Raw genomic sequence first — 458,066 nt, forward strand, 5'->3', positions numbered from 1 at the left:
CTTGTGCCCGATTATGAGTGTAATGCATACTTCTTATAAAAATATGTGAAGAACAAAATAAAAGATTATGGTTCTTCAAACTATTCAGCAGTAACAATGTTTGACAGTTTAATTGGTTTTCTTTCAGTTTTGTGTTTATAACCTATGTAATTGTGGCCATACAGCTTATATTATTTATATTCTGTTTCAAATGTGGGCATGTGAAGAGTCGATCTTTTCCAAAATACCCTGAAATAAATTCTTGTGTCCATACCAATTTCCCTTTAAGTGTTCGTAACACAGCCCATCGTCTGTACACAGACTTTGTTATAAAAACATACAGCAAAGTGTGGTATTTCTCCTTGTAAAACAACTTAAATATTTTTGTGTTCTCTCTTTTTCAAAGTGAAAAACTCTGAGTGAAAATGACTGGAAGGCACAAAGGACTAGAGATGGGGTCTCCCTATGGAAAGCTGAAGTGGTGACCTCCACTGCTGACTGACTGACTGGTGAATAAAGGACCCATTTGTTGTAATACCTCACAGACACTGTACCATATTCACATGCACTTAGTAATCTGCTTGTGGCAGGTGAGATAACGTGATGATCCATCCTATGTGCAGTGGCAGTGAGTCTGATCTGTAATGAAATGTTGCAGAAAGGTCTTATGCTGTATTCCTAGCAACAGACTTCTTAGTATATTATATTAATATCTTTGCTTGAAGTCACAGAATGGAATTATTTTGTGTCATGCTATTTCTTTTGTATTTCTTTTTTAACATGTTACATTTTCTTTGTCTTTTTTAGCTCATGTAAATGCATTCTTTGTACAATTCAAAAAGTGATAAAATCTCATATATAAAAATGACTAATTTTATTTTTTTATTTTTCATTATGTATTTAGCCAATAGTGTTGGAATTACCAAAGGGGGTTATTAAAAATATAAAATGTCACCAGACATTTTGAATTATTTTAGTAATGAAATATTAGTTTTTCCAAGAATTCAAGTTTAGCTCTGGTAGTGCTTAGTTGTGTTTAATTTCATTCAAACCAATTTTTTAAGATTCTATGTGATAGCAGTTATGTCAGTGTACATTTAAAAAAACACCAAATTTTAAATTCTTGTGTAGTTATTTTAATATTGAAGACAGAAGAAAATAAACATGTTTGGCATACTATGTTTTATCATTTCAAGAGAGGTAAAAACACAACTAAATGCAAAAAGAATATTTGTACAGCATATGGAGAAGGTGCTGTGACTGATAGAAAACCAAAGTGATATGCAAAGATTTGTGCTAGAGATTTCTTCAGGATGATGCTCCATGATCAGGTAGACCAGTTAAAGTTGATAGTGACCAAATTGAGACATTAACTGAGAACAATCAAAGTTCTACCATGCAGAAGATAGTACACATACTCAAAATATCCAAATGAATGAAGTTATTGGTGAAAATAAAAAATGTATCCTTTATCTAATAGAAAAATCTAAACAGACTTTTCAGCCAACCCAATAGGGTCTTTCTCTTAGCAGACTGGTTCTGAAGTAGTCTGAGGCATCTTATGTGAAACCACACTATGAAATCACTGAGATTATTTTCCCTTTGTGTTTAATTAATTTGAATCAAAGTAAACAATTATATTGTGAGCTAATTTTGAAAATGTGAAGTATTACCTTAATGCTTCATAGGAAGGCAGCATGTCTATTTGTTTTCTTTCATTTATATGTCATTTAAGGAAAATGCAATTGGGTGTCATGGCAATGGTGCTGGCTTGGGTGGAAACTGGCCATTTGTCAAATCAACTCCATCTGTGCTTGTTCTAAGAAACAGGTGAATGACAGAAATTCCTCCAGAGCTCACAGAGGGTTTAGAGACTAACCAGGAAGAGCTTCCTATGGTGGAGAAATGGCGAGGAAAAGCTCCAGGGTCTGGCCTTGGGACGAAAACCTCAGGAACTCAATGGTATTATCACAGCAAGAATGCTTTGTCTTGGAAGTGGACTCACATACACACCAAGCACTCAGATGATGCCTAAGCCAATGTCATTTTATTAGCTTAGCCTGAGGAAGATCTCTCACTCAAACACTCTGGGCTAAAGTGGTGGGATAAGGCTAATCATCATAAAAAGCCAAGGTTCCAAGAGTGGCCTCTCAGAGCACAGACAAAGAAGAATGAAGTATCTGACATGAATATGTCATTAAGTCAGAGTATGAAAGTCTGAAGCCTTGATCTGCATAATAGTGCTATTCTTCCCCCAGGACTACACAGATTGAATCCAGGGCCTAGGTACTCACTCCATATTATTCCAGGGTGGGATATGGGTGGGAGTATTTGGCCTCTATGTTCACATTGCTGAACAGCCCTCTTCTACTTGACCCCAATCACACTTTTTTCGGATGTTCATATCCTCTATTAAGCTTTGCTCAGGTTGACGTTGAAGTCTTTTTGTCCCTTTAGAGGGACTTACATGATTCAGTATATAGCATTCAGTGACACAGTTGAAATTAGGGCCTTGCTGTCTTCGTGTTCCTGTGAAGGAAAAAGCTCATCCATGTTGCCCACATCTATAATCTGTCTGTGCCATGAAGTTCACAGCCATGGGTCTTGAGTCACCCTGTGTACACTGAGAAAATGCAACTCAAGGCACAAGCCTCAGTGTATTAAATTCTATAGAAAAGCAGAGATATTTGGTGTAATGTTCAGGATTAGCTTAGTGCTCTCTGCTCTTTCCTGCCAACCAGGTAGGTTCATGTTGGACTGATGGTGCAGCATCTGATCAGTCCCGGGCATGAGATTTTCACCTCACATAGTAGCTAACTGGAGCCAACTTTGCATATAAAAAGTGGGGAGCCCAGGCTGGGTAGCTCAGTTGCTTGGGCCATTGTTCCTGAATACCAAAAGTTTGCAGGTTTGAGTCCAATACCAGTTCAGGGCACATTTGGGAGGAAAGAGGTGGATGTTTCTCTCACATCATTGTCTCTCTCTCTTTCTCGCTCTCTAAAATCAATAAACATACCTTCAGGTGAGGATTAAAAAAGTGGGGAACCCCTACTCACAGTCTAAGAATATGTCTGTAAATAACCACCTGCATGTGTGTGTAAATGGATATTTTCTATGTAAAGAAAATATTACATTACTGGTGGTCTCTGAAATATGAGTAAAGTTGGTTGTGGTTTAACTGCCCTTTTTTTTATCTTATAACAGCCAAACCACTGCTTGCACAGGCCTATCTAGTAGGCGCTGGTTTGACTTTGAGCATTTTCCACGAATCAACCACATTTGCCAGAGCACATCAACAAAAGAACTTGAGAAACTAAAGCACCATCAGCCACAGCAGCGCCCTCCCACCGGCCACTCTTGTCACCTCTACCACCTTTGCTCTCCCTCCCTTACTGTCTATTTCAGGGCAGCCCAGGTTGAACTGAGGAAGGAAGTTGCTAAGAAGTTTGGTGGGACAGAAAATGCTGCCTCATAGTGCTCAACTGTGAAATTGGCCGCACAAAGTGTTCAATGATTTTCAAGTGTCCTCTATGCTCTTACCTTTCCTAATGCAGAAATAGCTTCCACTAAGTCAGAAGTTTTCAACCTTTTTCATCTCATGGAACACATAAACTATTAAAGTTAAGTGGGACCCCCCAAATATTATTTTACTGATATGATAAAAATAGGTATAATTTTGATTGATTTATAAAAATAATAATAGTAATTTCCTACTCTTTTTGCTCAAAGTGATTTTTTAAATTTATTTATCTTTAGAGGGGAAGGGAAGGAGAGAGGGAAGGAAACATCAATGTATGGTTGCCTTCCATGCATCCCCTGCTGGGAACTGGCCTGCAGGGAACCGGCCTGCAACCCCGGTATGTGCCCTGACTGGGAATTGAACTGCTATTGTCTGGTTCGCAGGCCCGCACTCAATCCACTGAGCTACACCAGCCAGGGCTTCAAAGTAATTTTTTTAAAAATTAGAGGCCTATACTTATAAGATGGGGATTTCTGGCACCACAACTTAACTAATCAGATGCAACATTATTATGCGATATGACCAGTAAGTTGCAAGTCTACTATCTGAGCTATGTATTTATGGTCCAAGACAGGGCATTCACACCAGAGTGCTGTTTTTCTATTGGCAGTTTATTTTTTTATTGACAATCTAATGCTAAAGAGTTCAGCGCCCCTGACTAAATAGTTAGGTGTTGCATGTTTTATAAATTCTTATGGCACACCACTTGAAATTGTTGCTTTACAAAGAAGGCCAAGTAATTGGCCTTAATGGGTCTGACCAAATTAATGAGAACCAAGTAATAGATCGAAGTAAATTTAGTCTTTCTTGTGTCTGTTTTGTTTTTTAATGAGAACCTCTATTTCATTTCCAAAAGAACCTGACTCACAGAACCTGAAGCCAATTGCAAACAAATAAAATCTTCCAATCTTTAAATGAGACCTTGTTTTAACTCAAGTATATCAAAGTTTTTACTTTCAAAAGGTTCATTAGAGAAAATAGAAAAATATACAATTACTTATTTTTTCACAGTTACCATACATTGAACATTTCTTTTCGAGCCTTTGTTTGTGCCTATGGTTTAATAAGGTATTCTCATTCACCAGATAACTATGCAGCTAAATTTTCATATACACTGACATAAGAGCTCTAGTATGTGTAAGTAAAAGGAGTAGTGTAGAATAATGTATATTTTTTACTACTGTAGAATAATGTAGAATAACGTATAGTCTATAATAATGTACTAAGGGGAGAAATTAGAATATGGAGACACATGCACACGTATTTATATATGTACATTCATAGATGCATAATAAAATCTAGAAGGATGCCAGAGAAACAGAAACAAAAGTGTGACCTTTAAGAGGTTGGGGAGTTAGCAGCAGAGGCTGGAGCAGAATTTCTTAATGCATTTTTAGAGTGTTTTAGTTTTGGAGGCATGTAAAAGTATTATCAAACAATTTTAGTAGGGTTCTTCTATGCACATTAATTTTCAACAACACTTCCTGATTGATATTTCATTTATTTAAGCAATCTACATGTTTTGAAGATGCATAGTAATTTGTCATATGACATTCTTTTGTTTATTCTTTTAGTTTCTTATTGGGCCGTTGGGTTAACTTGGGGCTGCTGTAAGTAGTGTAACAGTAAATGAACATCCTCACATGTAAGTCAGTCCATGCCGTCCGTTTCTTTGGAAATTCATGGGCCGATGGTTAGAACACTTTCCAGGTTGCAGCACCTTCCCCTGTGGGATGGGCCCTGTGATGCCTCCTGGTTGCCTGAGAGTGGAGACAGTGACACCAGAGCTCAGGAGCTTTCAGTCATTTAATGGCCTCAAGCCCCACTACACATTAGAATTACTGAAGGAGGCTGTTTAAAGTCTGATGCCTGGCCTGTGAGAAAGTCTGCACCTGAATGATTTTTAAAGGCTCCAAGAAGAGAGCCATTGGTACAATAGGTAAAATAGCAGAATTAAATCAGATGGCCCTGGAATCGTTTGGACCTCAGCACTATCCTGTGATTGGCCTTGGGCATATTTCTTAGCCTCTCCTGTCTTCCCATCAGTGAAAGGAGTGTGATACCTGCACTGTGGTACAGTGAGAGCATTCGACACAGAGCATGCACACTGCCTGGCAGAATTCTTGGTGTTCACTATGTTTCAGGTACTGGCTGTTATTCAAACAAAACAAAAAAGAGCAAACAAAAACAGCCTGAGAGAGCCTGGCAGACACCATGCATTTACCCAAGTGAGTAAATGAAAGTGTTGGGTTTTAAGGTATTTGGCTGAATTGTATCATGTTGATATAGTATTTCTGGCTATTTTATATTACTCAGAATTTCTAATTAGCAATTATATAGGACTTAATTAAAGGGAAAATAAAATATTACATAATTGTAGCCTGCTTAATTGAGAGAAAGCCATCAAAAAATCTGAGTTTATGAAGAAAGGAATCCTAAAACATCGGGGAGAATCCATAATTGGAAAAAAGACTGAGAATTGTTACCATAAAGTTTATTTTTTCTATGTTTGAGAAATGTGTGGAGTATACTAGCTCTATAAAGATTAGAGACATAAGTGCTTTAATTTGGTATTGTACAATTTTTGCCCAATTTTTCCATCACATACTTGTAGATGCAGCCAGTTGTTCTGATAGTTCTTTTATCCACCCAAGTGGATTGGACTTTAATGATAGATGTGTGATTGGTGGGTGGGAGGCCAGCATTTAAAAATCTTCCCAAGATGAAAAAATTGTGTGGCAGGTTGGTCTAGAACCCTCTAATTCTTTGAACAGGATAAGAGTAAGGAGAGAAAGTGTATACAGGTGAAGGGGAAGTTCTCTTCATTAGCTTTTAGCCAAATAAGGAAGGAAATTTTCAGATCTAAAATGCCTAAAAGAACCTGCTTCTACTCCAGTAGCAAGTAATGTAGAAGTTAAGAGTGGCAGTCCTATAACCAGATTGTTTGGTTTCAAATACCAGGTCTACTTGTTATTAGCTGTCTTAACTATGGGGATATTCTTTATGCTTCCTTTGCCTCAGTTTCCCCATCTGTGGAACAGACATAATTGTACTTGTTTCATGAGGTTCTTGTGAGAAACAGGTAAGCACGTGCTTAGAGCAGTACCGGTAAGCGCTATACAAGTGTTTCCTATTATTACTTCATTAGGATGTTAAGCATTTTATTTCTAAAATAGAGCAATTAACAGCAGCTGTTGATGACTTGCATGTACCAAACATTATTAACTACTTCACACAATTCCAGAACAGCAGACACTGTGACTTCATTTTCCACATGAGAAAATTATGGCCCATAGAGTTCAGATAGTTTTCCTGAGGTTACATGGATACCAATACTAGACCCAGGATTCAAATCCAGGCACTTAGGGTTTGGAGGGGAGGGGCCAACCCTCCACCGCACTGCCTCTCCAGTGTCAGAGCAGTTCTCCTGGGTCATTGTGAGGCTCAGGAAACCTGAAGCTTGTGAAACGCTGCTATAGATCTGAACACAGAGTGCCAGTCATGGTAGATGTTACACTGTCACCACTGGAATTTCCCAAACCAGTGAGTATGAGTATGAATATGGTGACCTTTGACAGAGAAGTAACCTGGCCACCTTCCTTTGGCTCTGGCCCCCCTTTGGACCCATGCCCCATAGAAAGGATTATAACTATAGTCCCAGGGAAGGAAACACAAGGGTAGTATTGACCATGATGACATTGCTGAATCTGATAGCTCATTTGCCATGTTCTCTTTTATCTTGGACTTTCAATTTGATGTGTCTAATTAAAGTAAAGGAACAAAATGACTTTTGATTTTTAAAAAAATTTATTGTGACTATTATAAAAAACAAAATGCAGAATACAAGTAACCGAGATATCAGTTTCAGGGTATGTGAAATGAAAAGTTTTGAGGCAGTTCTCTAAATAAAGAGCACTAAGGAATGGGACTAGGAGCTGCATGCTGTCTATATTTCGAAGGTATGATTATGTGGGTTTGCTAGAGGAGCAAAGATTGATTAAGATAATGGGAAGAGTGGTGTTAAAGGGCACCCTTGGGCCCTATACCTGAGATATGGCCAAATTGGCTATTGTTACAGAGAGAAATTGTCTTTGCCCAGTGGTTTGAAAACCACTATGTAATAATGACATGATAGAAAAATGCATGTGAATTTAAATAATGCAAACCCAAAAAGGAAGTTTAGCTAGATCATCAGTGGACACATGCACGGAAGAAATGCAGAAAAATTGATCCTTTTGTGCCATCATGTGTTATGCACTCTTTCCACGGCCACAGACTGCTGTTCTCCTAAATAGACAGAAGGAAATGATGGCAAAGTAGACCAGGCTCTTGAGGAGGAGGAGGAGATAGGTGTAGTAGGCGGAGGTATTGGTGAGCTGCAACTGCAGTAAATCTAGGAGAAATAATTTAATTAGTTTCATCTGTTCTTTTGAAAGGATAGGAGACATTAATGGGAGGGGCTGTAATCATTTAGTTTATGATCTACATTGAGGTGACACCTCCACACCACCAAACCCCAGAATAAACAAACATCCACCACCACCACCAACAAGACAACCTAGAATGGAACTTGCAGGTCAGATCACTAGGAACACTCCAAATACTAAAAACTAAGATCGTGTTTTTAATGAAACAGTACACAGAGGAGAAAGTATTTGTAGTAAATAACTTTTACCATTTCTTTACCCCTACAGTGCCCCCTATAATTAAAGTTAATGTTCTTCATTAACCACTAACCAATTCCAAACATTCTGAGAGCTTTATGAAACTTTAATTTTACATAATTTTTCTAGTAACCTATGAAATTATCATTTAGTTCCCATTTTACAAATAAAATGAGGGTGGGAGAGAACAAATTTGCATTTAGTAAGTACCAGAATCCAAATTTCAATCTCAGCAACATGACTTCACAGAACACATTTTTAGTCCCTCTGTAATTGTGTATCTCCAAGTGCAATGAATAAAACACTGACATCAAAGGGATAAGGGTTAATATAAAATTGGGTTGCTGATTTAGAAGCATCTGAGTCATTGCATGTGCAGGCAATATGATTCCTACTAAGGGTACACATGAACACATGGTGGTGGTCACAGCAGGTGGCTGCAGGTTTTAGCAGAGGACATTATGTTAACAGGAAGAAAGTGGTTCATCCAAATGCTCTGAAGTTTCTCTCACCTGTCTTTCCTCAATGTCCTTCATTATAGCTATAATACTATAAGCTAATTGCACTTAATATCTTTTAAGTTTTGCAAGAAATATGTGATGTCAAGAAATAACTGACAATGGTGTGCTGGGCCCAAATGCTACTCAATAAACCACAAGGCCAAGTCTTTTATGTGAAAATTTTCTTATAACAAACTTTATCTCCATAGTGTTGACACTCCAGAATCATTAGTACTTGGTGTGGAAAGGGACCTCAAGAAGTCACGTGCTCATAACCCCTTTGTGTTGGTCAGGTAAGGTGTTAGCTGAGGTCCACAGCCCCCTTTATATTTGAAATGAAGGAGAGCTCTGCAGAGCTAGTATCAATGCTTCTAGGGGCTTTCTTTGTACACATGCAGGAAGAAAAGATCAGAAATTTGTACATATTCTATGCCAGCTAAATGAGATAGCCTATGCTGGACATTCCACATATGTAACCTTATCTCCACAATAACTGGGTTTGGTCTAATCATTCCTGGTTGGCAGGTGAGGAAAGTATTTCAGAAAATGTAAATACCTATATTGATACCACTTGTAATGGAAACAACTGAGGTTAAATCCTAGTCTGTAGTACTAGGAAGACAGACACTACCCTTACCCCTCATCCCTGCCATGTATCCATTGTGTCTCGGGGTCTTGGCTTCAGGCTTTCTTGCTCTATGACTTGACTCTCAGAGGAACAATAGAGAACTAAGTGTATATTCTTGATTTCAATGGCCTGGGTTAAAACCCAAGATCTAGCTGCTTGGTTTGGTGTAAGGGACATCATTTGATCTTATTGCTCTGTGTGAAAAGGAAGAAATAGATTGTGCACTTCACAGGAGTATTATAAGAATTCAAGATGTTAGTTCAGGTTATTAACTACAACAATGGACAAAAGACAAAAAAAATGAAGAAGCAAGTTGATATCACATGTTCCCCAGTCATTAGAAACAAAAGTCATACAAATGAATAAAGTCAGTGTTGAAATAATCCTGAGCATATAATAGCACCCTCTAATTCACTGTCATCTCATGCCAAAAGCCAGCATTTGCTGTGTTAAGATGACTACTAGGAAAGGATGGATTGGATTAAAATAGCACTCAGTGTATCCTGCAAAATCTAAAATCTATTCTGATTTTTCTTTTTCTTTTTTAAAAATTATTTTATTGCTGTTCAATTAAAGTTCTTTGCATTTTTCCCTTACCACTCCCCATCCACCCCAGGCAAACTCTGCAAGAGAAGTTCAAAACTTACATTGATCAGGAGGGAAAAATGTGATAGCATTACATAAAGGCAAATATATGCAGGAAACTTACCACTTTTATCTTTCAGACAATCACCTGTTGTAGAATTAATGCTGGCAACCTCTATAAGAAATGAGAGCAACTATTAATGAATCATTTATAATTGTTTCTTGACAACATGTGTCTGTGTGTAGATAGACAGACACATGATAGATGATAGATAGATGATAGATAGATAGATAGATAGATGATAGATAGATAGATAGATGATAGATAGATAGATAAAATATGCTCACAGGGAAGAGAGAACCATTAAAAATATGCCCCCACAATTCCAGGAATAGATGCCCAGACTCCATACAATTCAGTAAATTGAATTCATATATTGTGTTTCTGTACATGATGATGCTGCTCATGAAGGACACATCTTTTCTGTTTAACCAAAACTGGAGCATATTATACAAGACTATACTATACAAGACTACTGTCTTCCCTGCATTCATTGCTCCTAGCACAGTGCCCACTGCAAAGTAGCTGTTCAATGCATATAACACTTATTAAATGGAAAAAATAAACAGAAAAAGGAGCTGCTCTATGGTTTTCAGTGAACACTGCTGACATGAGCAGTTGCTACAAAGACAAATTCCTTTAACTGTAGAATCCACAACAGAATCTTATAGGTTTGAACGAGTCTGTTGTAGACAAATTTCCCATCTAAGCCATGACTTTTCCATTCACTCATAAGCCCTATGGCTCCAGCTCTTGCACATAATTTTCTGGAGTTGTGGTTTTAGCAGCTGTGACAATACTATTAAAGAAGCTAACATCTATTGAGTGATTATTATTTTGTGGCATAGTGTACATTAAATGCTTCAGATGTCTTATCTTACTGAATCTCCCAGTAACACTGAAGTGAGTTGTATTTTGGAGGATCCATGCAACAGATGAGAAAATGAGGTGCAGAGAGTAGTAGTAACTTGCTGAGAGTCATACCAGTGATGGCGGAGCCAGCATTCAAAGGATTATTGTGGGAGAGTAAATGGAAGAGAACCTGTGGAAACTACTCTGTACAGTAATCCATAGAACAGTATTTTTTTAACATGACATATTTTTTCTGATACATTATACTTCTGGAGGCCAGAAGCCCAAAATCAGTTTCACTGGGCTGGAGGCTCCAGAACAGAATCTTTTTTCTTACCTTTTTCATACTCTAGACTTTTATTTTTTGCCTTCTTTGGCTCATGGTCCTGCATTCTCACAGCTTCTATCACACCTAAAGAGAGACAACATCATTCCACCTTGTCAGGCACTGAAAAAATCGTCTCTTTCCGATTCCTTAATTAGGCTTACCAAATGACCTTTACGTTAGAGGAGCTCAACATTTCACTGCAATTCTTTCCAGAAATATGAAGATAAACCAAGCCACATTTAGTTGTATTTATCTACAATGTTATAAAAAGGCAAATTTACATAAAACAATGAAATTTCTTTAAAAGTCCATTGACCATTGGATGGAGGAAAACAGTGGCAGTGGCTGCGTTGGTTTATCATTTTTCTACGAGATATGTTTCTCACCGTATGAGTACGGTTCTGGTATGTGATTCTATGCACTCAATGGGATCTTTTCTTGGTGTGAACTAAAGTAAAGGTGTAACGTATAGACTTTGGGATAAATCGCAAAATTGAAAATGTAATTATGCTAATATATTAAAATATCCTCAAGAATTCATATTACTATGTTAAAAGTCTGTTTATTTTCTTTATAGTGATTTTATTCAATAAGAGACAAATAAAAATCTCTTATTACCATGTATTGATTGAGGTAAAACTAGTAAAGTAACAACTTTTCATAATACAATCTGCATGTGTTCTAATTCTTTTTCCTAATTTGATTGAAAACTTAGACCACATTAGTTTTATCTCTCTTTGAAACCACACCTTTGATTTGTGCTACCATGTTATATTTTTAGCTTTTATTAAAAACAAATGAAAACAAATAACAAACAAAAGACTTCCAAGAAACAACATTAGAAATTTGCCGTAGAATGACATTAACAAAATGCCCTCATTCACTTTGTTGCTGTGAGAAGCCCACGGGTACATTTGTCACGGAAATTCAGTGCCAAGTAAAACATCTTGTATGAGACCATCTCTCCTATATGCTAGTCACCCCTGATCACTAGAAAAATGAAAACATACTAGGACAGTTAGGCCCTGTGATTATATTAAACTTGTGCTCTGCATATTGCTTTCTCTCTGCTTTTTAACCATAGAAATAGGGATAAATTAGAGCTGTTCAGGCAATCTTTTGTTTTACAAAAATGTAAAAAAATACCGGTATATGAATAAATACATCCATGTTGTATTTCTAAAAGCAAGCATTTTCACTGACATGATTTCATTTGCTCTTTAGCACAGCCCCAGGAGAAAGCCCAGGCCAGGGTTCAAACCTGATTTCATCACTGGGGAAACTCAGGACTGAGAAGGAAAAGCTTACTTCCGAAATTCTGACTCATACACAGCAAAGATCTTAGCACACCTTGTTATGGGCTTGTTCCCTACTGCTTAAAAGGCCTTGTTAACCACGGGGAACAGCACCAACTGATTCCTTCTTATGGGCACTCTGGGGCCTTTGGTCTGATTTGTTAACACTCAGGACTTTAAGTTCTGAGTCTAGGGAGTTCCCAGACCACTGCTGGGGCTAGAGCACATTCAGCATTCTGCCCACAATGTCTAAATATGTACGGAATCTGAGTCAAAGGCCCTCCTTTGAGACAACATGCCTGAACCTCGAGTGGCCCTGAATGTTTAGGGAAAGAGGATATTCTCTTCACTGTGTGCACCTTCTCGGGGCAGCAGTTCATCCTAGTGTGTTCGTCCACAGGCTTCCTGGCCTGACTCCCGCCACTACTGCATTGCCTGTGTGTTTCCCATGGCAAGATACACGTGCGCATTATGCAGGATGGAAATCTGTTTCTACACGTCAGCATCACCCAATCTTTAATTAGGAAATTTACCTACAGTGGTACATGAAATACAAATCTGAAAAACCTAGGAGCAGAAAAACACTGCAGGGCTAAATCATTCCGTTTTCATTGAATCTTGATCTAGTTCCCTCCGAAGGATACCACCTGTTGCCTAACAATTCATTGATTATCCTTTGAGTATAGCAGCACTAGAGTGATTGTGACTTTGTGGCTTAGGAGAAAATTCCTGAAAGATATGTAATTCTTCTTATTTTCTGGTCAAGTAAGATAATCAAAAGTGGAATCTGCCCTAGCTGGTGTGGCTCAGTGGATTGAGTGCCAGCCTGCAAACTGAAGGGTCACTGGTTCTATTCCCATTCAGGGCACATGCCTGGATTGCGGGCCAAGTCCCCAGCAGGAAGCTTACCAGAGGCAATTATACAGCGATTTTTCTCTTTCTTTCTCCCTTCCTTCCCCTCTCTAAAAATAAATAAATAATTTTTTAAAGTCAAATCTTTTTTTGAGCATTTATTGTGTGATAAATTGCTAGGTACTTTCATGTATGACGCTTCATTTAAACCACACAGCAACCATAAAAATCATCATGTGACTTTAATATTTGGATAATAAATCTGAGGCTGAGAGGAGTAAAATTACTTAATTCCTTACCTTTTAATGTTCCACAGCATATACTATTTTAATTCTGTGGGAAAATAGCAGGATATTTTGCTACTATTAATTGTAGCAACATTTAAGAAAGATTTATATATCCTTCTTTTATTAATACCTGACAGACACTTGGGGCAGTCACTCTGGGAACAGAAGTGTTCTGGGAGGTGATATGTGTATACACATACCTTTATTTATTGAAGGAAAAAGAATCTCTTGATCAATTCTTCTTTTATTATACTCCTGTTTGATGATGCATTTGTGTTCTTTATCCATTGACTTTGCAGTCACGGTCAGCCAGCTGAATTTCATGTACGTGTCCTTAGTCTTCATGGTATTTCCCTGCTGGGATGCCAGAATTGCATTGCCGTTCTTTTCCTTCCAATATACCTTAATAACATCGGGGAAAAACTTCTCAAGGAGACAAAGATATGTCCCAGCCTTATGAAGGTTTATTTCTTCAATTGAAGGAAGAAAAATTGTGGGCTTAGGAGCAGTATCTGATGAATCAAGGCTTCTCTCTGTAAGGTGAAATGGAACAGTAATTAAGAATTAGAGAAACACAGGATTGTGTGTTGTGAAACAACCTGGTGTATAGTAAAAGGAAGAAAAGCTGCCATTGAATTAGTGCTTATAATGGCTTTTTATCCATGATATATTGTGATGTATTGATTATTGTTCTTATTTTCAGAGGGGAAAAGAAGTTCAAGAGATTATGTAACTCCCCCAAACCCATAGCTATTAAATAGCACAGCCTGAATTACATCTTGAACTTTGTTCTTTTTGTACATGCTAAAATGGGGTATGACTTTTTTTGAAAACATGAAATAGCATGGCATAGTTTATTAAGTTTATAAATATCAGTACCTGTAATAAAATATAAAATACAGATCCTCCCTTTTCAAACATGAAGTCTCAGAATGCTTCCTTCACCCTTTGGTTTCGAATCCACGCAATGCACTCACATTACGCTGTGGATTTAGCACCGAGACAAAACCCTGAACACTTGCTGGGGAAGGGGGAGCGCTGTGGGAATACCAAAGCATTACATTATAGAAAGTAAATGTTGAAGCAAAAATACTTTCTGAATATATACTGTACATCATGTAAACAAACATTCATAATAAGGATCAACACAGGCCAAAATATTGTTTTTTTTTAAGAAATTAGAATCTTATTTCTTTTAAATCCCACACATTGAAGATGCTTCTAGTTAAGAATGGAGCCTTTTCCTATATTTGCTAATGTGCTTAAATACCTTGGAAAAAGTAATTATTACATTCATTTGCTAGTGGTTTGTCCTCTTAGTTGGTTGGCTGTTGCAAACAATGAATACAGAACTTTTCAGCCCCTGTTGTTCATTTAAAACTAGCTAATATATAATTAATTCATCTTTATCAGTCCATATTAGTAATATAACTGCTCCAACATTTGTGATCTTGTTTGTTTTTAATCTCTTTCATCCTATCATAGTTGAAGAATAGATAGCTGGAATAGGGGAAAAGACCAGGAAGTACCTTAGATAATCTCTCTTCAGATGAGAATCTAGTTGCTTCCAAAGCGCAAAACAGAGCAAAGCAAAACATAAAACAGATACGGACAGCAATATGGCAATTGCTACAGAAAAAGAGGGTGGAAGGAAGTAGAAGAGGGAGGATGAATGGTGATGGGAGGAGACTTGAGTTTGGGTGGTGAACACACAATACAATATACAGGTGGTGTGTTATAGAATTGTGCACTTGGGGGGAATAGTAGGGGGAAATGGAGACAACTGTATCTGAACAATAAAAAATGTGGGGAAAATTAAAAAATAAAATTGTACAGTTGAAACCTATATATTTTTATTAACCGATGCCATCTCAATATGTTCAACAAAAACAAAAAGTACTTATCTCTCCCCATAAATTTTGTAACTTAAGTTGTCTTTGGCCACACATTCTCATGTTTTGCAACTCTGTAGAAACTCATTCTCTATTCAACTGATTCCTGAATGTAACAAATTATCTTTTAAAAAATTTTTCTAAACAATGCACAGTCACTTGTTTTGATAGGAATCTACTTCCACTTGTAATGAATTTATCAAGGTATTCTTTTGGCTTTGCATATGGACCCATGCCCAGTTTTGAAGTAATATAGTTCTCCTAGTTGATTTCTAATTTTATATAACATCTTTTTTTAAAGAATGACTTTAAAAAAAGAGTTTATTTATTTATCTTTAGAGGGGAAAGGAAGGAGATAGGAAGAGAAATATCAATGTATGGTTGCCTCTCGTGTGTCCCCTGCTGGGAAATGGCCTGCAACCCAGGCATGTGCCCTGACTGGGAATGGAACCTCAATACTCTGGTTCGCAGGCCTGCGCTCAATGCACTGAGCTACACCAGCCAGGGTAATTTTATATATCTTAATTCACATCTGAACCACTCCATATTTTTAGGGCACCTCCAAATTATTTATGATGCTTTGTATTTAGAAGCAAAAGAGTAACACTTCCAGAACTTCTATTAACATTTTTAAAATATTTTATTTCCTTTTTTGTTACTTTTAGAGAGAGGCAAAGAGAAGGAGAAAGAGATGAAGAGAAACATCAATGTGTGGTTGCCTCTCATATGGCCCCCACTGGGGACCTGGTCCACAACTCAGGCATGTGCCCTGACTGGGAATCGAACCGTGACCCTTTTGTTTCCAGCCCATGCTCAACCCACTGAGCTACACCAGCCAGGGCTTTATTAACATTTTTATTGATTATTTTCAGAAATACATATTAATGTAGCAAGTAAATGCCCTTAAAATGTTTTTATTTCACTTTAGAAAAGGTTCACCTAAAGCCTATTTTATTTTTTTAAGTTTATTTGAAGTTTTAGCATGACTATTATACCATATTTTAAATATACCATATTTTGGCCCTGAATGTCTTCCATAAAATTTCTATGTCCCCTGTAAGGCTACTGAACTATTTTAAAAGTCCATCATCTTCTTTGTTTTCATCTGCTGAATAAAATATATACATAATTGGAGTAATGTTAAAAGCTATATTTCTAAAGATTTTTTGGTAGATCTAATGTCAAAATATGTAACAAAACATGATGTATTTAAAAAGACATCCCACATAAATGCTGAAATGTTAATTGATTATGTATTTATTAAACACCAATGATTGATATTATAAATGTTAAAGCCCTTTCCTATTTGCTTCCTAATGAAACACCGATTTCTTCGTCTATTCTATTTGGGCTAGCTTGGAGTTACTTTAGTAATTCTGTGGGCTATTTTATAAGAAAAATGTTAGATACCCTCATTTGAGAACAAAAGGAAAAAATATTGAGTATTTCTACCTGTGGAAGAGAGCTTCTGATTTTCACACTAAACCAATGAGCAACCATTTTGAGAGGTATTTTTATTTGGGACCTGTTATAAACATAATTGAGCTATATAGGGCTTATTTTAATTGTATACATCTTTCTTTTAGTGCCATAGTATTTTTTCTTATAATAGTAAGGCAATGTATATTTCTCCAACTACATACTTTGTCTTTACTTAAAAAATATGTTATATCAAGTAATATTACACTAATTTTTCAATTGCACATTATATAGACATAATTTTAATCTCTAGTCAATATATTAAATAATGTAAATTTATCTAAAAACCTCTCCATAGCAATATTTCTGATTTACTATACTAAAGTAATCAAAAATCAAATGACAAACTTGAAATTTTTATGTGGTAATATACTATTTTTGTCACATACCCTTTTGTCAACTACCCTTTTCCTTAGCTAGATTTTTCAAGATAAAATGAATCTTGAACTTTCATACCCTTCTCAATGTAAAAGTTAACTGAGTATTAAATAATGTACTTAATTATATATGGTTAGTACCTATATTTTGGGTAATTGCATTATATGTTATTTCTTTTTTTTTTAATTAAATTTATTTATTTTTTTGAATTGATTATGCTGTTACAGTTGTTCTATTCCCCCCTCCATTTCCCTCCACCCTGCCCCCCCAACCCCACCATTACCCCCCTTTAGTTTATGTCCATGTGTCTCAAGTCCTTTAGGTTCTATATTTCCCAAACTATTCTCGCCCCCCCCCATCTATTTTCTATCTACTGTCTATGCTACCTGTTTTCTGTACCTTCTCCCCCCATCTCCTCCTCCCACTCCCCTGTTGCTAACCCTCCTTGAGATCTTCATTTCTATGTTTTCACTCCTGCTCTAGCTGTCCTTTTAGTTTGCTTTCGTTTTAGGTGTGGTTGTTAATAACTGTGGGTTTGTTGTCCTTTCACTGTTCATGTTTCTTTATCTTCTTTTTCTTAGATAAGTCCCTTTAACATTTCATATAATAAGGGCTTGGTGATGATGAACTCCTTGAATTTGGTCTTATCTGAGAAGCACCTTATCTGTCCTTCCGTTCTAAATGAAAGTTTTGCTGGGTAGAGCAATCTTGGTTGTAGGTTTTTAGATTTCATGACTTGGAATATTTCTTTCCAGCCCCTTCTTGCCTGTAAGGTCTCTTTTGAGAAATCTGCTGACATATTGTCAAAGTTTCTTAATGTGAAAATCTTTTTCATGATCCAAAAAATTGAAACCATCTTAAAAAATCAATTAGCTTTACAATGCATTTATATAAAATCTTTAGCATAATCAAATAATCCATCTGTATTAAATGGCCTCAGTTCCTTGTATCTATTCAGATGCATCAATATGAGAAGCATATAATTTTACCAATCTTTATATAAATGTCAACTACATTTTCAATAGAAAGTATAATATTTCAAACCTACATATTGATATCATGTTATCTATTTTTCTTGTCATTTTTCTTTTATTGAATAAGTAGTTATATTTATTTTATTTTTAAAGGTGAACTACAAACTTATGACATCTCTAACTATATTTGTACTTTATGTATGAACCATTTTCTTTCTGAATATAAGTTTTTTTAAAATATGAGAATGAAGTCAAACCTTATTGGTTATGAAATTAAGGGCCAATATATGTTGGTGTTAGAAATAATTTTGATTAAAATGAAGGATTAAGATTTAAAGTACAGATGCCATCAATAAAATCATAAACAAAGACATATTAATTTTATTTTTCTTGCCTGTGAGGGAAAAGTGGCGGTAAAACTAAACCAATACCTCCAGACTCATTTCTTCATGAGTAGTTAGAAGTACAAATGAGTTCTCAAGACTTTCTGCTCTGTAAATATTATTGGCTACAAACAACTCTTCATCTTCATACTGGACACAATTCTTCTTTATATTTGAATTGGGGGAACACCTATTCAGCACCTACTATATGTTAGACTATGTGCAAGTACTTCATTCACGCCATCTCGGTCGATTCTCATACAACCCCTCTGGATGCATATTTATCCTATTTTATGAATTACAAACCTGAGGCAAGAGAATAACCATGCAAGTTCACGTAAGCAGTAAGCGGTGGAGCCAGAGCTCCATATGATCCTGACTCCAAAGCCCAGGCTCTTTCACAACATCATTCCACCATCAGAAATGGAAATGTGTCAACTCACAAAAGTCACCCATAGTAATAAACTTAGTCCTTGGGCCAAACACTTCCATGATAATCATATACATTATACATGAGCACTGTGTACAAGACCAGGTGTACAAAAAAGCTGAATCCGGCTATGATAAATGCACAAAGTTGTCTGTGTGCCTGTTAGGATTTGTTTTACAATTTCTCCTACCATTTCTACATCTAATCCCCATTAATTCCTGTTTTACCTAAATATTCTGTTATTCCAATTTAACTGTTTCTTGCCTTCCCTCTACTACCTTGAAAAGACACATGAAAAAATGCTCAATATCACTAGCTATTAGAGAGATGAAAATTAAAACCACAATGAGATATCACTTTACACCAGTCAGAATGGACATCATAAACACAGCAACAAACAACAAGTGTTGGAGAGGCTGTGGAGAAGAGGGAGCCCTAATTCATTGTTGGTGGGATTGCAGACTGGTACAACCACTGTGGAAAACAGTATGGAGTTTTCTCAGAGAACTAAAAATGGACCTGCCTTTTGACCCAACAATTCCACTGCTGGGATTATATCCTAAGAACCCTGAAACACCAATCCAAAAGAACCTATGCACCCCAATGTTCATAGCACAATTTACAATAGCCAAGAGCTGGAAGCAACCTAGGTGCCCATCAGAAAAATGAATGGATCAAAAATTATGGTACATATACACAATGAAATTCTATGCAGCAGAAAGAAAGAAGGAGATCCTACCCTTTGCAAGAGCATGGATAGAACTGGAAAGTATGCTGAGTGAAATAGGCCAGGTGTTGAAAGACAAATACCATATGATCTCACCTTTAACAGGAAGCTAAACAACAAAACAAACAAGCAAGCAAATAAAAACAAAGACACTGAAATAGAGAACAGGGGGACAGTGACCAGAGGGGAGAGGGGATGGAATTTCAGGGGAAAAAGGAGAAGGATTTACAGGAACTAGAATAGAGGACACATGGACAACAACTAAGGGGGTAGAAATGGAAGGGAGGTGGGGAGCACTGGGTGGGTGGGCTGGGATGGGAGTAAAAGACAGAAAAACTGTACTTGAACAATAATTAAATTAAAAGAAAGAACATTTTTAAAAAGTAAAAAAAAAATTGCATTCTCTGATACTTACCTGTGATAACAAGTTTTGTTCCATCACCAAAGAGTTTTCTACCATATTTCCACAGTGATTTGACTAGTATCAAAAACTTTACTAATTTAGCTTCTTTGAGTTGTTTCAAATTCTAGTGGAACTATGACGGTTTGCAAATCAAGGGATCGGTTTTCTACTTCTGTTTCATTTTTTTAATTTAATTAATTTTTAAGTACAGTTTTCTGTCTATTTCTCCCATCCCAGTCCACCCTGCCCCGTGCTCCCCACCTCCCTCCCATTTCCACCCCCCTTAGTTATTGTCCCTGTGTCCTTTATACTTGTCCCTCTAAATCCCTCCCCTTTTACCCCTTAAATTCCCTCCTCTCTTCCCTCTGGTAGCTGTCTCCCTGTTCTCTATTTCAGTGTCTTTGTTTTTATTTTGTTTGCTTGTTTGTTTTGTTGTCCGGTTCATTTTGCTCATAACAAGTTCTGTGGCTGAGTCAATAAGGTAAATTAACATTAATGGTGCTTTATTTAAATGAAAACAATGATGTGAGTATAAATCCATTAACATCACTACTAGTAAGACCAAAATAAAACAAGATTTGAAAAGCAATTTGAATTAAAATGCTGTGGAAATAAGAGATTATAATACTTATTAACCATTTGATGGTGATGACTTTGTACTCCAACTTGATTTTTTAATCTCATGGAACCAAATTTTGCCCTTACCAGTATTCAGCACTTTTGGGTTGCAGCCATATCTGTAGTAATGCATTCCACTTTGCTCTAATATGTCTGGAATTCTCAAAGCCATCACCATGGGAAGGATGACTTTCACACATTTAATTAGCATACAATCTTTTGTCGTATCTATCTGCATTTCCAGGGTTTAGCCATACCACAGGATCTTGTCTGATTTCCCAAGAAAGTCAAAGGGAACACCAGCTAAAGCCAAAAGATACGCAGTCAGTATATACAGCTGCTTCACTTGTGTTGTCCAAAAAAAATAGCTCTTTCCCCAATTAACAAACAGCACAATCATTTGCATTCCAAGCTTTCACCAGAAATGTTAGCCTTGAACTGATATCTTTCCAGCTGATATTGAAAGTTCAGCTTAAAGCTCCTGGCAGTGGTCCTTCAAGCCAGAATGACAAGAGAAAGGTAGGGTACCTGTCCTCAAATCCTTCTATAGTCACATTAAATATCTAAAACATACCTGCCTGACCATATTTGCTGAGGGTTCCCATCTGTGAATGGCATCAAATGCTATAATGCCCATAGCATTGATGTAGTGTCAGATACAATGGTTTTGATGAAATAAAAAAAATATTTGTGTCATTTGGTAAACTGGATGTTGAAGACAATATTCACTGTACTTCACTTCGCTTTCCTTCTAAAGCATTCATGCATTGAAATTGTTTTCTAATTTTATAGTGGGTAGGAAAACATTTTTCAAAACTTGGGGTGCTTCATTTTATCAATTAATAAATAGTATGTATTCCACTAAAGAATTTCCTACACTTTTTTCTTTATTTCTAAATCACTTCTAGAAAATTGAGATATAATTTACATAACTCTCCTACCTTTGAATGTAAAATTTTAACCTGTGCTTCTTGCTGGATAATTATAGGTCTCCTTTCTTCTGCTTTCTGTAGTGCTTTTGGTCTTCTATTCTTATTTCATGGTCTGACTGCAACTTGGATTTAAATCTCCTCAAACAGACTTTGGAAATAGGCAGCTTGATATATAACCAATAGTTTGTGCATTATAGCTTGTTCTTTTTCTGCCTATGGGGCTAAAAGTTTAATAATATCTATAAGAAAAATGACATGAAAGCTGAGAGATTATGTTTGTAACTCCTAGCTCTGTGATATAGATTAAAAACATGTAGAATTCAGACTGGGGAGATCTGAACAGGTACATGCAAAAAAAAAAGAAACTAGACCATCATTTTACACTATAAACCAGAATAAACTCAAGATGGATAAAAGACTTAAATATAAGTCATGACATCATGAAAATCCTAGGAAAAACAGGAGCAGTAAAGTTTCGGATATCCCATGCAGCAATATTATCAATGATATATCTCCAAGGGCCAGGAAATAAAGCAAAGAATAATCAAATGGGACTACATCAAAGTAAACAACTTCTGCATTGCTGAAGAAAAAATCAGCAGAATGAAAAGGGAGCCAACAACATGGGAAAATGTATTTTCCAATGATACCTTGGACAAGGGTTTAATCTCCAAAATGTATAAAAAACTCATGTGACTCAATGCCAGGAAGACAAACAATCCAATTAAAAAATGGGCAAAGGATAATGACTTTTAGAATGGGCACTTCTCCAAGGAGGACATACGGAGGCCCATTGACTTATGAAAGGATAGTCAACATCACTAGCCAACAGAGAGATTCACATTAAGCCCACAATGAGATGCCACTTCACACGGATCAGAATGGCCATCATTAACAAATTAACAAACAACAAGTGTGGTAAAGTTGTAGAGAAAAGGGAACCCTATTGTACAGCTGGCAGAAATGCAGAGTGGTATAGTCACTGTGGAAAACACTACAGAACTTCCTTAAAAAACTAAAAATGGAACTGCCTTTTTATCCAGTGATTCCACTGCTCTTACTGTATCCTAATAATCCTGAAACACCAATTCAAAAGAACCTCTGCACCTCAATAATCATAGCAGCATTATTTACAATAGCCAAGTGCTGGAACAGCCAAAGTGGCCACCATTAAGTAGGTGGGTCAAAAAGAGTGGTGCATATACACAATGGAGTACTATGCAGCAGAAAGAAAGAAGGAACTTCTACCATTCATGATAATAAGTCAGGTGAAGAAAGACTAATACCATATGATCTCACCTATAAGTGAAACCTAGTGAACAACACAAACAAACAAGCAAAATAGAACCAGAAGCAAGAGAACAAGGAACAGACTGACAGTAACCAGAGGGAAAGTTGAGGAAGATAACAAGGGAAAGAAGGGGAAGGGAGTAGTCAAGGAACTGTATAAAGGACCCATGGACATGGACAATAGGGTTTGGGGATTGACTGTGGAAGCAGGGGGTGGGCAGGGTAGAGGAGAGCAATGGGGGATAATTGGAAAAACTAATAGAAAAAAAGGTAAAAACACTAGTAATAAGCCCCATGTTACTGGATTATAATTGAAGGTATTGTTGTAAACTCATTCTGTATTTATAGAAATAAACATAGATTTAAATGTGAAAAATAATAAAAAGGTTTTGCATAAAAGAAAAAAACAAACAATGTGGCAGATATTAGGTGAGGCTTTTTTCCCCCAGAATTATCCCTCACAAAGCAGGGGCTGCCTTGTATTTCAGTTCTTGTGTAAACTCTCATAGTGAAAGATGCTCTCCCTATACACTGCTTTGATCAAAAAAAATAAGACACAAAATGTCAAAGTAAAATAAATTATTTCAATTTATTGTAAAATCTCAGTTAATACTAACTTTAGAGCTAGCACTGATACTAGACAATAAAGACATTTAAAATGGATTAATCCTAAAACAACTTCTTTCTAGATTCCAATTCTCACTGATAGAGCAATGAATTGCTACAGAATGTAAATTCCTTTTTTTTTTTTTACTTATTACTTTTACAGTTTCCAAGGCATTTACTATACGTGCTATGCTGCTTATCAGAGACTCCTCTTTGGTTTGGTATTTCTTCAGCTGTCTCATCACGAGGGTAAAGGCAGTGCTGAGTTATGCAATTTAATCAGTAACACCATTTAAGTACAACTGATTTAGTTCTTTTACCAGCAACAGTATTTTTAGCAAACTTGGTGCCAGTTTAGAAACAAAATTGAATGGAATGGTGTCAAAATATTTTGTCATTTTATAGAAATACCCTAAGAATTATAATTAAAGTATTTAATAAATTTACATTTAACATGACTTACTTGATCTTTTTGGGAGGAGAGAGGGGTGGCATATTTAGAAGCAGAAGCATTGTTTTCACACAAGAGTAGTAATTTAAAATATGAACTATTACTAATTAAGTAGTCAATTAAAGAGTCCATTTAGGTGGTCAGACTATGGCCCTGCCTGCTGTGGCTCAGTGGATTCAGCACTGGACTGTGAACCAAAAGGTCATGGTTCAATTCCCAGTTGGGGCACATGCCTGGGTTGTAGGCCAGGTTCTCCAGTGTGGGGTGCACAAGAAACAACTACGCATTGATGTTTCTCTTCCTCTCTTTCTTCCTCCATTCCCTCTCTAAAAATAAACAAATAAAATCCAAAAAAGTTCACGGGAAAATATTCAGAACATAACTTAATATTTCCAATATCACATAATGGTCCAGACCATTCACTTTGGAATAGATAAGTCTCTTGAATCCTAAACTTTGCCATAGTAACTTCTCCTGCATGAGGCAATTAACCAAAATACTCTAAGCCTCAGTTTTCTTATCTATGAAATGCACATAAGAGGATCCATGCACAGGGCCACTGAGGAGTTAGATAAGGCAATAAAACTATTTAATGTGGTGTCTGGCCTTCTGTAAATAGTAGCTAATATCATTCTCTTTAATGTAATGGTCAGGGCTATTGTTAAAATTATTCCACAAGACAAAATATATGTATTTTATAAGCAATAACTCTTACATGAATTAAGAGAGGAAACAACTCATGAATCCAAGACCTTCTGTGTCTATGGCATCCACAGGTAAAAGAACATGGGGCCCAATCAAGCCAGAATCTGATCTACTAGATGACAAACCTTTTGAGTGCTGGGAAAACATATTTTTCATTTTTTATCTCCAGCATTCAGCACAGAAACTGTCTTCTATAAGTGTTTGCTGAGACAATAAATGAACAAAAGAGGATATAAAACCATGCAGACATTTTCTTAGATTTTGGAGCTGAAATGATTTATTAGGCTAATTCCATTAAACTAGTCCATCTCTACAGGCAGTATAACAAGACTAGTCATAGCATAAACTGTGATATTCTTTACTCATTAACTATAAGAATTAAGTTTTTGCATGGCTATTGGACATGAGATAAAAAACCCATAATGTATCAAATTATTGAGAGAACAACGTACTATGTTTTAGCTCCAAATATCATGAATAAAAGTGTCTATCAATTAAAATACCATCTATAAGAAAAGCATCTTAAACTCATAATTTATACCATGATATACAGGCATAGTACTCAACATATAAATTTTAATTTATAGTATGAGTGTACCTTTTTTGTGTATGTGTATTCTAAGAATAGCATTTCAATCAGCTGACATGCGGAGAAGAAAATAAACCATTTACAAAGTAGTGTTGTATCCATATACAGTGACCAGTAGCTGCAAAATTTCTGTTTATATGTTGAGGCTGAGAATGTGGCATTCAAATTAGTGCTATTTAGATAAATTATTCTTATCTAAATAGTAGCTACCAGTTTTTCAAACATAGAAGAAATTACTTACCAGACGGAATTACTATGAGCTTTGTCCCTTCAGCAAATATCTTGATTATGCCTGAGTGATCACACTGGTTACAACTACTTCAAAAATCTCACCATTCTCCTAAGGTTCATGACATAATCAGAATTGAAAAAAATGGCCATTTGGTCTTCTGGGTTCTTGTGGAAGTCTTTAAATATAGTTTTTGTGGCATCTGATGGCTTATAAGTTTTCCTCGGATAAATTGACCCAGATGTCAGTTCTTTATCAAGGCAGTAATTATTGAAAAGGACTGATAGAAAATGAAAGAAGAGCAGGAAAAGAAGAGATCAAGCTAAATTGGTCAACCAACTACTTTTCCCAATTACCAGGAAATGTATTCAGAGAATACATTCAAGAATTTTTGCTTCCAGGTGTTCAATTGTGAAACTGCTGGGAGATGGCATCAAAGGGAAGGCCCTTCCTTCTGTTCTCAGAAACACCAGGGCTGCTCCTCCAGTGGTTTTGGATTATTTCTGAAAAGAGGAAACTCTGCAGCAACTGCAAATGCAAGTCTGCCAACACAGATATATTTCATAAATGTGAACAAAACTCCATTTTTAATAAAGCCACTTTTCTCATTTGACAATGTGATTGATTACCAGGCAATGCAAAATGAGACAATCATTTCTTTATGGCATTACTTTCCCTGGAATAAAAGAGAATATTTGTGGGATTTTATCTCCTGTAAAATAACAGATTTTTTTGAGGTGGACTGCCCAATTACAATTTTTATTTCTGCTTATTTTTATTGCATCTCTTTCAGGGAAGAGCAGTTTTAATGAATTTAAACTGAAATTTAAAAACAAAACCCAGTTCTACAATTTGTTGAAAGGAGAATTCCCTTGAAAGTTGTTCTGCAATCTCATGCCTCTTATCTATAGTCAGGGAACAAAAGTTGTCAGAAACAGTGGAGTGTTCCTACAGGTACACATGGGTTGTCCCTCTACCTCCCCAGAGAGGATAGGCCCTGATGACTCCCAAGTGCACCTCAGATTCAGGTCTGGACCTGGTCCCATGAGCAAACTTAGTCTCTGTTCCTGAAAATGAAGCTGTGGCATGGTCATGGTAGGAAACTGTCCACTCACAACAGATCACAGCACCAAACACTATGGGAAAGGATGTGGGGGTGGGATGAAAATTATTTTTAAAGTTTTTTTTTGTTCATTGAGCATTTCAAGTTATTATTTCCTAGAGCTATCAAATACCTTTTGCACTTATTGTAGTTGTAAATAGTACCCATTGAGTTCCTTTCTGATAACTTGTCCTCTTTTTGTTCTTATTCCAAGACTCTGAGCAGAATTATCTGAAGCTTTAAAAGTTGTTTATATTTGGACTTTGGGCCACAATGGAGGTGTAGGTAGACACACTATGCCTCCTCGCATGACCAAAAGAAGGACAACAAATTTAAAAACAAAAAACAACTAGAACTGACAGAAAATTAAACTGTATAGAAGTCCGACAATCAAGGAGTTAAAGAAGAAACATTCATCCAGACTGGTAGGAGGGGTGGATACAAGCAGCCAGGGGAGAGAACTCATAGCAATGTGGCAGCTGAAGGATCAGGGTGGACAAGGTGGCTGGCAGACCTAGTGAGGTGGCAGCTGGTGGGCAGGGTGGTCCCACATTGGCATGCAGATAAACTGGGAGGAACAACTGGAAGTGAAACAGATAACACAACCCAGGGTTCCAGCATGGGGAAATAAAGCCTTAAAACCTTTTACTGAAAAAACCTGTTAGAGTTGAGGTGACAGGAGAAACTCCTAGCCTCACCAGAGAGTTTGTTGTAGAGATCCACAGGATTCTAGAAGGTACCACCTGGCAATCAGCACCAGAAAAGCCCAATTTGATTGTGGGTAGTGAGGAAAGTGACTGAAAGCCAGTAGAGAGTAGAGCAAGTGGCACTATTCCCTTTTGGACCTCTCCCCACCTCCCTCACAGAACCACAAGGGAGCAGCGTGGGTTTGCCCATCCTGGCAAATACCTAAGGCTCTACCTTTACAACATAACAGGTGCACTGGGACAAAAATAAAATGTCCTAAATGAAAGAATAGATCAGTGCCTTTGATTGCTCAGCTGGTAGAGAAGAGGACTGTAGGCTACGTCTGCATGAAAAGAACAGAGAAGAGCCCCAGCAAAAAATACAACTAAGCAATGAAAAGATGGCCGCCTTATCAGATGCACAGTTCAAAACACTGGTACTCAGGATGCTTACAGAATTGGTTGAATATGGTCACAAATTAGAGGAAAAAATGAAGTTGGACCCAAGGAAGCACACACTAAGGCACACCATATTTACATTACCCAAGATTAAAGAAAAGGATGAAACCTTAAAAGCAGCAAGAGAAAAGGAAAGCAGACTGGTACAACCATTATGGAAAACAGTATGGATTTTTCTCAGAAAAATAAAAATCGACCTGCCTTTTGACCCAGCAATTCCACTGCTAGGATTATATCCTAAGAATCCTAAAACATCAATATCAAAGAACCTATGCACCACAATGTTCATAGCAGCACAATTTACAATAGCCAAGAGTTGGAAGCAACCTAGGTGCCCATCAGTAAATGAATGGATCCAAAAATTGTGGTACATATACACAATGGAATTCTATGCTGCAGAGAGAAAGAAGGAGCTACTACCCTTTGCAACAACATGGATGGAACTGGAAAGCATTATGCTGAGTGAAATAGGCCAGGTGCTGAAAGACAAATACCATATGATCTCACCTTTAACAGGAAGCTAAACAACAAAACAAACAAGTAAGCAGAAAAAAAAACCCCAAAAAACAAAGACACTGAAATAGAGAACAAGGGGATAGTGACCAGAGGGGAGAAGGAAGGGAAGTTAAGGGGAAAAAGGGGGAGGGATTTGGAGGAACAAATAGGAAGGACACAGGGACGAGAACTAAGGGGGGGGAGGAAATGGGAGGGAGGTGGGGAGCAAGGGGCAGGGGAGGCTGGGATGGGAAAAATAGACAAAAAACTGTACTTGAAAAATAACTAAATAAAATTTAAAAAAAAAAAAGAGAGAAAAGGAAAGAGTTACCTACAAAGGAGTTCTCATTAGACTCTCAGTTTATTTCTCAAAGGAGACCTGGCAGGTAAGAAAGGCCTGGAAAGAAGTATTTCAAGTCATGAAAAACAAAGACCTACATCCAAGATTACTCTATCCAGCAAAGCTATCATTTAGAATGAAAGGACAGATAAAGTGCTTCTCAGATAAGGTCAAGTTCAAGGAGTTCATCATCATCAAGCCCTTATTACATGAAATGTTAAGGGGACTTATCTAAAAAAAAGAAGAATTTTCTTATCTAAGAAAATTCACATGAAAAGATATGAACAGTAAAATGACAACAAATTCACAACCGAATTTAACAACCTAATCAAAACCAAAACAAAAACAAACCAGGCAAACAACTAGAACAAAAACAAAATCACAGAAATGGAGATCACATGGAGCGTTATCAGTAGGGAAGTAAGGGGAAGAAGGGGAAAAAAGGTACAGAGAATAAGTAGCATAAATGTTAGGTAGAAAATAGACAGAGGAAGGTTAACAATAGTATAGGAATAGTAGAAGCCAAAGAACTTATATGTACAACCCATAGTTCATGAATGAACTAAAGAGGGGAAAATATGCATGGAAAGGGATATGCAGGGTAGAGGGAAATAAAGGGGGGGAGAATGGAACAACTGTAATAGCATAATCAATAAAATATATTAAAAAAATAAAGAAACTGAAGGGCTTAGTCAAAGAACATATATGAAGTACCCATGGACATGGACTGACTATGTAAGTGAGGGGACTGACTATGTAAGTGGGGAGCAGGAATGTTGGAGGTGGAAGCAAAGGAGGCAAAGTGTGCCCACTGTTATAGCATAAATAATAAAATATAAAAATAAATTAATTAAAAATTAAAAAGAAAAATAGGAGTTGTTTATATTTCATGATTCATGAAGAATTTAAGTAATAAAATGCAAGACAATAGTAGTTACAAAATAGTTTATTAAATTTATAAGAAAATACGAGAACTATATGAAGAAAAGAGTATAAGATTTGATAAGTGCCATAAAACAAAACCTGAATGAATGCTATATATACTATATTTATGAAGAAAAAGCTCAAAGTCATAAATATGTTAAGCTTTCCAAAATTCATCTATATAAATTAACTGCAATTCCAATCATAATTATGACAATATTCTTTTTTCCCATGGTGTAGGTTTGGGGGTGGGCAAGATAACTTGATTTTAAATACTATTATAGAGAGCATAAATATGAGATAATTAAAAATAATTTCTGAAAAATATTAGTGAATAGAGTTTTTGACATGGCATATCTTTTTTAAAAATTTTAATTGTTGTTCAATTATAGTTATCCCTATATTCCTCTCACACTGCTCTCCCTGACCTGCCCACCCCCTGCTCCCACATTTAATCCTCCTTCTGTTGTCCTTGTCAACAGGTCCTTTACACAGGTTCCTTGACTTGACCCTTCCCTTTCTTTCCCCTATTATCCCCCTCCTCCCTCCCCTTTGGTCATTGTCAGTTTGTTCTTTATTTCCGTGTTTCTGGTTCTATTCTTCTCACTTGTTTGTTTGGTTGATTAGGTTCCATTTATAGATGAGATCATATGGTATTTGATCTCATGATATCAGATATGTTTCTGTAAGGAACAACAGATCATTACAAAATACTGTCTTCATTGGTTTATAAAAACTCCAGGCAGTGTTCAGCAGAGGCCAAGTAATTTCACTTTCAAGCAGATTCTTCCCTTTAGCAAATTTACCAACTGTCTTCATTCTGAACTTGAATGAGCTTCTAATCTCTTAAGGCTTCTTTGCACTTTAGGTACTTCATATGCTAGTATGTGCAATTCATAATGCACCAGTAGAAAAACGTGTTTGATGAAGCACTTGTTTCTACTTTGCAAACAAGAAACATGTCTGTTTTGAATAGGTATGGATGAAAGGCATGTTTCAGTGAAAATAAAATTGTTCCTTGAGAAGGAAATGGTACCTTAGCTCCAAATCTGCTTTTCCCTTGTTTCTCCTTGCTCTGGCATAACAAGACATGGCTCTGGATTCTCTAGTAGTTAAAGAAAGGGAAATTCACACATGTGGGATCTACTCTGAATTAGGCATGCATATAAATTATGCAGCTTTAGCTATACAATGGTTATTGCTCTTAAAAGGCAGAGAGGGAACTGAAAGTAGGGATTTGATTTCAAGGTCACAAAATCCCAAACTCTGTTCTTTCAAGCACTTCCCACTTGTTGGATGGAGCTGGAAAGATGTGTGTGGCTGGGACAGTTTCCAGGCCTATTGCAAGTCTGCATAATTAGAGGATCTGTATCTCAAGTGATCAAATACGAGATATTGGGTGTTACTGTCTGAGAAACACAGGAAGTATCCTGAGTAAAAAGTAGGTGAAATGGTTGTTTTGATTATCCTAACTGCAATGGGCCATCATTGCAGGCACCTAGCAAAAGAATCTGTGAGGACTGGGCCTACTTTAATTGGAACATCCAATTAAAGTCTACAATTTAGCTTCTTTTCACTTGTCACTAGGAGATTAAAATGTCCATGAGAACATTTGGACCACATAGTTCAAATTATACACATTACTTGAATTAAATGGTTGTTTCTATTATGAGCTTGCTGATTGCCCTGCACGTGTTGGCTAGAAAATAAATAGAGTCTCTAAACTTACATTAAGTTTGACAGAGAGCAAGAAGAGTGGCAATTTCTGCACTGGATCTAAAAGTTTACTCTGGGGGTTCTGTCTGGAAAGCCAGTTCTAGGCTTAGGTGGTGCCCCTGGGGTTGGCTGGGTTTGTGGTTTACTTTCTGATCAGTGAAACCACAGTTCCCAGGGTCTCCTGTCTCTTTTATCAGATTTTCTATCATGGGAAAGGTCTAAAAAGTCCTCAGGTTTCCCCATATCTATTTGTCTCATTACCAGAGGAAGCAAAAGATACAAAAAATCAAGAGAACACCATCTACTTCCAAAAAAAAAACCTTTCCATTGTGTTCAGTGATACAATACACTTTTGTCCTTTACTGAAACAAGAAAGTGTATGGAGAAAACTAATACAAATTGTGGGGATTGGAGTGATGGAGTGAGACTGGAATCAATAATTGTGTTCGAGATACTTACTAGACATACAATAAGAGGTATTTCAGCTGTAATGTCAGGGTATAGATTATTGTCATTACTGTTGTTATTGTTATTTTCAAGGTTTGGGTGCTTAGACCTTAGACATGAAAATGTCTGGAGTCACACTAACAATCCAGAAAGCAGGTCAGGACTATGAAATTTGGAACCAAGTGCACAACCATGCAGTTAGGACAGGTGTCAGGTCAGAGTGAAGAGCAGGGAATTTGAATTTCTTTGAGAATTGTTCTGTAACTGGAAACATTTACAAGTATATTAATGAGACACCAATCTCCACCTTCCGCATGCACACATGTTCGATGGGCATGTTCCAAAGTATTCCAGTTGTTGGGCATTTCAGAACTAATAGGAAACTGCAGAAATGAAGGGGAATATGTAGCCATGAGAAAATGACATGGGGACAGAAGGAGCTTGGAGTCCATCATCTGCTGATCTTTCTTTTCTCAACAGGGGGAAGTCATATACTTCACCTACATATCAGATCTTATCACATTCTGGGGACCTCACTTGTAAAGACAAAGTATAGTTAGTTATTAAAGCTTCCTTTTGAAAGAATTACATTTTTGCTAAATAAATTCAACACTGACTATCAGAGACAGGAAAAGTCACTAGACTGAAAATCTGAAACCTAACTAGAGCCCTGTCTCTGTGGTTAACTAGCTTTGGACTAGACACTTGCCATCTCTCAGCCAGCCCAGCTTCCTTAATTCAGATATGGGCACTGTGTTGAATATATGTCCTAAGAGCTCTCCCTGTTTCAACAGTTTCTGAATTTAAGATTAAGGGAATTAAAGAGTCTGTTGTGGTTGCTCCAGGATGGCAGGAGTTGAGGGTTAGTAACAGAGGAAATTTTCTTATAGGTCCCTTGTGACTCTGTGACTTTGTGAGATCCAGCAGCACAGTAGTAGGTGGCTTCATCAGACTTGACATCATCAAGTATCAGGTAAAACATTCCATTATTTTTCCAATAAGTCTCCAAGTGAGCTTATCATCCTTGGTTGAACCATAAAGAATTCACCTCAAGGGCTCCCCTTCTTTTTGTTGATACCAGTGCACAATGGCATTCTGGAGGGGGACCCCAGACAGCTTGCAGGTTATGTGCACTGTTCTGTCTGGTGTTCAGGTAAAGAAGAATTGATTCTGAGATATTATCATTCTGGTGTCTTCATCTGAAAAATAAAGTTGTCGGGTGTTTTTTTAATAGTTTAGAGATTTCACTCCAAAATCACCTTGCTGTCTTAGTTTAGATGTAAGTCTGCTATTGCATCTTTCTTTTTGTTTTTATTGTTAAGTACAGTTTTCTGCCTTTTCCCCTCATCCTTCCCCACCATGCTTGCCCTCCCCACCTCCTTCCCCTGTTTCCACCCCCCTTGTTGTTGTCCATGTGTCCTCTATATTTGTTCCTGTAAAACTTTCACCTTTTTCTCTCATTATCCTCTCCCATCTCCTCTATGGTCACTGTCACCCTGTTCTCAATTTCAATGTCTGGTTATATTGTGCTTGCTTGTTTGTTTTGTTTATTAGATTACAGTTAAAGGTGAGATCATATGGTATTTGTCCCTTACCACCTGGCTTACTTCACTTAGCATAATGCTCTCCAGTTCCTTCCATGCTGTCATAAAGGGTAGGAGCTCCTTCTTCCTCTCTGCTATGTAGAATTCTCCTGTGTAAATGTACCATAGTTTTTTTATCTATTCATTTACCGATGGGCACATAGGTTTCTTCCAGCACTTACTTGGCTATTGTAAATTGTGCTGCTATGAGTATTAAAGTGTATAGGTTCTTTCAAATTAGTGTTTCAGGTTTCTTAGGATATGATTCTAGCAATGGAACTGCTGGGTCAAAAGGCAGTTCCATTTTTAGTTTTCTGAAGAAATTCTGTACTGTTTTCCATTAGTAGTTACACCAGTCTGAAATCTGACCAACAGTGTACTAGGGTTCATTTTCTCCACAACCTCTCCAGCACTTATTGTTTGTTGATTTGTTTATGATGGCCATTCTGACCTGTGTGAAGTGACCTTGTGAAGGAGAACAAAGAAGTCCTCCTACTTTGTTCTTCTTTCTCAAAATTGCTCCAGCTATAAAACTCCCAGCACACAAAAGCCTTGGACCACGTGGTTTCACAGGAGAATTATACAAAGCATTTAAGGAAGAGCTAATTCCTATCCTTCACAGAATATTCCAAAAAATCCAAGAAGGCAGAAGGTTTCTAAACTTTTTTAATGAAACTAGCATCATTCTAATCTCAAACCAGATAAAGCTATAACCAAGAAAGAAAACTTCAGGCCAATATCACTGATGAAAATAGACACAAAAATCCTCAACAAAATATTGGCAAACTGCATTCAGCAATACATTAGAAAGATCATATACCATGATTAAGTGGGGTTCATCCCAGGGATGCAAGGATGGTACAACATTCACAAATCAATAAACATAATACATCACATAAACAAAAGCAAAGACAAAAATCACATGATCATATCAGTAAGTGCAGGAAAAGCATTTGATAAGCTAGAGTACCCATTTATGATTAAAATGCTTAGCAAAGTGGGAATAGAGGAACCATTCCTCAACATAATAAAAGCCATATATGAGAGACCTACATCAGACTCGATGGGCAAAAACTAAAAACTTTCCCACAAAGATCAGAAACAGGACAAGTTGCCCACTTTCACCACTTCTATTCAACATAGTACTGGAAGTTCTAGACACAACAATCAGACAAGAAAAAGAAATAAAAGGCATCTAGCAGGGGACGCACGAAAGGCAACCATACATTGATGTTTCTCTCCCTCTCTCCTTCCCTTCCCCTCTAAAGATAAATAAATAAAATCTTTAAAAAAAAAAAGAAATAAAAGGCATCTAAATCAGAAAAGAGGAAACAAAACTGTCATTGTTTGTAGATGACATGATAGTGTATATAGAAAATCCTATAGACTCCACCAAAAAACTAATCAACCTAATTAATGAATTTGGCAAAACAGCAGGATACAAAGTCAATATTCAGAAATCAAAGCATTTTTTTTACAACAATAAAACAGCAGAAAGAGAAATCAGGAAAAAAATCCCATTTGATATAGCAGCAAGAAAAATAAAGTACCTAGGAGTAAACCTAACCAAGGAGGTAAAAGACCTGTACCCAGAAAACTACACAACACTGAAGAAAGAAATTAAAGAAGGCACAAACAAATGGAAGTATGTACCATGCTCATAGATTAGAAAAATTATCAAAATGGCCATACTACCCAAAGCAATTTATAGATTCAATACAATACCTATTAAAGTACCAATGGCATATTTCACAGACAGAACACTTAAAAATGCATATGGAAGCAAATTCATTCATTTTGAATATTTCTCTTTATTATGTTGTTATAAGAGGGTAGCAAGGTCATTTCCCTTTCTCTGTGTCTCTGAGCACATGCTGCTCTTCTTTCCCATTTTTAAATTGCATTCCTTTGGTAATTGAATTGTAAAAACTATTTATGTAATTTGGACACTGTTCATGTTTGTTTTTCATATGTGTGTGAGCCTATTTTCTTCTAATCCTTTGCTTTTCACATTTTTAGCAGTCTTAGAGGAGGAATGTTAATTTGAATGACTGTGTATTTTGTTCATGTCACCTCTTTTTTCTGTTTTAAAAAATATTTGCCTAACCCATGGCCACAATGAATTTCTTCTATATTTTCATCTTGAAGTTTTATTGTTTTCAGTTTTATATTTAGTTCTATCAGTTTTTTTAGCTCATTTTTGTTTATGGTGTTCAATATGGATTGAGGGTTCTTTTTCATATACATGAAAAATTGTTCTAATGCTCATTGTTGAAAAGTTTATCCATTGTTCATTTTTATATTTACCTGGCACCCTTGATAAAAATCAGTTAACCATGTCTGTGTAGATCTATTTCTGGATTCCTTTTTCTGTTGCTCTTATCTATGTATCTGTCCTTTCACCAATACCCCACTGCCTTAATAATTGTAGATTAAAGGTATGTCTAAAATTTTATTGTGTTCAAAATTTTGTGGATATTCTATGTCCTTTGCCTTCCCATATATATTTTACAACCAGCATCTTAATTTGTAAAATATTCTTGAGATTTTGTTATTATATAAAATCTGTTTTACAATTTAGGGAAAGTATGATATCTTAAATATATTAAGTCTTCCAATCCATGAACATGGCATATCTGTCCATATATTTTTTTTCTTTGACTTCTGTCATCACAACTTTGTAGTTTTCAGCATATAAATTCTTTACATGTTTGGTTAAATTTATTTCTAAATATTATATATAAGTTGTTGTTGGTATTGTTAGTAGTACTATTTTTTTTTAATTAACAATTTTGAATTGTTAATTGTTGGTTTTCGCCCCAAACAGCACAGGTTTAAACTGCATGGGTCCACTTATACACAGATTATTTTCCACTAAATACTGTTGTTCTCCATGTCTATGGGTTTTGCATCCACAGATTCAGTCAGTGGATGATCTAATAAAGCATTTTCGGCCCACAGTTTGGAGTTGGCAGTTGTAGAAGGCTTACTGTAGGCATTGTTCTATGCCATTTTAAATAAGAAACTTGAGCATCCACAGATTTTGGTATTTGTAGGATGTCTTGAAACCAATGCTGAAGGCTGACTGTAGTTAAGATTTGGGAAATTCACAGATTTTTTTTTTTTTTACTGTGTAGGGGGTAAATGCTCCTAACTCCCATGTTGTTTAATGGTCAACTGTATATAGAATTTAAATTAAGTTTGTGTCTCTCATTCTATTTTACAGCTCTATATACTTCATTATGCATGTGCCAACATTTATTTAATGAATTTCCTATGTATGTATATTTATGTATATTCCAATATTTTATACTTACACAATAATTAAATCTCAATATACATATTTTTATGTATATTGGGAAAGCTGTGCTTTCTGGGTGAATATCTAAAAATATTTTGCTTGGTGAAAAGTTAAATTCATAGAAAGTATTATTACATATTTCCAAATTTCTCTACAAAGAGCATGTATTTTGCACTTGTAGTTATAATGTATGAGTGCCTACTTTCCCCTGCCACTTAACCAACAGAATATATTGTCAAACATTGAAACTGTTACCAATCTCATGAGTGAGAAACAATTCCTTAAATGTAGTATTGATTTGCATTTTTCTTACTCTAAGTAAAGTTGAGCAATTTTTATATGCCTAAGATCTATTTTTACATTAGTCTTCATGAATTGGATTTTTATGTATTTTCTTATTTTCATGTAGGATATTTTTTATGTTTTCTCTTCATTTTTAAATTTTAGATTTTTTTATATCAGTGACAGTAGGGCATCATCTCCTAAATAGGTTGAAAATATTCTCTATAGTCTGTCTTCTGTCCTTTCATTTGTTATGTTGCTTGTTAACATGCAATATCTACTTTTATTTTTATGTAGTAAAAGTTATTAATATTATCTTTTTGCATCTTGAATTTTACTTATGAATACAGACTCATTCCTCAAACCCATATTGCACAACAGAGGCTGGCAAATTTCCTCTGTATGTGATCAGAAAACAAATGTTTTCACCTTTGTGAACCATAAGGTCTGTGCTGTGATTACTCATCTCTGCTCCTGTAGCTCCTAAGCAGTCAGACAGTATGTAAATGTGTAGAGGTGGCTGTGTTCCAGGAATGTCAAGGACAGATATAGTATTAGAAAATATTCCTAAAGAAGAGTTTCTTTTTTCATTTATTTCTATTACCTCAAAAATAATAGAAAATAAAACGTTTTTGTTTTATATTTTATTCTCTTATGTTTTGAAAGTCAAATCATCCATAGTATTTATATGATTTCTAGGAAGATAACACTTAGACTCAGTTTACAATAGTAATCTCTTTGTTTCAGTAATTATTTTGTGAATGAGAGTTTGTTTTCTCTTTAGCTGTGGGAACTACAGACTAGATGCCATTTCTACTGCCTGTGTTTCAGAAGCAGGTAGCAGACTGGTTGCAAGGATGGTCACTGAAGCCAGAAGCCCAGCTTTCCATCTGCACTTAGTATCCCAGTGACCACAGACAAAGTAAATAACATCTCTATGTTTGTTTCCTCATAAAGAGTATGTCAACAGATTGTCACAAACATGAGATGAATTAGAACAGTTCCTGAGAAAGAGCAGTGAATGAACACTGTGATCCTCCAAGGATCCCAGCAGGATCCTAGGAAAAGGGATCCTGATGACTATCCACTCTGGTGTGGGATCATCTAATGACCCTGGGGGATCTCAGGCCTGTGCAAAGGGAAGTGTGGTGGTCAGGCATACATTCCTCAATGTAGAATGAATACTCTTCCTTCCCCTGGAAGGAGAGGGCAAACGCTCCATCCCACATCCATCCAAAAATGTGTGCAGTAAATAAAACACTGAACATCTTCAGAATGGCCTGACAGGGTTGAAGCAGTATGAGGGTTTTGAAAGTAATTTTATCTCTCTAACTTCAAATTATTAAAAGTAAATGGGGAAAATGATCATTACTTCACAAACATGTTGCAGTGGTTACATAAGATATAATATCACAGGCATGTTTCCTGCCACTTGATGATTTCCTCTCTGAGTATGAGCCATATCATTTACATTAGGAGTAATCTCTGTGATCAAATGAATAATACACAACTCAAGTTCTGTGTGGAGGGAGGCTCAGGCTGGGTGCCCAGCTGTGCAGACTCTGTGGTCGCCCATGTTGAGAAGGATGTGTGTGGGCACAGACTGAAGATGGTTCTTGTGAGGGAATCTTGGCAACTCTATCATTGTGGGTGCCAGTCCAGCAGGCACAGAAGTACACGGCCTCATCTTGTTTCTCTAAGAAATTTATTTTCAAGGTGGAAGTAGAAGTTTGAGGATTTTTACTTGCCTCAAATTTGTTGTTCTTCCCAAGTGCAGGGGTGTTCGAATAAGCATATATTAAATGTTCTATACTTTGATCTGGTTTCTGCCGGTACCAGTGTATGTAGTCTGAGCTAAAGGAGCCAGAAGACACCTTACAAGATATATGGGCACTCTTATCACTTGACCTGGAAACTGATATTTCAGATTGCTCCAACTTTAACTGCCCGAGGCCAGCTGTAGAAAAAAAATTAAATCAGTAGATCTCCATGAACAAATGGATGTAAAGAGGCAACAATAAAGAAATTCTTCCGTCTCTCTTTTAGACTAAAAAATAGGGGTAACTCACAAGCCCAGAGGGAGAAGAAGATGACTGCTTCCAGTAGTGACATCCCGAACTCCAGGCTGGCTCCCCAAGGAGGAGGTAAGAAAATGAGGCCCCTGTTAGCAGACCAGAGTCAGGAGGGCGGGGCTCTGTCTTGATTCTAGGAGGAAGTGGTGGCTCAGACAGTTCCCTGGGGTTCTTCATGACCTGCTTATACAGATGAGCAATTTGGGGCTTCTTCTCTCACAGGAGTGCTGGGAGGATAGGATAAGAGTGTTTGTGATCTAGAAAAACAAGTTCTGGAATAAATGTGTCTGTCTTGGGTTGGGGCAAGAATGGTTCTCACACCCACTCATCCACTCCCTGTAAAATACCATGACATAGGAACATTACTTCAGAAATGTGAAGACATACAAATTGTATTCAGATCCTATGTCAATCTTTCTGTGAACTCAGGATTTGGGTATGGAAATTGACCTTTATTTTTCTGTAACATAAAAAAACAAAATCAGACACTGGAATACTTCATTGACATTATTTAAGATGCCATATGCCCAATCACTGGAAAATTTCTGTTTTTTTTAAATTAATTAATATGTCACCACACAGACTATGACTCAGGACAACCACTTCATTTACAATCCGGGTGCCTTTTAGAAAGGGCTGGACTGCAGCTGCTGGCAGATAGAGGAGACAGAGAAATTTGGGGACTCAACTTCCCATTTTGGACTTTGGAACTGTCTCATGAACACTATGCCACATGCAGGAGTATTGTCAATGTCATGATATGTTTAATATATAATAATAAGCTTTCAAATTAATATGGCACCTAATATTCATTTAGAAACTATTATTTATAAGACAGTATTCTAAATGTTTACTTATTTTATTTAATCCTCTCAACAACACTCCTGTGAGGTAGCTGCTAATGATATTCTACATTTGGCAATGAGAACATGGCAAAAAGAAGTGACTGAAAGTCCCAGATTTGGGAACTATGAGAACTCAATAGTCATTTATTAAAGAATGTCTGAGTAAAAGGAGGTATACACAATGACAGTAAAATGTGCCCATATTTTACTGTTATTTTGAAATCTTCTCTACATATTTATGAATAGAAATAGAATTTATTTTGATTATATAAATAAACATTTTAAGTGGGACTTGAATATTTGGCCTTATAGTCTTCTCTTTTGGTTAATGTAGTGAGAAACTCTGAGGTCATGAAATAATCTATGTGAGTATTATTTACTAACCAAAGTTATAATTCAACACCTTTCTATACCACTTAGCTCTATCTAACATTTGTGTTACTTAGGCTTCTCGTGCCTCACTTGCCTCATAAACATGTTGCCTACATATCTTTCTTTCAGAGGTGTTAGGAGGCTTATATGATCACATTACATAAGAGTGTGCACAAAACACTCAAATAATAGTACTTGGCACATCAGGAGTCTTCAATGATGGTACGAAGTGTTATTATTTGTATTATTATTGAACAATACAAAATTACCTTGCTATATATTTTTACAGTGCAACTCTAGTAACTCATTCAAAAAGCTATGTTAGTTAATCAAAGTACATAGGAGAAATAAAGCTATCTATTTCCTCGGGAATAATCATTCTTAAAGTTTTAGAAAATTCCTTTCCCCCTTTAATTAATCTTCTATCAATATAAAAAGTTTTACTGTCAAAAATTATTATATACTGAAAAATTTTTCTATTATATTGCAAATATTTTAAATTTTAGTAATAAATCCATAAAATATTTTTGAATGGCTTCATGGTAGTCTATTCTTTGAATGCAATGTAAATCAGGTGTCTCTTTCCCTGTAAATCATCATTTAGTCTGACATATAAAAATCTGCTGGAGAGTTTTCTTTTAAGATCTGAACACAGCAGAGTGTATCGTTGTCAGCATCTCATTACAGCTCTATGAGTCTCTTTTGAGTACAAAACGAGAGAACCCTGTAAGAAGATAGCAGCAGTATGTCGACAAGCTTGTCTGTGCATTCCTGTCTGAAAAGGGCTTATGTTCTCAGATTTTTTAGGAGTCTCCCAGGTCTTTCTCTCTACTCTTGCTTTTATTAACAGTAAGTTCCTATACAGGTTCAAGAAATCTGTGGTCCACCCTGAGAGAATAACATAATCAGGAATCACACAAACAGGACGCAATCACAAAAAGTTGAGCGCCTCAGAGGTAAGAGGAGAAAGGCTGACAGGCTGATCTACCACAGCTTTTCCTGTGACTCTCCTTTCTTTCTTCCAATGGCTACCCTGAATTGGGAGGCAACCGCAAATTGAATTTGCGGTTGCCTCTCACACATGCCCCTGCTGTGGACCTGGCTCACAACCCAGGCATTTATTCTGACTGAGAATCCAACTGCAACCCTTTGGTTCACAGGCTGGCACTCAATCCACTAAGCTACATCAGCCAGGGTTCCTGGTTTATTCTTAATGGAAGAAGGACTACAATTTATCAGACTTATGTGGGAGAATAAAAATATTATGGCTACAAATTTCCAGAACATTATCCTCCTTAAATATTTTGATTCGTACATAAGTCCAGGCTATGGAGATTTCAGCCCTCTCCATGTATCTCATAATTCATGTAAGAGCAAGTTCACAAAACAATATATAATATATATTTTCTTAGCCTTTTCCCCTATGATAGACTTTCCAGGAAGGGAAGTCTTTCAGACAACATATTGTGCCATGTATAATGTGCTTCCATGCATAATACGCGACCATGTTTTTGGTCAAAAATTTCAAGAAAAAGTTTTTCATTTTAACTTTTTAATTCAATTTTTTATTTATTTATGTTTAACAAAGAAGACTGATTATTGTACTCCAGAGTATTAGTTTGCATATGGATATCATTATTGCTTTCTGGAATTATACTTTTAATGCATAAGCATGAATAAAAGAATTAAAAACATTTATATGGAAACTGAGTTAGTGCTACCCATGAATATTGTGCATCTTTATATTTCCTTCAAAAATTTGGGCAAAAAGTTTGCATTCCACATGGCAAAAGGAAGTGTGTTCCCAAGGGAATCCTTTAGCCATGGCTTGTGGAATGACCATTCATTGATTTGACCAGGCTCTGCTGGAGGAGGAAACAGGTCTAACACAGCCCATATTTGCCCACAAATGCCACAGTGTGTTTTATAAACATAATAAACATTAAGGATATTTAAATTGGTCTAATAGTGCAACTGAAATAGCACAGGTTATTTGTTTAGACAGATACTGCCCTCCTCTAAGCATCAATTCTTTCTTCCATGAAACACGTTTATTTGCAGGGTTTTATGATGATCACCTGGGCTTCTAAACACATAGAGCATCTAGCACATATCTGGAAGCCATGATGGCAAAATTGATGTGAATTCCATTTTTTTCATTGCCAGTGCCTTTAGCCTGAGATTTTCACAATTACTGGAAATATCTGGGAAATGAAATAATGTACCTTGCCTTCTCTTTGAAATTATCAGGCCTTTCAACATACATGGTCTCTAACTGAGTACCCTGGTCAATAGTAAATGATGTCAAACCAGGAGGTTCATTTGATAGCCATCATGCTCCATTTCTTACCTCATTCTGAGGCAACAACATGAGAAGCACAGGAAATGCTACAAGCTGAAGCTGAGGCCTAGCCAGGGCTGAGGCTTGGGCTTAGGACTGAGGATGTTTCACACTGGAAAGGATGTGGTCACACTCATGGTAACAGGTATGTGTGTGTTTATTATCTTGGCTCCAATAACACTGTGGGCTTCCAGGGGTCATTATATTAGGTCATCATATCTTCTGTGGAATTTACATTAGGGACCAGAGAGGAACAGACAGAATTTTATGTTATTTGTGGTTGAAATTCATTGCCAATAACTGACCCAATACAATGATTCCTGTTTTGTTGTTGCTGTTATTGTTGTTATTGTGTTTAGGAAACATCTGGGTTTCAAAAGTCTGATCTGATAATTGTCAGTAACTTACATGTATAAAATGTTATATCTGGATACAGTAAGGGAAAATATATGCTTCCTTTATGCTATTGCCATGAATATTTTCAGTTGCTTTAGTTGTATAGATCAAATTTCAACTCTAACCAAAGGAATAGCATTTCTAAGAAAAGCCAAATTATGAAAAAATAAAACATTAGCTCTGGCTGGTGTGGTTCAGTGGATTGAATTCCAGCCTGTGAACTAAAGGGTCGCTGGTATGATTCCCAGGCTATGTCACATGCCTGGATTGTAGGCCAGGTCTCCAGTAGAGGGTGTGTGAGAGGCAACTACACAGACATTTTTCTTCCTCTCTTTCTCCCTCCCATTCCCTCTCTAAAAATAAATACATAAAATCTTTAAAGTATAAAACATTAGTTTTACAAAAACTTCTCAAGCAATCTGAGAAAGGGTCGAACAATTCACATTTTCAGAAAGCATTGTGAAGAGAAAATAAGCATTTGTAGCCATAATGTTCTGTCTTCCCTACCTGTGTGCCCCAAAACCAGACTGAGGAGGAGATAGGGACAGGAGGAGAAGAGAGCCTCTCAGACTGTTACTAAGGGAAACAAGTGGCTCAGAGCCCCATGCCCAGACCAATCATTTCTGAGATTGCTAATTGGTCAACAGCATATGGAAGCTTTAAATATAACTATATGACACACAAAAAAAGCAGTCTTTCACACTACGTTTTTTTAGGTATAAGAAACTTTCAGAGAGATTCTTTTTCTTTTTATTGTTTTATCAAAGTAGAACAGTTGATAAAGTGGATTTCAGTGAAACAGGTTGATTGCAGTGAAACAGGCTGATTTCAGTGAAAGAGGTTGTCAAGTTGCCAAAGTTGCTATGATGTGAAGTCACCATTTGACTTTTCCAGATGAGTGTTCTCACTATTTTCTCTGTCCACCAAACCCTCAGGATTTACACAGGTCAAACAATTCTGTGAACCCCAACACTCACACAGACCTTTGCTCTGGATGCATGCCAGCCTCAATGCCTGGGGAGTTCCCTTGCTTGTCACAGAGATGGGAGAGCTAAGTCCTGACTTCCTCATGAAAAGAAGATAGATGTTGCCATGTCACTTCCCAAGGGCTTTTTATTGAAAGTCTCTTCATAACCACATCCCCACAGATTCTCTAGATCTCTGGTAGCCAAGCTATCAGTAATGAATGACCACAGGTAGGAGTTCTCAATGGATAACTCATGATGCAGAGCTGTGGTGTCTGGAGATACACTGATATTATTCAAATTAAGGAACTAAGATCACATGGAGAACTCAGCTCAAATCCCAAACTAGGCATTCCAGCATTGCTCTGTGCTCACCCTGCTTCAGCAAACAGGTCAAACAGAGAGGAAGGAAGTGAAGGATGTGGAATTCACTGAGCTTCCAGATTTCGCATGTTTTCATGCACGCCTTCCTTAAATGGATGCCAATAGACTGCTGAATCACAGAACATTGAAGTGTTAACTGACATCCTGTGTGGGCAGCTAGATATATTAGAGAAAGGTGAAAAGAAACACCCTCCTCTACAAATTTCATAACTGCACAAATTAAGTTAATTAACACTCTGCGTAGAGGTCTCCAAATTGCCCCACAAAATCACTTATTTGCTTTTGAATTTTTATTATATACCTGTGGCCTCCTTTAACCTCTTCTCTCCAAACTCAGGCACAATCACTTCCAATCCACCCAGGCCCTAATTCTCATATTCTCACCACAAAGGTTATTTCATTTCTGAGCAACTCTCAGGCTGTTACCCTTGAGGTCAAGAGTATACCCAGGAGAATTTAAAATTCAGGAAACAAAGTTGAACCAATTTTCACATGAGTGTTTAATCCAGTCACCACAATTGGCTCAGAATTCCCTCATGCTCTTCTCCATCTACCTGTGGATGACATTTCTATACTCTCCAGTGGGGTGAAAATAAGTGAGGGCAGCCTCAAACACAACAAGTAAGGAACATGTCTTTATGTTCCATCTTATTTTTTTGTTCAATAAACACTTCTTGTTGTGCCTATTTTTTCTTATAAAAAAAACTAAAACCCAAAAGTCAGAAGCAAAATTGATTGCATAATGAAATTGTCTGTAGAGAATTCTTTGCAGATTGTCTCTAAGTGAACACCACAGGTATGATTTTAAGAAACTTCATGTGGCTCTGGGGATAGAAACACATGCTGCAGGTGACATAAAAACTCAACACTAAGCATATAATGGATGGTTAAATATTCTATTTTCCCATAACATCCTATTAAAAAAGTTTTATTTTACACATTCCTCTGGGACCAAAAATACAGATTTTATAACCAGACAGATCTGGATACAGATCTCAGACTTGCATTATTATCAAACCACTTAATTTATCAAAGTGTTACATTTGTAACTATAAAATATCTATAAAACTGAGGATAATACTAGTTATCCTTCGGTATCATTATAAGGATTAAATAACATGGAGTAAAATAGTGCTTAATAAAGTGTGTAGCACATGAAGAACATTCAATAAACAATACCCACCCTGCTGGTGTAGCTCAGTAGATTGAACACTGGCCTGTGAAGCAAAGGGTCACCAGTTTGATTCCCAGTCAGGGCACATGCCTGGGTTGCAGGCCAGGTCCCCAGTAGGGGACACATGAGAGGCAACCACACATTGATGTTTCTCTCCCACTCTTTCTTTTTCCCTTCCCCTCTCTCTAAAAATAAATAAATAAAATATTTAAAAATAAAATAAAATACCACTTTAAATAATAAAAAATAAACAATACCTATTATTGTAATACTCTTATCAAATCATTAAAATGCATTTTCTTATTTTCATATAGAACTGAGATGTTTGATAGAATGGCATTAGTCAATTATATACATGTAAACTAATTTTTTTCTGTGTTTAAGAAAAAAATAGAGTCAAAGAAATCTTCTGAATGACAGGCTACAAATTCTAAGTCTAGAACTTTCAGAATTATAAGTACAGATTTTTGGTAATTACTTCATAGTTAATTTATTGGTTTAAAAATGTGACAGGATTACAGTAAAATAAATACTGATCAACATGTGATTGAAGCAGTTAAATGTTGACTTGAAGGTAGCCAGAAAATAAATTAAGGAATTACAGAAAGACACAGATCAGTTATAAATGTGGGTGTGTGGATTATAGTTGACATAAAACTGGCAGACATTGCTCTAGTCTCTGTCTTTACTAAAAGCCTGGATTATTTCACCACTTTGCACTCTTTCGTTTTAAAGAACATTAAGAACACAGAGTTGAAATAACCATAATATAGATTCATCTAGCTCTATAAGTATATCTAAAACAGTATAATCAAATATCTTTTTATGTTATTTATTTTACTACATTTCAGTGTTGATAATTACTTAATAAGTCAACAGATACCTATTAATCCATCATTTAACGCAATCAAAGCAGCATTACAAATAATCTACATGCATAGCTTTATTAAGTTCATCAACTAGAAAAGTACAAAATTTAGTTATAATCTCTCGACACTGTTTTATTTCCTGTTTTGTCACTGAAGGAACAGTGGCACATCATGTTCTGTTAGAGATGGGATCTTGTTGGGTTTGGGGACAGTGAAATTAAACAAACTAGATAAATATTCTTCCTTCTTCCCAATTTGTTATACTCTTTTAGAAGCAAACATAGCCAATTTATGTGGCTACTTGATTCCTTCTTTCTATTCCTCCACATAGACGCTCCACATTGTTTACCTTCTCCCATGCCTTGTGAATTGGACCCTCATGGACTGTGGTAGTGGTCTTACTTTTCCTCTGGTTGTGGTTTGGAAGCAGTTAATACAAGCACCAGCAGGAGAATGGGAAGTGGGAAGAGAGTGAGGTCAGGATTTCCTTGGGGATGGCTGGTCAATATATAGTACTTTCTGCCCATAGCCAGGGGTTTATGTCCAAGAACCAAGAGGTGGAGGTGGAAGAGGCCATTGTATCTTACACTAATTAACCCATGGGAGGAATTTGATTCTCTTTTCCCAGAGCCCTATATCCACAGGCTGGGAAACTGTAAAGCACAAGGTAGGAATTCTTTTGTCAGGTTAACAGTCATGATTTCTTTGTAGTTCAACTTCCATTAACCAAAATTTTGTGAAATGAGAGAACAAAGATGCTCATTTACATAATCTGTAGGGGTCAGCCTCCTAGGGCCCACAGCAGGATAGAGAACCATGGAAAGTGGATCTTGGGGGGAAATAGAAGACATTCAGCAGAGTACACACTTTTTGCCCCTAAGCATTTACCCTTGTCCTTTGACTGGATAAGAAATCCATAGCCCTAAAACAGGGGATGTACAGTGTCCTAGTTGAGAGTCCCCCTCCTTCTCACTCTCCAGGTGAAGACCAAATAAGGATGGTTTTCTAGCAACCTTCCAAGAAAGGTAGAGGATCATGTTCTCAGGCAATGAAAGTGCCAAACAACCTACTGAAGGAAACATGATCATGTGCCAGTGTGTGTAATTTTACTTGTGAGAATTTCATTACTGCATCTGCATGTGGACAAAAAAAGAAGTGAAGAAGGCAAGAAAGTCATAGTAGAGTGTGAATAAGAAGACTGAGTTTTTTGCCACCATCTAATGCTTCCTACTTATTCTGCTGAGGTAATAAGAGACATATGAGCCCAATAAACTACCCAAAGCATTAACACGGTCTCTATCTTGGCAGATGAGATCAGTGGGAATCAGGAGAGAAGAGTTTTATTTTATAAAACAAACAAAAGTGGCTAGAAAATAGGGGAGAAAAAAGGGTCAAGACACAGCCCATTAGTGGTCTTTTTAAACATCAAATTTCACATGTTGTCTCTAAGTGTCTAATATTATGCAGAGATATTTTCAATATTATGAAACAAGTAACTTCTGTTTTAAAATGAATTTTAAGGACTTCCGCCAAGATGGAGGCGTTGGTGGGAACACTTTACCTCCTCACACAACCAAATTTAAAAACAATAAAGTTTTAACAACAATAAATGCAGCCAAGCCACAGAAAATCTAACAATACGGAGTCTGACAACAGCGAACTGCTCAGATAAACCAGTGAGAGGGGTGGAGCCAGCAGCAGAGCTGGTTGGGCAAAAAAGATCCCCCGACTCAGGCACTCAGGCCAAGGGTGCAGATCCCAGGTGCGGGGGGTAGCGAAGGGCGGACCCAGGGAAGGCAAGGGGAGACGGGCTGACCGGGTTGAGCATTTGGGCACAGATAAACAGGCCTGGGGGCAAGCCGTGAGGCAGACTAGTTGGGAGGGAGTGGAGAGGACCGCCATCGCTCCCTCTCTGACCCCGCCCCCACATACAGCATCACAAACCAGCAACCTGGGTGGCCCCACCCTAACGAACACTTAAGGCTCCACCAAAACACGGCTCAAGAACTACTCAGAGCCCCAGAGCCAATAAATCTAAGCGATGAAGAAATAGCCAAACTTTCAGATGCACAATTCAAAACACTGGTGATCAGGATGCTCACAGAACTGGTTGATTTTAGTCACAAATTAGAGGAACATATGAAGGCTAAACTAATTGAAATGAAGGGAAATGCACAGGAAACCAATAGTAATGGAAAGGAAACTGGGACTCAAATCAAGGGAGCAGACCAGAAGGAATGAAAAAATGACCAAACAGAAAAATATGAAGAAAGGAGAATTCAAAAAAATGAGGAGAGGCCAAGGAACCTCCAGGACACCTTTAAACTCTCCAACATCTGAATTATAGGGGTACCAGAAGGAGAAGAGGAACAACCACAAATGGAAAACTTATTTGAACAAATAATAAAGAAGAACTTCCCCATTCTGGCAAAGGAAATAGACTTCCAGGAAATCCAGGAAGCTCAGAGAGTCCCAGAGAAGTTGGACCCAAGAAGAAACACACCAAGGCACACCAAAATTACCTTAGCCAAGATTCAAATGAAGGAGAAAATCCCAGAAGCAGAAAGAGATAAGAGGACAGTCACCTACAAAGGAGTTCCCATCAGACTGTCAGCGGATTTCTCAAAAGAGACCTTATAGGCAAGAAGGGGCTGGAAAGAGGTATTCTAAGTCATGAAAACCAAAGACCTACAACCGAGATTGCTCTATCCAGCAAAGCTTTCATTTAGAATGGAAGGACAGATAAAGTGCTTCTCAGATAAGATCAAGTTCAAGGAGTTCATCAGCACCAAGCCCTTATTATATGAAATGTTAAAGGGACTTATCTAAGAAAAAGAAGATAAAAAAGATGAACTGTGAAAGGACAGCAAACTCACAGTGATCAACAACCGCACCTAAAACAAAAGCAAATTAAGAGGACAGCTAGATCAGGAGCAGAACCATAGAAATAAAGATCACATGGAGGGTTAGCAACAGGGGATTGGGAGAAGGAGAAGTGGAGAGAAGGTACAGAAAATAAGTAGCATAGACAGTAGACAGAAAATAGGGTGAGGGTAAGAACAGTAGGGGAAATATAGAATCTAAAAAACTTGAGGCACATGGTCATGAACTAAAGGGGGAGAGGAATGATGGGGAAGGGGTGTGCAGGGTGGAGGGGAATGAAGGGGAGAATAGAACAAATGTAATGGCATAATCAATAAAATAAAAATATATATTAAAAATAAAATATAAAATATATTTCAAAAATTTTAAAAAACTAAAAATATGTATTTAATTATTGTTCAAGTACAGTTTTCTGATTTTTACTCCCATCCCAGCCCACTCCCCCAGTGCTCCCCACCTCCCTCCCATTTCCACCCCCCTTAGATGTTGTCCATGTGTTCTTTATAGTAGTTCCTGTAAATCCTTCCCCTTTTTTCCTGAAATTCCCTCCCCTCTCCCCTCTGGTCACTGTCCCCCTGTTCTGTTTTAGTGTCTTTGTTTTTATTTTGCTTGCTTGTTTGTTTTGTTGTTTAGCTTCCTGTTAAAGGTGAGATCATATGATATTTGTCTTTTACTGCCTGGCTTATTTCACTCAGCATACTTTCCAGTTCTATCCATGCTCTTGCAAAGGGTAGGATCTCCTTCTTTCTTTCTGCTGCATAGAATTTCATTGTGTATATGTACCATAATTTTTGATCCATTCATTTTCTGATGGGCACCTAGGTGGCTTCCAGCTCTTGGCTATTGTAAATTGTGCTGCTATGAACATTGGGGTGCATAGGTTCTTTTGGATTGGTGTTTCAGGGTTCTTAGGATATGATCCCAGCAGTTTAATTGCTGGATCAAAAGGCAGGTCCATTTTTAGTTTTTTTTAGAAAATTCCATACTGTTTTCCACAGTGGTTGTACCAGTCTGCAATCCCACCAACAATGGATTAGGGTTCCCTTTTCCCACAACCTCTTCAACACTTGTTGTTTGTTGCTTTGTTTATGATGGCCATTCTGACTGGTGTAAAGTGGTATCTCATTGTGGTTTTAATCCGCATCTCTCTGATAGCTAGTGATATTGAGCATCTTTTCATGTGTTTCTGGATCTTCTTGTATGTCCTCCTTGGAGAAATATCTGTTCAAGTCCTTTGCCCACTTTTTAATTGGGTTGCTTGTCTTCTTAGAGTGGAGTTGTGTAAGTTCTTTGTATATTTTGGAGATTAAACCTCCAAAGGTCTGAGGTATCATTGGCAAATATGTTTTCCCATACAGTTGGATCTCTTTTTATTTTAATACTGTTTTCTTTAGCCATGCAAAAGCTTTTCATTTTGATGATATCCCATTTGTTTATTCTTTCCTTTATGTCCTTTGCTTTGGGGGATATATCAGTAAAAATGTTGCTGCGTGAAATATCTGAGATTTTCTTGCCAATGTTCTCCTCTAGGACTTTAATGGTGTCACGGCTTATATTTAAGTCTTTTATCCACCTTGAATCTATTTTGGTGTATGGTGTAAGTTGGTGCTCAAGTTCCTTTTTTTTTTTTTTTTTGCACATAGTTGTCCAGTTCTTCCAAAACCATTTGTTGAAGAAGCTATTATTAGTCCATTTTATGTTGCTGCCTCCTTCATCGAATATTTGGCCATAGAGATTTGGGTTTATTTCTAGGCTCTCTGGTCTATGTGTCTGTTTTCATGCCAGTACCAGGCTGTTTTGATTACAGTGGCCTTGTAATACAGTTTGGTTTCAGGTATTGTGACCCCTCCTACTTTGTTCTTCTTTCTCTAAATTGTAGCTGCTATTCAGGGTTGTTTATTGTTCCATATTAATTTTTGAAGTGTTTGTTCTATATCTGTGAAGTGTGTCATGGTACTTTAATAGGTATTGCATTAAATCTGTAAATTGCTTTGGGTGGTATGAACATTTTGATGATGTTAATTCTTCCAATCCATGAACATGGTATATGTTTCCATTTGTTTGTGTCTTCCTTGACTTCTTTCTTCAGCGTTGTGTAGTTTTCTGTATACAGATTTTTACCTCCTTTGTTAGGTTTATTCCTAGGTATTTTATTTTTCTTTTTGCTATATTAAATGGAATTTTTTTCCTGATTTCTGTTTGTGATGTTTCATTGTTGGTATACAAAAATGCCTTTGATTTCTGGATATTGACTTTGTATCCTGCTGTTTTGCCAAATTCATTTATTAAGTTGAGCAGTTTTTGGGTAGAATCTATAGGATTTTCCATGTACACTATCATGTCATCTGCAAACAGTGGCAGTTTTGTTTCCTCCTTTATGACTCGGATGCCTTTTATTTCCTTTACTAGTCTGATCGCTGTGGCTAAAATTTCCAATAATATATTGAATAGAAGTGGTGAAAGTGGACAACCTTGTCTTGTTCCTGATCTTAATGAAAAAGATTTTAGTTTTTGCCCATTGAGTATGATGTAGGTCTCTCATATATGGCCTTTATTATATTGAGGAATGCTCCCTCTATTCCCACTTTGCTGAGTGTTTTTAACATAAATGGGTGTTATACCTTGTCAAAAGCTTTTCCACATCTATTGATATGATCATGTGATTTTTGTCTTTGCTTTTGTTTATATGATGTATTACATTTACTGATTCATGAATATTGAACCATCCTTGCATCCCTGGGATGAATCCCACTTGGTCATGGTGAATTATATTTTTAATATATTGTTGGATGCGATTTGCCAATATTTTGTTGAGGATTTTAGCGTCTATTTTCATCAGTGATATTGGCCTGAAGTTTTCTTTCTTTGTTGTATCTTTATCAGTTTGGGGATTAGGATGATGCTGGCTTCATCCAAAGATTTTGGGAGTTCTTCCATCCTTTTGGATTTTTTGGAATAGCCTGTGAAGAATAGGAGTTAGCTCTTCCTTAAATGCTTTGTAGAATTCTCCTGTGAAACCATCTGGTCCAGGGCTTTTTGTGTGTTGGGAGTTTTTTGATTACTGCTTCAATTTCATTTGCTGTTATTGGTCTATTCAGGCTTTCTGCTTCTTCTTCATTGAGTTTTGGAAGATTATATTTTTCTAGAAATTTGTCTATTTCACCTAAGTTTTCAAATTTCTTGGCATACAGTTCTTCATAATAATATCTTAAAACCCTTTGTATTTCTGTGGGGTCAGTTGTAATCTCTCCTCTTTCATTTCTGATTGTGTTTATTTGGGTGCCCTCTCTTCTTTTCTTGATGAGCCTGCATAAAGGCTTGTCTATTTTATTTATCTAAAACTTTCTATTGAACAATTTAGAGGCTACAAAAATTACATAGAAAAAATATCTATGATCCAAAATTTCAGAGGTGACCACTCAAAGTTGTGCCCTTTCCTCTGCCCCAGGCTGCCTGACTGAACCAATCTTGAGGGATGAAAATAAAGAGCACCCAACACAAAACAGATAACGTGGGTTTCCAAGTGGGCTTAACATTTTTTAAAAATTAGGATCTTTACAAGATACTTTCTAGGTAAAAGGCATCACTTTTCCCATAGTACTAGCATTTTTTAATAAAAACATTGACTTTGAAGATTTTCTTAGATTGTATTCAGCATTAATTAGATTATATTATGTTGCTTCCATTGAGCAGAGTGATTGCATATACCCCATGTCAGATATGATAAAAAATAAGTGAGCCAAAATTAACAGAATATTTTAGGCATTCATCTCTAAAATTCCCCCACCCATTAACTAATGTGTCACCTCAGTATGATCAAAATATTACTCTCACTTCAATGGACATTAATTGAGTACTATACTCCATTAAGTACTGTACATTGTAGCAAAATTCCAGTGTTTCTATGACTTAGCAATATGAATAACCACTGAGTTGGCAAATATTTACTTGGGACAGGACTGGTTTGCCTCTGGTGTTTGTGTGGACAAAGTATCTGTGGTGAAGCCCCCCCTTAGCCAAAAGAAGGTGAGGAGGAGTAGATACCTCCAAATATAGAATTCCTTTTCACCAAAGAGAAGTTGTTTGCTTCATGCCTATGGCCGTTCTCCTCCAAAGCTGAGTGCAAGTCAAAGCGGTCGAGGAATCATATTTGAAAACTTAGATGAAATATATTTAGGGTACATACTCATGAGGGTTCTTCATGTGTAGCTAATCTTTTTAAACTGTAATAAACAGCCGCACTATAACAGATGTGTTGCTAAAGCCAAAGGTATGTGTAGTGTGGGTGTGATTTGTTATACGTATATGTGTGCTAGTTGTTATTTTATTTTTTATCAGCTCTCATTTACTGAGATCTCAGAAAGTGCCAAGCACTGGGCCACACCCTTGTTGTGCATCATCTCAAGGACATTCACAACCCACAAGGTTAGCAGAGGACATTTATCTTACAGGTAAGGAAATAGTCGAGAGAACCTAAGGCCTTGCACCACAGCTGATGTCAAAGCCCAGGTCCGACTTAGGTCTCTCTGATACAAGAGCCCAGGCCTTAAACACTTTGCTGCACCACATGCGCAGCCAGGTAATTGTTGAACTGTTAAAGAATCACAAACTATAAGAACTATTTGAAAAGGCAAATCTAAGAATCATTCATCCCTCAATGTTTTGAACCAGAGCATATCTACTTTCATCTCTTTTCTATAAGTAAGATTGTATTTGAAGCCTAAAACATAGATTGTATTTGTTTTGTCATGGCCAAGCAATAACAGTAACAAACTGTGAACCATGAATTAAGGTAGATGTAACCAGAATTAGTGACAGTTTTATAACCATTATGTGTATTTAAGATAGGGAGTGTCATGTCACTGGTTAAGGGAACCCTAGTATCAGAAAGACTCTACAGAAACAACCTCTAGCCTGGACAGAGCACTCGAGATCTGCTATTCCTGTTATGTTCAATGCCTACCTCAGAGTAGTCAATTGCAAATTTATTGCTGGATAAATGGACTCTTAAGCCCCAAAATGAAATACTCCTCAAACTCCAATCTAAAGTAGACTTTAATTTGGACTTAAAATCAGAAGTGTTTATAAGTTTTGTGCAAAATCAAATATTCTCACTGTACATTATCATTGTAGTGTTCCCTGCCTGGGTATAGATCATGCTACATTTGTTATATAGCCTTTATGGAAGTGAATGGCATTTAATCTAATATCCATTTTTTTTCTACAGGAGATAGGTGTATCAGAAAAAAACTGTAATACAAATCATCTAGCATAAAAAAGGGTCCCAGAAATATGGTAGTGTATATATTTTGACATAAAATAAAATGGAATGAGTGAGGAAAATAAACATGGGTGCCAGAGTGAGCCTACTGGGAAGAGGTTGGATACAGAAAATTGAGGCTGGCCATTTGCACATATTTATGAAAAGTTTACTCTATGAAAAAATATAGGATTTGGAAACTCCACATAGAATTATCCACATGAACACGTGTCTAGAAAACTGTATGAAAGCATAGGGGTGGTAACTGTGGTTTTCCAGTTTATAATAGCAAATGAAGAACCAAGCAACAATGTTGAAGGAGATGACTCTAATATCTGCTGCTGTGCACCTCCCAGAAGTCACAATAGTACGTGGCTGAGTCTTGTTTCTCTACATGGTGAATAGTGAGGGTAGATATAGAAGTTTCAGATATCACGTCTATCTCGAATTTGCCCACGGTAACGCCTGATTCTATTTTGAAAGTATTGTCAGAAGAAATGTGCAGCAGGTACTGCATGGCTTGACCAGATCTTTCTTGATACCAAAATACAGACATTATAGAAAGTGTCACACCAGATACCACATTTTCCAGGCAGGCCATTTTTTGACAGCTTTTTAGTACTTGAAGGTTGAGGTTGCTCTGGATAACCTGTACCATGGACACACACTGAATTAAAGAAAAGGAAGGAAGAGAATTAATCAGCCCAAAATTTAGAATTTTTAAAAAGATTTTGTTCATTTTTAGAGTGGGGAAGGAAGAGAGAAGAGAGGGAAAGAAATGTCAAAGTGCAAGAGGCATATCCATCAATTGCCTCTCACACACACCCAACTGGGGACCTGGACCACAACCCAGGCATGTGTCCTGACTGGGAATCAAACCAGTGACCTTTCAGTTAGATGTTTGTAGGCCAGCACTCAATCCACTGAACCACAGCAGCCAAGGAAGTTTTTTTTTTTTTTCTAAAACAATTACAAAATTAGAGTATATCTGTCCAAATGAATTAGGAGAGAAAAACTACTTCAAGCACCAAGGACTACCAGAGTTAAGATTTAGAACAGCAACATCATGTCGGAATGAATGGCATTCCCCTTCAGAGCAGCCTGGAACCACTGTGAATAGTTGCAAACCACTGTGGCTTGGCTGAGTCAACCATGTCAAACTTCCCATTGGTGAGGTTGAAGAAGGCTCTCATACCTCATTGTGAAGGAGTGTCCTCTCCACCTGTCAGCAAATCCACTCTCTGTGAAGGCAATATTGCAACTTTCTCTACTTTAGATCAGACCACATAGCATACACAGCTACCTTAGGGTTCTGAGATGACTCATTTGGGTGCAATTAAGATGCAATGATATGACCCTTAAACATGACATTGTGTCAAATGGAGAGATGACATTGAGACAGGCTGGTAAGCCAGGATGAGCAGAATAGGGAAGCTGAGACAGATAGTTAAACAAGAAGCTTGCAGTCATCTAGTAAATCTTATCTTCCTAAACCAAAGACAGTTAAGAGTAAATGGTTTGTACTTTTCCTACCCAACCAGAGAATAAATAGCTTAAATCATTTATCAGTGACACCTATAGCATAAATCCAATTAATGCCATGTGCTAACCATACTCAAGGACAGATGTATGTAAGGAAATAAATCTCACTTTGGTACATCAGCATAAAGCTGATGGATTTTCTATTGAGGTCCTCCCCAAGACCTCCCGTTAACTCCCAGCCTTTAAAACAACCTCAAAATAAAGGTCCCCTATGCTCTCTCCCTCCCAGGAGCATGCCTGTGCCTTTCCCTTTGCCCTCAATTCCTCCCACAGACACGCATCAATCCTCTAAGTACTCTAAGAGACACACCCCATCAGACTTGCAACTTGGAAGAAATGCCAACAACAGCTCCTTCCCAGCTAACTCCCTGATCCTGTCCCCAGTGCCAGCACCCCTTTTTCTGGCACCTTAGGACTGAGACTTTCTTTGTCCAGTTGGAACTGTGAACTTATACCCCTATTGTCATGTTCACTAACCAATTAGAGCAGCTCCATTCTGACGAGTCAATTACAGTGCAGTTGGGACCAATCCAACAATGAGGATTTGTAGTCCTCATTTGTGTGAAGACCACATTGGAACTTCAGCCTAGGAAAGTCATCTCCCTCTAGTTCTCCAAGTGTGATTTCTCTTTCCACCAAAGACTGTACACTGTGGTTCCCTGGCTGGAGCTGACACACTAAAGATGTTTCGCTGGAGCTGGGCTGGTGTTTCTGCCTCAGCTGGCCATGAGGTGTTAGCTGGCAACAATATGGAAAATATTCTATCATGAATTATTAGAATTTCTTATGATTTCATGACCTTGAACTCAATGTCTATCTCCTATATTGTTTTGAAACCACAATGAGGCAGGTCATAGTGCTTATAACTAACCTCTATATCAAGAGCACTTGGAGGAAGGCCTGGAATGTGGTAGGCATTTAATAGATATTTTTGGAACGACTTATCATGTGTGTGTTTTGGAAGACTCACACAAGAGTGTCAATAAAACTGAATTATATAATGTGTGTTCTTTCCATAGAAGATTAAAAGGAGATGCTGGTGAACAGAAGTCTCACATAGTTAATCTGGGAAGAAACATAGTTGGGAACCAGTGACTCTTACGCAAATCCTTACTCATCAGACTGGATTAAAAGAGGGGTTGACAGTGGAGCTGAGAGGAAGGCAGACCAGGTGGGCAGAGGGGGCCTGATTCAGGTCTCTGAGTCCTGTGCTGCTCTGTACCTCCCTGTACCTCCCAGGAAGCAGCAGCATCTCCTGCTAGTGCTGTGGCAGGGCTGGGCCAGGCACAAGTTCCAGGGAAGCTGAGTGTGGCTCAGAAACTCCACTGATGCTCCACATCATGCTTGCTTTGCCCACAGGCTCCATGGCTGCCAGGTGTGTGGGGTCTTCTGGGAACTGCTGGCTCAGACCAGGTCTCTGTGGCTGCCAGCTGTGCAGACTTTCTTTCTTCGTGAGTGGTCCAGTCATGGCGCTGAGCCTGGGGGCCCAGCTCTGGGCAGCCAACAGTGTAATCTAGTGAAGACTGTGCTGAGGGGAGATGGACTTTCTGAAGAAGCAGCTGCCAGACGGGGCACTTTGGAGAGTTTGAAGTGAGACCTTGTAATTCTGTGAGGATGAATTGCATTGGTAAAGACAGAATGGCAGCTTCAGTCCAAGCACTGCTGCCACTGGAGGAAAGTCACTGTAGATGGGAATGATAATGTTGACTCTAGAGTTGTCACCCACCATGTGCAAGGGACTGTGCTAAGCTGTTTGTTTTTTAAATAAATACCTTTTAAGTCAGTCTTAAATACTAAAAATCTTATAACGATTTCATCCTTATATAATATTGGGTTGGCTGAAAAGTCTGTTTAGTGTTTTCCATAAACTAAAAGACATATTTTCACCAATAACTTTATTGATTTGGATATTTTGAGTATTCTGCTATCTCACGCATGGTGTAACATTGATTGTTCTCAGTTAATGTTTTGAAGTGATTGCAATCAACTTTAACTGGTACCATGGGGCATCATACAGAGAGAAATCTCCACCACCAAACTTCACAAACCACTTTTGACACGTTTGATCAATCACAGCACCTTCTCTACACACTGCATAAATCTTTTCTTGAATTTCAGTTGTGTTTTTACCTTTTTGAAATAATAATGCATAAGATGCTGAAAATGTTGTCTACTGTCCTCCAACTTCAATATTAAAATAGCTACACAAAAATTCACCAGTATTGGTAAGTTTTTTTAATGCACACAGTATGCCAGCTGTCACAATACAATGTAACAAGTTGTTTTGAATGAAGTTAAAGACACCTAAGTGCTACTAGAGCCATCTTACAGAAAAAAACAAATGGACTTGTTGGCCAACCCAATATTCAAAATAGTTATAATCAACTACATTTGACAGATGAGATAATCCGAATCTTAAAAGTTTCATCTGCTCTAGGTCACATAAGAGGCAACTAATGAATTCAAACCGAGTTGTAACAAATTCCAAACCCAGTCAATATATATGCAATTTCTTTTTAAACTATAAAGTGTAATGGACCATGAAGAAAATTCCAGAAAGATTGAAGAAATTCAGAATAACTCTCACATGCCAATAAACAAAGAGCATTTATTCATTTAATAAGGTGAACCTCAAAAAGTAGTAGAAAATTCTTCTAGCACAATTAATAGTTAATTGCCTTCTGTAAAATACTTATTTTTAAAGGTCACAAACAGAAATCACTGATCCATTAGGTGATAACAAATACCCTTTAGTGAACGCCAAACATTGTACATATTTCTTTCTTGCTTGCTAGCAGAAAGTAGTTGTTACTCACCCACATTTTGCAGGTGAAATAGAGGCTTAAGTAGTTTAAGTGACTTACTGAGGTTGCCTAGCTAATAAAGACTGCACCAAGAATGCAAACCAAGCTGACAGTCTCCTGAGCCTGTGCCAAACAGATTACTTAATCTGTTTGGCTGTTCGTGATTCAGAGATTAATTTGTGTACACACTGGTTTATTGCCTTTCAATGTAAAATGTGATGTTGTTATATTTCCTGTTTGTTTTCAGTTCCATGCTTCCTGTTTAAAAGGTGCAATATTTTGATTGCACATAGTTACTTACATGAACTTCTGGCATCCCCTCCTGGCCACTAGAGGTGTTATACATGTTATATTCCTCTGTACTGGAGCCCCTGTAAGCGGTATGAGCAGCAACGACTCAGCAAAATAAGTGAAAGTGCTGTGAAATGCAAGTCAGGAATCACGTTTTACCAATTGCACTCTTCATGTGCTTGTTAGTGGTAGGTAAGAAACTCTTCCTTGCAAGGCCCCTGTTGCACCTGCTTCAAGTGAGAGGATTGGGTGATATTTCTGGTTTATTCTGGTTCTAACAATTTGTGATTTTGAATGAAACTGATATTCTGGATAGTGAAATAAATGTGTAGCAAAATAAAAATGGAAGCTATCATTTAAATTTTGATCCAACAATAATGCAATTTGCTTGCTTCCTCTTCACTTGATACTGCTCTAGAAAATTCTATTCAGGCGTGGTTCCTTGACAAAAATATTTAATTCCTAAGAGCCTTATGACACTTAGGAATTAATGTGTTCACCTAGTCTGCTGGTCTGTTACCCAGCTTAAGCACCATATGAGGCCCTTACTCCTAAGAAGGAAGTGAACACAGCCTTGGAAGGAGCCCATGTGAACATGCATGCACACACATGTGCCTTGTACACAAGTACAGTAGATCCCACAGGCTGTTCATTTTTAAGGTAACTGGTTCTGTTTCTGTCTAGAAGTTAAATAAACCACCTTTACTAAATCAAAATATGTATACAAAGTAGAATTCTCTTGGGAATGTGTGGAATTTGTCATTCATCTGCACCACTGCATTATGCTTCAGATTTATTTTTTATAACTTTAGAATATTTCCATGTGTCATGGTTTTTAGAAATCAAAAGGATTATCAACACCATACTAAATATGCCTGTCTCTGGAGGTTGTATACAGTTTGGAAAATGCCTCGGCTAAAACTAGATTCTCGTGCCTCCTTTCACCCTCACATCACTGAGCTCCCTGGGGCTGTGTGGATGCCTGAGCTCAGTGTCCTTAAATGCAGTGGCACCCTCGTCACAGCTTTGCTTGCAGAAGAACACTGCCTGGAGGGGGCAGGCCACCCAAGACCAGTGCAAAAAGTCCAGAACCAGTTAGAACCAGTTGGCAGCCGAGGTATCTCATTTTCTCTGAAGAAGAAAAATGTTGCATTTTTCACAGCCACTGAAAACAATAAATAAATTTCCTTGAGTATCTCCATCTTAACTGACTAGTTGAAATGACTGAGATTAAAAATTATAAAAAATTAAGTATCAAAGCTTAAATTAGCATTTCAACAGATTATCCTGAATCTAATACTCTCTGAATGTCTCCATGGTATATATTTCATTTGTTTTGTGCTTATTTTTTATTCTTAGTTCTGGTATTTTTCTGTCATATGTCTCAGTGATGCTAATTAATACCATCATTAACCTGTGCCAGGCATGTTGTATACTTTTATATATTTATTTGTTATTTTTCCCCATTTACTCCCCATTTCACTACCCTCATGGATGCTCAGTCTGTGTTTGATGGATGCCCTTCAAGCCTACATATCTGTGGAAACTATATTGTTTGTGACTAATGTGTTTTTACATTTATATAAATAGATACCATCCTTGCCTATCCATTTCTGTACACCTTGGTCATTCCTCCTGTCTGTTCACTGTTCCACCTGCATCCACTGTGTTTTTTCACCCCTTTCCCAGTGAGGACACTTCAGCTGCTTCCTGGGCCTGGTTGTCACCAGCAGGGCTGTGATGGACAGGCCTCTCATGCCCACTGAGCATTTAATCCCCAGGCTTGCCAGTCACATGAAATACACAGACATGTTTTCACTAAATTCTTCCAGGGCAATGTTACCCCACATTAAATATTTAGTGGCCTGGTGGCCTCGAGCAGCATCTCATTGTTCTATGAGATTATTGGCACTGGTCTGATTATTAGGAAGCTGAGGATCTCTTTACACCTGGGACCCATTAATGTGTCTCATTCAGAGACTTGCTTCTTCATGACTTTTAGGTGAGGCAAAAAGAAGACCAAAAAGCAGAGGGTTAAAGCATACATGAGAGCCAGGCTGCCCAGGGAGTTCCTGGCCCTGCTGTTGACAGGCAGTGCACACTAATAGACATACAACAAATGTCAGTCATTACATGAACTATTAACAGTAATTTGTTAACATCATGGATATAAAGATAAAATAATATACGCAATTAAATTATTTAAATTATACTAGGGTTACAATAATTATTACTGTATTAATATTTTGCTGACATTCATGTTTCTCTTATGTCTTCTAGACACTCTTCCTTGGTGAATATGGCTGTTATGCAAATATCCTCAGCAAATCTATCAACTGTCTCCTAACTTTGTCTAAAGTAACATACTAGAGTCAAACTTCTTGCTGAGTATATTTTGCATACTTTGGAGACTTGTTTAAGACTTTTCTCACTTCAATGTCACAAAAGTAAATCTATATTTTCTTTTTTTTTACTTAATTTCAGATTTCAGTCCATTTTGACCCTAGGATTGGAATTTCTGGATTTTCCTGAACTAGTTCATCAGAGTCTCTTGTTCATTTGCTTCATGCACTTGTGTTGAGTCCCTGGCATAGATTCAGGACACAGAAAAAGGTAGATAGAGAGCTTAACTGTTGATGGGGAAAGGAAGGGCTAAATGATACCATGATTACACTAAATGAATTGAGAGAGCTGAATAGGTGCAGGCAGAGGAGTGAATTGGTAGAGAAGGCTTAGTTAGGAGGGTGGGGCCTGAGCTGTGCCCTGAGGAAGGGAGAGATGCAGAAGCAAACAGGGAGGGGCGGGAGCTCCTGGAGAAGGAGGCTGTAACAGGGCCAGCAGAGTGTAGAGGGGCAGTGGGAAGGCAGGATGGAACAGTGAGGAGACTGGGAGTCTCCTCTGAAGGATGTAGAAGACAAGTGTTAGTGAAGGCATGGAGGGTTTTGAAAGCCAAGCAGAGGCACAGGGATTTGCTATGAAATGAAATAGATATTCATCATCAGTGTATGTGGGGGGAGAACAAGTGAGGGTGGTAACATTTTGACATCAGTGTATGGCAGAAGGTTAAGGAGAGCAAACAAGCTGTAGAAAAGGAAGCAGGAGATCAGGGAGACAAGAAGTATCACCTGGTCTTCCTTGGCAGGTGAAGACCTTCCTAGATCAGGCGGCAGGGATTAAAGTGCAAGGTCTGATGACATTGTCAGGGAGGAAATCAAGGCAGGTGTTTCTTATATGGCAAATGAAGCACAGCATGGGCTCTCATCTCTCAGGCTCTTTGAAGAAGGGGAACACTCCATGGCATGCTGCAGGGGGCTTTGAGAGACATTCCATGAATGCGAGGTCTTAGTAAATGTGGCCCAATGCACAGCAACTGACTTAGCAAGAGCTTGATAAGTGTTTAATGAATAAGGGAACTTGTGAACTTGGAGCACTTATCAAACAATCCAAAGGAAACATTCTCTGGACAGCTGAAGTACAAACTGATGGATGGAGATTGATATTGTCCCACCTCATGCCCCACTCCAGCACCCACTGGGAGAAGAAAAAAATAATAATAATAATCAGTGACACTGAAGAAACAATCAGAAAGGTAGGAAAACAAGGAAAATTAATATCTTGAAATCTTAGAATTTCAAGAAGCTTGGTGGCATCACCAAAGGCCACAGAAATCTCTTTGTGGTCACTGGTAGGTTTTTGGAGAGCAGAGCATGAGGACACCGAGTTGAATAATATGTGTTGACAGGGGAAGGGAAGAAGGGCATCAGCCACATGGCATTAGAATGCATCTGGAATGTTTGTCCAGAGCTAACTCCAGGGGAGGGAATAAGCCCGCCACCCTGACCCAGCATAGAAGAGACAGGCTGAGTGCTGGACATCAGCTCATAGGAGACTGAGGATTAACTGGATTTTTTGAAAACCAAGAGAAAGTTTAGATATCTTTTGAAAGAACTTCAAGACCTTCCTCTCAATTTTCACAGACTTATAGGTTGTGTTTCAATTACTTTTTAAACTAAAAAAAGCCAACATGTGCTGCCATTAAGCAGTTTTAGGCAGGAGAGCTAATGAGTCACAAACTATTTAGATGGACTATCCAGCTTATTTCAGCATTATTTATCTGGGTTTTATGAACAATTTATCTCACCCCTGCTGTGTGCCAAGCAGTGCTGGCTGTGAACAGCCAGCTTTCACCCAGCCTGGTGCTTCATTATCATGAAGTTGGTCTGAGACAGGCAGGGTCAAGGATGACCAGAACCACCTGGCTCTCGAGTCTCTAAGTTTGCTAAGGAAACTTTGGTCATTATCTTCTCCACGCAACTGTCAAATGTCCAACTCAGCAGATCTGGGAAGAGGCTACTTCACGCTGGGAAGATAGGAGCTACACACAGAAACTGTGATTGCTCATCTCCACGGTCTGTCACAGAATGTTTGTGAGGTTTTTAGTTGGGTTTCAAGTAAAATCCGGAAGACAGCTTGGGCTCCTTTGAAAACAGTGGTGGAGTCCTAGCAATGCAAATCAGTTCACTTCTAGGGCTTCGAGGTGCTCAACCATGCAATTTGTGTGGAATAAAGCCCCGAGCTTCAGTCATTTTTTAAACTCATTTATCATAACTTTTGCAGTTTCTCAAGGGCTTTTTCTTTAAGGGACCATCAGAATGAGCCAGGGAGTCGTGCTGGAATTTTCTAATAGCCTGATTATAGACTTCTTCATGTCATAAGAGAGGACTCCAAATTCTGAACACGCACTCTCCCTGGAGCACAGAGTGTATATGGTGTTCCACTCACTCAGAAGCTGTCCCAGCTTTTCAGAAAGGGCAGTCTCTGGTGGAAGCAATAACAGCATGGTGCCTGGAGCTGTTCCTATCCCAGGGCCCTAGCTAGGCTGAGATATTTTTAAAAATTGAAATTGCCAGAGTGTTTTGCTGAGCAAGTGTATACATTGCTCAGATTTAAATGTGTGTCTGTATGTGGTAGGAATGTGAGAAATGTGTATGTTTCATAAAACCCAGAAGCTTTCTTTCTCTAATTCTTTGAAGGTCCTTTAAACTATTTGAAGTTCCAAGTGGCACTGTATTTGTAAGAGAAATCTTAAACTAAACTACAAAGGGGAGGCTTCATAGGACTTTTGCCCCCCCCCTTTGAATAAAGTGTAGCTACAAACACCAATATATGACTAGATGACAATATATGACCAGGATGGTTTGGTGGCCCAAGAACTTGAATTAAAGTAACTAAGAAAGGGAAGTGATACGATCTTTGATACTAGTAACCACAGGAAGTCCTTGAAACTAACTACTCACAGACCCCTCAGAAAACTCACTGAAATGAAAACATATTCCTTCCTTATCTATAGGCATTTCTGGAGAATGCCACTATCTATTTCTCCTCCCTCTCATCCTCTTAATTTTCACCGTTTTGGGAAATTTGGGATCTTGAAAATTAACAAATAATCTGATTAACTTTATTTGGTGTTAAAATTTTTTTCACAGGCTATACACTAGGACAAAGTAGCTAATTAAAAGCATGTCATTTGGGAAGAATTTGTTAAATTCCTCCAGGAATGTTTTGTGTGTGGGCTGCACTTACTGAAGGAGCTACGTCCTGCCCAGCTGTGTCCTTCAGGAGTCGGTTTGGCAGGAGCAGGAGAGGAATTTCAGAGGAGCTTCTCCAGGCAATGAGCTAATGGCCTTGTAGAACATCAGGTGAATTTATTTAAGAACTACTTGTTCACTTAGTTTTCAATTTCTCCTGTGTGCTCTTCATGTCAGGAATTAAATCTACTATAAATCTTACAATGATGCATGTTATTTGCTAAATTATTAGATTTGCTGCTGGGTAGTGCACATTGTTTTCTTGTACTAGACTAGAATTCATGATGATCCAGCTTCCCTGTAAATTATCCCTTGGAAAAATCTTGTCAGTAATTGCTATTTCCTTTTTAACACTTAAACATCAGAGTCAGAAATCCATCTGGAGATTTCAAACCATCAATCAGAAATACATACTAAAATTAAAAGTCTAATAATATGCATTCTTGATCAGCTTCATTGCATATAGAATTATAATGGCAAAAAAAAAGAGTCTACATGAAATGGAAGGTTTTGGCTTTAAGAATCATCTTCCATAAACAGTGGTCCCTCTGATTTATCCCATCTGATCTACTTTTCTTTTTATGTACCTAAAAAGATAAACATGTCAAAAAGAAAAGTGACCAAAAAATGAGGCTGGTGTGAGAAGAAATTGCTGATTATGAAGGTCATCATCAGGTTTTCCATGATGCACAGAGTTGGGGCTCAGGGGCTCAGGGGGCACCTCTATGGGGCCTTCATCCACAGCTGTTATTCATGCTGCAGTGATTGTCAAGCAGTGGGGACCAGCAATCACTGGAATGAAGGAACCGTCAGAAGAGAGGGGAGCTGTGGAGCATAACCAAGAGCAACAAGATTTCTGCACAAATAACAACTCTAACTAAAACTGTTTCAAGTAGTGCATGCGACTGAGACCAGCTTTCCAGAACAAGACTCATCAGAAGGAATTGAGGTAATTGCTGGAACTGACCAAAGATTTATTGGGAATGACAAGCACTGAAAACATTATCATTACAGATGATTTATGGATACAGCATATATCACCTATATTATTTTTAGGACAATCTGTGAATATGAGTTGCATAAATATAAGGAGCTCCTTTTACATATTCTTTTGGGGTGGGATTATATGCCCCATTGTCTAGCCAGTCTCTGAAAGGCAGAAGTTAAGAAGTTTGATGCTCATCCCCCAGTAGCCTGCCTCCACCTGCAGCAGCCAGACATCTAGGGCACCAGGTTCTGCCTTCTCCATGAAGACAACTGCTCTGACATGCTATCTGTCATCACACCCTGAAAAATGCACATTGCGAACACAGATACTGTCAAACATTTTTGGCAATGGGATGGCTAGTCTGTTCTGAGGCAAAACTGCAACTGTAATGCCAGGTAGAATAAGAGCAATGCATGTATCAATGACACTTGAGAGGCAAATGGCTATTATGGAGGGGAAAGAAAGCAACTATGTGTATGTCATTTTGTGCATACACACAGATTCAGGAGTGATGGGAACTAGCTCTCATGACTCTGTGTGTGTGTGTGTGTGTGTGTGTAGAGAGAGAGAGCAGTTTTGGAAAAGAACATCAAAAACTTCTGCAGCAGTTTACTTCTGAACATAGTAAACTTGAAAGGGGAAGAGAGAGATCACAAATGCATGGGCTCACACCTGCACCAGGGAGAAAAATAATCCTTTACTACAGGGTAGTTCATCTTGACTTCTGCAGGGCAGCCTCTCAATACCACACGCTTGGTGCAGAGAAATTCAGGTTCTGGTCTGGAGAAAACTACTTTACAGTTGGTGGGAGGGAATCAAGTACCAGAGTCACCATGGCTTGGACAAAGCACAGACAAATCCTTTCTTAATAACATGGGAACAACTGGGGACTTTCTCCTTCATTTACTTTTTTTCCTTAGGTTTTTTTGCACATGCACTCCATTGATATGTCCTTCCAAGCTTTGTCCAGCATCAATCTGTAAATCATCAGGAATGTAATAGCAGAAGTGAATTCTGCAAGTTTTCATGAGGGCTTAAAAACCTCCAAACCAGGCTCTTTCTACAATACTTTTGGCCCTAAACCAGGCGCTGAGTGAAGTTCTCGGGAAAGAGGCCTTTGTAGGTGGCGAGATCTCTGTACTGGAGCCAGTCTGATTCCTTCACTCCTACCAGCCAGCCTGCATCCTGCAAGACAAGACAAGGCTTTCAAGGTTCAACTACTGAAAAACCTGCACTGCCAACAATTAACAAAATAATTTGTGAAATAAGTGGTGTGGTTCTGCACCAAGATGTTACGTTGAGTGTAAACTGTTGTCCTGGTCCAGTGAGAAAGCTAATCGAAGGTTAGTATTGATATTACAATTTGTATAAAGTACACTTAATGACATGAGCTGTTAAGAAGAAGAAAAATAATAGAATTACAGCCAGTTCAAAGACAAGAAGACCACATGAATGTCAGTCATACACAGGAACACCTCCTGTCCTGTGGGTCATGGTGAAAAAAGGCTTGAGGATCCCTGGGTTAGAAGAGAGTGCTGACAAAGCCACAGAAGGTCTTGCATGTCATCCTGAAGCACTTGCTGATGAGAAACAACACTGTCCTTCTTTCCCCCAGCTCATATCATGTAACCCAAATAAACCACCATATACCAGGCTTATCAATAATAACAGCTAGATAGGTTACCTGATATTTCTGTTTGTTTGTTGCTGCTGTGATAATATCTAATTTTTCAAGTTTACATAGTACAAAGCAGTTTGTTGTCATGATGGTCCTGTTGGAAACATTTGTATGTTCTGTATAAACTATTCCTTATAAACATTTGTGTATCTCATAGAAGGGCCATCATGGAAATGCAGACATGCAGTCAAAGAAAGGTTAAAGATCCATCCCTGTGAGGGATGACAGAATTGGAGATTGTATGTAAAACTGAAACAGAGGCTGCCCTCTGCCCTTGGCCTATGGAAGATAAGCAGAACCTAAATGGAAAAGCTGAGATAAAGGAGCAATATGAGGACCTTATGGTCCTCATAAAGGACCATATGAGGCAAAAACTAGTGGGGAATGACTGTCTTTACTATGATAACTAATCACCTGAGGTGATCCCTCTTAAGATGAGGGATGGCCAGATTTAACCCAAACGAATTCCTGAAAAAGTTCAAGTACGTCAGATGCAATGAGGACTCAAAAATTAAATAAAGAAGCTGAACACGTTCTCTTGTGATAAATCTGAGACTATAAATTGATGCCACTAAATAGACAAAAATATAAGCATTTAGACAGGACAATTTTTGAAGGCAGAAAAAAAATAGAGAAAAAGATAACAATAAAATAACTAATAGTATCCTAGCTGATGACAAAAATTATGACATTAAAATTTTTGTGTTACATATGTGAAGGACAAAGTGATACCTAAAGTAAAGGGTGATAACTATATTTTCTTTCTATTTTATTTTATTTTTTCAATTAAACCTAGTGGATTAACATTGGTTAATAAGATTACATAGGTTCCCAATCTATATTTCTATGATATAAAATATTTTCTAAAACTGCAGTAAGTATACAAAAGGCCACATTCCCCCATAAGTGTCTATATTTTATATTTGACTTTATTTACTCTGAGTGAAAAATCTAATGGCACCAAGTAGAGTCATGCATTTAAAATTGTATCAATAAAGAAAAAGTAAAGGATTTGCATAAACCTATAATCTTGATATTTTCAATACATATGCTGAAATACAATTTATATGGTAAAGTGAAGAATATTATTAGCCAATATCCATCTTTATCTGAGGAAAATACATAAAATTAAATTTTAACAGTTTAAAATATATGGTAGACTAAGAATTTCCAGTTTTGGTCATTGTAAAATAGCTTGTATCAGACAAAGGCTTATTCCCTGAGCAAATTTAAGCACTAAAATAACTACTGAACACATATTTATGTCATACCTAAAATACATATGTATAGCTATACATAATTATTTATATATACAAATGACTGTTACAAAATATGGAATATAAAATATAAGCTTATATAATTCCATCATTGGAAATAGAGGGGTGGCCCATACATAACACCTGTGTGAAGGCACTGAGAGTGAGTGAGAGCAGGCAGTTTCAGAGAGTATTTAATGCTGGGAAGTGGGGTGCTGCCCAGGGGAGACCTGTGCTGGCATAGCCTCCCCTGTGGAAGCTCCTCAGTCTGTGTGGCGCAGAGCATACAGAAGTGAGAGCTGAGGGCAGTGGCCCTTTTATGGAGAATATCTCGAAAAGGAGAGAGCTGTGGAGAAAGTTCCTCAAATAGGCAGAGAAGCTTCCCTGAAACCTTGAGCTGTCTCCCAGCTGTGAATGCATCAGGGATACCCCATGGAGCTTGAGGAAAGCAGGAAGGAGGGAAAGGATGAGGAAAGATTCAGGCAGTGGAGGAGAGGCAGAATTTAGAGTTCACATCCCATCAAGTCAGGGGGCTTGGAAAACTCATCGGAATTTTGATTGAAATCCCAGATGGGGCATGTCTTAAGAAGTAGAGACTATGGGCTAGGACTGGGAATTTATCCTACAGTAAGACAACACTGAAACAGACCCACGCTAAGAAGGTATAAAACAAACTTCCATGAATTCAAGGTAATTAAACAGTAGTTTGAATGCCTACTATAAGAAATAATCTTCATTCACAGATAGAAAAGAATCCAGATTGTGTAATGCATTACACATTGCATCCAGTACCAATGAAAATAAATTCTACAGGAAAAAGGAAAAAAAAACAAACAGGGAAACAGCCCTGGCTGGTGTGGCTCAGTGGACTGAGTGCTGGCCTATGAACCAAAGGGTCACAGATTCAAATCCCAGTCAGGGCACAGGCCTGGGTGGTGGGCCAGGTCCCCAAAAGGGAGCATGAGACCACACATCAATGTTTCTCTCCCCCTCTTTCTCCCTTCTCTTCTCTAAAAATAAATAAATAAAGTTTAAAAACAAAACAGGAAAATGACCAAGGGATAAAAAGCAATCAATACATGTGTGTCTGGGATGGTCCACCTTTTGGAATTAGCAGTAAGAAATTTAAAGCAGTTATTATAAACATGTTCATGTACTGAAATTAAAAGAGGGTAATAATGAGAACAGAAAAGAAATCTCAGAAAGGAGATGAAACTATATAAAAGAACAACATAGAAATTATAGAATTATGTAGATAACATCCTAAGTAAAAAAGCCACAGGATAAGCTCCACAACAAATTCAAAGTAGTAGGAAAAAGGGTCACTCTACTTAAAAGACAGGTCAATAGAAATTACCCAACCAGTGTACCAGAGAGAAATAAATATTGAACAAGAAAGAATAGTCTTAGATATCTAAAAGTCCAACATATATAGAATTGTAGACAGAAAAAGAAGAGAAAGAAAAACATTAAGAGATAACAGCTGAAAGTATTTCAAATGTAGTGAAAGACATCAGGATATAGGTCTAAGGAGTTCAGTAATCTAAAGTATGAAAACAATGAAAAAACAAGAACTAGTCACATTACATTTTGAATGATGAAACATGATACCGACAAGTTCTCAAAATCTGTCAGGGCAAAAGTCACAGTCTTAGTACTTTTAAAGTGTGGAAGGAAAAAGTTAACTTAAATTTTTTTTTCTCCGGGGAAAAATATTTTAAAACAAACATGAATAAAATTTTCAGATAAACAAAAGCTGAGCTGAGAGGAATTTTTGCCAGTAGATCCACACTCCAGGAATCGGGAAAGGCTTTTTTTTTGAAAACTCACCCAAGAATGTACAATTTTCATTGCTTTCAGAGAGAAAGGAAGGGAGAGAGAGATTGAGAGACAGAGAGAGAGAGAGAGAGAGAGAGAGAGAGAAACACTGATGTTAGAGAGAAACATCTATTGGTTGTCTTCAGGTACACACCCTGACTGGTGCTTCGACTGCAACTTGTATACTTGCCTTGGCTGGGAATCAAACCCATGACCCTTGGGTCTGTAGGACAATGCTCCAACCTGCTGAAGCACACCAGCAAGGGCAAGGCCCTTTTCCCTTTTAAATTCTTTAAAAGATAGCTTATGATTAATGTAAAATATGTGAATGTATATTTTATAATGTTTTATAAGTTTATATTTTATAAGTTGAGAAAGGGGTATTTGAGTAAATAATTTTTGCCTGTTATTGCTAATATATACCTTGTCATTTTCTTTGTTTGAAGAGTATTTCTAGGGTTTTAACAATTTTATGAATCTCTTCAAAGAACAGTTGGCTTTATTAACATTTTCTACTGTCTTTTTTATTGCATCCATTTGTAAATTCTTTTTGCTGCTTTTTTCATCTATGCACATTGTATTTAATTTTATCTATTTTTATCTTCTTAGGCTGAAAACTTAGAAATTAATGATCATTATAAGATATTTTTTAACTTACTCTGATTTCTTTAACCCATGGTTTATTTAGCAATGCATTTTTAAATTTTTTAATTCTTTAACCATCTTACAGATATTTTATTATTATTAATTTGTAACTTAGTTTTATTGTGGTAGATACTCTTGTTTCCTTGACCCAGCAACTAACCTTTCTGGGTAAGTGTATTATCAAGAAAAGAAGCCAAACATGGTACATGCAAGTCTTAACCTCAGAGTGACTTTATTATATGGAGAAAGGCTCATATATATTTTTGAGAAGATTACAGAAGTTATAGCTCTTCTCTCTGGAAAAACACATTTATACATTTTACATGCCATTTTAGGGGTTCACAAACCTTAGGAAGAAGAGCAAAATGGAGTTCTGAGCTCCTTAGCATCAGACCACTATGCTCTTTATTCCCTTGGAGGTTATTTTTAAAAATGAATCTTTTAGAAAGGAGATATAATATAAACACTGTGAAATGCAAGGATTGTTAAGTGGACAGTTCAGATGAGTTTTGACAAAGGCATACCAGCTGTAACCAAGCCCCTATCAAGATGTAAAACATTTCCATGCATCTCCTCATGATCTTTCCTGGTCAGACTCAACACCTTCATGGGCCACTGCCTGTGAAGGGGGACTTGTAGTGCACATAGGCAGTGTCTGCATTTCCTGAGGACTGGTGATTCACAGACAACATTCCTAGAAAGCAGATACCTAATAAGAAATGATCATCTATTTGTATAAAGGAATAAACAAGGTAATGGCATCCCAAACCTAAAATGTGTGTTGCACTGCGGTCACAAATCCTTAAATCCTTCTCAGAGCTGCCCCGTAGCATCTCAGAAAATGAAATGTCTTTAGGAAGTCACTGTGCCCAACTGACCCTAAGGGAAACCAAACATAGCCTGTAGCACTTTCCAATCTCATCTTTTACCTGGTCAGCCTCTGAATCCGAGGGGACCACCAACACGACGTCACCCCTTTGTAAGGTAAGTTCATCAGAATTTGCTGCCTCAAAGTCATGCAGTGCTTCCACCTGCAAGATTACAAGAGAATTGATTAATGTTATAAAGGAAAATAGAGGTCAAATCTGCCTCCCAGTCAAATGACCTGCAGGCACTCTTACCAGCATCTCCAAGCTGGATGAAAATGAAGACATGTATCATGCCCCAGAAGAGAAGGCCCTTGAAAGCAGAATGCAAATCCTCTTCCCTGTTTACTTAAAACATCTCATTCTGCCAGACTGATGCTGAGGTATTTACTCATGCAACACCTTCTGCTAGAGCTGATATGTTGAGTATTAATTAGTTTAATTTGTCATATTTTTGTTAGAGATTTGATAAATTGTTTTAAACATAAAATAATAAAAATTTTAAAATTGTTTATTTTTAATCTGAATTAAAAATGCTTAGATGAATGTTCCTTTAACCACAGCTTCTGGCATATTGGGAAAACTATCACTATTTATAATAAAATCACTGTTTAATCAAACCTATGTTCAATCTCTTTGTTAAAAAATTTCCTTCTTTCCCTATCCTGCCTTTTAAACATGACAATCTGTTTCTATTTCCCTTTGTTGAAAGATTTCTTTAAAAGTTGATCATGAAAAATTTAAAAAGTAGAAAGAATAATAAAATGAACCCCTTTTTATAGCTTAAATAACTAACTGCAGTTACACCCAGGTTTATTTCTTTCACGTCCCGCCCTCAACCCCACTCATGAGATTAAATAATCAGCTTTTAACATCCGTGTTTTGCATGTAGAATCATAAACTGTCAGAGAAGGAAATTAATATATTATCTGACAATTCATTTTTCGGATGAATAACTTGAAGCCCAGACAAGGGTGAGTGGTGTTCCTAGCTCCCACTGAGGTCAGTGAGGGAAGCCTGGGCCACCCGGCCAGTCCGGGCCTCCAGTGGCACACACTGCACCCTGGATTTCTTGTGCTCTAGGACAAAACACAGTGGGACACGTGCCCCCACTAGCCACAGGTTTAATTTCCCCTTCACATAATTTGTCAACAACTCCATTACATCCAACCATCCCCATTCGAGTAGCAAGTCTGCAGTAACTGATAAGCAGAGAGAGTAGAAAAAGATTATGACTATTCATCCCACCCCCATGAAAATTTAATACTTTTTTTAAAGCTGAATTTTGAAATGTAAAACCAAATTGTGGAACTTAAAGAGGATTAGCTGCCTTTAACACTTGGTTGATGTCTGTGTTTCTAGGTATTTACTGTTTGTGTTTGTTTATTTTTGGTAAGGCCTTCAGTTTATGAGGGCTCTATGTAACTACTTGATGGCCTCTCTGAGCAAAACCTTCTGCACACAAATTTAGGCTTCTTTTTCTCTTCTGTTTCATAATATATTTGTTCACCTACTTTTAAAGTGTGGGTTGGCTCCCACTTCTGCGTCAGGCACTCTAACCACGTAAAGGGCTGATTGCTCTTTCCTGCCGTCCAGAGGTGTCTGACCCAGCTGGGAGCAGTGGAGCCCAGAGCACAGGCCCCCACAGAGCTCCCTGAGGAGCACAGGAGGGCACTCAGGTGGAGGGCATGAACCCATTCCCCACCAAAGGGCATACCGTGCAATTACCCATTTTTTAAATAGAAAGATGTCACAGCAGTTCTTCTCTGTCTGCAGCACAGAAACCTTGCCAGGTTGCACTGTGATGTGGGGATGGAGGGGAAAGCAGTAGAGATAAAGAGTGTGCATTGCTAAAAGTAAAAGTAAAAATCAGAAAGCCAAAGGTTTCAGCAAAAGGGCCTCAAAGAAAATGGATAAATGACTACCACATTTTAAAAATTATAAATAGAAATACCTTGTAGAGAAAGCCAGGTGGCACTTGCTCAGAGGTCTGGCTTACAGATGGAGCAGAGGGTGCTGGCTGGAAGTCCTCAGTGGTCTTTTGCTCAGAGGCCAGCTCTGGCATCTCCTTGGTGGAGTCCGGAAAACCTGAGTCTTCAGCTGCTTCCTTGGACTCTACACCTATAGTTGTTTCATGGTCTCCCTCCCCTTCATTGTTGGAAGCAGGCTCTATGACAACGGAAGGGATGACCTTCTCCTGGGGGAAGAAAAATGTGGTGGTCCTTTGGAGACAAGACATCTGCATCCTCCCCGTCACATCATCTACGGCTCCCACTTTCCCCACCCCATTCATTTAACCAAATTCCTGCTTGTCCCAGACCGGATTTAGGCTTTCTGGCTGTTGGGCGACTTCCTGCTGAACCTCCACCCTATCTATCTCTCCTGAATCCAATACCCTTGGTGGGATTAATTTCTGGATCCTGGAACAGTCATCTAGTTTCATAAGAGGGTGGTTTTTCTATGTCACCTGGGAAGAGGGACAGGGAACTGAAAGGAGGAATGTGAGTCACGGCAGGCTGGAAGAGAAAGTCCTGCAAGGAAACACAGTTGGCTTCCAAGGTTGCTCTCATCTGTGCAGTGGTCGGTTCTTGTCCCATTACATGCTAGCACTCACCTGAAGCCAACAGTATCCTCGTGTAAATAATGCTTTTCTCCGAGAGTCTCAGGGCACTCCCAAAGAGCCTGAAACCACATTGCTGGTAAAGATGAGGCCCATGACTGGAGGTCAACTACCTGTCCTTTGCATGTTGGTTATCATCAGAGCCACACCACAGTCACAGTTTAAGGGCTGACAACTCCCACCAACTACTCCAAGTCCTGTGTTGTCTGGGGAAGCAGAACCAGAGGATCAAGGCCTCCCCTTTGCGTTTTGACAAAGATGAGCAAGGAGGGGAACTTAACTCCAATAATAAAAGTCTGGAGATATTTCTTGCTTTTCTGATTAACTTCTATATTCTTCAGATATCAGGAGACCTAAGCACTTCTGTTCTTCAATTCAGAGAAAATAATACATTCTTTCAACAAGTAGAATACTATTATTCTTGGCATGGTGACAAGAAAGTATCACAAAAAACAAAATACACTTTTGAGACATTTCTGAAAACACCAATACAACCTGCTGATTTTCTGGTGGGATGAAAAGGATAATTCAGTTTCAAATGTTGAGTAACTCTGGACAGATTTCTGGAAATTTATCATGAGTAAGATAAGGAGAAACATGGAAAGTGTAACATGAAGCGCACTCTTCACTGTTACTCCTAGAATACAGAGGAACCAGACACGGGGTTTAGAGGAGCGGTCCTGCAGGGCACTCGGGTTTGAAGCTCCCACAGCCAGGGCATAGATGGCAGTGTTGCCTTGAATGCTCCTCTGAAGGAAGGAAGAGCTGGGGCAAAGTCCAACTTCATGTATGTAGTTAATGACCCACTTTTCCTTTTGAAAGTACAACATAAGGATGGGCTTTAGATAAGAGGGCTTTATTTGGGATAAATTTGAGTTCACAGTAAGTGCCTGGCACCAGGCTAAGCACTTTATGGCTATTTCCCCACATAATCCACACAACAACCTTATTATTCTATCAGATTCCCTTTGTCCTCTCTCTATTCTCATGCTTTTTGTCATCTGTGCTTCTTTCCTCTCCCCCATCAATTTATTGCATAGTTTCCTTTCCTCTCTTTGTGCTTAATTTAAGCCTCATCTGCATATCATGGGGGGTTCTTGGGACCCCCGAATATTGGCATTGAGGAAATGCTGTGTGCTGTGACCACTCTTTCTGAGAACCTAATTTTTTTTGTTTGGTTTTGGGGGGAGCAGTATTCCACAAAATGGCTAGGAAGGTATTCCTCATCCTAAAGACTTATTATCACCATTAACCAACAGACAGAGCATACCTGCTATGCCATCTCCCCAAAACCTTCATTTCACTAGGACACGTACCTGAGGTGCTACTGTTTCTGTGTCTTCTGATTGAGTTCTGTCACTGCCCATGACCTCTGTGGCTTCAGTATCAACCTCTAAACTTGCTCTTTTGCCAGGATGAAGATCAGCCTCCTCTGCTTCTGCTTCTGCTTCTGTTGTTGGGGCCCCCTCTGCTGCGAACACCAGCATTCCAACAGCTCCCTCAGCCTCAGTTCCAGGTAGGATCTGCGAGCCAGAATCAAAGGGGCCATGTCTGTGTCTCTGGGGCCTCAGTAGGAGTTAGACTTAGCCCTTTCCCTTCTCTCCCCTCTGCTGAGGCTCATAGGATTTTGAAGTTTCCTTGGCAATGCACTGAGACCCAGGATTCTGGTACAGCACTTTGACATCAGTTGACCAAAACACTGACCCTTCCTTTTCCTGAGCACCCACAATGCTCCCTTCCTTGGCTTTCCTTTTCCTTGTAGGGAGATGTAGTAAATAGAATTTGAGTGAAAGCAACATATGCCACTCCTGAGATATGGCTTTCATAGTGTGGATATTCCCTCCCCAGCAAATTCCACTTTTGTTGCCTGAAAGCAGATGATATAAGGTCCTGGAAGACACCTGAGCCACAAAGTGGGTGGGACCTGACCCCAGTACCAGGGTCATGGAACAGAGCTACATAGACAGGCCTCCTCGTCACACAAAGTCAGGACTTAGAAAGACTGATTTCAGTTTAAACCTAAAATCTTCATGGGGAAGGTCTCAGAAATTAAATCACATTCAGAGAGAAAAAAAACTAGGGTATTTTCTCATGAGACTTCTTGAGAATGAAGGAAAAATCATTTTATTATTGAATATTCATTATAATCAAAGTCAAATAAGATTTTGTCTCCTTTACTGAGAGTAGAGTAGTAAAATGCAAAAGAAAAAAGAGAGAGAGAGAGAAAATTTTATTTCTAAGGTTGAACCAGTGACTAAATTGGTTATGGAGTCTTTAGCAAGACTCTGACTTCACCTTGGCTGACCTGATTTCCGAGGTTCAAATCAGAAAGATGAGGAAGAAGGAGCCAAGGACACATATTTCAAAAATTGATCTTACTATTGATGTGAGTAGCACTAGATATCCTTTCCTTTATCAGATAAATTCTACCCAATTTGCGCTATGAGGTTAGGCAAGCCCTCATGTTGCCGATAACAACTGTCTGACCAGACCAGAGGGAGATGGAGAGTGCCTGCAGAATGGGTGTCAGAAATGGGCGATGGAAAACCAACCGCACACCTGCAGCCAATGGCAAGGCAATAAAAAACATTTATCTGATTCAAATATACAGGTAATAGATTAACTAAGAATGACCCATTGCAGGATACATTTTTCTACATTGTAATATTTTATTTGAGAATCAAAAACTGTGTTATTGGCTGTACTATGTGTTGTATGGCCAAGAACTACTCACATTCTTAGAAATTTATTTTCTTCATTTACGAGAATCTCTTATTCTGAGAATTTGGCTCTCCGGAGTGTGCAATGATCCAAAATGTAGCCACTAGCCAAGATGTAGCATTTATCTCCTTTTTCTACCTTGTCATTGAAGTACATAGGTTCAGAATTGTCCCATATTTATTCAAATGAATTAGAAACGTTGGTAGTGAGGTAACAGCTACATAAGGTTTATATTTTGGTGGATGACTGAGAATTTCCATAATTAAAGTTTATTTAAAATTTTAAGAGAAGTGCCCCCTCTTGCTTTAAATAAACATTGTTTTATGGCTGTTATGTTCCTGTTGTCAAGAGAGTAATAATAAGAACATAAATAAGGGGGTTTTCTTAATTCCAGGAAGAACACTGAACAATTTCTTGTAAGTTTATTGTTGGAGAACCAACAAGCTTTCTTCTGGAACCTAAGGACATAGCAAAGTTTCCTCCACAGCAGACATTGTACCAAAGACAGTGCACTCACAGAGGGCTTATGGGCCTAAGTGCAGGAAGCAGGTTGTGTTGTCACAATTCTAAGTGATTCCTGATGTCCTATCCATGTAGAAAATCACACTGCAGAGTGACCACCCCACTGGTCCCATAGCTCCGTACCAGATGGACTCTAGATACATGCAGACAGTGTGAACAGGCAGTGAATACCACTGTGTACACACAGACATACATATTGCTACAGGTCACAAAGCAGCCACCATGTTATTTGATAGGCTATTCCCCCAAGTATTATACATAAATTCTACCATAGATTTAAGTTCCAAGTAATTGGATATCATTTTCAACTGAATACTATTAATTGGATGTCATTCGCAACTGAATAGCTACAGCTCCAGAAGAGAATATATTTATTTCTGGGAAGTATTGATGGTGTCCTCAAAGGTAATTTAACTCTCTCCATACAAACAGAATGTTAATAATGAGTTCCTAGTTTGTCCCTGGAGCTCTATATACCTATCAACTTGATTGGTATCACACTTTAGTATGGTAAAACATACATGTTTTCATCTTTCCTTTGTTAAATGGTTTCAACAGTTATTAATGGCTGGATCTGGTTTAGACCAGACAGTGTGGCTCCTGTGATGCCAGACACCAGCAGGTGGAGCCCAAGTGCACCATCTGTTGCTCTGGCTTTCCTTGACCTGGCAGGAGCAAATCTGAGGGCAGCAATTTACCTGATCTCTGTCTCTCTGTCACACACACACACACACACACACACACACACACACACACACACACACACACACACACACAGAGTATAGAGCATGTAGAAAGTTGTTGATAAGAATGAGGGCAAATAAAAATCACCAAAACATTAATATGAACAACGCTGATAGAGTCAGGGTGCCAAGGAAACTGCAATTTTGCCTACAGAGGGGAATTTGAAAGACTTACTTAGAGAAGGGATAAAATTAAGTTCCCCATCCTTCTCTAAGACCATTAGTAATAAATTCCAATTTCTCTAGCCACCATCACCACTTTAATTTTACAGAGCCTAAGAACACTGCAGGCTCTGTGTTCTTAGAGAAGAACAAAGAGAGAAGGATTGTCCACTGCCTAGATTCCCTCACATCTTTCTGCCTCTGGCATTGCTCTGACCATCTAGGGTGCTCCAAATCTCCCTTTGTGTCTGGAATCTGTGGTGTATCTTCTGCTCTTACCAAAGCATTTCCACTGCATACTTGCTGACTGCAATAATAGGACAACATAAAAATATATCAGAAAACAGGATTCCATTTGCTCAGATTAGGTGTTAATTGCAATGAAAATAGAGAAAAGATTGCAAAGGTTTTCAGGTGTAGAGTTATTTTTTTATTACTTTCATGCATTCCAATTTGTTAGCCACTTGTAAATTAAGAAAAAAAGCATTTTCTAGACTTTGCTTGCTGCCATAGACATTACACCTGCTATTGTTATACCTGCTATGAATTAGCAGGTGTAACAATGGTTAATGACTGCTATTTTACCTTAAGTATTATCAGAGAGACCAGAGGACTGAAACTACTGAAAGTATTTCAAAACTTTTATATTCAATGTTATTAAATTTTTGTCCTCATTCCAAATGTTAAGGATTATACCATTATCTTCTGCCAAAACTATACTATCTGGTGATCAAATATATTTGTGGTGGAAAATATCTACTGCGAAGAGAAACTAAAAATGTCTCTCTTCCCTGCTGTTTAGTCAGCACAAGGGCCTGACTATTGCCAGTTTCCACATTAATCACATAGAAATCACAAGGGTCATCATGGGACCCACCTTTGAGATGGTGAGCAGTTCTCTATTTATCACTTTATGATACAGATCTTACTGCTTTTATATATTCTGCTTTGACATTCTCCTTGGTGGAAAGCAATACTATTATGGTATTCATGTCCTGGCAAACACCTGACTGTGTTACAAAATTTTCTGGAAGTGGAATGAAACTAATGCCATGTAACAATGCCCTCAGTATCCCGCAAAGCAGGGAAACACAAACTGGGTGACAGAAAATAGTTCTTCCAGGAGATGGTGCCTTGAAAGCAAGTCAACAAGGTCTGAGGCCCCAGACAAGTAGGAGAAGTGACTGGCTGCAGGAGAATTTGTAATCTCTGACCTCTGTGTAATTTATTGATTTCTTTTATTTAGTCATTGTTTTGCATCCTTGGAAATAGCATCTCTCAGCAATACCTGAGAAGCAGCTTCCACTTGTGTAACTGGTCTAGAGGGCAACTGCAGAGATCCCTAGTAGGAAATTCCAAATTTATTTATGAAGCAGGTTATTTTAAATAAATGGGACATTTTCTGATAAAAAATAAACGATACCATTGGCTCAAAAATTAAAGAGATAACTTATGGTAACCTTTTGAGGTATTTATCTTCATTCATTGATATGCATATAGGGGCTTTGTCTATTTTACAACACATAGATCATGTTTGTTGGAAAAATTCTACCAATGGCTAAATAATACTTTGCTTCCTTTTCTATTTAACAGTTTAACAGTTCTCCTATAATTGAACTAGTCAGTTTCCATTTCTTAAAAATGTTATAAAAAAGTGAGAAAAATCTTGGTTTGTAACCATATTTACAACTATGTAAGCTATACATTTAAATGATTTAAATAGAAAACATTGTTCCCTTCATTTATTTATGACACCCTAGGTATGGATTTTTTTGCAGGGGAGTGCCCAAAATTTTATTATGGAAAAAAGTCAACCCAGATAAAAATTGAAAACATCATACAGCACACATGCGATTTCTCAGCCAGCACCTAGGGTCTCCAACTGACATGCTGCTGTGTTTGCTTTTATCACGTCCTCCCATCTGTCCACACTGATTTCCATTCATCTTTCAGTCAATCACAATGTATCTTTAAAAAACGGATTTCAAGAAGTCTTTGAGATGGCTTTATACCTTATATACTCCGTAATGCATTTCTGCTGCTTTCACCCTGACTGACCACTGCCTTGGGGTAAAATTGCTACAATGTGCTATGTTTTGCATTCAAAATCCCCATGTCCTTCTAACAGCTTCTGGACTTCGGCACTGAGAAGGACAAGTCTGAGGCCCGCCCACTTATTGTTCCTTTGTAGTTCATTTCCCCAGTAGTCTAGATGTTTGCAGAACTTTATGGAGGATTCAATTTAAAAAACTTTAAAGACTACACCTAGATGCTAGTCTCTTGTTAATTTTGCACTTCTTCAGTGATTTCTTAGGATCTGCATGCAGGAATCCCATTGCAACTAGGGGACTTCAGCTGGAGCATGTTTTCTTCTGTCACACTGCCTACTTATTGCTTCTACTGCATTCTTCACAGCTTTTTCTTAGGAATAGTAATTATGCAGGAATTGTGTCTTCAGTCACAGCCTCCACATCTATCACCTCCGCTTGTGCTCTTCCTCTTTGTGTTGGGAGAACTTCTCCGGTTTGTCCTCACATCACGAAATCAGTTCTCTCCACTGTTGCTCCTGGTCTTTGACACCCTTATGTAAATTTTAATTCTAATATTACATTTCTTCACCTTAAAATCTTTTTAAACATCATTGAGATTCCTTTTCATCTGCCTTACAAGCAACTCTCTCTTTATTTCAATATGGTTGCCTTATATCATCTTTCATTTCCTGTATCAAATAATCAAGGTCCTCTTGAATTTCTCTGTTAAAAAAGGAAGGCAATCTTCAATTTTTCCCATCATACTTTTGGTAATTTCTTTTGTCCTTTATAAAAATTATAACTCTTATCCCTTATGCAATGCTTTCCTTCTGATATATTACTTTCTATATAGGCCCTAATTTTTTAAAAAATGTGTGAGAAATCTCTCCGGCACTGATGTTTCCAGTGTACATGGAAATATTTTCTTTGTTCCATTCTACTCTCCAGAATAGGAGATGGGGATGATTCATCAGGTGTCTACACAAAACCATCATCTGTGTCAAAGGATTTATTGGTGTCACAGCAGCAGCAGGCTCCAGGTGACCTGGATGCTTCAGAAAGGTGCTTCCACACCCATGGGATAGGGGGCTGCTAGATGCCAGTTGTCTTCTATCAAGAGTAGGGGTGGATGAAAATCTCATACACTTCTTGATGACAAGCTTAGTTATTATAGTTTAAGATCCTTGTCATGCCTAAGTTGGTGAAAAATTCTCCTGGGCTGGTGTAATATTTCTAGAATATAGTACTATGGAAACTTTGACTTTCTTTGTATGTTTAAGTGTAAATAGCATTAAAATTTTAAAAAACTGATAATAGTGAATCTGATATAATTAGTGTGATTTATTCTTTAATATTTTCAGTTTTCTCACAATATTCAGTTGTGTGTTCCTGGGATACAGGTCATTTTCATTAAAATTCTTCTGTGGTAAATGACACAAATTCTTCTACATCCAAGAAGACGATGCACTTTTTTTTTAAATCAGAGAATCTCAGGGACCCTGCTACCTGAAGTGCCTCCATAGACCCACTATTTCCTACTGACAACTCCCAATAAGGTCGTCTGACTAAGAATGCGGGTGAGTTACTATAAACAGCCAGTGCATTCACTTACACTCTTGGAATCCTAGTCTTTTAAATTAAAGTTATAGATTATAAATAAAATATGTCTTTACTCATATATATGCAGTATGTAGGCATCTAAGCAAACACGTCATACAATCCCTCTTAATTAATAGCAAGTTATATGACAAAAACATATTGAGGGAAGACTGGTGGGAATGAATTTCACTACCAGTATTTTCACTACTAGTCCTGCAGATTCCCTTCTTTAGAAAGACATGTAAAGAATGGAAAAGTGGAAAAAAGATCACCCCATCTTCTCCTGGCCGTATCCACTGAACTACAGAGTTACAATGGAGAACACTTAAGACATTTGGCACTTGGACACACAAAGCAATGTTTACAAGTTACAGACTCACATGATTCCAACAAGGCGGGAATGACCCTGGGGCTCATTGTACCCAATGCTGGCATTTTACAAATGGGGAAATGTGACAGAGTGGCAGTGGCACTGAAGACAGAGCTGGGGGTCTGAGTTTTAGTGCTGATTCACCCCTACTTAGCACTGGAGCTGGAATGACCCCAGGGTCCCACTGCAATGGAGCAAAGAAAGGTCAATGTCACAGCAGGGACCTTGGCTATAGGTCACTCTGGTCTTTTCTTGCCCATCAGGTATTCTGGATCCAGCTTGAGTTATTAACTTTTTGAAGATCCCAGCATTTATAAATGATAAAATTTTCTTCAGAATGCATTTTAAAGAAAAGCCCAAGAGGCAACTAGGGTTATTATGGCCTCAGAGAAGATTCCTGTATTAAAAAACAGGCTGGTGGCTAATAGTCCTCTTCACATGACACACAGTACATTTGATACACTGAAGGTCATGATTTCCCTTCAGCGTGACTGTAGGGGAGAGTTCTCCCATGGAACACAGGGACACGAGTCAAGGCCCTTCAAAGGTGGCTCAGGTACTACAATCTTCAAGTCATACATCTATGTGCTCCCTTTCCAATACAAAATTTTGTGGGTTCTTTCCTACAGACCATCATCTCAATCATCTTTTCTAATCTACTCTCCTGGTATTGCCACAGTCCCATCATTAGCCATCAGCAGCCAGATCACAGCACAACTCAGCCGCTGGTGGCTGCAGTATTGTCATGGCAACCAACATCTGTCTGAATTAGCTCCATACTCTCTTTAAAATTAAGCTCTGCAGAAATGCCAGTTAATAAATTTTTGGTTAATTTGTCTTTTAAGGTCATGGCTGAATATCTAATAACAAAACATATTAAGATATTGTAAGTAGAGTTTTATTTTGAAAGTGCATGGGAGAAGTGGACAGGAGAAGCACATGTATCTCTTGGAGCAAAGGTAAATATTGTGTGCTGCACACCCTCAGAGATGGGCACGTGAGCAAGTGCTCCTTCTGAAGTAGCCATAAAGGACAGACTCATCAGGGATCGCAAATAGTTTGTTAAAGAGGTTGTTAAGGAAAATGCCTTTGCAGGTCAGCAAACATTTACCTTGCCTGACTAAATTCTGTTCTGGATGATCCAAAGCATTTGCTGCCACTGTTCAATTGCCTTGTGAGTGGACCCAGGCTGGTGGTGGGCGAAGGCAAAGGTGGGGCCACCACATACAACCAGCAACCAGATCAAAACTGGAGATCTGCAAATCACTGAAATGTCATCGTGCTCTGTTGGCAAAACTCTCGATCCTGACCCTGCCAAGAAGCACATATGCCTCTCTGGGCAGCCTGGGATCTGACCACATGGCAGGATAGGTGCTGAACCTTGAGGCTGACAGTTACACTTGGAAGGTCCACCTGCCAGACCTCTGACTTCATAGGGTTTGAGTTGTCCATGACATTGGTAAATAAACCTACTCCATGAGGGTTTGTCACCTAACTGCCCAGCAAATAGAAGTTGGAAAAGAGGCCATAAACAAAGGCTGTTGTCATGTGGGAGATGGCCTACATACTCAAAATATCCAAGTCAATAAACTCATTGGTGAAAATGGAAAATGTGGTTTTTTATTTTAAGGAACAAAGCATATGAACTTTTTTGGCCAACCCAGTATTATACACCCTACTTTGTCTTGAGCACCATGGGAGAAAAAGAAACAGTGCCATTTGCTTGGCCCACAGGGAACTGAAAATGTAATTAGTTGCTAATAGGAATATAGTCAAACTCAGAGAAAATAACCATTTCTGGGATTTTTTGTTTCTGAGAAAGGTAAATAAGTATATCCATCTCCAAGGCCTCTTTGTATATATACATATATAATGCAAACACATAATTTAATTTAAACACACATTAGTGTGAGCACTAGAGTTTGTAGCTAATTCTATGATAATGAAGGGCAGACAGGGACTCAAGCGCCTCTGGATTCCTCTGACCTTCACAGTCTTCCTCTGACATATTGGGAGTTCACACGGGAGGCACAGTGAAAGCCTGAGTTCTCATGTTTACAAGGAGAAACTTCAAATGCTGCTCTCCACAGGCATGACCGACACAGAAGATTGCTGGACCAGGTGTAATGTCAGCCTCCGCCAGCACCAGTCTGTTCAGACTCAGCAGCAAGATCCACATCTGCTTACTGCTTTACCGGGTCCCTGAGTTCCAGAGCAGAGCCTGGCATCTAGAGAGGACTCAAATATGTTTGTCAGCTTAATGAGGGGGGACAAACACGTGCAACCTATTCAAGCAGACAGAAATAGTTGTAGTGAGATAAAGCCAATATAACATAGTCTAATACTGTCCAGAAAGTATCCAACCATGTAATATGAAAAAGAGACATTTACTGAAGAAGATACAAGGTACAAGAAACATTGTATATAGGACAATAATGCCTCAGTCCCCTTCAAAGTAGACACCTTGGGATTTCACATAGTTCTCCTACAATTCATCTCCAGTTACACTTAAGGAAATCTGGTTCATTGGTAGCTGTTTGAATTAAGTCATTAGCAACTGAAACACGCTGTTTCTTTTGCTGTGGTAGAATAAGCTGTGGGGTGAATTTTGCCATGATGCATTTTATGACAAGATCACGCATCAGAATCTTGGACACAGTAGTTTTTGGTATCCCTAGATCAGCTTTTACTTCTCACCCTGTCAGTTGCTGATCTTTGTCGATTGCAGCCCATAATGTTCAGCATTCTCAGGCGTTCTGCTTGTTGCAGACCTTCCAGAACATAGGTCACTTTCAACAGATTCTTGACCATCATTGAAGTGTTTGTGCCACACTTTTGTTTGCACTGCACTCATTGCATGGACCCTGAAAGCCTTCTGAATCATCCAAATAGTTCACAGAGTAATGTTCAAGCTTAATGCAAAACTTCATGCAGATTTACTGCTCTAATAGCTCAGTAATTTTGAATTTGATGGCCACACAGTGCACATGTTCACTCAAAGGCAACTACTGCCCTTACCCACTAGTACAATGAAGTCATCATTGTTCATGCATGTGCTTTCCAGTACACTCTCCTTGGCTGCCAGGTTATATCGATACTTTTTCTTGATACACACACACATATGTATGTATACATATATATGTGGACAGTATATATATACACATATATGTATACACACATACATACACACTATATATACACACATATACACACATGTATATATATTTAAAGTGGTGTTGATATCCTATAGTCTAATATATATAAATATGTATATATATAAAACATGGGTGTATATATATATATATACACACACACACATACACACACACACAAACACACATATATATGGTCCAGCAGAAGTAATACGTGCTTGAATGTGGTGGGTTGGTACTGATATGGGTGTAATAATTCATAGTTTTAATTTGAACATTTCACCTAAAACATCATATGGTGTGCTTGAGTGAGCTATTGTTATGTTACAGAATTACATGGTTATGATTTTATAATAAAAGATTTTGTAATAAAATAGAAGCATTATTTGTGCCAGACCCTGTATATACTGATACATTTAAACTGGTCTTGACTATTCACCTTACATTTGGCAAAATTTTTAAAAAACAAAACACAGAGTCATCCCCAAAATAATGGGTCCGAGTTTCATCTTTCAGGATTTCTCAACATTTCTAAAAACATCTTTATCTCAATCTTTTCCTTATTTGTATTTTTTTGGAAAATACATTGATCCTAAATTTAAGCTCATTATTTATTTTAAAATAATAGGGAAAAAGGCATTAGTCTAAGTCACACAATTTGAGCAAAATATAGGAGCTGGCAGAAATTTGGAGAGGGATTCTGTACAAGAAAATGAAGTAAATGTTTTGTAAAGATAATGTCTATCTGCTTTGTAACCCAATTCTGTGATATACATTTGAAACAAATTAATCTTTTTTTCTAAAGAGAATTTTTATTACTTATATAATGTGGAGATATCTGGAGAAGTAGCAAGTGTTTATTTTTAAAATGCATTCTGCAGACACACTGGTAAAATTATTTTGTAGAAAAAACTAAATTCAATATTGGCTATGTGTAATATAAAACAATAAATATGTAAGAATTACAATTTTCTTAAACCCCCCTGGTTTCTTTGCGAACCACTGCTAAAATTTCCTGTGTTTGAAATTACATTTGCCTCCTGAAAAGAAAAAAGACCCACCACTAATTTCACCTTATATAAAATGAATTCTATCAACAGTCAAAGTAATAATTGTGTGGTGACATTTCAGCAGCAAAAAAGATGACCTCAAAAGGTCATGTCAATCCAATCCTAATGACAGTCACAGCCGACTGTCAATTAATGCCTGGGACACAATGTAGATTTTCATATTTTTACAACTAAATATCACATATCTAGCAACACAAGAGACCCTTCTTAGAAAAAAAGTAGCCCTTAATTATCTTAGATTATTGCCACCAGAAAAAGAACCTATAAGTCTACATTAAAGGAAAAAAATGCATTCTACATAATATTATTTTCCGAAGTGGAAGGGAGAACATGAGAAAGAATTGACTTTATCTGAGTGTGTCAATTTTAAAAACCAGAAAGTCAACACTTTTAATAAGCATTGGGAAAATATAACTGCCATAAGCTGCCTTCTCTTACTATTAATTTTCAGTCTGTACACAGATGGAGAAATATATGTTTTCTTCTTGGAGAGGGTGGCTTACATGGTTAGCTCTGTATCTGCTATTCTTACATCATCTCTGAGTCTAAGCAAGTGCCTGAATTCTTCATAAGACTCTCTAAATTACCCTGTATTTCATAAAGAATCTAAAAATTTTCTACAGTCCTCATATAAGCTTTAGAAGAGAAGATTTTTAAAAATAGAGAATTCTTTCAAATACCTTTTTACCCAATATTGGGGAAGTTGGTTTTAGTGATGGTAAATACTTGTACCATAGAGTTTATTAAATATTTTAAATATCACCCTTGGTTAAAAAGTTAACAAATCTTTATAAAAAAAGTAGATATGATACAGTAGGTACTTGATAATTGGTACCTCCTAATACTGTATTTTGGAAAACTGCTATACTTGGATTCTAAAAAAAGCAAAAACCTTAAATAAGGATGAGTGTGAGAGGTATGAAATGAATGTACCATGTACCTTTGAGAGAGGATCATGGAGAATCAACTTTCAAGCCTGTATTTAACACATTAACTTGTCCATTAAACTCTCTAATTCATTGTACAACATCAAATTCCCTTGCTCAAAATCATGGGCACTATGACAGTGAGCCTTATACTCACTAGTGTGGGCATAGAATCAATGTGGTTTAAAAGCACTAGTAAAAATGAAGTCTAGGCTGCTATTCAAAACAGAAATTTGTTGAGAACTTTTCAGAATTGAAGCAATTTCTAAACCACTATCTGAACCTAATCAATATCTTTTAACTCCCTGGCATCATCCATATGCTTTTTAAAATCAATTCTCTTAAACAGCAGTCAAAAATGTAACTGTATCTTTCCCTTCTGTTGTTATTTAAAGCTAAGTCAGGTAGGAAGACCACATTCTGACACCAAATGAAAATCCCCCATTTACACTGGGTTATTGAGATAGATCATTAGTGAATCTGGTAGTGACAATTTGGAAGCAAAACCCTGATTTTGGAGCAGGGAGCCTCAGCTTTCTCCAGGCTAAAACTGGGCAAGCTGCACTTCTTGGAGGAACTCAATCTAGCAGAACCCATTTCTTGTTCACTCCTACAGAACTTGGTCCAACTCTATCTTTAAATGGAAAATAAAATAATTTTTGAGTCATTCTTAGTTTGTATTTTCTATCTCTTATCTTGCCCTATTATCTTTTACTATATTAGTAAACTACAGATTTGATGGATGACCTATACTTTTCCCAGTAAAATGAGCTAGGGCACCAAAAGCAAGAAGCATAACTATTATTTCTCTGGTTATCTTATCTAGCAATGTAATCTGGGGAAATAGGAGGACTGGCTTTCCTCTGTGCACATATTCTACAAAGAATCTGTAGTAATCTGTAGTAAAAAGTACTCTGAGTGAAATTCTTTGGAAACATTGTAACGTGGAAACATTTATTTCATAAACAAATGTTTCACTCTGCCTCAGTTTTTTGAACTAAATTTTCCTTGATATTAGTCTGTGCTTTCTTGGGTGTTACACAATCCAATTCAACACAAATCCAATTCAACTGGGATGAGCATATAGGCCTCATCCCAGTTTGTGATGTGGTGTGCCACATGGTTGCATGGCGCACAGCCAGCACCACGCTTGATTGTGAGCAAGTGACTGCACACATAGGAATCCTTATTGATTCATGGATTTGTAATATGGGATTTCAATCTCTTATTGGCCTAACTACACATAAAACTAATACTGTAAGAAATCATACATACACAGAACCAACAGTTATTATCATTCTGTTTATCAGCTGCGGGGTGCCCTCTAATTAAAGGCACTTCACTAGCAGTCACAAGTAGAATATCACATTAATAGATTTGACTATTTTCAAGTTCTACAACCTACCTACCATGAACAGGAGATTACCAGAAAGAATCAAGACACACTTTATGAAGAAGGTAGATAAGATAAGGTCTTTGGATACCTTTCCTTCTTAAAAATAAAAGGGAATGCAGTTTGACTGTCAAAAGAACAAAGGTTATTTGAATTTGTGGAGGTATGACAGGTGATTTGCCCCAAGTGAAGCATGGATGAGAAGGGAGAAATGGGATCATGAGATGAGCATGGCTGTGGCAGGGGTGGCAGGTGGTTGGTGGGAGGAAGGTAGTGCTCACCACTGTCCCCTCCACTGGCTCCTCAGCCTGGGTGTCCAGTCCCGGATCCAGCCCAACAGCAGATGCTGCAGCAGCAAGGGGCTCCTCTGCTTTTGACTCTGTTGGTGGAGCCTGTTCAGTCTCAGGCTTTGATTATTTGTTTTGAGGGTTAGAGGAAAGAGATGTAACATATCAATAGATAGCATTACAGAATATTGGAAAACTAAGATTTTCTTCATCATCCTACAGGCAACTAGCTTCATCAAATCTGTGTTGAGAAAAAGCCCCACTTTTGGCATCATGTTCCTTTACAGAACTGGAAAGTCTAGAAATAGACTCTAAAGGCTTCTCTTTTACCAGCAAGAACTGTCATTTTCATGATGTTAGGCAAAGATTTACTATTTTGGCTTTTCATTTTACTTGCAACATTTTGACTATTCACTTCCTAGGATATCTATAAGAGATGCTAAAATGGTACATTCTGTTATTTGGGGTTGGGGGGAGAGAGGAGAGATATCCTAGGAGCCTCACTGTTGCCAGCTGAGAGAAGTGAGGAAGAGTTCACAGTGCACAGTTCTGGGAACTCCCAGCTCTATTGATATGCATTACACTAAACATTTAAAGATTTAGGTTTCCTTTCAGTATTCATGTGATAATGCACTAACCTGCACAGGTCAGTATTCTCTGTGGCACCAATTAGACTTTTCTAATTGTGTGGACAACAGCAAAGTCTTTTCATCTACTGTGACCTCTATGCATAGACATCATCCTGATTCCAGCTCTTAAAGTCTCTTAGCTGTCGGCTCCTTCGGTTTTTAAAAAAGAAGTATTAAATACCAACAGGCCCTCGAAAAACACCACAGCCAATGTATGTGATCATGGCTACTTAAAATGTTCCCCCTTTTTCAATTCCAGTTAAATAAGCATATTTATTTAGCAGGATTTTTCACTAAATGTATGGCTGTTAGAGGGCATGTTAAGATGTTTTTTTCCATTAGAACATTTGAACTATGAAAGAGTTTAAAAGTATTTTCTTAGAGGAGTAAGAAGTCACCAATAAATACTCTGAATGGAGAAATCAGTAACTTCTGTTAGACACCATAATCAATTAAAAGCCACCTCTAGTTCTATGCATCCACCTAAACTGATGCACATGACAACTTCCACATGGAAGTGATCAAGAAGTTATGCTGAAAATTTTAAAAAATGAATAGTCTAGTGTCAGATAAACATGCAAAAGAGTTATCCTGTGCACCCACCAAATCCTCCGTTGTGATACACACCATGATCACACTGCCCTTCTTTTTAAGGGCAAAATAAAATAGGAAATGTTGGTAGTTAAGAGTGTAGAAATTTGATATTTTTATGGGTTTTTATAACCTTTACAGGTATTTTGATACAATTTTTAAGAAAGAATGAAATAAAATTCACTCTAATATACTCTTTATGGGAAGAGATGTCACTTTCACTGTTCAAAAGAGTTATTTTTGTAATGAAACAGGTTTTCATAATGACAAACAGAAACTGAAAACTGTCAGGGTATGATCTTACCATTTTGGAAGTCAAGGTAATTTTCTATGAGGCTATGTTATCAAATGACCTACACAAGAAGGACAGGAAGAGTAATCTGACAAAGCACCAAGAAATCCATATGTAGATGGGCTGTCCCTCTGTGAGTTGAGTCTATGAGATGGAGGAAGTCTATGAGCCTGAAGCCAGATAAAGTTTCAAAAGATGAGTTAAATACCTATCACTGTACCTTAAAAATAAAAGTAAATATAAATGAAAAAAGTACATGCATTAGAGTATAGGTTCCTCGGAAGTCTGAAGAAATTTTGATGTTTTATATAAGGCAAGATAAGTAGGGTGATTTTATAAATGACTCAAGTTGCATTTGCTTGCTGACATCAGGAGATGCAACACAGGTATAGTATGAAGAAGAGCTGTGATCAAATATGTCAACACAAGTCACAACATTTTCCCCTATAATATCACACCAAATATTATGATACAGCATTACAACTTATCACCTAAATTTCAGAGGGATAAATGAATATAACTCATTGAATGATGAGGACAGAGAAAACATGATAGCATGACTATACATCAGATCAGCTACTCAGATTTAGATATAGTAGTAGCCATTCTATTCCTTCTAAGATAATGTAAATTTGTAAATATTTTGCCAAGATAGAAAGGGAAACACAGGTAAATTGTGAATGATATCTCACAAAAAGATCTAAAATAGTCTTGTCAGAATTGTGCACTGCTTCAATAACCTTTTTCTATAAGATGCATCCCCTGTCAAACAATGCAAAAGGGTTGACTTCCTATTATTTGCTCAATTTGTCATCATCCTCCATTAGAGGAGAGGGAACTCTTCACATTTACTGTGGCAGCAGATGCCACAGTGGATAAATTCAGAGACTCAGAAATGGAATTCTTCCTTTAGAACAAAACTAGTTGTGTAAATTTGGCCCACACTTCCCAAGAGCCTCTGTAATATGATGGAAGGAAAGTCAGTCAATGCAGAGAAGTAGGAGATGGATCAAACAATAAGGCTAAGGGTCTAGTCATATTCCAACATGTCATTTGCAGTAAAATCTTATTTCTCCAGTCTTGAGAGAGTTAACTTGGTGAGACATGCAAAATGACAAGGAGGTAATTCTGAGGCCTGAGCAAGTCTGGCAGATTCCAATAGTTTGAGTCAGCAATCAAAGAATGTGCTGTGGAATTGTACGATGCAGTCTGGGAAGGTGTGCCTCTAACTAAAGTTAGAGGTTACTAACTTTAACCTCTATCTCATTCAGAATAGTCAATGACCTAAAGCTAGGGAACTCCTGCTCCTGGGGAAGTCTTGTAAAATCATAACTCACCCAGAGATGTAGGTTCACTGTGACTTCCTACTGCCCAATAGGAAGAGGCAATGCCTATAGCACATGCAGTGCTGGGCATGACAAAGCTAAGTTCCCCAATGGGAAGAAGGTCCAAGATACATGCTTCAGAGACTACATGTCAAGAGAAGGGCAAGGCAGGCAGGAAGCTCCTGGAACCAGCTGTGAGAGTTGGAAGATGTTCAGAGAAACTTAAAAACCACTGAATTCTAAGACTGGGCTTTTGCATCAAAGTAATAGGTGTAAGTTTAATTTATGAGCCATTCTTTCCTTTAAACCAGTATTTCTCCATTTTCTTAATTTACAATTGTCAGTTAAAAATTTCATCCTCCAGTGTCAATATAACCCTTACTCCCTGCTCACCTAGGCAGAAGCTCACCAATAAAAATAAATTATGAGTCTTTCTTACTCAATTATTAACACCAACATAATTTGTATTTTAAACACTTCAATCTTTATTTGAAGGCCACACAGACTCCACCTTTCACTTGGTTACCCAGAACTGTGAAAATCTATGACAGAGGTACTAGAAACACACATGCCTTTGAACAAATATTAAATTATCCTTTAGACAAACTTCCCAGAACAGAATTCCTTACTTAGACATATAATCATATAAAAAATTCCATTCAAATCCAATTCCAATCTCTCATCATGAAAGCCAGAAGCTAAGATAATTACATACCAGTTCCATGGGAAAACCAGTGAACTACAATAGACCTTGTGCATTAATATTCAGAGATCCAAAATCCTTTGTAGTGTATTACCAACAAGTGGCATCACTCAAAGTCTCTTCATTCAACTTTATTTTTAAGCTGCTGCTTGAAAGGTTTCCCAGAATACCTGCAACATCCATCTTATAAGATTTCTTCTAAAACCAAAAGTTACTCAGCTTCCTACTCACTCTCTAGCTAATCTTTTATCTCATCAAACTAGAAATCACACTTCCAATATGCATTACTTTTTTCTTCAACTTACAGAGAGAAGGGAGGAGATAAGAAATGAGGTAGTTTCATGTTCAAAATATAAACAATGATCTGTCCTGAAACATGAATTCTTAAAGAAATGTTATTTTCAATACTGTAGCTTAAGTTATATTCATGTGGAAACATCCTGTCCTTGATGAATTTATACTGTTCCACTGAAGCCCATAATTAGAAGACCTCTGTTTCTACTGCAATCACCTGACCTTATAAAGAGAAGCAACCACATTCAAAGCCACAGTGAAATTTTTCAGATTTTCTAGAAAGTAAGGATTGGCAGAAACCACATTCTGGATATTCAAGCTCTAGAAAACCAATCAATAGTAACTATTAACTTCCCTAAAACATAAATCAAAATAAACTTACCAACATATTCTGATCTGTTGACATTGTAAATAATGAAGTGTCCTGGGGCTGAAAATTGGAGAGAAGATACAAGAAGATTAAAAGTATTAAGATTTCAGCTAATTTGCTAAAAACAACAACAAAGATACCATTTAAATTAGCTCTCATGAATTGTGTCAATGAACACACTATACAGTTTTTAAAAGTCTGTATTATAATCAGAAAAACAGTAAACAAAAAAGTAATTTTTAACAGTAGTTATTCTAAAGATAACTCTGAGCTAGCAGAACATGAGGCTACAACACATTAAATAAAAGGCAGTGTCTTCAGGGGTATCACTGGTCTACAGCTTGTCTTCTGGACATCTGTTCTGAATTGGAATTGAGTTGTTCTAAAGCACAAATTGAAACTTTTCAATTTTTTTTATTTTAATTGTTGTTCAAGTACAGTTTTCTGTCTTTTACTCCCATCCCAACTCACCCCCCCCGTGCTCTCTCCTCTCTCCCTCCCCACCTCCCTCCCATTTAGTTTTTGTCCATGTGTCCTGTATACTTGTTCCTGTAAACCCTTCTTCCCCTTTCCCCTGAAATTCCCTCCCCTCTCCCCTGTGGTCCCCATCAGCCTGTTCTCTATTTCAGTATCTTTAGTTATATTTTGCTTGCTTGTTTGTTTTGTTGTTTAGGTTCCTGTTAATCATATGGTATTTGTCTTTCACCACCTGGCTTATTTCACTCAGCATAATGCTTTCCAGTTCCATCCATGCTGTTGCAAAAGGTAGGAGCTCCTTCTTTCTTTCTGCTGCATAGAATTCCATTGTGTAAATGTACCATAGTAAATGTTGGAAATTCAATCTTATTATCTTACCTAAGTGTAATTTGTACAAGTTAATTATGATACATAACTTAAAATTTTTATATAATATATTCATCAACTTAAATAATCAAGATGGAAGATACTAAGAAAATAGTGATCTCTAAGGGAATATTAATTTCTCATTATAAGGGCAGCTAGGCTTACACCCTCCAGAGAGAAAACCAGCTGAGTCTTCACTTGAAAATCTAACCAGTTCGAGAAAGAAAAATACCTACAAAAAAAATTGACATCAAGGGTTCTCCAACAGAGAAGATGAGGAAGTGACATTTGGTTAAAGATGATGGGTTAAATACAGGCAATTACCTTTATTACCTCCAGAATTCAAACTAAACCACAATAAAGGAAATTTCACAGAGCAAAAAATTTAAAGGCATAACCACATAAGTGTAAAAAGAATGGGAAGAAAGCTAAGATCAATAAAAATTTTAAATTGAAAAACAGAAAAATGAGCAATAAGAAACTTGGTGCATCCCAAAAGATTGGTAACCTAAGGCAATGTAAGAAACGCCCCCAAACAATCCAATTTGTTACTCAGAACTCACAGTGGATAAAGAATTAGAAATATGAGCACCCCAAGAAAGGGAGTTGTAGTGGTGCTGAAGACAGGGAAAATGGTTGAAAGTTTATTGAAAAGTAATTAGACTGTGAGATACTCTCACATATCTGAAAAACAAGTGATATCCTTTCCCACTCTAGCACAAGGCTTGAGATCATTTCCACAGAGGCTGAAACAGAGGGTCTCTGGACTGGGGAAAACAATAGTATTAGGAAAGTGGCAGGATTACATGAGCAGTCATGTAATGAATACTGACAACATGGGGCCCACCTCCCCAACTTGTTCCCATTCACCTTCCATTACACTGGCAGCCGGGCTTGTGCACCTCACACAGGAGAACAGGAGAGTCTTCCCAGAGAAATTTCAAGGAAAAAAATATCTAAACATCTGACATAAGGGGCTTCACAACAGAAAAAAAAATGAGACAGAAAATCCTAGAAAAATGTCTATAGTCCATGAACTATACCTACCTGTACAAGTCTCCTGTCAGCTTTTTTAGTATCCCACTCTTAAATATGAGTGGGAAGCCAAGACTGCCAGACATTTAAGAAAAGTCTCTTTATTAAAAGGAGAAACCAAATAGTAAAAACAAACAAAACACAAAGACTTTGCCGGGGGAAAACACCTTTAAAATTATTATTATTAAAACCCTCAGAGGTATTATGGAAGATGCTGTATCCATTACATAGGAAGAGAATGCTATTAAAAACAAATATTCAGCACTGACTGGTGTAGCTCAGTGGATTGAGCACAGGCTGCAAACCAAAGGGTAGTCAATTCAATTCCCAGTCAGGGCACATTTCTGGGTTGCAGGTCAGGTCCCCAGTATGGGGTGCTGGAGAAGCAACCACACACTGATATTTTCCTCTCTTTGTCCTTCTCTTCCCCTCTGTCTAAAAATGAATAAATAAAATATTTAAAAAATAAAAACAAATATTTGTTAAACAGAAAGAGCTCTTGAATTAAATACATGTCTGTGAAAAATCTGTAGAAGAGTTGAAGGTAGAGAAAGATGACATGGAAAAGAAAATAGCAAATTAAAAATCATTAGAAGACTAGCTCAGGAAGCCAACACATGATAAAGACAAGTGATATAGGATGAGAGAGCAAAGAAAACAGAAGAGAAATCATAAGTGAATCAAAAAAATTCCTCCAAACTAAAAGGCATACATTTTTAGATTAAAGGGTCTAAGACCATGTATGAAAATAGACTCAAACCAAACTCATCACTATAAAATTTCAAAAGCACTGGGAAAAAGAAAATTTTACAAACTCCCATAGAGAAAGAGAGAAAAACAGTGTTAGTGATGTATAAGCAGTAGAGAGGAAAAAACAAGTTCCTCATAAATATCAAGAATCAAACTGATAGCTTTTCAGTAGCAACATGAGGAGGTAGAACTGAGTGGAACGGTGGCTTCAAAATTCTAAGGGAAATGACTTACAACTTCTAACAAAGCATCCAAAGTGACAGTCCATAATGTATACAAGGGCATTTTCCAAATGTGTACTATCACAAACATATACCTCTCATGCACACTTTTCTCAGGAAGCTACTGGAGGATGTACCTTAATTTGGTGGTGAAGAGGTATGCTAATTTTGTGGAATTAAACCAAAAATGAGGAAGACTTATGCCCAGAAAAGAGCACACTGACACAGGAGAGAGGTGAGGGCAATCTCCAGAACACACGTAATGGGAGGGGCCAGTGGTACCAACTGTGCTGTATCCACTGAGTCCCCACTGTAGACTGGAGTATTCTGAAGGTGACACTGGTTGAATATTTAATATTTCCCAACAAAATGAGGGGAGATTTATTTAACTACAGTTCTTGGGTTTGAGCTACTAAGTAAACTAAGCAAACTGACCAACAAAAAAATAGCACCCTACAATTATTTCCTCAAAGAAAATGAAAAAGTTTGTATAAAAGGAAATATAAGCTTCCTGACTAGAGCACAAATATCATTTATGTAATTGTTACAATAACAAGTGGTTATGGCAGAACTATAGCACAGGAAGGCAAGAAGAAGAGACAGGGGAACTGTGCAGGTAGGAGGCTGAAGGTGCTTTAAGTCTTCACCTTCCAGAGATGTGAGTCAATAGCTAATCCTTTAGAAATAAAAATGCAACTTCATAACAAAGTCATGCACACACATGGGAGTGAAACCAGAGAATCTGTTAAAAGAAATGGAAGTGCCTCTAAGCAACAGAAAATGGAGAGATATGACAGCCTGAAATTTTAAAATAAAAAAGCCCTTATAAAATTTTATGTTCTTTAAATTATGTAAATTTATAAGTGATAAAATATAAATCTTAAAAAATTAGACATGAAAAACAATACTTATGACTCAAAATTTCAAGAGTTTATACAGATGGAAGAGGTGCACTATCATCTTTGTTCGTATTTGTATCTGTATTTAGTCATGGGTGAATGAGTGGGTTTCATCTTTTTTATAGGTAACAGAGAAAGTAATCAAACTTTTGAATCAAGAAATTCTAAATGTTAAAATCTGAAATTTTTCATGTCAATATTCTGAGACAAAGCACTCATCACAGACAAGCTTCTGTTTGAGGTCTCCCTTTAAGAGGTTTTCAGAACTAGCTTGAAAGCCATGTGGTTTGCTTTTATGTGGGTTACAGCTGTCCATCTGTTGGGACATACACTGCGAATGGGACAGTCCATCTGATGTCTCCTCTTCCTCAGATCTGCAAGGAAAATATTGCCTTCTTGGCCAGAGCTGACCTAAGATTTCTGATCTTCCAATGGCTCCCTAAAACATAACACATTTTCTAAAGACCAATTTCATCAGCTGAAGACAATCTTATCTCCTCTTTTCAAACAACTGAATCCAGTGGATCTCTCAGTTCAGGACAACTCCTAATTTGTAGTAGGGGATCAGTATGTGGCAGAAGCCCATGGTATAGTTAATAATATTAACAATAGCTAACTACAGTCATGGAGAACTCAGTATGTGCTAGGCTGCTGGACATACATCATTTATCAGTCACAGCAACCCTACAATGTTGATACTCTACTGTTTCCACTACCGAACTTACAAGTAATGAAGTTTTGTGCCAACATATTTAATCTTGACATACTAGTGACAGAGGTTCTTATTTAAAAATTTCACATCTTTCTCAACAGATTGTTTTTGCCAGCAAGTCAATTTCTTACCTGTGTGAATCCATTAAATGAACCATCAGGAGCCTAAATAGAAATGGAAATCAGATCACATTATTTTTTTCATCAATTTTGTAGGATCAGTGAATGCCCATTAGACAAGTTGGAAAGTAAAGACCACCACAAATTTTAAAATAATACAAAAGGTGCAAGTGCTTAGGAAATGCAAAGGGCCATATTGTATTATTTAAAATAGGCTGACAAAAGAAAAAGAAAGACTATTTTTACAATTTCTGCAAATGTGTGGTTCAGGGGTAACCAAAGCCCACTTTCTCAATTATGAGAGGATTCTGGAGAAAAGCCACAAGGGGATGAATAGCTCTTGTTTTCAGGCCATTGATAGACTCTAGAAGCATTTCTAGCATCTCTCTGACACAGCATTTTGTTAGATTTTTAAATGACACCTATTATTAGATTCTACATTTTTAGTAGGCCGAGGTAAAAACAGTTCATGAGTTCTTATTGGGATAAATACTTTAAAAAGGTAAATTAGTATGCTCTACACATTTTTAATACTCGAATAGAAAAATAAAAATAGGAAAAATAAACAGTAAACTGATAGTAAAACAGACTCTCATTAATAACAAAATAATCATTCTGTGTTTTTCTCTTTGTCAACCTATTTATGCTTGGTTTGCACAGACTTCAGGAGGTAGATGAAACAATGTATCAAGTAGATAAGGCAGGACTCAGAGAAGACAGTAATGGACAGTGATGTAGGCGGGAAACATTAGGATAAGCAGAACCTACTTACTACCAGTCTGTCTGGTCTATACTACACACTGGGGTAAGTACCTCTTCTTTATCAGCCTCTATTTCTTGGTACAACAATCCATATCTCTGGTTAGCAATTTCATCTGCAGATAAATCTGAGTTGTTGGTGCCATTGTCTTGGGGACTAGAAGAATTCTGGGAGGTTTTAAGAACCAATGGCCTGTCTCTTTGTTTTGTTCCCAGCAGTTATCAATGGCTGATTCCTCACAAACATCTCCCACTAAATCCACCTGCAGCCCTCTCTTGCTCTGGACTATATCTAAACGTTCTTAGTAATTATTGAATTCTTCCATATCACTAATAGATAAATAATTAATATAATTAAGACAAAAGGCAAGTACATTCGCTTGGCCATCTGGTATACCAGAGAATTTCAATATGACTGTATTATTCATTCCTGAATCCACACTTGACTGCAAGATTTGACCTGTATCTGTTCCCAGGGAGTATGTTTTTGCAATTCTTGGCAAGGTAATGGTATGACTACAATCCACAGTCACTGTACTTTCAGACCCCTCTATTAATGAATATTCCACCTTACACAAACACCAGTCCCTTCTGTTTGCATTAGTCTCTAGAGCATAATTAAGATCTGTCCTAGACTGAGCTGTCAATTCATGTGTCCCAGAAAAAAAATAAAACCAGCCTGACTATCATCTCTGTGACCTACAGGTGCTTGTAACACAGCCTCACAATAAATTTTAGCACCTGTACTTCCCTTTGCTGAATGATATATCATGATTAGGAGGGCCTATAAAATTTTTAAATATCTTTTCTACCTAAATCCCATCCCTAAGGGCTGGCATCTTCAATATTAAGTACAGAGTCAGCTGGGAGAGACAGATTCAGAATACTTTTTCATTGGTCTTCATAATTTCCTTATACCTATCTCTTACATCTTTCTTAGTTTCCTCTTCACTGACTTTAAGGACACCTCATCTTGCTTCCCTATTGTCTTCCACCTTGTTTCCTGTACTTTCACACACTTTCTCTTCAACTTCCTTTGTACCTTCTAGAGTCTTCAGGTCAATAGTTCCAGTGTCTACCTTTTCACATGTCTCCACCACTGCCCACATAGAATCTTCTGTCTTCTGTTTCTCCTCCTCTTCTTCTGACATTTTAACATCTTCTGGACTTTCTTTGACTAGGCCACCAGTTTCTAGGGCTAGCATCTCTGAGTCAGATGAATCATAAGGATGCCCAATCTCCATACAAGCTGCAATAGCAAATTCAGCCTCAGGCATGGCCTTTGGGGACAGTTGTTCATTTCCACAAGGAGGGCCTGGCCCCAGGACACTCTCACCCTGTCCAGCTATAGTGTGCCAGTCAAGAGAGGAAAACTTCCTGGTCGATAATCCCATGTCTTGTTCTGCTTCAGAGACACGTGCATAGGCTTCCTGGTACCCACCACGGGTAGTTTCCTGGCTGACGCTGTCTGTACTAGCATCAGGGCCCCAAATAAATGCACCTAGATCAATGTGAGATCTTTGAATTTCTTCAGCCAACCCACTGTCTGGAGTTTCCTCCATGATCAGGTTACACAGGGAAAGACTTTTTGAAGAGTCAGTCTTTAGAGTATGCAGAACAACAAAGAAAAAAAAACATAAGTTGAAAGAGATTGTGGTAAGAGTTGATGAGAAACATAAAGCTCTGAAGTAGGGTAGCACCAGTTATACAAAACTAGAGAATAGTTAAACCAAATAAATGGCTTAAGATTATATCTATGAATAGCAATGCCATGAAAAAAAAGCTCAATTTAGATAATATACCATGTGTAAAATGCATATTACATACAAAAAAATCCAGAATTTTCTGGATATTTACCTACCGGCTGTACCAAATCAGTGCTTGTCTGTATGAGTAAAAAATAATAATAATAATAGTAAATCATAGGCAAGCTTTGGATTTAATTGCTCTTCTGTTTCTAGTTTCCTAAGGTAAAAGTGTAATGATTTTACATTTCCCTCTTTTCTAATATACATAGTCAATATTATAATTTAATCTCTAAACATTGCTTTTGCTGTGCCTTACAAATTTTGATGTATTTTTATTTTCATGTAGTTCAAAATATTTTAAAATTTCTCATATTTCTTCTTTGACCTATGTGGGGAGTGTTGCTTAATCTCCAAGTACTTTGGCATTTTCCAGGTATCTTTCTGTTAATCTATTTCTAGTTTAACTCCATTGTGATCTAAAAGCTATGGTTTCCATTCTTTTAAACATATAAAAATGGGTTTTATGGCCCAGAATGTGGTCTGCCTTGATTAACATTTAGCATTTAATGCTAAAATAAAGAGAACTATTTGAAAATAATCAAAGCAAGAGAAAAAACTGCTTGAACATTAAAATCTCATGGTGTCCAAAGTCAATATTCTGCTATGGGCTGTTATTTTCACTGGTTTGAGATTACACAATTTATTTTGTTATAGAAATTTGTTCTGTCCCAATACGCTTAAGACTATACATCTGAAACACAAAGGTTTTGTTATTTTCTAGTAACAACAATGTTTTATGGCTATTATATCACTGTCACTTTACTCTAAAATGCGAAGTTTTAAATAAATAAGCAAGCATGAGAGCACTAGAGTAGCATCAAGCACTAGCAGCCCCAAAATTACCCAGTACCATCTGCTCTGACACAGTATCTGAGTAAAACTGTCCCCAAACACACTCAGCACTTGGTCTGCCTCTGAGGTGGTTTTTAGATGGAGGATGATCTGATACTAACCACTCTAACTGCCTAGAGGATATTCCTCAAGTTCAACGCAACCCTAGAAGCTTCATCGGGACACAATGAAACAGCACTTGGGGAGGACCAAACAGCACAGGTTAGAGGACCAAAAATAAAGTAATTGTGTCCAGGGAGCTACAGTTTCACGATATTGCCACTGTGCTGCCCTCTAAAATAGTCAATGCTCATTATGATAACTTTACCCTCACCAGGGAAAGAAATATGTGGTGTAGCTCCAATTAAAGATATGAAATATTGGAATAACAAAAAATTAACATTGTTCTCTTACCCTCCAAGAAAATAAACATAAAGTTGAGTCTAGAATTCCAATGTCTTTAACACTAATCTAGGCATCCCTTTTTGAGAACATAGAAGCCAAACCAGAGCACCATAAAAGATGTTTTCAATCAACATTTTTAGCTCTTCTCTTGAGAGCTTCCCAAAATGCTTCAAGGATTCGATGTAGCAGAGCATGACCCTGCTCCTGTGGCAGGGGAGGGGACAGTCACATTCTTGTTTTATGGGGAGAAATTAGTAATGCTACTTCAGAAGACCACAGGCTTATGAACAGCTAGATTATCCTGTTGCTGTGTCACTAAAAAAAAAGCATAAAGCTCCAGTGGAGTTCTTATGACATCAGGGCCAGGGAGTTCTAAGACCTGGGAGACAAAAGCTCCACCTCAAGGGATGTGAGGCTCCATACAGTGCAGCCAGTATTCTCATTTCACATCTCAACCCTGCCACCACAAAGCTCTGTTTGTGTCTTTTTCCCAGCTCTGAATTCTGCAGGCTCTCATCCTTGCACTCCTATCTTCTACTGACACATACTAGACATTGAGCTAAATACTCTACAAATACAAATATTCTCTCACTTAAACCTCGCTGTACCATCTGTGGTAGATATTACCCATATTTTGCAAATGACAGAAACTGAGGTTGAAAGACTTTTAGAAATTGCTCTAAGTCATATGGTTATAAGAAGTAGAGTTTGGACTCAACTTAGGGCTACTTCTAAAGCTCAAATTCTTATTGATTAAGCTTCATTGAAAATAAAAGTAAAAAACTTCCCTGTGCAGGGTAGCCTATCCCTTACATTTTCTCACTGACACTTTTCTTATATTCTATAAGCAATAACAAATATGCACATCCTTCCCTACAACATTTCTTCCAGCCACTAGCAATAACAGCAAGAAGCATAAGGGGCACATCCAATTCTTGCTCATCCTGGAGTCTGGCATATGGACACTCTTTTCCTTGCAGTCATTTCTAAGTGCTGGTAATGCTGGGACTATCAGGGAGGTGATGGTTACTTTGGGGGATACACTGTTATTAAAAATGTTTGGATCTTCCTTCCATCACAAATGAAATAAAATATAACAAGGTTTCTAAAGTTCTAAGGATTCTGATGCATTGAAATACAGAGTTCTTAGTATTCTTACCGTCCATAGGTCCCAGGGCAATGTCTGAAAGTAAACAGAAAACAAAAATACTGTAAGTATACAAATCCCAAGCATGTACAAATTACTGAGATGAAAAATGTTCCTGAAATAAAATAATAAGCACTTTGAAATATTTAGTACAGAGCTGTTCAACAGAACTTTCTTTGGTGATAAAAATGTTCCCTATTTGTGCTGATATTGGTAGCCATTAGTAACATATGGCTTTTGAGAACTTGAAATGAGCTAGTGTAACAGAATCCAATTTTTCACTTTATACAGCTTTATTTTATGTAAATTGCAAAAGCTAAATGTGGAAAGTGCTACCAAAGCACAGGTCTAAGCAATGTGGCTATGGTATACAAGTAGAAAACTATACATGACATAATGAATGGTTTACATTAACACATACACACACACAATTAAATGAAGTAAACGAGGTGACCAGACATGAGTTTATTACATCTTTGAGGAAATGTGCAGATTCTAATCATAGCTAATGCCATTTTCTCTTTTCCCCACACCCAACTGAAGAGGAGGCATTATGACCAGTTTGATGGCAAATGACCCCTGGACAAATAGTTCTTAAATAGGTTGAATTACATAACATACTCAATAAATAATCATAAAATTTAGTAGGACCCCCTAAAGCATATGAATAAATTATACTCACTACTGAATTTTTAATATAAAACTTATTGGTCCTGGAAAATAAATCTAGATAGATCAAAAATGACTTTCCCTGTGTATAGGGAAAATGAGAGAAATCTCTTTTTCTTATGTCCTCTCTGGTTGAGAATTACTGCTAAGCAATATTCTTTTTCTTGCCACGTCTTTTTGAACTTGTTTTGAATCACTAAAATGTAAGCAGCAAGTAAGGGCATCTGGCATTCTCATCTTAAGAATCTGACAATTTCCATATGGGACTACAGACATCTCATTTGGATTTTGTACTACAGAACCCGGGCCCTATGGTTCTGATTGAACCCACCCACTTGCTCTGGCCTGCTTGAACTACACCACCCCACACACTCTGCATCTCTGTGCAACATGGTCAGTCTCTGGGTTAGCATCCACTTGTAGAATGACTAAGATGGAGAGTAAAACAGCTCCACTGAAAACCACAGGTATTGGAACATGGACTCCTTTGCTTTTAATATACATTTTCTGATCATTCTAATGATTTACATTTTCTTGCCTCATAGCACCTTAAGAATCACAGCTCCTAAAAACTGCATAATGCAGACAACTTCAGTAATTTTCTCCAAAGGAAGGCAGCAATTGAATCATCATGTTTATCAGGTCTCAAGATCATGAATTTCCTGTGCACACATCAGAGATCACAATGTGAGGTGTTCTGCTGGCAGTAGGAACATCAGCCTACAACATGAGATCAGGTGATGGGTAAAGGAGACCACTTTGACTGAAGGGAAAAGAAGGCCAGTAGAACCCAATGGCTCTGTTCTTTTTGTGACGTCTTTGAGATGTCTCAGGCTAAGATGTCTCAGCAAAAGGGAAGAGATATAATTAAAACTGGATCGCAGGCCAACTCTGCATTGCTGTGACTCACTTATGGCCACTGGGAAGCTAGAGAAGTTTATTACTTGGCCTGAAAAAGAATTCACTGGTACCTGCAAATTTTCCTAACTGCAATGATAATTTTTCTTCAGAACCAAGACTTAACCAAGGTTCCTTTTTCAAAAAAATTCTGAAAGAATCTTGGGCCTATTGCCACACAAACTTCCACAATATATGGATTAATATACTCATGAGTTGATATAAAAGAGGTTTCTCTCTTGATTCAAAGTTGCATACAGAAATGCTGTGGAATCTCATCCACTGATAATCACAGTATCCGCTGCTGGACTTTTTTTCCCCCACAATAAAGTAATGGACAGTGGAGAGTCAGGCTGAGGAAGTCCATAACTTCTGCTGGCTGCACAATGAGAACTCTGAGGAGCACATATTCTGAATGATATGTACATCCAATGAATGTTGAGAAAGTGAGTAAACATATTTGAGAAATTCTAAGTTAACAAATCTAAAGAGGTTTTTCTTTTCATTATAGGACTTCTTGGAATGTTTAATATTCTCATACATATAGTGAATTTCCTAAAAAAGAGGCAAAAGGAATTTCTGAAACATTTAGTTACCTATGTTTTGCAAAATACTTTTGAGGCTAGTGTCTTATCTATTTAATTTCTGACTTTATTATCATCTCAGATATTTATTGTTCCCACATTACAACACAAAGGCCCTTAGAAACCCAATTATCTAGAATAAAGCATGGAAATAAAGAGAAGTTTTATTTATTGAGGTTCATATTGAGCAGTCTGCTCCCCAGTGGTTTATTTACTTTAAGGTTTCAAGAAAGCTTCAAGGCCAAAAAATTGAGCTGTACCTCAATCTTCAGTTTTATAATAAATTGTCACTAATTAATTTGAAGTATATACTAGCATCTTTGGGTTTGTCCCAAATGAAATGTAAGGCTCAGGCCATATCTAAAATAGTGATATAAACAATTTCTGTTTAGCCAAATTTTGAATTAACTCCTTTTCTGAACACAGACAATTATAAACTATATTCCACAGGAATCATGCACAGATCAGTATAGCACCCACCACAGTGTCCCTCTGATGGAGATGCTAGCACAGTAACTATTGAAATGGGAAAAATCTTGAGAGTGAGGAAGTATGAGCAAGGATGGGCTTTGATAAGCAAGGCCAACTCTGCAGCAGGACACAATCAAGATCCCATGAGGAAGTGTCTGCAATGTGGAGAACAACCACATCAAGATTAAATATTTGAGACTGATTAGCAATTCTCTTGGTTCATAATCTCATGGTTGTTTAAAACATGCCTTAATTTACCAAGTATGAAGCAGGAGAGTAGAGAAAACAGTAAGAAGATTAAACTCCAAGAGAAAAAAGGAGCTTTATTTAGGGAAACATTAAATGTATCATCCAAACCTGGATACTATAGAGTACAAAAAGGAGGTATTCTTAACAATTACTTTAGATGATTACTGGGCAAATAAGAACACATGGCTATTCCAGCTCTATAGAGACAGCTAATGGTAGGGGGAGCTCTAAAATAACTGATGTTGATAAGGTTATCTTTTTACCCTTCCTTCCCATTAGGAAATATCTGTCAACTGAAAAGAAAAATAGATACTCATTACAAAGTGAGAGGGGTCACTGAAATGCATGTGTGCCTTAATGAGCTTATTAAAATTTTTGAAACATCATCTCCAAACACCATAACGATGACTTGATACCTGAGACATGGGTGACTGAGTCACTCCAGCAGAACCTGAAGAGGCTACCTCAGGCTTGAAAGGGTCAAAGTCCAGATCCAACAAAGTCTCCTCCTCTTTCTTCACCTCAGGGACTTCATTCTGTTCAAATAAAACAAAACAAAAACACATGTACAGCTTGAATCAAGTAAGACTTCATCATATAACCCATATAATCCTCTAATATCAGTCGATATTCCAAAAGCAAGCTTTGGTAGTTTACCATTTTGGTAGTTCATCTACATACTCCCAGAGCCACCAGGGAAATGGGATAAGAGAGGAAATAACCAGCTCTGGCTGAACATAACCTAAGACACCCAGGAACAAAGTCCAGGTTGCAGTTACTATCTTTTGTCCAACTCCAAGTAAGCCAGCAAAGAGAATGTCTGAGAGATATATCCTAATGCCATCAAGATCTAAGGAATCTCTTTTTTCTGCTAGTTCAGGTATCTCCAACAAGAATTTCAGATGAGCATATGGAATGGACTTCCAGCCAAGATGAAGGCATAGGTGGAAGTACTGAACCTCTTCCCACAACCCAATTTAAGGACAACAAAGATTTAGAAACAAAAACACAACTAAAACAGACAGAAAATTGAAATGTACCAAAGTTCGACAACAACAAACCATTCATCCAAACCAGTGAAAGGGGCAGAGTTTGTAGTCTGCAGAGAGTGGTCCCAGCAGGAAAAGGTGGTGGTTGGTGGATTTGGGTGGGCACAGGATGAAAACCCAGTAAGGCTTGCAGGAAGCTGGCTAACCATGGACACACATTAGCACGCAGATAAACCAGGCAGGTTTAAAAACGGGTAGTGAGACAGACCACGCAACCCAGGGCCCCAGCGATGGGGAAATAAGCCAAAAAGCACCAATTGGAATAACTGGCAGGGGTTGAGGTTCTGGGAGAGGCTCCCAGCCTTACAGGAGAGTTCACTGGGGAGACCCACAGGGTCCTAGAATGTACACAAGCCCACATACCTGGGAACCAGCACCAGAAGGGCCCAATTTGCTTGTGGGAAGCAGCAGAGGGGACCAAAATCCGAGAGAGAGCAGAACAAATGCCATTGCTCCCTCTCTGACCCCGCCACCATATACAGCATCACAACCCATCGATTTGGGTTGCCCCACCTTGGTGAACACCTAGGCTCTGCCACTCATACCTATGTAACAGGTGCAAACAGACCAAAACCTTATGGCTCCAGCAGAAGAACAGCTCAAAGCCCCAGAGCCAATACTTCTAAGCTACTAAAAGATAGCCACCCTATCAAATGCACAGTTCAAAACTGTGCATCTGGTGATCAGGATGCTCACAGAACTGGTTGATTTTAGTTGCAAATTAGATAAAAAAGTGAAGGCTACACTAACTGAAATGGAGCAAAATGCACAGGAAACCAATAGTGATGGAAAGGAAATTGGGACTCAAATCAAGGGAGTGGACCAAGAAACAAGAATTCAAAAAAATGAGGAGAGGCTTAGGAACCTCCAGGACATCTTTAAACGTTCCGACATCTGAATTATAGGGGTACAAGAAGGGGAAGAGGAACAGCAACAAGTGGAAAACTTATTCAAACAAATGATAAAAGAGAACTTCCCCAATCTGGCAAATGAAATAGACTTCCAGGAAATCCAGGAAGCTCAGAGAGTCCCAAAGAAGTTGGACCCAAGAAGGAATACACCAAGGCACATCATAACTACATTAGCCAAGATTAAAATGGAAAGAATCTTAGAAGCATCAAGAGATGAGGGGACAGTCACCTACAAAGGAGTTCCCATCAGACTGTCAGCTGATTTCTCCAAAGAGACCTTATAGGCAAGAAGGGGCTGGAAAGAATTATTCCAAGTCATGAAATCCAAAGACCTACATCCAAGATTGCTCTATCCAGCAAAGCTCTCATTTAGAATGGAAGGACAGATAAAGTGCTCCTCAGATAAGGTCAGGTTCAAGGAGTTCATCATCACCAAGTCCTTATTATATGAAATGTTAAAGGGACTTATCCAAGAAAAAGAAGATAAAAAATATGAACAGTGAAAGGACAGCAAACTCACAGTTATTAACAACCACACCTAAAACAATAGCAAACTAAGCAGACAGCTAGATCAGGAGAAATGGAAATCACATGGAGGGTTAGCAACAGGGGAATGGGAGGAGGAGAAGGGGGGAGAAGGTACAGAAAATAAGTAGCATAGATGGTAGGTAGAAAATAGGGGGGAAGGCAAGAATAGTATGGGAGATGTAGAAACTAAAGAACTTGTGACACATGGACATGAGCTAAAGGGGGGAATGTGCAGGGAGGGGGTGTGAAGGGTAGAAGGGAATAAAGCACGGAAATGGGACAACTGTAATGGCATAATCAATAAAATATATTTTAAAAAAAGAATTTCAGATGACCAGATGGATAACATGGCCCAAAGCACCAACTCATTCCAGGTACTCACTGCTGTGTTGTCCCCTGTAGGACAGCAGGAGGGATAATTGTCTACTGTGACCACATTCCACCTTCCTCAGCTCCCCACAAGCTCCCTACCCCTGGAGTAATTTATTATATTATCCATTCTTCATCCATAATATTGTTGTTCTAACCTGTGTGCATGAGAGATGGTGAATGAAAGGGACATAGGGAAGAACAGAACAATGGCCCCCACCATTCACTGCAAAATGAGCTTCCACCCCAGTAATATTCCTGGATTAGAAAGAAGGTGAATCCAATAAGACATACAAGAAAAGTTCTACTATGATAATAAAAAAATAAAATAATTAACATTTGTTCATTTATTATGGTCATGATATTGGAAAAACAATGTGGGTTTGAACTTGAACTAACGAGGCTCACGGTACACAGTTAAGAGGCAGAGTTGAAATAAATCCCATAAACTCTACCAGTGAAGCGAATTGGAGTCAGCTTATACAATTCAAGTTATATGCGTTTAATATTTAATAGAAGCTTCAATTTGGATTATCTGTTGTCTAAAAATAAAAGGTCACAATAATGGATTAAGTATTACATATAAAAACACAGATGTTTTTAGAGAAAAACTTTAAAGGAGTTATTTTAATTAATATTGGTCATAAACTCGAAAAAATTTTAACTTAAAAATGTATGCAAAGTTGGGACCATAACAGATAATACTTTTTTTAGTATATCTAGACTCATTTTACAAGAAAACCTCTTCATATTGTGATGTTGGTTTTGAGTTATCTGTTTTGCAGCATGAACACTCATCAGATATATATTTTTTAAATTTTACAAGGATGATGCTCTTCTGAGATCCCCCCTTCTTTAAAAGCTACATTGACAAAACTGTCAACTGATTCCCTTGACCACTATTCAAAAACAGCATGAGTTTTGATTTTTGCCAACTTTTATATTGGTGCAAATTGTATTTTTCAATTTTGAAAACACATATTACACTTGAATGTACTAGGAACTGTTCTAATAACTTCATATGTATGGACATTAGCTCATGTTAAAACACTTTGCTAAAGTCTAACGATAATAACCCCATTATTGCCTTTAAAGAATTACTTTACTGTATCATGCAAAGTGTTTTACTTGACTTGTCTAAACCTTACAAAAAATCAAGGAGCAGATGGTGTCATTTTCCTACTTGGAGATGAGGTTACCTACTGCCCTGGGTCCTCCAGCTGCAAGGCAGCTGAGGCAGGACAACAGTCAGATGCCTGTGACTCCACTGCTCTTCCAACCTGCCACTGGGATCTGGTCCCACATCCCTCAGACAGGGACCCTCACCATCTGCCAAGGAATTCTCAATGTTCTGCAAGTCCTCCATAAAAATTCCAGTGGCACAAATATGTTCATTTGTCCCTTATGAGCCTAAAGAGTGTTGGGAACTGCCCTGCCTGGTTTCAGGAGCTTTAACTGCCCCCCTCCTCCATGGCTAAGGCTGAGTGAGCAACCTTGGGACCATAAGCCACTAAGGAGACAAAGCTTATCTCCCTGGCAGGAGCACAGTTTCTGCTCCTTTTTTCATAACTGGCCTCCAATGCTTGATCAGTTAGCCAATGACGGGTAAGATTCCCCAAGGGGGGAAATCACCTAAGCCAGGCATGATCACATGGAGGCCCCAGGGAAGGACTTGGGGGGCTATGGAGAAAGGGGGTAATGGACCCTCACCCCTTGACTTTGACGAAGCCTGATTCCCCTGGGTGCCCGAGAAGTCTGAAAATTCCTTGGCTATCTGCCTCCTCTGTCTGATTTAAGCCTGAAATAATGACAGAGGGTGCTTCAGCCCTATGCTGAAAAGGGTGGGCTCCCTGGGTGATCAGGCCTGAGAAAGGATATGTAAAATCCTGTGAAGCCTGCTTTGCTAAGATTGCTTTTAGTTAAATGATAAAGATCTGAGCAGGAAATAAGTTTTTTTCTCAAAGTTTTGTAGCCCTTTAGCTAACGGACCCTGACTCAGAATAGGCCCTCATAGTTCCTTGTATGCTATCTACTGTTTGATCCTTACTGCCTGACAATGATTAATGAACTTTACCTGAACTCCTGCTCAAATTGAAACCTAATAAAACCCTGTCAGGGCAAGGGTCAGGGCACTCTTCCCTTGAGAGAGCGGCCAGGCCATTCTGAGGCTGTCCCCCCTTGAGGGAGTAGCCGGCTGTCCCTTTTCCTCCACAGGACTCAGTAGTTCGTGCAAATTTTTCTCATCTCATCCATAATGCCATGGGTACTGCAGGCTGGTGCATGCATCAAAAGGGTACCCTTAAGGAAGCTCAAATGTAAATTTATAGATCATGGAAGAAAACAGGCATTCAACTATAATGGCTATGTTGAATCTTCGATTGAGATACATCTGGGTGTACAGCCCAATTTTGCCACTTGTCAGTTGTCTCTCTAGGCAATTAATTCAACTTCTATTTCTTCATGCATAAAATGAGGTTAATAATACCTAGTAAAATTACCACGAGTAAGATAATAAATACATTGTACATAACATACAGTATGCACTCAAAATGGAAATTGAAGCTAATGCAGTTGATTACTCCTAATTATATATATTTGTATAAAATTACTGTCATCAAACATCCATAATACCAGTTTAATTGCCTTTAAAATTTGTAGCAGGTTTCTTCAAGTTCGACGTCTGTTTGGTTTTGTTCTCTTAATCTTTTTTTCAGAGCGTACCATTATTCTTATTTAAGAATAAGTATCTTAAATAGTATCTGTTGTTAATGTGGTTCAGTTTTTTTCCTGGCTTTTAGTGTAATTTTTGTGTTCATTTTTCATTGTATTTTTTCCAGCACTATTTATTCCTCCTAGAACATGTTCCACCTCCATTCTGTTGCCATGTCCATGAGTTCTTTCTCTTTTTTGCTCAATACTTCCCCCTCCTCCCAACCTTGTCTTCCCCATAACTGTCAATCTGCTCTCTATCTTTGAGTCTCTCTTTTTCTTGCTAGTTCAGTTTGTTCATTAGATTCCACATGCGTGAAATCATACAGAACTTGCCTTTCTTTGACTGGCTTATTTCACTTAGCATAATTCTCTCCAGGTACATTCATGCTGTCACAAAGAATAAAACAATTTTTTTGTCTGAATAGTATCCCATTGTACCACAGCTATTTTATCTACTCACTGATGGACACTTGGGGGCTGCTTCCAAATCTTGGCTATTATAAATAACGCTGCAATGACAAAGAGATCCATGTACTCTTTTGAATTAGTGTTTTGGGATTCTTTGGACAAATTCCCAGAAGTGGAATTGCTGTGTCATTATGCAGCTCCATTTTTAACTTTTGTGGTAGCTCCATACTATTTCCATAGTAGCTGCAAAAATCTGCATTCCCACCAACAGTGAAAAAGGGTTCCTCTCTCCCCACATCCTTGCCAGCACTTGTCATTTTGTTGACTTATTAATGATAGACACTGTGACAGGTGTGATGTGATATCTCATTGTGGTTTTAATTTTCATTTCTCTAATGATTAATGATGTTGACCATCTTTTCATATGTCTATTGTTCATCTGTATGTCCTCTTTGGAGATGGTTCTATTCAGGTCCTCTGCTATTTGTGTGTGTGTGTTAATTTTTGTAAGTTCTTTACAAATTTTGAACATTAACCCTTTACTGGATGTATCTGAAAATATGTTCTCCCATTCAGTAGGTTGTCTTTTCATTTTGTTGATGGTTTTCCTTTGCTGTGCAAAACCTTTTTAGGTTCACTTCCCATTTATATATTTTTTCTTGTTTCCATTGTTCATGGAGATAGATCAGAAAAAAAATACCAGTAAGAGCAATGTCCAATATTTTACTTCCAATGATTTTTCCTAGGATTTTTATGGTTTTGAGTCTAAAATTCAATTCTCTAAACCATTGTTAATTTGTTCTTGCATGTGGCTTAAAAAGGTGGTCTACTTTCATTATCTGAATATATCTGTCTTACTTTCCCAACACCATTTATTGAATAAATTATCTTTAGCCTATTGTATACTTTTGCCTCTTCTGTGAAATATTAACTGGCTATAAAGGTATGGGTTTATTTCTGGGCTCTCTATTCTTTTCCATTGATCTATATGCTCTTATGCCAGTACCATGCTGTTTTGATTACTGTATCCTTATATTACAGTTAGGTTACATAATTCCTACAAATTTGTTCTTTCTCAAGATAACTGTTATTATCTGGTACCTTTTGTGGTTCCATATAAATTTTTGTGAAATATGTCATTGGTATCTTGATAGGAATTGCATTGAATCTATAGACTTCTTTGGGTAGTATGGACATTTTAATGATGTTAATTCTTCCTGTCCAGGAACAGCATATATGTCTGTACTTCTTTTTATCTTCTTCAGTTTCCATTTTCAGTGTCTTAATCTTCTAAATATAGAAAAATTTAAGTATAGGTCATTTACATTCTTGGTTAAATTTATTGCTAGGCATTTTATTCTTTTTTGAAGCAATTGTGAATGGGTTTCTTTATTTACACTTCTGGTAGTTCATTATCGCAATTGATTTCTGGATATTAATTTTGTATCTGCTACTTTACTAAATTTATTTATCAGTTCTAGTAGTTTTTTGGTGGAATCTTTAAGGTTCTCTACATATAGTAACATGTCATCTGCAAATAAAGACAGTTTGACTTCTTCCTTTTCAAGTGGATGCTTTTTATTTCTTCTTCTTGTATGACTGCTGTGGCTAGGACTTATATTACTATGTGTAAAAGAGTGGTGAAAGCAACACCCCTGTCTTGTTCCCGATCTTGAAGGGAACACTTGCAGTTTTTGCCCAATGAATATGATGTTGGTAGTAGGCTCATCATATAAAACCTTCATTATGTTGAGGCATGTTTCCTCTACTCCAAAAATGTTGAGAGTTTGTAGGTGCTGGGTTTTATTGAATGCTTTTTCTATATATATTGATATGATCATCAGTTTTCTCCTTCAATTTATTTATGTGGTGAATCACATTCATTGATCTGTGAATATTGTGCCAAATTTTTGTAAATGGAAAAATCCCACTGATCATGGTGTATCTTTTTGATGTATTGCTGCATTTGAGTCACTCAATTTTTGTTAGGATTTTAACATCTATGTTTATCAGAGATATTGGCCTATAAATTTCTTTCCCTGTATTGCCTTTACCTGGTTTTAGAAATATGATAATGCTGGCCTTGTCAAATGAGTTTGGGAGCCTTCCCTCCTCTTGAATTTTTTGGAATAGTTTGAGAAAGAGAGGCTTTAGTTTTTGTTGGAATGTTTGGTAATTCATCTGTTAAGTGTACAGTCTAGGGCTTTTGTTTGTTGGGAGTTTTTTTTTTTTATTACTGCTTCAATTTTTCTATTTGTATTTTGTCTGTTCTCACTCTCTGATTCTTCCTGATACAGTTTTGGAAGATTATATTGCTTATAGGAATTCATCCATTTCATCTACATTGGCCAATGCTGGCATATAGTTATTCTAATATTTTCTTAAAATACTTTGTATATATTTGGTGCCACTTGTTATTTCTTCTCTTTCATATCTGATTTTATTTATTTGGCGCTTCTCTCTTTTTTTCCTTGATGAGTCTGGTTAAGGGTTTGTCATTTTTGTTTATCTTTCCAAAGATCCACCTGATGGAATCACTAATTTTTAGCATTGCTTTTTTTAAAAATTTTTATTTAATTATTTTTCAAGTACATTTTTTGTCTTAGCATTGCTTTTTTAGACTCTATTTCAGTTATTTCCACTCTGATCTTTATTACTTAATTTCTTCTAATCACTTTGGGTCCTGTTGTTCTTTTTCAAGTTCCTTTAGGTATAAAGTTATGTGGCTTGAGTTTTTTCTTGTTTCTTGAGATAGGCCTGTAATGCAATGGATCTGTCTCTTAGGAGTGTTTTTTCCTGTGTCCCACAGACTTTAGGTTGTTGTGCTGTTGATTTTTTTTTCAAGGTACCCCTAATGTCTTCCTTGGTCTCATTAACCCATTTATTGTTTAATGACATGCTATTTAAATTGTCTTCGTGTATTTTTCAGTTTTTTTATGATTGATTTCTAGTTTCATAGCATTATGTTGAGAAGATACATGATATGATTTCAATCTTCTTAAATTTATTGAGACTAGTTTTGTGTTCTAACATGTGGTCTATACTAGAAAACATACATGTGCATTTGAAAGCAGTACACTCAGTTGCTTTTCAGTGAAATTCTCTGAAGATATCAATTAAATCTATTTTATTTAGTATGTAATATAAGGCCACTGTCTCCTTGTTGATTTTCTGTCATGATGATAGCCATTGAAATCATAGAGGTGTTAAAATCCCCAACTATAGCTGTATTTCTGTCAATCTCTCCCTTTATGTCTGTCAATATTAGCTTTACATATATAGGTGCTCCAATGGTGGTTGTATAAATGTTTACTAGTACTATAAACTCTTGTTGGATTGTTTCCTTTATCATTTTGTAGTGTCCTTCTAGGTCACTTGTTGTAGCCTTCATTTTACAGTCTCTTTATCGGGCCCTGGTTAGTGTAGATTAATGGATAGAGTGTTGGCCTGTGAACCAAAGGGTTGCTGGTTCAAATCCCAGTCTAGAGCACATGTCTGGGTAGCAGGCCAGGTCTCCAGTAGGGGGCATGTGAGAAGCAAACACACATTGATGTTTCTCTCCCACTCTTTCTCCCTCCCTTCCCCTCTCTAAAAATAAAAAATTAAATTAAAAAAATAAAGTCTATTTATTGGATATAAGAATTGCTACCTGAGCTTTTTTTATATTTTCATTTGTGTGAAATATCTTTTTCCATCTCTTTATTTTTAGTCCATATGTACTGTTCATTCTGAGGTGGGTCTCTTGAAGACAGCATATATATGGGACTTGTTTTTTTACACATTAACTTACCTTATGTCTTTTTATGGAGCATTTAAGCCATTTACTTTTAAAATGATCATTGACAGATACATATTTATTGCCATTTTATTTTTAAGTATGTTCATTTGTTTTTTCCTCTTTTTTTCTTTTTCTTTTCTTCTTCTTAAAGCAAGTCTTTTAACATTTGTTGTAATATTGGTGTGGGGGTAACAAACTCCTTTAGCTTTTTCTTGTCTGGGAAGCTTTCTATTTTTCTTTCAATATTAAATTATAGCCTTTCTAGGCAAAGTAGCCTTGGTTTTAGGTCTTTCCTTTTCATCACTTTGAATATTTCATGCCAATCCCTCCTGGGAAGAAATGTTTCTGTTGAGAATCAGATGACATTCTTATGGGAGCTCCCTTGAAGGTAACTAACATCTTTCCCTGCAGCTTTTAAGATTCTCTCCTTGTTTTGAAGCTTTGCCTTTTCCATTTGATGTCTTGGTGTGGGCCTCTTTGGGTCCATCTTTTTTAGGACTCTGCATTTCCTGGACTTTTATGTCTTTTTCCTTCACCAGGTTTGAGGAGTTTTCAGTCATTATTTCTTCAAATAAGTTCTTGATCACTTGCTCTCTCTTTTTTCATTTTTGTAGCTCTACAAAATGATGCCTATGTTGTTTTGCTTAATCTTGTCCCATAGATATCTTATTCTATACTCAATTTTTATAAATCCTTTTTCTTTTTGCTGCTCTAATTAGGTATATTTTTTTTACCATGTCTTCCAAATCATTGATTCAATCATCTGATTCATTTAACCTACCATTTATTGCTTCCAGTGTATTGTTTATTTCAGATAATTGCATTCTTTATTTTTGACTAGTCCTTTTTAATAGTTTCTATGTCTTTTTCATATTGTTGCACATCTTTATAACCATTACTTTGATCTCTATATCTGATAAATTGCTTCCATTTCATTTATCTCTTCTCTTAGAGAGTTTTGTTGTTGTTTCATTTGGAGCTTGTTTCTTTGTCTTCCATTTTGGTTGCCTCTATGTGTTTGTTTCTATATACTAGGTAGATCTGCATAGACTCTGGTGTAGCCCAATGACTGATGCTGCCTGTGACTGGCCCTGGGCCAACTGTTTAGAGTTATCAGCAATTCACAGCTTGTGGGTCTCTCTGCTGCACCAAGTTGTGTGCTAATGGACCAATCTGTGCACAAAGGCTGACTTTTACCAGCAACAGGCTTAAGGCATGGTAAGCTAAAGTCTCAAAGCAACCAGAGATCTGCCTCCATCTACAAGCTGCTTATTAGGCTTAATCACTGAAAGAGCCCCTGGCTATACTCCTTAGCAGGGTTTAAGCTCCACAGGGTGGGGTGAGAGGGATTCCTGTGGGTTGGGTTATTCCTTCTTCCCAGGCTGATGTCACATGGAGGAGAGTGCCCTGCTCAAGAAAGATGGCTCCTGCAGCATAGGAAATGAGTAAGCACAGGGATCCTGACAGCTGACCCTACAGCTTTCTCAGCAGAGCCACCAAACCCAGACTTTCCTCATGTGGCTCCAGTTCTCCCTGCTTACATCTGTCAGAGCCTAAGGTAATTGTCTACAAACAAAATTTTGTGCACTGGCCCTTTAAGAGGGTGGTTGCATCTCTAGGCAACTCTCCTAGGTGGACAGACCCCACTGCTTTTCACAGAAGGATGCTACACGGGTGTCATTCCCAGTTCTGGTTCTTTATGCTAGGGAGGCCATCCAGGTGTTTAGAGCCTACACTTCTCATGGGGAACCCACCCCAGTCACTGAAATATCCCTCTGGAGCTGCAGCTGCTCCCCCAGTAAAAGCCCAGCCAGCCATCTCACACCTCTCCACTTCCTATTGGTCTCGATGTGGTGATGATTTTTTCTTCTGTAAATCTGTGGTTATAACACTTCAGCTAGTCTTCAGTCACTTATTCAGGATGATTTTTCTATAATGTAGTTGTATTCCAGTTTGGTCCTCAGAAGGGGCTAATGTACTTTCCACCTACTCCCCTGACATCATGAATCAAAGTCTTTTCCCTTATACCTTTAGGCATTTATATTAAAGAGTAATCTGACAGAATTAAACAAAGAGCAAAAAGGAGTTACATGTTTATTTAGTATTCCTTTATAAAAGAGCAAACACTCACAACTCTGTTATTACATGCCAAAAACAGTGACATGTAATATCCCTTAACTTAACAAAAGAAAACAAATTTTCATATTCCTTACCCCTGAATTACAATTAGAATATATCTGATGTGGCCCCAACATTTTTAATCTTTGGGGGAGCTTGATCTTAAATAAGCACTTTTTCCCATCAGAAATCTAGAAGAAGTACACTGGGATTTGCTCCTGAATTTAAACATGGTGTGGAAACCACAGTGAGGAAATATCCACTGGAAAAATACTACCAAGTACAATAACCTCTGTGCTATATAAGGTGTCTTCTGCTAGGAACATATAAGTTTACAATTAAGGTATGGGATTCTTCCATGTACAACTAGAGATGCCCTCAGGATAGGTGGAGTTCACTCCCTTACCCTTTGGTTTAGGGTTGACCATGTGTCATACTTTGGTCAATAGATGTTGACAAATGCAACGTACGCCAAGGCTTGAAATATGCTTGCATGGCTGACTTGGTTTTTTAATATCCCTTCCACTCACCATTGAAAGTACAAGCTTTGGCCTGGCTGGTGTGGCTCAGTGGATTGAGCACTAGACTTTGAAGCAAAGGGTCACCAAGTTGTGGGCTAGGTCTCCAGCAGTGGGCTCACAAGGGGCAACCGCACATTGAGGTTTCTCTCCCTCCCTTGCCCCTCTCTAAAAATAAATAAATAAAATCTTTAAAAATAGATAAATAAAAGTACAAGCTTTGGTTAGTTACTGGCCAAAGGGGACACATGGAGTACACCTGGAAGTATCATAACTAAATTTCTCAAAATCACTTGAAAATTGAAATTCTTAAAAGTGGCCATAGAAAAAAGAAAGAATAACAACAAATTTATCACTAGAAATAATGCAAGCAAAAAGATGGTGGAGCATATTTGCTTTTTGTGCCCATCTATATTTAAGCAATCATGCAATGCCATAATGCATTGACAATAAATTAAATTTTCTAAGGGACAGTTTCCTCAGCTTGTTTATTTTTTATCAGAATAAGTTAGTAGACTGTAAAGTCATTCTTAGTGTAGAATGTCATGGGTTTTTTAATTCATTGCCCTTACATATACTAGAGTAGTGGAAAAGTTGCCAGTAACAAGAATAGAGACAGCAGAGAAAATGGATAGGGCTTACCCTTACAATGAGGTTCTGTTGGGACAAGTAGATGAACAAATGGCCAAAATTTTGATTGAAGACCTTACTATCACTACATCCTGCTATTTATATCATGTATATCAGTGATTTGTAACAACCTAAAGAAGTAACAACCTAGAGAACATGCTCAAGAACATACACTCTAAATATTAAGGATAAAAATATATTTGTTCATTTATTTTTTCACACATAGTCCCAGCATCTTGCTTTCCACATCTGCCCAGAACAACATAGTGTTACAAAAAGGTGGCAGATTTATTCATTTCTGAAATAGGGATAATGACCTGAAGATTGCAGGAATGATTTCAAAGTAAAGTTGAATGAGACTTTGCATATAACATACTCAGGTGTGTGACAATTCAGTAGCTGTTCCTGTTCTGTTGTGTGTCTCACTCTTCTCTCACTATCACTTCTTTGCATGCTTCCTCATCTTGAGCTTATTGTCATTTCTTGATTCATTCTTCTGCTTTTCTCTTTTTCTCTTCTCCTGCTTGCCTCCTTGTGCCAAGCTAACTACACCTAACCCATACCTCAAATCATATTAAAAAATATAAAAACTCAAAATGTATTAATGTCACAAGATGAATTATAAGATCTAAAAACTAGGATGGTTAGAATTTCTAGAGTCTGAGAACCTTGGAAGCTTGTGAGGACATATAACACAGTGATTTCAGAATATTTTCAGAGCTCCAGATGATAAATGAACTGTTATGTATGGCTAACCCTGCTGCAGGAATAAAGTAATGTTGTGGGTAATCTACTAGCACAATAAAGTGACTAAATTTTGGCTTGAAATGCACTGTATATTTTTCTCCTTCTGATTTTCATCTTACTAATTATTTTTCTCTTAGAAGAATGTTAACATGTTTATGTTAAAAAATACCAACTTAAAGAAGTAGTAGCTGGTTCAGATATATGCTACATTGAAAAGAAAAGCTGCCCTGGCTAGTTTAGCTCAGTGGATTGAGTGCAGGTCTGCAAACAAAAGGGGTGCTGGTTTGGTTCCTAATCAGGGCATATGCCTGGGTTATAGGCCAGGTTCCCAGTTGGGGGCACATGAGGGGCAACCACACATTGATGTTTCTCTCCCTCTATTTTTCCTTCCCTTTCTTTCTCTCTAAAAAAATAAATAAAATCTATAAAAAAAGAAAAGAAACCCAAGGTAGTATTTAAAGCCAGGTTACAGGTATCTAGAAAGTGAATGTTGGGTGTAATTTCAGGTGGGCCTAATTGCAATTGAAAAGATAAAAAGGGCTTCATTGCAATTGAACAGGTAAAAAGGGCCAATGCATAATTTATTTTGCAATTTGATTCCAGTTTGATTAGCTAGGAATAACAGGATGATTTCCTCAGGTAAAAACTCAAGATGCAGCATTAAACTGGGAATCAGAAACATAAAAGTAGCACAGCTAATGCCTTCCAGCAGAGCAGGCACTCCCAAAATGAGTGATGAGAAGGACTTAGAGAAATAAGCTTGGGTATTCAAAATATAATTTTTGATTTATAAATAGGAAGTTATATCCAAGAAACAAAATATGTAATATCACAGTTGGGAAAAGATTTAGGCAAAATAGTTGGGGGTGTCTCTTTTTTTATTCTCAGAAAACTTACAGTTTATTCACAAAGCTGAGGTTATTATAGAACAATGCTCTTGTTTTCACTTATAATGTACAAAGATTAGGTTAATTGATGTTGGTTTGGGGTTGTTATTCTGAATTTGTGTTATTTCTCATTACTGACTGCTGCTTGTTGAGCATTACACATTTGCTATAACTGAATGCATTTTAGTCAACTAAATGAGTAGTTACCTATAAGGAAGAGTCAACCATAAATGACCAGAAATAGTCTCAGCTATTCTTTCTCCGAGAAAGAAGAACAAAAGAGGATGGATCAGAATACCTGATATCAAACTTTATTATAAGGCCACTGTAATCAAAACAGCCTGGTACTAGCATAAGAACATAAGAACAGACACACAGATCAATGAAACAGAAATGAGCCTATGTCCCTATGGTCCACTAATATGTGACAAAAAAAAAAACTCAGGAACATAAAATAGAGTAAAAATAGTCTCTTCAATAAATGGTTTTGGGGGATCTGGACAGTTATATTCAAACAAATGAAACTTGACCACCAGCTTACACCATGCACAAAAATAAACTCAAGATGGATAAAAGACTTAACTGTAAGTCATGACACCATAAAAGTCCTAGAGGGAAACATAGGCAGTAAAATTTCCAATATCTTATGCAGCAATGTTTTCACCAGTATATCTCCTAGAGCAAGGGATATAAAGGAAAGAACAAAATGGAACTACATGAAGTTAAAAAGCTTCTGCACAGCTAAAGAAAACATCAGCAAAATGAAAAGGGAAACTATGGAAAAATATTTGCCAATGATACCTTTGACAAGGGTTTGATCTCCAGAATATATGAAGAACTCATCTAACTCAACACCAGGAAGACAAACAATCCAATTTTTAAAAAGGGACACTTGTCCAAGGAGGACATACTGAGGACCCAAAGAGATATGAAAGAATAATCAACATTATTAGCCACCAGAGAAATGCAAACTAAAACCACAGTGGGGGCATCTCTTATTTTAAAAAATCCTAATACAGGCCATTTTTTCTTCTTTACCACTTGACATAAAGATGCCCTTAGCCTTGTATCTCTGGAGGTCCCCTCACACTTGAGCACCTTCACTGAAATTCTCTAAGTTCTCCTATGGTGTGGGACCCTCATATGTTCCCTGGAACTCCGGGGCTTATATCCTTCTGGTTATCCTGGAATATGGTAGTCATGCTTGTCCCAAGAGTGTGATGAGTACTACAAGATTGCTTGTAGAAGTCAGCATGGCATTTCATTTTATGGAGTCCCATGACACTAGCCACTATAATGTTGCTCATATGCTAATTTTAAGTGTCTCAAATTATTTATATGTGCAGAATGCCCTTCCAGAAATTATTTGCTCAGAGACACAATTGCTAGGGAAAGCCCTCGTGAGAGAGGTGGATGAACATCAGAATTGAAGTGATCAAATTAGAACAGAAAGCAGTCCAAACAATTTTTGAAGAAAAAAAGGAACAACCTTACATATATGCATATCTATGTGTACATATACATGATTGCTTTCTTTTGTTTTGCTCTCCTGTTAAAATCTTACTTATATGCCATAAATTTGGCAGGGTCATAATATCATTTAAATCTTCCTTTTTCAAATGTTTCACCAAAACATCCGTTTAGCAGGAACAGAATACACTGGGATAAAAGTCTGGGAAACTGTTTGAGAAACTTTGATTTAAACAAACAAGGCTTTTGTTGTCGAACTTCTCAGAGCCTTGAACATGCTGACATGAACCATGAAAAAAGCACAAGGAGATGCAGCCCCTCCTAGCCACATAAACCAAGCATCTTATAAGACTATATGGGCAATTCTGTTTTAAAAGAATAATGCAAGGGTGTGCAAAGACCAAAAAAATGGCTCAGACAAAAGAACAGATCAAAGCTCCAGAAAAAATACAACTAAGTGACAAAGAGATAGCCTACCTATCAGATGCACAGTTCAAAACACTTGTAATCAGGACGCTCACAGAATTGTTTAAGTATGGTCACAAAACAGAGGAAAAAGTGAAGACTATGAAAAGTGAAATAAAGCAAAATGTACAGGGAACCAACAGTGAAGGGAAGGAAACTGGGACTCACATCAATGGTTTGGACCAGAAGGAAGAAATAAACCTTCAACAAGAACAGAATAAAGAAATAAGGATTAAAAAAAAAATCAGGAGAGGTTTAGGAACCATCAAGACAACTTTAAATGTTCCAACATCTGAATCATAGGGGTGCCAGAAGGAGAAGAGGAAGAGCAAGACATTGAAAACTTATTTGAAAATATAATGAAGGAGAACTTCTCAAATCTGGCAAAGAAAATAGAATTCCAGGAAGTTCAGAGTCCCAAACAAGTTAGACTCAAGGAAGCACACACCAAGGCACATCATAATTACATTAACCAAGATTAAAGAGAAGAACAGAATCTTAAAAGCAGCAAGAGAAAAGGAGACAGTTACCTACAAAGGAGTTCCTATGAGATTATCAGCTGATTTCTTAAAAAGCAACCTTACGGGCAAGAAGAGGCTGAAGAAAAGTATTCCAAGTCATGAAGGGCAAGGATCTACATCCACAATTGCTCTAGCCAGCAAAGCTTTCATTTAGAATGGGAGGGCAGATAAAATGCTTCTCAGATAAGGTCAAGTTAAAGGAGTTCATCATCACCAAGCCCTTATTATATAAAATATTAAAGGGACTTACCTAAGAAAAAGATGAAGATCGAAACTATGAACAGTAAAATGACATCAAACTTATAACTATCAACAACCAAATACAACAAAAACAAAAACAAACTAAGCAAACAACTAGAGCAGGAACAGAATCACAGAAATGAAGATCACATGGAAGTTTAACAGTGGGGGAGGGGGAAAGGGGGAAAAGATACAGGGAATAAGAAAACAGACAGGGGGAGGTTAAGAATAAAAAAAATCAAAGAATAATGCAGGAACACATACAGACACACATATACACACAGAATTTCTTTCCACTTAACTTCTTGAGACAGAAAACTAGGGAGAGATGGGTTTGGATTTTGGCAGACCCATGTTTGTAAAACACAGAACCAGAAGAGCAAGATCAGCCCTTAGGGCTTGACATTGGGGCATCTCTCTGTAAGCAGATAAGAATATTTCCCAGAGAAGATTGTGTGATTTATTTAAGGTCTGGGGCCATTTGAGGGCTTTCTGGTCTGATACATTTCTGTTTCCAATCCCAGAACACACTCAAGAGAGAATTATCACTGTGATGACACAGGCAAATCAATCAGAGGTGAGAAATTCTAATCATTATGTTTTGAGTTTCTAGTTGGGATGAATACAATTGCCTTCCTTCTCTATAAAGCACAGGGCAAAAATAGGAGACACACAGAACTTATCTGTTAAATGGAGAATTACTCAAACATTTAAAAAATATTAAATAAATGCACATGGATCACTCTATATTATTGTAATATATGTACCTGGAAGTACATCTCAGCTCTCTAGCTTTCAATACTCTGTTCCTTGGCAGCTGGCATCTATTTTCTCCTAAAATTTCTATTTATTTTTTAGTCAGTTATCTGAGCACATCTAAAAATATTATCATCCATTTGAGACAATCCTTTCACTTTTAATATGTAACTTGACATATAATCTGATAAACATATCTAATATCATAATTAGATATGTTTATCATATCTAATTAGTTCTTGCAAAACTGCCTGGCAGACTGATGGGCGTGACATACAGTATAGTGGACCATTCTGTGTGGTAGTGGAAAATGTAGTCAGCCCCCACTCGAAAAGGCCAGTGGGGAGTAAGGTCAGGCACACAGGACTCACGCCCACAAATAGGTTCTCCCATGGGGAATCAGGCCTGCATTGTACCTAGGCTGCTAGGAGGCTTGCTTTTGCTAAAACTCCCTCACCCTGAATTAAGGCAGAAACGTTTACTGAATATCTTTAAAGTAACTTCCTAAAATCTACGCTAAGCCTCTCAGGTAGGAATGTAATCAGTTCAACCACTTTTCCCCTTGCATTTGCAAATGTCCTTCTCTTTGATGTAATTAGCAACATCTTCTCCTTTGTTTTCTATAAAAGGTAACCACCTGAAGTGAACCTGTAGTAAATGAGGACGGTCCTCTATGTAATGTGCCCAGAAAAAACAATAAAAGCTTGTCCAGACAGGGGTTGAGGCCTTTCCTCTCTTCCACTGAGAGAGTGGCCATGCCATCCCTTTTTCTCCACAGGACTTCTGTAGTCTATGTGAATTTGTTCGTTGCGGCCGCAACACACAGACTGATGGCCAGGTGGGGTCAGCACTCTACCAGATGTCTCATCGCAGAAGCAGCACCTAGAGATGGTTCTGTTTTGAGAGGTGCTTCCTCTCCCCCTCCTCCAACCCTTGACTTTTCCCATCATGTTCACTCAACAATATCAGCAAAAGTTAATGCTTTCAGAAGTACTTAGAGGCCTCTCCTGGCATTTGTAATTTTTAAAAGTGCTTTGGCTCTGTTTTTCCTCACCATGAAGGACCCTTATCTACAAACCAGCAAACTGCAAATAAAAACACATTTTAAAAGAAAGAACACTTTTGAACCCCATCTTTATTTCAGAACTAGTCTGTGTGTCACATTTTCTCTACTTCAATTGCTTTAACTGCTAAATGGAGAGGTCCTCATCAAGCACACATTGTTTCTAGGTGACCCACATGCTCTACTTGTGATGGAATTCAGAGGATATTCTTAGAGGATCTAGTTGAAAGGAACTTGATAGTAAGGATACTACCACTCAAAGTACTCTGAATTGGAGAGTGATATAGCAAAAAAAAAAAAAAAAAAAATGAAGTCGAGCTGTTAGCAAATGCAAACAAACAGCACAACTTAGAAATGAAAACTCCTCCAGTTTGGTGCCAGGTGGATGCTGAGTAAGATCATCTGGTTCAAGCTATTCCCAGAAGCATCTGTGTAGCCACAGGCATAATTTGTCCATGCACTAATAAACACACAATTCCCTCTCCTCAAAGGAGCTGCTAAATCTCATTTCAAGCCGTACTTAGCTTATCATATTGAACATCTCATATAAACAACAGAAGGAAAACAATTAGCTAAAAGCATTGCATCTGTTGATAAATGGACTTTAAGGGGATGACAAATTATGATTCAACACTGCATTGCTTCTGAGCTTTTATTTTCTGAGCCCCCTGATATCAGTACATTACTTCTATTATTGTCAACAGAGTGTGATTGCAATTGCAATGTCTTACACAGTGTTGTTATTGATGTGTTCAGTAATTAAAATGTGGTGCTCACATCACAAAATGTAAATATTATTTCTGATCCTGAGAACACTGGGAAACATTATATTAGCATGACTGGGAACTTTCACTCTTAAAGAGTTGGCTTCAATGACATTAGGAACATCCCTGCAAGTCAAGACTATTCTCAAGATAAATAAGCTGCTCATAGGGACAGGCTACAGTCCACTGAGGGTAAGTAACTAAAGGTGGAGCACCTGCATCCAGTTGTCTTTGAAAGCAAGGGAACATTAAGGTTTCCATTTGCCAAATCATGTGCAAGGATACATTTCTACCTGAGGTAGGGCAAAAGACTTAAAAATATTCACCTCTTTAATTTTATTTTCCTATTCTTTACTAGGAAGTAATATAAAAGAAGTAATAGAAGGTGCAAATATGAATTCATTTATACTGATATTCACCAAAGTACTAATGAAATCATTGAAAAATTGGAAGCAACTTGTGGACACAATCAGGAGTTGCTACATCCATCTGATAGAATACTCTGATTAAACATTATTTTTTTGAAAAGATAATACTATGACATGAAAAAATGCTCATGCAATTAAGTAGAAAAGTCAGGAGTACAAAACAATACAATTTAATTTTTGTAGGGAAAAAGCAATATATAAGTAGGAAATAAAACAACGAAAAAAATAAATAAAAAACCAGAGCATATGTGTGGCTAAGTCAGAGTGGTATGATTTAAGTAATTACTAAAACTACTCATTTTACACTTTTTAGTATTTTCCCATTTTCTACAATATGTGCTACTTATTAATCTTAATAATAAAAAATAATATGAATATTTTCAAAATGTACATCTCCCATTTGAAAATGCTTTAGAAACACTAAGAAAACCTGAATGGCAACAGAAATCATATTGTTGACTTAGCATCTGCTTTCTGTAGAGCTGAGCCCTGAGAGTACCTCCTCCATGTATTTTATAGACATCCCACCGCTGTACTAGGCACTCACCTGGGAAAGTGTTGTCACACTGATTTGTGGGACAAAGTTGTCCTCAAAGAAACTGATGATGTTCTCCTGCTGCAGTTCCTTTGTTGGGGTGACTTTAGGCAAAGGTGGTATAGGAGGCCCTTTCCTTGTCTACAAAGCATTAAACACAAGCAGTAGTTAATTCAGCCAAAGATGATGTGCAAGACATGAAAAATCTCATCTGAACAGAGGTGGAAGGACAGATAGATTACTGACTGAAGTTCAGATCTGCATATAGAAACAAGCCCACCTGATAGTAAAAAATGCCATCTGCTTGGGTGGCTCTGTGAGCCAATAAGAAAAACTCAGGGTCCAATAAGAAAAACTCAGGGTCTGATGCTCCATTCACCACAACCCAAGAGCTACACTCAGGGCCACAGGGCCAGATGCCTGTGCCTCTAATGTTAAACTAAGGCACTACCTTCTCTGAAGCAAACTAAAAATAATTCTTCACTTCAGCAATAAATTAAAAATTTCACATTAAAATCAAGCAAGTTTTTCATTGGAATCAGTGAGACTACCTATAGGCAGCATACATTTGCTACATGTATCTTCCTATGAATTTCCTTCCTTAGTTTTAGCTGAACACATGAAAGCTTAAACTGAACTGGGCACTTCAAGTTTTCTTATAGAAATTTCATGTTCACCCAAAGTAGAAAAGAATGGGTGGCAATTTTCTCTATATTTACCTTTTCCTGGCCCTTACTATTTCTTTCAATCATTTGTTTCCTGCACTTTTGTTGCATATCTGTTCATATACAATATTGGTGGATAATACAAAAAGTGTGAAATGGAATATTCACATAACAGCTTTTTGTGGTTATACTTGCCATGAACCTTACTAAAGCACTACAGGAGAGAGGTTTCATGGAGAAGGTAGGATTAATGGGAGCCTTTATGGAAAGGATTCTGTGAGCAAAAGATGGAAGAGGAGAGCAGGCAAGTCTGAGGAGGCTGAGATAAACACAGTCAAGTATAGGGCGTGCAAGAAAATAAAAGATCCAAATAAGGAAAATAAGTTGATTCCTTAGTGACAACTATAATGCCTAAAACTTCATACTTCAAAGTCTCCTCAACCAGAAGTAAACTCCTCTCAATTCCCCTGCCCCACAGGACAATACCAGATGTGGTCATCCCACCATGAGTTTTTCCAGTCACCCTAATATATTTGATCTCTTCCTACCTGTGAAGGTGACCGAGGCCGTGCTGGTGCAGGAGACGCAGGCACCAGTGTATGATTGGGACTAGCTGTTGGGCTTGGGATGGGTGAAGGCTCCTCAGGCGGTGATGGTGTCTTTGTGATGCGGAGAGGACCTGAATCACTAGATGAACACAGGACATGTAAACGAAGGGTCTTCTAAGGAGCAGTAGTTATTTATTAGGAATCCTCCATACCAGAGAAATTCTGAGCCCTAACAGGTATTATTTGTTATATACTTCCTCTTTCAGGTTAATTCTGGTTATTAACACTGTATGCCATAGATTATCTCTAATCACCAAAATACCCATGCAGAAAGTTAAAAATGCCTGAAGTCACTGGGTAATTAACTGGATCTGAATTCAGGCCTTACTAATGTGGCCCTTGTTTTTTCTACTGTGCCAAACATGTTTTGCAAGAATCTTTCAAACATAAACTGAATTAACTGAACTAATTTCACTTTTGATTTACAAGGGAATATTGCTATGTCATAACCTATAGTAAAACTTATGATAAATTTTATGTAAAAGGCATCCTTAGGATACTGTTAATTTTAAGATTTTGTAGGAGTGCTTTCTGGTAACATTTGGAGATTAACTCATTAACTGCTTTTGCTTCCACACTTTTAAGAGCAATCACTCAACTCAGGCACCTTGAAATGTGCAAACAAATTATGTGATATAACAGAATTGGAAATATTTACTCACAACGCACCACATACCTAATACCAGGCCAGGTGCTTGTGAACAGCCCAAAGTTAATGACTAAGAAGACACTAGAAACACATTCTGCTCTTTAAGAATTTCAAAAGTCTACAGATTGAGGTAACAGGATCTGCATCCCAAAATAAATATGTACACAGCAGCATGGCCTACAAGGGAATAGGTCTTATAGAGAACATAGATACACTGCATGATTGGGGCTATGTGCCAGCAATCATTGCATCTGTCAGGAAGCACAGCCCCAATCTACGCTTAATAGAGATAGATCCTACTGAAATCGCTCACTCACCACCTCATTCTGCACAGAAATGTTGAAAAAAATGAAAGGAACATTTGTAAAATCACTGTGGCCCCACTCTCTCCATTTTATCTGATTTAGCAACTTTGAAATTTCTACATGCCTTTATCCCTTTCATCTCTCCATAATGGAGAAACCCTTATATTTTATGTATTTTATTTCTCAAAAACCTAAATATCATTTTGATATTGCAGTTGTTACTGTGTTCCTAGCTGTATTAGAAACAGTAGCTCTGCTCCTTTCATGTATTCTAGTCATATTCTTTCCCTTACAAGGAGAGACACACTTCATGCTAATTTAGTACAGCAGCTATAGCAGACACTATGAATACAACTAATCCAAGGAGCAACAAATAAGAATATTAGCTACCTCCAGAGAGATCCAAACACTGACACATAGAGACAGTGGTGCATGTGTAGGAGTATGCATATATTTATAAATGTGTATGAGTATATATATTGATGTTAAAATTACAAATATAGAATGTCACCACTGCTTACTTTATTTTTTGTTTATTTTTATTGTATTTTCCCTTATCATTGATCTAACTTATACCTTCTTCCACCTCTACCCATCCCTCTCCCCCCTGCAATCCCATACTGTTGTCCATGTCCATGAGTCTTTTCTCCTTTTTCTTGATTCTGCCTATTATTTTAAAGCTATTTAGTCCAATATCATCTATTTTCCCCTACTAGTTAAAAAAATGAGGTCTTTAACTAGAGAGGCTCTTGGACTTAAGAAAGTCTATGCATGTTAACTACATGTAGAGCCATAAACTGAAAGCTGGGTCTTTGGACTTCCACCACCAGGTTCACTTGCCTGCATTTTTTGAGTACAGAATATCTGGAAAGGATGGAAAAAGAGGGATTCCAAAATCATGGGAGAAAGCTGGTGTAAAGCCAAACAACCCCAGCAATGTAGACATTTCACCTATGGATCACTAGGTCTTTGGTGTATTTGAAGGCATACTCAAAATAACCATGTGCAATAAAAGAAAAAACAATGCAGTGTGTGCAAGGTGGAATTGGGAAGAGGTAAGGTGGTAGTGAGGTCTCACTAACTTCTCCCCTTTCCAAAAATGGATTCTTTAAGTATGTCATCACCAGTGATAAATATCAGGGTTAACAGTTATGAGTTGGAGGAATTCTTTCTTTCTTCAAGAAACGTAACAAGTGCATAACGAGAAATTATATGTTAAAAATTTATACCATTGCTCTTAGGTCCCATGGACAGCAGAGAGGCAGACAGTCAGTTCTATCATGACAATGAGAAAAGGTTAAAGGTTGTGGTAGGTAAATCTGAAGGATGAAGGTAAATATAAAAGCATAGAACTAAGGCTGGGGACTGCCTTTGCATGGAAAGGCTCCTTTATTTTTTACTTTTATAGGATGAATAAAATAGTATAGGTTGGTACAGACTGCGGAAATTGCAACAACCATTGCATTTAAATGAATGGACATGGACTTGGCTCTGATGAACTTGGCCTACCTGGGAGCGCCTTGAATGGTGAAGGCCTTGTCAGCATGCTGGTCACCCAGTTTCGTCATTACTTCATACAGTTTGTGGCAAAGCTAAGGGGACAGAGGCCACTTGTCTATTAGCTGCAATTCATTCTGATGTTTACTCAGGCTATTGTGCCCTCAAAAGGGACTGTTTATTGAAAAGTTAGAATTCATGTCAAAACTTAAAGGCCACAAAAAAACTTAAAAAATTAAAATATATTTATTAACCAGAGTACAGAGAAAAAATAATTGTTTACATTGACTTTACTAGAATTAAAGTCATACGAGTACCTGCTAAACTAAGAAAACACCAGCTGACAGCATAGCTGCTAATTATCTGAATATTTGGAAGCAAATTTTTTTCATAGCTTGAAGTATCACTTGAAACTCCAATATTAAAAACTGACTTAAAAAATGAAACTGTGACAATGAAAAAAATTATTTCAGGAATGAAATAAAAGCAGCCAGTGATTCACAAGAGCACTTTTGTACACCCGCAAACTAAAATCTTTGTAAGACATAGAGAACTATGTGACCACAACAACAAACCTGTAGAAATACTACTGAGAGTAATAATACACTATTAAAAACAACATGCAAGTGAGCACATTCTTTGCATAGTGCTAGCCATTTCATTTGCTTCCAGAATAAATGTTCATTTACTTTATATTCCATAAGTAAAAATAATCATTACTCACCACTGCAATTTCCTTATGAAACTTGGCCTCAAGGCTAGAGACATTTTTGAAAGTATTGACATAAAATCCAATTCGTCTACCATGTGGAGATGCAAAGAACAGAAGGGAAAGAGCAGTGAGCAAAACTGTATTTTAATAGCAATTAGATATATTAAAAGAGGTTTTATTTATCTAATACTGAATAACATTGGACTAAATAAAATACTTAATCCAAAGTATGCCAACCTTTCCTGATCAACAGTATAAACAAAAAGCCCTGTACCAGCATAGATCAGTTGGTTGTATGTCTGAGCATCATTCCGCAAAGCAAAAGGTCACCAGTTAGATTCCCAGTGAGTGTACCTGCCAGGGTCCGGGCCTAGTCTCTGGTTGCAGTGCATGAGAGGCAACTGATCAATGTTTCTTTCACACATTGATGTTTCTCTCTCTTTCTCCCTCCCTTCCCCCCTCTCTAAAAATATATAAAGTTACAAAAAATAAATCACAAAAATAACATCTTTTCATATACAGTACCTCTCTTGAAATGTAGTTATTAGCCTAAGACAGTGGTACTTGAGTGTGGTTCAGAATCACCTGGATGTTTCTGAGTCAGTAGATCTGAGGTAGGGACCAAGAATTTGCATTTCTAACCAGCTCTAGGTGCTCCTGCTTCAGAAATTAACACTTTTGGAACCATTGCCCTAAGAATTTGTATTTCAGATATATATCTTACAAAGGTTTTGAGAAACAGGAGTTTATTTTTAAGAAAATATAAAGTCTAGTTTTGATATATATTTCTATTCTGAAATTTGTGTGACAGAAGAAAATAAAAGATCTACAAATTAATTACAATTCTTCAGCTCAAGTGACAGCAGGCTTTCATTGAACAAATAAACATACAAGCTGTCCATTTGCAAATACCTCAAACATTGGCATGAACAAAGTCCCTTTAGCCGCTTAGCTCCCTAAAGTAAGTACACTAGTCAGCCCAGTGGATTCAGCCCAGAAGTCCCATTATAAGCTCCCTCTGCTCTAAATGAGAGCTCTTTGGACTGTACTAATTCAATTCTTCTGCATCCATCTCAGTAAGTTACACCTTGATTTAATTCATGTTTCTGTTTCAATGACAATCTCAAAAATAACCCCAGAATAGTAACTGTTTAATTAGATTCCAAGCCCCAATCAAGAGCAGTGAGGATTAGATAGGCCTAATATATGGAATAAACATATATTCAGAAAGTTAATGATAATAATTATTGGATAATACAATAAGATGATAATGATAATACAATAAGAATGTGCAGTACACAATGTGTACCTCTCTCATATAAACAATGAGATGAGATGATAGAGAAAGGGGCTTCTTGTCTTTTTACACTGTGGTCTGTAGGATTCTACCATGCAGAGGTGGACAAATATTCCATCAAAGCTCTTAGAGAGAGCAGCTCTCTCAGCATTTTTATATATTCCCTAATTAACTCTCATAGCTACCCTTTAGGGTAGTGGTCCCCACTTTTTATCCAGAAAACTGAATAACAGAGAGAGGGTTAATTGTCCAAAATTATGTAATTAATAAATGGAGAACCAGTATTTGGACCCAAAAGGAGGAAAATACAATAGAAAAGCATGAAACATTTGTTGAGAAATTTTGCTTAAGCATTAATGTTATTTTTGTGTGTTTTCCCATGAATTAAGTGTTTTATAATTTTAACAAAATAAAAGCTAGAAGTCTAATTTAGAGATTCAGAGGTAAAAAAATAGTTGAATGCCAAATCTATCCAACCAATAAGACTTGCTTTTTCAATGGCTTAACCTGTACCTTAAATTTCTGGTGGGAGAGGGTATGGGAAGATAAATGGTAAAGATAAAAAATACAATAAAAATTTTCACCATGTTCCACTCAATCTTCTTGAAAAAAAATTTCTAAGACTAGTTTCCCTTCACCTTGCCCCTTGAGCAAACTTTACTGAGGTACAATTTAAAAAATTGTAAGATATTTACAGTGTGCACTGTAGTGACTTGACTTATATACAGAGGGTGGGCAGAAGTGGGTTTACAGTTGTTCATACAGAAAACACTTTAACAGACTTCCGCAAAGATGGAGGTGAAGGTGGAAACACTTTGTGTCCTCGCACAACCAGATCTAAAAACAACAAAGTTTTAACAACAATAAACGCAACCAAACCACACAGAAAATCGAACAATGCGGAGTCCAAAAACAACGATTTGATCAGCTAAACTGGTGAGAGGGGCAAAACCAGCAGCAGAGCAGGTCAGGCAAAAAAAGATCCCCAACCCCAGAGGCGCACAGGCAGCCGAGGGTGGATTCCAGGTGCGGGCTAGCTACGAGCGGACCCAGGGAAGAGGTGTGGTGGGCTGTCTGCAATTGGTGGTGCATTTGCCAGTAGATAAACCAGTGAAGAGGCAAGCGTTGAGACAGATTGAGCAGGCCCCAGTGGCCAGCGCAGGGCAGCGGCCTCGCACATTTGTGCTCAGATAAACAGGCCGGGGCGAGCCTTGAGGCAGACCGGGCTAGCAGAGAGGACCGCCATTGCTCCCTCTCTGACCCCACCCCCACATACAGCATCACAAACCAGCAACCTCTGTGGCCCCGCCCTGGTGAAGACCTAAGGTGCCTCTTCTCATACATAACGGGCACAAACAGATCAAAACATGCCTCAAGAACAACTCAAAGCCCCAGAGCCAATAAGTCTAAGCAATGAAGAAATAGCCAAACTTTCAGATGCACAGTTCAAAACACTGGTGATCAGGATGCTCACAGAACTGGTTGATTTTAGTCACAAATTAGAGGAACATATGAAGGCTAAACTAATTGAAATGAATGGTAATGCACAGGAAATCAATAGTAATGGAAAGGAAACTGGGATTCAAATCAAGGGAGCAGACCAGAAGGAAGGAAAAAATGACCAAACAGGAAAATATGAAGAAACAAGAATTCAAAAAAATGAGGAGAGGCTTAGGAACCTCCAGGACATCTTTAAATGTTCCAACATCCGAATTATAGGGGTATCAGAAGGGGAAGAGGACCAGCCACGAGTGGAAAACTTATTTGAACAAATATAAAGGAGAACTTCCCCATTCTGGCAAAGGAAATAGACTTCCAGGAAATTCAGGAAGGTCAGAGAGTCACAAAGAAGTTGGCCCCAAGAAGGAACAAACCAAGGCACATCATCATTACATTAGCCAAGTTTCAAATGAAGGAGAGAATCCTAGAAGCAGCAAGAGATAAGGGGACAGTCACCTACAAAGGAGTTCCCATGAGACTGTCAACTGATTTCTCAAAAGAGACCTTACAGGCAAGAAGGGGCTAGAAACAAGTATTCAAAGTCATGAAAACCAAAGACCTACAACCAAGATTGCTGTATCCAGCAAAGCTTTCATTTAGAATGGAAGGACAGATAAAGTGCTTCTCAGATAAGATCAAATTCAAGGAGCTCATCATCATCAAGCCCTTATTATATGAAATGTTAAAGGGACTTACCTAAGAAAAAGAAGAAAATAGGATGAACAGTGAAAGGACAGCAAACTCACAGTTATTAACAACCACACCTAAAACAATACAAATTAAGAGTACAGCTAGATCAGGAGCAGAACCATAGAAATGAAGATCACATGGAGTGTTAGCAACAAGGGTGTGGGAGAAGGAGAAGGGGGGAGAAAGTACATAAAATAAGTAGCATAGACAGTAGACAGAAAATAGATAGGGGGAAGGTAAGAATAGTATGGGAAATATAGAATCTAAAGAACTTGAGACACGACATGTTCATGAACTAAAGGGGGAATGGTGGGGGAGGGGTGTGCAGGGTGGAGGGGAATGAAAGGGGGAAATAGAACAACTGTAATGGCATAATCAATAAAATAAAAATATATTTAAAAAAGAAAACACATTAACAAATAATAATACAAGAATAAATTGTTTTGTACTTACAACTGTAAACCTACTTTTGCCCACCCTTATACATTGTGAAAGGATTCCCTTCAATTAGCTAATTAACACATCCATCACCTCTCTTTTTTATGAGAACTTTAAAGTTCTGCTCTTTTAGAAAATTTTAGTTACATAACAGTGCTATCAACCATAGTCACCACACTTTACATCAGATCCTCAGACCTTATTTATCTTACAGCTCAAAGTTTGTACCCCTTTACCAACCTCTCCCTATTACTTACATTCCCCCAGGCCCTGGCATCCACTTTTCTCCTTTCAGTTTCTATCAGTTTGCCTTTTTCCTTTTTTTTTGAGATCCCACATATAAGTGACACCACGCAATATCACCTCACACCTGTCAGAGTGGCTATCATCAAAAAGACAGAAAATAACAAGTGTTGATGAGAATGTGGAGAAACAGGAACCCTTGTGCATTGTTAGTGGAAATGTCAACTGGTACAACCACTACAGAAAAAATGTGAAAGTCCCTCAAAACATTTAGAATAGAACTAAATTATATATAATTTCATATAATCCCAGCAATCCAGGATCTCAAAGAGATATGCGTATATGCACTTCCACATTAACTACATCATTATTCACAATAGCCACAATATGGAAAGGTCCTAAGTAATTACCAATGGATGAATGGATAAAGATGTGAGATTATATATAGAATATTGTGTATATATAATATTACATATAATATTAATTACACATGAGAAAAAGGAAATCCTGCCATTTCCAGTAAGATGGATGGAGCTTAGGACATTCTGTTAAGTAAAATAAGCTGGACAGAGAAAGTCAAATGTTTCACTGAAGTTTCATGCTGTCTCTACAGTGATCATGTGTCCCTTTTTAAAATTTGAATTGCAATTATATTTAACCATGTATATGTTTGTGTATGTGTATGAATAATTTATATAAATATCTTTATACATAAACATATATTAATCAAGAAAATCTTGTTATAGTATGATTGGGAAATAATAAGTACTGAAGAAGGTCATACCAGAAATCTGGGAGAAAGAACAGGCCTATGCTCCAAGACAGAGGATCTTCCGCACCACAAAGCAGAATGTTTTCAGGCAATGGGTATTTGTGGCCTCTGGCCATGTTTGAGATAGGAGAAAAGAGAGAGCCTAGACCTGTATTTGAGGAAGTAACTAAGGCAGCAGTTGGATGGGAGGGGAGAGACTGTAGATGCCCTGACAATCTCTGCAGAGGGACCCAGCTCGTTGTTATTATTTGCAGAGAAGTCTTCCTGAGAACTTTAAGTGGCAGCTCAGGACTCCTTTTTCAGGATCCCAGTCAACCAGTCAGTAATTCCTCATACCTTCCCTCCTTCAATTACTCCACAAAGGGCCTATTCAACTCTGGGTGCAAGTCTAATGTGGGCTAAGGTGGCCTCAGAAACTAACAATATCCGTCAAGGAGGCTGATCAGTGAACACATGCTCCATTAATACTGGTAGGGGGAAAAAAAAACAATTTCAAGACAGCTTGTAAATGTTCAAGTTATTACATAAGGCCATACATGACTAAATATCAAAAGTGACTAGATTGGACAGAAACAGCTAAAGGAACTGAGATGTAAGGGGGATAAGGAGCCCCATGCCAGCTGCAAACATCTGTTTGAGAAAACACAATTAGGCTGCCCTGAAGAACAGGTCAGCTTTAAACAGAAGGTGGGTGTAGATGGGGGGGTACTTGAGGTTGATTGGTGGGTACTGTTTTATTTTCATTGATTTTTCATTATGATAAAGCAAACCCTAATGAAGACCTATGAATTAAAACTGTGCATAACTTTACAATTTCCTCAGAATAGGTTTCTTGAATGTAAATGCTATATGAAATGTACATACAACAGAAGGATTTGATAGACACTGCCTAATGGCTCTCTCAAGGGCTAGGCCTTTATAGTACTCAACTTTTAAATGGCTGTATACAAAACCTTGGAAGTTTGATAAATCAGTGAAAGTTAGTATGTTACCAACTTTTAAATATATATTCCTTCAATGAAAATTAACACTTTTTGTTCATTTATGTATTGTTCATTTATATTTCTCCTTTTGTGAGTCACCTATCATATTTTTACTTATTCTTAGTTCCCATTTTTGTCCTATGTATTTGTACAGGATTTTGTATTAAACATAGTGAATTTTAGATACTTTTGGGAAAAACAAGAATCTGCATTCTTCCGTCTTTAAATTTTATTTTCCGATATATAGCATATCAACTTATTTATATCAATTATTGTTTAGAGGAATAATTGGGGAGGAACCAGAATGAAATACCTTATTTAGAATGACTAAACAAACATCTATAATTTTTAAATATTTTTATGATATGATATGATTTCTTTTTAGAGTTTAGAAATTAAATTAACTTGGAGTTTTAATTTTTTCATTTTTTAAGGAGTTTTAATTTTGAAAAAAGTTCAATATTTTTGATGCAACTTATTATTTAGAGATTTTGTCCAATTACTTCCTTCCAAGCAGAGACTATCTCACTATTATATGCCCAGCACCTAATATAAATCTAGTAAATAGCAGGCATGCAATAAACATTTCATGAATGAATGAATGCATGAATGAATTCATGAATGAACAAGTAAACAAACAAACAAGAGAACATGTCAATGAATGAGCAAATATGGCACATTTTGCACTGGAAGGGCATGTTCTGACTAGAACCTTAGCTTGTAAAACAGTAGTATGACCATCAGTGAAACACTCATCCTCAAAGAGAACCCCATTCCAAATTCTGATATTATCTACTTGGGAGGTTTTATTTTACAAATTCTTCATAAACAAGGGACTCAGAGACTCTACCACCTCCCTAAAGGACTTCTCTGGGGCATCCTCAAGCTCCTTCTGATTGACTGCCAAGACCAACCAAATTTCTTTATTAAGATTTTTTGTTGTTGTTGTTGTTCTTGGAAACAGTGGGAAGGATTAACAGCTAAGCTTAATACATCCACAGCTTTCAGGCTAGGATACTCTCCCTCTGCACTGCCATAGGAAGTCTGACTCCCCTGAGGGTGCTCACTGCTTTTCACTGAGTCTCCTGTAAGGGAGGAAGCATCCTCTGCAATCACTCACTCACCATGTGGGTGGAGTGGGATAAGTAAGAGTTTTCTCCTGGTTCTGTGGGCTCATTTACACTGTCATAAGATTTATGCCACACATATTCAACCTCTTCACAGCTCTTCTATCACCCTCTCAGCCACATACCCTCACCTCCTCGGCCATCCCCACTCACTACCCACAACTGCACATGCCTTCATGGCTTCCTCCCTCTCCTTCACCAAATCCTTGCACCAACATAGCGCATCTCTACAACCACATGACCATGCAACCGAATAACAAACTCCTAATCCTCTGACCTCTGTGACCCCCATATTCCTATTTATACACATTCTACAACGACTTACTACTGCATATTCTGCATCTTACCATCACTGAAAATTGTCCTAACTCTGAAATGGGAAAATTCAGCAGCCCATCCACTAACCTAATTTCCTAAGCATCTAGAATGCAAAGCATACTCATCATTCATTCACTTCCATTCCAGATGAAGATTTTTTTGGGGGGGAAGTGGGGGTGGCTGAATACTAAACAAGTAAACCTTCTCATGTGACTTTCTGTAATGCAAATAGATTAGAAATAGTGTTTTTAATTTTTAATGAATATACTTGTGTGGAAAAATAAAGAAATTTTGCTTTACTAATATTTAATATATGGGCTGAGAGTTACTTCATGTCAGGATCCTGGTTTTCTGGAAAAAAGAGTGAAATTCACAACACTTGTTTGTTTTTAAAATTATTATTTTAGACCTGTCTGGTGTAGCTCATCGGATTGAATGTAGCCTGCAAACCAAAGTGTCACTGGTTCGATTCCCAGTCAGAAAATATACCTGGGTTGCGGGCCAGGTCCCTAGTGAGAAGCGCACAAGAGGCAACCACACACTGATGTTTCTCTCCCTATCTTTCTCCTTCCCTTCCCTGTCTCTAAAAATAAATAACTAAGATCTTTTAAAAAATAAAATAAAATAATTATTTTACTTTTACTTTTTTGAGGGTTTCATATCTACCTCCTCACAATCCCTCCCCAGCCACCCCCCACTCGGAGTGCTTTTTAAATTGTAGAGAATGTGACTTTTAAAAAATATCTCTGAGATAACTGACCCTTTTCTTCCAGGCTAGTCTCATCAGGCTCAACATCTTCATCTACAAAGCCCTCAACATGCTCTGGCTAGCTCTTTCAATACACTCATCCTCACCCCCTACTGGCCCCACATAAACTCAGTCCTAAATCATCCCAGTTTTGCCACTGCCATCCTCTCAGAATGAAAAAACCCATTTTAAAAGACTTCCCTTGCCATGTCACCCCCTGTAACTGTAAAGATTCCTCGCACCCATCATTGTCAACATCCTTGAAATAACAGGCAATACCCACTCTTTCTGCTTCCTCATCACTCACCCAGTCTCCAAGGCCTGTAATCAGGCTCTGACCTCACCACTGACTGGAACTTCTCTGGAAGTTCACCAAAGGCAATGTGTCTTTTCTTTTCTTTTTTTTAAATTTTATTTAGTTATTTTTCAAGTACAGTTTTTTTGTCTATTTCTCCCATCCCAGCCTCCCTGCCCTTGTTCCCCACCTCCCTCCCATTTCCACCCCCCTTAGTTCTCGTCCCTGTGTCCTTCCTATTTGTTCCTCCAAATCCCTCCCCCTTTTTCCCCTTAACTTCCTTTCCCTCTCCCCTCTGGTCACTGTCCCCTTGTTCTCTATTTCAGTGTCTTTCTTTTTATTTTGCTTGCTTATTTGTTTTGTTGTTTAGCTTCCTGTTAAAGGTGAGATCATATGGTATTTGTCTTTCAACGCCTGGCCTATTTCACTCAGCATAATGCTTTCCAGTTTCATCCATGTTGTTGCAAAAGGTAGTAGCTCCTTCTTTCTCTCTGCAGCATAGAATTCCATTGTGTATATGTACCACAATTTTTGGATCCATTCATTTACTGATGGGCACCTAGGTTGCTTCCAAATCTTGGCTATTGTAAATTGTGCTGCTATGAACATTGTGGTGCATAGGTTCTTTGATATTGATGTTTTAGGATTCTTAGGATATAATCCCAGCATTATATCCTAAGGAATTGTTGATGGATTGGAAGAACTAACATCATCAAAATGGCAATGTGTCTTTAGTTCTCATCTACTTGACCTTTCTGTTGTAAATGTCACTCCTGGCACTCCCTCATTGTTTAAGTTCTCTCCGTTCTTGGCTTTTTGACCTACTGCTCCACCAGGTCCCTTCCAAGTCTCCTTGTACATTTCTAATTATTTCATATTCTCAAGCTTTCACTACAGACCCCTCCTCTGCACATTCCTTAAATATTGGTGCTCCCAAAGGTTCTGCTTTGGCCTTCACCTTGCCAAAACAGAACCTATCTCATTACCTACACATCATCAAGTCTCATGACATCAACCACCACTCATATAATAATGACCCCTAACAAAACTCTTTTTGAGCTCCTAACTTAGTTAGCTCAATAGATATGTCCTTTTGGACCTTCTGATGTTTCTTCAAACTCAACATATATATATACTAGAACTCAGTAGTTTACTAAAACTTCTTTTTTCTTACATATTGTCAGTCTCTATGAGGGAGCCCTTCCTGAACTTCCCAATCTACACTAGTTATCCCATCCCATGTTACTTTCTATTAAATTATCTTGTTTTATATTCTACCTTGAACTTTTTTGTTTATTATTTTATTCTTAATTTATTTTCTTGATCATTGCCTTTTCCTATAGCTCCAAATACAAAAGCTCCAAATACAAAAATCTTCAGTACAGAATACTCAGTGCCTAAAATAGTGGTTGGCACATAATGGGTGGCCAATCTGTATCTGCTGAATGAATTGAAATTGAATCTGACCACTGCCTCTCTCCTGCTTTATCACCACAACTTTCCTCCTGGACACTTTCACTGTGACCTCCAGCTACAAAAACTAAATATAGTTCTATGAACCCACAATATCTCCTTCAATCTCCATGCCTTTATTCATGTTTTACCTCAGTGTAGAAAACCTTTTTTACTAAATTCAATATTATTCATTTAAAGAGATTTAGCTCAAGTCTTTTCTTTGGAGCCCTTCCTTATTTGTGACACCTCTTTATCATCTCTTATAAAATTGTAAGCTCCTTTAGAACACACAAACATACCCTAGCATTTCCTTTTAAAATTGAACCTACACCTCCACTAGGTAGTACTTCATTTCTCTTCTCCCTATTTTTGAAACACATGACAATAATGAAAGACTAGGGAAACAAAAAAAGGATTTATAAAATTTACAATCTTAGGCAAGGTGTTTAACAAATATAATCTTTAGCTTCCTCATCTGTAAAATGGGGATGGAGATCTGTAATTGTGATGACTAGAGACTATGTACTATATATAAAGCACATAAAATGATACCTGGAAAAAACAAAGTTTTCAATAATGATCTCTCTTTTTCTTTCAAATGAAACACACACAATTTGCATCATTATTGAGATTGAATAATTTGGGTTTAGTAAAGGAATACATTATATAAAAGAAAAGGCCTGAGTTGGGTTTTGATCAAAGTGTAGAACCTGATTAACATAAAGAGAAAGAGCCTTGAGTGCCATATGAGAAGTTAGACTGGATTTAAAAGCACTGAAACATTTATACTGCATATGACCAGATAAGGGGAAAGGTTCCTGTCCAAAATTTTCTTAAATATTCCCATTGTTTTCAAGTCCCTACAAAGCCTTCCACATTCAAGACAGTTTGACAATAACTTTATTTTGAATAAGCAAATACTATTTGGGGAGGGCACATAAGCCACAGAGTACATCAGTAAATGCTAATTTTGATATGTATGAAGAGCACTAAAATTTTTGTTACATATCCAATATATATAAGGCAAATAATATGTATTTGTCTTTTGACAATTTTGGCAATTTTCCCAGGAGCATTGTCTCATAATTGGAAGTGTTAAATATCATGGTACCCAAGCCTTTTCAAGGTCCAGTTTAAAAAGCTATGGAGTGTGTAATTATGTTTGAGATCCCAAAAGTTCTTTTACAGAAGAAATGACAATAACTGCCTGTATGCAAATGACAACTTTGTTTAAGATGGAACACCTGTTGAGGAAGATGAGGCGCTCCAAAGAAGTATCAGCTGACTTGATGAGTGTCAAAGATATAGATAAAGACTTTGGATACAAGTATTTCTTAAAATGTAAGAATGCAAACAATAATATTTCTTAAAAAACATAATTTCACATAATTTGTGATTTTAACTAGTAATTAAGAACTATTAAAATTATAAATATATTTATATCATCTATATATTTATATTTCAAGCTGTTCAAAATGCTCTTTGAGGAGATGTGAGGTCTTTCTTGGACACACGTGGTCTGTCCAAAAGGTATCCAGACATGTAATATAAAAAATAGAGATATTTGTTGAAGAAGATACAAGAAACATTGTACACAGGACAATAATGTCTCGGTCCCCTTCAAAATACACACCTTGGGACTTCACATAGTTCTCCCAATTGTCATCAGCTGCCCTGTCTTATGTTCCTGAATCTCACTGATGGTCTAAAATCTCTTCACTTTCAAAAGTGATTTTTGTTTTGGGAAAGGCCAGAAGTCTCAGAGTGCCAAATTGGGCTGTAGAGGGGCTGAGTCATTCGAGTGACTTGATGTTTCACCAAAAAACTCTGCACACAATGTGATGCATGAGAGCGTGTGTAGTTGTGATGAAGCTGCCAATCACCAGTTGCCCATAGCTGCATCCTTCTGAATCATCAAAATAGTTTCCATGGGAGAATGTCCAAGTTTAATGCAAAATTTGATGCAGATACATTGCTTTACTCTCTCAGTCATTTTGAATGCAACAGCCACAGAGTACACAGAGACACTCACTCAACAGCGTCTAATGCCCCCACTGACTATTACAGTGAAGTCATCATTGTTCACTCATGTGCATGTGCATACTAGTCCACTCTTCTTGGCTGCCTGGTAACAATAATGTTGCACAAACCATTCTTGTTATATTAACAATGGCTGGACTATATCTGGACAGACCTTGTATATAGTAAGTTCCTAAGCAGACTACAGAGATGTCACAATGAGGCTTCTGAATGAAGAGGTGTACAGGATGAAGATATCAAAGACAGAAATATGAGGGCAAGACTATCTTCATGATATACAGAGGATGATAAGGGTTAGGGATGGCAGCAATGAGAATACAAATGGGAAGATCAATCAAGAAAATTACACAGATAAAGGACAGATTATTTCCTTTGACAGTTCTTTAGTCCCATAGTTAAGGTTATAAAATCTTGAGGCTGGAAGACCAAGAATGATGGTACCAAAAAGAGAAATGCAGATGTTGAAAGAATGAGTAAATTCACAGCAATGAGTTAATTTCACACATGTTAAACTGTGGGTTATAGCTGGACATTGCACTAAACATGTCTTACAGTCTAAACTTTCTTGTAAATTTTTCAGTAGTTCAAAACTAGACTCTGAGGGCCTATTGTTAACAAAAAAATTAAAAACCCTAGGAATGAACACAAAAAATATTTCTGTCTAGACCCTCAATATTATTATAATTTTGGAGAATAAATAGAAGTTCTTGAATTTTAATTTAGGAAGATGTTAGGGGCAATAATCTGGCTGGAAGTTGGGTTAGAGGATTTGACTTTGACAATGTTGCATGGTAAGTACTATTTTGTTGATTTAGGGTTACAGCATGGGGGTTGCTGGTGGAAATTGAGAGACATATGCCCCACTCCACCCAATAACTTCTTGGTTCTAACATTAAGAAAATTGCACTTAATGCCACGAGAAATGTAGAATACCTGTAAACAAGAATTACTTAATACCATGAGAAATGGAAAATGCACCAATGCCTTGGTAAATTGCCATAAAAAATGCAGGAAACCTGTAAAAAAGAATATTTAGTGTCTAAACTAGGGATGAAGTTCATGTTAACAGGTCAAGGGCTGAAAGTAGTGGCTTGGCATCAAAGCCAGAAGACTAGATAAGCTATTGGAATAGAGGAAGTTTTGCCAAGAATTAAAAGAGTATTCTTGTAAATTTCAAGATTAAGGGAAATTCTCCCAATGCCTCTGATTGAGATTTGGTTCTTCACTTGATAACTATATCAAGGTCAAAACTCTGCCATTCAATATGGCTGCCACTAGCTACATGAGGTTATTTAAATTTTAATAAATCAAAACAACCTCAAGGATGCCGATAGTGGTGCAACTGCCTGCATTTCCCCGAGGATAGTATTTTGGATGGGAAGGAACTACAGGCACAGCCTAGGATCAGGCTGGCCTAGAGGAAAATGGCAGGGGTATCATTTTTTGGGTGTTCTACAGGAGACAAGCTCCAAAGTAGAAGCCTGTCATTTTTCCAAAATTGCATAGCTTTTTGATCTTATGCTGTTTCGGTTTGTAAACTAACCCTATACAAATAAGATAATTAAAAATTAACAGGGGGAATTATAGAACTCAGGTGTGAAGTTTAGCCTTAATTGATAGGTTTAAGTACTAATGCATGTAGAATCCTGTTATTTCAAAGGTGTATAGTTTTTAAATCAAGACTCCTTTCCTTTATCTGTAAAAAATAAGATAAATTAATTAATACAAAAGAAATTTAATTTAAAATTCAGCTATATTCCAGTGTTCAATAGCCAGCCACATGTGGCAAGTAGCTTCCATACTAGAAAGCATAGATTATAGGACAGTTCCACTGGACAGCACTAAACTATCACAGGCAACAAAGACAAGATAAGAAATATTCACTATTCTTAAACTTCTAAAACGGACATGTACCCCTCGTACAAAAATATCTTTACCTTGACCATAATGATGGTAACTCTTCTTGCAAGTCAACATTAAACTCTTCAAACACTTTCTGTGCTTTCTGAAATTCCTCTTCTGCCTAGAAATGACATGTAACATGTTAATACTAAAAAAAACTACATAAACACAAGCCATTTCTATACACAACCAAATTGTATAATATAAAAAAAGAAATAGCTTTATGGCATCCTAGAAACATTTTGGGTAGGAGAAAAATTAGTCTGCTTAATACCTACATTTTTCCAATAAATATGAAATATTAATTCTTATTAAAAACAAGAAAACTGAATTGACTACAATGGTTGTTCTTACACTACCCAGCAGATTCATTCATTCTACAAAAATGTGATAACTGCCTGTCACACACTGCTCTGCTCTGGATACTGAAAATGGATGCCTCCCCATATGAAAATTCCTAGTCTAGTGGAAAGTCTAAATAATAACATTGCAAGATAGGGCTTATAAAGTTATGGAGTATGCTGCTGGGGAAGATGGTGCAGAGAACAGAAATGTTCCACAGAGAAGGTGATATTTTTTAACTGGGTTTTGAAAAGTTAGTAAATGTTTGCTAAAGAAGAGGGCGGATAAGGCATTGCTGTATATAAAGGTGAAGTTCCTTGGGTTGGAATTTTGCTGTACTAACCTTGTGAACATGTCATATTGATTTTTACTTCAGATACCTTTTTCACAAAATGAAAAAAAGCAATGCCCACCTGACAGGCATTATGAGTATTAAGGAAAGATGATATAGATGAAGTGTTAAACATGGTATCTGGTTTCTATGAGGCCTCACATGAGTAACAGCTATTATTGTGGCAGCTCAGGAATTTATATGTAAGTCAGGAAGGCTCTAGTTTAGGATGTGCGCATGGAAGAAGAAGAGAAAAACAAAGACATGGAAGTTGATAAGAATGGATGAGTGAGTCACGACCAAATACAGAAGATCCCATACACTATGCTAAGGAATCTAGAATTTTTCTACAGGCAATTGGAGCCATCAAAAGACTTAGGCAGTGGAGAATCATATCTAAATATGTGATGTAGAAATACTAGACAGCTGTGTGTAGGCAGACAGGAGGAAGTAAGATGGGGAAAAAAGGAAGTAGTTTATGAGGAGTCATCAATTAACTGGCATCTGTAAATGGCTAACTTATACTGTTAAAGTTACTGAAATGGGTTTTCTAAACAAAAAGAATGTCATGCAAATCTAGCACATGTTTGTACTCTCAGACAATCACAAGTTATATCTTAGATTTTCAAACTTGGTTTCCTATATGAATCTGTATATAATAAGCATCAAGTATGCACCACAACCACAGTAAGAAGTATAAGAACACTTCTTACTTTCCCTGGTACAGTATTGTTGGGGGAAAAAGGTTATTCTAATCAAAATATACAAGTCAGTGTCACTATGGGAGCTCTACAATAACATCAAAAAACTTATTTTTAATTTAAAATTACGGAAAGTAGCCCATAAGCACCATATTTCATTTTAAATTCTGTCCTGATTCCAATGTCCTTTAGAAATAAAATATATCCTTTTTTAACAACAAAATTGCTATAGGTCACAGAGTATAAAGTGATTTCAACAGTGGAATCAATCCTTGCCTTAGAGATTCGACTCTCATCCTTCCTCTTAGAGCTCTGTAAAGCTTCCAGATGGTGGCGGGCACTGTCATAGTCAACTAGCTTCCTGCTGCGTTTTGCGATGCGATTCTGCCAATGGAAAATACATACATTAAGAAAGAAACATGGTCATAAGTTTTTTGTTTTGTTTTAAGATTTTAATTTTATTATTTATTTTTAGAGAAAGGGGAAGGGAGGGAGAAAGAGAGGGAAAGGCAGAGGGAGAGAAATATCGATGTGTAAGAGAAACATCAATCGATTGCCTCTCACATGTGCCCCATCCTGTGACCAGGCCCCAATCCAGGCATGTGCTCTGACCAGAAATTAAACCAGCAACATTTCACTTTGTGGGATGATGCCCAACCAACTGAGCCACACCTGTCATGCCATTTTTTTAAACTACTAAAATGCTTTTCTTGTGCAGAGTAGCTGAAAATCTTGACTGGAGATCAAGGTGAACTGGAATTTCAGTAGATAAATGATCCCTGAAAATCAAACTATAGCCTTCAATCCTTTTTTTAAAATTTTATTTAGTTATTTTTCAATCCTTTACATAAAAAATATTAGGTAAACCTTCCCTTCCAATAAAAAACTAGACCAATCATAAGAAGCTGAAAGCAGAATTTATAGTGAAATACTAGAAAAATTCTAGTACTGGTTGAGAGAAGCAGATAAACCTATATATTCAATTAGCCTCTATTTTAACTCTTTTTTAACTGTTCTACTTTGAAAATAATGGAAGGTCTTTTACATCCTGGGTTAGATTTATTCTTAGGTATTTTATTCTTTTTGAAGCAATTGTCAATGGGATTGCACTCTTAAAAAATTGTGTATATATATATATATATATATATAGTATATATATTGCGTCTATATGTATATATATAAATTATATATATTATGTGTATGTGTATATATAATATATACATATACATATGCATACATATATATGTATATGTGTGTATATATATATATATATATATATATATATATATATATATATATATATAATAGAGAGAGGGGAAGGGAAGGAGAAAGAGAGGGAGGGAAACATCAATGTGTGGTTGCCACTCATGTGCCCCTACCTGGGGATCTGCCCACAACCCAGGTGCATGACCTGACTGAGAATCAAACAGGCAACCCTTTGGTTTACAGGCCTGCACTCAATCCACTGAGCCACACCAGCCAGGGTGGGACTGTATTCTTAATTTCCTTTTCTATTAGTTTGATATTGGCATATAAAAATGCAACTAATTTCTGGATATTAATTTTGTATCTGCTACTTTGCTGATTTCATTTTTGAGTTTTAGAAGTTTCTTGGTGGAATCTTTGGGGTTTTGTATGTACAGTATAATGTCACCTGCAAATAAAGGCAGTTTTACTTCTTTCTTTCTAATTTGGATACCTTTTATTTCTTCTTCTTGTCTGATTGCTGTGGCTAGGACTTCCAGTCTTATGTTGAATGAGAAAGGTAAAAGTGGACATCCCTGTGTTCTTCTTGATCTTAAGGGCAACGCAGAGACACTACTTCTGGGAACATATATGAAGGAACCCAAAACACTAAATTAAAATATATATACACACCCATATGTTCATTGCAGCATTATTTACAATCACAAAGGTATGGAAGCAGCCCAAGTGTCCATCAATAGATGAGTAGATATAATAACTATGGGATATTTACATGCAATACTACTTGGCCATAAAAAATAAGAAAATTTTACCATTTGTGACAGTGTATAAACCTGGAAAATATTATGCTAAGTGAAATAAGCCAGTCAGAGAAAGACAAATACCATGTGTTTTCATTCATGTGGAATCTAATGAACAAACTGAACTAACAGGCAAAACAGACACAGACAAATAAATGGATAGCTGAATGACAGCTAGTTCAGGGGGTGGGGAAAGTTAGGGGGTGGAGTGATTGAACGAAAAGGAAATAGGACTCATGGACATGGAAAACAGTGTGGTGAATGCTGGGGGGAGGAGGCACAAGAGGGCTAAATGGTAATAAAAAATACAATAATGATTAAATTTAAAAAAGAAAAGAATGATAATATAAATGTATATGGCTTAGAAAACATAGTCATACAGTAAAAGTATTGCAGGCATCATTTCCATTTTACATGTAAGGAATTTGAAGTTGCATGATATTAACCTCTAATTTGTCCAGAATTGCTTAGAAAGTCCGTAGCAAAAGATAAAGTAGATATCAGCTCCCCACCTCACCAGTGCCTAGAGTAAGGTGAGGCAAGTGAAACACCTAAGGCACACTCTCAGGGTCATGTAAGTGCAAGATTAGCAATGGAGAGTAGGTGTTTCCTAATGGCCTATACTTTGAATCCTAATGACCTCACTTGCCTCACTCAGACCCAGAGCTACTCCTGACTCTTGGTTAGAATTTCTCCTTCCAGCTCCCATGTTTTCTGACAGACTATCATTCAATTACCATCTGTCATTCTATGATATTCTTCTACATCCTCTTTAGGACTGAAGAGAGGTGGAATGGGGCAGTTGCTCTCATTTAACTGCTTCCAATCTCTTTCATATTGCCTTCTGTACTTGCCACTTCCAACTGTTGTTAGTAGTGGAAAGAATGGCTGTCATACCACATTTACTTAAAAATATGTGATAAATTAGAGTAAACAGACTTCCAGCCAAAATGGAGGCATAGGTGGATATACTGCTTTCTCCAACAACCAAAAGGACAACAACAAATTTAAAAACAAAAATCAACCAGAACTGTCAGAAAGTAAAACTGTGTGGAAAGTCTAACAACCAAGGAGTTAAAGAAGAAACATTCATCCAGACTGATAGGAGGAGTGGAGATAGACAAGCAGGGTGGAGAGGACATGCAGCAAGGTGACAGACCCATGGGGTGAGGCAGCTGCTGGGGACTGAGTGGTCCCACAGTTGTGTGTAGATAAGCCAGGAGGAACAAATGGGGAGCAAGACAGACCACACAACCCAGGGTTCCAGTGAAGGGAAACTAAAGCCTCTGGTTGTAAAAACCTCTGGGGGTCATGGGGATGGAATAAACTAACAGCCTCAAAGGAGAGCTTGTTGGAGACACGCAAGTAGTCCTATAAGGTACACAAACCCAACCATGTGGGAATTGGCACTAGACGGGCCAGATTTGCTTGCAGGTAGCAGGGGAAGTGACTGAAAGTGTGGTGAGGGCCAAGCAAGTGACAGTGCTCTCTCTCTGACTACTCCTCCACATACAGAACCACAAGGCAGTGAAGTAGGTGGCCCCATCCTGGCAAATAACTGAAGCTCCACCCTTACCACATAGCAGGTGTGCTGGGACAAAAAAAATGTCCTAAATGAAAGAACAGATCAAAACTCCAGAAAGAGAACTAAGTGACCAGGAGATAGCCACCCTACCAGATGCAGAGTTCAAAACATTGGTAACCAGGATGCTCACAGAAATGATTATGAATACAAATAGAGGAAGAAGTGAAGGCTATGCAAAGTGAAATAAAGATAAATGTACAGGGAACCAACTGTGAAGGAAAGGAAACCAGGATTTTCTGTTCTCAAATCAATGATTTGGAACAAAGGGAAGAAATAAACATTCAAACAGAACCAAATGAAGAAACAAGAATTCAAAAAATCAGGAGAGGCTTAGGGACCTCTGGGGGACAACTTTAAACATTCCAATATCTGAATCATAGGGATGCCAGAAAGAGAAAAGGAAGAGCAGGACACCAAGAATTTATTTGAAAATATAATGAAGGAGAACTTCTTCAGTCTGGCAAAGGAAATAGACTTCCACGAAGTCCAGGAAGCTCAGAGAGCCCCAAAAAAGTTGGACCCAAGGAAAAGCACACCAAGACACATTAACATTAAATTACCCAGGATTAAAGATAAGGAGAGAATCTTAAAAGTATCAAGAGTAAAGGCGACAGTTACCTACAAAAGAATCCCCATAAGACCATCAGTTGATTTCTCAAAAGAAAACTTGCAGGCAAGAAGAGGCTGGAAAGATGTATTCAAAGTCATGAAAGGCAAGGACCTACAACCAAGATTACTCTATCCAGCAAAGCTATTATTTAGAATGGAAGGGCAGATAAAGTGCTCCCCAGATAAGGTCAAGTTCAAGGAGTTCATCATCACCAAGCCCTTATTATATGAAATGTTAAAGGTACTCATCTAAGAAAAAGAAGATCAAAATTATGAACAATAAAATCACAACAAACTCAGAAGTAGCAACAACTGAACCTAAACAAAACAAAACAAACTAAGCAAACAACCAGAAGAGGGATAGAATCAGAGAAGTGGAGATCACATGAAGGGTTATCAGTGGGGAGGGGGATGGGGGAGAATGGGGGATAAGGTACATGGAATATAAAGCATAATTGGTTAGTAAAAAATAGGGGGAGGTTAAGAATAGTATAGGAGATGGAGAAGCCAAAGAACTTATATGTACAACCCATGGGCATGAACTAATATGAGGGGTGATGCTGAGGGCATGGGGGGTTCAGGGCAGAAGGGTGTAAAGGGGAGAAAAAAATATCAGACAACTCTAATAACATAATCAATAAAACATACTTAAAATATGTGATAAATTAGCCTAGGCTGGGTAGAGAAGCCCTTCAATAAAGTATACAGTGTGCCTATGGAGTGACAAAGCTAATTACTTTAAGTAAATATCTGTTATGTCCAAAGGAAAACTGTCCCTTGAAGTAGTGGCTTTGTATAACTATAGGCAAATTCATATAAAGCTCTGCTTTGTGGACATGCAGGAGTGTGGGGTAGAGGTGCAGTCTCCTTTAATGTCTTCCATGAAATATAACTTGATTCTCTGAAGATGAATTTGATTTTTGAGAACAGCGAAAATCCAATTACTTCCAAGCCTGCATGTGATGCATGAGAATGAGGTGAAATACTGCATTGGGTCACTATTTTTTTGTTCCAAAAACAAGAAATGAAGTAAATAATGTGATTCGCTTTCTTGTGTGGCAAGTCAGTTACAGAATACAACTTACCATGTAGAAGTGACTATGTTGAAGGCCATCACTCACTTTGATGCAGAAAATATTTTGTTGGAAAAATAAACCAATCTTATTTTCTTACCTATGTGATATTTGGGAAACCTGAGAAAAGAGTCCAATCTCCTCAGCAATACAATTTTTATTTCATCATTCAGTCCGATATAAATTTCTTTAGATTTCTCACTGTGTACTGATCTTAAGCAGTAAAGAAATTATTTTACTTTTAAAATTTCTGTAATAACACCAGCTGGGGATTCATTTTGGCACAATACTGAAAATATACTTAATTATTCATGCATGGTTACTAAGATAGAATCTAAACTACATTTTACAATAATTGCTCACAGCTGTAAGCCTGCCTGGGTTAGTAACAAGCTAGCTCTTATTACAACATTGATTTCAGACATTAGTGCTGCATAATAAGAACCATAACAACACTGGGTGCCCTGCTAAGCACAGTTGGAAAAGTCAAACTTATCACCTCATGGATAGTTCCCCATAGACCTCACTGATGGGCTGCAGCAAATATTTGGAAATTTGCCTAAGGTTAATTACACATGGCCTGTAAATTTTAATGGGAGTGATGGAAGTCCATTATGTTTCATGCCTTGAAAATTCTCTCCTCAGTATGTTTAATCATAATCTTCTTTTCTCTCAATAATCCATTCATTACATGATCACTTAGCACTAATTTTTGAAGCAAATGAGTCTATATCCATTTCTAACTTCCTTTTCACAGAAGCACAGTCTTTGAAATATTAGAAACAACCACCTTCCACCCCCCACTATTAAATTCCAAATTGTTTCCATTCCAAGATAAACACTGCTACTTCCTCAAGTGTTCATCATATCCAATGGTTTCACAATTGTCTATCTGGGTTGGAACTCTGTGCATATACTATGATATTCTAAATGTGACTTCAGCAAAAGAGAGAGATTGTTTCAGACTCATTCCATGATGTAGGTAAAATCATGACATACTTCATTTAGCTTCAGGGCATTCAGAAAAATATTATTCCCAAATCTTTAGTGTAAATATGGTTCAGTAATAGGAGGATCATCTTTGTGCATGACTTCAACCATGGACCCCAAGAAAATAACTGCTTCAATAAAAGTGCTACTAAGGTTTTCATCCTTCTGACATGGAACAAAGTGAAAAGACTAGCTGATATAATCCATTACAATTTTATTTTACTCTAGATTTTTGACACAGGTACTTCTGTGTGCATTTGTCTTCTGAAATCATATGTTCCTAGACATTAGGGCCAATTTCCAAATGACTATTGCTAGGCAGTATCATAACAGTTAAGATTCCTCACTTTTTAAAATTTATCTTTTAATGAATCTTTTAAAGTTTTTGTTCCTGAAACTCAACAACTTTTCAAATGTGTTTTTTCTAGTTTATCATTGTCTTCAGTGGTTTAGCAAAGTCATACTAGGGATAATTTAGATAAGTTAAAGGTTCTTTGAAATTTTCAAGTAAGAGGACAAAGTTTTCCTTTATCTTCTTTTAATTAATTGGAAAACTATTTTTTAATTTTGTATTATTGCTTATGCTGTTACAGTTGTCCCATTGTTCCCCCTTCAGCCCCCTCTGCCTAACCCATGCTCTACTTCCATAGTCAATATCCACACCATTGTCCATGTCCATAGGTCCTTCATATATATTCTATGACTAATCCCTTCATCTCTTTTCAAATAGTCCCCATCTCCTTCCTTCCCTCTTACCACTGTCAGTCTATTCCATGATTCTTTGCCTCTGGTTCTATTTTGTTCATTATTTTTTTAGATTTCTCTTATAACTGAGATCATTTGGTATTTGTATTTTACAGACTGGCTTATTTGACTTAGCATTAGTCTCCAGTTTCAATCATGCTGCTGCAAAAGGTAGGAATTCATTTTTTTCTTCTGCATAGTATTCCATTGTATAAATGCACCACAGATTTTTAATCCACTCATCTACTGATGGGCACTTAGGTTGTTTCCAAATTTTGGCTATTATAAATAGCACTGCTATAAACATAGTGGTGCATAAGTTCTTTTGAATTGGTGTTTTGGTATTATCAGCATGTTTTCTCAGCTGTTGAGTCACTGAGTCAAAAGGCAGTTCCAAGATGGTAAAGGAGTAAGTGGAAGCTACACAAACCTCCTCCCAGGAACAATTTGTAACTAAAACTAAATTGTAGAAAAAGCATTCTGAATAACCAACTGACTACTAGCTGCAGAGAAGCCTTATAACCAAGGACAAGCAAAAGAAACTACTTCACCACAGTGAGATTGGTAGGGAGTGAAGAGAAGGTGGGAGAGGAATTGCTGGGTTCCCAGAGGTGGCAGCTAAAGTGTTGGAGGGATATTTCAGTGGCCAGTGTATTGTACCTGAGACATGTGGGGTCTAAACCCCAAGCTGGGCTCCCCAGCCTACAAAACCAGAGCCAGAAAGAATCCTAGATAATGTCCAGCTGAGAAAAGCAGAGGGTTTCTATCAGCCATGGAGAAAGGGCTGCAGACATAGAGAGCCTCTTAAAGGGCCAATGCATAAAATTTTATTTGCAGCCACTTACCCTGGGCTCTGGCAGAGGGAGGACAGGGTGGACTTGAGATGTTTGAGGACAGTCTTGGGCTGGTGGCTCTGGGGTGACAACTGAAGGAACATCAGCCAGGATCCCTGTGTTGAGTATTACCTATACTACAGGAGCCATCTTTCTCAGGCAGAGCACACACCTCCCAGTGGCAGCAGCCTGAGGGGAAACAGTAGCCCTGCCCACAGGAATTACTCTGCACTACCCTGTGTAGCCTAAGCCAGACTGCTGATTACACTTTGATTAGTTTAAAAACAAATCAGTTTATCAGCTGATTAGTTTAACAATTAATGCAGAAAATACAAAGCAGGAGTCAAAATGAAAAGACAAAAAAACATACCCCAAATGAAATAACAGAAGTCTCCAGAAGAACTAGATGAAATGGAGACAAGCTAGAGAAATTAGAGTAATGATTATAAGAATACTCAATAGCATGAAAAAATACATAGAAAACATAAAAAAGACCAGTCATAAATAGAGTGCAATATCTGAAATGAATAATACACTAGAAGGAATAAACAGTAGGTTAAAAGCAGAGAATCGAATAAGTGATTTGGAGGACAAGGTATAAAAAAACACCCAGGCAGTGCAACAATAACAACAACAACAACAACATTTTTTAAAATGAAGAGAGCTTAAGAAACATTTTGGACAATATGAAGCATAACAACATCCGCATCATGGAAATACCAAAAGGAAAAGAGAATGAGCAAAGGATCAAGCATGTATTTTAAGAAATAATGACCGAAAACTTCTTTAATCTGGTGAAGGGAAAAGACATACCAGTCCAGGAAGCTGAGAGAGTCTGAAACAAATTGGACCCAAAAATGCCTATACCAAGACACATAATAATTAAAATGACAAGGTTTAAAGACACGGAGAGAATCCTGAAAGCTAGGGAAAAAAAGCAGGTAGTAACCTACAAGGGAGTGCCAAATAGATGATCATCTGATTATTCAACAGAAACATTTCAGGCCAGAAAGAAGTGGTGTTAAAAATTCAAGATGATGAAAAGTAGGAACCTACCACCAAGACCACCCAGCAAATCCACCGTTTAATATTGAAGGAAAAATAAAGAGCTTTCCATACAAGAAAAGGTAAAGAAGTTTGTTAACACCAAACCAGTACTGAAACAAATGTTAAAGGGCTTGCAAGGAGGAGGGAGATTTGGAGGGAGAAGAAGAGAGGAATAGGAGGTGAAGAAGAAAAACAGAAGAAAATAGTCTAACAATAAAATGGCACTAAATATATATCAATCAATAATCATCTTAAATGTAAATGGCTTAAATGTTCTAACCAGAAAACACAGCATAGATGAATGGATAAGAAAACAAGTCTGACATATATACTGCCTCCAAAAGGCCCATCTCAGATCAAAAGATACACACAGATTAAAAGTAAAGATATAGACAAAGATATTTCATACAAATGGAAAGGGGGGAAAAAGCTGGGGCACTAGTATCTATACCTGACAAAATAGACCTTTAATACCAAGGCTGTAGTAAGAGACAAAGAAGGACACTGCATAATGATAAAGGGAACAATCCAACAAGAGGATATAACTTAGTAAACACTTATGCACCCAACATAGGAGCGCCTAAATACATACAGCAAGTCTTGAAAGACATAAAAGGAGAGATAGACAGAAATACGGTCATAGTTGGGGATATTAACACTCCATTGACTTCAATGGATAGATCTTCCAGACAGAAAATCAACAAGGAGATAGCAGAATTTTTTTAATTAATTTTTTGATTTCTCAGAAAATTAAAAAGACTGACATATACATTTTAATTGAACATACTCATGCAATGGCTCAATAAAGCCTGCTGCTGCTTATTATGATAACATCATTGAGAATTTATGACTTGGATTTGTTCTCTTTGACTTTTTCCCAACAAGGCTAATGTAACTAGTCTGATTCACTTTGGTTCTTGTTGGGTGCTCCTGGTATCTCAAAATACACTCTGGAGATGTTGGTCAATTAGCATTAGGCATTGTGTGTGGACCCAAGGAAATTAATTTATTGACATGAGTGGTGTTTTGGCCAAGAAGCTTCACTATGTTTCATGGCCAAGGCCAATGTATATTACTACAGATTATTATCTGGTGTTGGGCAATGGCTACAAAGGCAGCCAGGCAAGAATGAAACTTCTCATCAAAAGTCACCTAATGAGATACTGCAGATGCCCACAGATGCTGGTTCATGACTTTCTCAGTTTACAGAAAGGAAAGTATGTGGCTGTCTTACTTGGCACTCTTCTTTGATCAAAGAAAACAACTGGGGGTAGGGGATAGTCCTGTTAATGCTACCATTTGCTATAGACAACCTAAATGGTTTTAAAAACACCTCTTTTTTCGTTATTTATGCTATCATAGTTGTCCCCACTTTTTCTCCCCTTGCCCACCTTCACCCAAGCCCACTCAATCGCATTCCTCAGTCAGTCTCCATACTGTGGCTTTATAGTATAGTTTGATATCAGGTATTGTGATACTCCACCTTTGTTCTTTTGCAAGGTTGCTGAAGCTATTTGGGATCTTTTTCTGGTCCATATAAATTTTTGGAGTATTCATTCTAGATCTGTGACATATGCTTTGATATTTGAATAGGAATTGCATTGAATCTATAGATTGCTTTGGAGAATATGGACATTTTAATAATGTTAACTCTTCCAATCCATGAACATGGTATATGCTCCCATTTATTTGTATCTTCCACAATTTCTTTCTTCAACGTCCTATAGTTTTCCAAGTACAGGTCTTTACCTCCTCGGTTAAATTTATTCCTACATATCTTATATAATTTTTATTGCAATATTAAATGGGATTGCTTTTTTAGTTTTTCTTTCTAATAGCTCACTACCAGTGTATAAAAATGCCATCAATTTCTGAGTACTGATTTTGTATTCTGCTACTTTGCTGAATGCATTTATTAAATCTAGTAGTTTTTTGGTGGAGTAAAATCCATCTTCACCTCTAAAGTCAATTCCAAATCTACAATATTCAAACCTTCATTTCTGCATTTCCCTTTCAATGATCCAAGTGTCATATAAGATAAAGATTTTAGACACAATATTTTTAGATCCAGATGCAAATGCATATGAAATGATTACATTTTAATAGAGCTGACCCTTTAACAACATAGATTGGAACTACAAAGGTCCATTTATGCATGGATTCTTTTCACTAAATATAAAGTTGGCTATCTCTATACTATGGTGTGCATTTTCACTTTCAACCAAACACAGATTGAAAACAGTATTTTCAATCTGTAGTTAGAAATCTACAGAATTAGAGAGCTGATGCTATGCATTGCTCTACACCACCTTGTACAAAGGAATTGAACATCCACTGATTTTGTCATCTGCAAGGGTTCTGGAAATTAATCCCCCATGGGTACCCAGGGACAACTACAGTTAAGGTTTTGGGGCACCAAAAGTTACGTGTGAATTTTCAACTGCACAGAGGTTGATTCCCCTAACCTACATGCTGTTCAAGGCTCAACTGTAATTTGATTTGAACCAGAAAATGTCAAGGAGAGAAACTATGCAGCTGTGCTATGAACATATGCAAAATAAACAGTACACAAAGAAAAATCAGACTTTGCTTTCACATTTGCAATGAGATTTCTTCTTTCCTTGTAATTGTTGTTTATTCTAGCATAAACTCTTGTCAAATGCTATATAATAAAAAGGTTTTAACACAAACAAGATTAAAATATGGGGGCTCTCTGATTTCTGATTTGTATCTATAAAATTAAAAAGACTTCTGTAGAGAAATAAAAAGCTAGAGCAGTGCACTCAAGGAAAAAATGTGATTTCCATAACTATATTTAATTTCAAACTGATAGGAACAGCATAAAAATCCTACTCAAATAAACAAAAAGTTAGCAATTGTCTTTGACTTTTGATTCCTCTTGCTCATGTTTCCATAAGTACATAGAATCATTCAACTCTTCCCTTTACAGACACAGAGTAAAATACCTTTATGTCTGGAAATTGGCCCAGATAGGTATCCAGTGTCAGCAAGGACCCATCCACTAACTTTTGATGGAAGTCTTCCCATAACACATCACATTTCTGAAATAAAAAGAGAAATAAAGTGATAAATGTGGAATTAATCTAATTGAATACCTTTCACCAAACTTCTAAAAAACATCTGAAACTAAAATATTTCACAAGTAATGTGTTCCCAGATAATAGATGCTAGAAAGAATGTAGATTGTTTAATAATACAATAAAATATCTAGACAGTTTAGCTACCAGTTCTAAATTACAATATAAGCTATTTAAAAGTTTGGCTCATTAAAAATATATATTTCTGATTCTGAATTATTAAAAAATGTAGATCCTCATTGGTGACCTTTGGGGCTAAGAAACTGTGAAGAATTCCACATGGATTGCTTCTGAAGCCATCTAGGAAACTAGAAACCACTCCAAAGAAACTACCATTGCTGAAACTTCCACAAAAAGAGCAAAAAAATTATTGCCATAATGGGAAAGGATCTTCCATTTATAGAGTACCAGTTATGATAAATACACAATAAATATTAGATATTACTACTACTACTATCACTATGTCTAGGCATTAGACTAAATCAGCTATTTTCAACCATTTTCATTTCATAGCACACATAAAATAATCACTAAAATTTTGTGGCACACCAAAACATACTTTTTGCTGATCATACAAAAATAGGTATCATTTTGACTCATTCATACAACATGCCTATTGTTCTGTTGACTGTTGTCATATTTTTTTTTTACTATCTAAGGAAAAAGAGGTCATTTGAACAGGGCTGCCTAGGATAGACTATATTCCCCAGCCTTCACTGCACTAAATGTAACCATGAGTCTAAGTTCTGGACAATGTGATGTACTTTCAGAAAGTACCCCATAAAGGATGCTAATATTTCATGCATTTTACTTCTTGCTAACTAGAATGCAGAAATGAGAGCCAGTGTTCAGAGAGTCATCCTAAACCTAGCAGAGGCAGCGAGACTGTCAAAGATGGACCCCTGATGCTTGTGAGTCCAGCACACCATCCTTGGCTCACCACCTTCAACGTCCTTTATGTAAGAGAGATAAGTTTCTACTGTGTTGCAATTATATTGGGGGGTGGGCGTGAGAGGGATATTTCTTTTCGTTTCTTCAAAAAACAATCCTATTTGTTACAGATCCAAAATCAAACATTTTATGCATACAAAAATGTTTAAATCCTCTGTATAAAAAGGTACCTCTTCTGATTTGAATAGACCCTCTTAAAATGCAGTGTTCAGTTCTTTCACCATTCAAAGAATCCATATTTAGATCTCCAACTGAAGATTCCATAAATTCTAGCAACCTCTGTTTCCTTAGAAATAAATGTCAACAATGGCATCTGCCACTCATACAATGTAGTAGTGTTCTGAAAAGCCAGTAACACAGGTGTCTCTTATTCCCTTAAAAACTCTTCATTTCATGACAAATTTCTAAATTATACCCTACTAATAAGAAATTTACAAAATGAGTTAAGCATTTAACATAATGTTAAAACAGTGTTTTTGTTATTGAAGAAATGTGACAATATTTCTTAATAATTGCATTAGAATATTGCATTACAATATTTCTTGTAGTTACTTAATAATTGCATTAGAAAATGGTATGTGGAGGCTAGTTTTGGAAAATTCATATCCTGAAAGTTTTCAAAAGAGGGAACAGAACCAACAAGAGCTTTCCTCATAAATAAATCTCTGCTTTTCTCTCAGTCATAATGAGATTATAAAGATCAAACTGCAGATGTCAGAATTCTCAAGGAGCAGCCTGGCATTGAACTGTTAATCCATTTTTCCAACTGTTGTGTAGATGGTCAGCTCATCACATATCATACCTACCCCTGAGACATGGAAGCTGTATCTCCCTGGTCTCCTATGCTTCAATGAGCAGCAATTGGCTCCATGCAGTGGGGTATGACAAACTACCCTTCATTTTTAATAAAGAACTTGGATATGAGAGAACCCCTAACAGGTGGCTTTCTAATGCCAGTAATAATACATGCATTGTGCATGATGGCAGTGACATAAATACAAAAACTATAAATGTGTTATTAGTAGGCACAAGTATTATTCTCATTTTGCAAATGAGGAAAGTAAAGCCCAAGAAGGTTAAAGAACTCATCCAACCTCACACATCACACAGATCTTCCCCACTCTACCTTCAAAAGAGTGACACCCATTTGCTCACTTTTAGAAGGTTCTCAGCTAGAGATGGATTTCAGGTGTTCAGATATGTCGAAGAACAAAGTCCTCCACAAGTCAAACTCCTATTAGCAGGCCAACTGCATCTCTCCTCAGGTTCTTCCAAGCAGTGAATGGGTTATGTGTTCTTTAAGTGAAATAGATGCTCTTTCAAGTTCCTGTCCCTTCTTTTGAGGAGGGATGGGAAAAGAAAGGGTGCAGAGGTGAAGCAGGTTCACAAACTCATGCCATGTACCCATTCTCCTGCTGAAATGCACTGTCAGGATATGGAGTAAGAGATAGAAAAATGCTATTTTTATTTTGAGGAAAAATGATTTTTAACACACAGCTTTCTACCTAAGTGGTTTTACAATCAGTTCTCTAATCACTGAATTGGGGATGATCTAGGTGGCAGATCTGTATGGTGCTTTTCTGAGTACATGGTATCCCCTCATGATTAAGACCAAGAAGTGGTGAGATGGACTCAGGAAATAGGCTGAGTGGGCAGAATTTGCTAGTAGCCTTGCAGAAGCCCCCAAGGCCTCTGGCATGCTGCCATCCTGGCTCTTACCTCACCGACCATCTTCACGTCTTCCCGCCCATACCAATCAGGCTCATAGACTTCATGCAGAGACTCGGTAAGCTTCATTGAGGCTTCTTGCATGCCTAGTGTTGGGGAAAAACAACTTCTGTCAGATAGAAATGGGAGAGGAGTACCTTCTTTTCTAAGTGAGATAAAAATCTCTGTTAATCATTTAAGCAAAAATTGTCAAGGCACAACTGTTAATTGTATCTGTAATCACATCTTTGCTTGAGGGGCTCTAAGACTTATCTGATTACAGTGTGAATTTCTATTATTTATGTGATAATAAAAGATATATATCAGGTCTTGACAAAATCAACAAAGTGTTCTATTCTTAAAACAACCATAAATAGTCCTATTATGTATGCTGTCATTTGCTAAATGACATGGAACCATAAATACGTAGGACACAGAGAATACTTATCCATAATACTATAGAGTTCTAAAAATAAAATTAATTCTAAATTACTTTAAATATAAGAAATAAAGCATTTTTAGAAGCAGGTAAAAGTAAAATCAATAGGATTTTAGGACATAACAGTTGTTTGAAAGTGGTTTAAGTGGCCTAGCAATTTTCAAAAGAAAAAAATATTTTTTCACAGTATTATTAAAATCTATACATAGAGTTTTAAATCAGAACTCTCAGAAAGGTTAGCATTCTTAAGTCAGAATTTCTGTAGAAATACATTTGGTATGTTACAAAAATTTGGTTATTAATAGTAGGAAAGATACAGGTTCTGAGTGAAATACGTGATATAAAGTATCATCAAGTCTCCTTCAAAACCCTCCTTTGAAACATGGAGGTGAAGTGTGTATTGCCATTGAGATAGCTCAGCCTGAGAACAAAACAAGGTACATTCTTTGGCTGGAGACTGGGAAAAGTGCTTCTTTATGACCAGTTCAAAGATGAGACCTGACTGAGTTGATTTCTTGGCCTTTGTCTTTAGAAAATATGAAAAGGGACTGGATAAAGGGAGAGGAGAGAAGAATTGAGTGCTGTCATTAGAAACAAAAACACATCTTATAAACTTAATGCCAGGGAATCAAAGACAGAAAATTTTTGTTAAACTGAAAGCTGCAACATTCTAGACTCAACCACATGCTTGTTAGATTTAAGGGAGGTCATGCTGGATTCAACTGTGAGAGAAAAATGAAAGCAAAATAAGATGTCTGAAGAGATAGAAGTATATCCTTGAAGAGTGCATGTAAAAGTCAATATCTAATTTGGTATTTCATAGTACTTTTTCATTCTCTAGGCATAGAATACCCCACTTTCCTTCCCCTGATAAGAAGATACATATTTGGTCTTTGCACCTTGTTGGTTTGAAAGCCTGGACCCCTCTCCCCATGGAGTACATCCCTGAGCATGTTAAAGAGGCCATTGACAACAGGCTGAAATACCACAAGATGAAGCCCCAGCAGGTAAGGGTGGGAAAAAACACTGATGACTGAAGTCACTGGGAACTCTGATGAAAAGAGAGTCTTGTAGATACAGCAAAAGTCCCTCCAAATCATACAAAAGCCTGCATCTGTCCCCTAGCACTTTGAATTGAAGCAAGTAAAGATGCTCTCTTATACGTGTGGTCACTGCAAAGTGGCAGCAACATAATCTCAAGTGTCCACATTCATTCCTCCCTAAGTACAAGCAAGGCTATATAAACAATGTACCCCTCAAATTCATACCAAAAGTTTGTCACTGAGGAGAACCTTCCACATTTCTATGTCAAAGGGATTCTAAAGTTTTCTTTTATTTATAAACAGCTATTTATATAGGTTCTTAATGTCTTAAGAGGAAGAAAAAGAAATAATGGCATTAAAGAACCAATAACCTCTATGGTAAAACTAAAACTGTGAATGTAAGCTTAAAATAAAATTACCTAAGACCTTACTCACTGAGGTTAAAAGCAAACTGTTGCAGTAAATATGTCTATTAGCAGCCTAAAATAACTACTAATTCTTGTGTGGATAAATAGTGACAGATAATGTGTAAAGATTCCATTTTGACCTAGAAATTTTTCTAGAACCCGCGATAGGAAGTACTTGGATTGATACATAAGTTAATAAGACACAAGCCTTGCTAGCCTTAAGGAGCATAAAGTCTGGCAAAGAGATTTTAGGGATTTAGAATTTACTTTGCTGACAGAGCATAAGAGAAAAAAAAAAGCTAAAACCCAAGTTCCCTCCAGTGCAATCTGGCTACATTAAAGTGGAATAGATGCTAAATAGCATTTAATAATATATAATAGCCAACATTTTCTTATAAGATCAGTGATTTCCATAGAAAAATTATTATCTTACTACTAGACAGGAATCACTTTGCTTTCTTCAACATTTTGGACTTTCTCCAAGGCATGTATTGTAACCACCTGTATTTACATTTGCAACCAAATTTGTGAGTTTCTATTTCTATCATATTAAGTTTGTTGCATAGATCACACTGCTACATGAGTCCTCTTTGCTTAAGCATCCTGAAGACATATGTTTTAGTGAAAAATAACAGTTAAAATGCATTATTACAATAACCAGCAGCAGCCCTAAACCACTAACAATATCTAAAATATTGCAAGTTTTATCCATTGTTCAGAAGACAGTCATTTAAGAAGACAGGTGTCGTTTCAGGTGAAATGAAGTCTTTAGTGTAGAGTGTCAAGGTGGAGAACAAGTGGGGAGAAAATAGGCAGGTTGAGAGACAGCTCCAGAACAGTAAACCCTACCACTGGGATCATGCTGATATAAAAAGTCATATTCAATTCATGACACCATCTGGGCCACACTCCATCTAGATAAAGGTTTTCTGTGTTGTTATCGCTGTTTCTGGCATTCACTATACCCTTATCCCAGTGACTCCTCTCTCTGGATCCCTATCGAACATTTCCAGTTAGGATGGCCTACTAGTACCTCAAACTTCACATATTCAAAACAAACTAAGTACTTTCTTGTCAAAACCTGCTCCTTTTCCTCTCCCCAGTTCTCATAAATACCACCCAGTTGTCCCAGTTAGAAATCTGGAAGCCATTCTACATGCATCCTCCTATACTGAATTTGTCAGCAAGACAATTCTGCATGAATCTCCAAGGAAGTCCTTTCCTTCCATGCCCCCTGTCACAGTGCTTGAAAGGCACTCAACATCTCTTATTTAGATTAGATAAAATAATCCATGTAAATGGTTGAACAAATACATAGAGCAAACATTCAAATGTCAGTCTTTATAAAAACTATTTTTGGAGGCAGTATGGCAATGTAATTAAGATTATTATTTGCAATCATTCAGCCTTTGTTCATCTTTTTTCTATCATATACCATCTGTATGATCTTAGGCAAATTACCTAGCTACTCTAAAACTCATTTTTCCAAAGTGTATATTACTAAGAAATAACAGTACTGCCATAGGTTGCAGTGAGAATTATATGAAATTACTTAGTTAAAGTTTATGTCAGTGCCTGATAAGAGCTCAATAAATGCTGGCTATTATTACTGTGCTAGACTTATAAGTCTCCTTGGAATTTCATTTCCTCTAACCTGAGTTCCACACAACCACAATAATTATTTTTTCTAAAATGCTAATCTGATAATGTGACTCATTCCCTTGCCTACAATAATGCAATGACACTCTTCCCCACTGACAAAATAAACTCCCAGTATAATACATAAGCACCTCTTTGCACGAATGCTACCTACCTTTCCAAGTCTCACGCAGCTCAGTTTCCTGCTTGCTACTAACTAATCTACTTGTTCCCTAAAGAGCCCATGCTCCATCCTGCTTCCTGAGTTTCTATACATGTAGCTTCTTCTTCCTGGAAATTCCATCCAACATCAACTTCTCTCTTTGGTATATCTTATAACCTGATGACCAGGTATGTTTCCTTCCTTGGTCCATTCAAATTTAAGTTCCCAGGAAAGAGCATTCCTGACCTGGTATCCTATCCCTTAGGTGGAGTGAGGGGTTTGTCCTCTGTTGTGATAGCACATGTATGGACAGTGCTGACTCTATCTTAAAAAGCTGAGTCCAGTTTCAAGCTAATATACCAGCTTAACTTCTGAGTGAATGAGCCCACACCCTTAATCACTGAGTAGACTCTGGAATGTGTACAGAGATTTCCAGCGAGTCACAGAGTTTCCATTACTCCTTCTTCTGGGGCAAGGAGCTCTAGATGTTACCTACCTCATTATCTTACCCTGGCCCCAGGTCCTTCCCATATCTGGTCTTCCCCTAAATATCCACACACTAATCAAGAAAGTGAAAGATGAACTTCCAGCCAAGATGGAGGTGTAGGTAGATACACTTTGCCTCCCCGCACAAGCAAAGGAAGGGCAACAACAAATTTAAAAACAAAAATAAAACAGAGCTGCCTGAAAATCAAATTGTATGGAAGTCTGGCAACCAAGGACTTAAAGAAGAAACATTCATCCAGACCAGGAGGAGGGGCAGAGATAGGCATCCCAGCAGAGAGGACTTGAGGTAAGGCAGTGGCTGGAGGACCAGGCGAGGTAGCAGCTAGTGAAGTGGGTGTTCCCACATTTGTGTGTGGATAAACCAGGAGGAACAACTGGGGAGCAAAACAGACTATGCAACCCAGGGTTCTAGTGCAGAGAAATAAAGCCTCACAACCTCTGACTGAGAAAAATGTGTGGGGTTTGCGGTTGTGGGAGAAAATCCCAGCCTCACAGGAGAGTTCACTGGAGAGACCCACAAGGTCCTAGAATGTACACAGTCCACACACCCAGGAATCAGCATGAGAAGGGCCCAATTTGATTGTGGATAGCAGAGGAAGTGACTGAAACCTGGCTAAGAGCCAAGCAAGCACCATTGTTCCCTCTTGGACCCTTCCCCCACATACAGTGCCACAACACAGCAACCTGGGTTGCCTCACCCTGGAAAATACCTGAGGCTCTGCCCCTTACTATGTAACAGGTAAGCTGAGACAAAATAAAAATATGTCCCACATAAAAGAACAGATCAAAGCTCCAGAAAAAATACAACTAAGCAATGAAAAGATAGCCAACCTATCAGATGCACAGTTAAAAATGCTGGTAATCAGGATGTTCACAGAATCGATTGAGTATGGTTGCAAAATAGAGGAAAAAGAGAAGGCTATGAAAAGTGAAATAAAGGAAAATGTACAGGGAACCAATAGTGAAGGGAAGGAAACTGGGACTCAAATCAACAGTTTGGATCAGAAAGAAGAAATAAACATTCAACCAGAACCGAATGGAGAAACAATAATTCAAAAAATGAGGAGAGGCTTAGGAACCTCTGGGACAACTTTAAATATTCCAATATCTGAATCATAGGGGTACCAGAAGGTATGACATGGAAGGTTATCAGCAGGGTGGGGGAAGAATGAAGAAAAAGGTATGAGGAATAAGAAACATAAATGGTAGGTAGAAAAAGACCAGGGGTACTCCATACTACTCTTAATCAAGAGTAGTATGGAAATGGAACTTATACATATGACCCATGGACAAGAACTAAGATCAGGAATGATGGTGAGAGGGCAGTACAGGATGGAGGAGAATAAAGGGGAGAAAAATGCAACAACAGTACTAACATAATCAATAAAATATATTTTAAAAAGGTGAAAGATGCAGAGATCGTAATGTCATACTGCTGCCCAGCACCCATTTCTGCATATAAGTTCCCCACTAAACTCTCTAAACCAACAAGATAGATTTGTTTGTTCTTTGGTCTCTTGGCTCCTTCAGCATCTGGGTAGCACTTTGCATACACAGTCTTTTCTCAGAATAGCACATAATACATACTTCTGTTAAAATTCATACTTCTAAGCATATCTGGCTTTTAGTTTACTCTCCCCATCTCTTTTTGCAAAGTAAAAGAAAGGTCTCTGGTTGGAGTCCCAGTCAGGTTACATGCCTGAGTTGCAGGTCCAATCCCCCATCTAGGCATGTGCTAGAGCAGGGGTGTCAAACTCATTTTCCCTGGGGGCCATATCAGCCTCATGGTTGCCTTCAAAGGGCAAATATAATTTTAGGACTGTATAAATGTAAATACTCCTTAACTGTTAGGAGTTGAAATTAACACTCAGCCCATAGAAGACAACTGAGAGGCTGATGTAGCCCCTGGTGAAAATGAATTTGACAGCCCTGTGCTAGAGGCAATCAATTGATGTTTCTCTCACACATCAATGCTTCACTCCCTCTCTTTCTCCTTCCCTTCCCCTCTCTTTAAGAATAAATATATGAAATATTTTTTAAATAAAAAATAAAATGAATGAGAGCATAAGATCTACCTTACAAAACCCAGAAGAAATAATAAATACTTTGAGCCTGCTGATAGATGGGGGTGGTGGTGTAAAGATTGAGCAAACAAGCAAAAGAACTCATGGATACAGGCAACAGTACGGTGATGGCAGGGAGAGGGGTGGGGAGAGTGGATGGGGGTGAGAGAGAGTATAGGGGATATATCATAATGGAAAAAATACAATAAAAATAAACTATTAAAAATATATACTTAGTATAATTATAGAAGAATGTGAATATGTATGCAAGATAATGAATATAGCTTGTCAATGAATTATTTGTTTATTAAATGATTATTAAATATATTATATACATTTGTTTCAATATGCTAATATAAATTATATTTAAAACTTAAAAAAAAGCCTACAAAGGTGAATGCCAATCAGAGATTAATGATGATGAGTAGAGCTCATTACCCAATGGGCCAAAGTAATTTAAACATGTATCTCTTCTATGGAGTTACTAAATACCATTCAATCAGTAAAACATGATTGAAGGAAAAGCTGATATAAGGTCCTTTATCCTTCTAATGAAGATGTGGCCATTACAGGTAGAATGAAAGGTTGCTTTGGTGACTCACCCAATGTCTCTCTGGAGCTAACATTTCACTCAGTGAATTCTCCTTCTGGACCACAGTAAGGAAAAGAGTTACTCCAGTCTTTTAAAATAGAATTCTCCATACTAAGGCAGTAAAATAGTCCAAAATATGTAGATTTGGGGTAAGAGATCCAATGTACTTATTCATTCAACAAATGTTTCCACTTTTAAAAAAATCAGCTAACATAAAAAAATCCTGTGTTTGACACAATATATTACTGCTTATGTTCAAGTCCTAAATCAATAATCAGTGAAAATACCTACAGTGTCTTCTATTTTCTGACTGGATTATTATAAATAATAAATACTTAAAGTTAATTTTTTTAGTGCAGTTAAATATAAACTCTATGAGTTTGTGGGATTTAAGTTATCTAAGCTTTACTTCTTTGCAAATTTAAAATAAGGCTAATATGATTTATCATATAGCTGTGTTGGGTGGTTACAAAGAGGAAATATGCCTAAAACACTTAGCACACAGACTAGCACATACTAAGTGCTCATTAAAAAGAAATAGTGATAAGTTGTCATTATTCCATTATATAAATGAACTTCAATTTGTGAAAATACTCCCTACCAATGGTCATAGATTTCAAAGGCAGTATAAGAGACAGTGGATAAAAGCAGGCCTTAGGAGACACACAGACCAGAGTATACATCCAGGCCCTGTTGTTTATGAGGTAAATGATTTTGGACAAGCTATTTAACTTCTCTGCACCTTGTTTTCCTTATATATAAAATAAAGATTATAAAGTAACTACCTCATAGAGTTGTCATTAAAATTGTATGCCTTGTATATAAAATTTAAATACATTTTAATTTAAAAATCAATTTCAGCTTCCAATCAATATGACAGAGTAGGTAAACATAGTGCTGGCCTCCTCCCACAACCACATCAAATTTTCAACTAAACTATAAGAACAACCATAATTCAGAATTACCTGAAATCTAGCTAACCAGAAATCATATACCTAAGGATATACAGAAGAAGAAACCACATCAAGACTGGTAAGAGGAAGGGCAACATGAAATAAGCTGGTCCCATACAATATGTGGCAAATAAAACTTGGGGAAAATATCTAGGCTGCAGGGGTCCCCCCTGAGGAGCAAGATGTCCCAGGCCCACATTAGGACCCATAGCCCAGGGCTCCAATGCCAGGAAGATAAAGTTCCCCATAATTGTTGGCTGTGAAAACCAGCAAGGATTGCAGCTCGGTAAGACAAAAGAATTTTGGAGTCCCAGGCTTTCCCCTTAAGGGCCCACACAAAGTTACTTGGACTAACTCACTCTGAGCTCCAGTGCTAAGGCAAGTGTTCAAAAAGCTCCAGGGACATATGGGGAGGAACAGAATTATCTGGCTTGATGGTGAGAGGTGGAGGGTCAGATATCTCTCAGACAGAAGTGCTGGCAGAAGCCATTGTTCCTTTGCTGAGTACACCCCATGCATATGCAGTTTGGTGCCATATCCAAATCTCCATCAATCTGACTAACACTGTTCACCCTGCCCTGGTGATTCCCTGAGACCCCACCCTACCCAACTACCAGGCCCAGGCAAGCCACTTCCTGTAGCTTTTCCATACAAACATCCTGTCTAAGCTCATGTTGCAGACTTTCCTAAAATATCTCAATTTGAAAACTCCAAACAAGCAGCGTCTGGCCTCGGCATGCCCCAAATTTCTTGCTCAGAGGCCCCAGGTCCACACTAGCTATGGCTGGACTAAGTTTGCAGCTTGGCCACTCTTAGGTATCAGCAAAAGTAGCAAGCTGTAGATCACTCTGTAGCAAATGACAGGTGGTCCCAGACAGGGAACAAGCAGCCTGCACCTCTGGGAGGCCCCAGAGTCAGCATACCTGGTGGACAACTATAAAACATGCTAGAGTACAACCCAACCACTGCCATGAAAGACACACACAAGCTGCAGGCACCAGGGCTGAAGAAGCAAGTTTTGCTCTTTGGGGTGGGCCCCTGAACAGTAGTTATCCCATTTTAGTTGCAGCTGGTCCTACTAGACAATAAGCTTAGAAGTCATTGATATGCCAAGAGTGATAAAGGTTCAAATATAACAGGTTAGTGCACATGTGGGGTACACCTGGAGCATCTGGCTTGAGTGAATAGGAAGGCCAAACCTACAGGACACCTACTACCTAAGGCCACTCTACCAAGACTAGGAGACATAGCAGATCTACCTAATACATAGAAACAAACATAAAGGGGCAGCCAAACTGGGGAGACAAAGAAACAGTTACCAAATAAAAGAATGAAAGAAATTTTCAGAAAAAAAGAATTAAATTAAATGGAGACAAGCAAACTACCAGATAGAGTTCAAAACACTGAATATAAAAATATTGACTATAATAATACTCAAAGAACTTAGAACTTCAAGAGCATAATAAAGGTCATAGAGCTCTGGCTAGGTGGCTCAGTTGGTTGGAGTGTCATCCTGCACACCAAAAAGCTGTGGGTTCAATTCAGTCAGGACACATACCTAGGTTGCAGGTTTGATCCCTGGTCAGGAAGTATACAGGAAGCAAGTGATTGATGCTTCTCTCATATTAATGTTTATCAAATCAATGTTTCTCTCTCCCAACCTCTTTCTCTCTCTCAAATCAATAAACATATCCTTGGGTGAAGATTAAAAATGTAATAGTAAAAAGGTTATAGAAACCATAAAAAGGAACCAGTCAGAAATGGAGAATATAATAACAGAAACAAACAATACACTAGAAGGAATCAACAGTAGAGTAGATGAAGAAGAGGACTGAATCAGCAATTTGTAAGACAAAGAAGCAGAAAACACCCAAGTAAAGCAGCAAAAATAAAAAAGAATAAAAAAACGAAGACAGTTTAAGGGACCTCTAGGACAAGATCAAGGATAACAACATCCGTGTCATAGGGGTACCAGAAAAAGAGAGAAATTCAAAATCTATCTGAAGAAATGACTAAAAACTTCCCTAACTTGGTGAAGGAAATAAAGTCCAGAAAACACAGAGTCCCATAAAAGTTGAACCCAAAAAGGCCCACACCAAGACACGCCATAATTAAAATACCAAAGGTAAAAGATGAAAAGATAATCATAAAAGCAGCAAGAGAAAAGCAGTTAGTTATCTACAAAGGAGCTATCATTAGACTGATTTCTCAACACAAACTTTAAGGGTCATAAGGGATTGGCACAAAAATATTCAAAGTGATGAAAAGCAAGGACTTACAGCCAAGATTACTCTACCCAGCAAAGCTATCATTTACAATCAAAGGACAGATAAAAAGCTTCCCAGATAAGAAAAAAGATAAAGGAGTTCACCACAAATGGGTACTACAAGAATATTAAAGTGTCTCCTTGAAGAAGAATAAAGAGGAAGAAGAAAAGAAGGAGGTGGAGGAGAAGGGGAACCAAAAATATGAATAATAAAATGGCAATAAGTACATATACATCAATAATTATTTTAAGTGTAAATGGATTAAATGCTCCAATCAAAAGATATAGAGTGGCTGAATTAGTAAGAAAACAAGACATCTAATGTCTACAAGAGACTCCAGATGGAAAGACACCTATAATCTGAAAGTAAAGGGATAGAAAAGTGTACTTCATAAAAATGGATATAAAACAAAACATAAAACGATGCTTACACCAGACAAAATAGATTAAAACAAAAGCTACAAGAGACAAAGAAGAATCCAGCAATTCCATTTCTGGGTATTTACCCAGAGAAACAGAGCACTAAATCAAAAAGACATATACATGCATGTGTTCATTGCAGCATTATTTACAACAGCTAAGATATAGAAGGAACTTAACTGCCCATCAATGGATTAATGGATAAAGAAGTGGTCCATTTATACAATGGAATGTCTTCCATAAAAAAGAATGAAATTTTGTTGTCTGCAACAACATGGATCAACCTAGAGGGTATTGTGCTGAGTAAAAAAAGTCAGGCAGAGAAAAAAAAATGTGATATGATTGCACTTATATGTGGACTCTAAAAATCATAATAATCAGAATAGAAAGAGACTCATAGATCCAGAGAACACTCTTGACAATTCCTATATGAGAGGAAGAGTTGAGGGAAATGGGTAAAACAAGTAAAGGAATGAAGAAATACAGATTGGCAGTCATAAAACAGTCAAAGGGATGTAGAGTATAGCATAGGGAATGTAGTCATTAATATTGTAATAACTATGTATGGTGTCAGATGTGTACCAGATTTACCTGGATGATCACTTTGTCAGTTATATAAAGTTCTAACCACTAAATTATATACCTGAAACTAGTATAATAATGTATGTCAATTGTATTAAAAAGTAAAACATTATTTAAAAACTAATTTCACTAATTTTTATTGTGACTAATTTTTATTATTAAGGTTTTCATTATTTTATTATTTATTAATTTTTTGTAATAAATTTCACATTTTCACATTGAAACTCTTAGGATAAATTTTAGAAAAGGAACTGCTGTGTCAAAAAGCATGCCAAAGAATGCATTTAAAGCCTTTTAACAAACTGCTCTCCTGGAAAGCTATCCTACCATCAGTGTATAAAAGGGGTCTACAGTTGTTTTTTAAATTTTTAATGTTTTTAAATATTTGGAAGAAAAATGACATCATCTTTCTTTTGGTTTTATTTACTATTCTTTGATTACTCATGAGGAAAAGCATTTTTCAAATCTGTTACCCATCTACAGTTCTTCTTGGCTAATTTTCTTTTGAATATTGTCAAAAGAAAATGTCATGTTTGACTATTCATTCTCTTTCAAACAACAGATCTTCATTTAGTTTACTTACTAAGTTCTTCATATTTTGGTTTATTTTCATTAAGTGTGTTGTCTAAATAACTTTTTAAATATACATATATTCATTTTATATCTTTGTGAGATCAGCTATCTCTCTTTCCTGTCATGTTTTATGTCTTTGGTTACCCTGGTAAAGACCTTGTCAACTAAAACTAGAGACTAAGTGTATTGTATTTATCTTAACATTCTAGTATACCTATAGTATACACATATTTAAATTTTTATTATATCTGAAATCAAGGAAGAGGGAGTAGAATATAAGGTTGGGAATCTCACTTTTTTCCAAGTGTTTGGACAGTTTATCCAAGATACCTTGTGAGATGATCCATTCTCTCCCCACTAATCTCAAAATCTGCCTTGTGACCCATCACACCTGTGAGTACACTCAGGTCTGATTCTGTGCTGGGAACGGGATAATATACAGCAGGTAGAGAAAGAACTCTCCTCCCTAGTGCTCTCTCCTCCTTTCACCACTGGCCTCATTTCTTTGCCTTTTTATGACTGTGGCAGAAACCAATGTCAGGTCCTCTCTTCCCCCAGACAGTGGCAGGGCTGCAGGTGTGGCTGGTCCCTACAAACCACAGGCAGTCCAGGGCTGTGATAATTCTCCACACTTGTCTCTGCCACTGTTCTTACCCCTTCTAGCTAGAGGGTGTTAAGTGTGAGTCTGGGAGTGTTCTCTTGGGACATACTCTCCCCTAGGAGGTAAACCAGTTGCAGCTTTTCTTAAAGTCTCAAGTTTGCTTTAACAACTCTTCCTAGAAAACTCTAGCATGTGTGAGGCACTTATTCCTGGTTTCCAGCAACAAGGCAGACATATTTTTTTCCTTGCATATTCTGATTATCACTTCAATGGGAATTTGGGAGTGGGTGGACTGAAACACCTCTGATCAAGTGCCATCTTTTCAGAAGGCCAAATGACTTTGTATAATTAACACTCAATCCTGTCATTCATGAATTCCAAGAACAACCTGTACTTGGTAACATGCTATAAACAATTCACACATATTACCTTTGATAGCTGCTAAATATCCTCGGAGTTCCCGCTGAAGTCTGGTACCCTCTGCCTGAAAAACACACAAAAAGATGTTGAGCATCACATCTATATTTTGCATGCAAACATATACAAAGCAGTGAGTCTCAGAATTATTACTGCCAGGGGCTTATTCTTAAAATAACATAAACATGCAAATACAGACTAAACAAGTTTTTTGTCAGTCTAAATATTTACAGAGATTTTATTCAGCTTAACAGAAAAGGAAAAGACAAGCAAAATTTTGCTAAAAAGGGAAACTGTGGCCCATCATACAGGCTCATATATATTCAAGAGCTATCAAGTCTCTAAATTTTGACACATGGGTTACGATGGTAGGGAATTGATCACCACTGTCCAATATGGTGGCCATTAGCCACAGGTGACTATTCAGTGCCTGCAACATAACCAATCTGAATAAATATGAATTTGAAGTGTAAAATACATACCTTATTTCAAAGGCTTTGTACAAAAAAATTTAATGAGTGTGTTTTACATCAATTGCATGTTACAATGATAATATTTTGGATACACTGAATTAAATAATTGTATTATTGAAACTAATTTCAACTGTTACTTTTCATTTTTTTAATGTGGACACTAGAAAAATTTGTTACGTATGTGGTTTGCATTATATTTCTATTGGACATTATCAAAATAGAGATAAGAATGTAAACTTTGACATATGAACCCTACTTTTGGTTTGGATTACCCTTTGAGACTCTGAGACTCTGAGACTAGGATTAGACTGCAAGTAGTTTAACCTGGAGTTTACCCAGGAAATGTCAATAGAGGCATGGAGAAATGAGGCAGGGAAGGAAAGAGAGCCATCACATGGTATATTATCAAGTTACGATGGTGGGAAACTGACCTTAGTTCCACTGGAGAACTCTAGGAGATAGTGTCAAACCCTATAGATATGCTAACTGAGGGGCAAGGAAGCTGGGACTCATCAACTCCTGACAGGTTGGTTGAGTACTGCTCCTGGGGGTCATTAATTCCTCCACTATGTCCTCTCAGGGATGGAGAGGTCTCCAGTAACCAGAAAAAAGCCCTCAGGCAGAGTCACCCTTGCTGGCAGTCACAACTAAGTCTAGTGGGCTTAGAAAAGGAAGTACTAGGTGTGTATGTCTGGGCATCCACACTGCACCTAAAAATATAAAAATATATGTACTTTTAATTGCATATTTATTTAACAAAATTGCACACAGCTAGCACACTGAATGACTCCACCTCCATAATTAATAATATGGTATCTACATTATTACTCTAACTTGATAGTTAATATAGCTAATAATATAGAAACTATAATAGTCATATATAAGTGAACAACCATTTGTTAATATTTACCAAAAAGGGCTGGGGTGAAGGGAAAATGCCTATTTGTTTAGTGAATTACAATTTAGTAGGGGGACTAAACTATCTAAATAGAAAATTGCAAAGTAGATTACATTTAGCTCTGCAATAGCCATGTAAAGTTTTTTTAGTACGAAGAGGATGCTTTAAATGTATCCAAAACAGATGCTTTAAACATATCCAAAGTGGACACATTTAAAGAGAGAGATTAATACAAAGAAACTCTGAAAAAAAGTGTTTAAGACTATGCTAAACCCTAAAAGCGATTCTATGAAACTATTTTCCTATATGGTACAGTATACAGTATAGTGACATTATTTTTATTAAATGTACGTAGAAGTCAGGTAAGGTTTTCTTTATCTGCACTAAGCTCAAGCTATTTTTGTCAGCTCTATAAACTTAGGCACTACTAGATAAAACTCAGGGTTAATTTATTTGCTGCCATATAATTCATTTGCTGGCACATAATGAAGTAAGAATCCCAAGAAAGTATTTTTAGATATAAGAGTGGAAGAAAATTCAAATTATACAATAATACTTAAATACATGAGTGCAATTTAAATAGATAAATGGAACCAATTTAAATAACTTTCTTCCTTTCTAAATATTAAAATTCTTAATTTTCCCCATGAGAATTATAAATCTTTTGGTTAAAACCATATTAAATTTTGCCTGAATCAAAAAGGTAAAACACTCATGAGAGAAAATTTCACCTAGAATATGCCACAGAATAGTTCTGCACACAATCTATTGCACAATGAAGTTTTTCTTAACATCATTATTCTGTGTGAATCACAAGAAGTTTTAAGTTTGAAATACATTCACTTTTTTTGCTTTTTGCTATGTTTTATTGTATTTTTTCCATAACCATTGAGTTCTCTTATAGCCCTGCTCCCATTTCACAGACATTTGTTTCAAATTCCTCTGAAAATTATGATTTCGGTAATGCAGCCTTGAATATTGTGTGTGTGTGTGTATACAGAAAGAGATGAAAAGTTTTACATCCTTGAGACTACATGCATGTATTTTCCCTTCTTACAAGGTAAGATAAAATTATTATTCTGATTCATGGTCAAACTCTTCTCAGGGCCTGGAGTAACACAAGAGCAAATGTGTATATTATAATTAAGTTGGCTGATTCCCACCCAACTCATTCTCCTCTTTGAATAAGATCCAAGGATTTGCCACATACAAAATTCCTTACCCCAGTGTACAGTATGATAATGTTGCTCTGGTGTTAGAAGGTCTTCATTTATTTCCAATGGAATCATTTATCAGTGTCAGGAACTGCTGTTTCTCCAGCCCAGACAGTCCCACGGACCCCACTTTCTTCCCATACAGCCAAGGGAGTAGGCCTGCTTTTCCTTCCTCAATAAAACTACTCCCACCCACTCCCTCCCTTGAGTGTCATGTTCTTGTAGGACTGAGGAAAAGGAAGCAATCTTTCCAGTTCCTTGCTTCTTGGCTATTCTGGAAAACAAGCCAGAGTCATTTTGGGTTTCATCATGGAGATATGAAAAATTAACAGCCATGTAAAAAAGTATACATGGTTTTAAATCCTTATGAAGATCTGCAAATCACTTCCTGTAGTCAAAAAATCCCTTTATTCCCTTGCTGAGTAGTACCTCAAAGCTGTTTTCTTCCCTTACTCCTGAGGACTGCTCATGATATCCCCCCAAGGATCAGAGTGAAGATTAAAATTGAACTAGTCACAGAAAGAATGCAGAAGGCACATCATCATGGGAAGAATTCAGATATCTCTGTTACTGAATACAAACAAATCACATTACATTCCTAAGTAAATATGTTTCCAAATTATTTTATACCAGATTGGTCCTCAGTAGCACCAATTCCTTTAGGAGGAGGAGGAAGAGGAGGAGATCTTGGGATCGTGGTGGGGTGGGAAAAAGTGGGTGGGTTCCCACACTTGCTGAGGTCCAGGACAGTTCTCATTTGTAAGTCTCTCTTGAAAATCTTGGACAGCATCCAGACACATGTGTGGTTAACTTTTTAAAGATTTAATGTATGTAGTGTCAAAGGCCCAGCTATAAATGTGACTTCATCAAAGTTTCCTGTTACACTCAGGTAAGAGCAAACAAGAGTAGAAGAGTTATAGACAGATTTCCTCCTAGGGGATCCAATTCCCTGAAAAGAAGAGCTACAGTAGATCTGACACACAAAAGAGCTATAGCAAAATAAATAAAGTTAAAAAATAAAAAAAAAGAGCTATGACAAATCTCCTCTAGTATTAGGAGCAAACACAGGCCTGTTTTAACAGGTAATAAAAGATACATGGAGATTAATGAACCAAGCTGTTTACTGTTTAGGTACACTAAATTCTGAGGCAGTAAAATATACTAATATTAATAAATACTTTATGTCTGGGACTGTAGGGGCCCATAGAGAAGGTATCATATAACCTTGTTAGATCAGTTACTTCTGCCCGGAAAACATACACCATAGTTGAGGCCTAATTTGAATGACCTATAGATGCCATACATAAAATGAATTAATAATTTCTTGCTGTAGCTGGTGTGGCTCAGTGGATTGAGTGCCAGCCTGCAAATCAAAGGGTCACAGGTTCAACTCCCAGTCTAGGGTACCTGCCTGGGTTGTGGGTCAGGTCCCCGTTGGAGGGTGCATGAGAGGTAACCACACATTGATCTTTCTCTCCCTTTCTTTCTCCCTCTCTTCCCCTCTCTTAAATAAACAAATAATCAATTTTAAAAATATGAATTAATATTTTCTAAAAAATTAAACTCAAGGCAGCTACTGCTACAAATTCAGGACACCATGCTCACATAATACCACATCTATGACATTTCTGGGCAGGGGCAGAAACCAAACCTGTGTTACAAAACCAAATCCAGTGGATTTTATTTGTAAGGTTACACAGGTCTAGCAAATTATTTTAAGACATTGAATACTTAATATTTATTAAACAAGCAATAGGTTGTTGCTTGTTAAAATATAGTAAATGTAATAATGATTTATATTTATAACTGATTTTTGTTATAAAAATATAGACAGAATAAGACATACACCATACTGACTATTTTTTCATTAACTTTCCTCTCTAACTCAGAAACTAACTGACAGTTGACATTTATAGAGGGGCTCTGGTAATAGAAAGCCAACAGTACTTGGAGATTTACAGATATATATATTTTACAGATATATTATTCTTGATAGTATAATTTTCTTCTAAGTTTTAAAAATAAGAAACCAGTGTGTAAATGTACCATCGTTTTATCAAATAGATGAGATTTAATACAGTGATACTCAGCACCTTGATTAACAGTTGACCAATAAGGCATAATATCAGAATCCACTTATGATCAAAGACAATGCGAGGCTCCTGAACACGACAAGCATTCTCGGTTTGGTAAGAAGTAGAGTCCTCCCTATAACATGTTCAGGTGCCATTAAATTGGAAAACAAAAGTTTCCAAAGGTAAGAAAAACAGCAGGGTCTCTAAAATCTCCATTTTTTGTTTTGCTTTGAGCTCTTTGTAGTAACAGGTGTTGTCATTAAGAACCCAGACCTGATTTCATAGAAAATTTCTCCATTTTAAAATTTTATTTTGGCAGATATTAGAGCAAAAGATATAAGATAGGAAATCAGGGTGGATTTCAAAATCCTATTCCTGGGCTGATGGCAATAGGGGCTAGCACATGAAAGGGAAGCAGATATCAAAGAGAACATAGTGTCCACAATTTTATCCAAGATTCATAACCCAATTTCCAATTATCCCTATGTCATCAACTCAAAAAATACCTACAATATGAAAACCAAATCAAATATACTTTCTACTTTTCAACAAAACAAAATTAGGAAGCTTGTAGTAATTATATGTACAATTTTCCCACATATTTCCCTTAAGCCAACTAAGCTGAGTTTATACAGATCTCTATTCTAATCTTTCAGAGAATCTAACTCACTCTGTGCAAAGGGATAGAACTGCCTAGTTAGAACCATTAAACTCACCACATCATGCAGGCTGCACACAACTTGAAGATATGCTTTATTGCTTTTAGGCAACTAAGTTTGTGACCCTTGAAAAACCATTCCAGTTTTTTTTTCCTTTGTGTATGTATGAAGAGAATTGACTTATAAGGTATATTAGGGGCATTATACAAAATCCTTTAAACTTTTGCCTAAATACCTAGAATACAGTATTGAATATAGTGATAGAGGGACTGATACAGAAATTAAGGGAAACCACACAGGCATTCCACTCTGACAATATCTCTTTATGAGGTTCGTTATTCAGTGTCCCCTTCTGTGGGCATGGATTCCAGCTCTATCTGTAATGTTCTTTCATGTCCAAATTAGACAGGATGTAAAAGTCTTAGAAAAACAACTGTGACATCAAGCTTCAAAGATGTATTGCTAAAAGGAAGAAATGTTTAGCTTCTCATTACTCCAGTCATAATACAATATCCAGAAGGTTTCTGAAACTGCCATTTGTGATGCATGTATTAGTTTGCTAGGGCTGCTATAACGAAATGCCAGAGAATCAGTGGCTGAAAAGAGAAGAATTTATTTCCTCACAGCTCTGGAGATTAAAATCCAAGATCAAAGTGTTGGTAAGTTTGGATTTGCCTGAGGCCTCTCTCCTTGGCTTGGAGACAGTCTCTTTCTCACTGTGTTTTCACATGGACTTTTTTCTGTATGTGTTCATTCCCCGTCTCTCCTACTTTTTATGAGACCATCAATCATATTGGATTAGAAACCATCTATATATGGCCTCATTTTACCTTAATTACCTCTTTACTGGACCTATTTCCTAATACAGTCACATTCTGAGGTATACTACTAAGGTGTACTGGAGGTTAGTTAGAACTTCAACATATTGGTTAAGGAGGGACAGAATTCTGTCCTAACACTGTCCTCAAGGCAAGCCTTTAATATGGCAATATAATAACAAAGTGTAACACTAAGTGGTCCCTTTGTTCAGAACACTGTCCTAAGTGTCATAGATCTATTAACCTATAATTTTCATAATAGTTCTACAATGTTGGCACATTCTTACAAATGAGAAAACTGAGGCAAAGAAGCTAAGAAATTTACCCAAAGGTCACACATCTAGCAGATGGCAAGTAAGTCCTAGATCCAGGGTAGCCTGTCTATAATCTGTCTCAAGAGCCCACGTGCTTCAGCACTATCCTCTCTGCTCCCCAAAACAGGGGTGCCAGCTGCTGATGCACAAGGCTGCCCAAGCAGAACCAACTGTTGATGAATGAGAATAATTTAACTAAAGGCATCATTCTCTGTGCTCTTATGATGCAATTCTAATCCATAAATAAAAATACAAATTTTTCACTTGTTTAACTCAAAAACTCATGATTCCTGAGTATATTACATGTGATTCATATAGCATAGAGGTTAAGTTGGTGGGTTCTAGAACTGCACTGCCTGGCTTTAAAATCTGAGCTCTCCTACCTCTAAGTCTGTGACTTAACCTCTCTAGGCCTCTGGTTCTTCGTTTGTAAAATGAAGGTAACAGCACTCACTTCCTAGGACTTTCTTGAAGGTCAAGGGAGACAGTTCATGTTAAGCATCAGCACAGTATCAGGCACAGTACACATTCAATAAATGTTCCATGACACTATTATTACTGTATGTGATAATTTTTAAAAGATAAACTGTGCAAAGAGTGTTTCATAAATGCTTAACTAAACTAAGTTAAGCTACATGTCACATTACAAAGGAATAACTTCATAAGAAATATAATAAACCTCCACAAAACAAGCTAGTTGGAAACTTAGAATGTTTCCTTGTGTTTTTTTTTAATTTTTTTATTTAATTATTTTTCAAGTACATTTTCTGTCTATTTCTCCCATCCCAGCCCACCCTGCCCCGTGTTCCCCACCTCCCTCCCATTTACACCCCCCTTAGTTATTGTCCCTGTGTCCTTTATACTTGTTCCTCTAAATCCCTCCCTTTTTTCCCCTTAAATTCCCTCCCCTCTCCCCTCTGGTCGCTGTCCCCCTGTTCTCTATTTCAGTGTCTTTGTTTTTATTTTGCTTGCTTATTTCTTTTGTTGTTTAGCTTCCTGTTAAAGGTGAGATTATATGGTATTTGTCTTTCAACACCTTGTGTTTTATTTATACTTCTATGTCTCAAATACACAGTTATATTTTTCAGAAAGTTTGTTTTTATATCTATGAATGTTGCAGTAACAGAAGATCCTAGAGTACAAAGGAATAATTCATGCGGATACATAAGAACCACTTAACAATGGATATGAGAAAAATCAAGCCAATATCATAAAGTACTGTGAGGAAATAAAATTAAAAAAATCAGCCCTGGCTGGTGTAGCTCAGTGGATTGAGCACAGGCCTGTGAAACAAAGGGTGGCTGGTTTGATTCCCAGTCAGGGCACATGCCTGGGTTGCAGGCCAGGTCCCCACTAGGGGTTGTGTGAGAGGCAACCACACATTAATGTTTCTCTTCCACTCTTTCTCCTTCCTCTCTCTCTAAAAATAAATAAATAAAATATTTTTTAAAAAATCAATGAATATCAGTGGCCAAAAGAATAATCAAGATCATTCTCAAAGTGAAAGTTTTTGTGACATATACTTGGCTTTCTCATACATAAAGCAGAATTATATTTATGGATTGCTAAGACAGTCAAGTGAAACAGTGTACAAAACACATTATAAGTGCCAAAGCCTACTTGTAGAAAGTTTTAATAATAAAAATACTTCATTGCTGCTTTTATGTAAGCCAGTCAAATGTGGCTTGAAAATCTGTAAAATTTTAAAACTCTTTTTTTTTCTGTTTAGTATGTATTTTTGTATTTTTAAATTATTTTATTGTTGTTCATATACAGTTGTCTGCATTTACCCCCCACTATTCCCTCCCCAACCCCAGCCATCCCCACCCCCCTCCCCTGTTTCTTCCACTCTACTCTGCCTTGTTTTTTCAGGTTTATGAAAACATTCAAATAGATGTGCAGTTAAGAAAACCATTATCTTTACTATATCAGAATTATCTCAGGCTTGCATTCAAATTGTTACTCTCATATAGATAGATCTTTAGCCCTGCGGAGGTCTCAGTCAAAAATATTACAGCACAGATTGATTGTACCCAAGAGACAGATTCATTACTAGTATGGGCTGAAATGAGAAAAAATTAAAAACACTGCAAATTTGCATTTATTATACTTAATAAAATACATGATTTTAATTTATTTTCAGTTACAACCTAGAAATTATTAAACAAAGAAATATAAGAACATAAAAAATGAATTTTTTCCTTTTCAAACAATGGAAACATGGATATTGCTAAAAAATACAACCAAAAATGTCTTTAACGTTAATTAATCAGAATCTTTAATAGTTAACTTTGCGAAACATTTGTAAATGACATTGCAAACAATCTCTCTATGCTCCAGGCATAAATACTTTTCACACTTGAAAAAAATATTTTGATAGGTGATTCTTTTTGGATGCATAGCACCTAACACAACTTTTTCTTCTTTTCTGCTTGTGGAGGAAGTCATATCTATGTCATAGTTGGAATTTCCTTCCATGTGAGTTTGAAATTGATGACGTTTCAGGTGTAAAAGTATTATGCACACCTGTAGAGATTTCTGAACATCTTTTTATTTTTTCTGACAGTAACTGTTATAAGGTTTCTAATAAATATTATGTGCCTTATTTTCACATTGCTGTTTAGCATATTAATAGTCCAAGCATTTATTCCTGCAATATTCAGAATTGTATAGAATATAACCATAGGCCAACTTCTGGCGTTCCTGTCCATATAATATGTACTTACCGTTTTGTTCCACATATTGACTCCTGATTTCATTTGGTTGTAATATTCTGCTATATCAGGCTTTTGCAAATCTAAATTTACAGCATCACTGAAATGCATACATAAACTAAAATTACGTTTTTCCCATTTTTTAGGCATATGAAATACACGTGCACCAAAATCTGCACCAAAAGCAAGTAAGTTGGACTTTTCAGGTCTGTTTTTAGAAGACCAAATTCAAGGGGTAGTTGGGGTTTATTTTTATGAACAGTACTTTTATATGAAAGTCACTTCTTTTTCAAGCTGGAGATAAGATTTACATCAGTGAACCGGTTATCTGCTGTAATATTACATCCTTATGAGTAAATAGGTTCTGCAGGTCTCTTGATTATATCTGCTGATTTATTACTAATCAAGTAAGGACTTGCAGGCTGATTATAAGCATATATTTCAAGATTTCCTGTGTAAAATACTTTTGAATCAACCATAGCAAAAATGTCTATACCATATTTACTGGGCTTGGAGGGAATATATTGTCTAAATCCACACTTACTTGCCTCCTAATCCAAGTAACGTTTCCTCAATTGTTACATTCTCTCCCAGAGTAATACAACTTACAATTTTCTACAAATGCCATTAATTTGCCTACTTTCAGGCATCCTAAACTGGTAGGTTTATCATCAAACCTGATAGATTTATGAATAAGTGTAAATCTCCATAAAGATACTCTATGTCTAACAAGTTCAATCTCACTACCATCTGTAGCCCATAAATCCCACAAATTTAGCTGATTGCTGCGATGTAAACCAGCTAGATATAAGAGGCCTAAAAATGCTTTCAATTCAGTTTTGTCTATGAGTTTAGCATCTCTTTCTTGTGAAAACTGGCTGGAGATAGAGTCAATATATTTATTTATATATAATAAGAGTAGATCTAAAATGTCATTTATGATAATGCAGTTCCAAGTTTCAAGTTCTGTCTTGGCATTTTTTGCATTTTGCCATACTAATGGAAGTTGGCACAGATACTTTGTGGCTGTTTTCTAATTTGTCTTCTTATTAGATTTTCCCTCCATTTTGATTCTTTATCCTTTCCAAAAAAAATACTCTCCATTCAGGTCTAATTCATCTTCACTTTCTTCACACTAGAAATATCTTGCTCGGTACCCAAATCTTTTAAACAAACTTTCACATAATCTTCATCTTCTAGATCACTTTTATTTTCATATTTGACTCTCATCATTGGACTTGAGTAGCATTCACTAAAGTTCTTCAACATATCTTGGATTATTGAATTGAAATATTTTTCCAGCCATTTTCAACAATAAGTGAAAAAAACAACACAACAGTGACTTCAAATTTCGCTGAAAAAGACAACTATGCATACACTGACTTCAGAGTCCACAATATCTCTCAGATACAATTTACTATTGAATGTCCCACACACCTACAAAACACATGTTACAACAAGGTGACAGCTTAAACGTTATGGCTTAATATTAGGCATGTACAAACACACAGCTAGTCATGTCCTTGAATCTACTCACCTGATTTACATAACAATATTTAAGAAAAGAGTTTGTTTGCATCTCTCCAATCATCCACAACTTCTGTACGGTTAGATTAGAGACACAAGTGAAATGTGTGACCTGATTCAGAAGTCTGGAATGGGACCTAGGAATCAGTATTTTTGAAGACCTCCAGGTTGTCTGACTGGTATGGCTCAGTGGGTTGGGCATCATCCTGCAAAGCAAAAGGTCACTGGTTCGATCCCCTGTCACAGCACGTGATGGGGTTGCAAACCAGGTCTCAAATGTTCCTCTCTCACATTAATGTTTCTCTCCCTCTTTTTCTTCTTCCTATTCTCTCTCTCTCTAAAAATAAAAAATAAAATATTTATAAAAGCCCCCCAGGTTATTCTAATAGTTATTTGCAAATTCCTCCTATAATTTTTCACTGTGTCTATCACTTAATTGACACTGTGTTGATAGGCACTCCTGTATGTAGGTCTAGCATGAAGTTGCCAAAAAATCTCTTAAAAATATGTTTGGCTCCCGGATCCAGTCAGTCACCATAAGGCCTTCCTTATAACACATTTTTATCACTTGGATTGCAATTCCAATGCAAAATCATCCATGGGGCTTACAGGGCAACATATGAGAATCACATGCAATGGGAACCCTCAATACTGGTAGTAATCTCAGAATCAACTACAGCTCATCTATGCAGATGTTCACAACATTTCAGACAGTCTCCCTAGGCTTGGATAAGAGGTATGCCCAATTCTCTGCATCCCATTACCAGAACAGTACAGTCAATCTGGGGACCATTTAGAGAGGAATATCCAAACTAGATAATAAGCTCACTTTATAGGAAGAAGCAGGAGATACAAGGAATTGTTCTCTAAATAAATACCGAGGGATGGAAATCTAAATCCTCTGTAGTCAGCATGGTTAATTAATGTAGTAAAGTAAAATACAATTAAAGTTTGGTAACAGAATAGAATAGATAAAAGGAAAACTTAAAGATATTCCTCTGGAAGTGATTTCTTAAGGACTCCATAGGAAGTGGCACAACAGTGATACTTGGAATGTCTGCAGTTTGGGTCAAATTTTAGTTAGGTTTCAAATAATGATTTTTATTTATATAGGCAATAACTGAAGAGATATTCTGGTAAATAGAATGAAACAAATAAGAGTAAAGAGGATAAAAAATGGAAAGACTCCCAATGAACAATTTTGTTTCTTTCCCCCCATTTGGCACCATAGACTCATTTGTTCCTTGAAAGCCAGTGAGCAAAAGAGAGGTGGTTTAACGATGTATCATAAATAAATTAAATAGAAAGACTAAAATAAATTCAGGGAAACTTAAACAACAGGAGCCAATATATTCTTTTGATATCTACAGGTTCCCACTAACTGTCCCCTCCCATAGAAATCAATTATATAGGCAATTATGGTGGGTTATATTTACCAAGAATGAATTCTAAATCAAGACTGTACTTAAAACACATATTTCCCATAAGAACACAATTTTTCCATAACATACACAGGAAACTGACAATGTTAATTAAAGACTTAGTGGCCAAATTATAATCCCTTGCTTTTTTGCCATACAGTGACCACAATTAAAATACACATAAATCAGTAAAACTAAGTATATCAAGGCCAATCATACGACCATTTCATGTATAGGTAGTATTCTATTCTAGCAGCTCTACAGAGTGGGATCCTTAGCAGTAACAACCAGCGCACACCCACTGGGGTGTGAGCCTGGGGTGAATTAACCTGGAAATGGGATTGTGGAAAGGTATAGAAATATTGTTTTCTCAGAATACCAACTGGGGTAAGGATATACTCATCCACTAATGTTAAGTGGTGAAATTAGGATGTCAACTGCATAATAGTAACATCATCTCAAGATTCTGTCTTTTTTCTGGTACTCATTACTTAAAAAAGGCTTTTGCACACTAGACCACAAGCTAGATAAGGATAGCAACTATGTCTGAATTGTTTATCATTTTGTTTCCAATGACTTGTGCTTTATTAAACACTCACTATTTATATGTTGATTTAGTCAACAAATGCTTTTGGTAGACTCCTAGCCACAGAAAAGTCATACTTGGCTATAGGAGACAGTTCTGCATGGCGTGGGCCCAGCTCCCACTTGGAGATACACAGGACTCACGCCCACAAATAGGGTCTCCTGCTGGGAATCAGGCCTGCATTGTACCTCGGCTGCTTTGAGACTTGCTTTTTGCTAAAAATCCCTCACCCTGAATTCAGGCAGAAAACATTTACTGCAAAGTAACTTCCTAAACCATGCCAAACCTTCCAAGGACAAGTGTAACCAATTCGACCACTTTCCCCTTTTCATTTGCAAATAAATACCCTTCTTCTGTGATGTGATTAGCAGCATCCTCTCCCCTGTTTTCTGTAAAAGGTAACCACCTAAAGAGAACCTGTGTATAGTAAATGAGGACCTTCATGTAATGTGCCCAGAAAAGCAATAAAGGCCTATCACAGCAAGGGCTGAGGTTTTTTCTCCCCTTGAGAGAAAAGCCATGCTCTCCCTTTTCCTCCACAGGACTCAGTAGTCTGTGTGAATTTCTCGTATCTCATCCACAATGTGGCAGACTCCACGAGCCAGGGTCCGCACCACTTGGCCTTTACCTGCTGCCTTTCCAGAAGTGCCCTGCTCCCTGCTCAAGTCAACCCCTTCAGTTCTTTTAGATCCCATTCCTCCTGCCTACTCAAGGACATGAATCAGCTGTTCTCTTTCTCTGGCGGTTCATTGCTTCCTACTAAATGAATCTCATTAGTATACATATATTTATGCCATCTTAAAATATTATCATCTTGACCCCACTTCCTCCCCTTGATACAAGCTAAGTTGTTCCCTTTTGAGACAGAACTTGAAACTTGATGTCTCCAAGCTTTCTGATATACTTCACCTTGCTCTATTTATTCTCTATTTACTTGGTTTTTCCCTCATAGCTCTCATCGTTTTCTAGGAGACAGGATAATCTGTTTACCTACTGTAGTTTTTTTTTTTTTTTTTTACTCTCTACCCCCTATTTTGGAATGCTTGATTAACAATAGCAGTCACCTTTGTCTGTCTGGTTCAGTGAAATTGCCCAAAGACCTAAATTCATTCCTGGCATGCAGAAGACATTCAATAATGCAAAGCAAATGGATGTCTAAACAGTTACATATTATTATTCTAAACATGCACTCACATCTAACAAATAACCTAAAATGTCCTTGAAAGTTGATATTAAGGAGAAACATTTTTATTCTTGTGTTTTGAGTGTACGACTTGACAAAAACATCATATGCTCACTGCATCGTGTATCCATCACCCAAGCAGCATCTTTTTCAATCCCCATTTTTCTCCTTTTTGCCCACCTATACCTACACCCCACTTTTCTCTGCTGTCCGTGGGACAGCACACTGATGTCTGTGTCTATGTGATATACATATGTTTACTTTTTGGTTAATCCCTTCACCTTCTTTCACCTATTTTATTATTATTCTATTCTATTCTATTCTATTCTATTCTATTCTATTCTATTCTATTCTATTCTATTCTATTCTACTCTACTCTACTCTACTCTACTCTATTCTATTCTATTCTATTCTATTCTATTCTATTCTATTCTATTCTATTCTACTGTTGTTCTATTACAATTGTCTCAACTTTTTTCCCATTGCTCTCCACTGCCCTTCCCACCCCCCACCCTGCTCCCACAGTCAGTCCCCACTCTGTTGTCTATGTCCATGGGTCATTTATACATGTTCTTTGACTAGATACTTCCCCTTCTTTCCCTCCTTCTTCCTCTCCCCCTCCCCTCTGGTCACTGTCAGTCTATTTCTTGTTCTCATGCCTCTGATTTTATTTTGCTCATTTGTTTGTTTTGTTGATTAGGTTCCTCTTATAGGTGAGATCATATAGTATTTGTCTTTTGCCATCTAGCTTATTTCACTTAGCATAATACTCTCCAGTTCCATCCATGCTGTCATGAATGGTAGGAGTTCCTCATTCTTTCTGATGTGTAGTTTCCCCAATCCCCCTCACCTCTGACAGCTGTCACTCTGTTCCTTGTGTACATAATTTTAGATTCCACATATAATTGAGATCATATAGTATTTCTTTTCCTCTTACTGGCTTATTTTACTTAGCATAACAATCTCTAAGTCTATCCACACAGTTGCAAAGGTAAATTTTCCTTCTTTTTTATGGCTAAGTAGTATTCCATTGTGTAAGTGTACCACAGCCTTTTTATCCACTCATCTACCACTTGAGCTGCTTCCAAATCTGTTATTGTAAATGATGCTACAATGACCACATGGTTGCACATATTCTTTTGAATTAGTGTTCTGAGTTTGTTCAGACATATTCCCAGAAGTGAGACTACTGGGTCAAAAGCAGTTCCGCTTTTAATATTTTGAGGAAACTCCCCACTGTTTTCCACAGTGGCTACACCAATCTGTATTCCCACCAATAATGCACCTTTTCTCCACACTCTCACCAGCACTTGTTTGTTAATTTATTGATGATAGCCATTTTGACAGGCATGAAGTGGTATCTCATTGTGTTTTTAATTTGCATCTCTCTGATGATTAGTGATATTGAGCCTTTTTCCATATGTCTATTGGCCCTCTGTATATCCTACTTGGAAAAGGATGTGTTCAAGTCCTTTACCAACTTTTTTAATTGAATCATTTATCGTTTTGGTGTTGAGTTGTACAAGTTATTTATATATTTTGGAAATTAACCCTTTATCAGATATATCATCGGCAAATATATTCTCCCATTCAATGGGCCCCCTTTTCATTTTGTAGGTGGTTTCCTTTGCTATGCAAAAGCTTTTTTAGTTTTATGTACTCCCATTTTTTTTCCTTTATTTCCCTGTCTAAGGAGATATATTGGCTAAAATATTGCTATAAGAAATGTCAGATGTTACTGCCTATCTTTTCTTCTAGGATTTTTACAGTTATACATCTTACATTTAAGTCTTTAATCTATTTTGAGCTTATTCTTGTGTATGGTAGAAGTTGCTGATCTTGTTTTATTTTTATTTTTGCATGATCTATCCAATTTTCTCAATATCATTTATTGAATAAACTGTCTTTAACCCTTGTATGTTCTTGCCTGCTTTGTTGAATGTTAATTGACCATAAAGGCATGTGTTTATCTCTGCTCTCTATTCTGCTCCATTGATTAATATGCCTGTTCTTGTGCCAGTACCATGCTGTTTTCTTTACTATGGCCTTATAGTGTAGTTTGACAATAGGTAGAATGATTCCTCCAATTTTGCTCTTCTTTTCAAAATTGCTGAGACTATAGGGGGTCCCTTGTAGAACAGAAACACTTTAAGTGTTGTGAAATATTTTCTCATTTAGATTGTTTTCAACCCTGGCTGGTGTGGCTCAGTAGACTGAGCACTGGCCTGTGAACCAAAGGGCTGCTGGTCTGATTCCCAGTCAGAGCACATGTCTGGGTAGTGGGCCAGGTCCCCAGTAGGGGGTGTGTGAGAGGCAACCACATGTTGATGTTTCTCTGCTGCTTTCTCCTGCCCTCCCCCTCTATCTAAAAATAAATGAATAAAATCTTCTAAAAAACAATGGTTTGCAAAATTATAGAATTCTCACTGAAACTATAGCTAGTCAAAACTATTAAATGTACTTTAATTTCAGAGACAAGACGTATGCAAAATTCTTCTATAAAATATTTTAGGATTGTTACATTGAAACTCTAATGGAAATCCAGCATAAATTCAGACAAGGAGACTCACAATTCTTTCAGAAGTTTCTCAGAAGCAATTGGCTATTATCAATTATATATACAATATACTAATGCTCTATTAAAAATATTATCCTAACAGAGAAAAGTGAGCTTCTACAAACACATTATTTTAAAACTCTACAAATTAGAGAACATAATCAGGATCTAAGGACTGAAAATCATTCTTCTGCATAATTAAAATTACTTATTATATCAAGTCAGTAAAGTCTGTAAGAAATATTATAAATACTGTAAGTGCCAGAAGATAGATATGAAGATGCATGGAACTGGGCAGCTTTATAATCAAGGGGAAGGCCAGAGCCTTTATATAGTTCCTATAATGTTAAAATCAAGTCCAGGCCATGTCATACATTCTCCAAGGGATATTTTACTGCCAAAAGTTTAGGATGAAAGTGGTAAACAGATAACAGGAAGAGGGACTTTTATATTATCTAAGTGAGGAAGCCTATTTAAAACAAAATATGAATACAGAAAATGTTTGACAAAGACAAATATACTTACTAAGCACCTAGCAAGTGTTAGAGGGCACAAAAGATTATTATTAAATGACAAAGACAGGATATGTTTCTTTAAATATTTTATCATCTAATGAGGGCATAGATACACTTCTAAATAACAGAATCAATAAAAATGATTTAATTAAAAGTGAAGCAATTGCTATTGGATAAACACACAAAAAAATGTACTACTGGAGTATGTTGAGAAAGAGATCCTGGCTGAGGTGACTGAAAAGACAGCAGGTAGAAGATATCTTGCAAGTTAACATTATGGAAAGATGGGACTTGAACAGACGAAGATGGCAGTCAGCATAGGGCAGTTCGACTATAGGGAAGCACTGGCAAAGGTAGAAATAGAAGAAAAGTGTAAAAGCAAGCAGCCCCAAAATGATACCATCAGACAAAGATTGGGAACTACACTCCACCAATTTCCTTTCTGCCTTTAGTTACACCAGAACACCTTGATTCAAATCAGCCTCTTCTATGTGACACCTAAAGAGAAAAGTCAATTGCACAACTGATAGGCTGTATCTGCCATATACTATAAGGGGCAGTGTGAGCACATCAAAATATGGCTAAACAAAAGTTTAGTGCTGTCTTGGGTGGCTCAGTGAGTAAAGTGTCATCCTGAAAACCAAAAGGTCACTGGTTTGATTCTGGTCAGGTCATATGCCTGGGTTGTGGGGCCAAGTCCCCAGTTGGTGGTATACAGGAGACAATCCATTGATGTCTCCCTCAAACATCCATGTGTCTCTCCCTATCTTTTTCCCTCCCTTCCCTTCTCTCTAAAAATAAAGAAACAAAATCTTTTTTAAAAATGGTGTGTTTAATGCTCTGAATATGAGAGGAAGCCCAAAGCCATTTGGAACTATAAATAATTTGTGTCTTACAGGGCAGGATACTCAATAAAGACAAAGACCAACCAAGAAGAACCTTCTCCAAGTTATGCAATACATATTCTTAAGAGGGTAACTTAGGAAACTCCTCCAGGCAAAAGATCAGAGATATTTGTGTTAAAATGTATGTTCAGAGTCAGACATCTTTTTTTAAGATGGCAAAGGTTATTGTTAGAATGGTTCTTGGGTAAGTATAAATTTGAGTATAACATACCCCTCTATGAATCTCATATTACTTTATTATACTTCCTTCAAAGAAAGGAAAAGTTATCAACCACCCCATTTCAATTTGCTTTCTTAATCTGTGACTGTTCATTCTCTTTTGGAGAGATTTTATATGAGGCATGACTTTCAGTAAAAGTTTCCCTTTCATGCTCTTTGCTAAAATATCACCAAAATTTTCTCCTCTTTTTCTGCCATGTCCTCTTAAGACCTTTATGGGTCTTCATCCAGCATCAAAACACTTTATATTCCTTTGGAAAAGTAATATAAATGGAGCCACATTAAAATGAAGCTGCAGTTGCCATGCCAGAGGAACAGCCTTGTGCATCGTATACCTCAAACATTTGGAATACCAAAAGAGGGCACAATAACCTTTGGACTATACCTGGGCAAACTTGTACCTTACAAGAGAACTGTCTGCAAAGATAACCAGAAATCAGTTATTCTAAGCTAGGGCTTAAAAATAAAAATACTGTTTGGAATTAATATCTCTGTGTTATATTATCTAAACCAATAGCAAAGCCTTTCATTTACTTACATAATACTTCCCCTTTCCCTTCTCATAAATACCCATAGCTTTTGTCTCCTAATCAGTACATCATTTGGGCCTGAAGCAATCTTCTTGAATAGCTATTCTAACTGATCTCAGTAAGTGCTTATTGCCTCTCACTTTGAAAGACCTTTTATTTTAAGATTAATACCCACCCATTAATAGCCTTCTCTATTACATAAAGGACCCAAAAATAAGACTGATCCAAATTAAAGCATGTTTGTTCTGCTAAAAAAGTGTCTACCAATGGCCATTCATAAACATACCATTACTAAATGTCATTACTATCATGACACTGAATTTCAAATACTTTGACCTGTAATCTTAAAAAGACTCGCTATACCTATATCAACATATTTTAAATATTTTTTCTACCTTCCCCTGGCCCTAAAGAAATGATTTCTTAAATACATGATCTAGAATAATATCAATTTTAGATAAAAGTTAAAACACAGATACCAGGAAGAATACCTGAAATTTAGCTGAACAGAAGTCATATAACTAAGGACATAAAAAAGATTCACATTGAGGCTAGTAGAAGGGGTAGAAATGCAGAACAAGTTGGTTCTACACCCACAAGTGGTGGCTAAAAATCAGGAGGGATATCTCAGCAGTGGAGGTGTCCCATTCAGAGCCAGGGGTCCGAATCCTACATCAGAATTACCCAGCCCACCCAGGCACTGGAAGGAGAAGTCCCAATAACTTCTGGCCATGAAAATCAGAGGGAATTGTGGCTGAATGAGACAAAGGGCTGCTGGAGCCTCGGGCAGTCCTCTTCAAAGGGCCTGCATGCAGGCTTATTCAGACCCACTCCCCCTGAGCTCCAGTGCTGGGGCAGCAGCCCAAAAATCACAGGAATATATGGTGGTAGAGATGACCTGCCTAACATCAGGACAAGAGCTGCAGGGCATCTTTCCCCAAACAAAAGTGCTAGAAGAGGTCGTTGTTCTTTGCTAAGCCCTCCCTGACAGAGCCTGCAGGCAGGTACCATAGCTTAGTCTCCATCAACCTGGTTAACACTGTTCACCCCTCCCTGGTGATTCCCTGATACCTTGCCCAAACGAACTTGTGAGCTTACACAACTTGCAAGTGCATACAAGCTCATACTACATACTTTTATAAAATTTCTCAAATAAACACCATCTGGCCTCTGCATGCCCTGCACTTCTTGTTAAGTGGCCCCAGGCCCAGAACTGGCAGCAGACAGCCTTGGTTCAATGCCTAGACTCCTCTGGAAATTTCAAGTGCAGCTACAAGTGCATCTGCAGATGGCTCTGTAGCTCATGTCAGACCCGAGGCAGACCACAGGCAATGGTTGACCTTGTACTTCTTGGGAGGCATCAGAGCCAGTGCACCTGGTAAACAGCTTCAGACCATGCCAGATTACAACTCAACCACCTCAATGAGCTATACAATCAAGGGGCAGACTCAGCAGGTACCAAAGTAACAATAAAGCAAGTCCTGTTCCATAGGGTTGGACTCTGTACAATAGCTCCTCTGCTGTGGTCAGAGCCAGTGCTTGCAGCAGACTGGCCTAGGAATCAATCTCTCCCAGTGACATGCCAACAGCAATCAAGACTCAACTACAGCATGACAGTGCACATAGCCCACATGGAGGTGCACCTGAAACCTCAAGCTTGGTGAATGGGGATTCTGTGCCACTGGGCCCTAATAAGATGCCTACTACATAAGGCCCCTCTACAAAATCTGGGAAAAATACAAGTTCTGCTTAATACATAGAAACAAACACAGGAAAAATCAGCCAAAATGAGGAGACAAAGAAACAGGTCCCAAATGAAAGAAAATGAGAAATATCCAGAAAAAGAACTAAATGAAATAGAGATAACTACCAGATATAGAGCTCAAAACAAAGATTACAGCCCTAACCAGATAGCTCAGTTGGCACATCATCCGGTACCTACCACTAGGTGGCAGGCACAATCCTTGATCAGGGTTGATACAGGAAGCAACCAATGGATGTTACTGTTTCACATCACTCTCCCGCCCTCCTTTCTCACTCCCTCTCTCCCACCCCTCTTTTCTCTCTAAAATCAGTAAATATGTACTAAAATGAAGATTATAAAAGAACCAAAATAACAGGATTATAAGAATGCTCAAGAAACTTAGTAAGAACATCAACTGTAAAAAAGGAAAGAGAAACCATAAAAAAAGAACCAGTCAAAAATGATTATACACTAACAGAAAAAAGAGGAAATCAGAGGAAATCAACAGCATTGTAGATGAAGCAGAGAATCAAATCAGTGATTTGCAATATAAGAAAGCAGAAAACAACCAAACAGAACGACAAAAAGAAAAAAGAATATACAAAATGAGGATAGTGTAAGGAGCCTTCAGACACCTTCAAGCACAACATTTGCATCATGGGTGAGCTGTAAAGTAAAGAGAGAGAGCAAGAAAATTGAAAACCTATCTGAAGAAATAATGACTCAAAACTCCCTAAGTTGGTGAAGACAATAGACATACAAGTCCAGGAAGCACAGACAGTCCCAAACAAGATGAACCCAAAAAGGCCCACACCAAGACACACCATAATTAAAATACCAAAGGTTAAAGTCAGAGAAAGAATCTTCAAAGCTTCAAGGAAAAGACAGTTAGTTGCCTACAAAGGAGCTCCCTTTATACTGTCAGCTGATTTCTCAACAGAAACTTTGCAGGCCAGAAGGGACTGGCACAAATATTCAAAGAGATGAAACGCAAGGACCTCCATCTAAGATTACTCTCTCTAGCACAGCTATCATTTAGAATGGAAGGGCGGATTAAGTGCTTCCCAGATAAGGTCAAGTTCAAGTAGTTCATCATCACTAAGCCCTTATATGAAATGTTAAAAGTACTTATCTAAAAAAATTGAAGAAGATCAAAAACTATGAACAGTAAAATGATACCAAACTCACAACTATCAACAACTAAACCTTAAAAAAAAACCTAAGCAAAAGCAAACAACTAGAACAGGAATAGAATCAGAGAACTGGAGATCACATGGAGGGTTTTCAGTGGGGAAGGGGAGGGAAAGAATAGGGGGGACAGGTACAGGGAACAAGAAGCATAATTGGTAGGCATAAAATAGACAGGGAGAGGTTAAGAATGGCATAGGAAACAGAGAAGTCAAAGAATTTATATGTACAACCCATGAACATGAACTAATGGGGGGGAATCCTGGAGGGTTAGGGGGTGCAGGGCAAAGGGGGATAAAGAAGAAAAACTAGGAAAACTGTAATAGCATAATCAATAAAATACACTTAAAATTAAAATAAAATGTTTACAGGTAGAAAAAAAGTAAACCTGTAATTTCTGCCAGAGCTACGCTGGCATGATGAGTGAGTACTCATCTAACAATACTATTGAGAATTCTACTGTGATTTCCTTCAGTGTCTGCAATGTAACAAGGATAATTAGTGCTAATTCTACCACTCTGTGACATTCACTACTACACCTTGCATAGAAAATTCCTAATAAGGTAGGGAGAGCCACATTTTAATTATTAAGAGTAAATGCAAACAAACCATACATTTTAAATTAATAACTCTCATTCTATTAAAGTCTAAAAAGCAGACTTTTCATTATGTTAACAAGCTGTATAATTGCTAACTTTATTTTAGGACTTGATAATGCTCATCATTTAGTACACTTATATGTATAGTAATGAGTCAACTTTGTCCCATAGACACAAATTTTTGTTTATAGACTCTCATTATAAAATTGCATTAGGTATCAGCATTCAATAATTAAGTTATTTTCACTGCTGTACAACCAGAGTTAATAGGAATAGTGGAGAAAACACTCAGAAGCCTTGTTGCCAGAGCCAGGGCAGACAGAACTCTTAGCATACATACCACCAGGCAAGAAAGAACTCTCAGCTGGTGAGTCAAGAGGGTGGTGAGTTTAGCCAGTAAGTTTGGAGTACAGGAAAAGGTGAAAGCTGCAGGCTGGTAGGAATCAGCCCAGAGCCAGGGCACACCAAACACTCTTGACTGGTACAACACAGGAGTGGAGAAGACGGCACACATGGTCAGAAGACGAGTTACACAAAGAGGATTGTATAAATAAATACATACTTTGAAAATAAATAGAAGCCAGATTTCTCACTCTCAAAGAAGGAGGTATAAACGTGGAAAAAGAGAAGGCACAAATAAAGGAGATATCATGCTTTCAGATGGATAGGTGACGATGATAGATAGATAGATAGATGATAGATGAATGAGAAATAAAAGATATAGATATTTCTATGTGTAAATCCAAGTTTTATGTATTTGTGTATATTCTGTCCAATTAGAAGACCCAGAAGCATCATACTTGAAGCAATATGTTTACCTAGTACCCAGATCTTGGTTTCTAAATGTCATTGTCCACTAAAAGAAACCAGGGTCCCTTGGACAAACTGCTGATTCTAAGGTTGTGTAGGAAAAGCACAGTGTAGCCCTGGCCAGTGTGGCTCAGTTGGTTGGAGCATTGTCCCATAACTGAAGGGGTATGAGTTGAATTGCTGGTCAAGGCGCATTCTAGGTTAGGTGCTCAATCTCTGGTTGGGGTACATGTGGAGGCAACCAATCAATGTTTATCTCTTGCACTGATACTTGTCTCTGTCTTTTCCTCTCTCTCTAAAAGCAATGAAAAAAAAAGGTCCTCAGGTGAGGATTTAAAAAAGCACAATGTAAGCCTGAAACATCCTGCACCAGAAAGTAGGTAAACTTCTCAAAGAATGATGAGGGTATGTAAAAAGAATACAAGAGTCAACTCCTCGAAGTTTCCATTGGCCAAATTCGAGACAGTGCTTCAAAAAAACCCCAATAATAATGTATTAAAACCTATTTAAAAAATGAGAGAAGGGAGTTTTACCATAATTGCAGAAGGCTAATAGTATAGAAGGAATTAGGAAAAAAGTAACCACTTAGCAGCCATCCAAGTAATAACTGATTTAGACAGAAACTTCAAAGGATAAAACTTGTAGGTGAAAGTATGATGAGGAACAGGATATTTATAATCTCAAAGTATGTCCCCACAAAATTCTTATTAATTACTTAATTTAAAACTACAAAATATTAATTTAAAACTATAAAAACTTCATAGTGGACCAACCTGAGAGACAGCCTCTTGTTAACTACACATAATAAAATCGACATCTGTAGTCACAAATCAACATTGTGTGTGTCCGGATATGAGGCAATGGGAAGAACACAGCACCACCTCTGCAGCGATAAAGCCAGGAATGAGCACATGAAGATAATCAGCTCATTCATCTGCTTTGAATGACCTTTTCATTTTCAAGGCCTAGTATTTATTTCAATTATATGACCTTGGATAAGTATAATTCATTTTTTACAGGATCTATGTCAAGTTCTAATACTTTGTATTCATTCCCCTATTAAGCTAAATATATAGGAAAAGCCTCATTAAACTTATTAAGGTATGAGCAGCATACATTTTATCTTTTCCAGGGGCACCTATATTTTCACTGGGCATCAGTTTTCAGGGTCAACGACCATGGGAAGAAGAAAACTACCACTGCATCCAAATTCATGCCTGCTAAAGATACATGCTTCGCAGTAGATTTGAGTTAGGCAGATCACAGATAACTCACAGCCTGAACACCAAATCTGTATCTACATTTTGTCCTAAAGACACTAGAAATAGACATCAAACAAAGGATCAGAAGTTTCTAGGACTAATCATAGGAAGTACCTGAACAAAAATTGTATGAATAAAAACAAAGCACTGGTCCTCAGTGTGTTGTCCCCAGAGCAGTATGGTTTGCATCACCTGGAACTTGTCAGAAATGCAAATTCTCGCACCTCATCCCAGACCACTGAATTGGGAACTCCAAGGGTGGGGCCCAACAGTCTGTGCTGTACTCAGGCCTTCTGGGTGATTCTGATACAGCTACAGTTTGGAAAGTGCTGCTCTGGTGGGAGCAAAGCTTACCACCTGAGGTTCTCACTTAGAAGCCAAAAGGTACAGTGACCTGACAGGAGGCTCTGTGGGCTGACCGAGGTTTTCCATACTCTGGGCTGGGCCGCTGGCATTTAGAATTGGATCATTACCCCAAACAGATGCCATGAGCTCACATTTCATCAAGGCAGTGGCTACTTCAGAGGAAGGTCAGTATTAATATAATGAAAGATAGACACATTAACATTCACATCATGGTTACCTGTGGTTAAAAAAATAAGTTCTATTTTTTAAAACTTCGGTTTTATTTTTAACTATTTATATCTATATAGACATATAGGTATATAGATATATATATATATATATGTGTGTGCTAAAACATGTTGTGAAACTTCTTACAAAATTTTACGTACTATTCAACATCTCTTCTATACCAGCAATAAAAATTTGTTCTAGGAATTTGTTCAATACGATCACTCTACCGCTAGTTCACCTTCAAATTTAACTTATTTTTAAGCTTGTGTACAAAACACTGGGTCCTGTGGAGACAAAAAGGTGAAAGCATCCACAGAGAAGCCCCGTGATGAGACATTAGTAAGAAGACATAATTCCTGCTCTCAATCATTGTATTATCCTAATAATTGGAAACACTGGCTCCAAATTATCAACGCTAGAGAGGGTTTCAAGATCCCAATTTTTATCTTCTTCTTTTTTGCATGACAGCAAAGTTAGGCATGGAGAGAAGCAGCAGAACTATACTGCTATGGTATTTAAAGAACTGGAGAGCATTGTGCTAAGGGAAATAAGCCAGGCAGTGAAAGACAAATACCATATGATCTCACATTTAAGTGGAACCTAATCAACAAAACAACTAAGCAAGCAAAGTATAGCCAGAGACATTGAAATTAAGAACAATCTGACAGTAACCAGAGGGGAGGTGGGAGGGAATGATAGGGGAGGAAAGGAGGGAAGGGATTTCAGGAACAGCTATAAAGGACATATAGATATAAGCAAGGGGGTGTGAAATCAGGGGAGGGAGGTGGGGATGACTGGGGTGGGGGCAAGGAGTTGCAGACAACTGTACTTGAACAACAATAACTTTTTTTTAAAAAAGAGGGAATGAGAAACTTTGTATACATGAATAGTGAGACTCTCCCCTTTCCTTTATTTCAAGCATTGTTCCTGGATCATGCCTCCAGCAAGGTGTTCACATCTATACTCACTGAAAATGATCAGATAATTGGTTATCTGACCTTCTAGCACAAGTTATTTTGTTGTCATTTTAATTAGCACACCTGCTATCACAGGCACCGCTTCTTAGTGAGGAGGTTTATTAGCTGGAAGAAGAGAAGCCAAAGACCTTCCTCCCACTTTGGAACCTTTTCTCTGCCCATTAACGAATCTGCCATCAGGCAACCAGGTGAACTGAAAGCAGCCAATGTTTGCACCACTCTGCTACTTGGTAGCTCTGGTAAGAAAGGAAAAATGAAAAAGAAAAAAAAAACCAACCCTGGGGAGGAAATGTGGAAGTCAGATTTTGTTATTCCTTTGGATTTCTATAATCCTTGCTCTCCTTAGCACTGAGTTCCTAGTAGAGGAGTCCACTCTCTCCTTGTCCTAACTAAGCAGTTTAGGAAAAATGGACCAGAAAGACTGCAGCAATAGGGAATCCAATGGTCATCTGAGAGTATGCACAGGCCCTTCATCCACACTCCCAGTTTAACTCAAACCATCTTTTAGGAAAAGAGATTTGAGATCAAAAAGAAAATAGGGGGTTGAAATAAAATATAAGCTAAGCCTCAAGCTAGAGTTCAAACACACACACTCTGCCACTTTTGATCCCAACACAAAGAAGCAGAGAATATGCCAATAATTATAAGAACTCTTATGATTTTATTAAGTGGAATTTAGAAGCAAGATCACCAGGGCCCAAAATGTTTGAATATTTTATGGAACATTCTAAAATGGTCTACTTTTGAGTAAGTACTCAGTATGATCAGATGATTTATGTAATGTACAAATTCAAATATGCTTTTTTTATACTATAAATGGTATCTACTTAGAGTTGAAAAATATATAATCATAGAAAAAATATGAAACCTAGATTTCCTAGGTAAGATCATTCTTTAGCATGTGTTGCTTTTAGATAATGCCTTTGCCTTTAGAGTAACGATTCACCATTACATTAACACTAAAATCATATGCCTTGTAGAGGTCACCGCACCTTGTTATGTCTTTCTTCTCAGGTTACTGTTTCTACATAAGCACCACACCTTTTTCAGATATGCAACGCAAGTGATTTGGTCAACAATACATACTGGTGGTTAAAGGGATGTTTTTCTCTTTATAGAGTATTAATAAATTCGGCTCAGCTTTTCTTCCCAAATTAATAAATCTATCTCCTTACTTTCTTCCCACCCTATTCCTGTTTTCATTGTGTCCCTCTAAAATACAAGTTAAGATACCATCCCTCCTCATTGAACTAAAGTAATAACAAATTTACTGTTTGGGATTAAAACAGAAAACATCCAAATGAGTATATGAAAATTCAAGATCTTTTGTGCAATATTTTCAAAAGGCAGTTGGAAGACTCCCCAAGAAATAATATTTCTACAGTTTCATTTTATTTGTTTCACTCTTATAGAGTAGATTTCTTGTGTAAATATTCCCCAATTTCACAATTTTGAAGTTTTACCAAGATATTGAATTCTACTAATATTCTTCAGAGAACTAAGATGCTGGGTTTCAATAATAGTAATATATTACACATTTTGGACAAATGTATAAAATGTGTATTTTATAAAATGTCTGGAATACTATATTGTTTGAAATAATACTTTATAAAATATTATTTGAAAATGTATATAGTAACAAAAATGGATGGCAGAGAAGCATTTTAAAGTTATACCCTGCTTCAGCTCCTAGTGGCACAGATCTTTTAACTGATGAAACTGATGATTTATTCAACTGCACTTGTCTCTAGCACTTTAGACAGAAAAACAATCCTAGCCTTGGCCAAGTAACTCAACTAGTTAGAGCAGCATCTTGATACACTAAAATTGCAGGTTTGATCTTCAGTCAGGGCACACACAAGAATCAACCAGTGAATACATAGATAAGTGGAACAACAAATTGATGTTTCTCACTCTTCTCTCCTCTCTCTCCCTCCCTCTCTCTCTCTCTCTCTCTTCCTCTTTCTCTCTAAAGTCAATAAGTAAAAAATTAAATAAAAAAACGATCTTCACCTGGTTCAGTCAATAGTCCAAAAAGGAGCAATAAAAATTCACTGCAATTGCAAAATGCAAAGTGCTTCCTAGTTATAAGTGCATTATAGAACTTGATGCTTCCAAACCAAAGGGTCGCCAGTTCAATTCCCAGTCAGGGCACATGCCTGGGTTGCAGGCCAGGTCCCCAGTGGGGGCACGTGAGAGGCAACTGCACATTGATGTTTCCATCTTGCTTTCTCCCTCCTTTCCCCTCTGTTCAAAAATAAAAATAAATAAAATCTTTTTAAAAATCAGGAAAAAAAAAAACCAATTAGCTCCATAGACATATACCAGGTAGGAAGAATAAGTTTCAAAGGAAAAAGTGTAAACCCTTAAGTAAGGAAAACTGCAAACATGAGTCACTTCTATACAAATCCAACCCCTTAAAAAGACTTATGGGATCGCCCTACCATCCCAGGAACCAATTGACAAGGCTTTCTGTGGGAAGTTGTTCGATCTAAGACAATGACCTGTATGAGTGTTATCCTAATGAATGAGGGACTGTATGAGAGCTCACCAAATGAGAACATAAAAACATGTAGAAAATCTGTTTTCCCAGAGGAGACTGGGGACACCTTATTCTATAGGCCTATATTAAACATTTCTCTAGGCATTCCTTTTTTATATCTTCATAAATCCAAAGCTCTCTATAAAATTCAGTTATTGGACATCATTTATTTTCTCTCTATTACTTTTTTCTTCTCCAACCCCCTTCTCTTTTTTCACATACTCATCTCTGAGGCCCAATTTCTTCTGTGGACACTGGTAGCACCAATGACAGCAGGAAGATAAATCCATGTCCTTACATTGTCTCCATGTCCAAACCACATTTTCCAGAGGGGTTAAAACCTTCTGGCAAAACCTTCTTTCCACCTCCCCTCTAGAATGACCTCCGGATTTGAAGCTCCTAACTTCAGAGACCCTGCTTGTATCTTCCCAGTCCCTGACCTTCAGGCATGATCTCTAAAGAGAAATATGATATAACCTTATTTAAACCCTAAAAACATAAAGAAATAATTTTTAAAAGTGTCTTTATTCATGTGTCTGTTAAACACATACAAGCCTTCTAAAGAAACAAATCTTACAAATCATGTTTCTCTGTCTTTTTTCATATTGATTTCCTATGAGGAGCTTTTTTAGACATTTTGTTCTAATATCACCCCCCATGAAATTTTAATACCACAGATATACTATATATATGTTGTGGACCGCTCTGCCTGGTTTCAGGAATTGTAACTACCTCCCATGGCTAAGGATGAGCCAGTGATCTCTGGAATGCAAGCCACAGGAGACAAAGCTTGTCTCTGGTAGCTAATGCTGCCTCAGATTCCTCTCCCTGCCCCAAAGCATGGTCTATGTTGTTGACAGGTAAGTTCCCTCAGAGGAGGAGCAACCTAAGCCAGACATGATCACTTGGGAGGCCATCATGGAAGGACTCGGGGGGCTGCAACAAAGAGCAAGCAATAAAGCCGTGTCCCCCAGCTATCTGACATAGCCTGAGTCTCCATGTCCTCTGGAAAACTCGCTTCCTGGCTCTAATCCACTTAAGCCTGAATACCTGATGGGGAGGGGTGCAGCTCCCTGCCTTGCCAGAGCAGATATCGGGGAAAAATCTGGCATCACAAAGAATTCCTGAAAAAACCTATGAAAAATGCTCTGCTAAGAGTGCTTTCATTCATATGTTAAGGGTCCGAGCAGGAAACCCTAAAAGTTTCTGCAAAACTCCTTTCCTGACAGACTCTGACTCAGACTAAGCCCTCAGATTTCTTTGAAATGTTATCTACTGTTTGATCCTTTCCACCCCATATTCCTGTGTATTACAACCCAATAAAAGCCCCTGGACAAAGGAACTCAAGGCCTTTTTCCTCTGAGAAACTGGCCACTGCTCAAAGCCCTCCCCTTTTGAAGAATCAGCCACCTCTCCTCCCCAAGCAGATCATGTCTTGGAAGTGTGTACTTTCATCCGTGGTGGACGGGGAGACTTGTGAGAAAAGTCGCCCCCATATATGTGTGTGTGTGTGTGTGTATACACATACATATACATATATACATATATACATATATATGTATATGTGTGTTTATGTGATATATACACATAAAAAGAGTATGATTTTTTCACCCACCAAGAACCAATTTTCATTCTTTTTATCCCTTTCTTGTCTTTAAGGTTTCTTTTGAGAAGTCAGCTGACAGTCTTATGGGAACTTCTTTGTAGGTAACTGTCTCCTTTTCTCTTGCTGCTTTTAACATTCTCTGCTTATCTTTAATTTAGGATAATGTAATTATGATGTGCCTTGGTATCTGCGTCCTTGGGTCCAATTTGTTTGGGACTCTGAGCTTCCTGGAAGAGTATTTCCTTTGCCAGACTTGGAAATTTCTCCTTCATGATGTTTTCAAATAAGTTTTCAATTTCTTGCTCTTCTTTTTTTTTCCTGGCACCCCTCTAATTTGGATGTTGGAACATTTAAAGTTGTCTTAGCCTCTCCTGATTTTTTTGAATTCTTGTTTCTTCATTTGGTTCTGGTTGAATGTTTATTTCTTCCTTCTGCTCCAAACCATTGATTTGACTCTTGGTTTCCTTCCCATCACTGTCGGTTCCCTGTTCGTTTTTCTTTATTTCACTTTCTACTCTATTTTGCAACCATACTCAACCATTTCTGTGAGCATCCTGATTATTAGCATTTTAAACTTGGCATCTGATAGATTGGCTATCTCTTCATTACTTAGTTGTATTTTTTCTGGAGCTTTGACCTCTTCTTTCAAAAGAAGTATTCAAAGTCATGAAAGGCAAGGACCTATATCCAAGATTACTCTCTCCAGAAAAACTATCATTTAGAATGGAAGAGCAGATAAAGTACTTCCCAGATAAGGTCAAGTTAAAGGAGTTCATCATCACCAAGCCCTTATTATATAAAATTTTAAAGAGACTTATCTAAGAAAAAGAATATCAAAAATATGAACAATAAAATGACAACAAACTCACAACTGTCAACAATCCTAAAAAAACACAAAACCAAAAAATGAACTTATAAAGCAACTAGAACAGGAACAGATTCACAGAAATAAATCACTGAAAGGATATCAGCAGGGAGGGGGGTCAAAGGAGAATAGAGGAAAAGGTATAGGGAATAAGAAGCATAAATGGTAGGTACAAAATAGGCAGAAGGAGGGTAAGAATAGTATGGAAAGCGGAGAAGCCAAAAAATTTATATGTATGACCCATGGACATGAACTAAGGTGGGGGAATGCTGGTGGGAGGGGGAGTAGAGAGCGGAAGGAAATAAAGAAGAGAAAAAAGGAACAACTGTAATAGCATAGTCAATAAAATACATTTAATAATAAAAAAGAACAAATTTTCACCCTAGCGGGGGAGATATAATCACCACTGAGAATGTGTGATCTTGCATGTTTGCAGCAATTGAAGGAATTGTCAACAGGTAAGTCTACAGACCTAGCAAGCATTGCCCTCAGGTTAACACTCACCCCAATGAAGTTCTCTGTTCAACTTTAAAGCATTTTAGTTATATATGAAAGCACAAACACAGTCAAACCATTCCCTACTCCAGAGACCAGAGAAGTGAACTTACCTCCTGCCGTTTGAAGTTCTGGACATATTCTTCAAACTGTTCGTCTTTTGTCTCATCAGCTTTCCCAAGCTTCTGAAGGACCTAGTTTGCAAATAAGACAAAATTGTTTGATTTAGTAACAGTTTCACATAATAGGCAGAACAAGGCTCCTGTTTTGCTCTTCTGAGAAGTCAGTCTTAGCCCAGCTAGTTTTTCCGTTCTAGAAGTATCTTTTAGCTTGGTGACCTTGTAGCTGAGCACACTTGAATTTTAATTACAGTTCCACTGCTCACAGGTTGTGTGACCTTTAACACGCATCATAGTAGGTTGCATTTATTTATTATTTTCCTCCAGTAGGCCACACAGGACTTAAAGACAAAAGCTATGCTTTATCATTCTGTCAAAGTATCTGGCACAATGCTTGATGCATAATAGGTACTCAACTTTTTGTTCAGCAGTGATCCAAAATGATTTGACTAAAGTATTAAACTACTTCATGGGATGGTATTACTGGAATGAGGCACATGGCATGTTCTCCCCCACCATCTTCTACAATAATATTCCCTTCAACTGAATGAACACTCAAAAGGGCACTGGACTACACAAGGCTCCATGCTAAGCACTGCTCCTCTAGAAATACAAAAACAAATAAAACAAGACCTCAGCACTTAAACCTAAGAAATGTATAATCTAGTGGAGTAGACAAGGCAGACCCACAAATAACAAAGACAATCTGTCATAAGCAACATAAGCAGTTGCAAAGTTTTGTTAACAATGTCCCTTAGAGCTGAGATCAGGGAGTGCTCTGTGGAGATTTTCAAATGTGCTGGAAAGTCCAGCAAACAGAAACATGTCAGACTATATTCCAGCCAAAGAAGTAGCCTAAGCCAAGATCACTGGAAAAATCATTATGCATTGTGGGATTAAGCAGGAGTAGTTTAGTTTTCCTACAGCACAGGACTGGTATTAGGAAAACTAATTCTCAGAGATAAAATAGCAAAAAGTTACTTTGAGACACAGCAGAAGGATCCTGAGAGCAATGATTGGGTTGATATTCCCATATCTAATTTCTAAAACACCAAGTTATTCAAGAATATAAAAACTCCATAAACACTGCCTTCTCAAAATACATACGCCCTATGACATTACAAAATACTGTTTTATGAAATGTAAACATTTTGGCATTAAAACATATACTCACACAAACCACTTTCTGTGGCTACATTTTACATATAAATTATGCTAAATTATTTCCTAAAATCAAAGATATAATCTTGTATAAATTAACAAGTTTTAATGATGCCTTTCAATACAAAGACAGAGTGAGAAAAATCACCTAAAACTTAGGGACGGACAAAAGAGATCCCCAGGAGTCCTTTTTTCGTGCAGTGCTGGACTGGCACCTTTGATGGCATTCCTATCAACTGGGCTATTTACAGCCCCATGGAGACAGAGGTTAACCTGAAGATTTTTGTTTGTAAGAGATGCAAAAAGTTTCTGTTCAATGGAAAGCTTAACTCCAAAGTTTATAGCTTATGATCCTCTAGACATTAACCAGTTTGAAATGTAATTCAGGAATCTTATTCTAAAATCCCTTTATTAAATAGTCACAAATACCGAGCTCTTCAAATATATTTTGAATCAGGTTTTTAAAATAATATTATTTTTATTGCATTTTTTTCATGACCATTAATCCCCCTTATTCTCCCCTCCCACCCCCCTGAAATTACCACACTATTGTCCATGTCCATGAGTCCTTTCTCCTTTGGGGTTGATCCCTCCACCCCCTAAACCCTCCCTATAGCTATCATCCTGCTCTCTATCCCTGAGTCTATTTCTATTTTGTTAATTAGTCCAATTTGTTCATTTGATTCCATGATTCCACATATTCACTCGTATATGGAATAATAAATACTTTTTTTCCCACTATCTTACTGGATGCCTCATTAATTAATGAGTTGAATAAAATTTATGGCACATGTTTATTTCATATTTACATGAACATATTGTTTTTAACTTTTGAAATATTATACTTTAACAACAGGATCAACTCCATAGTGCTGCGCAAATGTAAGATATTGTTGCTATTATTTTTATTAGCATTGTAATAAGAAAGATAGAGCAAAGCAAAATTTCACAGGCTACTTGCAAGAGAAGTAAAATTCAATGACATAAAGATTCCTGGCCTTGTTATAAGATCCCCTGCCACCTACTGCCATCTTTTTATTCTAAGTGCTTTTTTTTTAAGTTAGGTCTCCCAAATGACCTCCCGCCTGAAACACACAGAAAAACTAAAGTATCAGGGGAAAGACAACTAGTATTTACTATATGAAGTTTTTCTTACTTCTGAAAATCTACTTATTCATTAATTTTTAATTTCTCTAGATCAGGTAAGTCACTTAGAATAAGCAATACCTCATCTGATGGTAGCAGTTCACAAAGGCCAGGGGAGGTTATCAAACTCTCATGAGGAAGCAGTAATAGCTCAGTTCTCTAACTTTATATGTAAGTGAAAAGGAACTCTTGTCACAGTGAATGGAGGGAAAATGGCATAAACTCTGCATTAAAAAAAGGCTGGGGAGAATATTGGATATGTAATATTATGGTAATCAGAATTCATAAAATAATATTTAAGATGAAATTCAACAGGGATAAAATTTAGGTGAAAAATATAATTCTTCAAGAATTATTGTATTCTTGTATCAAATTTATGTATTCACCTTTCAACCAAAATTCAACAAACAGAATGGGATGGTAAGAATACATGGTTTCTGTCTGTAAGTAGTAATAAGGAATGACTTTATTTAAAATGAGTCAACAAAGTGATGATGCTACCAAGCATCTAATGTAATCAGGCTGCACTAATAAGTGCAAGAACCACCAAGAGAGAGGTCCTGAATGCTTCTGTGTGGTAGACAAGTTGGTAAACACATAAATACACAGACAACTTGGAGCCAGCTAAAGGAGCCCCAGAAAGGCAAGGAGAGTTAACACCATAAAATAAGAAGCATATTTTATATAACTTGTATGGTCAGGGAGAAAAGGAGACCATAGGGAAAAAATGCATCTGTCTTCAATTACCTAAGTACCATCATAATGATTTTTTCTGTCAGAAACCAAGATCAAGAACTAGTATCAGCAAATAACGGCTATATGAATAAAAATTTTGCATTGAACATTTTATCATGGTTTTCTGGAAATTAAATAGTTTGTTGGTAGGGGTAATTAGCTCACTGACCTAAGAGTTATTTGAAAGCTCACCAATAGATGTGATAGAAAAGAGATTTATTTATCAAACAGGTGAATGAAACGAGTTATATTTCAAATATCTTCTAATTCTTGAATCCATAATAAATTTATCATGTCAGACATTTTTCCTGGAGACAAATACAAATCACAATGAGTAGTAGGCAGAAAAGAAAATCTGTTCTTTTTTACCTTCAACTTATATTGACCTACAGAAGACTGCATGCCATGCTAGGAGCAAGATGCAGTCCAGAGACTGATGGTGTGACAGTGTGGAAGGGTGAGGTCTGGAACTGGAGAGTATGAGGCTGGCATGGTAAATAGGGCAGATTACAGACAGGCTCAGTCTGTAAGACTAAAGACTGATTCCCTTATTCAGACCATAGGGAACCAATGAAGTATTCCCCTGGAGTCAGCTACATGGTTAGATTTGTGCTCCTTAGTGACAACATTAAGGAGAGATTAGAAGAGAGCAAGGCTGGAAAAACAAGGGCAGTTAAGAGGCTATTTAAATAGGCCAGGCAATAAATGACAGAGCCTGAGCCAAGAAACAGAAAGAAGTAATCCTTAAGAAGTAAATAAGAGATAGTACTTAATGGCTTATGAGATGAAAAGGGTGAGAAACAGGTAAGGATGGCCTCAAATTTCTGCTGTGGAGGATGAGTAGTAGCTCATCCGCCAAGAATCCCTGGATGAGGGCAGTGAATTGGCTGTGGTACTACCACTCCAGGGAGAGGAAAATGATTTAGATGCAGGATTGGAAGAGCTAAGACCCAAATCCATATCACAAGACTTTTGGATGGAACTCACGGCCCATCTGAGGCAGAAACCATAGATGTGCAGTAACCTACGTTTAAGCAGTTTTGTGATTTTTCTCCAGCATCTTCAATAAGGGTGATGAAATTAATCTGCTACATAGTAAATATATTAAGGCACCAAAGCCACTGGGGCCTACAATTGAGGTAACAAAACCCTACTGTTCACCATATTTTATGTCACAATATTTGACAGTGAGTTTATAATTTAGGTGGCCTCTCATTTACCTCTCTGCTGGCTATGATGTAAATACCAATTAAGTGTGAAGAGTTTGGCAGCATTGATGTTACAGAAAGCTCACTCAGATATCCAAGTATCTGATAATCAGATTTTGACAACATGACACATCTTCCATCTACAGGCAAAAGGAAGAAAATGCTGTGTTTCAAGAATTTTTGTTTAGGATTTCAGTCTTTTCCTTCAACACTAATTGTATCTACATTGATACATTACTATTTTTGAAACAATAGAATTTCTGTTGTTATTTTTGTTGCTGTTGTTTTTCAAGTGCAAAATAATATTTTAACTTGAATAAGCTTTTTCAAGCTGCTTTTCCTTTCAATGAGATTCTGAGTATTCCTCTAGGGCTGGCTGTGTGCTCATCTTCTCTGCCTTGAGTTAAGAAGCTCTAAGCAAACAACTAGAACAGGAACAGATTCACAGAAATAGAGATTCATGGAGGGTTATCAGAAGGGAGGGGGTGAAATGAGAATGGGGGAAAAGGTACAGGAAATAAGAAGCATAAATGGTAGGTACTAAATAGACAAGAGGAAGTTAAGAATAGTATGGGAAATGGAGAAGCCAAAGAACTTACATGTATGACCCGTGGACATGAATTAAGGTGGACGAATGACAGTGGGAGGGGGAATACAGAGCAGAGGGGAATAAAGGGGAGAAAAATGGGACAATTGTAACAGCATAATCAATAAAATATATCAAAAAAATTTAACTGATTCTAAAGACATCATGACACAAGGAAATTAAAAAATTCAATAGGGTTCTGTCCAGGGTGTGGCAAAGGTGGTTGGAGCACTGTTCTGTAACCAAAAGGTTGCCAGTTCAATTCCCAGACAGTGTGCGTACATACTTGTGTTGGGGATTTGATCCCCAGTATGGGCATGTGCAGAAGGCAACCAATTGATGCTTCTCTCTAACATGTGTGACTCTCTCTCTCCTGCCATGTCCAACGCTAACCATGTCGTCTGACAGTCATGGCATGGGGACTATGACTTCACAGAAGTGTGTTCCAGCCAGGTAGACGCGGCATAAGTGGATATATGGTATTGATTCTGTTCTTGCTGTCTCTTGGTATTCTGACATTCACTTTTCTGATAATTTGGAATCTCCTAGAAATGATGGCCATTCTCAGAGCTGATCAAAACTAGGTCAAACTGAGAACAATGCCACCATGGCCTTTCCCCAAAATAATAACCTCTCTGGGGGCCCAGAGGAAGAAAGGCCCACAATGTCCAGTGAGTCCAAGGGGAAGAATACTTCCTTCCCTGACCCAGTTAAGCAGATGCAGAACAAGTTAATATTAGGTAGCAGGGAGCCAGAATTACCCAGAGTGCTCCCTCAAGTTAATCCCCTCTAATGAAATAGCTCCTGAATGTCTAAAAGTTGTTGAAGTAACAGCCCCTCCTTTACCTTGAGTGAGAATATATATCAATTAGACAGGCATAGAAATAAAAAAAAGCTGGCTAGTTATTACAAACTAAACACGTAAAAACAGTTACTAAAGAGTCAAAGTTTATAGTACACAGAGAAAACTTTTAGACAGAGAAAATAGATAGTTAAGTTAGACATCACAGAGGCCTTATAATAAATTTCCTAACCTCTGCTCGGTCTAGCGTATCTTTTGCCCCATACCAAATTCTAAGACCTTTAATAAACAATAAGACATTCAAACTCTGTACATAGAGCTATTTCAAATTGTCTGATTAATGGCTCTCCTGGTTAAAACAATTTTTGTTTAATTTAACTGAAACTATGGAAATTCTTGTACTTTTCCTGGTTACCTTTGTATTGATTTTTTCTGCTTAACTAATCATGCTATACACCTGCAAATGTTAGTCACTACCTACAATGAAAATATAAAAATCTGCTTGTACTCGCAATAAACGGAACAGAGCTTCACTGTCCTTTGAGGCGTGATGTCATCTGTTACCGATCCCTTACCCACCTTCGGGACCCCTGGACCCTGCTGAGGCTGGACCCCAGCACTCTCCCTTCATCTCCCTCTTAAAAAAAAAGAAATGAAAAAATGTCCTCAGGTAAGTATAAAAAACTTTTTAATACAATAGGAAGAAAAAGCATGAATGTGGTAACTTGAATATTTTGATTGATAAATCTTCTTGCAGTGTTTCCTACAATCGTTAGTTCCTCGGCTTGGGTTGCAAGGGCTGCTACAATGACATAAAGCTAAAATTCTGATCAAGTCTCAAATCTTCATAGTCCAGTGCAAATTAAATACTATTTTAGTAGTAAGAGAATCATCATTCTCTCTTAATATGTTAAAATAAGGAACAGAATATTATGTTGGCAGCTTTCAAAAAGTTATTCGAATTTTAAGTAAAAGAAAAAATTCACAATCTTTCATTCCACATGAAATTACTTCTGTTAATTAGGGGCAAATATCAAAGCAAGGTTAATCTATGGTGAGGTGTGACCACAAGCAAGAAAACAAATCCTATGATCAAAAGTGGGGAAAAAGAGCGGGGGGGAGGGGGATGGCGGCAGAGTAGGATGGAGAGGATTCTGCTTCCCCCCACACATGGGAGAAAAACCTGGCCGATCTGCAGAGGAACACAGCAAATAGCCAACAGTACTCCAGCATATAGGAAAATAGGAGTCCAGAAATTGTAGCAGACACTGAAAGACAAGATGGTGAGGAGATGGCTGCAGGTCAATATGGTCCCAGCAACCAGTGCAGAGGCAGCAGGCCAAGGCTGCCGCCTCCACTGCACTGACTGCCAGGGGCCAGGCTGTGTCTTCCACAGACTCTTTGGGAGCCTAGGGATAGCAGCAGGGTCTCTGGGGGAGAGCCAGGTCATCAGCTCCCGCCCTACCCAGCTGGGTGCAGTTTGAAAAACACCAGGAGAGACTTGTTTGTTTGAAGCGTCAGAGAGAGGAATGGGTACCAGGAGGCAAATGCAGGGGCCTTGATCACTTTTGGAGTCTGTGGTCGCTGGCTTGGGAGAATTGAAAGTCGCCCTTGCATTCCCCCATAGCACTGGGAAAGGTTCGCATCCAAGCCTGTGGGACAAGGGAAGCCTGGCTAGGCGCGTGCGTGCACCCACACCCCAGCCAATGGTGGGACCTCCCAGGGAAAGAGCTCTGAAGAGGACCTCGATTCCCTGAGTGTGGAGCTGGGGAGAGTTGCTGGTCTGGATCTTGGAAGAGTGCTCTTGAGACTGGCAGAGTACACCAAGAATGAAGAAAAGCCACAGCAATCGCCCCTCAGCCTACTGCAGCCAGTGAAATCAGAAAAACTAGTTTGGCCAGCTGGAAACCAACAAAATTTTCAATTATTTTTTATTAATTTAAATTAATTTATAAATTATTAATTTTCAATTATTTTTATTTTATTTAAGTAATCTTTTATTTTTTTTAATTTATTAATGTTTTATCTTTCAACAACTTTTTCCTCTTTCCTTCTTTCTTGTTTTATTCCTTCTTCCTTTCTTTCCAAACTTATCACTTTTTCCTTCTTTCTGCTGCCTTTGAGACAAAAATGTGGAACTGCAAAAAGACTAGAGTTGGACCCAAAGAGGGGGTATCCCAACAGTAGAGACAGAGAAACAAACTCCACTCTGCTATAGCAGAGAAACTAGAAGTTACTGCATATTTGTATTATTATTTTTCATTATTTTTTTCATTATTCTTACATCTTTTAAATAAAATTTTAAATTAATTTTATTTATTTATTTATTTATTTATTTATTTATTTATTATTATTATTTTTTAATAGTATCTTTGTATTCCTCCTCTTTCTGTATAGTCTTTTTTGCCTTGGCTGGATATATTGTATCATTTCACAGGTTTCCCCTGACGCCTCATTCATACTCTATTGCTAATTTACTGTCCTTTACTTCACCTGTGCTCCACCAACACATTATCGAAGGTCCAATACTACCTAATTTTGGTATCTCATAAATTCTGTCACATAATTGTTGCCCTAATATTATTGTAAATAATAGCTGTTCCATACTATTGTAAATAATACACAACACCTATCCCAGATCTTAGGCCACTTCATTGTTTCCAGAACTATAATACTGTAGTGGATAACTATTCTCACTCAAAGTACACCTATTAACTATCCTTTATTCTCACCTTACCTCAGAATCTGATCTCCCACAACCTCACTGCTTTCTAGATCCAACTCACAATCCTTCCCTCCCCAGCAAGAGCCTTACCTTCTTTCCATCCTTTCTAAAGAGTGGCTAGTTGAGTAGAAGATTACGGTTATCACTATACATACCAAAGGATCTCCTATCTCTTCTCTACTGGATGCTACTCTAAATATCATAGAATACTCTCCTGCTGTCATAAACCATGTTGCCTTCCCCTCCAACTGATCACAAAAAAAAGAGTAGGCGGAAACGGTAAAAACCAGGACACCCACTGGAAGAGGAAACCCCCAAACAAAGGAACCACCAACAGAAAACTAGAGAAGAAGGTGAAGGAGGGAGTGGAAACCTCACAAACCTCAATCCAAGACCTATCTGGAAATACAACTAAACAGTAGAGAAACTACCCAGTACAAACAACTGAACAAGAGCAAAAGAGAACCTTCAAAACCTTGCACACACAGAAGAACTAGCTTCAACACAACCTGCCGTCACCAGCAAAACAAATTATAAGAGGTGGTGGACAGAGGGACAATCATTTCACCAGCTGGTGGAAAGGACCCACAAAAGAAAGACCAAAAAACAACAAAAACCCAAAGACAAACTCAGAGCCAATGTAAAGGACAGCCCAAGACCAGTGAGCCAGGAAGATCAAGGAGACTACACCACTGAATCTCACAGGTATTATACCACACAAGTTCACACCAGAAACCCAGGAAGCCAAAACAAATTAATTTACGAAGCTGAAGCTAACAAGAAGAGTTTCACAAAAAATGAGAAGACAAAGAAACAATCCCCAAATGAAAGAAAAGGAGAAGGAGGAAGCCTCAGAAAGAATGCTAGATGAAGGAGTCAAGTCAGCTATCAGATATTGAATTCAAAGCACTGGTTATCAGGAATTTGAAAGAGCTCACAATGCGCTATCGGAAACTACAGGGGAATTACAATGAACTCACTACAAACAATATCAACATAAAAAAAGGAAGTAGAAACTATCAGCAAGGTCCAAGAGGAAATGAAGAATACAATTTCTGAACTGAAGAACACAGTGGAAGGAATCGAAAGCAGGATTGGTGAAACAGAAGATTGGATCAGTGAGCTGAAGGAAAAAGTAGAAAAAAAACTCACAGAAAGAGCAAGAAAAAGAAAAGAGACTCAGAAAGAATGCAGAGGGATTAAGAGAAATACAAGACAATATGAAATGTAATAATATCCAAATGATAGGAATACGAGAAGGAGAAGAAGAAGAACCAGGGATAGAAAATCTATTTGAGAAAGAAATAATGAAAAATTTCCCTAACTTAATGAGAGAAAATGACACAAATCCAGGAAAAACAGAAAGACCCAATCAAGAGGAACCCAAAGAGCCCCACTTCAATTCAAGTGACATCATCATTAAAGTGGCAAAATTTCAAGACAAAGAGAAAATCTTAAAGGCAGCAAGGGAGAAAAAGGAAGTAACATATAAGAGATCCCCAATAAGGTTAGCTGCTGACTTCTCAATGGAAACACTCCAAGCAAGAAGAGAATGGCAAAAAATATTCCAAGTAATGAGAACCAGAGGACTGCAACTAAAGCTACTTTACCCAGCAAGGCTCTCAATCAAAATAGAACACCAAATAAAAAGCTTCCAAGATAAAAGAAAGTCTCAAAGAATACACCTCTACCAAACCAACTCTGCAAAAAATACTAAAAAGACTGCTTTAAGGAAAAGAAGGAAAAGAGAGTGACAAGGAGAAACACAGGTATAAAAAGCACAATGAGTAAGTAGCTATCAGTAATAACCTTAAATGAAAATGAACTAAATGCTCCAATCAAAAGACACAGAATAACTGAATGGATCAGAAAGCATGACCCACACATATGCTACCTACAAGAGACCCACCTCAGGACAAAAAACCTACACAGACTTAAAGTAAAGGGCTGAAAACAAATTTTCCAAGCAAACGGACAGGAGAAAAAGAGCCAGGATAGCAATACTCATATCAGACAAAATAGACTCCAAAGAATGGCGAAAAAAAGACACCCAGAAAGTCACCTCATAATACTCAAGGGACGAATCCACCAAAACGACATAAACATTGTAAATATATATGCACACAACAGAGGAACACCCAAATATATAAAGAAAATCTTAGAGGACTTCAAGAAAGATATTAACAGCAACACAATTATAGTAGGGGATTTTAACACTCCACTGTCAAAAATGGACATATCTTCCATACAAAATATCAACAAAGATATTATGGCATTAAATGATGCCCTAGATGAAATGTACTTAACTGGTATATATAGAACCCTTCATCCCAAAGAAGCTAAATACACATTCTTTTCAAATGCACATGGAACATTTTCAAAGATAGACCACATGATAGGACACAAAACGAGCCTCAACAAATCTAAAAAAAAATGAAATCATCCTAAGCATTTCCTCCAACCACAAGAAACTGAAACTGTAGAACAACCCATGGGGAAAAACCACAAAACACTGAAAACCATGGGGATTGAATAGTATGCTATTAAACAATAAATGGGTCAAGAATGAAAGTAAGGAAGAAATTGAAAAGTTTCTGGAAACAAATGAAAATGAACTCACAACAACCCAAAACTTATGGGACACAGCAAAGGCAGTCCTGAGAGAAAAGTTTATAGCAATACAGGTCTACCTAAGAAAGATAGAAACATCTCAAACAAACAACCTAACCCTACGCCTACAAGAACTTGAGGAACAACAAAGACAGCCCAGAGCAAGCAGAAGGAAGGAAATAACCAAGAGCAGAATTAAATGACATAGAGACTAAAAGCACAATTCTAAGGATCAGTGACTCCAAGAGCTGGTTTATTGAAAAGATAAACAAAATTGACAAGCATTTAAATAGGCTCATCAAGAAAAGGAGAGGACCCAAATAAACACAATCAGAAGTGAGAGAGGAGAGATTACAACTGACACCACAGAAATACAAAAGATTGTAAGAAATTACTATGAAGAACTGTATGCCAAGAAATTTGAAAACTCAGGTGAAATGGACAAATTTCTAGAGAAATATAATCTTCAAAAACTTAATGAAGAGGAAGCAGAAACCCTGAAGAAACCAAAGCAGAAAATGAAATTGAAGCAGTAATGAAAAATCTTCCAACAAGCTGGTTTCACAGGAGAATTCTACAAAGCATTTAAGAAAGAGTTAACCCCTATTCTTCACAGACTATTCCAAAAAATTCAAAATGATGGAAAACTCTCAAACTCTTTTTATGGAGCCAGCATCATCCTAATCCCAAAACCAGATAAAGATACAACAAAGAAAGAAAACTTCAGGCCAACAAAGCTGATGAACATAGATGCTAAAATCCTCAAAAAAATATTGGCAAACTGCATCCAACAATACAGTAAAAAGTTCATACACCATGACCAAGCAGGTTTCATCCCAGGGATGCAAGGATGGTTCAATATTCTCAAATCAGTAAATGTAATACCTCACATAAACAAAAGCAAAGACAAAAATCACATGATCATATCAATAGATGCTGGAAAAGCTTTTGATAAGGTACAGCACCCATTTATGATAAAAACACTCAGCAAAGTGGGGATAGAGGGAGCATTCCTCAATATTATAAAAGCCATATATGAGAGAACTACAGCCAACATCATACTCAATGGACAAAACTAAAATCTTTTCCACTAAGCTCAGGAACAAGAAAGGTTGTTTACTTTCACCACTTCTATTCAATATAGTTGAATAGAAGTTTTCAACTATATTTCAACTATATTCCAAGTATATTGGAAGTTTTAGCCACAGTGGTCAGACAAGAAAAGGAAATAAAAGGCATCCAAATCAGAAAGGAGGAAAAAAACTGTCACTGCTTGCAGATGGCATGATAGTGTACATGGAAAATCCTATAGACTCTACCCAAAAACTACTCGACCTAATAAATTAATTTGGCAAAACAGCAGGATACAACATCAATATCCAGAAATCAAAGGCATTTTTGTATACCAACAATGAAACAGCAGAAGCAGAAATCAAGAAAACATCCCATTCAATATAGCAAAAAATAAATAAGTAAAATACCTAGGAATAAACCTAATCAAAGAGGTAAAAGACCTTTATGCAGAAAACTACACAACACTGAAGAAAGAAATCAAGGAAGACATAAACAAATGGAAACATATATCATGTTCATGGATTGGAAGAATTAACATCATCAAAATGTTCATACTACCCAAAGCAATTTACAGATTCAATGCAATACCTATTAAAGTACTAAAGACATGCTTCACAGACATTGAACAAATACTTCAAAAATTTATATGGAACCATAAACGACTTCGAATAGCAGCTGCAATTTTGAGAAAAAAGAGCCAAGTAGGAGGGATCACAATACCCGATATCAAACTGTATTACAAGGCCACTATAATCAAAACAGCCTGGTACTGGCATAAAAACAGGCACAGAGACCAATGGAACAGAACAGACAGCCCAGAAATAAACCCAAGTCTCTACAGTCAATTAACATTCAACAAAGAGGGCAGCAACATAAAATGGAGTAAAAACAGCCTCTTCAACAAATGGTGTTGGGAGAGCTGGACAGCTACGTGCAAAAAAAAAGGAACTTGAGCACCAACTTACACCATACACAAAAATAAATTCAAGGTGGATCAAAGACTTAAATATAAGCCATGACACCATTGAAGTGCTAGAGAACATTGGCAGGAAAATCTCAGATATTTCACATAGCAACATTTTTACTGATATATATATCCTCTAGAGCAAGGGACATAAAGGAAAGAATAAACAAATGGGATCTCATCAAAATAAAAACCTTCTGCATGGCTAAAGAAAAGAGTATTAAAATAAAGAGAACCAACTGTATGGGAAAACACATTTGCCAATGATACCTCAGACAAGGGTTTAAACTCCAAAATGAGGAACTCACATGACTTTAAGAAGGCAAGCAGCCCAATTAAAAAGTGGGCAAAGGGCTTGAACAGACATTTCTCCAGGGAGGACATACAGAAGATCCAGAAACACATGAAAAGACGCTCAATATCGTTAGCTATCAGAGAGATGCAAATTAAAACCACAGTGAAATACCACTTTACACTGGTCAGAATGGCCATCATAAACAAAGCAACAAACAACAAGTGTTGGAGAGGTTGTGGAGAAAAGGGAACCCTAGTTCACTGTTGGTGGGATTGCAGACTGGTACAACCACTGTGGAAAACAGTATGGAATGTTCTCAGAAAACTAAAAATGGATCTGCCTTTTCACCCAGCAATTCCACTGCTAGGATTATATCCCAAGAACACTGAAACACCAGTCCAAAAGAAGCTATGCACCCCAATGTTTATAGCAGTATAATTTACAATAGCCAAGTGTTGGAAGCAACCTAGGTGCCCATCAGAAAATGAATGAATTAAAAAACTATGGTACATGTACACTGGATTTCTATGCAGCAGAAAGAAAGAAGGAGCTCCTACCCTTTGTGACAGCATGGATGGAACTGGAAAGCATTATGCGGAGTGAAATAAGCCAGGTGGTGAAAGACAAATCCTATATGATCTCACCTTTAACAGGAACCTAAACAACAAAACAAACAAGCAAGCAAAGTATAACCAAAGACATTGAAACAGAGAACAGGTGAACAGTGACCAGAGGGGAGAGGGGAGCGAATTTCAGGGGTAAAGGGGAAGGATTCACAGGAACTAGTATAAAGGACACATGGACAACAACTAAAGGGGGTGGAAATGGGAGGGAGGTGGGGAGCACCGGGGCAGGTGGACTGGGATGGGAGTAAAAGACAGAAAACTGTACTTGAACAACAATCAAATAATTTTTTTAAAGTGGGGAAATAATAAGAGGAAGGCATACAGACCACAAGTAATTCAAGATGAAGGCCACTGGGAATCAGAGATATGTATTTATATATGGCTAAACAGTGGAACAAGAGTAATAGTTCAAAGAATTCAGCATGATTTGCCACTGAGATGCTTAGAGAGAATCATGCATCTGATGAAGTCTCAGAGTAGCAAATTTCCATTCTTCTGATTCATGCCACTTTAAGCAAGACAGATGCTGAAAGTCAACAAGGTAATCAAACAAGTTAATCTTCTCTGAACAAGGAGGTACCCTTCTCATCATACTTTGTCTTTATGAGGGGCGGGAGAGAAAGAGAACATAAAACAAGGTATACATTATCTATTAAATCCACGAGTCAACTACATGGGATGACCATAATCTCTCTGGACAGGATATGGAGAGTAGTCTTCCATCCTTGCCCTCACTCAGATGACTCATTCATTCATCTGTTCATATATCCACCTACATAACTGCTACTTCAGAGAACATTTATCAAGTGCCCTCTGACACTGTGCAAAGTTCTATAAACTAGGACTGGAGGGATGTAATCAAGTACATGCAAGTTCAGTGTAGCTGCTTGTGAAGTAGTCAGCGACCATGTACTACATTGTTTTCCAGACTTCAGGGTACTAGTCCTTTGACTTCTTTCTAGGTGAAATTCAGGACTTCAAAAAGTGGCTTTAATGTGTCCTAATTTGAGGGAAATAAGATAAATCATCCTTTGGTGTGGTTCATGTGCCTGTCAAGGTCCTATATTTTCACATCCATCTGGCCCTCTGTGGGATTTATTTCCGCATCATTATGACATCAACTTCTTGCTCTGGCAGATTTCAATAGTGTATTAGCCATCACATTATCAAAGGCTCTCAGAGGCTGGCATGAGCATTTATGCTAATTCTGGGAAACACTTTTGAAGAAGTAAGCAAGAACAGATGAGAGAAGGAATGTGCACAACTTCTATCCCATTTGAGTGGTATTACGACTTTAAAAGTTGGAGGGTAACAAATAGTAGACAGAAAGTACAAGTCTCAGACGTGAGCCAATTTATCCTAAGTGGGACAGAGGCAGTTAGGAATTAGAAAGCAATGGAGGAAAGAAAGTCCAGAAGCCTGCAAGGGAAGCAGTACAAGTGAGAACAGCCCTCAAAATGCAGATACACTATGCACTGGCCAACAACTGCACTCAATTATACATCTTTCTGTTAGGGTATCATACTCCATAATTCTGCTCTCTTCTCTCCTCTCCAGTCTTTAAAGTTTAGAATATCCTAGTCCTCTAACTTACAAAAAATCATGTGAAAAAAGATAGCTTGAGGAATACTGATCTAGCAAAAATGTGAGCCCGGCATCTAATTCCTCTTCTCTTGGGAGTCAGGTGCACATTCTTTTCCTTTAGATTGGGTCACCTTGTCTCACAACAACTTTTCTATGAAACCTGATACTGACAGTATCCAACCCAGAATACAACCTTTACACCAAAATTCAATGAGGAGCAAGTATGCTAAAACCTGAGTCATCCCCTGAGGCTCTGAGAAGGACCAGATTTTCCCTTTCCAGTGGCCCCTTCAAGGACAGAGTGCTGTCTTATACCAATAATGTACAAGCTAATACAGACCCTCCCACCTCATCAGATAGATCATTTTGAATTAATCCTCATACTCCTTAGTGAGAGGAAGATATTCCTCCATTTACCACTGGCCAGGTGTTTGAGAGAAAACATGTCTGTCAAACTAGTGGCAACCCATCTTCAGAAGAACTACTGCAGAGACACATGGTCATGGAGCCTGGGAGGGCTCTGTACCTGAGGAATTTGCCAGGGAGCAGTTCTGTTCCTGATTCCTTTATTCAAACTCCTCAGGGAGTCTTCATAACCTTAGCTACCCACTGGCCCAGCAAAAGATAAATCAGCAATTTGAAAACACTGACCTGCAGTACAAATAAGAAGGACAACGTAAAACAAAAAGTCCATGGCCCTGGTTGGTGTAGCTCAGTAGATTGAGGGTGGGCCTGCGAACCACACAATTGCACTTCGATTCCCAGTCAGGGCACATGCCTGGGTTGCAGGCCTGTTCCCTGCAGGGCAGTTCCCAGCAGGGGATGCACGAAAGGCAACCATACATTGATGTTTCTCTCCCTCTCTCCTTCCCTTCCCCTCTAAAGATAAATAAATAAAATCTTAAAAAAAAAGTCCAGGAAACCCCGAATGGGAGTTCAATTGGGGCTATAATTTGCCTAAGTGAAGAGAGAGCTGTTAGTGCTGATGGGTATGAAGCAGATGAAAAGGAGAGTACAGAAAAGGAAAAAAAAAGATGTTCTTGCTTTTCTTTCTCTTGTAAAATTGCCCCACCTTAATAACTGCATAATTCCCTAGTTATTAGCTTTCATCTGTGGAAATTTAAGATATATCAAGCAAAGTTCTAAATGAATTATATCTAGAATGAATTTAACCTTCCCAAAAATCTTATGAATTAGGCTACAAATGATTATCCTCATTTTACCAGTGAGAATACTGAAAATAGGAGATGTTAATTCACTGTAGTCACATAGCTAGTGTGTTACTGAGCTCAGAGGCAAAGCAGTTTGATTGCTTTGCAGAGTCAACTTCTGTCCACTAGGCTATAATGCCCTAAAGATAGCAACGGGAAAAGAAATATGGCCTAGTGGCCAATCTCCTCCCCTGACAGCTAAGTCATGTTCCTCCATTCTATACTACATTCTCACTAAACGTATCACATTGTAAGGAATGCTAATATAATAACTGCTTAATCCACACTTTTGTTAAGCCAAATGACAGACACCATCTCTATTGGAAACAGGTCATTATACAAATTCAAATAGCCTGGTGAAAAATGCAGGTTATAAAACATGTGTTCTTTCCACTCTACCTTCATTTAAAAAGAAACTAACCATTTTGGCCTCTTAGAACTAGTAGAAAGCCTAAGAGCACATCATTCCTTCTAAGATCATTATAGACCAAGCTACAGAAAGTGACTCATAGAACAGCAGGAAGCAGTGTTGGATAAACAAAACAAAACAACCTCACTCGATTCCATACATGTCAAGACAATATCATTCCACCAAAACCAGCAATAAACTCCAGGAAGCATAATGCACAGTTGCGCTCACCACAGCTCTCCCCATCTGGCTGCCCCTCAGCATCCAGGTTCAGGTCCAGGACCAATTTCATTACACCTGCTCTGACCCACCGCCACTCACATTCATGAGCTTCTTACAGCCCATAAGCTTTGCTTCCCAAAACACATTTTCAACAAACTTCCCTCTCATTTTGGCAGCATAATTTTACATGCCCAACAGTATTCACTAATTAAAAATCACAGGAAAGGTTTTTGAAAGTTTTATTCCAACTTTGTCAACAATCTTTCTCCTATTTCAAGAGGTAAACTGAAAGACTCAGATGGGCACACTCAGGTAGGGTTGAAAAAGACAGTAAGGCAGTGTATTTTGGGCCTGGACTATAATCGTCAGTAATAGATAGGATTGAGCACTGTTTCTTTGTAGGAATTTGGGCTTACCTGCTTTGTATCCCATGTGAATCAGGAGCACAATCAGAATAAAAATATCTGCCCTCTTTCTACTTTTCAGGGATGTTGTAAGTTTAGGTAAAGTTGGGGTTTAGTTTTCAGTGGCCCTTTACCTTTTTCTTTCTGGGAAAGTTTTCCAAAGTGTGTTTGTTCTGTGGAACACAATCTCAGAAATTTCTATGCAAAAAAAAAAAAAATCCAGGGTCAAATCTGTTTGAAAAGTACTAAACACTATATATCCCTTGGTAGATTATTAAAGAATATTGTTTAAGAATAAAAAGGGAAGGTCCCGGCTGGTACCTCAGTGGCATCATCCCAATACACCAAGGCTGCGGGTTCAATCCCTGGTGAAGACACATTGGTCAAGAACCAACCAATGAATGCATCAATAAGTGGAACAACAAATCAATGTTTCTCTCTCATTCTATCTCCCTTCTTCTCTGTAAAATCAATAAAAATAAGTAAAAAAGGAAAGTCACAATGCCCATAAATATAAAACAAGCATATGTCAAAAGATTATTCTTAACTTTATTACTTAATGAAGGAACTGGTAAATATTACAATCAGTTCCAAGAATTAAAGAACCAATATATGTAGGCAATAAGAAATGCTGAAATGAATTTACATTGAGATGGAAAATCAACAACAGTCAATTGCAACTCCTCCAGACAAAATTAATAAGCTTTTCATAATTTCCCCTATCACTATGAACATATTAAAGGTTCCAAGAAGTCTTAAAATAAAGAAACTTGTGTAACATTATGTAAACCAGTCTTCCCATACATATTTGCTCACATCATATCCACCGGAGCACAATTTGGGGAAGAGTTTATTCTCACTACACATTCTATGGATGTCTCTGCTCCTCCCTACAAAGCACAGGTACAGAATTATGTAAAAATCCATAATCCCCAAGTTATTTGTAAGGAGATTTTCCTTGTTTATAGCACATGTCTTCAGAGAAAATAATCAAATTTAAGAGCGAGAGGAATTCAGATTGTGGGAGGAAGTAATTCTTGACTGATTAGCTTAAGTATAAGCTCCACTGAAGATACTGAATATGAAAAATTTCTGATTTTGAACAAGTTTTTTAGCTGGATTTTTTGTTTTTATTTTTATTGTTGTTTAAGTACAGTTTTCTGCCTTTTACCCCCATCCCAGCCCACCTCCCAGTCCTTCCCACCTCCCTCCCTTTTCCACCCACCCCTTGTTACTCTCCATGTGTCCTTTATACTTGTTCATGAAACCCTTCCCCTTGTTCCTTGAAATTCCATCCCCACTTCCCTCTGGTCACTGTCAGCCTGTTCTCAGTTTCAGTGTATTTGGTTATATTTGGCTTGTTTTGCTGATTAGGTTCCTGTAAAAGGTGAGATCATACGGTATTTGTCTTTCACCACCTGGCTTATCCAGTTCTATCCATGCTGTCGCAAAGGGTAGGAGCTCCTTCTTTCTTTCTGCTGCATAAAATTCTATTGTATATATGTATCATAGTTTTTTGATCCATTCATTTATTCATGGGCACCTAGGTTGCTTCCAACACTTGACTATTGTAAATTATACTGCTATAAACAGTGGGGTGCATAACTTCTTTTGGACTGGTATTTCAGTGTTCTTAGGATATAATCCTAGCAGTGGAATTGCTGGGTGAAAAGGCAGATCCATTTTTAGTTTTCTGAGAACATTCCATACTGTTTTCCACAGTGGTTGTACCAGTCTGCAATCCCACCAACAGTGAACTAGGGTTCCCTTTTCTCCACAACCTCTCCAACACTTGTTTGTTGCTTTGTTTATGATGGCCATTCTGACCAGTGTAAAGTGGTATTTCACTGTGGTTTTAATTTGCATCTCTCTGATAGCTAAAGATATTGAGCATCTTTTCATGTGTTTCTGGATCTTCTGTATGTCCTCCCTGGAGAAATGTCTGTTCAAGCCCTTTGCCCACTTTTTAATTGGGCTGCTTGCCTTCTTAAAGTCATGTGAGTTCTTCATTTTGGAGTTTAAACCCTTGTCTGAGGTATCATTGGCAAATATGTTTTCCCATACAGTTGGTTCTCTTTATTTTAATATTCTTTTCTTTAGCCATGCAGAAGGTTTTTATTTTGATGAGATCCCATTTGTTTATTCTTTCCTTTATGTCCCTTGCTCTAGAGGATATATCAGTAAAAATGTTGCTATGTGAAATATCTGAGATTTTCCTGCCAATGTTCTCCTCTAGCACTTCAATGGTGTCATGGCTTATATTTAAGTCTTTGATCCACCTTGAATTTATTTTTGTGTATGGTGTAAGTTGGTGCTCAAGTTCCTTTTTTTTTTGCACATAGCTGTCCAGCTCTCCCAACACCATTTGTTGAAGAGGCTATTTTTATTCCATTTTATGTTGCTGCCCCCTTCGTCAAATATTAATTGACAGTAGAGACTTGAGTTAATTTCTGGGCTCTTTATTCTTGAACTAGTTCTTTTTAAAGGGGATAAAATGGTCAATATTCCCTGTGAGTAGGAACAAAGTGCCATGAAGCAACATATCAAAGTGACAAACAGGACCCTGGGTTTTGACAATTAAGGTTAGCACCCCAGCCCCACCATGCAAGAGTCTGCTCTGGACAAGGCTCCTTATTTTCTTGTGGCAATTTTCTCATGTGTAAACTAGGGATAATATTCATGGCATGGATTTTCAAATTAAATAATAAAATGCATGTAAAACTTTTATTTCAATTCCTAGCAATAAGTGCTCAAGACTGTTGGCTATTAAAGTTATTGACATCCTAACAAACAATACAAGACAATCTTTAATCAGTAATACTTGATGGTAGGAGCTTGTAAATGCTTCCAGAGGTACACATCTACTTGAGATTTTTTAATTCCTCCACCACTGCCCAGAGGTAACTTTCCTTTTCTTTGATGAAGATACAGCTATAGAAACAATTATAACAACTCACTGTCCCCAACTGAGACCTGCACAGTGAAAACCATGAAAATGAGCTGTGGGTCTCCCTTGAAGGAAAAAAAATGACTATGGCCTCTCTCTAGGCAAGAATCTGTATATCTGGGGTCTATGGATAGATTCCAAGGTGTTCATAAGTGAACTAAAATTATACACCTAATATTTAGGAGGGGTTCATAGCTTCTATCAGATGAACCACTGCTTCTGAGACAGCATGGGCAAAATGGAAAGAAAATAAGTGTAAAAACCAAACAAAACTGAGCCTTACATGATTACCTATAGGACCTGAGTAATCTTTGCAAAATTTTCAATGTCATTCAGCATCACTTTCCTCATCTTTAGAAATATAAATTTTATAAATTAAATGAGAACACAAGCAAAAATGCTTAATGTGATGCAACTCTGAAAGGTGCTTAGTGAGGGTTAGTTCTTTCTCTTTTCCTTGATTGAATACCTTCGTCTTAAACTGCACTATGAAAGAGTTAACAAGGAGCTTAGACTTTATTCAATCCAATTTGCTCATCCAACAGATGAGACAGTGGAAAGTTAAGTGTATTGCTGAGGTCACATCTTTAACCTTCTACAATACAGAGGGATCTTGTAGAGCTAATGGACATTATAAAGACTATGGAACCACCTGCAGGGGTCTCTAACCTTTTGGTGTCTCTGGGCCACACCGGAAGAGTTGTCTTGAGCCACACATTAAATACGTTGCAAAACATAATCACACACACAAAAAACCTTAAATGTTTTAAGTAAATATATTATTTTGTGTTGGGGAGCATTCACAGCCATCCTGGGCCTCACACAGTCCATGGGCCACGGGTTGGACACCCCTGGAGCATGGTTTCCTGGAATTCACTGTCTGTTGCTCAATAAATGTCTCTTGAATAATTCTCTAACTCCAAGAAACATGTGTCAGCATCATGGCCAGCACAACCAAGAAAGCCTGGAATAACATTTAGGTTCCTAGAAATTGTCCTCATTGGTGAATCCTTTGTATTACTGAAGCATCTGAGGAGAATTTTAGAGCAGAAGGAATGGAATCCTCCCATGTGAACCTCGCAAAAACCAGGAGACTAAATGCCATCATCAGACATGCTAATGCTTCCCCTCCTGATCAGGAAAATCTGGGCTGGAGGACTGAGGGCAGCATCTGGCCTAATACTAAGAGTAGTTTGATGTTTCCCTGGTTAGGTTTTCGGTGAAAAGAATGGTGTGACCAGAATCCTCACACCAAAGTTCCCTCTGCAGTCCTGCCCGGGGCCACTGAGTAACATCAAAATGGCTACCAGCCGTCTTTAGCAAACTTTTCTTTTTCTTTTTAATTAAATATGTCTTCTGATAATTTGAGACTTCCTGCTGCACAAACACATTGTGAACAAATGAAAACAGAAAGGCTATGGGGTACTTAAAGAACTTTTGAAAAAATATTTTGCATAATGTCAGACTAGAGAACCACCACCAAAAATTCCACAAGTTCATAAATGTCCACCCCAAAGCCATGCAATGTAACCCAAATACTAGGGCTCACAATTACTAAGGACTCCAGATGGACCAACATGATGTCTGTCTGGCTCAAAGGTGATTTCACTGGTGGTTTCTATATTTAATGTTTATTGATCCAAAAGTAAAAATAATTTAATTTTATAAAGACAAATTTTATACAAATTGCAGTTTTGAATGGAAGTCAAAAAAGAACAAGGAGATTGTTAACATACTGAAAATCAAGCCATACTTTTTCTGGAAATGAGCTCTGATATAGTGCTGGACACAGTATTTTCAGTTCAGTTTGTTCTTGTGGTTATTTTCTAAATATCTGTGCTCAAGAAGGAACTCTAAGTACTGCATAACCTTTCTTTAGAGAGCACCGGAACAGAGGGCCAACAGAAGGCACTGGAGAGACTGGGAGAGAGAGAGTTCACTCCTTGGCCACCTGTGTCAAATCACACAGCCTCCTGTTCCTGGACCCTCAGAGCTGAAAATACTTCTCACCCATGGAACATGCAATTGCCACAAAGAAATAAATAAACAAAGAAACAAGTAAACTGTGCAGCACTATTCTTTCACATAATTGTATACTTTTATTTTTGCCTTGATTTGGTTTCCTGCAGCTATTTTTAAAAGACTTATCTGCATGAAGTTAATTACTAAAGAAGAAAAATTATTCAATACAGTTTTACAGGAGGTCCACGCTTCAGATTCCATTTAGGCCTCTTTAGCTGGAATTACCACATTCCTATGGTTAACATGGATATTTTATAAGGTTAAACACAAACTTTGCATGAATTTTTAAAATAAAATAGAAACTTCAAAGAAATATTGTGCTACAGGTGTGTTGCTGTGGGATATATTACCAGATTCTTGTCAGCATTTGGGAATACTTTAGGTGGATGTTTTAAGAAGTGCAGTTTGGTGTGTGATAATTACTGCATGATAGAATGGGTAGGAAAAACTATTTTCTGGAGACCCTGAGTGATATCTATACAATACTTGCATAAATGAAAGCTGCTTCTGTAATAGCCTTTCACTAGCTGTTTTCATACCATCTATAAATATTTGAAGACACTTCCTTTTTTCTTTTTTAACTATTTTATTGTTGTTCGATTACAGTTGTCTGCATTCCCCCCCAAACTTTCCCCAACCCCTTCTATGATGAATACTCTGTATCTGCCCCTCCAGATTCACACTTCACTTTTCTCCCTGCTCAGCACTCCAGGAAGTGGACTTCTAGGGGCTGCATCCCAACCAGACCCTCTGGCTTTTTTCTGGAGTCAATCAATGGGAAGCACCAGTAGGACACAGAAGGCCAGGCCAGGGTGGGGTTGGAACACTGGTTCCTTGGCTCCCTCCCTGCCAGACTCAATTCTCTCCTTTGCAGGTCATCCCTCCAGAAATTACATCCCTTCTCTGTGAGTTTTTTTAAATTTTTATTGTATTTTTCCCATTATAATTTATCACCCTTATAATCCTATCCCCACCCCAATCTCCACACTGTTGTTCATGTCTATGAGTCCTTTTTCCTTGATCCCTCCCCACAACTGCCTCCCAGAGCTGTCAGCCTGCTATTTATGAGTGCCTCTATGTTTCTTGTTAGTTCATTTTCATTAAATTCCATATATGAGTGAAATCATACAGTATTTGTCTTTCCCTGACTGGCTTATTTCACTTAGCATAATGTTTTCCAGGTCCATCCATGCTTTTTTCTTTTATAAATATAATTTATTGATTATGCTATTACAGTTTTCCCATTTCCCCCCTTTATTCCCCTCTGCCCTGCACACCCCCTCCCACCCACATTCCCCCCCCTTTAGTTCATGTCCATGTCATACATATAAGTTCTTTGGCTTCTACATATCCTATACTATTCTTGACCTCCCCCTATTTTCTACCTGTCATTTATGTTACTTATCTCTCTGTACCTTTTCCCCCTCTCCACTCCCCACTCACCTGCTGATAACCTTCCATGGGATCTCCATTTCTGTGGTTCTGTTCCTGTTCTAGTTGTTTGCTGAGTTTGTTCTTGTTTTTGTTTTAGGTGTGGTTGTTAATAACTGTGAGTTTGCTGTCCTTTCACTGTTCATAGTTTTGATCTTTTTCTTAGATAAGTCCCTTTAACATTTCATATAATAAGGGCTTGGTGATGATGAACTCCTTGAACTTGACCTTATCTGAGAAGCACTTTATCTGTCCTTCCATTCTAAATGAAAGCTTTGCTGAATAGAGCAATCTTGGATGTAGGTCCTTGTCTTTCTGACTTGGAATACTTCTTTCCAGCCCCTTTTTGCCTGTAAGGTCTCTTGTGAGAAATCAGTTGACAGTCTGATGGGAACTCCTTTATAGGTGACTGTCTCCTTATCTCTTGCTGCTTCTAGGATTCTTTCCTTAATTTTTATCTTGGGTATGTAATGATGATGTGCCTTGGTGTGTTCCTTCTTGGGTCCAACTTCTTTGGGACTCTCTGAGCTTCCTGGATTTCCTGGAAGTCTTTCCTTTGCCAGATTGGAGAAGTTCTCCTTCATTATGTTTTCCAATACATTTTCAATTTCTTGCTCTTCCTCTTCTCCTTCTGGTACTCCTGATTTGAATCTCAAAATGTTTAAAGATCTCCTGAAGTTCCTAAGCTTCTCCTGTGTTTTTTTTTTTAATTCTTGTTTTTTTTCATTCTGTTCTGGTTAAATGATTATTTCTTTTTTCTAGTCCAAACCATTGATTTGAGTCCCAGTTCCCTTCCCATAACTGTTGGTTCCCTGTACATTTTCCTTTATTTCATTTTTCATAGCCTTCATTTGTTCCTCTATTTTGTGACCATATTCAACCAATTCTGTGAGCATCCTGATTACCAGTGTTTTGAACTGTGCATTTGATAGATTGGCTATCTCTTTGTCACTTAGTTGTATTTTTTCTGAAGCTTTTGGCCTGTTCTTTCATTTGGACTACTTTTTTTGTCTCAGCATGCTTGTTACATAGTAAGGGGTGGAGCCTTAGGTATTCACCAGGGCAGGGCAACCCACTGCCTTGTGACACTGTATGTGGGGGAGGGGTTCGAGAGGAAACAATGCTACTTGTTCCTCTCTCTGCCCATTTTCAGTCACTTCCCCCCATTACCCACAATCAAATTGGGCCCTTCTGGTGCTTATTCCCAGGTGGGATGGCTTGTGTACAGCCTAGGACCCTGTTGATCACTCCAGTGAAATCTCCTCTGAGCCTTGGAATTTCTCCCACTGCTGCGCCAACCCCCACAGGTGTTTTCAATCAGTGGTTTGAGGCTTTATTTCACTGCTCTGGAACCCTGGGTTGCTTGGTCTGTCTTGCTCCCTAGTTGTTCCTCATGGTTTATCTGCACTGGAATGTGGGACCACTCAGTCTGCAATTTGCTGCCTTGCCACAAGTCCTCTCTGCCCTGCTGCCCATCTTGGCCCCTCCTATCAGTCTGGATGAATATTTCTTCTTTAACTCCTTGGTTGTTGGACTTCCATACAGTTTGATTTTCTGTCAGTTCTGGTAATTTTTTATTTTTCAATTTGTTTTTGCTCTTCTTTTGGTTGTGCAAGGAGGCACAGTGTCTAACTACACCTCCATCTTGGCTGGAAGTCTCTGTTATTCTGTAATTTTTTTCTTTTTTATGGCCAAGTAGTATTCCATTGTGTACATGTCCCATAGTTGGTTTATTCACTCATCTACTAATGGACACTTGGGTTGCTTCCATGTCTAATAACTCCTCAGGCAAGAGAAACAAAAGGAAATAAACAAATGGGACTACATCAAACTAAGAAGTTTTTGCACAACAAAGGAAGCCATTAACAAAATAAAAAGACAACCCGCTGAATGGGATAATTACTTTAGGTTGACTGGATACATTGGTTCTTCATCTTATATGTAATCTTGTAGAAGTATTTCTTTGCCCTCTGTTTAAAAACATCTAGATATGAGTTGGCTTTCTAAAACATTAGTTCTTTTCCTTCTGCTTCTATGTACCCATCAAAGCAATAATTTACAATATATATTTGATTAGTGAAAAAATTGAAAGACTACTCTTGTCTGATTAATATAATGGCCAGGTTAGCTGAACAAAATAAAGTATAAACACTTTCAAATTTTCTTATTGCATACCTTCTAATAATTAGCCATCCTAATAAATTTATTAAGTAATAAGTAAAACTGATTATTTGATGAGGTCCTTTCATCCTATTAATGTTACCTTCTTTATGTCCTTGCCACTCAGAGTGGGTCCTCAAACCAGCACCATCAGCCTTACTTGGTAGCTTGCTAGAAATGCAAAATTTTGGGCCTATCCCAGACCAACTGAATTGGACTCTGTGTCTTAACAACATCCCCAGGCGATTCACCTGTATGCGCAAGTTTGGGAAGCCTGCTCTAGAAATTACAAAGCCAATGTCTAATCCTATAAGTAAATGAAAGAACCAAAGTCATTATTCTAAGCATCTGTTGTAAATGCAAAGAAAAATCAAGATTATCAAACTAAAGCTGTGATGATGATCATAGTATACTTGTTGAATGCTGGTTAATAAGATAAATGTTCCATCTCTGGTTAGCATTTCCCACATTCTCTTAAAGCACACTACTACAAATTTCTCAAGAAGTTAAATGTTCTGAATGGTTGACTAGTTTCTAGTTGTTTGCAGTTTAATTTGCATTTTAATGAAATCATCACAACTAGATTTTTATTAAAAAATTATTTTTCAACACATTCTATAGGAAGTAGAATCATTCTGATTAGTCACTTTTTTGTACACAATATGTTAATTAAACTCAAGTCTCTGGCTCAGTGACATTGAACAACTTCATATAAATGAAATGGGAACATCCATGAAGTTTTCCCTGACCATCCCCCGAAAATGATAAGTAATTACTGACTTGCTCAAATGCCCTGATGGATGCTCCTGCCCTTTCATGCAGAAAAACTGAAACCAGATGAGCAGTATCTGCTTTTGGATTTCAGAAACAATGTTTGAAGCAACTGGGATTGAAAGCAGGGGATTTTAATGTCAGCCAATCATAGCTGTTAAATAAATCTCGTTCTATGTGAAATGTCCTGTGTAAGTTTTTTACATAAAATAAGAAATAAACTTTAACCCAGAAGTGTGCAAGCTATAGAATCATTAGCACTGAACCAATTTTTGCTTCTTCCTCCAAAACCTAACTAGCAATAGTAACACAATGCCCACTCAACACTAGCTGTGAATAGGACACCATGTTTAGCCCTGTGCTTAGAATCTGCAAATACTAACACTCATCACCTCCTCAAGCATAGCTGTGGCAAACAGGGCTTTCTTTCCCCATTGTTGCCTTCTTTTTCTTTTTCCTTCTCACCTCTTAATGGGGGCCTCATGACAGAGTTTGTCAGTATAAAATATACTTAAATTATGCTATGAAAAGTGGCCAGCATTAGCAAGAGGCAGTTCCATTTTGACAAAGTGTCTCTCTAAATAATGTAAAGGACTCATTCTCTTCTAGAGACCCCAAGGCCTCAGAAACTCTAAACTCCCCTCCTTCCCAATGAATGTGGAACACTGGGGAAAAGTCAAAAGAAATCCTGAGGGAAGTGGAGAGAGGGAGGAATGGATATGGCTAAAAGGAGCTTTCTTTCTGAACAGGAACTGTACAAATGCACTCTCCTGGGTTTTGAGGGCCAAACTAAAGGGTACATAACTAATTCAAAAGACAAAGTATAAACAAATAAATGTAAATTTAAATAACTCACTCTTAAAAATTATCCAGAAAACTAGGTGGCTTCATATGGCTTTTAGATGCCAAGTGCATTTGGAATCTCCAAAAGGGGGATGCAGAATGTAGTTATCCAAAATATTTTTGACTAGAGAACCCTTTTGTCAAAGGACTATTTCACAAGACTAATGCTCAATTAAATGCACTAGGGGAAACCCTGAGCCTCACCATAGAGATCTGGTTTGGGAGCCCTGGCACCTCTAAAACAGGGCTCTTCAACCTGGCAGCATCAGGACCACCTAGCAAGCTTCTGCTATAGTGGGTCTGCACAGGATGTTCTGATGACCACAGAATTGCTCTAATTTGTCAGATGTGGGCACAGCTTTAAGTGTATTCCTAAGATGTAATTATTTTAATTTAATATCAAATTTACATAATGCCTGGAAGTGAGCCATCTCTGAGGAACATAAACAAATAATTAGATGTCCTGGCTCAGCCTGGCTCAAGTTCTATCACCTGGATGAGTCACCTAGAGCCCAGAAGTCTCCCTTGTTTGTCTAATGAACAGAGGCCCCAGTCAGTGGCCTGAAGATCACCTGTTCCCAAACAGAATCCCTACAGTGTAACCCCTTCCAGGAGTAGTTTAGGTTCTGAGACACATACATCACTACCATAAATTGACCTATGAGTAAATCATTGTAAACCAGGCTCAAATCATGGGGAAGGGAGGTTCATAACCCAAATGAAGTTTTCTCATCATTTCCTCTTCCCCACTGCTTTTTCACCATTTAGGTGACAACTGATGAAATAAAATCACGTGATAGCCCCTCACATCAAGACCTTCCAGACACCTAACAATACCAGCCCCACATCTTTTCTCTGAAGATCCCTGTGTCTTTTGGGTCTGATGCAATGGATTGAATCACCCAAGCTCCCTTGCCTCTAATTTCTGGACCCAATGGAAAGCAGCAGCAGGGACAAAGGTGAGGAAAGAAAGGTCAAGCTCTGCTCTATTCTGATTTTGAATTGTGTTTCTGGCAGTGCTTATGTCCCTTCACGCCTATTGCTTCTGTCAAGAGACCCCCACTTTAAGACTCCAGCTTTCACTGGGTTTGACTACCATTTTCTCCCCTTGCCCCTTTGGGCCTACAACTTGGTTACAGCTTCTCGCTGTTGTTACTAGTCTCTGATTGACTCCCTTAACACTTCCCACACTTGTGCATTCAACTAAGCAATCCATTCACTAAGCCTCTTGTACCATCTTAAACCAAACCCAGCCTCTCACCAAGCCCTGGCTGATGGCACAAGATCATCTCTGGCCATCATTGCTGGCCATGGGGATCACTGTGACCGTGTGGTGTGCCCATCCCAAACCCATGAAGAGGAGTGGTATGTTTGCCATGTTAAAGCACACATGCCCATATATATATATAGATATATATCAAAATTGGTCTCAGAATAGTTTGCTGAGGGTATGAAAACAATATTTGAATGCACACCAACTAGTGTTTGTTTAAATATGTATTATACCGAGGCAAAGTTCTAAAGCCCCCATTGTACACAAGTTTATGCCCAAAGAAGGGTAACAGATATTTATTCAAATTAAGGCCTTTGAAAATTGTTGTCATGAGTTTTTGCTAGGGATGAGAGAGCCTTGAGTCCTGCCAGAATTTGACTTCTATAAAACAAAATTCCAAAACTCAAATATTGATATAATGATTTTCAAAGGCAAGGATCTCTGGAAGGCCAGATCCACATGCTTAGAATGTCATTCTTCAACTCTCAGGCTGGAAAAGTTTTCTGTGTTTGCTACAGAAGAGACAACAGTTCATTTACAGGTTTTACCAACTGTTAAGAGTATTGAGCTTAGAGGGACTACAATCAAATCTTGACGTGGACACTGGCTCACGGTGCCTGCAGCATCATGGATGAGATATGAGACAAATTCACATGAACTATGAAGTCCTGTGGAGAAAAAGGAACCGCATGGCTATTCCCTCAAGGGGGGAGTGCCTCGAAGCAGCCTAGCCACACTCTCAAAGGGAGAGCAGCCCAACCCTTGCCCAATCAGGCTTTTATCGGGTTCAATTAGCACAGGAATGCAGGTAAAGTTCATTAATCATTGTCAGGAAGTAAGGATCAAACAATAAATAGCATACAAAGAACTACCAGGACCTATTCTGAGTCAGGGTCTGTTAGCTAAAGGGCTACAAAACTTTGGGAAACAAACTCACTGCCTGCTCAGACCCTTATTATTTAATTGAGAGCATTCTTAGCAAGGCAGGTGTCACAGGATTTTATATATTCTTTGTTAGGCATGATCACCCAGGGAGCCCACCCTTTCCAGCACGGGGCTGCACCGCCCTCTGTCATTGTTTCAGGCTTAAGTCAGGCAGAGGAGGCAAGATAGCCAAGAAATTAGGAGACTTCTCGCAGATAGAATGAGGACTCAGGCTTCATCAAAGCCGAGGGTCCATCACCCCCTTTTGCTATAGCCCCCCCAAGTCTCCCCCTGGGACCTCCAAGTGATCGTGCCTGTCTTAGGTCGTTCCCCCCTTGGGGAATCTTACTCAGCACTGGCTAACTGATTAAGCATTGGGAGCCAGTTATGGATGAAGTAAAAGGAGCAGAAGCTGCGCTCCTGCCAGAGAGATAAGCTTTGTCTCCTTAGTGGCTTTTGGTCTGAAGGTCACTCACTCAGCCTGAGCCATGGGGAGGGGGGAGGTTTACAGCTCCTAAAACCAGGCAGGGCGGTCCCAACAAAATCTGGTTCTCTAAGCATCACTAGTTTCCATTTCTAGAAGTCCTTCTCATAACATGCTGGAGGCAGTGGAGACCTGCAGATGCAAGGATGTGCCACATTCCATTACCCCTACTCCTCTATTTTGCCTACCTGGCTGAGCCTGGTTTTCTGACACCAGGAAAATGCATAGACTCCCATTCCAGGCATTATTATCAAACTTGCCCAAGCCTTTCCCTTTGAAGAACAAGAGGATACTTAGATTTGTGTCAGTTGATGATTTCTTGTGGTCACCAGTGTTCACCAGAAAACTGAGTAAATCTGAGACTTGATCACTGCTCAGGAGACTCTAAGCCTCTGGTCTGCTCCATATAAAGTCCTCAGGAGAATTTGCAGTCATGCTCTCTAGAGTCCTACAATAAATAATTGAGCCTTATTGTGAGGTTATAATCTCATTCAGTCTTTCTGTAGTACAGTTCAGCACCATCTATCAAAGTCCTTTAAAATGTCTAAATTCACTGACCTAGTAATTCTACTTCTATGACTATATATGAAGGAATTAATCAGATATATTTCCAAAGATGTATCTACAAGAATGTTCATTATGACTTTACTTACCAGAGCAAAATGATATAGACAAAATAAATATCCAAAAATAAGAAATTAAATAGATTACTGGCCATTCTATTTCCCAAATTACAATGAGCTAGACATCTAGAACACCCTCCCAACCCCAAATTTCCAAATATAATAAACATTTCCATTATATTGCTAAGCTGGCAAAAAGTAAGAAATTCAAGAGGCCAAGGAGGTCTGGGAGCCTTCAGCCCTGAGGGCACATTCAGGTGATAGCTGCCCAGGATGGACAAACCAGAATTAAATCTTACATGTGGCTACCCTAGGGTGGGAAGTCTGTCAGGAAACCCACACCCTTCTCTTCGCATTCCTGCATAAGGCTGGGACCCCAAGGGCTATATTTGCAATGGCATGATGAATTAGAACCATATCTGTCCCCAGAAGAAAATGTGTCTGTTTGCCCTGACCTCTATGGCTCAGCTGGTTGAGTGTTGTCCCATAAGCAAAAAGTCACCAGTTCTATTCCCAGTCAGGCCACATGCCTAGGTTGCAGATTTCTGTCCCCAGTCAAGGCATGTGAGAGAGTCAACTGACCAATATTTCTCTCTTACATTGATGTTTCTCTCCTGCTCTTTCTCCCTCCCTTTCCCTCTTTTAAAAAATAAATAAATAAAATCTTTTTTAAAAATTGCCTTTTTGATCTTGTTATTGGGGGATAGAAAGAAACCTAGTCTTTGATGTGGTGAGCACGGTTTGACCTCACTGCATTTAAACCCCACACTTCACCATCTGTGGGATCAATGGACTAAACTTCAAGCAGAGAATTTAATTTAATGCAGGGGTGTCCAACCTGTGGCCCACAGGCCACAGGATGGCTACGAATGAGGCCCAACACAAAATCATAAATTTACTTAAAACATTATGAGATTTTTTGTGATTCCATGTTGCAGTGTATTTAATGCGTGGCCTAAGACACCTTCTTCCAGTGTGGCCCCAGGATGCCAAAAGTTGGACAGACCTAATTAAAGCAATGTTACATGGTTCCCTTGATTGATGGTGCATCATACATGCCTTGCGTATACTCTCTTATCTTTATAAAACGCTGTGGAACCAAAATGAAAAGAAAGGAAAAAGGAACTTTGGTGCAGTTAATTGTCCTGAGAAACTTGCGAGAGCCGCAGGTCCTACAATGGCCTCCCACAGTAAATGCTTAGCTCATTCATGTAAAGTAATTGCTGGCTTCTTGGGGAATTCTGTCTTTTCTATAAAACGAATGTCGGCCTCAGGAAGCAAGGTGGTGGCTGATACAATGCGTGACCCTTCCATGAAAAGCGATAAAATGAAACAGTGTTCATGCTGCGCTCACACCACTGACAAGCTGGGCCCGGCCTCCGGGATGCAGTGAAAAGCCCCTCAAACTGGGTGGCCTGACGCAGAGGAAGCTTCCCCTGTCACCCAGGTCTGGAGTCAAGGGGCCCGTGGGCCCTCTAGAAGAGTTAGCTTCAGACCTGGCTGGTGTAGCTCAGTAGAATGAGCATGGGCTGTGCACCACAGGGTTACCAGTTCAATTCCCAGTTAGAGTACATGCCTGAGTTGTAGGCCAGGTCCCCAGTAGGGGGAGTGTGAGAGGAAACCACACATTGATATTTCTCTCCCTCTTTCCTTCCCTTCCCCTCTCTCTAAAAATAAAATATTTTTTTTAAAAAAATGAACTTCAGTCTTCTCCTCAAAGAATTCCCACAGGTTAAGTGCTAAGGACTTTTATAATGTAAAGTATTAGTGATGCTTGTACCACATCCAATGTGTGTTGGGTGGGGAGTATTTTTCCCATACCACCATACAGCTCTCCAACATCAGCTGGGTGCCTTACAATTCAATTCTGACACTATCTATCCACCTGTTCATTATAAAAGTATGTATATAACTCAGGAATTGTCTACTGAAAGAGATGTATAGGGTAAGGTACCCGAAAAGAAGAAATGAGCTTCCAAGCCCTCTTTAGGAGCCCCACTTTCCCAGCCCCTTTACATGTTCACCAACTGCAAGCTCTCCAAATCCTGTCCTTTTGGAGTTTTATGGAGGTTTCACTGCACAGGCATGAGTGATTAAATGAATTAGCAACTGGCACTTGATTCAACCTTCAGTCCTCTTCTCCTCCCTAGAGTGTCAGGGGGTGGGACTAAAAGCTCTGCCCTCTAATCACCTGGTTTGTTCTCTTGGCAACCAGCCCTCAACCTTAGTTGCAGTCTTAAAGTCATGTAATTAATAACAAAAGACACCTTTGTTGCTCTAATTACTTGGGAAATTCCAAGGATTTTAGAAACTCTGTGCCAGTCAGTGGGATGAAGAACAAATATATATTCCTTATTACAAATTACAATATCACCTGTACCTATTAATAAATAAATATGTGTCCAGAATCTTCAAAAACAGGAGAAATATTCACTGTAATTTACTGTGTTAAGAAAAGGTGATAGCACAATAGGAAAATTATGGTCCAATATAAGTACAAATATATATTCATATATATATGGAGGCTATGCAACAAATATGTTAGTGGTTAAAGGTTAGCAGAGATAGAATTATAGGTCTTTCCTCTTTTATGTTCTTTATTTTTCTGTTTTCTACATTTTTTACAATGTAGATTATACTTTGGAAATTAGAAAAATTATTACTGAGCAAAATGAATTAGAAAAGAACATACCAACCTTTAACAAAACATTTAATCTAATTCTTGCTATCTCTTGTTTACCCTCTGGTAAACACCTGTGTACTTACTAGCAAAAGCACCAATGTGAGCACTGCATAACTTTTACTTTTACTTTTACTTCTTCTTTTACTTTTACTTTTACTGTCAATAAACATCTGCTGTATGCCAGACCCTCCTATGCATAAGAAAAATAAATAGAAGTCCTGGCCTTCAGGGGCTCACAGGTTAGATGGGGATTCAGAAACACAAGTATAAAAAACCAGCCATGACTGCCAAGCTCATACCAGGGGAATACGTGGATGGACACCCAGGAGGAAACTTCTCTCAGCCTGGCTCAGCAGTCTAAAAAGGCTTTCTGGAGAGATGAGCACAGGTCTTATCTTAAAGAATGAATGGGAGCTCCTCTCAGATGCAGAACAGAAGGGAATGGGTACTTGAGCAAAGGACAGCACTGTCATACTCACCTACCTCCAGCTCTTCCCTCTGCACTCACTCTCTCCATTTTCCTTTACAGCAAATATCACTACCCAACATTATATTGTTTATGTAATGCTTCCCCCATTCCACTACAAGTTCCATGAAGAAAAGAACTTTGCCTTTTGTACTGTTATATCTTCAACATCTAGAACAGTGTCTAGAATAAGTGCCCCAACATTTGTAGAATAAACAAATGAAAGAACAGAGATAAGAAACACAAGCATGGATCCTCTGTATGTCCTCCTTGGTGAAGTGTCTGTTCAAGTCCTTTGCCCACTTTTTAATTGGGTTAGTTGTCTTCTTAGAGTGGAGTCATTTAAGTTCTTTGTATATTTTGGAGATTAAAGCCTTGTCTGAGGTGTCATTGGCAAATATATTTTCCCATACAGTTGGTTGTCTTGCTAATTTAATACTGTTTTCTTTAGCCATTCAGAAGCTTTGTATTTTGATGAGATCCCATTTGTTTATTCTTTCCTTTACATTCCTTGCTCTAGGGGACATATCGGTAAAAATGTTGCTGCGTGAAATATCTGAGATTTTCTTGCCTATGTTCTCCTCTAGGACTTTAATGGTGTCATGGCTTATATTTAAGTCTTTTCTCCACCTTGAATTTATTTTGGTGTATGGTGTAAGTTGGTGCTCAAGTTTCATTTTTTTGCACATAACTGTCCAGTTCTCCCAATACCATTTGTTGAAGAGGCAATCTTTACTCCATTTTATGTTACTGCCCCCTTTGTCGAATATTAATTGACTGTAGAGGGTTGGGTTGATTTCTGGGCTCTCTGTTCTGTTCCATTGGTCTATGTGCCTGTTTTTATGCCAGTACCAGGCTCTTTTGATTACAGTGGCCTTGTAATACAATTTGATATCAGGTATTGTGATTCCTCCTACTTTGTTCTTCCTCAAAATAGCAGCTGCTATTTGGGCTCATTTATGGTTCCATATAAATTTTTGGAGTGTTTGTTCTATGTCTGTGAAATATGCCATTGGTATTTTAATAGGTATTGCATTGAATCTGTACATTGCTTTGGGTAGTATGGACATTTTGATGATATTAATTCTTCCAATCCATGAACAGGGTATATGTTTCCATTTGTTTGTGTCTTCCTTGATTTCTTTCTTTAGTGCTGTGTAGTTTTCTGCATACAGGTCTTTCACCTCCTTGGTTAGGTTTATTCCCAGATATTTTATTTTTGTCAGGGACACATGAAAAGATGCTCAATATCACTAGCCATCAGAGAGATGCAAATTAAAACCACAATGAGATACCATTTTATACCGGTCAGGGTGGCTATCATAAACAAAGCAACAAACAACAAATGTTGGAGAGGTTGTGGGGAAAAGGGAACCCTAGTTCACTATTGGTGGGATTGCAGGCTGGTACAGCCATTATGGAAAACAGTATGGAATTTTCTCAGAAAGATAAAAATCGACCTGCCTTTTGACCCAGCAATTCCACTGCTAGGATTATATCCTAAAAATCCTAAAACATCAATTTCAAAGAACCTATGCACCACAATGTTCATAGCAGCACAATTTACAATAGCCAAGAGTTGGAAGCAACCTAGGTGCCCATCAGTAAATGAATGGATCAAAATATTGTGGTACATATACACAATGGAATTCTATGCAGCAGAGAGAAAGAAGGAGCTCCTACCCTTTGCAACAACATGGATGGAACTGGAAAGCATTATGCTGAGTGAAATAGGCCAGGAGTTGAAAGACAAATACCATATGATCTAACCTTTAACAGGAAGCTAAATAACAAAACAAACAAGCAAGCAGAATAAAAACAAAGACACTGAAATAGAGAACAAGGGGACAGTGACCAGAGGGGATAGAGAAAGGAATTTAAGGGGAAAAAGGGGAGGGATTTGGAGGAACAAGTATGGAGGACACAAGGATAAGAACTAAGGGGGGTGAAAATGGGAGGGAGGTGGGGAGCACGGAGCAGGGGGTGGGGGCTGGGATGGGAGAAATAGACAGAAAACTGTGCTTGAAAAATAAGTAAATAAAAAATAAAAAAAAGAAACACAAGCATGAGTGAGAACAATTCTTCAGTTCATCTGTGTGGAGCAGGCCATGACACAGATGAGGCTGTAAGGAGATGTGTGTCAGAAAACAGAGGATCCATACACCACTATCCCAAGAGCAATGGGGACCCTTTGAGGGGGTGTGGAACAAGAGAATGATATGGTCTAGATAGTAGTGTAGATGATAAAGGTGTGGTAAGTAAGAGAAGAATGGAACAATAAGAGGTATGTGATAATTGTCAAGCAAGGAAGAGAAAGGAGGACTGAATTGAGATGCAGTAATAGGCAAATCCATTCATTCATTCCACAATTTCTGAAAGTCCATGTTATTGTATATGGTAGACATAGCCATACAGCTATTATTGTAGTGTTAAGTGTAGTAGTTTCTATTAGGTGCTGTTCTAATCTCTGGGGGGTATATCCATGAACAAGACAAAAGCTCTTCCTTCATGGACTTTACTTTCTATTGTGAGAGAAAGTACAAAACTCAGGGTGGGCTAAAAGTAAGTTTACAGTTATCTATATGGAAAATAGTACAATAATTAATAAATAATAATACAAGAATAAACTTTTTCACGTACTCACAGTGGTAAACCTACATTTGCCCCACCCTGTAAAGTAACAAACAAAAATAATTTCAGGAAGCATTCCATGATATGAAGAAAAATAAAGGAAAGGAGAAGAGAAAGATTCATAAAATATTTAAGAGGTTAAAAACAGGAAGGCAAGGTGAGCACTAGGCTGCCTAAGAGCTCTCAGAAGGCTTATTATTGACTTAACTGCTGAAGCAAATGATGTATCTCTTGAAACCTACTAAACATAGAGCCTAGATAAAATCCATCTCAACAAAAACATGTGACAAATGGTCCAGAGAAAAGATTCCACAGTACACATCTCAAGGGTAGTGAGCTGACAAGTGTGTGTGCAGTGACAGTCTGGGAGCTACTGTGTGATACCAGAAACTCTGTGTCACCCAAACATGATAAAGGCAGGTATGGTACCTCTGGCCAAAAACCACTGACTGGGACTCAAAAGAGAGATTTCAGCATTTGACAATTCAGTCCTACAATTAGGGTCCAAGTTTTAAATTTGTGTCTTGGCTTACTTAGAGAACTAAAACTTTTTTGGACCTGAAAAGCGGTCTCCATCACTAACTTTCCTCAGATTAGGAGTAACCATTTTAAACACTTTGATTAATGCTATTTTTAGTCTGCAGTTGGTGGAAACTAAGGAATGATGAATGGTGTGAAGGAAGGAGGAGGCTGGCTAGTAAGCATCTGGTCAAGAAAGACACATCGTGTTTTCTTTTCAGGGAATCTTTGTAGGTTAAGAGTTGCAAAGCATGTTATATAAAAATTTTCACATCTCAAAGAGAGTTGCCTTAAAAAGACCATAGTGAGTGACTGGTGTTAGTCCTGTGACACTGCAGCTACTCTGGGCTTCAGTGACCTGGGAAGCAACTGTTCGACTTGGGAGGAAAAGATGAAAGAAAATATCAATGCTCATTGTTTTTGTATTAGGCATCCACATGACAAACAGACCCTCTTGAAGCAGCTTATTTTACATTCTCCCATTTGTCACTCCCCCTAATTTATCTTGGCAGCAACACACCAACCAGAAGACAGTGAGATGTCAGGAAAGTATTTGTACATAGAGTCTAAATCAAGAACAGTTTGCTCCATGAAAATCTAAAGTCACAGAGGGCATGCCCTTTGCATGTTCACATGGTCAAAATCTATACTTTATATGCTTTCCAGCCTCCTCAGGTTCCTTACATGCAGCTCGCAGCCACAAGCATTGTGTAATCTGTCCCACAGGCAGGCAAACCCCACAGACATTCCACTGAAATCATATTCCTCAGTTCATCTTCTTATGACAACAGCAAGTAACAGAGCAGTCAAGGGCCTGCTGAATTCACTCAGGCAAAGTAGATAGAGATGAAAGAAAAAGGTGAAAATCTAATTTTTAGGCTGAGAAACAAGAGACAGTGGCTTCTACAGAATGTCCTGGAAGCAAGCCAGACTGGTTTCAGCTGCACTGGGTTTTCCAATGGAAAGGGGAGCAATTGATCCCAACAATATTCTCAGTTGGCTATCACTGACAACAGGCTCAGATGCCCAACTGAATCCCTGAGCCATATTAAATAGGAACTAATGGGAGAGTTCCATCTCTCTACAAATTCCACTTGTCTCTCTACAAGTGGGATTATCTGATTATAACAAATTCAAATACTGAATTCTTATGTTGCGCTAAGAACTGTGCTACATGTTATTTTTCACTTAACCCTCCTGAATACCTGTAAGGTAGGTGCCATTATTATCCCCATATTACAGATGAGAAAACTGAGGCTAACTGGTATGGAATAAGTAGCTCATTGTCACACAGCTTGAAAGTGAAAGATCTAGTACTAAAAATCCAACTCTGTGCTCTTAATAACCTCTTGTTTCCTAAAACTGAACTTATGGATTATCTCAAGTGAAGAGACTACTGTTCCTTGTAGAGCTGACATCTATTGCCCAGACTCTCTTAACAAGGACTTGCTTATGTTATTATAAGTCTATTTCAAATACCAAAGTAATATGGTAAAGTGTATGGCCACAGACAGTTCTTCTGTTACATAAGGAATTCTGCTAATAGGAATACTGTGACAAACACACCCACAAAAGCCTTTCCTTTCCTGTATGCATGCTAAACTGCAACATACATTGCAGCTCTTGCCATTGAGAGGTGGAAACTATTTCTCCATCACTTGAATTTAAATTTAGCCATGCAATTTGTTAAGAAGTTTGTAAACTTTAGGCAAGTTGAGGCTTGAAAATTCCCTACCAAAGGAGACTCCTTTGCTTGGGAACCCTGAGTCCAAGACGGGGGGGCAATCTAAGCCAGACACAATCACTTGGGAGGCCTTCAAAAAAGGACTCAGGGTGCTGCAGCAAAGAGGGGGCCATGGACCCTCAGCCCCTGGATATTCTGACATAGCCCAAGTCCCCATGTCCTCTGGGAGAAGTGCTTCCTGGCTCTAATCCACTTGAGCCTAAAAACCTATGACTGGGAGGGTGGAGCAGCCCTTTGCCGGCTAGAGTGGGCTCTGGGGTGATTGGGCATAAGAAAGAATTCACAAAGTCCTGTGAAGCCTGCTTTTGCTAAGAGCGCTTTCATTCATATGATAAGGGTCTGAGCAGGAAATGAGTATGTCTCCCAAAGTTTTTGCAACCCCTTACCCGACAGACAATGACTCAGATTAAGCCCTCAGATTTCTTTTTTTTTTTCATATTTAGTACCATTTTATTGTTTTTGTAGATTTCTTTGAAATGTTATCTATTGTTTGATCCTTGACGCTTGACATTGATTGATGAGCTTTTCCTGTATTCCTGTGTGTTATGAACTTAATAAAAGCCCTTGAGGAAGGGGCACTTGGTCCTTCTCCTGTGAGAGATTGACCACCTTTCCTCCCCAAGCAGATCATGTCTTGGCAGTTTTATTTTCATCTGTGGCAGACGGGGTTGGGGGACTTAAATCAATTAATTTTAAAACATCTAAAATTGGGATTATGTTGTTTATACTACTGTAGCAGTATCAAGATTTAGAATTGCCAGTGCACCAACATTTATTATCACTTACTGGCAAAGCAGCAAAGGAGAAGCAGAAAACTAAAGAAACACTTCAAGGCCTCCCACACCTTTAAAACAGAGGTGATAAAAACAGAGACATCTTTTATTTCTGATCTGCTATTAGAAGAATAGAGCAGAAAACAAGAATAAACAAAAAATGACAATGCAATGAATGTGCCTTCACACCTACTCTTCCCCCTTCTTTTAAGGGAGAAAGCTTTGCTTGAAACAGAATGTAAAGCCATTATTAGTCTCAAAAGCAACTTCCTTTAAATTCTCTCCCTTTTCCTAAGTATAGCCACCAATATCCAAATTCAACAACAGTAACATGAGATCAACTACATTTGCAATCAAGTTGTAAACCAATTGTTAAGCATTTTATGTTTTCCTATTTGAATTTAAATGTATCTTCTAAGGGAAAGAAATTGGAACATTTTTTAGGCTTATCATTACACATATAAGATGCACATTAAGGATTGAGGAATAAATGAATGGATGGATAAATGGATCAATGGGCTGTATGGATCACCCAGGGATAACATTAGTTGTACACATAAATTCCCCAAAAGAACCAACCAATCTCTATGAGGAGAAAAAACTTTCTAAAGCAATCCTTTTTGCCCTGACCAGTGTACAAGAGATAACCAACCAGTGTCTCTTTCTCACATATATGAGTTTCTCTCCTTCTCTCTCTCCCTCCCTTCCACTCTCTCTAAACATAAATAGTAAACCTTATTTTTATCTCTAAAAATAAATAAATGAAGAAACATTCATACAGAGAGACTGGAGGGGTGGAGAGGACTCAATGTGGTGAGACTAGGCAGCAGCAGGGGAAGGCAGCTACAGTGGCCAGAAAGAGTGGTCCTACATTCACATGCAGGGGATAGAAGCCAGGAGGGACAACTGAGGAGCAAGAAATCCCAGCCCCAGGCCACACTGTGCAGCCCAAAGTTCCAGTGCTGGGAAAATAAAGCCTCATAACCTCTTATTGGAAAAACCGGTGTGGGTTGGGGCTGTGGAAGAAACTGCAGTCTCTCAAAAGAGTCCATGCAAGGGGCCCACAGAGTCATAGAAAGTATGCAAACCTACCCACTCTGGGAATCAGAATGAGGACAGTAGCTAAAGGGCTTGAGTAGCTTATGGAAAATGGGGGAAATCACTGGAAATGGGTGAGAGCCCCGCAAGTGGCACTGTTCCCTCTCTGACCCCTCTCCCACATACAGAGCCACATATATCCACACCCCACTTTTCCCAAGAGAAAAGGCCTAGAAACATCCAAAAATCACACAATCAAATATACAGTTGAGATTTGAATCCAGGAATCTGACTCTCAGGACCTGAAATTATTTTCTTTTTAATTTTAATATATTTTATTGATTATGCTATTACATCCCCCCCCACTTTATTCCTCTCCGCCCTGCACATCCCCTCTCACCTATATTCCTCCCCATCTTTGTTTCATGTCCATGGGTTGTACTTCGTGGGCTTCTCCATTTCCTACACTATTCTTAACCTCTCCCCCTGTCTATTTTCTACCTACCAATTATGCTACTTATTCCCTGTACATTTTCCCCCTTTCTCCTCTCTCCCTCACTGATAAACCTCCATGTGATCTCCATTTCTGTGATTCTGATCCTGTTCTAGTTGTTTGCTTAGTTTGATTTTGTTTTGTTCTGTTTGTTCAGTTGTTCATAGTTGTGAGTTTGTTGTCATTTTACTGTTCATAGTTTTGATCTTCTTTTTCTTAGATAAGTCCCTTTAACATTTCATATAATAAGGGCTTGGTGGTGATGAACTCCTTGAACTTGACCTTATTTGGGAAGCACTTTATCTGCGCTTCCATTGTAATGATAGTTTTGCTGGATAGAGTAATCTTGGATGTAGGTCTTTGCCTTTCATGACTTGGAGTACTCCCTTTCAGCCCCTTCTTGCCTGCAAGGTTTCTTTGGAGAAATAAACTGAGAGTCTGATGGGAACTCCTCTGTAGGTAACTGTCACTTTTTCTCTTGCTGCTTTTAAGGTTCTCTCCTTATCTATAATCTTGAGTAATGTAATTATAATGTGCCTTGCTGTGTACTTCATTGGGTACAACTTCTTTGGCATTCTTTGAGCTTCCTGGACATCCTAGAAGTTTATTTCTTTTGCGAGATTGGGGGAGTTCTCTTTCATTAAGTTTTCAAGAAGTTTTCAATGTCTTGCTCTTCCTCTTCTGGAACTCCTATGAATCAGATATTGGAACATTTAAAGTTGTCCCAGAAGTTCCTAAGCCTCTCCTCATTTTTTCAAATTTTTGTTTCTTCATTCAGTTCTGGTTGAATGTTTATTTCTTCTTTCTAGTCCAAACCGTTGTTTTGAGTCCCAGTTCCCTTCCCATCACTATTGGTTCCCTGTACATTTTCCTTTATTTCACTTTTCATAGCCTTCACTTTTTCCTCTATATTCAACCAATTCTGTGGGCATCCTGGTTATCAGTGTTTTGAACTGTGCATCTGATAAGTTGGCTATATCTTTGCTGCTTAGTTGTACTTTTTCTGGAACTTTAATCTGTTCTTTCATTTGGGCCATTTTTTTTTATCTCAGAGTGCCTGTTATCTATAAGGGGCATCTTAGGAATTCACCAGGATGTGGCAATCCAGGTTGCTGGGTTGTGGCACTGTATGTGGGAGAGGGGTCTAAGAGGGAACAGTGACACTTGTTCAGCTCTCCACTAGCTTTCAGTCACTTCCTCCAATACCCACAAGCAAAGTGGGCCCTTCTGGTGCAGATTCACAGGTGGCTGGTTTTGTGTACATTCTAGGATCCCATAGGTCTCTCCAACAAATTCTCCTGTGAAGCTGGGAGTTTCTCCTGCAGTCTCAACCCTCACAGATTTTTTCAGTCAGAGGTTTTGAAGCTTTATTTCCCCACACTGGAACCCTGGGTTGTGCAATCTGTCTCGGTCCCCAGCTGTTCCTCCTGGTTTATCTGAACACAAATGTGGGACCGCCCACTTCACCAGCTGCCACCTCACCTGGTCTGCCAGCTGCTGCCTTGCCTCCAGTCCTCTCCACCCAGCCTCCTATCTCCACCCCTCCTACCAGTCTGGATGAATGTTTCTGCTTTAACTCCTTGGTTGTCAGACTTCCATACAGTTAGATTTTCTGTCAGTTCTGGTTGTTTTTTATTTTTCAATTTGTTTTTGTCCTTCTTTTGGTTATACAAAGAGGCACCGTGTGTCTACCTATGCCTCTATCTTGGCCAGGATTCTCAGAGCCTGAATTTCTTAAGCAGGGAGCTCCAAGATCTCTCTCTTACAGGGGCTCAGTGAATATTATTGAATTAAAGATTTACATGCATACATAATACTTGACTTTAAAACACCTTGAAGAGGGCAATAAAACACATATATTTTAATAAATTGGGATGTGAAAACAGTAACAAATTATGACAAATAATTACAAATAATTCTGATTTAGCTATAAGTGCCATTACAGAAAGCATGAAAACTCTATAGAGAAAACAAAACTCTCTTATAACCTCAACAACCAGTAAATATCACTATTAGCATTTGGTATATTCCTGACTTTATTCCCACTACAATTATTTGTTTATTTTTTACATTACTGGAATCATATTTTTCTTAAACTTACATCAGGAGAATTTTATCAATTTATCAAATATTTTTCAAGCATCTAAGTTTTCATCACTCCATGATATTTTATTACATTAATGGACCCCAACTAGTGTGATTATTTCTTGTTGATAAACACTTAGGTTGACTCCAATTTTTCACAATAATAAACAATGCTTTGAGAATATTATTCTCAACAGGGTTTTTTTGTGGTTTTTCTATTTTATTGGCATAAATCCCTAACATTTTAAATTAAACATGTAATTGAGATAAAATATCTCCCCAAGTTATTAATCAAATGCAAAATCAGGGACACAACTAGAGTTTAGATACTGTTTGGTCCAAAGGATTGGTCTAGGGCCCCAACATCTCCATCACCTGGGGCCTCAGGTGGGGATGAGAAGAAAGAACCCCTACATACACAGGGCAATCAGGTACTATAGAAACTGAGGCCCTCTTCTTGAGGGGAGTATGGGAAATGCAAGAGCCCATGAACAGGCTGGCAGAAGAGCAGTTACAGAAGAAAGTTCCTGAGAGTCCAAGGTGGAAGACATGGACTTGATAAGAGAGCTGCAGTCTGGAACAGAGTCCAGGTGAGGAGAGAAGAACAGGGAGTATACAGACCTTGAGACTAGAGGGCTGATGCCCAAAGATGATGAGGGACAAGCTATAACTCAGTGCCACCGAACAACCAGAAAATTGGCACAAAACCAGGAGCCACTTGCAGATACTAGGATGATAGAAATCCTGAGATATTCAGTTCACTCTAATTACCTAACAGAGAAGGAAACTGAACCATTATCTATAAGAAATGACATCTCCTTTCCAATATTCTACTATATTGCCTCTATTTTATGGCATCCTCTTTTAATAAAGAATGGCTATTTGGAAGATGAGGGGATAAAGAGACCCTACCATACTAAGCATAAGCTGCATCTATAAATGGTATATTATGAAAAAACAGTCTTTCCTTTCTGGGGTAAATCCTCCTTTGTTTCAGTGAATGATTCTTTTAAAACATTATTGAATTTTATTTACTGTAATTCTACTTAGGATTTCAAAGTGTGTTAACTCCATCCCCTCTGTTCATAGGCTATACTACTGAAGGAGGCAGGGATATTAGTTTTCTGGGACTACTATAACAAAATAACTCCAGCTGGGGGACTTAAACAGCAGGAATTTATTTTCTCACAGTTCTAGAGGCCATAAGTGCAAGATGCAGGGTTGTTTAGCTTGCAGACGGTCACTCTCTTGTTGCCTCTTCACACGGTCTTTTCCTCTGTGTGTTCATCCCTGTTCTCTCTTGTCTCCCTGTGTGCCTTAATCTCCTTCACCTATAAGAACACCAGTCATATTGGATGACTCACCCAACAGTCTCATTTTGACTTAATTACCCCTTTAAAGGCCCTATTTTTAAATACAGTCACTTTCTGAGGTACTACGAGTTAGAGCTTCAGTATATGAATTGGTGTGGGGGCAGAATTCAGTGCTTATTAGTGGGAATGGGAGGAGAAATGGAACCAAGGAAAGGCTGAACTCCAACTGTTCTGCGACTTTCGCCTCCTTTAAAACATCTCTCCCTTTTGACGAGTTTTATCTCTTCCTCTATCTTTACCAGGTTTCTGGAAAACATTTTTACTTAAAAGAAAAATGCTAATGTTAATAGGTCTAAAAACATTTTAAAAATCTAAAGCAAATTTATGAAATCATCGATTTACATTTAAAAAGCTAAAGAAGAAAGTATTTGAGTCACATGCTTCATCTGAAAATATCAATGTGAACAGGGACCACCTTTACAAAAAATACATTTCTCAGAACACTTTTACTACATCCCCTACCACCTGCTCCTTTTCCTGATTCCCTGTGGTTTTTATGTTTGTCTTTGTTTTATTCAGGGGATTTGTTTGTTTTGCTTTTGTAGTATTTTTCATTCCCATTAAAAGGTAAAACCTTTTTTTTAAAAGAAACTAGCAATTTGGGAAAAGCATCTTGAAGTGAAAGCATCTTATCTTAATGTTGTCAAGGAATAGAAGAGATCAAACTCTGGAAGCTCATTAGCATTAAGATACATAAGGGACAGAATTGACCTGAAAACAAATCACTATCTATAAACCCTTCAGACCATATTCTGCAAGGATATCTGGCCCTGCAAATCATGCTGTCATCAAATGGATGTTACTAATCTGACCTTTCCACTGAAGAAAAACTTTATATACTAGCTGCTTTGCACTCTTCAGAAAAATCTCAAGATAAAAATATTTAGAAGTTTCTAAACCAGGAAGTAGATTTTTGTGTCTATATCATGCACTCAACCCCACGAAACTCATCAAAATCACCATCATCATTATTAAAATATGGAATTATTATGAGTCCCCTTTTGAATCTATGCTGAAAATGTTTATGTACAATTTTTATCACCATTTTAGGAACAGGTAATGTTTAAACCTGCATTTTATTTTTGATAGCATCTAAAATTTATGGGAAAATCTAACAATGTAAAAAGTATTAATAGGACTACTTATACATGTTATTATTTATATTTAGAGTTTCCCTTTATATATTTTTTATCTAGATTCCATTGGAACTGCCTCTATAATTTTACAAATACATTAAACATAGTCCCAAATTAACTTTCTCTAGTATCTTCATGTTTCCCAAAATCTTAAGGAAACTAATATTACAACAAAGCCAGATATTATTTATTATTTTCAGGGGATTATGAGCAAATGCAAATTAACTTAATTTAGGTAGGACATTTATTATGTAAAGAACCCTTCCTTCTAAAGTCCTGACTACTCCTTAATGAATTTAGGCTAATATCTGCCCAAACTCTGGAGCAAGTAAGTTTTATCACACATGGCTGCTTGAAAAACTGGTTGAGATGTTTATTAATATGATGATGATGATGATGATGATGATGATGATGATGAAGCTGCACCTTGACTTAATAAAAAAAAAGTTACTGCATTTGATTACTGATATCTGCCATAGGCATAGGACAGTCATGGCAGCCGGGTAGTGCCTATTTCTACCCCTATTCCAGGACCATGAACATGACTGATCACACCTAGTGTCTCATTGGATGCAGGCATTTGCTCTGCATTATGTATATTATGTTTGTCACGTGTGTGTGTGTGTGTGTGTGTGTGTGTGCCAGGTGCCAATACAAGAGAATGGAGTTAATAAAAGTGGAGCCCGAGCCACAGGAGGGGAAATCAATATATAGGTGCTCTCCATGGAAACCTGATGATTGTTTAACAGTAGTTCCTGTGGCAGAGTAAGGGGAGAGCCTCCTCTGCACAGTGTGCCAGCAATGAGAAGACTCCAAGAGGGCATGACAGGAGTCGCAATCAGACTCTGACAGGTGCTCCTTCAGAAATGCAGACTCTTTATGCAGCAAGAGGCAGAGGGGGCTAACCACTCAGATGGCTGCTTTAGAAGTCCCCTAGCAGTGGAGTGGGTTCTCTTCCAACTAGAGTCAACTGCTATCAAAAAGTCAGTAAGATATTTTCTTTCATTAAGGCTCTCAGGAGGTAACACAGCTCCTTCTCAGCTGAGTAGGAAGAATTAATCTAAACTCATGTTGGCTGTTTCTACATCTAAAACAAGTTCAGATCCATGGAACAGAGCAGACATTGGCCATACTCATTACTGTCCAACACATGGTCCTGGGTCTTTTATTTGCCTCCTTTCACCTTTGTGTTTCTGTCTGCTCCCTTTCATCTCTCCTCCATTCACGTAGTGTTCAGACTCTGTATCTGAAACACTCACAAGGACAATCATTAACACTCCTACTACTAATACAAATAAGAGTATTAATTGAACTCTTATCAAGGGGCTGGGTATTAAGTGATTTACATGTATTATATTTTCTGTAATCCCTTAAACAAGTACTGTCCAATAGAAATATAATGTGAACCACACATAACTTTTAAACTTTCTACTAGCCACATTAAAAAATCAAAATAGAAAGTTCAAATTACTTTTAATAATATATTTTATTTAACCCAATATTTCTAAAATACCATTTTAATATATAATCAAGATATAATTATTGGGAATTTATTCTTTTTTGTACTCAATTTTCTAAGTGAAATGCATAATGTACACTTATAGTACCTCTCAATTCAACCAGCTATATTTTAAGTGCTCAATTGCCACATGTGGTTAATGGCTACCATAATGGGCAGCATAACTCTAAATAGCAGGTGATATAAATACCATTGTCATTGAGTTACAGAGAAACTGATGCTTAGAAAGGCTCAAGGTCACAGGCCTGGGTGGAAATGAGACTCAAATCCCGGTCTATCCAACAACAAAGTCAATACTCTTACCCAGTCATTATGTGGCTACTGGGAGAAAAGTATTTTAACATCACACTTAAAATAGCAAGATAATTTAATAACCCAATCATCATCTATTTCTGCTGATATACATAATTTTTATGATATGAACATTAAAAAATAATTTATGCTACCAAAGACAATAGTCAAAAACCCAGAAATGACTTAATGCACAAATACACTCAACATAGTATAATTTGTAAAAAGAAATGCCACAAAATTGGTGGGTGGCCAAATAAAGTACAATAAAACATTATGCATTTTATAATCATAAAAAGTAATTTTTTACATCACCACACATTTAATGTCTAGTGCTAGCTAACATTTTAGCATCTGTGACTTAAATTTATATGTGTATCTACGTCTACTTGTACTACAAATATTGTATTACTGTGCTTATGCATTTGTACCTAAAAAAAATAAATGCCTCAAGTAAGTATCTGCCATTAGTGCAAAGCATATTCAAAATGAATATGGAAAAAAGCCAAGTAACGTAAAGAATAATAATGGCCAGGATATGTCTTCTTCCATTTTATAATAAATTGGCATAGCTTACATATAAAAATATGAAAAAGGCACTTTAAAAAAAGAAACTTGAAGGAAATTTTGCAGTTCATAATTAAGAAAGCTTTGGATAAAAGCAAATCTGGTCAGGGGTCTGACTGGTGGAGAGGTCCCAACAGAGTAATTAATGTAAGATGGTTATGAGTGCCACTCTGAGTGGGGGACCACAGCAACAAAAGTGATTGAAAAGTTGTATATCATACACATATAATTTGAGGTGTTCTTTAGATAGTCTCTTTTATTAATGTAGAGATAGAAGCAATTATCACAAAACAGAAAAACAAAATGTTCCAATTATGCTATATGAGTATTTGTAAGGTCATACATTTCGGGGAAACAAGTAGCTGAAACAAAGTGAATTATAGTTCTTCAATCTAAATGATAATTCTCCATGAAGGCACAAATTTCACATAACACTGTGCTCAGTGCCAAGGGATGTTCAAGTAGATTGTAACCCCAGAGTCTGCCTGGGTATTGGACTAATGAGTCCTGGAAATTGGAGGCCCTGGACCCCAAGCTGGTTGGCAAGGCTCAATCTCAACCCAAAGTGGCCCTTGGTGAAAAAAGCATACCCAAAGAAGTTACCACAAAGAAAACTTTTACAATAAATAATGGATTTCACATTAGCTATGAAGATTAGCTGGTGGGGCCCGTCTTCAAGCTTCTCATTTGTTTTATTTTGATGATTAATGAGAGGATACATCATCATCCAGAATCCAGCCAGATCACCTGAGATCTGATGTCACTATGAGTCACAAAAATAGAAACAACTTCACATATTTATAATGTAGGGAGAAGCTTAGAAGCTAGCAACTGTTGGCGCTACTCCCACACCTGAGCTGCAGAGACCCTGGGAGGAGGTGCTATCATTAATGAGCCCAGGGGCCAAAGGTCACCTAATAGAAGCTGGCACCATAGTAGGCTAGTCCAAGGGAAATTAGACCCAGGAAGGACACACAGCTGCTGTTAAAGACACCTCAGGTAAAGTGAGAGGGGGAGAAATGCCCTGGTTTCTCCCTCCAATCTCCCAACACTGTCACCCATTGGCAGTCCCAGCTGGAAGCCAACTGACAAAGCCTGGAAAAGGTGGCCTGCAAGGTCCTGCTGCTTCCAACACAGAGCAGAGGAAGGGATAGACACATCTGCCCTAAAGGAAGATACATCAAAGGGCAAGCAGACTCAGGGACCCATGCAGTACCTGAACTTCATCACAATCTCATCATTCTCAATGCAAAGAAAGAATGTTCCTGTAATCTGCTTTAGTATGATGTCATCAGCCTCTACCTAGAGAAGGAAATGTGCCATCATCATTAGAGGGAGTAGTGTTACCGACAAAACAATATCAAGATTGTTGTTCATTAAATTTCAAGTACCTTTTGAAAACTGAGAAGAAATTTTCTGCTGTTCTTAATATCCAAACAATTTCTACATCCCTGAAGTAACTAGGCAGTTTCCATAGATTCAGACTATGGACATTGGAGGGCGAAACTGCTCCCACTCCCTACACTTTTCTGTCTTTCATAACTGCATTGTGGCCCAGCCTCATCCTGTTACACACTGTTTCTACTTTTCCTCCTCTCTCCTATTTTTAATATTTGGTGTTTTGCATTTTTGATGTTGCTGTAAGGTGACAAACCATTTATGAAACAAGCAGGAAAGAAATATATATACATGCATACATACACTCATATAAGTATTCATGAATAATTTTGAACATGGGCTAATAGCAACCATAATATAACATAAATCCAAGGCATGGGCTTTGGCATAGTGTCAAATTGGGTTTGAAGGCTATTATCTCTTCATTTGTCAGATATGTTGCAACTATTTATTCTGTGTTTTAATGTGCTTTTTAATATGGTAAATATTTTTGCTGTTTCTTATCCTATACAATATAGAATTTAATGTTTATGTAGTCTTCTGTAATTTTCTGCATTGATTACATGTTTAGGGAACCTTTCTTGATCATAAAATCAAATAGATATTAATTTATATTTCCTCCTGGTTGCTTTTCTTTATGGTTTCTTTATAGAAAAATATTTAATTATTTAAATCATGATAATAGCAAAATTGTAAACTGCTTTGTGGCAGGTATTGTTCTAAGTTATAGTTCAAAGTAGTAATTAATAGAGTGACTCAAGAGAGCTAATATTATCATCTCTACTTTACAGATTAGAAAATGAAGGCACACAGAGGTGAGGTAACTTGATCAAAGTGGCAAAGCCAGGATTTGAACCCATGCAGGCCGGCTCGAGCCTCTCAGTACCCAAATACAGGGGTACTAGGAAAAAGCAGGTTTGCAGTTGTGAATACCTGAAACACTGTTTATTCTTGGTTTATTTATTTACTATTATATTGTTTATATGTATTATTTGCCTTATTATTATTATTATTTCATATCCTTACTTATGATTTATCTTTTAGATAATGATGGCTGGTAAATTAATCTACTTTTGCCCACTCCTATGCTATCTCTGGGATGGATTTTGATGTAATGTGTAAGGCAAAGATCTAAAGTTCTTTCTTTTCCCTTTCCTGAATAGTCAGCTAACAATTCTAGCCACATTACTGAATCACCTTCATTTCCTACAATTAGTGACACCAACTTTATCACATACATTCTTATTTTCCTTGACATCATGCAAATGTGAGACATCAGAGATGAGCAGTGCTTCGTCATCCCATGGCACACTGCAGATTCTGTACAGAAGACAAATGAGGTGATTTAGCACAGTCCCACAGCTGGAGACTTCCGTTCCCACACCGCAGCCTCTGGTGAGGTCCCACTCAAACAGCAGGTCCTCAAAACACAAGTGAACACTCATAACAGCATTTAAAATTAGAATTCCAGCCAACTCTCACTCTCTCATTAGGATTTCCTGTAATTACAAAATTTAGGAAACTAAAACAAGACTGAAAATCAACAGCTGGTGTTCACATAGGTGGCAAACAAAAAAGCCACTTATTATAAAAATAAATATTTATGAGAAGAATAGAAAAATGATAGTAGTTACCAATGGTATCCTCTTCACACAGTGGGGCTACAGGAAAGTTTGTTATTCTATTTTTTCCTAGGTTTTCCAATATTCTATAATTAGCACTCATTACTATCACCTAAATAAAAATCATCATTTAAAACATTTCACAATGACTGAATAGTGTAAGTACATATTCCAGGTTTCATGCTGCATCCTTCATCTGTGAACAAATGTGCTTTCAGCTTTACTTGGACACTGGGGATAGAGACCAAAAAATGTTTAGTCTTATTTTCAATAACTTGATTTTTAACCTGGGAAATATAGTCATGAATATTTTCAGAATTAAATGTACAAAATGGAGAGTGGGCATTTTGGGTCAGAGCCAGAATTCTAAGAGAATTCCTCAAACAGCAGCTTGATGCTCTTTCCACCTTGCTAGCCACCCACTTCTCCAGACTCTGTTTCTTACCTTCCCCAAGTTCTTATGAGGCATTCATCTGGGATCAGAGCCAAGGAGAGGAGGTAGCTGCCTGCCTGTATTCTCTGAACCTGATAGAAACACAATAGCAAAGGTAACCCCTGTGACCTCCTCCACCCACTGTTGTAGCTTTTATTTGCCTTTCCTAAATGAATTTTTACAAGGAACTATCTAAATTGACAAACATTTTCTAAGCCTCTAGGCTACACTGCCACCAGAACTTCATAAGCTTGAGATGTAGCACTATGCAAAATCACAGTTCTAAAGAACACAACTGATAACTAAAACATGTTCACAACAAGCCTTTAAAGTGACCATCCAATTCTGGAGAATTCAAAACCTTCCAAAGGAACCCATAACACTCTGGGAAAGTCTAACAAGGAAAGCAGGGAAGGAGAGAAAAAGAAGAGGAGAAGGAGGGAGGCAGAAATAAACAAACCACCTTCCCCATATTGAGCTCCACAATTCATGCTTGTAAATTCTCTTTATTGGTTCTCTTAGTCCAGCTCTTCTGAGCAGAACTAATCCTTGCTCCACATGTTAGCCCTTCAAATCTTTGATTTTAATAACCTTAGATGTTAAATTATGGCAATTTTCCTTATATGGTGTTGCTGTCTGCCTTCATTATTTTTTTCTTGTTTTCATACTTATCCATCTGAGAATACTTGGAATGAACCATCTGGGGTCTTCCAGAAAATTATATGAGGTGAGAATTACATGCCCACGTAATCCCAATCTTGTCTTATTGATCAACTCAGAGTATTTAAGACAAAAGGCAAGAGAATGGGGCATGCAGAGTCACTCATTTTTCTTTTCTGCTTATATTTCAAAAAAAAGATTAAAGATTGGGGCAGATATTCCACACACTCATTCTGAGTGAATTCATTTTCACTCTTTGCTAAGTCTGGTACAAGGAAAGTATGGGCACAGTATAGGATATGGTTATAAATATGTACCATATTTTTGGACCATAAGACACACCTAGGTTTTAGAGGAAGAAGATAGGAAAAAAATTGAGGCAAAAAATATGGTAAAATATTTAATAACATAAATAACATAATATTTCAGCAATGTAAATGTAAAGCTACATTCGGACTATAAGACACACACCCTTTCCCTCCCAAATTGGGGGGTGTGTATCTTATAATCTGAAAAATATGGTACTTAGATACAGAATTCAGACTCTGCTACTAAATTCTGTGACCTGGGGCAAGTCACTTAACCTTTCTGGAATTGGTTTCCTCACCTACAAAATGGAAATGATAACATCTATCTAAAAATGTTGCTCTGGGAAGCCAAATAAAATAATACATGTAAGGCTCACAGTATGCTCTCAATAACCAGTAGCTATCATTATTATTTCTTAAAGGAGATCTGTGTGGACATCTGCCCTTCTCTCTTACTGTATTCTATTTTATATATAAATCAGCTTTAGTAGAAGTGTGAGAAATTTGGAAACAGATTTTTATGTAGCAGGAATAGGCAGAAGACATACTGCCTCCAACATAACACTCTATTATAGCTATAAAAAAATCTGCTAGCCCCAGCCAGGTGTCTCAGTCAACTGAAGCATAATCCCTTACACTAAAAGGTTGTGGGTTCCATCCCCAGTCAGTGCATGTAACTAGGTTGCGAGTTTGATCCCAAGTTGCGGCATATATAGAAGGCAACCAATCAATGTTTCACTTTCTCTCTCTCTCTCTCTCTGAAATCAATAAACATATCCTAGTGTGAGAATTAAAAGACACTACTAGACAGTACTCTTTTTGGGGATCAAAATTATAACTCTTAATTATGCAATATCTTTGTTTTCTCCCATCCTCACAGATACAGAAATAGTAACTAATGTTAACTTTTCTTATTTTAAAAAAATTATATATTCAGTTTGCAGTAGACATGCCGTAAGTATTTGTATTTATTTATGATTATCAATTTACATAACATGAATATTGTATCAAACCTCCTTATGAAAATGAGTATGGGTATGCATGGTATGTTTGATTTTTATCCACAAGAATGGATCTGATTCAGAATGCTTTCCGGCTGACACACAGAGCACTAACTATTTTAAAGCAAATCCATAGGTCTGAATCACTTAAAAATTTTTCAGTCTCTATGGGATATAGGAAAGCATTATAAATGCATTAATCCTTACAGTCAATTCTGTGCCTAGGATTTTGCAAGGGAACAGTTCACTGACTAGGAAAAGCACTACATTTTAAATTGAGCATTAGTGCATTGGGAAGGAACTTTACTGCTTTGTGCTTGGCATGTCATTATTTTCCATTTGACATTAGGGCCTTTCCAAAATGAATGTGAGGAATTGCTTTCACTTCAAGACTTTCCTTCTTTTCGTAAAACTCTAGGAGGTGTTATAGGGGAGGGAAGGGGACAAAATCCTTGAACTTTTTATTTGGCTCATGCCATGTTATGATCATGTACCTTTTAAATAAGGGGAAATAATATCTTTAAAGTTAATGTCTAGCCAAGAGTTTAGTTCACAAAATAAACTGCACTGTTGATTGGTGCTTTGTGTAAATGCATCTGAACATTTGGGTTGAGAAGGGCCTTAAGAAGGAAAGTTTGTTGTAGGAAAGCAATTCTATACATCAGTTTAAGCATACTTGTTGCATTGTCTCTGCAGATTCTATTTTTGTTTACAATATTAAAATGTATGTTAGCAAAAATGGGTGGATTTTCAAATAAAATGCAGCTCCCACAAAAAAAATGACACTACTAGATTTCCAGCCTAGATGGAGGCATAGGTACACACACTGTGCCTCCTTGCACTACCAAAAGAAAGACACCAAAAATTTAGAAACAAAATAACAACCAGTACTGACAGAAAACTGAACTGTATGGAAGTCCTACAACCCAGCAGTTAAAGTAGACACATTCATCCAGACCTGTAGGAGGGGCAGAGTCAGGCAGCTGGGCAGAGAGGGGTTGTGGCAAAAAAAAAAAAAGCAGCTGGAGGACTCCCAATGCCCAGGTAGTGACTGGCAGACCAGGGCATCCAAGGCGGCAATGGGCAGACCCAGCAAGGCTGCAGATTGTGGAGGGGCTTGGCACTCAAGGTGGCTTGCAAAACGGGGCGGTCCCACATTCTCACGCAGATAAACCAGGCAAAACTGGGGAACAAGACAGACTGTGCAACCCAGGCTCCCAGCATGGAGAAATAAAGCCTCAGAACACTGATTGAAAACACCTATAGGGGATCAGGTACTGGGAGAGACTCCCAGCCTCACAAGAGAGTCCATTGGAGAGACCCATGGGGTCCTAGAATGTACACAAGCCCACCCACATGGGTTTCAGCACCAGAAGGACTCAGTTTGCTTGGGGGGAGTAGCAGAAGTGACTGAAATTCGTCAGAGAGTGGAGCAAGCATCATTGTTCCCTTTTGGACCCCTGCCCCACATACAGCATCATAGCACAGTGATGTGGGTTGCCAGGTAAACACCTAAGGCTCACTACCTAACAGGTGCATCAAGACAAAAAAAAAAATGGCCCTAACAGAAGAACAGATAAAAGCTCCAGAAATAACACAATTAAGCAACCAAGAGATAGCCAACCTATCAGATGCACAGTTCAAAGCACTGGTGATGAGGATGCTCACAGAATTGGTTTAATTTGGTAACAAATTAGATGAACAAATGAAGGCTAAGCTAAGTGAAATGAAAGAAAATGTATAGCGTACCAAGGAAACTGGTTGGGAAGGAAACTAGGACTCAAATCAATGGAGTGGACCAGAAGGAAGAAAGAAACAACCAAACAGAAAAGAGTGAAGAAACAAGAAACAATTCAAAAAAAATGAGGAGAGGCTTAGGAATCTCCAGAACACCTTTAAATGTTCCAACATCTGAATTATAGGGGTTCCAGAAGGGGAAAAGGAAGAGCAACAAGTGGAAAGCTTATTTGAACAAATAATAAAGGAGAATTTCCCCAATCTGGCTAAGGAAATAGACTTCCAAGAAGTCCAGAAAACCCAGGGAGTCCCAAAAAGTTTGGACCCAAGGAGGAACACACCAAAGTATATCATAATTACATTACCCAAGATTAAAGATAAGGAGAGAATCCTAAAGAAGCAAGAGATAAAAAGACAGTTACCTACAAAGGAGTTCCCATCAGACTGTTGGCTGAATTCTCAAAAGAGACCTTACAGGCAAGAAGGGGCTGGAAAGAAATATTCCAAGTCATGAAAGGCAAGGACCTACATCCAAGATTGCTCTATCCAGCAAAGCTTTCATTTAGAATGGAAGGGCAGATAAAGCGCTTCTCAGATAAGGTCAAGTTAAAGGAGTCCATCATCACTAAGCCCTTATTATATAAAATGTTAAAGGGACTTATCTAAGAAAAAGAAGATCAAAAACATGTACAGTAAAATGACAGCAAAATCACAATTATTAACAATCACACCTAAAACAAAAACAAAAAGAAACTAGAACAGGAACAAAAAGCAAACAACTAGAACAGGAACAGTATCACAGAAATGGAGAACACATGGAGGGTTATCAGCAGGGGAGTGGGAGGAGAAGAGAGGGAGAAAAGGTACAGAGAATAAGTAGCATAGATGGTAGGTAGAAAATAGACAGGGGAGGGTAAGAATAGTATAGGAAATGTAGAAGCTAAAGAACTTGTGACATATCGACATGAACTAAAGAGGAGGAATGTGTGTGGAAGAGGGTGTGCAGGGTGGAGGAGAGTGAAGAGAGAAATGGGACAACTGTAATAGTATATTCAATAAAATATATTTAAAAAATTAAAAATAAAACTGTGTTGCTATAAGCAAATCACACACACACACAAACAAACAAAAGCAATGTCCCCAAAGATTTTAAATCAGCTTTCCCTTCCATTTATCTCATTGTGATCACAATTTTACAGTAAAATACTCATAGCTTAAAAAAAGGACACTACTAAACAAACAACAACCAAAAACTCATTTAAAAAAAACACAAAGAACAAGAGAAACAAGCCACATTTGAAATGAATGAATGCATCCTCGTGTCATACCAAGTTTTTAAACTGCATGACATGGAGGTAAACCACCTCACTTCTGGGGCATCCCTCCTCCTCCCTGGACCAAGTCCTAGCTCTGTCATGTACAGGTTTGCCTACAAGTCCTCTGCTATCTGTAGGCAGGCATTGTACTAAGAAATGAAATCCACTAGAAAGGATAGTCAGCCCTCCACTGCAATCTAATGCATCTAAGTTCTGGTTTATATGCTACATTCCCCCCTTGTGAGTTTGATTAGTACAAGTCAACTGCGAAGAATTTTGAGATACTGACAAAGTTCCCTGAAAGCAGCAACATGACGTTTTTGTTTTCTCATAAAAACTCACTTAGTAAAGTGCTTCATACACTGCACAATGAAATGAATTCTTGTTGAACAAATTAGAGAAAGAGATGATAGATAGATGATAGATAGATAGATAGATAGATAGATAGATAGATAGATAGATAGGGAGAGAGAGACAGACCAAGACAGAGAAAGAGAGACAGAGGCAGACAGAAAGAAAGAGAAACAAACCAATAAAGAAGAAACGAAGGAAGGAGGAGTGGGAAGAAGAGACAAAGGAGAAATAAGGAATGAGTCAATCACTCAATCAATCAATGAGTCAAGTTATGTCAGTGATGCTTCTTGGGACCTAGCCCTATACAAACTCTTGGCAAATTCCAAGGGTTTAACATTGAAAATAATCATAATCACTACACCAGCTTTTCAGGCTCTGCTATGAGTAAGAAGAGACACAAATACACTGTACCTAGTAATAAATGACAGATTGGGCTGAGATTTCTTGCTGAAACTGCCAGATGGAACCTGGGAAGCCCTGCATCCATATAGGTGATATCCTTCAAGTAACTCTCAACCCTTTCCAGGAGAAAATCATGCCCACCATTGCAAAGTCAGAAACACACAACCCAGGGTGCCCTCCTTGCTCATTAAAACTAGTTCACCACCTGCTGAGTTGGTCAGTAAATAAGCAAGAAGAACCTGCAGTCTCTTCACCCACCCCCTAGTCAAAAAACTGGTGCCAAAGAAAGCCCTCTGTAGAACAAGTCAGGAGTAGTTAGGGCTACCAGATTCAACAAACAAAAATACATGCAATATTTGAGACACACTTAGACTAAAATATTTCAAAAGATATTTAGTTCATTAAAATTCTATCTTATCAATATTTATCCTATTAGAACTTTATATATTTACAAAGAAATAACAATAAATCCATTATATGTTGGTATAGATAACATTTACTGAGATTCTGTGGCTTTTTTTTAATTTCCCTAAGTCTCTACTTAATAGAAGACAGTTGGATTCTCACATTTACTTCAGTATTCAATCTGTTGGGATCCTAGCCCCTGCAAAATTCCACTGTGCACACTTACAAAAGAATGAGAGTGATAAAAGCAAATAGCATCTTAGCATTATTACAAAAATGATGCTGGCTTCACAAAGCACCTGAAAGGGTCTTGGGCTCTGCCAAAGTCCCTGGACTGAACTTTGAGAATTACAATTCTAAAACTACCAATGAAAATTGGAAAAACTACAAAATACCCAGCAGAAGATGCATTGGTGTCCACTGATGGCTTCTAGTTCTACAGTTTGCAATGATTGATGCATCAATGAGAGTGGGAGGAACAAAAAAGCCTACTCTAGGCTCCACTCCAGGGCTATCTCCCATGGTCCTTTTTCAATAGAAACATGGCCAGATCCTCTTCACCATCCATTGACTTTGCTTTCCCTTCTAGCACCATTCTTTGGACAATGGTGTCCTTCAACCTCAAAGTAGGTATAGATGACAACTTCACTTCCAAACCAACAATTTCTAAGTTGTGTAGGATGTATTCTCCTGTGTGGTGGCACAATTATTGGGGTGTACCATCCTGACTTATGCTCAGTGATCGGTTGATATGTACTGAGATCTTAAGAGATAACCTTAAGTCTCAGATTTAAGATATCCCTGGTCCAAAAATCTTCTTACAAAAGAAGCAATAATTGCATTAGAAATGTAGTAACATATCTAAGACTTTTACTCCCAGAATAATTCTCTAGGGGATAAAGGGAGAACAAAATTAATACTCAAAAAATATTTTTTATATTTATAGACAAATCTAAGTAATGATATTAATCCCTACAGCTGAATTTAACTTTAAGCTCCTCTTTCACCAAACCTTTTAAATAAATTATGCATAAGAAGAAAGAAGCACAGAGGGCCAAGAAAATGAACAAAAAGTGAGATTGACCCCTGAGTTACAAGTAAAGATTTATGAACAAGGCTAGTCTAATGTGACTCTCCGAAATACCTATCCAACTTTTGATGCTCATATACTGCTACAGATTCTTATCACAGAGCTGCTCTAATTCTATGTACATAAAATACCCTTCTAGACTCTGTTCCCATTTTGGAAAAAAAACTATTTAATTATAAAACCTTTCTACCTAATTTCCCAGTGTTAGAGGCCAGAAGAAAAATAAACATATATAATATATATAAATAGTAAGTCTCATTACTACACTCAGAATTTCCCCAGTGAGATGTTACAAGAACAAAAGGTTCAGTATTCCAATAAGCATGCAAAACAATGCATCCTACAGCTCATTCTCAAAGATTTACAATGCAAAATAGCAACATAAAGGCTCTGAGAAGAGCAGAAACCTTGATTATTTACAAAATTATTTTATCTTAAACCTCTGCACCTTTTGCACAGCATCTTATAGCTGTCTGAGCTGTATATCATCCAATATCAAACCTGGGGTCACAAAATTCCAGGGGTGGTAGGCATAATGTCCTGGATGAATGAACTAGACCTGTAGCTAGACTTTCCCTCAGTCAGCATCCAAAGGAGCCTGACATAGTCATCCTCCTTATCAGTGCTATATCTGCATATGAGAAGTTGCAAGATAAATGGAAATGATGATGATGATTGATGAATGATGATGGTGGTGGCTATAGTAGTGGTGGTGATGTGATAAGGATGAGAAACTTGGAATAGCTGCTAATCCTCTCAAAGAAGAATGACACTTAAGTTCCTCCACTACAAAATTGATTGATACCCATAGCACCTACATGGTTATGTAAGTATGAGTTTATACTTCAACCTCAACATAAAATTTGTGCCTTCCTATGATCAAAGTCATGTATTTTAAAAGACATTTTTTTAATTACACATTTATACTTTGTGAAAATTTGGACTTTAGAATTGGCTAATCCTATTATATTTCCTTCATATTTTCAATAAAATTTTCTTGACCTAAGGAGATGAAATAGTTCACTTCCCACTCATGCATTCACTTAACAAATATGTAGTTAGCATCTAGGACATGCCAGGCACACTCTAGAACAACAATTGAAGAAACAGATAAAATAAACTGCTACCTTACTAACATTTCATTTGTGACTGAAGATTAGATGGATTATTTTTTTTAAATAATAAGATACACAGAATATTAAGTGGTGAAAAGTGCAATGGAGAAATAAAGCAGAAGGACATGTTGACAGAAGGCCTCACCTGAGAAGGTAACATTTAAAGGTAATTGTCTACAGTTGTTTTTCTAATAGTGTTATTGAGGTATAATTGATACACGGAGAACTGCATATATTTGTATTTTGTACACTGTGTACAGTTTGATGAGTTTGGACATACACAAACTTCATACCATCACCATGACCAAGGTAACTTATGGTTCCAACACCTCCAAAGTTCCCTGGTGTCTTCTTCTTTTTTTAAATAATAGAATAACTCCACAAATAAATGAAGAGAGACATCCTAGGAGGGTGAGACTGTAACAACAAAGGCCCAGAGGGACCACAAGGATATCAGTATGGGTAGATGGGAGTGAGCCAGGGGAAGAGACAAAAGAGATAACAGAGTTAGAAGGCAGACCATATGGGGCTTCAGGGACCTCTTTTAAGGAGGTTGGCTTTCTTTATGAATGAAATAAAAAGTCACTGGAGCATTTGGAATGCAGGAGAAATGAGCTCTTACTCATTTTTCAATAGATACATCCTGAATGCTGAGTGAGAAAGAGGTTGCTGCAGAGAGAGGGAGGGACCAGGAGACAGTTCAGAGGCCTTGCAGTAACTTGGACAAGATATTATAGTGGTGGTAGCAGTTGAGGTGATAACAGTAGCAGGATTCTATATCATTTTTAGAATCTGAGCCAGTTACACTGGCTGATGAACTAAACAAGGAGTTGAGAATGACTACAAGTTTTTGAACTGAACAACTTGTAAGATGGCCATTTGCTGAGATAAGAAAGACTATGGGAAAAGAAGATTTGCAGAAGAGAGAGTTTGAGAGCTCAGTTTTGTACACATAAAGCATGAGATGCTATGAGATACCCAAGAAGAGATATCAAGAGGTAAATGGATATATGAATCTAGAGTGCAATGGAGAGGTCAAGACTGGAAACATATACTGGGGTATATCTGTACATGGATGGTATTTTTTTCCCCTTTAAAAGATTTTATTTATTTATTATTTTATTTTTTTTGTATTTTCTGTTCATTTTGATTTTCTTTTTTTATTGATTATGCCATTACATTTGCTCTATTCCCCCCTCCCTTCCCCTCCACCCTGCATACCCCTCCCCCACCATTTCCCCCTTTAGTTCATGAACATGTGTCTCAAATTCTTTAGATTCTGTATTTTCCCTACTATTCTTACCCTCCCCCCTATCTATTTTCTATCTACTGTCTATACTACTTATTTTCTGTACCTTCTCCCCCTTCCCCTCCTCCCACTCCCCTGTTGCTAACCCTCCCTGTGATCTTCATTTCTATGGTTCTGCTCCTGATCTAGCTGTCCTCTTAGTTTGCTTTTGTTTTAGGTGTGGTTCTTAATAACTGTGAGTTTGCTGTCCTTTCACTGTTCATCTTTTTTATCTTCTTTTTCTTAGGTAAGTCCCTTTAACATTTCATATAGTAAGGGCTTGGTGATGATGAACTCCTTGAATTTGGTCTTATCTGAGAAGCACTTTATCTGTTCTTCCATTCTAAATGAAAGTTTTGCTGGGTAGAGCAATCTTGGTTGTAGATCTTTGGTTTTCATGACTTGGAATACCTCTGTCCAGCCCCTTCTTGCCTGTAAGATCTCTTTTGAGAAATCAGCTGACAGTCTGATGGGAACTCCTTTGTAGGTGACTGTCCCCTTAGCTCTTGCTGCTTCTAGGATTCTCTCCTTCATTTTAATCTTGGCTAATGTAATTATGATGTGCCTTGGTGTGTTCCTTCTTGGGTCCAACTTCTTTGGGACTCTCTGAGCTTCCTGGATTTCTCGGAACTCTATTTCCTTTGCCATCTTGGGGAAATTCTCCTTTATTATTTGTTCAAATAATTTTTCAACTGGTGGTTGTGCCTTTCCCCCTTCTGGTACCCCTATAATTCGGATGTTGGAATGTTTAAAGATGTCCTGGAGGTTCCTAAGCTTCTCCTCGTTTTTCTGAATTCTTATTTCTTCATTCCTTTCTGTTTGATCATTTTTTTCTTCCGTCTGGTCCTCTCCCTTGATTTGAGTCCCAATTTTCTTTCCATTACTATTGGTATCTTTTGTATCAGCATTCATTTCAATTAATTTAGCTTCCATATATTTCTCTAATTTGTGACTAAAATCCACCAGTTCTGTAAGGATCCTTATAACCAGTGTTTTGAACTGTGCATCTGAAAGACTGGCTATTTCTTCATCACTTAGGTCTATCGGTTCTGGGGCTCTGAGTTGTTCTAGAGCCATTTTTGGTTTATTCGTGCTGTGAAGTGAGCGAAGGGAAGCCTTAGTTGTTTACCAGGACGGGGCGACCCAGGTCGCTGGTTTGTGACGCTGTGTGTGGGGGCGGGGTCAGAGAGGGAGCAATGGCGTTCCTCTCCACTAGCCCAGCGCATCCAGTCACTCACACGCCTCGGGCTTGCTTATCCGATCCTAATTTTGCGAGCCTGCTGCACCGCGCGGGTTTCCCTTCTCACTGGTTTCTCCACACGTAAATGCGCGCGACCGACCGACCCACCGCGCCTCTTCCCTGTGCGCTCTGGCAGCCAGCTCACTGGCGATCAGCGCCCTAGGTTGCCTGCGCGCACCGCGCACCGCGCACCGCCCCGGGAATTTTTTCTTGCTAACCTGCTCCGCTGCTGGCCTCGCTCCTCGTACCGGTCCAGCCAAGTATCTAGTTGTCCTTTGGACTCCGTATTGTCGATTTTCCGTGTGGCTTGGTTGTGACTGCTGTTAAAAATAGTTGTTCTAAGATTTGGTTGTGCACAGAGGCGAGGTGGACCCTCCACCTACTTCTCCATCTTGGCGGAAGTCCCATGGATGGTATTTTAAAACATGAGACTGGGTAATACCCATAACCAAGTAAGTAGTGTAAATAAAAATGAAGTGCAGCCCTGGCCAGGTGGTTCAGTTGATTGCAGTGTCATAGTGTACACCAAACAAACAAACAAAATGGTTGCTGGTTTGATCCCTAGTTGAGGCACATATGAGAGGCAACTAATTGATGTTTCTCTATGATGTCAATGTTTCTCTCTAATTTCCTCTCTCCCTAAAATCAATAAATAATATCCTCAGGTGAGGATAAAAAATGAAAAGAAGAAACTCAAGAACTGAGAAATAGGAAACTCCAACATTAAGAGGTCAAGGAGATAAAGAGAAATCAACCAAAGAGGAACTGAGTCTGGTACCCCATAAGCCAAATAAAGAAAATATTTCAACACTCACTGGATGAAAAACTTTGTCATATAGTTCTGAGGTCAAATAAGGTGATGACTGAGTACAAGCCACTGAATTAAACACAGTGGTGGTAACTGATGACCTTGACAAGAGCAACTTCAATGGCATAGTCAGAAAGAAAGCCTGATTGAAGTTTGTTCAAGAAAGAAGAAATAAAAAACATAAGTCAACAATTTTATCCAAGTGTAGTCCTGGTATCCTTGGGAGATTCCCAGGATCTTCTAATGGATTCACAAATATTTTCCCCTTATTCTCTCATGAGGGCATAGTGAAGTTTTCCTGAGATTCCATGAAATGTCACAACATATTTTGCTCTAATAGCTAATGGAATGTGTATCTGTGTATTCTTATGTTTTAATTTTTTCTGTGGGAAATATCAGTGAATATGATCCAAATATACTGCAACTCTTGGGGTTACCAATTATTTTTAAGACTATAAAGTGGTTCTGACCCCCAAAACATTAAGAACCACTGATGCAGATGGATGGATGGATAGATGGATGGATGGACAGACAGACACTAAATTTTGTGTGAATGCCTGAGGTTCTAAGGCATTTACATTCATTTCTTAAACTACTAATCAACCATCAACTTGAGAGGACAAAGTGAACCCAGGAGTTGGCATATGGCAAAACAGTAGCCCCCCCAAAAAGAGGTTCTGTGGAGTGTACACAGGTCATAGCAAAAGCAGATGTAGTACAATCTATGACTATCTGAAAGGTTCTACCCTGAAACAATCTTATTTATTCAGGACTTGATTTTAAAATACATATGACCATCCCATACTCAAGCACAATTTGGCCCATAAATTCAAAAATCTCTTTATCTTCATTACAATTTTGTCTTAGGGGAAATTTAATTTATAATGGTTCTCCATACTTAATAGCAGAAAATGCATTGGCAATCTCATGATTTATTACTAATGAGAATAGGTAATTCTTTCTTAAGATGTCATTTCTTAAAAAGAATACCACTATCCTGCTTATTTATTCTCAAGAATTATATTTATCAGAGCCTCCTTTCATCTAAAACATCCATGAGCCCAAGATTACATTTTTATATTTCAGGGCAGTAAACAAAATATACAGATTTTAAAGTTCTACAGACCTGGGCTCCCCCAGGTCTTGACTTTATCAAGTTACTTAACTTTTTGAGATTCAATTTAGCCACCTATACAACAGGGATTTCAGAGGTTAGTGAAGGTCAAATAAAGGAATCTTTATAAAGTGCCTAAGAAAGAGCCTAACAAATGGTAGAACTTTTTAAAAATAAATAGCGAACTTTAAAAAAGTAGTTCAGTAATAGAGCATTAGCTATACTTTTGAACAATAATATCAGGACATACTCAAAAGCAAAAAATAAACAATAAAGGATTTATAGGAAAAATACTTATGTAGAAATTCATAGAGAAAGTTCCTGCATTCAGTTTGAGAATGAACGTTTTACAGGATAGCAGGATAGACATATTCTATCAGGTACTTACTTATTCAATACACATTTGAGTGCTGTGATGTGTTCACAGTGTGGTAGACAACAGTAATGCTGAAGAGAATAAACCAGAGGCCCTACCCTCTGATAAGCTCATAGTCTAATAGAAGAACACCCTGAACAAAATTGCAATACACAAGGAAAATGCTTCAGTGTATGGCCCTGAGCAACTTGGAGATAGAGGAAGGAGAATCCTGGGGCCACTGCACTGCTTGCTGCCCATCAGGTCTTTATAATCTTCTATAAGTAACTAAGAACCCTAAAGAGTTGTCTCTAAAGAACTCTCCCTCCCATCAGCACCACTGTCACACCACTTGCTCACATGAGTTCAGTTCTCTAATGACACAGTTAGAGAGAGATGGACTGTGATTGTGTTTTGAGGATTTAGGATTTGATCCTCATCTGTCTCAATCCATGAAAAATGACTTGGTTGCAACTAGTTTATTTTTACACGTGCACGTTTTAAAAACATTTTTAGCATCATTAGGCAATTCATCCTTGTGTGAGCATCATAAAATGCACTTACAAAAGCCTTGATGGTAGAACCTACTACACATGTAGAATATATGATATAAACTATAGATTCTAGGCTATAAACCTGTACAGTGTGTTACTGCTACTGAATACTGTAGACAACTGTAACAATGATAAGTGTGTATCTAAACATAGAAAAGGTACAGTAAAAAAAAGTAGTATAATTGATAAGAAATGGTAAACCAGTATAGGGCACTTACTGTGAATGGAGCTTACAGAACTAGAAGTTGCTCTAGGTGAGTAAGTGGTGAAAGAATTTGAAGACCTAAGACATTACTGTATACTACTATAGACTTCATAAATACTGAACACTGAATTTATTTTTCATCAATAATAAATTAATCATGACTTACTTTAACTTTTTACTGTACTGTATAAACTGTATATATATTTTTCAACTTTTTGACTCTTATAATCATACTTAGTTTAAAACACAAACACATGGTGCTAGACAAGATGGCAAAATAGGTGGCCAATGCACTCACCACTTCTCATGACCACATCAAAATTGCAACTCAATTATAAATTATAGAGCAATCGACATGAATAACTACCCAAACTGTAGCTGAGCAGAAGTTATATAACTAAGGAGAGACAGAAGCCACCTTGAGACTGGTAGGAGGGGCAGAGACATGAAAGAGGATGCCCCCACACACACGTATGGCAATTGAGAATCCTGAGGGATATTTCAGCTCCAGAGGTGCCCCCTAGGAGCATAGCATCTCAACCCTATGCTGGGCTCCCCAGCCTGGAACACAACTGCCAACAAGAGGAGCGCATATAACATGTGCCTACAAAAATCAGCAGGGATTCTACCTGTCCAGGAAAGACAGAAGGCTGCGGAAAACCCAGGTGTTCCCCAAAAGGTCAAGTTCACAAATACTTTGGGCTCTAGGACAAGGATGGTGGCTGCAGGAAGTGTGGAGAGGAGGGGCCAGAGCCATCTAGAAAGAAACTGAGTTTTGTGGCTTCAGGGCATAAGCTGGAGGAACAACTGCCATCATCACTGCATTGAGCCCTGTCCTGATACAGCCAAATGTGAATCTGCAATAGTCTGGTGAACTGTACAAGCTTCATCCTGATGACTCCTTTGAGACCCCACCCCACCAAAAAGGACTACAAGCCCCAGGGGTAGGGATGGCAGCTAAGACTGGTGAACCCTGGAATTTTTGCTGAGTAGCCTCAGACCCATCACTGGTGCCAAAGATGAAAATGTATTAACCTGGTGAACAACACTCACCCAATCAAGGTGACTCCCTGAGACTATGCCTTACACAACTTGAGAATCTCCTGAGGTACTTGCAGCAAGTGAGCCATGTGGGCAGCTGAAAAGTGGAGGCAGGTCTTCAGGTGCCTTGGACGTTTTTCCAACCTGCCTCAGACCCAGCATCAATTCACAGCAGGTCCACTACTGTCATGTGCATCCAGGCCCAGAAAAGGCAGCTAATAATCATGAATAACCTTATAGCTCCTAACAGGTAGTCCTGAGCCAGTTATAGACAGCTCTGACATTTACCAGCACCAGAGTTCCTCCAAAGTGGCTCCAGAAAAAACTGACCCAGTGGCTGGCTTCAGAGCACAACCGAGAATGGCCCACAAGATTAGCTCCACAAGTAGCAATCTATAAGTACCAGACGTCTTCAGAACATTCTACTCCATGGAGTCAGTTCTGGCACAGCAGCTAGTACATTGTAGTCATGGCCAGCCCTCACAGCCAGCTATCATGAGGGTCAATCCTACCCAGTGATGTTCCAACAGCAGTCAAGGATCAACTACAACAGGAGGGCACACAAAACCCACAAAAGGGTAACTCCTGAAGAAGCCAGATGAAGTGATCAGAGAGATTGCACTACTGGGCCCAACAGGACAACTAATGCATAAGGCCAACAATGCAAAGACTGGGAGATGTAGGAGATCTACCTAATCAATAGAAACAAACCTAGAGAAGCAGTCAAAATAGAGAAAAAAGAATCCTGTCCAAAATAAAAGAATAGGAGAAAGCTCCAGAAAAATAACTAAGTGAAATGGAGGCAAGCAATTTGCAGATATAGATTTCTAAACATGGGTTATAACAATGCTCAAGGAACTTGGGGAAGAATAAATGAAACCAATGAGAACTTCAAAAAAGAAATAGTAAGCATAAAAAAGAACATAGAAACCATTTAAAAAGAACAATAAGAAATGAAGAACACAATAACTGCCATGGAAAATACACTAGAAAAAAATCAGCATCAGGTTAGATGAAGCAGAGAAACAAATTAGCAACTGAGGGGAAAAAGTAGCAGAAAACACCTAGTCAAAATAGCAAAAAGAAAAGAGAAGTAAAAAAATTAGGATAATTTAAAGGACCTCTAGAACAATGCCAAGCATAACAACATTTGCATCAAAGGGGTACCAGAAGAAGAAAGAAAGAGCAAAGAATTGGGAATGATTTGAAGAAATAATGACTGAAAACTTCACTAACCTATTAAAGAAAAAAGACACACAAGTCCAGCAAGTACACAGTCCAAACAAGGTAAAATCAATATGGCCCACAGAAAAACAGATCACAATTAAAACACCAAAGGTTAAAAACAAAGAGAATAATAAAGACAGCAATTGAAAAGTAGGTGGTTACTTACAGGAAGCTCCCATTAGACTGTCAGTTAATTTCTCAATAGACACTTAGCAGGGCCAGAAGGGATTGGCATAAAATATTCAAAGTGATAAAAAACAAAAAACTACAACCAAGACTAATGTATTCCAGAAGGCTATCATTCAAAATTAAAGGAGAGGCCCTGGCTGGTGTAGCTCAGTGGATTGAACGTGGGCCTACGAACCAGACAATTGTGGTTCGATTCCCAGTCAGGGCACATGCCTGGGTTGCAGACCAGTTCCCTGCAGGCCAGTTCCCAGCAGGGGATGCACGAAAGGCAACCATACATTGATGTTTCTCTCCCTCTCTCCTTCCCTTCCCCTCTAAAGATAAATAAATAAAATATTTAATAAATAAATAAATAGATCAATAAAATTAAAGGAGAGCAAAAGAGCTCCCCATACAAGAAAAAGCTGAAGAAGTTCGTCACCACTGCACAAGTATTATAGGATTTTTAACTTTATTTGATTTTATTGATTATGCCATTATAGTTGTTCCATTCCCCCTTCATTCCACTCTACCCTGCACCCCCCACCCCCACCATTCCCCCCTTTAGTTTATGACCACATGTCTCAAGTTCTTTAGATTCTATATTTCCCATACTATTCTTGCCCTCCCCCCTATCTATTTTCTACCTACTATCTATTCTACTTATTTTCTGTACCTTCTCCCCCTTTCTCCTCCTCCTGCTGACATTGCTAACCCTCCATGAGATCTTCATTTCTGTTTCCGCTCCTGATCTAGCTGTCCTCTTAGTTTGCTTTTGTTTTAGGTGTGGTTGTTAATAACTGTGAGTTTGCTGTCACTTCACTGTTCTTTTTTATCTTCTTTTTCTTAGATAAGTCCCTTTAACATTTCATATAATAAGAGCTTGGTGATGATGAACTCCTTGAATTTGATCTTATCTGAGAAGCACTTTATCTGTCCTTCCATTCTAAATGAAAGCTTTGCTGGATAGAGCAATCTTGGATGTAGGTCTTTGGATTTCATGACTTGGAATACCTCTTTCCAGCCCCTTCTTGCCTGTAAGGTCTCTTTTGAGAAATCAGCTGACAGTCTGATGGGAACTCCTTTGTAGGTGACTGTCCCTTTATCTCTTGCTGCTTCTAGGATTCTCTCCTTCATTTGAAACTTGGCTAAATGTAATGATGATGTGTCTTGGTGTGTTCCTTCTTGGGTCCAACTTCTTTGGGACTCTCTGAGCTTCCTGGATTTCCTGGAAGTCTATTTCCTTTGCCAGATTGGGGAAATTCTCCTTTATTATGTGTTCAAATAAGTTTTCCACTGGTGGCTGTTCCTCTTCCCCTCTGGTACCCCTATAATTCTGATGTTGGAACATTTAAAGATGTCCTGGAGGTTCCTAAGCCTCTCCTCATTTTTTTGAATTCCTCTGTCTTCATTCTTTTCTGTTTCATCATTTTTTTTCCTCTTTCTGGTCCACTCCTTTGATTTGAGTCCCAGTTTCCTTTCCATTACTATTGGTTTCCTGTGCATTTCCCTTCATTTCAATTAGTTTAGCCTTCATTTGTTCCTCTAATTTGTGACTAAAATCAACCAGTTCTGTGAGCATCCTGATCATCAGTGTTTTGAACTGCACATCTGAAAGTTTTGCTATTTCTTTGTCGCTTAGAGTTATGGGCTCTGGGGCTTTGAGATCTTCTTGAACCATTTTTGGTCTGTTCGTGCCCATTAAGTATGAGGAGTGGAGCCTTAGGTGTTCACCAGGGTAGGGCTGCCCAGGTTGCTGGTTTGTGATGCCGTATGTGGGGGAGGGGTCAGAGTGGGGCAATAATGGACCCCTCTTCTGCTTCCCATACTGGGGCCTGGTAGGTCTGTCTCACTGCTCACTCCCTCACCGGTCTATCTGTGCACGCATGTGTGACCACCTCCGCCTGCAGCCCTGCGCCCTAGCTGGGTCCACCTGTTGCTCACTGGATCCGCCCATTGCAACCCCATGCCTGGGATCTGCACGCCTGAGTTGGTCTGACCAAGTTTTCCTGTGCAACCCTGCTTCACCAGCTGCTGGCTTTGCCCCTCTTACCAGTCCGGCTAAAGAATTGGTTGTTATCAGACTTCTGAAAAGTTCAATTTTCTGTGTTTTGGCTGTGTTTTCTGTTGCTAAAATTTTGTTGTCTCTAAACTTGGTTGCATGAGAAGGCACAGCATCTCCACCTATGCCTCCATCTTGGTGGAATTCTCCAGTCATCGTATTATAGGATATTTTAAAGGACTTAAAATACAAGAAAAAAATTGAAAAACACACACACACACACGAAAGCTATGTAACAAGTTACTAAACCATGAATGAGTTAATAATGAGATCAAGAAAGAAAACAAAAGACACTTTGATACAAATAAAAATGACAATATGACAAAAATGTATGGGAAATAGTGAAAGTAATCTTAGGAGGAAAGTTTATAGCAATACAGGTCTACCTAAAAGAACAAAAAAAGTATCAAATAAATAATCTACCCTTACATCTAAAAGAACTGGAAAAAAAGAACAAAATAAGAAAGCCTAAAGTGAATACAAGAAATAAAATTTTAAAGATCAGAGTGGAAATAAACAATAGTCTATAAAAACAATACCAAAGATCAATAAAACCAAGAGCTGATTCTTTGAAAAGATAAACAAAATGTATAAACCTTTAACTACCAAGGAAAAAAGAAGAGTACTCAAATAAATAAAGTCACGAATGAAAGAGGAGAAATGACGACCGATACTACATAAATACAAAGGATTATTTAATAAATACTAGGAAAAATTATATGCCGACAAATAGGATAATCTGGAAGAAATGGATAAATTCCAGAAACATACAATCTTCAAAGACTGAATCAAGAAGAAATAGTATAAAACAGAATATAACCACATTGATTACTACCAAAAAAATTAAATCAGTGATCAAAAAACTTCCAACACACAAAAGTCCTAACCCAGATGGTTTCACAGGTGAATTTTACCAAACATTCGAACAAGATTTAACACCTATCCTTCTCAAACTACTTCAAAAAATGCAAAAGGAAGCAAGGCTCCCAACCTCATTTTCCAAGGCCACCATTATCCTGATTCCAATACCAGGCAAAGACATTTAAAAAAATTATATGCCAGCATTCATCATCTGATGAATGTAGATGTAAAAATCAACAGAATATTTTCCAACAAAATTAAGCAATATATTAAAAAGATCATATACCATAGTCATGGGTAATATATTCCTGGGATGCATGGTTGGTTCAATATCTGCAAATCAATTAACATGATACACCACATAAACAAGATGAAGAATAAAAAGTGTATGATCATATCAATAGATGCAGAAAAGATTTTGACAAAATCCAGCATCCATTTATGATAAAAACTCCCAAAAAGTGTGGCTAGAGGGAACACTCCTCAACACAATACAGGTCATATATGACTAGCCCACAGCTAACATCATACTCAATGAGGAAAGGCTTAAAGCATTTCTTTAAAATCAGGAACAATACAGGAATGTCCACTTTCACTTTTATTATTCATCATATTAATAGAAGTTCTAGCCACACCAATTGGAAGAGAAAAGAAATAAGAAGCATCCAAGTTGGAAAGGAAAAAGTAAAATTGTCCTTGTTTGCTGATGACATCATACTATATACATAGAGGGCCCTAAAAATTAACCAAAAGAACTACTAGGACTGATAAATGCATTCATTAAAGTGTCAGGATACCAAATAAATATTCAGAAATGGTTTGCATTTTATATACTAATAACGAAGTATTAATCAGAGAAACTAAGAAAATAATCCCATTTACACCTGCATAAAAAATGAAATAAAATACTTAGGAAAAAAGTCAACCAAAGAGCTAAAAGACTTATAATTTTCTATACTCAGAAAATTATAAGACACTGAAGAAAGAAACTGAAAAATATACAAATAAATGGAGGCATATACCATGTTCACAGATAGGAAGAATTAACATTGTTAAAATGTGCACACTATCCAAAGCAATATATATAGATTTAATGCAATTCCTATCAAAATACGTTTTTCATATAACTAGAACTAATAATCCAAAAATATATATGGAACCATAAAAGACTTCAAATAACCACAGCAATCTTAAAAAAGACAAAAAATACTCAGTTGGAAGATCATGCTACTCGATATCAAACTATACTACAAAGCTCTAGCAATTGAAACTAAATGGTACTGGCACATAAAAAAAAGACACAAAGAACAACAAAACAGGATTAAAAGCCCAGAAATAAACCCAAATATTTATCATCAATTAATCCATTGTATGACAAAGGAGGCAAGAACATACAATTTATTCAATAATGGTGTTGAGAAAAGTGGAAGAAATGAAACTAGAAACCTTCCTACACCATATATAAGAATAAACTCAAAATGAATTAAGGCCTTAAATGTAAGACTTGAAACAAACCATTTATCAGTCTGAGAAGAAAATATAGGTAGTAAACTCTCTGATATTTCTCATAGTAATATTTTTCTCTCATATATCTCCTAGGGCAAAGAAAACAAAAGAAAAAATAAACAAATGGAACTACATCAAACTAAAATGTGTTTACACAAAAAAGGAATCAATCAACAAAACAAAAAGACAACCTACTGAGTGTGAAAACATATTTACCTCAGGATACATCTGATAAGGGGTTAATATCCATATTTTATAAATAATTCATACAATTCAACACCAAAAAATCCAATTTGAAAATGGGTAGAGAACCTAAATAGATACATCTCCAAAGAAGAGATTGCTAATAGACATATGAAAAGATGCTCAATGTCTCTAATCATCACGTTACCACAGAGAGTTAGCTAATTATTAACAAGGAAGGAAGCAAAGGAAATTGGACATTGTTGAGCATAATCGACCAGGAAGCATAAACCTGTTTGCTTCACCAGGAAGCCACAGTTTAACACACTCCAGGGGATTAAAGTGTTGCCCTTACAAGGATTAACATCCCTCCCTCCCTCACACCAGTAATGCAGTGTTGAGGAGAGCAGACCCATCAGAAGACCAACAAAGCTTGGGAAATTGATTGGTTATTTTGAATAAACTCCTGGTCCTTCCCGAAATAATATAATCCCAGTTTAGCAAAAAAGCTCTCTCCCACTCAGTAACTGGTGCTTGCCCCATGCACTCATGCTTCTCTCTCTCTTGCCATGTGGCCTCAGCAGCTACACAGCCAACAACCACACAGTCTCCAAACCAAGTCTCCAGGCAGGAACTTGGGTGGAGCAGCACAGCCAGGAACAACGCTAAGCTACTTGAATGGGGACTGAGACCACTTAGCAGCCAACTACAGACACCAAAAGACTAACCTTTAATATGACAGAAACTTTTGACACTGCCTTTGTGTTGGCCTTGCTAAAGACACAGTTGGACTTTTTCCATGGCAGGAAAGAGGGAACTCCACTTTGGGATAGGACACAGGGGCATCCTTCCACCCAAATAAATCTTACCATACCAATCTCCCATGTGTGGGTGAGTGAAATGCTTTTCTCTCAATCCCGTGAAAGAATTCCACTTCCATCAGCAACAATCAGAGAGATGCAAATTAAAACCACAATGAGGCCCTGACTGGTGTGGCTCAGTGGACTGAGTGCAGACCTGCAAACCAAAGGGTGGCTTGTTCAATTGCCAAAGAGGGCACATGCCTGGGTTGCAGGCCAGGTCCCTGGTAAGGGGCACGCAAGAGGCAACCACACATTGATGTTTCTCTCCCTTTATTTCTCACTCCCTTCCCCTCTCTCTAAAAATAATAAATAAAATATTTTTTAAAAACCACAATAAGATACCACCTCACACCTGTCAGAACAGCGATCATCAATAAGTCAACAAACAAGTGTTGAAAAAGATGTCGAGAAAAGGGAAACCTTGTGTACTGTTGGTAATAATACATATTGGTGCAGCCACTATGGAACAGTATTAAGGTTCCTAAAAAAATTGAAAATAAAATTACCATATGACCTAGAAATTCCACTTCTGGGTATATATATGAAGAAACCCAAAGCACTCGTTTGAAAAAATACATGCCCCTGTATGTTCATTTCAGCATTATTTACAATGGCCAAGATACAGAAGCAACCTAAGTGCCTATCAATGGATAACTGGTTTAAAAAGAGTGGTACATAATATAAAGTGAAATATCACTTGACCATAAAAAAATAAATAAGTCTTTCCTTTGCCCACAACATGGATGGACCTAGAGGGTAATTATGCTAAGTGAAAAAGTCAGACAGAGAAAAGAAAATACCATATCATTTCACTTACATGTAGAACCTAAAGAACAAAATGTACAAACAAACAAAACAGAAACATACTCATAAACACAGAAAACAAACTGAAGGTTCTCAGATACAAGGGGCATTGAGGTGTTGGGTGAAAAGCTGGGGGGATTAAGAAGTATAAATTGGTAGTTACCAAATAGCCTCAGGGATGTAAAGTACAGCATAAGTTAATATAGTAAAAATATCGTAATAATGTACAGTGCCATATGTGTACTGGAATTATTATGGGCATCACTCTGTACATTATGTAATTCCCTAATGCTGTACACCTGAAACTGCCATAAAATAATATTGAATGTAAATTATAATTGAAAAAAATAAGATTTTAAAAAACAGATTCTACAGCTACAGAAAAATATTTTGTCCTTATATCCTTATGCTATAACATTTTTCTATTTTTTTAATTTTATAATTTTTACTCCTTAAACTGTCTTGTTAAAAATTAAGATGTAGCTCTGTCTGGTTAGCTCAGTTGGTTGGAGCATCCTCCCAATATGCCAAGGTTGCAGGTTTGATCCCCAGTAAAGGCATATACAAGAATCAACCCATGAATGTGTGGAGAGATGAAACAAATTGATATTTCTTTCTCTCTCTTTCCTTCTTCCTCTCTCTCTCTAAAATCATGAAATAAATTTTAAAAAACCTAAGACACAAACACACACGTAGGTTAGGCACACAGTATCAGGGCCAATAATATTACTGTCTCCTATCTTCATATGTTTTCTCACAGAGAGGTTTTTTGGGTCACTGACACACATGAAGTTGTCATCTCCTATGATAACCAAGCCTTCTTCTTGAATACCTCCTGAAGGACATGCCAGAGATTCTTCTTGAGGGAGTGTCACTCTTTTCACAATTATGTCCAGGTGGTTTGTTCAGTTTCTTTTTCTTTTTTTGTCATAGATTTTCTGTAAACAGATAATGCACTACAAACATATTTCTGTATACTTATGAATATCTTTTAGTGTTGGGATCCATGTTTTCAAAGTTGTTAAGGAGCTTGTTAATAACTGCAATAGCTTCTGCTAAACCCTTTGCTATGAATTTTCTTGGGGGGTTCTTCTTCTTTTCCTGCAGATTCCTTTCCTCTCGCTTTTTTTAAAGTTTATTTTTACTCTGTTTCTTTCATTACCATTTGTCCCCCTTCTTACTCCCACAATCACCATAATGTTGTTCATGCCCACAAGTCTTTCTTCCTTTTTGCTCAGTCCCTTCACCACTTAATACCTGCCCCAAGGGCTCTTAGCCTGCTCTATATAAATGGTGTTAAGAAAATTGGACAGATATATGCAGAAAAAAAAATTAGACCACCTTCTTATTCCACACACAAGAATATAAAAAAGAAAGCCTTGTTTGTTCAAGCAAAGAAAAAAGGCCAGCCTTTTAATGTATGGGACGATGCTCCAATCAACTGAGCCACACCCATCAAGACCTAGAGATCATTATGCTAAGTAAAATAAGCCAGTCAGAGAAAGACAAATACCACATGATTTCATTCATATGTGGAATCTAATAAAGAAACTGAAGTAATAAGCAAAATAGAGACATCCTCTTGCCTTTTTTCCAAGCTATGTATTTCTGTTCCACTTCCAACAACTCCTCATTAGGCAATTTCTTACAAACCACCTCTAGCTGTTTCCCAATGTCATCCTCATATATACCCAAGTTAAAGTTTGCCATCTCAGCCACTGTTGTTGATTTTTGCAACCTTTATACTGTAATGTTACAAGGACTCTGAAATCATTGTATAACACCAATATTATAGCTCCATCATAATCTTTTGGGACAACCGTCATCATATATGTAGTTCATCATTGACCAAAATGTCATTATGTAGTGCATGACTGCATTTGATGTTTTAATCCATTATAGTCATTATCTTTTTGATGCTCTTATTGTGACATCTCAGGCCAATGATGGTACTTCCACACTGGTGTCTGTATCCTTTGGACATGACCCCAGTTAGTCTTGAATAGCTTCTTGGATTATCCTTGCTTTATACCAGGGAACAAGATGAGGAGGCATTCCAGACTCATCTTGTACATTTTCTGTTGACATATGGCACAGCTATTTCTCCAAGGAGCCCTGGCAGTAAGAAATTTTAGTAGGGAATGGTTCCTTTTAGTAGGACATGGATATTTAACAGATGTCATTGATTCTAAGCTTCTTCATTAGACAGCTATTTAACTTTAGATGTAGTCATACTCATGAAGTGTCTCCGTAGGCAGGTTAGTCATTTGTGACACCCAGCTATTCCTTTTCAGACAATGCCATGTGTGAGGGACTCTCCCCTGGAGGCAGTCATTCTGCCAAAAAGTAAAGCTTCCTTTAGGGATATGCTGTTTATCTCTGGTGGGTAAATCTTGGCATTTAACCATGAATCTCACCAAGTGGTAGAAAAGGGAAATGACCTCATAGGCATTTAGAAGCCCAAGTTTCTGGAGAGAGACCTGAGAAACTGACATGGGCAGCAGACTTCCTGGAAATTTTCCCTCTGTACTCTCTTAGGCACACAGCTTGGTTCCATTACTGCCTCATCAGAGACCTGAGCAGGTACTCACGACTTCTACCTAAATAAAATGGCCATTATGCAAAGATCCAGTCTTGAATCCAGTGTGCAAGGCCATATGTGCTATTTAGCCACTAGTGTATACAGAGCCACTGTTCAAATAGCCACTGGTGTATACATTTTCCCCACATGCTTCATATTTTAGACTGAAATTTCCCTCCCTTCCAAGTAAGAATTACAAAATACTCATCTTTGAATTCTCCATGAAAACAAAGAAAGATGGAAATTTCCAACTTTGGACAGCAGTAAGCTGTATGTTCAAACACTCAAACTTCTAAGTCAGTGATTCATAATCATAATAATAACAATGGTTATTGCACAATTATTTGTTGGGTACCAGTTAAGTAAGAAACAGTGTCTTATTTCCTTAAACAATAAAGCTATGGGGTAGATATCTCTATTATTCTCAATTTATAAGAAATCTGAGCATTTTTAAGACCCAAGCATCATAGCTATTAAGATGCACTATTAGGGTCTTAAACACAGGTATGTCTGACTCCAAGGCCTAAGCTCTAAACTACAACTCCTTTAGAAAGAAGAAAACAAACATCCTTTTTCCAGTTGGTATGACAGAAGGCAGGAGATGTAAACTGACTACTAGCTTTTAGCCGGATGGGGAGGAGAGATGCATAGACTGAGTTAACCATGGCATGGCACTTACGGGGCTCTTGCAAAGTAAGAAGGTGGACCTATTAAGCCAGGTATCTGCAGGACCTGGTACCACAGATAACCTCAGGGCTCCTATCACCATCAAGAATAGAATATGCCATAGAATATGTAATAGATACCATTCTATTTACATATAAACAACCTTGAGTAAACAATGTGACAAAAGCACTTGACACTAGGTTTTGATGCTATTTTATACACCACAGACCCAAATTTAGCCTAAGCTTTTTACACATGAGTCTATTAGACTCCCAGTGCACTGTGCCAGTGGAATTTTCCTGTATCTACTCTAATAGGCTATTCAAATGCAGTGAGGGCTATTTTTGAACATCCTTCATCATTTAAGTCCCATATACGGTAAAATTTCAAAAATGCTTCAGCACTGATTACTTCTCCTGATGGGAAATTAAGTATAAATGTATGCTTAACTACGAATTTTGGATACATAGAGTATTTCACTTACACTGTCCTTAACTCAGAGGACAGACAGATTGTAGTTACCTGGAGAGATTTTTTTCTAAGTTTCATCTCTTTGTACTGCGATAATGTTTTCACAGTTCTTTTGAAATTACCTTTCATCTTTTTTTACACTTTTAAAACATCTCATCCAACAAATAATGATACAGTATATTAAACAGCACCTAAAACATGACTTCAAAAAGTCCAGACATAGATTAAAACATGCCTATTACTTCCAAATATTTCAACAGGAAGGCAACCATCCCAGATTTTTTAAATGTGAAAATTTCTTTTTTACAGAAACTCTCCAACACACATGAGTACAGGTAACAATGTAATGAAAAGTCATATACCCATCACCCAGCTTCTGCCATTTCTGTGTCACCTCTCCATCCCATTCTCATTAGAATTTTTAAGGAGGCATTCTTTGAGCAAAATAAACCTTACATCAGAATACCAGTGGTGTCTGAAATTAGATACTTTATTTTTTAAATATATTTGATTGATTATGCTATTATAGTTGTCCCATCCCCCCCTTCATTCCCCTCCACCCTGCACACCCTCTCCCACCCACATTCCCTCCCTTTAGTTCATGTCCATGTGTCTTAGGTTCTTTAGCTTTTACATTTCCCATACTATTCTTGCCCTCCCCCTATTTTCTGCCTACCATCTATGCTACTTATTCTCTGTATCTTCCCCTACCTCTCCTCCTCCCACTTCCCTGTTACAGTCTATGGCCATACCACCATGAATGCACCTGATCTCGTCTGAAATTTGATACTTTAAACAGCGTGATGTGAGTGGCAGTAATTCCTTCAGATTTCTACCTTGTGGTACAAATCAGGAGGCTTCACAAATCAAGAGCATCTGCTCAATTTTGAAACTACTCTAGATAGTAACTCCTACTTGCAACAAATCAAGATATGAAAGTGCTAATTGCTAGTGAGTCAGCTCTAGGCAATAGTCTGATCTTTTTTTGTAAATTTACCACATTCACATGAAAATCCAAAATCCAAAATGAAAGGAGTGGTCTAAAGCTAATTCAGTATACAAGGTGAAAGCTGTGTCTCAAATCAGGAAAATGAATAGTCTATATTATGCCACACCAGAGTTGAGACCACAGATTCAAATTTTACTTATCAGAATTACCCCCATCATAACCATTTACTGCCGATCTACTCTAGCCTGCATTCCTGTGCTAAGCACTTTATACATCAGTACTTTTATCAATTTGCAGATGAAGGAACAGAGATTCTATATTAGATATTATAGAGATCTGATATTTAGTCAAATATCAATTACATGAATATACACACAAATATAGAATCCACACCTATTCTGAAACTATTAGGTATTAATGAATGGAATGATAAGTACCTGTGTAATAGCTGGTTAAAATCTGAGACTATTAGGTCCTCTAACAACTTCATAACTTTTTTTATGACTCCTTAAAGAGGGCAAGTAAATCAAGGAGCTGAGGCATGTCAGTCTGTACATTGGGCTCCACACCCTTTATTGCATCTCAGACCACCTTAGATATTAAGAAACAGCTCTGAGTGCCAGTGTTTCTTTCCTACAGCAAGTGGGACACAAGGTTTAGTAGTTCTGACTGTTCAGTGCATTCATTGCCACCAATCTGGAAGTGCTTCAGAGGAGGTGCTTCCAGGGGAAAATAGAGGCTTAAACCTCCTGAATTATATAACTGGTATGTAAATCCATATATTTAAGGACCCTCTGATAGTTAAAGAACAATTTGCACTGAAATCAACTGAAAAGGTATTTGGAGAGACTCTTAACAGTTAACTAATAAAAACTTGCAAAAGAGAAAGCACTATGTTATAACCTGAGCTCTTGATTCACTGGGGCTGCGAAATGCATAACAGAGTCCTCTAAGTTTAATTCCTTAAAAAATATTTAACATATTTCTCAAACAATAAAAAAGCCTAAGAGTGGTGCAGTGATGACCCTGCTTTGATATACTAGAGCATCAAGATATATATATGGCTTAGTATCTTTGGCCCATTCTAAAAGGGAATCTTCATAATTATTGTGTCTGCCAACTATTCTAATTCTCTAAGTCATAAATCATATTGACTCTAACATAAAGCCCCCAAATAGTCTTGACTAATCAGCTAGGCTTTTCAGGTTCAAAATCCTGAACTTTAAAACAGTTTATTAATTACCATTAACTCTCATTTTCTATAGTATCTTCCATCTTATCTCAAATAGTCTTTACCTCTTGACTTTGGGTCTGCACCATTCTCTCACACACCTACACATAATTATCCTTATTCTCTTAAATATTTTCCACTGAATTTGGTTCCCACGATAGTTTTTAAAAAGCAAAGGGAACTCTAGCCATATGTATAATTATTATTCTGCTCTCGCTCTCATGGTGAACTCATCTGGGTAAGCACAGAACACAATTTATGATTTTCTAAAAGCCTTCTGTTTGGGCCAGACATATTAATACCACCACATCAAAATAGACCTATCAGAATGTAAAATTCATTTTTCCCAATTAATATGCCATACACACATTCCTGACTTTATTCAGTACCTAGTCAACTACCCAATTAGGGGACAGTACACTGGACTAATTGTTATGAGTTTTTACGACCAGAAAAAATACAGATATTTTCAGAAAATCTATGAGAAATAGTTTTGAATCTAGATTATTACTTCTTTTTTAAATGATAAGATGGTAAATTTAATGGCATGTACTTTGTACCACAACAAAAATTAAAATAATTTTAATTAACTCTAATAACTTTTTAATAAATCAACAATATCATAACTGACTTTTCATTCAGTTGACTTCAAGACACAGAGAAGACAAAGAAAAAACATTTCAATTATAGCCTACATCAGAGAAATATATTGAAATCAATTAACTGTCTTAAATTTTCACAGATTACTTCTTGATTGTCAAACCATTAGTATGAAGAACAGTTTTGATACTAAATTTCACATGTATTTTACTAAGCTGTTTCTGAAATTGTTAAAATTTAACAGAAATTTTCACAAGCACCTGAAGTTCAATGCTCTCCTCCAAACCCTCTCTTGGCCCCTTAAAAACCACTGCCTTGTAGACATCCAATCAAATGAAATTAGAATAGTAAGAAAGCCTGCTAAAAGTAGGTGTGTCCATTCTCTACATTTTAAAATGAAAAGCATCATAATTTGTTAATAATCAAATTCCAATTTCACTTATTGTTGGTTAATTGATATCAAAGTCATTACAATTAAATATTGAGATAGAAATCAGGTGATCTGAGATTCAGACCATATAAGATGCAGTGTGAGCAGATGCTCTGTAAAGAATGACTGATGTCCCTTTCTGGAATAGGTAATGATGGTAAACAAATCACTCTTGGCTGGGTGTGGTTTAGCTGCCAGATCATGTCTACCTCTTAAACCAACACTTACCCATGTCTGAATCTCACCAATTCCTCACTACATTTCTCATTCCCACATGTGTCTTTATCCTCAGCTCAGGTTGATGTGACTAAGTTTATGCAGGGGGTAAGGATGACTTTTTATATATACTACTTGGTAGCTTTTTAAACTAACAGAATGTTTAATGGCTTTACTTCTAGACTATGTCAACCTAAACCTGGCATCAAAATCACTGCATCCAAACAAAAGAGGTCATGTCAAATGTCACATATTCCTGTCATTGTCTGAGTCATCACAACAATATTATAGAATACTGTTTCTGCCTGACCTGAAGATGAGCTTTTACTAAATAAAATTATTCCTCTAAGAACAAAAGCCTTGTATTTGTTACCTGGTAGTTTATACTGTGTATGTCTCAGTTATTAAATGAGAATAAGAACGTACAGTTTGGGGGAGACACACTAACCTGACCCAACATTACTCAATGCCAGTTTTGTATGCCCAGAAAGGGTACCTGTGAACACATGATTACAAATGTTGGACCCTGTCACAGGCAAGATTTTAGTTCACTTAAACCAATTCAGTGGATGGAAATCACAATCACAAGCAGAATGAGTTAAAAATAAAAAGCTATTCTATTGAGTTCTTATTACTTGGGATAAACTTCACAAGGACAGCATCACACAGGATTCCAAAGGGTACTTTATCTCAAACAACTTTGAAAGTGTATTAAAATGCTCTCAGAAATTAAGTTAGAGGATTCAAAATGTAGTTCCTACGAAGACACTGAGATAGAAGATGCATGTGAAAGGGTAAAAAAAAGTGTCATAAAATGTAAGAATAGAAAAGCTATACCCTAGCGTAGAATATGATTTTATATAAAAGATTTTTAAATAGATGTTACTATGTTAACACATTAATATTATAAATTAACATTCAACTATTTTACTGACAACTGCATAAATAAATTACATATATATGTGTATATATATATATATATATGCACACACACACGCGCACGCGCACACACACACACACCTGGGACAAAAAAAGATTGAGAGTGAATCTTCTTATTCAGAAGAACATGACAATTATCACTATCAGCATTTTAGAGAGGACAAAACATACCACAAGCTACTTAATGATGGTGGGGGAATCAATACCTAGGCGAATTTGTGTCCAAAGTCCAGAGTGGTTTTTCCTTCAACCATAAGAGCTGTCCGATTGTTTTTTACATTATTTGAAGCTAGGGCTAAGATACAAAGTCTCCTCTGACTCCCATCCCCAGCTCACAATTTCCAAGTGAAAGTTATCCCAACTGAGGGAGAATAATGTACAAATTGTGGAAGCCCAACACTTCTGTCAATTCTGTTCTCATAAGTGTGAAAGGGTCCCAAAAATGGAGAAATACTTTAAAGTTGCCCAAGTCCTTATCATCCTTCTCCTACCTTACTGACAAGAAGTCCACAACCAAACTGCAGACAGTCCCACTCAGTGTGCAGGCAGTCGTATTCTGAATGCTCTTGTACCACCTCCATTCTTCTGTTCACAGCCCTGACACTGGAGGTCCCTCCATTCAACTTTCTCTGTGTTCTTCCCCTGCACATATTTCCTGCCTCGCGAATGGCACCTTCTCAAGCATGTTTTTGAGTGGAAGGAGAAATTACCTGGAGGTCAAATGATATTGGAGTCTAATGACCTTGATTCAAATTTGGTTTCTCCCACTGCATATTTGTAGTGATCTTGATCCATTATTTAAGCTCTCTGTATCTTACTTCAGTAATAGATGAAGTGGAAATGCTTACATTAAAGCTGATTAATTAAATAAGGGCACGTGTTTTTCCCCATGCTGAAGATGGTGTCTGGCATATTCTAAGCCCCAATGACTATTAAAGCTGGATCTTTTTTATTGTACTTACCTCCTGTTGCAATTGCTTATGAACCCACATTATCTCTAAATAAATTGCAAGTTGTTGAAATACAGGCATCATTTTAATACTTCTCTTTGTATCTTACAAAACACTTGGCACATAGTAGGGGCATAATACATATACTGGCTAAATTATAGAAATGAAAGGCTTTCTAAAGGAAAGAAACTATAAAGTATCTCAAACATTTAATTATTTTTGTATTTTTAAAAGAATCTATTCCACTCTAGTAAAACAAAACCTATTCTTTTGGTGTAGGAATGTATCCACTAAATTGCTGTGACATTCTTTGAGAAAAAAGCTCCAGTAACTCCCAGGGCACTTCAATGAACTTGTGTTCTAAGGGAGTAAACACTCAGCACCAAAGGATAACAGGCAGTGTTCCTGGTTGGCTCTTACATTTAATCAAGAAAAAACAACAAAACAAACAAGCAAGCAAAAGATAACCAATGACATTGAAATTAAGAACAAACTGACAGTAACCAGAGGGGAGAGGGGAGGGGCTAATGGGGGGGAAGGTGAAGGGTTTACAGAAACAACTATAAAGGACACAGGGACAAAAACAAGGGGGGTGGAAATAGGGGAGGGAGGTGGGGATGGCTGAGGTGGTGAGGAGGGGTGGGGGGAAAGGCAGAAAACTGTACTTGAACAACAATAAAATTCAAAAGTATTTAATAAAGAAAAAGAACAAATATTAAGGGACCAGTAATTTTCCCTTTACTGCTATCTGTTCTATCACAGGAGCCTCTATAAAAATAGCAAGTATTAATTTGTTGCATTATTTATAACTTTCCTTTGGAAAAAAGAATCCCACATTAGATCCTATTTGGTAACATATTTTCATTAATTTTCATTTCTTCATCCACTAACATTTGTAAACTACCCACTAAGTGCCAAGTACTTAACACTGGGGATACAGTAGTGAACACACAGTCAAAAATTCCTCCCCAAAACTTATATGCAACTGGGTAGAGAAATAATATGATGAGTAAGTAAAATAAATGGTGTGTTAGATGGTAGAAGTGCTCAAAATGCAACAAGGGACCCAGGGAGAAGAAATATGGAGTGAAGAGAGGGGTAGGGTGATAGGAAATGAGGTCAAAGAGATAAGGAGGAGTCAGATCATGAGGGCCTTTGGGACACGGTGATAACAATAGCTCTTACCCGAATGACGTGGAAAGCCATTGGAGGGTATTGACCAGAGACCTGACACACTCTGACCATAGCACTCTGGTGGTCCTGTGGATAACAGATTGAAGTGGGCAAAGACAGAAACAGGAAACCACTTTGGGATAATAGTGCCATAACCAGGTGACAAATGAAGGTGGCCTAGATCAGAGAGAATGGCAAGGAGTGATCAAATTCCAGGTATGTTCTGAAAGAAGAGCTGGCATAATTTATTGATGGACTGGATATGAGGCAAGAAAGAGAGGAGTCTAGGATGACAAAGTTTCTGCCAGATCTGTACACTGGATACATATATGATTCCAGTGAATTCCAAGCTCTGTCCAGGCTCCTCTTCTGATATCTCCAAAACACACCATCTTCTCCTAACCCTATAACCTAGCTCTTTAGGTGACAGTAGTCCACACAGATTGTTTGTCTACCTCAAATCAGACATTGTGCTAGGGCCTTTGTGTGCACATAATCCACACTAAAAGTGGGCTAGTGATTATTAGCTCATTTTATGGTAAAGACATTTAAGTCTTAGCAGAGGTAGGTGATCAGCCTAAAGCTGGACAGGGAGATGATAGCACATCTAAAGCAGGGTACCACCCTGGCTTGGTGTGGCTCAATGGATTGAATACTAGCCTGCATACCAAAGGGTCACTGGCTCAGTTCTCAGTCAGGGCACATGCCTGTGTTGCGAGCAGGGACCCCAGTTATGGACATGCAAAAGTCAACCAATTGATGTTTCTCTCCCTCTCTTTCTCCTTCTTTTTCCTCTCTCTCTAGAGATAATGAAATAAAATCTTTACAAAAATGAAAAATAAAGGGGGGTACCTGTTCTGCTCCAGCATTTTGCTGCCAGGTGGGTAACCCAGACCAGTATTGCCACTTCTTTATATTTCTCTAGGGAAATATGAACTGCAGATTATATAAAATCTCCTGATAATTAAATGTGTAGTTTTGGAAAAGCTAACACTAAATGGGCTAAACAAACACATCTGCATTACGAACTTCACCTAAGGGCAGTCCATCTGAACAAGATGGAGAAGTCAACATTGCTAATTTTAAATTCTTTCTAGATTTCTTTTATTAGAAATATTTTTTTCAAATGATCACCCTAGGTGATACAAAGACATTCAAAGAATCTAAGAAAGCCTTCACAGAGACATGAATGAATTTTTAAAAAGTAGGAATTTTAAGACTAACTTCAGGCTACTGTGGTTGTATGTGTGATATACCAAATGTACCAAAGGTAAAGAACCCAAATGGCATGTTCCCTCTACGAGAGAAACTTGCCAAGTAAAACTAGGCAGGAAGACTATGAATAGACAGAGAGGAGCAGCTCTCCTTCTATGCCTTCAACATTAACTGTCATTCATTTCTACACAGTGTCTTAAATATAGTTTTGATATACTGTATTTGACTTAAGTTACTTAAACAGATTCTTTGTAATTTTTCAAATGGTTGAATTGTGATTAATTTTTAGTTATTTTCTGATTCTTTGGCATATGGAGAACATGTGGTTTCTTCTTTTAGCAATGAGGTGAGATGATCTTAACAGCTCAATATAGTACTATCTGTGCTAATACTCTTGAATCACTGCAAAAGAACACATATATATTTGCTCTATAAGGCACAATAAATGAATGATATCCCCAGTTTATATATAAATATATACCAATATAAATTGATATGTTCATACATATTATATTTAGTCTAATATTTTATCATCAATATTAATTAGATTTGAAATATTTTATATCTATTTCTTTAAATAAAGTTTTTGTACCTATTATTTTAATAAATTAATATTGGATCTAACAAATTAATTACAAAGCTCTGATTTTCCAACACTGGTTATTACAACATTCACTATTATAAATGTCCCTACCAAACACTGTTATATAAAATATCCTTGTAGCTTTTAATTTTCCTATAGAGTAGTCCCCCCTTATCCACTATTTTGTTTTCTACAGTTTCAGTTACCTTTTGTCAATCATAGTCCAAAAATATTAAATGAAAAATTCCAGGAATAAACAATTCATAAGATTTAAAATGCACACCATTCTGAGCAGCATGATGAAACCTCACCATCCCACTTCACCCTGCCTAGGACATGAACCATCCCTTTGTCCAGCATCTTCAAGCTAAAGATGCTCCCTGACCATTAGTCACTTACCAGCCATCTCCCAAAGTATCACGATGTTTCTGTTCACATAACCCTTGTTTTACTTAATAAGTCTCATTCACATTAATTCAGCGAATCACATGGGCACTTTCTCATTTAATATCATCACAAGAAGAAGAGTGATTATAGTACAATAAGATATTTTGAGAGACCACACACGTGTAAGTTTTATTATAATTGTTCTATTTTATTATTAGTTATTGTTGGTAATCTCTTAACTGTGCCTAATTTATAAAGTAAACTTTATCATAGGTACATATAAGAAAAAACATAACATTTACAATGTTTGGTACCTCTGAGATTTCAGGCATCACTCAGGATCTTGGAATATATTTAATTCTCCATAAGGAGGCAACTGCTATAATATATTCCTGAAAACAGAATTACTGAATCAAAGGTTGAAAACATTTTTAAGGACTGCACTCTCAACCAGCAAATTGGGAGAGTGGCCTTTGATTTGACCTTCATCAAGAGGTAATAACTTGTTTTTATTTTCTTTCTTCTTTGAGAGTCTAATAAACTAAGAAATGAAAATCCAATTTAAATGTGTTTCTTTTATTACAAATTAATCTGACCTTTTACATATCTCTCTAAATCATATTTAGTGCTTCTTTTAAAAACTATCTAAGCCAATCATTAGTCCATCTCCTGCTAGACTATTTTAAATGATTCACATTAATTTTAAAGAATTCATAATAATTTTAAAGAAGTCACTTAAATTTATGAGATCTTTTTATGTATAGGTAACCCTTGAACAACTTGAGATTAGGGGCACCAACCTCCAACTGCAGTCAAAAATCCAAGTTTAACTACAGTTGGCCCTCAGCAAACTCAGATTCCCAGCCACAGAGCTGACTCTGGAACAACATGGGCTTGAACTGCGAGGGTCAATTGGCAAAAAATATACATGTATAAGTAGACCCACATAATTCACACCCATGTTATTCAAAGATAAACTTTAGTGGGGAAAAAACTCACATGTTGTAAACAACATATTTTAATTATTTTTTATTATATTATTTATTATATTATGCTGTTTTAATATATAAATTTTAATGTTAATACATTTTAAACAAACTTACATTTAAAACTCTATGTGATCAAAACTATGGTTGTTTTGTTGCTTTTATGCTTAGAAAATTCATCCTCTTCACAGATTGTTATATATTCACCTTTAATTATTGCAGTCTTACCTGCTTTCATTTTTATATTTAATCCATTTGAGATCTTTTTGTTTATGGTACAAGATGATGACTTACATAATCATCACTTCCCTATTAGCTACTTTTACTTTGACTGACTATTGATGAATATGTCTTTCATATATTTTCAGTTTCCCTTTACCATAGTGATGGTTCCATGAAGGGTCTGCCTTTTTCTGGGGTTTGTTTTCTGATCTAATCTGTGTATAAATATTTTTAGATATGATACTTATTTAGAATAAGAAAAAATAACACCAAATTATAAATTTCTACAAAGCTTACAAATATCACAGATATAAAAATAATCCAGAAAAATAAGATAATATTTTTATTAACTTCCAGACATATATCTTTGGTACTTTTCCCCTAGATTTTTTAAATATATTTTATTGATTATGCCATTACAGTTGTCCCATTTCCCCCCTTTCATTCTCCTTCACCCTGCACACCCCCCTTCCCATATGTCCCCCCTTTTAGTTCATGTCAATGTGTCATAAGTTTTTTAGCTTCTACATTTCCCACACTACTCTTGCCTTCCCCCTATTTTCTCCACACCATCTATGCTACTTATTCTCTACACCTTCTCCCCCTTCTCCTCCTCCCACTCCGCTGTTGCTAACCCTCCATGTGATCTCCATTTCTGTGGCTCCACTCCTGATCTAGCTGTCCACTTAGTTTGCTTTTGTTTTAGGTGTGTTTCTTAATAACTGTGAGTTTGCTGTCCTTTCACTGTTCATATTTTTCATCTTCTTTTTCCTACATAAGCCCCTTTAACATTTCATATAATAAGGGCTTGATGATGATGAACTCCTTGAACTTGACCTTATTTGAAAAGCAATTTATCTGCCCTTCCATTGTAAATGAAAGCTTTATTGGATAAAGCAATCTTTGATGTAGGTCCTTGCCTTTCATGACTTCCAATAGTTCTTTCCAGCCCCTTCTTGCCTGTAAGGTCTCTTTTGAGAAATCTGCTGACAGTCTGATGGGAACTCCTTTGTAGGTGACTGTCCCCTTATCTCTTGCTGCTTCTAAGATTCTCTCCTTATCTTTAATCTTGGCTAATGTAATTATGATGTGCCTTGGTGTGTTTCAACTTTTTGGGGACTCTGAGCTTCCTGGACTTCCTGAAAGTCTCTTTCCTTTGCCAGATTGGGGAAGTTCTCCTTTATTATTTGTTCAAATAAGTTTTCCACTTGTTGCTCTTCCTCTTCCCCTTCTGGTCTCCCTATAATTCAGATGTTGGAATGTTTAAAGATGTCCAGGAACTTCCTAAGTCTCTCCTCATTTTCCTAAATTCTTATTTCTTCATTCTTTTCTGTTTGGTTGGTTCTTTCTTCCTTCTAGTACACTCCATTGATTTGAGTCCCAGTTTTCTTTCCATAACTATTGGTTCCCTGTGCATTTCCCTTCATTTCACTTAGAGTAGCTTTCATTTTTTCATCTAATTTGCGACCAAAATCAACCAGTTCTGTGAGCATAGTGATCACCAGTGTTTTGAACTGTGCATCTAAGAGGTTGGTTATCTCTTTGTCACTTAAAAGTATTGGCTCTGGGGCTTTGATTTGTTCTTCTGATTGAGCCATTTTTGGTCTGTTTCCACCTGTTATGTATGAGGGGCTGAGCCTTAGATGATGTTCACCAGGGCAGAGCTACTCAGTTGCTGGGTTGTGACACTATATGTAGGGTCAGGGTCACAGAGGGAGCAATGGCACTTGTTCCACTTTCTCTTGGATTTCAGTCCCCTCTGCTGCTTCCCACAAGCAAATTGGGCCCTTCTGGTGCTGGTTCCCGGGTGGGTGGGCTTGTGTATGTTCTAGGATCCTGTGGGCCTCTCCCACAAACACTTCTGTGAGGCTTCTATGAGGCTCAACCCCCACAAGTTTTTCCAATTGCTGCTTTTAGGCTTTATTTCCCATTGCTGGTGTTCTAGGTTGTGCGGTCTGTCCCACTGCCCTTTTTTTTGCCTGGTTTATATGCGTGTGGATGTGTGTTCGCAGTCAGTCAACCACCTTGCACGTCTCACTGGGTCTACTGGATTCCTCCCCACACCCGGTTCTGCTAACCACCACCTGTTCCTGCCAGGACCCCTCTCCACCGGCCACCGACTCCACCCCTCTTACCGATGAATGGTTCATTGTTGTTGGACTTCGATACAGTTCAATTTTCTGTCTGTTTTGGTTGTGTCTTTGTTTCTAAATCTTTGTTGCCCTTAAATTTGATTGTGTGAGGAGGTACAGTATTTCCACCTATGCCTCCATCTTGGCCAATGTTTGTATACAGATTTTTGAACAAATGCCCAATTGTTTTAGTTATTTTATTTTTATATTAAATATGAAGGTGAGTCCTCTGATAGTACAAAAGAATCCAGTGATAATGTTATCTTACCTGATAATGTTCTGCTAAGATTTTTTAAAAATTGAGATTAAGTTGGGAAGTCCTGCCATCTCTATTTTATAATAATTTTTTTTATTTTTCCATTACCATTTATGCCCCTCATGTGCCGCCATCTTCACAAGGTTTTCTAAAAGAATAGAGTATGTATTTCTATGCATGTAGATCCTTTTACCTATCACTTAGCTTATAACTACGACTCTCAAAGTATATAATATTCTTCATATAATTCCCACAAATTGCTTAGTAGGATCATCCAGAGTTTAGAATTTCTGTTGTTATGCTAGATAGACTATTTTTAAAAGATTTTTATTGTTAACTTTTTAAATTTTATTTAGTTATTTTTCAAGTACAGTTTTCTGTCTATTTCTCCCATCCCAGCCCACCCCGCCCCGTGCTCCCCACCTCCATCCCATTTCCACACCCCTTAGTTCTTGTCTCTGTGACCTTCATACTTGTTCCTCCAAATCCCTCCCCTTTTTCCCCCTTAAATTCCCTCCCCTCTCCAATCTGGTCACTGTCCCCCTGTTCTCTATTTCAGTGTCTTTGTTTTTATTCTGCTTGCTTGTTTGTTTTGTTATTTAGCTTCCTGTTAAAGGTTAGATCATATGGTATTTGTCTTTCAACTCCTGGCCTATTTCACTCAGCATAATGCTTTCCAGTTCCATCCATGTTGTTGCAAAGGGTAGGAGCTCCTTCTTTCTCTCCGCTGCATAGAATTCCATTGTGTACATGTACCACAATATTTTGATCCATTCATTTACTGACAGACACCTAGGTTGCTTCCAACTCTTGGCTATTGTAAACTGTGCTGCTATGAACATTGTGGTGCATAGGTTCTTTGAAATTGATGTTTTAGGATTCTTAGGATATAATCCTAGCAGTGGAATTGCTGGGTCAAAAGGCGGGCCGATTTTTATATTTCTGAGAAAATTCCATACTGTTTTCCATAATGGTTGTACCAATCTGCAATCCCACCAACAGTGAACTAAGGTCCCCTTTTCCCCACAACCTCTCCAGCATTTGTTGTTTGTTGCTTTTTTTATGATAGCCATCCTGACTGGTGTAAAGCGGTATCTCATTGTGGTTTTAATTTGCATCTCTCTGATAGCTAGTGATATTGAGCATCTCTTCACCTGTCTCTGGATCTTCTGTATGTCCTCCTGGGGAAGTGTCTGTTCAAATCATTTTCCCATTTTTTAATTGGGTTGGTTGTCTTAGAGTGGAGTCGTGTAAGTTCTTTGTATATTTTGGAGGTTAAACCCTTGTCTGAGGTATTATTGGCAAATATGTTTTCCCATACAGTTGGTTGTCTTTTTAATCTAATATTGTTTTCTTTAGCCACACAGAAGCTTTTTATTTTGATGAGATCCCATTTGTTTATTCTTTCCTTTACATTCCTTGCTCTAGGGGACATATCAGTAAAAATGTTGCTGTGTGAAATACCTGAGATTTTCTTGCCAATGTTCTCCTCCAGGACTTTAATGGTTTCAAAGCTTATATTTAAGTCTTATCCACCTTGAATTTATTTTGGTATATGGTGTAAGTTGGTGCTCAAGTTTCATTTTTTTGCACGTAGCTGTCTAGTTCTCCCAACACCATTTGTTGAAGAGGCTGTCTTTACTCCATTTTATGTTACTGCCCCCTTTGTCAAATATTAATTGACTGTAGAGAGTTGGTTTTATTTCTGGGCTCTCTGTTCTGTTCCATTGGTCTATGTGCCTGTTTTTATGCCAGTACCAGGCTGTTTTGATTACAGTGGCCTTGTAATACAGTTCAAATGCACATGGAACATTTTCAAAAATGGACCACATGGTAGGACACAAAACGAGCCTCAACAAGTTCAAGAAAATTGAAATCATACCAAGCATCTTCTCTGACCACAAGGGATTGAAATTGGAAACCAACCCCAAAGGAAAAAACCCAAAACACCAAAAATTATGGAGACTGAATGGTATGCTATTAAACAACGAATGAGTCAAGAATGAAATTAGGGAAGAAATCAAAACACTTTTGGAAACAAATGAAAACGAACTCACAACAACCTAAAACTTATGGGACACAGCAAAGGCAGTCCTGAGAGGGAAGTTTATAGCAATACAGGCCTACCTAAAGAAGATAGAAACATTTCAAACAAACAACCTAACCCTACACCTGCAAGAACTCGAGGAACAACAACAACGACAGCCCAGAGCAAGCAGAAGGAAGGAAATAACCAAGATTAGAGCAGAATTAAATAGAGACTAAAAGCACAATCTAAAAGCAGAATTAAATAGTAGAGACTAAAAGCACAATCCTAAGGATCAATGAATCCAGGAGTTGGTTCTTTGAGAAGATAAACAAAATAGACAAGCCTTTAAGCAGGCTCATCAAGAAAAGAAAAAAGAGGACTCAAACACAATCAGAAATGAAAGAGGAGAGATTACAACTGATACCACAGAAATAGAAGGGATTGTAAGAAATTACTATGAAGAACTGTATGCCAAGAAATTTGAAAACCTAGGGGAAATGAATATATTTCTAGAAAAATACAATCTTCCAAAACTCAATGAAAAAGAAGCAGACTATTTTTTCTTATCATACCTTTTGAATATTGATGAATAAGAAAATAGTAATTTTCTTTGTCTCACATATACTAATATACTAAATTTATTACTTAATTATTTAAATAGTTGCATGAGTTTTAAATATTTAAATTTTTCTTTGTACCTGTTAATCATGTCATATTCCTGTTATAATTACTTCCATTTCATATCTCTTTGAATTAGCCAGAAATACCAGATCAAGGCTAAGTAATATATTAATTAGGGAGTGATTTTCACTTACTATTCAATATAACATTGATATTAACATTTTTTTGTCATGGGAAGGAAGAATAGTTAAATCAGAAATGGGTGGTAAATTTTATCATATGTTTTTATACACCTATTGAAAGATTAACAACACTTTCACACTGAACCATAGGAAATGCCTATTTCAATCATTTTTTGTCTAGAAAACATGGTGATTTCCTTTTATTCAATATAACATATTAAAAGATATGATAAATATTAAAACACCCCTGCACTTAAGAAGCAAATCCTACCTGGTAGAAGATAATTCCTTTAGTACTCTACTAAATTCAGTTTGTCAACATTCTTATATGGGGCTTTTGTTTCTAGATTCATCAGTGAGCTTGTGCCAAGCACTCATCATTCGATCTTGTTGTAAGGCGATTCAAATAAAACATTAAGACACATACAAGGATAGGTACCACCAAAAATGAATGGTCCCCATGCTGGCACTGAGCCAAAGATACAGTATGTTCTTTTGCCAAATGGCCATTATTCAAAAGGCTATTATGAAGGATTGCTCATTATATTGGTTTTCATCTTTTCCTTGAAGCTCTTTAGCCCCAAGACTCTGCTCTCTTGAGGCTCCTTTTCATCCGGTGACTCTCCTCTCTAGCTCCAAAGCAGCTTTTCCACTATCAGTGCGAGGAGGGTAGGGAGCACATGTGGGGGAGGGCACCTTACTGGCCATGACCAGCCAAAACCTGTCCTTCTGTAATGGTGGTGAAGAGAGAATGTCCAGGCATCAAAACACCAAGGCATAGTTCACAGCCACCATTGCTGGTCCCCACTCTTTGTCACTATTGCAAGAACTGCCCCCACATCTCATCCTGACACTAATTGGAAGCTCTTATCCTCAAGAAGCAGGTGTCTGACTACACTACTTTATACAGATCTGCTAAAATAATACTCCATTAAAAGCAGCTTCCCTTGGTGGCAAAGCCAGACAGAGACCTCTATCTGACTTCAGATTGAAATTCATTTTTCCCTTTGCCCAATTCAACTTAAATTCCATTTTGCTAAAGCCCTTTTAAAACCAAACAGTTATTCTTTTCATGGCCTGGGGTACTCAAGGGAATGTTCTAAAAATCAAATTTATAAGATAGTTGAAATGCAAGCTGTCTGTTACTCATCTTTTTATCCTTTCAAGCCCTCACCGTGTCTTGAGCACGGTACTGATCATTAAATGGTACATTGAATGTTTGCTGGATTACAAACATTAAAATAACCCCCTTTCTTTTCTTTTTTTAAAAAATACAAACAAAAAAGCACATAACCCCTTTCTCCGAGGTCAGGTAGTATTTCGGAGAAACCAAGACCTTAAGTCCCACAGACCTGCCTTGAAACCCCAGCTCCACTGTGTGACTTTGTGCTAGTGACAAGCCCTCTGGGTCTCTGCTTCCACTTTTGTAATATGGACAAACCCTAGTTGCTTCTTCACATTGCTGACAACTCTCAAGAAGAAAACATACTATAGTTCCTCACAAAGGGCCAGCATTCTCCTCACCTTCTCAAATCCCCATCTCATCCTAACATCCTACAAAGAATCCCAGAAAGCTACAGAGGACCCTGTGTATTGCTTAGATCCCAAAATCAAAACTAATTACCTGCGAGTATCACTGCAAAACTACCAGAAAAATTTTCAAATGGATCTAAAGGAAAACCCAAATGAAGACAGCATAAAAAAGTCCTTTGAGCCCACTAGTCACTTTATCTCTGCCTACATTCTTTCATAATGGTAAACATTAAGAACAGTCATATATCTGAGGATGACCAGGACCACTGCACTAACCAACAGTGAACTGTGCAGCAGAGCCCATGAAGAGGATGGCACACCTGGTGCCAAGAGCTACAGAGGCCCATCCTGATCACCAGGCAACCCTCCCTCAGAGCCCTTCTCCATGTCATCTCGGTAGTCCAGCTTTCTAGGCAGATCTCTCTGTACGAGCTTTCTGTTGCTATAATAAATTACCACTAACTTAGTGTCTTAATGCAAACCTATTACTTGTTTTAAAGGTCAGAAGTCTAAAATGAGTTTTATTAGTCTCACAGGAAGGTGTTGGGAGCTACTCCCTTTCTGGGGGTTCTAAGGGACCGTCTGCTCCATCTTCTAGCTTCTAGAGGCTTCCCACATTCTTTGGCTCAAGGCCCAACATCATTCGAGCCTCTGTTTCCTTCATCACATCTCCTTCCCTGATTCCCCTGCCTCCCTCTTTCTTTATAAGAACCCCTGTGATTACAATGGGCCTATCCAGATATTCCAAAATAATCTTCCCATCTCAATATCCTTCACTTAATCAAATCTGTGATGTCCCTTTTGCCAAGTAATTTAAAGTTCACAGGTTCCAGAAACTAAGCTGTATCTGTTTTGAGGGTACATTATCATGCTTACTATAATCTCCAAGGCCTTGACGTGATGCACTGAAATGACACCTTGAGAACACTGCATCACTTCTGCAGTACTCCTGCAAAAATCATTGAATCATGAGAAAACAGCATGCCAAACTGAGGGGCATTCTACAAAATAACTGACCTAAAGTCTTCAAAACTGTCAATATCCTGATACAAAGGAAAGCTAGGATTGCTTCTGATCAAAGGAGTCTAAAAATGCATGGTACTATAAAGGACACAACTGGAAAGACCTAAATCAGGTCTATAGGTTGGATACTACTAGTGCCGTATCAGTTTCCTGATTTTGAATATTGCACCCCTTTACAACTTATCTACAAAAGTATGGCAAGATAAAAAGTTAAACTAAGGCAGAAAATATCACATTAAAAATATAATTCTCATGTCTCAGAATTCCAAAGCAAAAGAGAAGGCTACCCAAAGTACTTTTGAAATTATTTTCTATTCTCTCATCTTTGTTTGGATTCTATGGGAGCCAGATTCTTTTGAGTGCCTAAACCATTTTGGTGATAAGCTAGGCATGAATTACAGCTATGAGTGTACACACTTCCATGGTGGCCAAAAATGGGTATGGGAGGTGGTTTCTAAAGGCCCTAATTTCCATAGGGAAATTAAAACAGGCCTCCATATGTATCTGAAACACAAGCTCTGAGACCCAGTATGCCAAGCTCATCAAACCCAGTGTGACAGCTCACTATCAGTGCTGAGCCTCATATAGCTCCAGCTGACCCTGCTTGCACAACTTGGTCATTTTTGTGACACCACCCTGAGGCCCAAGACTATTAATAGGTTCTGGAGCAAAGGGTGCTACCAAACCCAGTTCAGTTGTATTCAGACCCTGCTCTCATCCTGGAAAGAAAAATAAGAAAGAGATACAGGCTTTGAAAAATCTTATGGAGTATGTAAATGTGCAACATGGGACATGTAATGTCTTTGTAATGGGCAAAGGACAGGGCATAAAGGACCTAGGTTATATGACAGAAAGAATTAGCTAAGCATGAGAATTATACTCTGAGCTGATTAAGATGTTAAGTGAATTTCCAGAAAGCTTCAAAACTAGACAAATAAGTGCAATTGCACATATCTGGAGTGGGCTGATGTGGTCATTATGAAGACCACAGCTGGAAGATGAACCTTCAAGTGTTCTCATTCGCTTGTGCACTAAAATCTTTCTAAATTAAAAAAAAAAGGAGATATTTCCACTGTCCCAAAAAAAGCACACAGAAAAATATCTATAGTAAACAGATCTAGAAAACTAAGAATAATGATACATCAACTAGGCAGCTGAATTTTAAATACCAAAGCCTGAGAGACCAGGGTGGGGGAAAACAAAAGACCACACCCAGCAGCACAAGGCTGTACCGCAAGAAGTCCTTGAGAAATGGAGTCATAAGATGACTACTAGGCACCCTCCCAGGTGCTCTGTAGCAAATATCCCATCCACTAAACTCTCTTCCTCGATGGCAGGATGGAGTAATAAATCCTCCAAAACCTCCAGACCCAAAGTCTCTGCTCCTGCATTCCACAGTGTCTGCGTGCTGAGAAGCACTCAGGGTGTGGTGTGGAGAAAGGAAGGAGATGCAAAGGAATAAGGATGAGCACACATTGCCTGAGGGTTGCACACAGCAGGAAAGAGCGTGAGATTTGAGTCCTGTGGCCTGAGCTGGAATCCTGCCTCCACCGTATTTTGTTCATGAGTTGAGAAGGTCATTCCACCTCCCAGAGCCTCAGTTTCCTCATTAGCTGCCTCTAATAGTTCCCGAGATCTGAATGAGATAATCATCCAAAGGCCTAGCTCTTATTATTACCAGGAACTCTACAATAAAACCTCTATCTCACATGAACTACATTCACCCTTCACCCATGAACTACATTCACCCTTCACCCTTCATCCATGAACTACATTCACCCTTCACCCTTCATCCATGAACTACATTCACCCTTCACCCTTCATCCATGAACTATATTCACCCTTCCCCCTTCCATTGGCCTCAGGGAGACTGACTTTGTCAAGTAAAGCAAATGAGAGCCACTCAAAACTTTCCTCCTACCTCTCTTCTTCTCAATGGCTTCTATTGGCTTCTATACCTCTGTCTATAATAAATAATGCTGTTATTCTTTTGAATTAGTGTTTTGGATATCTACTGATATATACCCAAAGCCAGTAACCTTTTGTATCTGGCTTCCTTCACTTAGCATAATCTGTCTATAAAAATAGCATTTTCTTTCATTTTTATCTAATGATTTTCTGTATTTGGAGGTACAAGATGATTAGTAAAATCAGATTATAATTTTTATTCAGTAATACTTCTCCATCCTTCATAAAAATGACAAAGGATACAGAGAATTCATTTTAGGACCAGTGGAAATTAACAAAGGACATTTGTCACATAGATAGAAATTTCTTGTGCCAAGGATAAAATGATTAATTCTCCTCTTTGAACTCTGAGGGCTTTGGGACTATTGGTCAGTGTAATAGGTATTGCTGCAGATTGAAAAGTTCTAGACAGAGGTCAGACTGGTACACAGTACAAAAGCTATGCAGTGAAGAAGGGATGAAAAAGAGAAGCAAGAGAGGAAAAGTGAGGAGACCAGAGAGCAGCATGGACTAAAGTTTGGGAGTGGAGTTACATGGCAAGAGAAGACAATAGAGATTTTAGGGCCACACCACCATGGTAAATGGGATGGTAGAAAAAAAATAGATGAGGTAAAAAGAATCTCCAGAACATTTTGCTGTATATCATTCAATCCCACTCCCAGCCCTTCATCACCTTTCTGACAGACATTAACAAAGACTTCTAGTACTTTCTAAGAGTTTTTAGAGGTCACACTTAATTTTCTATGAAAAATTAAAGGATTAATGTATTTAATATTTCTTTTTATTTTAGAATTTTGACTCAATATTCTTTTTGGACTTACATTCTATTTCGAGTACTTGCCGCCTAAACTCACTTGATAAAGAGCCTCATCACCATGGGCTTATCACACTCTCATACATAGTCTCACATATCCTAACATCTGGGTAGTGTAGAAAATGCAGTCTATCAGGAAAGAATTGAAGAAACAGAAACTCAGAGAGATTACGTAACATGTACAAGCTCACACAGCACGTAAATGGTAGACCCAACACTCAAACCCAGGTGAGTCCAACTCCAACCCCTATGCTTTTGGGTTTTGTTTTGTTGCTTTTTTAAAAATTGTAGTAAGCCCTGGCTGGTGTAGCTCACTGAATTGAGCATGGGCCTGTGAACTAAAGGATCATAGTTTGATTCCCAGTCAGGGCACATGCCTGGGTTGCAGGCCAGTTCCCAGCAGGGGACGCACGAGAGGCAACCATACACTGATATTTCTCTTCTCTCCTTCCCTTCCCCTCTAAAGATAAATAAATAAAATCTTTTAAAAATTGTGGTAAAATTCACAGAAACATGAAATTCACCATTTTAATCATTTTGAAATGGACAATTTGGTGGCACTAAATACATTCATACTAAAGGCAAACATTTCTACTATCTAGTTATAGAACATTTTCAACACCCCAAAAGAAAATGTTATGCTCATTAAGCAATAAGAACCCATTTCTTCCTTCCCCAGTCCTTGGGAACCACTAATCTGCTTTATGTATATATGGATTTGCCTATCCTGGATATTTTATATATACAGAATCATCCAACAAGTAACCTTTTGTATCTGGCTTCCTTCACTTAGCATAATCTTTTCTAGACTCATTCATGTTGTAACAAGGCTCAGAACAACACTCCTTTTTAAGATGAGTAATGTTTCATTGTACGGATATACAATGCAACATTTATATTCCTCTTGTTTATTCCTCATTGGATGGTCATTTGACTTGTTTTTCACCTTTGGTTATTATGAATAATACTGTTATTAATAGCCATATATAATTTCTTGTTCAAACTCCTGTTTTCAATTCCTTTGGGAAAACCCATACTTTTAATCACTGCACTGCCCTGACTCTCCAAATGTCACTGATTCCCATGGCAATCACTATGCTGAGAGGTGTCCAAAGAGACTCAGAAAGTATTTGTTGATGAAACAATGTCTTAAAAATGACACATTCAAAAGAATGTCATGAATTCTACTAACCAAAACATTCTTAATTTCACTACTTATTTCTGAAGTTCTCAAAAATTATAGAATCATTACCTATACCAAAGAATCTAGCTAGCACTTAATTATTCCATTTCCTTTTATAAAAGATATTGATTTAAATTTTATTTTCAGTTCATTTACATTCAATATTATTCTGTATTAGTTTTATATTTACAGCATAGTGATTAGATTATCATACCCTTTACAGAGTGGCCCCCCCAATATTTCTTGTACCCACCTGACACCATTCATAGTTTCTGACTACATTCCCTGTGCTGTACTTTGCATCTCTGTGATTATCCTGTAACTACCAACTTGTAGTTCTTAATGCCTTCACCTTTTTCACCCAACTCCCCAACATCCCTCCCACCTGGCAATCATCAGTCTGTTCTCTGCATCTATGAGTCTGTTTCTATTTTGTTTGTTCATTTATTTTGTTCTTTAGATTCCACATATGAAATTAGAGCATAGTATGCTCTAGGTCCATCCAATTTATAAAAAATGATAAGATTTTATTCTTTTTTATGGCCAAGAAATATTCATGCCATTGTACACATGTACCATCACTTTTTTATCCACTGATTCACTGATGGGCATTTGGGTTGCTTTTATACCTTGGCTATAATAAATAATGCTGTTATTCTTTTGAATTAGTGTTTTGGATGTCTACTGATATATACCCAAAAGTAGAATCACTGGGTCATAAGGCCATTCCAATTTTAATTTTCTGAGGAACCTCCATACTGTTTTTCACAGTGGCTATATCAGTCCTCATTCACACCAATAGTGCACTAGGATTCACTTGTTGTTTGATGATTTATTTATCAAGTCATTCTGACAGATGTGACTTTTTGTCTTAATTTTAAACTCCGCTATAATGAAATTTCCAAAACAGAACAGTCATAATGCTAAAATAATTACACGTACCTTGGGTAATATATTAATGGCTCATGTCCAATCCTTTAAAGCACTAGTTTTATGCAATGTTTCAAGCTAACATAAAAGAGGCTATTGTGGTCAAAAGCAGGAGTGTGCAAAGGCCCTTTCAGTGGACATTAGGGCTTCCAGTGAAGCAAGAACTACAGCTAGTTGGAGGAAGAGAAATGACAAAGAAAAGCCAAGATGTTTTATTTCTATCTTTGGGGAATGGTCTAATGTCTGTCTGCTAAGTCATTTTTTCCATAACTGCATAATAAAATGAAAGTCCAGGGGGTCTAGATGCTACAGGGAGATACTTGCACCTCCTGTTAATGGATTTTATTTTCATTGCATCTACCACTAAAGACACTGAAAATAAGATATAAGACTTCCAATATCTAGGCTTTTGTGGCACTAATTCTTGATATTACAAACATTAAATCTATTAAAAACTCCATTTATAAAGCATTATGAAAATTACTTAAATGATGAAACTTTCTTCTATTTTCCCCTTAGATTAAAAAACTGACATGAATCAGCAATTTTTGTTGCTACTCATAAAATCCCTGTGGTCAGTGCTTCTGTGGGCATTTGCTTGCATAAGCCATGAGCTGTGATGGTGTGCAGGACTGTGGGCGTCTGAGCATGAATCCACAAACCAGCCTTCCTGGATGCTACCTCAAGGTCATGCCAGCTGCTCTAATTATCCTCCACTTATCTCTCTTCACCTTTATGTCCTCAACTGTAAAAATTAAGGTAAAGCTCTCTAGCTCCCAATACTGTTGTGAAAATTAAATTATAATTTTTTTCTGAAAATTAAATTATAAATGTTCTCTTTGAACTTCCAGCCAAGATGGAAGCATAGATAAGATGCACTTTGCCTCCTTGCACAAACAAAACAAGAACAACAAATTTAAAAATAAAAAATATCCAGAACTGCCAGAAAATCTAACTGTAAGGAAGTCCAACAATCAAGGAATTAAAGAAGAAACATTCATACAGACTGGTAGGCAGGGCAGTGGAGGTGGGCAGGCAGGGTGGAGAGGACCTCTGGAAAGGCAGCTACTGGAAGACCAGATCTGGCGAGATAGAGGCTGGTGGAACAGGCAAGGCAGCAGCTGGTGGAGTGGGCGGTTCCACATTTGTGTGCAGATAAACCAGGAGGAGCAACTGGGGAGCAAGACAAATCACGCAGCCCAGGATTCCCATGTGGGGAAATAAAGCCCCAAAATCTGTGACTGAAAATACCTGTGGTGGTTGAGGAGGTGGAAGAAACTCCCAGCCTCACATGAGAGTTCATTGGAGAGACCCACAGGGTCCTAGAACACACACAAAACCACTCACCCAGGAATCAGCACCTGAAGGGCCCAGTTTGCTTCTGGGTAGTGGAGGAAGTGACTGAAAGAGCCGAGAGCTGAGCAAGTGGCATCATCCCTCTTGGATCCCTCCCCCATAGACAATACCACAACACAGCAACCAGGTTGCCCCACCATGGCGAATACCTAAGACTCCACCCCTTACTACATAACAGATGTGCCCAGACAAAAAAATATGGCCCACATGAAAGAACAGGTTAAAGTTCCAGAAAAACTACAACTAAGCAATGAAGAGTTAGCCAACTTCTCAGATGCACAGTTCAAAACACTGGTAATGGGGATGCTCACAGAACTGGTTGAGTATGGTCACAAAATAGAGGAAAAAGTGAAGGCTATGAAAAGCAAAATTAAGGGAACTGACAGGGAAGGGAAGGGAACTGGGACTGAAATCAACAGTTTAGACCAGAAGGAAGAAAGAAACATTCAGCCAGAACAAAATGAAGAAACAAGAATTCAAAGAAATGAGGAGAGGCTTAGGAACCTCTGCTACAACTTTAAACATTCCAAAATCCAAATCATAGGGGTGGGTGACAGAGGAGAAGAGGAAGGTTAAGAAATTGAAAACTTAATGAAGGAGAACTTCTCCAATCTGGCAAAGGAAATAGACTTCCAGGAAGCTCAGGGAGTTCCAAACAAATTGGACCCAAGGAAGCATACACCAAGGTACACCATAACTACATTATTCAAGATTAAAGATAAGGAGAGAACCTTAAATGCAGCAAGAGAAAAGGAGACAGTTACCTACGAAGGAGTTCCCATTAGACTTTTAGCTTATTTCTCAAAGTAACCTTGCAGGCAAGAATGGGCTGGAAAGAAGTATTCAAAGTCATGAAGGCCACAACCTACATCCAAGATTACTCTATCCAGCAAAAGTGCCTCCCAGATAAGGTCAAGTTAAAGGAGTTCATCATCACCAAGCTTTTGTTATATGAAAGGTTAAAAGGACTTATTTAAAGAAAAAGAAGAAAATCAAATATGTGAACAGTAAAATGACAATAAACTCACAGCTATCAACAACCTAACCTAAAAAAAAATTCAAAAACAAAATGAACTAAGCAAACGACTAGAACAGGAACAGATTCACAGAAATTGAAATCACACTGAGAGTTATCAGCATGGAAAGGGTGTGGGGAGAATGGGGGTAAAGTTACAGGGAATAAGAAGCATAAATGGTAGGTACAAAATAGACAGGAGGAAGTTAAGAATAGTATGGGAAATGGAGAAGCAAAAAAACTTATATGTATGACCCATGGGCATGAATTAAGGTGGGGGAATGGTGGTGGGGGGACGCAGAACAGAGGAGGATAAAAGGGAGAAAAAATGGGACAACTGTAATAACATAATCAATAAAATATATTAATTTTTAAAATTTTGTCCTCTCTTCCACCTTTTCTTCACTAAGTAGCCCCCCCACCTTCTTAATAAATCACTCTGAGCTTTTCAATTGGTTGAGGCTTTTTCAATTCTGAACTAGTTGCAACTCTGCAACTATTAACCTGATTAGCACCCCAAGGACCCTAGACTTAAAAGAGGCTGATAAATTTTGTCTCTTTTATGTATCTCCCCCATCCCCTAATATACTGATGCCATTAACTACCACTATCAATACCAATATCACACCAGAGGAACAAAGACAAGGACCATACACAGATAAATCAGGGTGAAGGACTGGTCACTAGATGCCATCATCAGCAGATTAAAATCTTTACATTTGCCTCTCTCTCGTACAAAATAAAAATTCTTCAGCAGCAAATCACTTTAATCCATATATCCAGCCTGCATCACAGTAAAAATCACACTAGGACAATTTATGTTTCAATCTGTCCATTTCCCCTTGGCAAGCCTACATTAGGAATGTTTCTACAGAAAAATAGGTGATGTAAAAAGTGTTTTTCTGAGCAACACAATAGGAAGCTTAAATGACTATTTTCTTTTTGTTACTATATTCACTGTCCTATATGTAGTCAATAATAAATAATCATAAAGAAAATAGAATTATTTCAAGTAAAAGCCAAGCTTTGGTGAAAGATCCATAGACTCTTGGCACCAACCCCATTCACTTGAAAGGTAAGGTGATTAGTATTAAGAGGCTAATCCTCAAATTACAAAACTAAGAGAGAGGCAGGCTGCTTAAATCAGCTCTCTGCTTTCAGGCTTGACTCTTAAACAGGAACTATTTTCAGTGCCATTTAATAGTATCAAAGCCAGAGTAAGCAGGCACATACAGGTAGCATACATGAGGACAAAGGCACAGCCATCTTTAGTTGAACAAGGGCTCTCTTCTTGGATAGAGATTTACTTTCCTTTTCTGTTTCACTTATAGTCAATAAAGCCCCTCAAAGCCAACTGGACAGATACCTGCTAGACACCCCCTAATGCTTGATAAGATCCAGAAATCCTCCTGGCCAAACTCAGCAGCAGCAGCCACTAACTCAGACAACTTCTAGATATTTTGTCAGAAACATTTGGCACATGGGAGAGTGCCTGAAGCCAACCCTAGAATTCCATGAGCACAGTCAGGAATTTGCTTCCAGCAAGGATCCATAAAAACCACATTCTACAAGTATATAAAACCAAAAATGTAAAGCAAAAGAAATGCTATGGTCTACATAATCTCAATTTCAAAAAGTTTTCTCTTTTTAAATAAAATTGGGGTCATATGTTATAGAGTATATCTGCATTTAAAAAGTGGTTATTGCTAGTTAATAGAATGTAGGTGCTTTTCAGCAATGAACATGTATAACATTCATAATTGTAAAGCAACTATTTCTTAAAAAGAAAACTTACAGATCAGATTGAAAATACTCATTCCATAACCATTTTCTAAAAACTGTGTTCAAAAACCAGTGAAAGTAGGAGGAGGGGGAGCTAGGAAATAGCATAATATTTAAAAAATCCAGTGGCTTGCAGAAAAGAAAAATCTACAGAAGGGCGTATGCAAGTAAGACGCCAATTAATTTTATTCTAAGAAAAATGTAACATGCTCAACTTATATGATTTAAAAATTAGTACCTACAATGTATGGAGAATTTAGTCTATCTCAGGATCTTTGCTTGACATTTTACTTGAATCATCTACTAATCTTTTCAAGAATCCTTTAAGGGAAATTTTTTACAAATTTTACAAATAAGGAAAGTGAAATTTACAAGGAAGAAATGACTTCTCCCTAGCCAAACATCAAGTAATTGGAAGAGCCATGTTTTAAATGTGGTTCTGTCCATCTTTACTGCCATTATAAATTTTAAAAAGGATACTTAGAATATTCAGTAAACAAAAATATAATTTAATTTTATCTTATGAGCACATATAGAAAAGAATCAAGGAATATAACAACAGAGCAGCAGAACAGGAGAGCAGAAAGAAAAAAAGCAGAAGTGAGGTGGGTAATATTAGGTTCAAGTATTAGGTTCAACAATCCAGCAATCCCACTGCTGGGTATTTACCCAAAAGATCTAAAATCAGGATTTTGAAAAGATGTATACACTCCCATGTTTGTTGCAGCATTATTCACAATAGTCAAGATGTGGAAACAATGTCCATCTGTAGATAAATGAATAAGGAAAATATGGTATATACATACAATGGAATATTATTAGCCTTAACATATAGGAAATAAGATCCATATAATCCATTATAGATTTTATCTAAGCTTTATTTTTGTTCCACTACTTGCTTAATTTCTAAAAACATTCTGCAGATGTTTTAAAAATATACATACTCACTGAAGGGTATAAACTTTATAAAAATGCAGCCATTAAAATTATTAGTTAAACCTGCTTTATACTAGGCTTACTTGATTTATCAAGAAAAAGTTTCAAGATCTCAGTTGTGTGTGTGTCTATTTTTCCCAACATATAAAAGTGTTGTATATTTGCCCTGGCCAAGCAGCTCTGTTGGTTGGAGTGTCATCTTGTATACCGAAAGGGTGTGGGTTTTGGTTCCTGGTCAAGGCACGTGCTAGGTTTGTAGGTTCCACCCCTGGAAGGGGCTTGTATGAGGGAGTAGTTGACAATCAATGTTTCTCTCTCTGCCTCTGCTCCTGCCTCCTTCCTCTCCCTTTAGAACCAATAAATATATCCTTGGATGAGGATTAAAATATTTTTTATGATTTACATGGTTTAATGGTACTAACTAGGTACATAATCATTCCTATTATATTTCTGATGTGAAGTCTAGCTTTTTTAAGCACTCTATTTTACATTCTTTGTTTTGCCCTGTGCCTTTGTCTACTTTTTGAATTATTAATCTCTTTATTTAAATAAACCTGGTAGATCTTTACCTACCTTTTAACTTTTAATTTATATGTATATTTTAAGTCCAGATATAATTGAATTTTATTTCCAATCTGGGAGTCTTCATCTTTTAATAAAGAACTTTAATTTATTCTTTTTTTTTAAATACAAGGAAATTCTGCAAATGTGACAACATAGATGAATCTTCAGGACATTATGCTAAATGAAATAAGCCATTCACAGAAGAACAAAATACTTCATAAGTTTTCTCCTGTGAGTTGTCTGAAATAGTTAAATTCATAGAATCAGAATGGAATTGCCAAGAGCTGGGGGGAGGGAAAATGAGGAGTTGCTAATCAACAGGCATAAACTTTCAGTTAAGCAAGATCATTTCTAGAGATCTGCTACCCAACATTAAGTGATTATGCACTTAGTAATTTATGAAGATAGTAGCTCTCATACTGTGTTATCACATTAAATGAAAAAAAATGGAAGACTTCCACCAAGATGGAGGCATAGGTGGAAGCACTGTGCCTCCTCACACAACCAAGTTTAAAAAACAACAAAATTTTAGCAACAAAAACACAGCCAAAACCACAGAAAATTGAACTATACGGAAGTCTGACAACAACAAAGCCTTTGGCCAAACCAGTGAGAGGGGCAGAGCCAGCAGCAGAGCAGGGTCAGGCAGGAAAGATCCACCGGACTGACCCGGGTGCGCACCCCAGGTGCGCCAGCAGCAATGGGTGGATCCCAGGTGTGGAGTATTGGGGGGACCCACGGAGGGCGCAGGACATTGGACCCACTGAGGGCGAGAGGCAGTGGACTCACTGAGGGCTTACCAAGGTCACACATTCGCGCACAGATAAACCGGTGAAGGAGCATGAGGTGAGACAGACCGTGCAGGCCCCAGTGCCGGGAAGCAGCAGAGGGGACCACGATTGTCCCTTTCTGACCCCGCCCCCACATACAGCATCACAAACCAGCGATCTGGGTCGCCCCACCCTGGTAAACACCTAAGATGCCTCCCCTCATACATAACAGGCACAAACAGATCAAAACATGGCTCAATAACAACTCAGAGCCCCAGAGCCAATAAATCTAAGCAATGAAGAAACAGCAAAACTTTCAGATGCACAGTTCAAAACACTGGTGATCAGGATGCTCACAGAACTGGTTGATTTTAGTCACAAATTAGAGGAACAAATGAAGGCTAAACTAATTGAAATGAAGGGAAATGCACAGGAAAGCAATAGTAATGGAAAGGAAACTGGGACTCAAATCAAAGGAGTGGACCAGAAAGAGGAAAAAAATGACCAAACAGAAAAGAATGAAGAAACAAGAATTTAAAAAAATGAGGAGAGGCTTAGGAACCTCCAGGACATCTTTAAATGTTCCAACATCAGAATTATAGGGGTACCAGAAGGGAAAGAGGAACAGCCACCAGTGGAAAACTTATTTGAACACATAATAAAGGAGAATTTCCCCAATCTGGCAAAGGAAGTAGACTTCCAGGAAATCCAAGAAGCTCAAAGAGTCCCAAAGAAGTTGGACCCAAGAAGGAACACACCAAGGCACATCATCATTATATTAGCCAAGTTTCAAATGAAGGAGAGAATCCTGGAAGCAGCAAGAGATAAGGGGACAGTCACCTACAAAGGAGTTCCCATCAGACTGTCAGCTGATTTCTCAAAAGACACCTTACAGGCAAGAAGGGGCTGGAAAGAAGTATTCCAAGTCATGAAATCCAAAGACCTACATCCAAGATTAATCTACCAGCAAAGCTTTCATTTAGAATGGAAGGACAAATAAAGTGCTTCTCAGATAAGATCAAATTCAAGGAGTTCATCATCACCAAGCCCTTATTATATGAAATGTTAAAGGGACTTATCTAAGAAAAAGAAGATAAAAAAGATGAACAGTGAAAGGACAGCCAACTCACAGTTATTAACAACCACACCTAAAACAAAAGCAAACTAAGAGGACAGCTAGATCAGGAGCAGAAACATAGAAATGAAGATGTCATGGAGGGTTAGCAACAGGGGAGTGGGAGGAGTAGAAGGTACAGAAAATAAGTAGCATAGATGGTAAGTAGAAAATACATGGGGGGGGGCAAGAATAGTATGGGAAATATAGAATCTAAAGAGCTTCAGACACGTGGTCATAAACTTAAGGGGGGAATGGTGGGGGCTAGGGGTGCAGGGTGGAGGGTGGAGGGGAATGAAGGGGGGAGTAGAACAACTGTAATGGCATAATCAATAAAATAAAAAAAAAGAAGAAAATGTAAAGCAGGCACTTGTCTTATCTGGGCCCCAGAATTATATATGTTCTACACAGCTATGATTATGTGACTAACCCCTATATACAGCTCTGATTCCTAAACCTCCAGCCTTCACTGTAAAAAGCATAGACAGAACAGAAAATATTCTGTCAACTTCTGCACCAGGCACAATAACTCTGCAATTGTTATTTGCAGCATCCCAGAAGAAATGAAACCAGCAGCTGAATTCTACATACTGGCCACAGAATGTCTCAGTAAGATCATCTTGCCTACAGGTATCTCATATATATTTCCTATGTACTGGACTGGAACAGAGGGTTAAATTAATTCTTTATTTCATATATGTTAGCAATAGGGATTATTAAAACCTTGATCATACTCACAAGGCTGTCAAATCACAAGAAAAGATATGAGCCTAGGTACTGTGAGTATAATAGGTCCCAAATAGGGCCCATACACACAACTTAAACAGAAGGCTGAGCAAGTGACCCTGGTCTGAAAACACACCTCTGATTTCTCACTTCTCTTTTAGATGTAAAATTCTGAATTTATGTTCAAACAAGACACTAGTAATACTGTTTTTGTGTTTTTTTACCATTATCATTGTGAAAATATCACTAGAGTTTCAAAGGGGGTCTGAATAAAAGACAAGGTTGATTTCTTTTAAATCTTACTTTACCCACAGGACAGTTCTTCACTATAATCTGAACAGCCTTTTCAAAGAGCCTCAGAAAGCATTGATATGTGGAGAGCTTTGAGAAAAGAGAGTATCTTTCTATTTTTTATTTTATTTAAAGTTGGTTCTCTTCATGAACGGAAATCAGGATTTTCAAAAGAATCCATGGATTCACTTCCACGTGGCTGAAGATAAGGGCCATACACTCTGCCTGTGAGGCACCATACCTGCAGGTAGGCTGATGATGTCAAATGGTCTGTCCCTACCTACGATCTGGAGCACCTCTGGAGCACACTTGCATATGACCAAAGAAAATATGTGTTGTGTACCAGGTTTTCTCAGTTTAAACAAGGCACTTTTCCATGTGGCTTAAATAGATGTATGGAGTATATACTTAGATCCTCTTTCTGCATCTATTCCAAAGGAAGATTAAAACATATAAATATAGTACTAATTTGCCACCTTGAAAAATACATGAAAAAAGTAGCCCTTTCTAAAGTACCATGGCCAGTTTCAAACTGTCCCCTGGCAACACCTTCAGTGCCTACCATTGGCATAGGACACAATACAAGTGGGCCATCTACATCACAATTCAAATGAAAATACCACCCATAGGTCAAACGTCAAAGCCATCCATTGACACACTTGGCCTCTGAGGTAGCTGCCTGGTTGCCTTCCAACAATTAGAATACAAATATCTTATTGTACGTGCTAAGCCAGGAGGTCTTAACTAAAGAGATCAATCCTTTCAACTGATAGAACCTGGATAATTCTACATTATCAAGCATCTGCTCATTATCCTGTGTTCATACTGAGAGTATTTTTCCACTGTGTCTGAGTCATCTTTGCACCTTCCATAAACACTCTCTACTTTCACAGTATGCATCCTCAGACAGTAGGTGCAAAACTCAATGAAAAATAATGATTAAATGAATATGTGTTTTTAAGTTGAACTATATGAAGTTGGTGATATTTGATAACTTTAATTCCCCCAAAAATGGCACTTTCAAATGGTTCAAACTAAACCTTAGCACATACGTTTAGCTACAGAAATAAAAGCCAAAAAAACCCCATAGAAACTTCTGTGGAGATAGAATTCTATGTTCCTGTCATGCAACTGTTCTAATGTCAGTAGCCCAGGATGTTATGGCAGGTCCATAGTGTGAGGGATCCAGGCTTCTCCCATCTCATTTTCCTGCCACATGAGATGGCATATGTCCATCACACAGTCTAAGGTCTCAGCTCTACTTCCCAGCATTGCATCCACAATACAGACACAGGAGATGAAGAGGAGACAGTGGAACACAAACCCTTAACCTTAAAATCAAGACCAGGAAGTTCAACCTGTGCATGTTCTGCTCATTTTCCTGGTCAGAACTTCCTACCATGGCCACATCTAGCTGCAAATGAAGTTGGTAATGCTATCTTTAGGTAGATAACCATATGTCCAGCAAAAATTAGGGTTTTATTACCAAATGAAAAGGGAACCTGCAATCTCTGTCACACACAAGAGAAAGAATAGGAACTGTCATAAAATGCTACAGTTCTTATGGTGGATCATATGAAACTTACTGAATTGAAAAGGACTCTGGAAAAGTCTTTAAAAAGATCAAAATTGAGTTATTCAAGCAAGGTTAAATAAAGAGGAAGTCCACATTCTTAGCATATGTTAAGTTTCTAAGAAACAGATACAGAACATGCACAAGTTCACTGATGGCTCAGGCAAACTCTGCCCTGTGGAGAAAGCTGCCCTTTGTCAATCTGACAAACCCTGCACGTTCACTCTCTGCTCTCCCTTCCCCAATCTGTGAGACCATATTTAGTGGCACAGCTTTCTCTTACTTCTCCCAGTACTCAATTTAGTGTGAGCTGTAAAGAGTTTGTAGGGTGTTCATGTTGTAAGAAATGAAATAAATCATATACTCAAGAACTCTTTATGTTTTTCCAAAATCATTTTGAGGCACCAAGACCCCAAGTTACCAGTACCTCCTTCCCAGATCCCACAAGACTATAATTAAGTTTATTAAAGTAGTTTGAGTTACTGAGATAAAACTACCATGTGACCCAAAACAGGTGATTGTCACACTTATTTGCCCCACTTTAGGGGCAAAAAATTGTATGTCAAAAATAGTCTCCAAAAGCCTAGAAGAGGAGTGCACATTTTTTGACTCATCACTTCAGAAGAACATTATCTGAAATGATGAAAAATACAGAGCACTGTGAAGTTTTCAGAAAATGTGGGCTCTCTAACACCAGACTTCCAACATCAAATCCCAGTTCTATACTTAGCTAAGTAAGCTCAAGCAATGTGCCTAATATTTTCCTTTGTGAACTTCAATCTCCTCAGCTATAAACTAAGAATAATGAGAACATGTACTTCATTGGTTTACTATGAGGGTTGCATGATCATAACAATGCCTAACATATAGTAAGCATACAATACTAAATACAAACCACGACAGCCTGACAAGCTCTGTGGCAGGAAGATACAACAGAAAGAAAAGGAAAACCCTTATTCCTCATGGGGAAGAGAAAAAGAGGTAAAAGAGAAGTGTGTCCCAATTTTCCCCTCTCCTCCCCATCACTCCCTTTGGAGTGATGATCATGTCAAAGGGAAAGGAGAACTTCAGCCCTTACACCCCAGAGCATTCCAGAAAGGCCACATCTCAGGTTGTCCTACTCACCAGTGCAGGGCACAACTATATTGCTGTGGCTGCATGATGCAACCAGGTGAAGGAGAATTTAAATTGAGATTCCCCAAGATGACCTTGATGCTCATATGCTGAAGACATAGTGACTTCAAAGTCTGACTGGAAAACTGCCAGATTAAAGTAGGGGGCGGTTGCTGTGGCAGTGGCTATGTGACTCTGTAGTCAAGGACTGGGGGTCACAGTCAAATGTTCAGCTAGTCGGCAGAGGATTGTACAGTTCAGGGAAATCCTCTGATTGCCTCCAAGAAATCCTCCAAGCCAGTTGGAGCATGCTTGAGCTCAGAGATGTACAACATAAGTCATTGAACTACATATGCCTGTAGGTAAAGCCACTCATGTGGGCCAGGGACACTGCTCCCAGAAGAAAGGAAGCAGCACATAGAACACCAAAGTATCCTTGCCACCATGACACTACTTTACCACAGTCATCCTCCCCCACACCATGTACACAGACACCATCTGTACACTTCCTCTGCACATGTGAGGTAAAAAAGGTGACCAGTTGCTCACCACATAATTTAAACACAATTATGTTGACAAGGTCTTGAGAGAGGAATGTTCCTATGATTATACGTAAAAATTATGAAGATAAAATCATTCATTCATCAAATAATACGAGTCCTATGGGTACATAGAAGTGAACAAATGCAAGTTAGTTTTCAACATCAAACTCATCATTTGAAGACACGGGCCTTCTAAACTCTTCTAAACAATTGCTGATGAGAGTATGAATTTGGTACAATGCTTCGGAAAACTATTTGGCACTATCTCCTAAAGCTAAATAATGCCTACCCCAATGAATCAGTAATTCCACTCCTAGGTACTAACCCAAGAGAAATTAGTGTTTTTGTCCACTAAAGTATATGAGCAAGAAAATTTATAGCAACTTTATCTATAATACCCAAATACTAGAAACAAACCAAATGCTTATCAATTGAAAAATGGATAAGTAATTATGGGAAATTATTCAGTGTAGCACTATTTATGAATAAAAAATGAACTCCTACACTTGGCAGTATACATAAATCTCATCTACATTATGATGAGTGAAAGAAGAGTTGAACAAATACACACTGTACAAAGTTTAAAAACATAAAATTAATCTATGGGTATAAAAACAGAACAGTGCCTACCTAGGAGGAGAAAATGAGCAGAGGAGAGGAAGTATTCACTAGAAGGAGGCATGGGGGAGACTACTAGTTTGTGGAAATGCTCTGTGACTTCATCTCAGGGGCAGTTACACACGGGCACACACAAATGTGCTGAAAGTCCTTATATCTCAATTTGAGGAAGCAGGGTGTTTAGTGGTGAGAGGAAGGTCATCAGTATTACTATGTTACCCAACAAAGGATGCTCCGTATCCAAAAGACTCTTATCTAATGTGCTCTGGAGATAAATGCAGACTTTTCCCTGGGCACCTCTGATAGAGAGTCCCTTGTTATTTACCTGGGCCACCTCTACATCCATATCACTAGCTGCCATGAGATGGGCAACTGGGAAAAGGTAGGCTACTCTGACTAAAGACTAAATCAATTTAAAGATGTTATTATCCTTTAAATAAAATATCAAAGTAATTCTCTTAAAAGTGTGAGATGAACTGGAGAGCATTATGCTAAGTGAAGTAAGCCAGGCAGTGGAAGACAAATACCATATGATCTCTCACCTATAAGTGGAACCTAATTAAAAAAACAAACAAGCAAGCAAAATAGAACCAGAGACCTTGAAATTAAGAACAAACTAACAGTAAGCAGAGGGGAGTTGGGGAGGGAAATAATGTGGGAAAGAAGGGAAAGGGTCATAAATGAACATGTATAAAGGACCCATGGACAAAGCCAAAGGGATTTAGAATTGAGGGTGGGAAGTGGGGGTGGATAGGGTGGGGGAAAGTGGAGGTGGGTGTATCTGAATGTTAATAAAAAATAAAAAGTAAAAAGTAAAAGTGTGAGATGAGGAACTTGGAGTCATAGAAACCATGTGCCACAGTCATGTTGAAACAATAACAATAATTGCAGTAAATCCCAAGGGACCCAGTTAATCTGAGTCTTCAAGGATCAAGGAAGGGCCAAGACCAAAATGAAAAAAAAGTGATACTGGGTATCAGTAGCTCTTGTGTCCGCCAATGACTCCATTCTCCTCCCTGCTCTTCAACAACATTTGTGTAAATGTTTGAACCAAAAGAGTCCCTTAATATTTCAGACACAGTGTTTAAGCTTTTAAGGTCACGTATCTTTTTGAGAATATGATAAAAGCTATGGAGACCCAGGAAAATAAAACCATATAATGTCACATATACAAGGTCCAGTAGAAGTAAGACCTGCTTGAGTGTGGTTGGTAGGTAATGATATGAATGTAATAATTCATAGTTTTAATTTGAACATTTCACCTAAAATGTCATATGGTGTCCTTGAGTGAGATATTGTTATGTTACAGAATTACATGCTGCCCTGGCTGGTGTAGCTCAGTGGATTGAGCGCGGGCCTGTGAACCACACACAGAATTACATGCTTATGATTTTGTAATAAAAGATTTTGGGACAAATAAAAAGGAGCATTATTTGTGCCAGACCTTGTATTTTGAGTGGTCTTGAGTAATATTTAATACCTCTTAACCACAGAGCTACACAACTATTACAAGGAGTCTGAAACTTTTACTCAGTAATTCATTCTAACAAAATGCAGGTATATATTTATATTAAAGCTAAGGACTAATTCAGTTTATATACTAACTTACATTACTTTGCTTTTAGCTGTAATTATATGTAGTAAATATGCCAACACTAGATCTCTTCTGGTATGACCTTGTTGTAGTACTCAAAATAAGGAAATGAACTATTGATTACTTAATAAAGAGTCCATTTTAATAAAACATACATTCTGAAACATGCAATAACTACACAGGTAAATGTAAAATACAGCATAAATATATTTTGTTATAATTCACTTTTAATCTTATCTATTTGAAAGACAAGTATAAAAAGCAATAATTATAAATATTGCTGATATAAAATACATATAATATAATTTGTCTGACAATCACAACACAAAGAAGGGGAGAGAATATGGAACTATGCAGTAATACAGGAGATTTGGTGAGATTGCTAGAGATAGGGTAAGGGCCCCAAGATGGCAAGGGCGAGCCCAGGGGCTGGAGAAGGGGAGGGTCAGGAAATGCCAGAGGCAGTGGGACTAACAATGCAGTGCAGTGGGACAATTTTTCCACCCCCCAAGGCAGCCCTGGAGAGGGTGTGCTTCCCAGGCAAAGGGTAAACAAACCAGTGTAGCAGGGTCACATTGCCCCAGCAATGGAGCTGGCACAGCATGGGGTGGCAGAAGAAACTTGCACAAAGTTTACGCTGGAGAGGTCACAGCTACCCGTGTACCATGGAGGTTAACATGGCGGCATGGGAGATGCTGACCTGCCAGTCTAGCCCAAGGGAATGACTAGAATGCAGGACGCTTTCAGAGCATGGAATTTCGGGGTCCGAGATTTAAACAGGGCACACAAAGTCTCACCCCTTCTGGTTTCCCACACTCACCTGGTTGGTGGTCAGCTCAAACCATAACCAAGTCCACTGCGCTGGGCCGAGCCCTGGAGATACGTGCCCTGGAAGCCTGCAGGGCGCAGAAGCTCCATGCCGTACGGATGGTCTTGGACTGTGCCTTTCGCCTCCTCTGAGATCAGCACATGGACACCTGGACCAGAAGGCTTGCAGGCCCCAGAGGCAGGAGCAGCCTGTGGCACCAATCCACAGACAGAGCTCCTGCACAGCTGGCTGCGGTGGTCAGTAGTGGCCCTGGGCTGTGACATGGAAAGCTTCAACAAGGCAATGGCCGTGCCGGCCAACCCAGCATGTACCCCACGAAGGGAGGGGGAAGCCTGAGAGCAGTCTGCTTAGCAGCCTTTTGCTCCAAAACGACAGATAAGAATGGGGGGGGGGGGGATGGGAGGATCTCTGGGCATGGATTTGAATTTCAGTCTTTTGGAGAATAAGGGAATTTCTATGTTTTGAGGAAAAGAGGAGCCCAGAGCCAGGGAGTACCACACTACCCCAAATTAGACAACATTTTAATAAAAACCTATTACCTTCCCCACCAATCTGTTTTACCCCTGTGTTCAGCCATGGGCAGCTGAATCCCATTCTGCTCATATACAGTAGGAACGAAGTTTTGTTTACTATTGAATTAAAATTATCAATCTGAACTAGATTGTTACAAATTAAGATATTAATTATAATCCCAAGGAAACCACTAAGAAAATAATGTAAAATACAGTAAAAGAAATACCAAGAAAATTAAAATGGCATACTATAAAATATCTAATACAAAAAAAAGACATTAATGAAGAATAGAGGAAAAAAACTGGTAGACATAAATGATACATTATCAGTAACTATGTTACATTTAAATAGATTGAATACCCAGTTAAAAGACAGTGATTGGCAGAATAAATTTTTAAAAGATCAAGCTTTATACTGTCTACAAGACACACAATTTAGATTCAAAGACACAAATAGAATTAAAAAAACATGCCATGCAAACAGTAAGCAAAAATGAGCTAGAGTATATAAACTTTAATACAAAAATTGTTATTAGACATAAGAAACATCTTAAAATAACAAAATGTCAATTCAAAAAGAGGATATAACAAATATAAACATTTATACACCTAATAAATGTATACCAAAATACATGAAGCAAAAACTGACAGAACTGAAGAGAACACACAATTCAACAATAATTGAACCCATTAATACATTACTTTCAATAATAGTACTAGACAGCACTAGAACAGCACTAGACAGCAATAGAACTACACTAGATGGCTCGAATGGCAGTATAAACCAGTATTCCTAACACATATCTGCAGAACACACCACTCAACAACAGCAAAATACAGTTCTTCTCAAGTGTACATAGAACATTCTTCATAATAAATCATATGTTATACTACAAAACTTCAGTAAAGTAAAAAGGTTCAAAGCACATAACATATGTTATTCAACTATGAATTAAATTAGAAATCACTAACAAAAAATGGGGAAATTAACAATATGTCAGAATAAAACAATACATTCCTAACTAATGGATCAAAAAATAAATCATAGGGAAAACTGATATATACTTTAAGATAAAAGAAAACACAAAATACCAACACTTACAGGATGCAGCTAAAGCAAAATTCATTGAGAAATTTGAAGCTGTAAGCACCTGTTTTTAAAAAGGAGTTGTCAAATAATAATCTAAGTTTACATATAACAATAAATATTAATAAACCCAAAGAAAAGAGAAGGAAAAATAGAGATTATAGTGGAAATAAGTGAAATCAAGAATAGGAAAAAACAATAGAAAAAAATCAATGAAAACAAAAGTTGGTTCCATCAAGAGATTATCAAAACTGACAAGCCTTTAGCTAGAGTAACAAGTAGCGAAAACTGAAATTTCTAAAATTGGAATGAAACAAGTGACCTTACAATCAACCTTATAGAAATACAAGGGAATATGTACAAAGGAATACTATAAGTAATTGTATGCCAGCAAATTAGATAAACAAAGTAAATAAAATGGAAAATTCCTAGAAAGACACAAACTACCAAAACTGACTAAAAAAAGAAATAGAATATCTGCATACATCTAAAACAAGTAAATAGACATTAACAAACAAAGAACTTTCCACAAATAAAAACCCAAGCATAGATTGCATCACTAGTTAATTCTACCAACAGAATAAAAGAATTAACACCAAACTTTCACAAACTCTTCCAAAAAACAGGAGGGGGGAAATTCCCAATTCATTATTTGAGGTCATTATTACTGAGATACAAAAAGAGACAAGTTTCTGTTTGGGATGGTGGAAGGGATAAATGTGACACTTGCATTCTCTCACAACCACATCAAAATTACAACTAAACTAAATAACAACCATCATGCAGAACCACCTGAAAACCAACTGAACAAAAGTGCTATAACTAAGAATATAAAAAAGAAGCCACATAAAGACTGATAGAAAAGGCAAAAACATGGAATAGCTATATCTCACACCCATGTGAGGTGGTTAAGAATTGGGAGGGACATCCCAGTTGCCGAGGTCCCCCCTGAGAAGTTAGGCATCCCAGCCCACGGGTCCAGTGCCACGAAGAGAAGTCCCCATAACTTCTCCCCATGAAAACCAGCAAAGATTGTGGCTGCTAGGGTTTCAGGTAGTCCTATTAAAGCACCCCCACACAGACTCATTCAGATACACTAGCTCTGCGCTCCAGCCCTGGGGCTTCAGCTCAAAACACACCAAAAACAGACAGGAGGAACTCAACTGTATGACTTGAGGGCAAGAGTTGGAGGCACAGATTTCTTCTCCCAGAGGAAGTGCAGGCAGAGGCCATTGTTTCTTTGTTAAGCCATACCCCTGAAGGCCCAAATAGGCACCATATTTGATTCTCCATCAAGCTGGCTAACACCATTCACCATACTCTGGTGATTCCCTGAGACCTGGTTTCACCCAGCTTACAGACCCACCCAAGCTCTTCCAGTGACATTTCCATACAAACGGCCTGTTTTGGCTCACTATTGCTGCAAACTTTCCTAAAAATCTTTCAAAGATCCACAAACTCTAAACAAACAGTATCTATCCTCAGCATGTCCCATATCTCCTGCTAAACCTGGAAATAGTGACATAGGACATCAGTTTGAAGCTCAACCTCTCCTGGGCACCTCCAAGCATAGCATGACTGGCAACCATCTGCAGATCACTCTGTAACTCTTGCCATATGGCCCCAGGCAGGGCACAGGCAGCAGCTGATCTTGGTCTGCACCTGTCAGGAGGCCCAAGAGACTGCACAGAGTGACCAGCTTCAGACCACACCAAAGCACCTCCTTGAGCAATATACAAGTAGCAGACTCATCAGGCATAAGAGTCCTGTTGAAGCAAGTCCTGCTCCATAGAGTGGACATCTGCACAGCAGCTTCTCTGCTATGGTCTCAGATTGTTCTCACACCCAATGGACTCCAGAGTCTATCCTTTCCACTGATGACCTAGCAGCAATCATGGCTCATCTACAATAGAAGGGTGCACACAGCCCACATAGGGGGGCTCAGAAGAGGGTGAACATGGAGCTTTCTGCTCAAGTGACCATGCCCCACAGGATACCCACTATATAAGGCCACAGTACCAAGACTGGGAGATATAGCAGTTCTATATAAACCCAGGAAGACTACTAAAATAAGGAGACAAAGAAACATGTGCCAAGTGAAGGAACAGAACAAAATTCCAGAAAAAGAACTAAATAAAATGAAGACAAGCAACCTACCAGATGTAGCATTCAAAGCACTGTTATTAGAATGCTCAATGGGGAGTGGTGGGGAAAAATGGAGATAATTGTACTTGAACAACAATAAAAAATGTGAAAATAAATAAATAATTTTTTAAAAAAATAGAATGTTCAATGAACTTAGGGGAAGAATAGGTCAACTCAGTGAGAACTTCACCAGAAAGATAGAAAACATAAAAGTGGAGATAAAGAAAAAAGAACTAGTCGGAAATGAAGAATACAGTTACTAAAATGAAGAATACACTGGAAAAAATCACGAGTAGATTGGATGAAGCAAAGGACCAAATCAGCAATTTGGAAGATAAAGTAACAGAAAACAACTAATTAGAACAGCAAAAATAAAAAAATCCTAAAATATGAGTAGAGTTTAATAGGCTCTGGGACAACATCAAGCATATCAATATTTACATCATGAGGGCACCAGAAGGAGAAGAGGAAAAGCAAGAAACTGAAAACCTATTTGGAAAAAAAATGACAGAAAACTTTCCTAACTGGGTGAAGGAAATAAACACACAACTCCAGGAAGAACAGAGAGTCCCCAAACAAGATGAATTCAAAGAGGTCCACACCAAAGATATATCATAATTAAAATGCCAAAGGTTAAAGACAAGGAATGTTAAAAATGGTAAGAGAAAAGCAGTTAGTTACCTACAAGGGAGATCCCATAAGACTACTAGTTAATTTCTCAACAAAAACTTGACAAGCCAGAGGGACTGGCACAAAATGTTCAAAATGATGAAAAGCAAGAACATACAAATAAAACTGCTCTCCCCAGCAAGGCTACCATTTAGAGTCAAAGGATAGATAAAAACTTCCCAGACAAGAAAGAGTTAAGAGTCCACCATCAAACCAGTATTACAAGAAATGCTGAAGGGTCTTCTTTAAGAAGAAAAAAGGTTAAAAGTATGAATTATCAAATAGCAATAAATACATATTCATCAGCAAATACTTTAAATGCAAATAGATTGAATATTCTAATCAAAAAACATATGGTGGATGAGTGGATAACATAACATGACATTTACATATGTCATCTACACAAGACCCACTTCAGTTCAAATGACCCACACAAACTGAAAGTAAAGGGATAGAAAAAGCAATTTCATGAAAATGAAAACAAAACAAAAGCTAGGGTAACAATACTTATATTAGACAAAATAGACTTTAAAATAAAGGCTATAACAAGAGACAACAAAGGAAGGACCTAGCCAATTCCACTTCTGGGTATTTATTTGAAGAGACAAAAACCACAAAGTCTAAAAGACTTATGCATCCATATGTTCACTGCAGCACTACTTACAATATATGTAAAATATGGATATAAGCCAAGATATGGCAGCAAACTAAGTATCTAGCAAACCTAAGTATCCAGCAATAGACGAACAGATAAAGAGAAAGGGTACTCATAACAATAAAATATGACTCAACCATAAAAAAAGAATGAAATCTTGCCATCTGCAACAACATGGATGGACCTAGAGGATGTTGTGCTTAGTGAAATAAGTCAGATAGCCTCAGGTGATGTAGCTCAGTGAACTGAGCATAAGCCTATGACCCAAAGGGTTGTAGGTTTGATTCCCAGTCAGGGCATGTGCCTGGTTTGTGGGCTGGGTCCCCAGTAGGAGGCATGTGAGGGGCAACCACACACTGATGTTTCTCTCCCTCTCTTTCTCCCTCCTTTCCCCTCTCTCTAAAATTAAATATATAAAATATTTTTAAGAGTTAAGATATTTTTAAATGTAGTCAGAGAAACAAATACCATATGATTTTACTTCTATGAGAAATCTAAAGAACACAATAAACAAACAAACAGACAGAAACAGACTCATAGATAACAGAGAACATTTTGAAGGTTTGTCAGAGGGGTGGAGGAATGGAGGCTGGATAAAAAAGGTAAAGAGATTAAGAAGCACACATTGGTAGTTACAATAGTCTTAGGAATGTAAAGTACAACATAGGGAATATATCAATAATATTGTAATACCTATGTATGGTGACAGATGGATATTAGATTTTTCAGGGTGATCATATAGTAAGTTATATAAATGTCTAATCACTGGGTTGTACACTAATATAATGTATGTCAATTATAATTGAAAAATTAAAAATTATTTAAAAACAAATACATCATAATAAAACTACAAAACAATATTTGTTAAAAATATAAACAATCAACAGAATACTTTAAAAAAATTAAACTTAGAATCCAATGGTCTAGTTCTTAGAAAATGGGGTGGCTTCCACAAGAGACCAAAATCATCCTCTGAGTTTTCACCACTTTCTCTACTAGTCACGTTAAGCAATCTCATTCCCATTAACCCCATAAAAAAAGACAAAATAAATGTAATTATAAATAAATCTCCCAAACTTGCTCCATCTCCTTCTGTCACCTACCAAAATTATTAAGCAGTTTTTTGAAGTGGGTCTTTCTACCTTTGTGATTGATGCATTAACCAGCATCACTCTAAAATCATATTTTTTATAGAATTAGATTACACAGCAACCTTCAATGCTATAAAATATTCCTAATAAAGAAGCCATTTGGCCCTTGATGAAGCCATCTCCAAATTGGCTGATTTATTTGAGACTTAAGTAGGCTGTTTTAAGGTGGGGCATTTTTAAGGACTCCATAAGGACACTGATTTTATCTTCTGAGAGAAAACTTTCTGTCAGAAGACAGAATGTCACTGAGGTGGGGTGGTAGAAAGCCTTACTCTTCATATTATTAACCCTAAAATGGGCCTAACAACTCATAACCACTGCAAAATCTCAATAAAACCCCCTTTTCTAAGGTGGTGTGCTTTACAAACTTCATTAAGCTTTTGAATTACCGGTGGAGCTTATTAAAAATGCATATCCCCAAGTCCTTATTTAAGAAATTATAGTAAGTTTGTAACTAGGTCCAGAAATCTGCATTTTAATTCTCCCCTCCCCAAATAATCCTAACTACACTTTGAGAAAATATTGTTCTGGAGATACCTGATTTCTAGCTTCATTCTCTACACTTAAAAGGAGCAAGTATGGGTCCATATAAGTCCCCAGAGGGCCCTCTCATATCCAATCTATTGTTTCTGGATGTTAGTGGAAACAATGTTAGTGGATCCCTACTCACAAGCATTTTCTAGAGAGATGAGAAGAAAAGTCTGGACATTATTTTTCTAGAGAATCTGAAAAGAACCCACTAATCAAAGAGCAGACAGGAAGTTGGTAATTTGCCATAAAAATATGCGGCTTACCTGGCTGGTATAGCTCAATGGATTGAGCGCGGGCCTGTGAAGCAAAGGGTGGCTGGTTCGATTTCCAGTCAGGGCACATGCCTGAGTTGTGGGCCGAGTCCCCAGTGGGGGACACATTAGAGGCAACCACATATTGATGCTTCTCTCCCACTCTTTCTCCTTCCCTTTCCCCTCTAAAAATAAATAAATAAAATATTTTAAAAAAATATGTGGCTTAAAAAGGCAGGACTTCTTGCACAAATGTCTCAAATACTCAAGAATTATAGAGTGCAGAAGAGGTATCACATTGCTCTGGGCTGTGCTACCACAAAATGGGATATTCTCCTAAAGACCAACTATGTTATTCAACGGTTAGCAACTATTACTAAGTAGAAGAAAAGACTGTCTTCTACAGAAGATTCTCTGTCAAATTGAAGATTATTTCTAAGCTGCAAATCTCTTTAAACAGATTAGTCCTACATTCAAGACTACTGCCTGCAAAATAATCAAGTCCATGACCACAACATAATTAAGTCAAGTTGGTGCCAGCCTTAACCATGTCTGTGTGTTCTCTCTCTCTTTCTGTTTTTTTTTCAACAAATGTTAGGAATCTAAGCACAGTCAAATCTATTACAGACAAACTAATTTTTCTGGATGTGTGACATTTAAGAATTTTATAAGGGCTTTCATTTTCATTTTGACTTTCTGATGGTTCAATGTAAGAGACCCTACAAATCCATGAAAGCAGACTGGGCTGGAGTTTACCGCTGTTGTGCAAAGGGATCTATGTATGACTGATCATTCAGAAGGCAAATCAGCTCTAAATCAGTGTCCCGCTTCTGTGTCAAGAGGAAATTTTGCCCCAGAAGGACCCTCCAACATGTGAGAGTAAAAATCTGTTCACACAGTAGAGGGAATTCTACTACAGTAGTACTCTGCCAATTAGAATTCACTTTCTCTTATTAAATATGCAAATGGTAGAGGAGATCATTTGTGAGGCCAATATTAACTGTTGATTCTGATACCTATATTCTGTAGCTTCTATTTTTATTTATTTTGAATAAGAGCAAAGAGACTGATATATGAAATGATTCCTGACTCTTCTTGCCTGGTTAGCTGTAACTCATCTTTAGGAACTCAGGTTAAAACCTACCTTCTTTAGTTAGGTGTGTCCAATCTTGGCACTCTAGGTGAGTTCCCTAGTTACATTTTTTAAAAAGCTGTTTTTTTCTCCTCATAGAACTCTTCATTATGATTTTTCATTCATAACTATGTAGTTATTAATAAGTTCAAAGTTTTGTATCCCTACCAACTCTTGCTGGTCTACATGTTCAGCCATGACACCCTTGTTTCCTGCTTATTACAAGTATCTAGCAAGTGCTTTTCATGCATTAACTTCTTAATAAATGACTGAATTAATTCTTCAAAATGAATGAAGTCTACCAGATTGACTTCACAATATAATACATAATTATTAGAGCATGTAAATTTAGCATCCTTTATTCAAGAAATGTTAGCTACCAGAACAAAAGTGCATCTATGCTTGCATCCATGTGTATTTTATTAAATCATTATAAGTACTTTAAGGTTCTTCCCACTCCTGAACTTAACTTTCAACTACCTACCTATATGGGAAAAAGATGGAAATTACTAAAATGGTAGTTTTCTGCTTTTTGAACATCTGTTCTAGGTAGCTTTGGGATAATCAAATTTGATATGACTATAGCAAAGCAAATATTTCAAAACTAAGATCTTATCAATGGCTTTACCCAACATAATTGCCAAGAAATTTGCTCATATGTGTTCAGGAAATATGTCTACTTAAATACCACACTTAAATTTAGAGTTTGAATCAATAAGAATGAAGTTTCAGCATTTCTACTGTACAAGTTGGCCCATGGATGTGTTCTCAAGATATTGTAATTACTATCACTTTAATTCTGCATAATGCTGTGTATACAGTTTTATAAGAAATAGTCTTTCATGGGTAGTTTCCTTGAGCTCTATAATGACGGAATTTCTCATTATATAAATGTTACCTATTATTGAGAATGTCTGGAAAGTGATATCTGCAACCCAAGAAATCTTTACATCTGTTATCTCCTTCAGAGAATTCCACAGGCCCACTTATTTCCTCAGGAGTTCTACTCAGATGGCTCCTAGTGTAAGTGGCTTAAAAATTTAAAAACTGTGTTTAATGATAAAGTAGAAATTATGCTGAGTGAAATAGGCCAGGTGTTGAAAGACAAATACCATATGATCTCACCTTTAACAGGAAGCTAAACAACAAAACAAATAAGCAAGCAGAATAAAAACAAAGACACTGAAATAGAGAACAAGGGGACAGTGACCAGAGGGGAGAGGGAAAGGAATTTAAGGGGGAAAAGGGGGAGGGATTTGGAGGAACAAATATGAAAGACACAGGGACAAGAACTAAGGGGTGTGGAAATGGGAGGGAGGTGGGGAGCACGGGGCGGGGGGGGGGGGGGCTGGGATGGGAGAAATAGACAAAAAACTGTACTTGAAAAATAACTAAATAAAAAAATTAAAAAGTATATGGAAGCTTTAAAACAAACAAAAAAAGAAATTTCAAAGCTTTAAAAACCAGAACATATCATTTTTAAACACCCCTCCCTTCCTTACTCATCCTCTTCCAAAGTGTTTCACAGTATTTTTCATTTGAAACTTGATCGCACACACATACACACACCCACATCCACATCCATATACCCATATCCTTGGATGGACTGAATGGTGAAAAAGAAAGTAAACTTATAGGAAAGTGTGCCAGAGTTCTTTTAGAGTAGTGGTTTTCAAATTTCAAGGTTGAAATCAATTTAATATATCCACATCAGCATTTCTTAAAAATGGAATGGAGTGGTGTGAAATGAAATGGATAATTCTAGGTATAGTCTTTGATGAAATCTCTCCTAACTTAAGGATCCTGGCACCACAGGCAATCATGGGGTGGAGGAAGCTGCATGCATGAATGCAAGTATGGAAATGATTAATAAAGAGCTGAGATATTTGGATCTCCAGCATGCTATAGCGCATAGTGACAACAGTTGAGAATAACCCTAAAGAGAGAGGCTTTCTGCCTCTGCCTTAACCATGAGAACTGTAAGTGAGGGCACTGTGTTCAGTGTTCACTATAGTGCTTACCCAAGGACCGGAGTGACATAGGGATGCTATTGGGTCTTTTTGGGACTCATTTCCATAAGGCCACAGCAAAAACCACTGACTCCTTTAGAGATGGGAAACTCACCATGGGTTTTCTGAACAGATCACTCCAGGGAGGAATAAGAGTCTCTGGTGACATATTGGATGAAATGTCGAAATCACTTAATTGAATACTCAATAAATGAAATCTAATTTTGTACCCCAAAGTGGGTATGAAAGTGGGTCGTATTATTTACACATGTATTTCAGGCATTTTAAGGCAGTTGTATTAATCCACAGATAGACTGAGTTTTAAAGTATGACTTAGGAATCACACACACACAGACACACACACTGCAACATTATAAAGAATAGTAACTTTTACTAATGTTAAAATCTCAGTCCCTATAGTTCTGATTCCCTATTGTATTCATAGCTAGAAGAAAAAGGATGCATGGTTATGTATGTGTTTGAGTATTAAAAAAAATTTGAAGGAAACCTTCCATCGAAACTATTCTTATAAGTATTATTTTTAATTTTGGCAGTTTCTAACACAGCCATAGAAAATGTTCTTAGTGGAAGAGAAGATATAACCTTGTACAATTTAGAAGCAGGCAATAAAGTCTTGAGATGATCTGAAAAAGGGAAACTCTGGATATACCTTAGAGACTGTCCTTGAATGTAAACAAAGTCATATAAGCTACTCTTGTACTGACAAGGCTCTGGGCCCCATGGACAGAATCTCCTGGACACAGAGGGATCTTCATCTTTCCACTCTTTTTACATACACACACATGCCCATAAACATAAGTATACTCACACATAAACACTATCCACATGTTTCTCTTTGAGAATAAACCTAAATGTGGGCATCAGCAAGACAATATAAAATTTAAAACCCACAAAATGTCACATTATTGGGTGTAAGTAAGATTATGTCGTTTTGTAACAGGGCACAGACAAGAGAGGGGCCTCCCAAAAAGAATTTGGAATGGGGTCCAGAGCTCAGGGTGTCCAGGAAATATTAAGATGTCCTCCCCCATCCCCAGGGGGAAGGGACAAATGGAGCAGGGCCATTGAGAGTTGTTTTGCATAGCAACAGTTTTGCAGCTAACCTCTGGAATGGTCATTTAACATATCTATAATCTTTAACTGGTTTCACAGATATGTTAAATAGCTGTGGCCATGCTCTGAGCCAGGGGGATGGAAGTGACTTCCACCCAAGATGTAACTAGAGGGCAGGTCTGCTGAGACAGCACCTGTGTGAGAGCTTGGAGTTGACTGGCTCCACGCCATGGGGCCATACCTGCCCAGACTCATGATGGCAGCCCAGTAAACTTGCAATAATAGGGAAGCCCTGGCAGATGTAACCAACTGTGGGAGGAGTCAGAAATGGGGTTACAAAGGAGGACTGGCAGAGGGGGTTGGGATTTAAACCCAGACGCAGCAGCCATTGAAAAAGAGAGCCACGTGGTTTCAGCAGAGTAAGGATCCCCTCTTGGCGAAGTGAAGAGGAGAGCCATGCAGTTTGGGGCAGAGTGAGAACCCCTGCAGTCATGTAGGAGAGAGCCACACAATTTTGGCCAGAGTGCAGACCCCTGCAGCCATTGAAAAGAGTCATGCAGTTTCAGCAGAGTAAGGATCCCCTCTTGGCAAGGTGAAAGAGAGAGCCATGCTGTTTTAGAAGAATGCAGACCCCTGCAGCCAGGTGAAAAAGAAAGCTACACGCTTTTGGTCAGAGTGCTGACCCCTGCAGCTTTGGTAGAAGGGACCCACGCAGCTTTGGGGCGATCCCCTTGGCTGTGTGACCTGGGAAGCAGGAGAGACATTGCCTGGAAGAATGGAGAAAGAACTCTTTGCCAGTAAGTCGTGAGAAGGTGCTACATGACTTTGGATTAACTGGGGATCCTGCCTGGACAGCAACACAGCTCATGGTGCCAGCAACCTGAAACACAGACGTGTGCTGCTTTTCCTGAGATACGGTACCCTGAATTTAGGGCAGGGGGAGAAGGAAGCACTGTGGGCATCTGTGGTTATCCTAAAGTACTTTGATATTTTTATGGGGACATTGGGTCACTACTTTAAGTCTGCACAGCTTTAAATAAACCTTTTCTTTCCTTTTCACAAATCTCTGGCATTGAGCGATGTCTTTCCTCTGGCAGCGGACACACAAGCCCAGTAGGTATTCGTATACCGTCCTTGGGAGGGGCCCCTGTTATTCTGTAACAGTTTTCCTCACCATATCACACAATCAATTTTAGGAGAAACCACACGACTTACAGAAATGACAATTTAGCACAGTTCAAACCAATACTGATGGAGTTCCTACCATGTGCAGAACCCATAAGAATAATTATATTTAATGTACTACCTTTACAAAATGACAGTGCAAATGACAATGATACACAGTGAAACCGTTAGGGTAATTTCATAAAAATTAAGAAAGAACAATGTGAAAAGATTCTTTAAGACAATGTGTTTGCAAGAGTGGGATATAAACAAGCCAAAACATAGAAAGTCGATTCAATACATTATCAGTGAATGTGTACAATTGAGAAGACATTTTGTCCTTGTTCTCAAGCACCTACACTCTAGTTAGGAAGATACAAGGCATGAAAAAATTACACCTAAGACTATTACACAATAATCGCTTGGGACAGATAAAATGGCACAAAGAATATCCAACTAGACACATCCTCAAAATTCACAACCCCCTTATAAACACAAAAGGCAAAAAAAAAAATGATGTTTAGCAAAGTTAGTATTATAACATACCAAAGGTTTCCCTATTCACTAGTCATGTTAAAAAATGTTTGTTTAAGTGTGAAAAATGTTTAAAGTGCTCCATGGAGTTAAATATTGCATAGAGGTCAAGGAGGGTTAAGATCAAACAAATACCAGGAGATTTCACAAATAGAAGACAGACAAAAAGTAAATCACAGAGAGATTAAATGTTTAAGTAAAAAGGCTGGGTAAACAAACTGACCTCATGTGTTTATTTCTATCTACTCCCAAAATCCAAGTGAAATGACAATAAAGAAATTTTAAAAAGTATAAACATGTAAGGATAAAAACAGGAGAGGCATCATTAGTGGATGAGAGAATTTAATATATTTTAGCAGGAAAGAGGACAAAAGAATGGAACCAATTCAGCAGAAGAGAGAAACTAGGCCTGGTTCCATCAAGTACTCCAGAATGAAAGCATGAAGCACAACACTGATATCAGGGTACTGTTTGAAAACCTAGAAATACAGAATTGATGACCCTTGAGGTCCCTTCCTCGACCCCACACTGGCAAGGAAAGATCTAAGGTAATAGCTACATACGAAGTCTAGAAAAAAATAAGCCCAGAATACAGCAAAAAGGTAGATACTCCAAAAGTCATGTGTTGGGGTGGGGGGCGGGTAGGGAATAATGGGTTCTGATACATTGAACTTTTGGTAATATTGAGAGACATTTGACAGATCTGATGAAATGAAAGCAGACATTTCTAACTAGTTCATACTGAAATAAGCAATAAAAAATTAACTACAGGGAAAACTTAATCTCAGATAAGAGTTCTTAAAAAATTTTAAACTTTAGCCCTGGTTTGGTATGGCTCAGTGGATTGAGTGCCAGCCTAGGAACCAAAGGGTCACTGGTTTCATTCCCAGTCAGGGCACATGCCTGGGTTTCAGGCCAGGTCCCCAGCAGGGGCACAGGCAAGGCAATTACACATTGATGTGTCTCTCCCTTTCTACTTCCCTTCCCCTATCTCTAAAAATAAATAAATAAAATCTTTTTTAAAATTTTAAAACTTCAGCTCATCAAAGAGTACCATTAAGAAAGTAAAAAGGCAAGACACTTTCTGAGAAAAAATATTTGTAAAAGTCTGACAAAGGACTCATATCTGGAATATAGAAAGAAATTCCATTGGGATGGTCAAAACATCCGTATGTTTTTTCCATAAAATAGAAGGCACATTTCGTTTTCACCAACAATTTTATTGATTTGGATATTTGAGTATGTCAGCTATCTCCCACATGGTATAACTTGATTGTTCTCAACTAATGTCTCAGTTTGATTGCTATCAATTTCAAGTGGTCTACCCAACTGTGGAACTTTGTCCACAGTGAAATCTCCAGCTTGAAACTTTACAAACCACTTTTGACATGTTTGCTCAGTCACAGCAGCTTTTTTATACACTGCTCAAACCTAATTTGCATTTCAGTTGTGTTTTTACCTTTCTTGAAGTAATAAAGCATAATATGATGAAAATATTGCTTGTTTTTTCCATCTTCAATTTTAAAACGGTTACACAATTCACCAATTTTGATAAGTTTTTTAAATGCATACTGATATGACAGCTATCACAATAGAATCTAACAAAATTGTTTCAAATGAAGTTAAAGACAACTGAGCACCATAACAGCCATCTTATGGAAAACACCAAATGAATTTTTTGACCAACACAATATAAATAAATAGAAAAATAACAAACAACCCAAATAAAAAATAGAAATAGGCAAAATATTTTAACAGGCAGTTCATAGATTAAAATATAAAAATTACCAATGAGTACATGAAAAATGTTTATCAGGGAAATGACAATAAAGGAATTTTAAAACTATTAATATAAAAATACAAAGGACAGTAGAGACATGAGGGATGATTGGTATCTGATATGACAGAAGTGTTCTATAACTTGCCCTGGGTGGTAGCTATGTAGATATCCATATACATAAAAATTCGCCAAGCTGAATATTTAAGATTTATATACTTTATTCAATAAAAATCATATTTTAATAAAAAATATAACCTTAAGCAATTAATACTTTTTGCTATATTACATGACTAAAGGATATGGAATTATAGGGATGAAATTAAAAGAGTTAAATCCTTATCTATCCTTACCAAACATAATAGATCAAGAAGCAGTTATGTGAGCACAATTTTAAAAAATGTTAGTTAGTATTAGCTGCCTCTGGAAAACAAGACTGGAAGTTTAGGAGAAGGAGAATAAGAATAGGGGACTGTTATGCACAACCAGTCTCTTAGTAATATTTGATGTTTTTAAAACTGTATGTATATTAATTTTTTAATTTTTATTTAGTTATTTTTCAAGTACAGTTTTCTATTTATTTCTCCCATCCCAGCCCACCCCGCCCCATGCACCCCACCTCCCTCCCATTTCCACCCCCCTTAGCTATTGTCCCTGTGTCCTTTATACTTGTTCCTCCAAATCCCTCCCCTATTTTTCCCCTTAAATTCCCTTCCTTCTCCCCTCTGGTCACTGTTCCCTTGTTCTCTATATCAGTGTCTTTGTTTGTATTCTGCTTGCTTGTTTGTTTTGTTGTTTAGCTTCCTGTTAAAGGTGAGATCATATGGTATTTGTCTTTCAACCCCTGGTTTATTTCACTCAGCATAATGCTTTCCAGTTCCATCCATGTTGTTGCAAAGGGTAGTAGTTCCTTCTTTCTCTCTGCTGCATAGAATTCCATTGTGTATATGTACCACATTTTTTTTTATCCATTCATTTAATGTTGGGCACCTAGGTTGCTTCCAAATCTTGGCTATTGTAAATTGTGCTGCTATGAACATTGTGGTGCATAGGTTCTTTGAAATTGCTGTTTTGGGATTCTTAGGATATAATCCCAGCAGTGGAATTGCTGGATCAAAAGGCAGGTCAATTTTTATTTTTCTGAGAAAATTCCATACTGTTTTCCATAATGGTTGTACCAGTCTGCAATCCCACCAACAGTGAACTAAGGTCCCCTTTTCCCCACAACCTCTCCAACATTTGTTGTTTGTTGCTTTGTTTATGATAGCCATTCTGACTGGTGTAAAGTGGTATCTCATTGTGGTTTTAATTTGCATCTCTCTGATAGCTAACAATATTGAGCATCTCTTCATGTGTCGCTGGATGTTCTGTATGTCCTCCTTGGAGAAGTGTCTGTTCAAGTCCTTTTCCCACTTTTTAATTGGGTTGGTTGTCTTCTTAGAGTGGAGTCATGTAAGTTCTTTGTATATTTTGGAGATTAAACCTTTGTCTGAGGTATCATTGGAAAATATGTTTTCCCATACAGTTGGTTGTCTCTTGAATTTAATACTGGCACATAGACCAATGGAACAGAACGGAGAGCCCAGAAATCAACCCAACTCTCTACAGTTAATTAATATTCGACAAAGGGGGCAATAACATAAAATGGAGTAAAGATAGCCTCTTTAACAAATGGTGTTGGGAGATCTGGACAGCTACGTGCAAAAAAATGAAACTTGAGCACCAACTTACACCATACATCAAAATACATTCAAGGTGGATAAAAGACTTAAATATAAGCCTTGAAACCATTAAAGTCCTAGAGGAGAACATTTCCAGGAAAATCTCAGATATTTCACACAGCAACATTTTTACTGATATGTCCCCTAGAGCAAGGAATATAAAGGAAAGAATAAACAAATGGGATCTCATCAAAATAAAAAGTTTCTGCATGGCTAAAGAAAACTGTATGTATATTAATTTGATGAGAAAATTTTTTAAATATTAAATTATGAGTTATTAAATATGTGATTACTTATTAAATGTGAAGCAAAGAAAGTCTTTTAAGTATGCCTCAATGACATTTTTATTTTGCCAGTGTAATAAATTCTATATTCTGATTTTCTTTCCCCCTCCACCATCAGTCCATATGGTCCAGAAGGAATTTCTCCAACTCAGCTTCAGTAGTAGCTTGTGACTCAAGCCCAATCCAACCCATGGGCCTGGTCCTCATCCAGGGAGGTTTTTTCTTTCAGTGATAGTTGCAAGGCCAAATTTGAACCAATAACAGCTATACTGAGGAGTTTCCTGTATAGACATTCTCTTACTTAAAACTTCTGGCAACATCTTGCCATCAAGAGAGAATTACTTGCCCAAGAATGGGGCTGACATGGTGAACAGCAGAGATGAGATATGGGAGAAATCCCTTGAACCCTGATATCTGTGGTTGAAGCCCTGGTTCCATCCAGGCCTGGAGTTTGTCTGTCCCTGCCCTTTTCATCATTATAAGAAGCAGCATTGTGTGATGGAATCCAAGCACTGGACTACTTAGATTCAAACTCTGGCTTTAGTATTTACTATGTGACTTTGGGCATGTTACTTAATTTCTTCCTTATCTATAAAGTGAGATGGTAATAGTACCTCCCTCAGAGCATCAAATGAGTTAATATATGAGCATATATAGTACAAATGCATATATTTTATAGGTACATATGTATAAGAATATATATATAGCTTAATAGATATTTATTTATATATTAAATTCTCATTTAAATGTATATGTGCAAATTCACATTTTTGTTTTTAGCAATAAAATTCCATTGTTTCCTTAAGCCAGTTTCACCTGAATTTTCTGATACTTACAAGTGGCAGGATTCTGACTAATTCTGCACATATGAGAATCACACAAAATCATTAAATAGATTTAAGCAAATATAGATAAAACATAAATATTCTCTATATCAGGAAAAAATCATCAAAAATTAAACGGTAGCCCTGGCTGATGTGGCTCAGTGGACTGAGTACCAGCCTACGAACCAAAAAGTTTTCGGTTGGATTCCCAGTCAGGGCACATGCCTGGGTTGCAGGCCAGATCCCCAGGAGGGGGTGCGAGAGAGTCAACCACACACTGATGTCTCTCTCTCTCTTTCTCCCTCCCTTCCCCTCTTTCTAAAAATAGATAAGAAATAAATAATCTTTTAAAGAATTAAACAGTAGATAGAAAACGAAGAAAAAATGTTTATAACTTTCAGGACTGATATGGTTTTGCCCTTACGAGTAACAAGAAAGTACTACACAAAATGAGCAAAAATATAAACACACAGTTAGCAAATGAAAAATGTAGAAATGCAAAAAATAATGTTCAGTTTCCAAAATTCAAACAAATAAAATAAATTGAAACAAATTTTTTTCCAATGACATAGCTAAAGACTGTTTTAAATTATAATCCTGTGTTGGCAACTTTCTCATTGACTGCTGGTAAGAATATAAATTATACAACCTCTCTGAATGGCAATCTAGCTATAATAAAAATAAGTGTACTTCTGAAACAATAATTCTTCTAGGAGTTTATTTAAGGAAATACTTAAGGGTGCCTGGGAACATTTTCCTTGCAAGTTTTCTCTCTGATCTGTATTTATAACTAGGAACATTGAACACAAAATGTCCAAAATATAGGGGATTCAATAAAGTCCATACATTCCAATACTATTCAGTCATTTAAAATGCTGATTGAAAAAAATACATGTATTAAAGAATGTTCATGATTATTAAATGAAATAAACAGATTACAAACTCATATATAGCATTCCCCCCTTATCCATGGGGAATACATTCCAAGACCCCTAATGAATACCTGAAACCAGATAGTACCAATCCCTATGTACACTATGTTTTTTTTCTATAAATACATATCGATGATAAATTTTAACTTATAAGTTAGGTACAGAAAGAGACAAACAACAAAAATATTAAATTAGAATAATTATAACAATATACTGTAATAAAAGTTATGTGAATGTGATCTCTCCCAAAATATCTAATGGTATTGTACTCACTCTTCCTCTTCTTGTGATGATGTGAGATGAAGTAAGGTATTGACATAGTACTAGGCTACTACTGACTTTCAGATGATACAGGTTACTTGAAAACAAACACTGTGATACCATGTATACAGGTTGAGATGCTAGACAAAAAGATGATTCACATCACAGGTGAGACAGGACAGAAGATGAGATTTCATCATGATACCCAGAATGGCATACAATATAAAATTTACAAATTATTTCTGGAAATTCCCATTTAATATTTTCAGACTGTGGGTAACTGACACCACAGAGAGCAAAACCAAGGATAAGGGGAAACTACTGTAGCATAAGTCTATATTTTAGTTTTATAAATATACAGGTCTACTGTATATTTATATACGGTATCTATACATATTGTTAAAAATAGATCTACTAGGATACAGATCAAATGATAGTAAAATTTCTGGGTAATGGAATTATGAATGACCTAATTTTGTGAGGGTTTTTTTAGCTTATATGTATATTTAATTCTATCTCCATTGAAGCTTTATAGATTTTTAATAAGAAAAAAGTATTTTAAATTCACAGTCACCTCTCAGAGTAGTTTCACTCCTGCACTTGAAGTGAAAATCATGCAAGCTGTTAGAGCACAGATAATGGGAAAGTCAAGGGAATAGACTCTTTTTTAAGAAAATTTGTTTGCAAAAGCAAGGAGAAAGACTTTCAAGAACATATGTAGCATATAGTTATTGCAATGGAGTGTCTGTGCGTTGGAGAAGAGGAATAGGCCAAAAATGAAAAAAGAAGGCATCACTGGGGGTGATAGCTAATGAAGCCTGCAGTATACTGTGCTTTCTGTTCCCCAGTAGCTAACTTCCTTTGGGCTTAGCTGGACTGTTACCTGGATTCCCACACGCGACTTTCCCTTTTGTGTTGCACAGGCTTGGGAAGGGCTCAGAACTTTCCCAGGGGCAGAACCCACACTCTCAGCCTCTTGGAGTCTTAACCTCCTAAAAGCAAGTGCAACAGGCATTTTTCATCAGCAACTTTCACCATGAAAGGAAATAGGACACTTGAGGCCCTGTACAAGCAAGGTTCCCTTAGACGCCACCCCAACTCCTGTAAAAGAGTGAGCACCATCCACAGCTGTAATCACAATACACACTTGGATTTAATAATGAAAAGTGAGTTTTCAACAATTCATAAGGGCTTGAATACTGTGTAAGATAGATTATATTTTCTTTTCATTTATTTTTGGCATATTAACAGCTGGTGACCTAGATTAAGAAATAATATGTGAAAAGCAGGCTGTACCACTAAATTCATTCACAGATGGAAGTGGATTCAATGGAAAGCTTCAAACCAAAGACTCAAGTAATTACTTGGAGGGAGGGAGAGAATACCTACAAGTGGGTAGAATGAAGTATGAAAAAATTATGACAAAACCTGGCTCAGATCCCAGATCCCAATAGATCCTGGCTATTTTCTGGACAAGTAATCAGGGACTGGAATGGGCAGGAAGCCTTGCTAATGCAGCTACTGAAGGAGCGGTGGGAGAGGATCACGATAGTTTAGGATGAGCTTGGGTAGATATTAAAAGAAATACAATCCTCTTACTGCATTGAGAGTGTACCATGTAAAGGGAGGGACCCAGTCTCTCAGCCTGCAGACAGGCAAAGGGACCGGTGCCCTATTCTGCTCAGCTTCTAGGTCAGCGGGAGTGGAGGGCAGCCTGAGCCTGGGAAGAGAAAAATTCACTGTCCTAGTGAGCAACTGCAAATCTGACTTCCAGTAAAATAGGAAAGTGCCAGTAAAAAAACCCGGTACCCCAGGGATGGAAAATCCTGCCATGTAGAAGAGAACACAGTTGGACTGATACAAAACATGAAACTCAGTTGATGTAATTTTTCAAGTACAACTCTCAAACTACCTTTTGAGCAGAATGTCCTTTGCTCAGAACACAAATGAGGACCTCAGCGCCAGCAATGTCTTCATAACAAGCAGTCTCTGGGCAGCCAGGCCAGCCCTGTGCCTAGTACGATCTCCCTCCAACTGCTGAGGGCTGTGCGGTATGGATCTGGGATCCATTTGTGCACGTCACTAGGTGAGAAAAATAATCACTGTGCCCAATTGACTGAGGGGCTTGTAAAACAACAGGGAATCCAACTCGTGCAATACCAATTTTTTTTTAAAGCAATGAAGCCCCATCCTTTGTACAAAAAATGTGCAGAGAAGAACTGTAAGATTCAGGTCATATTCACTTTTGACCTTCCAGAGAAGGACATTCGCGTCCAAAGGGGGCACACACAGAGAACCCAAAGCAATAGACGAAAACAAACAAACAAAAAAACAAAACAAAACAAAACTGCATGCAGATTATCTGTTTTGAACTCCAGGATTCACTGCACAGCCCTGTATTAAAGCTGTTGGTTTTCTCGATCGGTCCTGTTGATCAAAACAGAGATTTGGGGAGTATCTTCTGTGCTAAACTGTTTATTTCTGCTGCACTCACATAGCCAGTAAATACCCTCAGAGGAAGAACTGCAGCCGCAATCTCCCGCCAGAACCTGCGGGCGCCTCCCTACCAGTTCCCTGCGGAGACCCGAGAATGGGCTCCGGGAGGCAGATGCTCTCAGCTCGCGGACAGCGGGCGACCCGCCGCACTTGCGACTGCTCCTGCCCAGAGTCAGCCGGGAGAGTGGACAGCGCTGCCAGCCGAGCAGGGGGAGAGGGAGCCGGAGACTCCGACTCCGTAGACCCCGCGCCTCTGGGGACCGGGTCGGTGTTCCACTAGCGTCCCGCCTCCGGGGCAGCCTCTGTCCGCAGCGCCCGGTGCTGCCCAGCTGCAGTCGCCTCGGCAGAGGGCAGGGCGTCAGCGCGACCCCGCTAACGCCAGGCCTCCCTCGCTCCCCTGGCCCTCTAGGCCCTCGCCGTCCCATCCCCGCCACCTGCACTGCCGCCCGCTTCTGACCTTTTCCTGCGCTCGGTTGAGTCGTTTCTGGACGTTCTTAGCAAAAATGCCCGTCTTGATGTCGGCCATAGTGGCGGGTCCACAGAGGCTGAGAGGCACGAGCGGGAGCTGGGCCAGCAGCCGTGAGGAAGTGCGGGTGAGGAGCCGCGGGAGAAGAGGAGCAGGAGAGGAGCAGCGGGAGGGGAGGAGCAGGAGAGGAGGTGGAGGGGTGAGGAGCAGCGGGAGGGGAGGAGCAGGAGAGGAGGTGCAGCGGGTGAGGAGCAGCGGGAGAGGAGGAGCAGGAGAGGAGCAGCGGGAGGGGAGGAGCAGGAGAGGAGGTGGAGGGGTGAGGAGCAGCGGGAGCGGAGGAGCAGCGGGAGAGATGGCGAGGAGCAGCGGAGCTCAGGGAGCTATGAAGAAGGGGCACGGCAGCGAGGAACAGGCTTAAAACACAGAGCGGAGGCAACACTCGCCAGTGTGGTGAGAAAAAAGAGAGGGAGGGAGCCAGAAGTCAAAATGGCCAGATAGTAACCACAGTGATGGAGGAGGAGGCCAGAAGGAGAAAGCTAGCAGCAGACCCAGAACCCCAGAGGCAGCTCAAGGATTCTTTTTAAGACCGAGTTTGTGTAGGGGGGGAAGAAAAAGGCTGAGGGATGTGGTAGCAAGCAGGATTGGACCTGCTCTTAGGGCTGGGCTGGTCTACTGGGAGTGCCAGGTGGACCACCCTGGGGCAAAGAGTGCACTCCTCACCGTGGCTGTGTTCAAGAAGGACTGAGCCTTGCCTTACACGGATGCTCACTGCTCAGGAAAGCTGACTAGGGAACCAGGTCAGTGCAATGGTCAGAGCTGCAGTAGAGAGGCAGGTCCAGAGGAAAGGAGGGAAGGACCTGTGCTGACATTGCTTTAACCTTAAGACAAGACCTGGGGCATGGGTGGGAAGATTCCATTTTGAGAAGGGTCAGCTACTTTGAACCAGTGCTGTGCTTTGGTGAACTCTGTAATTTCTGCCCTGAGCAGAGAGAGACCTTGGCATAGACTCACTGTCCAAGAAATGTTGAGTCAGGTCATTTATTACCTCACATCAACATTGTAAGACCCATGCCTCCTAACCTGTTGCTCCTTGCAAACCCTCTGGAAACCTAAATAGGGATGCACCCTCCTGTATATGCTTAGCAGGAGTAAGGATAATGGGGATAAACTTGTCCTACACCTTCCTAGAGTTCTTGAAGGTTTTGATCAATAGTTAATCTATTCATATTCTGTTCTATCTGATAGTATGAGAATAATAAGGAAGATGCCCAGCAAAGAGGTTAGAGTGAATCAGGCACCAAGGAGCCTATGTGAGTAACTGCACCTCTGGAGTAGACTATTACATTGGTAACCCTCTATGAACCTCCCCAGTAATTCACTCCTTGTGTGGTCCCCCACCTCAATTTGAAAATGGCACTGTGACTGGCCTTTACCAATAAGATATGGTGGAGTTACACTGTGCCATTCCCAGGCCTAGTCCTAAGCCAAAGAAAATAAGCAGGTTTTGCACTCTGAAGAGCCCTGTGCATCCATGTAGAAGTTCAGCTTCGCTACTGTAAAAAGCCCCTTAGAGGCACATGGAAAGGTTACTTGCACAGGGAACATGGCCCAGATGTCCTTGTATCCCAGCTGAGCCCAGCCTCCAGCCAACTGACTGGTTGAATGCAGCCATACAAATAATCTTAGCAAGACCAACAGAAGATCTGTCCAGCAGATCCCAGCCCAGAGTGCAGAATGGAGAACAAATAAATTGGTAGTTGTTTTAAGCCACTAACTTTTGTGGTGTCAGTCTGTTCACCTGGCTCTTATTTCCTTAGATGACTATTTATTCCAGTTTGCCTGGGAATAAAAGGGTTTCCAGGACTAGACTTTCAGTGCTAAAATGAGGGAAGTCCTGAGTAAACCTGGATGAGCTGGTCACCTGAGTTTCAACATTCCAAGTAAACAAAGAGACCATTTCAGAGGGGAGTAAAGGGAAAATTGATTCTCTTCTTGGTCAACATTCAGTAGGAAAGACTGCTCAGAAGCCAGGAATTTCAGGCTTCAGAACTTCACCTCTCCCTGGGGATCTTGGAAATGAGGATATAAGCCTCAGAATGCTGGAATATACCAGAACGTTCTGCAGAGTATTAGGCCATGGTCACTTATACTATGAGTCCCAGAGGCCCCTCTGCTCCTGTACTGGGCCTGGATACAGCTCCCCTTGCAGATATCACTGCTGTCTCTCTAACAATCAAAGAGCAGAGTTCCAAGCAGTGTGTTTACTTTTCCTCTGCTTCCTTGGAGCCCAAGCCAGCAGTTCCCACTGTACCAGCCTTTATCTCTCCGTGCAGTTAGTCCCCCACCAATTTTTGGAACAGAGTGAATATCTTTGGAAATGAAATCCCAAATGGTGAGCTTATCATTGGGATGCCCATATCTAGTTCTGTAGTGTGGGTAGAAAGGGAAAGCTTGTCATTTCTTGATAATTCTACTTGGAATACATGCTGAGTCTATTAAAAAGTTATTATGTGCCAACTGTTATCAAATCATTTCATTCTGACAAGAAAATCGGTATCCACTTTCCACTTGCCATGTACCTCATTCTAGCCACTCTGAAATATTGGCTAAGCACTTTAGCTGCTACTTAACAGGAGCTTCTTAAATATTTGTTGAAAAAAATACATTTGTGCATGAGACTAGCTCATGAGCATCCATCCTTAGCCGTTCCTTCTCATAATTATGCAATACTACTGGAATAGGGACAGGGGAAAGGGGACCCTGACTACCATGATTTTTAAACATTGTTGTGCCATACAGTGAAGTCTTTTTTTATACAAAGTCTTGTGCAGAACCCAAATTTGTTAATCAGATGGGCCCTCCCTGATTGCAGAAATGTTGGGTGCCCAGAATCCCACTTTGTATTCCCTGCAGCTGTCTCCAAGAAAGATCCTCATACCTGCAGAAATCTCTGCACACAGTGGGAATCCACATTTGACAAGATAATAAGAACCTAGGAAAATTCCTGGGCAAGTGGAATGGGGAAACTGAGACAAGAAAATTGAACAAGGCCAAAAAGAGTTTGAGCAACATACAGCCAGCTGGTGAAATGCAAGCTTAGATGTCAAATTATATATAATGAATATTCAGGTAAGTCTTACCAAAACGAGGGCAAATGGTTTATACCTCTGCTCCCTGACCAAACAATACATAGCTTAAATCACCCTGGTCTGGGAAATAGAGAACAGAGACCCAATTAACATAATTCGTGCCAGCTAAATCCAAGGACAGAGCAAGTCAGAGAAACAAATAACAAAACCCCATTAAAAGCCAGACAGATCCAAGATAAAGTAAAACAGTATGGCAGACCAAAGATTATTCCCAAATCCTTCCTATGCACTCATTTTTGACACATGAGCATATTTAAAATGCACCTGGAAAGCTGATGAATATTTCTCTGAAACCCTCCACTAAGATTCCCACCCACAGAAAAAAGATTAAAAGCCCTCAGGATAAAGACTCAGGACAGGCCCATGCCCCTTCCCCTAACATGGGGACTTACCCACTTGACTCTGTCTCCAAGGCCCCCTCTCTTTGACTCCCCTGTCTGCTTAAAGCAACTCCACCTTGGTTCGTTCTGTCTCTGTGACCTTCAGTTCCCAGAGAGTTAACAGCAGCCCCACCTTGGCTTCTTCCTTTCCTATAACTTTCCTAGAGAGCCAAAGCTCCCTTTCCTAGCGAGCACTGCCTAGGCTCTCCTGTTACTTCCTCTACCCTAAGATCTTCCTTTGTTTCACTGTCCACATTTTTAATAAATACTCTCATAATAACCTGGACTTGTGAAATCTTGCCTACATGAAGTCAAGCACCCACACACTGCAGGCAGGTGTGAGGCAGACTCCACTCCGGGCCTATCCCTGTCTGTAACACACAGACCCAGTGACCTCAGCAGCATCATCTATCTCCAAAGTTGTAGGACCCAGGCTTTTGTGTGCATTTCCTTTATTCCAACACCACTGGCCTTGCCCAATAACAAGCCTTGACAGTTCATGTCTGTTCCTTAGAGTTGCCATCCATTTTCTTCCAGTCAAGAGAAAATGTGGGTCATGCAGTTCCATGTAGATTTTACTAAATGACTGAAAAGTAACCCTAATTCTCTCCAATGTTGGGATAAGCTTAGATGTCAAATTATATCTAATGTTTATTCAGGTAAGGTTCACAAAAAGCATCATAATTCCAACCACAGATCTCCATCTGAGCAAGACAGGATTCCTGAAATAATGTAACTTCCTTCCTTTCCTCTTCTTTATTTTTTAAACTGTTTTAATTGTATTTTTTCTATTACCATTAAGTAGTCCCTTTACAACCCCCTCCCAACCTCAATCACCACACTGTTGTCTATGTCCATGAGCCCTCTTTCTGAGAACTTTCTTTCTTCTCAGTTGCATTTTCAATTGGTTGATTAGTGAAGAATGTGTATTGTGACAGGTTTTGAAAATTTGGGATAGGCCCAAAATGACTACTATATTATCACAAGACTCATTTTTCATATCTTAATGGCACAGAAGTTCATCCTCGCTAATCTTTGAATCTTATAAGTCCAGTTTAGGCCCTTAGATTGAAAAGAAGAGTTCTAGATCCAGTTTTTAAATGTATCTAGCTCTTTGCTCTATGCTATATATTCTAATCAGCCACAACTTCTTGTGTCATTTTACAGTAAGTCCTCATTATCAACATCAGTAGATTCTATAACAAAATTACTTCCACCATAGGCTAATTGATATAAATGTGTAAAATTCCTGTGGCATACTTGTGGTCACAAAAACATCACCAAATCTCTAAATAAAGACCTAAAACACTTCTAATATTGAACATTAAAATAAATGTAAACTATACATACATTTAAGGAAGATTAATAAAAACAAGTAAAACAATTATTTTACAAACCACTTATGCCTGCTCTGGGTGGCCTATCTCGGCAGCACAGAGCACAAGGCAGGAGCCCTCTCTGGACAGGACAACCTTCCATCACAGAGTGCACTCACAGCCACCACATTCATTCACACTGGGACCACTTAGACACTCCAGCTCCCCTCATGTGCTCATCTATTGGAGGGAACCTATGAAGACATGGAGAAAGTGCAAGCTCTGCACAGATAGTGGCCTTGGCCAGGAATTAACTTTTTCCCCTCATCAACATTATAATGAAGCCATGTCAAATAAAACAACATTATTCCAAGAACTTCTGTATAATTAAGGAGTCATTTTATTTAAACATTTAGTTTAACCTAATTGGAATTTTTGGCCCAACCAAATTATTACCAGCACTTATACTTAACTTCTTTGCTTAAAGACCTAGGTGAAATTTTATTTTCTCTCACAAATGTTAAAATCACTGTGCAAGGAGGATGCCCTATAAAATATCTATATATATGGACTGATTTTCTTACACATTTCAAGTGAAAACATTCAAGTGTAGATTCACAATCAACTCTTCAAATTATACCAACTGTTTACATTCTAAGTCTACATATATTTTTAATAAATTTACCCTGCATTACTACCCTCTTCCTTTCTTAATTTAACAGAGTCTAAAGATAACAGCATCTTAACTTCATTAATAATGCATCATTAATGTATCCCAAAATACTAAATAGGAGGCAAGAGGTTTGTCTTAAATAAACAAAGCTATTGGCCACTAAGGAGAACAATGACACTCTATTAAGTTACTTAATAATTTTAACATATTTGGACAGCATGTACGATGCTTTTTGTAAAGTAGATACAAAATTTCTATTCCCTAAATGTAATGCTTGAACATTACTTAATAGCTTTCAAGCCAACTGAGAGGTGAGGGAGCAAAACAAAATGGAAATTCTAATTAACTACAACTCTTTCTGAAGAAAGGAAAAAGTTACTACAAATATTTAAGCTGTTTTCTATCCATAAATAAACTATAAAACTTCCATATACATCATAGGAATCAGCACATTTGTCTGGGTTACCTACTGAGAGCACTCTCTTAATTGCTTATATGGCTGGATGATTTTTTCAGAAAGTTTTCCATCTTGGACAAACCCCCATTTTTGTAACAGTGGTTTATTTCAAAACCTCTTAATAAATGTTTAATTTTATCATACATTACCTGAGACTTTTTGGGTTTAAGGAAGGGATTTTTGGTTAAATTTGTCCATGTTTATATTTAATGTGACTATAACTGATACAGGGTGCAGCCAGGGGGGCCCCCAAAAAGGATTTAGAAAGGTGTCCAGAATTCAAAGTGTATAGAAATATTGGAGAGACATATTAAGATGTCCTCACCGCCCCCCCAGGGGGAAGGGATGAATGGAGCCAGGGCCATTGAGAGCTGTTTTGCATAGCAACAGTTTTGGAGCTAACCTCTGGAGGAATGGTTATTTAACATATCTATAACCTTTAACTGGTTTCATAGATATGTTAAATAGCAGTGGCCAAGTTTGGAGTAGAAGGGGGAAGGAAGAAGGAACTAGCAGGGACTGAGGATGGAACTAGGGGGACTCAAGATGGGAACTAAGGTCTGCGCTCCGGAGTGAGAGCGCCTAGGTGGGAGTTTGGAAAAGACTGGTTTCGAGACATGAAGGGTCCCCACTTGGCCAGATGAGAGAGAGCCACGCGGTTTCAGCAGAGTAAGGACCCCCTGTTGGTGGGGTGAAAGAGGGAGCCACGTGGTTTTGGCGGAGTGTGGACCCGCTCTTTCCCAGGTGAAAGGGAAAAACCACGCAGTTTGGCCAGAATGGAGATCCCTGCAGCCAGGTGAAGAAGACAGCCACATGCTTTTGGTGGAGTGCGGACTCCTGCAGCTTTGGTAGAAGAGGCCCACGCGGCTTTGGGGTGCCCCCTTTGGCTGCGGGGCCTGAAAAGCAACAGAGACTTTGATTGGAACTGGGTACAAAGGACTCTTGCCAGTGGACCGTGAGAGGGTACCACAGTACTTTGGATTAACTCGAGATCCTGCCTGCACAGTGACACAGCTGACGGTGCCAGCAGCCTGCAACACAGACGTGTGCTCTTTTCCTGATTTACGGTACCCGGAGTTGGGACAGTGGGAGAAGGGAACGCTGTGTGGGTGTAGGTGTACAACCTAAAGGACTTTAATATTTTAGTGGTGGCATTAGGCCTGAATAGCATTAAATAAACATTTTGTTTCCTTTTCACAAATCTCTGGCATTAAGAGATGTGTTTCCAATTGGCGGCGGACAGAAGGGCCCAGTAGATTTTAGTATTTTGGTTTTTGGGAGGGTCCCCTGTTGTACAGCAGTTTTGGGCATCCCTAGGTGGGCCAAATATTGTATTGCCCCTCCCTCGGACGACCTCCTCTTGTTCGGTAACATAACTAGCTAGATGTGCCTGCCTTTGACTGCATAGCTACCCCTGCCTTCTGCTACCCTTACACTCTTCTCCCCAGAGTTGCTCCCAGTATTACCATTGACAACAATGTCCCTCCACTCAGAGCCTGTAATTCAGCTAACAAGGCCAAACCAGGGTCATGGTATGCTTTTATGTGCAGGAAGCCTGGGCTAAGTGTTGTGTTGTCCCAAACACCTGCCTATTGCAGTAGAGCCTCCTTCCTCTTCAAAGGCCACACGACCTTCTACCTGTTATATCTAAAATCCCTCACTAACCTTACCTCTCTTCCCTAAAATTCCGGACATTCTGCTGCTTAGAGCAACCTCCAAGGAATCAAACCAGTTGAGAGGTGGGGGGAGGTTGATGGTGGGAACAGTACCTATTAGCATTCCTTTCAGTGTTACTGCTACAGGTCAGCATTATTGGGCTTAAATAGGCTTTAATAAACTAGCCTAGGACAACCAGTCATGGATCAGTTATGAACCTATGCTATTGTGATTTATAATAAGAAATATTATCTTTGGTCTTTGTTTTTGATCCTGACACAGAGCTTCTAAAACTCTTGTGATTTCCCATGTGATTAGGGCAATAAATGTGGCTTTTGTTATTCCTAAGAAAGCCCCTCTCAACTATACCTAAGGTTAGGTTAATGAGGTGACTTTTGGAAAGCTCCTAAGGATAGGGGCTGGTTGCCAGGGTTACCAACTATTTAATTAGGTTAGAATTTTCAGCTCTCCCCCCTCCCCAGACCCCTGGGGAGGGGAGAGATGCTGGAGATTGAGTTTAATCACCAGTGGCCAATGATTTAATAAATCATGCTTATGTAATAAAACTCCATAAAAACCCAAAAGAAATTTGGGTAGTTTCTGTGTTGGTGAGCACATAGATATGTGGGTAGAGGGGCAGACCTGGAGGGTTCAAGGAATCTCTGGGCATGTCTTCTATCTGGCTGTTCCTGAGTTATATCATTTTATAATAAACCAGCGATCTAGTAAGTTAAATGTTTCTCTGTGTTCTGTGAGCCTTTGTAGCAATTTAACTGAATCCAGGAGGGAGGTCACAGGAACCTTTGATTTACGGCCAGTTTGGTCAGAAACACAGTGACAACCTGGATTTGAAATGGGCGTTGGAGATGAGCAGTTTTGTTGCCAGGAACCTTTAATCTGTGGGATCTGATGCTGGATCTAGACAGTGCCAGGACTGAACTGAGTAGTAGAACACCTAGCTGATAGTTCAGGATTGCTAGCTCTGAGGAAACCCTCCCTCTTCCCCAACATTTGGTGGCCAGAAGTATTGAAAGTAGAGAGGAAAGGCACAATTTTTTTTACACTCTCCACAATGGATAATTCAGGTCCTAACCCCCATACCTGTAAATATGACCTTATTTACTTAAAGAAGTAAGGAATCTGCTTCCTTGTTTGGAAATACAGTCTTTACAGATGTAAATATTTAAGATGTAAGTTAAAATAAGGTCATAATGGAGTAAGGCTAGCCCTTACTCCCATATGACTGGTGTCTTTATTAAAAAAAGGAGACTCAGAGACAGGCACTCACAGAGAGGAGATGCCATGTGAAGACAGACACAGAGGAAAGAGAGAAGACGGCCATGTAATGAAGGAAGCAGAGATTGGAGTAATGCAGCTGCACGCCAAGAAACCAAGGAATGCCAGCACCCACAGAAACTAGGAGAATGAGCATGGTCCTATCAACACCTTGATTGCAGACTTCTAGCCTCGGTTATTCCAGAACCGAAAATGATTTCTGTTGTTTTAAGCCACCCAGTTTGTGTTACCTTGTTACAGCAGGCCTAGGAAACTAATACAGAATCCAACCTGCTTCAAAACACTGTGTGTCTTGGAATAATTTATCTCCTTATTTAATAACTGACAATCAGATGTCCAAAAACAAAGTTTTCATTAGCAGGAACAGCCTGTGTTCATCTGTTGCTTTAAAAAAAAAAAAAACAATGTATTTTTGTAAGTGTATGATTTGTCTTTATTTTCCTTCTTAATAAGCGGGAAAAAAACAGCAGCATTTGAGTTTAGTCTATTGCAAGTTAGGTTTTCTGGAAGTGGAGGCTGAGTTTTCAGTATAAGTTGACTGGGGAGTGATGAACCTGTGAAGGTTGGGGAAGAAAGCAGGGTTGGCAGAGGAAGAAGTCCAACTGCCAGGTAGGCCTGACAAAGCCCTGGCCAACCAGGTTGGGGCTCTGTCATGAGCACTGCCCATAGAATGTCTCCCATCTAGGTGATAGGGCCTGAGTCATTATACCCACCAGTCACAGGGAGCTGGTGTCCTAGAAGAGGTGTGAACTGGGGCCAGGCAGCTCTCTGCTACTCAGCCCACCCTGCAGACGTGAGCAGGAGGCTGCCCTCTTAGAGGTGGGCAATTAGTCCTTCTTGAACAGGGACCTGGGCAGTAGTGCATTTCCCACTCTCTGGTTCAGATGTAGTGTTCCCAGCACATGGTAGGCATATGTTCTTCAGTCCTCTCCAAAGTATCTTCTTTCTTCACCCTCCCATGTTTTCATGCCTCTCACCTACACCGAGATGTCTTTGAAGGATCCCAATACTAACTTGTTTATGATCCTCAAAGCCCACACTTTTACATTTAAACATGTTCCATTTGCCCCTAGCTAATTAATTAGTCATCAGCACTGTCAGGTTTCTTCACTGTATAGGTACTATTTTTCCATTTGTAAAAATGAGAAACTTGTAGGTAGATACTGTAAGACTATGTAAATGCAGTTTCTTGTCCAACTTTCCTTCACCTGTTTTGGTGAGCATAATGATTTTTGCCTAAATCTATTTTTGCTAAGATGGTCTTTAAATAATAGTTTTCTAATTCCATCAGTGCTGCTATATGTATTAATTAGTATTCTATTGTATGAGTTTTCCCTTTCTTCACTTATATTTAATTTATTATCTATTGTCAACGTGAACTCATAGATTCTTGTTGTATTGACGCATGCACCAGCTCACAGTGCCTGCAGCATCATGGGTGAGATATGAGACAAATCCATACTGACTAGTGAGTCCTGTGGAGGAAAAGGGACCGTACAGCTACTCCCTCAAGTGGGGTGAGCCTCAGAGCAGCTTGGCCACTCTCTCAAGGGAAGGGCACACTGGCCCTTGCCTGGACAGGCTTTTATTGGGTTTAATTTGCACAGGAATACAGGTATGGCTGATTAACCATTGTCAGGCAATAAGGATCAAACAGTAGAGAGCATACAAAGAACTATTAGGTCTTCTTCTGAGTCAGGGTCTATCAGCTAAAAGGCTACAAAACTTTGGGAAAACAAACTCATTTTCTGCTCAGACCTTTATCATTTAACTAAGAGCATTCTTAGCAAAGCAAGCTTCACAGGATTTTACATATCCTTTCTCAGGCCTGATCACCCAGGGAGCCCACCCTTTCCAGCACAGGGCTGCACCACCCTCTGTAATTGTTTCACGCTTACATCAGGCAGAGGAGGCAGATAGCCAAGGATTTTCAGAGACATCTCAAGGACTCAGGGGAGTCAGGCTTTGTCAAAGCCGAGGGGTGAGGATCCAACACCCCCTTTCACCATAGCCCCCCAAGTCCTTTCCTGGGGCCTCCACGTGATCATGCCTGTCTTAGGTGATTCCCCCCTTGGGGAATCTTACCCGTCATTGGCTAACTGATCAAGCATTGGAGGCCAGTTATGGAAAAGGAGAAGAAGCAGAGCTCTTGCCAGGGAGATAAGCTTTGTCTCCTTAGTGGCTTATGGTCCGAAGGTAGCTCACTCAGGCTTAGCCATGAAACCAGGCAGGGTGGTTCCCAACATTTAACCTTTGCTATTTTACTAATATCATGTCTTGAGGTGGACTTCTTTGTGTTCATCTTGTTTGGTACTTTTTGGGCTTTCTGGACTTCAGTGTCTTTTTTATTCCCCTACCAGGTTAGGAAAGTTTTATTTCTTCCAATAGGTTTTTAAACTCTCTTCTCCTCTTGTTACTGATGTTATAACTCTTAATGTTGTTCCAGAGGTCACTTAAACTATCTCATTTTTTTAGTTATTCAATTATAATTGTCCTGATTTTCCCCTGTTGCTTTCCCCTGCCTGGCCCATGCTCTGCTCCCACAGTCAATCCCCACCCTGTTGTCCATGTCCATGGGTCCTTTATACATGTTCCTTGATGAGACCTTTCCCCTTCTTTCCCCCATTATCCTCCTCCCCATTCCCCTCTGGTCACTGTCAGTTTTTTCCATATTTCTGTATCTTTGTTTCTATTTTGCTCATTTGAGGATTTTTTATTCATTAGGCTCCACTTATAGGTGAGATCATATGGTATTTGTCTTTTGTTGCCTGGCTTATTTTGTTTAGCATAATAAAATCAAGGGGTAGGAGTTTCTTCTTTCTGCTACATATTATTCCATTATGTATATGTAGCACAGTTTTTTGACTCATTCATTTACTGATGGGCACTTAGACTGTTTCCAGCACTTGGTATTGTAAATTGTGCTGCTGTGAACATTGAGGTACATAGGTTGTTTTGAATCAGATATTTGTGATTCTTAGGGTATAATCCAAGCAGTGGGATGACTGGATCAAAAGGTAGTTCCAGTTTTAGTTTTTTGAGGAAATTCCATACAGTATTCCACAGTGGCTGCACCAGCCTGCATTCCCATCAACACTGCACTAGAGTTGACTTTTCTCTATATCCTTGCCAACACTTGTTGTTTGTTGATTTGTTAATGATGGCCATTCTGACTGGTGTGGAGTCTCTATAGTCAACTAATATTTGACAAAGGGGGAAGGAGCATAAAATGGAGTAAAAATAGCTTCTTCAATAAATGGTATTAAGAGGTCTGGATAGGTACATGAAAAAAATGATACTAGATCACCAACTTACACTGCATACAAAAATAAACTCAAGATGGATAGAAGATTTAAATATAAGTCATGATACCATAGAAGTCCTAGAGGAAAATATAGGCCAAAAAATTTTGGATATGCTATGCAGCAATATTTTCTCCAATATATCTCCTAAGGCAAGGGATATAAAGGAAAGAATAAACAAATGAAACTATGTTGAATTAAACAGCTTTTCCATAGCTAAAAAAAATCAGCAAAATTAAAAGGGAACCAACCATATTGGAAAACATATTTGTCAATCATACCCTTGGACAAGGATTTGATCTCCAATTATATAAAGCACTCATCCAACTCAACACCAGGAAGACTAATAATCCAATTTAAAAAAAGGGACACAGCTCCAAGGAGGACATACAGAGGGACCACAGACATATGAAAGAATGCTCAACATATGTAGCCATCAAAGAAATGCAAATTAAAATCACAATAAAATATCACTATCCTCATTTTTATAACTTATTTTTCCTTTTTGGTGTTCTGATTAGGTGGGATACCATGTCTTCCAAATCATTGATTTGATTCTCTGCTTAATCTGATCTGCTATTGATTCCTTCCAGTGTAATCTTCATTTCAGAGATTGTATTTTTCATTTCCTTTTTATGGTTTCTATGTTCCTTTTACACTTTAACTATATTATCTATTTAACTTTAATTTCAACTATCTCTTAAAGTTCTCACTGAGTTTTCCCATTCTTCCCCTAAGTTCCTTGAACATCCTTATTACCTTTGTTTTCAACTCTGTATTTAGATTACTTGCCCTCATTTTATTTAGTTCTTTTTTTCTTTTCCTTGAATATAGGGTACATTTTTTTGTCTCCCCATTTGGCTGCCCCCCTGTATTTGTTTCTGTGTATTATATAGATCTGCTTTGTATGTGGCCTCACATAGTAGGTGTTCTGTGGGGCTTAGTGTCAGTCTCTTTGATCATCTGAGCTAAGTGCTCCTGGAATTTCCCTTGTGTGAGTTATGTAACCATCCTGTTGGAGTTTTGTCGTGATTACTGGTGGCTCATTTGTGGGTGAGGTTGACTCTCAGGCTGGCTTAACTGTGAAGATTGCCCTTAACCACAGTGTATGAGCTGTTGTGCAGGGGCTAATCCCATGAAGTGAAATTCACTCCAATAGTTTGTGGTACCTTCCAAAATCTCTGAGTATGCCTCTTGTGTAGCTAATTGGGTTGTACTCTGATGCTGTCTGAAGCCCATCACTAGGTGTATTGGTTCTGGGGCCTCTTGGGAGGTACTCTGGTGCAGATCAATGTCAGATGCTGCCTGTGAATGGCACTGGGCTACAAAGTGATCCATGAATGATTAGTGGTTGTCTCTGCTAAGTCTAGATTCACATAAGAGGGATTAAACTGCATACTGTGGTCAGCTTCCACCAGTACCAGCTCTAGAGCAGGTCAGCTAATGCTCAAGGCACCCCAAGATTTACCTTTGCCTTGTGGTTGCCTGCTATTTGCATGAGTTAAGTTTTCTGTTGGTCATGAGATAGGGCAAGCTGTGTTTATCAGGTTTATATGCATTCAAACTTGCCACCAGTGCTGGGGCAGAAGCCATTCAGCAAAATTCTCAGTATATACCTAGGCCAGCCGTCAGCTGCTGGGGGCCTGCAGACCTTTGTGATAGGGCAAGGTCCTAGAGAGTCATCAGGTTCAGGCAAGTAGAACTCATGAGGCTAAAACATATTTGGATTTAGTAGTAGGAGGGTAGGCTCTACACAGCAATAGTGGCACTGGTCAGGGCAGGGCATGGGGAAAAGCTGCCCTTACCCTAGAACCACACAACTTAGTCTCTCCTTGTACATCTATAATATCTCTGATTCTGCCTGCACCTCCTCAAAAACCTTCCAAGAAAGACTGTACTGTGGACTCGAATTGGCCACAGCCAGCTGATTTATCTGCAGTGCACAGAACACTGGGCATGAGACTAACAGAGGTGTTCACAGGGAGTTGGGAGTGTGGGACTAGGTTATCTCTCCAGTCTGATCACATAGGGTATGGTGCTGGTCTGGCATTTGGGAAAAAGGGCCCTTGTTCCAAAGCTATCAATTCAGTCTCTCCTTGTGTTTTCTGACACCCTCTGAGTCTGCCCACAACTCCTCAAGAGCCTTCCAAGAAGCAATGCACCATGGGCTCAGGCTGGCCTCACCCCACTGATTCTTATGCAGGGCAGAGCCCCAGGGAGTCAGAGGATGGGGCTGGTGTATCTCACCAAATTGATGCCATATGGAGGGGAGTGCTCAGCCAGGAAACATGGCATCTGTGGGTGGTATGGGAGAGGGACTCAGCACAGGGACATTGGCAGCTATCCCTGAAGCCCTCTCCCTGAAGCCACATAACTTAGTTTCTCCCTGTATGACTCTCATCTACTCTGAACTTCTGTCTGTCCACCAGAGCCCAGGGTGAGTGGCCACAGATGAGATTTTTTGTGCTGACCCTTTAAGAGGGTGACTGGGTTTCTAGTAGTTTCACATCTCACTCTGATGGATGGAATCCCCACAGATTTTCACAGGCAGATGTTATGTGGTCTCCTCTTCCCAGCAAAGGTGCTCCTAAGGGGGAGATCTTTGTAGCCGAGATATTCCTCCTAATTCTGAACTGTACCATGTGGTTGACAGGTCAACCCTTTTCACATCTCTACCTTTCCTACCAGTCTCAAGGTAACTTCTTTTGTATATCATTGGTTTTGACTTCTTTTCAGCTAGTTTTCAGTTGGTTATTCAGGTTTATTGTTCTATAATTTAGTTGTAATTCCTATTTGGTCATGGAAGCAGGTGTGTGTAACTTCTCTGTACTCAGGGCATGGCCCTCAACCCAGGCATGTGCCCAGACTAGGAATCGAACCAGCAACACTTTATTTTGCAGGCTGGTGCTCAATCCACTGAGCTATATGAGCCAGGGCAGCTTAACATATTTTTAAGTGTGTAATACAGTATAATTGGCTGTACCATGTTATACAGATCTCTAGGACTCACTCATCTTGCTTAACTAAAACTTTATGCTTATTTAGTAACTTATTTAATATACTTACTTAGTAACTCCCTATTTTCCATCCCTTCCCCTGGCTACCAGCATAGCCCTCTTTGATTCTATAAATTTGACTATTTGAGATACTTCATATACATGGAATTATGCAGTGTTTGTCTTTCTGTGACTGGCTTATTTCCCTTAATCCATATTGATCATATTGTAGATTTTTCTTATCTTTTTAAGGCTGATTAATATTCTATTGTATATAAATACCACATTTTCATTATCCATTCCTCTATCAATGAACATTTAAGTTATTTTCACATCTTAGCTATTATAAAGAATGCTGCAGTGAACACAAGAGGGTTTATATCTCTTTGAGATACTGATATTGATTCTTTTGGAAAAATAGCCAGAAATGGGATTCTTGGATAATATGTTTCATTTTTAATTTCTGAGGAAACTACATATTATTTTCCATAGCAGCTGTACCATTTTTCACTCCACAAACAATGTACAAGGTTTCCCTTTTCTCCACATCTTTGCCAATGTATGTTGATTTTTACTTTTTAATAATAGCTTTCTGGAAATGTGTGAGGTGATAGTGTGTTTTTTAAATTAATTTTCATTTTTGATGTCATTTGACATTGAATTTTTTTCATATACATATTGGCCATTTTTAAATCTTCTTTGGAGAAGTGTTTATTGAAGTCCTTAACTAATTTTAAAATCAGGTTATTATTTTTTTAGCTATGGAGGTATAGGAGTTCCTTTGTATTTTGGAAGTTAACTCTTATCAGATATGTGGTTTGCAAATATCTTCTCCCATTACCTAGGTTGTATTCTCAAAAAATGGTGCTAGAACAACTGTACATCCACAAGCAATAAAATGAATCTAGACACACTTGTACCCTTCACAAAATTTAACTCAAAATGTATCACAGACCTAAATGTAAAATACAAAACTATAAAAGTCCTAGAAGATAAAACCTGGATGGCCTGGATGTGGTGGTAACTTTTTTTGATACCACACAAAAGATATAACCCATGAAAGAAATAATTGATAATATCAAAATTAATATTAAAAATTTTTGCTCCATGAAATACAATGTCAAGAGAATGAGAAGATAAACTACACACAGGGAGAAAATATTTGCAAAAGACACATCTGATAAAACACTGTTATCCAAAATACACAATAAAGTCTTAAAATTCAGCAATAAAAAAGGAATCTTATTTAAAAGTGGGCCAAAGTTCTTAACAGGCACTGCACCAAAGAAGATATACAGATTGCATATAAATGTATAGAAGGAGATCCCACATCAAATGTCATCAGAGAAATGTAATTTAAAACAATGAAGCACTACATGCCTGTTAGCATGGCTAAAATCCTTTACACAAACACCAATTGCTGGCAAGGATGTGGAGTAACAGTTAGCTCTCATTCATTGCTGATGAGAATGGAAAATGGTAAGATCACTTTGGAAGACACTCTGGCAGTTTATTGCAAAACTAAATATACACTTATGATATGATCCAGTAGTCATGTGTCCTGGTATTTACCCAAACATTGAAAATTTATGTCTGCAAAAGACCTGCACATAGTCAATAGCAGTTTTATTCACAATTGCCAAAACTTGGAGGCAAGCAAGCTGTCTTCAGTAGATCAATAGAAAAATACATTGTACATCCAGACAAATGAATATGATTCATTGCTAAAAGGGAACAAGTGCAGTGAGGTCAGTGCTGTGGGATGCTGTGGTGGAGCTTGCTTCAGAGGGGTGCAGTGGCATGAGTTCTGGGAAGCTCTGGCAGCTGTGGTCCACATCAGGGAAGATGCAGGGATCCTTAGTGGTGAAGGCTGCTGGGCTCCTCCTGCTCTCTTTTTCTCCCATGGAGTGAACTCACGTCCAACGGGATGTTTCTCACTGCTGAGTTTTGCTAATCAAGGGTATGGAATGATGTAGGTAAAATACTTCTTCCCTTTTTTATGTGGCTGTCCTCTGATTTTGTGCTTTACTGGTCACTGCAGCTTCTTTATGTATTACAGCACTCTCTCAGAGCTATTTTAGTCTGTGGAGAATTGTGTGCTAGAACTTCCTATATTCCCAACTTGATAACATCACTCTTGATAAATCTTTATTTTGACTTACACAAATGATCATACTATTTACACTGCTCTGTACTTGGCAGTATTCACTTACTATACATTAAAGACCTTTCCAATAGAGAAACATGCATATCATCCTATTGTCTTTTTTTCCTTCCTTTCCTTCTTGACTTTCTCCCTCCTTTTTATTTATTATTTCTTACTTCCTATCCAGAAAGAAAAAATTTGGTGTTGTTTTCACTTAGACTGTTTATACTGTTTCTTTCTGTTTACAGAAAGAAAAGTGAAGTTAAAAATGTTTATAATTTTTTAATCAGAAAATTCTACTATAACAATACTTGTTTGTTCCTTTAATGTATTTCACATTATTCTGAATGCATAAGTAATATTTTCTCATTGCAAAAAAATAAAGCAATATGTGACCATTCAAGTAACAAAGACTTATCCACTGCTTATTGTGTCCCTAGTTCTCTTCCAAGTGCTTTAAATGTTGACTCATTTAATTAACTTCTTATTTAATTAACATCTCAGTTTCCTCAGTGGTAAAATGGATTTATAATACCTAACTCACATGTGAGTTAGAGGAGGGGATTAAGTGAATTTCACAATTATAATGCAGCTGAGGTGGACTTAAAATTCAGCCTATCTTGTTCCAAAGCCTGTCCCCTTAGCCACTGTGCTCTGTACCTCATCCCAAGACTCAAATGACCCTAGGATAACTTAGGTACCCCATCTTTCAGTCACCACAAAGTGATTTGGGTGACCATCCTTTCATAAGATTTTGGTGCATGTATTTATGAGCATACATACATTTTAAAATATGTAAACAACATAAAACACACACATAAAATTTAGGAGCTTTTTGTCATTAACTCTTACAATAAAAGTGGGATTGTAATATATTTCCTCTGCATCTTGCATTCCTAGTCTCACAGCTTCATGAAATTTCTCCATGTCAACTAGTGTAGCTCTAGCTGTTTCTTTAATATCTGCATGGTATGCCTTATTCAACTATATCTGCATTTATGTAACCATTCCCTTACTGATGTGTATCACTTTGTTTTTAGGATTTTTAGTACTATGAAGTATATTGAAACAAACATATGAATACATATCCCTTTTGTATTGGTACTTTTATACCTAGAGATTATATTTCCAGGTTTTGGGTTGCTTTTTTAAGAAAAGGAGATTTTGCAATGTTATTTTCACATAAAGCTGGGCAATTCACACTTTAATCATCAGTGAATAAGCATCCCCTTTTCTTGACAGTAAGATACCACCGACAGGTGAGATTCCTTTTAAATATTTGCCAGTGCAGTTGATAGATAGTGATACTTCATAGTGACTTTGTTTTCCCTACTACCAAGAAGCTTAAAGACCTTTTGTTGGTCACCCAAGCCATTTGGGATTACTCTTCTGTGACTTGCCTATTTATAATCTCTGTTCATTTTTTTCTACTGAGTTTTCTTTTGTGTGGTTATATATTTGGTATGGTTCTTCATACCCTTTAGCTGCTATAGCCACTGCAAATGTTTTCTCTCAAGTCATTGTTTGTATGCTATTTCCATATTTGTTATATTTTACCTTTTAAAAATCTTAATATTTATAAAATCAAATATGACCAATTTTTTAATAACTTATGAGTTTCTTGCCTCACCGACCACTAGTTTGACATTTCTATATAAATTTTATTGTTGTATTCTTTACATTTAAGATTTTACTCCATCTGGAATTTATTTTTTTCTTTTAAATTCTTCATTGTATTTTGCCCATTACCATTTACCCTCCCATACTCTTTTCCACCTTCACCCATCTCCCTCCCCGCCCCCAATCACCATACTGTTGCTTGTGTCCATGGTTTCTTTTTCTTTATTTTTGTATGAGAGGTACCAAATTAATTTTTTCCAAATGCATAGTCATTTTTGCCAGTATTATTTATTAAATGAACCACTATTCCCTGCTGAATTAAAAATATTTTTTATATTAAATTCTCCAAATAAGTGGAATCTATTTTGGGGTACCATATTCTACAAAGTTCTACTTACATTTTTGCTATTCCTATTCCAACATCATACTGTTGTTATTATAATGGTGTCACCTGTTTTAATATGTGGTCCTTTCTTTCAAAATTTTGAGTTGTCTTGAACATTTGTTCTTTCATATGGACTTTGTTTATTTAATAATAATAAAAACCCAAACCAGAGATGTAGTTTGGATTGCTCTCAATTTCTATATTAATTCAAGAATTCATGTTTTATAATATCAAATTTTCTCATAAGGAATGTGGTATAATTTTCTGTTTATTCATGTTTTGTTTTGTGCCCTCATATGGAACTAACCACTGCATGCCTTCATGCAATGCCATGAAGGGCAGACTTGTCAGAACTCTTTTACTTGAGTTGACTTCGGAGTATGAGTAATTCTCCAATTACCTTTTGTATCTGCCACCTGATCTCCCTAATGGTGACCTTGCTAATCTCATCCCATGCTCTTGACTCTTTTAAGACACTTTCTCTGCTATTTGTCTTTTGTTGTTTGTTTGGGTATGTCTCCCTTTCTGGCACTTTCTCCTAATCCCGAGAATATATTCAGATCTCTCTTAGTCTTTGTCACTCACCATCCTCCATTCTGTCACAGTTCCCTCTGTTGTGTGCCTCAAGACCTGCAGTTGCTCAGACATCCAGCCCTCCCTGGGGAGTGAATCAGCAGCCCCAGCATTGTCCTTTGTGAGCTGCTTGCAATGGTCCCTGACCGAGATCCACAAGGGCCTGGGTAATAGAATGGCTGTGACAATGAAGGCATCCAGAGATACCCCTTCAACTGAATGTTATTCCTGCTGTTGTCTCTCAGTGTTCTCAGCAGAACTTATATGAACCTCTGAGATCCTATTTACTGAGCTGTCACAGGACATTTGTAGCTGCCATTTACTGATTCCAGGGCCTTAAACATTTGTCCCCCAACTTTGCTGACACTGTTTACATTCTAGGTATATTTCTGTGTTCATTAATATACAGAACTTTGACTTCTTGGCAAGCCACTTCAATTTTGGATCTCTATGTTACTTGAGAAGTGAGTCAAACTGAACTAAGAATGTTATTCCATAGCTGATGTACCTCAGTTGGTTGGAGCGTCTTCATGCAAACAGAAAGGTTGCAGATTTGATTCCCAGTCAGAGCACATGAGTAGGTTGTGGGATCAGTCTTCAATCAGAGCAAACATGAGAGCCAACCAATCAATGTTTCTCCCTTACACATTGATGTTTCTCTCCCTCCCTTCCCCTCTCTATAAAAAAAATCAATAAGCATGTCCTCAGGATGTACTTATTGTTCTTACTTTTTCTTTGTGTACTCTATTTACAAAGAGGAGATGGTCTTCTATAGCATATGTTTTCTAAGACACATAGCTTTTGACCCAAATGGTGCTTGAATTCAAGCAAAATGGTAAGGATAGATGTGCAAACTGAGCAAAAACTTAAGGTCACAATTCATGCTCCCAGATTCTAACCCACCCCAATTTCTGAAAATAAAAAAATTTAGTCCCACAAGTGTCCATCAGTCTCATTCTGTAGGCCAACAAGGAATTGGTTTATATGTTCAATGTGTTCAGAAGAATCTGAAGAATGTGAAGACATAGATAAATGAATATACTCGCCAAAGAAGTAAGCAATCTCTGAAGGAGGAAGATTTTTGAACAACTGTGTGCCCCCAGCAATAAGTCAAAAACATCCCACTAAGAGCCTATCTTAATTCTGGGACTATTGGCAAATTGAAAAAGTTTATAACTGTGGCACAGATATTAATAATCTTGGACAAGTTACTTATCTCCTTTTTGCCCCAGTTTTGTAGTCCTTAAAATTAGGGTAAAAACAGTACTTGGTTCATAAAATTATGTTGAGGATTAAAATAGTTAATATATATGAAACTCTTGGGACAGCACCAGGATCATGGTCAATGTTTTAAAATTGTTATCCTCATCCTTTTTGTCACTGAGCTTCATCCCATAGTCTTTCTTCTCAATGTTACCATTGCTAGGATGCCTTTTTTGTGATCTTTCTGCGATCCTGTGGGAATGGATAGAAAAGAAAAATCAGTATGCTTGTAGAGTCGTAGAATATTCTTATGTTCTTCATGGAACCCTTCATATTCAGAAGAGTAGCCATGGCAACATTTAATATCATCTCAAAAGAAAAGACTTCTGCCCCAAACTTTTATAGACTAAGCCCCTGGACACATTATAATGCCTTCACAAATACTGCCTGCCTCCATTTTATCACAATACCCACATCCCATAATATAACTTTAACTTTTAGCAAGACAGGAAGGCAATGAGAAGTTTTTGATGTTCCTCTTCAATAATAGTTTTTAAAAAATATTCTTCCTTTGGGCTCTTGGCATATTATTCTATAGTGCCTATACTACTATTCATATAATAATTTTAGGTGCATCGCAGTGTCCAGTATGCCACTGAAATCCACAACGCTCTGGATATTAGCCACACAATAAAATAAGTGCCAAATAATACAATACCGACTTCAAAATACAACAAGTATCCAAGTTACTTAACTCTTACATAGAGTATAAATTATATCATACTACATACTAATCATTAATTTATTTATGGTTACACACACATACTTTAAACAAATATTATTATTGAGTACTCACTCCATAGGTGTCAGGCACTGCACCGGGTTCTAGGGACATGCTAGAGCAATGACAAGGGTAGTTCTGTGGGGGAGTCAGTTAAGAGTCCAGTGGCAGCCCCAAAGACTTACCAAATATAAATGGTAATTAACAAATGCAAACATCAAATTTAGATAAGTATTTTAAAGAAAAGAAATGTAATGCCGACCTAGACTTGTGGAGCATGAAAGATTTCTCTGAGGAAGAGACAGTTGACACATAAGGAATGTCTGGAGTTATCTAAGGAAAGAAAGAAGGAGGAACATTCCACACAGGTAGATTGAAATCTGTGTAAATATCCTATGATAAGACAGAGAAGGCCAGTAAGATGCATGAGGAATCCATGAGACAGGGGTCACTGGCAAAATACCAAATTTATGGGGGAACAACCTGGGTTTGGTCTTGGACATGAGGTGGCTGAAGTGCTTTTGCAACATACTGAGGGATGATATTAAATTGGTGTTGGATATTTGCAACTGGAATGCAAAGGAAATGTCAGAGCCTAAGATATAATTGGGTATAAGTATATTGGAGATGGCAGTTATAACTCTAATGATCTTGTGTGAGTTTGCCTAAAAAGAAAATACTCACTGAAGAAAAAAAAAGAACTAGGCCTTGACAAGTTTTGAATCTAATGACTGAGTAGAATGCGAATCCACAAAGTATGGCAGGCAGAGAGGTAGAAAGGAAACCAGCATTCAATGTGGCAGCACTGAAGACAAGGGGAAAAAGTGTTGCAAGAAAGAAAAAGTGGCTAATAGTGTTCAAGAACATGCTGAATTGTGCAGTAAGATAAAGTCTAAACAATGTCCACTGTTTGAGGACATGGTGGTCATTGTTGACCTTATTAGAGCTGGCTCAGAGAAGTGACTGGCAGGGAGGGGAGTGTGGAAACTGGAATAGGTTGAGGGGAGACTGGGAATTAAGAAAGTGGAGACAGAAAATACAGACTTCTCTTTCAAGAAGTCTGTTTGTGAAAGAAAGAAGTATGGTGATGGTATAAAATTTGATTTGAGATTAAGAATAGAAGTTGTGCTCAGTGGATTGAGCGCGGGCCTGCGAACCAGACAATCGCGGTTCGATTCCCAGTCAGGGCACATACCGGGGTTGCAGGCTGTTTCCCTGAAGGCCAGTTCCCAGCAGGGGACACACGAAAGGCAACCATACATTGATGTTTCTCTCCCTCTCTCCTTCCCTTCCCCTCTAAAGATAAATAGATAAAATCTTTAAAAAAAAGAATAGGAGTTGTTTTGTTTTGCCTTTTTAATCATGAAAAATTTATATATACAAAAGAGTGTAACATACAAACATAGTTTAAAGAATAAAATAAACAAATACCCATAGACCCACAACTAACTTCAGGAAGAGCATTACCAGAATTTCTGAAGCCCTACCCCCCAAGTCACATCCTCCTAAAAGGGAGGTTATTTTTAAGAGAGAAGAGACTTGAGCACAGTTAAATGGTGTTAGGAAGGTTCTAATTGGGAAGGACTGGTTGAATATACAGAAAGAGAAGGAATATTTGATAAAGGTTTAAGTGTGATAGCAGGAACAAATAGAGTCCAAGGCACAACAGAAGGTGTGAATGAAATGTATAGCGGGAGGGACAGTTGGGTATAGATGTGGATAGGTTATGTAGGTTTGGTATTAGGAAGTTGATGATGTCTGATGTCTTGAAAGTGATGTCCTGTATGATGGATTGAAATTTCTTATTAAAATAGGACATGGTCTCATTTGCTGAAAACCAAAAGGATTCAGAGAAGGATGGGGCATGATTTTAAATAGTTATTGTTGAAATCAGGAGGGAGAGTTGATCATAAAATGTAATAGTATTGCTAGTCAGTGTGAGTGTATATTTGAGACAGATGATTATGTATTTTAAATAACAATTTGCTCTATTGTTTGTCTTTCTCCGGGGGTATTTTGCCATTTGAATGTAGGTATAAAAGAATCCAGAGTCTTTCATTCACATCTACTCTGAATGAGTTGGAAAGAAGTTAAATGAAGGTACCCAGCTCTTTCTCCCTTATCTCCTTCACCACACCAAGAAATGCACATTCTGATCTGCTCTTCTGACTTCCTCATGAGGAAACCTGTACTTATTCAGCTGGGGAGATGCATCTAATTTGGGGGCCCACTATCAGGAAGCTTAATCATGGCTGCTCAGCTAAATCACATTCTCTGATCTAGCTATTACATGTAATAAAGATAAGTAATTCCTTTTCAGCTGTCTCATTCCTCTCTATATTATAATTAGTATAGAATTTAATTAGAGAAGAGGAGTGGGACTATTTATTGTCTTCAATCCAACACTATGACTTTGGGAGATGGTAGCTTGAGAGGGAAAGGAAAAGTTCATTAGAGATAAAGTGATTAAAGAATGAAGAAAATAATATAATAGATGGGTTGTTCCAATAGATGTGGAAGTCACCTACAATGAAGAATTTGGAACACAACTGATTATCAACCAGATTTCAAAATTCTTAATAAATGGAAAGGATTAAATATGAGCTAGACTAGTGACTAATGGGTCAAGTATGATAAATCCAGTGGTATGAACTTCCAAGGAGCCAAGTTTTGTTTTGTTTACTTTGTGATACAATGGTATCTAATGTTTGGAAATGGCAATGGGGGCAAGGAGGGATACCAGCTCCACAGCCCATAAATATATCAGGAACATAGTCCGTTGGAGCATTGTAGGGATGATGGAAGCATGGAAGATTAACATCCACGAGAGCTTACATTTTGTCACTGAAGGACAGGGATTCCAGGCAGGGTTTAGATTAGACAGTTTCTTTGAGTAGTCATGAGTTTAGCTTCCTCAGTGTGAGAAGATGAAAGAACTTATTCCCAACAACTGCACTCCCTGCTCATATGGACTGGTTGATGACCAAATCCAAAAGTTTACAGTGAGCATTCATTTAGAGGTGGCTCTAGAGGTTTTGGCCCAAAGTCTGTAACCTGGGGAGGTGGTATCACAGCTTAAGGATGGGAGCCCTGTGGCTGAAATCTCACAAAGCAGGCTTTATACAACCCCCCCAAGGTCCTCCCACACTGAACCCATCCCCCACTGCAGTCCATTCTTATTTATGGACCCCTACACACTAGCTAAATGACAATACTTTCAGATGACTCTATCATTAAGAAATTGAAATACATCTGAGAAAGCTATTATCCATCCTAACAATTGCTTTGTGATGGATCTTAGATAAGGCTATGCTGTCCAGTAAGACAGGTTTTCTATCCTAAGGGTTTCTAAGCAAACCTTTAGGATCAAAAAGTTATGCAAAGTTATAAAGGGAACTGAAGAAGGCAGGCCATTTGAAAGTTTAGTATCTTCTACCTTTAAACAGGAAGTGAGAATGGTGTCAGGTGTATGACAAAGCAGATGTATGACAAGAAACTAAAAATTATTTTTCTAACAGATCTCATTTCCCTTTATGAGATCCTGTTCCTTCTCAGCAGAACCTAAGTAGATATTGATCCTGGCTCTTCCAGCTATTCCAGCCACTCCTGTTTTAAAATTGCATTTCATCCAGGTAAAGTTTCATTCAGTTGAAGTAAAATATTGTTTTAACCATAGCCTCCCCTCCCAAACTCTTTACCATCCTAAGGTCTTCCTCTCACCTCCTACTGATCCTATTTCTATTTCCACAGGCTCCAGTGTTCCCATCTCTGGAAAGCATCAAGGAGAAGTGTCTGTTTCCATGGGGAGCACTTGGATGAAAATGTGAGGAAGCCACATATGTCTTCATTTTCATCAGATTTGCAGGCTCTTGTGCACAACTGCAGCTGGTGATGGCTCTTAGCTCATCATGCTGGATGTACTCAATGTTGGCTTCTTCTTGTGGCAGTTAGATGATTTTCAGGTGCCTAAGTGGGCCCTCCTGCAGCCTTGTCCCTGGCTTATCCTATGGGAAAATGACCACTTTATCCCATTCTCTACTGTTTGGCACCTTACAACTTTGTCACTGCCCCAGCAACACAGCTGTATGCAGACCCCACCTCCTTGCAAATTCCAGCAAGAAGCCAACATCAGTCCTCTATGGTTTTGAATAAAAGTCCTCAGAAAGAGACTCAGATAATTATTTGGATGCATGTTATTTATTAAGGGGATGCTTTCAGAAAAGGCAAACAAAAAGGGAGTAGAAGGTGGCTAGGGGGTGAAAGGACAAAGGCAAGAAAGGGTACACTTTGAGACAGATTCTCAGGGGAGGATGGCTGCAGCCCGATCCCTCAGAAAAACCCTGGAGTGTAAATGACCCTGAGAGATGTCTGCACCTGAGTAGGGAGGCCAGGCAGCCTTAACTACCCTAAACCACACTCATCCATCTGCCATTGATAAGGGCTATGGGGTCAGGGTTACCAACTCCAAGAAACCTGGGGCTCTGTGTTTCTGGAGATAAAAGCTGCTCCAGGAGGCTGTGGAAGTCTTCTGGAAGAATCTCAGATGCAGAGCTCCAGGGGCAGAAGCAAATGGAAGCAGGGGAGGTTACAGAAAAAAAAAAAAAAACAATCCCAGGACCAGGCAGACCACAGGCAAAGCCTGCTACATCTATATTTAGAATCATTTTCAAACTTTGGAGAAGAATTCATTCTTTCTGGACTCTCTTCAGAAGGCAAGGCGCAGCACTCCATGTATCTTAACTCCAGCAGAGCTAAACAAGCAGTTTTTCTGGTCTGTATACCTCCCCCAACTCCCTTTATCTCACAACTGGCCCATTCACATCACTATCCCTGTCATTGTCATGTCAGTCCTTGAGTTTGTGTGTCTCTGTGTGTGTCCATGCACATCTGTGTGTACACACATGTGCATGCCTGAAAGCATCAGTCATGGGGGAAAGAAAAGCAAGCTCACCATTTTTGTCTCAAATTCTCAATCTTTCCCACACTGCCATAAAGCAGGAGAGTTTTCCTCTCCGAAGCCCATCCAACACATACCTTTCTTCACCCAGGTGTCAGATTTTGCTGAGCAGAGCCTACAGTAAAACTGGCACATTCCCTTTAGGATGCTAGGCCTTTTTTTTTTCTGTTGAGCATGCATCCTATTATGGCTGTCACAGACAGACCCTACCAGACCCCTACTTATTCCAGTTACAGGCTGGCTGGCTCCCTCTAGTTATGTACTTATGGCATAAAAAACTGCTCGTTGAAATGCCAGTCACTATACTTGCACCTCTAATCAGTTGAGGTATATTTAATTATGAATTAAGTAAGCAGATATAGGAGGAGGTACTAGTAACACCTCCTCTTCCCTGACACCAACACCATGTGCCTAAACTGTCTCCACAAAGTGGAGTCGCAGAAGGACAATGGAATTGCAACTGTGCTGATAGATGTGAGGGGGACAGTATTAAAATATTAGGCCAACATGAGCTAAAGTGTTTCCTAGGCTTCCCTCTACTCTCACCCCTGATTTTCACCAGGCCACCAGGTGGGGTCTCCACTGCTCCAGAGGGACTCATCATGACAGAAATAGCAAAGCAAGGCATCAAATTCTTCACTTCCAGTCTTAGGGTAACATGTGTGCTTTCTGGAACAGTAGAAAGTCATCTTCATGATGCCTCTTTTCTTACAAATTTAGGATAAATCTGCAGAACCCAAATTCTTTCTACTGTTTCCTACTCTTTCAAGCAGGTCCATTTGGGTTCAAACATCTGGCCAGCTTGTAAAGTGGTCCTGTTTCCTCTCTAGTACATGTAGGGCTAACACTGTGCACTAGACTAGAGTGCTCTCTTCCCCTTTTCATTTTGTTTTTTAGCTTAAACATTTTTTTCTTAACATGATTACACATTATCTTCCAGGATCCTCCATAGTAAGATATCTTAATGTAACAAGTTCTGAATCTAAAAGAACATATATTTCTTAAAATCATGCTCACCTCTATACCTCCGACTTTTCTAAATGGGTCAGTTTGACCCCAGAAGCATCCTTCCATTACCCCAACATCTAACCATGGCTGGCACTACATTCTTTTGTGGTGCCTGGCTTGTCTTCACTGTGCTTTCATTCCATTCTTCCATGAATCCCTCAGCAACCCTCATTCACATAAACAAAGTGTCCAAGCACACCTAGATTTTATTTCTAGCTTTTTGAGTTTAAAATAATTATGCATCAGTAGGAATAGGTTAAGTTATGCTGCAGTAACAACCAACCCTAAATCTTACTAACTTATAATGGTAAAGGTTTATTTTTTACTCACATGACCTGTCTATTGTGATAGGTTGCTATGGTTTGGCTCCATATCATCTCCACGCTGAAACCAGGCTAGTGAAGCAGTCTCTGCCTGAAATACTGCTAGTTGCTGCATCAGAGAAAAAAGAGACATGAAGAACCACATACTGGCTCCTAATGTTTCTGCTTAGCAATAACACATATTACTTCTGCCCTTATTTCATTGGTCAGTGCGAGTCACTTTGCCACTCCTGATTTCAACTGTGTAAGAATGTATAGAACTCCTGCAGACTAAAAAAGGAAAGCTAAAATATTTGGCCAAAAATAATAAAATCTATTAGAATCCACCTGAACTCAGGATGAGATAGTTCTTGTGCAATAAGACCCTCAGGCATCTTCATCTATTTATTAGAAATTAAACTCCATCACCCACTGAGATTTAAACCATGGGTCAGGTCATGAAATCCAGAATGCAATTAAAGGGTATATAATTAGCAATCCAAAGTTAAGCTGTTACATGGGGGGGTGCAGGGAGGAAGGAGGTGAATCCAAGAGTCTGCTCAAGCTGCATAAATCCAAGAAGTCACTCATACCATGTTTCCTTTCTTGGCTCTGGGTACACAACTGGGAATACTGATCCAGGGCCACATGCCTATGCCTGCAGCTAATGAACCAAAGGCCCTGAATGTTACACACGAAAGCCCTGAGGCATATGAGGAAATTAGGTGCTTTTTGCAGTTTACTGGCCCTGTATGCTGTCCTGACTGAGGAAGAGATTAAAAAGGAAAAGAAGCTGTGAAAGCAAAATCAGTAACATTTTCTCCCCCAAGCTACCTATCTGAAGCTCTGCCTGTTCTAGAGTAAGCAGAATTGAGTAGAATTAAAAGAATCTTCATTTCTAATAATCTCATACCAACCTCAGCTACCCCATCAACTTCCATAGCCGTACAATGAACTGTGGCTTTCCCTGAAGTACATTGGCCTTTGCTAGCCTTGAGGCACCTCTCTGGTGCCTATGGTTCATGCCCCGCTATTCATCCTTCTCTCCTGCATTCCCCACTGAGGGACTGGGGATTAACAACCAAATGAGAAACATACCAATTTTATAAACAGCTAAGCATATAATCTATCATCTAAACATGATTTTTTGATACTAAAAACGTTTAAGAATAAATCATATAGTTTGAAATATTTATTTATTTACCTTCAACTGATTTTATGATGTTGATAGACTTATAAAATCAATTCATAAAAACCATTTTTAGCCTGGCTGGTGTAGCTCAGTGGATTGAGTGCGGGCCTGCGAACCAGACAATCGTGGTTCGATTCCCAGTCAGGGCACATTCCTGGGTTGCAGGCCGGTTCCCTGCAGGCCAGTTCCCAGCAGGGGACCCACGAAGGCAACCATACATTGATGTTTCTCTCCCTCTCTCCTTCCCTTGCCCTCTAAAGATAAACAAACAAAATCTTAAAAAAAACAACAACAACATTTTTAAAGGTAAAATACTTTGTAAAAAATAAAAGTAACATGTTTCTATTTATATTAAAGCAAATTATATAAACTTCTTTATCTTGATTATTTAAGCACTTGAAAAATGCAAACAAAATAATTTTTCTTGGTACACATTCACTTACTCTAATCTATTTCTCAACCACATCTGTTTCTCTGTCACTAATATTTTTCTGAACAACTTAATTTTTAAATGTTTTTAAAACTTAAAAAAATTGCCAGTAATCTTCAATGTGTATTTTATGGTTAATAAATTCAAAATTGTTCTCACCTTCACTTGCCTCTCCTCTGCATACCATAATCTATATTTTAATTGAGAAAATACTATCTTTACAGGTACTAATATGCCAAGAGAGAGCAGAACAAATTCTTCCAAAGGAAAAATATACTTAATTTTATATTGAAAAATGTAAATATTTCACCCTAAATATTCTCACAGGTCTTGTCTTTTGCTTCCCTTCAAGGTATCTTTAAGCAAAAAAAAATTATTTACATTTTTAAATTATGTTAAAACATACATAAAATTTACCATTTAACCATTTTTTAAAAGATTTTATTTATTTATCTTTAGAGGGGAAGGGAAGTAGAGAGGGACAGAAATATCAATGTATGGCTGCCTCTCATATGTCCTCTGCTAGGAACTGGCCTGCAACCCAGGCATGTGCCCTGGCAGGGAAACCCTGATCTTTTGGTTTTCTGGCCCACGCTCAATCCCCTGAGCTACACCAGTCAGGCCCATCTTAACCATTTTTAACCATTATAAAGTTCTGTGGCATTAAGTATATTCACATTGTTGTGACCATCACTACCACCAACCAGCAGAGCTCGTTTCATCTTGCAAAACTGAAATTCTCTTTCACTGCCAGGCTTATTTCACTTAGCATAATGCTTTCCAGTTCTATACATGCTATTGCAAAGGATAGGAGCTCCTTCTTTATTTCTGCTATTGTGTAAAACTATATGATTTCACCTATAAGTAGAATCTAATCAACAAAACAAACAAGCAAGCAAAATACAACCAGAGACATTGAAATAAAGAACAAGTTAAAAAAAAAAAAGAAATAAAGAACAAGCTGACAGTAATCAGAGAGGAGGGGTGAGAGGTATAATAGGAGGAGGGCCATCAAGGAACATGTATGAAGGACGCACGGACAAAGACAAAGGGGATAGGTTCAAGGGTGGGAGGCAGGCATGGGTGAGGTGGGGAAGCATGGTGGGGTGAAAATGGAAACAACCATATTTGAATAACAATAAAAAACAATCCTGTAATTCTATACCCATTAAACAAACAATAGCTTCCCATTCTCCCCTGACCTCAGCCTTTGGCAACTCCACTCTACTTTCTGGCTTTATACATTTGACTACTCCGAGATGTAGGCTTTTCTCATTTGTCTTTGCCTCCACACTGGTCACCAGAGTAAACTTTCTATAGTCAGCTCCCCCAAATGACCTCTCACTACTGTATGATAAAATTCAAACTCCTTTGCCTGGAAGACAGTGGTTCCTAAAACTGATTGGGTTCCTAAGCTTCATCTCAGATGCATTGAATCCTGGAGGATGGGGCACAGGAATCTATGTAGCACTCTCCACAGAAGTCCTCCAGTGTGACGTCAACTGCACTTTTCATGTCCCACAACCCACCATACCCTGAGGCCACATAGATTATTTTCCATTTTCCTACCATGACAGATTTGTGCCGAGTAACTTTCTATATTTTTCCTAGTATGTTCTTTTCTGTCTTCCTGGCCTTGCTCATTCCAGACACTTCAACATCTGGCTCAATAACATCTACACTGTGGGGCCCTTATTGTTTCAGCAGAACAGGTGGTTCCTCCCCAGTGCCATATAGCCTTACATGCTTATTATACACATATCCTGTTTTTTTTCTTTTGGAGTCTTTGGGAGCACGGTAAGGTAACACCTCCCTTCCTTGCCTAGTTCCAATACAGAAACATAGGAAACATCAGTTTAAAATCAAAATTTCAACTCCATTACTAATAGACAATAATCCTGGAAGCTGAAGCTTAAGTGTGTGGTCACATGGGCTTATGACTACACAGTCTTGTCAAAATGAAACTATCTCCATCTGAACAAAATTTGCCCTATCACATGCCCTGTAAGTAGAGTGGCAGAGAGCTTAAGAGTAGGAGTGGAATGAGGAGAGAGAGAAAAGCAAAGAAATAAGTCCGTTTTTTTCCTGCAAACTCTCCATTTACCCCTGGCCTGCTATCAGTGAATGAGAAAGGAGAGGGGAGAGTGGAGAAAAGCCCAGTGTTGTCTAATACAAGCTCCTCATGAATTTGGGAATAAATGCCTCCTTAACAGTACTATAATTCTTTTTATATGATCATCTCACATTCTGCCTTTCTAGATTCTTCAAATTCCAGAGATGCTTTTGCTTATTTTTGAATTTCCTATGTCTGTTACTAAGTTCAATAAATGTTCATTAAACGAATGCTAAATTCCAAAGTGATATTTAATACTTTAGATTTTAAAGATAGTTATAGCTCAAATTTCTAAATCAAATGGCTTTCAGTAGTTTCCAATTTCCAGTGGACTCTCTAATATAATTATGTTTTATTGGTTATATCTGAACATTATCTATAAGTGTTACTTGTAGAATTTTCTTCCCCAAATAACTAAGTCTTCCACCTATTTTTAATTGCTTTTTAAATTTAAATTCAAACAGGACAAAAGCCAGTATCTAGGTCCTGCTGCAATGTATACAACTTAATAATTATCTCTAAATGTTGGCTGGTTTCTATGAGGAGAGACCTTGTGTGGCACCACTTAGCTAGATGGATTGGAACTAGATGAGAAGTGTATGATCCTGATTTCCAGAATCCTTCTTCACATAGGAGAGGGGCTGCCAGGTAGCAGCTTAAAGGTATCCTTCTGCATAGAGGAAAACTATCTGTAAGGCAGACCATAGCTACATCTGCCTAGTCAAGCTATGAAACAGTTTGGATATTGACAAAGATGGGAAGATGCTAAAATTAACCTCAGGCATTGGAGAGTGAGTAGAAAGAGCAAAGGCATTAAAACCAGAGGCCCTGGAGTTGGAACATGGACAAGTCACATTTCAAGGAGCACAATTTCTTCATCTCTGAGAGGGGTTAATATTGCTTCTACAGAGTTGGCCATGAGTACTGAGTGAAACCAGGTGTGGCCAGTGGGCAAGCAGACACCAGTCACTGCCACTTGTACCTTAGGCTAATGGCACAAATGTGTTATGAGCAGCGCCCTGTTTCTGTGTCAGCTCTGTGGACACAGGAGTGGACATTTCATCTGAGTAAGTGTATTTTTCTCAAAAACTCTTTCTTAGGCATGGCCTTATGTTCAATGGTTGATTTTTTTTCATCTGTGAAAATGCGAAAACACCCTTGGGTACTTTCCCTACATTACCACGGCTGTGCTAGTTACCTTTTTTTTTTTTTTTTTTTGCTTGAACACAAGCTGTGAGCTTCAATGCTCATCTGGTCTGCTTGGCTAACAGGATGATTTTTATGCCACTTAAGAATCATTGACATTTAAATCTTAGCAGCAACTGTTGGCATACTTCCAGGTTAATTTTGGAAAATTGATTTAAATTCCATTTTTTTCCTGAAAGGAATCATAAGAAACTATTAACAGTGTTCACTTTTGGGTGACAGGCACATGGGGAGAGGAGTTGTGGCAGACAGCCTCTGAAATGATCCCACCTCCCAGAATTCACACTCTTGAACAATCCCCTCCTCCTGACTGTAGGCTGCACTTATTGACTTGCTTCTAATGAACAAAATTCAGCAGAAGTGATGGACCTCACTTCCAAACTTAGGTTATAGAAAGACTGTGACTTCCACCTTGGGGGTTTTATTTTGCTTTCTCCTGTCTGGTTGCTATGTTGTAAGATGCCCTGTGCAGTCTCATGTGGCAGGGAACTGAGGGGCCAGCATCCAGCACCCTGTGAGGAACTGAGGCCCTGAGTCTTTTATCTGTGAGGGACCAGATCCTACCAACAACCAAGTGTGTGAGCTTGGAAGGAGATCCTCCCTTGGTGGAGCATTTAGATGAGACTTAAGTCCTAGTCAACAGCTTGACTATACCTCACGAGAGACCATGAGCCAGAGACAGCCAGCTAAGTAGTTCCTAGAATTCCGACCCCAATAAACTGAGATGGTAAATGTTTTAGTCTAAGAGCTGCTACATTTGAGGTAATCCCTTATACAGCAATTAATATAGGAAAAGAGAATGGAAGGGTATAAGGAGCTTTTACATTTTATTTTATGACATTGTTAGGCAAAATGATCCCTGATACTTTAAAAAATGTAACTGCCAGTTTGCCTGGGAGGGATGGGTCCCTATCACCTTCAGAAAATATTCCTGCATAGAAAAGTGGGCTTATTAAATTGCTTAAAGTTTGGATTTATAGAGCCCTTGAAAAGCACATGATTCCTGGCTACAAGCCTCTTGTGTTAGCAGGAAACCCCAGCCCTTCCTGGCTGAGATTTAACTGCCCTGTTCCCATTCAAGGTGCTGCTTCTATTCTAAATTCACTTAATGATCTCTTAATGTAATTCTGGTGTTGTCATTTTCTTTGGTCTCTCAGCTTCAGGAAATACCAACAGCCTTCTATACTGTATGAATTTTCTATCTGTATAGATGCATTATTTGTATTCTTTAAACTACTGTCAGTAGGTGTTATTAAGGTGGGTAGATTTGGCAGTTCTGCAAATTGGTTCACTACAGACAAACTCCTATACCCTCTATTGCCTTCTTGTATGGTAGAAGTTGAAAAAATTTTAAAAAGGTATAAACCTATGTTTCTCAGACTTTTTTGAAGCTGGGGATCCATATGTGACCTAGCTTTTGTCAAGAACACATGTCATTTATGTAAAACTTAGAAGAAAAAACTTTGCAATTTGAGATTATGGGATCTCTTGGCAAATCTGTGGGTGGAAATGCCTATTATTTTATACTAACTGTGGCAGAGGCTCTGCTCTGGGTGTAGCTTAGACTCAAACCTTTAATATCAGAAGTGCCAATTGACAGGGTATGGTGACAATGGAGTTTCCAAAAGACCAGTTCTGTAGGGTGTTGTTTTTGGTTATCTCTGTTCTTGTTGAGGTTACATCCATCACAAGGATGTAACTCACTCTAACACTCCTCTCTCCTCTGCTTCTTCCAAACTTTTATTTTAAAATTATGTTTAATTTTTCTTTTGGTATCTTCAAACCTCAATTAATACACATACAGTTTTACTTTTTTGGTTCAGTCAACTTAATAGCAACTTTTCTAACCTTTTCCTAAAACTCTATCCTTTTCCCCAACTTTTTTCCCCTTTGCTTCACTAAAACACTTCTGAAAGTGGAAAAAAAAGGCAATACTAATAATTATACTGGGACAATAAGTATAATCAAATAAGTCTTTGGCCATGCCATGTAAGTAGGATCGTATACCTGCCAGATCTTCCTCCACCTGAGTAGGAAATTTACTTACAAGTTTCTACTAGCAAAAATGTAACATCAAAATTCAATTATGTAATTTTTCTTTCAATAAGTTAAAATGCATAGAAAAATATAGAAAGGACCTATGCAAAAATGTTAGCACTGGTTATGTCAGGTGGTGTGATGATGGGCAATTTTTATTTCTTGTTTCTCTACATTTTCCATGCATTCCCAACTTTCTCCACTATGCATGAGTTATTTTTAAACTAGAAAACAGAGCTTATTGGGAAGTAAAAATAAAGCAAAACCTTCCTTATAACTCATCTAAATGAACAAAAATTGTTAGCTAGTATTTCAGAAAACTTTGTATATTCAGAAACCAAGATGATTTATTTCTGAACAAGTTGAAGAAGGAGTCAGTACATAGTTCCACTATTTAAGAGCCTGTTGCTGGCCATTAGGAGAAAGGAAGCAAGAGATTTTTGAAGGTCTTAATAAGGACTCCCAATTTGGAGGATGAAGGTAACTATCTGGGAAGCCAAGAAAGAAGATAGGGCCCGTATCTCACCATAGAATAACATTATACAGACCTAGGTTATTTATGAACCCTAATCCATGGTTGGCTGAACTACTTTTCACTATGTTTGTGATAAATTCTGTGAGATATTCTCAGATCTGTCAGAAGATTGTGTGAGGACAAAGTTGCCAGGTAGTCTAGTTTCATTCCTAATCCATCAACTATCTTAGGAACTAGACCTAGCATGGGTCTACCAAGGTGCAAGAGACTTAGGGGGTCTCAACAAACCTAGGAGACCAGTATGGAGATAATTTGGTGTTTTGGTCTGCAGTAGAGGACAAGCAAATGAAACAGAAACTCATGTATGCTTGAAGATGGTTTCAGAAAAAAAATTCTCTAAGTGTAGGAAGGCAGTGTTCTTCAGGTTAAAAATAAAATGTATAATCGATATTCAAGGCTATGACATATTCTGGTGAACTTGATAAACTACAAGGTTAAAGACAGTCTTATAAATAAATACTCATGTCACACTATTAAGTGTAAAACTGAAGATGAACTCAGACATCTAAGTAGCATTAAGTACGAATAGATTTCAGAGCAGTGCTACTCAACTGTGGACTATAGACTGGCAACTTCAGCATCACCGGGCATATTCTTAGGACATCAAATCCTAGAGCCCAACCCTGTATGTACTGATTTCGATTCTCTGAAGTTGGGGCCAAGAATTCTGTTTTAATTAGTCCTCCAGGTGATTCTGATGCATGCTAAAGTTTGAGGAGCTCTGCCTCAGAGTTGTTTTTTTTTTTTTTAAATAAACACAGTGCAAACCATGAATTCTAAACCATACTCCATTGTCATTTACATGAAAATTTAACAGACAACTATCTCTTCTACATATAGACTCAGGAAATATATTTCTCATGACCATTTGAAACAGGGAAATTGAATGAAGAAAATCTGTTTCATAACTGCTATAAGAGCTAAGCTAATAAGGGCCAATGAGACCCTTCAAGACTAGCAACAGCAAGTCTCTCAGCTGGCAGGACAAAAGTAGCCCAGGAGCCAGAGTTATCTGAAGGAAGCTGACCCACCCAGCAGGAATGGAGATATTGTTTGAGACACATGAAGAGTTGGTACCTGAGATGCTGTCTGAAATGTACAGGATTAGGGAGAAATACTCTGCTTCACCCTTCCTCCATTCTTCCAATTTCTTACCCTACTCTCCCATTAGCTAAACCTCCCTGAGAATCAGCTGACTCAAGGACCTGGGAAAATATTCTGCAGAGGCAAGCCCCTCTGTGATTCAGAGTAAATAGGAGAAGGGTGTAGAACACAGGTGGCAAACACAAGGCCCGCAGGCCGAATCTGGTCCTCCACCTTGTTTTATCTGGCCCAGCACTTTGTTTTTACCCAGTGGCAGGACCGAGCTCCTTGCCCCTAATTAAGGAGTAGTTATATTTATACAGTCCTAAAATTACATTTGTCCCTTTGAAGGCAACCACAAGGCTGATGTGGCCCCCAGTGAAAATGAGTTTGGCCCCCCTAAAAAAGGAATATGTGGCTAGCTGGCACAGGACTGGTGCAAAGTTTTAACCCATTCTGTCAAATGATAAATCAAAATGACTAACAAACAGGAAAGTTATGCAAAAAGACTGCAGCAAATACAATCCATGCAACTGTATGGGGCCTCATACTTCAAAGAGCCCCATGTGGTTAAACAACTCTGCTGTTACCATCTTAAAATTCTTATTTTTGACCAAAGAGCCCTATATTTTCATTTCTCACAGGGTTCTACAAATTATGTAGCCAGCCCTGGCTAACAATAAACATCAAATTACTTAAACAGAGTATAATTATGTTTATAATATAGAGTGTAGGTGTTATACGTATTTATAGAAAAATCCACATAATATTTAACATAATAACAATGATTGGCAAAAATCCTAATATGTCCTGACAAAAATTGACTTGATACCAGAAAGAAGTTGAAATGGGTTAATTCCCTCACCTTCCCTAGAAGTAAATTTGTAAGTATTAAAAGATTTTGTTTTGCTTATAAAGTTAAATGAAGTTCACTTACAATATACACATTTAGTTTTGTTAAAGTTGAAATAAGATCATTCTTAGTAACTTTCAAATTATCAAAGAGAAAAGGTTAAGATGAATTCAAAGAAAATATAGGCCATATAGCAAAAATGGGAAATAAAGAAATCATACTCACAAAAGTGACAATGAAAATGTCTACAGTGAGTCATTCCCGACTTCCGCCAAGATTGAGGCATAGGTGGAGACGCCGTGCTTTCTCACACAACCAAGTTTAGAGACAACCAAATATTAGCAACAGAAAACACAGCCAGAACACAGAAAATTGAACTTTTTGGAAGTCTGATAACAAATTCTTCAGCCTGACCAGTAAAAGGGGTAAAACCAGCAGCTGGCCGAGCGGGGTTGCACAGGAAAACTCGGTCAGACGGACTCAGGCACTCGGAATCCAGGCGCAGAGTTGGACCTAGTGAGCAACACAGCAAGCGACCTCGGGGAAACAGCGAGGGAGCAGGGCTGCGGTTGACTGTGGTAGTGCATTCGTGCGCAGATAGACAATCGAGGGAGTGGGCAATTAGAAGAGACCCAGCAGGCCCCCAGCGGCAGCAGAGGGCTCCGCCATTTCCCCGCTCTGACTCTGCCTCCATATACAGCGTCATAACCCAGCGACTCTGAGTGGCCAGGCCCTGGTGAACTACCTAAGGCTCTGCTCCTCACCCAGTGGCACAAAACAGTACAGGAGGTCACCATTTCCCTGCTCTGACCACGCCCCCACATAAGCATCACAAACCAGTGACCTGGGAGTCCAAGACTCCACTCCTCATACTTAATGGGCGCAAAGAGACAAAAAATGGCTCAAGAAGATCTCAAAGCCCCAGAGCCTATAAATCTAAGCCATGAAAAAATAGCAAAACTCTCAGACGCACAGTTTAAAACACTGGTGATTGGGATTCTCACAGAACTGGTTGATTATAGCCACAAATTAGAGAAACATATGAAGGCGAAACTAATTGAAATGAAGGGAATTGCATAGGAAACCAATAGTGATGAAAAGGAAACTGGGACTCAAATCAATGGAGTGGACCAGAAGAAAGCAAATAATGGTCAAACAGAACAAATAGGAAGGACACAGGGACGAGAACTAAGGGGGTGGAAATGGGAGGGAGGTGGGGAGCAAGGGGTGGGGGAGGCTGGGATGGGAAAAATAGACAAAAAACTGTACTTGAAAAATAACTAAATAAAATTAATTTAAAAAAAAGAGTGAAGAAGCAAGAATTCAAAAAAATGAGGAGGGTCTTAGGAACCTCCAGGACATCTTTAAATGCTCCAGCATCTGAATTATAGGGGTACCAGAAGGGGTAAAGGAACAGCCACCAGTGAAAAACTTATTCGAACACATAATAAAGGAGACTTTCCCCAATCTGGCAAAGGGAATAGACTTCCAGGAAATCCAGGAAGCTCAGAGAGTCCCAAAGAACTTGGACCCAAGAAGAAACACACCAAGGCACATCATCATTACATTAGCCAAGATTCAAATGAAGGAGAGAATCCTAGAAGCAGCAAGAGATAAGGGGACAGTCACCTACGAGTTCCCATCAGACTGTCAGCAGATTTCTCAAAAGAGACCTTACAGGCAAGAAGGGGCTAGAAAGAGGTATTCCAAGTCATGAAATCTAAAGACCTACAACCAAGATTGCTCTATCCAGCAAAACTTGCATTTAGAATGGAAAGACAGATAAAGTGCTTCTCAGATAAGATCAAATTCAAGGAGTTCATCATCACCAAGCCCTTATTATATGAAATGTTAAAGAGACTTACCTAAGAAAAAGAAGTTAAAAAACAGGAACAGTGAAAGGACAGCAAACTCACAGTTATTAATAACCACACCTAAAACAAAAGCAAACTAAAAGGACAGCTAGATCAGGAGTGGAAACATAGAAAGGAAGATCTCAAGGAGGGTTAGCAACAGGGGAGTGGGAGAAGGAGAAGAGGGGAGAAGGTATAGAAAATAAGTAGCATAGACAGTAGATAGAAAATAGAGGGGGAGCAAGAATAGTATGGGAAATTTAGAATCTAAAGAACTTGAGACACATGGTCATAAACTAAAGGGGGGTAATGGTGGGGATGGGGGGTAGGGTGGAGGGGAATGAAGGGGGGAATAGAACAACTGTAATGGCATAATCAATAAAAAAAGCTACTAGATTCAATTGCTAAAAAAAGAAAATGTCTACAGTAATAATACAGATATGTGTGTTTTTTTACTCATGTATTGGATCACAAAGTTAAACTGATGAATTAATATCTTTATAAGGTATAATTCAAACAGCAGGTCTATAATTATGAATGTCTATAAGAGATTCCATACAAGAGCAATCAAAACTTAAAATAAAAAGATGAACAGAAGATATCCAAGACCAGAAGAGTAAGTGGAAGCTACACCAACCCTCTTCTCAGGCCCAGTCTGGAACTACAAGTAAATTGTAGAGAAATCATCCTGAAAAACCAAAGCTGGAGAGAAGCCTTATAACAAAGGAAAGACAAAATGAAAAACTTCACCACAACAAGACTGGTAGGGAGTAAAGATGAGGCACAACGGGCCTAGCTTGGCTCCCACAGTAAGCCACTGAAGTTCTTGGGGGATATTTCAGTGACTGCAGGGTTCCACTAAGAAGTATGCACTTTAAATCCCAAGTGGGTTTCCCCAGGCTACAGCACTAGAGCTGCAAAAGAACCCAGAAAACATCCACCTGTGAAAAGCAGCATGATTTTCAGTCTGCCAGGGAGAGACAGCTAGATACACAGACAGCCTCTTAAAGGGCCAATGCACAAAATTTTGTTTGCAACAACTTACCTTGGGCTCCAGGTAAAAGAGTGCAGATAGAGATGCTTGAGGAAAGTCTGGGGTGGTGCTCTGGGGAGAGAACTGAAGGAACAACTAACAGGATCCCTGTGCTGAGTCATTCCCCATACTGCATTCGCCATATTTCTTAGAGCACTCCTCTCCAAGTGTTATCAGCTTAAAGGTAAGCAATATGCCTGCCTGTACCACTCTGTTCCCCACCCTGCGGTGCTTAAGCCCAGATGCTGATTACAGTTTATTATATCACTGCTCAGTTTAAGAAGTAAGACAGAAAAAATAAAATAGCAATTAAAATGAGAAGACAAAGAAATAAACCCTAAATGAAAGAATAAGAGAATTCTCCAGGAGAACTAGATGAAATGGAGGCAAGTGATTTATCAGATATAGAAATATATTAATGATTATAAGAATATTCAGCAGCATGAAATAGATATAGAAAACATAAAAAAGGACCAGACAGAAATAAAGAATGCAATATTTGAAACAATAATACACTTGGAAGAATAAACAGTAGGTTAGAAGAAGCAGAGGATTAAATCAGTGATGTAGGAGATAAGGTAGGAAAAAAACAGGGAGCAGCAAAAAGAAAAATGAATTTAAAAAATGAGGAGGGCTTAAGAAACATTTTGGACTTAATAAAGTGTAACAACATCTGCATCATGAGAATACCAGAAGGAGAAGAGAGCAAGCAAGGAATTGGAAAGCTCTCAAACTTATTTTATAAGGCCAGCATTATCTTAATTCCAAAACCAAGATAAAGACACTACAAAAAAAAGAAAATTATAGGCCAATATCCCTGGTGAACATAGATGCTAAAATCCTCAACAAAATATTAGCAAAGTGAATACAGCAATGCATCAAAAAGATCATACACCATAATCAAGTGGGATTTATTCTGGGAATGCAAAGTTGGTGCAACATTCACAAATCAATAAATGTCATTCACCACATTAACAAAATGAAGGTTAAAACCCACATAATCATACCAATAGATGCAGAAAAAAAATTAATCCAGCACCCATTTATGATAAAACTCTCAGAAAATTGGGATTAGAGGGAAGATACCTAAACATAATAAAGGCCATACATTGTGAGGGGCCTCACCCACAGGGTCTCCCTGTCCACCATGGATGAGAATAAGTTTATAAAGACATGATCTGCTTGGGGAGGAAAAAAGGCCAATCTCTCAAAGGAGAAGGGCCCGGAACCTATTCCTCAAAGGTCTTTTATTTGGTTTAATTAGCATGGGAATACAGGGTATATACTTAAAGCTCATCAATTATTGTCAGGCAGTAATGGCCAAACAACAGATAACATTCCAAGAACTCTGAGGGCTTATTCTGAGTCAGAGTCAGATAGTTAAAGGGCCATAAAACTTTGAGGAAGAAACTCACTTCCTGCTTGGACCCTTATCATTTAAATTGAGGATATTAGCAAAGTAGGTTTCATAGAACTTTATGCATTCTTTCTTAGGCCTGGTCACACTAGGGAACCCGCACTTTCCAGAACAGGGCTGCACCTACCTCCAGCATTGTTTCAGGTTTAAGTCAGGCAGGAGAAGTAAGGCAGCCAAGAGATTAGGAAACTTCTTGCAGACAAAAATGATCACTCAGGCTATGTAGAAGCCAAGGGACAAGGGTCCATCACCCCCTTTCTCCATAGCCCCCCAAGTCCTTCCCTGGGGGGCCCCCTCGTCACCATGCCTGTCTTAGGTCATCCTTCTCTTGAGGAATTTTACTCGTCATTGGCTAACTGGTCATGCACTGGGGGCTAGGCAGGGTGAGGTGGGCAGTGGTGATATTCCTGCCAGAGAGATAAGCTTTGTCTCCTTAGTGGCTTAGGGTCTCAAGGTCTTTTTACCCTGCCTTAGTCATTGGGGGTTACAGCTTCTGAAACCAGGGAGAACAGTTCCCAACATATATAACAAATCCACTCTCAGCATCATACTCAAGGGACAAAAAAACAATAAGCATTCCCTTTATGATTAGGAACAAGACAGGGATGTCCACTTTCACCTCTCTTATTCAAAATAGTAGTGTAAGTCCTAGCCACAGCAATCAGACAAGAAGAGGAAATTAAAGGCATCCAAATTGAAACAGAAAAATTAAAACTGTCATTATTGCAGGTGACATGATACTGTACATAGAGAACCCCAAAGATTCCATCAAGAAACTACTAGAACTGATAAATGAATTCAGCAAAGTATTGGTATACAAAATTAATATCCAGAAATCAGTTGCATTTTTGTATTCCAGTAATAAGCTATCATAAGGGGAAATTAAGAAAACAATCCCATTCACGATTGCTTCAAAAAGAATTCAGTTGCTAGGAATAAACCTAACCAAAGATGTAAAGGACCTGTACTTGGAAAATTGTAAGACAGTGAAGAAGAAATTGAAGACAATACAAATAAGTGGAGCACACACTGGGTTCATAGACAGGAAGAATTAACATCCTTAAAATACCCATACTACCCAAACCAATCTATAGTTTCCACACAATTCCTATAAAGATTCCAATGATGTATTCTATAGAACTACATACAATATTTCAGAAAGTTATATGGAACCAAAAAAGACCCTATGTAGCCACAATGATCATGAGAAAGAATGAAGTTGGAGGAATCATACTACCTAATATCAAATTATACTATAAGGTGATTTTAATCAAAACAGCATGGTACTGGCATAAAAACAGACACATAGGTCATTGGAACAGAACATAGAGCCCAGAAATAAACCCACACATTTATAGTCAATTAATATTCAACAGAGGAAGCAAAGCACATACAATGGGATAAAGACAGTTTACTCAACAAATGATGTTGGGCCTTGGCTGGTGTGGCTCTGTAGGAGATCATTGTGCATGGCATGGGCCCAGCTCCCACTCAGAAAGGCCAGTGGAAAGCAAGGTCTTGTACACAGGACCCATACCCATGGATGGGTTCTCTCATGGGGAATCAGGCCTGCATTGTATCTAGGCCACTTTGAGACTTGCTATTTGCTAAAACTCCCCCGCCCTGAATTGAGGCAGTAAACATTTACTGCATATCTTTAAAGCAACTTCCTAAAATTTATGCTAAACCTTCCAAGGGTGAGTGTAACCAGTTCAACCACTTTCCCATTTGCATTTTCAAATATCCTTCTTCTGTGATGTGATTATTGGCATCCTTTCCTTTGTTTTCTGTAAAAGGTAATCACCTAAAGTGAATCTGTGCATAGTAAATGAGGACCATCCTCATTTGAGGACCATATGAGGTCCATACCTTATATGAGGTCCTTATATGAGGACCATAGTAAATGAGAACCTGTGCATAGTAAATGAGGACCAACGTAATGTGCCCAGAAAAGACATAAAAGCTTTTCAAGGCAAGGGTTGGTGCTCTTTCCTCTTTAGAAAGTGGTCCAGATGCTCTGAGGTGCTTTTCCCTTGAGAAAGTGGCCATTCATCTCTTTTCCTCCACAAGACTCAGTAATCCATGTGAATTTGTCTTGTCTCATCCATAATGCTGCGGACCCCATGAGGTGGGGTCCTCATCATGGCTCAGTGGATTGAGTGCTGGCCTGTGGCAAACCAGAGGCTTGCCAGTCAATTACCAGTCAGGGCACATGCCTAGATTGTGGGCCAGGTTCCCAGTTGGGGAAGGGTGGTGCAAGAAGCAACACCACATTGATGTTTTTCTCCCTTTCTCCCTCCCTTCCCCTCTCTCTATAAATAAATAAATAAATAAATAAATAAATAAATAAATAAATAAAGTGGCATTGAGAAAATTGGACAGGTATATACAGAAAAATAAAACTAGAACACCTTCTTATACCACACATAAGAATACATTCAAAATGGATCAAGAACTTAAATGTTAGACCCAAACCCATAAAAATTATAGAGAAAACATAGGCAGCAAAATCTCAGACATTGCTTTAGAAATATTTTGTCAGATATATCTCCCTAGGAAGGGTAAGCAAAAGAAAAAGTAAACAAATGGGACTACTTCAAAATAAAAAATTTTTGCACGCAAAGGAAATCATCAAGTAAAAGACAGCCCACAGAATGGAAGAAGGTATTTGCTGATACATCTAATAAGGGATTACTATCCAAAATTTATTAAGTACTTAAAAAGCTCAACACCAAAAAAACAAACCACCCAATTTAAAAAAGGGCAAGTGACCTGAATAGACACTTCTCTAAAGAAGATATACAGATGAACAATAGACATATGAAAAGATGCTCAAAGCCGATCATCAGAGAAATGCAAACTAAAACCACTGTGAGATATTCCTCACAAACATGATAGAATGGTTATCATCAATAAATCAAAAAACAAGTGCTGGTGAGGTTGTGGAGAAAAGGGATCTCTTTGGCATTGTTGGTGGGAATGCAGGCTGATGCAGCCACTGTAGAATGCAGTATGGAGATACCTTAAAAAATTAAAAATGGATCTGCCCTTTTCCCCAGGAATCCCATTTCTGGGAATTATCCAAAGGAACCCAAAACATTAATTCAAAAGAATATAAGCAACTTTATGTTCATTGCAGTGCTATTTACAATTGTCAAGATATGAAAACAGTCCAAGTTTCCATCCGTAGATGATTGGATAAAAAAAACTATGGGATATTTACGGAATGGAATACTACTCGGCCATAACAAAGAAGAATATTTTGCTCTTTGCAACGGTATGGGTGGACCTGGAGAAAATTATGCTAAGTGAAATAGGCCAGTCAGAGAAAGACAATATTCAATACCATATGATTTCACTCATTGTGGAGTCTAATGAAAACACTGAACTAACTAGGAAAATGGGGACAGACTCATAGATGGAGATTAGGATGACAGGTAGTGGGAGCAGTTAGGGTGCGGAGGGATTGAACAAAAAGTAAAAAGGACTCATGGTCATGGACAACAGTGTGATGATGGCTGGGGGAGGAGGGTGTAAGGGGACTAAATGGTAATGAAAAGAATACAATAAAGATTACATTTAAAAATAAATTAATAAAATGCAAAAAATAAAATTACAAAAAAGTAAAATAAAATAAATTGAAAAAGATGTGCAAAGTGTGTTAGAAAAATGCAAGCAAAATGAAATATAAATCACATTTAAATCAAGTTAAATTAAGTAAAAAACATTAAACATGCCAAAGAATATTACTTTACATGGGTGATGGGTAAAGAAATTCATAATATGTTCCTAATCTCCATAAACCCATAGAATCAAAATATCATCCAAACATTCTCTCTTTAAAAAATATATTCATGCTCTGCTTAATGGTTCAGTTGGTTGGAGCATCATTCAGTATACCAGAACATTAAGGATTCAATTCCCTGTTAGGTCACATACCTAGGTTGCGGGTTTGATTCACAGTGAGGGCGCATATGAGAGACAACCAATTAATGTTTCTCACATAAGTGTCTTTCTCTCTTTCTCTCTGCCCACTTCCTCTCTTTCTAAAAAATCAATAAACATATTTCTGAGTGAGCATTTATATATATATAAATATATGTATATATAAATATATATACATGTATATATATTTATATATACATGTATATATTTATATATATTAAAACAATAAGTTATTTGTAAAAAATTCTGTATTTATTTTTGCATGTTGAAACTTCAGTCACTTTCAAAGTATTCTCCATTTGATGCAATACACCTATGGAGACTTTTTTTCCCACTGCTCAAAACAGGTTTTGAGCTCATCAATTTTGATAGCTTTTAGTGCTTCTGATGTTTTTTGTTTCACGTCTTCCACATAGGCAAACATTTCCCTTTGAAGACTTTTTTTTTAAATCAGGAAAACAAACAAACAAAAAAGGTCACACAGTGTTACATCAGGTGAATAAGGAGGGTGGAGCATGGGGTCATGTCCTTTTTGCTCAAAAACTGCTGGTGGTGCAGGCAGGTGCACTTGTAAATCACCCATCATGAAATGGGCAAATATATTGAAATACCTAGTCTTCAAAAAAATTCACTGAAGCAGAACACAGCCTTTCACAACATCAGCTGGTACACTGATACAGATGGGTTCCTAGTATACTCACCTAGTGGGAGAAGCCTGTACCACAAGGGGCCTTCCCTCCAGAAGATAATTCTGTTTTGTTTAGTTTTGTTTTGGGGGGGGTGGGGTCCCACCTTGTATATTTTCATAATAAAGTTTCTAAAAATGTAATGTGCCAAAGATTGACAACCCTTTAAGTTACAAAGGGAATTTCATTCTAAGAGACCGAAATAATGTTAAGATTCCTAGTTACACCTTACCTTCCCAATTTGTACCATCTATTACAATAGCTACTAATTAATTACCTATGAGTACTTTAGAGGCGATGAAACTGGGCTGGCCTGAAGTGAGATACTAGAAATGTAAAAAGAAATACCAGCTAAGTCCTAACATAAAAAATTATCTATCAATAAGGTTTAATATTTATTATATACTGAAATATTTTGGATGCATTGAGTTAAATATTATGATATTAATATATTTTCTATATTTTTCCCTTTTTAATGAAACTACTAGAAAATTTAAAGTTACCTATGTGGCTTGTATTATATTCCATTGACTGTTGCTCTTCTATATAACCATCTTGATTAATAAATTTTTTATTTAATTCATCTGGTTTCTTTAATTTTGCTTTATTCTTATTTATTCTTGTTTATTATATTACAGTTATTTCAGTATTTTTCTCCTCTGCCCTCCTCCTCCCAGCCCACCACTTGCCCCCACAGTCAATCCCCACACTGTTGTTCATGTCTATGGGTCATTCATACATGTTCTTTGACATTCAACCCCTTTCCTTTCTTTCCACCATTCCCTCCTTTCCACCCATTCCTCTGGCAATTGTCAGACTGTTTTATGTTTCCATGACTCTGGTTCTGCTTTGCTCTCTAGTTTATTTTGTTCATTAGATTCCTCTTAAACTGAGATAATAAGGTATTTGTCTTTCATTTACTGGCTTATTTCATTTAACGTAAGAGTCTCCAGTTCCAACAATGCTGTTGCTAAACGTAGGAATTCCTTCTTTCTTTCTGCCACATAGTATTCCATTGTGTAAATGTATCACAATTTTTTAATCCACTCATCTACTGATGGGCAAGTAGGCTGGTTCCAGCAGCCCATAATAGCAGGGTTATTGTAAATAGCACTGCCATGAACATAGGAGTGTGTAAGTTCTTTTGAACTAGTGTTTCCAGATTTTTATGGTATACTCCCAGCAATGGAATCACAGGGTCAAAAGGCAGTTCCATTTTTAGTTTCTTTTTTTAAGGAAATTCCATACTGTTTTCCACAGGGGCTATACTAGTCTGCATTAACACCAACAGTGTACTAGAGTTTTTTTTCCCCCACATCCTCAACAGCACTTGTAGTTCATTTATTAATGATAACCTTTTGACAGGTTCGAGGGGCTATCTCATTGTGGTTTTAATTTGCATCTCTCTGCTGGCTAGTGATGTTGAACATTTTTTTATATGTCCATGGGACCCTCTGTATGTCCTTCTTAGAGAGAGAGAAATGCCTATTCAGGCCCCTTGCCCATTTTTTTAAGTGGACTGTTTGTCTTCCTGGTATTGAGTCATATGAGTTTTTTATATATTTTGAAGATTCAATTCCCGTCCAATATATTATTGGCAAATATGTTCTCCTGTACAGTCATTTCCTTTCCCATTTTGGTGATGGTTTCTTTAGCCAAGCTGAAGCTTTTAAATTTAATGTAGTCCCATTTGTTTATTTTTTCTTTTTTCCCCTCGCCCTAGGCAATATATCAGTTAAAATATTGCTATGAGAGACATCTAAAATTTTACTGCCTATGTTTTCTCCTGGGACTTTTATGGTATCATAGCTTATATTTAAGTCCATGTAAAGGCTTATATTTTATTCATTTTCAGTTTATTCTGGTGTATAGTGTAAGTTGGTAGTCTAGTCTCATTTTTTCTTGCATGTACCAGTCCAGTTCTCTCAACACCATTTATTGAGAAGGCTATTTTTCTCCATTGTAAGCTCATTCCTCCATTGTCAAGTATTAATTGAACATAGAAATGTGGGTTTATATCTGCGCTCCTTTTCTGTTTCACTGATCTATGTGTCTGTTATTATGCCAGTACCAGGCTGTTTTGATTAAAGTGGCCTTGTAGTATTGTTTGATATCAGCTATTTTTGATCCCTCCAATGTTGTTCTTCTTTCTCAATATTGCTGAGGTTATTCAGGGTCTATTCTGTTTCTACATACATTTTTGAAGTATTTGTTCTAGATCTGTGAAGTATGTCAATGCCATTTTAGTAAGAATTGCATTTATTTTTTTCTTTTTGTAAATGTTTTTATTTTTATTATTTTTTTAAAATTTTATTTAGTTATTTTTCAAGTACAGTTTTTGCCTATTTCTCCCATCCCAGCCCACCCCACTCCATGCTCCCCACCTCACTCCCATTTCCACCCCCCTTAGTTCTTGTCTCTGTGTCCTTCATATTTGTTCCTCCAAATCCCTTCCCTTTTTTCCCTTTAAATTCCCTTCCCTCTCCCCTCTGGTCACTGTCCCCTTGTTCTCTATTTCAGCGTCTTTGTTTTTATTCTGCTTGCTTGTTTGTTTTGTTGTTTAGCTTCCTGTTAAAGGGGAGATCATATGGTATTTGTCTTTTAATACCTGGCCTATTGCACTCAGCATAATGCTTTCCAATTCAATCCATGTTGTTGCAAAGGATAGTAGCTCCTTCTTTCTCTTTGCTGCATAGAATTCCATTGTGTATATGTACCACTATTTTTTGATCCATTCATTTACTGATGGGCACCTAGGTTGCTTCCAACTCTTGGCTATTGTAAATTGTGCTGCTATGAACATTGTGGTGCATAGGTTCTTTGAAATTGGTGTTTTAGGATTCTTGGTATAAAATCCTAGCAGTGGAATTGCTGGGTCAAAAGGCAGGTTGATTTTTATTTTTCTGAGAAAATTCCATACTGTTTTCCATAATGGTTGTGCCAGTCTGCAATCCCACCAACAGTGAACTAAGGTCCCCTTTTCCCCAAACCCTCTCCAACATTTGTTGTTTGTTGCTTTGTCTATTATAGCCATCCTGACTGGTGTAAAGTGGTATCTCATCGTGGTTTTAATTTGCATCTCTCTGATAGCTAACGATATTGAGCATCTCTTCATGTGTCTCTGGATATTCTGTATGTCCTCCTTGGAGAAGTGTCTGTTCAAGTCCTTTTCCCATTTTTTAATTGGGTTAGATGTCTTCTTAGAGTGGAGTCCTGTAAGTTCTTTGTATATTTTGGAGATTAAACCTTTGTCTGAGGTATTATTGGCAAATATGTTTTCCCATACAGTTGGTTGTCTTTTACATTTAATACTGTTTTCTTTAGCCATGCAGAAGCTTTTTATTTTGATGAGATCCCACTTGTTTATTCTTTCCTTTATATTCCTTGCTCTAGGGGACATATCAGTAAAAATGTTGCTGCGTGAAATATCTGAGATTTTCTTGCCGATGTTCTCCTCTAGAACTTTAATAGTGTCATGGCTTACATTTAAGTCTTTTATCCACCTTGAATTTATTTTGGTGTGTGGTGTAAGTTGGTGCTCAAGTTTCATTTTTTGCACGTAGCTGTCCACTTCTCCCAACACCATTTGTTGAAGAAGTTATCTTTACTCCATATTATGTTACTGCTTCCTTTGTCGAATATTAATTGACTGTAGAGAGTTGGGTTGATTTCTGGGCTCTCTGTGCTGTTCCATTGGTTTATGTGCCTGTTTTTATGCCAGTATCAGGCTATTTTGATTACAGAGGCCTTGTAATACAGTTTGATATCAGGTATTGTGATCCCCCCTACTTTGTTCTTCTTTCTCAAAAGTGCAGCTGCTATTCGGGGTCGTTTATGGTTCCAAATGAATTTTTGAAGTGTTTGTTCTATGTCTGTGAAATATGCCATTGGTACTTTAATAGGTATTGCATTGAATCTGTATATTGGTTTGGGTAGAATGGACATTTTGATGTTAATTCTTTCAGTCCATGAACAAGGTATATGTTTCCATTTGCTTGTGCCTTCTCTGATTTCTTTCTTCAGTGCTGTGTACTTTTCTGCATACAGGTCTTTTACCTCTTTAGTTAGGTTTATTCCCAGATATTTTATTTTTGTTTTTGCTATATCAAATGGGATTTTTTCCTTGATTTCTGCTTCTGCTGATTCATTGTTAGTATACATAAATGCCTTTGATTTCTGGATATTGACTTTGTATCCTGATGATTTGCCAAATTCATTAATTAGTTTGAACAGTTTTTTGGTAGAGTCTATAGGATTTTCCATGTACACTCTCATGTCATCTGCAAACAGTGACAGTTTTGTTTCCTCCTTTCCTATTTGGATGCCTTTTATTTCCTTTTCTTGCCTAATCGCTGTGGCCAAAACTTCCAAAACTATATTGAATAGAAGTGGTGAAAGTAGACATCCTTGTCTTGTTCCTGATCATAGTGGAAAAGCTTTTAATTTTTGCCCATTGAGTATGATATTGGCTGTAGGTCTCTCATATATGGCCTTTATTATATTGAGGAATGCTCCCTCTATTCCCACTTTGCTGAGTGTTTTTATTATAAATGGGTGCTGGACCTTATCAAAAGCTTTTTCTGTTCCTTCTTTCTCTCTGCTGCATAAAATTCCATGGTGTATATGTACCACAATTTTTGGAACTACTACCTTTTGCAACAACATGGATGGAACTGGAAAGCATTATGCTGAGTGAAATAGGCCAGGCATTGAAGGACAAATACCATATGATCTCACCTTTGACAGGAAGCTAAAGAATAAAACAAACAAGCAAACAGAATAAAAACAAAGACGCTGAAATAGAGAACAAGTGGGCAGCGACCAGAGGGGAGAGGGAAGGGAACTTAAGGGGAAAAAGGGGGAGGGATTTTGAGGAACAAGTATGAAAGACACAGAGATGAGGACTGGGGGGGGCGGATGGGAGGGAGGGGGGAGACGGGGGGGGAAGAGAAAAAAATGTACTTGAAAAGTAACTAAATAAAATTTAAAAAAAAAAAAAGCTTTTTCTGCGTCTATTGGTATGATCATGTGGTTTTGTCTTTGCTTTTGTTTATGTGATGTATTACATTTACTGATTTGCTAATGTTGAACCATCCTTGCATCCCTGGGATGAATCCTACTTGGTCATGGTGTATGATATCTTTGATATATTGTTGGATGCGATTTGCTCATATTTTCTTGAGGATTTTAGTGTCTATGTTCATCAGTGATATTGGCTTGAAGTTCTCTTTCTTTGTTGTGTCTCTATCTGGTTTTTGGAATTAGGATGATGCTGGTTTCATAAAAAGAGTTTGGGAGTTTTCCATCCTTCTGGATTGTTTGGAATAGTCTGTGAAGAATAGGGGTTAGCTCTTCCTTAAATGCTTTGTAGAATTCTCCTGTGAAACCATCTAATCCACGGCTTTTGTGTGATGGGAGTTTTTTGATTACTGCTTCAATTTCTTTTGCAGATACTGGTCTGTTCAGATTTTTTGTTTCTTTTTCATTGAGTTTTGGAAGATTGTATTTTTCTAGAAATGTGTCCATTTCCTCTGCGTTTTCAAGTTTTTTGGCATACAGTTCTCCATAGTAGTTTCTTACAATCCCTTCTCTCTTTTTTTAAATTTTTTTATTGATTATGCTGTTACAGTTGTTCTATTCCTTCTTTCATTCCCCTCCACCCTACCCCCCATCCCCACCATTACCCCCCCTTTAGTTTATGGCCATGTGTCTCAAGTTCTTTAGATTCTATATTTCCCATGCTATTCTTGCCCCCCCTTCTATTTTCTATCTACTGTCTATGCTACTTATTTTCTGTACCTTCTCCCCCCTTCTCCTCCTCCCACTTTTCTATTTCTGTGGTATCAGTTATAATCTCTCCTCTTTCATTTCTGATTGTGTTTTTTGAGTCCTCTCTCTTCTTTTCTTGATGAGCCTACTTAAATCTTGTCTATTTTGTTTATCTTTTCAAAGAACCAACTCCTGAATTTATTGATCTTTAGAATTGTGCTTTTAATCTCTATGTCATTTAGTTCTGCTCTGATCTTGGTTATTTCCTTCCTTCTGCTTGCTCTGGGCTGTTTTTGTTGTTGTTCCTCATGTTCCTGCAGGCGTAGGGTTAGGTTGTTTGTTTGAAATGTTTCTATCTTCTTTAGGTAGGCCTGTATTGCTATAAACTTCCCTCTCAGGACTGCCTTGGCTGTGTCCCATAACTTTTGGGTTGTTGTGAGTTAGTTTTCGTTTGTTTCCAGAAACTTTTTTATTTCTTTCCTAATTTCATTCTTGACCCATTCATTGTTTAATAGCATGCCATTCAGTCTCCATGATTTTGGGTGCTTTGTGTTTTTTCCTTTGGGGTTGGTTTCCAATTTCAGTGCCTTGTGGTCAGAGAAGATGCTTGGTATGATTTCAATTTTCTTGAATTTGTTGAGGCTCATTTTGTGTCCTATCATGTGGTCCATTTTTGAAAATGTTCCATGTGCATTTGAAAAGAATGTGTATTTAGCTTCTTTGGGATGAAGGGCTCTCTCTATATATATCAATTAAGTCTATTTCCTCTAGGGTTTTGTTTAATGCCACAGTATCTTTGTTGATATTTTGTTTGGAAGATCTGTCCATTTTTGATAGTGGGGTGTTAAAATCCCCTACTATAATTGTGTTGCTGTCTATATCTTTGTTGAAGTCCTCTAAGATTTTCTTGATATATTTGAGTGTTCCTATATTTGGTGCGTATATATTTACGATGTTAATGTCTTCTTGGTGGATTCTTCCCTTGAGTATTATGAAGTGACCTTCTGGGTCTCTCTTTATGGGCCTCTTTTTGAAGTCTATTTTGTCTGATATGAGAATTGCTACCCCAGCTTTTTTTTCTTGTTCGTTTGCTTGGAAAATTTGCTTCCAGCCTTTCACTTTTAGTCTGTGATGGTTTTGTCCTGAGGTGGGTCTCTTGTAGGCAGCATATGTGTGGGTCATGCTTTCTTATCCATTGAGGTATTCTGTGCCTTTTGGTTGGAGCATTTAATCCATTTATGTTTAAGGTTATTATTGATAGGTACTTATTCATTGCCATTTTTGTACCTGTGTTCCTCTCTGTCTACCTCTTATCCTTCCTTTCCTTAAGGCAGTCCTTTTAGTATTTCTTGTAGAGCTAGCTTGATGGCAGCATATTCTTTTAGACTTCTTTTGTCTTGGAAGCTCTTTATTTGGCCTTCTATCTTAATTGAGAGCCTTGCTGGGTAAAGTAGCCTTGGTTGTAGGCCTCTGGTCCTCATTACTTGGAATATTTCTTGCCATTCTCTTCTTGCTTGAGGTGTTTCCATTGAGAAGTCAGTAGCTAACCTTATTGGGGCTCCCTTGTATGTTACTTCTTTTTTCTCCCTTGCTGCCTTTAAGATTCTCTCCTTGTCTTGGAATTTTGCCATTTTGATGATGATGTGTCTTAAAGTGGGCCTCCTTAGGTTCCTCTTTATTGGGAGTCTCTGTGATTCCTGGATTTGTGTGACTTTTTCTCTCATCAAATTAGGAAAATTTTCTCCAATTACTCTTTCAAATATGTTTTCTATCCCTTGTTCTTCTTCTTCCCCTTCTGGTATCCCTAGTATTTGGATATTATTACATTTCATATTGTCTTGTATTTCTCTTAATCCTTCTTCATTCTTTCTGAGTTTCTTTTTATTTTCCTGCTCTTTCTGTGAGATGCTTTCTACTTTGTCCTCCAGCTTGCTAATCTGATCCACCACCTCATCAATTCTACTTTTGGAATTTCTACTGTATTTTTCAATTCAGAAATTGTATTCTTCATTTCCTCTTGTCCCTTGCTAACAGTTTCTATTTCTTTTTTCATGTTGATATAGTTTGCGGTGAGATCATTGTAGTTTCCCTGTAGTTTCTGATAGCTCATTTTGAGCTCTTTGAACTTCGTGATAACCAGTGCTTTGAATTCACTATCTGATAGTTGATTAGCCTCTATTTCATCTAACATTCTTTCTGAAGCCTCTCCTTTTTCTTTCATTTGGGAATTGTTTCTTTGTCTTCCCATAGTTTGTGAGACTCTTCTTATTAGCCTCAGCTTCTAAAATTGATCTGTTCTGACTCCCTGGGTTTATGTTGTGAATCTCTGTGGTATAATACCTGTGAATTTCAGTGGTGCAGACTCCTTCAGGTATCTTGATGTTCTCCATTTCCACCTATTCCTTTAATCGTGTATGTGTAATCAGTTGTAGGAGGAGGCAAAATGGTTTATGACAGCAGAAGAGTTTTTTATGATATTTACAGTCACAGCCAGTAGAGAGGAGATAGGCAATCTTTAGGCTATATATAGTGTTAACCATATTCTTCAGCCCGACTTGCCTCTTTTACAAAAGAATGGATAAAAGATAAGCCTCTTGTTGGGGAGGGAAGCTTGTTAGTTGGAACTAGAAAGCAGTGAGGTTTCAGACAGTCAGATTTTGAGGTAAGGTGAGTGTAAGGAACAGTAAATAGGTGTAGTGTATGAGAAAATAGAGTTAATCACTACAGTGATAGAATTCAGGGACCTGTATAATGGGCTAAGTTCCGGGAGATGTGTTGTGAAGTATTTACTGTTGTATAGATCAGCTATTATTTACACTAATATTAGAGCAGCACTAATTTAACAAACTGTATGTGATCTGTCTGAGTAGGGGGTATAGAGCTTCGGGTAGTGTGCTAAAGGAGAACAAGTGGCGTGGAGTATAGAGGATTAGCAAAACACTGTGGAGGAAAGAACAGGGGTAGCCTGTCTAATAATACAATATAACTACTTGAGACTGAGAAGCCTATACAGAAAGAGGAGGAATACAGAGATACTATTAAAATATAAAAGAAGTGAGAATAATGAAAAAATATGCAACACCTCGTGGCTTCTTTGCTATAGGAAGGTGAAATTTGTCTCTCTGTCCCTACTGTTGAGATGCCCCCTCTTTGGGTCCCATTCCGGTCCTTTCACAGTTCCTAGTTGTTTGTGTCTCTTGTGGATAAAAGAAAATGAAGCAACAAACAAACAAAAAGGCAGAAGAAGGGAGGCGAAAGCGATGAGTTTAAGAGGAAAGGCAGAAGGACTAAAACAGGGAAAAGAAAGGAGAGGAACAAAGTATAGAAAGATAAAGCAGTAATAAAATTAAAAAATATATAAGATTACTAAACAAATGCCAAAAAATTACTAAAAAAAGGGGGGAAAAGAAAAAAGAAAAAAACCCCACAAACAAACAATAACAACAACAACAACAAGAACAACAACAACAAAGAAACCCTTCCCTTGTTGGTTTCAAACTGTCCAGACTGGTTTTTCTGGTTGCAGCAGGATCTCTCTGTGGGCTGGGATGCCAGAGCAAGTGCATGCACCAGCCAGGCTACCAGATTGGGGTGTGGGCACCTGCACACTTGCCAAGCTGCTTTGGACCCATGGGTTCTGGTAGGGTCTTTCCCAGTCTTGTGTCGGGGACTCAGAGGCTTCTGTGCCTGTGTGCACCCACCGAGCTGTCTGGGATCCAAGAAACCAGCAAGGTGCCTCCCAGACCTGTGGCGGGGACCCAGATGCCTCCGCTTTCCCCCTGGCTCGCTGCAAGGCTGGGCAGGAAGCAAGCCAAGCTGCCCCGGCAGGAGAACACCTCAGTCCACTTTAAAAAAAAAAAAAAAACTCTCCAGACAGCCTGCCTCTCAGTCCAGCCCAGTCCCCAGCGAGACCAGTGAGGCCAATGTGTCTCTCAGTTCTCCCAGGCTTGCAACCAGAGTCTGCAGTTGAACTGGGCCCTGTGTCTTTGTAACCCTCCCTGATAATGCAAGCCGGCAAGCAGACAGGTCTCTGCTCGGTGTTGTCTAGTTTTGCTTATACGAGAGCTGCTGGCCTGCGCTGGTGGCCACTGGGGCCGGTGGGTGCCCAGGCTCCTGTAGCAGACACCTCTGGTGTTGGTCTCAGACCGATGGCTCTGGTTCCTGGCCATAGAGGCAGCACTGGGGCCACCTGGCCAGGGGCATCTGGCCCGCCACCACTTTGTCTTTACTCTGGTCCCTGAGACCCCACTGACCTGCAGCTTTCTGGTGTTTCAGCGTCCATCACAATCTCTGTTCTTTTCATTTCACAAATGCTGGGTAACTGATGGATTAGTGTGCTGCTTCTCTATAGATCTGCCAGGATTTTCACCCACTAGTACGGGAACTAGAATCCACTCCGTTCTACTCCGTCGCCATCTTCCTTCTCAGTCAAGAATTGCATTTAATCTATAGATTGCTTTGTATAGTATAAACATTTTAATGATGTTAATTTTCCAATCCATGAAAAGGGTATACATGCTTCCACTGATTTGTTTCTTCCTCAGTTTCTTTCTTCAGTGTTGTCTACTTTGCTGAGTACAGGTCATTTATGTCCTTGGTTAAATTTATTCCTAGGTACTTTTTTTTTTTTTGCTATAGTACATGGGTTTTTTTTTTTTTGAAATTTCTCTTTCTGATAGCTTGTTGTTAATATACAAAAATGCTGTAATTTCTGAATTTTGATTTTGTATCTTGCTGTTTTGCCTCACTTATTAAGTCAAGTAGTTTTTTGGTGGAGCCTATGGAGTTTCCTATGTACACTATCATGTCATCTTCAAATAATGACAGTTTTACTTCCTTCTTTTTGATGTGTATGCCTTTTATATATTCTTTTCTGATTGCTATGGGTAGGACCTCCAGTACCACTATTGAATAATAGTGGTAAGTGGACATACTTGTCTTGTTCCTGATTTTAAGGGAAACAGTTTTAGTTTTTGCCCTTTGGGTATAATATTGTCAGCAGGTTTTTTGTATATGGCCTTTATTATGTTGAGGTATGCTCCCTCTATTCCCACTTTGCTCAGTTTTTTTTTTATCATATGTGGGTGCTGGAATTTATCAAATGTTTTCCTGCATCTATTGATATTATGTGATTTTTGTTTTTTATTTTAGTTATGTGATGTACTACATTTATTGATTCAAATATTGTATCATTCTAGCATCCATGGCATAAATCCCATTTGATCATGGTATACGGTTTTTTTTAATGTATTGCTGAATCTCACTTGCTCGTATTTAGTTGAGGATTTTAGCATCTATGTTTATAAGAGATATTAGCCTGTAAATTTCTTTCCTTGTTATGTGCTTACCTGGTTTTGGCATTAGATAATACTAGCCTCATAAAAAAAGTTTGCAAATATTCCCTCTTCTTGAATATTTTTGAAATAGATTGAGAAGTATACTTGTTAGTTCTTCTTTGAACATTTGGTAAAATTCACCTGTGAAGCCATCTAGTCCAGGGCTTTGTGTGTGGGTACTTTTATTTTTTAAATTACTGCTTCAGTTTTACTAGTTGTTAGTCTCTTTGGGTTTTCTGCTTCTTCCTTCTTCAGTTTTGGAATATCATATGTTTCTAGAAATTTATGTATCTCATCCAGGTGGTCCCATTTATTGGTATAGAGTTGTTCATAGTAATTTTTACAGTCCTCTATATTTCTCTGGTATCAGTTGTTTCTTCTTTTCATTTCTGATTTTATTTTATTTATTTATTTGTGTTTTCTCTCTCTCTGTCTTCTGTTTTTCTTGGTGAGCCTGTTTAATGGCTTGTAATTTTTTTTAATCTTATCAAAGAACCAGCTTCTAGATTTATTGATCCTTTGAATTGTTTTTGTAGACTCTATGTCATTTAATTCTGCTCTGACCTTGATTATATTCTTGTTTCTGCTTGCTCTGGGCTGTCTTTGGTGTTGTTCCTCCAGTTCTTGTAGCTGTAGGGTTAGGTTGTTTATTTAAGATTTTTCTACTTTCTTCAGGTAGGCGTGCATTGCTATGAACTTCTCAGGATCACTTTTGCTATGTCCCATAGGTTTTGGGTTGTTGTGAGTTCATTTTTATTTGTTTCCAGAAACTTTTTGATTTCTTCCCTGATCTCATTATTAACCCATGCATTATTTAATAACATATTATTCAGTTTCCATGTATTTGAATGTTTTTGAGTTTTTTCTTGAGGCTGCTTTCTAGTTTCAAGACATTGTGATCCAAGAAGATTTTATCTGATTTCATTTTTCTTGAATTTGTTAAGGTTTGTTTTATGTCCTACCATATGGTCTATCTTTGAAAATGATCCATGTACATTTGAGAAGAATGTATATTTTGTTTCTTTGCGTTGGAATGTTCTATAAATATCAATTAAGTCCATTTGATCAAGAGTCATTCAAAGCTACAATATTTTTCTTGATTTCTTGTTTGGCAGATCCATCCATAGTGGGGTGTTAGATTCTCTACAATGACTGTATCACTGTCTCTCTGTTTTTTAAAGTCCTCCAAGATTTTCCTTATATATTTAGGTGCACCTATATTGGGTGCACAGATGTTTACAAGAGTTGTATCCTCTTATTAGACTGTTCCCTAAGTATTATGTAGTGACCTTCTTTGTTCCCTGTTATGGCCTTTGTTTTAAAGTCTATTTTTGTCTGATATAAATATTGCAACTGTAGCTTTTTTTTCTGTGTCCATTTGCATGTAATATTTTTTCCATCGCTTCACTTTCAGACTGTAGATCTTTTGTTCTGAGGTGAGTCTGTTGTAGGTAGCAAAAATGCAGGTCATTTTTTCTTATCCAGTCAACTACCCTGTGTTTTTTTATTGGAACACTTAATCCATTTACATTAAGGTTGTTACTAATAGATACTTACTCTTCCATTTATCTTCTTTGTACCTGTTTCTTTCTCTGTCTCTCTCTCTCTTTCTTCCATTCTTCTTAAAGTATTCCCTTTAGCATCTCTGGCAATGCTGGTTCAATGGAGACATACTCTTTTAGACTTCTTTTGTCTTGAAGTTCTTTATTTTGCCTTCTATTTTAAATGAGAGCCTTGTTGGGTAGAGTAGTATTGGTTATGAGCTCTTGCTTTTGACTACTGGGAATATATTTCATGCCGGTACCTTTTCAACTGTAATGTTTCTGTTGAGAAATCAGTTGATAGATTTATCGGAGCTCCCTTGTATGTTACTAGCTATTTCTCCCTTGTTGCCTTTAATATTCTCTCTTTGTATTTAAATTTTACCCTTTTGATTGCATTGTGTCTTGAAGCGAGCCTCTTTGAGTTCATCTTGATTGGGACCCTCTGTGTTTCTTAGATTTGTGTGTCATTTTTCCCTCACCAAGTTAGAGAAGTTTTCTGTCTATATTTTTTCAAACATGTTCTCTACTCTTTTACTTCTCCTTCTGACTTACCTGTGATGTGATATTATTAGTTTCATGTTGTCCCAAAGATCCCTTAATATCTCCTCATTCTTTTTGAGTCTTTTTCCATTTTGTTGCTATGACTGAGTGTTTCTTTCTACTTTGTCTTCCAGCTCGCTGATTTGATCCTCTGGTTCATCTATCCGACTTTTAATTCCTTCTAGTGTTCTTCATTTCAAATAATGCATTTTTCATTTCCAACTAGTTCTTATTCAAGGTTTCTATGCCCTTTGTTATGCTGATGTAGTTCCCACTTAGTGTCTTATAGTTCTCACTGAGTTCATTAAGCATCCTTATAACCATTACTTTGAACTCTATGTCTGATAAAATGTTTGCCTTGATTTTCCTGGAGATTCTTCCTTTTGTTTTGTTTGGGGGTTGTTTCTTTGTATCCCTATTTTAGTTATCTTTTCATGTTTGTTTCTATGTATTTGATTGACTCTCTGCTTTGCTTTGACTGTCTTGTGGAGTGGTTTTGTGTGTTAGGAGTCCTGTGGGACCCTGTGGTGCATACTTTTTGAACTCCTGATTTGTATGTTCTAGGATTGTCCTCTGTTGACTCCCCTGTTGTATTTGGGTCCTGAGTGTTTTTGGTCCTTTCATTGGTGGGAAATCCCTTCCAACTAGCTAAGAGATTCAACCCCAACCATGCATTGTATGCTGTTGTATTGGTGCTGGCAGAACAAAGCAAAGCAATACCAAAACAAGCAACTCCCCTGACAACCACAGCAACATCAATGACAAGAGAGCAAAGAATAATAAAAGCATAACGAGAAATGAAATAGTAGATAAAGGGAAAATGTAAAAAGACTAAGAAAACCAGAGGAAAGAAAAGTGATTATAAGAAGATAAAGGGGAAGAGAACTACTACAAATAATGAATTGAAAGAGGTAAATGGGGAAAATGAACACAGAAAATTTACCAAAAATAATAAAAGGAGAAAAGAAGGGAACAGTGGAGTAATCAAAGATAAGAGTAGCAAAGGTAATAAAAAATTAGAGCACCAAAGATAAAGAAAAAATAGATTAAAAAAATAAATAGACCATGAAAAAGAAAAATAGCTAAGATATTGAAAAAAGAACTAAGTATATTTGTCTCAGTACAGTTTAGATCTTGCCTTCTGGTTTCTTCTTTTGGATACCTCTCTGATGTCTGAGTTTGGTGTAAGTGAATGTCAGGTGCTGTCCACACCTGGCCCTAGGCTGCCTTTTCAAAACTACAAGTGATCCACAGTTGTAACTGATTCCTCTGAACTTGCTTAACTGCTCCCAGGATGGGCCAAGCTGCTCTGCATATTTGCCTTATAGCCCTGGGTCCAGAAATGTGGCAGCAAATGTCCCAAATCTCCACAAGGTTCTCCTCTGCCTTTCTCTGCCTGCTGGCCTGCTCTCAGTCTTAGACTAGTTTCAGACCAAACTATTTCTGGGAGGGCTTCTAGTGGAAACAAGGTTTGTGTGATTCCTGAATCTGCCATGGCATGCACATTTCAGATGTCAGGGAAGATGGAGGGTTTGTTTCCCTTCCCCTGAGGCACTAGTCCGAGTCTGTCCAGAATTATTTCCCTGTACTCAGCAGGGCAGGGCCCCTAGTAGGCTTTCAGAGCTTGGATTTTGGGCCTTCTGGATGCCAGGAGGGTATCTCTGTGGCTCTCCCCTCAGGGGGAAGCACCGGTCTGTTTCTCAGGATAGTGTATATATGATTTCATCTTGTGGGATCAGTCTCTGATGACCCCTGAATCTGTTTATGTTGCTGTCCCCTCAGCAAGGGTTAAGATGCAGGATGGGAGAAAAGAAAAAACAAAACAGAATACCAAGGGAGAGCAAAGCTGGGAAAAGAACAAAAAAAAGTTGCTGAGTGGAGCTAATAGGATTTCAGGTGAGGGGAATTCCAGAAGGTGGTGGTGTGGTATCCTGTTGGGTAAGGTTATTGATTTTCTCCTAGGAGGGGCCAGATCTTCTCAAGAAAGATGGTTATCTGGGCCCCCAAAACCCCACAGCTGCTTCCCCAAGACCCTCTCCAGTACATCCCATTCTAGACTCTCCTTGTGGAATGCCAGTCTGTGTTACCTTCCCTTCATTGGGGCCCAAAGTGGGTAGCTACAAACACAAAACCTGTGTTTTGCCCCTTTAAGGGAAAAAATGATGATGATTTTGTCTCTAGCAGATTTCATCTCTCCCCAGCACAGAGTCCCCACAGTGCCAACTCCTTGATCTCCCAAAGTGGATGCTCTAGCAATTCCCTTTTTGTGGGTTATGTAAACCTTCCTGTTGTATTTGGATGTTGATTTTTATTGGCCTATTCATTGATGGGAACTTTTCCCCATTTGGTTCACTAGGGGCTCAACACTTACCACAATTGCTTCTGCCTTGAGAAGGCTTCTTGGTGTGGGTTTGTCCCCATGTCCAGGCATGCACAGAAGGCCACAATTGACACTTCTCTCTCACATGGATGCCTCTCTCCCTCTCTCCCAAATCAATAGAATATCTTCTGTATGCATGGGCTTCTTTCAAGTCATATCATCCTGATGAGGTGGGGAAAGGAAGGGAAGAGTCCAGAAGCAAAACAATAACACAGGATGGTGGCAGGGTGCTTGCTGCTCCCCACAGTGAACCTCTCCCTGGGACTTGCTCTGCTGCACTCCCAGTGTGGTCTCTGCAGCCAGCACCACCCTAGCTGAATGTCTTCCCCTGATCCCTAGTGGGCTGTGCAGCCCAGTGCAGAGGGCACAGAGGCAAGTCCTGGCACTGAGGCACAGCTGCTCCAAAAGCTTCTTTCTGAGGAGGATGTTGTAAATTCCATGAAATGGCTCCCACTCCAAATCTGGGCAGCCAGAAGCACCAGGCTGGGAGGAGGCAGTGGTGGCAGCCTGGGCCACCCACCCCTGAGTGCCCTCATAGGCGGATAGGGATTTACACACTTGCATGCACACCCACACACTTGCCCACACATATATTCACTCACATTCAACTGGATTTGTGAGTTAATTGCTCTGTGGTTTATCTGCCAAGACCAGTCCCAGGCTGAAAACAAGTGGATAAAGCTTCCAGCCACTCTGCAGTCATCTTGGAACCTAATTTTGCTTTATTTTATAGTAAGTGCCTGGTTATAACTGAAGATGTGCTGTTTTGGGTACATCTGTTGAATTCCATCTGTACTGGAATAGAATTAAGTTTATAAAACTATGATTCTTACCTCTAGTACTAACCCATTTATGTTCATGTGTTTCAATATTTTTATAAAAGTAACAAGGATAAATAACTAAATAAAAAATGTGAAAAAAAGTAACAAGGACAAAATGCAGTTAATATTCAGGTAACTTTATAAGACAAAATAATAACAATTGTAAAGTGTACTATTTTTTTGGTTGAGAGGCACTACTACCATGAAAGACTTCAGCACAACAAAGTTGATATAGAGGAATCACAGCTACTTAAAAATGTACAAAAGTTTAACTGTTATGATCAAATGTAAAGTCAAGGATTACCTTTAAAAATGCTTAAAATATAAAGAGAATGTGACAGAAACATAATCATAGAGAGAAACTTAAGTCTCTTTTATACACTGAAAGGTTATATAGATAAGACTATAATTAAATAATACAATTAATAATATGTAGATTCTTTTATTTTGAAAATATTTGTCTTTTAAGAAATCTATCAACATATCTCTGATTGGGTCCAAAGATTCCACATTGTAGAGATGCCACATCTTCCCACATATATCAACAAAGTCAAGTGCAGTTCCAAAACAAAACAAAAAATTCTTCATTTTTGTTGTTCAATCAAATAATTTAAAGGCCAAATAAAAGAATATATTGCAGAATAGCGAGGAGAAATTGTAAAAAAGAAAGTAATAAGGTTGATATGGCCTTTGCACATAAAACACATGAAACTATAGTAATTAAAATAGCACTGCTAAAGGACTAGACAATGGATAAATCATGGGAAATTGGTATGTAGTAAGAATCATTTGTAAGTGGCGTGGGTATTCAGTCAATGGCTAACTACTTGGGAAAATACAGCTTAATCTCTGCCTTTTTACAGCAAACAAAATCTAAAATGGATCAAAATTTGTATAATAAAAAATAAAATCTTAACATGTATAAATATTGACCTATATTATGTTGCATTGGTTTGCATGTATATCTTTGAGCTAGCTACTTATAAGGGAGCTACTCTATCCCAGTGATATAACTATTTTTGTTACTATAACTTTATAATTTTAATATCTGCTAGGGATAGTTCACCATCATCACTTTCTTTTTCAAACATTTTCTAAATATTCTCACAGGTGTTTCCTGTTATGTTAATTTTAGATTAATTTTTATCAGGTTGTATAGGTAATCTTTTGGGATTTTGACTGAAATTGTGCCTAATATACAGGATTAATGTGAAAAGAATTGCTATCTTTATAATTTTGAGTCTTGCACTCCAGAAATCAGAGGTGTGTCTCTATTCCATTATTCACGTATTTCCATAAGTTTAGTTGTTTTCTGCCTATTGATCTTTCACACATCTTTTTGTCTTTGCTTCTAAGTACTTGTAAGGTAGTACCTATTATCGTTTTTTTCTTCCTTGCAGCTTAGTCACAGAGGTTTGGGTCAATAACATTCCTTACTCCATTGATCAGCACAAGACTTCTCATTTTCATTTTTACTTTTTGTTGATTTGTTAATTCATTGGTTATTAGGTCCTGTATCATTGGGTGTGCATACATTTGACTAGACCAGGCAGTGCTCTCGGGAATGGTTGCCTCAATCTTGGTCTCCTTGTGTCTCACTCTCAATGTGCACCTTTCTTTAGGAATCATCAAATGCCTCAATGGTGAATTCCCTGCAGGATGTGAAATTCCCTCTCTGCATTTTCTCTTTCTCTGGATCTTGGCTCCTCGCTTCCTGGCTGCCTTGGTAGCTCTAAACTCATTATGACTCCCCAGCCCAGAGAGACTGTGTCAACCTCTAGCCCAGTATTGGACTCTTTTAGGCCTCTTTGCCCTCCACTGAGAATTAGCAAACACTCTGCAGATAAGAAAGCTCTAGAAGAGGTCCATCTAGAAGAGGACCTCTAGAAGAGGTCCATCTCACCTCTGTGCATTTCCTTTGGCACCTTCAACAGCTTTGTTTTATTTTGATGGTGTTAGAATGGTATTAATTTCCAGCATTTATTGTTGGGTAAGTCAGATAGATATAGCCACTCCGTTGTATCCAAGTGCAACTCCTCCAAGTAGATTTTGCTAGTTAAATTATTCTGTATCCTTCACATGGGCTCACAATTGCAATTATATGTTTATTAAGTGAGAAGTTAAATAAATAAATTATCCTAAAAGATGACACCCAGATTACATGACCAAAAAGAACTGTTTTTAAAATTCGGGATTTTGGAGACTATCTCTTAATTGAAAATTTAGCTTTGGAGGATAGATCTCTACCCTCTTCCCCATGCTCCCCCAGCCCCCCACCCCAGCAAATGCAATTTCTTTCTGACAAATGCTAAATATCAGGTAACCGAAGGGGCCTCTGAACTGAAACTTAAGGTGAGGAAAGGGACAATCTTTTTATCTTAACAACACACAGAAGGGATGCCTGGGGGGTGGTCATGGCAGTGTGAAACAGTTAATTATCTTTTTATTAGGTAACAGCTCTCCTCCATTCTCTAGTCAGAAAGGATCCCTCTCCTTTCTGCTGGAACAAATAGAGATGAATTGCAGAAGCTTCCATCAGAAGCTGTGTTCATGTCCCAGATGTGGGTGATAGGTAATGGGTTAAAATGAACCCTTTTGGGGCCAGGGGAGAGGGAGGCTGGAGAGGGTTTCCCTGCTGAGTGTGAGAGGTAGACAGGTGTGACTCTGAAGAGATTAGCTTTAGCAAGTTTGCTGAAAATTTAACTGTTATAAACTAATCATAGGACCTAGGGAGACAAATTGGAGTAGAGAAGTCATATCTACCTCTCCTTAATACTGCGAACTTTGCATGGGCTGGAATACACCAACTGCATTCTAAGTGAAGGACTGCATCCACCTTCCCTGTTCCATATGTACTGTCTTTAGTGATCATGGACAGGACAATCCTGGGATCTGAAACAAGCTATCTCATGGATGCGTCTGGTTCACAAGCTATCATTTTTTTCAAGGTCTATCTTGGAAAGACAGGCTTTTCCTTTCCCATTGGGAATTATCCAAGTGTGGAGAGAGTGTTCAGGAGATTTGGAGCACTTGTGAATGACAGATTTCCTTACACATGAAGACGTCTGGAACAGAAAGTGGCAGAATGTGACTGTTTATCTTAAAAGAAAATGGAAGGCAGAGAAAATCAATTTTAAAAACACCCAGAAACACAGAGGCAATAGTATTTACTACCCATTGAAGGGTTATTCTGTGCCAGGTCCTTTAAATTCTCACCACCACCCTTGAAGGTAGGTGTCACTTATCTCCATTTGACAGAGGAACAAGATGAGACACCAAAAAGTGAAGTAAATTGTTCCAGGTCCCATAGGTTGTGTGTGGCAGAACCAAGATTACACACACATGGCCCCTTCCTAAGTCTCAGCTCATCACCTCCTCACCAGGCTATCACTCCTCTGTAGTGTAGACACCATATTTTTCACAATGCTGGTGTTTATAATTGTGATAAATTATGTTTAGTGTCCCCTGATAATAAAAGGTTAGCATATTTCTACTGAACATTAAAATTTTCCTAGGAAGCACAGAACATTTTTTTAAATTATTTTTCAAAATCATGTATGTGGATAACTTTATTTTGTGACAAATAAAGAATGCATACAATTTTTATACAGATGCATGTCAATTGTGGAGTTTTAGATAAATTATGCTGCAGCCATGACTCACACAAGTATGGGAGTAGCAATAACCATTCACTAGTGTCCATGGCAACCAGAAAGAAGTAGAAAGAAAGACCTCAAGCACTAGCCCCTATACAAAACTTAATTTTACATTGATCATATTCAAGTGGCAAACAGCATAAAACCAGCTGGTAATAATCCCATGATCTTCAGATGGCATATGAACTACACAAATTTTCTCATGCTTTGTAGGAAGTATGCCCATTTGGATATGCTCCAATTTTAGAACTTTTTCTCTGAGTCTTCATGAAGTGTCAGAAACCTGAGAAGAGGGGGCTGCAGGAAGGGATGGGAAGGGTCCCATAAGTAAAGAGGGTCCCTCATGCACTCAGGCTGGCCCTGGTCTGGCTCATTAGTGGTGGGGCTGGAGCAAGTCATATCTCCCTCTAGCCTCAGTTTCCTTCCTCTGTAAAAGTTGACGTGACACAGATGCCTTTATTGCTAGACTATAAAGACTTTGAATATATTAATGTGCTTTTTTTGTATTTCCAAGGTGGAGATAGAATTTGTAATATTTCTTAAACTTACTTTGTGACAAAGGCCCTCATTGGAAAACGCTGGACTGTAGAGAGTGCTCAAGACTTAATTCTAATGTTTTAAGTTTGTCCTGAAGGAGATAGTGTAATGTCTCTCTTTTTGTGTTCAGAAACATTCATCTTGCACTGTATGACATGCTATGTCACTTCAGGTAAAATGAGAAGAATAAAAATCAAAGGAAAACTTTCATTCATTTCATTCATGTGACATGCTATGTCACTTCAGGTAAAATGAGAAGAATAAAAAGCAAAGGAAAACTTTCATTCATTTCATTCATTTCAGCAGGTACTTGGCCAAAGGCAGGGCCAAGTAACATGTCTGCTGTAGGTTTTGGATTTTAGAGAAATGAGATACACAATTTGAGGTCTGCTAGAATAGTCATTTGCCATCTGTGATTTCCAAGGAGTCCTCAGTGCCCAGTTTCTGAGATTATGGGTCCACTGCCTTATCTAAGAGCTGTACACTGGATTGTGCAGGAGAGAGTGGTATGGCCATAATGGGACAGAATAGCCTAAATCACCGCATACAGGCCAGGGAAAACATTCTGGGAAAACTAGAAAAATTTCAAGATGTTAAGTGGTTTCTACCAGAGTTGTGATGTTGGGCAAGTCTGTGATTTTACTTTTTAATTAGTATTATTATTTAGTGAACATGTATATCTTTTGTAATAAGAAAAGTAAAACATTGATTAATCTTTTAATTATGGCTAGGACATTGGTCTAACTAATCCATTTCACTTTAATGAAGTTTCCAGGGAAAATGGTGTTAGGAGACAAGAAAATGATTTGACATTTCATTTTTAAATAGTGAGAAAAGATCAGGGAGATGAAAAATTAGGTACTCTCACCTACAATCTATTAGAGGGTTTACCCACAGCAATTCCAAAGTTCAGGTTGCCAAGATAGAAATGTAATAAGGGCTTTCACCTCAATACCAGGTATGTCCCCTAAAAGAACATATGTGCTTACAAACAGATATGTCAGAGTTTCCAAGATAGACACTTTTTTCTACCTTTTTTTTTAAGTTTTAGTTATTTCTGTGTGGCTTTACTTCAACTGATAGTTGAAATCACACCAAGTGGGGGAATTGTCTCCCCTACACACACTCATGAACCACGCCATTTTCTTTTCTGGACTATTTTCTTTTAAAAAGACATTAATTAATTAATTAATTAATTAACTTTATTGTATTTTTTATTACCATTTATCTCCCTATACCCTTTTCTACCTCTACCCACCCTCCCATCCCCTGCAATCACCACACTGTTGTTCATGTCCATGGGTTTTTCCTCTCTTTTTTTGTTCAATCCCTCCACCCCACAACTCCCTTCTGAGCTGTCAGCCTGCTCTCTATGAATCTGTGTCTATTTCACATCTTAGTTCAGTTTGTTCATCAGATGCCACATATGAGTGAAATCATGTGGTATTTGTCTTTCTCCAACTGGCTTATTTCACTTAGCATAATGTTCTTTAGGTCTTGATGGGTGTGGCTCAGCTGGCTGGAGCATCACCCCATACACCAAAAGGCTGGCCTCTTTTCTTTACTTGAACAAACAAAGCTTTCTCTTTCTTTTTTTTTTCTTTCACTCGGAATGTTCTTATTTTTTTTAAACTGCTTCCTCCAAATGGACAGGAAGACTTTTCTGCCTGTGCCCTGAAGCCATCCTACTGAAACCAACTCTCTGTGACTCACATGTCACCCAGGGCTTATATACCTGAGCACACCTATCCAGGTAATCCATAGGGAAGAGAGTGGAGCTCTGAAACTTGCTTCTCAGAGCCATCAACTTTACAGGAACCGAAACCTGCCTTGTTTTTCCTTCTCATTAATCTCCCCCTGCTTCTGTCCATTATGGGCATTCAGAAACCCCCATTCCATGAGAAATACACTATACATCCTAGAACAAGTCCTCCCATGTTCCATCCATAGGCTGGTCTGTTCTTCCTGGTCTATGTTCTCAGGAGTACTCACCAATGTGGACAGCTCCCCTAAGCCAGCCCTCCATGCCAGAAAGAGGATTTCGCAAGTACCTCCAGTGGTGCTTGCCTCACAACTTCATTCCTCTAGCTGAGGCAAAATTTCATGCTGCACTGACCTTTGAGCCTGTTCTTTTTGCATTATTTCTGATGGCTCAGTTGCTGAAGTCCTGGCCCTGCCTCACACTTCCTGCAATGTCCAGGAAAGTGACCAAAACAACAGACATGACTATCTTCGATAACCTCTTCTTCAGCTATGCACTGACAAGGCCATACCATAAACCTTGCAGTTACCTGGAATTACTCATCTCAGAAAACTGTAACACAAGCATCCCCTATCCTACCAGCCCAGCACTTGTTCTTTCTCTTCCTGGCTTTATCACAGCCCCCATATCTCTGGTTTTCCCATCCATCAATGGTGCTGCAGTCAAAACCATCTTCCTTTTCTTGGTTCCAATAGTTAACACCTCTAGGTTAAGGGCCCATCTCTTTACTTCACTGTCCTGGGTCTCCAAGGAGACTATACAGAAAGTCACACAGTCTCACAGAGCCATGGATGCAGACTTGTGTCCCCTGACCTCAACAGGACCCTCACACTGTCTTACATTGAGCTCATCTTCCATTCTTTGGCAGCAGTTTGAAATCTTTACAACTTGAATATGTTCCCTAACTCTCCTCCCTACTCTGGGTATAGCAAAAAATGTCCTCTTTCCCAGAAAAACCAATAATCAGCCACTGGGCAGAATGCACTTTGTGCATCTTCCTCTAGTTATTGCTCTGTATCCCCCATCCTCACCACAGCCACCTTTTCTTCCTGTCCTCTGGACCACACTCACCCATTCTTCCTCAGGCCCTCATTGCATCTGTTTTTCTCTTGTGCTCCAGCCAGTCCCCCTATCTAGCTTTCTTCTGCAAGCATTAAAGATGCTCTAGCCTTTCCCATTTCAAACAAACTCCCTTTCCTCTGGTCATCACATGTTTCTGTCCTTGTCCTATTTTTTGTTTTAGACATAATATTTGTAATCCACTTTGTCCCTCCATGGTCACTTCAAACTCAGGCGACTAGGGAGCAACAAGGTGGATATATCCAGAAGGCATTTGCATATGTGAGTCTTAGGTTTCAAAGAACTATCTGGGCTAAAGACATGGAACAAGTCATGGAATTTAGAGTAACTGGCAAACAAGATCATATGAAGCTACAGAGTGGAGGTGATTGTCCAGGGATGAGGTTTAGATAGAGAGAAAAGGTCCAAGGTAGAGGAACCCCTCAGATGCAAAACATTTCTATGAAGCTTGGGAGCCACTCATGGCACAAGTAGCTTTTTCGGTCTCTAAAACTGCAATAATTAACATATACTGAGCCACAACTATGTGCCAGTAATTGCTCTAAGTACTTCATAATTCTCATGACAACTGTAAGAGCCAGATATTATCAACACTCTACAGAGAAGGAAACTGTGGCTCATAGAGGTTGTGATATTGTGGATAAGTTGCAGCTAACCAAATAATGGGATCTATGTTGTAGCATTTTAAAATCTAATTGTTTAACAGTGTCCTATACTATAACTTCTTCTCAACAGTGAACAGAGCAATGACATGACAGGTTAGGAGCGTTTTTATTTAATTTGTTTTTAAGGGTTTTCTGTATGCATAGACAAAGTTTTTGAGAAAATCTTTATAAGGATTTATGGCCTAAGAATCCCATCAACATACATTCATGTCTTCTCTTTGCATTTCTTTAATTTTTAAAATATTTTTAAATTTTTATTGTTGTTCAAGTGCAGTTTTCCGCCTTTCACCCCTGCCCCTTCCCATCTCCCCAGACTTCCCCACCTACCTCCCCCATTTCCACCCCCACCTTCTTTTTGTCCATGAGTCCTTTATAGTTGTTCCTGTAAACCCTTCACCCTTTTCCCCCATTATCCCATCCCCTCTCCCTTCTGGTTACTGTCACCTTGATCCCAATTTTAATGTCTTTGGTTATATTTTGTTTGCTTATTTGTTTTGTTGATTAGGTTCCAATTAAAGATGAGATCATATGGTATTTGTCCTTCACTGCCTGGCTTATTTCACTTAGCATAATGCTCTCCAGGGCCATCCACGCTGTCACAAAGAGTAGGAGAAGCTCTTTTTTTCCTTCTGCTGCATAGAATTTCATTGTTTACATGTACCATAGTTTATTGATCCATTCATTTACTGACGGGCACCCAGGTTGCTCCTAGCACTTGGCTATTGTAAATTGTGCTGCTATGAACATTGTGGTGCATAGGTTTTTTTGGATTGGTGTTTCAGGGTTCTTAGGATATAATCTCAGCAGTGGAATTGCTGGGTCAAAAGGCAGTTCCATTTTTAGTTTTCTGAGGAAATTCCATACTGTTTTCTATAGTGGTTGCACGAGTCTGCAATCCCACCAACAGTGCACAGGGGTTCCTTTTTCTTCATATCTTCTCCAACACTTGTTTGTTGATATAAGTATTTACAAAGAACTGTAGCCTGTGGCAAATACTCAAACACTAGTAAACAGCGAACATGACTGGGTAGTACTCAAATAAATAATAAGTGGATCTCCTTAGCAAGGTTAACACATCTATCAGAATCATGTGTAGAAATTAATAACTTAAGGATTTATTTTGCTCCTAAAACTTATTTCTTGGAATCCCACTCACAGAATTTATTTTTTAAACTTTGTTTCCTTTATTGAAACTAGAGAAATTAAGCAAGGGAGAGGGGGAGAGGGAGTAAATCATCAATATGAGAGAGAAGCATTGATTGCACACACCCCAACTCGGGTGTATTTCCTGACTGGGAATTGAACTTATGAATCAATGCCCAACCAACTGAGCCAAACCAGCTAGGACTCACTCATAGAATTTATATGAAGTATACTGTGTGTACAAATTTATTGCCATTACTTTTGCTTGCAAGAATGACTCATAGTTAGCGGCAGACAAAATCGTAAACACTAATATATGACAGGGGAACAACTACAAGCGAGGTAGTGGGGTAAGATGTAACAACTTCCCTTTTTCATATTCCTTTCCTGAAAATGCTGACCTTAACCTTTGATTCCCTTATTGGGTTTCCTGCCCTTGATGTCATAGAATTCCCTTGAAAGAGTAATACCTCTGTGTCAACTATGAAGTTTTCATCATTAATGAATTATACTACTTTTTTCATTTTCCCAATTACTTACTGACTTTTTTCGCAGGATTTTCAAAAATTAATAAATTTTGGATTCAATTCTGAGAAAGTAGCCCTGCATGAGAACACTAAATCCAAGTAGAAAGTAACAAAGAACCTAACCAGAGCAGCAATAGTGGAGTAGAGAGGGGCCTGGATTTGAGCAATCTCTTGAAGGTAGAGGTAGGAGAATTTAGCATCTGCTAAGGGATGTGAAGAGTAAGAGAGATAAATTATCCTGAAATGACTAGAATAATAAGCTATTTCTGTACAGACAGGGCTGTCTGCCCTAGGTGCAATGATCAAAATAAATGTAATTAATGTTCTAGTTATCTATTACTGTGTAACTAACCATCCAAAAATTTTGTTGCCCTCATTATGGAAATTAAAACTATAATGAGGTACCACTTCACATCCATTAGAGTGGCTATCATAAAAATAAACAAACAAAACCAGAAATGACAAGTGTTGGCAAGTATGTGGAGCAATTGAAACACTTGGGTACTGTTGGTAGGAATATAAAATGATGTAGCCACCGAGGAAAACAACACAGCAATTCCTCAAAAAATTAAACTGGAATTATGATCCATATGATCCAGTGATTCCACTTCTGAATATATACCTAAAAAATTTAAATTAGTGATTTGAACAGATATTTTGTACTTCAATGTCCATATTAGTATTATTCATGATATTCAATAAGTTGAAACAACCCAAATGTCCATTGGTAGGTGAATGGATAAACAAAATGTGGTAATACATGCAGTGGAATAACATTCAGCCTCAGAAAGAAATGAAAGCCTGACACATGGTATAACATGGATCAACCTTAAAGACATTATGGTAAATGAAAAAAGCCAGTCACAAAAAGACAACTACTGTAGGAGTCCACTTATCTGAGGTACCCAGAGTGATCAAATACTTAAAGATAGAAAGTAGAGTGGTGGTTGCTAGGGGCTGGAGAGAGGGAGGAGTGGGGAGTTAGCATTTAATGGGCAGAGAGTTTCAACTGGAGAAGAAGAAAAAGCTCTGAAGTTCTGAAGAGGGTGGTGGTGATGGTTACACAATAATGTGAATGTACTTAATGCCACTGACTGTACACTTAGAAATGATTAAAATGTCCTTTCACCAACAGTTTTTGAGAGCATGATCATAATATTCCATGATTAGTGTGGCTAGAATAGGATCAATTGGTTTTGAAAGGTCAGGGAATCTAGAAAGAATTTAGAGATATTATCTTTATTTTACCACACTCACTCAGAAAAGAATTAGAGCAAACTGCTGTTCTTGACCAGGGTCATGAGCCAGTAACAAGGTGCGTTGGGGTCTGCACCAGTCCTGAGTAAAGAACAGGAATTGAGAGCTATGGGTTCGGTTCCCCATTTATGTAGCTTTCTCCTAGAGCACAGGAGGGGAAGCCTGTCCTGGGCTGGCTATGCAAGCCAGGCAAGCCATCTCCCCAATCTAGAACAAGTTGGGTGGACTGGACAGCCTCCCAGGTCCCTCTAGGGCTCACTTGGTACTCTTCCAAGAAACAGAACACTGAGGCAGAAAGGAGATTGGGCTCTACACTTGTCTGGATTTGAATCTCAGGTTGCCAGTTCCAACTGGGTGGTCTTGGGAGATTTACTTGACTCTGCTATGGGGTGTCCAACCTTTTGGCATTGCTGGGCCACACTGGAAGAAGAGTTGTCTTGAGCCACACATTAAATACACAAACACTAATGAAAAATGATGAGCTAAAAAAAGGTTTCAAGTAAATTTGTGATTTTGTGTTGGGCTGAATTCATAGCCATCCTGAGCCACGTGTGACCCAAGGGCTGTGGGTTGGACATATAATAGGATGGTTGTAAAGTTCAGTGAGAAAAATTCTTAACAGTATCTATGACATAATAATTACTTAAGACATACAAGTATTACTACTAATAAAACACCTGTAGTAGCTCAAAACAGTTGCAATCATTTTGTTAACCTTTATTGTACTGGGGGTTGACTGAACTCAGAAAGGCAGTTTTTACTTGGGTTGCACTTACATGGTGGCTGGAGCTGGAGTCACCTCACCCATGCGACTGCCTTATCAGAGACTATCATCTGGACCATCTGTGTGGTGTGGCCTTCGCTTTCTCAGAGCATGGTGGGAGGGCTCTAAGAGAACAACATGGAAGTGCACGGCATTTTTGTGACCTAGTCTTGCTCACTTGTGCAACATTCTAGTGGTCGAAGAAGTAATGAAAAAAGTATGGGGGCTATACTATGGAGGCTATCTTAACCTTTACTAGTAATTATTTTCTTCTATTTTCCTTGATTTAATCCCCTTATCCATGAAGTACTTGAAGAAGGTAGACAACCAGAAGTTTTCCAAGATCAAAAATTGTCCCAAATATGATGCTAATAAATTCTTATTTTTTATGTATTTCAGTGTGCCTCTGTTTTATTTAAATAGCTATCAATGGTGGTAATACATACATAAGAGTGAAATGCAGAAAAAGAAAAACTACCTTAGGATTTCTGTAATTGGAGTCAACAAAAGACCTCAGACACATCCACATCTTTCCATATACTGAGACCAAACTGCTGCCCTGGATGTTTTCCTCAAAACCATTGCACAATCCTCTTTCATCTAGCATGCATGTCCATGACCAACATACTGAAGTGGACAATTTCTTGTTCCCCTTTATCTCCATAGGTCTTCTGCAGATTTCTTTCAGGAATATATCCCTACTCATACCATAATTTGCCTGGCTAATGAAAGTTTACAGATTATCTGTTTGAAAGACTTCAGAAACATTGTATTTTCTCTTCTAATTTAGCTTAAATTAAAATATTTTTTCATCATTGATCCTGGCAATTTTCTCAACACTGGTCACAAGATGCACAGATTGAGAAAATAAAATTATGCCTTTCAAAAGAAAGCAAGGCAAGTTTTTTTTCTTTCTTAAAAAATATACATCACCCACAAGCCAGATGATATGGCAAATCCAGTTTGAGTTGGCTATGAGAAAATGCCTTAGAAGATTTATTCTAAAAGTGTGTATTCCTTATTAATCAAGACCACAAAGTCACAGTGGTATCTAAGTACATCAAAAGAGTAGCTGATATGAATATTTTCTTTGGCATCATTAAGAAATTCACTAACCAGTAGCTCAATTTAGAATTCTTTCCAGATCAGGATGCATGTGGAATTGAAGTGTCCTTTGGAGGAACTGGCAATAGAAAGGCAGTAAGTTGGTGGTGAGGTGGGTGGGAGCGGAGCCCAGTTCTCCCTGTGCCCAGGTGGAACACCTAGCTGATCTTCTGAGAAACAGAGTGAACAGCCAATGGAATCTCAGCTTATAAGAAGTCTGGAGGCCGAAAATTATAGAGGACATTGAAAAACAGATGGTGAGGAGATTGTGCTGAGATGGTAAGGTTCCTGGGTTATGTGCAGGGACCTTGGCTGCTCTGACCCCTGGCCTGGCACCTGCCAAAGGATACAGGGAGGAGAGTTAGATCACCAGTTCCCTCCCCTACCAGAGCAGGGAGGGCAGCCCAGCACCAGGAAGGACCTAGATGCTGGAAGTAGCTGCAGTTTCGGGGAGAGGGGGGGCAGAGTGGGAGACACACAGAAGTGGGAGTATACATCCATTGGGATTGTGGATGCTGGCACCAGAGAAATTGGGTTGCCGGGCGACACCTGGAGAAGGGAGGAGTTGGCCCATGTCAGACCCTGACTCAGATAATCTCCAGACTGGTTGGAAGGTTGGGCTGTGTGAACTGTGCACTTGTTAAAAATGGCGAGCAGCTGCTTTGTAAGGAACTCTCCAGCAAAGGCTGACTCTCCTGAAGATGATTTGAGCTGAGACAGTCCCAGAGACTGAGTGGCTGAGTGCAGCTGCATGCCTGAGACTGAGCGGCTGATTTGAGCCTGGCAGCTCATGGAGGACCTGGGCCAGAGGTTGTAACTGTGAATATTGCAGCCCAGACTTGATCCCCATCCTCTCAAAACTATAGGAAGGGAGAAAAGCCCACCCTCCCTCTTCCTGTGGCATCCAGGAAGACCAGCAGAACTCACTGAACAGGCTTAAAATCAACAGAGGCTTATTATTTTTTCTTTCCTCTCTCTTTCTTTTCCTTTCTTTCCTTCCCCCAAGTGAAACAATGAGACAGGGAGTTACAAAGAGTCCAGAGACAGATCCAAAGGGGGAGCACAAGGCTAACCCCCAAAATTGAGAAACTGAAACAAATGTCTCTTTGCTATTCCGTAGAGTTGGCATCTTATTGTTTATGTGTATTATTATTATTTCATTACTTCTACCACTCTTATATTATTAGTATTTTTTAATTTCTCTTTCTTGTGTTTAGTTGTCCTCATTTTATTTCTTTAATTGCAATGTTTGACAAGTTTTCCTTATTCTATTTTTTTGTATTTTAATGTTCCATCTTTCACTTCACTTGTGTTCCAATAATTCACTACTCTTGATTGTATACTTTCTTTCTGGTTATCCAAATCAGATATTTCTTGTCATATTATTGTTGTTCCAGTACTATTGTAAATAATTGTTGTTCCATACAATTGTACATACTACACAGGAACCTTCCCTGATCTTAGCCCACCTCACTTTATACCCGAGCTTTATTACTGTTGTGGTTAACTCTATTATCTCTCACACTATGCTTACTTTCTGTCCTTTACTCTCACTATATCTCATCATCTAACCTTGCACAAGCCCTCTGTTTCCTGGTCACAATCCTCCTCCCCTCTAACAAGAATCTTATCTCTCTTTCACCTTTTATAAAAAAGCAGCTAGTTGGATGAAATATCACAGCTAAAGCTATACTTTCCAAAGAATCTCCTATCTCTTCTCTACTTGCTGGTACTTTAAATTCCATAAAATACTCTCCCGATGTCTTAATCTATTTTGCCTACCTCCTGCCATTGATCACATACAAGAATAAGTGGGGGCTGTGAACATTAGTATACCTGCTGGAGGAGAGAAACTACCAACAAAGGAACCACCCAAAGGTAAAAACCCAAGTACAGCAAGAGAGCCCACACAAACAGAAGAAAGGGCAAACCTAGAGGGTCCAGACAAGGAGTTCGAAGAGACCACACCACTGAATCCCACAGAATTCTTATAATAGAAGTGCACCTGACAGAGACAGCTAGCAAACCAAAACATCAGGAAGCTCAGAAACAAACAAAAAGAGCCACCTAAAATGGGGAGGCAAAAAAAGAACACGCAATCAAAAGAAATAGAAGACTCCTCACTAAAAGAGCTAAATGAAATGGAAGTAAGCAAACGATCAGATATAGAATTCAAAAGAATGGTTACAAGGATGCTCAAGGAACTCACAGATGACTACAAAGAACTGGATGAGAACTACAACAGACTGAAAAATGAAATAGAAACTATAAAGAAAAATGAGGAAGAAATGGACAATAAATATTGGGAAATAAAAAACATACTAGAATGAATTACAAGCAGGCTGGAAGAAGCAGAGGACTGAATAAGTGAGCTGGAGGACAAGGTGGAAAGAAACACCCAGGCATAGCAACTGCATGAAAACAGACTAAAAAAATATGAAGATAGCTTAAGGGAACTCCAAGATAACATGAAATGCAGCAATATTTGAACCATAGGAATACCAGAACGGGAAGAAAAGGGACAAGGAATAAAAATCCTGTTTGCAAAAATAATTACAGAAAACTTTCTGAACCTGGACAGGGAAAAAAACATGCAAGTTAAGGAAGCACAGAGACTAGCAATCAAGATGAACTTAAAGAGGCCAACTCCAAGACATATAATTAAAATGCCAAATATTAAAAACAAAGAGAGAATCTTAAAAACAGCAAAGGAGAAACAAGAAATAACATACAAAGTGGTTCCAATAAGGCTAACAGCTGATTTCTCAACAGAAACACTCGAATCCAGGACAGGATGGCAAGAGATATTCCAAGTAAAAAACAAAACAAAACAAAAAAACAAAGGACTGCAACCAAGATTACTGTACCCAGCAAGCTCTCAATTATAAAGAAAGGTGAAATGAAGAGTTTCCCAGACAAAAAAAGACTGAAAGAATACATTGCCACCAATTCACCTCCACAAGATTTACTAAAGGAAAAACTAGTAGAAGAAAAAGGAAAAAGTGAGAGAGAGGAACACAGGTGCAAAGCAAGAAAAATAAACAAATACCTATCAATAGTAACCTTAAATCTTAATGGATTAAATACTCCAATCAAAAGATATAGAATAGCTGAATGGATAAGAAAACATGACCCACACATATGTTGCCTACAGGAGACCTACCTAAGAACAAAAGACCTACACAGACTGAAAGTGAAGGGCTGGAAACAAATATTCCAAGCAAACAAACAGGAAAAAAAGCCAGGTAGCAACACTTATATCAGACAAAATAGACTTCAAGAAAAGGGCCATAAAAAAGACCCAGAAGGTCACTTCATGATACACAAGGGAAGAATCCATCGAGAAGACATAAACATTGTAAATATATATGCACCCAAAATAGGAGCACCTGAATACATAAAAAATAATCTTGGAGGACTTCAAGAAGGATATGGACAGCAACACAACTATAGTAGTGGATTTCAACACCCCACTGTCAAAAATGAATAGACCTTCCAATCAAAATATCAACAAAGATATTGTGGCACTGAACAATGCCCTTGATGAAATGAACTTAACTGATATATATATATATATCAGTTAAAGAGGCCAACTCCAAGACATATAATTAAATGCCAATATAAAATCCGAATAACATACATATATATATATATATATATATATATATATATATATATATAGAGAGAGAGAGAGAGAGAGAGAGAGAGAGAGCCCTTCATCCCAGAGAAGATAAATACACATTCTTCCCAAATGCACATGGAATATTTTCAAAGATAGACCACATGATAGGACACAAAACAAGCCTCAAAAAATTCAAAAAAAAATAAAATCATATCAAGCATTTTCTCTAACCACAAGAAACTGAAACTAGAAACCAACCTTAAAGAAAAAATTCAAAAACATTCAAACTCATGGAGATTGATTAGCATGCTATTTAACAATGAATTGGTCAAGAATGTGATTAGGGAAAAAATCAAAAAGTTTCTGGAAACAAATGAAAATGAACTCACAACAACTCAAAACTTATGGGACACAGCAGAAGCAATCCTGAGAGGGAAGTTCATAGTGATACAGGCCCACCTAAAAAAGATAGAAACATTTCAAATAAACAACCTAACCCCACACCTACAAGAACTGAAGGAACAACACCAAAGACAGCCCAGAGCAAGTAGAAAGAAGGAAATAACCAAGATCAGAGCAGAATTAAATGACATCAAGACTAATAGCACAATTCTAAGGATCAGTAAATGTAGGAGCTTGTTCTTTGAAATGATAAACAAAATAGACAAGCCTTTCAGCAAACCCATCAAGAAAAAAAGAGAGAGGACCCAAATAGACACAATAAAAAATGAAAGAGGAGAGATTACAACTGATACCACAGAAACACAAAGGATTGTAACAAATTCTACGAAAAACTATACAGCAAGAAATTAAAAAACCTAGGTGAAGTGGACAAATTTCTAGAAAAACATAATCTTCCAAGACTCAATGAAGAAAAATCAGAAAGCCTGAACATACCAATAACACCTGAAGAAATTGAAGCAGTAATAAAAAAGCTTCTGACACACAAAATACCTGGACCAGATGGTTTCACAGGAGAATTCTACAAAGCATTTAAGGAAGAGCTAACCCCTATTCTTCACAGACTATTCCAAAAAATTCAAAGTGATGGAAGACTTTCAAACTGTTTTTATGAAGCCAACATCATCCTAATCCCAAAACCAGATAAAGACACAACAAAGAAAGAAAACTCCAGGCCAATATAGCTGATGAATAAAGATGCTAAATTCCTCAACAAAATATTGGCAAACCGCATCCAGCAATACATTAAAAAGATCATACACCATGACTAAGTGGGAGTCATACCAGGGATGCAAGGATGCTACAATATTTGCAAATCAATAAAAGTAATACATCACATAAACAAAAGTAAAGACAAAAATCACATGATCATATCAATAGATGCAGAAAAAGCATTTGATAAGGTGCAGCACCCAATTATGATAAAAACACTTGTTCAACACAGCAAAGTGTGAATAGAGGGAGCACTCCTCAACATAATAAAGACCATGTACCAGAGACCTACAGCCAATATCATACTCAAGGGACAAAAACTTGGAGCTTCCCCACTAAGATCAGGAACAAGACAAGGATGCCCAGTTTCACCACTCCTATTCAACATAGTATTGGATGTCCTAGCCACAGCAATCAGACCAGGAAAGGAAATAAAAGGCATCCAAATAAATTGGAAAAGAGGAAATAAAACTGTTATTGATTGCAGAGGACATGATAGTGTACTTAGAAAATCCTATAGACACCACCAAAAAACTGCTCAACCTAATAAATCATTTTAGCAAAACAGCAGGATACAAAGTATTGAGAAATCAAAGGTATTTTTGTATACCGACAATGAAATATCAGAAACAGAAATCAGGAAAGAAATCCCATTTGATATAGCAAAAACAAAAAAATATCTGGGAATAAACCTAACCAAGGAGGTAAAAGACCTGTACTCAGAAAACTACAGAATGCTGAAGAAAGAAATTAAGGAAGACACACACAAATGGAAACATATACTGTGTTCATGGATCAGAAGAATTAACATAATCAAAATGACGATACTACCCAAAGCAATTTATAAATTCAATGCAATAACTATTGGAGTACCAATGGAACATTTAAAAGATACAGAAAAAACACTTCAAAAATTTATATAGAACCAAAAAGATCCTGAAGAGCTGCAGCTCTTGCGAAAGAAGAGCAAAGCAGGAGGAATCACAATCCCTAATATCAAACAGAATTACAAGGTCACTTTAATCAAAACGGCCTGATAGTATCATAAGAATGAACACATAGACCAATGGAACAGAATAGAGAAGCCAGAAATAAACCCAAGAATCTATGCTCAGTTAATATATGACAAAGGGGGCAGCAGTATGAAATGGAGCAAAAATAGTCTCTTCAACAGATGGTGTTGGGAGAGCTGGACAGCTACATGCAAAAAAATAAAACTCAATCACCAATTTTACACCATACTCGAAAATAAATTCAAGGTGAATAAAAGATTTAAATATAAGTCATGACACCATTAAAATCCTAGAGGAGAACATTGTTGTGGACCACAACACACTCTGCCTGGTTCTAGGAATTGTAACTCTACCCCCTGTGGCTAAGGATGAGTCACTGACCTCTGCAAGCCGCAGGATACAAAGCTTGTCTCTGGTAGCAAATGCTGCCTCAGTTTCCTCCCTGCCCCCAAAGCATGGTCGGAAGTCCATGACAGGTAAGACCCCCTCAGAGGAGGGGCAACCTAGGCCAGACACAATGACTTGGGAGGCCATCATGGGAGGACTCGGGGGCCTGCAACGAAGAGCAATGGATTCTCACCCCCCAACCCTCCCAGCTTTCACAAAGCCCGAGTCCCCTTGTCCCCTGGGAGAAGTGCTTCCTGGCTCTAATCCCCTTAAGCCTGAATACCTGATTGGGGGGGCGGGGCGGGCAGTACAGCTCCTTGCCTTGCTACAGCACGTCCCGTCCCGGGAAAAATCTGGCACCACAAAGACTTCCTGATAAACCTGTGATATCTGCTCTGCTAAGAGTGCTTTTATTCATATGTTAAGGGTTCAAGCAGGAAACTCCAAAACTCTCCTCCTGACAGATTCTGACTCAGACTAAGCCCTCAGATTTCTTTGAAGTGTTATGTACCGTTTGATCCTTGCTGCCCTCTATTCCTGTGTATTACAACCCAATAAAAGCCCTTGGAGGAAGGGGCTCAATGCCCTTTTCCCCTGAGAAACTGGCCACTGCTCAAGGCCTTTTCCCTCTGGAAAACTGGCCACCTCTTCTCCCCAAGCAGATCACATCATGTCTCTGTCATATTTACTCTCATCCGTGGCACACAGGGAGACTTGCAAGGAAAGTCGCACTACAGAACATAGGCAGAAAAATCTCAGATATTCCATGAAGCAATATTTTCACTGATATGTCCTCTAGAGCAAGGGACATGAAGATAAGAATAAACAAATGGAATCTCATCAAAATAAAAAAGCTTCTGCATGCCTAAAGAAAACAGAATTAAAATTAAAAGAGAACCAACTGTATGGGAAAACATATTTGTCAACTATACCTCAGATGAAGGTTTAATCTAAAAAATACATATAAAGAACTCACATGACTCCAGTCTAAAAAGACAAGCAACCCAGTTAAGAAAACCCAGTTCAAAGGACTTGAACAGACACTTCTCTGAGGAGAACATAGAGAGGGTCCAGAGACACATGAAAAAATGCTCACTATTGCTAGCCATCAGAGAGATGCAAATTTTAACCACAATGAGATACCACTTCACACCAGTCAGAATGGCCATCATAAACCAAGCAACAAACAACAAGTGCTGGAGAGGTTGTGGACAAAAGTAACCCTAGCGCACTGTTGGTGGGATTGCAGACTCATGCAACCACTATGGAAAACAGTATGGAATTGTCTCAGAAAACTACAAATGGATCTGCCTTTTGACCCAGCAATTCTATTGCTAGGATTATATCCTAAGAACCCTGAAACACCAATCCAAAAGAACTCATGCTCCCCAATGTTCATAGCAGCACAATTTACAATAGCCAAGCGCTGGAAGCAACCTAAGTGCCCATCAGTAAATGAATGGATCAATAAACTATGGTACATGTACACAGTGGAATTCTATGCAACAGAAAGAAGGAGCTCCTACCCTTTGCAACAGCATGGATGGCCCTGGAGAGCATTATGCTAAGTGAAATAAACCAGACAGTGAAGGACAAATACCAATATGATCTCACCTTTAACTGGAACCTAATCAACGAAACAAATAAGCAAGCAAAATATAACCAAAGACATTGAAATTGGGAACAAGATGACAGTAACCAGAAGGGAGAAGGGAGGGGATAATGGGGGGAAAGGGTGGAGGGCTTACAGGAAAAGTATAAAGGATACATGGACAAAAACTAGGAGGGGTAGGAAGAGGAGAGGTAGGAGGGGAAGGCTGGGGAGGTGGGGAAGGGTGCATGGAAAAGGCAGAAAACTGTACCTGAACAACAATAAAATTAAAAATTATTTAATAAAAATAAATACATAAATAAAATGTTCATGTTTTAATTTTTCTATTTTACATATATATGCACATATACATATATACACATGTATGAGAGGGGATCCCCCAAAACAGAATTATCAACTGGAGGGTGGGGCCCCTTGTGGTACAGACTTCCCACACTAGGTCAGTGTTCTAGGAACCCACCTGTATCTGGGGACCTACTATAAATCAGAAGATGTAAACCAGAAGGCACATTTACTTTCAAGGAGGAAAGAAAACTGATAACTGTAAGAATCATATCCTGCTGTTCCTCATCCTTTAAATATTTTTTATAAATTATACATCAGACACCCAAATAATGTATAAATACACTCATAAATACAATCCAGACAAAGCCAAAATATCTTTTTCAGTTCTTTCTCCAATGTGTTTTGCAGCTTCAGAGGTAACTTACTGCTGCTATCACTATGCATTCAACTCCTATATATGCCTAAGGAATGTGACTGCTTTGTTTCCTTGTACATAAGTGGAACCATTTTATATTTGCTATTTTTTGACTTGTTCACTTACATTTTAAAATTTGTCTAAGAGATTGGTCCTTTTTAGCACTTAAGCTGTTCTCTAGAATTCTATAGCATGAACCAGTGCTTATGCAGGCCTTTCCTGTTTGATTTACAATGACTACCACTGGGCTTGTTTTCTGTACATAAGTGTGAGAATTTCTCTAGGACTGCTATCTACAAGTTGAATTACTGCGATGAAACTGTATATTTTTAATTTTAATTAATGATGCCAAATTACCCCCCCAAAACTGTGACCAATTTACACCTCCAACCTACAGTATATAAATGTTTCTGTTTTCTGTACCTTTACCAACAGTCTTAGCACTTTTTCCTGCATTTGCCTAAGTGTTATTGACATTGGTCATTCTCCCATGACCAATGGGTTCTTTGTCTTTTTCATTTCAGTAAATTGCTTCTTTCTGTCTTTTATAACTTTCTTACTTGGGCATTTGATTCTTCTCTTTTTTCTTTTAATGATTTATCTTAGTTATTTAGATGCTCCAGATATTTAGAAGAATTTCTAAAGTCCTGAAAGGTAGAATAATGTCATAATCCTTTTTGTTCCTTGGACCTACTGATGTGCTAAATTATTTCTGTGGTGTTTACAAAATTAAAAACCATTTTTGGTTAAGCATCGGCTACTTGTGAGATTGCAAAGCCACATAAAAATAGACATAAAATAGTAACTAGACTAAAAGTTGATATCCTGACAAGGACCAGCACTGTGCAGAAATATCTGGTGAGTAAATAAAAAAGATTTGAACACATTTTTATGAGGAAATTATCACATCCTTTTTTATTAGAAATTCAAACAGGAGCAAGGGAAGAAAAGCAAAAAGAAATCTGTGTTCACAGACAGATTCACAGTTTGATTTCACAATCAGGAATGCTCCTGGATGAACTAACTGGAAGGACTTTAACCCTTGGATGTCAAGACAACTCAGTTTTAACAGACTACGTCAGCAGAGTTCTTCAACAATCCTCAATGTTCCTGCTGCTTGCAAAGGTCTCTTTGACTGTTAATGTCTCCTTACTCAGTAGACCAAGTTTTCACAGGGCTGTCTGATAAAGAGGCTGGTGACATGACTATTCCCATGACATACCAGCCCACTCGTCTCCCTGACTCACTCTCCTGTTTGTCTTCCCCAAAGCCCTTTCCTGCCTTTTTAACATCTCTGGACTCCAAAAGCTTCCCTGATCTTTCCAGATCAATCAATCTTCTATTCCATCCCATTAATCACTGAAGCTTATGCTCATGTTTTCAAGCACTGCTGTTGTGAATACAGATTAATAGAGTCTTTCTGGGGGGCAATTAGCTAATATGTCTTTAAAAACTTGAAAATGAACATATTTTGGGCTGAAGATTTATTGTAAAGATATCATGCAACAAAAATATATAGAAACACATATAATCTATAGATATCTATGTCAATATCTATCTATGTCTCTCTATCTAAAGATAGAGTGTGGAGGATGGGAGTGGTAGAGGACGGCAATGGTAGGTTTCTTCACAAGGTGACGTTCTTATGTTTTCTTTCTGTTCCCTCTTTACCTTGAACTGTATCAGGAAGGAAATAACATAAAAATGTTGATTATCTTGAATACTGGAATTAGGGTAATTTTTAAAACAATTACATTGTGCAGTTTGGCATTTTCAAAATTTTCTTCAGTGAACATAAACTTACTTTTATAATCAGGAAAAAATTTTATTAATATTAAAAACTATCAAGAAACAAATTCTTAGTGGTGGGGGGAGAAAAGGATAAACCTAAACCTATAGGTTAAAAAAGAAACATGTCAATGTGACCTACTTGGCTTATGGAACAAACCGTAAAACTTTTGAAAGAGAAACAGGTTAATGTGATTTGTAACTGGATATATAATGATATAAAGAAATTATTAATTTTAGATAAAATACAACTCTGTTATAAAATACTTTTTATGTTTTCCTCCACATACATAAATATTTATGAATGAAATAATATAATTTAATGTTTGCTTTAAAATTATATAGTGGTATATGGAGAGGATGGGGAGAGTACAGAAGAAACAAGATTGAATAAAAAACTAATAATAATTGAAGTTCAAGTATGGGTACTTAAGGGTTTATTACAATCTCCCTATTTTTTTAAGTGTTTGAAAACTTTCAAAATAAAACATTGTAAATAGTAACAGTGGATAACATACTTAGGGCCCCAGTGGCACAGCAGTGATATGAAGGGGTACCACGGTAGGCCAGCTCTTTGTTCCCCCCAAACCAATTTTATCCACATATGGGATAAAATATGTGTATAAATATATTTTATCCTCCCCTTGTCCCTTATTTTCAACTCTCACATTTATTCCATCCAAAAATCCTCTCATATTTTGTGCCTCAAATATGAAGCCATTTAATCTTCCCAATTAACATCCTCCTTGCTTCTGTAATGGGGTTAAAATTTTTTCTCTGTCTTGGCCAAGGGCCCATTGACTTGATAACTCTTAAAAATACTCCCCTTGGGACCTCAATCCTCATATCCTTCTTTGCCCTGACTGGGCATAGAGCAAGCCTGCAGGATTCAGTCATATCTTGTGGATACATGCTGTTCTGTATCCATCCTAAATGACCCCAAGTTCTCATACTAACTTGAACTGACAGTGGAAGTAAGCAATATATGTTTTCCCTATATACATTTTTGTTTCTTAAAATAATTATTATTGATTATACTCATGTGTCCCATAACAATAATTTGGCCCATGACAAACAGCATTTGCAATAGTGGTACACTATACCAACTGGGTGTGGAGTAGGCTAGACCATCTGAATTTATATGAGTGCATTCTATGATGGTCGCACAATGACAAAATAGCCTAAACATTTCTCAAAATGTGCCCCCTAATTAAGTGACACATGGTAGACATGTAGACTGCAGCAGTGGGAGTGAGAGTAAGAGTGCATAGCATATCTTTCTTTCATCTCACTTCCTGGGCTTTGATAAGCATGCTTTGTAACCAGCGATATCAGTCTTTACACTGTTTGCGAAGACTCGTGTTTCTTGCTAAATATATTGAATTTTCCATTTATAATATTCTCAAGTGTAACATCTTCAAAATATGTGCAGTGTCAGGCTGAGTTGGACCACAGTTTCTCCCACATAGAGCTAAGCTCGTATGTAAGGTGGGTAGCCTCCTATGGAGCGTGCTTTGATTGACCTAGAAAAGTCCAAGTCCTAAAGGCATATTTCATGCGTATGTTGTTATCACTGACTATATGGTTTTCCATATCAACAAAATTATCTCTGCAATTTGATCACATCATTCCCTAACTGAACACTTCCATGATTCCCATTTTCCCCCTGTTTGTCCCCACACTCCATACTTCTTTTAGAAATAAAATCCAGCCCCCACAGCACGGCCTGTACATCCTTCACAGCTTGACCCATTTACTTGTATCATCCTATCTTGCATTTCCATTATGTGACAGACAGGTTTCTCACATAAGCTTCTCTCTCTGCTTGACTTCTCACCCCACCTTTTATTTTCTGGTACATAAAGGCATTTTAATACTGATGGATTAAGAAATAAATAAATTGCTAATATATATGTATCTTTTCAGAATTGTCTCAGGTAATTTTCTTCACTCCATATTGGGTTAGATGATTTATTCATCTGCTCCTATGGCATTTTATACTTTTTCCTGGTTTGAAAGGATCTGCTTCCATCATGGTGCTGGTTATTTATCCATTATCTCTAAGCCTCACATCTGCTTCTCTGTATTTTGGTGGTGCTGGAAGTCTGCAAAATACATTTGGCCAGATTTTTATGATCTGCCAATACAAAATATGACTGGGAGCTCACATGGCAGGAGGAAGAAAACATCTTCTGACTTCTGACTCCCACAGTGTGTGCAGTTTTGCTGGCAGCAGCTGATAGTTGCTTGTGGTTGCTAACACTGACACTGTAATAAGAGGGTTGGGGTGATCTCAGATTCTAGCAGCACCTTCCAGCAGTTTCATCATCGGTAAATGCAGCACCGCTTTGGCATATGCAGAACTGACTGAAGATGTCTCACAGCAAACTTGATGGGAACTGCCCTGCCTGGTTTTAGGAGCTGTACTCCTGCTGTGGCTAAGGTTAAGTGAATAACCTTCCAACCATAAGCCACTAAGTAGACAAAGCTTATCTCCCTGGCAGGACCACAGCTTCTGCTCCTTTTACTTCATCCATAACTGGCCCCCAATGCTTGATCAGTAAACCAATGATGAGTAAGATTCCCTAAAGGGGGAACAACCTAAGATAGGCACAATCATGTGGAGGCCCCAGGGAAGGACTTGGGGGGCTATGGAGAAAGGGGGTGATGGACACTTTACCTCGAGGCTTTGACATAGCCTGAGTCCTCATTCTGTCTTTGAGAAGTCTTCTAATCTCTTGGCTGCCTTACTTCCCCTGCTCGATTTAAGCCTGGAACAATGACAGAGGGCAGTGCAGCCCTGTGCTGTAAAGGGTGGGTTCCCCAAGGTGATCAGGCCTAAGAAAGAATACATAAACTCCTGTGAAATCTGCTTTGCTAAGAATTAAATAATAAGGGCCTGAGCAGGAAATGAGTTTGGTTCCCAAAGTTTTGTAGTCCTTTAGCTAACAGATCCTGACTCAGAATAGGCCCTGGTAGTTCTTTGTATACTATCTATTGTTTGATCCTTACTGCCTGACAATGATTAATGAACTTTACTCGTATACCTCTGCTAACTGAACCCAATAAAAGCCTGTCTGTCCAGGCAAGGGTCGAGGCACTCTCTTCTTGAGAGAGTGGCCAGGCTGCTCCGAGGCACTCGCTCCTTAAGGGAGTAGCCCTGCTGTCCCTTTTCCTCCACAGGACTTGATAGTCCATGTGAATTTGTCTTGTATCCCATCCATAATGCCGTGGACACTGCGGGCCAGTGTCTGCATCACAAACTGGCAGATTGCACCTGTCTGTGGGCTCCAGCCCAGGGGCATTTGTATCTTCTCATGTTTGAGTATCACCCGTTTTTCCCATGTGCCTTGCCAGTCTCCCTTTTTCCTTTTGCTTTTTAAAAACCTTTAGGGCATCTTTGTCAACATCCCTATGTTAGATTTCCTCTGTTTGAAATATGTTATAGAAGTTTCTCTTTACTTGATCTGTCTGAGAAACTCTAATTAGTTATATTTTCTTGAGGACAGGGACTCTCTTATTCAATTTTTACTTTAATCCTGCTCCTAGGACAGTACATAGAACACAGTAGTCTTGTGTGTGAGGATAGATTGCGGAAATTCTTTTTTTTATTTTAAATTTCTTTTTATTTTAAGTATATTTTATTGATTATGCTATTACAGTTTTCTCAATTTTCCATTTATCCCCTTTCCACCCTCCAGTATCCTCCCCCTTAGTTCATGTCCATGGGTTGTACATATAAGTTGAGTTCTCTGTTTCTTGTACCATTTTTTATCTCTCCCCATCTATTTAATGTGTACCAGTTATGATTCTTCTTCCCTGTATGTTTTCCTCCCTATTCCTTCCTTCCCCCTCCCCACTGAAAACCCTCCATGTGATGTCCATTTCTCTGATTCTGTCCTCGTTTTAATTGTTTGCTTAGTATTTGTTTTTGTTTTGTTTTCTTTCATTTTTTTAGGTTCATTTAGTGGTAGTTGTAAGTTTGTTGTCATTTTACTGTACATATTTTTGATCTTCTTTTTGGATAAGTCTCTTTAGGATTTCATATAATAAGGCTTTCTGTGATGAACTCCTTTAACTTGACCTCATCTGGGAAGCACTTTATCTGTCCTTCCCTTCTAAATGACAGCTTTGCTGAATAGTGTAATCTTGGATGTAGGTCCTTGCCTTTCATGACTTCAAATATTCTTTTCAGCCCTTACTTGCCTGCAAGGTTTCTTTTGAAAAATCAGCTGATAGCCTTATGGGTACTCCATTGTAGGTAACTCTTTCCTCTTCTTGCTTTTAAGATTCTCTCTTTGTCTTTAATCTTGGGTAACTTAATTATGATGTGCCTTGGTATGTTCCTTTTTGAGTCAAACTTCTTTGGAACTCTCTGAGCTTCCTGGACTTCCTAGAAGTCTTTTTCCTTTGCCAGATTGAGGAAGTTTTTCTTCATTATTTGTTTAAATAAGTTTTCAATTTCTTGCTGCTGTTTTTCTTCTTCTGGCACCCCTATAATCTGGATATTGGGACATTGCAGGCTGTTCCAGAGGTTCGTAAGTATCTCTTCATTTTTTAAATTCTTGTTTCTTCATTCTGTTCTGGTTGGATGCTTATTTCTTTCTTTTGTTCCAAATTGTTGATTTGAGTCTTGGTTTCCTTTCTGTCACTGTTGGTTCCCTTAATATTTTGCTTTATTTCATCTTGGGTATCTTTCATTTTTCTTTCATTTTTCAACCAAGCTCAATCAGTTCTGTGAGCATTTTGATTACCAGGGCTTTAAATTCTCCAGCAGGTAAGTTGGCTATCTCATTGCTTAGGTCTCTTTCTGAAGTTTTGCTCTGTTCTTCCATTTTGGCCTGGTCATTTCTTTGTTTCGGTCACCTGTTAAGTTGTAAGGAGGTGGGGCTTTAGGTATCCACCTGAGCAGGGCAACCCTCCTTGCTGCGCTGTGTCACTGCTTGTGAGGGAGAGTCAAGAGAGTGAATAATGCAGCTCTTCTGCTCCTTGCTAGCTCACTTTTCAATGAACTCTCATGTGGAACTGGAAATTTCTTCTAGTGTAAGAACTGCCACAGTCCACAGCCAGCTCTGAGTCTCAGTTTCCCCTTAAGTCAGCCTGCTACCTTGCTACAACCAGCCCCACCTGCACTGTCCACCACCTCACCAAGGGTTCTCTCCATCCACTGCTTTGCCATTCTGGTTGTTCTGTTTGACTGTTTAATTGTGTGCTTGTTGGAGTTCCATGCAGTTTTATTGTCTGACACTTCTGGTTGTTTATTGATTTCAGATTGGTTGTTATCCTCTTTTTGGCTGTGTGAGGAAGTGAAGGGTTTCTACCTACTTAAGAAGGTGGTTTGTTTGTTTATTTTGTAAATAGGTTTATGGGTGTTATTTAATATATTAAAATACATTGACTTTACATGAAAAATAACTAAATAAAATTTAAAAAAAGAAAAAAATACATTGACTTTAATGCTTCTTCCTACCCTAGTCTCCTCCCCACTCTCAATGTCAATCTCTGTGGTTAGTTAGGATGGGACTGACTCTTATCCAATGGTTCCAAGTGTTTGCATATTAACCAATTTGGGCCAATCACAGTTAATAGAATTCTCTGGAACTATTGGAAGAAGGCTCTTTTCTATGAGCTGTGCCTCATGTGGATGCTAAATACCTTTCTAGGAAAAAACTTTCATTAAATTTTGTTGAGGCTAGTATGTCTTTCCCATTCAGGAACATAACCATTTGTCACAGAGAAAATAAATTTTCCATTATTTTTGTGGCCACAATTAAAATTATATTAATTAAATCTTAGCTATGGACACTGCCAGAACCAGGATACTGAGGGTATGAAAGCCATTTTTCTATATTAAATGAACATAAGAGACTGTAGGTACTCTGGGAAGAAAACTACAATCCAATGTGTTCAGTGATCTTGAAGAGGTATTCTAATTATGAACCAAGAGTGCATTCTTTTTTTAAATTTATTTATTTTAATTGTTGTTCAAGTACAGTTTTCTGTCATTTACTCCCATCCCAGCCCACCCACCCAGTGCTCCTTACCTCCCTCCCATTTCCACCACCCCTTAGTTTTTGTCCATGTGTCCTTTATACTTATTCCTGTAAACCCTTTCCCTTTTCACCTGAAATTCCCTCCCCTCTCCTCTCTGGTTCCTGTAAGCCTGTTCTCTATTTCGGTGTCTTTGCTTATATTTTGCTTGCTTGTTTGTTTTCTTGTTTAGGTTCCCATTAAAGGTGAGATCGTATGGTATTGGTCTTTCACCTCCTGGCTTATTTCACTCAGTGTAATGCTTTCCAGTTCCACCCATGCTGTTGCAAAGGGTAGGAGCTCCTTATTTCTTTCTGCTACATAGAATACCATTGTGTATATGTACAATGGTTTTTTGATCCATTCATTTACTGATGAGCACTTAAGTTGCTTCCAACTCTTGGCTATTACAAATTGTGCTGCTATGAACACTGGGGTGCATAGGCTCTTTTGGATTGGTGTTTCAGGGTTCTTAGGGTATAATCCTAGCAGTGGAATTGCTGGATCAGATCCATTTTTAGTTTTCTGAGGAAATTCCATACTGTTTTCCATAGTGGTTGTACCAGTCTGCAATCCCACTAACAGTGAACTGGGGTCCCCTTTTCTTCACAACCTCTCCAATACTTGGTTTATGATGGTCATTCTGATCAGTATAAAGTGGTATCTCATTGTGGTCTTAATTTGCATCTCTCTGATAACTAGCAATATTGAGTATCTTTTCAATGTTTCTGTGAGTCTTCTGTATGTCCTCCTTGGAGAAGTGTCTGTTGAAGCTCTTTGCCCACTTTTTAATTGGATTGCTTTGTCTTCTTAGAGTGGAGTCATGTAAGTTCTTTATATATTTTGGAGATTAAACCCTTGTCTGAGGTATCATTGGCAACTATGTTTTCCCATACAGTTGGTTCTCTTTTTATTTTAATACTGTTTTCTTTAGCCATGCAGAAGCTTTTTATATTGATGAGATCCCATTTGTTTATTCTTTCCTTTATGTCCCTTGCTTTAGGAGACATATCAGTAAAAATGTTGCTGCATGAAATATCTGATATTTTCTTGCGTATGTTCTCCTCTAGGACTTTAATGGTATCACAGTGTATATTTAAGTCTTTTATCCGCCTTGAATTTATTTTGATATATGGTGTAAGTTGGTGCTCGAATACAGGGTCATATAAAGGTTATTTGGCAGGGAATCAAAGATGTTTAAGATGGGGCTGAAGTTGCTATTGAGGTACAAAGAAGAAAGGAAGCTAAAAACCAAGCAGTTTAGCTTCTTGGTGGGTTGTCCATATTGTGTGTCAAACAAAATGGGGTGCCTTGGGAAACTGTCAATTCCAAGAGCACTCTCTGGATGACCATGAAGTGGAATCATTCTCCCACCATCTGGCTTACTTCTGGATTTGGTTAGCACAATAAGAGGAGGCACAGCCATTAGCAAAGTTGCACCAGCACCCTTTGAGAGCATTCAAGTCAAATATAAACTGAGAACCTGTTGTATTTAAATACTTAGTTAGGAGTTGAGGCACAGAACACTCCTTAGCTTTCTTTCTTCATTTTATTCCTGTGACAGAAGGACATGTTGATGGAGACTTAAAAATAAAAAGGTACAGTTGAAAATGTAGTATTGTAGAGACTGGAGTGGCAAAGAGTCACAGAGACTGCTTACAAATGACTCAGATGTTTTCCAATTTGAACAAGTCATTCTGCCTCTTTGGGTCTCAGCCACTATCTTGGTAAAAGAAAGATAATAGCACTTCTCTCATGGAATTATTGTAACAATTTCATTAAATAAGATATGTACCTAAAAGACAGAAGTGTATGTGAAGAAACATTCTAAGTATGCACTGAGGGTACAGCCTGGAATTAACTGGTCATCTCAAGTCAGCAATTCCAAGCTATCTTTCGTGCCAATGTCTTTTTCAGGATGATTCTGTCCATCTACAGTATATCTGTAAAATATTTATTAAGCCTTGAACATACAGAAAACCCTTTAGATATGCCCTGAAGTATATATGTGAAGAAAAGGTCTTTGCCTTGCAGGCAAAGTCTTTGCCTTCCATTTACTTGAGCAGATGGACATATGGATGACTAGGATATGGTATGGCAGAGAAATATGCAAGCTGCTAGGTGAACACAGAAAAGGAGAGGCCAATTCTGGCTTATTCTGGTTATAGAAAAGCCAGGAGTTTGGGAATATGGCAATTTTATAGAAATTGAGCCCCTTATCATAACTGCTCTATTATCAAATTGTTACAGCTCACAGGCTATTCTCTTCACTATAGAACCTATTGACCTCCCAATTCTAAGGCCAGTATTACTTTCCCTGGTTCTTGTTCTTCTCCATCTTCCTCTCCTTTCCTCCTCCTCCTGTTCTTTTCTCTCTACCTCCTTGTCCTTCAACAACCCCACAACACAGAGAGGACCATACCTGATTGTTTGAACTATCTCCAACCACAATGACCACTTATCTAGAGAGGAAGGGAGACAGAATGAAGACTGGCCCAGGAGTAGACATTACAGGGGTTAACATGCTTGGTTTCATCTATTAGATTTCGGCCTGAGTAGACTGCAGTAGATGCAGAATTAATTCTACTGTTATTCTACTAATCAGTGAACATATTGGATTTGCCAAAAAGTTGAACTTTTTTTTTTTTTTCTGTAAGATGGCTGTTATGGTGCTTAGTTGTCTTAAACTTCATTTGAAACAATTTTGTTAGATTGTATTCTGAAACAATTCTGTTAGATTGTATTCTGAACTGTCATATCAGTGTACATTTAGAAAAGCTTATCAAAATTGGTGAATTTTTGTAGAGTCATTTTAATATTGAAGATTTAAGAAAACAAGTGATATTTTCAGCATATTATGCTTTATTATTTCAAGAAATGTCAAAAAGCACCTGAAACATACAAAGAATTGTGCAGTGTATGGAGAAGGTGCTGTGACTGATCAAATGTTTCAAAAGTGCTTTGCAAAGTTTCATGCTGAAGATTTCTCACTGGACAATGCTCCATGGTCAGGTAAACCAGTTTTGAAGTTGGTGAGATAAAATTGAGACATTAATTGAGAACAATCAACATTATACCACGTGAAAGATAGCCAACATATGCAAAATATCCAAATGGATAGTTATTGGTGAAAATGAAAATTTTTTTTCTATTCATGGAAAAATCCACACAGACTTTTGGTCAACCCAATATATTTGAATTTTTTATAGAAATCCCAGGTACATAACTAGGCACTGGGGTTAGACATAGAATTGACTTTCCTTGCTATGTAGGAATTAATAGTCTAGTGGGAATCAAATGAATGATTAAGGAAAGAATTTCATGAATTCAGAAGTATTTGGCGATATCCAGGTTGTTATAGATGCACTTAACAGGGAAGCTAGCCTTATCTGGGAAGGCAGAGAAGGCAACTCTAGATAAGAAATGTTGAAGCAGAAGGATATGTAGGTGTTAGCAAAGAGCCATTGGCAGAGTGGCTCACTCTCCTATTGTCACCACTTTCTCCTCTACTATTAGTGTTGAGCTCAGACCTCCTAATTCATCATGGAGGAGTGTGCCCTCCTCCACACTAGATGACTCTATTCACAACTGAGAAGCATATGTGAGAATGCAGCTAAAAGTGCTGGCCCAAGTCTTGGGGGAACTGCCCATGAGGTAAAACTCCAGGCAACCATGGATTCTCTCAGGCTTGTCAGTTTTCTCTGGATTGCATATGGAAACTTGACTGTGGGTGCCACCTCATCCAGCAAGTCAGTTGTACCACCTCAGGCTGCCTGAGATAGAACACATGCCTCACCATGGTCCCCACAGCCCAGGAACATCATCCTTCTTTCAGTTCTGTGGCCCCTACCATGAATTCTCCATTTTGTCCAAGCCTAGTCTGAATAGTTTTCCTCTCACTTGCAGCTAAATCCTGACCAATGCAGTCACATTACTGAATGTATAGGTAAAAGTACATATTTTGAATCTAAACCTTAGCATTAGCATTTTTATTGGAGCAAAAAATAATCATAAAGAAGCTACCTATGTTAAAGTGAACTTCAAACTAGAACAACATTATCTGCAAATATTTTACTGAGTTCTTGAGAGAACTTTTTTTAGATTTTTGAAATTAGAAATGTATGTTCCTGAGTCTTTTCACCTTGGTTTAAATAAACAGACAATTCTTGCTATGCTCTCATCAATACTTTTTGGTGGGGAAGCCTGGCACCAAAGAATCTGAAAGCATGTTAAGTAACTTCTAGAGAAATGATAAAGACATATGGCGTTTGAGGAAGAGATCCAGCATGTGAGTGGGCTTAGTGTAGTGTCTAGTGTTTATCAGAAGTGCAGGCAGTTATCCCTTGAACATGGTGGCATGTTCCTGTTGCTGAGACAGAGTCCATTCATGGAATGAGGAATTATGTTGTATTCACTCGCTTGGAGTGCCATAACACAATACCACACACCGTATAGCTTAAACAACAGAAATGTATTTTCTCACAATTATGGAGGCTCAAAGTCCAAGAACAAGGTTTCCTTAGTTTTGGTTTCTTCTGAGGCCTGTCTCCTTACCTGGCAAATGGCCACCTTCTCAGTGTCCTCCCGTGGTCTTTCCTCTGTATATGCACAGGTCAGTGTCCAAATTGCCTCCTCTTATAAGGGTTGCAGTCATATTGGATTAGGGCCCACCCAGGTGAGTTTATTTTACCTTAATTACCTCTTTAAGGGTCCTGATCTTCAAATACATTCTGAGGTTCTGGGGATTAGGACTTCAACATACAAATTTTTGGAGAAAACATTTCAGCCTCAACACATGTGGAAACATACAAATTTTCCTTTTTCAAAAATTAAAAGCAATGTTGGCAGCTCTGTAAAAACTGGCATTATTATGAGCTGAATAATAATATACATTAATATGGCAAAAAATAAAGCTGTAAAATTGTCAGATGCGAGAGACAAGTGGATCTTGCCTGAGGGGGAGGATTGGAGAAAAGACCCTGTAGTGACACCAAAAGAGTAAGCCAGCCAAAGATACGGGTATTCAGACGCATGGCAAATGGGCACAGGATCTAAGTATAAAAATAACAAGAGCATGAGAGGAACTGGTTAAAATTTCTGTTTCTGAGGGGACTTAGATATACTTAGAGTTGAAAGGAACTTTACAGACCAACTACTGTAATTGGAGGCCCTGGGATCAGCCAGCAGCAACCGTGGCTGGAACCAGCCCCACTCCTCCAGGGGGTGACCCTAGCAGGACTCACTAATCTGTTGCTGGACATCTTGGATGTTAGAAAGTTTTCATATGTTGAGTTTACATCATTCTTGCTGTAGCTTTTATTGAGTAACCTCAACAACTGGACTTCTGGCCCAACAGAAATGTATCTTTCTCCTTTGTGTGTGATATATTGTACTTCTAAACCTTAAAAAAATTTTAATTGTTGTTTGAGTACAGTTTTCTGTATTTTACTCCCATCCCAGCTCACCCACCTAGCCCTCCCCACTCCCTACCACTTCTACTCCCCCTAGATTTTGTCCATGAGCTTTTCATATGTTTTCTTGAAAACCCTTCCCCATTTTCCCCTGAAATTCACTTCCCTCTCCCCTCTGGACACTGTCCCTCTGTTCTCTATTTCAGTGTCTTTGGTTATATTTTGCTTGTTTGATTGTTTTACTGTTTAGGTTCCTGTTAAAAGATGAAATCATGTGGTATTTGTCTTTCACCACCTGGCTTATTTCACTTAGCATAATGCTTTCCAGTTCCATCCATGCTGTTGCAAAGGGTAGAAGCTCCTTATTTCTTTCTGCTGCATAGAATTCCATTGTGTATATGTACCACAATTTTTGACCCATTCACTTACTGATGGGCATCTAGGTTGCTTCCAGTACTTGGCTATTGTAAATTGTGCTGCTATGAACACTGGAGTGCATAGGTTCTTTTGGATTGGTGTTTCAGGGTTCTTAGGGTATAATCCTAGCAGTGGAATTGCTGGGTCAAAATGCAAATTAATTTGTAGTTTTCTGAGAAAATTCCATACTGTTTTCCATAGTGGTTGCACAAGTCCTCAATCCCACCAACAGTGAACTAGGGTTGCCTTTTCTCCACAACCTCTCCAATACTTGTTGTTTGTTGCTTTTTTTATGATAGCCATTCTGATCAGTATAAAGTGGTATCTCATTGTGGTCTTAATTTGTATCTCTCTGATAACTAGTGATATTGAGTATCTTTTCAATGTTTCTGTGGATCCTCTGTATGTCCTCCTTGGAGAAGTGTCTGTTGAAGCCCTTTGTCCACTTTTTAATTGGGTTGCCTTATTTTCTTAGAGGGGAGTCATGTAAGTTCTTTATATATTTTGGAGATTAAATCCTTGTCTGAGGTATCACTGGCAACTATGTTTTCCCATACAGTTGGTTGTCTTTTTATTTTAACACTGTTTTCTTTAGCCATGCAGAAGCTTTTTATATTGATGAGATCCCATTTGTTTATTCTTTCCTTTATGTCCCTTGCTTTAGGGGACATATCAATAAAAATGTTGCTGTGTGAAATATCTGAGATTTTCCTGCCTATGTACTCCTCTAGAACTTTAATGGTGTTGTGGCTTATATTTAAGTCTTTTATCCGCCTTGAATTTATTTTGATGTATGGTGTAAGTTGCTGCTCAAGTTTCTTTTTTTTGCACATAGCTGTCCAGTTCTCCCAACACCATTTGTTAAAGAGGTTTTCTTACTCCACTTTATGTTGCTGCCCCCTTTTTCGAATATTAATTAACCATAAAGACTTGGGTTTATTTCTGGTCTCTCTGTTCTGTTTCATTGGTCCATGTGTCTGTTTTTATGCCAGTACCAGGCTGTTTTGATTACAGTGGTCTTGTAATACGGTTTGGTATCAAGTATTGCAATCTCTCCTACTTTGCTCTTCTTTTTCAAAATTGCAACAGCTATTCAGGGTTATTTATAATTTCATACAAATGTTTGAAGTGTTTGTTCTACGTCTGTGAAATATGCCATTGGTACTTTAATAGGTATTGCATTGAATCTGTAAATTGCTTGGGGGTAGTATGGACATTTTGATGGTGTTAATTCTTCTGATCCTTGAACACGGTATATGTTTCCATTTGTTTGTGTCTTCCCTGATTTCTTTCTTCAGTGTTTTTTAGTTTTTGTGTGCAGATCTTTTACCTCTTTGGTTAGGTTTACTTTTAGGTATTTTATTTTTCTTTTTGCTATATTGAACAAGATTTTTTTCTTCATTTCTGCTTCTGCTGTTTCATTGTTGGTATACAAAAATGCCTTTGATTCCTGGATATTTACTTTGTGTCCCACTGTTTTGCTGAATTCATTTATTAGGTCAAGCAGTTTTTTAGTATAGTCTATAGAATTTTCTATGTACATTATCATGTCATCTGCAAACAATAAATTTTGTTTCCTCCTTTACAATTTGGATGCCCTTTATTTCCTTTTCTTGTCTGACTGCCGTGGCTAGGACTTTCAAAACTATATTGAATAGAAGTAGTGAAAGTGGACAACCTTGTCTTATTCCTCATCTTAGTGGAAAAGCTTTTAGTTTTTGTCCATTAATTATATTTGGCTGTAGGCCTCTCATAGATGGCCTTTATTATGTTGAGGAATGCTCCCTCTATTCACACTTTGCTGAGTGTTTTTATCATAATGGGTGCTTTACCTTATCAAATGCTTTTCCTGCATTTATTGATATGATCATGTGTTTTTTGTCTTTGCTTTTGTATATGTGGTTTATTACATTTACTGATTTGTGAATGTTGAACCATCCTTGCATTCCTGAGATGAATTCCACTTAGTCATGGTCTTTTTAATGTATTTAGTATAATCTTTTTAATGTATTGTTGGATGTGGTTTTCCAATATTTTGTTGAGGAATTTAGCATCTATGTTCATCAGCAATATTGGCTTAAAGTTTTCTTTCTTTGTTGTGTCTTTATCTGGTGTTGGAATTAGAGTGTTTTTATGTTGGCTGTTTTTATGTTGGCTTCATAAAAACAGTTTGAAAGTCTTCCATCACTTTGAATTTTTTGGAATAGTCTGTAAAGAATAGGGGTTAGCTTTTCCTTAAATGCTTTGTAGAATTCTCCTGTGAAACCATCTGGTCCAGGTGCTTTGTGTGTCAGAAGTTTTTTTGATTACTACTTCAATTTCACCTGCTGTTATTGGTCTGTTCAGGCTTTCTGCTTCTTCTTCATTCAGGTTTGGAATATTATATTTTTCTCAAAATTTGTCCATTTCACCTAGGTTTTCAAATCTCTTGACATATAGTTTTTGTACTAATTTCTTACAATCCTTTGTATGTCTGTGGTGTCAGTTGTAATCTCTCCTCTTTCATTTCTAATTGTGTTTATTTGGGTCCTCTCTCTTTTTTCCTTGATGAGCCTGCTTAAAGTTTTATTGATTTTGTTTGTCTTTTCAAAGAATCAACTCCTGGATTCTTTGAGCCTTAGCATTTTTCTTTTTGTCTCTATGTCATTTAATTCTGCTCTAATTTTGGTTATGTCCTTCCTTCTGCTTGCTCTGGGCTGTCTTTGTTGTTGATCCTTGAGTTCTTGTGGGCGTAGGGTCAGGTTGTTTGAAATGTTTCCATGTTTTTTAGGTAGGCCTGTATTGCTATGAACTTCCCTCTCAGGATTGCCTTCGCTGTGTCCCATAAATTTTGAATTGTTGTGAGTTCATTTTCATTTGTTTCCAGAAACTTTTTGATTTCTTCTCTAATTTCATTTTTGACTCATTCATTGTTTAGTAGCATGCTATTCAATCTCCATGATTTTGAGTGTTTTGGGTTTTTTTTCTTGGGGTTGGTTTCTAGTTTCATTCTATTGTGGTTGGAAGAAATGCTTGGTATGATTTCAGTTTTCTTGAATTTGTTGAGGCTTGTTTTGTGTCTTACCAGGTGGTCTATCTTTGAAAATATTCCATTTGCATTTGAAAAGAATGTGTATTTAGCTTCTTTGGGATGAAGGGCTCTCTATATGTATCAGTTAAGCTCATTTCATTTAGGGCATTGCTCAATGTCACAATATCTTTGTTGATATTTTGTTTGGAAGATCTATCCATTTTTGACAGTGGGGTGTTAAAATCCCCTACTATAATTGTGTTGCTGTCAATATCTTTCTTGAAGTCCTCTAAGATTTTCTTTATGTATTTGGCTGTTTCTATGTGAAATATATATATAATTTACAATGTTTATGTGTTCTTGATGGATTCTTCCCTTGAGTATTATGAAGTGACCTTCTGTGTCTCTCTTTATGGCCCCTTTTTGGAGTCTATTTTGTCTGATATGACTATTGCTACCCACCTTTTTTTCCATGACCATTTGCTTGGAATATTTGTTTCCAGTCCTTCCCTTTCAGTCTGTGTAGATCTTTTGTTCTGAGGTGGGTGTCCTTTATGCAGCATATGTGTGGGTGATGTTTTCTTATCCATTCAGCTATTGTATGTCTTTTAGTTGGGGCATTTAATCCATTTACGTTTAAGGTTATTTTTTTTTAATTTTATTTTAAGTACAGTTTTCTTTCTTTTAGTCCCATCCCAGCCCACTCTCCCAGCCTTCCACACCTCCCTACCATTCCCATCCCCTGTAGTTTTTATCCATGTGTCTTTTATATTTGTATATATAAACCCTTCCCCTTTTTCTCCTGAAATTCCCTCCCCTCTCCCCTCTGGTCACTGTAAGCTTGTTCTCTATTTCGGTATCTTTGGTTATATTTTGCTTGTTTGGTGATTTTATTGTTTAGGTCTCTGTTAAAGGTGAGATCATATGGTATTTGTCTTGCACTGCCTGGCTTATTTTGCTTAACCATTTTTTTTTTCATACTTGTGTTCCTCTCTCTTTCAATGTTTTTCTTCCTGTTCTTAAAGCAAACCGTTTAGCATCTTCTGCAGAGCTAGTTTAGAGAAGGTATACTCTTTGAGGCTTCTTTTGTTTGGGAAGCTCCTTATTTGGCCTTCCATTTTAATTGAGAGTTTTGCTGGATAAAGTAGTCTTGGTTGCAGGCCTTTGGTTGTCATTACTTGGAATATTCTTGCCAATCCCTTCTGTCTTAGAGTGTTTCCACTGAGAAGTCAGCTACTAGTCTTACTCGGGGTCCCTTGTATGTTGCTTCCTGTTTTTCTCTTGCTGCTTTTAAGATTCACTTTTTATCTTGGAACTCTCTGTGTTTCCTGGATTTGTGTGACTTTTTCTCTCACCAAATTAGGGAAGTTTTCCATCATGACTTTTTCTAACATGTTTTCTATCCCTTTCTCTTCTTCTTCTCCTTCTGGTATCCCTATTATATAAATATTATTACGTTTCATGTTGTTCTGCATTTCCCATAACCCCTCTTCATTCTTTCTGAGCCTCTTTTCCTTTTCTTGCTCTTTCTGGGTGTTTTTTTCCCTACCATGTCCTCCAGCTCACTGATCTGATTGTCTGTCATGGAGCCTGCTTTGATCGCTTGTTCTGTGTTCTTCAGTTCAGAAATTGTATCCTTCATTTGTTCTTGGCCTTTGTTGATAGTTTCTATTTTTTTTTTCATGTTGATATAGTTTGCAGTGAGTTCACTGTAGTTTTCCTGTAGTTCCTGGTCATTCTCTGTGAGCTCTTTGAACTTCCTGATAACCATTGCTTTGAACTCCATATCTGATAGTTGACTTGCCTCTATTTCATTTAGCATTCTTTCTGAGCATTCCTCCTCTCTTTTCATTTAGGGATACTCTTTGTCTTCCCATTGTTTGTGAGACTCTTCTTGTTAGCCTTTGCTTCTTAAATTGATCTGTTCTGAGTCCCTGGGTTTATGGTGTGAACTTATATGGTAGAATACCTGTGAGATTCAGTGGTGCAGTCTCCTTGATCTCCTGAGCTCACTGGTCTTGGGCTGTTGCTTAAGTTGTTTCTGTGTTTGTTCTTGGGTTTTGATTGCTGTTGGGGCTTTCTTTGGTGGGTCCCTCCCACCAGCTGGCTAACTGAAGGTAATTCCACCCACCACCTCTTGTATTCTGTTGTGCAGGTTTGGGCAGGTTGTGTTAAAGCTGGTTCTTCCATGTGTAAAAGGGTTTGAGGATTCTCTTGTTCTAGCTCAGTTATTTGTTCTGGGTAAGTCCTCCACTATTTACTTGTATTTCCAGATAGGTCCGGAGTTGAGTAAGTGTGGCTTTCACTCCCTCCTTCACCTTCTTCTGGTGTTATCTGTTGGTGGGTTTCCTCTTCTGGCTGGTATCCTGGTGTTCACAGCTTCCACCTACTCTTTCTTGTGATCAGTTGGAGGGGGAAGGCAAAATGGTTTAAGACAGCAAGAGTGTGTTCTATGATATTTACAGTACCAGTCCATAGAGAAGAGATAGGAGATCCTTTGGATATGCATAGTGTTAAGCAGATATTTCACCCAACTGGCCACTTTTTAGAAAGGGTGGAAAGAAGATAAAACTCTTCTTGCAGTGGAAGGATTGTGAGCTGGATCTGGAAAGCAGTGAGTTTGTGGAAGGTCAGATTATGAGGTAAAGTGAGAGTAAGGAAAGAAAATAGGTGTAATGTGTGAGAGAATAGAGTGAACCACAACAGTAATAGAGATCAGGAAACCGTGAAGTAGACTAAGTTCTGGGAGGGTTGCTGTGTAGTCTTTACAATTGTATAAAATAACTATTATTTACAATAATAGTGGAGCAATAATAATATGACAGAATGTATGTGATCTGGATAAGAATAGGAAATATAGGACTTAGAGGAGTGTGCTAATGGAACACAAGTGAAATGAAAGACAGTAAAACGAGAATACACTACAAAAGAGAGAACCAGAGGAAACCAGTCAAACAATGCAATTTAACCAGCCAACTGAAGACTAATCAGAAAGAAGAGGAATACAAAAATACCAATAAAATATGAGATGTAAGAATAATGAAAAAATAACAAATATGCAATAACTTGCAAGTTCTCTGTTGTAGCAAAGTAAAATTTGTCTCACTATCTCAGCTGTTGGGATGCCCCCTCTCTGGGTCCGACTCCAGTCTTTCACATTTCCAGCATTTTTTTTTTGTCTTACTTGTGGTAATTATTAAAACAAAAAAAAAAGAAGGAAGAAGAGATAAAAAGGGAAAGAAAGAAGGAATAAAATGAGAAAGAAGAAAGAAGGAGTTAAAAGATAAAAATAATTTAAAAAATAAAGAATTACTTAAAAAAAAAAAGGGCCTCCTGCTGGCTTCAAACTTTCTCCAGGTTGCGGGCATGCATGCTTGGCCTGGCTGCCTCCAGTCCCTCAGGTTCAGGTGCATACTCTTCCTACAACTATGGGAGTGTGTGCAGGGCCTTCGGTGCCACCTCGAGGGCGCCCTGTGGCTGGATGGGGAGTGGCTACAGGAGAATTCCCCAAACAGCTGCCAAGCATCTTTTTTCACTTTTTCTTTTTCAGAAATTCCTCCTGCTGAAGCCTGCCACTCCCTACAGAGGCCTGGCCTCTCTCTCACACAGCCCAATTCTCCAACCAGACCAGGCACCATCCGGATCAGGGGCCTACGTGGCCCAACTTTCAACTCTTCCCAGCCGGTGTCCAGACTTCGTGGATGCTCACAGCCCCTGTGTGTTTGGCACTTAGTCCTTATTCCCCTCTCTGTGACTTCAAGCAACCAGATCTCTCCTGGTGCTGCTCCAACCTTGTTTGGCCAGGGCGGGAGCCGCTGACCCAGCTTTCTCCTAAGAACCCTGTGGCAGACCTGGCTGGCATCAGGCCTGGGGCTGTAGCCGCTGTGGTCCCCCGCTGGTCCCAGGGGCCTTATTGTCCTGAAGCACTCTCCTTACTATCTGGTTTTTCAATGTCCTCTACAATTTTTGGTCTCCTATCTTCATATATGCTGGGGTACTATTGGCTGTTCACTCTGCTCCTCAGTAGATTGGCCAGGTGTTTCACCCATGTGCCGGGGGAATTGGGCTCCACTCCCACCTACTTTGCCAACATCATCCTCCTCAAGTTTGTGGAGAAGTTTTTTAATAGTGTCCCCTCACATTCTCAAAATGTCCTGGCTGGGCAACTTACACAATCATTCTAGTCAAGGATGAGTTTACAGAATTTTTTAACTGTCATTGATGTGATAACATCAAAGCAAAAAGGAATTGAGGCTATTTGGTATAACTGGGGCAAAAGCTAGATTAATTTTGGAAAAAATGCTTTAGTTTAATGCCCTTGAACACATTGACCAGTAGTGACCTGACCTATTCAGGCATTTATAGTTTCTACGGTAGGGACCTTACCAATGTGTCTCATTTTTTACAGTGTACAGAGAGGTTCATTTTTATAAAATAATAGCTTGAAAGGGGAACTAAGGACTGCAGATGCATCTGTGTACACATCAGGTATCAATAAAGATAAATCACAGTAGCTTCCTGAGCTAATAGGGCTTGTCTCCACTCTCTGCCATAGTATCCTTCCTGAGGAAAGAACCCAGGGGGAGAAGGAGGCTTTGCTCTGTCCACTGGGGAACACTGCAGCATGCCTTTGGAGAGTCTAACAGATTTGTTTCATCCAAGGAACAATTTCTGAGAGGATAGGACATGTATACAGGATAATATATCACAAGTAGCTTTGTTATGTTTGTGCCACAGTGACTGGATGTTGGAGTGCAAATTAATATAGGTTTCAGGGAAGCAGTGTGTTGAGAAAGAGGATGTGGAGATGGTAAGACATTAAGCTGGACTTTGAAGGCTGGATGGGCATTTGGTTGATGAAGAGATAGAAGAGAGGAATTGAAGACATGGGAAGAATTTATCAGTAGAGATTTTAAGCCCTGTGAATGGCAAAGTACGTGGGATCTTGATTGGATCAGTCTGGAAGGAAGATTAATGTAGAAGCTGGATACATAATAAAATCAGGAAAGTATAGATACTAGAGGCAGGAAAACTGGGAAGGAATTAGTTAAAACCCATCCAGATGCTAGATAATAAGAACCTGGGTGCAAGACGGTGGCAATAAATGTGCAAGAGACAGTGCGATGGTGAGAAAGGATGGCTGACTGGTTGGGGAGGCAGAGGTGGAAGAATGCTGAAAGATAAGGTTTCAATAGAATGAATCTGAAAATAAATTGTGCCCTGTTACAGAAGTAAGAAAGTAGGCAAACAGGACTTTTTTGATGGTTGTGGTAAGGATCAAGAGAGAGGAATACTAGGGAGTAGAAATGACAGCAGCTTATAGATGATAACATCCACTAGGAGAAGGCCATATGTATAAGCATGTCACTCTAATCACAGAATGCTATAAAGCATACATCTCTGTGTCTATCTGTCTATGATTTATCTATCTTGCACAGGAAAGAACTGGCCTTATTTTCCTTCCTTCAACATTTTCAAGTGCCTCACTCTACCATGAGAATTATTAACACAGTATGTTCTTTGTCTTTACTGAGCTCACAGTCCACAGTATGAGGCCAACAAATAAGTGGAATTGGTAGAATAGTACTTTGTAGTGATCAAGGTGGGGTACATCCCCACCCCTGGCTTTTCTCCTATTGCCCCCTTGTTCAGAGTAAAAAAACAAGGGCAGGAATTATACAAGGAAGGAAAAACAAACCTTTAAATCCCCAAATTGATTCTTAAAAATTTAGAGTCCAGAGCTTGCAGAAGCCTCCGCCTTTTGAATATCAAAAATCAAAGTTGACACCAAAAACAGTACATGATGATAATATGAGAGCCAGTCCCACTCTCCCAGTAAGGATGTGCTGACTGTACTGGGGTGGGGCAGGAAGACAAGGCTCAGGGGAAAAAAGAGCTGAGAAGGAGGGGCACCCTGCTCCATACTCTGGAACTCAGTTCTTGGGGCGAGGATTGGGAGATGGTATAGAGACAGACCCAACAGAGGTTTGGAGCTTTGCAAGCAGAAGGTCCCTACTTTCCATTTCCTTTGAGGAGTAGCAAGCCTTGTGAACCAAATCTCCACCTTCCCCAAACTTTCCCAGGGGCATGGTGAGGAAGCAATAGAGAAAGACCAACTTGGCTGGCACGAGCCACAAGGCAGACAAAGCCACAAGGCAGACAAAGGTGGGAGTCTGAAGAGGGCTGGTGGTTAGAGGTTGGAAACAGCAAGGGTAGTATGAGAACCAAGGACAAGAGATTTAACTGCAGCCGCTGTAGCCGGAAGCTGATGCGGGTGATAGAAGGCCATGGGATGATAACATTTCAACCAATGCCAGTATGGACAAAGGTTAACAACCACACGCCACCTCCTCAATGACAGTGGACACAATGGGATCATCCATACCACCACCCCAAAACTTACAGGTAACACAGGAGCCCCTGAACTACCTAGAAAAGCCTGACTTACCTCAGTTTAGCATGAACTGAGATGAGATTTAGGCCACTAGGTATACTAAAGACTTGAGAAGATTTAAACATCCTTTTTTATCAATCTGAGTTTGTGGACTGAGATTATACTTGCTGCAAGATAACTGCAGCATAGTGTGACAAAGGCAGTTGGAACCCTGGGTGCTCTATGAGGACAAGTAAGAGGTCTATCCAGTCTGAGGAGGTTGGAGTGAACAATGTGCCACTCTGAGCAGAGTACTGTGGGGTGAAGGAGAGTAGGGGTAAGGTAAGGGACCCCCTTCTTACCCAACCCCTAATGGCCACAGTTCAGGGAGTGATAAAAACGAGGCTGGCAAGTGAAATGCAATGGGTTGACTGGGTCAAACCCAAAAGCCCTTTCACATGCAGGACATTCCTGAGGTTTGAACAAGAGGAATGACATTGTCATTTCAGAACCACCACTCTGGGTGAATGTAAAGAAAGGACTGGAGACTGGCTAGCTAATTAGCTGCTTCTGGAGGCTGTTTTTCATTCTGCCTCCTGTCTTGTCTTTACTATTAATATCACATTGATCCTAGTCATCCCAAAGCCTGCACTGCATCAGAGAACAGGAAGGCACGTCTTTCCAAGTTTTATAAAGTGACAATCAACAATAAGTCCAGAAATAAGTGTTTAAGAAGTGAAAGTTACTGTTTAGTATAAAAATGGGTGAAGTTTTAATAGCTGAGTCTTAAGTTTAGAAAACAGAATAAGCTGGTGTGATATTTAGCACATAGAAATGTCTCCTACACACCTAATATTCTATATTTAGTGTTACTAAGAGTGAACTTAAAAATAAACTGAGAAATGTGTATATTTTTATTTACTCCAAAGTTTACTTTAAAATAACAATTGAGATATTTATTGAGAACTAAAAAATTTTCAAAGATGAACAAACAAACTAGTATAAAATCCTTTTGGCTAAAAAAAGCAAAATAAAACTCCTATCACAAAACAACTTTGAACTTGGCTGTTTCACACTCAGAGAATGGCTTTCTTTCAGGGAGGACATGAAACATGCACTTTGCAATGACTTTCTTCTTTTCTAATATAAGTGGAGTAGCTTATCTTTCTACTTCTGATTCAAATTAGATTTACTTGTGAGTTTGTTCATTTTTTATTGTTGTTTTTATTGTGAAGGAAGGGCTTCTTTGGTTAAAATTAAAACCAAAACTGAAAACTAGCTTTGTGCAATGCAGAAAGACCATTAGTCTTGGAAGAGGAGAATACTGAGAGGACTGAGGGTTACATTCAGTAACAACAAAGGAATGTCCAATTCTAAATATTTAAGACGACCAGAAAGAGTCTGTTGTCTAACAGAGAATATCCTTCTCAACAATGCAATGAGATGCACTGTGCATTTCCTCAGAGTTTGGTTGGCCCTATGATTTCTCAAAGTGAAGCCCTGTGTTCTAAAGTAAAGCAGTCACCTCTGCCACTGTGATAACATCTCTACATTTTGGTTTCTTCACCAGTAGACTGAGGGATATATTTTCTTGGGGTTCCATGCGAATTAATGAGTTGTTGCTCAGGGAAATGCCTGAACCAATACTGGAGTTGGTATGTGCTCAGTACTCATTATCATCCTGCTCTCTTCACCAAAAGATTGAAGCAGAAAACTGCATTTAGTTCTCTCGATGAAACTAAGAGAGTGGGGGCAGTGAGTATATATTTTTCATGTTTTTTCACCCTTTAAAGGTAAGCAATATATCCCAGTATAGATGAAGCTAATAACAAGAAAACAGTAATAAGTTTCCATTCTCTCCCTCAATCCTATGCTAAATTATACAAGGGCAGAGAAAGCACCAGAGAAGAAAAACATCATTAAGTTCATCCTCTGGCATCAGACAGTCCCACTTTTCCTGAGAATCCTTCAGATTCTACAGTATTACTCATTTCCTCCAGGTGGGTGAAATTGAACCACAACCCATCACACTCTAGGGTGCTGGCAGTCGGCTCTGTTCCTTAAGAGGGTGCCAGAATTATTATTATTTTTTAATTTTATTTAGTTATTTTTCAAGTACAGTTTTTTTGTCTATTTCTCCCATCACAGCCCCACCCCCGCCCCAGTGCTCCCCACCTCCCTCCCATTTCCTCACCCCCCCAGTCCTCATCCCTGTGTCTTTTATACTTGTTCCTCCAAATCCTCCCCCTTTTCCCCCCTTAAATTCCCTTCCCTCGTCCCTCTGGTCACTGAACCCTTTTTCTCTATTTCAGTGTCTTTGTTTTTATTCTGCTTGCTTGTTTGTTTTGTTGTTTAGCTTCCTGTTAAAGGTGAGATCATATGGTATTTGTCTTTCAATGCCTGGCCTATTTCATTCAGCATAATGCTTTCCAGTTCCATCCATGTTGTTGCAAAGGGTAGTAGCTCCTTCTTTCTCTCTGCTGCATAGAATTCCATTGTGTACATGAACCACATTTTTTTGATCCATTCATTTACTGACAGACACCTAGGTTGCTTCCAACTCTTGGCTATTGTAAATTGTGCTGCTGAACACTGTGGTGCATAGGTCCTTTGATATTGATGTTTTAGGATTCTTAGAATATAATCCTAGCAGTGGAATTGCTGGGTCAAAAGGCAGGTTGATTTTTACTTTTCTGAGAAAATTCCAAACTGTTTTCCATAATGGTTGTACCAGTCTGCAATCCCACCAACAGTGAACTAAGGTCCCCTTTTCCCCACACCCTCTCCAACATTTGTTCTTTGTTGCTTTGTTTATGATAGCCATACTGACCAGTGTAAAGTGGTATCTCATTGTGGTTATAATTTGCTTCTCTCTGATAGCTAACGATATTGAACATCTTTTTTTTTAAATATTAAATTTTATTTAGTTACGTTTAAGTACATTTTTTTTTATCTATTTCTCCCATCCCACCCCCCCCACCTGGTCACCCCCCTCCCCCCCATTCCCCCCCACCCAGTCCTCATCTCTATGTCTCTCATACTTGTTCCTCAAAATCCCTCCCCCTTTTCCCCCTTAAGTTCCCTTCCCTCTCCCCTCTGGTCGCTGCCCACTTGTTCTCTATTTCAGTGTCTTTGTTTTTATTGTTTGCTTGTTTGTTTTATTCTTTAGCTTCCTGTCAAAGGTGAGATCATATGGTATTTGTCCTTCAATGCCTGGCCTATTTCACTCGGCATAATGCTTTCCAGTTCCATCCATGTTGTTGCAAAAGGTAGTAGCTCCTTCTTTCTCTCTGCTGCATAGAAATCCATTGTGTATATGTACCACTAATTTTTGATCCATTCCTTTACTGATGGGCACCTAGGTTGCTTCCAACTCTTGGCTATTGTAAATTGTGCTGCTATGAACATTGTGGTGCATAGGTTCTTTGAAATTGATGTTTTAGGATTCTTGGGGTATAATCCTAGCAGTGGAATTGCTGGGTCAAAATGCAAATTCATTTGTAGTTTTCTGAGAACATTCCATACTGTTTTCCATAATGGTTGTACCAGTCTGCAATCCCACCAACAGTGAACTAAGGTCCCCTTTTCCCCAAACCCTCTCCAACATTTGTTGTTTGTTGCTTTGTCTATTATAGCCATCCTGACTGGTGTAAAGTGGTATCTCATTGTGGTTTTAATTTGCATCTCTCTGATAGCTAACGATATTGAGCATCTCTTCATGTGTCTCTGGATATTCTGTATGTCCTCTTTAGAGAAGTGTCTGTTCAAGTCCTTTTCCCATTTTTTAATTGGGTTCGATGTCTTCCTAGAGTGGAGTCGTGTAAGTTCTTTGTATATTTTGGAGATTAAACCTTTGTCTGAGGTATCATTGGCAAATATGTTTTCCCATACAGTTAGTTGTCTTTTTAATTTAATACTGTTTTCTTTAGCCACGCAGAACCTTTTTATTTTGATGAGATCCCATTTGTTTATTCTTTCCTTTATATTCCTTGCTCTAGGGGACATATTGGTAAAAATGTTGCTGTGTGGAATATCTGAGATTTTCTTACCAATGTTCTCCTCTAGGACTTTAATGGTGTCACGGCTTATATTTAAGTCTTTTATCCACCTTGAATTTATTTTGATGTATGGTGTAAGTTGGTGCTCAAGTTTCATTTTTTTGCACGTAGCTGTCCAGTTCTCTCAACACCATTTGTTGAAGAGGCTATCTTTACTCCATTTTATGTTACTGCCCCCTTTGTCGAATATTAATTGACTGTAGACAGGTAGGTTGATTTCTGGGCTCTCTGTTCTGTTCCATTGGTCTATGTTCCTGTTTTTTATGCCAGTACCAGGCTGTTTTGATTACAGTAGGTTTGTAATACAGTTTCATATCAGGTATTGTGATTCCTCCTACTTTGTTCTTCTTCCTCAGAAGTGCAGCTGCTATTTGGGGTCGTTTATGCTTCCATATAAATTTTTGAAGTGTTTGTTCTATGTCTGTGAAATATACCATTGGTACTTTAATAGGTATTGCATTGAATCTGTAAATTGTTTTGAGTAGTATGGACATATAGATGATAATTATTCCAACCCATGAACACGGTATATGTTTCCATTTGTTTGTGTCTTCCCTGATTTCTTTCTTCAGTGCTGTGTAGTTTTCTGCATACAGGTCTTTTACCTCCTTAGTTAGGTTTATTCCAAGATATTTTATTTTAATTTTTGCAATATCGAATGGGATTTTTTCCTTGATTTCTGCTTCTGCTGATTCATTGTTGGTATACAAAAATGCCTTTGATTTCTGGACATTGACTTTGTATCCTGATGTTTTGCCAAGTTCATTAATTAGTTTGAACAGTTTTTTGGTAGAGTCTATAGGATTTTCCATGTACACTATCATGTCATCTGCAGACAGTGGCAGTTTTGTTTCCTCCTTTCCTATTTGGATGCCTTTTATTTTCTTTTCCTGCCTGATCACTGTGGCCAAAACTTCCAAAACTATATTGAATAGAAGTGGTGAAAGTGGACATCCTTGTCTTGTTCCTGATCTTAATAGAAAAGCTTTTAATTTTTGCCCATTGAGTATGATATTGGCTGTAGGTCTCTCATATGGCCTTTATTATATTGAGGAATGCTCCCTCTATTCCCACTTTGCTGAGTGTTTTTACCATAAATGGGTGTTGTACCTTAGCAAAAGCTTTTTCTGTGTCTATTGATATGATCATGTGGTTTTTGTCTTTGCTTTTATGTGATGAATTACATTTACTGATTTGCAAATGTTGAACCATCCTTGCATCCCTGGGATGAATCCCACTTGGTCATGGTGTATAATCTTTTGGATATATTGTTGGATGCGATTTGCCAATATTTTGTTTAGGATTTTAGCATCTATGTTCATCAGCTACATTGGCCTGAAGTTTTCTTTCTTTGTTATGTCTCTATCTGGTTTTGGAATTAGGATGATGCTGGCTTCATATAAAGAATTTGGGAGTTTTCCATCCTTCTCGATTTTTTGGAATAGTCTGGAGAATAGGGGTTATCTCTTCCTTAAATGCTTTGTAGAATTCTCCTGTGAAACCATCTGGTCCAGTGCTTTTGTGTGATGGGAGTTTTTTGATTACTGCTTCAATTTCTTTTGCTGCTTTTCCTCTATTCAGGTTTTCTACTTCTTTTTCATTAAGTTTTGGGAGATTGTATTTTTCTAGAAATGTGTCCATTTCCCCTAGGTTCTCAAATTTCTTGGCATACAGTTCTTCATAGTAATTTCTTACAATCCTTCTATTTCTGTGGTATCAGTTGTAATCTCTCCTCTTTCATTTCTGATTGTGTTTATTTGTGTCCGTTCCCTTCTTTCCTTGATGAGCCTACTTAAAGGCTTGTCTATTTTGTTTATCTTTTCAAAGAACCAACTCCTGGATTCATTGATCCTTAGAATTGTGCTTTTAGTCTCTATGTCATTTAGTTCTGCTCTGATCTTGGTTATTTCCTTCCTTCTACTTGCTTTGGGCTGTTTTTGTTGTTGTTCCTCGAGTTCTTGCAGTCGTAGAGTAAGGTTGTTTGTTTGAAATGTTTCTATCTTCTTTAGGTAGGCCTGCATTGCTATAAACTTCCCCCTCAAGACTGTCTTCGCTGTGTCCCATAAGTTTTGGGTTGTTGTGAGATGGTTTTCATTTGTTTCCAGAAACGTTTTGATTTATTCCCTAATTTCATTCTTGACCCATTCGTTGTTTAAATAGCATGACATTCAGTCTCCATGATTTTGGGTGTTTTGGATTTTTTCCTTTGGCGTTGCTTTCTAGTTTTAGTCCCTTGTGGTCAGAGAAAATGCTTGGTACAATTTCAATATTCTTGAATTTGCTGAGGCTCATTTTGTGTCCTATCATGTGGTCTATCTTTGAGAATGTTCCATGTGCATTTGAAAAAAATGTGTATTTAGCTTCTTTGGGGTGAAGGGCTCTGTATATACCAGTTAAATCCATTTCATCAAGGTTGTTGTTTAATGCCGAAATGTCTTTGTTGATATTTTGTTTGGAAGATCTGTCCATTTTTGATAGTGGGGTGTTCAAATCCCCTACTATAATTGTGTTGCTGTCTATATCTTTCTGAAAGTCCTCTAAGATTTTCTTGATATATTTGGGTGCTCCTATGTTTGGTGCATATATATTTATGATGTTAATGTCTTCTTGGTAGATTCTTCCCTTGAGTATTGTGAAGTGACCTTCTGGGTTTCTCTTTATGGCTCTTTTTTTGAAGTCTATTTGTCTGATATGAGAATTGCTACCCTAGCCTTTTTTTCTTGTCCATTTGCTTGGAAAATTTGTTTCCAGCCTTTCACTTTTAGTCTATGTACGTCTTTTGTCCTGAGCTGGGTCTCTTGTAGGCAGCATATGTGTGGGTCATGCTTTCTTATCCATGCAGCCATTCTGTGTTTTTTTATTGGAGCATTTAATCCATTTACGTTTAACGTTATTATTGATAGGTACTTATTCATTGCCATTTTTGTACCTGTGTTCCTCTCTGTCTCTCACTTTTCCTTCCTTTCCTTAAAGCAGTCCTTTTAGTATATCTTGTAAAGCTGGCTTGGTGGAAGCATATTCTTTTAGGCTTCTTTTGTCTTGGAAGCTCTTTATTTGGCCTTCTATCTTGACTGAGAGCCTTGCTGGGTAAAGTAGCCTTGGTTGTAGGCCTGTTTCTCATTACCTGGAATATTTCTTACCATTCTCGTCTTGCTTGGAGTGTTTCCATTGAGAAGTCAGTAGCTAACCTTATTGGGGCTCCTTTGTAAGTTACTTCTTTTTTCTCCCTTGCTGCCTTTAAGATTCTCTCTTTGTCTTGGAACTTTGCCATTTTGATGATGATGTGTCTTGAAGTGGGCCTCTTTGGGTTTCTCTTGAATGGGACTCTGTGATTCCTGGATTTGTGTGACTTTTTCTCTCATCAAATTAGGGAAATTTTCTCCCATTACTCTTTCAAATATGTTTTCTATTCCTTGTTCTTCTTCTTCTCGTATCCCTATTATTCGGATATTATTACATTTCATATTGTGTTGCATTTCTCTTAATCCCTCTTCATTCTTTCTGAGCCTCTTTTCCCTTTCCTGTTTTCTGTGAGATGCTTTCTACTTTGTCCTCCAACTTACTAATCTGATCTTCTGTCTCATCTACCCTATTTTTAATGCTTTCTACTGTGTTTTTCAATTCAGCAATTGTATTCTTCATTTCCTCTTGGCCCTTTCTAATTGTTTCCATTTCCTTTTTCATGTTGATATAGTTTGCGGTGAGATCACTGTAGCTCCCCTGTAATTTCTGGTAGCTCACTGTGAGCTCTTTGAACTTCGTAATAACCAGTGCTTTGAATTCAGTATCTGATAGTTGACTTGCCTCTATTTCATCTAACATTCTTTCTGAGGGTTCCTCCTTTCCTTTCATTTGGGGATTCTTTGTTTTCCCATTGTTTGTGAGACTCTTCTTGTTAGCCTCAGCTTCTTAGATTAATCTATTTTGAAACCCTGGGTTTATGGTGTGAACTTCTGTGGTGGAATGCCTGTGAATTTCAGTGGTGCAGTCTCTTTAGGTTATCCTGTCGTTCTCTGCTTCCACCGACTCAAATATGCAGCAACTTTTGGCTTCTCTCCTACAGCAAAGTGCAATTTGTCTCTCTGACTCTACTATTGCCAGGCCTCTTCTATGGGTCCAGCTCTGGTCTTTTCATATTT

General features: G+C 38.1%; 1 protein-coding gene and 1 gene segment (V, D, J or C); both read right to left on the bottom strand.

Annotated features, from left to right (window-relative positions):
- Nucleotides 1-7,293: 7,293 nt before the first annotated feature.
- Nucleotides 7,294-39,189, bottom strand: LOC119049476 (T-cell receptor gamma chain C region C10.5-like). The segment is given in 7 exon segments: nt 7,294-7,892; nt 10,001-10,051; nt 11,127-11,201; nt 13,752-14,084; nt 25,650-25,689; nt 38,610-38,929; nt 39,042-39,189. Coding segments are annotated over 7 exon segments (1,005 nt in total).
- Nucleotides 39,190-66,290: 27,101 nt separating this feature from the next.
- On the bottom strand, nt 66,291-343,065 carry AMPH (amphiphysin). 6 transcript variants are annotated; one of them, XM_053655122.1, is made up of 22 exons: nt 342,858-343,065; nt 205,415-205,495; nt 174,042-174,096; nt 161,378-161,472; nt 158,576-158,671; nt 146,999-147,106; nt 145,384-145,469; nt 131,553-131,628; nt 130,841-130,923; nt 128,318-128,456; nt 127,117-127,245; nt 106,624-106,743; nt 103,350-103,373; nt 101,008-101,031; nt 100,226-100,747; nt 98,400-98,432; nt 93,821-93,868; nt 89,599-89,724; nt 75,946-76,152; nt 73,964-74,206; nt 72,073-72,174; nt 66,291-66,931 (listed from the first exon to the last, which is right to left on the bottom strand). In XM_053655122.1, exons 1-22 carry the CDS (start codon nt 342,924-342,926, stop codon nt 66,824-66,826), a joined length of 2,574 nt encoding a protein of 857 aa, XP_053511097.1. In that variant the 5' UTR covers nt 342,927-343,065; the 3' UTR covers nt 66,291-66,823. The 6 variants fall into 6 exon arrangements, with proteins under 6 accessions (XP_053511097.1, XP_053511101.1, XP_053511098.1 ...); XM_053655126.1 differs by lacking the exon at nt 100,226-100,747; XM_053655123.1 differs by lacking the exon at nt 89,599-89,724.
- Between the last annotated feature and the right edge of the window lie 115,001 nt (nt 343,066-458,066).

Source organism: Artibeus jamaicensis, unplaced genomic scaffold (assembly GCF_021234435.1).
Source record: "Artibeus jamaicensis isolate MK-2021 breed Jamaican fruit bat unplaced genomic scaffold, CSHL_Jam_final contig_924, whole genome shotgun sequence".
Classification (NCBI taxonomy): Eukaryota; Metazoa; Chordata; class Mammalia; order Chiroptera; family Phyllostomidae; genus Artibeus; species Artibeus jamaicensis.

Coding starts and splice junctions, on each gene's coding strand:
- AMPH (XM_053655122.1), bottom strand. CDS start 342,926: ATGGCCGACATCAAGACGGGCATTTTTGCTAAGAACGTCCAGAAACGA. Junction 147,107..158,575: donor GCCAATTTCCAGACATAAAG/GTATTTTACTCT, acceptor TTCCATTGGCAG/AATCGCATCGCAAAACGCAG. Junction 72,175..73,963: donor CACCTGGCTTTCTCTACAAG/GTATTTCTATTT, acceptor GTAATCTTGCAG/GTGGAAGCACTGCATGACTT.